The 512,547-nt window shown below is 41.7% G+C and overlaps 37 protein-coding genes, 1 long non-coding RNA gene and 1 other non-coding gene across 58 annotated transcripts; 23 read left to right on the plus strand and 16 right to left on the minus strand.

Moving 5' to 3' along the window:
* Positions 1-17,153: 17,153 nt before the first annotated feature.
* On the minus strand, positions 17,154-21,272 carry LOC125764474 (threonine--tRNA ligase 1, cytoplasmic). 6 transcript variants are annotated; one of them, XM_049428783.1, is made up of 4 exons: positions 21,086-21,272; positions 19,636-19,684; positions 17,614-19,533; positions 17,154-17,541 (listed from the first exon to the last, which is right to left on the minus strand). In XM_049428783.1, exons 1-4 carry the CDS (start codon positions 21,101-21,103, stop codon positions 17,396-17,398), a joined length of 2,133 nt encoding a protein of 710 aa, XP_049284740.1. In that variant the 5' UTR covers positions 21,104-21,272; the 3' UTR covers positions 17,154-17,395. The 6 variants fall into 6 exon arrangements, with proteins under 6 accessions (XP_049284740.1, XP_049284739.1, XP_049284738.1 ...); XM_049428782.1 differs by having other exon boundaries at positions 17,614-19,536; XM_049428781.1 differs by lacking the exon at positions 21,086-21,272 and adding an exon at positions 20,380-20,561.
* Positions 21,273-21,688: 416 nt separating this feature from the next.
* Positions 21,689-24,703, plus strand: LOC125764494 (uncharacterized). Its single transcript, XM_049428822.1, has 4 exons — positions 21,689-22,312; positions 22,380-23,163; positions 23,224-23,715; positions 23,785-24,703. The coding sequence occupies exons 1-4, from the start codon at positions 22,161-22,163 to the stop codon at positions 23,974-23,976; spliced, it is 1,620 nt and encodes a 539-aa protein (XP_049284779.1). The 5' UTR covers positions 21,689-22,160; the 3' UTR covers positions 23,977-24,703.
* A 111-nt stretch (positions 24,704-24,814) lies between these two features.
* On the plus strand, positions 24,815-25,576 carry LOC125764561 (uncharacterized). Its single transcript, XM_049428924.1, has 3 exons — positions 24,815-24,984; positions 25,048-25,286; positions 25,350-25,576. The coding sequence occupies exons 1-3, from the start codon at positions 24,909-24,911 to the stop codon at positions 25,539-25,541; spliced, it is 507 nt and encodes a 168-aa protein (XP_049284881.1). The 5' UTR covers positions 24,815-24,908; the 3' UTR covers positions 25,542-25,576.
* LOC125764516 (protein tilB) lies at positions 25,559-27,245 on the minus strand. Its single transcript, XM_049428859.1, has 2 exons — positions 26,849-27,245; positions 25,559-26,780 (listed from the first exon to the last, which is right to left on the minus strand). Exons 1-2 carry the CDS (start codon positions 26,856-26,858, stop codon positions 25,567-25,569), a joined length of 1,224 nt encoding a protein of 407 aa, XP_049284816.1. The 5' UTR covers positions 26,859-27,245; the 3' UTR covers positions 25,559-25,566.
* Positions 27,246-28,481: 1,236 nt separating this feature from the next.
* LOC125764524 (phosphatidylcholine:ceramide cholinephosphotransferase 1-like) lies at positions 28,482-56,050 on the minus strand. 3 transcript variants are annotated; one of them, XM_049428870.1, is made up of 4 exons: positions 55,099-56,050; positions 29,322-30,024; positions 29,074-29,252; positions 28,482-28,918 (listed from the first exon to the last, which is right to left on the minus strand). In XM_049428870.1, the coding sequence occupies exons 1-4, from the start codon at positions 55,162-55,164 to the stop codon at positions 28,757-28,759; spliced, it is 1,110 nt and encodes a 369-aa protein (XP_049284827.1). In that variant the 5' UTR covers positions 55,165-56,050; the 3' UTR covers positions 28,482-28,756. The 3 variants fall into 3 exon arrangements, with proteins under 3 accessions (XP_049284827.1, XP_049284825.1, XP_049284826.1); XM_049428868.1 differs by lacking the exon at positions 55,099-56,050 and adding an exon at positions 37,913-39,362; XM_049428869.1 differs by lacking the exon at positions 55,099-56,050 and adding an exon at positions 31,824-35,669.
* Positions 43,257-45,602, plus strand: LOC125764520 (uncharacterized). Its single transcript, XM_049428865.1, has 2 exons — positions 43,257-44,656; positions 44,731-45,602. Exons 1-2 carry the CDS (start codon positions 43,475-43,477, stop codon positions 44,734-44,736), a joined length of 1,188 nt encoding a protein of 395 aa, XP_049284822.1. The 5' UTR covers positions 43,257-43,474; the 3' UTR covers positions 44,737-45,602.
* Positions 56,051-56,263: 213 nt separating the features above from the next.
* Positions 56,264-58,412, plus strand: LOC125764487 (pre-mRNA-processing factor 17). The gene is made up of 4 exons (XM_049428799.1): positions 56,264-56,589; positions 56,648-57,206; positions 57,282-57,760; positions 57,838-58,412. Exons 1-4 carry the CDS (start codon positions 56,398-56,400, stop codon positions 58,369-58,371), a joined length of 1,764 nt encoding a protein of 587 aa, XP_049284756.1. The 5' UTR covers positions 56,264-56,397; the 3' UTR covers positions 58,372-58,412.
* A 7,415-nt stretch (positions 58,413-65,827) lies between these two features.
* Positions 65,828-67,806, plus strand: LOC125764573 (uncharacterized). The gene is made up of 3 exons (XM_049428940.1): positions 65,828-66,205; positions 66,274-66,356; positions 67,540-67,806. Exons 1-2 carry the CDS (start codon positions 65,960-65,962, stop codon positions 66,352-66,354), a joined length of 327 nt encoding a protein of 108 aa, XP_049284897.1. The 5' UTR covers positions 65,828-65,959; the 3' UTR covers positions 66,355-66,356; positions 67,540-67,806.
* Positions 67,807-70,315: 2,509 nt separating this feature from the next.
* Positions 70,316-71,481, plus strand: LOC125764556 (uncharacterized). The gene is made up of 2 exons (XM_049428918.1): positions 70,316-70,525; positions 70,588-71,481. The coding sequence occupies exons 1-2, from the start codon at positions 70,515-70,517 to the stop codon at positions 71,114-71,116; spliced, it is 540 nt and encodes a 179-aa protein (XP_049284875.1). The 5' UTR covers positions 70,316-70,514; the 3' UTR covers positions 71,117-71,481.
* A 235-nt stretch (positions 71,482-71,716) lies between these two features.
* On the minus strand, positions 71,717-76,590 carry LOC125764541 (uncharacterized). Its single transcript, XM_049428898.1, has 5 exons — positions 76,436-76,590; positions 74,313-74,425; positions 74,037-74,243; positions 72,344-73,961; positions 71,717-72,139 (listed from the first exon to the last, which is right to left on the minus strand). Exons 1-4 carry the CDS (start codon positions 76,483-76,485, stop codon positions 73,615-73,617), a joined length of 717 nt encoding a protein of 238 aa, XP_049284855.1. The 5' UTR covers positions 76,486-76,590; the 3' UTR covers positions 71,717-72,139; positions 72,344-73,614.
* Positions 74,418-76,411, plus strand: LOC125764511 (uncharacterized). The gene is made up of 2 exons (XM_049428853.1): positions 74,418-75,851; positions 75,920-76,411. The coding sequence occupies exons 1-2, from the start codon at positions 74,954-74,956 to the stop codon at positions 76,294-76,296; spliced, it is 1,275 nt and encodes a 424-aa protein (XP_049284810.1). The 5' UTR covers positions 74,418-74,953; the 3' UTR covers positions 76,297-76,411.
* A 1,070-nt stretch (positions 76,591-77,660) lies between the features above and the next one.
* LOC125774983 (mucin-1-like) lies at positions 77,661-78,797 on the plus strand. The gene has a single exon (XM_049445362.1). The coding sequence runs from the start codon at positions 77,661-77,663 to the stop codon at positions 78,795-78,797; it is 1,137 nt and encodes a 378-aa protein (XP_049301319.1).
* A 15,294-nt stretch (positions 78,798-94,091) lies between these two features.
* On the plus strand, positions 94,092-261,282 carry LOC125764467 (uncharacterized). 2 transcript variants are annotated; one of them, XM_049428759.1, is made up of 9 exons: positions 94,092-95,020; positions 98,421-98,905; positions 126,729-128,204; positions 193,629-199,062; positions 255,951-256,049; positions 256,131-256,329; positions 256,410-256,588; positions 256,660-256,825; positions 257,339-261,282. In XM_049428759.1, the coding sequence occupies exons 4-9, from the start codon at positions 197,863-197,865 to the stop codon at positions 258,262-258,264; spliced, it is 2,769 nt and encodes a 922-aa protein (XP_049284716.1). In that variant the 5' UTR covers positions 94,092-95,020; positions 98,421-98,905; positions 126,729-128,204; positions 193,629-197,862; the 3' UTR covers positions 258,265-261,282. The 2 variants fall into 2 exon arrangements, with proteins under 2 accessions (XP_049284716.1, XP_049284715.1); XM_049428758.1 differs by having other exon boundaries at positions 94,092-94,928.
* LOC125764579 (uncharacterized) lies at positions 217,482-220,474 on the plus strand. Its single transcript, XR_007418473.1, has 2 exons — positions 217,482-217,583; positions 219,972-220,474. It is a non-coding gene; the product is annotated as an uncharacterized LOC125764579 (long non-coding RNA).
* Positions 261,283-262,968: 1,686 nt separating the features above from the next.
* On the plus strand, positions 262,969-264,828 carry LOC125764512 (uncharacterized). 2 transcript variants are annotated; one of them, XM_049428855.1, is made up of 2 exons: positions 262,969-263,251; positions 263,392-264,828. In XM_049428855.1, coding segments are annotated over exons 1-2 (1,194 nt in total). In that variant the 5' UTR covers positions 262,969-263,250; the 3' UTR covers positions 264,585-264,828. The 2 variants fall into 2 exon arrangements, with proteins under 2 accessions (XP_049284812.1, XP_049284811.1); XM_049428854.1 differs by having other exon boundaries at positions 262,969-264,828.
* A 16-nt stretch (positions 264,829-264,844) lies between these two features.
* On the minus strand, positions 264,845-270,168 carry LOC125764534 (E3 ubiquitin-protein ligase CHIP). The gene is made up of 5 exons (XM_049428888.1): positions 269,529-270,168; positions 266,830-267,170; positions 266,663-266,768; positions 266,518-266,574; positions 264,845-266,450 (listed from the first exon to the last, which is right to left on the minus strand). Exons 1-5 carry the CDS (start codon positions 269,646-269,648, stop codon positions 266,208-266,210), a joined length of 867 nt encoding a protein of 288 aa, XP_049284845.1. The 5' UTR covers positions 269,649-270,168; the 3' UTR covers positions 264,845-266,207.
* Positions 270,169-270,526: 358 nt separating this feature from the next.
* LOC125764562 (MAPK regulated corepressor interacting protein 2) lies at positions 270,527-273,087 on the minus strand. Of its 2 annotated transcripts, XM_049428925.1 has the most exons (4): positions 272,762-273,087; positions 272,624-272,676; positions 271,840-272,164; positions 270,527-271,586 (listed from the first exon to the last, which is right to left on the minus strand). In XM_049428925.1, the coding sequence occupies exons 2-4, from the start codon at positions 272,638-272,640 to the stop codon at positions 271,437-271,439; spliced, it is 492 nt and encodes a 163-aa protein (XP_049284882.1). In that variant the 5' UTR covers positions 272,641-272,676; positions 272,762-273,087; the 3' UTR covers positions 270,527-271,436. The 2 variants fall into 2 exon arrangements, with proteins under 2 accessions (XP_049284882.1, XP_049284883.1); XM_049428926.1 differs by lacking the exons at positions 272,624-272,676; positions 272,762-273,087 and adding an exon at positions 272,306-272,327.
* A 255-nt stretch (positions 273,088-273,342) lies between these two features.
* LOC125764539 (probable 39S ribosomal protein L24, mitochondrial) lies at positions 273,343-274,374 on the plus strand. The gene is made up of 2 exons (XM_049428895.1): positions 273,343-273,572; positions 273,639-274,374. Exons 1-2 carry the CDS (start codon positions 273,480-273,482, stop codon positions 274,299-274,301), a joined length of 756 nt encoding a protein of 251 aa, XP_049284852.1. The 5' UTR covers positions 273,343-273,479; the 3' UTR covers positions 274,302-274,374.
* On the minus strand, positions 274,307-276,172 carry LOC125764497 (UDP-glycosyltransferase UGT4-like). Its single transcript, XM_049428826.1, has 2 exons — positions 275,813-276,172; positions 274,307-275,738 (listed from the first exon to the last, which is right to left on the minus strand). Exons 1-2 carry the CDS (start codon positions 276,063-276,065, stop codon positions 274,405-274,407), a joined length of 1,587 nt encoding a protein of 528 aa, XP_049284783.1. The 5' UTR covers positions 276,066-276,172; the 3' UTR covers positions 274,307-274,404.
* A 549-nt stretch (positions 276,173-276,721) lies between these two features.
* LOC125764466 (uncharacterized) lies at positions 276,722-280,386 on the minus strand. Its single transcript, XM_049428757.1, has 12 exons — positions 280,259-280,386; positions 280,107-280,193; positions 279,836-280,037; positions 279,585-279,752; positions 279,410-279,504; positions 279,184-279,338; positions 278,941-279,124; positions 278,628-278,880; positions 278,301-278,566; positions 277,596-278,239; positions 277,183-277,528; positions 276,722-277,104 (listed from the first exon to the last, which is right to left on the minus strand). The coding sequence occupies exons 1-12, from the start codon at positions 280,347-280,349 to the stop codon at positions 276,809-276,811; spliced, it is 2,787 nt and encodes a 928-aa protein (XP_049284714.1). The 5' UTR covers positions 280,350-280,386; the 3' UTR covers positions 276,722-276,808.
* A 125-nt stretch (positions 280,387-280,511) lies between these two features.
* LOC125764567 (sperm flagellar protein 1-like) lies at positions 280,512-281,592 on the plus strand. Its single transcript, XM_049428933.1, has 3 exons — positions 280,512-280,678; positions 280,900-281,111; positions 281,195-281,592. Exons 2-3 carry the CDS (start codon positions 280,988-280,990, stop codon positions 281,482-281,484), a joined length of 414 nt encoding a protein of 137 aa, XP_049284890.1. The 5' UTR covers positions 280,512-280,678; positions 280,900-280,987; the 3' UTR covers positions 281,485-281,592.
* On the minus strand, positions 281,529-288,285 carry LOC125774984 (uncharacterized). Its single transcript, XM_049445363.1, has 9 exons — positions 287,668-288,285; positions 287,109-287,604; positions 286,672-287,042; positions 285,894-286,609; positions 284,834-285,092; positions 283,141-283,396; positions 282,848-283,075; positions 282,571-282,786; positions 281,529-282,494 (listed from the first exon to the last, which is right to left on the minus strand). Exons 1-9 carry the CDS (start codon positions 287,668-287,670, stop codon positions 281,584-281,586), a joined length of 3,456 nt encoding a protein of 1,151 aa, XP_049301320.1. The 5' UTR covers positions 287,671-288,285; the 3' UTR covers positions 281,529-281,583.
* A 6,093-nt stretch (positions 288,286-294,378) lies between these two features.
* LOC125764450 (chondroitin sulfate proteoglycan 4) lies at positions 294,379-305,675 on the plus strand. Its single transcript, XM_049428709.1, has 10 exons — positions 294,379-294,808; positions 297,427-297,623; positions 297,692-297,922; positions 297,997-298,398; positions 298,491-299,749; positions 299,808-299,967; positions 300,036-301,574; positions 301,637-301,937; positions 302,009-302,374; positions 302,448-305,675. The coding sequence occupies exons 1-10, from the start codon at positions 294,730-294,732 to the stop codon at positions 305,102-305,104; spliced, it is 7,191 nt and encodes a 2,396-aa protein (XP_049284666.1). The 5' UTR covers positions 294,379-294,729; the 3' UTR covers positions 305,105-305,675.
* LOC125764545 (uncharacterized) lies at positions 305,286-307,481 on the minus strand. The gene is made up of 3 exons (XM_049428903.1): positions 306,950-307,481; positions 306,821-306,835; positions 305,286-306,691 (listed from the first exon to the last, which is right to left on the minus strand). The coding sequence occupies exons 1-3, from the start codon at positions 307,137-307,139 to the stop codon at positions 306,258-306,260; spliced, it is 639 nt and encodes a 212-aa protein (XP_049284860.1). The 5' UTR covers positions 307,140-307,481; the 3' UTR covers positions 305,286-306,257.
* Positions 307,482-307,964: 483 nt separating this feature from the next.
* LOC125764465 (uncharacterized) lies at positions 307,965-322,398 on the plus strand. 3 transcript variants are annotated; one of them, XM_049428754.1, is made up of 8 exons: positions 307,965-308,571; positions 311,480-311,936; positions 318,498-318,560; positions 318,643-318,781; positions 318,850-320,227; positions 320,680-321,575; positions 321,659-321,780; positions 321,852-322,398. In XM_049428754.1, the coding sequence occupies exons 2-8, from the start codon at positions 311,858-311,860 to the stop codon at positions 321,983-321,985; spliced, it is 2,811 nt and encodes a 936-aa protein (XP_049284711.1). In that variant the 5' UTR covers positions 307,965-308,571; positions 311,480-311,857; the 3' UTR covers positions 321,986-322,398. The 3 variants fall into 3 exon arrangements, with proteins under 3 accessions (XP_049284711.1, XP_049284712.1, XP_049284713.1); XM_049428755.1 differs by lacking the exon at positions 307,965-308,571 and adding an exon at positions 310,650-310,762; XM_049428756.1 differs by lacking the exons at positions 307,965-308,571; positions 311,480-311,936 and adding an exon at positions 315,855-316,148.
* Positions 316,660-318,248, minus strand: LOC125764568 (general odorant-binding protein 56a-like). The gene is made up of 3 exons (XM_049428934.1): positions 317,381-318,248; positions 317,062-317,202; positions 316,660-316,997 (listed from the first exon to the last, which is right to left on the minus strand). The coding sequence occupies exons 1-3, from the start codon at positions 317,432-317,434 to the stop codon at positions 316,782-316,784; spliced, it is 411 nt and encodes a 136-aa protein (XP_049284891.1). The 5' UTR covers positions 317,435-318,248; the 3' UTR covers positions 316,660-316,781.
* A 50,153-nt stretch (positions 322,399-372,551) lies between the features above and the next one.
* LOC125764570 (DNA-directed RNA polymerase II subunit RPB9) lies at positions 372,552-373,288 on the minus strand. Its single transcript, XM_049428936.1, has 3 exons — positions 373,108-373,288; positions 372,906-373,034; positions 372,552-372,832 (listed from the first exon to the last, which is right to left on the minus strand). The coding sequence occupies exons 1-3, from the start codon at positions 373,170-373,172 to the stop codon at positions 372,643-372,645; spliced, it is 384 nt and encodes a 127-aa protein (XP_049284893.1). The 5' UTR covers positions 373,173-373,288; the 3' UTR covers positions 372,552-372,642.
* A 256-nt stretch (positions 373,289-373,544) lies between these two features.
* Positions 373,545-374,811, plus strand: LOC125764532 (hsp70-binding protein 1-like). Its single transcript, XM_049428886.1, has 3 exons — positions 373,545-373,695; positions 373,763-374,581; positions 374,653-374,811. The coding sequence occupies exons 1-3, from the start codon at positions 373,645-373,647 to the stop codon at positions 374,722-374,724; spliced, it is 942 nt and encodes a 313-aa protein (XP_049284843.1). The 5' UTR covers positions 373,545-373,644; the 3' UTR covers positions 374,725-374,811.
* A 1,600-nt stretch (positions 374,812-376,411) lies between these two features.
* LOC125764503 (ankyrin-1-like) lies at positions 376,412-381,043 on the plus strand. 3 transcript variants are annotated; one of them, XM_049428841.1, is made up of 7 exons: positions 376,412-376,861; positions 378,634-378,910; positions 378,980-379,401; positions 379,489-379,506; positions 379,728-379,966; positions 380,035-380,187; positions 380,263-381,043. In XM_049428841.1, the coding sequence occupies exons 2-7, from the start codon at positions 378,648-378,650 to the stop codon at positions 380,578-380,580; spliced, it is 1,413 nt and encodes a 470-aa protein (XP_049284798.1). In that variant the 5' UTR covers positions 376,412-376,861; positions 378,634-378,647; the 3' UTR covers positions 380,581-381,043. The 3 variants fall into 3 exon arrangements, with proteins under 3 accessions (XP_049284798.1, XP_049284795.1, XP_049284797.1); XM_049428838.1 differs by lacking the exon at positions 376,412-376,861 and adding an exon at positions 377,793-378,103; XM_049428840.1 differs by lacking the exons at positions 376,412-376,861; positions 379,489-379,506 and adding an exon at positions 377,801-378,103.
* On the minus strand, positions 380,965-381,634 carry LOC125764572 (INO80 complex subunit C). Its single transcript, XM_049428939.1, has 2 exons — positions 381,373-381,634; positions 380,965-381,306 (listed from the first exon to the last, which is right to left on the minus strand). The coding sequence occupies exons 1-2, from the start codon at positions 381,518-381,520 to the stop codon at positions 381,110-381,112; spliced, it is 345 nt and encodes a 114-aa protein (XP_049284896.1). The 5' UTR covers positions 381,521-381,634; the 3' UTR covers positions 380,965-381,109.
* A 3,224-nt stretch (positions 381,635-384,858) lies between these two features.
* On the plus strand, positions 384,859-389,723 carry LOC125764459 (thioredoxin domain-containing protein 11). The gene is made up of 5 exons (XM_049428732.1): positions 384,859-386,205; positions 386,272-386,466; positions 386,538-388,138; positions 388,213-388,339; positions 388,424-389,723. Exons 1-5 carry the CDS (start codon positions 385,240-385,242, stop codon positions 388,694-388,696), a joined length of 3,162 nt encoding a protein of 1,053 aa, XP_049284689.1. The 5' UTR covers positions 384,859-385,239; the 3' UTR covers positions 388,697-389,723.
* Positions 389,724-390,758: 1,035 nt separating this feature from the next.
* On the plus strand, positions 390,759-392,083 carry LOC125774985 (uncharacterized). The gene is made up of 2 exons (XM_049445365.1): positions 390,759-391,193; positions 391,280-392,083. Exons 1-2 carry the CDS (start codon positions 390,759-390,761, stop codon positions 392,081-392,083), a joined length of 1,239 nt encoding a protein of 412 aa, XP_049301322.1.
* A 45-nt stretch (positions 392,084-392,128) lies between these two features.
* On the minus strand, positions 392,129-394,949 carry LOC125764486 (sodium-coupled monocarboxylate transporter 1-like). 2 transcript variants are annotated; one of them, XM_049428798.1, is made up of 8 exons: positions 394,505-394,949; positions 394,206-394,440; positions 393,838-394,115; positions 393,675-393,753; positions 393,422-393,565; positions 393,208-393,348; positions 392,518-393,144; positions 392,129-392,447 (listed from the first exon to the last, which is right to left on the minus strand). In XM_049428798.1, exons 2-8 carry the CDS (start codon positions 394,436-394,438, stop codon positions 392,156-392,158), a joined length of 1,794 nt encoding a protein of 597 aa, XP_049284755.1. In that variant the 5' UTR covers positions 394,439-394,440; positions 394,505-394,949; the 3' UTR covers positions 392,129-392,155. The 2 variants fall into 2 exon arrangements, with proteins under 2 accessions (XP_049284755.1, XP_049284754.1); XM_049428797.1 differs by having other exon boundaries at positions 394,206-394,948.
* Positions 394,950-395,986: 1,037 nt separating this feature from the next.
* Positions 395,987-399,023, plus strand: LOC125763793 (uncharacterized). The gene is made up of 4 exons (XM_049427312.1): positions 395,987-397,055; positions 397,175-397,468; positions 397,541-397,637; positions 397,701-399,023. The coding sequence occupies exons 2-4, from the start codon at positions 397,240-397,242 to the stop codon at positions 398,356-398,358; spliced, it is 984 nt and encodes a 327-aa protein (XP_049283269.1). The 5' UTR covers positions 395,987-397,055; positions 397,175-397,239; the 3' UTR covers positions 398,359-399,023.
* Positions 399,024-399,826: 803 nt separating this feature from the next.
* LOC125763789 (uncharacterized) lies at positions 399,827-464,011 on the minus strand. Of its 3 annotated transcripts, XM_049427306.1 has the most exons (7): positions 463,874-464,011; positions 462,330-462,706; positions 428,233-428,341; positions 414,479-415,013; positions 401,530-403,426; positions 401,029-401,385; positions 399,827-400,959 (listed from the first exon to the last, which is right to left on the minus strand). In XM_049427306.1, exons 4-7 carry the CDS (start codon positions 414,933-414,935, stop codon positions 400,161-400,163), a joined length of 3,510 nt encoding a protein of 1,169 aa, XP_049283263.1. In that variant the 5' UTR covers positions 414,936-415,013; positions 428,233-428,341; positions 462,330-462,706; positions 463,874-464,011; the 3' UTR covers positions 399,827-400,160. The 3 variants fall into 3 exon arrangements, with proteins under 3 accessions (XP_049283263.1, XP_049283264.1, XP_049283265.1); XM_049427307.1 differs by lacking the exon at positions 463,874-464,011 and having other exon boundaries at positions 462,330-463,574; XM_049427308.1 differs by lacking the exons at positions 414,479-415,013; positions 428,233-428,341; positions 462,330-462,706; positions 463,874-464,011 and adding an exon at positions 403,805-403,938.
* Trnar-ucg (transfer RNA arginine (anticodon UCG)) lies at positions 457,609-457,681 on the plus strand. Its single transcript has one exon. It is a non-coding gene; the product is annotated as a tRNA-Arg (tRNA).
* Positions 464,012-466,119: 2,108 nt separating the features above from the next.
* On the plus strand, positions 466,120-475,245 carry LOC125763791 (nuclear hormone receptor HR78). 2 transcript variants are annotated; one of them, XM_049427310.1, is made up of 6 exons: positions 466,120-466,959; positions 467,108-467,248; positions 471,723-472,080; positions 472,161-473,232; positions 473,322-473,599; positions 473,668-475,245. In XM_049427310.1, the coding sequence occupies exons 3-6, from the start codon at positions 471,726-471,728 to the stop codon at positions 474,183-474,185; spliced, it is 2,223 nt and encodes a 740-aa protein (XP_049283267.1). In that variant the 5' UTR covers positions 466,120-466,959; positions 467,108-467,248; positions 471,723-471,725; the 3' UTR covers positions 474,186-475,245. The 2 variants fall into 2 exon arrangements, with proteins under 2 accessions (XP_049283267.1, XP_049283266.1); XM_049427309.1 differs by lacking the exon at positions 467,108-467,248 and having other exon boundaries at positions 466,121-466,959.
* Positions 475,246-475,312: 67 nt separating this feature from the next.
* Positions 475,313-477,418, minus strand: LOC125763792 (U4/U6.U5 tri-snRNP-associated protein 2). The gene is made up of 3 exons (XM_049427311.1): positions 477,064-477,418; positions 475,741-476,980; positions 475,313-475,671 (listed from the first exon to the last, which is right to left on the minus strand). Exons 1-3 carry the CDS (start codon positions 477,095-477,097, stop codon positions 475,416-475,418), a joined length of 1,530 nt encoding a protein of 509 aa, XP_049283268.1. The 5' UTR covers positions 477,098-477,418; the 3' UTR covers positions 475,313-475,415.
* A 5,115-nt stretch (positions 477,419-482,533) lies between these two features.
* Positions 482,534-511,229, plus strand: LOC125763788 (UHRF1-binding protein 1-like). Of its 2 annotated transcripts, XM_049427304.1 has the most exons (16): positions 482,535-483,416; positions 496,919-497,120; positions 497,488-498,359; positions 498,846-498,965; positions 499,052-499,344; positions 499,534-499,554; positions 501,968-502,054; positions 502,134-503,317; positions 503,383-503,521; positions 503,619-503,748; positions 503,829-504,398; positions 504,487-504,601; positions 506,693-506,713; positions 508,686-508,828; positions 509,015-509,473; positions 509,545-511,229. In XM_049427304.1, the coding sequence occupies exons 1-16, from the start codon at positions 483,373-483,375 to the stop codon at positions 509,717-509,719; spliced, it is 4,575 nt and encodes a 1,524-aa protein (XP_049283261.1). In that variant the 5' UTR covers positions 482,535-483,372; the 3' UTR covers positions 509,720-511,229. The 2 variants fall into 2 exon arrangements, with proteins under 2 accessions (XP_049283262.1, XP_049283261.1); XM_049427305.1 differs by lacking the exons at positions 508,686-508,828; positions 509,545-511,229 and having other exon boundaries at positions 482,534-483,416; positions 509,015-509,152.
* Positions 511,230-512,547: the final 1,318 nt, after the last annotated feature.

Raw genomic sequence — 512,547 nt, forward strand, 5'->3', positions numbered from 1 at the left:
TATCGACCACAGTTTAAAGATTGGCGATCCGTTGGATATCGACCGAGTTATAGGCAAAACTTGGTGCAAAAATGAATAAAATTTTACATTTTCTCAAACAGGGTATGGAACTTGGTTCCTCGAATAACTTCTGACACAGACGTGTGAGGGCATGGCCGTCCAAGAAGAAAATGTAGCCATTGGTGCCATCTATCGACCACAGGTTAAAGATTGGCGATCCGTTGGATACCGACCGAGTTATAGGCAAAACTTGGAGCAAAAATGAGCCTAGGAGATAGGCAATTTTATAGATTTTTTTGTTATTTTATTACAAATTTTCAATCTTTTTCAATTTAAAGCATTATTTGAGTGAAAAGAAACTTATTTGAACCAATTGGCATTAAAATAAACCAATTTGATTTTTTTTGCAAAATTTCTCAAAAAAATGGCAAGGGGTACCCCTTATGAAATTTTCGACTGGAAAATTTTTTTAAATTTTTTTTCTGATTTTTTATTCTTTTGTTAATTTAAAGCATTATTTGAGTGAAAAGAAACTTATTGCAACAAATTCGCATTCAAATATATCGCATTTATAAATTTTGCTACATTGCTCAAAAATGAGGACAATTTTAGGCAAAACTTGGTGCAAAAATGAATAAAATTTTACATTTTCTCAAACAGGGTATGGAACTTGGTTCCTCGAATAACTTCTGACACACACGTGTGAGGGCATGGCCGTCCAAGAAGAAAATGTAGCCATTGGTGCCATCTATCGACCACAGGTTAAAGATTGGCGATCCGTTGGATACCGACCGAGTTATAGGCAAAACTTGGAGCAAAAATGAGCCTAGGAGATAGGCAATTTTATAGATTTTTTTGTTATTTTATTACAAATTTTCAATCTTTTTCAATTTAAAGCATTATTTGAGTGAAAAGAAACTTATTTGAACCAATTGGCATTAAAATAAACCAATTTGATTTTTTTTGCAAAATTTCTCAAAAAAATGGCAAGGGGTACCCCTTATGAAATTTTCGAGTGGAAAATTTTTTTAAAATTTTTTTCTGATTTTTTATTCTTTTGTTAATTTAAAGCATTATTTGAGTGAAAAGAAACTTATTGCAACAAATTCGCATTCAAATATATCGCATTTATAAATTTTGCTACATTGCTCAAAAATGAGGACAATTTTACATTTTCTCAAACAGGGTATGGAACTTGGTTCCTCGAATAACTTCTGGCACATACATCTTAGGGCTTGGCCGTCCAAGAAGAAAATGTAGCCATTGGTGCCATCTATCGACCACAGTTTAAAGATTGGCGATCCGTTGGATATCGACCGAGTTATAGGCAAAACTTGGTGCAAAAATGAATAAAATTTTACATTTTCTCAAACAGGGTATGGAACTTGGTTCCTCGAATAACTTCTGACACAGACGTGTGAGGGCATGGCCGTCCAAGAAGAAAATGTAGCCATTGGTGCCATCTATCGACCACAGGTTAAAGATTGGCGATCCGTTGGATACCGTCCGAGTTATAGGCAAAACTTGGAACAAAAATGAGCCTAGGAGATAGGCAATTTTATAGATTTTTTTGTTATTTTATTACAAATTTTCAATCTTTTTCAATTTAAAGCATTATTTGAGTGAAAAGAAACTTATTTGAACCAATTGGCATTAAAATAAACCAATTTGATTTTTTTTGCAAAATTTCTCAAAAAAATGGCAAGGGGTACCCCTTATGAAATTTTCGAGTGGAAAATTTTTTTAAAATTTTTTTCTGATTTTTTATTCTTTTGTTAATTTAAAGCATTATTTGAGTGAAAAGAAACTTATTGCAACAAATTCGCATTCAAATATATCGCATTTATAAATTTTGCTACATTGCTCAAAAATGAGGACAATTTTACATTTTCTCAAACAGGGTATGGAACTTGGTTCCTCGAATAACTTCTGGCACATACATCTGAGGGCTTGGCCGTCCAAGAAGAAAATGTAGCCATTGGTGCCATCTATCGACCACAGTTTAAAGATTGGCGATCCGTTGGATATCGACCGAGTTATAGGCAAAACTTGGTGCAAAAATGAATAAAATTTTACATTTTCTCAAACAGGGTATGGAACTTGGTTCCTCGAATAACTTCTGACACACACGTGTGAGGGCATGGCCGTCCAAGAAGAAAATGTAGCCATTGGTGCCATCTATCGACCACAGGTTAAAGATTGGCGATCCGTTGGATACCGACCGAGTTATAGGCAAAACTTGGAGCAAAAATGAGCCTAGGAGATAGGCAATTTTATAGATTTTTTTGTTATTTTATTACAAATTTTCAATCTTTTTCAATTTAAAGCATTATTTGAGTGAAAAGAAACTTATTTGAACCAATTGGCATTAAAATAAACCAATTTGATTTTTTTTGCAAAATTTCTCAAAAAAATGGCAAGGGGTACCCCTTATGAAATTTTCGAGTGGAAAATTTTTTTAAAATTTTTTTCTGATTTTTTATTCTTTTGTTAATTTAAAGCATTATTTGAGTGAAAAGAAACTTATTGCAACAAATTCGCATTCAAATATATCGCATTTATAAATTTTGCTACATTGCTCAAAAATGAGGACAATTTTACATTTTCTCAAACAGGGTATGGAACTTGGTTCCTCGAATAACTTCTGGCACATACAGCTTAGGGCTTGGCCGTCCAAGAAGAAAATGTAGCCATTGGTGCCATCTATCGACCACAGGTTAAAGATTGGCGATCCGTTGGATATCGACCGAGTTATAGGCAAAACTTGGTGCAAAAATGAATAAAATTTTACATTTTCTCAAACAGGGTATGGAACTTGGTTCCTCGAATAACTTCTGACACAGACGTGTGAGGGCATGGCCGTCCAAGAAGAAAATGTAGCCATTGGTGCCATCTATCGACCACAGGTTAAAGATTGGCGATCCGTTGGATACCGACCGAGTTATAGGCAAAACTTGGAGCAAAAATGAGCCTAGGAGATAGGCAATTTTATAGATTTTTTTGTTATTTTATTACAAATTTTCAATCTTTTTCAATTTAAAGCATTATTTGAGTGAAAAGAAACTTATTTGAACCAATTGGCATTAAAATAAACCAATTTGATTTTTTTTGCAAAATTTCTCAAAAAAATGGCAAGGGGTACCCCTTATGAAATTTTCGAGTGGAAAATTTTTTTAAAATTTTTTTCTGATTTTTTATTCTTTTGTTAATTTAAAGCATTATTTGAGTGAAAAGAAACTTATTGCAACAAATTCGCATTCAAATATATCGCATTTATAAATTTTGCTACATTGCTCAAAAATGAGGACAATTTTACATTTTCTCAAACAGGGTATGGAACTTGGTTCCTCGAATAACTTCTGGCACATACATCTGAGGGCATGGCCGTCCAAGAAGAAAGTGTAGCCATTGGTGTCATCTATCGACCACAGTTTAAAGATTGGCGATCCGTTGGATATCGACCGAGTTATAGGCAAAACTTGGTGCAAAAATGAATAAAATTTTACATTTTCTCAAACAGGGTATGGAACTTGGTTCCTCGAATAACTTCTGACACAGACGTGTGAGGGCATGGCCGTCCAAGAAGAAAATGTAGCCATTGGTGCCATCTATCGACCACAGGTTAAAGATTGGCGATCCGTTGGATACCGACCGAGTTATAGGCAAAACTTGGAGCAAAAATGAGCCTAGGAGATAGGCAATTTTATAGATTTTTTTGTTATTTTATTACAAATTTTCAATCTTTTTCAATTTAAAGCATTATTTGAGTGAAAAGAAACTTATTTGAACAAATTGGCATTAAAATAAACCAATTTGATTTTTTTTGCAAAATTTCTCAAAAAAATGGCAAGGGGTACCCCTTATGAAATTTTCGAGTGGAAAATTTTTTTAAAATTTTTTTCTGATTTTTTATTCTTTTGTTAATTTAAAGCATTATTTGAGTGAAAAGAAACTTATTGCAACAAATTCGCATTCAAATATATCGCATTTATAAATTTTGCTACATTGCTCAAAAATGAGGACAATTTTACATTTTCTCAAACAGGGTATGGAACTTGGTTCCTCGAATAACTTCTGGCACATACATCTGAGGGCATGGCCGTCCAAGAAGAAAGTGTAGCCATTGGTGTCATCTATCGACCACAGTTTAAAGATTGGCGATCCGTTGGATATCGACCGAGTTATAGGCAAAACTTGGTGCAAAAATGAATAAAATTTTACATTTTCTCAAACAGGGTATGGAACTTGGTTCCTCGAATAACTTCTGACACACACGTGTGAGGGCATGGCCGTCCAAGAAGAAAATGTAGCCATTGGTGCCATCTATCGACCACAGGTTAAAGATTGGCGATCCGTTGGATACCGACCGAGTTATAGGCAAAACTTGGAGCAAAAATGAGCCTAGGAGATAGGCAATTTTATAGATTTTTTTGTTATTTTATTACAAATTTTCAATCTTTTTCAATTTAAAGCATTATTTGAGTGAAAAGAAACTTATTTGAACCAATTGGCATTAAAATAAACCAATTTGATTTTTTTTGCAAAATTTCTCAAAAAAATGGCAAGGGGTACCCCTTATGAAATTTTCGAGTGGAAAATTTTTTTAAAATTTTTTTCTGATTTTTTATTCTTTTGTTAATTTAAAGCATTATTTGAGTGAAAAGAAACTTATTGCAACAAATTCGCATTCAAATATATCGCATTTATAAATTTTGCTACATTGCTCAAAAATGAGGACAATTTTACATTTTCTCAAACAGGGTATGGAACTTGGTTCCTCGAATAACTTCTGACACACACGTGTGAGGGCATGGCCGTCCAAGAAGAAAATGTAGCCATTGGTGCCATCTATCAACCACAGTTTAAAGATTGGCGATCCGTTGGATATCGACCGAGTTATAGGCAAAACTTGGTGCAAAAATGAATAAAATTTTACATTTTCTCAAACAGGGTATGGAACTTGGTTCCTCGAATAACTTCTGACACAGACGTGTGAGGGCATGGCCGTCCAAGAAGAAAATGTAGCCATTGGTGCCATCTATCGACCACAGGTTAAAGATTGGCGATCCGTTGGATACCGACCGAGTTATAGGCAAAACTTGGAGCAAAAATGAGCCTAGGAGATAGGCAATTTTATAGATTTTTTTGTTATTTTATTACAAATTTTCAATCTTTTTCAATTTAAAGCATTATTTGAGTGAAAAGAAACTTATTTGAACCAATTGGCATTAAAATAAACCAATTTGATTTTTTTTGCAAAATTTCTCAAAAAAATGGCAAGGGGTACCCCTTATGAAATTTTCGAGTGGAAAATTTTTTTAAAATTTTTTTCTGATTTTTTATTCTTTTGTTAATTTAAAGCATTATTTGAGTGAAAAGAAACTTATTGCAACAAATTCGCATTCAAATATATCGCATTTATAAATTTTGCTACATTGCTCAAAAATGAGGACAATTTTACATTTTCTCAAACAGGGTATGGAACTTGGTTCCTCGAATAACTTCTGGCACATACATCTTAGGGCTTGGCCGTCCAAGAAGAAAATGTAGCCATTGGTGCCATCTATCGACCACAGTTTAAAGATTGGCGATCCGTTGGATATCGACCGAGTTATAGGCAAAACTTGGTGCAAAAATGAATAAAATTTTACATTTTCTCAAACAGGGTATGGAACTTGGTTCCTCGAATAACTTCTGACACACACGTGTGAGGGCATGGCCGTCCAAGAAGAAAATGTAGCCATTGGTGCCATCTATCGACCACAGGTTAAAGATTGGCGATCCGTTGGATACCGACCGAGTTATAGGCAAAACTTGGAGCAAAAATGAGCCTAGGAGATAGGCAATTTTATAGATTTTTTTGTTATTTTATTACAAATTTTCAATCTTTTTCAATTTAAAGCATTATTTGAGTGAAAAGAAACTTATTTGATCCAATTGGCATTAAAATAAACCAATTTGATTTTTTTTGCAAAATTTCTCAAAAAAATGGCAAGGGGTACCCCTTATGAAATTTTCGAGTGGAAAATTTTTTTAAAATTTTTTTCTGATTTTTTATTCTTTTGTTAATTTAAAGCATTATTTGAGTGAAAAGAAACTTATTGCAACAAATTCGCATTCAAATATATCGCATTTATAAATTTTGCTACATTGCTCAAAAATGAGGACAATTTTACATTTTCTCAAACAGGGTATGGAACTTGGTTCCTCGAATAACTTCTGGCACATACAGCTTAGGGCTTGGCCGTCCAAGAAGAAAATGTAGCCATTGGTGCCATCTATCGACCACAGGTTAAAGATTGGCGATCCGTGGGATATCGACCGAGTTATAGGCAAAACTTGGTGCAAAAATGAATAAAATTTTACATTTTCTCAAACAGGGTATGGAACTTGGTTCCTCGAATAACTTCTGACACAGACGTGTGAGGGCATGGCCGTCCAAGAAGAAAATGTAGCCATTGGTGCCATCTATCGACCACAGGTTAAAGATTGGCGATCCGTTGGATACCGACCGAGTTATAGGCAAAACTTGGAGCAAAAATGAGCCTAGGAGATAGGCAATTTTATAGATTTTTTTGTTATTTTATTACAAATTTTCAATCGTTTTCAATTTAAAGCATTATTTGAGTGAAAAGAAACTTATTTGAACCAATTGGCATTAAAATAAACCAATTTGATTTTTTTTGCAAAATTTCTCAAAAAAATGGCAAGGGGTACCCCTTATGAAATTTTCGAGTTGAAATTTTTTTTTAAATTTTTTTTCTGATTTTTTATTCTTTTGTTAATTTAAAGCATTATTTGAGTGAAAAGAAACTTATTGCAACAAATTCGCATTCAAATATATCGCATTTATAAATTTTGCTACATTGCTCAAAAATGAGGACAATTTTACATTTTCTCAAACAGGGTATGGAACTTGGTTCCTCGAATAACTTCTGGCACATACATCTGAGGGCTTGGCCGTCCAAGAAGAAAATGTAGCCATTGGTGCCATCTATCGACCACAGTTTAAAGATTGGCGATCCTTTGGATATCGACCGAGTTATAGGCAAAACTTGGTGCAAAAATGAATAAAATTTTACATTTTCTCAAACAGGGTATGAAACTTGGTTCCTCGAATAACTTCTGACACAGACGTGTGAGGGCATGGCCGTCCAAGAAGAAAATGTAGCCATTGGTGCCATCTATCGACCACAGGTTAAAGATTGGCGATCCGTTGGATACCGACCGAGTTATAGGCAAAACTTGGAGCGAAAATGAGCCTAGGAGATAGGCAATTTTATAGATTTTTTTGTTATTTTATTCCAAATTTTCAATCGTTTTCAATTTAAAGCATTATTTGAGTGAAAAGAAACTTATTTGAACCAATTGGCATTAAAATAAACCAATTTGATTTTTTTTGCAAAATTTCTCAAAAAAATGGCAAGGGGTACCCCTTATGAAATTTTCGAGTGGAAAATTTTTTTAAAATTTTTTTCTGATTTTTTATTCTTTTGTTAATTTAAAGCATTATTTGAGTGAAAAGAAACTTATTGCAACAAATTCGCATTCAAATATATCGCATTTATAAATTTTGCTACATTGCTCAAAAATGAGGACAATTTTACATTTTCTCAAACAGGGTATGGAACTTGGTTCCTCGAATAACTTCTGGCACATACATCTGAGGGCTTGGCCGTCCAAGAAGAAAATGTAGCCATTGGTGCCATCTATCGACCACAGTTTAAAGATTGGCGATCCTTTGGATATCGACCGAGTTATAGGCAAAACTTGGTGCAAAAATGAATAAAATTTTACATTTTCTCAAACAGGGTATGAAACTTGGTTCCTCGAATAACTTCTGACACACACGTGTGAGGGCATGGCCGTCCAAGAAGAAAATGTAGCCATTGGTGCCATCTATCGACCACAGGTTAAAGATTGGCGATCCGTTGGATACCGACCGAGTTATAGGCAAAACTTGGAGCAAAAATGAGCCTAGGAGATAGGCAATTTTATAGATTTTTTTGTTATTTTATTACAAATTTTCAATCGTTTTCAATTTAAAGCATTATTTGAGTGAAAAGAAACTTATTTGAACCAATTGGCATTAAAATAAACCAATTTGATTTTTTTTGCAAAATTTCTCAAAAAAATGGCAAGGGGTACCCCTTATGAAATTTTCGAGTGGAAAATTTTTTTAAAATTTTTTTCTGATTTTTTATTCTTTTGTTAATTTAAAGCATTATTTGAGTGAAAAGAAACTTATTGCAACAAATTCGCATTCAAATATATCACATTTATAAATTTTGCTACAATGCTCAAAAATGAGGACAATTTTACATTTTCCCAAACAGGGTATGGAACTTGGTTCCTCGAATAACTTCTGGCACATACATCTGAGGGCTTGGCCGTCTAAGAAGAAAATGTAGCCATTGGTGCCATCTATCAACCACAGGTTAAAGATTGGCGATCCGTTGGATACCGACCGAGTTATAGGCAAAACTTGATGCAAAAATGAGCCTTAAGAAATTTTCAAATTTTTATATTTTTTTTTATTTTTTCTAATTTTTCAATCTTTTTCAATTTAAAGCATTATTTGAGTGAAAAGAAACTTATTTGAACCAATTGGCATTAAAATAAACCAATTTGATTTTTTTTGCAAAATTTTTCAAATAAATGGCAAGGGGTACCCCTTATGAAATTTTCGAGTTGAAATTTTTTTTTAAATTTTTTTCTGATTTTTTATTCTTTTGTTTATTTAAAGCATTATTTGAGTGAAAAGAAACTTATTGCAACAAATTCGCATTCAAATATATCGCATTTATAAATTTTGCTACATTGCTCAAAAATGAGGACAATTTTACATTTTCTCAAACAGGGTATGGAACTTGGTTCCTCGAATAACTTCTGGCACATACATCTGAGGGCTTGGCCGTCCAAGAAGAAAATGTAGCCATTGGTGCCATCTATCGACCACAGTTTAAAGATTGGCGATCCGTTGGATATCGACCGAGTTATAGGCAAAACTTGGTGCAAAAATGAATAAAATTTTACATTTTCTCAAACAGGGTATGGAACTTGGTTCCTCGAATAACTTCTGACACACACGTGTGAGGGCATGGCCGTCCAAGAAGAAAATGTAGCCATTGGTGCCATCTATCGACCACAGGTTAAAGATTGGCGATCCGTTGGATACCGACCGAGTTATAGGCAAAACTTGGAGCAAAAATGAGCCTAGGAGATAGGCAATTTTATAGATTTTTTTGTTATTTTATTACAAATTTTCAATCGTTTTCAATTTAAAGCATTATTTGAGTGAAAAGAAACTTATTTGAACCAATTGGCATTAAAATAAACCAATTTGATTTTTTTTGCAAAATTTCTCAAAAAAATGGCAAGGGGTACCCCTTATGAAATTTTCGAGTGGAAATTTTTTTTAAAATTTTTTTCTGATTTTTTATTCTTTTGTTAATTTAAAGCATTATTTGAGTGAAAAGAAACTTATTGCAACAAATTCGCATTCAAATATATCACATTTATAAATTTTGCTACATTGCTCAAAAATGAGGACAATTTTACATTTTCCCAAACAGGGTATGGAACTTGGTTCCTCGAATAACTTCTGGCACATACATCTGAGGGCTTGGCCGTCTAAGAAGAAAATGTAGCCATTGGTGCCATCTATCAACCACAGGTTATAGATTGGCGATCCGTTGGATACCGACCGAGTTATAGGCAAAACTTGATGCAAAAATGAGCCTTAAGAAATTTTCAAATTTTTATATTTTTTTTTATTTTTTCTAATTTTTCAATCTTTTTCAATTTAAAGCATTATTTGAGTGAAAAGAAACTTATTTGAACCAATTGGCATTAAAATAAACCAATTTGATTTTTTTTGCAAAATTTCTCAAAAAAATGGCAAGGGGTACCCCTTATGAAATTTTCGAGTGGAAAATTTTTTTAAAATTTTTTTCTGATTTTTTATTCTTTTGTTAATTTAAAGCATTATTTGAGTGAAAAGAAACTTATTGCAACAAATTCGCATTCAAATATATCGCATTTATAAATTTTGCTACATTGCTCAAAAATGAGGACAATTTTACATTTTCTCAAACAGGGTATGGAACTTGGTTCCTCGAATAACTTCTGGCACATACATCTTAGGGCTTGGCCGTCTAAGAAGAAAATGTAGCCATTGGTGCCATCTATCGACCACAGTTTAAAGATTGGCGATCCGTTGGATATCGACCGAGTTATAGGCAAAACTTGGTGCAAAAATGAATAAAATTTTACATTTTCTCAAACAGGGTATGGAACTTGGTTCCTCGAATAACTTCTGACACAGACGTGTGAGGGCATGGCCGTCCAAGAAGAAAATGTAGCCATTGGTGCCATCTATCGACCACAGGTTAAAGATTGGCGATCCGTTGGATACCGACCGAGTTATAGGCAAAACTTGGAGCAAAAATGAGCCTAGGAGATAGGCAATTTTATAGATTTTTTTGTTATTTTATTACAAATTTTCAATCGTTTTCAATTTAAAGCATTATTTGAGTGAAAAGAAACTTATTTGAACAAATTGGCATTAAAATAAACCAATTTGATTTTTTTTGCAAAATTTCTCAAAAAAATGGCAAGGGGTACCCCTTATGAAATTTTCGAGTGGAAAATTTTTTTAAAATTTTTTTCTGATTTTTTATTCTTTTGTTAATTTAAAGCATTATTTGAGTGAAAAGAAACTTATTGCAACAAATTCGCATTCAAATATATCGCATTTATAAATTTTGCTACATTGCTCAAAAATGAGGACAATTTTACATTTTCTCAAACAGGGTATGGAACTTGGTTCCTCGAATAACTTCTGGCACATACATCTTAGGGCTTGGCCGTCCAAGAAGAAAATGTAGCCATTGGTGCCATCTATCGACCACAGTTTAAAGATTGGCGATCCGTTGGATATCGACCGAGTTATAGGCAAAACTTGGTGCAAAAATGAATAAAATTTTACATTTTCTCAAACAGGGTATGGAACTTGGTTCCTCGAATAACTTCTGACACAGACGTGTGAGGGCATGGCCGTCCAAGAAGAAAATGTAGCCATTGGTGCCATCTATCGACCACAGGTTAAAGATTGGCGATCCGTTGGATACCGACCGAGTTATAGGCAAAACTTGGAGCAAAAATGAGCCTAGGAGATAGGCAATTTTATAGATTTTTTTGTTATTTTATTACAAATTTTCAATCTTTTTCAATTTAAAGCATTATTTGAGTGAAAAGAAACTTATTTGAACCAATTGGCATTAAAATAAACCAATTTGATTTTTTTTGCAAAATTTCTCAAAAAAATGGCAAGGGGTACCCCTTATGAAATTTTCGAGTTGAAAATTTTTTTAAAAATTTTTTCTGATTTTTTATTCTTTTGTTAATTTAAAGCATTATTTGAGTGAAAAGAAACTTATTGCAACAAATTCGCATTCAAATATATCACATTTATAAATTTTGCTACATTGCTCAAAAATGAGGACCATTTTACATTTTCTCAAACAGGGTATGGAACTTGGTTCCTCGAATAACTTCTGGCACATACATCTGAGGGCATGGCCGACCAAGAAGAAAATGTAGCCATTGGTGTCATCTATCGACCACAGTTTAAAGATTGGCGATCCGTTGGATATCGACCGAGTTACAGGCAAAACTTGGTGCAAAAATGAATAAAATTTTACATTTTCTCAAACAGGGTATGGAACTTGGTTCCTCGAATAACTTCTGACACAGACGTGTGAGGGCATGGCCGTCCAAGAAGAAAATGTAGCCATTGGTGCCATCTATCGACCACAGGTTAAAGATTGGCGATCCGTTGGATACCGACCGAGTTATAGGCAAAACTTGGAGCAAAAATGAGCCTTAAGAAATTTTCAAATTTTTATATTTTTTTTTATTTTTTCTAATTTTTCAATCTTTTTCAATTTAAAGCATTATTTGAGTGAAAAGAAACTTATTTGAACCAATTGGCATTAAAATAAACCAATTTGATTTTTTTTGCAAAATTTCTCAAAAAAATGGCAAGGGGTACCCCTTATGAAATTTTCGAGTGGAAAATTTTTTTAAAATTTTTTTCTGATTTTTTATTCTTTTGTTAATTTAAAGCATTATTTGAGTGAAAAGAAACTTATTGCAACAAATTCGCATTCAAATATATCACATTTATAAATTTTGCTACATTGCTCAAAAATGAGGACAATTTTACATTTTCTCAAACAGGGTATGGAACTTGGTTCCTCGAATAACTTCTGGCACATACATCTTAGGGCTTGGCCGTCTAAGAAGAAAATGTAGCTATTGGTGCCATCTATCAACCACAGTTTAAAGATTGGCGATCCGTTGGATATCGACCGAGTTATAGGCAAAACTTGGTGCAAAAATGAATAAAATTTTACATTTTCTCAAACAGGGTATGGAACTTGGTTCCTCGAATAACTTCTGACACAGACGTGTGAGGGCATGGCCGTCCAAGAAGAAAATGTAGCAATTGGTGCCATCTATCGACCACTGGTTAAAGATTGGCGATCCGTTGGATACCGACCGAGTTATAGGCAAAACTTGGAGCAAAAATGAGCCTTGGAGATAGGCAATTTTATAGATTTTTTTGTTATTTTATTACAAATTTTCAATCGTTTTCAATTTAAAGCATTATTTGAGTGAAAAGAAACTTATTTGAACCAATTGGCATTAAAATAAACCAATTTGATTTTTTTTGCAAAATTTCTCAAAAAATGGCAAGGGGTACCCCTTATGAAATTTTCGAGTTAAAAATTTTTTTTAAATTTTTTTCTGATTTTTTATTCTTTTGTTTATTTAAAGCATTATTTGAGTGAAAAGAAACTTATTGCAACAAACTCGCATTAAAATATATCACATTTATAAATTTTGCTACATTGCTCAAAAATGAGGACAATTTTACATTTTCTCAAACAGGGTATGGAACTTGGTTCCTCGAATAACTTCTGGCACATACATCTTAGGGCTTGGCCGTCTAAGAAGAAAATGTAGCCATTGGTGCCATCTATCAACCACAGTTTAAAGATTGGCGATCCGTTGGATATCGACCGAGTTATAGGCAAAACTTGGTGCAAAAATGAATAAAATTTTACATTTTCTCAAACAGGGTATGGAACTTGGTTCCTCGAATAACTTCTGACACAGACGTGTGAGGGCATGGCCGTCCAAGAAGAAAATGTAGCCATTGGTGCCATCTATCGACCACAGGTTAAAGATTGGCGATCCGTTGGATACCGACCGAGTTATAGGCAAAACTTGGAGCAAAAATGAGCCTAGGAGATAGGCAATTTTATAGATTTTTTTGTTATTTTATTACAAATTTTCAATCGTTTTCAATTTAAAGCATTATTTGAGTGAAAAGAAACTTATTTGAACCAATTGGCATTAAAATAAACCAATTTGATTTTTTTTGCAAAATTTCTCAAAAAATGGCAAGGGGTACCCCTTATGAAATTTTCGAGTGGAAAATTTTTTTAAAATTTTTTTCTGATTTTTTATTCTTTTGTTAATTTAAAGCATTATTTGAGTGAAAAGAAACTTATTGCAACAAATTCGCATTCAAATATATCGCATTTATAAATTTTGCTACATTGCTCAAAAATGAGGACAATTTTACATTTTCTCAAACAGGGTATGGAACTTGGTTCCTCGAATAACTTCTGGCACATACATCTTAGGGCTTGGCCGTCCAAGAAGAAAATGTAGCCATTGGTGCCATCTATCGACCACAGTTTAAAGATTGGCGATCCGTTGGATATCGACCGAGTTATAGGCAAAACTTGGTGCAAAAATGAATAAAATTTTACATTTTCTCAAACAGGGTATGGAACTTGGTTCCTCGAATAACTTCTGACACAGACGTGTGAGGGCATGGCCGTCCAAGAAGAAAATGTAGCCATTGGTGCCATCTATCGACCACAGGTTAAAGATTGGCGATCCGTTGGATACCGACCGAGTTATAGGCAAAACTTGGAGCAAAAATGAGCCTAGGAGATAGGCAATTTTATAGATTTTTTTGTTATTTTATTACAAATTTTCAATCTTTTTCAATTTAAAGCATTATTTGAGTGAAAAGAAACTTATTTGAACCAATTGGCATTAAAATAAACCAATTTGATTTTTTTTGCAAAATTTCTCAAAAAAATGGCAAGGGGTACCCCTTATGAAATTTTCGAGTTGAAAATTTTTTTTAAATTTTTTTCTGATTTTTTATTCTTTTGTTAATTTAAAGCATTATTTGAGTGAAAAGAAACTTATTGCAACAAACTCGCATTAAAATATATCACATTTATAAATTTTGCTACATTGCTCAAAAATGAGGACAATTTTACATTTTCTCAAACAGGGTATGGAATTTGGTTCCTCGAATAACTTCTGACACAGACATCTGAGGGCATGGCCGTCCAAGAAGAAAATGTAGCCATTGGTGCCATCTATCGACCACAGTTTGAAGATTGGCGATCCGTTTGATACCGACCGAGTTATAGGCAAAACTTGATGTAGAAATGAGTAAAATTTTACATTTTCTCAAACAGGGTATGGAACTTGGTTCCTCGAATAACTTCTGACACAGACATCTGAGGGCATGGCCGTCTAAGAAGAAAATGTAGCCATTGGTGCCATCTATCGACCACAGGTTAAAGATTGGCGATCCGTTGGATACCGACAGAGTTATAGGCAAAAATTGATGCAGAAATGAGTAAAATTTTACATTTTCTCAAACAAGGTATGGAACTTGGTTCCTCGTATAACTTCTGGCACAGACATCTGAGGGCATGGCCGTCCAAGAAGAAAATGTAGCAATTGGTGTCATCTATCGACCACAGGTTAAAGATTGGCGATCCGTTGGATACCGACCGAGTTATGGGCAAAACTTGGTGCAAAAATGAATAAAATTTTACATTTTCTCAAACAGGGTATGGAACTTGGTTCCTCGAATAACTTCTGGCACAGACATTTGAGGGCATGGCCGTCCAAGAAGAAAATGTAGCAATTGGTGCCATCTATCGACCACAGTTTGAAGATTGGCGATCCGTTGGATACCGACCGAGTTATAGGCAAAACTTGATGCAGAAATGAGTAAAATTTTACATTTTCTCAAACAGGGTATGGAACTTGGTTCCTCGAATAACTTCTGACACAGACATCTGAGGGCATGGCCGTCCAAGAAGAAAATGTAGCCATTGGTGCCATCTATCGACCACAGTTTGAAGATTGGCGATCCGTTTGATACCGACCGAGTTATAGGCAAAACTTGATGTAGAAATGAGTAAAATTTTACATTTTCTCAAACAGGGTATGGAACTTGGTTCCTCGAATAACTTCTGACACAGACATCTGAGGGCATGGCCGTCCAAGAAGAAAATGTAGCAATTGGTGCCATCTATCGACCACAGTTTGAAGATTGGCGATCCGTTGGATACCGACCGAGTTATAGGCAAAACTTGATGCAGAAATGAGTAAAATTTTACATTTTCTCAAACAGGGTATGGAACTTGGTTCCTCGAATAACTTCTGACACAGACATCTGAGGGCATGGCCGTCCAAGAAGAAAATGTAGCCATTGGTGCCATCTATCGACCACAGTTTGAAGATTGGCGATCCGTTGGATACCGACCGAGTTATAGGCAAAACTTGATGCAGAAATGAGTAAAATTTTACATTTTCTCAAACAGGGTATGGAACTTGGTTCCTCGAATAACTTCTGACACAGACATCTGAGGGCATGGCCGTCCAAGAAGAAAATGTAGCCATTGGTGCCATCTATCGACCACAGTTTGAAGATTGGCGATCCGTTTGATACCGACCGAGTTATAGGCAAAACTTGATGTAGAAATGAGTAAAATTTTACATTTTCTCAAACAGGGTATGGAACTTGGTTCCTCGAATAACTTCTGACACAGACATCTGAGGGCATGGCCGTCTAAGAAGAAAATGTAGCCATTGGTGCCATCTATCGACCACAGGTTAAAGATTGGCGATCCGTTGGATACCGCCAGAGTTATAGGCAAAAATTGATGCAGAAATGAGTAAAATTTTACATTTTCTCAAACAAGGTATGGAACTTGGTTCCTCGTATAACTTCTGGCACAGACATCTGAGGGCATGGCCGTCCAAGAAGAAAATGTAGCAATTGGTGCCATCTATCGACCACTGGTTAAAGATTGGCGATCCGTTGGATATCGACAGAGTTATAGGCAAAACTTGGTGCAAAAATGAATAAAATTTTACATTTTCTCAAACAGGGTATGGAACTTGGTTCCTCGAATAACTTCTGACACAGACGTGTGAGGGCATGGCCGTCCAAGAAGAAAATGTAGCCATGGGTGCCATCTATCAACTACAGGTTAAAGATTGCCGATCCGTTGGATATCGACCGAGTTATAGGCAAATTTTGGTGCAAAAATGAGCCTTGCAGATAGGCAATTTTATAGATTTTTTTGTTATTTTATTACAAATTTTCAATCTTTTTCAGTTTAAAGCATTATTTGAGTGAAAAGAAACTTATTTGAACCAATTGGCATTAAAATAAATCAATTTAATTTTTTTTGCAAAATTTCTCAAAAAAATGGCAAGGGGTACCCCTTATGAAATTTTCGAGCTGAATTTTTTTTAAAATTTTTTTCTGATTTTTATTCTTGTTTTTAATTTAAAGCATTATTTGAGTGAAAAGAAACTTATTGCAACAAATTCACATTCAAATTTATCGCATTTATACAATTTGCTAAATTGCTCAAAAAAATGGTAAGGCCTTAGGAAATTTTCAAATGGGAGCGCATCGCACAATCGCTCCTGTGTGTAGCGCTCCTTGTGGTGCGTAACTTTGCTTCTGGGAGCGCATTGCACAATCGCTCCTGTGTGTAACGCTCCGTACGGAGCTACCTCTTTTTGCCGTTGGCTGTGCGGGAGCGCGCACAATAAGATGACCGGAGCGATTGAAATACCTCTTTCACTCTTGACTCAACACTGCTCCTACGGCTATAGCGGTTCGCAAACGCTTCAACTGCTAAGCGTGTAATAACGGGGTCAGAAGGATCCAGTTTAATTTATTAATTTTACGTTTCTCAAATTTAATTCGTCATTATATATTTAACCTCAACGAAACAAACTCATTTACGATTCCGAATAAAATTTATTTCATTACAGTATCGGGGAGATAGTGGTACAAGCACGCGTACGTATGATGAACAATAACTTAAGTAGAAAATTCAAAGAATTAGTAGACCCTGTCTAATCACTGCAATTCCACGCGACACATTGGCTTTCATATTCGATGCAACGAGTTGATTATTAGGAGCTTCTTTACATTGCGAACGATATGCATCACTAAATGCACAGGAGAGTTCCGGTCGATTTAGAACTGATCCTCCCCGCGAGCATACTCGTCGCGCAGCTTAGAAAGCTTTGTTACCAAATCGTCGACCGATACCTCACCGTGGACCTTGTTGTCTCGCGTGCGTACATTTACCGTTTCCGAGCTGCGTTCTTTCTCGCCAACCACTGCCAGGAGAAAGGCAAAATAAAGGATTAAATTTCACAACCCACAACAAACGCTGTTGCCAAAACACTTACCCAAGATAAAGTTAAACTGTGCCAGCTGTGCGTTGCGGATTTTCTTGTTCATAGTGTCGCCCGCATCCAGATCGGCCTCCACCATGAATCCTGCCTCGTGCAGGCGCTGTCTCACCTTATCCGCATATTCATCGTACACCGGTCCAACCGGTACCACCATTACTTGCCGTGGTGACAGCCAGAACGGCCACTTTCCGGCATAATTTTCCGTCAGAATGGCAATCATACGTTCCACCGAGCCCAACACTGCACGGTGAATGATGACCGGCCGTTTCTTTTCGCCATTGTCATCGATGTAGTTCAGGTTGAACCGAATCGGGAGCTGGAAATCGAGCTGAATCGTCGCACATTGATGGTTTCGCTTGAGCGCATCCATAATCGTAATGTCAATCTTCGGACCGTAGAACGCACCGTCGCCCGGATTTTCTTTCCACGGCTCACCAAACTTATCCAACGATTCGGCCAGTGCTTTCTCGGCTTCGTTCCAAACCTCAATCTCACCCAGATACTTCTCGGGCCGTGTAGACAGAACCAAATTGAAGGTGAAACCGAAAACCGTGTACACGTGGCGCAAAAAGTCCAAACAACCGGTGATCTCTTCGCGGATCTGCTCCGACATGCAGAAGATATGTGCATCGTCCTGCTGGAACCGACGGACACGCGTCAATCCGGTCAGCGCACCGGAAAGCTCATTCCGATGCAGCACACCGAAATCGGCCATACGCAATGGCAGTTCACGCCACGATCGATTCCGATGGTCAAACATTAGACAATGCCCCGGACAGTTCATGGGCTTCAGCGCAAACGTTTCCTTTTCGCTCTCGAACGAAAACATGTTCTCCGCGTAGTGCTGCCAGTGGCCGGAAGTTTGCCACAGTTTCGCATTGTAGATGTTCGGCGAAATAACTTCCTGGAAGCCACGCTTTCGGTACTCGCTCCGGATGAATCCCATCAGCGTGTTGTAAATGTGGGCACCCTTCGGCTGGAAAAAGCACGAGCCGGGCGACAGCTCGTGGAAGAAGAACAGTTCCTGCTCCTTGCCCAGCTTGCGATGATCGCGCTTGGCCGCCTCTTCCTGGATCTTTTCCCATTCCTTCAGCTGCTTCGGATCGGGGAATGAGATACCGTACACGCGCTGCAGTGTTTCCGCGTCCGCCTTGCCCTCCCAGTAGGTGGCCGAATTTTTCACCACCTTCAGGGCCTTTACCTTGCCCGTGTTTCGAACGTGCGGTCCACGGCACAGATCAATCAACGGGCCGCATCGGTACACCGTTGTCGTGTCGGTTGTAACCTTCTCGTTCAAAATGCGCACCTTAAACTGGTTGTACTCGAACATGCGCAAAAGATCGGCTTTCTTCATTACCAATCGCTCGAACGGTTGTTTCTCCTTTACGATACGCTTCACTTCCGATTCCAACGAACCGTAATCCTGGTTAGAAATGCCACTACCCTCCAGGAACATATCGTAGTAGAATCCGTTGTCGATCGGTGGCCCGTAACAAAGATGACCACCGTATCGTTTTTCCATCGCTTCTCCCAGAATGTGGGCCGAACTGTGCCAGAAAACGGCTTGTGCGTCGGGATCGTCAAACTTGAGCAGCTGCAGCTTGCAGTCACCCTCCAGTGGACGGTCCAGATCCCACAGTTCGTTATTAACGCGGGATATTACGGTATTATCCGCCAATCCCTGGCTGATTCCCTTTGCCACATCGTAGGGCGTTGTTTGCCAGCTTAACCCGTCGACCTGCTTGCCATCGGGAAGTGTAACCTTGATGGGAGTTTTCTCTTTCTTCTCCAGTTCCTCCTTGTACTGAGCCATCAGCTCGTCATAGATCTTGATGCGGTGGTCAATGAATTCCGGCCCACCTTTGGATTCTTCACCAGCATTCGAAGGCTGACCAGCCTGAGCGGCATCAGCGGCTGCTACGATTGTTAGAAGTAGAATGTTAGTATTGCATCAGACTAGTTCCAACAGGCTTTGAATCATTTCACCACACTACACTGCACTATTATGCGTCATACCTTTATCGGCCGCTGCATTCTTCTGTTTCTCCTTCTTCGCCTTGCTTGCCTATAAATTGAAGAGTAGAAAATACCTGCGTGTTAGCACCGTAGCACCATAGTAATATACGTATATGGATTATAAGTAAACAACTAAATAAAATCAACTCTTTTGTGTTACTCGGAAGCTGTGACGTGAGCCACTGCGCCTCTTCAAAATAAGCCACCCATTCTCCCATGCTCGATATAGAGGTTATGTCACTGTTGTGTGTACGCTACGAAACGCAAGCGGAAAACCCCAATCGCGCCGTCGGTGTGCGCGATTGCAAAAAAAAACATAAACGAAATGAAAACACATTCCAGCCAAATACATTGTTGTTTCTATGTCAACCAACGAACCAGTGTTGCAAAAGGACGATTCTGGCGGGTATGCTGACTTCCAATAGTAGGCTGTGCTAATCGATGCAACTGCCGTAACATTAACCATTCCCGGCTGCCATTTCCACGGTACGCAATCCGGCCACCGGCCACCGTCGACCATCGTGCACATCGGCGCACCAACACACCCACTGTCTGTTGCATTTCGGCTTAACTTTTTACTATATTTCGCTCATTTAGCGTAAGCGGATGCACTTTTCCTTCCACTGCACACCGGAGAGCAGCAAAACACACACGTTGGCAGATGATGATGGTACACATGTACCGTACTACACCACACGGCGCTAATGATAGTTAGGTGAAGAATAGGGATGTTTTAACTCATGCCTTTTGCTTGTTCATATCCAGCTTTTCCATCTCGGCAACTGGAGCACTTTCCGGCATTTTCTTCACCGACTTTATGAGCACTTTTCCCGCAACTGAATTCAATCGATTGGTAATTAAAACCTTTTATAACTTTGCTGTCGTGGGGGGAAAGACTATTTGACAGTTGTTGGTGGCGGCGCTGTCAAATTGCGAAACATCAATCTCAAGCCCGGTCCACACAGTGCAAACTGGAATCGTGCAAGCGCAGTGGTACTGGAGAAGAATCGATGAAACATTTCATCGATCAAGTTTTTTGGGGATGTTTCTCTTCTTTTGTAAAAATGCATTTATGACTGTTCTTCATTATACAACGACATCATAAAGCTTCCATTGAAGTTCAAATTCCCTTTCGGTCACTTACCAAACCCTTTAGCATACCACAATCAACCCTATTTTGTTCGTTCCAGTTCCAACTCCATTGCATGTACTTTTTCACACACATATGCATCATTGGCGCTTATGCTGTTCATCCCTTTGCACAAAACTGAAGCAAAATCGATTGGCAAAACGCTTTGCTAATCACGTTTTCAAACAGATAAACATTAAGTGAACCGTACGATGCGTTTTTTTAGGTCACCAATTTACAGCTATTTATATGCGGAAACTATGACCAAACACCGGTAGCCATTGAAAGTCCGCATGTTACACTCCGGATTCGGATCCTTACCTTGTTGTTTTTACCCATTAGAAATGTGTTCTTTTAGTGCTGATGGTCACGAACCCGGTTTGCATGTATTTTTTACACCAAAAACAAAAAGTCTGGACACTGTTTATATGGAACCACTTTTAAGAAAACAGAGAAACCAGGTCTTCCTTTTGGCCGCTGCAGGACTGTGAGATGTTTTTGACATGATGCGTGTGCGCAGAATCCGAACACGACAAAATGGGTAACTGTTGCCAAACTGTCCCATTTTATGGGTTAGAAAGGTCATTTATTAAAATATAAAATATTCAAAAGATTTAAAAAATGTTTAATTCCTATGAAGAAAATGTTCAAACTTATTTTTAATACAATGGTATTTGCACAATGTTTGAAGCCTTGGTATGCGTTCAACAAGCATACGTGAATAGAAACATCAGTAAACAACATACAAATCTAGTTAGCATCTCTCCAAAACACACCCCCTTTTCCTTTGTATTTGTCACTGACCTACCGCATATACGTACGATGGAATTCCAAAACAAATGCTTCATCCCTTTCATTTCCCTTTCGCACACTGTTGGCGCAATTCGACCGGTTGTCAAAATTTCCTGCACGCGCCAAACCACGCATGCTCCAGCAGTAATCGCGGAAGTTGCATGTCTTTTGTGGCAAAGTTTTCACTTTTCCATTCGCTGTCCATCAATCGGAAAATCAATATCACCGCAGTATCAGTCATACGGTTCGATCCAGACAGTCTTTGGCGCCTTTCGATACGACCGTGGCACAGAATTCCTGGTGAAGAGTTGGAAATTGGAACAAATCATTCAACTAGCAGCTTATTTATTTTCTGTTGCACATCCGTCTTGAAGTGGAAAACATTTTCTGAGTATAAGGAAAAAGCCATCCATTCCAGGATTCGCTGGTCGAAAGTTCCGGAAGCGATTACGGCCAGCAGCAGCACCAGCAGTGATCGAAGAGGAAGTCCGTTTATTCGAAAGTGGCGCTCGACAACGGTATCAAAACGCAGTCCCGAGTGCATCCAAGTCCTGGTAGTGCTCGCACTTTGGTGTGGGCACTGCCCCTGACGGCATCATGCAATATGGTGACCGAGGAGAGTGATCATCCACACCATCCGGAGGAGGAGAAAACACCAACGCAGGAGAAGGATAGCAACTTGCTGGCGCGAACCGACAGCAGCGAGATACTGATCCAGAGCAGCATGGATGACATTTTCGATGTTATCAAATCGGGGTAAGCTCCACAGACTCACCAGGTGTTCGTCCAACAATAAGCATCACTTATTCCCTCTTCCTTCCAGCGAGCTGTCGGAGGTGGAAAATTTGGTAGAAAAGGTGGGCCAGGAGGCGCTGAGTGCCCGAGATAAGCACGGATACACCCCAGCTCACTGGGCCGCCCTAGACGGCAATGTGGAAATGATGCGCTATCTCGTCGAACGGAACGCACCGGTCGATTTGCCCTGTCTGGGAACGCAAGGACCACGGCCCATCCATTGGGCCTGTCGGAAAGGGCATGCTGCGGTCGTACAGGTACTTCTACAGGCCGGTGTTGCCGTCAATGCGGCCGACTTTAAAGGTCTCACACCGCTGATGACGGCCTGTATGTACGGCCGAACCGCGACCGCAGCGTATCTGTTGGGAATGGGCGCACAGAACCATCTTACCGACATTAACGGTGATACGGCACTGCACTGGGCAGCGTACAAGGGACATGCCGATCTTATCCGTCTGCTGATGTACTCCGGGGTGGATCTGCAGAAGACGGACAACTTCGGTTCGACGCCGCTCCACCTTGCCTGCCTGTCGGGCAACATGCAGTGCGTGAAGATTCTGTGCGAGAAGCGCAACCTGGAGCTGGAACCACGTGATAAGAATGGTAAAACGCCTGTGATGCTTGCCCAAAGCCATCGGAACAGCGAGGTGGTCAAGCTGCTGCACAATGAGATGAAGAAAAAGTCCCGCTGGATGCCACCGATCTCGGAGATCTGGGGAATGCTGTTCGGTGGAGCAGGCGCTTCAAAGGGTCCACTGATATTATTCCTCGTGTCTGTGTTACTGTGGGGCTATCCAATGTACATGATACGGGTAAGAACTTGCATTACGATCCTTGAAAAATTCATCTTAACAAAGGCCTCATCGTTACAGTGTATTCCGATCACGTGGAACATCTTGAGACGATCGCACTACTGCTTCATCTACTGGAATGCGGTCATGTGGATTAGCTGGATAATAGCCAACCGTCGGGATCCCGGCTATATCCCACTGAACTCCGACACCTACTATCGAGCGATCAAGCAGATCCCGTACTTTGATAAGTGGAAGAAACGGAATGTAATTCTATCGCGCCTATGCCACAGCTGCAGATGTTTGCGACCATTGAGAGCCAAGCATTGCCGTATATGCAACCGTTGCGTATCCTACTTTGACCATCACTGTCCATTCATCTACAACTGCGTCGGTTTGCGCAATCGGATGTGGTTTCTACTATTTGTACTGAGTATCGCCATCAACTGTTCGTTCACTATCTACTTCGCGTGCTACTGTGTCATGATCGAGGGCTTCAGTTTGCTGTACGTGCTTGGTCTATTGGAAGCATTCGTATTCTGTGGACTTGGTTGGATTCTAACGTGCACATCGGTAAGTATGATCTCTATTGTAAGGGTCACATGTCAGAGATAATATTAAAAATTGATGAATGTTTTTTAGATCCTCCATGCCTGTATGAACCTTACAACGAACGAAATGTTCAACTACAAACGTTACCCTTACCTGCGGGATAAGCGTGGCCGCTATCAAAACCCATTCTCCCGCGGACCCGTACTGAATCTGTTCGAATTCTTTGTCTGTCTGCCGGACCGTCAGGATGAGCAGGATTACATACTGGACGAGAACCTTTGAAAATTGCCCTCCGGCTCCGGCGAACGTCGGAAACGCATCACCAGCAGTGGTAGCAATAGCAGCAGCAGCTAGCTCGAACCGTGCAACTAAAGTGCGTCGGTCTATGTCGGACACACTTTGCTAAGCTGCATCTCTCTTTTCTATCCGATCTTCGCCATTCGCATAATGCGTGCATTTGCAAATCACTGGGATTCCGTTGCGTTGCGAGAGCTTAAGGAAAACACATTTAATGGCAGCAGGACACTCGCATGTTCAATTGTGAACTTGCGATCAAGACTAGGAGGTTTACGTTTGAAGGAAAGGTTTTTCATTCTTACACGGTTTGTTAAGGATTTTGCCATTTGTTATTGAGCTAGGCCCGTCGTTAGGCGTATGGAATGTTTTATTAATGAAATACGTGATTTTGTTTTAATGTTAACAGTACGTAATAGCTAATATCGAAATCGTAATAGCTTATCGAAACAAACAGTGCGAACGAAAGATAGGCAAACCCAAAGGAAACAAGTTCGTTCTTTTAACGTACATTCCATCTACATCCGTAGCACAAATCGATGTCGAAGTCTTATATGAAACATTAATTTTGCCCCGGAATTTATAACATAGCTTTACCGCCGAGAATTTGCAGTGTGACAACGACTGCTTTAAAACACTGTTCTTCTCTAGAATGAAATAAATGCTTGTACACAAAATGATAAAAACAAAAGATTTTGGTAAACGATTGAAACGATTCATGAAAGAAAGAGTGGAAAACGACCATTTTGAACTGCACGGTGTATCGTTCCTTTTGCCATCACTGTAAATTGTCAACACTGCTTTGACAGTTGGACCGAAACGTAAACAAAACGCATGTGTTGATATCGGCCATGCAGTAATCGTTTCTGTTTAGTTTCATTTAAATTCTGCAATATCGAAGTGTAATTTTATTAAATAAAATGTCTAAATCGCTTGTGAAGAAAGCATTTGCTCTGGCAGAGCAGGAACTTGTTTCTAAAAAGCACAAAACAGATGGTAAATGCACTCACGATTCTGTTCAAATCAGTACCAATCGTAATACAATCACTCTCCTTACAGAAAAAGCTACAAAACGAAAAGCAAGTGCCCTGGAACTGATACCACGACACCAGAAGCTGGTACAGTTAGTAGGCAAGAGAGGAAAAAGGGTAGAGAAAGATATGATACACCGGCGGGAAAAGCTCACCGTTACGGACGTACGTCAACAGCTTGCCAATCGCCGCGATCCTACAGAGGATAACGTTAAAAAACTGCTAATGCTTACCACGTCCAAACTAGACGATGTATCTCGCGAAACGGTAAGATTGGTAAAGTGAACTTTCACAAAGACACAACATTATATGACCATTTCCTTTCGGTAGATCTTAAAACGTGCGCGCACTGGCCATTACGTATCGCGGGTAAAAGTGCCGAAAAGTAACAGACACAGAGAGGGAGACACAATGGCTGAGGAAGATACAGACAACCAAGATGCCGCTGGAGGGAGCGTATTTACTGAGGAAGATTTCGCTAACTTTGCGAGGGAGTTGGAAAAAAGCTCATTATTGCATTAAAATAAAACGTGTGTTGGTAATGATATTAAATTAAATCCGGTACTTCGTCCTCTTCGTTTATTGGGGACGGTTTAGTATTGCTGGTGCTGTTGCAAATGTTCCTAATATTAACCGTTCCAGTTAAATCAGTGTCGTTACGGGATCGGGAGACCGTCTTTACTCCAGGAGCAGAAACCGTTTGTTTTCCCGTTGTAGGTTTAATTATCCGTTCGGGATGAAGTTTTGGCATTGTTACTAACATGTGACCGGTAGTTTGCGACCGCTGACAGGTGGATCGATCTGTCTGGATGTCGTGCTTAAGGGCAAGTTGAAACACCTTACCTTTCACCGTCACACGCACGTAGTTAGGCTGTGCGTCTACATCCACCAGGGAAGTGTCGAGATATTTGTACAGATGCAAATCCAGCTCGAATCGATCCGGTTCGTCGCGAAATTCAAAGCTAAGCCGTGGTTCATTCAAACTATACGGACGACCACATTCAGCGAAGAGTCTTCGCTTCCGTTTCTGCTCATCCGGCTGATCGACATCCCTGGCAGCGTGTTGTTTACCTCGGCGAGAGAACTTTGCCATCTGGATACGAGTTTCTGGACAGTGTTCGCTTTTCTGTTGCCAAAATTCGTTTGTCTTTCGCTCATCGTCGTCTGGCAAATCGCGCACACTCTCTTCCTGTTCTGCAATTGTCTGTTGCACTCGAACCCGCTGCTCATCGCGTTCAATTTTATATAACGCTTCGTGCTGTACAATTTGTTCACGCAGCGAAGAGAAGTTTCTTCCGGCACGTAAACGATCACTGCGTGTAATTTCTTGTCCATCCAGTTGCTCCAGCTGAGGCAACGCCGTTATGACATACTCTCGATACCCCGGAAAATCCGTGCAAGGATTTCCGGTGAGGAAAAGCTCCCGCAAACAGTAGTTACCCTGAAGACTTTCAACACTTGTCAGCTCGCCGATAAAGTTGAGTGTTAGATCGAGCTTCCGTAGTGCCTCGAGTGCTTCCAGGTTTTCGATACGTTCGATATTGTTGATGGCCACATTTAGATATTCGAGTTTTTTTAATCGATTTAAGTTCTCCAATTTTGGGATAAGATTTGATTGCAAAAGAAGTATCTTAAGATCGCGACACCAATGGCCAATGTGCTCGATGCGTTCGATATCTTCCTGGTGCAAAGACAGTTCCTCGAGCGTACCGATAATCAGCTCATTGTGCTCCGATTTTTTACGTATCAACTGTTCCGTAACTGTAGTATATGAAAATATACATTGTAGTGTATTTTAACCCATAATAAAATGCCTTGTAATTACTTACTTCTAACCATAGTTTCACAAAACTTTGAAATCAGCTGCGAAAATCGTTGTATCTGGACGAGGTGTTTAGAAGCGTTTCCATGGAAACCGTTATTTGACCCAACACTCGTTTGCTTGGTTGATTGATCACTAGGGGAAAAGCAAAAAACTTTGAAATAGCATGCGCGAAAAGGATTATCAAACACGTGGGAAAATGTCACATTCAAAGAGAACGTTTGATGATCATCCAAATCGAAATCTTTAATGCCAATTCCATTGAAATTTCGGGCATTAAAACATTCACCTACACCTGAATCATAATAGTGATCAGGTTGAGGCGATAAGAATAGTGATTAAGGTAATCTCTTATCACGATGGTTTAAAACAGCTTTATCTTTCAACAGTGCTTTCTCTCTTGAAGAATAAATAAACTGCGTCAATTGCACGTGGTGGGAAAACCCCAAACAATTGACAGATTGCTTATCGCAGAATTCATCAAATTGCACGAAAATATATACACGAGTTGTGTTCAATTTGTTTTTGTTTTATACTGTTATTTCATTTCTACTAGCTTAAAAGATAAACGGATTCCTTTTTTCATTTTACAAGGCAGTTAAAGAAGGCACACGTGAGTTGTTTCGGGCGACAGTCTATAGAGTTTCAGCGATGTGAGTACACGTGCGCACATCTAAGGGAGAGAAACAAAAATAGTCACTCCAACTCATGGAACGACACCATCTCACGAAACGGACTAAAAAGAAATACATCCAACAATCCTGCGTTTAATTGTACAGTCGTCTTGCCTAATTACTAATATGATGCCATTCTAAATAATTTGTTTACTTCCTTTCATCACCTAGACCGGTTCTTCGCCGTTGTTAGTAGTATTCAATGAGATTTTGCTACCGGACACATATGCAGCAATAGTGTTTTTTTTCGCTCCTATTTTTGGTAATACAAAGATGTGTTCATTTGACGATAAACGCATCGTCTTTCAGGGCGAACGATTGTGTGATTCTCCTGTATGTGGATTGTCGCTTGCGCAATTAAGAGATAGCTGTATAAAATATGGAGCCCACACACTACACACTACGCCTCCTGTAGCCTACGCTATTGGTAAACGCATTGAAAAGAGCGCTTAAATGCGCACACAATTCCTACACAAAACAAAAAAACAAATCGAATGAAAAAAATACCAAACGAAAGGGCACATCCTTGCTTTTTTCTTTACTGTTTCACTAGCATTGCGCTCGGCGCAATTTGTTATATCACATTGGTTTTTTCTTCTCTCGTTTGCCTGTGGTAAATTGCAAATTAAACCTTTATCAACTACTAACCACGCCTTATACAACTATACTAAAAAAAAAAAACAATCTATCTAATCTGACTGTAGGCTGGTTTGTCTATCGAGTAATTAAATTTAGCAACTAACTGGGATTGTAAAGGTAAAGAATTGATGTTTTGCTTCTGGGCTGGTTTAAAACAAAAATGGTAATGTACATCCAAATACACAGATCGACAGATAAATTTCCTAGCGTTGGAAACGAGGGGCGATTGCACATCGTCCAAAAAGGATTGCCCATACCTGTACCGATTCCTAACATTCACTTACTAAATCATACCTTATTTAATGGGTTTTTGTTTTTTAAAAGTCTTTTGTTTTTTTCACTCTTATTATGGACAGAAATCAAGTTCTTTGCGCGTAAGCTTTTGCACCACGCTAGAACTGATTGTGTCCAATTGTCTTGCTCGATTGAAACACTGTGGATTAGAGTACGAGAGGAGAATCTTTCGGCTTCTTCCACACGGTATTCCACTGGACACGCATACAAGCACAACCGTATGTACACTAATCCTTCCTCTGGTGGTGGGTAGGCTCGGCGAACACAATCAGGTAGGTGTCGACGATCAGCCAACGATGGTGAAGGTATCAACTTTCACGTCCCGGCAACTTGGGCGACTTTTTCGTCCAGGACGCCGGGAGTGAAAGTGGACAGTCGTACTGGAGCGGAATGGGGCCGCGCACGTTACGCTCAAAGTACCGGAAACCGAAGTACCACCATTCGCGCCCAATGTAATTGTTACCATTTTGCTGCAAGAAATATAAGAGATTGGACGTTAGTTCTGCTGATTTTAAAACTGTTTTATAGTCGTTCTTTAATTCTTCAACGATGCTGACATATCAATTATTTTTGTGTGTTTTAAAAGATAAATTTCATAATAATAAACATTCTATAATATCCTTACCTTTAGCAGTAAACTATTGTTGGCAAGTGTGTGATACGTCCAGAACAGTCGCGTCGTCGCGTAGTACGCTATTAGCACATCGACTGTATAATGTCCATGTGCAACCAGCACCATCACCACACCGGTCATACTGGCCATCCAGTAGATCCAATGTATTGGCCAAAAGCGCTTCGGTGAATCTGTACGAGATGATACAAATATTAGCTTAACAATCGCAAACTGCAAAGGATCAATGTCGCGTTGCTTACATTCAGATATCACTAAATAACCCAGCACAAGCGTCACTGTATGGCCACTGTAGATGTAATCACCGCAGTAGATCTGCTTGCCGTTGATCGACAGACCCATGCCGGAGATTAGCTGAAACGCTCGCTTCACGATCACGCCCGCACTGCTCGCATTCGACTTTGGGCTGCAGTAGTACGTCCGGCTCGATACGGGCAGCACCGTGACGTACATCGTTACCGAGCGCATCATGTACAGTACGGACAGCAGCAGAAACACCCGCCGCATCACTATGAACCGGTGCTTGTGGAAGGTGATCAGCAGTACGCACGAGTTCACCACCACCATGATCAGTATTTCGCTCACATCGAGCGCCCAGTCCTGGGCCTGCACCCGATCGAGAAATGCGTCCGGCAGTGGTTCATGCGTGTCCCGATCCGGTACACGATCGTGCACCAGCGACAGCGAAACGGTGGCGAGGAAAAAGTTAAGTGCCAGAAACACTAGCGCTAGCAACGTTTTGCCTATTTCCTTCGGGTAGCGTTGCTGATCGTCCCGCAATGGTGACGGTGTATCGATCTTGATCATAACCGCATCGCTCGATGGACTGCCAGTTTCAGACGGTGGCGGTTGGTTTTGCTGGTGGTATGGCGATCCTGGGTGGGCGTATGCGGACTGATGGCTAGCTGCATTTGGGTTGTTGTAGTCATATGAGTCAGGCACTTCCTGTAAAAATGTGAACAAAACATACAACATTCAGTTTCTTTGTCGCTTTAGGTCGTTTTACAAAAAGAAAACATCTTTTTCATCAGGTAATTATATTTCCCTTTCCGGTTTTTCGTTTTTTTATTGCTCTGTTCGGGAAATTGCACTTGCTCGGCATAATATTGCGCACGGAAATGCACTTTCCATGTTTCACCCTAATCTTATCTTGTGTGGCACACATCCCTAGCTGTCGTCAGGTAATAAAATAATGAAGAATAGCATCGACTTTTCGTGTACTTGTTAACATTCTTTTAGCTGCGCTTCACGAATAGAATTACACATTAGATAAGTAGTGGAAAAGTTAAACAAATATTGAAAAAGGTATTTTGGGCGCGGGTTTGAAAGGCATCTAAGTGCTGTTGTTGTTTGCCCTTGTTGTTGTTTGCCGTGGTTAGCGAAGATAACGATCGAGATAGAATGAGCAGTGTACTGTTGCAGTACTGTGGATAAATGGTCACAGCTGTGGAAATAATAAATAATCTCGTTAATCTATTCCCCTTTTGCCATTTTACCTTAGTCGCGATTGGAGCTTTGGTAAAGAATTAATTTAATATTGCACCTTCGTGTCGATAACTTCATTCGACTTTATGAATCGCCGTACTTATATCGATTGGTGGAAATTGGACATTCTCAATTATTCTCCAGTTTTTTTTTGTAAATCCTTAAAAATTCATTGATTCGTTGCGTGATACATGCTCACCAATGGTTGTAGCGTCCATTCCCTCCAAACGATCCTTAATTCGTTCGATTTGGAAACAAAAAAAAACTAATCTTATCATCATCTATCAAATCCCACCGACTAATCCTAGTGATTCCAACGGCCCTTTTCCAGTGCGTATGAATGACTTCCATATTTCGAATAAACAAAACCAAGCAGATACTAATTCGTCACTACAAGCCTAATCTCGCTCTGCTATGAGTCAGCAGAGATCATGAGATTTAGATACAACAGACCATCTTCGAATTCCTTCCCGCTTTTTATATGTGCGTACAACGCCTCGATATCCGGTATCATGTGCCTCATACGTGTTGGATTTTTCTTTTGCCATCAATTTAGATAGTGTCTGCAGTCATTTTCGCATCCAAATGTTCCAAATGGTCTATTGGCAGTAAGATAATGCACTAGACATTCAGCGAAGTTGTACGACGATTGATCGATGAGGATATTGCGAACTCATTAGTTCCTCTACAACACTTGCTACTCTTTTGATTTAGTTTACATGGTTTCGATAACTGATCAATCAAAAGCCTATTTATCACATTACTCTTTTTTGCCAATAACAAATAAAAAGACAAGTAAGCTTTCTATTGATAGGCCAATGAAACATGATCACTTTTGTAAGCATAGGAGTGTTCAACGATGGAAGATTTTATATCATGTTTACGCTTCACTGAACCTTAACCGGTGTCCTGTTACTGTTGTGTGGCACTACTGATCATAGCATATCACCTTCAGAATGGCTGTCCATTACCGAACGATCGAGTACACAGGTCATTTCGATAGAAAAGAAAAACACTAATCAGTAGTCAAGATGCGATGATACGAATGGCGACCCCCAGTGGCGTCAGCAGCCATGACACGGACGAATAACTTTTTTTCCCCTTATCAACCACCATTACAACAACCATAACATTCTTGTAATTGTTTTTGTTCAACTTAACAAGGTAACTTCGTTATGTTTTTTTTGTTGTAGTAAATAAATGTCCTTTTTCTTCAACGGTACACCAAAAATTTTGAGCAGCCACAAACCCACACTTGCCTGGCACGGTAAGTAGCTCCAAGGATACACACTGTACGTGGACGAAAGCCTTTGTATGATCTTTGTCGTGGGCCATGCCGTCTTGAGGATCACCTTCATCGTACGCACCGAAAGAGACACAACAAACGAACCGATGAATCACACAAAAATGGCTCACGCCGGTACACGCGCACCAGCGTTTCTTTAGCGGGCAGGAAATAACAGGCGCATAAAATACGATCGAGGTCGCAAGCTGCTGCCGGGAACTAAAGAAACGGTGAACCAGACCGAATGCACTGAAACACAACCGACGCACCGTACAGTTCTACCGCAAGTGATTCTCGAGCGAGACGTGCTACGGAATGGTAGGGCTTTAACAGCTATGGCTGTGTGTATGATCGTCATCGTTGTCGTCATTGTGTCGAATCAGCGCATATAGCGATCGTCCGTGGTGGATGGGTGACTCGTCAGTTGAGTTCCCGTTCTCTTTTTCTGTTCAAGCTATTGCTGCACAATCTTATCAGATGTACAGTGTGTGCTGTATAATGTTGTGAACATATTCAAGTGTATATTTTTAACACTATACTAATTTTAAAAAAATACACATCACCTTGAAAATTTAGTTTCCCGATGTTAGATGAATATTTTCATTTAAAATACCTTTGAACATTGTATTTATGAAGTTATCGAAGAAAAAATAAAATACACACAACTCAAAACAAAATCTTTATAAATCAAACCCGTTCCCCAAACAACGCAGGAGCTCTAACGTTTTCAGTTGTTTATCCTTCCCGTTTTATTTAATTTGCTTTATCGCTATACACCGTAGAAGTTTGTACAAATCATCATACACAGCTACGGGTGCATACGGTGTTGTCCACCCAAGAGACGACGACGACGTCCCGGAACGACGTGGAGCTGACGAAAGGGGCTGACGTTTGCCGCAATGTTGATGCAGCTGTCACAGGAGACCCCGCGAAGGTATGTAATTCCTGCGACGCGTGTACCACAGATAGCATCACTATCGCAACTAGATAAAATAATCTCACTCTCCATCTAGCGTACAAAGCACGTCAAAGCGGATCGTTATCTTGGAAAGGGGTAGTCAATTTTTTGGAACAAATTAGTAAGCAAAGACTGTCCAGGTTCGAGGTTGATTTGGGGCAACGTTTTCAAGCTGCCTTCGGTACGTTCCGTGCCCGAACGATAACATCCGAAGTCAAAATATCAGTAGTAAATAGGGTGTGCACCGTCGTGAATTGCCGTTGTAAATTATACACTCCTGTTGAGGCGGCTGAGGTTTTTGGACAATCCCTTCCCTGGCCAGTGGAATGTTCTATCCGCGTTAACAAAACAAACCTCTACCTTTTGTAACTCTCAGCTACACCTATGTGTACGCCATTCAACGACCCACTTCAAAGTAACAGCTTGTAAGTAAACAAAATTATTATCACCAACCTCAGGCAATGGCATTCGCACATTGTTCAACTCTCGCGATCACTTCTACGGCGTGCTGCACTTCGAGTATCTGATTCATCTTGCCTTTCAAATGGTTGGACCTTGATTGCTGAGAAATATTTATTTGACATCTTTACCAGACACAAAGCCGCGACGCCTGTACGATCGGCTTGATTGGAGAAGCGAACACTCCAACAGCTTCAGTGGTACACTTTTTTTGTGGGATTGAAACGATTGAAACGGAACAGTGCGACGATAAGGAAACAAATTACTACGAACATTAACAAAACTAGCTACAAAACCATTACGTTTCTATTTTGGAATTTTCCATCCAATATTATCACACACGCATCAAACGATAAGAGCATCATTAGCCCCCCGTAAGGTATGGAAATGTCAAACTCCAACTAATATTTAATCGTTTTATCTATTGTATCAGTAGACTAACGATGACCCATGACCAAAACGAGATCGTGACCTTACTTATATGCGATGTTTAGTCAGAGATGACAGCAGAACCAAACGAGTCAACTCATTTCTTTCTCCTCACAAAACAATGATGCGGGCGGTAGATAAAAAAAAGGGAAACCACGAGGTACAACTAATTGATGATAATGATAGCGTATGACTTTAGTTCATTAGTGAGGTACACAGACAATAGCATTTCAGTACCGGGGGGAGGAATGGAATAAATTCACTTATCACTAGACCATAAAACTACTCGAACATTGTCAGGTTTGTAATAATTCATTCGTTGTGTCAAGCGTCGAATTCCCTCTCGACCACACGATACGCTATTGTAAATGAAGCTGTAAAACCTGCCGATGTTCGAGCGGCATAACTTTGAATTATTCAAAGAACCTGTACCTTGTTGTACTAGAATCACTATAGCCTACGATCGAGAAGATTGCTAGCACATTAAAACACGAATGCAAATAAAATGAAACAACTTTCCTTTTTTTAATCAAATACGCTATTTTTTTTCTTCAACTGCCTATCGCCAAAATGATGGATGTGCTCGTAGTTTCCTATTTGCAATGCCAAGGTATACAAGCAAAAAAACCTTCTCCTTATCATCGTACTAACCCGGTGATGATAATGTTCTTCTACCGCACCAGGCGAGATTACGCGTAGGGTTTCATTTTGATTGACGCTACCAACTACTCAATAGCTAAGTCATCCATCTTTTCAGCTTTCAGATAGCCTTAGTATATCGCACTACTCGTACGCTACGTGCGCATGTACCTGTGCGCGGAGTACACGAGTGCACGAGCACCGAGATGGAAGCTGTGCCTTAAGCGCTAATGATGATGCTGCATTTGATCACTCACACTCGGGGCGGCCTTGATGTGTGACAACGATGGTAAACGATGATGACAATAGCAGAGTGTGTACTACTTGTCACTCATCTTGCAACAGTTCAGGGCGTATCTATCTCTATCTGACTGCCATTATCATCACCTTGCCCACGGCGAAGAAGTTTGTGGCGGTAAATGTTATCGTGTATCAGCTTCGCGTCTAAATTGATCAATTGCTTTGGTATTGTAATGTGCTTTGTTGTTAGCATTAAAAAACAAAATGCGAAAAAATAACAAGTTGACACATTTCATTAGCACCGCAGCACACTACATGGCCAAAGGTTGAAAGGATTTCCTATCGCACACAGCACGCTACACACTGTTACACCAGTGCCAAGTGTTTACGTCCATTAGTACCATTAGCAGCAGGTTATAAAAATGCAATGAGTAATGTGTGCACATTTGCATACGCGTTCGTTTCCTTCCTGCCACCGAAAATGGTATCTAGCAGGCTAATAACTTATGCGCCATCCGTCCCATTCCGTGCACCGAATAAGGGTCACACAAAATGGTTCTGTTCTCGCTCGCACACTGTCACTGTCTATAGCAATCGATCGCTATCTACAATCGGGAATCGGGTGTTGCTTTCAGCCAGAATTAAACGATGTTTGTTTTCAGCCGGTAGCGTGTACAGATGGGCAGACGTGTTGGACAAATGGAGACACGTTTTTTGGATAATCGTTCGCAAACTCCTACATACTCCTACTCCGGGTGGTCTTCACATCGCACCTCGATGACTTGCTCCGAGAACAGCTGTGCCCGTTTATCGGCCAAAAGCACGCAGCTAATCTGTGCCGGTCGATCGATATTTATATTTGCAACGATCCGCGCCAATGCAAACGAATTGCTAATTTCCGCACTCATTCCGGTGTTCGCGAACGTCACTCACAACCGTACGCTTTGTGCTACGGTCAGCTGTGTTTGGTTGCGCCGTGGAGACGACTATCAGTAAACATCCGCACGTAGGACTGGTCGCGGTAGAACACTCACCATTCGAAGGGACGGATCTATAAATAATTATAAACCGAACCAACATCTCATCAGCACCAACGGAGAAACCTTCTGTATGTGAAATGCGTCGATCGTGTGATCGGTTCATCGTGTAGTAAAACACAACAAAGATCCACCAGAGCTCGAAAGCTCAAAGTTCGAATCTCGGTGAACGATCAGGAAGTCGGGAAATGTAAGACACTCGGACTGTGATCCAGCAAAATTCCCAACCGCAGCAATATTAATTAGCTTCAATTGATTCCCAATAACAATTCGTTCAGTCTCGCCGGGTTGCAAATAAATCTTCTGCTAATAGAAAGTTGGGAAGAATGTCAGTGGTAGAGAAGATGTAAAACAACAAAACACTAAAGTTAACAACCAAACGGAAGTCGGAGAACATTCTGTGGGGAAGTTTAGTATCCTCTACACCGTGCGATGCTGTATGAATGGGACGCGATTGACTGGAATTCCGTTGCACAACATCACGACACCGATGATTATCATATTGCCGATGGAGATCATGTTGTCAAGGACGCACAGACGTTGTCGTACTTCTCGTCTAACGCCTAGAGCTTTCCAAAGTGCATACATAAGCCACTCCAGAGATATATTGTGTTAACTTGGTTCAAGTACACCTCTTGACGGCACCACAGTTTAAGTGGTTACACAGTGCTACTAGTTTGAGCTACTCGCTGGGGAAATGGTTTGTACTAAGGCAGAGGTTGTCAAAGTGTGACTCTTTCAAGTTCCTGTGATTATATGCACAGAGTTCCAACTGGGGAGCACTAGTTGACAACCGGTAATGCATATGCTAGTGTGTTGCGAAAACACACACCTCTGCAGCGTCTCAGATTTTTGTTCTCTAATCGTTTAGCACGTGTTTAGCAGTGGTGTGAATTGTTGCTAAATCTCAAGAGTCTAAAGACCTCTTGATAGTATGTAAATGTGTTTAGAGGTTTGGAGGTGTGTGCTAATGGAACGTGCCCTCAACGTGTAAGCCTAAATAATGGCATTATGCAACATAATTAATGGTACTGGAAATGTTAGCAAAATGGAAAATGTATTGTTAAGCTACAAAAACCAGATTAAATATTCAAAAAAACACTCAATTATAGAACGTCAGTAAAACACACGATCATGATCATAAGATGCTTTATCACACGTCCAGAAATGACTTCCTTCTACTCTAAAAGCCCCACAGTCGTCTAAACCGATCGATTGTTGACCGCAAAATAAAACGTAATCTTAATGGTTTCGCATTACTTTTACTTAGTTGTCGAACGTCTTTGACGTTAAACAAATCCATTCAAACCTGTTCTCCTCACACAAGTAACCTTTCTAGAACTTTGTTCCATGGATGAATCATCGTAATTTAATGTTTCAGACGTATTTACTTTGAAATAAAATACAACATCGACAAAAAACATAACAACTGGAAGATGTATACATCATACGGAGAAAAATCTCCCTAAATATGTTTTGCTTCTACAGTTTCTTTAATAAACAAATAAATAAAGCCAACAGAACGACATCGGTTGCATTTCGTTGGCGCAATTCGTGATGAGGTGAACGGTTTTTAGTTTCGCTTCGATTTGTGTGGCTTCCGCGCAAGTGGGAAATTCAGCTGACTGGTATAACCTCTGCGCTACTAAACTGCTGCTACACATACTAAAACAGCAAAAATACATATCTGTACAAAAATATGCGTCGTCAATCCCTCCAACACATGACATAAACCAAAAACCAAAATTATCCATTCATCTCTATTCTTCAACGATCAAGCTCAATTTAAAGACGACGATGGTTTCGGTTTGACATAATTTCTTTGCGGCGCAATTTTCCACAATATCATATAAAGAAAATGCTGACCGGTTGGTGGCCGGTCAATGCGCGACACGATACCTATTTCGTTCTATTTTGACCCATTAATGAGCGATCATCATTCTCAGTCAGAAAGTTGTCCGAAAGTACGTGGGAAAATAGGGGGAAAACTCGCACCCACTGTTTATTTATGCTTCTTAACGAAAGATCCACCATCGTTTTCGAAACATTTTCGGTTTATTTTTAGTGATACTCCATTCTAATATAGGGGACGTAATCAGTCGTCCGAAGATCTGATCAAGTGATCTCTACCGGTGGAAGTTGAATTCATCCTACAGTACGTCAACTCTACCCGAAGAATCTAAGCTAAACTAACGCCGGATGGAATGGTCGAGAAATAGAACGTGTCTTGTTGGTGCCCCCGATGGATACCTTGCGTCACATGCTCCGGACATTAGCGTGAAGGCAGCCCCCACAACTTACTTCATAGTGCAGCTTGCGGAATGTTGAACAGTTGCTGTATAGTTTCTCGTACACGGCCCTCAAGGTGCCACCACCCGGCTTTGCTTTCGGTGCGTAATATGACATCGTTCGGACGTAGAAGTAGGAAATACACTCACACAACGGTACGAAACACGCACACACATATAGAGCCACAAAACGGTCACAGTTTTGAACCAGATGACGGACGATGCACGACGGTCTTATAATGGTAAGGAGACCCTTCTTATCCCTTATGCTTTTTAAGGTCGTTCGGCGTTAGAATGGAGATATATATTTTTTTTCACTTCCAACTGAAAGGCTCTATCCTCGAAGAAACCGATTCTAAACACTCACACAACAACGGGTACCAAATGGCCCGACAACTACAAGATATTTTATGGCAGACAACACGGAAGAAGAGCCTTCAAAAATGTGCGTCTTTTGCCTTGAGCACCGAATTAGATTCGTCCAAGGGTATCGTGTTATTCCGGTTTTTCTTGTTGATTCCTTTCGTTTCATATGACAGAAATTCCAGCAAATCTTTAACCACGCACGATCACGCTTATCGCTAGCAACATTGTAGCAAAAAAAAAACAACAAAAGATTTACCACCGTTGTCACGAGGTACGGAGCCGAATGCACACCGTCGTCTAAGCTGCTTCCGGGCCAATTATGATGCGTACGGCGTGCATGTATGTTGTTTGTTTTGCAGGCAAGGTTTAACGTCGCTGCACACAAGACACACCATTCGTAAGTTCATTGCACGCACTCACAGTACCAACATTTCTTGGGAGAAATGCAAGGTAACGGCCACACTGTTATGCTGAAACACCCTTCGCCACGATCGATCGAGCCACTGACTGCAGGAGCGTACGTGAATGCTCTTTTACCCCGTTACAGCGTTACAGAACCGCGCACTTAACTATTGTTTTTCTTATCACACACTCACTCTCTTTCAATGTGCCTTTTTGTCACCGCCGAAACTGGGGAGGGAAAGTTTTCATCCCTTCTGACAGACAGGAGCAAAGATAGGGAAAGATTCGAACCCCGAGAGGGTCGTCGTCGAAGTACGCGCGTACCGATTTGTTTGTTGCCGTATTGATTGACTTTATCGCAGACACAACAAAGAGGTGAACGATGTTACAGTGCACGTACACTCTCGGCTGCTTACTGTAAATTAAAAGATTCAAACAAGCACTCTCTCACGCTGGCCTGTTTGAGTTTCATTTCAAATCGGTGGAAAAACACGTACGCACGATCGCGCTGCCCGTACCGAACGGGAAGATCGATGGTCGGATTGCTGAGGTTTCGCTCGCGAGCGCGTAGAAAAGCCGCGATACCCGGCGCGACTTGGCGAGTTCGAAGAACAACCTTCTAGTAATGCGTCGCGGAAACCAAACAATAGGTGGTACCGTACACCAGACGCTCTCTTTACCACTATTAGGGGAAGATGGAGCTAAAATGTCACCTCGAAGCACGCGCTCTAAAACCGCATTACTCTGAGAAGTGTTGGATGGTTTGATACGTCTTTTTGCTGCTGTCAATTTACAAATGTTGAACAATGAAAATCACTAAAGAAGAAAAAAAATTTGAACATGTAAACCAAGTGGATTTTAGGGGGATTTCGGACTATTTTTGTGGTAATATACGGAGCAAGGTTTTTCCGCGTCTTACCAGGGTTTTTACTTGTTTTTATTATTTTTTCTTATTGCTTTTACAAATGACAGATGTCAAAATGATCATCAAGAAATATACTCTTCTGTCCAGGGTTAATAATTTTTGTTCATCTACAAACAAGCGGTTTTACTAAAATTCTATGTTTATAATCATCATTCTATAGGCATAATGAAAGCATTGAAGTCATTCATTTAATTTTCAAATAATTTTCCTTCTTATCATTTGTTTAAGGATTACTAATTTAAAGGGGGCGGTCCGGTGGTGCATGTGATAAACGGCGCCAGTCCACAAGGCCGGACCGGGTTCAAATCCCATCCGGACCGTTCCCCCGTAGCAAGGACTGACTATCCGGCTACGTGGTAAAATAAGTCTAGTAAGCCAGGAATGGCCGGCGTGACCTGTAAGGTCGTTAAGCCAAGAAGAAGAAGAAGAAGAATTTAAATCATTTTTACTCATTAACAAGGCGTTTACAATACTTCAAAATCACACTAAAACAAAATCCATTCGCGCTGGCATTTTGCCCCTTGTTCCCATACAACTATGTTTTCACTCTGCTATGGTTCTCTCCTATGTTTGTGTCCGTTACAACAGCGTGCCAGCATACTCACGGCACTCGAGAGAAGCGCAGGAACCATCCAGAGTCGGCCCTTTGGCGCGTTGGATTACCCCGCCACACTACGGGCAGCGATCGTGCACACTTGTAGGGATTCTTTCATATGCAAGAGTGTCAAACTCATAGCAAAGTTTCAGTGTTTTTAGTATTATTTGTTTAAATTCAAATTTTAATCACAGACTCCAACTGCAAATACTGGAACATTAAAGGTGCAAAAGTTACAACTAGTGTTGGGTCAAGAGCGAAAGAGGTACCTCAATCGCTCCGCTAATCTTATTTTGCGCGCTCCCGCACAGCCCACGGGAAAAAGAGGTAGCTCCGTACGGAGCGCTACACACAGGAGCGATTGTGCAATGCGCTCCCAGAAGCGAAGTTACGCACCACAAGGAGCGCTACACACAGGAGCGATTGTGCGATGCGCTCCCATTTGAAAATTTCCTAAGGCCTTACCATTTTTTTGAGCAATGCAGCAAAATTTATAAATGCGATATATTTGAATGTGAATTTGTTGCAATAAGTTTCTTTTCACTCAAGTAATGCTTTAAATTAAAAAAAGAATAAAAAATCAGAAAAAAATTTCAAAAAAAATTTTCAACTCGAAAATTTCATAAGGGGTACCCCTTGCCATTTTTTTGAGAAATTTTGCAAAAAAAATTAAATTGATTTATTTTAATGCCAATTGGTTCAAATAAGTTTCTTTTCACTCAAATAATGCTTTAAATTGAAAAAGATTGAAAAATTGTAATAAAATAACAAAAAAATCTATAAAATTGCCTATCTCCTAGGCTCATTTTTGCACCAAGTTTTTCCTATAACTCTGTCGGTATCCAACGGATCGCCAATCTTTAACCTGTGGTCGATAGATGGCACCAATGGCTACATTTTCTTCTTGGACGGCCATGCCCTCAGATGTCTGTGCCAGAAGTTATTCGAGGAACCAAGTTCCATACCTTGTTTGAGAAAATGTAAAATTGTCTTCATTTTTTAGCAATGTAGTAAAATTTTTAAATGTGATATATTTGAATGCGAATTTGTTGCAATAAGTTTCGTTTCACTCAAATAATGCTTTAAATTAAAAAAAGAATAAAAAATCAGAAAAAAAAATTAAAAAAAATTTCAACTCGAAAATTTCAAAAGGGGTACCCCTTGCCATTTTTTTGAGAAATTTTGCAAAAAAATTAAATTGATTTATTTTAATGCCGATTGGTTCAAATAAGTTTCTTTTGACTTAAATAATGCTTTCAATTGAAAAAGATTGGAAAATTGTAATAAAATAACAAAAAAATCTATAAAATTGCCTATCTCCTAGGCTCATTTTTGCACCAAGTTTTGCCTATAACTCTGTCGGTATCTAACGGATCGCCAATCTTTAACCTGTGGTCGATAGATGGCACCAATGGCTACATTTTCTTCTTGGACAGACATACCCTCAGATGTATGTGCCAGAAGTTATTAGAGGAACCAAGTTCCATACCCTGTTTGAGAAAATGTAAAATTTTACTCATTTCTGCATCAAGTTTTGCCTATAACTCTGTCGGTATCCAACGGATCGCCGTGGTCGATAGATGGCACCAATGGCTACATTTTCTTCTTGGACGGCCATGCCCTCAGATGTCTGTGTCAGAAGTTATTCGAGGAACCAAGTTCCATACCCTGTTTGAGAAAATGTAAAATTTCACTCATTTTTGAGCAATGTAGCAAAATTTATAAATGCGATATATTTGAATGCGAATTTGTTGCAATAAGTTTCTTTTCACTCAAATAATGCTTTAAATTAAAAAAAGAATAAAAAATCAGAAAAAAATTTAAAAAAAAATTTCAACTCGAAAATTTCATAAAGGTACCCCTTGCCATTTTTTTGAGAAATTTTGCAAAAAAATTAAATTGATTTATTTTAATGCCAATTGGTTCAAATAAGTTTCTTTTCACTCAAATAATGCTTTAAATTGAAAAAGATTGAAAAATTGTAATAAAATAAAAAAAAACTATAAAATTGCCTATCTCCTAGGCTCATTTTTGCACCAAGTTTTGCCTATAACTCTGTCGGTATCCAACGGATCGCCAATCTTTAACCTGTGGTCGATAGATAGCACCAATGGCTACATTTTCTTCTTGGACAGACATACCCGCAGATGTATGTGCCAGAAGTTATTCGAGGAACCAAGTTCATTACCCTGTTTGAGAAAATGTAAAATTTTCCTCGTTTTTCCACCAAGTTTTTCCTATAACTCTGTCGGTATCCAACTGATCGCCAATCTTTAACCTGTGGTCGATAGATGGCACCAATGACTACATTTTCTTCTTGGACGGCCATACCCTCAGATGTCTGTGTCAGAAGTTATTCGAGGAACCAAGTTCCATACCCTGTTTGAGAAAATGTAAAATTTCACTCATTTTTGAGCAATGTAGCAAAATGTACAAATGTGATATATTTGAATGCGAATTTGTTGCAATAAGTTTCTTTTCACTCAAATAATGCTTTAAATTAAAAAAAGAATATAAAATCTAAAAAAAAATTGAAAAAGAATTTCAACTCGAAAATTTCATAAGGGGTAACCCTTGCCATTTTTTTGAGAAATTTTGCAAAAAAAAATTAAATTGATTTATTTTAATGCCAATTGGTTCAAATAAGTTTCTTTTCACTCAAATAATGCTTTAAATTGAAAAAGATTGAAAATTTGTAATAAAATAACAAAAAAATCTATAAAATTGTCTATCTCCTAGGCTCATTTTTGCACCAAGTTTTAACTATAACTCTGTCGGTATCCAACGGATCGCCAATCTTTAAACTGTGGTCGAAACATGGCACCAATGGCTACATTTTCTTCTTGGACGGCCATGCTCTCAGATGTCTGTGTCAGAAGTTATTCGAGGAACCAAGTTCCATACCCTGTTTGAGAAAATGTAAAATTTCACTCATTTTTTAGCAATGTAGCAAAATTTATAAATGTGGTATATTTGAATGCGAGTTTGTTGCAATAAGTTTCTTTTCACTCAAATAATGCTTTAAATTAAAAAAAATCAGAAAAAATCAGAAAAAAAATTAAAAAAAAATTTCAACTCTGTAGATAGTTAGGAATTTAAATATAATAAGATGTCATACCATACTCTAATTATCTTAACTGTCAAAAAGAAATGTCAGAACAATAAACGGTCAACGCGGTCATTCGTGATTGTAAGCTCGTGCAAAGCACACCTTCCGTTATAGTTTTCAGTTTTTACAATTCAGAAGTGGGATAAGAACCCATATTTGGAACACCCTATTTGGAAATATGCCGACGAAGGACGAAATTTTGTGTGCTTTGGCTGCCGCCAACATTGAAGTGTCCCCGACGGCAACCATTTCACAGCTCCGTCGCATGTACGAGGAGAATGTAGTGAAAGCAGATGAGTGTACAGAGAACAATGGGATCTCTTCGCAAGAAAACACGTGCATCGGTGACGCCATAATCTTAGCCGAAGCTTCGCCGACGGTCGACACAAAGATGGCGGAATACACGCGAAACAGTGTTTGTAAAGACGACGCCATTGAAAAAACCATAGTTCACGAGAAAATCAGTGAAGCCAGCCTTCGTGCCGAAATAATAGCCCTACAGGAAAAAATTAAGGCAATGGAGCTACGACATCCCAATACGGACGGAAAATTGGCGCATCCCGAAGAAGTAAAATACCTAATACCGGAATTTTCCGACGGCCTTGGTATCAACCAGTGGTTGAAAACTATTCGGCATAATAGTGAAATTTACAGCTGGCAAGACAGAACGAAATTGCTGTACGCAAGCGGTCGACTAACCGGAGCGGCTCGGGAATGGTTTGATGGTTTCCGCAACACAATAAAAACGTTCGATGAGTTCGCCGAAGAAATAAAAAAGGCATTTCCCGACCAAGCTAACGAAGCTCTGATACATAGTCAGCTAGCATCGGTGTCTAGGAAGCCAAGTGAATCGTACAATAGCTATGTGTATCGTGTGAATGCACTTGGGAAAAAAGGCAGAGTGAGCGAGGAGGCCATAATCACATACGCCATCAAAGGGCTGTCTCGTGACCCAATCTACAACTGCTTAATCACAAGAGATTACAGTGATATCTATGAGCTAATAGATTTCATCAAACGTCGCGAAACGCATTTTCTGATACGCAAAACCCAAGATACTCGAAACCCATCCTCCTACAGTGCGAATGCTTCGAAGACGAACACAGGCAAAGAGATGGTGACAGAGCGAAACGGACAGAGATGTTACAACTGTTCGGATTTTGGGCATCATGCATCGCAATGTACAAAACCACGTCGTACTCCAGGTTCCTGTTTTAAATGCGGAAGCACAACTCATATCATCCGCAATTGTCCCGAGATCACCAAACATTCACCAATAGTAGCTGCAGTTCAGGATAATGAGGAAGTTGGAGATTTTGAAAAGGATGGAAATATTGTTAAGCTAGATCCCTTCCAAGAGGTGAGTGTTGCTTTTCCAAAGACCAAAGTTTGTGGCACATGGTTTAAGACAACCTGTCTTTTTGATTCTGGCAGTTCTAGGAGTTTTATCAATGAGAGCATCATTCCGGGACAACAATTTGGTATTCCTCAACCGAGTAGATTCCGTGGAATAGGAAACATACAACTAGAAATTCTTGGAAAAATTGAACTACGTATACGCTTTCGAAACAAAATCTTCAATCATATTTTTATTATCTTACCTAAAAATTCCATGTCATTACCCTTGCTAATAGGGAGAGATTTATTATCTGAACTTTTCATTTTTCTTGCTCAATTTCGTAAAACTTATACCATTCCTGAACTGATGAAATTAAATGTGAATAAAACTTTGAATACAATAAAGCCGGTTGTTTTCCAAAAGCTTCAAACTTTGGGTCTATTGCATGATTCGATCAAGAAACCAGTTGGGGTACATAAGGGATTTGTTATGTCTGATTCTAAGAATACTACAAACTCCGATCTAATTCCAAAACAATGCGAACACGGAAGACAATTTATTGAAACTTTCACTGAAATGTGCGCTATAGACGTTGTAAATGAAACAAGCGTTATAAATATAGGAGGACATTTATCTAAAGGACAACAAAGCGATATGAAGACAATAATATTTAATAATTACGAAAATTACCCAGAAAAACAAGTTGTGCCAACAACTCACAAAATGCGAATAAGCCTTACTCATAATACCCCTATATTCACAAAACCTAGACGTCTTTCATTTGGCGAAAGGAACAAAGTTAAAGAAATCGTGAAGGAGTTATTGGAAGCTGGTATAGTAAGACCAAGTAACTCACCTTACGCCTCTGCACTTGTTCTAGTTAGGAAGAAAAATGGTGAAATTAGAAAATGCGTCGACTATCGACCATTGAACAAAGTTACTCTCCGAGATAACTACCCACTGCCGCTCATAGAATCGTGTTTGGAACATTTGGGAAATAAAAAGTGTTTTACCCTTCTGGATTTAAAGAGCGGTTTTCACCAAGTGCAGATGCACGAGGATTCGATTAAGTATACGGCGTTTGTTACTCCAGATGGGCAATATGAGTATACTCGTATGCCCTTTGGGTTAAAAAATGCACCTGCCGAGTTTCAGCGTTTTATAAATACAATATTAAGGAAATTTATTGAAGAAGAAAAATTAGTTGTATATATCGACGATATACTAATCGCATCTAAGGATTTTGGTGAGCACCTACAACTGGTCGGAGAAGTGCTACGTACCCTAAGCGAAAATAAGTTAAAACTCCGGCTTGATAAATGTAAGTTTGCTTATGATGAGTTAGACTATTTAGGGTATAAAATTAACTCTTCAGGTATATGTCCTAGTGACCAACATGTTAAAATTATTAAAAATTACCCTTTTCCGCGTAACGTGAAAGAAGTTCAACAATGCTTGGGATTATTTTCTTTTTTCCGTAGATTTGTACCTAATTTTTCCGCCATAGCAAAACCTTTAACAAATCTTTTGAAAAATAATGTTTTGTTTAATTTTGACGATAATTGCAAAAGGGCATTCGTAACTCTTAAAGATAAACTAATAGTGGCTCCAGTACTTGCTGTATATGACCCGGAACGCGAAACAGAGCTTCATTGTGACGCCAGTGCTTCGGCTTTTGGTTCAGTACTTTTACAAAAACAGAATGATGGCAAATTTCACCCAATTTCGTATTTTTCAAAGACCACTTCTACTGAAGAAGCCAAACTACACAGCTACGAGCTCGAAACACTTGCGGTGATTTATGCCCTCAAACGGTTTCACGCATATGTTCATGGCATCCCTATAAAGATTTTAACAGACTGCAACTCTTTAGTGGAGACATTGAAAAATAGGAACGCATCCGCTAAAATAGCGCGTTGGTCACTTTTCTTAGAGAATTATGATTACACAATCCAACACCGTCCGGGGACAGCAATGAGCCATGTAGATGCCTTGAGTAGATTAGAACTTGCAGCTGCAATTGATGATGTTGATATCGACTTCCAAATACGCGTTGCCCAAGCTAGAGATCCTACTATACAAGCGTTGAAAAGGGAATTAGAAACGAACAACGTTGAAGGTTACGAGTTGCAAGACGATATTGTATATAAACTATCCACTTCAAACAGATTAAAACTATACGTACCTACGGAAATGATAAATAATCTTATTCGTTCAATTCACGAACAAATAGGACACCTTGGAGTCGACAAATGTTGCACTCAAATTGATAAACATTACTGGTTCCCCAATAGAAAAACACGGATAACAAACGTCATAAATAATTGTTTAAAGTGCGTTCTTTATACCGCTCCTGCTAGAACTAACAATAGAAACCTGCACAGTATCCAAAAAGAACCCTACCCTTTTCACACATTACACATTGACCATTTTGGACCACTGCCCACATCAACCTTGAAGAAAAAGTATTTACTTGTAGTAATAGATGCATTTACCAAATTCGTCAAACTATATCCAACTTCTTCCACTAGCACCCGCGAAGTATGCAATGCCTTGAAACAATAATTTTCCTACTACAGTCGCCCCAAAAGAATAGTGAGCGATCGTGGTACGTGTTTTACTTCGGCTGCATTTTCCAATTTTCTATCGTGTCGAGGAATTACTCACGTGTTAAATGCCACGGGATCGCCACAAGCTAATGGCCAAGTAGAAAGAGTGAACCGAGTAATTCGCCCTATATTAAGCAAATTATCAAATCAAACCGATCATTCTGATTGGGTGCTTCAATTGCTATACACGGAGTACGCACTTAACAATACAATTCACTCTTCAACTCGGTTTTCCCCGGCTATGTTACTTTTTGGCGTAGATCAGCGAGGTCCTGCAGTAGACCACTTAACCGAATATCTGGATGATAAAAACAAAGTACCCTCAGAGCTAGAAGTGATACGCGCTGAAGCTTCTTCTAATATTTTAAAATCGCAAAAAACCAATGAAAAACAGCATGCCAAAAACTACCGTCCAGCTACAGAATTCAAAGAAGGAGAGTTTGTAGTGATAAAAAATATAGATAACACAGTCAACTCTAACAAAAAGCTTATCGCCAGATACAAGGGTCCATACGTAATTCACAAACGCTTACCTAACGATAGATATGTAATTAGGGATATTGACGGGATTCAAATTACGCAGATACCTTATGACGGAGTTTTGGAATCAGACAAATTAAGAAGGTGGATTGTGCCCCTTGCTGGCGATTGATCGAGTTATAATACGCAACACTTGGGAAATTAAAACACAAAATTGAGGACAATTTGGGGTCAGGACGGCCGAGCTGTAGATAGTTAGGAATTTAAATATAATAAGATGTCATACCATACTCTAATTATCTTAACTGTCAAAAAGAAATGTCAGAACAATAAACGGTCAACGCGGTCATTCGTGATTGTAAGCTCGTGCAAAGCACACCTTCCGTTATAGTTTTCAGTTTTTACAACTCGAAAATTTCATAAGGGGTACCCCTTGCCATTTTTTTGAGAAATTTTGCAAAAAAAATTAAATTGATTTATTTTAATGCCAATTGGTTCAAATAAGTTTCTTTTCACTCAAATAATGTTTTAAACAAAAAAAAAAGAATAAAAAAAGAATAAAAAAATATAAAAAAATATAAAAACTTGAAAATTTTCTAAGGCTATAGCTAGTGGGTCAAGAGCGAAAGAGGTATTTCAATCGCTCCGGTCATCTTATTGTGCGCGCTCCCGCACAGCTCACGGGAAAAAGAGGTAGGTGTATCGCAGGAATCGTTCCTGCGTGCAGTGCTCCTTGTGGTGGGAAACTTCGCTCCTGGGAGCGCATCGCACAATCGCTCCTGTGTGCAGCGCTCCGTGTGGAGCTACCTCAAGCGCACCGCACACTTTAGAGAGCGAGAGCGGTGCGCTCCACTCTTGTAAAAGAGCTACTTGACCCAACACTAGTTACAACTGCTTAACCTTATTTGTATGCTCATTTTTCCAACAAGGTTTGACACCCTTGCCCACAAAACTGGTAAACAACAAACTGTGTGCATTTTTCTATCTTGTCTTTGCTCTCTCACATTTATGTAATAAGATTTAAACTATAAATCTATATTATTCTGTACAAAATAGGGGGTTTAAAATTACAATTGATTTCCATGCTATAATGCGTTACTTCGTCAGCCATTGAGAATAAAAATAGTTTAACTCACCTGTCTATTATTACTGTAACATTTCCTTTTATCCCTTCCTTTTCCCTCTCCCCACTAACAGGTTTGTTAGATATTGTTGCGTAGCATTTTTTTTGTTCAACTTTCTCCCCCATTTGCACACACCGCTGCTGTTCCGCGGCGATCTTTCGAGAGTTTCTCGCCGCCGACAGATTTCCGGTGTTTTGTTACCAGCACAGTTTCCGTGAGATGGTGGTAGTGAAGTGCTGCTGGTGTAAAACTATTTTTCAAGCATCTTTCCCTATTCATTAGATGCGTCAGCTAATCTTCTCGTTGGACAGAGGCGGGGAGCATTCGGAAAGGAAAGCCACACGTGAGTGCGAGAGAGAGAGAAAGAGAGAGAGAGAGTATGTGTTTCCCGGTGCAGCGATCGCGGAAGCGTTGCACTGTGTGCATCTTGAGTGGTTGCACTCTTGAGTGGTTGAGTGCATAGATCGGGTTTATGGAATGTGATCTGGCAGTATGCATACGTGAAGGAAATTAATGTCGAATTCCTTTGCGCAGCAAATGCATCCAATCGGGATCAATCGTGTGTTGAAATGAAAATGAATCATTTCGAGCTCAAACTTATCGATTTTATATTAATAAAAATTTTGTTCAAAACAAGTTGTAATAACATAATAAAATTAAAAACTAACACGCAAACTGCATATTGTGTCTGATGCAACAATCGCAACGGAAACATGGCATTGAAACAGGTTCCATAAAACGTCTCGAACGCCAACAGACGCCAAACACACGGTGAAATCCAATTACGCTTCAATCATTGGGCAATGTTCACTTTTCCAGCCTTCAAGTGCCATTCCTACGCAGCTTTACACCAGAATAACACTACCGCGATGAGTAAGCATCTGGCTAATGCCGGCCCATTCCGTCCGAAGGAATGGAACATGGACACGATAGGAAGAAGCCTCCTATTTTCATACCATTTGCTGCTCGGGAAAGTTGGCTGTAATGTGAAAATCTATGCCGTTACATATAGAACGATACTATTGGTATATAAATTATTCATAAATGTTTCAAAGTCGATGAACGGCAAAATTGGGTGTGCTGCAGTACGTCGGTAATTGAAAGTTGAAACCTCACACTATGGGCTGTTACAAAGTGGCTAGTAATTATAATGTAATGATAGTCTGACTTTATGACTTTAACATTTGCGATAACAGTTTAATTGTTTAGAAAAATGAGTAAATTTAATTGTACATCAGAAACTGTTACCCTTTGCGTACAAAATAAGACAATAAACTTGTCAAGCAAAGTGGAATACTTCAATGTGACCTACATAAAACAATGTTACGACCTTAGTGACTCATTGTCTGTGAATTTGCCAGGGTAGCGTCACATTAGAACGGTGGAATGTGTGTCAATTTCATTGCAACTTCACCTTAATAATGGAATGCAATTCTTAGCAACAGAACTCAATGAATGAGTCCTTAAACCGAACAAATGATGTTCTATTTTAAAGATTCTAGAAGGTTCAGCTTTTAAAAATCTCGTTCAAAATTGTTTAAACATTTATGAATCTTTTGATAGTCAATCCAAGAATTGTCTGACTCTTTATTGAGAAGAACTGAATGACTCTTTATTGAAGATTCTAATGCAGGACTCTTCTCATAAGATTCTTTGAGCGCTACACTCTCTCCTTATCATAATAGCAAATATCGTTACCAACACTGTTGAGAACAGAACGAGAGAAAACACGAGAAACACTGGAATGAAGTAAGGAAAACCAACAATCACTAATTTCAATCAATTAGCCAACAACCGGAAGCCGTTCATCGTCCGGCAATAAACAAGTGCAACCAGCAGGAAGTGAAACCATCATACACCAAGGATTAGTAAAACTCACCGGAATGGTACCGGCATTTATATCTGAACATTCCCGTCAACATTTTTTTCCCGCAAGAGTGCAAAAGAAAATCGCACACTAAAGGAGAACAAAAAATATGACACAGCAAGAAAATTGGATTGGAGCCCACAGCAGCAACGAGAAAGGATATTCACCATTACCGGTCACGCACGGAATATCCGTTTGCTTATTTTTTTTATTGGTATTTGCTTGCCTTCAACCTCTCTACATCGTCCAGGGAGTGGACTTGTGGCGTTTTGAGTTCGCAGACAAAATAATTGTCCTATCCCTTCCGTGAGCTTCACTGTGGTGGTTTACTTCCTTGACCTAATTCACTTGGTGGGTTTGATGGGAGGTGTGTGTGTGTGTGTGTGTGGCCGCCAGGAGCCGCACAATCATGCAATCCTTTCAATATCCTTTTTTCCCGCATCATAATCCTGGTTTCGGTCAATCGTGGTCAGCAAACGCATACGGACGCGTTCGCTCTACAGGTTTTTCCACCCGTTGCGGTACCCTACCCCAGCAGAGTGTGCCTCCACGACGATGACCTATTGACCGGCGAGCCCTTGCTACACACCCTTTCTTACCCTACCACATATGAAGGATATCATTCAAATCCTTCCGTACGAGGCACATACACACACACGCTGGCGGTATCCATTTTGTACTGTTCCCGCACCAAGTCAGTCAGTGCCGCTGCGTGCGGCTACATGATTGATAGTGATAAAAAAATAATATATTGTGACATTTCCGTGGATTGGTATGCTCATGAGGTGAAAACATTCATCAGTAAACTACTGAAAATGTTAAATGAAAATTATCAATTCATGTCTTACTGACGAGCATAGGCAATTGCTCTAATGTAGCTCATAATAGAAAACTTTTTTTTGATCCCACCAACATTTTGGTTGAGTAATTTTTACTTTACACATTTTTTTCCTTCATAATTTTGCCTAAACTTTTTCTATAAGAGGATAGATTAATATTTCCATTAGTTCCATTTTGATTGGTGGTGATTTTATAATCCCAAAGCCCACTAAACGTTATTGTTGTTCATCATTCAACTATCCGTGAACAAATGGCACACCTTAAGCAAATTATTTCATTCCAGAAGAAAGACACCATCGGAAGGTGCCTGCAGGAGTCGTTTCTTTGGCCCTTCTCACACGATAAACGCGTGATAACACATTGGGAAAGTGTCATTAATGTGGGGTCAGCAATGACTACGCCTCAGGTAACCTTTCACATTAATGAATTGCTTTCCAACTCGTCAGGGTGAAGAAATTATAATGTCCCACCATTGTATGATTTAAGATGGCCATCAAGGATTCAACTGTGACTTGTGCATGTGTTTCCCATTTCCATCGAATGATCTAGTCCAGAGCATAACCAACCAATATGTTAAATCGTTGGGAAGGAAGACCTTCTTTTGCTCCATGCTTTACGGACAGGCAAACCGAGCTAAAAAAGGGAACGAATATTCACCGGGTCTTATTATTCGTTGCAGTTGGGTTTGTACTCGTTGTGAGATTGACCTTTAAATCGGTGGTTAACGGTTTGGGGAACATAATGTTTGGTGGAAGATATGGTCCACGGCACAGTTTAACGGTGGCTTGCCCAATATCAGTGCTAGTAGTACGTCTTTTTTGTTGCTGTTTGTTTATTTCTTTTAATGATTTCGTTTTGCTTCCGCTGTGAAAACGTTCCACTTCGCTGCGCTTTTCCATCTGTAGTACGGTATATGGTACGAAAAAGTGAACCAAAATAAAACGAAAAAAACACTACGAATTCACTTCAAATGCGTTTGAAGAGATTTATTTTAATGGGAAAACTATGAATGCAAACGTTTTTTTTTCTAAAAGAAATTAATAAATTCCATTGAAACTTTACAATTTACCTATAAATTAAAAAGAGCTGAAGTTTAATCAGCAATTACGGCACTCACTGACCTTACTCTACTGCACGAGGAAAACACTAAAAACCCAGATAACGAACAACATTCTCGCACAGTACGCAAGGAACGCGTCATCATAGTGGCTAAATGGTAGCAAAATTAAACCCGATTTATGAAGAAATGTGTCGATAAGATGATACATAGTACCGGGACCTCCACTCAGTAGTAGGCTCGTCAGTCATGTTAGTCTTATCATTTCCTTAAAAAAGGGAATTACGACAGACGCCGGGAGGCTTCTGACGATAATGATCGCTTGGTGCCATACGGGGGTAAAATGATTCACCGCTCGAACGGGAGATACTTTACCGTTTTAAAGCTGCCTGTAACGAGAATGAATCATTCATCGATCATCTCCGAAAGGGTGCGTGGGTTAATCATCAGCTAAAAGTGTGCCCGCAACATCCGACAAGATGCGATCATCGCCGTTTTCCTAGAACGCGATTTGACCTATGGGTTTGTTTTGTTTTCCAATGAAATATTAATGACTACACGACAAAACATTTTTAAAACAAATTTGAAATATTTAATTTACTTTTCCTAACCCTATTTTTCTCGTTTGAGCGAACTTTTGATTTATCGATTATTTCTTATTGACTCTAATTCTTAAAGGAAGCGAATGGCGCTGATTAGGTTTAATTAATGTCACAACTATAAATAATTTAAAAGCAGTCGAAAATAAGTTCCGTGACCAAATGAAAATCACCAGCAACATGTTGAAACGCACACAAACAAATTGTATTAATTTTTTCCATTCATTTAGACAATCGGTTTGTGGTGCAATTTTTCATTATAAACTTTGCCCCATTATGAAACGATCGCACAAAACACGGCCGAATGTTCTTCTCCCCACCACACGAATGATCGATGAAACTATCAAACGATATTTGACGATCAGCTAATCAAAGTCTGAAAATGAGGAAAATCTCAAGATCAACGTACCGCGTGCGCGGTGGAAGCTCTGGTGCAATAATATTGTATCATTTATGACACCTCGTTGGGCATGGCCGTTTTTCTTTCGTTTTGTTTTTTCGGTGCTGGCCTCATACCGGCCGTGTGGATTGTTAAATGGATGGACAACATCCGCTCCGTGCCGATTGCCGATGGCCTTCACCGTGGCTGGCGGTGAAAGATTCCAGAGGTCAACGACGAAATACTTCGAGCGTCTTTACCTTGACCAAAACCCCAATCACGGCAGACCGTTCGAGTGAAACGAATCAATTTTTGGAGAATTTTTTGGAAGCAAACTGTTTTAAACGCACAATTTAAACTGTGTTCGATGAAATGTGCTATTTTTACTCTTTATTCCTTTTTTCCCATTGAAATCTATTTATTTGTATATTATTCTTTTCCTTCCTGCGAAAGTCAGCTGTCGTTGGAATTTCGATTTCCGTTTTTTTCCTGTGATCTCCCGTTGGTGTTGGTTCCTGATGATGTACATACAGCCATGGGACATGTTTATGAATGAAATTTAAAAATAGTTCCCATCATTCGAAACCGGTTTGCCGAAGTCGTTTATAGGACAATTTGCTTACATTTCACCCCCAATCCCACCCTGTTTCTGCCGGGGGTTTTACGCCCTTAAATGTGGGAGGGGGGAAGATGGTAAATTATTCATTCATAACATTGCTTTGTTATGTGTGAAGGGTAGGACATTCCGAGGACATGTTGCGGTGAAGTATTTCCGGCAAACCGTTACAACAGAAAACACCGGAAACGATGACGGTTTTAAAAGGATCGTCAAGTCAATTTAGAACTTGAGTATAACGATGATCTATTAATAGCTATCGGCACACAATTAGATAGCATTTTTCAAATCGGACTTCGAGAAAGGAACGGGAAATGAGGCTTATTACTTTGATAGCTTTTAGTAGTATAATGTAGGGTGGCCTTTTTTATATTTTTTCGACTCCCTAAATAACTGTTTAAAAATAAACATTATCATAAAAATTCGGTAAAAACATTTTTAAAAACTGAAAGATTATGCTATTTTGCTGTTGAATTGCTGGAACTCTTTGATGTTTAGAAGAGTTTAAGGGTTGTTTAAGGTTTATTTAGAACAACTTCAGGGTGGTTTTTTGTTTGCATGATGATCTCAGCTTAATTACCCTTCCAAGAGCTGTTTTATCGATCTAATCGATTGCATTGGTTGGTGCGTAACCATATTACAGCCCCAGCACCTGCATTGTGTAACAAATGCTGGTTAGCAACCCTTTACACAAATAATGGTGCACTATTGGTCGCTTATCAAGGTGTGTGCTCGTTTTGTGTGCTTGCAACGCACAATCAAAAGCACCTTCCGAACGCAATACAAACGGTGGTTTAATGCAGGCAAAATGGTGTGGCAAAATTTAACACTAAAAAATAAGTAAAAAAGACACACATTTTCGAGGACAGATCGCTTTCAATCGCATACTCACCATTACTACCGTGGAAACATCCAAAACCGAACCATTCTTATTGCTTCCTCTAGTGTTAATTTCCATTTTGGTGATTAATTATTTGCTCTTTTTTTTTTTGTTTGTTGTTTCACTTGTATTTTTTTTCGTTATTTTCGTTGATATATTCTCCTATTAGTTCGGCTTCGCTGACGAACCCCTTAGCTGATGGAAAAGGTTTTCCTTTGGGACAAGGATGACGACACACCTGTGTACACAAACAATATACACACATACACAACACCGGTACACGAGTACGTTAACTACTTTGAGGCACTTAATTTTTTTTTGGCTCAAACGCAACTTTTTAAGCCACTGATCGACTCGTTTTTTTTTTGTTTGGGCAAGCGTCAGGTATGATTCATATTTTCGCTTATTATAGAACACTTAGCGGCTTATACAATTCGGCGAACAAGTAACCATAGTAGCGATCTTGTGATCCTCTAAACACTTGCAGGGGGATAACATCTGTACGATACGATTCGATGATTTCAACACAATACGCTGCACTGTACAAAAACTAAAACACTGTACAATATGGTTCTAAAACCAACGCAAAAACAGTGTTGGCGGGAATAAGAAATGTAACAAAATTACAGCACACTCCGGCTGCTTGTTACAACCGGTGCCAGCTACTTTTCGATTTTGACTGAACGTAAACAACGACCGCGTGCACTAGCACAGCCGTGGTTGCCTCACGAACGCCCAACACGTTCAGTACGTCATCAGCTAGCGTAACGCAATCGCGAAACGGTTCCGCTCGCTAGTGGAAAGGATTGATAGAGATCAGCGGGTACGGGGGAAAAGATGAGGACAATTAGATGGGTGGCGCCAAGGGGCAGAGAATGGTGGAACCAGTTTCGTCATGGTTTTATTTTTCTTTTGGAAAGTGAGATGAAAAACGTTTGTGTTCAAGCCATATGAGACAGCAAACACCCACAAACGCACATGCAAATTACAATGAGGAAATTAAGCTAGGAAAATTTTGTTTGTGTCCCAAAATATCAGAACATTTTCAACTATCTTAACAATAAACATTGTTCAACTGCGTTTTTGCGTTGTTTTTACAATGCTTTTCCACCAAACCACCCAAGGCCGTTGCATTCGATTGCAACTGTCAAACTGACATCAATAGTAAACCACTCGTGTATATGGGGCTTCATAGCGTTCAGTTGTCAAAACGGGTACAATTGTAAACAAACATATGTGGCTGGCAATTGCGCGTCTTTTTTCCAGTTTTCCTTTTTTAAAGTAAGAATTTAACTAGCAAAATCTACAACTATGCTACATTTACAAGGTTACGGCAGCAGTAACAGTGATTCGGAACCAGATGATGGTAAAACTAGAACGGAAAAGTCACAAACAGAAGTGCAAGCATCCGCAGACGTATCGGCCCATCTGAAGCCTGTCGATAGTCAGTATTCCGTTGTTAAATCGTTGGAAATATGTGCTGCACCGCTGGTGGTACCGATGGTAAGTTGTAAAACCATTCGTTTCCTTACTCTGCTTAATAATGTTCCATTACATACAGGGTCAATCGGAAGTGTCCCGTGCAATAGCACCTACGGTGAAAGAAATCAACTACAACCCGCGCTATGAAGAACTCTATGCCCCGGTAGCTGGTCCAGAAAACCCATTTCTCACGCAACAAATGCGAGCACCGAAGAACATGCTGACGGGATTTGTTGAAAATGCGCACATCAGTGACTTTCAGTTCGAAAATCAACGCAAAACGTTTCACAGCTACGGGTACGCACTAGATCCATCGGTCGACGGTAAAGGAACGGCACCGGAAGAAGGCCCCAGCTATGTGGGTCATCTGCAGGCTGCCTATGATACGGACGGGGTCACCGTGTTCGAATCGTCCAAATCGAAAGCGATCGCAGGGGAGAAGAGAAAACGTGTCAAAAACGATGATCCGGAAGATGTGGAAGGTTTCACGGGTCCATGGGGTAAGTACGAAGATGAGCAAACGGTGGCACGGCCGAATGAGAAGGAACGCGCGGAAATCGAGGAAATGATGGCAAAGAAACACCGTCGCCACAAGGTGAAGGAAGACAAACCCATCGAAGAGAAATCGGTTCTACATAGTAAGTATTGTCCGTGTACTTTAGTGTTCCACGCTAAACATGGATTGATTGTCATGTAAATTTTCTTCCTTCCAGTCAAAGATGCATTCGATTACCAGGGACGTTCGTTTCTGCATCCACCGCACGATGTTGGAGTTAACTTGCGAAAAGCCGGTGCTCCGGATCGTTGTTTCCTGCCGAAGGCTCACATTCATACCTGGACTGGCCACACCAAGGGCATATCGGCAATTCGCTGGTTTCCTGTTTCGGCTCATTTGCTGCTGTCTTGCAGTATGGACGCACGCGTTAAGCTTTGGGAAGTGTACAACGAACGGCGCTGCGTACGAACGTATTCCGGCCATCGGCAAGCCGTGCGAGACGTGAGCTTTAACAATAAAGGCGAAAGATTTATCTCCGCTGGTTACGATCGCTACCTAAAGCTGTGGGACACGGAAACGGGCGATGTAATATCTCGGTTCAATTCACGGAAGATTCCATTCTGCGTGAAGTTCCATCCCGACTTTAACAAACAACATCTTTTTGTGGCCGGAACGTCGGATAAGAAAATTATCTGTGTAAGTAATCAGTGAAGAAACTGTTCAGTAAGTTTGCCTGAGTGTATTTAGAACTAACATTTCTCCTTCCATTTCAGTGGGACACCCGTACTGGTGAGATCGTGCAAGAGTACGATCGCCATCTTGGTGCAGTCAATACGATCACCTTCGTCGACGAAAATCGACGCTTCGTAACGACCTCGGACGATAAAAGTTTGCGCGTGTGGGAATGGGACATACCGGTCGACATGAAGTATATAGCCGATCCGACGATGCACTCGATGCCGGCTGTAACGCTCGCCCCGAACGGTAAGTGGCTGGCGTGCCAGAGTCTGGACAACAAGATCGTCATCTTTTCCGCCATCAATCGGTTCAAGATGAATCGCAAGAAAACGTTCACCGGCCACATGGTGTCGGGATACGCTTGCAATCTTGATTTCTCGCCGGACATGAGCTACCTTGTGTCGGGCGATGGCGATGGTAAATGTTACATATGGGACTGGAAAACGACCAAGCTGTACAAGAAGTGGCAGGCGCACGATAATGTCTGCATAGCAACGCTCTGGCATCCGCACGAAGCGAGCAAACTGGTGACGGCCGGGTGGGATGGATTAATAAAGTACTGGGATTGAATGACAGCTCACCGACCGCGGGTGAACGAACAATGTAACAATGAATTGTGGGCTTTTAGAGTTTATCGATCCGAAAGCCATTCCTGCATTTTGTTTTTTTTTAACTTTTCCAACTGGGAAAGGAACATGCACTGAAAGACATGTCTCGTCAGAAAACAATTTCTTCCGTCACTTTTCTCGCTATTCACTATAAAGAAGACTGTCTATTCTCCGGTTACGTCATGAGAATGATACCATTCAACCAACATTAGAAGAAATATAGTTTTACAATTTAAAATTAAATTAACTGTAATGAAAGGTAGTAGCGCGTTTTACAGAATTTAGTTAAAACGTTTTATTTGTTTATATACAAGATATTGCATTGAAATTTTCATACTAAAGTCTTAGTAGTATAACTTATATAACTAGTATTTACATTCACTTCTGGTCTACAATAATTCAGTCTTTTTAGTTAAGCAATCGTACGATCACTTTTTCGCCCAGATTCTTGTCCCGATAGAATCCGTAGAATTTCGGCAGACGCTTCACAGCTTCTTTCCTCTTCAATGTCTCACCAGATTGAGATAAAACTTTGGCTTCGGAGCTGGTGTTACGGTTGTAAAGAACCGACAAAACGTGCACGGTCTTATTTGATTCTGCGTAAACGTTCTTCGCTTCGGGCTTTTGGAATCCATTTCCGGCACAACGGGTGGTTCAAGTTCCACTAGATTGTCACGCTTTCGGTGGTGTTTGTCATCGCTGGGAATTATTGAAATGTAACGTGCGTCACCGCTGGCGGGGTCCATTTTCGCCGCAGGAGAAATCCGACTGTCTGCCCGGCTGATAACTACCGCACACTGTCCATTTGCTATCACAACCAGCACAATGAAGGCAATCAAAAGGGTCGATGAGACGAAATTTGTTCGTGTGATCATTTTAATTCCACTTGGCACTTTGTTACTAACGGGACGGTTAATTCGTGAGGTGTATTGTAATGATGGTAACTCGGTACTATTGACCAGTATCCGTTAGTCCAGTGCTTTATATAGCTCCGAACGCCATAATACTCTAGATCGGTAAGCGAGCCCCCGGTGTTACGTTGTCCTTAACGTTCGCTTTAGGTCATTAGTGTAAAGTTTCTTTTTCTTTTCACTGTAACGCTCCAAGCGATTGATCAAGAGATGAAAAATAAAAACAATCGATTTATTTGCGCAATAAGCATCGAGCAATGGGGCGGTGTACGTAATTGCGAATACCCCGATCTCGTGCTTGTTTGTTGCGTATCGACCCCATGCGGTCGGTCACGAGATTTTGCCTTTCTTTTCCTACGGCGGGTAGCATCAGCTGAGAGGAGCTGCCTGTTATCAACAAGAACAGTGGGGTAATTCTTGGCGATTAATAGTAAATAGTACATGAAAACCATTTATTACAACGGCAGTGTAATTATGGTAGAAATTAATTAGGATTTTTTATGAAACCTTTTTGCAGAGAAAGGAGGGATAAATGAAAGAAAATTATAGAAACAAAGCGTATTTAGTAATGTAATTTAAAAGTTTATCTTTTCGATGCACAATATTCGAATTAATGCATTATTTTCTTACACCCATCTACGATCAATTGTTGCTGTGGGGTCGTTGTTTGCATCGAGCGCTTATCAAACATATTTTTAGCACCGCGGCAACTGGCCCTCAGGTTGTTGCCATAGGTTATCGTTAACCTTTTAACCTGTTGTACCGATGCACCTTTTGTTTCGGGTTTCGGGAACATTCCTTCCTCGCTCAGGTTACAAAGGGTGCCAAAAGATCGCCCAGTGACAGTAAAAATTTTAGAAGATTGAATTAAACCCTGTTCACCAGCAATAGAAAAACAATGTAGAGCCACAAAGTTATTTAGCATTTGCTTCTGGGAAAGAAAACTAGTCGGTGAAAAACAGCTCGCATTAATACTATATCACCACGGATTGCGTAGGAATTGCGTCAGAAACATCGCCTGGCGTTCGCACAGTGAGTAAGGAATTTGATGAAAAACATGTTGTTGTGAATCCCGGTAAGAAAAGGACGTCTGGAGGTGGTTGTGTTGTTTGTAGAAAACAGTTATTTATGTTATCAATACGGTGTAAATATTTTCGCAGTACTATGTAGTAAAGTATTGTACAAAAAAACCCGCAAGAAAGAGCTTTTCCTTATCGTTGTGATGCAATTTATACTTGGAAAAGGTTTAAACCCAGATAACCACACTACGACCACAAAGTCTGATATGGGTCGCAGAATTTTTATTTGCTCTACAGTACGACTTTGTGGTCTTAATAGAGGATTGGTTCGAAATCACGCTATTTTATACCAAAGTGTTGTGGGTGCTCTTGGGGGAAGGGCAGGAAGAGGAGCATAAAATTTGGAATGTTTCAGGAAACTTTCATGATCGATTGAAACTTTCAACATTCGTTCATCTGTCAATGCAATACATCGAAGGCGTCTTCTTTGCTTTGTTTTAATGTACTCCATTCTTATTCATCTGCTTGATGCGGTGCGCTACAGTGTGTTTTATTTTTGATTTTGTGTAATGTTTAAGGGTAGTTTTTGTACTTTAAATGTAAATTTTACATAGAAAAGTACTCATAGTGCATGAAAGAAGCGAAGTACTGTTAAACAACACTACCAGGCGATGAATTTTTCATTCAGAAAATGCAGCGTCCTTTGACAGCGCCGTCATCGTTTGGCGCAGCAGTGATGGTTGGTATTTTTATTATAATCAATTGATTAAAAAAACCTTTTATCTATATAATCTATTCTTTCCATACAATAGAATCAACCCATTTTGTGCAGATATGAGGATCAATGTTCCGGATAGTGAACAGTGTCAAGGAACCAAGTCGGCGTCGTCTTCAAAGTAATTATGTGTGTATTTACCCGTGTGTGTGCGTTTACTTCGAAGTTATATTATTTTTGTAAACTTTGAACGAATGAAATAAAGAAATGAAAATGAATTTCAAAAGCTTTAGTTCCGAAATATTTCATGAAAAATTTCAAAATGACGAAAGAAAAGCTTTCCTACCACAAACGAAATATTTCATTATTATGGTGCATTTGATATAATTATGGCCCGTTTTATGTCATCCACGAAGTCTTAATATTACTGCTGTAAGTGATGCTTTAAGACCGATATCAGACCGTCTTATATAGGTCTTCGAACGGTCGGATATCGGTTTTTGGCTATCTGGGAAACGATCTACGATAAGGAAATTGTAGCACAAATTTACTTATTTTATTTTGTGTTTTATGAGGTTTCCCAATCGTCAATTTTCATTTAAACTTTTCTATTATTGATCACCACTTGCTTTTGCTCTCCTGTACTTGTTTGTTTTTAATTGTACTTTACTTATTTTCACACTACTAAATAAATATACTATTACAAAAATCTTAAATGAAGCACGTGATGTGTAATGCTTACAAAAACGAATATTTTTAAATTTAAAACGAGCTTTAATGAAAGCTCTTTCTAGCACAACAAAAGCATAAAACATAGCCTACTATAAGGCGCGAACCGTCATCGAAATCGATGTAGTTTAATTTCTTCGGATTAGACGGTTAATATTGATTAACGTTCCGCATCCACAATCATTATCATGCAACAAAAATAAATACACCCCATTTGCTACTAACACACTAAAATTCTTTATTATCAATATTTAGTTGTATAAAAAAAATATGTGGTAATCGCTAAATCAGTACAATCAAAGCTTAATTTCTCTCTTTTTCATTCGCTTTCTGTGTTATGCAGGCGGCATGACGAAGTATTTTGTTGTTGTTTGTTTTCGGGCGCACAAAATCCAGCGGCAAACAAAAATGGTCGCCAGCAGCAAAAAATATGCAACCGGTACGAAACGGATCAGAAAACGGCACGAAAGAGTACGAACCTGGCCCGTCCAACACACACCGCCAAGCACTTAAACGAATTAAATAAAATACAAACGACAGTCACCCACCAATTGATGATCGTTGTGTCGACGTGATTTCCGGTCGCTACCATAATGGCCCGGTGTTGCTACTGTACGATCGCCGACGCGGGTTCGCATTCGGTGAAATGGGGAAAATGTCGACTCTGACGTAAATTGCGCATCATTCTCGGGTGCAGGAATCGATGGTGTTGGTGGCATTGTTGAGGCCGTAGCAGTACCGTTACCACGCCAACACTATAAGAAAGCTTCTGAGCTGCATATCCGAGAGGGTACTGCGTACTGATCAAAGACTTTTGCTTACTGGTCGCAGGGCACCGGGATATCCCACCGGTGTGGAATTAGCCTCGAAGCCGAACCGATTAACATTACACAATAAATACACAGTCGTATATTACAGAAAACTCCAACCACATCAGCAGAGTCCGGACGTGGAGGACAGGCGGGAGTGAAAGTTTTTGATAAGCCGAATCGGCCGGATGAAATGCAAACGCACGGTGAAGAAGAGTTGCCTGAGTTGTTGGTGCCATTGGCGAAAATCCCCTCGCGTTCACGTTTGAGTGCTCGCCTGTTCGCTCGGTTCACTCGTCGTACTGCTGTCTGGCTGTGGCTGAGCTTCCTGCGGGTTGGGCGATGGTCCGAAGTCAAAGTTGGCGTTCACCTGAATGTGCGGGTTCTCCACCTCCGGTGGTAGCGTACTCGTTTCGCCCTCCCCATGATGGCTATGGTGGTTATGGTGGTAGAAATGTTCCTCCGAATTAATTCCATGTTCTCCAGTACCATGATGATGGTGATGATGATGATGATGTCCAATGCCGTGGGCAACGTGCCAGAGTGCCGCTCCCGTAAGAATACTGCCCATGCTGAACGGGCTGGATCCACGATGATGATAGCCATAGCTCGATCCGTAGCTGGAACCGATCGCATTCGAATCCCCGTACAATGCACTGTTGTGGTTGTAATCGTAGTGCCGTGGACCGACAAGTGGTGCAGCCGCTGCATACGAATGCTGATGGCCTACTGCTTCGGCGTAGCTGGGTGGATTGATCTTGGAATGCGAGTAAGCCGGTGGAGCCCCTCCGCCAGGTACGGCATGATGTCCCAATCCTGGATAGGCTGGTGGTGGTCCAATCGGATGACTGTTCGAGTGTCCATCTACGCTCCAACCGATCGGTCTCGGAGGTTGTATGTCCGGAACGGGAGGATTCCGTACCATGCCTCCAACGCCTTCCTGATGCATATGGTGGTAATTCTTGCGCGAGTTTCGTCCCAGTGCACTGCCCGTATTGTGGTTACTCTTGCTGCGCATTCGAATCGCAAAGGCACGCTTTCCATCCACTGTCGTAACACCGAACAGTATCAGATGTAAGGTTAGCACACAAAAGATCACTACCATACGTTTAGTATGTCCATGCGCAATACGAAAGCCACACCTTGCGGCCATTATTGTGTTTTATTTTTTTTTCACTACACCTTAAAACGTGAGAATATTCCGATGAAAGTTCCTCAAATGTATTAACCTTGCAAAGCACCACCCAATGAAGGATCGTTCGACACTTTACTTTCTATATATGTGCGCCTGCTGCTGAGGTGCCAAAGAGCTACGACTCGTTCGCGATCTCGAGAGGAACTGAATTTCACAGCACCCGTAGCGTTCTGGATACATCCGAGCGTTGGCACTGATTGGTTTGCTAATGAAATGATTGGTTTGCCTCCGGTTTGCCACCACGATACCCTCACAGAATCTTCAACCATCTGACAGACCAACCAGCCAACCATGGACAGCGAGCGTGGTGCTGGTGAAATGATGCGAACCTACGCATGCTTTACCCCTGTCTTGGCCCAACACCACGCCACTGATTGGAACGCACGTCAGGATCAGTGACAAAGTAATCTAAATCGGATTTCGTTCCCTTTATCTCTTGCCTGCTTGTCCAAAGATTCGCCTGCTTGCAAGAAGATACACCGACATCAGTACGGACATTATCTAATTCTTCAAACCGATGCCAGCGAATCCGTAACCAGGGACCAGGTGGAGCACTGTGGAGCAGCATCACGAACAAACAAGACGGAGGAGTGGACTTATCTGCGTAACGATCGTGTTGTTGTTTTTCTTTATCATGATCGCGAAGAATTTGTCAACGCGTAATTGAATTAAAGTGAAACGTACCGAGCGGGTAAAGGGTGGTGGACAATTTCTACGCCACAACGCAGCATCGTTTTGTCGGCAGGGTGTACATACATATATGTTGAAGCTGGAAGGAAATTAGCTGTTCCGCAAGAACGCGATAACGCAATAAGCTGTGCGCGCTCTGTTCTCCTAACGATACTTTCACTGTGCGTAATCGCATTAGTGATGTGAAAGTTGGTTGTCTAGGTGAATAATTCTTATGCATAAAAATTAAGAAAATCATACATCTTCATTCGCTTTAAGATGATTGGATATAATTTTAGTGACATTCATGAGGTTAACATGGTTTTAAATGCACGAAAATCGATCCGAGGATACTATTGACTCTGAATTACTTCCTGTAGAAATACCGAACACTTAGACAATGGAACGATGGACAATAGACTATCATAATTGCGGACTTCTTGGAGTTCTAGCTCGAAGTGCAGCCATATACATCGTTGAAAAGTTTTTCCTCCAATTCCAACTCTCCATCGAAGACGGTTTTTCTAACCAGAAGTCAAAAGGATCGTGTATAATTTACATACGACGCATCGTACTGTTTATCTGTGCGAATCTCGAACAATAGCAATCACAAAAAAGGACACTCACCAAAAGTTAGGGAGCACATTCCTCAGGTGTACCGTAAATCCCAAAAATTCCTACCACATTGAAGTTTCCAACGAGATTTTATACTTCCAGGAGAAGAGCTAGTCGTTTAGTATGAAGGAAATATAAAATATACTACTGAAACAATCTTTCCTGGACAAAATATCTCAAAAGCTACGACGTAAACGAACCAAACGACGCAGAAACGCATACTTACCTCGATAGCATCATATCCTGCCGCGTATGTGTGGCTACTCTCCAATAGATGGCGCCACCGAAAATAACCAAAAAGAATCCTCGCAAATCGGCAGCTTCATTGTTATACCATGTGGTTTAATATAAAACTGTTCTGCAGATTATTATTATTATTCCTATGTAATCCTGTATGTAATATTCGGATAGTTTTTTACAGATGATTACCAGAGATACAAACATCAAACGTTCTCTAGTGCTGAGTTGGATTTTTCATTCTAGTATGAACTGGTTATTATTCCAGAAATTGATGTTTTACTTTAAAAAAAAAAACAACAAACAAATAAAGAGTAACACATGGATCTAGATGAAGCATCATCCACTAGCAAACAAAATCCCCGGACTAGAGATTAATCTAATCATTTTGAAAAGCCTTTCAGCGTCCCAAATTCTTCCTCCAAATGAATTCAAACACAGGTTCAGTGGTTGATAATCGCGTGCATAGCGCAAAAAGATGATCATTGCTTTACCTTTTGTCTCTCTCTCTCTCTCATTCACTCACTATCATGTGTCGGGTCGTCTCTTCATACAGCATCCAAAACAAAGTTGATAAGCGTAGAGTAAACACTGTCTAGCCGTGGTAAAGCCACAGTAATTGCATCACTCGCTGTACTATAGCATCAATCATGAAGAAATCCACACGTTTAACGCTGTGTTTTTGTCTCATTTTGTTGGCGATCACTGCGCCACTTGTTTTATCCGACGAAACGGAAGAGCAGGAACAGAGCAGCCAGGAAGCGGTAGTGCAGGAAGGTCAGGATGCACCGGCACCGGAAGGTGACACTGATGCGGAGGAAGGTGAAGCAACCGGAGATACGGAACAGCAGGAGGAAGCGGAAGGATCGGTCCCGGTTCAGGGGATACTACAGCCGGTACGTGTCCCAGGTGTAGTGCGTTATAATGTGTAATGTATGTAAAATCAACTAAACTTCCTTTGCAGATAAACATTCTCCTGGCACCAACTGCCTGTAAACCGGGGTATCGTGTCGATCATAAGGGCAAGTGTCGTCCGTCTATATGAAGGTGAGTAAGTCCGTATCATGAGCCCTCCATGTGGTCGTATCCGGGGGTATTTTCCATGCGATCCTCTGGGAAATGATCGTTAAGCGAATTTCGTCCCGGCTCATCCAGCCAACTAGTACGAGCGTGAAGATTAAGTTGAGTGCCACACAATTGACGGGTCTAGTGCTTTCTTGATTGATTGTGACGTACCGGACGGTGTCTACGTGATACCCTTGACCTTTTTTTTGTTACTCTATCTTAACGAATCAACGAGCGTTTGTAGCGTTCAAATAAATGGGGAAAAACAGGAGATACACATTAAAATCAAACGCGCCAGTAGTCACCGCACTTGTTTGTCAGTGGTCAATATTTGCCCATGAGCGTGCTGCCCCGACATTATGACTGTCGGCGAAACATCACTCCACCTTTTCAATCCATTGATAAATTAACATCACCGTCATTGGGCTTACCGGTGATGGAGGTGAACAACTTTTTGCAACTGCAACTCGTTTTCCCCCGTGCCGTGCGAGCCGTTCAAGTGCGCTGTGTGCTTTTCCGGCACAGATTTGCCCAACACGATATCGATTTTATCCTACTTCACTGGCAGTGAGTGCGGTTGTTGCAGTGTGTTAGCAAAGAGGTCCCATTACAATAGGCACACAATGATCGGTCAAGTGGCAGACTAAAACCACATGTCCAGCAAATGGCGTGTGATTGCAGCTAGTGATGTGTTCTGCGCAAGTGATCCCGCCTGTTAACTTCTGTGTGATAAGATAAAACTGAGAAAACATTTGCGAGACGAGACTTGCACCAGTAGGAAGTAACTTTGTATTTTTGTCTGGTAACGTTTAGTTGCGCACTGGATATATTAAGGTGACAAACCATTTAGTGCACGATCGAAGTGATTGGTGGATCGCGAAATTTGGACGATTAAAATATATTGAAGCTACAGTGATGGGAACTGTCGGGTGGATTTGTGTGATTGGTTTGCTAGTTCTGAGTGTTGGTAGTGCTGAAGAAGTAGATCACGATCTGGGAAGTGGCATTAAACCCTCAATGGTACTGACATCGGTAGGATTGATAAGTGTAATTGACAAAGCTAATTAGTGGCCAAAGATCATGCACTTTATGCACAACCAATACATAGCTTAACAAAAACGCTTAGATACTAATTGTATCGTCTATGGTTTATATCTACTTCTAGAGAGCAGTCTTTGACGTTCCGATCCTCTGCCCAGATGGAGCCGAACTTGACCACAAGGGCATATGTCGGCGAAAGATGGGATAATTGGGGAGGAAAAAGTGGAATTACTACCACAAACACAACCAAACAAGAAGTCAACAATCGCGCTCTTTAACACAGATTTCAAAGTTCTCTCCTGCTAAATAACCCGAATGTTACTATATTGTGTTTAGTAGTAGGTGAAATGGTGCAATAAACAAAAGCCAATCACACTATCATCAATTGAAACCGCGCGTCGTCTACCTTGATTATCTTTCCCAAGTTTGATGACTAACACCTTCTGCTCCTAAACTGTCGAGTGGATTCCTTCATTCAAACATTATAGTAATCTTTTTTTCCAATGCTTAACTCTTTGGACACTTTCGGACGAATGCCGCCATTCGTTGTTCAATCGCAAATCGACGGCCGATAATGAAGATCATAAATCGTAATCTCTTCGACGCATTCGATCATACGCTAGGAATTTCCCTGCACACTCCTGGTCTACATTGCAATTCATTACACTTGCATGTGTGTGGTTGAAGTAAATTGCGAACCATTTCCGGAATCTTGTCTACGGCTCATTAAGCTGCCAATGACAATGATAAGATTAGACCAAGCATTTCTCTGAAAAGATCGACTTTATTTACTGTTGTGACAGTATGGTGGTGTACGAGTTGAAGTATATAAATACTCCTTTTGTTAGTAAATAAATTTATCACGGTCAGTTGATACTTTCAATGAAATTTCAAGTTCATTCGTTTGACTTAGGAAATACGTTCCATTGTTTGTTGTAGTTTAGCGGAATTCGTTAGAGCTATGCCATTGTGCACACTAGGAACATTTTGTAGGGTTGCTGATAGAAACTAATTCGCATTGTTTTAAACTCTTGTTAGAGAGCTGAAAGAGCACGGTATAGTAGTTCCGATTTAAGTCGTCGATAGCTAAAATAAAGGGGGAAGAACTAAGATAAGATAAGCTACCTGTTGAACAATACAAAACAGTGGTTCTCTGTGTAACAGCTTATCTAAGCGCATTGGTTAAAAGCAACGACGTACTTAATTGTGAACTGACCACCGAGGAAGCTAGTGCTTCTTTCAGACGTGATCTGAAATTAAAAAACGCGATACTGTTACTCTAAGTAAGGAAATTATTATGAAATTAGTGCTGCTGCTATTCGGCGTTGTTGTGTTGGCCAGCATGGCCTACGCACGTCCGGCAGGATGTGAAGATGAACCGGAAGCACCACCAGTGCCAGTGGGTCAGCAACAGCTTGATACAGCAGATCAACAGTCGAGTAATTTGTCTCAAGCCAAACAGGTAAAGAAACTGATATAATGACTGCCATAACAAAAATAGTATCACGAGGACTTTTAAATGAAATACTTTCAGAACGTAATTGATCCTCCAAAGGTATGCCCTGACGGACAAAAGCTCGATCACCAAGGAAAATGCAGACCTGTAATGGGCTAATGCCGTTGAATTGGATATAATGAGATTGATACAAATACCTAAAAGAGCCGTTTTGTTTCGTTGTAAATAAACCCAAGTTACTGATATTTAGACGTTGATCGTTTCGGACACTATCAAGAGCAGTGCGTGTTTGTGTAATGTTGTAAGAAATTAGAAGTAAACTGTTTATTGGATGCGTTGCTAAAATAAGTCAACAATCTTTTTACACTTTCCCCTGTTATCAATGGCTTCTCCCGGTCGGCATGCTGCTGGGGCATCGATCAACACAAATTGTTGCGCATCATCTTCTGGTTCTACAGCTTCATTTACCGATTCTGGTTCACCACCATTTGCTGGTACATCCACTTCAATCATAGTTTTTGTGCTGTGCGGTTCCATTTGATCGAGTTTGTATATGTAGGAACTTAACTGATACACTATCGGATGGTTGTAGTAATGTAGCTGCTGTGGAAGCTGTATGTCACTGGGTATGTTTGCCGGAAGATAAGCACATTGTACGATACTAAACATCACCAAACAACACACTACAATCGTTAATGGTGTAACCTCGAACATTGTTGAAGAATATTTATCTGTGCCAAGCGAATATTGACGAACAACTGAGCATGGAGCTAATCGAAGGCGTCTATTTTATAGTCAAATGGGAAGATCCTCCGAAGATCTTTGGTTATTCCAATGATCAATGATTTTCTTGGGGCCGGTATGATCTTCCACCATTCTTTGATGAAGATGATCAAATGGTCAAATGTTTACTTGATAAACAGCTCGGTGAGCGTTTTAAGAAATCGATACGAATAAATGATACTGGAGAGCAATATTGAAGGTCATTCGTTTGTATGCTATCTACACATTTCGTACGGAAACTAGATAGCCGAAACGGATTGTATTATGAATAGTTTGGCCAAAATCATACTGTTTAAAAGAAGTTGCTTGAATCTGCGATAAAATTATTACAGGCATCACTTTTTTTCTACTAAATTTTAGTTGTTTAGACAAAGAAAATCTACTTTAGTTTAAAAAGTGCTAGCTATTTAAGTTTGTCGACATTTTTTACTTGCATAATTGTGTTTTTTTAAATTATAGAGCATTTGTAAGAGATTTTCTGTGTTAAACTTCATAACGTTACATAGAATTAATGATCGTTATTATATTGCGATGGAAAAAGGCGTATTGTATACTGTGGTATAAAACGGTTAATTCAAAATTTTGTTCGGACAATCTTGACAGTTAATAACAGGAGAATACTTTCTTGCATCGTTCATCGATTAATCGATTCAACTGTGGCTTGCCATTGACGCAAGTGCACTTGACCGCAAAATCAAAACAAAAACTGCACAAAAATAAACACTGCGCGCCTTGGTATTTTGCCATTAGTTTTAACAATATAACTTCAAATACGTTCTCAAAAACGAGTGAAAATCGTTCAAATGGTTTAAATACTGTGTAGTTCCTGCATCGCAACCGTATTTCTGAGTGAATAAACAATGGCCGATAGGTATGTAATAGGTTACTTAATCGTATCTACATCAGATAGAATATTTGTGCTGTTTCTTTTAGAACGCTCATTCTCAACCCCACTGCAATCGAAAACACACAAGAATGTCGTGCTTCTGAACAGGATGTTCTGAGCGAAACATCGGAAGAGTCTTACGAAACACACGCCAACTATCGCAATTTCAATTATGGATATGGCTCTTCAGACAACTCCGATGACGACGATGCCGACGATGAGGAAGGCGAGGACGATCCATATCAGGAGTTGTTTATGAATGCGTACCGTTCGGCACCGCAGTCATCGGATGACGAAGAGACACCTGACAAAGGCACCACACTGTGTCCCAATCCCGCTGCAAAGCCACTATGTCTGATGGAGGATTGGGATCTCTGGGATTACATGGACGAGAGTGAACTGAAAGAACGATTGAAAGACCATCCGCAGCTGTTGGAAGAAATTACACGCAAACGAAAACGACGCATGTTGGAGGAAGAGGAGACAGCAACAGCACTCGAAGACGATGAGCTTTGCAATGTGATGAATAGAGCCGTGAAATGCATTCGTACTGAACCATCCACATTAACCAGTTAAGGAACCAGTCATGCACGATTTTAAGGCACTATGTACCGCATATAATCACGTTAATTTTATAACGTTTCAGTTGATTTGTTAAATGTAGAAGGATACTCTCACTAACTTATCTTAGGATGATGGTTTCCTTTTTCCTTAAGGATGGCTATATATTTGAAATGGTACATATAAGTATATGTTTCAGGAAAAAATACTTCATAATTTGAAAAACAATCTCAGACGGAGAAATTGATTGCAAATGTTATGGTAATCAGAATGAGGTTTTATTAACGTCTTCTGAATACTTCCAGATGAATTCTACCAGTTTTAATTTTCATTCAATGTAAGAAACCTAAATATAACAATCACCACGTTATACAGGTTCATATCCAGTGTATTTAGTTTGTCTGCAAACTGTGCGAAAATATGTTCCCAAAAAAATTCGCATTCGTTTTCAATTCAATCCAAAAAAAAGGATAAAGAGAACTTCAAACATTGAAAATTTAGAATTACAATATTATAAATTTTATCAGTTTTACTCATCCCGAGCTATGCGCTTCGAAGCAAAACAATAAAATACAGAATGTTTGATGTAGCGATTTAAAAAAAACGTTATTAAGGTTCTTTTACATACACAGATGAATTTATTAGCATTTATAACTGCTTAAACTTACTACTGCCGATAAGGAAAACGAAAAACAAACGCCTAAATGAGCGGCTTCATGTAACTAAAACTATGGATATAAAGAACCACGTGTTCCTTCCTTTTTTAAAACCATAAACTGTTGAGGGGTTGACTTTTCGTATGACTTAATAATACTAGCACAAATGCATCCTAAGCGCAACTCCATGGTTATAGATAAGGTGATAGCTAAAGATGATATCACATCAAGGAATGTAACTGATACGGTGCTCGATCATCATCACAAGTGCGTTAAGCTGTGTAACTCATCGTGCATCCGCGGTGGTGGAACCTTCGGTAACGGCCACTGCACCGTTGGTCGGTTGACTAACTATCACAATCGGTGCTCCCACTTCAGCCGTCTAAGGGAAAAAAAGAACGATAAGAGAAAACAATATCTGTGGTGTTGGTTACTTTGCATTGGATGTGAAATTCAAGCCTCGATATGATAGCGGACATGATACACGATACACGAAATCGAATTGTAACAGTAACAATCACTATTTTCAAACCTTTCCAATCACGTTTGGATGTTGAAAAGATATATGCTTCTTCGCTTAACTCACTTGACTCGTGCTGAAGCTTTCGTTGTACGATTTGCCAAAATTGGCATCATCGATATCGTAACCTTCGCGATTTCCACAACACAAACACATGGTTGCTTCCTGTTGGTGGTGATTCCGTACGTATAAGGAAACTGTATACCCCGTTTCGAAGACGCGTCAAGTGCAACTGAATGATCGACGATAGCAGCGGGAACTTGAAATACCTTCAACGATAGGCACTAGACTGCGAAAAGTTTCTCTCCGTTTGTTCTACGACAAAACGGATGACTAAAATGGCACCAGACGGAACAAGTCGAACGATAGGAAAGGAAGCATGCCGTACCGTGATTGTGACGAAGCAATTGTATTTTTTTTTCTTTTCTTCATTCTTGCCCCCCTTGTTTAGTCACGGTTTTGCTATCCATGCGTAGCAAATGTTTCCAGCAAATATGCACCACCATCGCACGCTTCGCAAAGTTTCATAACCGATAAAGATGCCTGACCTGAAGAAGGAGAAGGAACCTGACGAAAGGCGGTTTTCTTATCGGTCGACGATAGAACGCTTTGGGACGCTACGAGGTTTATTAGTGAGAACAAAACTGTTCCCCGTTCGAGCAAAGGCACACGTTTGTTCAAATATAAAAATCCAGAAGGACAAATACTAATAGTAGCACACCGATTGCAACTTGAGACGAGAGTGGTCACGGATGTGCATTTCTACTGCAAAAAAAAACCTCCGTAACGATAAGGATTGTTTTGTGACGAATTTAAGAAAAAGATGTTTTATCCCATGATTCACATCTTGGAGGAAATGAAAAAAAAATCATGGACAAACAAACCATATATGTGAATCATCTATTGTGATGCTAACGATAAGCTCTTAATGCGTTCATTTTTTTTAGATCATTTTATAATGAAATAGTTGCATATTGACAGTGTAAATTAAAACAGAAACTTGCAAACGGCTGTTTTTATAGGAACTGTACAATCTGTACAATCTTATCTTTAGCGGACGTGACGGCCGCGATGCAAAAGTGTGCTATCGTAAGATTTGTGTCACTGATAGGTTATTAAATCTGTTGATATAGATACTTCAAACGATTCCCGATAACGAGGGTCCCCAGGGCCTAATGTTCCTTTTGTCGGTGCCATTGATATGGTGCGTATGTTTACATACATCACGGTCGAAATCGACCGTCCGGGGTATCATTTCCACAAAAAAAGAAGCAAATGGGGTTATCTAAAATTATGCTATGGTGGATGTGACACTATATATCGTTATCTTTACGCTTTTAGTCCTCTGTTGTTTGCCAATACGATGCACACGCTTGATGTAGCTGGGCGGACAGTGACATCGGATCGTCTAGGAGTTGGGCCAACAGAAACAGCTCCAAGAGAGTAATCGTTTTCGTCTGCATGTTCGTGCGTGTATCGGGGCCGGGAAATATTTTCGACAATGCGAGATACGGCGTAACAACGACGTGCACTTCCGTAGGCCGAAGATATCCGTACAGTGTGTACCGGCGCATCAGTTGCAGATACCGCTTGGCGAAGTGAAGCCGCGTATCGTCAAACTCTTCGTACAGCAGGTTTAGAACGTCCAGTGCGACGAGCCGCTTCGGCACACCGACAACATCTCCTGCGAAGGTGTACAAAGGAGTACATTTTAAAAGATGGCCATGGCTTAGGATAGCTTTGTATCTGATCAACGTACCCATCACGACATCGATACAACGCTGTGGAAGAACCTGCACCTGAAAGATGGAAAGAAACTGATGGAACGCCATCGCACACTCGCGCGGCGCGTGCACTGTGCGCAGGTATTCGAGCAGATTTGGTGAACCGGATTTAATTTTATCGTATATTTTTTTCACATGCATTATGCTGCCACCGGTAACGAACAGTCCGTACACGCCAATATCTGCAGAAACAGGGAGATATCTTTTGAATTTTAAAGAAGTGTTCCGTTCGGGAAAAATGAATGCCTCACGTTGTTCTAAATAATCGATGCATGCCAGTAAAGCTTGATATTGTTGTCTGGTGATCTTGTGACTCCCGCATACTTCCAATACCGAATGACGTCGTCTTCCAAAAACAAAACCACTTGAAAGACAGAATGATTACGTACATTGTTAAAAAATGGATTGTTTGTAATGGAAATGCTTTCATTCTTAGGTCACATTCTAAACAAGTACATAAGCTGGACAAGCTTTTCCCGACGTTTTAAATTACAACTTAAAAGCGCCATCATTTGGAGGTCTCCCGTAACGAAACACAAACAAACCCTATATTTGTCATGCGGTGTGTGAACTGGGTTCGAGGTATAGAAGGTCTTTCAGATTCCAAAGAATCTGCAAACGAACCCGCTTTTCCACCGCTGCATGGCTTGAGTGCCATTGGATGCCTTTATCCGTAGTTAGCTGAGCGCGAAACTGAAGCGTTTGTTTATAGTTGAAGACCTTGCCGAGCTGAAGGCAAAGTCACGGTCGGTAAAGGTTGCTGGGCGGTTTTGACCCACCAAATGAAAATGTATATAACCGTGCGCCAGTACTGGAGCATGGCTTAATTAGCGACCGATCGAGCGTCAGCTTGATCTAGCATTGGGAAGAAGCCATCGTTTGGAAGCAGCTGATGAGTATAATGTGCACGATAGTGACAGTTGTTTTGGCCAGCTCGCTTCTACTAGTATCGATTGCATTGATCGGTGCAAGCAAGCGTGTAGATGATGGACAGTTTGTGGAGCAGCTACAGAAGCGAGAAACGAACGATCGTGGTGGCATGTGGGAACTCGTTTCAGCTGCGACCGTTGCACCAAAGGCACCTGTGGACATGATGATGCGTTTCGGGGAATTCCAAATGGACGCTCAACCAACGGATGAAGAAGATCCACTAAAAGCCGAAAACAGCCACGTGGTGGTGCAGGTATACTCGGTAGATTCAGATCAAGAAGTCGCCAACGAATCATCCGGTACAGCGATCCGTACATTGAAGGTGGAAAACTTCGTCACTCCGAAGGAACACATGGACGGTAAATCGACGGATCGCGTGGAGCGAAAGGTGCTCGCACCGGCAAAAAACGTTAAGGTGGAGTCGAACGAAAAGGAGGATGTACTGGAGGAACAATTCTTCGTTGACGAAGCGGCTACGAACCAAGAACCAAATGTCCCCACCGGAAGGCGAGGATATAGCCAGGCTTTTGGAAGTAACAGACCAGCCGTCGAAATCTTCGATCAGGAGCAGGAACATCTTCCACCGAAGATAACGCAATCATCGTACGCAAATTCGCCACCATTCTTTGACTACGGCGAGCAGACCAGCCAGCGTATGTTGGATGAGTTCTTTGCGCTGCGCAACCAGGACACGTTGGCTGCTCGTCGCTCAAACTACGATTGGGGCGAGGGACACCTGCGATCGAGAACGTTGGATGATATTAAGAATCAAAATCGTCCATCGACGGTTTCAAGAAAGAGGACCCCAACTGACAGCGCCAAAGACGATGATATGAGTTATGACCAATATGCGGACTATGGTGAGTGTGGTAAAATTTCATTTCTGTTTTATCAGAATTCAAAATAATCAAAGCGATCTTCTCGGCAGACGAAGCAGAACAGCGGGCGTTAGGTTTCGCAACACAGAAGCTTGGCCGGAAGCAACGTGCAACACCTTCCACAGGCGGACAGACGCACGTGCTGAATACGGTACCGATCGTGGCGTACGATGTTAATGCTTCGATGCCACCGATGTACAAAGCCGACAACGCCCAAAGGTCACAGTTTCAGCGATCCCAGTTTCACTACTCGCTTCCATCGATGGTGTACAACCCGTACGCCTGGGACCCGTACCATATGAACATGCTGCGATTTCCACAGTGCAATGCCTGTCAGCAGAATGCACGGGCCCTCTGCACCAAGTGTGGACTGTGTGCGGACTGCTGTGCCCACAGCAAATGTAGCTGCGGTTGTCTAAATGGTTAAACGGAACGTAACCGTTCAGACTAGCCAATTAGATACAACAACAAAAAATCACAAATCACTACCGTTTAGACAAAACGGTAAGGCAAATAAAAACGTGCCACACACACGGGGAAAACTGAGAAACGATAAGAATACCTACCAGTACTTTCGTCGGTACTTGAAGTTATCCTCTAACCACTTCCATAACATTGGTACAATTTAGAGCGCGTGTTTCGTGTCCGAAAACTGAATTTTGTTACAACATGGATGAAACGAGTTGTTTATGTGATTTCGTCCGCAAGCAACACTATTTTGACAAATGATATGTGATGTGGCTTCGCGACGGGTTGCTTGGATGAAAATAGGGGGAAAATTTTTTCAACCAACCAACCAACCGGTGAGTTGTTTTTGGAGGAGGTTTGATGCTGTAATTCGACCCGTACCGTGCGTGCCAAAGACATAACAACACGCAACGGCACATCTTTAAACAGCGCAGATAACGTTACATAAATAATGCTGATGTTTCGAGTACCCGGGCACACTCCCCCTTTTCCAACATTTATCCTCAGCACAGACAGGGCAAGGTGGAAGGATTTTTGGATTGTTTAGGTGCGATAATTGGGAGCCTAGTTTTCACCTTCGCTGGGCATGTTTTTGTGCATGCATCGTGTAATAGGATATCCTTTTCCGCTTGGTCCGTTTGTTGCTATGAAAGTGTGTTCGTAGGCGGCTACTGCTAGAATTAGGTCAGCAAGTTGGACAACTAAACCAAAATAAACGACGTCAGTTGTTTTGTTTGCTAGAAGAATTGGTTAATACAATCAAATTATTACATACAAATTGAACATTGGTTGTAATGCAGCAAAGGACAGGAAACTATTCAGCCAACACGACCGCATTACATTTAAAACAAATTCCACCACGGTTGAATGCATTTTTTCCCCCCACAACGCTAAAGCATTTGTTTGTGTCCGTTCGCTAACGATTAAGACAAAACGAGGAACTCAAAAGCGCAATCGGAGGTAAACAAATGTCGCTGATCGCAGCACTATTTGTGCAACAGTTCCACCCGCCAAGGAAACGGACTAGTCATTCGATTGGGCACCATTCATTTTCCATCGAACAGTGACCGGTAGTGGAGTTGGTTCGTCTTCCGCCTGGGTTTTTGTCGCGTTGTATGCACCATACCGGAAAACAAGACAATCTCAAGTGAAGGTACATCCCGGTGGTGATACGGAAACCGATTCCATTTCTCCGGTGACCCAGTTCGGAATATTCCGCGAAGGAGTCTGGCCGCTGTAGTCACGGCCGATTGTGTGGCTTCTATATATAAGAAAGACCTTCGGACATAGTGTAGTGAACAGTGATCGCGCTACGGTATGACTATGAAGATCGTTCTGGTGTGTCTACTTTGGGTGGCCGAAGTGTTTGGACAGTGCGGTGAGGAATGGTATGGTGAGGAGCGACGTACAGTGTACCGAACGGAAGATTACCCGAGCGTTGAAGAGCGGGCGCCCAGTTTCGAGGAAGTCAGCGAAGAGTACTATCCGGTGAAGCAACAGCGATCTCTCCGATCTAGCCGATACTCGCCACCGGCCTATGGATATGGTAACAGCTTCCGACAAGATAGTGACGATTGGGAGCGATACGAAGGACCTCGGAAATCCCATTACGATGTGCACAAGAGTCGCCGAAAGTACGATTTGTACGGGAAAAGTTCTCGCAGCGATTACAGCATCAAGGGATCGCTGGGTGTGAATGCGTACGAGCGCAAGAAGACAAGCCGGGCAGCAAAATATGGCGTCGAAGGTGGTTCTCACGGCAAGACGACCTCGTTAACGTATAAAGCGGTTCCACCGAAGGCAAGCTGTGCCCAGAATTTGCTAATTGGCTGCACACCAACTGTCACGAGAGTACCCTGTTCGGCGAGCTCTTCGTATGATACGTACGGACATTCGGGTGGAGTGCCCTATTACCCATCGCCTCCAGCGTACCATCATGCGCCAGCTCACCAGATGCCTTCTCACTACGGAATGCCTTACCCGGGAACGTATCCAACGTACGGACCACCTCCTCCATCCGCTAGCCCCTACTATCCTCCATCGTCAGCCCCTCATGGAGCGCCGACAGCTCACCAGAAAGATCATCCAGCATCAGATCTTCATGCGAAACCTTCCGAAGATGCGCATGGATATGGGCCCTCGTACAAGGTTGCCACACCGGAAGAGATACCCGGCTTTGCTGCACCGGTGCGGGAAGATTTAAGCGAATCTCCCAAGGTACCGATCATTTCCGCCTTTTCCAAAACGACCGATTCCACGACCGGATTGGCAGCGTTCAACTCAACCGTACCGAAAGGGATGTCCTCAAACGGGACAGCAGGAGTTGAGACGACATCTACCCGAACGAGCCCACTGCCCGTGTTGACACCGGCACCCGAACAGAAGGAGGACGCCGATGAGTTCTGGGGAGCTGAAACGGAAAGTTCAACGGACGTTACCGAAGGGTCTACCGCACGGTGAAACATTACAGTGTCACACGATATAACGCATTAGGTGTTGTGCTGTTTTTTTTTTTGGAGTAACAATAAACTGGATAAAAAACAAAGCTTGTGTTGCGGTTGTAGGGGCTTAATTTGGCTCAATGGGGGGGTTTCATTCGATCTCGATTAAAATGCTAGGGTTGGGTCGTCGACGTGTTAGCGTAAATTTTGCACCCGTCAGCAAAAGCGTGTATGAACTGATGGTTGGTTGGATGACCTAAATGATGTCGTCGACAATATGTTGGTGTAGAGTTTTCAATTCAAGTTTTTGTAGAACATTGGTGGATGGCGCTCAAATGATTGACGTATAAAAGTGTAGTAATGGCAGAAATAAATTCCTTAAAGAATTCATGCTTAACAATCTAATGATACAGTTTATATAATACATGATATTTAGGGTCTTAGGAGATTTAATATCAGCCAATTCGTGTCTGAAATGTTACAAGTAAGTATAAGGTTTAACTTTCTACTTCATTCCATCTTTACATTTTTATGTAAATAATTTTAATATTTAGAACTTTTTTTAACAAGATATTCTGTTAACGGAAAAATAGAGAGAGAATGAGAAAGAGAGAGAGTTTCAGAGTTTGGTTTCTGGGTCAGTTTTCAGATCAAGAGTGTAGTGCTATCTACCAAATATTTGGTATGATCGAATATGAAAATTAGATAATTTAAATAGCTTACACGCTACAAAACCTTACTCAAAGTAATTTCTAGGTACTTTGCAGACGATTTGTTGCTTAAGCAATTAAATGTTTTTAAGAATCTTTACAAAAATACGCGAATTCTTCTGCAAACTCTAATAATACTCATTCTCATAATCAGCGTGATAGATCGATTGATCAATTACAAAATAGAGTTTGTCGCTTTTGTCATTATTCAAGTCACTGAGTTCAATTAAAAATTCAAAAAAAAAATTATACTAATCCGATAGGTACATTTTACAAGCAGAATATTGTGTTCTCTTAATTGCCTCAACCATTTTTGGCTTTACACCCGTAATGCGAAAATGCGTAAGGTGCTAGAGGCAGGTTGGTTGTTTTTTGTATAAACTTGCTTCTGCCGCCAATTCAGCAAACCTAAAGCAACTTATGCGTGCCATTTTTTTTCTTCTGCTTTCAACAACTAGTACCCCAACGTTGGAGTTGTTTCATATGCTGCTATGAAAGCGTAAACAATGATTTCGGCCAACCATGGAAATGTATTGTTTGAGAAAACTTTATGAAGTGAAAGAATAAAAAAAAAAGGTCAACCACGTTTGTTTGTTACACTGTTGGTAAAGGTGCGCTCTGTGCTGTGGTTCCTTCGCGCTAACGGATCTGTGGAATGGATATAAAATGACCTGTGAGCGTTTGGTAAGATCATCAGTCAACGGTGAAAGCTTCCAGCCAGTAGTACACATCACGGTAGAAACATCACGAAAATGAACAGCTTCATTGCGATCACTCTGTTGGCTGTGGTTGGTGTGGCCATCGCGGCTCCTGCGAAGTACGGCGGCGATCATCATCATGGAGGAGTTATGCCCGGACCGGCTATGGTTCACACCTACCCGGCAGTTGCTCCGGTCGTCAAGTGTAGCCACAATCTGCTGGTAAGCTGCGATCCCCATCATCAGCCTGTGCCGTGCAAGGCTGCCGCTCACGGTCATCACGAGGGACACGGCGGATACGGCCATCACGCACCAGCTCCGGCCTATCACCATGCACCTGCCCCGCATTACGCTCCGGCTCCGTCCTACCATGCACCGGCCGAACATGGCGGTGAGTACCGTGCCAAGCACCACAAGAAGCAGCACAAGAAACATCACGGACACAAGGGCAAGAGTGCCGACAACGTTGGAGAAGCGATCGACAGCAGCTCGGAGACGATGTAAGCAGTTGGCGCTCTATCCCTAGGCACGGTCCAGCGGACTTCAACTCTTCAAGACTGAATTACATTCCTTTCCTTTCCCTATCTACCTCTATCTGCCTCTATCCCACCTACCTGTCACCATTTATGGAATGTAAAATGTGCCAGAAATGGCGTCACAATAAAGTGTGAATTTTCTTTAAAAAAAAACATATTTTTGATTGTTTGTATAGACGAAAGAAAAATATTGAAACAAATTAAATTGTCCTTTTTTAAGAGAGAAAAAGAATGATTTACAATTCTACTTCTACCTATTTTTGACTGTCTTACGATAGTTCTGCATGCCTTAGAATATTTCCTACTTACTTAAATCATTAGTGTTATATTTTTATTTTCTTTGATTTGTTGTTCATTGTGGTATTCCAGTGTTTCTTAATTGAAACGTATCACGTTTCTTTTTTCTCATAAATAATAAAACAATCTCATAAATATATTTTCTCCAAGATCGCAATGCTAATGTTATAGTATATTTAGGACGTGCCTGTTTGAAACTGTGTATAATTGATTTAAAATACACTACCTAACTCAAAAGCTGCAGATCTAATGTCGAAATTAATAACAATCTTAATATGTTTCATCTTAAAATATATTTATATGTTTTGTGTAGGTTATCAACTTAGAGATATAAAAGTTTTAATTTAACAATAATGCTATTGATGCGAGCAAAAAATCGGCTGATAGCTTTGGTGTCTAATTAGAAGTAGTTGAACGTAAATGAAAAGCAAACGAATTGCCGCTCTTTCTGTTTGTTCTATGTACCTATAGCGTTTAATTGATTGTTCATATTCTTTACGTACGATTTACCCGATTACCAGACATTTTAAGATTTCACATATTTTACGTGTAGGAATCATTTCGGTTTACTGTAAATCACAACCAGGTCGATTGGAATAACAACCTTTTCGAGACATACTATTCCGTTGAAGATGCCTGAAGATATAACGCGCAAACACTTGTATACACAATACAGGCAAAACGCGTATTAAGGACACCGCGACCGATAATAACGCTATAAAAGCGTTCAGCGAAGAAGTTTGAAACGTTTGTTGAATATCTGTGGTGAACGTTTGTGATTGGTGAATAGCCACAATGAAGTTCGCATTCGCGTTTGCGCTAGTGATTTTCGCAGCACTAAGCTTTTGCGAAGTGGACGCTGAAGTCATCAGCGAAGAAAGTGCAACCGGTGATAGCTATGAGGACGAATACAGTGAGGAAAGTGCAACCGGTGATGGCGATGAGGACGAATACAGTGAAGAAAGTGCAACCGGTGATGGCGATGAGGAGGAAGGTCTTTATGATCCGGAAAAAATTGATGAGCTGGAGTCAACATCGAATGGCCGTTTTTGGCTGGGACTGGCATCGAATTTGATCAGCAGGTTCCTTGAAAATTATAATTAGCCGTGGCTGAATAAAACGTATCCAAACGCAACTGAGTTGTTTTATTTCACCTATCTTCCACTGTCTCGCAATTTGTGTGAACCAAATTGTTTAAACAGTTGAGATTTACACGAATGATCGAGAACAGCCTAGATACTGCTTGCGAAAAACAAAACAACAACGTTATTTGAACAAGCAACGAAAACAGATTTTTTTTTTAAGTACGAGATCGAGAACACTGTGGAATGGTTGGTAATTTGACGAAATGAATCTCGAAAAATCGAAAAGATAACGTAATCTATGTATCTTAGTGATTATTACACAATAAAAACTAGTTAAGTACATGAATTATAATAATAATTGTATATTTTGAATTAAGTATATTGTTCATAAATACATAAAAATCGAATACGTATCTCCTAACTTTAGTGGAATATTTAATTGATTTTCATTTGTTCCTTAATCCTTTAATAATCAAAGTAGCTTGAAAATTAGAAGAAAGCAAACACTTTTAATTTTTTACTTGAAATGGATGAACAAGTCGTATTGCTTCGAGGCAGCTTTATTGTTTTCCATTTAGCAGCGTAAGTTTTTTTTTCACTAGAAACATTTCCACTTATTCGTTTGTCTACATTTTAGACGTAGTGACCAATCTTTTTAGTGGTGTTGGCAAGATGAAAGCTTCCTTGTCCGATCATGTCTTATGCTCAAAATCAGCACTGTAATACGTAATAAACTTTAGTACGTAATAAACGTAATAAATGTAATACTTCTTTAGTTTTGGACAGTGCCTAATCAGATAATAACTAAAATTAATAAACTCTAAATGTTTCAGCATTCATGTTCATGTTTATCTGCTAGAATTATCGAAAATTTCAGGTAATTCTTTTTAGTAGTTAAACACTTTTCCTTAAGGTTTTTGTAAAAATCATTCAATTGGTGTCAATGTAAACTAAAGCAATAAAAATGGAACCACGTACGACGGATAGTATAGCAACAGGCGCATATACGTCTTGCCGATATTCCGTCAAACTTGGACCAAATTTGACGAAACCAAACGAGGTTCGAATAGTTGTTGGGTTGAATATTTTATTACTACAGTTGCTTCTCTACTCGTTAACAAATAATTTATCAAAACTAAGATAACCTAAAACATACACTTAAACAGGAAATATGTTTGATACATCAATGTAAATAATGATCCCAAGTAACAAAGAATTAGTGTCTTAAAACTGATAAACATATATATTTTTTTTTAATTTATAAATGTACTTTACTACATTGGCAATTGGCACAATAATCGTTTATCCTGCAGTAGCTAATACAAAAAACCAAACAAACGAGTGTCCCAGACATGGCAACAAACAAGGAAATCACATTGTAGTACATAGATTTGCTTCACAATAGGTAAATATTTGTCGCCGTAGAAGATATGCTACTTGTGAACAAAATTTTTGTTTTGATTTACAACGCAACTGTGCTAATAGAAACGATACAAAAGATTTGAAGGTCAAACTCGTGCTATAAAAGAAGGAATAAGTCTGGAGATAGACCATCAACTGAAAAGTAACAGTCGGTATCTCAACACTCCAACATGAAGTTCACCTTCGTTTTCCTGCTTGCCCTGTTCGCCGTGTTGTGCGTTTGCCAGGCTTACCCAAGTCCCTCCGAGGAAGCAACCACCTCTCAGGAAGACGATACGAATGTTGAGGACAAAACCAACGAACAACTGAGTGGTGAGCTAGAGGCAAACCCCAGCGAACGAAGGCTCGCGTTTCACCTTGGCACTCTAATAGGACAGCTCATCAGACAGTTATTCTAACATATCGAAATTAAAAAAAAAATTGTAGAATGAAACGGCCTATGATAGAATATAATGTTTGCATTTAATTGAATCATAATTGATAATCATGTATAAATTGATTGAGTTACAATGGATTAAAAAATGAAAATATACTTATGGATGGTTTAAATAGTATGTAACGCAACAATTGAGAATGTTTTACCTCCACCTTATAGTGACCTCATTTCTCTTATAGTAAAAACAATTCAAAAAACAATATTTCAAATTAAATTTACTCATTCAATAATCTCTTCAATTGTAATAAAAATAACAAAACAAAAGAATATTGCTATGTACATTTTAACACATGCCGGTCTTCAGTACATATTGATCGTCGATAGTAACTTCCACCAATCCTTTCGGTGTAAGTTCTGATCTTGGTGTCCTCCTAGGCAACATTCTCAACAAAAAATATTTGTTTTAAAGCTGGTCGTGTGTTTTCTCTTGACCTTTAACTACCCTATTAGTTGGCTCTTCGTTTTAGCATCAAAATTATTGGAGCAGCTCCTTCTTGAACTATTATGAAAACGGTATTTTAGCAATCTTGAGAAAGACTACGATCTGCGACAAAACTTTAAAATTACACAAGCATATCTCTTCTCCATTCTTCAAAATAATTGACAAATTTAAGCTACACTATATTCTTGATCACGGATCATCAGGAAGACTTTCTCCTGTTGTAACGTTGCAGACAGTTACAAGTTAGTAGACAGACTTGGCAGTTAACAAGGAAATCACATTGAAGCTTGTAGATTTATTTCACAATAGGTAAATATTTATTCACGTAGAAGAAATGCTACATATGAACACAATTTTTGTTTTGCTTTACAAAGCAGCTGTGCTAATACAAACGATGCAAAAGATTTGAAGGTAAAATCGTGCTATAAAAGAAGGAATAAATCTGGAGATAGACCATCAACTGAAAAGTAACAGTCTGTATCTCAACACTCCACCATGAAGTTCACCTTCGTTTTCCTGTTTGCCCTGTTCGCCGTGTTGTGCGTTTGTCAGGCTTACCCACGTCCCGCCGAGGAAGCAACCGCCTCTCAGGAAGACGATAATACTTTTGAGGACAAATCTAACGAACAACTTAGTGGTGAGCTAGAGGCAAACCCCAGGCTCGCGTTTCACTTTGGTACCCTAATAGGACAGCTCATCAGGCAGTTATTGTAACATTTTCAAATTAAAAAAAATCGTAGAATGGAATAGTGCATGATAGAATATAGTGTTTGCATTTCATTGCAGAATAATCGATAATCATGTATGAATTCTTTGAGTTACAATGTATTAAAATATGGAAATATCTCGCCTCGCCTTCAATTACAAAAATTTATGAAACAATATTTTGAATTCTGTTAACATTTACAACCTTTCTCGTAACTTCGGTTTCAGAACCCTCTTCAGCCCATATTGATCGTCGATAATAACAAGAAAACATATCTGTTTAAAAGCTGGTCCTGTGTTTTCTCTTGACCTTTAACTACCCTGTTAGTTGCCTCTTCGTTTTGGCGTAGAAATTATTGGAGTTACTCCTCCCTGAACTGTTATTTAAAAAATTAATTTAAACGTACACAATCGTATCTCTTCTTCGGATATCATCAGGAAGACTTCCTCCTGGTGTAACGTTGAAATTATTATTCACTTGATCTTCATACTTGTGTTATGCTGTACTTTATTGGTACTTCTACTGTCGAGAGGCGAGAACTAGGTTTCTTTTTGACGTCTCTTACTTTTCTCTAAACGAAATCAGTTTCGGCCTACCGCACCTCCCATGTGGGCGACCTAAGTGTGCTTTTTTGACTAGTTCGTACAGTGTAATTCGAATGACGTGATAATCCCGTCGGAATCTGGTAGTCATTGTGTTTCCACACGTGCGGGACCAGAAATCCTTTAATAATGTAAGTAGTGTGGAACGCATGACTCAACGGGGAAAAGTGTTTATGACTTGAAACTGATCAGCAAACAATATTTTAAAATATAAATTTACAAATGTACTTTCCTATATTGACAATTGACAAAATAATCGCTTATCCTACCCTAGTCAAAGTAAAAAACAAGCGAGTATCGCAGACATGGCAACAAACAAGGAAATCACATTTAAGCACATAGATTTGCTTCACAATAAGTAAATATTTGTCCACGTAGAAGAAATGCTACTTGCGAACAAAATTTTTGTTTTCCTTTACAACGCAACTGTGCTAATAGAAACGATACTAAAGATGTGAAGGTCAAAATCGTGCTATAAAAGAAGGAATAAGTCTGAAGATAGACCATCAACTGAAAAGTAACAGTCGGTATCTCAACACTCCAACATGAAGTTCACCTTCGTTTTCCTGTTTGCCCTGTTCGCCGTGTTGTGCGTTTGCCAGGCTTACCCACGTCCCGCCGAGGAAGCAACCACCTCTCAAGAAGACGATACAACGTTTGAGGACAAAACCACTGAACAACTGGTGGCTGAGCTAGAGGCGAACCCTAACGGACGTTCCTGGGCTCGTGTTATAATCCAAATTATTTTGGCCCTCCTATAATAAAATCTTAATGAATGATATAGGAAGAATGCTGTTTTGTTTACTCTTATTGTCATTACAACTAGTTAATCGACCCAGTTACAAAGCTACGTAACAAAATTATGGAATGTATTCAAGCTTTAGGATGTACTTAAAGAAGGTTACGTACCGTCGATGGAACCACCTTGTTTCAGCCATGTAGTAATTGCGATTTTCGAAGACCAAAAAAATTTATACTCATGGTTGATTAAATTATCGAATAGATATTTCTCGATTCAACCACTCGCTGGGTTTGGGCTCAAATTCTGACTGTCTTCCTTTCCCGCTAGTTTATAGAATCGTTGAGTAGATCTGCGAACGTGGATTTCTGTCCATGTGAGTTACCTAAATGTACTTTTCTGACTGTTTCGTCATGTGTCATTCAAATGACATGATCATCCCATCGCAACATGGCAGACATTGTCCTTTCACGCATAATTCGGAAAGATTTGCTTCACAGTAGGTAAATATTTATCCACGTAGAATAAATGCTACATGCTAACAAAATGTTTGGTTTAATGTACAAAGCGGCTGTGCTAATAGAAATGATGCGAAAGATTTGGCGAATTTTCGAAGGTCAAAATCGTGCTATAAAAGAAGGAATAAGTCTGGAGATAGACCATCAACTGAAAAGTAACAGTCGGTATCTCAACACTCCAACATGAAGTTCACCTTCGTTTTCCTGCTTGCCCTGTTTGCCGTGTTGTGCGTTTGCCAGGCCTACCCACGTCCTTCCGAGGAAGCAACCACCTCTCAGGAAGACGAATCGACGTTTGAGGACAAATCCATTGAATCACCGATGGCTGAACTTGAAGCGAACCGTCATGGAGGCCGCAGGAGCCCTATGAGAACTATTTGACATCCCTGTACTAGGACCGCTGGATTCCGGTAGAGGGCGTGAAGATATATATATATAGTGAGGATATATATATATATATATATATATATATATATATATATATATATATATATATATATATATATATATATATATATATATAGCGGACCGCCGCTCTTATTTTCGGACTCGGCAAAAGTATAGTCAGGGCAATAAATTTGAACCGTATTACATGAAATTCATGTCGTGTTAAAATTTTGCCTTCCACGATCCGAAAATTCGAAAGGCCCTGTAATCCATGCTGTGTTTTTGTAATTAAATCTTAGTAAATGATGTAGAAAGAACATTGTTTTTTAACACTTATTGTCTAGTTAAGCGACCCGGTTACAAGACTACGTAACAGAATTACGGAATATATTAAATCTTCAGTCTGTACCTAAAGAAGGTTACGTACCGTCGATGGAACCATCTTGTTTCAGCCATGTAGTAATTGCGATTTTCGAAGACCAAAAAAAAGTAATACTCATAGTTATATGTATATATATATATATATATATATATATATATATATATATATATAACGTATATATATATATATATATATATATATATATATATGGTGGCGGCAAGCGGACCGCCGCTCTTATTTTCGGACTCGGCAAAAGTATAGTCAGGGCAATAAATTTGAACCGTATTACATGAAATTCATGTCGTGTTAAAATTTTGCCTTCCACGATCCGAAAATTCGAAAGGCCCTGTAATCCATGCTGTGTTTTTGTAATTAAATCTTAGTAAATGATGTAGAAAGAACATTGTTTTTTAACACTTATTGTCTAGTTAATCGACCCGGTTACAAGACTACGTAACAGAATTACGGAATATATTAAATCTTCAGTCTGTACCTAAAGAAGGTTACGTACCGTCGATGGAACCATCTTGTTTCAGCCATGTAGTAAAAAAAAAAATTTAAACTTACACAATCGTATCTCTTCTACGGATATCATCAGGAAGACTTCCTCCCGGTGTAACACTGAAATTATTATTCACTTGATCTTCATACTTATGTTATGCTGCACTGTATTGGTACTTCTACTGTCGAGAGGCGAGAACTAGACTCCTGTTTGACGCCTCTTACCTTTCTCTAAACGAAGTCTTTTGAATACTGAAAAATAGGAAATAGGAAATCAATATATGACAAACACAAAGTGCATTACAATATAGTCGCTCCGATGTGGTATCGATTATTAGAACAAACCACAGAAGACCAGTTGTTGGGCTGTTTTATAATAATTCTTACAAATTAACTGATAAACTTTACTTTTCAGACGTAATAACTGTTTGGCAAACGCTTCTATGCCGTCACTCCATATCATTTTGGGTCCACGGCTCCTTTTCTGTCCATGTGAGTTACCTAAATGTACTTTTCTGACTGGTTCGCCTTGTATCATTCAAATGACATGATCATCCCATCGCAACATGGCAGACATTGTCCTTACACGCATATTTTGAAAAGATTTGCTTCACAGTAGGTAAATATTTATCCACGTAGAATAAATGCTACATGCTAACAAAATATTTGATTTAATGTACAAAACGGCTGTGCTAATAGAAATGATGCGATAGATTTGGCGAATTTTCGAAGGTCATAATCGTGCTATGAAAGAAGGAATAAGTCTGGAGATAGACCATCAACTGAAAAGTAACAGTCTGTATCTCAACACTCCAACATGAAGTTCACCTTCGTTTTCCTGCTTGCCCTGTTCGCTGTGTTGTGCGTTTGCCAGGCCTACCCTGACGTCGCCCGAATCAAACCCCGCCGAGTAACCAACCAGCCCTCAGGAAGACGATGATACGTTTGAGGACAAATCCAACGAACAACTGAGTGGTGAGCTAGAAGCAAATCCAAGGCTCGCCTTTCACTTTGGTATCCTATTGGGACAGCTCCTCAAAAGATTATGAGAATGCAGGAATGATACGAGTCGGATTTGGTTTACAAATAAAAAAATAAAATCGTTAAATTGTATGGTGTATAATAGAACATAATGTTTGCAGTTAATTGAATCATAATTGATAATCATATACAAATTGATTGAATTACGATGGATTAAAGTATGAAAATATACTTTGGAATGATTCAACGCGAAAATTTAGAATGTTTTACCTCCAACCTATTCAAACAAAACGTATTGCTGGAAGCATAACTCCGGTATTAATTGCGTAATAAATTAGTGATTACAAAAATTAATAATACAATATTTTGAATTCTGTTAACATTTACAACCTTTCTCGTAACTTCGGTTTCAGAACCCTCTTCAGCCCATATTGATCGTCGATAATAACAAGAAAACATATCTGTTTAAAAGCTGGTCCTGTGTTTTCTCTTGACATTTAGCTACCCTGTTAGTTGCCTCTTCGTTTCAACGTCGAAATTATTGGAGTTACTCCTCCCTGAGCTGTTATGTCATCCGTATTTTAGCAATCTTGAGAAAGACAAAATTTTAAATTTACACAAACGTATCTCTTCTTCATTCCTCAATATAATTAACAAATAGACTTTAGCTACACTCCTACACTACGTCTTGTGCCGAACGGGTCGCTGCCGAGCACCTTCCTGGTGGGTCATGAGTTCGGCATCCTCATCGCGTGCCTAAGCCATCGTATCCTTCCGGCTTTGACCACCGTCAGGATATCTGCACCGCCAAACAGCTCAGCTAGCTCGTGGTTCATTCTTGTGGAAGCCCGTATTGTTTGTGGAGCCCGTAGTAGGCACGATTTCCCTGAACAATGCGGCTTCGGATTTCGCTGCACATGTTGTTGCCCGAAGTTATGATCGTTCCAAGGTACCAACAGTAATCCTATACTACCTTGAGATCGTCACCGTCAACTGATACTCTGCTTCCGAGTCTGGCTGTATCACGATCAGAGCCTCCGGTAAGCAGGTACTTCATTTTCATCGCATTGACTTACTTATCAGGCGCACTAACTGCTTCGCGAACGCATCTTTGCTGTCACTCGATATCAGTTTAGGTCTACCGCTCCTCCTCTGTCCATGTGGGTTACCTAAATGCACTTTTCTGACTGCTTCGTCTAGTGTCATTGGAGTGACATCAGCAAACAACATTTCAAAAATTTAAAGTTACAAATGTACTTTACTGGCAATTGCCAGAATACTCGTTTATCCTGCATTAGTTAATGAATAAAACCAAGTGTGTATCGCAGATATGCCAACAGACAAAAAAATCACATTTAAGCACATAATACGGAAAGATTTGCTTCACAACAGGTAAATATTTATCCACGTAGAAGAAATGCTACATACTAACAAAATATTTGGTTTAATGTACAAAGCGGCTGTGCCAATACAAACGATGCGAAAGATTTTGCGAATTTGTGAAGGTCAAAATCGTGCCATGAAAGAATGAATACGTCTGGAGATAGACCATCAACTGAAAAGTAACAGTCGGTATCTCAACACTCCAACATGAAGTTCACCTTCGTTTTCCTGCTTGCCCTGTTCGCCGTGTTGTGCGTTTGCCAGGCTTACCCACGTCCCTCCGAGTAACCAACCAGCCCTCAGGAAGACGATAATACGTTTGAGGACAAATCCATTGAATCACCGATGGCTGAACTTGAAGCGAACCCTCATGGAGGCCGCAAGGGCCCTGTAATCCATGCTGTGTTTTTGTAATTAAATCTTAGTGAATGATATAGAAAGAACATTGTTTTTTGACACTTATTGTCTAGTTAATCGACCCGGTTACAAGACTACGTAACAGAATTACGGAATATATTCAATCTTCAGTCTGTATCTAAAGAAGGTTACGTACCGTCGATGGAACCATCTTGTTTCAGCCATGTAGTAATTGCGATTTTCGAAGACCAAAAAAAAGTAATACTCGTAGTTGATTGAATCATAGAATAGATATCTCTCGATTCATCCACTCACTGGATCTTGGTTCAAATTCTGACTGTCTTCCTTTCCCGCTAGTTTATAAAATCGTTGAGTAAATCTGCGAACGTAGATTCATGGGGCCTTGTGATACTTTGCGTGCAAGTCTTAAGGGCAATTTGATTTTTGTCGATTGAAAATACTATAAGCCTTCGCACGGTTGTCAGGAACTGGTTAAATAATGTACAATGGACTATAGGAATTTACAACGAACGATACGTCCGGTTCAAGATCAATTCCCACTTTTATCGTTCTATCGATAGTTCAGTCCAACGTTCTCAGTCAAACATAAAGAAAACATATCTGTTTAAAAGCTGGTCCTGTGTTTTCTCTTGACGTTTAACTACCCTATTAGCTGCCTCTTCGTTTCAACGTCGAAATTATTGGTGTTACTCCTCCCTGAACTGTTATCTAAAAAAAATTTAAACTTACACAATCGTATCTCTTCTACGGATATCCTCAGGAAGACTTCCTCCCGGTGTAACGCTGAAATTATTATTCATTTGATCTTCATACTTGTGTTATGCTGTACTTTATTTTTACTTCTACTGTCGAGAGGCGAAAACTAGACTTCTGTTTGACGCCTCTTACCTTTCTCTAAACGAATTTTTTTGAATACTGATAAATGCTAGGAAATCAATATATAACAAACACAAACACAATAATTTTTACAAATTAACTGATAAACTTTACTTTTCAGACGTAATAACTGTTTGGCAAACGCTTCTATGCCGTCACTCCATATCATTTTGGGTCCACGGCTCCTTTTCTGTCCATGTGAGTTACCTAAATGTACTTTTCTGACTGGTTCGCCTTGTGTCATTCAAATGACATGATCATCCCATCGCAACATGGCAGACATTGTCCTTACACGCATATTTTGAAAAGATTTGCTTCACAGTAGGTAAATATTTATCCACGTAGAATAAATGCTACATGCTAACAAAATATTTGATTTAATGTACAAAGCGGCTGTGCTAATAGAAATGATGCGAAAGATTTGGCGAATTTTCGAAGGTCAAAATCGTGCTATAAAAGAAGGAATAAGTCTGGAGATAGACCATCAACTGAAAAGTAACAGTCGGTATCTCAACACTCCAACATGAAGTTCACCTTCGTTTTCCTGCTTGCCCTGTTCGCCGTGTTGTGCGTTTGCCAGGCCTACCCACGTCCCTCCGAGGAAGCAACCACCTCTCAGGAAGACGATACGAATGTTGAGGACAAAACCAACGAACAACTGAGTGGTGAGCTAGAGACGAACCCTCATGGAGGCCGGGCTGAGATTAGCTGTAAGATTAAAACTAATACTAAATAGCTTCGCAAATGAATATTGTCTAGTTAATCGACCCGGTTACAAGACTACGTAACAGAATTACGAATATACATATATTCAAGCTATAGGATGTACCTAAAGAACGTTACGTACCGTCGGTTGAACGATGTTGTTTCAGTCATTTAATAAATGTGGTTTTCGAATACCAAAAAAAAAATGCTCACGGTTGATTAAATCATAGAATAGATATCTGTATATTTTGCATGTAAGTCATAAGTACAGGTTGTTTTTGTTGATTGAAAATTCTGTAAGCCTTCGCACTTTTGCCAGTACCTTTCCAGGGTTGCGATCCCATCTTTATCGTCCTATCGTTCTCTTGGGTCATCAACTTCAAGAGAAAGTGCTCTTTATCACATAGCTATTCGTTAGATATCTTCTGGTGGCTTATGAAAACGGCGGCTTAGGTAAGGGTGTTTGATGATTCTTAACATTGCCCGGTCATCAAGAAATCATGAATCCATAACGAACGATTTAACTAATCGTTCGATCTGCGCTTAAATATCGACTGGACGTACTTATCGTACTTTTCCCCCCTCTACCTCCTCCCCCCACACGCAACCCGCCCCCCCCCTCTCCCCGCATACCGTAAGTTATTCAAAATCTACTGTTAAGTGTCTTGCGGCACATATAGGATGATTCTTCCGTTATCACTATATTCAGCAAACAGTTTCGTGTATTAAGTTTGAATCATTTTGAGTTAGTTTGAAATTAATCTAGTGCCATTCTAGAACTTCTATCGCAAAACTTTATGAGCCATATGAAATATTTAACCTTACCTTTCAACTTGGATTGGATCGTTTCGTGATAATCAATATTGGAAAACTGTTTCAGTATTAGAATACTGACTTATTTTTGCCTCCATTCGTACGATAATAAAAGTATCGCTAAATATATTGAATAATAGTCATTACGCAATTTCGTTTGAATGTTTTTCGCAGGTTCATTGTTTATTCAGATTTTTTCCTATCATCTAAATACACATTGAGTTCTTAGAATATAAGCACAATACCATCACGTTATGTTAAGGTTTTTGTAATAGTAACCATATTATCACGCATGCAGCACACCATCCCAAGAACATCTGTGTTTATCACCGTAAACATACTGGTTTCGGTTTTGATACAGACAAACAACGACTAGACATTCTTCTTTTTGGAAGGGTTTGGAAGATTGTTTGATCAGTGTGTTGTGCAAAATTGTAGACTATTCAATCGACTGGTTGTTTAATTTGAACATTGTTTTAGGTCATACTCCATCGAGAACTAATACATGAAGTATTTTGAAACGTTTTAAGGAGAAACGTTTTTTTCTAAAACATTATACCAAACTACATTAAGATTAACGGCTACGAATTATTTGAAACTGAAATATTAAATTCTCAAAACATTATACTTTTTTGCTTAGCTATTATTTTAATAATGAAAAAAAAAAAACACTAATGAAACTTTAGTTAGTATATTAATTTTGATGTTCTTGTGCTTTTACAATTATGACCTTTGGAGTTCTTACGAAGACTTCCGATTTGCCTGCGGATTATTTATCCGTAGTGGTTCTAAAACTTCTATTAGTACTGTGCTAAAACTCCAATACTGCTTGCAGCTTGCATTTTCTTTTACAACATTTTAAAGGCATTTGCTTGCCGGCTCGGAGCTCTGCTTCCACGGAGACACTAGACTAGACAACAACTTTCCTAGTGGAGCAGTAATGTTGTGCGCAAGAAACTGTTGTACTCTCCCAGACAAAAAAGTCCCAGAGAAGCCTTTTACCGTTAAAGATACTCCAGATGGTTTACGTACCGGTTACTTATACCATCATGCCACACCACACACACACACACACACCAGCAAACCAAACATCCCAATGTCAATGAATGCAAAAGGTGTGCTCGCGGTGGTACGAGCGACCAAGAGAAAGGACGAACCGAAAAAGTGTAGTGCTTTTGGAGAAGCAGCATGCTTTCAAAAAAGGACACGCAATCCTCCCACACCGACCGGGTGCAAGAGAGCAAGCGAGAGAACGTTACCTTTGTGAGGGAGTTTTAGCGATCGCGTGAGCGCACGAGAGCAGCCGAGAGATCCAGAATCCTGGCAAGGACGAACGGGCTGATGGCTGGTTGTGGATTTGCACTCGAGAAACAGCAGTTAGTCTTCAGTCAGTTTTCCCACCGGTCGTATGTGCGGTACGCGTTTCGCAGGCCAACATCGCCTATCGGTCAATCTCTGTCACTCTGTTATCTTCTGTACCACAAGCAAACTATCCCCCCACCACCCCCAACTTTTCTCATCGTCATCATCATCTCATCCCGAAATAGACTACGGTACGGTTACGGTGGCTTTGTCCTTTATTCTACAAAATCCCTAGTGTTTGTGCCACCCCCTTATGGGTGGCGTCGTCTTATTGTGCAGTGCAGTGAGTACACACCAGCAGGGGACACTGTAGGATACACGCACGTCCGGAAACGTTTGTGCCGAAACGGAACACTTCTTCGACAAAAAAAAGCGGCATTAGATTTTGGTCCTACGCTAAACCTTCATACCGATACACTGAGAATAACCGGAAGCACCGATACTATGCTGGTGGTACAAGAACACCGTCGACAAGCGTCCACTTAGTTGGACAAATACGGCGGTGGTCCAAATGCTTGTCCCGTGGTGATGCTCCCGTTTGCGTGACTGTGCCTTGCTGCGAATAAATCAATTCATTTTTTTTTCGCTGTTAATTAACTTAAAAGTTTTCCTTTTCGTTCCCTTCGCATTGTGGTCGCTGCTGTGCGTGGGCTCTCTCGCTTTCTCTCTCTCTCTCTCTCTGTTTCGCTCTGTGTCTGTGTGTCGCTCCGTCTTCGTACGACCGTCAGAATCAGGCAAGTGACGGCTGATAATATAGCTTCCCAACCAAGTTTCCCTGGAGTTGTCCCTGATAAGACAGAAAAAAACAACCAAAGTGAGGGAGAACCACCCTTAAAGGGCACCTCCTGCTATGGGAATTTTGTTTGTGGGTGGGGTTTTGTTTTTGGAGGCGACTTTTGCCCAAAAACCGTTTCACCGTATGTTGGACAGACCTTTCCGTGAATGTATGCGCGAAATAGACGTTACTACGCTAGTGTAATGGATAATGCCGAATGAGAGAAACAATCAGTAGGCCGAGAGCGTGAAAGAGCGCACACAGGGGAACACAAGCAGTGATCGTTTCGTCGCGCATTAGGCGATACCCTTGCTACTATCGTTCACCATCAACATCAGCACTCTCGGGGACTACGTTTCGAGGACTTCCTGTGCTAGGAAGCTAGGAAACCGTTTGCCAATCAATTTCGCGTCGTACCGAGTTATGTCGCTCGGGTTGGGAGGGGGAGAGGAGTGGGTCGGAAAAGCTGGATAATGTGAGGGAATAAATAAATCCCTTCGTCCCTACCTAGTACGGCCATAAAATGAAGGTCGGCAGTTGGGGTGTGTTCCTTGCGTCCTTGCTTTGTAGGTGTTTGTATGTGTGTGTGTGTGTCGGTGGGGGAAAAAAAAGGGTCGCACAAACTACCGATTGCATCGTAGTTCAACGCTCAAGTGGAACTACGTGTTGCAGCTTAAGGTGTGCTCTAGGATGGGGAACACTATTATGTCATAGACGGATGGATGTAAAATGGCACATTTAGTACACCGAGAGGGGGAGTTCCAAAACTCCACTAAACAGTGATCCCGGTTACGGATTATCGACTCAACGCTGCTTAACAAACACGCCTCGAAAAGTGACTATTTATTCAGCATAATGACCGCTTGTCCAAATAGCGTACCAATGCATAGTTTATGAGTATGCGTGAACGTTTTCGTGGTGGATTTGTTTTCCGACTCCCCGTGACACACCGACATGGCTGTGAACGCGTTGATATCAGCTCACGAACGCAATGTCAAAATCGCTCCAGACTGATCATGCCTGCCCATATCATATGTTATCCATTCGCTCTCGCGGCTCTCTTCGATTGCATTTTCTTTCTGTTTGTTGCTCTATTGACATTGAGGCAGTAGCGTTAGTGATAAGGGGTTTTTTTTGTGTGTATGGAGCAAAAGACAACGATACCGGATGTTGTTCGGATGACAGACATTTCGTAACGCACACGCTAACACGCAGCAGTGTTCGCGTTGGACGGCGTCGGGAGCAAACCGCTCGCGAGAGAGAGAGAACACCCGAACATCCGGCAGGATATGGAGAGTAAGTTGGTGAGTTCGGCAAACCGGAAACCCGATGCGGAGTGATCTCCACACACACACGCACACAAACACACACGTGTACAGAAAACGTTCAAACACACCCATACATTAAGAGCGCGTAACGCACAACAGTGAACGCATTGGCGTTGGGTTTCTGTGGACCTTCAAATCTCGTCCCAACTCATCGAGCATTGAGCGACACCGAGCAAGCTGGCGAGATCGTGTGTGGAGTTGTTGTTGCTTTCATTTTTTTTTGCAACTCGGGTTTCCATGCTGTCGGTTACCATGGTGATAGCGCATCACAGCTTTTGCGCTGGTGGTTGTCCGTTTCGTTTCGGTAAGCAGGTTACAAGTTGGCCTGTGCGTGTGCGGTTGTGTAGTCTCGTCGAGATTTCACTTCGTTGCCAGCCGAACGGACACCGTGTTGATCGGAAACGAGGACATGCTGGAGGACTGCTCGCAAGCTTGCATTCGTTACAAAGACGCCAGCTGTATACAGCAGCAGCTGAGACCAGTTTCGCGAGTGAGTGTGCGAGTGCGTGAATGTACGTGTACGCGAATTGGGTGCGAAAACTGTGCACGGGATTGATGGATCACTAGGACAAAATTGTGTCCCACAAGTGGATGTGAAATCGTGTGCTAATTAGGAGGAAGCTTTCTTAAGCTTTATGGTTAATTAGTTGAATAGTTGAAAATATGATTAGTCGCTTTGCTGTCATTGGGAAAAATTATTACTGACAAAGCTACCACTTAAAGGCATGATTTACCTTACTTTGTTGCAAATGTTAGTGATGGCAAATTAGACACCGATAAAGCAAAAGCGTCGGAACAGAATGGAACAAAAACTACACACAAAAAAAGGAAACCTCATAACTAGCCGGCTAATGTAACCCGGCCGAAAAGAACACAAAACAGCACCGGAAACCGTTCCAACATAACCCAGCTAGTGGCAGAACAGAAGAAAGCACACGAAACAAAAGAAACGGAAGTGTGGGAAAGCATGAAGAATGATCCACTTGTGACTGCTTGTTGTTCCATCTTCCGGGCGGCATTGTATCGAGAGACTTTCCGTTTCAAGTGACGGAACGGCTACCCACCGCGCCATGGGGATTTTTCTTCTCGCGAATGGATGCGAATAATCGCAACATGGTGGGTGGGTGTTTTTTATTGTTTGTATTTTTTATTGCCACAGTGATACAACAAAAAACCGTCCTCCCCTCGAAACACGCTTCAAAGCAAATCAAGGGACGGATTACAGGTAGTGCTGGTTTCCAGTTATGAATTCCACACAATACCGTGTGGAAACTGTGACAATGCAGCGTAAGATGATGAAAGAAATATGAAGAAGCATGGTGTTGTAAATTCCCCCATCGAAAAGGGTGGATTTCTTCTTGCGAGAAAGACACAGTGGTTGTTTCTTGTTTGGTGGATCGTGTAAAGAAGATAATAGAGAAGCAAGTGGACCGATTTATGCTGTATTCTTCAACTTGGTTTTTTTTCAACTAGAGAAAGAGTTCTTTTTTTCGAATAAGCGCGTCACACTTTAAATAATTTCAGAATATTTTTATAATGTTTCGTAAGATAAATTAAAGCTCATTAAATCATGTTTGCAGATGTGACCACGCCGCCAGTGTAGTAAGAATATTCCGCGTAGAAAGTGCATTCCGTGTGTGTCAGTGTATTGGAAGCGTGCAGACGTACTTGTGTCTATCCATTTACTACCAACTACAATAAAACCGCCTGCTGTATCTGTGTCGTGAATGTTTTTTGTGCTAGTGTCTATTTCTCTCCCATTTTGTGCAGTGTGGTTGCTAAGATACGAACTAGAATAAGTGTTGTCTCTACGTGCAATAGCCGGGAAGTGCTCGTTATAAGTAGTGCTGCTTTAATGGTTCGCACCGTTGCTTCTGGGCGATACTGTGTGCGCGTGTGTTAGATGTGACAAGAATATAATTATTGAAGCTTTTTTTCCCTCCCATCTCCCGCCTGTTCCCGAGACAAGGGAAAGAGCTTGGGAAAAGTGTGAACATACGCTATTGCTAAGGATTAACTAAGCACGGAACCGAAGGATTCTCGACCGAAGGGCTACCTACACCAGGTACGTACGGAATATGGTGTATCGGTGTAGATTTGTTTGCGTGTTGTAGCATTCGATCGGTCACCATTGAAGGACTGGCACACATTTTATGAACCAAGCGAATCACCCCTTCCCCCTCCAACCCTGTTCCCTTCCCCCCTTCTTCCCTATTCGTTCCGTTCGGGAGCAGCAATTTGTACAGCTCATGAATATTTATTTTGCCACTTCGTCGACAACAAAAAAAAAACAGTGGTTACTTCCAGTGGGGCCGTCCATGGGTCATGTCCTGCTTCTGTCTCGTCCTTTGACTAGCCACCAGTGAGGAAATCGTGAGCAAGAGCGTAAATGCGTTTTTGACCACTTTCTCGGGATACGGGTATGGATATTTCACTACCATCATCACCACCGGTAACCTTCGCGAAGGCACTTTTCCGTTTCGCTATAGAACGGTTTTCCTTTTTCGTTTTGTTTTGCTCTTTTTTTGAACGCCCATTCCCAAGATACGATGGATGCGCGTTCTTCGGCAAGCGCGCCAGTAATACAAGTGAGCGTGACAGCCATGTACGGGCCATTTATCACGGGACCAAGTGGAAAGTGGCCAACCGAGCGAAGTGGTGGTAGCGGTACTATGAATGACAGAATTGGAAGCGTGTAAAATCGTGTGGATATCCTACATTTTCGGGGACTTTGGCTATTCGGTGTTGGTCGTATGGCAGTGGACAATAAACATTGAAGTTGTTGGCTCATTGTGGAGATAGTTATTACTTTGCGCAACTTTTTTCTGTATAAATATTTCACACTGATAAAGTTATATCTTCACACCACAGTTAGTTAGTCTTTTTAAAGTTAAAATTTATGTCACATGCAACAATTTCCCATTCGCTCCTTGTACCGATTCACACCAGATTCTATTCCGTGTAATGTTGTGCCTTCGACACATGTACCCGTTTGCATTTAAAGGCAGATTTTTTAATCCACAAACAGCCGTATGCTGGTCCGATATGCTAATGTACCAATGCTACACCAGAACAAAACGCTCGAACATAAAGTGATGGCGCGAGGCAAAGTGCTACCGAAAACCCGCGACGAACGATGACAGTTCCGGCAGATGATAGAAGCCAAAAACCTGGGGCCACGGGTTTTCCAAACGCCCGCATTCCGTAAAGGAAGCCTTAACGAAATGTAAATTTTATTTCATTCCATACTTATTATTTTAAACGACCGTTTCGCATGGGAGATGCCGATATTCATTTTCCACTCTCGGTTGGTGTTTTGCTTCTCCGTAACCCAGCCGGCGGGGATTTCCTTTCAATGTTCAGTTTTTGGGGCAAAAATGAAACAAAACCCCCCGTGCACATACAAACACTATCGCACGACTCGGAATCGGTTCACTTTAAGGTTCGCTTTTGCGGAAGGATTTCTAAACTAACCGGTACAAGGCACCAGGCGTCTCCATCTTGAAGTGTGTGCACGAAGAAGCTTTCACCGTTCGTTTACGCGGCACCAGGCGTCTCCATCGTGAAGTTGTTGCAGGAAGTTTTCGCCAGCCGTTTCTACCGTAGTGGAAGTACATTTAAAGAAGTGCGTGTAAAACGAAAATTCACTTTTTGCCTTTTGCCTGCGATAAGGCTGGGCACTCGCGTTCTATCGCTAGTGCCATTTTTTGTTCTGTGGCTTTTCATTTTTTCTTTGTTTACTAACCGCTGATCGTCTTCGGCTGGTTGGATGGGCTTCGTATCCTGAACCCCACCCCGGTTCGTCCCGAAAGATTTCATTTCCAGCCCGGCATCCCTTTTGCTAGGCGTTACATCAAAGCAAAATTTGAATATTGTCATTAGACGGTGGTGTGAAATTGGGTGAAAATTATGGGATTGCCAGTGCGCCGGTCCTACAAAGGGAACGGGACGGCAAACAAAGAAGATGAAGCGAAAACTTATCGTTACCTTTTTTTTGCGCAATTCTGTGCATTGGAGTGAAACGGATTAGGTGATGAAACTGGCCGGATGGGACAGGATTTGGGCCGTTGATCATCGGGGCATTAGGGCTGCGAACGGAACACTGTCAATTTGTTTGCTTCGATCATCAACCGAGCGCAAGCACGGCCATGGGACTTTGATTGGTTGCCGTTTATGAAGGTGTTCATTTGTCAGGGAGTTCGTATCGATCGGTTTTGTGCTCTCTGTTTGTGTGTGTGTGTGTGTTTTTTTTGGCGTCAACCATGCCAAAGGGAAGCGAAAGTGCGCCAATTTTCCATAAAAGTTTTGCTTCCCTTTGCCGAGCGAAATTAATTATGAGTGTGCCGGCGGTTCATTATCTTCCTATTCGGTCACGCTTGGATTTTGCTGGAAATGTGGTTTTTAATTGATATTGATTAAGCGATCAATAGGGCAGTGAAGTAATAGAGATAAAAGTGTAATAAATTAATTGATCCGCTATTTTATGGCAGGCCTGCTATCGGTGCGATGGAATCGAATTTTTGATTGAATTTCTTTTTTTCTATGGAAGGATTTTTTTTCACAATGCTCCGATTGTGTACAAAATTAATTTTAAATAACAATAAACAGTTTAAAAAAATCGAGCTTCATCGTGGTTACCCTAAAGACGAGTAAAAACGAGTGAAACCATAGACTTGCGTGTTTTAATCTTGTTCCCTTTTGTGGACGAACTGAATAGAAATTGAATCATATTTCAATACCAACCATGATTACACTCACCTATTCATGGCGCCACTTTTGGCCCCCTCAGGGCGGGTGTTTCTATTGACGGAACGCGTACAATCTTGCTAGAAGTTGTAAGCTGTCCGTACCGCTTGAGCTGTATTCTTCTGAAAGTATCTTCAAACCGCTGCTCTGTCGCTACCTTTGTGTGTGTATGTGTGTGCGTGTGTGTGGTTTGTGGCATATGATGTTGCGCATCCCATGTAATCTATATTACACATCATGGACAGGCGTCATCTTGCAACATCACCACGCAAGCATAATATAGCACTTCGAAAGAGCAGCAACGATCCATTCAACGATGAAGTATCATCATCTTGGGTAGCATTGTGTGCCTACCCTTGCAAGGTAAATATAGCGTGCGCGAGGAAGCAGGTCAACGTTGGCCGCCCGCTTCCGACATGACGAGCCTGACGAGCATGGCGCTTTGTCCCGGGTCGGTTTCGTACACGCCCAAAATCACGTCAAGCGTCGGTGTCGTATCGTTCGTGCTTTTGGCGAGTGGTGTCAATCGTAGAAACATGCGAATGGAAGATCCATTATGCTACGGCACGGTGCTGGGTTGTGTGGCATGTTCAGCGAGCCTTTGGCATCACATTGACGCTCATCATGTGATCTAAAGTGTGACCCTAAGATTAGCCCGGCCGTTGAATGTGCAAAAGAGGAACTGTGTGTTCATCTTTTTGAGAGCTGTTGGTTCGCTTGTTGGTCCGACAAAAGGCAACGAGGATGGTAAAATAAATCTTACGTCAAGTGCGAAACGTATGATGATAGAGCATAAAGGAAAGTAGTCTTTAAACGAGCTAAGAGTTGGTGCCTTGGAACCAAATAGCTGGTAAACAAATCATTGAAACCGCATAAGGCTTAGATTACGATGTTTTTTTAGTTAAAAAAATATTAACTTTGTTTTATTTTTATGTGTGATTTACTTTTAAAAATGTGCATAATAAATTATTCTCAAATAAAGATAATTAAACAACTTACGGAAGCTGTAAAACCTTTCAATTGTGATAATTACAAACATTATTAAACAAACAGCTTAAAACTCATGTGATGCATTGCAAATTAAAAAACAACTTCCAATAACTCAAACGAGTTCCGATTGCTGACTTTTCGACAAGCGCCCAACTTTTGTACAAACAATTTCCATAAAACCGATAATTGATATTCAATGAGGTGAACCCACTCAATCGTTCCGGCAGCGGTGATTGCACCATGCAAATGCATCGATGTTGCAATCCAATTCCACACTGTTCGGCTCGTCTGAAACAACATGCCCGCTTGCTCCGTCGCGCCCTGCCCTGCTGATGAGCAATTGCATTACGCTGGAAGCGTTGAGGCGGCGCACGGATGCGATCTGCGAGAATAAATTACTTTGCCAACAATGCTCGCCACGGTGGCGTCCATTGTGTCGACTTATCTGGAAGCGAACAAGCGCTTTCGCACTGTTTCACAGGATTACTCAGCACAGCAAACGGGCAGATTGGTGGAATCGGTGGGAAAAGAATGGGCCGAGGGTAATGCAAGAGTGGTCGGGTGGCATGTAAAATGCAACATTGGATTTTTTGTTTCCACTCTCTCTCTGCCCTCTTGCTGCGAGGCCTCGCTGTTGTTTTTCTTTCACATCAGGCAAATGGGGGAAATGAAAATTTTCCACTCATCTCATCTTGCTTCATATTCAAAGGCGGCGAAAGCATCATCGACAGTTTGAAGCGTTGGGTGGCGAGTTTGGGACAAGGCAAGGGCATCTATTCGCGAATTTCTCTGTAATCAGCTCAGGCGGAAAAGCTCTTCATGCACCCGGTTGCTTCGAGAGCGATTAAGCCTTCCGGATTTTTTTTGTTTTGGTGGTAGGGAAATAAATTAATTTATGTTGCTGTGTTTTTTATTTCTTTTTATTTCGTCCTTGGTTTTTCTTTTTCTCTTCTCGTTCAGTGTGGTCTACGAGGCTTTTGGTAGTGTCTTTGGCCGGGATTACTGTCGTAGCGCAAGCCGAAGAAGATGGGATGAATATATTTCATCAATTTTAATTAAAATGGGGATCATCTGTCAACGTTGCGTGATGGTGCGTTGGCTTTTCTTCAGCCTGGAATATTCGGAACCAGCAGTTCTTATGAAACTTTGTCCGTCAGACATTCGTTTTCTACGCTGTTTTGAACGTTTAGTGATGGCTTTAGGCAATGAATATATATTTGATCAATAATTGTGTAAAAGAAATATGATAGAAAATTAAAATAAATAAACCAATTTAAAGGATAATCTGTATTTCCTTTTTTAGATGAATCAATTTCATTTTCAATTCTCAACTGCATGATTTGATTTGTGCGCCTGAAAGTATACAATGTGTGTTACAAATTATGTTTAATCATCCGGCGAGTGTTTGAAACGATTGAAAATTACTGAATGAACCCAAATAAAACCATATCATAACTATTTTCCAAATTTGCTGAGAAATATAACAATAATCCAAATGTTGATTTACAATTTTCCATGCGTTACATTACGAGGAAGAATTATTTGTAAAGTGCGAAATGTAAAGGGGAAATTGATTTTAATAACTCATAACCTTCCATTAAAATATCAGCTAATAAACTATCAATATTTTCCATGCTTACCCGCCAGAAAATAAAAATCTACCTAAATCAACCATTATCAAAGAATAAGTTCAAATCGTTGGTTTATATGCATAACAACGGGAAAAATCAACGTGACAGCGTTGTCTCATGTGAGTGGGAGAGAGCGGAAAAAAAATGAACGCACATCGCCTCCACACCACGCAAGAAATTGCTTACGAATGTGACAAAGCGACTTCCCGTTATGATACACCCTGAGGCGGTTTGGAAACTTTACCAGGAAGAATGGCGATGGTAGACTGCTGTAGAGGAAACTCGTCAACGAGTCGCCCTCATTTTGTACTTTTCCATACATCGAAAAATCTGCCAGTGGTTGGAGAGTTTTGCAAAATGTTGGATGACCGCCTTTTTTTATGTTTCTTCTTCGATAGTACGGTGTGGTTGATGAAGCTTTCGATTCGAAAAACATGGTTCATACTTTTCTCCCCACCCCATCTGTTCGATTGTACGACCATCCCCACACCACATGTTTGTGACCGTCTGAAAGCAAACTGAAATCATCATCCCCTACGGAGGAGGGTAAAAGGGAAAACACAGTGACACATCCATTTGAACGGTATTTCCCCAACAAACAGTGGCGTCGCTATTCCTTCCAGCCGAAGCTTCCCGGAACGCTCGCATGCCGGAAGCAACGGGGGGGAAAAAAAACTTTCGCTCCGCTTCCGGGGCGTTTGCGTTGCTCGTTGGCTTTACCCATGGCGTCATTTAATCTCCCCGATGTGTCATATATTTCAAAGAAACCGTCACACATTTGGCTCGGGCCTGATTTGCTAGACGAAGAAATATATCTATATATTAAAAATATGAAAAATTGAAGGCCATAAAAATTGGAATATTTCACTTCACCCATCGTGGAACGATCCTGCGTATGGCCGCGAGCACCGTTTCATCCCGTTCGTAACGTTCTCGCTCACAAATTCGCTTTCCCGGTCAGTGCACATTCTTCATTCGGCGCTCGGTTTTGTTCTGTACCAATCGACCACCATTGCGTTCCGGGCGCTGGCTGGAGCAGAATATAATAAAACCCATCGTCCCATATTTATTTTATGTGATTTTGTGTCTTCGATGTCTTCGGTTCTGGGACCGACAGTGTGTGTGTGTCCTCGCTGCGTATGGACGGACGATCGGCGACAGAGCTCGCACAAGGCACAGAGTGCCAGCCTCATTGCGCTGGCATAGTCACCGTGGTGTCCTTGGCATCGTGAGTACACAAAGGATTATATTTTTATGAGCGTGACTTGCGAACGCTCAACCCCATCCATCCGTGCGTCCTTCTAGGGGGCGCGGAGACATTCCGACCGGCGGTTTTTGGCACGCGAACGGCACCGCAAGCTTTTGTTTGAGCAAACGCTTCGCTCTTCCCGTTTCGGAAGACGCCCGAATGTAGGCAATGAATTTTTAATGAAAATTTTACCAATAAAAGAATCAAATCTTCGCCGGGAAGGCTGATGGAGGGATGGGGAGGAAAGGGGTGCAGGGTAGTAGGGAACAAATAAATCTGGCCCAACCGTAAGCTACCCAAAAAGGAATCTTTACTAAGTCACCCTCTACCACCGCACAAAAGCTTCCTGAGCGTGCCTGAGAGTTGTGAAGCCATAACATTTTGACACTTTTTGGGAAAAACGATACCCGGCTACAGGTTGGTGATAATCTAACTTTTATTTTAATGGCCCGTTAGTATTTCAGGGAAACGGGCCAACAGTGTATCCTAGTATGTGTGTGTGACGGGGGGAAATTTCGTCGATAGCTTTCAACAAGTAGAGCAGCTACGATCGTGGAACTTATGAAATTCCAGCTAAACAACCGTTCAAGTTTCGTTTACCAGGCACGTGCTTGTTTTTGGGGATGTTTGGAAAGAAAGGAAGCAAAACAATGGTCGCGTTTCTGCCAATATGGTCCGTGACAGCGAATTTGTTTGATGACAGCATGTACCACAGAGTAGTGACCTTAAGCCATACCATGGCTCATCAATCAACGGTAGACAAACAGCACTGACGGACGTGGAAGGAAAATCGTTTGTGTTTGTGTGTTACTGTATGTGTGTTACTTCCCTTTGTGAGTGGGAAATATAATTTTCCCTTTCCGCACAGATCCGTCAATGAGTCGTATCGGATCCGATTTGTGTGATGGTGAAACTCAAGCGATGATTGGAAATCCTTGAACTGTTGCTGCTTGTTGCGCTGTGTATTACGTGTCTGTCTGTGTGTGTGTTGCTGTGTTTTTATTCTCTCTTACAGCAAGTATCCAAAAACCGACCACCGCTTATATAAAGTGCGGGAAGAGAATTGTTTTACCAACCCAATGTGCCATATACTCCGTGTCCGGATGCTATAGCAACACGGCACACAGCGCAGAAGATGCATACGTTCGTGCTAAAGTGTACCAAACTAACACCGCACACACTGACGCAATCGCGTGCCGTTGTCGGACGAAAATGAGCGAAAGTAGTCTCGCTGAAGTTGTTTGCTAGTTTCGGTTTCTTTTACCCCCGGGATGGTCCCCGCGAAACGTGTGCGCGAAACAAAACTCCACCGATAAGAATGCGGGAGAACATGTTCACAAACCACTGGCGCCAGCATAGTTCAATATTGAATTAAGATTTGCTGCAGCAAGTCTGGCCAAGCATCAGCTCTCGGCACGGTACGGTAAGTTGTTGCGCAAAGTTGGTCCTCGGCTGCTGTTGCTGCTGGATTCGCGCGTGGCCCAGCGGTTGGCGACACACACACACATACACTCGATTGGGTTCTTATCTTGTGTGACGTCTTCCAGCCATATTCGGCGTGGGACAAGATTAACTACCTTCGGTCAGATGGTATATATACGACTTTTTTTTGTTTTGGCCGTTTTTGTTCGTTCCGGGGATATTCTTCTATTTATCTTTCCGCTCGTAAAGTGGTGAAAGAAAAAAAATAAAGGAGTGGTTTCTTATTTCAACTAATTCCAATTTACTGCGTCAAAGTTTGTTTTTTTTTTCATCGTTTCGCTCTTCGTTAAGTGTGCACTCAGTAGTGTTCGCACCGGTGCGCAAGGTGTACTCATGCAAAAACTGGTTTAAAATAATATCAACTCAGCCGAGTATACTTCTGTGCAGTTTGTGTAGAGGAAAAGTTTAAATGAAACAATTTTGAAGTAGCTGTACCAATTAACAAATGGTAAATGAGTTTACAACAACCGGTTAACAAGGAGCCGGTGTAAGTTAAACAAATTTATTTGACTAGATATATTTGTACATTACGTTGCATTTCAACTGCAGATCTATCATTCATTGTGATAAATGCAGAAGAAAATATTTTAAATTCGATTTATAGTAAATGTTTAAAGACGGTCAACTTGTATAAAAACCTTTATTAAAAAAGGTTTTTGATACGATCTAGGTTTTATATTTTTTTGGTTGAACCTTAAAACCCAATTTTAAAAAGTTTACAACAATTTAAAAAAATACGACTTTTAAATTCATTGAACGTTGTGCAATTGATATTATTGTGAGGATAAAAAGTGCACATAATATTATTAAACAGTTCAACGATATGAGCGCCTACCACATAGAAAAGCTTACAACCTGCTAGTGGTTTGACAGATGTCAAATTGTCATTTGGAATAAAATAAGTAACGTTGTCAATTGGGGGCAGGTGAACCAACTATTCAGGCGCATACTAATGAATAATACAACAAAAACAGACTCAATCATTGAGGTGCGACCGTAGATGAGGAATATAATTGCGAGAAAATTAGTTTTGATGTTTAACTTTTGGATAAAAATAATTTAAATGCAAATACAAAGCACAAAACCAACTTAATTATGACAAAACCGGGTATACTTTGGACAAATTTTTTGTATTATGATGAGCCTAAACTTATCAGCAAGAATAACAACAGAAAAAAAAGAAATATAAATCAGATTACTGCACGCCTAGTTAGCTATTCAAAAAGCAGCTTATTTGAAGAAAAATAGATTCATTCATCTCGTTCGGTTTTCTATTCATTTGATGCAAATGCAATATCCTATTAGCAGTGCCATTGCCATTGGAAGAGAAAATGGTGCATCGGGTAGTATTATGCCCAGGCAAAAAGGCAGTACCGTAATTTATTCGCCCATTCTCGGGGTCGTTCGGTGGCCAGACCAGAACCATGATGAAGGAGTGCATCAACTTCCGGAATTGCAAAACCGGAAAGGATTTTGCATATTTCTTCACTGTGGTTTTGCAAGGACTCATTCCAAATTTGAATTTCTGCTCCTTTCCTCACTCCAAATTTGGTTGAAACATTGCTGATCGTAGCGTTTCTCGGGTGAAACTTCATTACGTTTGGTTCGGATGCTTCCCTTCGGACGCACTTTTCCTACAATCGGTAGCACACAGCGGTATTGCTACGGGAAAAGTAGGCACCAGCATCAAGGAAGGGACCGATGGTGTTTTTTTTTGGCGTACGAAAGGTAGTAATAAGTTTTCCAGTTTGCAGTTGGCACCGTGTCAACGGATGCGCTGTGTAAGTAATTTTGACCTAGGTTACTTGTGCTCATAAGGCGAACTTTTTGTCGTAAGTGTAGCGAACAGACAATTGTTTCAATTTTCCCCGCTCTAAATTGGAGGATGCAACTGTCGCAGGCCATAACTTCTCCATTACTTGATTTGTGCTACGACGGTTGCCGCATTTCTTGGGCAGGTCCGTCTGGTTCGTTCGGTGGTTTTTGAAAGGTGAGTTTGCTTGTTAAAATGAAAAGGCTTTGGAAGCACTTGAGATGAGGGCCAGATGGGAATGAAAAGTCTTTGTTTTTCATAGTGCTCTTTATTACAACAACGTTTGTCCATTAGTGAAGACGGCTTTGGAAGGCACTCTAGGTGCTGGATGTTGGAACGAGGTTCGTTTGAGAAATTCATTAAGCAACGATGACTGGCAGTGCTAGAGAACTAGTTAGCTCACGAGAAGTATTCTCGCAATATATCAGCTCGGTTGGGACAGTTTTAAAGGTTTGACCTTATAAACAAATCCAATAAATCGTTTACATCTCATTAGGATGTAGAAACTAACCCCTGAAAACTAATGCGATTGAATTACCTCCAGGAATAAATATTCGAAGAGAAATCCAGCAACAATATCCGCAACCAAATTTGATTTCAAGAACCAGCGGTCCTTTCATTCGATTGACCTTTTACCCTTACGGTTCAAATTCTTGGTAACATCGTCATTACCTCACCAAAAACCTGAAACTACGACTCCATCCGTCTCCTTATCCTTGGTTGCTCTCAGCCGACATACAAATCCCCCTTTGGGCGTTTCGGGATCGGAAACGTTTGCGCTTGAGCGGGTTCCTTGCAGTGAGGATTTTACAACGGTTGATGCCATACATTCTGCGTTTGGCACGGTGGCACTTACATCGTTTCAGGAGAGAAAACATCGTTATGCAACTACTACGGTCCACTTCGAAGGGAGCAGTACACGATGTTTCAATCTTGGAAGTTCTGCTAGCAAAGAAAGGAACTGCGGGAACTCCAGAACCGGTCGGCATGGGTTGGGAGGAGGTTTTCTACTAACTTACATGTTACCATCCTTCTTGAGCGATGTAATGTGGCTGAGGACCGCAAGGGACAACTACGACATAAAACAATTTTCCTAGAATTTGGGCCACAAAGAACTTTACAGAAAACTTTAAGACGCCCTGTTGGAGAGTAAAGCCCAACAAATGATATCGAGTAATACACTTACGTAAAGATGATGCAATATTCAATTAACATTTTGTAAACCTTTATCTCAACAGTTCGATCGTTCGGCTTTAATGAATTAAAGTCTTATAATTCTTACTAGTAATATCAGTTTAAAAATGTATGATTGATATTCCAAAGCTCGTGCGGATAAATGTTTCTGGAGTTGATCAGTTTGTTGTGTTATCCTTTGCTCTTTTATTAAATTGAATGGGTGACTGCGGTCCGTTGATCTTTTTTATCAATATTATTCGAGTAAACACACAAAAAACATCCTTACGTCAACAATGTTTGGTAAACAATCGCAAAGCGGCAGTTACAAAAAAAGCCGTAAAAAACCCTCTAAAACAATGCACAATAACCGAAGCGTTATAGTGAGCGTTTGAACCGAAGATTGTAAAAAGAAACGTAGAAACATATCTGCAAAAACTTGTAATCAAATAGGTCCAAAACAAAAAAAAAAGCGGACTCCACTTGGGAGTTGCGAGAATGGAGCAGAAATTTAGGATTTGCTGGATCAGTTGCGAAGTGGATAACTGTTGGTATGATTATGAAACGGGGAAAAAAACTGTTGCCAAAAAAGATTGTTTTCCTATTGCCCAGTCGACGCTTCATGCGCTATTTATTTTACCACCCACCAAGGAGTTGATCCTCAGCTGCTTCCTCTTCTACGATGGGGTTTCTTTCTGTTTGTCTTGTTTCTTCTGCTGCTGCCGCCTTGAAGCTGTATGTAAGAAATATTTCCCGGCATTGTGCAGCATCGTCAGCATCATCGACTGGGAGGTGGCTCCAACGAACCCGGAAAATTTGCCTTCCCACCCACCGACCGGATGGGTAGAACATTTGCCAGCTCGATCGTTTTCCGCGCAACGGACGGCATCCATCTGGAACCGGGCCGAATGCACACCAACACTAGCATTTTTGTGAACTACACAGCATAGCAGTGTATGCGCCTTCATCGACCCCGCTTAATACGGGGTAGAGGGTAGGTTCGATTTTCCATTTCCCGGACGGTTCCTATTTTTCATTTCTTCTCTAATTCAACCTTCCTTCTTCTGTCTTCATCCGGTCGGCTTTCCCAGAACGAATGTCTTTTCCCGCGGGGGAGAGAGAAGTTTGTTTTTTTCTTGCTTTTTTTGGGGCTATTGGTACGTTTCTTTCGATTCCATTTATCTTGCTGCAAAGCAGTGTGATGGGAATGTAAAAATTGATGTACTGTTCAAGCTCACGCTTCACTGGGGAGGGAATTGAATGAAATTTCCGTCCCATGCTTTGCGTCGGACGTCCCATTGAATGTTTTCTCTATTGAATTGTCAACTTCCTCGTCAGCAGGGATTTGAGTGTGTTTGTGTGACAATCCGGACGGACGTAGTTTTGCGGGGATTGGGGACACAGGACAGTGGACGGCGATTGGCCAAATGGTTTCAAGAAACACTCCGAATGTCACTCAGCGTTCTGATGCGACGGTGAAGGAAATGGAACAAAATGGATGTTGAAGTTGAGGAGATTGAGGGAAAAACACACACATATACAAACGTGTCTAAATGCGACAGATCAACTCAATGTGGCAAGCTTTCGGTAGGCTTTTGCCCATTGCCGGACGGGAGAAGTTCGCATTCGGTTTACCGGCACATACGAACCAAAAAAACACTGCTCCGATGGCAGTGGATAAACATAAAAATGGACAGAGTGGACGATTGGAAAGCTTTCTCGGTGATGAAAAGAAATATCAACTCTAGCAACATCATCATCGACAGCGTTCAGATTATGTGGGCAGATGAGGCAACCGACTGCAATGTTGCCCGGGCGATGGCCTTGTTTGTTTTAGTTTATACATTTCTTCATACAAGTACTACGAGAAGAAAGTAGTCGCACTATATGTGTATTTTTAGCCACATACGTTTACGTTAGCGGTTTTTGGCTAGGTTTTGCTGGCAAAGTGCAAGTGCATTGGCGTGTCATAAAATGGTGCTGCACCTTTATGCAGCTGTTCTTCTGATGTTCTGCTTCGATGTGCAACCGGTCGTGGATGGAACATAAAGCACAAGAGAAGAAGTCAAATCCTGTTTGGACGGCAACAGGGTGACAGGTTTTCTGGAAAGTTAGATAAAGCTTCTCTGGTATGTTGCCAATACGCAATACGAAGTCTAAATCGATTTAAAAAAAATAGTTTTCATGACACACATGATGTACAGAAGGTGTTTAGATAGTAATAAATGTATGTTTTTTTTACATTAATTTAAATTAAATTTAATTAAATTTTAATTCATTAAATTAATTAATTTATTTGATTTTTTTATAATAAATAAAAGATATTGCTTCTTTCGATTTCGGTGAATTTGTTGGGTTATGTTTTAAATGGTTCAGTAGCTTCAATAATGCATAAGTGACACCAATCTCCAGGTACAACGAGTTCGAGTCGTGAACTTGGGTGCGAGTAGGTCCGAAGAATTCGATCAGATTTTATTGCAACTATCAGTCGAAGTGTCTAATACTTTCTTGAACCTACCTTATGTAATCATTTAACCTACTGAACCTACTTGAACCCGATTCCAATTCGAACCGCTCCAGACCGCTTTATATAGTTCCGACCTATTTATCATCACTCAAATGACGCACTACCAAAAACTGTAAGCTTAGACAAATATATCATAAAGCAATATAAAGATCAAAGATGCAAAAACATTTTTTTCCAACGAGAAGCTATAAAAACATTTCTGCAAAACATTCCATCTTTCGTTCTCGACCGAATTGGGGTTCAGTTGTATCACTCCGATTGCAATCAATTGGACAGGAATGTAGGTTAAGCTTTTCGCATCAGCAAAACAGCAACATAACCCTGGGTTTCATAAGAACGCAATGCAAACATCACACGCAGAATGAAAGCCAGAAAAAAAACAATCAAGAAAAAGTTCCCTAATTGAGGGACAAAAACTTTCCCGAATTTCCTTTGGAGACTAAATGTTGTGTATCCTTGCCACCCTGTACGCAATGTCAACACACAAAAAAAAACTGAAGCATAAAAATCTCTCCAAACAACCAACGCACATGTAACACAAACATACAAGCAATTTTATCACCAGACTGCTAATTAGATTGGGAGCTAAAGTTACTCGTACATCGACTGCTGAAGGGTTGGTAGTGGCGTTGTTTTGTTTTTCGCCAACATCCACTACTTTGTGTTCGATCGATACTCGCCCCACCGCTTTCTCTGCTAATTTGCGAGATCGAGTGATCGAGAAACGTCAATGGATTATTGGATTCAGCGAAACATATTATAATGGTTTTGCTGGTGGAATTTTGCACTTCCCCACTCAACCGGTACTCATCCTGACGTTGAGTACCTGATGAAAAACGACGAATTTATTACAACCCACACACGGGGGGTCAGCCACAAATACCGGCAGTGCTTTTTTTTAAAGCTATGCTTCATTAATTATGCAAACAACAACAAAAAACCACCCATTCCCGTTTGCTTTAGTTTGGATGTCGAGGATGTCCGTGGCAGTTTGGTGAGCTTTGTGCGCCGATGAGCTTTCCCCGGTTGTGGGTGTCCTTGAAAAAAGGTGTGAAACAATGAGAACGCTGCCAGAGCTTAATGCGCGGTGTGCACCGTGGTTGACAGTAATTACGTTATCTATGCTTTTGATTATGTTCTGTCTAATTAAGACCTTCATTAAAACTCCAATAGACAGGGCTGATCTCGTTGGTGGGTAGTGTCCCTTTGGGGATGTTGAGTTTATGTGGTGTTTTTTTTTTACTAAACACACGAAGCGGCTCCTGTCGATGGTTATCGAATCGCGGGCAGTATTACAGCCTGTCGGTAGCTAGTTCCAACAGTACTTTTTGCAAGCTGAGATCAATATTGTTTCCCCCGATAAAGGTAGGATGAGTCAAAATGACCTTCGGCTATTGAATTACCATTCTAAACGATATGAAAACGATTTAATAATGAATAAATCAAAATGCTCTAACGTCTTTCATTTTTGGGGAAGCAAAAAAAAAAAAGGGAATCGTTCAATACGCTATTTTAATGATGCTTTCGAGTGAGAATTATAATGAGCATCTCGTTTCGCGGTTCATTAACCAGTACCCCTTTTAATCGTGAATTCGCAGTAGTCTTTAAATGTCTAAGCAATTATTCAAAACATCCAACGGGACCGTTACAGCGGCGATTGCGACCGTGCGACCCATTGGTTGCGGTTGGTTATGCTCGCAAGAGAATATGTCCAGCGACGCAGAAAGAACAGCAAGAAACAGACCCGTCCGAAAGATGGATGATGTTTCCGTGACTGACGTACCGTTGACCAGCGTGCTCTAACCGTGCTATTGCCGACCATCTCTTTGCCGGTTTGCCGTACAGTTGCTGGCTTCCGTACTTCTCGTGTAGCAAACCGCGGGACAAGTTATGCGGAGCGCATTAAGCTAAAGTTTGCATAATTTTACGATCCATCTTAGGTAATTGGATTAACGGTGAATTATTCATTAAAGCCCAGTTACAAAACGGTAAGCGTGGCTGGAGATCTTGTCAGCAGCCAGCAGCTAGCAGGTTCCTGTCGCGGCTGAACATGAACCTGAGAACGCATCGGGCGGTTGTAGATAGAACTGGAGAAAAAAAAGAACCAAACGGTGGAAAATCCAAATGGTGCTGTTTAGAGCGAGACTCATTTAAAATGCTCCGTCAGTCTTGAACGGAAGTTGGTCCTTTATGGTTGGATTAAGGATGATTTTTTTTACAAGCAATTCAAAGCTGGTTATTTAGAGCTTCAATGTTGCTTTAGAATGGTGAAAGCACACGTAATTAAATTTGACCGTTACGGGGTTTGAATAAAATGGTGATTGGTAAAAATTTAAATGTGGAACACACTGTAATTTGAAAAAAAAAACAAAACCACTTGCAACAAAAAAAATAATTTCATTAAATGAGTACTGATTTGTGTTGAATTTGGAATTAATGTAAAGTGATGTTAATGTATGTAAAAAATATAAAAAAAATTTAAAACAATTTAAAAATGTAAAAAAAGTGAAGAATACTTAAATTTGTACTGAACTAAAATTGAAGGTTTTTTTATTAAAAAAATTCAGTGACGTGAAAATTAGAGAAGTAAATTTCATAGCTTAAAACTGACCTTCAATATACAATCGCCAACATAACACAACAGAAACAAATGAAAGAAAATTAAAAACATTAAAAATTCAAACACAAATTTTATGCCGACCCAAAACCGAACCAACCATTTTAACCTGTGGCCCAAAGAAAGAAACGACTGACAATGAACGATAATTCAATTGCAAATGGTACACCCTAACCCGCTGAATCTATAAATTAGAAACGTCCAATAAATTACTCACTTCGGGCAAAGCGTTTTATTTCATGCAACGCGCCACAAATTTAATAGATTAATGATGGAAAAGGTATCAATCCCCGTACCAGGTGTGTCGATCAATCAATCATTCAGATAAAAATAAAATTTCAACCATTCAGTGTGAATGGTACGCTTCCAATGCTTTTGCTTTTCCACCGTCCGATGTGCAATCGTGTGCAGTTCTATTTCGTACTAGTGCACTAGTTTATACGATTTAGTCCGGAGTTTTAAAAAAGTTCTTTTACAGTTGGATTTTTCCTTTTTACCCTTCTCGCCGATGCATGTTTTGCAGCTATCTTCAATAGATATAAGGAAAAGTTTCACCTTTCCCTAGTTGGTGGTTAAAGTGGAGTAAGCTCATGCTGATTGTATTGCGGCGATAACGTCAAAATATCCGCCTTTCACTGCCAACTCACAGCTGTCGAGAGTGGCCAAAAGAATGCAGCACCATTTACAGTTTTATTTTCCTTTCCCTCCAGCAAATGGCAGAGGGCGGAAAAAAACAAAAAAAGGGGGGCGAAATCTTTCTCAAAGCGTCTTTCCGTTCAAGGCGGTTCATAGTATGGAATGGTAAATGGTATCCAAAACAAAAAACAGAAAGGGTTTTGATGCGACTAAAAACATCACATGCACATACCGTGTGAAGGTGTTACGCGGTGCCAAAAAGTTTCAAGCCCCACCAACGCCCCAACGAAAAGTCTCTCATTTTGTTTTCGTATGCAAATTTATGCAGCGAAACAATACAGCACTATGGCGGTATCCGATGCACCTGGTGCTGATGTATTTTATTGCTTCCATAGTTCAATAGTGTCTGAACGGGGTGCCATTTTTGGGGGGAAAAATTGCCCCAATACCATAATCTGGCTCTTTGTGCCGTTCCTCATGCGAAAATAAATACAACTCAAACCAATGTCAACTTGTGTGGTAAATTTTCCCTGGTAAATGTTGCTCATACGGATGTAAAGCCAATTCTGTTAAACATCAGCTACAATTCAGTTTTGCAATAGTACTTACCGCGATTGTGTTGATAAGAGCTGCCTTGCCGAATAAAACCGTGACAAACTGCAAACAAATGAGAAACAAAATTAAGTTTTATGACCTCAAGGTTGATATATAATGATTAAGGATTATCGATAATATCTTCGAAGAGAAGTTTTTTTTGCTGCTTATGGTTGTTGTAAAAAATATAATAAAAAAACTGCATATTTAAATAGCAGTTGCAAAAATTATTAAATTATGTAAAGAAATTGGTTGTATCTTTAATAGCGTACGTTATATACTACTTTTTACTATTTACACCGGGGCGGCCTGGTGGTGTATGTGATAAACGACGTCAGTTTCATCCTACAGGACCGGGTTTCAAATCCCATCCGGACCGTCCTTCAGTAACAAGGACTGACTGTCCGGCTACGTAGTAAAAATAAGTTTCTAGTATGCCAGAAATAGCCGACATGACCTTAAGTGTCGTTACGCCACAAGAGAGAGAGAGAGAGAGAGAGAGAGAGAGAGAGAGAAAGAGAAAGAGAAAGAGAGAGAAATTTACTACAACTCAACATGCTCAGAAAATGAACCACTAACAATGGAAAATAATTCTTAAGTTGAAGTATTTATCTGTTTACCCCAGCTCAAAGTACAGGGATTAAACGTTTCTTCAGCAAACGAACTGAGACATCGTTTGTGCTTTTCTGCTGCAGTGCTCAACTCGTCTTACGATCGCCGTTATTGATTCTTACTACTGTCGATTCGATTGGAGTGATTACGCAAAGTGAAGTGACGAACGAAAACGTGCTGTCAGCCTTGTGTGGCACGCGGGTTGCAAGGACGAACCAATCGTTCACGAATGCAGCTGATGGATGGTTTAAATCGAATGCATAAGCAATCGATAAGTGGTCTAGAAAGGGTAGAATGTGCCCGAACCCGATAATGGATTGTTACTTACAATGAAGAAGAAAAAAAACTTTAATTCGAGAATTGAAGTTGGGGTTTCCTTTCAAGATGCTACTAATTTTTAACCACCCGTGGGATAGGAAAGAGAAAAAGTTTAAACTCGCAATCTTTCATCGATGTTCACTATTCCCGTAATCCCGCAGGCACCGCAACCAAGTACAAACTCTGCAAAACGAAACCAAAACCACCCGACCGAAGCGTTTGTGCTGCGTCCGTAATTTCAGTAATGGCCAGCAAAGTATGCAAATGTTCGACGTACGTTAAAAAAAAAACGGGGATGAGGATGCTCTTTCATTTGCATAATGGAAGTCCCCTGGTATAACTTTCATGGGTCGAAAGGAATCCATCTGCATGCTGCTTTCCATCTGTTCGAAAGTACAAGTGCTTCAACCCAAAAAAAACAAAACAGTAAAGGCGAAAGCGAAATATTTTCTTACTGGTAATGATTGATGATTTGCTGGATTATATATTGAGGTAATATTTTAATGCTCCTGCAAAAGGATTGCAGTGCTGGGAGCGAGTTGAAAATATCTCGGAGGGTGAATAGGAATGTTGGATAGTTGGCCATTAAAATTGTAATTAATTGTGCAAAATGCAATCTTCCATTCCATGTTTTGCCGTTGTAAGCTGTGTTATTATGTGTAGTTTAAACCTTGCTTTTAGTAATAACGATTTACAATATAATTTTGAACAGCTGCACCACCATCGCCCAGTAAAATCGTGTGCTTCCAGATGGAATAAGTCATGTATTTACATTGATCTCCTCCTGCTGGCAAAAAGTAAGCGACAATATTGCATTTCGTACGACACAGTAAACATGCAAAGTCCATAAGCACTTTCTGCACAATGTGGCCACATCATCTTTGCTGCACCGGGAACGATGTGTCCTCGGTACTCGGTACATTCCTGCTGAACGGGTTGATGATAATCACATCGACCATAACCTCAAACCGCATGCTGAAATTACAATTCAATCGAAGTGGATGACGGAGAAGCTCGTTGGATAATTACAACTGCTCTGTACCACGATACGTTGTGGGTATGTGCGAGATGTGGAAAATATTGTCTTTTACGTACGTTGAAGGTTTTAGTGCGTTTTGTGTTGGGGGGAGAGAACTACAATGGATTAAGCGGATGCAATGACAATATCTGAATGGAAGGTATTATGTTGCTCTTTGTTTCATACACTTATAGTATATATGACTACGCATTGTAGAACAATGGATACAGTGGAATGCTTTCAGAATATTAGCAAAAATAATAACATTACTTGGGTTTCGAATGAATATATTTATAGTTTCACTGTTCAAATTTTCTGTTACTGAAATTTGAAAACATTTTTCACCAATAAAATGACAAACAAATGTTTTAGATATTGTAGCATTTATTACAAGTTCCCCTATCTGGAGAAAGGCAAGAGACTTAAACAGTATTCTTGTTCCGATTGCCCCATAACAGTCAGGTATTACCGAAAAATGCCTCTGGAGACTAAATTAATCGGCCAGAAAACCAGAGAGTACCAGGAAAAGATGTTTTCTTTTGCATGCGGTATTCTAGACCAGTGAGCAGTAGGCGATTTCCAGAGGGAGCGACTGAAGGCTTTAGTGAAGAATGTGTTAAGGCTTACGTTTTACCGAATATCGCCAATCTTCCCCAAGGTACTCACATTCGTCGGATAAAACTTTGTAGCGAAAAAAAATAAAAGGTAGAATCAAATTTCGCCATTTCAAAAGTGACAGTTAACCACCAAAGTACCAAAAATTGTAGCAATTCTGTTACCATGTTGTTAGGTATTTGATAGTATAAAAAATAGAAATATATGAATGGGCTAATTATTAATATAGAGTTTATAGGAAATTAAATTCGGATTAAGGTTTGATTAAGGGCAATAAAGAAAAGTGCTTAAAATATGTAATTTTTGTATGGTTGTTAGTTGATTCGGAATAATTAATTTTAGGTATGGAATTCGTACCAAATATGACCCTCTCTCTCTTTATCTCTCTCTCTTATGATTGATTCAATCATCACTTTGACGTAACTGAGCTAACCAGCTGAAGGTTAAATCACAATAAAATAATTAAATGTTGAACACAAGCGTGCGTATGAGAATGCGTTGCTCGATCGTGCCGTAATATTAAATGTACTACCCCTTGCGAGAATCGATTAGCCGAAAAGGTTTGCCGAAGTGGGTTGAGAATGTTGTTTTTTGCCTGTCCTTTGATACCATTTCAACAATGCCTACACCCCCCCGGAGGGTTGAGCGACAGTTTCACTGTTTGTTCGCTCTTTATCATCCGGCGCAATGTTGATGAGGGTTGACAAGTCGGACAGCTACGTAAGGGCAGCGCCCGGCCCTAAGTGATCCTTCTCCAAAGCATGAAAAAAGCGAACTGTCATCCTAAATACACAATGCACGTACACAGCCTCACGCAACACCGAAAGCACCTGCAATCGATTCTCCACAGCGCACGCACAATCTTCCGTAAATTTACTTTTAGTGAGCGCACCGTGTCTAGTCATGCGGGATTTGTGAACCTGACGGATGGTTGCGAATAGGCAACGAGAAACAAATTGTTCCTTTTTGCTCACGAATTCATCCACTGGCCAAGGGTATATGGGATGTGCCACCCATCACCAACGGTATGGTGCTTATCTAGTGCAGCTTCAGTTTTTTTGTTTTTCTGAGTGCCAAAAGTTTTGAACCATCTTGCCCGGGGAATCGTTCTTCTTTGCTCGTTTTAGTGGAGATATTTTTTTTTCTTTTGCTTTTCCTTCCAGATAACTATGAAGGTAGTTTAGTTCAACCACTTTTATACTACCCCAGGGCTGTTTGGCCGGCTGGGGCTATGTTTGGCTGCTAGTTTTGCTGGGACATTTGCCGGGTTTTTCGCTTTTCAGATCAGATTTGAACCAAAGTTTCTGTCGCTTAGCCATTGGAGAATTGTTATCGTTGGAGAATTCTGAGCTTTTTCTCTTCGCCTACTCTCAGTGTCCTCTCGAGTAGTGAAGGTTTTGCTGCTTTTGGGGAATAGCAAAATCCCATCCATGCAATAAAGGGACCATCTGACCGACGGTTTCAAAATAGAATGTTATGATTTCTATTACCGTAGCTTGTTGTGGATTGCCCGTTGCACTGGACCCAACCCTTTTTCAAGGAAGTGTGCAAACCATAGTTTTGTGTAATTGAATTTAAATGTCATTTAATATTTTATTCCATTCTGCTTGTATTACACTCTGCATTCGTTCAGGGAGTTAAAAGTTTTTCTTTCAGTAAAAAAGGCAAAATAAATTAATTGCTGTTGTGTACGTTTTCATACCTACAAACACTTAGCTGTATGTTACGTGCATTTGCGTGTTTGAGTAGCACAACGAGGTGTAGCTAAGACAACTTAAACCTATCAAGTGCAATGTTTTGTTTGAAGAAAAATGTCACGAAAGCATAAATATCATAAAAAGACAAACAAGCTAAACAAACAGTAATTTAACATCAATCAATGCTCCTACAGCTGGTGTACCGTGTTTCCCTTGGTAAAGCTTTACACGTGTTCCAACATAAGCAATTCCTGCTAGAATGACATAACCCCAGTGAGGTTCACATAAACACATGCCGGTGTGTGGGTGTTGTGAGGAATTTGTAATTAAATTTTTGCGCTGTTTAAACCACGCCACCAGCACAACAGTACCAGGACCACTAGCGTCCTTGGCCTGGCAATGCGCTGGAATGTTTCATAATTTGTTTCGGTGGGCAAAGAGATCCTTAACGAGGGTTGCATTTTCCGGTACTCGGTACTTTACGAAGGCTCGTGTAGGAGTTTTGCTACCAACCAACGTCGGATTCCATACACAACCATCAACGAGTAGGAGAGCTTTATTGAAGAAATAAGTAAAAACATTGAAAATTTTTGTGATTTATTTTGTTGGTAATGGAAAGCTTTACTAAATGAAATTTAGAATAAATGTAATTTCTAGTATGGAAAAAAAGTAAATTTCCATTTTTTCAATGGAATTGAATAATTGTTTTTTTTAGAAAACAATTTTTAGAAAATGAAAAACATCGTTGAATTTTAAATCAAAAAACCTATTAGAATCAAGCAATTATCATGTTGTAGCGAGAAAAATTGTTTAACAAAAACGTTTTTTTATATTATTAATCATTGCCTTATCTATGTCAAGCTATCTCTAAGTTTAGTTTAAAAGTTTGTTTTCTATTTATTTACTTTATGTCCGAAGCCTTATTTGTATGGGGCGGCGGTGGTGGTGAAGATGTTAGCGGCGTCGGTCTTTACATGACAAGAACCGGGCATCAAATCCCATCCGGGCCAAACCTGACTATTCTGCTACCGGTAAATAAAGTCAAAGACAAAGACAGTAATGGCAGGCCAATATCTCTCTTGAGGGGATAGTGCCACAAAAGGAGAAGAAAAAAACTTTATTTTACTATAATATTTCTATCTTATTTATTATATGAAAAGATTGCGGTATATTTTAAAAATATAACATTTAACAGTACTTAACCATTATGTTACAATTCTGCTAAAAAAAATACAAACCAGCTGGATAAAATCTATACCTCTAACAATAAGGAGTTTTGTTCGATTTTTGTGAGTGTGCGTTTTTTAACATAAGCACCATAATAGAAACATAGTCGAAGTAACGAAGTTGACCACCAATTCCGACCAAAAAACCACGCTCACCTTGGGCAGTTTTTTCACTTCAAAGCTACAACCGAATACCCCAAACCGTTTGATGCTCAGCAGTAAAAAAGCAAATGCCCGTTTGGCTGAGTGTTTTTTTTATTCTTGACCGGCAAATGAAAACAACCGCACCGGTTATGGTGTATAATATTTCAGTGGTGCTTTGTAAAACATTTTACTCCATTTGCTAACTTCACGCAAAGGATCGTTGGGAAATAAAATACAAAAAATAAAAAATAAAAACAAAAACCGAGAAACCCATTCGGTTAGTTGAATTATTAAACCATAACACCGTGGAGTGTTGCGATTTTTTTGTTTGAAGTGTGATTTACATAACACTTTTTGCATTATAACTTTAAACGAGACCGTGTTGGAAAATAATTGCATCGCAAAGAAAGTAATAAAATCGTGATCGTATTTTTCCCTTTGGATAGAGTAATGCAGTGTGCGTTTAGTGTGAGTTGCACGGACGTTTGCAACTTTGCTCTAAATAGAAGGGAATGGATTGAATGGGCTAAAAACCACTGCCAATTATAGTTTTGATCAAGATGATGCATGAAGGACGGCAAAACGTCCATGAGCGTGAGTTTCGTGAGAGTAAGTTGCGGTGTTTCTTTTGCTGGTTATTATTGGACGGTGCATGCTCGATTGAAATAATGACCCACATTTTGAACGCTAGAACTCGATGCTACAAGTTCCAAGCGTTTATTGTTGTAATTCATACATCATTAGCTGTAAGCATTTATTTTAAGTGAAAGAAGCCATTTTAGTTTTGTTTCCTTAGTGGTAGTACTTGCTAAAACAAATGTAATATTTTTGTTAGTATTTATGTAAAAATTTTTGTAATCTTTTGAAATTTAATTTATAAATCACGAAACAAGAGCCTAATTAGAAATTTAAAGAACTTGGTCTTAGCAAAACCTAGGAGAAATCATAATTTTAACTTTAATAAACTAAAAGAATATTTAATTAATTAACATTCACTTAAACTCTCTAACTTATGTGTTAAACATCATGCATGGCATATTTAATTGGCTCATTAAAGATTTTCCTCAGCAAGTTACACACCTTCAACCTTTTACATTATAAAAAAAACCTCCCAAACTGCAGTATTTTCACTCACCTACGCTCACATTGTAATCATGACGCACCGAGACCAACGACTGTACCACACCTGTATGTATGCTGCGACGAAAATTCATTCACTCCGTCAGCAATGGTGGCGCGTGTAACAGGGCCCGCCTGAAACAGCACAACGGCACGTACCGTGATTTACAATCATTCACCTCATTGGTCTCCGAAAATGGAGGAAAGCATGCATAAGTTATGGCCCGTTACCGGTACGCCACCTCATTCAACATAATCACGACCAATTCTTTGATGGTTCGGAAGGAACAAGAACGGAACAAGCAAAAGGAAAGAAACGAACCTCAACAGGACCTTTGGTGTGTACTCATTTAGAGAGAAAGAAAGCACACACACAAGAAAAAAGGGATATTACATCCATTTCTGGTTGTACTGTTGCGGTGAGTTGGAACTAAGAGCGTATGTTTTTGGTTGCCTTTCCTTACCAGACAGGAACTGGGTAACCTTACGTTCGTGTTGATACTTTCCCAATTGCCCAATTGGCAGTAGGGCTTAGATTCCCATCACGTACGTTCTAATCAACGGGCTAAAGCTACTGTTGGATGTTATAAGTCGGTTGAATGATTGTTGTTTTTTTTAAGTAAACTTTCAACATCATAGGCCATTGCGAAACCTGCAAAACCGCAACACGAGTGCGAGCTATGTCTGTACGACGACGGACAAGGACAAGGAGGGTATCCGTCCTGTTTTGAAGCCTGACTGCGTTGTCGAAGGCCTTGCGTGGTCAAAATCATGATTCAAACTCCAACGAACCAATAAAAATTCATGTATTCCTTTGCGTTTCTTGAGGTTTCTTTTGCCCTTTTTGATTCTGCGTACCGAAGGCAAGTTGCCCTTTCGAGGGTTCCTCATTTAGCTAGCAATGAAATGGAGAGGAAAAGAGGAAAAGCGCGCGGAAAAGCTTGTGACCAGCACCGAGCGGACGGAGAGACCGTGTTCAAAGTTTTCGTTGGCCTTGAACCGTGTATCGATGGAATTGAAGGCCTTTAAGTCGCTGTTCATGATGTTCCGTTTGCCTTCATGCACCCTTCTCCGGACGATGCCCCATCCCATGGCAATCCATCATCTTTAACGGTACGGCTAACAGCATGGGTATGAGCTGAAAGTTTCAATTTTCTCAACAAAACTTTACCGTTGCTTTGTGGCCACACACACACACACACACGCACACACACAGTCGTTTGTTGCAATCATTTATGGTGCGAAATCAACTCTTCCAAAAAGCACATTGGAAAGGTCGCGGCTACCGAACGCCCACAGTGCGTGTACGGTACGATGCTAAACAAAAAGTTCAGTACAGAAAAGTGCGTGTTCCTAGGGGATGGGCGGTGAACAGAAACGGGAGTAATAAATAGAGCAAAAGTTCAAAAGATTTTGCAAAAGGTCCGTTGGATGCCGCCGTGCCGAGGCGTAGAAAGTTAACAACTTCACAGTACCCTTGGGTGGAAATTGTAGCGAAAATTCATAACGCTCGTGGCTGGTGTGTGTGTTGAATTTATAGCACAACAGCAACTGATCGATGCTGGGATGGGTGTTGAATCAATCCGATAAAACTTATGCTGCAAGCCACAATTATTGTTTTATGAGCGAGCGATGTTTACTCTAGAGGCTCTAGAGGCAACTCTTATCACACCCAGTGCATTCATCCTGCACTTGTAAAGGCTAAACTTTTGTTTTTTTACAGTGCAATCGGAATTAATTGTAGGTTTTGTTTGTCCTCTACAGCAAAGTAAACACGAACATGACTATACACCGCATTCACTAACCGATGTCGAAAAAGTTTGTTCAGAAGATTATTAAAAACAAAAACCCCTTTCGCACATCGGTACTCGGAACTGGTTTGTTCGACCGGAAAACGGAGTGCATCGGACGGCTTTTAATATTATGTAAGCTTATCGAACCGAACGTCAACCTTTCCCACCGGTACCAAGCAGGGGGGGGTCCATGCACCATTCTACGATAAACCTTCCAAACGCCATATTTGCTCATCCAGATAAGGCTCAAAAACATGAGATTGCTGTTTACGGAAAGGGCCGATGTTTGTGTATGCAAAATTAGTATTCCATTTCCTTTGCACTGCCTTCCTGCCGGTACTTGCTGCCGACACCGTCCAAAAATACTATCGGACCAGTAAATCGGAATGTTTGCCTGTAAAGTGCGTAACACTGTCGACCGGAAGTCCATTTTCACTCCATTAGATAACGGCGCGTTATGTCGACGACCGTACGGCAAGAAGCGTTTGCATGCGTCGATATTTCGACGAACCGGATAGGATCAGGAGTTGCATTTAATCCGTGCGTTGAAACGCTCTAGCTAACGGAAAATGCGTTAGCGCTTTACAATGTGACTTGGTGCGGGTACATTCGCTGCCGGTTTCAGGAGCAAGATTGAGGAAGATAATAATAATAAGAGCAGGGTTTGCTTTGCAGTACGCACGCTAATAAGAACATGGAAATGATGTGTTTGAAAACGGTTTACCTGCTGGATGAGATGGGTTACCATTTTTTCAGCAATGCACATGATGACTTAATGATTTTAATTAACGATAAATATTATTTTAAACGATCTTTTCACAGCAATGGACTGGACGTTTGATTATAGTTAAAGGGACAAAACTGCACAACTTTTTTGCAAATATTACATATTTCCAAGACAAACGAAAATTGTATTTAATAAGTGAAAATAAATTATAACTTAGATGTGAAGCATTAAAACGTTAGTAAACACTAGAACTACCGGACCAGTCATTTTGACTGGAACGCTTCATTTTCATCACGTTAGTTTTTGGGGTTAAACAATCCCAAGGTAGTAGAAACATGAATTTTACATATTTATTCTATAGTACGATCTCCAATTAACAATAAAATTGCTCTAACTCTTCGAAATTGATTAAAAATTAACCACGAACGAAAAACGCTTAAAACGCTTGATAGCTTTAGTGTAAATAATATTTTTTTTAAATATTTGAATTGATTTTTTAGTAAGATAGCGATTAAATTTGGTATGATTGTGTATATTTTCTTTAATTCAATTAAAAAAATATTTAAGGATAAAATTTTATTTAAAAACTAATTAAAAATTAGTTTTATTAGTTTAGAAATAATTAATAAACTGATGAGAAACAGAAAAAGCAAATGGAGGAAGATGAGATGAATAATTTACTGTGTACATGTCATAAAACGAACTTGAAATACACTTAAATTAAGCCTGAAAAAGGTGAAAGTTTTGACTTTGTACAATGTGTTTCTAAAATACGCTTTGTAGCAGGATTTTTCTCCTAAAGCACATTACATACATCCGCTGTCACATGTGAAAGCGTTCCAGCATTGTTCATGGTTGAAAACTTTTCCCTCCCCCTGTTAACCATGGCTACTGCTGCCTAACCACTACCGTAACAGTAAACTTCGCTTTTTTGCCAACTCTCGGTGGAACAAAGTGCCACTAAATTTAATGGATTGATGCTAAAACTTTCCAGAAAAAGCCACATTAGTTACGGCCCGTAATGTTGATCGATATTTGCTACGTGTTTGTCGGTGTCGATGGTTGTGGTTCATTGTTTCGCCATCTATCGTTTCCAGTTTCCTAATGTTTTTTTTTGCGTTTTTTTTTCATTTGTCCTATTCTTCTCTTCTCACTCCACAGCTTCTGTGCCCGGGAAACGCGCCGTACATCACATGGAGTAAAGTTTTTGTTAGCCAAGAGCCGCACCCGTGTCACTGATCTGGGAATGGGAATTGTTCGAACGTGAAGCAATCGACACATTCTTACGTAACTGATGAAGTAAGCACAAAACTAACACCGAGGCAGGTTTCTCGGTTGGAAGAAATTATTTACCTTCAAGTGCGATCGTATACATGGAATGCTGCAAAATGAACTTCAGAAGAGATACAACCATCAACCAAAATAAATCATTCGAGTGAAGAACAAAAACAACACAAGTGACGGCCGGTTTGGAAGGTACGTGGAAAATTATGGAAAGTGGAAACTGTCCTGCGCTTTTCATATTTGGAAGGTTACATCGGAATCTGTACAATTGAAAACGTACAGAGAAAATACTGGGAAGACACGTGTATTTAAAAATATTTCCTCGTTCATATCTTCGGATAGTGTTACTATTACTACAAGGAAAAGTGCGTCATCGAGTGCAAAAATGTGAGTGAAAATGCAAAAGTTCAAGCAGCCGCTGCTCAATAAGCGTTGAAGAGAATGGGTATGGGTTTTCCCATCCAACCAAAAGGCAGCACTCCGCCATCGAAGCGAAATCCACAAAATTAGTGCAAAGTCAGTGTTAAATATGCCGACAGTGAAAAACCCACTCACGATGGCGCGGAGCAACTGATAAATTGGAAGGGCAAGAAAAAAAGCAAGCGTAAAAAGCCACCGATGATGGAAAGCGTCCGCGTAGTGTTGCGACATTGCAAAAAAGGTATTTGGGGAAAATTAATGATGTCCGGTGACGAAAAACAAAAGCAGTGATTTTTTGGGGTGGAGGTGTAGGATTTCCCCGGGTGTAAGTGTCCGGAAAAGTGTTCGGAAGGCATAGAGCAAACAATGGCCTTATTTTCGTAGAATGAAAGATGTGAGCGCGTTGGGTTGAAACGTCTTCGAGCGAGATAGTAAAAGGTGCTGATTATTTCCCAATAGTCGGTCAAATGCTTGCGTGTGTGTGTGTGAGTGAGGGAGTGGAAAATGTAGCCAAGTGGGTGTTGATTATGTGACAGTGAAATAAATCGTACATGCTAACCGAAGTGAAGTTGATTGGAAATCACCGATAAAAAGCAAACAAGCCACCAAACACGGTCCCAGATATCTTGGGTCTGCTGTTCTGATGTTTTGAGTGAGCCCTGTCCGGCATGTGAGTGTGTGTGTGTGTGCGTTCATTTGTTCATATGTGCGACAGATCAATTGTGTAAACGTGCAAGAAGTTGTTGCGTACCAACGCCACGGGCGGGCCAAACAACAACAACAAAAAAAACGAGTGAAACGATCTGAAGTGTACGACAGAAAAGCAATTTCCCGTAAGACAAGGGAAGGACATCCTTACTGCTTGTTGCTAGCCTACAGCAGTCTCCGAATACCTTACCGGCCAGCCTCATCTAGACAGCACGAACCTAACAGGTGAGATCAGTTATATCTATTCCACTTCTTCCCTCCTCCAACTTCTTGTCGTCCCTCGGACGTGTGTGTTTTTTGAAGGCCAGGAGAAAAAAAAAGAGTAAAAACAAAAAATCCATGCGAAACAAAAACAATACTGGAGCCACTGAGTCGACAAAACGATTCTCTAAACAAGCGATGCGTAAACACATACATACAGCAACAAAAAATGATCACACGAAAAAAAAACATCGGCACAGACGCCAGAAACTTCGGGGTTGAAATCTTTTTCTGTACCATTTCACGGCAAAATCATACGCAAACAAAACTTGAGAAGTGCGCAAGCACACTCACACCGACAGCACCGTAGCCGAGGTGTTCGGGTGTGCGAGAATGACCCCCGTAGGGTGCTTTTGCGCGTCGGGTTTTGCGTTGCCACCCGAGCGGAAAAGGATACACCTACAACCCCCGGATTCCCTTATCGCGTCGGTTCGCTCTGGACGATTTTCATGCGAGGCTTTCCAACGGTACGCTAGGCATTTGGTCCGGAGAGTCAGAATAATAATCTGACCCCCTGAGGGGACACCACTGTTTGGGCTTATCACCTGAAGCCTATCGTGTGAAGGTGTTCTTCACACCTTACCATGGTCACACTCGCGTACCTGGGTGTGTGTGTGTATTTGTTTTCATTGCAATAACATTACCTCCGGTCGCGTTCAAGCGAGCTTATACAGAGGATGTTCAGAGCGATGAGAACATAAGGCTCCAGTTTTTTGTTTTTTTGTTTTTTTGCAAACCATTTCCTAATGGACCCTACCGTAAATGTACGAAGTGCTCGGCACTGAGATTCAGATTGCATGGATACTAAAACAAAAAAAAACACTTACATCCGGCTTTAGAGAACACACGCGTTTCGAGAGTGTGGGACGATAAGAGGATAATGATATGGTGCCATAAAAATTAAGCTGTATTGACTTCCGGCCCCAAAACGTTTGTATGCGGGCTGCCATAAAAGACAAGAAGGAAAGGTCCGACAAAATTGAGCTTCAAAAACATTTACCCACACGAAAACGGAAGAAAACATTAAGCAATCCCCAAAACAGGTGCTTTACACCTGATAACTTCATTCCCGATCCACCTGTAGACAAAAGGCATCATCATCAGCATGAAATGCGAATCTTGTGCTTTGTGTTGATCGAAAAACAATCGAACCAGATTAAATAGCACACCACAGCTTATGGATGCGGTAGTGATGCTAGAAGAGCAAACATTCGGCAAGATTGACATTGCCCTTATTCTGGAAGGTGTCCTTTAAAGGTACTTTGTGTTAGAAGATTTCTTGAGCATTTAGAGAGGTTGTGTAGCTTCCGAATTGCTACCAAAGGTGTGATTATTGTCCAACACAAATGACCAACAAAGGATTATGGTTGTTTGCAGTGTCATAAATGTTGTATCTTCGTCTCTTAAAAGGCCCATCGTTGGAGTGTTAAAGTGTATATTAGAATCCATAATGTGTTTTGTTGAATAGCAATGATGGGAAGTTCTATTGATGACTCCACAAGGAACACTTTGTACCAGTTAGTAGCAGTTACCTCTCAATCAGATGTTTGATATCATGGAGTGTTCGTAATGTGCTCAACGGAAAGTTCTCTCGTCGTACGCGTGTGAGAAGTACACCATTCAAAATCATTGTAAAATATTTTGAAATAAGTGATTCCTGGTGAGGATCAGATTTTAATTGTCCAATTCCTCCAATATTTTTTAAAGAATGTATTTTATGGTAACTTTTTTACTGGTTTTTATGGAACATCTGATATTACAAGAAAATATTAAGGCATGATGAATCTAAGTACTCGGGTAGTCGTTGAGGACGCAGCAGTAACAAAATACAAACATCCTCTTGAGCTCTTAAATCTTTCTTAATCTACGTATCTGCAATTTTGCGTACGTTAGATAACATATATCTCGGGGACAACCTTTTAATGGCAGAATATATTGCATATAACCAGGCGTTAGGTCAGCAAGAATCATTATCCAAAGTGCTATCTTCTCTCTCTCTCTCTCTCTCTCTCTCTCTGTCTGTCTCTTCTTGGTTTAACGACCTCTACGGTCATGCCGACCATTTCTGACTTATTAGAGTTATTTTCACGACGTAGCACGATAGCCAGATAGTCAGTATTTTCTGCAGAGGGACCGTCCGAACGGGATTTGAAACCCAGTCCCGTCGGGTGGAATCGGCGCCGTTTATCACATACACCACCAGACCGCCCAGAGTGCTATCCTTTGTGTCTAATTAATAAACAGCAACTAATCAGAGCAGTTGTTAAACTAGTTGCGTTGTGAGCAATTAAATAGAAACATGAATAATGAATGTAACTAAACATCTGCACTGAAGGTTATAAATAATGTATGAACACATTTGTCTAGCTTAAGCTACGAATCCATTATTTGGCTTGTGGTATTTCGTTAGCTCAGTTTCGTTCTACAACCATCCATAAATAAAGATATATCATTATGTGTAATTCACTAACTGGCCCATAATAATGTATTGCAAATAAGCTACACATGATGCAACGGCTAATAATAATTGCAACACCGGATGGTAGGACTTCATCAATAGATTCGTATTCTAGCAAACGGTTGCTCGGTTAGCGTTATTGGATGGTACCAACTGACACCGACACTGATCGATACCGATTGAGCTCGATGCCGATTTATGATCGGCGCACGGAGGTGGCAGAACATCGTATAAATCATTTATTTATTAGCTACTGCTCTCGCAGTTGGCTTCATCCTTCCGAATCAGCCTTATCGTCTTACTAATAATACGACCGTGTACCAAGCGCGCCTGTTCCCATTCAGTGAGTGTGAGGACATTTGATGGCCAGGAGAGACACAAAGAAGAAAAAAAAGTATCATCGAAAGGATGAAGCGAATCGTTCGCCAGTGTAACACATCCGTGAGTGTTGTTCTGCCTCATCCTCGCCGTTGTACCGTTGTCCTGTAGCGGCCAAGCTTCCAAACGGCAACGGTTGGTAAGGGTTGTTTGTCGATTAAAGCTGCTGCGATTAGAGTAATGGTTCAGAAGTCTCGTAATTCGATCTGTTTCGGGTGTGTCCCGGAAGGTTCCGGGATAAGGTTTTTGTGCCGAGCACTACGGTTCATCCACAAATCAATCCGTTACTCGAAGTCGGGCTGTGTTTCATGCCCCAACTGGTTGGCGAAATGCTACGTGTACGATCGAGTATGAGATGTTTTGTTTGGAATCGTGGTACGCAAGCAATCGTCGGTAACATCAGCTCGGACAGAGCAACGGCTTCATCACAATATCTTCCACGATAAATCAACCCTCCCCCATCGGGGATCTTCTTCTTTTTTTCATTCCATCCACTCCAATGCTTTCAGTTGCACAACTTCCAAGAACTACAACGCGCATAACGGATACCACGGATCTGCAATAAACCGTTCGTTGCATCGTTGCCTGTACGGGGTTTGGCCTTTTCGTCTGAAGCATTTTCTTGCCTGCCTAACGTGCCGTTTCACTCAATGATGCAAAACCCCGAACAGTCAGAGTTCGTTTATGTTATTTTGGTTCCGGGTTTTGCCTTACGGTACGGAGAATCCCGAACATTGCTACATTGCATCGCACAGCATTTGGAAAGAGACCCCATTTGTGAAAAGCCACAGAAATTGGAATGTGCGTGGAGGAAAACGGTGTGTGTCTGGCGATCGATGGAGGATGGTTGGTTTGAATCTAGCCAACAACAACAGATAGTTAGGACGAAGGTTTCTTACCGAACATACCGAACAATCTACGGCACAAACCGCAACTTCACTGAAGATAGTGCATGGATGTATCTCGAGCAATATGGCCCTTCTCCACGCAAGCAACGAGTCGCACCACACGGCAACGATTGTCGAGTTCTCGGTGTCGGTGGACATAGACCGAACATCGCTCCCACACTGTTATACACCCTGAAGGCTAACATACTGGTGCCGAGTGGTGGAGTTTTCCGGCTGACTTGATTAGTATTGATTTTTGATGTCTTCCGATGGTGATAAAAGATGACCATGGGTTTTCCAGCTGTCAGCCGAACGCATCCATCGCTAGTTGTATCCGATCATTTCCGTACCGTACATGGTGCAAAACCCGACGGATGGAGTCGACAATCAAACGGGGTTTAATTAAATTGCTACCCTCGGTACGGTTCTGGGGTTTTGTGCCAAACACTCACGGGAATATGAGTGGGCGACAACATCAACCGGTATGGTTTTCCTAGCCAGATGTACACTGGGGACGGTAATCGATTTAATTTATTTATGTCACAAAAGGTGACGATTATTTGACGACAATGCGTTTGCAGCAGCTGTATGTGTGCACAGGAGCGACATAGACCTGGCCTGGAAGTGAATATGCAAAGGCTTACAGACTTACAGATTATTGTGTGATGGAAGGAGAAACATCACTCCTGGCTGGTCAAATGGAAGATTCAAGGATCAATTTGCTGGGTTGTTCTTTTTAGTGTAATATACACCTATTATTAGGATAGCGTTAATTAGTGACAGTAGCAGCTTATATGGATATCAAAATTGATTGGTTTTAGTTGTATGTCTAAACGGCGATGAGGTTCTTCAATGCAAAAACCAGGAGTTCCCTTTCACTTGTCCAACACACAGTCTGTAGTCCTAACGTGCTCATCCTGCAGCACGCTCAAAACGATACACCGCAAGCTACCTGTTGGACGCAAGTTGTTGGCAAAGAGCGTTTTATTGTTGTCTGTGCCAAAAACTGCTGCCTACGTTGAAAGTGCCCCAAAACATGTATACCTCCAACCCTTGGTAGGGTTCTGTTTTTGAAGTTTCACTTCCCCGTTCGCCCGTTGCATTGGACAGCATGCGACTTCAAAGCAAAATACAACCCTGTCCCGGGGGCACTAAGTCAACAAAGGTTTCGGTCTAAGCGGGATGTGATTTTATGCTATACAAGACATCTTGTCAGTTGGATATAAAGGGAGCTTCGGGGTGGGGGGGAAAAAGCAACTTCTCGCTTGCGCATATATAATCATCCATCCTTCGAATGTGTTCCAAGAATGGACGAACTCTACCGCGCATAAATGGACTGTCGAGCGACGATGGACGAACAACACGTTTTACACCGTCCGGCGTCCGTTTCAACATAAAATTAAGTCATAAAGAAGGCAATATTTGGACGTGGTCATAAAAACAGGGACGTTTCCTTACTGGAACCTTTGGAAAGCAAGATTGGATTCTCATGTCTACGTCTACGGGACTGCTTCAGTAGCGTTTCCACACGCGTTTGAAGGGTTTTATTTGCTAAAATAGGTCATCCGGCAGTTTACGTGCAGAGTGTGTTGTGCAAACACACATCGACCAAAATCGGTAATAGGTGTGAAAGGTAAAAGGCATTAAGGTGGAAAAAAATAGACAACACAACACGGGGACACTATCGTACTGATACTGTTGGGTGAAGAAATGGCGTCTAATTTCTTACATTTCTCCAACCGTTAGCACACGGCCGTCGTGTTCTAACTGCTAACGTTACGTGGACAACACCAGTCGAACACTAACCCACGGTTCGGATGTGACCTTTGCCAACGTAGCGAACAAGCGTTCGCAAAACCGATCGATTGATAAGTCTCGCTGTATCCGCTGACAGGGAAAACAAATTATAACTAGGGCCCGGCAACTGTTCGGGCGATATTTTCACACCGACCTTTATCCCATTATGGGTTTTGTGGGACAAAAAAATCAACAACAAAAAAAGTTCCGAAATAAATTGGTGATAAACAGCTTCTGGACAGCTGTTTACTACGTCGCAGACCGGGGAACTTTGCCAATGCCGGACCAAATGTCAAGAAATGTCTTCTTTTGCATGGGTTTTCTTTGCAATATGGGGATCAACCCATTTCGTCCGGTCTTCGGTTCCTCACTTGCACCCGCTGTGGCCAAGATTATGTTCACCTTGGGCGGTGCTGAAGTGGTCACATTTATAGCTACCGTCGTAAAAGTTGTGTAATGTTCCTTTGTGTCACCTGTTCCATAGTATGCACCTACAATGGTATGGCAAATGCTTCGGGAGAGGCAACACTTCACGGTGTTGCACTGCAGATGCATTTTATTGTTTTGCTGGGTAGCAAAATTTACTGTAGCCCTCGGACGTGACTGACGAAAGCGGATGGGTTCCTGTGTCTGTGTTTTCTTTTGTGCGATAAACCATTGCAATTTGTAGTCATGGTGAGTTTTGTAGGACGCGAAACGTTGCCTAGCAGTGGCATACATTTGTTGAGATAAAACTGTATCATTACTAACATTTCTAGTCAACCAAAAAAAAATTCTCGACTAGTTTTATACGAATAAGCAGTTTCTATGTGAGCTAATACATGTTTTCAAGAATGTCCGTAATAGATTTATTTTGTTTCAAGTTTTATTTTGTTTAAGCTATTTTTACGACGTATCAAGTGTCCGCACAGCATGAAATGACAGCAAAAATCACTTTCTCCTTAATGTATGCAATTCGCATAACACGTACTAATCTTTTGACAATAAATTAAATAATTGTCACGTGATGTCTTTTAAGAACAAGAAACTCAACTAAACAACTATTCTCAAACGTATTGTACTAATCGTGTGAAGCTGATTACGGAATTCTTCGCTCTTTAGGACATATTTCAATTGTAACCTCGTATCAAACCTTGATGTGCTTTCTCCTTTGCATGATCTTTAATAAGACTCATTCTCTGGAAATTCCTGTGGAAATGACATTTTCCCTTCATGCAGCACAAAAAATGGCAAACCATTTCAGTCCCAGAAGCCTGCACTGTTATCTAATGAAATTCCAACAAACGTCACAACAAACAATGCTCTTCCAGTTACTTGTCAGCATCCTGACGGCGAGTTGGTTGTTGGTAATAGCTCACCAGGCCGTTCCGCTGGCATTGAGCGCATATTTATTTATTGACATTTCCATCAATGTCATCACCGTTGCTCTACTGCCAAACGGCACTGTCACGAATCAGCCCTGGGAGTATTTATGTGAGGATAATTTGTTTCTACGCTGCTGGATGTATCACGGCTTACGGCATCCTTTCCGCTTCCTTTTGTGTGATATCTTAATTAGTTTTTGCGCTTTGCCGGAGTCAAGTGAGCGTACCAAACAGTTTGCTAGATTGGTGAGGAAAATTAAATTTTCCCCTTGCTCAACGTGATGCATCATTCGCATCATACGCGTGATCCAGAGGGCAGCGCAGCATGATAGAGAAGTGTTGTGTGTGTTAGCGTGAAGTGCTCTAGCGGAAACGCAAGCTTCCGTACATTCAATTAGCAGCTGTTGGTTTGAGGATGCGTTTCTGTTGCGTGTGCGTTTCATGCTACAGTTTTGGAGATTTACTGACCGGTACGACGACCTCCAACGGGTAGAAATTGTTGAGGTTGGAGATGCTCGTTGAATAATTGAACGCACCCGGAAGCGCAAACACTGCTCAATGGACCTGTCAACGATGCGCATCGGCCGTGATGGCCGTACAGCTTTCGATGATGGACAACTGTGTGGACTGGTTTGAAGTGAGTCGCAACACCACCAATAAGGAAGGAGAGCAGATTGAATCGGGATTTCGATGGGAAATTGAATTGTCGCCCAAAGTCATCCTGAGCAAACGATTGATTTTGTCGCATTGAGGTACTTTTCTTAGTTGAAATTTTGTCGGAAAAATGCCTAATACATCGCCACGAAGAATGCGTCCTTACGCACTAGTTCGAAAGATTATTCCAGATAAAGCATATAGGGGATAACATGTGAAGTGGACTAGGTAGTAAAATCTCACTCCGGAAAAAAAACATTCGAATGAAATTGGGAATTCAAATCAAGCACTACTGGAGCTGATATCCGTCCGATTAACCATTGCATTTTGATTGGCCGAGTAATGGAAGGGATATTGAGTTCCATCGAAACGGAAGTCGAGATGATTCGCTTAATCTGATACGATTGCGAACGTACGTTCGTTTAGTACGTTTAGTATAAAACAATTTACTTCCTTGCAGTTGCACGGAATCGGAAACTTTTCGGTTGTTGTTTGATTTCTGTCTGTTTCCTATTGACGAGATTGCAACGTCCTTCAAACCACGTTCACGCTATTCCTTTTCGAGCGTTGGTTATAAAGTTTAAATTGAACATTTTCAAGCATTCGTTGCAGTTGAGTTGGCAAGAGCTTTGGTGCAGCTCTTCCTTCAGCCAGCATTCAAAAGCACTGGCTTTGGATTAGACTATTCACCTAAAGCTTCACCCAGGAGACGGCATTTCGGAACACGAATGAATGCACAGGAACATCCGGATATTGATATCGCAAAACGTGAGTTGAGTTTCAAATGAGCCTCCATGTTTGGCGTCATATCGGTTTGAAGGCATATGATGAAGCAGCTTTGAATATGTTACGCTCGGTTGAAGGTACATCATGCAATCCACGTTCTTTGCCATTATAGCCAGGCATTGCTATATCAGTTCAAGGCACGGATCAGTTTCAATCGTTTCGCGTCGGGAAATCTTTCACCGATCGAAACTAATGAACAAACAATTAACTAATGATGCCGTCATGTTTGCCTTACGAGTTGCTGCATAAACGTGAGTTACTTTTCACCAGTGCGTGACTGGTAGTTGTAGGACAATGAAATAATTGAATTGGGCAATTTGTGCTTTTTCCTGGCAAATGAAGTAAACAAATTCCAGAAAAGTCGAAAATAATCAAACTTCAATTAAAAAAACTTCATCAATAATAGTTAAACAACAGAAACTACAAAAGAAAAATTTGTTCTTGGAATCAGGCAGTATCTTGTAGCGTATGCATGTTCATTTATTTCATTTTTGTCAATTATTGAAATTGTAAATACTTTGACGAGTTAAAGCATCTCTCTCTATAACTAACCACTTGTTTTAGTCAACAATTTGACAGAAAGGTCAATCATCAATCCGTAACACTATTTCAAGCAACAAATGTTACTCTTGCAATTTGCTTCGATGAAACATTATCAGTTCCCGATGTTGATGGACTTACCCGCTATGGCACACTACATTCCAGGAATCCATTAGCTCACAAACGTACGCAAAACAGCAGCCGGGGTTGATAACGAATTGGAACGAAAAGTGAAAAGTAAAAGACTTTACGCATCAGGAAATTTCCAATCTCGCCTTTTCCCACGCTTGAATGCCAAAGAGCTGGTTGGCAAACGAGCTTATGTGGACAGGAGCAGCGTATAGATTATGCAGTCATCAGACATCTCCGGTGACGAACGAACCGGAAGACGAACAGACGTTTCACCCTTCAACTCCACACATTTGCACGCACGTTGGCGTTTAATAGGGTTGGTACTGGTGAACATCAACCCCGGGTGCGGGAGAATACGGGCAGTCAGTCAAGCATTAAGCACACGAACACATGAGGTCGATGTTTATGGGAACAGAAACATCATTGTAGCACGCGCCTGGATGGTTTGTCGATAGGACGAGATACGTAGGGACGTACACGGTGTTCCCCAACTATACGATTGGCAACATTTACAACATGTGCGCAGATATGCGCTGTACGTCGAATTTTTGGAACGGCATGCTTTCCGACCACAACCGATTCGGGCAGTGTCGACCGATTCCCTGCACAAGGCAAAGTGTCCTACCGCGGGCGGTGAACAACGAAGGTAAAGCGATCACATCGGGAACTCAAAGGCAATGAAAACACGACCATACATGGCTTGTACGCAGATGAGAGCAGCTTTAGTGAAGATCGGAGCAGCTGTGCTGGAGGCCGTTTACCTGCCAAAGGATTCATATTTCCAAGGTCCCAGCTGTGCCTCTGGGCATACGGCTTTAAGCTTCTTATGGGAGGGAAGCGTGAAATGGCGCTAGAGGAAACCACTCATCTATGCGGGATCCGGGAAGTGATGGGTTGCACTGGGAGTCATTAGATTAGTGTACGTTCGTTGGTTCCAATGACAAGCAGCAAGGGTGCAGGCAGGGTGAAAGCGTGGTTCACGAAAATATTGCTATCGTAATGGGTGTTGGTTGTTCCGGGACCCTCCCCTAATACCAGCCCATCATCATAATCATCCTGACGATGAGCATCATCACCGAAATGGGATTTGAGAGATGTGCGTGAGAGACTGAATGATTGAAACGCTACAAAATCGGTAGCAAAGGAAAAGCAAGCAACGAGCGGGGTTTAAGGAAGCTTACGGAGTGAAGGACATAAGAGTTCGTGTGCGTGTATTGGTGCGTTTGTTTTCGTATTATATTATCAGTAGAATGGCTTTTGTTGGGAAAGATTAAAGCTCAAAATAATTACTGAAACAATGACTCTCGTGTATATCGTACAGAGTGCCCCGAACTGGTGCGTGACACGCAAAGCTGCTATGGGCGTGAAGCAGTCAATCGATTGTGATTTATTTGCACGTGTCACTGGCCGGGATGTGATTTGCTTGTCGATGATGAAAGCATTCTTCGCACAATACTGCTACGGGGGGCAATTGTTTCCATTTCCGTGGGCAAATTAATTACATTGTCAACAGTCGCGAATGTGCATTAATTTCAAACCAACGCGAGCGTGTCGGCTGGCTGATGAGCTCGATTTTTGTGCACACAAGACCAATTGAGCTGTGTAGTGGATGTTTGTTTTAGAATCGGTTGCATGGTTATCTGATACTGTGCATATATTTTAAATTAGTGATACGCGGGAGCTTTTGATCGATTTTTCAACACTCTAATGAGTGGAATGCAATCTACTTGGATTGATATTTTCAAATGTTTTGTTGCTGTTTTGCACTCATTATTTCAAAGTATTTTTTTTTAACTTTTTCTAACTAACAGAAAAAATTAAAATTAGTATGATGGAGACGCTTGGTCGTTTTACAGTTATGATGGAGACGCATGGTTGTTTTGCAGTTTTATGCGAGTTAAATAGAAAGGAGACGCGTTTTTGTTTTGCAGTTTATATAAAATAAAATAGAATGGAAACGCGTGGTCCTTTAGCAGCTTAAATGGGGCGTAATTTATGTGATGGAGACGCATGGTCGTTTTGCGGTTTTATTAAAGTAAAATAAAATGGAGACGCATGGTCGAATGTAGAAAAAATAGCCTGGATACGCCTAACAGATATGAAACAAATCAATAAAACAGGAATTCATGTATTCAAAAAATGTATGAATTTTTTAAAGAACTGAATGAAATTAGAACTAAATGAACGCATATTGTGCCCAGAACTATTATTATTGTTTGCAAAGTAATTAAATACGGATATGATATATCTCATCATTTCTGTTCGAACAGTATCGTCATTTGAATGGTTACTTTTGATACGCACAAATATATTTATTTACAAAATATATGCCATATACTAAAAGAAAGTTATTTATAGTATTCTTGAATATTCTGTTCAATCACCATCCTTCATTTTATCCATTTCCATTGTATTCTTGATTGGTTGCCCATTAAAAATGCTTCCTTCTTACCTTCACACGATTGCAATGTAAATGAATCTTTATTCACCTTTTTTTTCTTGAAAACGAGTTTGTAAATGAAGTTTCAATTTCCTGTCCATGTGTCGGTGATCTACCGACATGATGATAAAATATACCGTTCTTGCCTGAAACGAGAATTTGTTGCCATCGCTCAATATTTGTGCTTATTTCGCATTCATTTATTTTGGCATCTATTTTTGAAACGTTTCAAACACGTGAACGGTGTCAAAAATTTGCATAAATCATGCTACAGCGCACAATTGAAGATACCCTTATGAGGCAAACGAGTCAGTAAAAAAAGACAAACCCGCGAAGTATTTTTTCGACCTATAAGACGAAAATATCATCGCACGGTACCGTTCCGGCAGGGAAGTGAAACAGGTTTGAAACAAAAAAAATGCGGAAGTAACGCAAACAATCGCAAACGAGCAATTGAATTGCAATGTGAAAGAAACAGCAACGATAAAGCAGCAAGTGGAAGGTTGTACGGAAATGTACGGTTTGTTTGGTAGCAGATACGTTACGCTCTGTCGAATTTTCAAAAAAGGCCTCATAATATAGGCAGTAAAAAAGCGATCTGTGATGTGCCACAGACTTTCTCGCGCATTTGAAGTTACCCACGAATGCAAAAACGAAGATTCCCTTTGATGTTTTGAAAAAGGCCAGATCTGTAAGGGTATTGATGCGTTAAAAAAACAAACATCACAAATGCGAGGAAAATAAAGTTGAGTAACATTTGAAATTAAAGTTAGATCGAAGAACTTTATTGTTAAATTTTTAATTTAATACAAAATCTCAAATGTATCGCTCAACAACCATATCTCGACAAGAAATACAAAATGGAGGCTCCCAGTCATTCATCCAATATGATTCTATCTCGCCGAATAAACGAGTAAATAATGATTTGATCAAAAATTGAATCTTTGAATATCATGAACGATGGTGGCTTATCAATATCCTTATACCACCAAATGCCACATTTGCAGAAAAAACCAATCCATTGCAGTTTGATTGTCGCCATTGCATTTTGTGCCCACTCATCTTGTACTCGTTAGGAAACTGACTGCCGCCTACAACTTCCTTTTATGCTCCATTATTGCAAGCAAATTTTGTGGAAAGAAAAACATATTCGCACATAAAAGATGGTAAAAAGTAAAACATTTGCCACAGCCAAAGGGGAACTAAACTTTGGTCAAAAACCAAACTAGATTGGAGCGGTTTCCTTTTTTTCGGCTCATTCGGCTAACGCGAAAGCTGTACACTTTTCGCTGAACAGCCACTCGAACAAGAGAAGGGCAAAATGAGTACCTTCATCGAATAGACTTAGACTTGCCATGTAGAGGGTTTGTTAGTTTTGTTTTAACTTGCCGCTCGTTTTTAGTGCAGGTTGGTCTATTTTCAGCCAAAAATTTGTCCGAATTTGTTAAGCAATCGTAAGCCCCGGGTAATTGTATAGCAGCAAAATAAGAACAGGAAAGTGAACAAAAAAAACGCATTAAAGCCAATGTTCAGCATGGAATCTGTTGATCCTTTTGGAATGATTTTTTTGTTTCTGCTCGTACAACTTTTGTCCGTTGACTTTAACAGTCTGTTACCGGATGGGTACCGTTTCGAAGGAAACTTTCAACATTTCTACCTCACGAATCTGATTCCGCCGGTGCTCATCCTTTAAAGAAACCCTTTTCTCAAACATGGTGGAATTTCTCAAACACCAGAGAGAAGAGTAGAACCCAAAAAAAAAAAACACAAACTCTTGCGTAACACCATCCGACGGTGCTGAGTTCATGCAATCTGGTTTACTCTATATTTTCGTTTGGCAAGTGTTCACAGATGGTGCGTCTGTATGGCACGAAGCATAACCTAGGAGACACGTTTTTCTCAAGCAATGCCTTGTGCCGGCGAAGGCTATCGCAAAGAGGGGTTTCTCTACAATCTGAACCGTAGGGTTATCTGGAAAGTCCAAGGACAAATGGAACGCTCCTTAGCGTACAGTGTGGGAAGCGCTTTTCGCGGTAATTTAGATTCTAATGCAACGTCTGATCTTGGCGTATCTGCATAGGGTAGTTTCTGCTTATCACGATATTCACTTTGCGGTTAGGAAAGGGCGTGCAAACAATGCGGTTGGACACGTTTCAACGATAACGTATTTTTTTTGGTTTGTAAGCAACGATTAGTAATGAAAGCAGTTAAGAAGCAAAATGAGGAAAAATTACTGCACTTTGTAAAAAAGGTCAGTTATATTATTTCTCGAAAACTATTAAAAAGAGCAAAGAAATTATAACTTTGTTCATAAATCATAAAACAATGCAATTGAAGAAAATTGCTTTTTCTATGATTTTAATTAAAATTATTTTTTAAACCATAATTCCATGTTGTAAATCAAGTTATTTAAATTGAAAACTTAAGCTTTTCTCTTTAAACAGGCAAAACGACAATGTGTAACACAACCACAGACGGAAAGCAGCGTTCAAATCCGTCCGCCTTAGTGCTGAAACTTTTAACCATCCAACGCTTCAAAACTGATGGATCACGTAAAAAAGATTTGAATATTGATTCAATATATTCCATTCACGTTGCACTGCAGCACTCTTGTGTGGCTTGTGGCTGTGTGAACTGAGGCGTGGCCAAAAAAAAAAGATGATACATAGTAGCGGAACATGTGCATAGCCAGGCATTGCATGTCCTGCTTTTCTCGGTTTTCTACATCCGGTAGCGTTTTACTTGTCGTTTCAGTTTTTCATTTCACTTAAATCCCTGATACTTTGATTCCAATTGCAGTAGAACAATTTCCATTTGGAAAAAAAATATCTGAAAAAAAAAATAAAAAAAAACCGTACGACACGAACAGAAGTGACATGTAAACGCGTTTGCATACGTGAATCGTACCATTACGATGGTTTTGCCGGTATTACTAGCGAGGCAAGTTGTCTATTACTCATAGCCTATCGTGGTGCATCCTTTATTTTTCTGTGAGTTACCGTTGGAATAATGGGTTGGATTAAAAAACCATCCATAAATTTCATTTCGTAATATTTCTCTCCCATGCGAAACTGCCCACGTGGCAGTGTTTTCGGTTTTTTATTCTCTACCTCAGCTAATAAAACAGACAACATTCATAAAAGAATACAAATCGTATTTTTTTTTTGTTATCAAGATCTACACTTGAGGCCCGCCGCGTGTAATGAAAAAAGAGCTTCAAAACAAAACAAAAATCTAACAACGAACAATTCACATTCGTTTGATGAGAATCGTAACTTCGTAATAGTTAGCTTCTACACATTCCGTGCCGTACTGAAGGATGGGTTTCACCCCAGGGTGCATATGATAGTGGTGACCCAACCGGGACTGGAATTGCAGTCACAGATGGTGTTTTTGGTTTCGAGATGATAGCAGCAAAAGCTATAAAAACCCATGTCGAAGTGCAATGTCGGGACGATCGTTTCAGGTCGCGGTTGGGCAAATGTAATTTCCTTCCTCTTCCTAACCGAAAATGCTATTCACAGGCAGCTCTGATTTGACCGTGAGATTTCTTCTTCAACATTTCATTTAACAAAAAAAAAACACAACTCCAATCACCCACAAACCCGTGAACCGTCGTATGTGTGTGTGTGTGTGCAAACATTGAGGGAGTGTAATTTTTACGACTCTTTGATAGGTTTTAGTTTTTGCTCCAATTTTGTATCCTTGGGTCACTTTGAGATATTCCTTTGTTTTTTTTGTGCATTTGATTTGTACAGTATCTCACTTACACTGTTGGCTGATCCGCACTTTAGTACGTACGTACGAAAAGTACGAACCGAAGGATACGGATTGATGGACGACATTCCTCGTTCGAGTCCATTGCAATGTCACGGTTGTCACAAAAATCGCTCCAGCTGCGTTCCAGTGACCGTCGCCAGCGGTGTTGAAAGTTGTTGTGAAAAAAAACGGATACGACCCGTAACTATCACATCGGGTTCTAAAATCGCTGAACTCACGACAACAGACCGACCGACTGGTATGTTTGGCTGGTAGACTATACATTGCTTTTATTTTTGCTCTCCACCGTTTTTTACCCCCATTTTCTCATCGCGAGCTGTCATAAATATGCAGTAGATCCAAGACTTCCACCACACACTGGCACACAAATGCTGACCTGCACACTATTTGTACATCGAAGGTTGTTTCTTTTGCGGTTTGCCTCTTTCTTGCGCACATTGTCGAAAGCGAGTTACCGCCTGTTCACGACTGCATTCGACTGATTCCGACAGCATCATATAACCTTCCGGTACCCGAACGGACTGGAACGCAAACGACGAGCGGGATTCATCTTACCCTTATTGGATTGTGTCGGTTTGCTCATTTTCGGTTTCGTTGACAGCAGCAAGATTCTTGCTTCGCCGCATTTGATTGAGATTGCAATTTCTTGGTTACTAGTGTTTTCGCCGTCTTGGCAAACATTCACGCCTACCTCACGTTTTTTGCTGCTGCTTGTTTCGATCGACGTTTCGGTCGGACAATTTGATACTATCAGCAGGTTTTCGAAAACGAAGCTGTAATTGGGATGGTTTCCGATTGCCCCTCGGAATAAAGTTTTTGGTTTGTTGTTTATGAGGTGAAAGTATTGATTTAATGCAACGATAGAACACAGATTGCTTGAACGTTTCAGCTTGATACGACAGCGTGTTGGTTAAGAGTTTGGCCGATGTTTTATGGCCACTGTTGTACAACGTGCAGTAGGGTTTTGAGTGTATTGAAGGCATGCAAAAAGGCAAAATGAAAGGATTTTTGTCTAGATTATCTTTAAGCACATTGTTTTATCAAACATATTTAAAGAAATAATTGGAATATTATTAGAAATATTAAAATGCATTTAAAAAAACCTTGTTGAATGTTTAGCCCAACCAATTCTCATTGATAAGACGAGATTCTGAACTTATTTATCAGGCGCTACAACCAGTGCACAGTTCGCTGCAGGAGTCTTTCATAAGATCTTTCTCTCAAACGCAGGTTTCGTGAGGTTTGGACAAAGTCCATGTCTGGGAAGCGTATGGAGTACTGGAATTATACAGGTTCTCACCTTCGTCTGTTGTGATAAATGTTTTAAGAGGAGTGAAGTGAACTGTGGAAATACCGGTTGGCAGGCAGAACCTTATCACGTATCTCAACATTAGTGTTGTTTTCGGTGATGACCTTTGACCCAAGATTTATGAAGTTTTGGACGACTTCAAAAGTGCGATCACCTATCTACACGCCACTCCTGGGTGAATCAGGATTTGTGATGGTGGATTTTGGGAGATTTGGTGTTTGTCTCTTTAATCTTCAACCCGAAAGTTTCTAGCTCCTGCTCGATCCTCTGATAAGCGTCCGCTCCGTAGGAGAGCCATGAACCAATTATGTCTATATTATCAACGTATGTATGTCAGAATCTGAATTGACTTATAGGAGATCCCCAAAGTTTTCACCTGTGAGTCGCAGATGGTCTTGCCTAGCACTTGGTTGAAGAGTAGCCAAGCTATCTCCTTGACACAGGTCCTTGACGGTAGCAAAGGATCCTGAGAGTTGTCCAAGCAGCAACACCTTACATGCGATGTTGGTGTATAACATTCATGACAAGGACACGATAAGTTTGACCGTAATTCCTCAAAAGAGCTCTTTGCGTCGTATAGTTTGACTCTGTGAAATCATAGAGCTGTTGCTCAGTCATATTCTCCAAGATCTGCCACATCTTGAAGATCTGATCATTTTTTGATTTCTCGTTTCGGAATTCTCTCAAATATTGTTATTTCGTTTTATTTCCCTTAGAGGAACGAATTGTTTCCTTGCAATCAGTTGCATCCGGATCTCGTGAAACATTCTTAAAGCTTTTGTTATTTATTCTTGATAATGGTACAAACATTCCTAAATTAAAGTCCGTGTTTCAGCTTAAGCATGATTCCTCGCTTTGTAACAAAAATTTTCAATTAGAATATACCCTTTCTACAAGCTAAATCAAGCACTCTTAGCACAGTGCGGATTACTTGCACTATCGTTCCAACACTCTCAAAGCATTTGACCTGTTCGATGAAAAGCCCCAGCCATGCTTGATCGCAGTAAAACACCGCGACCAGTCAACCGAAAATCCTTCATCATGGACACTTTATTGATGATTCATTTCCGCCAAATTAAGCTGATGCTTGAGCTTCCAACACAACCCGTCGACTACCGTCAACCGTGTGCCGGCTAAGCTCCCACCTCTAGACCGTACGCACAACAATTTTGCCTGCAAAACCGACTGCTGAAATGAGGTTTTCGAAATGCGTTGGTAACGGTTGAAGGTGACGGAGCATTCATTGAACGAAACTGAACCGTTTCTTTCATTCCTTCTGCACCACACAGAAGGTGTACGGCAAGGTGCTACGGTTTTGCGGTGCGTTAAGCCTGACCTTTCGCATGAAACGAGGCGAACACACCAAGGACTCGGAAAATTTGCTTCATTTGCACACGATAAGACTCGTGTTGAGCAGGTGAACCGCGAGCGAACGTGCTCGAACGATAATGAAGCTTTGTGGAGTTTGTGGGGATACGCGATCCAAACCTTCCTTGGTGGGTTATCGCCGTTGTCCACCATTGGCTATTTGGCCGTTCCGTAGCCTGTAGCTGTAGCAAATCGGTTCTTCGAAGCATAACATAACCTGCCTGTATCATCACCACCACCACCACAACCGTACGATGCGGAGCGAGTTCTGTTTGCCTTCTTTGAAGGGTTCTTCCTTCGCTTTCGCTTGAACTAGATTATCGAACCAGCCCATCGGTAGCGGTGGTGGGTTCGGAACGCCGAACCTTTACCTACGAAGAAAACGAAGCACGTAGGGAAAACTCGAGAATCCGGCTCAGCGTCTTTCTCCTGAGCGTGGTAATGGATTGTGTTACCGAAGCGATAGAATATGTTTGGTGGAGGGACCGACGCGGAGGCTAGTTTGCAGCTGTCCAAACGGACAAGCACGCTGAAGTGTGTTTGTGTGCGAAAATTGGGTACGAAATTGAGCTATCCTCTAGAAATGATTGACCGTTCGTTGGCCGTTTCTGCCACAGCATGGTATCGGACAGTACATGCACTAGGAATACAGCACTCCTGGGAGTTAGGGCTGAAGTTTTGGGACCAATTTCACTCTCAATATTCGACCCATTTGTAGTTATGTTTGTTATGCAATCAGAAACGAGTTTACAACAAAGCGGACGTGTGCGTTTTCGGGTGGGCACTAGTGCCGGAGTTGAAGTTGGAGAAGCTTTCGCTGGAACTTTGTGGTTACGATGAGCGAAGGTACGATTGCAGTCTTTTGTTGTTTACCGGTCGACCTGGGTTTTTGTGTGAAACGAAATTACAACACGTACTGCAAAAGATCCGCTGGCAAATGAGGCAACGTGTATGATGCATTGTGACGCTATACTAGATGAATTGTTTGATAAGAACTTTGTTTGATGCATAGATGTATGTTCTACGTAATTGAATCTAATTAGAGAACAATGTTGTCTAAGGCAGCATATAAAAACTAATTATATTGTTGTTTAAGAAGAAACCCTGGCTAGAGTGGGCCGTACAATTTTTTTGATGTTATGGAAAAGTTTAAATTGGAATTATGCAATTTTATGTAATTCAACCAATTGAAAGCTGTTAACAAAGGGTCTCATGTCAAATTTTCATGTATATCGCAAGATTTTGAAAACACTCGTATAACTTTACATAGTTAACACTAGAACTACCGGACCAGTCATTTTGACTGGAACACTTCATTTTCATCACATTTTTTTGGGGGGTTAAACAATCCTAAGGTAGTTTAAACATGAGTTTTACATATATATTCTATAGTGGGATCTCCAATAAACTATAAAATATATTCAAACTTTTCGAAATTGTTTAAAAATTAACCTCGAACGAAAAACGCTTAAAACGCTTGACAGTTCTAGTGTTAATCACTGAATTGAAAGTGATGATAATAAGAGAGAGAGAGAAAGAGAGAGAGAGAGAGAGAGATAGAGAGAGAGAGAGAGAGAGAGAAAGATAGAGAGGGGGGGGGGGGGGGGGGGGGGAAGAGAGAAGGGGTATTATGCTAACACTTTGTTACAACGACGAACCAAATATTCACTGTTTGTCGAATCTCGAGGGTAGAAATTCACCGACAATACGTAATCACGTCCATTTGGTATGCTTATACCTTCGGGCATTGATGGTATTGCACATTCTTCCTTTTCAGCAATACCCCATAGCTTATAATTGCTCCGATGTTTGTCGATGCGTTCCGATGGCTTCCGGGAAGGACCGTTTCATTCCCTTTGGTGAATGAGCTTTAGCATGCGAGTGTGTGGGTGTTAGATGTTACTTGTTTGTCTAGTCTATTTCTACCACGAATAAAATCCTGCCCGGAAGTGATAGAAAAGAAAGGAGAGAGAAAAAAGCACGAGAACAGAACCAATTGATGGTTTACGATGGAAACGATGTGGCTGCCATTCGGTGGGTAGCATCCAGTGTACAGCGAGAACCGGGAATAACAGTTTTCTCATTATCGGTAAAAGTTTTAATAAATGTTTCCACATCATGGTCGGTGGTGGTAGGAGCATTTCAGGAGAAATGGTGCCACCAGAATATCAATGGCGTTTATCGATCGACTACCGAACGCGGGACTAGGAATCACATGCATTTCCATGGAATGTTTGTGAATGATTTTCCCTGGAATATGGTTTGATGTTGTTTTTGGTATACTTACATGCTAACACAATCCATGAAAGTTTTGAAACAGGAAGAACTTAACACTTAACAGGTTTTTTTTTTATGCTTGATATTCGATCTTAATTGATTGTATCTTCAAAGAATGTTTATACGCTTTTCATATATTCTTTCCTAGAAAATGAATATTACAGTTTTAACTATTTTATGACCACTAAACACCATTAAACACATTTTAAAAAGATTTAAACTTGAACAAAATTACTTCACTTTAAATTGAAATAATTGGAATGTTAAATACAGTAACCAATTTTATAATATACGGATTGTATGGAGCGCACATTTGCTTTCTACGAGCAAATATGTTTTTTTCCTCTTCCCAGCCTCTCAAAATAACATCTGTGCAAAATGTCGACTGATATGTGCGAGCATACAGCTGCCAGCATAGATATCATTTCTTCCCTAAAGGCATTTGCCTAAAGCGTTTTCAACGATTACATCACCAACGTCATAGAAAGAGGGACAGGATTCCAAAGGCAGTCTTTCGTTTTTCCCTTCTTGTTTGATTCACAAATCTTAACCGAACGTTGCATTTGAACGGAAGCTTTGAAACATGGTTGTACATTAGCACTACAGCCAAGTTGCACTTGCGGGAAGATAAAAAAAGAAGACTAATGCGTTTTTCCTCCGCTGGAATTCGTAGCTTTCGGCGAAGTAACTGAAAAACACGTTGTCTATGGTCCATTTTTTTTACCCTCGGGTGCTGTTATTTACTTTATTTTCATTCTATCCTTCATTCTTTTAACTCTGTTACTTCTTTTTGTAACTACAGGGCGTTTAGAAGCAGAAGATACTTTACGTTCCTTCATTTTGCCTCTCATAAGGTTTTTGGGTTGAGTTTGGAACGGGATCCTTACGAATGTTTTTGTTCGGATGTTCTCTCTCTCTATGTTTTCCCATCGTTAGAGAAAATACTTTTGCAACTGTACATATTTTTCAATATTTCCCAATCGAAAAGAAGGCCCAAAAGGTAACGAGTGGTAGAGAAACAGAGAAGAAAATAGAGTGAACGAAAAACTTCATGCGAATGTTTATTTTTATTTTTATCATTGACTTCCACCTTTCCGCCAGTTTGATTGCATTACGATCTTTCGCTTCGTAAATCCTATTTGCGCCAGCATCGGGCAAACCCTTGTAAGCCGTGGTGAATGATCAATATATGCAAAATGGAATCCAATGCTCGGGGCAACGGAAATACCGATGCCACTATCGATGCTGTCTGGTGCTGAGAATTGAATACCCTTCGAAAAACATCTTTACCCGAGGGACCATCTACTTATATATATAAAAAAAGGTTTGCAAATGGATGGATCTTCCGTTCTTTCCATTTCTTTTCTACGCTGCAATGTACGGTGAAAGATTGAATGAAATCGCTTTTGGTGTGTGCAGACGGTACACTTGCTCATTGTGACATTGTATGAGAAAATAAGCTTAACGATAATATAATTTCGTATATATGGTGCTATAAAATACAATTCTATTGCTTAGTACAAATTATGGAACAAGGTTATCTTACACCAATGCTGTTTAAACTGATAATTTGAATTCTAATGTGATTGTAAATCATTTCACATATAAGATTAATTTTGGCTCCAGCGTTTATATGATAAATAATGTAACATAGCGTAGCAAGGACTGACTATCCGGCTACGTGGTAAAATAAGTCTAGTAAGCCAGAAATGGCCGGCGTGACCTGTAAGGTCGTTAAGCCAAGAAGAAGAAGAAGAAGAATGTAACATTATTTGATTAAATTAGCTCAATTTGCTAAATTAATTTGACAAATTATTACCTTTCGTTGATTTATTTATCAGGGTGCTTTTGCCCTACTGTCACAGCGTTCCGAGTAGTAATCTGTCATACGATTCATTTCACGACTCTACTCGAAGTCGTTTGAGAGCCAATCGGAATCGATTCCAACTCCGAAAACTAATTTCTTGTTGCTTTTATGGTAACAAGCGCCGCATCGTCTATACAGTCCCATGGTTCTGAGGATCGGTGTTTAACTTTTATACCGAAGGTCATAAAATCAGTTTTCATCAAAACCGTTAGTCCGTCAACTTGTCAACAAGCCCACACATAAATTGTGCATGATCTTCTGTATATTATAATTCAATATTCAATTCAATAGGGATGTGTTAAATGGTGCCGGTTGCAAACGACAGGACCGTGGATTAAAGGACTGACTATCCGGCTTGGTGGTAAAATATGTCTAGTAAGAAGAGAAGACAGAGAAATAAATTCGTCGCATACATTTCTTCAATTTCTTGACAACACTCAGACAATCAGTTTTAAACGCATCTGAATAAATGGATGGGCTCGACTGTATATTACTTTGTATAAAATACTCTACTCTCTGATCACTGAAAATAATACATTGCGTAAACGACTAGTTTGGAGTGAAACACCTTAAACTATTGCAATAATTTTCCAAACTAAATGACCAGCATCCGTATTTATTAACTATCCCGACAACCGTAAATCCTTTCTAATAGCTAAATCTAACAGCAAGTTGCTAAAAACTTCACAATCGAAATTATTGCTTCACCTTTGTTGTAATTTTTTCATCTCATTTGCAAGTTGTTGTTTTTTTGTTTTGTGCGCTACGAATGCACCAAAGGTATTTTACGCTACACTGGGCACAATTTGGACGGTAAAAGTTTAGCTTCATGCACCAGTACCACGACGGTGACGGTGACTAACGTGTGCGCAACGTTAGTTCGCTCACTAGTTTACGCTCCGCTCAACCAACCGGTGACAATTTCTGACGCCATCCAAAAGTGTTTACAAAACCATGCGAAGCCAAAGGGGTGTGCTTTCACAAAACACCGTACGGTCGTTATCCCACTCCACCGGCACACCTGGTTGACAAGTAAGTTGGCGTGCACACAAGAAAAAAAATCAAAAGGGAAGAGTTTTAAAGCGGCGACATGGCTTTTTGTTGCTTTGCAAACGAGCCTTTTTGTTCTCTGACATCACATCAATTTGAGCCTTTTTTTTGTTTTGCTCTGGAGTTGTGATGAACATCGTTGCTTGTTCTGCCCCAAGTCATAGGGATGGAGATAGAAAGAGAGTAGCAATGCTATTGTGCGTTGTTTCGTCTTGTTGCTCGTCGTCAAACACCGCTCTGTTGCATAAATAACTACTCCGTCAACCTTGTCACCGGAATGGTGTTTATTTGTTTCATTTCCCATTCCCAATTTTGCAAGCAACTTGCGGTAACAAAAAAAAGTTCATTATTAATAAAACTAAATGAAAATGTTTTATAATCGAGTTTCAAACTCGTAATAAATTGTATTCTTCTTCCCCCTTTAAAACGCTCCCACCTTAATAAGCGTCGTTTAATTGAAAGCTTTTCCCACGACCCAAAAACACCGTTTTTACTCCAACTCCTTAGAACTCATAATTGAGCAATCAGTTTAGTACAAACCCTAAATGTTGAATTATTAAAGGGTTTTACACATCATATCTTCAAAGGATACGGAATCCAGCTTAAGGCGCCATCGCGTTAAATTATGCATCTAATATTCAACGTCTTCGGTAGCCTGCTGGATGATTTAAGTCCCTTCAGGGGCTTCAGTTGGTAGTAGAATCCAAACCATAGGAAGGATGAAATTGTCTTACTTTTTTCCATTTTCTAATGCTCATTCTAAGCTTGAACATTGTAAGCTGGTTGAAATTGTGTTTTACGTTACATAAAACAAAAGCTCAAAAATTTATTGATAAGAAAATTGTCTTTATATGATGATTGAAAGACATTTAACATTTATAAAACAAATTTGTTAATTTATTGCTACGATTAAACGAAATGATTATGAGCAATTTAACAAATATTTTACCATTTGCGTTTTTTTGTGGTGTCTATTTAATTAACTTCCATTAAAAGATGAAAAGCGGTTCATCATGTTTAGCTTTGTACGCCTTTTGATACATGGAGTTGAATGGAGGAGATAATTTAATTTTTCACCCACCCTCTAGTCACTAGTGGTGAAGCAGTAAGTGTCACGGCAGCGAGATCATTTCGACAGTAACAGATTCTGGTAATTGTTATGTTAATGATGATTTAAAGATCCATCCCATTCGCTTGAATGTACAGAATAGTGTTTCGTAGGCACCCAAAACGCGTCTTCAGCAACTCAGCGTGGGACATCAAACGAATGGAACATCCATATGAATGTTGAAGAGTCCGGACCGTACAACTGCTAACTGCCATGTGCGTGTCCGTGCAATGTGCTGCTCAACTGATGCGCAGCAAATGATTTATCAGCCCACGGTTATGGTACGGCAAACCGTTGCCAGCTTAGGTGCTGTGCCCGCGGAAAGGCAAGAAAGGCAAAGTCAATTTATGCAAATAAGACCGTCAGGGAACGTCACCTGCAGAAGTGAAATTACTGTCTAATTCCAGTAAATCTAATTCCCTCCGGACGCACCCCGAAGGTAAACCATTAATGGGTAGGCACGCGCGCCCGTCAGATAATGTAAACGTTTATTTTGTCGTTAGGGTCTGGACGAATTTCTATTGCCATGTATTGTCATGCCGGACGGAGTAGGTGGGGGTGTCTGGATTGGTGCGTAGGGTAGAATTGTTTTTTTTCTTTTTTTGTGTGTGTATACCGGACGATGAGGTTTCATAATTGTGTTTTGAGCACGTCGCACCATCTCGTTCCATAACGAAAATCATAAACTAACGTCAAATGACACCGAAAAAAAAAGCAAACGCTCCGAAGGAGTCATTAGAAAGCACGGTTGAGTAAATAACGAAAAAGCAACAAAAAAACAAGATGGTTCAACGATAAGAAAACGAATGTTTTAATTTGGACTTAAAAATATGAATTATTAGCTGTTTGTTTTTTTTTCAAATTATTACAGAACGCTATGTAAATGTGCTTTGCGTTAGTTAAACTTAATTGTTCAGTGTGTATTAATTTCTTCTTCTCATTTTGAAGGGAAAACAAAGAGATCTTGCCATTTCTGTTATTGCATATTTTGAGTTTATTGACGTTTATAAAATATTAGTTTAGATTTATTTGTTTGATTATGATGGATTTTTTTCGCAATATTCGTATCAGTATGTCATAATAAAATATTTCAATTTGTTTTTATCATTGTATCAAGTACACCACTAAACATTAAATTTTTGGAGAACTATAAAAAACTAAAAAGAATATAATTCTACTCAAAAATTCCTTGTCATTTAGGTTCGGTCTTCAGCAAATTGCGTTACGCTAAATGTTCCGTGGAAAAGTGAATTTCGATACTACATTTCCGCCGTTTTTTCACACCTTTCAAATAGTCACGTGCCATTGAACAATGCGAAACGTATCGATCGGTAAAACGAGCATTTCGTTTTCGTATCCACAGATCATCCTTCGGTTCCCAAAATGATCAAAATCGAATTCCGATAGTGGGGTTTGCACGAACTTGAGTTTGCCGCCAAGCTACCTTTGCATTGGGGAAAAGGCACATGGAATAATGGTACAATTTAGACGAAAGCTAATAAAACGAAATAGCCTTTTTGGTGGAAAATTCAAACGATACGTTTGTGAACGGTGTGGCTGTCTGTCTGGCTGAGTGTGAGCCATCATTGTTCATTCAAATCAGGTCATCAAATAATCAATGTTTTCTAATATTCTTATTCTTCTCCCCGCTACCAAAAACGTACTTTACTTACATAAGCAACCAATAGTGTTTCTTTTAATTTAAAAGAAAAAGATACATTCAAGGTGTTGATGCACGGACGTGTTCGTGATTTCGCGTAAAAAGCTAATCCTTTTCTTGATTGAATATTGAATCCTTTAAGGACGGGGTTGTTTGAAAGGTGAAACTGAAAGGTTGAATTTGATCGGGGTCCCCGAAGCAGCGGCTTGAGGTGAAGAAAAACAATACAAAACCAAGGCGAATATGCAAAGAAACTTCGCGCTTCCATCACTTCAACAAAAAAAAAAGAGCAGGTGCTTTGCAATATTGTAATACAGTGACGAAGACAGACAAGGTTTTGTGAGAACAAACTCTGAAGCAAGTCAAAAAAAGAAGCAATCTAACACCATTCAATATGTTTTTCTTCCCTTAAGATATTTCTTTGGGGGGAGTGAGTAAAGTAACCCTCTTTCCACCCGTTTCCCTGTCCCACATCACCCAGATCAACAAGCGCTTCGTTTTACATACAATCCCACCCCGTAAGAATGTCGGTGTCAATGGAGGCGCCCAGTACCTTGTGTGTGTTGTAAAATATTCATGGAAAACTCTTTATCAACGCCATTCGCCATATTGTGAAAAGGCGGAAGGATATACCACTCGCTTGCCCCGTTTGCGTCTTTCCTGGACGATATCATCCAAAAACCCCGATGGGTGGTATGCAAAAAAAGAAAAGTGTAAGTGCAAGCACACACAAGCATCCAGGCACATTGTTGCCCAAAGCACCACCAATGGCGATATGATCGATTTGCCAAAGTGGCCTTTGCCCTCCCTCGTCGTCGGTTGTGTTTGTTGTTTTCTTTCTTTTTTCCTTATCTCCACTCACTCTACCTTAGAACGGCCCACAAACACGTTGCTTTGTAGGGCAGGAAATGGTGCCTTCCTTCGATGGTTTGACGTACGCTCTCGGCTGGACCGCTTTTCGCGTTAGCTCTCGACAGTTTTGAAATTGAAATCTTGTTCAATCGCTCCTTTAGCATCAACCGTGTCTTTCTCTCGTTTCATTGTCTGTCACTGCCTTGATTGTGCTTTTTTTGTTGATGAAGAGCATCCGGTTTTGCTGTGTGACGTGTAGCGATGTATGGTAGCGAAAGATGACAACCAATGGCTGACGTGGGGGGCAACAAAAAAAAAAATAGCATCGTGCTGTGCTGTTCAATCTATTTGCATGAGAAGCTAAGAATATTGAAAAATAAATTGGAAGACAGTATTTAAATAGATGTGCTTGTTAAATTCATCAGGCAAAAAACTCAATGTTTCATAAAAATTATCTTAGAATTTTCTTAATTAAAATATTTCAACAAACATTTATATTTCTAGCATCAAAATAAAAAAATTATGTAATATAATTTATTATAAAAAATTACCTTCATAACAAAATGAAAAGCTATAAACATAATGAACTTCAACACTAAAACCTTCGTCCAATCGTTAGCAATCATTGTGCAAAGAAAAGAGAAAGAGAGAAAGAGAAAAAAACCTCCAACAAGATATCCGAAAAGTTGGTATTCCCCGCTTTGGAAACTCATTTATCTCTTTCGGCCACAATTTTGCTTAAAGGATGACAGTCCGTGTGCCACAAAATTGCTGTTTGCCGCTTCCGCCTGCACCGTATTGGTTGCAGTTGCTCCGTTTCGGCACAAACTCGGCGCAAACCACTATTTTTTGGCATTGGGCCAGCTGCTTGGTTGCGACCCATTAGGCAAGTCATTATCGTGCCCGATCGTGTTTCCATCTTCGGTGCCATTTTATTCCTCTGCCTTTAGTACGACGTTGTCGATACCTTCCCTTATTACCTTCGTTCGAGTAAACGATGCAGCGCGGACATGCAGAGGGAGGTATTGAGAAATACATTCATTTGTTGCAATATTCAGGTGCAAAAAGCTTTGCAACAAGGATCGTAAAAATAATGTACGGTGTAGCAAAAAAAAAAAGAAGAAAAGAAAAATGGTTATCAAACCAAATGAACACATTTGAAGATACCGGAGACTACTCTCTACACAGAGAGACCGGAAAAAATTTTCTACACAATTTATTCTAACAACCATAAACAAACAATGTGCCACTATATTTTTCTTGCAAATGTAGGAATGATTCCCAGATAGGTGAAAAAGGGGTTTTATAAAGGGAATCTCTTTGATGTATCACACATTGTAAACTTTCCTTTGATCGTTGCAAAGAAAGGGCACACACACGAACACACTGCTTTTCCCGAACCTGACTAATGTTTTATCGACATTTCCAGTGCGCTGAAATGGAACAGGAAACTAGCCTTAAATTGTATACGATAATCGTGTTTGTGTGATAATACACTGTGTGTGTAGCAGAAGGATGCAACTGCTGGCAACACAACCACAAACAATCACAAACCACTACCGGCACACAGTCTGGTAGGAAAACACATCCCAAGCAACAATCACGGAAACGGATGGAGGCAAAATTTACGGATCAAAGATGGGTCAAGATGATAACATCCGGTTAGGGATGGATCTGTTGTTTGGTGTTTGGTTTCGTTTATCTCCCTCTCACGATACTTTGTTGTTTTTTTTAACTTCCTTTTTATAAAATGGATTCCATTTTCTTCCTCACTTCAAAAATATGCTACTGTACGCAAGCAAGCACCAATATTGCTTGTTAGTGCGTCCGTTTTGTGTTTGGTTGTTGATTATTTTGGCGTAGATTTGCCATCCGAAACAGAGTTTTTGCCGATGCTTTGCCCAACCCAAACCTCGTTGTCTTCGCCTGCTTATGAATTGGTGTGTGCGTGGGTTGAGTATGGCAAATGGCCTCCGAAGCAACAAGGAAAAGTTTTTGCTGCGTCTGCTCCGTTATCAGAAAATTATTACAACTATCGGCCGCGCCCGGAGAAAATGGTTTCTTCCAGCATCACATCGGAAAATGTTGCTGGCTGGCGGTTAGCACGGGCGTGGTTCGCCCGTTACAGTCCAATATCATGGTTTTGCTGACTCGACGTGCTAGTGCTTGGGAAGAAATAAATTAAAAACCAATAAAGCGAACGCTTTTCGTTATGCAACAGATAGGGATGCCGGGTTCGGTTGCCAAGATAATTCCCGACCAATGCGAGTAACTGTGTTGTGTGTGAGTGTGCGGAAGCGTTGTTGTCTGGGTTGAGATTGTCAGCGTAGATTTTGAGCAATATTTATGGCTGTCCTTAAACATGATTTACTTCTGATTCGGAGAGGGTGAATAATGATTAGTAAGAAACAACTGATAGTAAGAAAGTGGAGTTTTGTTTTCTTTTGTGTCATATAAATTAATGGAAATTGAGTAGCTTACTTCTTATATAATAAAATAAGATGTCTTAAATATTAGGTTAAGTACCTAGCGATTTAATCAACATCTGTCGAGGAACTATCGAGAGTTTCAGCAGGTTTTACGATTCAAAAATATTTTGTTTTTTTTTTCTTTTGGAAAGTTTTGGTGTGTTTCTATGCGAAATTAACATACCAGAGTAATTTTTTTCAAGAGTTTTTATAAAAAATCTCATAACACAGGCGTAATAAAAAGAAGATTCAACATGTCAAACAGCTTTTAAAAAGTGTTTTATTTTAACATCTGTCGAATAATGTTTGGCAGGAAAAGCGTTTTTATGACAGATTTTTTTTTTATCTGTCACTTTGTACGGAAAGCTAACAACGTTTAAGTCTCCAACTGTCAAAACGCAAACAAATAAAGCTCAAGGTATTATAGAAAACTTCTATATCCAAAACCCTCCTTAAATGATTTTTTGCCCAAAAAACCGTTTCTGCAAACAAATAGATAAGATTTTTAAAGCTATTTAATTCACTTAAAGAAAAAAAAAATAATTAAACCTCATTTTATGGCAGTCAACATTTAAAACTCAATCCACGAAGCAGATGAAAACATTTTACAGCCAGCAAAATGTATAAATGAACTGAAACAGATATACTCTTAACAAAAAGGATAAAAGAATTGCCTCCTTTTTACTGCCCAAAAACCCAGATGACTATCACCTGTGCAAATCTCCATTACAGTTAAGCTAATTGAGTGCCCATTTTAAGCACAATGTTGCATCTTTTTCCAGTTGGGAGTAATTAACCAGTTAAGCAATAAAAAAACCCATTCCCACCAGTCTCATTGCACAAAATATAGTATAACGCATCGTTCAATCGTACCTCGACATACGCATCGTGGAACACAAACGTGGAATGTACTGTAGCGCAAAAGATTATTCGCTGCACACGGCACGCAGAATCAATGAACGGAAAGATGGCTGTAATTTTGTGCATCCATCAAAACGGTTCGTTCGTGGTGGAATACGATTCCACTGCTGGGATTGCCACTTTTGTGGCACACACAGAAAAAAAGCCGAATGAATGAACGTTTTATGTACGTACCTGGAAACACATTTCATTTATGCCGTCAGAGACTAACCCGTTAATGCGTCTGTTCTTTTATGTTTTTCCATTTTTTTTATCATTTTTTTCTCACCATACATACAAGCTATGTTTCAATTCATGCTCAAATCCTTCGATATTCGAGTTTGATGGTTTTTTACTTCCCACTGTCGTTGGTTTTTGTGTTTTCTCTCTCTCTCTCTCTCTCTGTTTCTACACACAAACAAACGGTGCAGAACGAAGAGAAAACCGAATGTCAAATTTAAGCCGTACGATCGAGGGAGATAGCTTAGCAAATCCTCACTCATGGGAGCTTTTTACAAACGAAATCGAAACTGTGTGTATGTGTGTGCAAGCGGCGAGATTTATGCTCCATTTAGGTTTTAAATGACGTCTAATGCTTCTCTAGGGATTTGTGTCGTATAATTTATTTTACCCCTTTATCCTTAGCCCCACCTGCAAGGACGGCAAACGAATGTTTGAAGCTTTTGCAAGCATTATTTGGAAGCTTGATCTGGTTGCAGCAGTAGGTAGCAGAACATGGATGTTTTTTCGATTGCTTTTTGCTAACTCCAGCAGCCCCACAGGGAACGGCGTACATTTGCTGATTTATTTTACATTCATCACTCACGCGAATTCGTACGTGAGCGGGTAATGGTTGGGAATGGGAATCGAAAGCAAACGTCGATTTGTAAAATGTATAATTTCATTCATGTTTTTTTAAACATTCAATCAAAAACGGAAACAAAAATACAACTTTGATCTTACTTATATGTATCTAGCTTGGCTTTTTCTAAACATGCAGTTATTGAAAATCAAAGAAAAAAAATTAATTATTCCTTTTTTTCACGATAACAACTTAATGCATTTGATCTGAGGGTTACTTATTTCCATGTGTAAATTCAAATTTTTATTTAAAATATATTTTTTACATTCTGATTGAAAGTCTATATAGTTCAATAAAACAATCTGTACAAATAAAAGGGTTTGAATCGTTTTCTTTTGCATATATAAATTTAACAAACATGTACTAACACTCATACCATTACGTAGCTGAACAGGTCACGAGTGGTAACAATTCAAAGCGTGTCCTTAAATCACGTCAACTCTAGCGACAAGTGAAGGTCACACCGTTTGCAGAATAAGATCAAGCGCACATTTATTAACCTTCCAGCACACGGTACACGTGGTTCACACCTTATCCGTGCTTGTTTGCGTGCTTCACGCGCAACGATCCGCTTGCGTAACGGAACGCAACTGAAAAAGGGCTAAAGCAAAGCAAAGAAGAAGCAAAAAAAAAATGTCCAAGAAGAACAACTTTTCCCACAAGCGTTTTACCATGTTCAAACACACGCGTGTGTATGTCCATGGTCATGGTTCGGACGTTAGTGTCCATGTACGTGTAATGAAAAAAGAAAGACGGATCTCGAGGTAAGCAATACAGCTGCAAGGGAGGAATCGAGGTGTGTCTTCTTGTACGTGACAGCACATGGATTGCATCCAATCGCATCCAGAACACACCCTGGGTGTGATGTAAGGAACCATTTCCTTCATGATACATGCGTCCCTCATAGCCCTTTTACGCTACCCGAGGTGACATTCGGGGATTTACCGTGCATGTCATGTAAAACTTCTCATGCGAAACGATACACAAGCCAATGGGGACCAAAGGGAAAAGGGTAGGCGAAAATAAGCTCCACACGTTTTTTTTTAAGGAAGCAAGCCCCTGAAAGGGCAGATGAGCACCCTGCTGCTGCACATTGGTACGAACAATCTTAAGAGCTGCATCAGTGGCGCTGCAGTGCATGCTGCAACCGTTCGTTTTGCACGATTCAACCTAAATCTGTCTCGGGTGCTTTAAAAACAGAAATTAAATTCCAACCGATGGAGGCGCCTGGTTGACGTGATGACAGAAAAGCACCATTCACCAGCTGCATCGTGGGTGTATGTATGAGTTTGTTGATACAGTTGGAGTTGAAGTTACGAGCAACAAAGATTGATATAGATTGAGCAAATGCATGAGGAGCACTTGATGATAGTAATTTTTATATAATTTTCTTCGTTTTACAAAATGTCACAAAAATAGAAGAATATTTAATTACCCTGAAAATAAAAAAAAACTTTTAAAAATCGTACTTAAAACATCGTACATTCGAGCTTTGTGAATTAAAATTTAAAAAAAAACATAAAACAATTTAAGCAAACTTCAGTTTGTTCCCCAATCGAGACTAATTTGTGTAAAACTTTAAAGAAAACAAAAAGTTACAATAAAACCCAAACATTTATTTCAAGCACGTAATTTTCACACTTTATCATCAGGGAAATTAGAAGATCCATTTTAACGGTTATTTTTAAGGGTTTTTTGTTCCTTTTCCCCATTGTGCTGATAATTCATTCTCAAACTCTTAACCGTGTTTATTCCAAATTCTGATCAGCAGCTAACAATTATATAGCGTAAATATTCACCCCACGTCATCATTATCATCTTCAACCATAATCATTTCCCGGCACTCGTTGAGTGCTTTCAATATATTTTTTGTTGTTGTTTATTTACCTACCATCAAGCCACAAAACCTTCTTTGCATGCGTACAAAAAGTGTCTGACGGCACCATCAACGAAACAAATGCGAAAGACGCGGCATGAAGCAAATTAAGCTGCAAATAAAATTTTCCCCGTTGCAAGAATAATGATCGACCGCGAGCACATTGCGATGCTCAACAGTGTGAGTGCTGTGCCTTGCCACGTTCGCACATCTCAGTTTCGTTTACGTTTTTGTCGAATTGACCCTTCGTTCGCTTCACAACTGCCAAAGCGATCTCCAGGATGAACTCATTTAATGGATAAATTTGAATTTTAAATTTTCTTATCATTTGTTTCGCACTTTCTAAATATTTTCATCGTTCGGGATCAGCTGAACGAGACCGTCTAGTTGGTGACAAAAGGTTCGTAATAGTATTGGTTGGAGACACATTGAACCAACTGTTCGGAAACTGATCGTTTGCGACACTGCCATAATTCGATTTGTATTTCATTTTCACTTTGGGTACACTTTGCTCGAGAAAAGGAGAGTGGTCTATGATACGTGCGAAATACTGGGAAAGCCTCAAAGAGGAACATATGAACAAGTTACTAAACTAAAATGAGTATTCAAGATTAATCGATCGAATCGAAGAGGTCGATCTACAACTTATTTCCAGTGCAACTTGTTAAAATTCAAAGGAAATCGTTATTAAACAGAAAATCCTTGTATAATTTCCCTGCTTATCGGGATTAAACAAAGGTCGAATAATCGGAATAATCATATACCATATATCTTGGTTTAATATTTAATAGGAAATATTTTTGTTTTTTTATTTAAACTTAAGCATAATGTAATATTCAGAAATGAAACCTTTACTGCTGGTTTTTAATCGAGTTTAAAATTAATAATCCGATAATCGCAGGAAAATCGTTTTACTTTAAATTTCCAATTCTCTAAATTCTCTATATTCTCTAAATTTTACTAATTTTGTGCAACTCAACTGCAACAACCTATTGAGTTTCGCATTTATTATAAAGCTCTTGGTAATTGTTCATCTTTTACAAAAACAATTAAAGCGAGTTGATATTTTGCCATTCCATTTCTCTCACACGATGCACTTTGCCGCTACTTAATTGCATTCACCTGGAATGGCATTTGTTACTAATTTCAACATACAATGTATATGCGTATACTGATTGTCCCACTTCTGCCGGAACGATCGATTCGAACCGCCCACTTCCCGTGAAATCGATTTATTCTGTCAATAGTGTCCTGAAACTAGCGGCCAAATAAATCTTCAATATTGATTTGCGGAATGCACCTCAGGTAAACCCTTGCGCCGATAAACGTTCGAAAAGGAAGCGATCATTTACTTCGCATCCACAACAAGGTTTCCAAAGTCGTATCGTATCCACCGTACTCACCTAATGACCTGACCACGCGCGCAACATGGCAGGTGCATAAATGATCCGGACTCAGTACTCAACAGCAGGACATCGAATTTCGTCGCAGCGTTACGCGATGCCCGACACCCTGCACTAACCCGGCCTGCCGCTGTGCCCTACATTGCCAAACGTGAAACTCGAGCAAATTGCCATCATAAAACGGCGGAAATGTTTCATTAAATCATACCAGCACCGTTCACGACCCATTTTGTTTTCCTCCCCCGTCCACCCCGGGAAACATTGGGTTGGGGATTCTTTTACACCAGCGACAATGCAACTGAAAGTGTGTGTGTGTGTGTGTGTGTGTGTGGGAAGAAAAGGAGACGAGAGGGTTATGGAAGTGCCTGCGATTTACGGCTAATATCGTTCGGCTAATGCACCGACCGAAAGGGGGAACAATGCGAATAGAACGTTTCCTTTCGTTTTTTTTTGTTCTTTCCTTCTTGCATCTCACACCCTCACCCACAAGTCTGGAACTCGAGTGGAGCAAATTTGATAAAGCATCACCAGGCGGGCGTTATGTGCTGCACTGCAAACTGCAGAGCGCTGCAGCGAAACGCATAAACTTCCAACGGTGGCACTGCCAGTGGACACTACCGACCTGAAAGGGACCGTGCGATTTATGCATCGAAGCACTACTTACCATCTCTTACGGTGATGATATTTCACACGTGCATGCATGACTTCACCGATAATACGCACACGACGCCACCGAGTCGAACGCCAATGTCTGTGGCCTTGTCTGGGGTGATACAATTTTTCTTTTACCACCCTCCTTGCACAGTGTACGGCAAATCCCACAACCGGACACTAATACGGTATGCATAAATGTGCCCATACAAATCGGGAAAAAAATATAACGCCACCCCACTAACTCGAACGTAGGCAGGACGTTCCAGGAATCATAAATTGTACTCGTGAAGCGTTGCATAATGTGTCCGTGTGTGTATAAGGGCGCCTTTCTCGGTGTCCGATGCTTTACGCCTCGTTTAGTTTCAATCAATTTACCATTGACCGTTATCGTATGCGGTGTCACATCGTTATGCTCACATCGAGATATATCTGCACCCCTGCCAAAAGGAGGAAAGGTTGTCAAATGCACTACGGTGGACAGAACAAAAAAATACAATATTACTCCGACTTGTGGTCAATATATGCCACACAATCGTATCAGCAATCACAATAAAATGTGGAAAATCAATTCACTCGTATCGTTCGGAAAAGTTGCGATTTTTTTTTGGATTTTCCATACATTGTTGAACCTGTATTTAATTATCGGAATGGTTTATTCAACATGCATCAGTGCATTCTACCATCAAGGCATCAAAGTTGATAGCGCATTTTCCTCTTTCATGTATTTTGATTATTTTTTTTTAAATATTCAAAAAAAGAAAAGTAAGTAATAAAAACCGCAAACAATGAACTATTGAAGCTTGAATTAATCTGTTGAGATCAATAATTTGGATGACGGGACTCATCATAAGAAAGGTTACAGTATGAGAACTAAAAAAGAGCTTTTAAATTAATTTGATGACTAATTCAAATGAAATTCGAACCGATGCCATTTTCACAAGCTCTTCATTTTGACATAATCTTTCTATGTAGTCAACTATTTTAAAAATTATTAAATTTTCTAATAAAATTTTGGAACTAGTTGGGATCTAAGTTTGACAAAGCGAAGTATAACCCCCCGGTTCCTTTCCTTGAACATTTTAAAGTTGCAAACTGTCAAAACAAAATCGTTTCGCAATGATCAAAAACAATAATAATTCAATTATAGTTTGTTATAAGTTTGTTATTATAGCAAGGACTGACTGTTCTACTACGTGGTAAAAGTAAGATTTGATACGGCCAGGCCATTTTTAAGAAGCAAAAAATAATAATAATAATAATTTGGATGATGATTTGGATGTTCAGTTAAAAGTTGACACTTAAAGATTAAATTATCTCCAAAGATTCTGGATCTTAAAAAACATCTTTAAAAAAAAGCTTATTTTTCGATGGATACGTAATAAACACTGTAGTTTCTAAGCAAAACTTTTGATTAAAAAAAAAAATAAAATAAAAATAAAAAAAAATAAAGTTGCAATGTAAAGAAAACACTTTCCAATTCGTTTGCGAATCAATATCTATTCCCAAAAAGGTAGTCATCAAGAAGTCATCTTAACATCACTATAAACCTTGACCTACACATACCTCTTAACGTTATAAACTTGTGGAATCCCAAAACATCGTCAGAGTGTGTGGTTCTATACAGACAATCCCCGCTTATTAGTGGTGATGAAATCGTGACTAAATCAATACCAATCCACTGTGACATCACAGTGGTGCGTTAGCGTGCTGAAAGTAAATTTATCGCAAGTTAACGTACGCACGATAGGCACCAAAGAAAAAGGGGAGAAATAAAACTTAACCAAAAAATTACACACGTTAATCCACAAGTAAATGAGTAGCGTCGAATTGATTCCAGTGTCGGTTTTGTTGCTTTGTTTTTTAGAGGGTTTACCTTCCCCCTAGTGACCTTGCTGTAGAAAAGCTAGAAGGTAACATGAAAGCTTCTTTAGCGTACAACATAACCGTTAGTCAAAATGTGTCCGTACAGGTTATGTTTCCTATCTCGAACTACTCGCAACAGAAAGCAAGCTGTTCGGGGGCGCTAAATTGCTGATCCTGCGTTCATCGAAAAACCCTGAAGGGAGCTGCAAGATTAAAACCCAACCCGGGGAAAGCCGACCTTCATAGACTGTCGGTTTGGTTGGTGCTTTAGTGACCGTTGGTGCTTAACGCTAATTATTACCATTTACAAATCTACCCCACCAGCTTCAGCCTGGGGAGGGTGCTTAGAGCCAAGTGGGAGTTGTTACTGCGAAAAAGGGATTAGGTGCCATTACTGCTTGCCCGAGCTGCCGTCGCATGGGTTGGTTCATTATATTTCCTGCTACCAAAATCGGTCTGTCTGGCTTGATTTTGTCGTTTTCTGCCGAATCCTGCTCTGCTTGGTTGTGGCACTTTCCAAGCGCAGTGCGATGGATAATCATCATCGTAGGGGCCTACAATAAAAATCGTAAACCAGAATGAGAAAATGGGAAATCATGTTCCACAGGCGGGAGAGCGCTTTCCAACTGCTTTAAGCTTTAAGCGCTTAAATTATCCACAATGGCTTCCGTCAGCGCTTGCCTGCGAAGAATCGAAATGCCTCCAAACTCATCTCCTACTATCTGTGTCTCCTTCCATACTGCCCGCCTGGGGTGGGAGAGAAGATTTGTTTAATTGCTTGTCGGAAACATCATCCTCATCCAACTACAATTCAAAAACGTTCCCATTGCCCTTACCATGGTCGTCCGGTCTTCGCATTTTGACAGTATGGGGGGGAAAAAAAGAAAAGACAGCAACGCAAAACGTATTCAACAAAACCGTTTCAGGAGGCAAAGTTTGTGGACCGCCTCCTCTACCCACGTGTCCCCTAAGGTCCTCGGTGCCACGCTGTAAGTCTTCCGAAAAGTCAACCATTTCCGTTTGGACTGGATTTTGTAAAACCACTTCTATGCTCTCTGTCTGTTGGTGATGATTCCATTTGATTGCTTGAACTGCAGGCCCACGTTTTTCGCAAGACGCTCTAACGGCGGCACACCAACGGCATTGGAAATTGTATGGCGGCTTGGAAGGCTTGAAGTACACAAAATCGTCTGACATTTAACGTCAACAAATTGCCGGTCGGTACGGAACACTGCTTGTGGGTGTGTCGGTGTGTGTGTGTGTGTATGAAAGAAAAGGAAAAATAACGATAATACTGTTGAATTTCTTTATCTTGCATCTTCATCCACCGCGGCGAATGTGACGGAGGAAAACCGTTTGAAAAGAAGGTTGAATGCCACAGCACCGGTGTAAGAAGAATTGTTCCCGGCATCGAGAATTGTCTTCGGGTATGTTCCACACTCTTGCCAACCCACACAATGCTGCATGCAAAGCTCTAGCGCTCTTTCACCAAAGAATGCCACCTTTTTCTAAAGGCTCACTAATCCTGGGGAAGCGGCTGAAGGGGCAGACGCAGGGTAAAGTTCTACTTGCGAGCAAATCCGCCAAAGACGAAAAGTTTATGGCCTTATTTAAGCAGGCGCAGGGTAGTAAAATTATATTTTATACGCAAATACTACAACAAAACCTTGCCCATCAGAATGGGGGTATCCCCCACACCCAGGACGGGACACGTCGGGATATCGGGAAAACCACGCCATAAAACGACTTTGTGGTTTTATTTCATAAAAAAGAGAAAGACACCCCTCACCTCGCATGGCCCGTTCGCCCATTAGGTTAAGGTTATGCTCGGTCTCATATTTTCTGATCTAAAATAAGCTGCCAAGAATCAGCATCAAAACACCTTGATGGCAAGCGGACAGTTTTCGGGCAAAAGAAAGATGCTTTTTTTGCAAGCTCCTATCTATGGCCTGCTGATCGTAAAATGGGTTACATCGTACAGGCAATGGATGGTTGTGTTTTTTTTTTCTCATGCGTTTTTCTCTCTAAGCGTTTAATTTATTCTAATTACTACTTGGCGAAAGTTGGCAACTTTGGCTTTGAATTTATAAAAAAACAATGTTCTACTAACCCACCTGCCCGTAAGCAGCCTAATGGTGTCCAAGTAAAATCGCTCTCCAAGTAAAACCCACTCGTAAATGGTGCGTGAAAGTATGAATGAATGGGTGAGTGAAATAACACATTTTTAACACACTTACACACACACACGCATCAATCTTTCACTGTGAGTGAAACGATCCCGGATGGTCGTAAAAATTTGCCATTCCATTGCCGGTAATAGATTAGATTTAGACCCTATTAAATTTATGGTGGAAGTTGTAATTGTACGCAAGGCACTGCAGCATTGCACCCGGTTTCCGCTGGAGTTAATGGTTAATGGGCTGGGAAGCGTCTTAAGGAAAGCCATTCACGCCCGTGTCCCGGTGTCGGGCACACTTTCCCATTCGGTACCCACGTTCGGTCGCGACGAATGATATAAAAATTAAAATTTCTCATAAAATAATGGATTCCACTAATGGTAAAGTGGAAGTGGGAAATGTGTATGAAAAGGGTAGGCTTTATAATCCATTTGAATGGTTTCCTTTTATTTTATTTCCTTTCTACAAACATAAATGTAAATGCATAATGGTGTAGGATTTATTTCATTCCTTACGTTTATCAACCGTTAAAGTAAGAAGTAATTCCTACTCGAGTTAATCTGTGTGAAATCCCTAACATATGTTCAAGTTTCTTCAGAATGAATAATTATGATGTTTTATGCAAAGAGTGTATGTAGCTTTACACGCTTAACTTTACATTTCAATACATGATGGAAACTTCGAAACAAAAAAAGAATAACGACTCAAAAGAAGGATTTGTGCACAAGCTGTCCGGTGACCTTTACATCACGTGCACTGGATGGTCTGGATGGGATGGAAAAAAGTCAATGACGATGCATTTGTAAATTTCAATTGTCTAGATACCTTGAGTTTTTCCTTTCTTCTATTTACTGCATGACAGCCAGGTAAGATTGGTTGATTAAAAGAAACGAGTCAAAAGAAGGATTTGTGCACAAGCTGTCCGGTGTCACTTACATCACGTGCACTGGATAAAAGAGTCAATGACAACGCATTTGTCTAAAAAACCCTTTAATAGTATGCTATTCTCTCATCAAACCTTACCTCATATGTTAGTTATGTCAGTCTTACTAATATGGATTTTTATGCCGGATATGATATTATATGTAATTTAATATCTTTTTTTAGTTTGTACCTGTTTACCTTTATTTATAAATAATAACATCAATACTTTAGACTTTCGAACCACATTTATTTTCTTAGCTATTCTCAACTACTCAATTATTTTGCTTAAAAAGATCATACGGTCTACTGAAGTTGTATAGTCATCACTTAACAATGGATCAAATTTTGAAAAGATAAACTATAATGAAGATAACATTTGAATGGATAAAGCTTAACAAACCGAAAAGGTGATGCATATTGAAGTACCATTGGAACCTTTAGCACAATATAACAAGATGATGAATCAGATCTGAGCCCCGAACTCGTAGCAGAAGCTACACAACGGTGCTGTGAGTTCACCAATATAGCAGCTTCCAGAAGAAGCAAACCAAAACGGGAAAGGCAAAAAGTAGTCCTTCAAACTACGTTACCACCTTTTCGGTAACGAGGACCACTGGCATCACCAATCGTGCTTTTGTTGGAGAGGCAACCGAAAAGCGACCCTACGACCCATCGTCAACTATCATTTTAATCCATTCGTTCGTCTTTCTTGCACGTTCTTGCCGTGAATGTGTATGCGTGTATGGTTGCTATATCAACGGACGTTTCGGTGTGTTTGAGCTTTTTTCTCATAAATAATGACCACCGCCCGAACGATGAAACGTACTCCATCATCGTCGTTCAGGAACAACGGTAGACAATGGTGTTACACCTGCTGTACTGCAAAGGGTGCAGTTTCCATTTTGCTGTTGTGAGTATTCTATAGCCAATCCTAAAAGACATGTACGGGTGAAGGTACCTGTGTTAATATAGCAGCTAACTACTGAACTTCAAAATATTTTATGCACGCGAATGAAGCATTTACCCGATTACATGGCAATCCAAAATATTATAGTAAGGCAAGTTTTTTTTAAACAAAAGATAGGATATATTTTAAAATACATTTAATAGACAATAGTAATCGTATGTACAAGAACTGATAAAAAAATAACTAATTTACACATCGCGGTATTCGCATATATTTTTATTTACAAAATGACTTCGAACAGAGGAACCAAAGTTGGCTTCAAGCTTAACATTTAGTGAAGAACACCAAGTCGCAATACAACTGCAACATCCAAACTGGAAGTACTAGAATTGAAAGGCAAAGGTAGATTATTCAGAGCAGCACAAGGACATCCGTCAGCAAATCCGGAAACTATAACATACCAGGAATGACAGAAGCCTTATCCGGTCATTTTGTGTGACGTTGTGGAAAATTTGACTTCTATTTTTGGAACAAATAACATCGTTTTTCCGCGACTAATTGTTTTTGAGTAACTTCTGAAAACGTTCATATTGAACGGAAGAATTTACCATTTTATTTCACATCCATCGTAAAATGTTTTTCATTCTGATTAAACTTTTAAAGTATCAAAAACTTCAACGCAAAACAATTATTACAACAATTTTGTATCACTTTTAATCCTTGTTTTACAACATAAAACACCAAAATCAATGTCGGCACAAATACGTTCGTCAAACTCCCATCGGGGGGAAAAGCTCGTATCAAACAGCATTTATTAGCCACCATTGGGGAATCTGTTGCCATCGAATCGGATGAACTTTTTGTTGATATGAAATAGTTCGTCCCAGATGTAATTTCTTCCCAACACGCAGATGTTGTTTTGTTCGCTTCCAGCAGAATGGGGAACCATCCATGATTGCCTGATGGTTGGAAATCAACGCAAAACGGCAGCTTGTACAAAAAAACCAAAAAAAAAAACATCGGTACCTACATACACATACACAGCTGGGGCCCTACACATAAAAACGCATCCACATGTGCGTTCGCGTGAGCACGAAACGCAAAAGCTTCATTTATTCAGTCGTAAATACACGTCCCACGGGTGTGGGTGTACATGGGTCTTCCCACACCATCCATGTACAGCCTTCCTCCCTTTTTAACGCCCTCGTTTCTCGGGGGTAACATTCTAAACATTACTAAACCGCTCACTACCATCATTATCACCGGCATCATTTCCATCATCATCGACATGTTCGTCTTCGTTGCCGAGCTCCAGTGTTTTTTTCTTCTACCCTAGAAACGGCAATGGCATTGGTTGGGAAGAGAAAAAATCACGCAAAAAAAACCCCAACGCACAACTGACACGTGGCGTCACGTCTTCGTTACCCAAAGAACTAAACCACAGCCGTTCCCAATCAAACATATGCACATGCCCTGGGGATAAATATTATTGCTAGCAGGAAGGAAACACAGGGAAGTCATTTACGGAAGTTTGGTTAAACGGTGAACTTCGGCAGAGCGATTTCTTGCGCTTCGCTTGGATTCCATCACACACGTTCAACAACAGAGACTGTTGACGCAAAACAAGAAGGTACTGCTTTTTTATGATTCCATCATTTATTCAACGCTCGGAAGGAGTTCTCACGCCAGGTTCGGCTTCCCGTCGTATAAGTTGCGCTGTTCTTATTCCGGGACGCTCCCGGTAACCCGCGTAAACGTTGCTCTTCAAAATGCGCTCGATCAGCTCTTCAAGTACATGAGTTGATGTTTCCAGAACTCATCGTGTCATATCCAGAATCTTTCGGTCTGGGAATAGTGAGCGGAAGCTCCAGCATACGGTTAGCCCAGCATGGCTAGCGTTCGTACTCGAGTGGATGAATATTTGATTAAGTTTCCGTTTAATACTTTTAACAACATCAACAATAGTGTGGAGAGGGGAAAAAGCACAGAAAAACAACACTCCTTCCTGGATTGCTCACGTTCGTTCGTTCGTTAAACGATTCCTGATTGTTTGCTACACCAATTCCCGGTTGGGGAGGGTTGAGAGTATTGGAGTTTTGTTTTTGTTTCCTGGAAGCGATGAGCACAAATGTGAGGAAGCAATGGATCGTAAATCAATGTACACTACCTGTATGAAAAACGTAGAGCATTCTTTAACGACGTTCGTTCTGGTAGGTAAACCCCATTTATGTCTATAAAGATGACACAACGCTAGTAATACGTTTACAGTCGTATGCGTACATAAAACAATTTTTACTATCAAGCACACAATCAGGGGTTGGGCTACGGTAATCGTTTTTATTTTGTCCCATGATTAGGTTAGGTTTAGGAAAGAGTAATTGATGACGATAAACAACACTATCAATAGTTCAATTATTTACCCACACGATAGTGTACCGATCGAAATGGATTAAACATAAACTGAGCTTTTGCTGTAGTAGCAATTTTTGGTGAGGTCATAAGATGAGAGACGATTAATTTACAAATAAACGGATTTTAATTTTCCTTTTTAATTCGTATAATGGCTCTTAGGGGCGGTAAACCAAAAATTGTTACTGGAAAACGTATCCAATGGAGGCGCATGGTGGTTTACAAAAAATCACGCATATCTTTTGTTATTGTTAAGTAATAAGCACCAAAACTTCCTAAATAGTTACAACTCAGCCTTGAATGGTTTACATACTGATGCATTTTTATTCATAATATGGCTCTTAGGGTCGATAAACAAAAAATTGTTACCGCAAAACTTCTTCAATGCAGGCGCATGGTGGTTTATAAAAAATCACGTGTATCTTTTGTTATTGTTAAGCAATAAGCACCAAAACCTCCTAAATAGTTACAACTTAGCCTTGAATGATTTTCGTACTGATGGAACACAATTAATCTACACTTTAGTAAAATCTTTTCAATACAATGGCAACATTTTTTGTTTGCGTTCGTTACAACGCTACGGTACTGTTTGTTATTAAAATGTATTCTTTATGTAAGCCTTCCCATTCCCGAAGCTTTAACATACAACACGGTCTTTGCGCATGGACACACCACATTGCCTGCAGCAATGAAAAGGGAAACAGAAAACCTCAACTACACGCCCTACCTATCTGTGAAATGTATTATTCCTCGAAAATGAATAATTAAAACTGTCCCATCCTTGCCGGACCAGTCGGTCCACCACAACGGTCCTCATACTTAACTACCTTCATCCAAATATGTGTCGCTTAAACAAACAAACAAAACAGATGCGTCTTTTACACATGTACATACAGTTTGTACTGGTGAGATGGTGCACCACCGAGGCGACAATTGGCGGAAAATGCAATCATAAATCATTTCAAACCAACGTTGTGCGAACGCCAGGTAGGCGTTCGTGTTTTATTTATATCTACGTAATTTGCCCTCAACTTTAAAAAAGCATAAGGTAAATGCTAGTCATATTAAAAAAACATATTTTTTAAAAAGGTTAACCTTAATTTGACACATTATTGAAATAAAATTTTTAATTAAAACATGATACCACCAGAAGACGTAAAAAATCGAAAACTTACGAAAGTTACCACATTTACATTTGTACTCAGCGTAGCCTTCAAACTCACTGCGTGACCTGCCACAACATAGTCGTCCATCACTATCCGCCACGATCGTGAACGCTAATTGAAGGCCAGCGAGCAAGTTCACCACCGGTAGCGGAAATGAAAGCCGGAATCGACCATGATGGTCAACGCATACAGCGAAGTCAAACTGTCCAAGCGCTCGCGCCGTTTCATGCAATATTCATAAATCGCAGCAAATTATCACCATGAAACGTGCTCATTAAAATTTTAAACATCGCTCCCCCTTCGCCAAAGCTGCGTTGCTTAAGTTCGCGTTTTAGATAGCGAGCTTGTATGCAAAATGTTACGAATTCACCGTTCGCACCAGTAACGAGGCAGTTGCGCGGGACAAAAAAACATATTTGCTTTTGTTTTGAAAATAAGTTTGCTTTTGCATGTTGTATAGTTGTGCACAAAACAGACAAAACTATGATGAAATTAGATAGTAAATGTGTTATGTGAATTTTATTCGAAATTTTATTGCATGTAGAAAATATTTTCAATATCTAATATTACATTACAGAAAATCCATGTATTCAACACAACCTACATTACATAAATGATTTCTTTTTTATGCAACTATTCAACTAACAGAAAAAATGGATATTCCAAAGCTTTCGCACAAATTCAAAAGCACCCCAGTTAAAAGCTTGCGTAAAAGCTTCTGGAGAATGGAGGATTTCTTTTAAAGTTTTGTGAGTTACCCAAAAAAGCTTAATGGAAGCTTTCACCTCTCAGTGTTCATTTCAGTAGTGACTCTTAAGCGTGAAATGAACCTTTGTTGTGGTTTAGCTCTTTTTTTCGCTTCCAAGCAGCGAATTTCTTTTCGCAGAAATAGAAATAATAGAGAAAAGCTAGTTTCAACAACTATCAATTCGTTGATAGTGGCGCTACCTGTTAGGAATATCTGCAAACTATAATATGATATTCAAATGTTTAAAAATCAGAATTGTTTTTTAAAAAAGAATTTCTGTACGCAACTTACACAAAATAATAAACTTTATAATAAAATTATTGAATAAGTATTATTATATGTGTAAATAATATCTGTATCTGTAATTTTCAAATTTTTCAATTTCATTTTTTGCACTTACAACAGGTTATCATTTTATGAAATCCTCTGAAATTTAATTTATGGCTTAGTAAAAAACCATTTAAAAATGAATGTAATGCATTTTTTACGAACAAATATTCAATTATTTATTTTATAATGTTTGTTTGTCCCCTACCGTTCCTATGGTCAATCATTTATTCGCATTTAAAACCCCCGTTTCAAGCATGTGGCGTACCGTTTCATCTTTGCAAAACCGCAATGAAGTGCCGCATTAGTTTGGTTTATTCTAAACCCATATTTGATGGCTGATAAATGGAATCAAACTAAATGATGAATTTTTCATTTTATACCCCTGTGCTGCTGTGGCGTGACTTACGGGCAATGGTCAACTCACGCAAAGCTATCATCTCTGCTGCTCCCGCTGCTCTCGTGTACACCCTATCGACCAATTTGCCAATGTCAATAGCAAAACATTGAAATGAAACCGTCATTAGACTGTTTGGCTTCCGTCGAACGGTCGGTGGTCGGATCGATGCGCTCGGGAAAATCCCCATTTTCATTTGGTCCCGGCCATACACAATGCAGGCTTCATCCATTTCAATCCCAACCAACACATGCATCATGCAGCACCATGGTACGCTTAAACCCAGTGTCCGATCGCTCGTTTTGCTCACACCGGATGTATGTCTTTGGTGGTGTTGGACGCTTGGGTGTAGGCTTATCCTCCGGATGCCACGGTCAGGTGTCACCCGTTCTGCTTTGTGAAATGTTGCAAAATCCATGGCATGTCCTTGATCGGAAAGAAAGCAAACTGCACGGCGAAGGTGTCGTTCCATTTATAATTAATTAGTGGAATTACAATTTGGCCCCCTGCCATCGGCCAATCAGTGTACGGGCTCTAATGTTTCGGTAGGCTTCGTCTGTTGGGCATGTCGGAGGATGCGAGATGCTACCGGAACCGGGCAGCGGTACCCTTCAATCGCAATCTGTGGTCAAGATATGGTTGAAATCAGGTCAGATTAATCCGTAGGCGATCAGTGAAGGCAGAATGGTTTACAAGTAATCAGCAAAAAAACAAAAGCTTTCTTGCACTTCAAAAACACCTGAACGCGTATGTGGGCTGCCGCATGACCTAAAAAACTGGAAAACCTAACCTGACACCCAATACCACAGAACACGTTTCTAGTAACTGTTGCCAAAAAAGGAAACAGGAAGTGTTTTGTTGGTACGCACGTGAACATATGGCAGCAATCGTTAAGCGGTTAACCTTTGCTGCCAAAAAAAGGGGAGTTCCTTTGCAAAGCTAGTGACCGATTGCCAACTGTGTCAGTGGCATGATGTTGTTTGAAAACCAACAAACAACTTACATTGACAAAAGTGGTCATGGTCATTCAAACATTCATCAAAATTTAAACTTGTTTTGAGGTGAACGGGGAACTAAGCAAAGTAGTTATCAGTAGTTATATATTTTGGACATGCTACACCTGAATCTTTTAAGAGTAAATACCGAAATAATAAGCAAACTTAAGCTTTAAATTTTTGTTATGAATATCGCGAGCTTTTGTTTTCTATTTTAGAACATATTTGAACTTAGCCGAGATATCGTCAATATGGAGACGCATGGTGGTTTGTAAAAATTGTGCATGAACTTTGTTGTTCTGCTAAAACATATTCTAAAACATGTATTGTACTATACAGATCCTTATTTCATGTGGTCAAAATACAAAATAATAGCACCTAAAAAGTTTTACATTTGTCATAAAAGAATCGTACAACTTCGTCGGGATATCATCATAATGGAGACGCATGGTGGTTTGTAAGAATATTGTAAGAATTTTGTCGTTCTTCAAGATAATCTAAAAAAAACGTAATGTACAGACCCTTATTTCCTGTGGTCTAGCTAAAAACCCCTAACCCCTGTAGCCCCTCTTATTTGCTACCATAAATGAGTGATTGTATTCCATCAATTTAAGATGTTTCAAGATTTTTACGCATGCATTGATCTAATTCTTACATGCGTCGAAAAAGTACCAACAAAAGCTACAGTTCATGGCCAAACAGCCAAAACGCAGCTATGATTCTAAGAATTGAAAGAACTATATTTCCCTTTGCATTTACCCCGCTTCATTGATGTAACAACATTTGCTTGACGTATTTGTATCGACTGCAAAGCAAAATAGATCCCAAAAAAGAAAGGACGAAAAAACGAAATCTCCTCATGGACAGCTTATCGATTAGAATATCCTGGCAATTAATCATATGACCAGCGACCAGCGAACCACCCATACAGTTCATCCTGTTTCCGGGGTCTTCCCTCAAAACTCAAACCCAACTGACCACTCACACAAGGTGACACGATCGACACCTCTACGGGTGCTGACGAAAGGGGTAGGAAGGGCGAAGAAGGAGTGGGAATAGGGCAACAGTACTAGAATGAGGGAAAAAAACAAAATGAAAGCACAGCAAACACTTCCGACAACGAACAAACCGGAAGGACGTCGTCGTACAGTCGACGATACCCACCGAGCTAATCCTTTTACCAAGTTTTTTCGCCTCCTTTTTGTGCCTCCATTTTTTTGTGATTGCGATAAGACCTTCGAATGTGTGAAGCAAACATCACACACATACACACTGAGTGACCTCGACCGTTCGGTGCACCATGAGTGACCTCCCTAGGACCAAAAGCTTTCCCGAAGCACCGTTCTCACCGTTCGGGGGGTTTTGTAGCCGGTTTCGGTCACTCAGTCAGCTGGTCGAGTTCGCCCGTGTAAAGCTTTTCGCCCCGCGTGGGAGGAGAGAACCAAATCATTGCCAGTGCATGGCTTTTTCGCAACGATCGGTGTTGGGATGTGTAACCGTGCTGGCACCAACATTGCTTACCAGGACGTTGTCCGGTACGGTCGGTCGGTCCGGTTGCGGGTGTTTTGATGTTGTGTGTCGAATTGGTTTTTTTGTAACTTTCCTCCTCGCGTTCACCCACCAAACAAAATACGTTTTCATCACGCTACCCGGAAAGCTTATCGCTAGTGTCACCAGCCAATCTAACCAGCCACCGTTCGTCAAGTGCCGGGGAACTAGGGACGAAATTCTACACTCACCTTCAAATCTGTACCGCTAGTTACGTCTCTTTGCTTGCACCTTTACGTACCCAAAAACCGCAATAGTTCCACCAAGGAATTTGGATCTAATTTCACGCGCGTTTAAATGTGTGTTCATGTGTGCGGCATTAGAATTTTGTTTAAAGTGCTTTGTGTGTTACATCCGGGTGCAGCTTGATCAACATCACCTCGGTAGCAAGCAAAAGAGAAAAGGATATATTGCAGCACTCTTTACAAAGAAAAGCAAACGTGATTTGTTAAATAACGCATCCAACCGGAAGAAACGTCTTGCACTAAAAAAAAGCTTCTCAACCGCTTTCAATAATTGAACTGCATCGCTGACAGACAGAGTTAAATAACAAACTAAAACGCCTCCGCTGAGTGCCATCACGATACAGCGCTTCGTGTGACAGAGAGAAAGACAGAGTGAGAGAAAACTACAAGGATGCGTTCGAAAACGTCACGACTGTGACGAAACTTTACGAACGAAACCAGTCTCACCAGTCCGAATGCCGAAGGTACGCGCCTACGACTTTTAGTTTTTGGAAGTTTCGAATTTGGCGCTGTGATCGCACCCAACAGTTCAGTTGACGTGTGCGGACCGTCGATGTACACACCGGGCGCGGATTTTTTGCAACGAGTCAGCAACGACTGCTTTAGCCGTCGCTCGCACACAACGTAACTTTTTTTTTTGCTAGCCAGGATGTTTGGCTCACCGTTCTAATCTTCACTTCGTCTCACAACGCATCTGTTTCTGCGTGTATCTGTGTCTGTGTGATTAGTGCGTGTGTATTGGTTTTATTCTATCGCATCCCGATCGTGTGCATTCAAACGATACATAGCGTTGCGCAAGAACTCCTGTGAACAAGTTCAACTTGGATATGGTTTTGGTGTTTTGTTGTATTGCGACATCTTCTCTGCCGTCTTGCTTTCAACCACTTTCCGCTCACCCGTAAAGCAAATCTTCACCGACGGTATGATCACTCTACGTCCGGTTACGCAAGACCGCAACTGGAGAGAAAATTGTACAAAGCGAAAGAACCTCCAAAAATGCGTGGAATAATTATGTCAACTAGGTTGCAACGAGCGATGTAACCAGTGTACCAGTTGGTGCTACATTCGATAAGCAGCAAATTTGTTTCACACTGTTTAGATGTGTTTCATTTTCAATCTCTTCTCGTTCTGTGATCGTTTGTGAAAAATAAAAAAAAAAGAACTAAAACGTGCAATTCCCCGCGTGCTCTCCCGGGCGGGACATCCTACGTAGAAGCCTTAATAATTCGACCAGACATCTTGCAAACACCATCAATGTTTCGTCACCCAAATTACATGTGGCGCAACTTTTGGTACTCCCGCTGTGCGCTGCAAGAATGCAAGAATGATCACACTCTTTAGTGCTTTATCCAAGTGCTTTATTGCCCGTGGTGAGAATTTCTACTGAGACCGCATCGAATGCATGGAATCAAAACATAAAAGATCGTAAAAACACCAGTTTGAAGTGTGATAATCAACCCCAAAAAAAACCCTTCGAAGGCAATAAAATTCCCTCGTTCGTAAGGAAAAGGATTTGTAAACTATTCCGCTCGGCTAAAAGTGACCGAAAAAGGCAAGAAATCCTTTTGCAATGTGCTTTACTATTGGAAAGTGAACAAGAAATGATGAAAAAAATGACAGACCAATCTACAGTTTCGTGTCTTTGCATTGGTTAAATTGTGCATTAAAGTGGAAAGTGTGTGTGTTTGTCTGTGAAATGTGTTTGGATGTGTCGTTCCCACACATTAACCCAGCGCAAAAAAATGTGATGTGTTTATGTACGTGCTGTGAAGTGTGTGCTTTTGTGAGTCGCAAAGGTTCAATGTAAAGCGAATGTAAATCATCAAAAAATGTCACCGAATAATGTTACAACGCAAAAGAAAATCGATCCACAACCGTCGGTAAATACGTCGGTCCCGATTATAGCTGGGCCAGTATTTTGTTTAAATCTCGAGAAGCAAACTACTTCGAAGGTATTTCCATCACGATCGCTTTCCTCTTCCACGTGCCAGTAATGTCGTGTTGCTTGCTGACATTTGGATGATGGGAAAGTTTGAACAAGAAAGCTCGGAGAAGAAAAAAAACACATCTACTTAATTTCGACATTTATCGACTTGACAGTATTGAAGAGAAAGAGAAAAGCAATAAAGGAGAAATAAAACATCAAAAATCTGACAACTGACAGTGGGGTTGTCGATAAAAATATCTCTCTTTAACAACTCAATCCTTATTCTTCCTCGATTCTACCAATATGAAAAGCGCACACAATTTTCTTTCGGTTTTTTTACATTCTTTTGGTACCTTTAGACGAGAGCCTCGGATCGGATGCTTTCAATGGCATCGAACCGCACTTTACTCCAAACTGATGTATCAGCAGTACTGTGCCAAACTGTATCCGGGACCTCAGAAATATACACCCATACATATACGAAAATAAACGGCAATCGTAGCTCCCGGGAAACAGGGAAAATCCCACAAATTCATCCATCGATTGAACTTGCCGATCCTACAACGACCAAATCCCGAACGCATAGCGGTCATGATCCCGGGGAAGAGCAAATAAACATTCACCAAACGGATGGACAATAATCGTGGGAAACGAACGAAATGACAGCAAGCGTGGGGGATGGGGAGAGAGATTGAACAAAAAAAAACTCCCCCCAAGTGAAGGGAAACAAAAATGGAAACCTTTCAAAATTTGTCCACTTTTGTCAAGGGAAATCGTACCGAAAATGTTTGATTTATACTCCAATATGTTTCGACGATTCTTATTGGGTAGTTTTTTTTCTTGCTGATAGATTGATCTTGTGATAGATTTTACATGCTGGAAATGTTTTACTTTGCCAGCGAAAAAGTAAAATATACTAAAACGCACTTATTTTTTAAATATTACCTAAAAATGGGGGATAATTTACGACAAGTATTTATAATACGTTTTTGAGATTATTTTTTCCGGACATTAGTTGACTATAATAAATGATCAGTTTTCCACATAATTATGGGTTTAATATTTTAAGGTTAAAAAAAAAAGTATTTTCGTGTTAAAACAAATCTTTACAATTCCACCACTGGAGGAAAAAACGTAATGTGTTATACGCAGAAAAAACGTTAATTTCAAAATAAACTTCAAAACACAATATTCACGCTCATCATCAATCAAAAATTAACACTGCAAAAGCCACGATAATACGCTGAACGGAGAACGATGCGTTACTGGTGAAAACTATTCAAGAGCTCCTCAACAGCAACAGCGGCTGCGGTTGCGGAGTTTGGAATTAAGTTCTTTTTTATCGAAACGATTCACAAACCGCGGTAGCACAAATGTTCACAGCTCATCATTTTGTTTCCCTGGGCCGGAGAACTCGCTGTTTTTTTTTTTCGTTTGTTTCTCCTCTTTTATTTCTTCACTTTGTCAAATTTGTCTGTTTGATGTTTGTGGTGATGTTTTCCCTCTTTTCGATGATTTTGAATGGTTCGGCTGTTTACGGCAGACCGTAAACAGAAAAACAAAACAGAAAAAAACAAAATCCTCACTCTGCAAAAAAAAGAGAACAAGAGTCTACATTTCGTGCGCCATTTTTTATTCTTTATTCTTCATTCGTTTGCTTTGCCTTTCTGTCTGATTGGAACCATACGTCTTTCGTTTCGTAATTTCTCATCCATCTTCATCGAAGGGCTCGCGTAAACCGCAACAAATACACTGCCTCGTGGCCATGAATAATTTACTCCAAATGAACAAGGCACAAAATGGAGGCGCTCCCTTCCCCGTTGCCACTTTCTTCACACATTTACGCTCACACACATTCACAGAGTGAATACAATTGACCATCGAAGTGACTGAGGAACGGATAAAGGCAGCAAAAAAAGTGAATTAAAATGAATAAAAAAAAACACAATGTCATCCACTTCGTGAAACTGGACTCGTGAGCATTTCACTCCACTGTCACGCAGTAATAATCATAGACAACGGGGTGGGTGGCAAAAATGAAGCTTTTGGGGATCGCAGTGGTAACAAAGAAAAGTGGACTTCATGCTTGCCTCAGTGTTAAGGAGAAAAAAAATCCTCATTACATTTTTTTCTTTTTTTTTTGCTTCGGTGACCAACGAGTGGGGGGAAAACCGTACGAAACCCTGGTATAAGCCAGCTGTTAATACTTTCCCAGGAAATGGTTTACCCTTAACGGTTCGGTGCCTTTTGATGGACGCTTGCACAACAACGTACGTCCTTGGGTGGCATGACGGGACGGGAGAGGAAAAGAAGGAAAGGAAATGAAGGTAGAAAAATAAACAACAAAAACTGCAGTGAAAGTGCATTTTACTTGGATGGGAAACCAATTCACCCGTACCTTCTCCGTTCCGATCCATCCCCACCGTGTTGCATATTGTAATAGCTTCACCGCCGCAGTGCATTGATGGCCGTTTGCTGGAAGAAAGGAAGGTTGGAAAAATCGGAAACGATGACGATGCAATGAAGCCTGTTAAAGTGGTCGGGAAGGGTAACAGCCACCACCGGTAAATGCCATTCTATGCAGATATTTATTTTCTCGTTTTCCGTTTTTCCATCGCATTAAAGTGTGTGTGATCGTTTCACGTACCGCTTGAGTGGTCCAAGTGGTCGATTTTCCTTTCGAGCATCCTTTTCCAATGGTGTGTTTGTGCATCGCAAGAGTGGAGTTGGGGAAAACCGGAAAACAAGAGAAAAAAAACAACGAAAAAGTTGGTTGTGTGTTTAGGAAATCTGTTTTTCTCTCATTCCACCACACTTACACGCACACACACACATGTAGTCGACGTGACCACGCTGGTAAAGTGAAATTTTCTTCCCCCAAAAACCATTCATTTTTTATTGCACCTCATGCTGCGCTCCGTCGATTGTGTACTGTCGATCGAACCGGGTGGAAATTTCTTGACGATCGGGCAAAAGTTTAAATGGCACAAGTTCTCTGCTACTGCTGCTGATGCTACTGCACGTGTGTTGATAAAAAATAAACCGTACTTTTGTTGCTACCGTTACTCCGGTACGACGTTACGAAGTAATGGTTGTAAATTTTTAGCCCAAAAACCAGCTTAACGCAGCACAACATGCAAAAAAGGGGGGAAAAAAAATTACCCTATCGATGGTGAAAATATTATTTCCCCCCACCATTTTAGATCCTTTATCGCACTTTGATATTCTGGGAGCAGCAAAACTTATTTCCCTTTGTTTTTAATTTCACCCCAAAAACGTGCAATTTTATACACTGGGTTTTATTCACAGCTCAATTAAATTTTTTTTGTAATGTATCTTAAATTTGTTTACGTTTGTGATGTGAGTTCTGTGACATACTTTTCCCCGAGGAATATTAGACAGCATATATAAGTATAATATAGATCTAGTCGTTCATATTTGAAAGCTTATTTGACACCCATCGAAATGAGAAGTTATAAAAAACTTTGTTTACATTTCCAAAACGTGGGAAACACGGTTGAATCGAGGTCAGATCTGCAAGAAAAATTTTAGAAAGCTATTATTAGGGGAAAAAATGATCTGAAATGGACAGAATATCTTGATTAAAAATTTTAAACTAAGCTTTATTTAAAACTAATTAAAAGCTTCTTAATAAAAAAAAATATTTTCATTGTCGTATCTAAATCAACTGGTTTTGCAAAATGCTCTTTAATTAAAAATAATGTTTTAAAACATTTAATACACAAGAAAATCTCACCTAATTACCATACCATTATTTGTCTATGAATGAAAAATAAAACGCAACAAGTATTACAATCTCTGCCACACTTGATTTAACAAACTCATGCCTACAACGTACGCTTGAAGCAAATCAAAGCCAAACCCCAAACCGTTTACGCTTTAAACATTAATGCAATCACTTAAGTCCGTACTTTATTGCCCTGCTACCATACGTGCATGGGTTTGTGTGTTAAGACAAACGCGTTTCATTGCCTTCACAACAAACCCGTCCCAAAAAAACCAAGCTGGCGTAAAACGTACGAGTTTTAATGCGATTTTTCGCAATTAAAGCTGTTACGAACGAGTTCGGCTCCTGCCGTCGTTTTCTCCATTGCTGCACGGTGGCCCGCCCGGCCCCCTTTTTAACATGCTCGTAAAACGTATTTTTATAGTAACGTGCCAAATTGCCCTAGCAACGTCTCAAGCAACGAAACAGCACTATTTACTCGGTGAAGGTGGCAGATGCCAACGTAATCGTCGGGCATCTTACTGTGGAGAAAATGGCTTCACGCTCAACATAAATTCCCCTTCAGAGCAGGCAGAAAGAGAAAGAGGGAGAGAGAATATGTGTCTGAGTGGTTCATGCTCAGTGCTTTCGGCAAAACTACCAACGAGATGCCCCCGGGGTTAAGGCTCCATCCATTTTTCAACAACGGCTCACCTTTTTCGGGGTCTGTTCAAACTTTCATCAAAGGCGAAAGACGTTACGTTGCCATCACCTTTTATTTCCGATTGCCGATGTCGAGATTCAAAAATAGCAAACCTTATACCTGCTTGGAACAGTTCAATTCCCAAACGGATTTTTTCACACCTTTCTTGTACGCTTTTTACTCACCGAGGTCTAACCTTGCGGACACCAAGGACAATGGAACTGGGAAAAAGTGTTCACATTTCGAACGGTTGAGCCATCCCTTTTCGCTTGGTTTTTAATACTTTTACGGCTCATTCCCTATTTAGCAGTGCGCCGAGCGGTTTTGACTGTCTCGGATGGCATCGCACCGAACTGATCTTTGTGGGAATTCTCATTTCACACTGGTGTCTGTGTTTGTGTGACCCAAGACAAAGGGGTGTTAAAGTGATACAAAATTTAGCACGGTTTTGAAATTTTCACTTTTTAATGAATTTCGTTGCTTTTTTTCTCTGTATGGGAGGTCAAGCACGTGGGCGAGGAGAACGTTTCCCTTCTTGAAAGCGATAAAAAAGGGTGAACGGATAACAGCAAAAAAAAAACTAAACTGTTAAGCATAACCATACTTGAAACCGAGTCTCAGAAAGGTCCGTCGCGACGGATCAAAACCCAGCCTGATCCAATGAAATAGACTGGATTAGCATGGCTACTGACCGGGTTTCTGATATCTACCCTTGACAAAAATCCGTTTTCACCACAGGACACAAACACAAGTGAACGACGGCATTATTCCAACCGCCCGAAAATCCACCGAGACATAAAACAAGGAAAGAAATTCCTTACGAAAAGCGGCAAGGTCGAACGAGATAAGAGAAGAAAACAACAACGACCAAAAAAAACGGAATCAAGTGGACGATACAGTAAATGGATCGTACAAATCAATAAGTAATGAATGGCAGACGACAAACAACAAGATCAAACATGACCGTAATCGTAAGCAAAAGGTTGACCGGATTTTTTTTTTGTGGGACATATAAATTAGGGGTTAAGGAAAAAAAGGGTCAAGATTTGGATATGAACAAATTTAGATAAAAAATTCATTCTTTCATGGCTGTAACCGGCCACTATAAGTTATTGGGAAAATTAAACCTGTTTCGGGTAGAAATAATTCAAAATGGTCATGGAAATTTTATTATATTTTTATTCGTTTCTCGATAACTAAAAAAAGAAATTATTATTATAAAAGAATTTAATTTCTTTGGGAGAAAACAATCCCCTAACGAACGCTGTAATTATTTTCCACAAAAATTTTCTGCTCTCAATCTTTCAGAAAAACTAGTTTTGTGGAATCAACTTATAACTCGACTGCCGCTCCCAGCGGAAAGCCAAATCGACAAATATTTTATGATGCCGCAGCTAACCGCTCGATTGCACCGAATTAGGATCGAAACTATTCTTAGCCATCTGGCCATCCCAACTGGACAGGTCGTCTTGCAAAACGTGCACAGCGCGTACCATGCGGTGGACCGAAAATCTCAACAACAACATCCTTGACTCGGTCGTTTTATCGTCCCCTTACGGCCCATAACCCAGCCCAGTGTCCACTTGCTTAACCTTCTGGCTTATTCGGCTCCAACTTCAGGGATGATACTATGTAGGCTTTTTTTTTTCTTCTTCCTCCACCCGAATACACGGTGTCGTACAAGTTCCAGGAAGATCTTGGAAGATTTCCGTTCGTAGCGTTTTATGACTTGCTACGAGCTCATTATGAGGCATCTTGTGAGTGCTTTCGTACAAAATGCGTGCAAGGGAGTTTGTGGTTCTAGTTTTTTTTCGGACTGTCTTATGTGGATAGTGAAAACTTCATAAAACGACATACACATACACCTGAGCTATTTGTAGTACCGAATGTGGATTGCTTTTTTTACGATGCAGTGCAATAACGTCGTTAAACTTTTGCTCTGTCGGTATGCCGCAACCAAGTACGTGTGGCGGAAGCAATGCACCAACAATTGAGCAAAAACCAGAGCTCATTTGTTTCTTTCTTGTTTATTTGTTTGAAGTTTTTGGATTAGCTTTGTTGATTACTTCAAATAATGATTTCTGATTAATGTTTCGGAGATCATAATTTTTTGCCTTCAACAGAGTTCGTAGCATAACAGTAAGGCAACAAGTATTTTTAAAGGTAGAAAATAAAATTTGATTAATTTAGTAATTTTTAGTAATTGCACTTTTGCATTTGAACGAACATAACTATGTATTTTTTAAGTTTAAAAAGCGTTATAGATCTTTTTAAAATTCATTTAAAATGTTGATAGTTTTATAGTTCCATTTTAGATCCTAAATTTTGTCTTAAGATTGTGTAAATAGCTTTGTGAAATACGTTCAAATATCGGTAGTATTTGATAACCAGAAAATGTACAAAGTTGTAGTAACTTATAGTGAATTGGCACTGTATTTAATAATTATATATTGTCTGTTTGTTACTCTTATTGTAAAAAAATCCTTTTCAATCAAGAAAGAAAAAGTAAATATCTTTAAAGAAGAGTTAATTTTTAATTATCTACTAAAAATTTTGAGTTTTGTTTTATAAATTTATTAGCTTTCTAAACTTCGCATTCAGCAAAGATAAACCTACCTGTTTCGTTGCATTGGTACGTTCGGCAAAATTTTAGAAGGAAGAAAGTCTTACACCCCCCGCTTATGTGCCTCATTCCATTCTTCAATGATCCGTTCGGCTCTAGGGCGATAAATTCCACCCAATGGGCCCGGTGCCAGCTGGAAGAAAATCGAGACAAAATATTTATGACGACGATGCTGCATCGATCGTTAAATCTTTGCTTGGCCACTTCGTAACATTACCTTTCCCTTCCTTTCATTACCCGGGCAGGGAGCCACCTTTTTCCTACGAATGCAAAACACGTGCGAACATGGGATGAGAAATTAAATTCCATCCCGCCCCTTTACTTTACCTTCGTTTGTTGTTTCAGGTTGCACAAAACTTTCCCAATATCGATCACATCGAGTATGGTTTATTGAGATTCATTCGGGGTTTTTGTGACCACTTGAAGCGATGTTGTGCAAATTTTATGACCGGACGTAATTTAATTCTTCAAGCTTACCCCACACAAAACCCGATAGGGGGCTAATCTTTATGAAAGTTTTAACAGTTTCACTTCATCTGGCCGTCATTTGCCTGATGCAATGGTGAACGTCGAATGCCACATGAAACGGTGGCCACGTGTAATATCAATCCACGCACCCTTAGACATCTCCACTATGGTTGACATTAGCGATGAAGGTAGAGAAGAAAATTGCTAAAACAATACAAAACTAAGGAAAAGGGTACGAGTGTGTGGGTGTTTTTTTTATGTGGGAAGGACATTCGTAACGAGCACATACCTAAACCCCAACCTCCAATGCCAGCTTCGGACAAAATCGACATAAATAATCGAAGGAATGAACAAAATGAATGCAATAAAGCAAATGTCCTCCATCGGTTGTCGTTCGTTCGTTTGCTTGGGCAATGCCTTTTTGGGGTAAAAGTTTTCGATTGCGATGAAATATCCTACCGTGTCGGAGAGGCACGCAGTTTGGGACGTGAGGGAGTTGACAAACGACATCAAAGATGTCGCAGTTCGACCCCAGTGCGCGGTCAGGAACAAACCTGATTTTGTTTTTCGTTCGCCTTGTTGTGCTTCCTGCATCGCTCTTTTTCCTCTTTTCCACCGATGGCGAGACCCAAAAACAGTCAAGAGCCTTGTTGGTCTGGCCACAATTCATTACAGAAATCAATTCAACGCTATGGGAGAGCAAAATTGTGACAATGTTATGATGGGAAGAAAGCTCCCAATGTCATGTCGGCAAATGTGGCACTACCTTTACCACTACCACCGTACAGCAAAGACACTCATCCTTTCGCCATGAAATGAAATCACTATTCTGTTTTCGTTTTTGACATTTCCGACTTCACCTTCTCCCGGCACCACGCGCACACTAGCTATCGGCGTACCCAGTATGGTTCACCCCAGCCGAACAGTTTCGGTGAATTGTCAAACCGCGAAAAATAAATCCACAACTCCGCTGGTGCTGATTTCATTGGTTCTCCGCCCGGGCAGGGAGACGCAACCTTCCAGGGACAAAACAAATTTTCGTCCTTTTATTTAACATTTATTTTGCTCCGTTTCGTCATGCCCACGCCCGTGAACGCTTTCAACTGTACCTTCGCAATGATATTTGCACTATGGCCACAATGAGCCGTCAATGGTAACCGCTAGCATATCGATTGTCGATGACGGTTGGCTTAGTGGTGAAGGTGATTTATTGGAGGTGAGGCGTGAAATTAAAGCAAAACGTATCGAAGGTTGATAGTGATGATATTGAGCACACATAAAAAAATAAAACATCCTTTCGAAAAGGGATTGGAAAATCGAGAAACATTAGCAAATTAAATGTAAAACAACTATAACAAAAAACTTATTTGATTTAATTGCATTTGAAAATTTCATGCAATACTTTGAATTTTAAATTGATTAAACATTCACACTCGTGAGAGGACATTTTAATTTTACACGAATCGAACAATTAGCACCGCCGAACACATGGCGTTACCAGACGTCTCCATTTACACCAGTTACCGGGCGTCTCCATTTACACGAGCTACCGGGCGTCTCCATTTACACGAGCTACCGGGCGTCTCCATCGACACCAGCTATCGCGCGTCTCCATCAGCGAGTGAAAGAAATAGAATTATTGAGCGCACAACCGGTTTCGGTACGGAAATCGATTGCCGCGACAATACCCTACCCCCAAAAAAACACATTCAACCGCCGTACAAATTGTGGAAGGTCAACTGACAATTTCATCAAACGGCTTCCTCCCCACCCACATCTACACCACAAAACTCGATGGGAATTGGAACATTTCCATTTCGGTCAAACGGGCTGTGTGGTACATGGTTGCAATGCTTTCTACCATTGCCTCCACAAACGTTTCCCGCCCAATACGTTTCCATTGATGATATTCAATAGCATCGGAGTGCTTAAAACCGAAAAAGTTCACCCCCACAAACCTGGCGATCGATAGGATTTTTTTTTCGCCCTCTTTGATTTAAAGTTTCTGCAAACACTTGCCTACCCACTAGAACCCACGAGACATACTGGCTGAAGCTTGAAAGCATCAGCTACGTCACCGCGTTCAAATGATGCTTGACAATGCAACTTAATAGTGAAAAACGCACTACCAAACTACATACCTTACGCGATCATCCTCATACAGATCAGTACCTAAGTATCGATCGTCTGAGCTTTCGATCCAGAATCACTACCCAGCTACCGTCAGCAAAACTAGCGCTGCTTCCTTTCACGCTAAACCCTTTTTACCAAAATACCGCTTTTCTCGTTTGTGTGCAGCTTGTTCGTTAGCAGATACCGACTTATCTATTGGCCTTCGGTGCATCATCCGGTACCAAACATCTTTCCCAAGCAGATGCATGTATGTGTGCCGTTGATGTGGCCAAAATCTGGTGCCTGAATTCTTTCTTCTAACGTTTCTTTTTGATTGTTGCTACGGACCTTTCAACGCGTTACGAATGCCACTTGAGGTGGCCGTCACCGTTACGATCAACTTGCAAAGGTATCCATGTGTAGCGGTATGTGTGTGTACGTGTTGCCTATACCTTCTAATATAGGTGTAGGTGTACTGTCTTTTCACAGTGTTCCCTGAGAACAATGGCCGGTAGCAGAATGAGTTGCCAAAACGCTACCACCCGCTCGAGGCAACTTTTATTTTGGATCCATTCCCAAGACCTACGACAAGGAAGTTCAATACGCCCAGCAAGTTCGGGCCACGAATGTTGCTCGGAAAGCATTTCTCCGCAAGTCCCCTCCATCGCCCTTCACCGGCCAATCCTCTCACAAACCGTTTGCGCCGGTTTACACATTTGTTACCGTCACTCCTTTGCACGGAATGCACTGAATGTGCTGTTGCTGGAGCATCTTTTTTTTCGCTCGAAAGATGCAGTTTTTTTAACGTGCTTTCTTGCACCTCGCTAAAAGATAAATCAGAATGCACATGATTTAAAGGTGACAGGAAGAAGATCCGGTCCCGGGAGAGCTCACCCACGGGCCGCGTCTCGGCAAAACACTAGATCACTGGCTCCAGTGCTGTACACCCTATTGCAGCCGGGGGGGCGAAAACAGCATAGAAAACCGAAAGGGTCGTGGGTGAGACTGGATGGAAAAAGGAAAAGTTGGGCTCCGTTCCAGCGAGATCGAAAATCGCACAGGAACGGAATCTCTGCCGGGTGTGACGGGTGAAAGATAACGACAGCCGTACATACGTAAATGGTGATCAGATTCTCTTCCCATTCCGATGCCCTATCGATGCTCTTCCGAGGCCGTAGCAATCCACCGACGCTACTGCTTCTTGGATTTATTTTCTTCAACGCCAAAACAGAAAAAAACCCATCCCTTAAGGAAGCAAAACAAAAAACGGAAAATAAAAATAAAACCTTCCTTTAGCTAACGGCGCACGGCCCGGAATGGCGCCAATGTAGAAACTAAAGTAGTTATTTTGTCTCACCGATTCGATGCAGTTCGCTTTGCCGCTGGAAGTTCCTTGATTCTTTTTTTTTTGCTGTTCTGTTGCATTCATTTTCGAGTGGAAAGCGTTTCTTTTAGTTTTTTTTTCTTTGCTCATTCCAAGTCGGGCACAGTGTCTACCGGGTCTAGTTACCGATTTTTAACTGGCTGCAGTTGATTGTGAAATCGATCCTTTCCCTTTGGTGGAAGTTTTTGGTAAACAACTCACGAACTGCTTTGCTTGAAAATTAAATGAATTCAATTTCGAAATTCATTTCCGAAGCGAATTATCAGCAGCTTTTTTTTGTCTATTTTCACCACCTATTTTAAGCCGGTTCGTGGAAATGTTTAAAATAATTTCATTATCACTAAAAATTCGCTTTTTGATAAGGATTTTTTTAAAGTGTATTTAATTTGTAAAAAAAAACCTCCTCAAATCTTTGGGCATTTGTTTGAAACGTTAAACTTGCGGCACGATTGCGAAACTCAGAAGCACAGAAATATTAATACGTAACAAGCAATCAAATAGACATTTTTACTATCCAGCACCGTCTGCTAAGCGTGAGCAGACCTTACCCTTTCCCATCAACCGCCCTCAATTACTGGGCTAAATTATTTCGAAAGTTACACCCAACAAAGTGTCACCCAAAAAAAAACCAGGCCATACAGATTATGCAGTAAAGGAAGGAGGAAAATTTAAGAATCAGAAAAAAACGACACCGTGATTAACAATTCCTAGTTACACCAGTACTCCTGCCAGGAAGTTTGGAGCGTGGACGACGAAATGCGATCATAAAATGCCGCCTATATCCGAAGCATGGGTGAGAAAAGTTGCGATAAAGGAACTCATCCCCTTGGTCCCCTTGTGCAAAACCCCAAGCTCCCCAAGTTTATTCCGATAATTTCCTAGAACCTTTCTGAATCAGCTGCTAACTTTCCAAAACTTAATTTTAAGCACCGTTGGATCGGTCGGTTTAACTGTAAAGGGGGGATGGATTGAACATGAAAAGGGTGGCGGTTATGAGCAGCGTAATGAGTGTCGTGTCAGAGCAAAAGCAGTTGCAGTTTACGATTTTATGACAGTTTTCTCGGATGTGTATCGTTCTTGATGGAAAATGTGTTCACTTTCAATGCGTACCAAAAATGTGCCCTTTATAAGAGCTTTCGTAGTTACTTTTATTATGGTCGTCTAAAGACATGCTCTAGATTTGGGATGGTCGATAACTATTTATAACAACGTTACTAGATAATGTACTACCTACATCAGTGAGCTTGATTTGCATTTATCACACCATGTAGTTCACGTGATTATTATGTCAAGTCTCACGAGACACATCTGGATATCAACTTGGAAAATCTTGGTACTTAACACTATTGATTGTTTGAAACAATTCTTCTCGATCTAACGAGCTGCTTAAGTACACTCCGAGGCCTTTAATTCAAAGAAATTTTCTAAGTTTACTATTGAGTTCCTACACAAGTAATGTTTAAAGTTTGTAAAGCTCTACTCAATTCTGGGAATTGTAGTGAGCATATAAAAAAGCCAAAGTAACACTATTTTAAGATGTCGAACTTTTTCTAAAATTCCATGATAAAGTTGCACAAACATTCTCATTTCTTACCTTCTTTATCATGTGAAGAAATGTTGCTAACTTTTTAAGAATCTTTCAATACCTACTTTTCATCATAAGAAAACTTCTATCTTTATGAACTTTCCGTTTCTTGCACGGAACCATTACAACGACAATTTTCCTCCCAAGGTGTTTATGTAACATCCTACTCGACAAGCGCCATAAAACCCTTTCAAACACTGAAATATTTATCCGCGAATGCAGACTGCTTACGTAACAGCTGTGCCACATATTCGAACGATAATAGACATCGACGGTTTACTCGATCATTTGGTTCGAACGAACCGCTTTACTTGTTGGCTAAATAGTCGATACGTTTAACAGGTTTTTTTTTTGCATCTTGTGTTGGGCCCACAAGCACAATCAGATTGGCATAATATAAATCATAACCGGTAAATGGTTTTTGCGGGAAACAAAGTGTCCTTCAACCTGCCTTAGAGGTCCCAACTGCAACCAATCATAAACACCAACCCTAACGCAACCTTATGCGACGGTGGCTCGAGAACTGCATCGACAGCTGCATTTGCAACCCAACAATTCCCAGTGCAGTATTTTGATCCTTATCGCACGTACGTATTAGTTGCTGCCACTTTATTTCCGGGCAGTTGGAGGGGGCAGATTTTTTCTTCTTCTGTAAACAGTTCCGGCAGTTTCGACGAACTACCACATCTGCCGGAAGCAATATTTATTACAATTTCGCGGCAAGAATATTGATTTCTTTTAGTTCAAAGCTCTGAGTCCGTGTACAGTACATTAGCTAAGGTGGAGGAGGAGTTTATGTACGGTTTTTCCCCCCCTAAGAGTGTGAGTGTTTGTGTTTCTCTCCTTCCGAATGTTTTTTTTTTCACCTTCCTCGTCTCATTACAATTCGTCATTCAACTCTTCAACACAAATAGTGGTCTAGAACTGCTACTACTACCAACACTACCAGCACTTCGACTGAAGTCGGTTCGATTTTTCTTCCATTTTTTTTGTACCACCCCCATACCCTTACCCACCACAACACTGAAGGAACTTCAATTACATTCCTACCGGGGGGAGAGAAGAAAAAAAAACCACAACACGATCAACGGTCGATGAAAACCTTTTCGTGGTGCCGCTCGCATCAGCGCGAACCAGGCGTGTGAACAATATTCATTATTCATGATATGTTCCAACGCTTTACACCCTTTACACCCCAAAAACCCGCTTTTGGTACCTTGGCTCCCTTCCCCTTTTTTTGCTGTGAGCATATCATCCCATTAAATGATGACGGTGGTGACGACATCCGTCCTACCGATGTGTGTTGCGAGCGCGTGGAGCCGTAGACATTTTCATTTGCGCTAAGTAGCTGAAAATATCCACCAACACCATCAACCATCATGTGGTTTCAAGCACTGAATGAGTGTTCGGGAAACCGAAAAAAAGGGTTCGGGTCGAGTCGAGGAGATGAAGGGAGGCACCAAAAACAAAACAAACCTCGCGCAAGCAATCTGCCATGGTGGAGTCCGGAGAGTGCATGGAGAGCTGTCCAAAATTGCGGTCATAAAGCTGCCTAGCGGGCACGATTGATGGGTGCCGTGACGTGGCACGTGGCTGAAGGAGTTTCCCCCCGTTATTTACCACAAATGGAACGAGTACACATTCCTCATACACAAGCACACATTTTTTGGAGAACGAAAAAAAAAGAAACAACAAAAAACACACAACTCAACAACTACACAACTAAAGTGTTCTCACGAAAACAGATGACCCAAAGCTCTGGGAGTTGAAGGGATTTTTTTTGTGATTTGATTTATTTCCACACACCGATAAAAGCCCTTATTCTACCGTCCGTCCCTTAGCACTGGGTGGTCAAACGGTCAACCGAGAATAAGTAAGCATAATGATGAGGAAACCCGCACAACGATGGGTTCTGAAGGGGGGGCATTTGCACGAGTTGTAATTTGTGTCGACGAACCTTCACAGGGGGAGGAACGATTGATGCTCCCATAATGTGTGCTTGGGAGTGGCCCGGTTAGCAATGATGCCTTTTGTGTATTTTGAAAAAAAAAATAAACAAAAATCTATTAATGATGTAATCGGAATAATAAAATAATAACAATAATTTTTTATCCAATTAACCATCTTTTTTGTGAACATCGTCGAAGAGTCAATACAGCTTAAGAACCACCATTGCCATATCATTATCCTTCTGCCTATACACACCATCTCACGCAAATTTTTTCCCATTTTTGTCCAAAAATTAAACAAATTGTCTCTTTTCTTAACCTTACAATTGTTTAGCATTCTAGCGATAACAACAGGTGACAGCAACGCCACGCAACGGTACCAACCGGTGAACAACACAACTTCAACATTGTCTGCAGTGGTAACGCAACGGCCAATGTCCTTTCCAGCCGATCCTTTTCTAAACGAACCTTCCCGTCCTAATTACCACTCAAAAAACGAAAGATCGCACAATCACCTATACGCTACCGGGTACCGGTTAAACAGTACTCAATCTCATCAACTAAAAACAAAATTCGTGGGAAAAATTAATTTCAAACACTAGACAAAAAAACATACCATATCGAACACGGTGCGCTCCATCGAAACCGAGCCATTTTATAAGACGGTTAGGCATTGCCCCCCAAAAAAAAAACCAAAAAGTCATCGTGCAAAACGGGAATGTATTAGTATGTATTACTGAGTGGGAGTGATTTCTACCTAAGCTCTGTGTATGGTTTATTGAAAATGCAACAAACAAAGAACGATTTGAGATAGGGAATTGAAGGACGTAAAAACGCTATACGCTTGGTAAACATTTACACGATCAAAAAAAAAAAAAACGATTTCACTGCAAGAAAAGAATACCAATTTACCAGTGTGAATGTGGTCCCCCGCCCTCCTTTTCGGAATTGAGAAAAAAAACACGGTACAGGAATCTTATATTTTGTAGCTTCTTTTTCCACTGCTAAGCGTCCGGGTTAAAAACAAAAGGTTAAAAAAAGGCAAGACTATTTTGCACTAATTTTTTATACAACGTTACGAAGTGAAACAAACGGTTGTCCACTAATACGGACGCACGTTAAAATTAGTTACCAACACCATTTTACCGTACACCTCCAGGTTTTGTACGAACCCACAAAAAACACATATAAACAACAACCAACAAAATAAAAAAAAGCAATCGCATACGCTTCTTGAGATATATGTTTTTTTTTTACAAACGTACAAGTTTTTGATATTCGTTCATTATTTGCTACACAATTTATATTGTAATAAACTGTCGATACGGGGTCGGTAGAGGCAACCAAATAAGAAATATAAACAGGACAATATGAGCAGAATTGGAATTGCATCACAGTGGAACCGGCAACCGGAAGGTGAAACAATCGTACGGTTGTGGTAGTACTTTTTAGTTAGAAGAGATATGCGAATCACCAACGGGCGTTACAAGGCCGACGTTACAAGCGTTACAGTATTGACGTAGAGACACAACGTAACGTTACTCCCGTCGCATCACAAAACGCTAACGACTCGAATGCGATTAAAAACACGAACGATTGCGCAGTCCGTTGCAATTGTGCTTAGCTAGCAGTGAGAACGGCTGGAGTCACATTTTATTGATGAATGTTTGTAAGGGCGTAGCAACCAAAAAAAAACTTCCGAAACCATTGCAGCAACTAGCGGTGCAGACGTACCTTTACCAAGCTAAAAAAACAAAAACAAAGGGCAATGCAGGATGTGACTAATACAAATAATTATTCTTAGAGCAGCGAAAGATTAGGTATTAATGACACACAGACAGCGTTCGAGTGACAAACAAGTGAAAGCAAAAAGGTGAAAGAACAAACCGTAAATGCACTGTTTCGAATGCACGTGGCCGTCGTACCGTTGACATGCGTTAAGCGTCATGCGTCCAGCCGAGTATGATCGCGTGTTGGCATTCGCAAGTTTCGAATTGATTGATGGGTGTTAGGTTTCCTGTTCGGTACATGTGATTAGGTTGACATTTGGACAACAACACAAAACACACAATCAGAAGCGGTAAAGGAATGTGGCGAACAAAGGAAGGGCTGCTTCCCGAAGACACAAAAGAAAACTAAACCAACTTCACGTACGATATAAACATATAAGATAACCGAATGATAGAATCTACCGATGTTTGTTGTTGATAGGCAAAAGCAAAAACAAAAACTCCCCATGCCGAATCGAATCGATTTTTTGGACGCACTTTCAATTCGCATGGTTCTGCAAACATATTTTTAAAAGCAGTGACACAAAACAAAGAACCGAGTAATCAGCAAACACGAGCGATCGGAACAGCGATCGAGCAGGATAATGCGTGAACTTATTGTTGTACCATGTTGCATTTTGTAAGCAGATCGATCGCGTAAAACAGAGAAAAAAAACCAAGTTAGCGGAAAACAAAAAATCATTTATCTAGCGAACAAAAGGCGAACAAACCGTTGCATGTCATTATTATTATTATCATGTTGGTATCGCTCCGGAACGGTTTGTCACACTTTTGGTAATTGTTTTATACGAACAGCAACCGGTGTTGGTTGAACAGCTTTAGGTTAGCGTTATGATGCGATCGTAGGGAGAAAGAGAGAGAAAGAAAGAGGAGAAGGAGAAGGAGGAAAAAAGATTAAAATTATCCGAATTGTAAAAGCTCGAATCGAAGGAAGACGATTTATTTTGCTATTTTATAGCATTTTGTTTTTCTTGTCCACTTGTCAGTCTTTCTGACACTGGAATGCAACCACACACACACACACATACACCATGATGTTCTACCCTGCACTGTACCGTAAGCTATGCTGTGCATGTGTATAGAAACTACCCCCGAAACTAATCACTAAAGGTAGGCTAAATGTTGTAGTAAAAAAAAGCAAGTGAAAACAACCAAATTGATGGAAAAATATAACGTATACTTAATGTAAGCTGCATGCAAAACGTAGCGGGCTTAAAACTACCGACGAACGCAGGTATCGTACAACCCTGAAATCGTGTTTGTGTTTTTTTTTATTATCGTTTACTCCTACGAAAAAGCTTTGACTGTGAGTGTGTGTGTGTCTGTTGTTTAGAGGCGAAAAGTAAATAAAAAAAAATAACTAAATACTGTACTGTGAAATTTACCAAATTCTCGCCCAAATTAGTCACTTTGACTCTCTCTCTCTCCTTCTCATTTACAAACACACACACACACTTTGTCCTTTTCTTCCGGTGCCCTTTACATCTAGCGCTTTATACAGCGAAGAAAGGGATTTTGCATAGGGGATAATCCTCAAACAGAGGGCTCACAACTACGTACGCTTTTCGTGTAACACATCATTCAAGCACACTTGTAACAAAACCCACTCGATAGTCCCTACGGTAGTATATGTACTGTTAACTAAGTTACTAGCTAGACAAAGTGACGGGTGAGCAAGATTTTTTTCTTACTCCCATATTGCGATATAAATACATCACACAACACGAAAAAAAAACAAGGCACAAGAATACACGAAATCTGTCACACACGATAATACGACAAAAAAAAACAAACCCACACACACACACACACACACTAGTGCAAGATACTTAAGTCAACATCCCAGCACCTAGTGCACCGAATAAGCATTTTTTGATAACTGTCTACAGAGAAGGAAGTAACAAAGCAAATAAGGGATAAAGCGTTCGTGCGCCTCGATGTGTAATTGTGTGTTTTGTGTAGCCATATGCTCCTTGCGGCAACAATCTTAAAGGATAAGCGTAACATTGCGTCAGTGTCAAGTAGTAGTACTCGTTGTAAGTGTCTTGCTGGAGCTAATCAATCGCCAAAAAAGCAGAGAAAAGGCAGGAAAACCGATACCGTCTTACAACCACCCCCCGCACAACGTGGTGGTGGTGTGGCTTGGCTTCATATTGCCGTGCCCTCTGTAGCGTATGAACGAGTTGCATACCGTATTGTTGTAAGCGTATAGGTGGTTTACTCACTGTGCTAGTATCTAACAAAAAAAAACAAAACCCCCCAAACCATCCTATCTCGATCGTCATACTATTCCCATATCCCACTTGTCAGCTGTTACAACAAACAAAAAAACCCCCGGAAGCAAAACAATAGCAAAAATACTGTTTGCGAAAGCTGTGTAAAGCGTCCCACCACAAGAAGTAGGCTAGCCGAAACCAATCTACAAGCGAAGAAGTGACATTGGCCGCCGCTCGTCGTACGCTTGTTTGATCCGCTTTGCGGGTCAATTAGCTGCGAAATCAACACCAAACCACCTGGTTGCAGGTAGCACAAGCTTCTTTAGCCCATCTCGTCAGCCACACCATTCGTCGCCGTCGTTATTATTGCTGTTATCATTGTTGTTGTTATCACTGTTTGTTGTTATTGTTGTGGATGCGACACTGCGCCATCGTTGTCGCCGTCGTTGTCGGTGTGGTGGTGTTATGCAGCAGTAGCCGTAGCAATAGTATCCTCTACTGAAGAAAGAAAAAACAAAGAAACCCCCTCGCAAAATACCGACCGTAAGAACGCAAGCGCAAGATGTATGCAGCAGCAGGTGGCGCCTCGCTGGCGTCACGCCAGGCCCGCAAAAAGCAGGCCCAGCAGAACACGAAAAACAAGGCCACCAATCAGCAGATACTGCGGGAGAAGCTGGCGGCGAAGGCGGCCACAACACCGACGAAGAGTAAACACTTCCACCAGCTGCCGGCGTCCTATCTGCGGGCACCTCATCAGCACCATCGGAAGCTGAGTGCGGGCTACACCAGCATACCGGGCTCGGATCAGCAGCATCCGCACCATAAGTTCGGTGAGCAACCGTGCACATCCTACACCGGTGTACCGGGTGGCCATGGTCATGGGCCACACTTAGGTGGGCCGGGACATGCTCACCACCATCATCACCATCACCATGGTGTACCGGGTGGAGTGACACATCCGTGCCATCTGCATGGGGCCGGACCGTCCGGACATCCGCCCGCGTCCGGTGCGTCCTTTCCACCGATGCCCAAACCGACCGGGTTCCGCGAGTACGACAAGCTGGTACGCCGCCAGCAGCTTACGAAGTCTGCCACCGCCACCTTGCCGCTGGTTTCCCAGGCCCAGCAGGATCTTACACCACCGCAAACGCCAACGCTTGGGTTTGGAGATTCGGCCGGCACTGAACCCCACGCCGGTCACCACCATCACCACCATCAGCAACTGCTGCTGTTGCAGCAACAGCAACATCCCCATCACGCTCACTCACAACAGCATCTCGATAAGGTAGGCCTCGCCGGTCAGGAAGAGGGCGAAAGTGGGCTCACGCAACCACTGACACTGCAGATACCGAATGATCCGATCATCATTACTCCTGCCACACCGCAGGCTACACCTCCGGGGCGACTTGGTCTAAAGCCGCTCGTCCTGACCGACGACGAGGAGGTACATCCGCTGACGAGTCCAACGCCCGGTGCACTCGAGCGCAAGTGCAGCGTGTACCGGGGTCGAAAGCTTGACCCGTTCGAGGAGCAGTTCTACAACGCGACGACAATAACCAACGCACAGCATCAGCACCATCAGTACCATCCGGACGATGTGTTCTTCCCGCCGGCGACCGGCAGCGTACCGAATGGGGGTGGTGGTCACTCCACGACAACTACCACGCCCGGACACCAACAGCTGCCCAAATGGGACTCCGAGTACTACTGCTGCGAGTGTGACCACCGCCAGTACGGTGTGTGTACCTGTGATCAGTTCGAGGTAAGAATGAACAATGCAAAAGACATAGGAGAATTTCCCAAACATCTTCGTAGCAAGTCAGCAGGTGTACTAACAGGTGTAGTACTGTAAGTAATTCCCCAAAACACAGGTTCATTATCTTGTCGAAGTTTATTCGTTGCAAATTGCGTGAGATGGTGTACTGAAGGATAATATCCCATTGGATCTTCATGTACTATTATCACAATTATCTCCTCCAATAAATTGTCCTCCAAATGTCTTCACTCCATTCACGGCTTATCGCCATATACATCTTCATCTTCACAAATATTGAATATTATGTCTCTTCGACGATTCTTGATCCTCGCCACTCCCATACCTTATCCTCAAGGTTTCGGTGTCTTCATTTTAAACCTCTCCGCACCTCACGCACGAGGACGAATATCTTATCAAGAAATCGGGGGTTTTCTTGGAAAAATATTACACTCTCATCCGTACAGCCATTTCACAGCCATCGGGCGGGCTGGCAAGATGCTATCTAAATTCTGCAAAACGATTCCTATCAGCTTCCTGTAAAACGCTCTGAGCATATTCGCGCACACACCGCACAGAAATGTGGAACGCTATCAAAATGATAAATCACAATCGCCTTCCTTTATGCGGGCGTTTATTATACGAACGTATATATCTGGTTCGGTCGTTTTCAAACGTTCTTGTGCAGTGGAGGCACAAGACACCATTTCCCACTGGAGGTAACACCCCATACTGAAGTGTCCAATTGTGTGGCACCACACAACTGGTGAGTGGAACCAGCTGGTGGAGAAGATACATTGGAAACAATCTTGCTCAATTCTGGAAAAGATCCACCGGGAAACTGGTTGAAGCGTACGGGAAACAGCCTTCTCACCAAAGCCACTTCATGTACCGCCACTACCAAGGATTCGTATCAGAAGGTCGTTTTTATTCGTTAGCGTAAATCAAGCTGCATCCTGTACCGCCAACGATATATGTATCTCCTACCGTGATGGTACTACTATTTCTTGTCCGAAATCGATTCGTATCGAAAAATATACTCCCACCCGTGCTTGAAAGAAGAAAAAATAACCACAAACCTTACTATCCACAAAAGACGATGCATCGCGTCCATGTGGAACGGATCGGGGTTAGCGGCGCGGAATGGGGTAGTGATCATAATAACAATAATAATAAAAAAATCGTTTCTCAACATCGCCCTCCAGCCATTTGCCATTCGACAGTGAACCACTTTCGAACGAAAGGCAGCGAATGAGAGCACGTAATTGAATGTATTTATGCTCGCATGAAAGCATATTATGTGGTATGTAATAAAGTATCATCACTCGATGGGTAAAGACAAACAAGGGAAGGTACCGGAACGTTGGAATCGGCACACGGCACTCAATTGAGCCCCGGGTTGGCGCTTCGTTGATTGAGAGCCTTTTGTATGGGAAATGATTTTCGCTTCAATCCCTGCCACCGGCCGTAACCACACGGTTTACTGGTCAAATAAAAATTCCCTTTCGAGTCGATAAGAAAATGTAGCTTTCCGAGGTGCATCTTAAAATACGGTGGTGGTTCTGAGCTTTTGTTGAGGTGGGGTTTAGATTTTTCTGCCAAGTCGCGATTGTCGAGAATACAGTTTTCAGCTCGCTTACGTGGCGGTATTACAGTCTCAGAATGTTTATATATTTACGAGGAAATTGTTTAAAAGCATATCGATCAGAGGTGCTATTAAATTCGAGTTGATATCCTGATAGGTTAAAGAAAGCTTTTGAGAGCACTTTTTGAATATATACTGCAGTGTTTTCTGTCACTAAAATTACGTTACATTCATCAAACGACAAGGATTTAGCAATATTTCATCAAAATCTACTTTAAATTCTCATCAAGACCTCAAAATAACCATTCATTTAAAATGAAACAAAGACTGTCCTGCTGAGTACATTGTCCACGATGCAAAACCATATTTCCTACTGGCGTCATCTTAAATCAACAACGGTACAAAACGGTTTTCAAACAGCTGGTTCAACCGCATGGAATGCTTCAACTTGCACAGTCTTCAACAACATCATCATCATCGTAAGTTTGACCATTACCTCCCAAGCACATTGTCATTCAATGCATAAAGCTGCAGGGTCAAAACATGGAGCCCAGCTCTTACTACCGTCAATGGGCCGGACCCGTACGGATAGTAAAGGTACTTATCGGATCGGTTTTCAAAGGTACCAACGGAACCGACAGTTGTCTCTGTGCTCGCCCCGAACCTATCGGCTCTTCCGGTCCTATTACATTCGGGTCCGTGTCCATTTCATTGCCGTTCGGCAATGCAGAACCCTTTTCAATGGACTTCCAGCCACGATCCTGATGATGCTGTATATAGGGCATTCTGGGAAAGCGTTTCGCTCCATTGTTCAACCGAAGCGAAAGTTCAAGCTCTTGTGTAACATTTCGAATGTTCTGTCCTCGGGTTTTGAATACTCGTCCCCTTGTTATGCCCCGGGGGTTGAATCGCTTTGTGGTTGCGGTTTGCCATCCGGTTTTGCTGAACGCTTCCACGTCCAAACGTCTCCACGAACGAAATCTAATGAAATGGAAAACATTAATGCTGTTTCCAGTGAAGTTCCTCACCTCGACCCGTTCCACACCGTTGCACCCCGCGTGGCAACTGGTTCGTTTAAAGTGTACCCAAAATCGCGCAGCAGAAATCGTTGGTTAACTTTTTCAATTACGAAACAACGGCGTGCAGTTTGCATCGATCCGCGCCATTATCGCACGCAAGGCGGAAACGACCTCACGGCGTATCAACCGACCGTGGTTCATTTGCGAGATTTCGTTGCAGTTGGGCACTTCCTTCCTTGGGTGATTGACAAAATCGCAGTCATTTGATGAGTACGGGCTCGATCCTTCCCGGGGCCAGCGAGACACGAACGTGATTTTGTGGCAGATCAAATCGAGCAAATGCAAATCTTTCAGACATGCTAACGAGTTGACGGGAAAATGTATCTAGGGTCGAAATATATTCTTATCTGCTCAAGGTTTGATTTTTTTCTGGCTCTTCTGGTGGACAAAATTTTGAATTTATGTTTACTGAATCAATAATTCGCTGTAGAAAAATTATTATTTCGTTGAACTTAAAATTTTGCTTCGTTATTCTTCTATATACTCTGCCTGGTTTGATGTATTCATATGAATTACTTACGCGAATTGCACTGGAACGCATTATTTGTACAAATGTACACTCGACTCGAATTAATTAAACATAAAGTAATTTCTTGTCTGATATTGAACTAAACAATAAATATAAATCAACAAGAAATGTCAGTCAACAGCCTTCAAAGGAAATTATTATTCAATTTCTGAACAACACTTAAAGCCTGTCTCGTGTCAACTGCATACTGAGCGGACTTTCAAAATGACGATTGCAAAAGTCACCACCAGCGGGATGCCGAGATAGTGATTAATGTTGCTTTAATTACACACACGCGATGGTCAACATTAATCTTCGGTTTGCGTTTCAAAAGCACCGGGCCACACCGATGATCGACCGGTTATCCACTGGTGGTAAACGGTGGTCAGCCTTTAGCGTGACCGTGCCACAAACCTCAACGAACGCTCCACGCCATGTGTATGAGGAGCTGCATGAGAAATATTGCACATTGCTTGTATTGCTAGTTTCGTTCCATATTTCTTCCACCGAATGAAGCACGGTGTAAGGTCTCGAATGAAGGTATTTTTTTGCAAAAAAGGTGCAAAGAATGGTAACCGCAAAGGTAATAGTTGAGTGCCACCCTGCAGTGACATTAATTTTGTTTTAATTAAATTTTCTTTATTTCCAACAGGCTGCGAATTTCATAAGACATTTGTCAATTTTTTTAATTTTGTGCATATCTTGTGGTACTTAGATTTCTATTGGATCTGTATTAAAAATGCATCTTTGTTGGAAGATAACAAAGAATTAAAGTTTTTTTAAATTCAAAATAAAAACATATCACGCTTTTACAGTTCAATAAATTTAAATTGAAGTGAATTGAAGTGAAAATCATTCAGAATATGTCCTTGAAACAAGAATTCTTAGGATAATATCAGGCTCAACATGTTCTTCATGGGTTCAAATTTCTTCTAGAATTGAAGAACAAGTTATGTCATAAATCCTTATGAAGTATATTTTGAACAAAGTTAGAATAAAAAATACTCAAAAAAAAACAAGTTAATCAATAGCATTCTTAATTGATAGAAGAGCATCATTTATTAATTTAAATTTTACGTAAAATAAGTCAATTAAAGTCACCATTAGTCAATGCGAAAAACCAATCCAATTTTATACAATGTTGCGCCTCTCTGTAAGATGTCTTGCATCTAAACATCTCTCAGAACGATGCGTTTCAATAGAGTGCTCATCTTCACACATTCCCGGCCACTGGAGATGGACCATTCGCTCACTCGGGACAGACAACAAAATCAACACAAACTCTAACTGCAATTCATCTACCCAGCCCGGCCACGGTCCCTGTTGTCCGTGCTGGCATTTATGTTCTCTTTCTCCCTTTCTCCACTTTCGACCAGTTTCCTGATTCGTTATTTATTCTTTTTCCTGTTCGGCAAACCGGCAAACCTTGCTCCAGTTTAGCGCAGTGTGCCAAACCGACGGCCTTCTCCCAGACCAAAGCTAAAGTCCATCAAAATCTCCATTCAAAGCGCAGACAAACAACAAATAGAGAAGCATCCGACTTCCAAACAAAAAAAAAGATCCATATAAAATATGGAATCGTTTCACTCAACGCTTCACTTCAAACATCGATGCTGTCCTCGGCAGTGCGCCATCACTGATCACAAAATGGCACAGCATGAATTCATCCAACTGCACCATTGCCATTGGTTCGTTTCGTACCGTTGTCAAAGAAATGAAATACAGCTCACCGACCCGTCGTCTTCACACGGTGGCCGGTGGGGGGGGGGGGGGGAAACCACCCAAAAAAAAAACCTCGTACCGTGCTCCATTGGAACCGTTTTACGGAGTTCGGTTTTATGAAGCTCACAAATGATTGAATTGATGGACAGACTTGAACGGACCGGCGACAACAAACAGGAACTACACAGAAGCACAGTGCTCACTACCAGCTGCCCGAGCGTGTCCTTGCAGCCTGTGCATGTGTGTATGTGTTGGCCTTCGCCGTGTGCAAGCGAGAAGCTAACCACATCACATCACCATCGTCCCTCGCACACGACATAATGGCAAACAATTGCTCGTAAGCTTGTAGAACACACGCGACACACGCATCCTACATGGGTGTGTACTCACACAAACACGCTCCACCACAAATGGCCCTTTGAATGGTGTGTGAAACAGTACAATTAATATGCACGAACTGTGGCCACTTTCCTTCACTTTTCCCCCCAGCCCAACACGCGACAAAAAAGAATGGGCGACAGGAGAAGAAAAAAAAAGGAAGCAAAACACGATACTGAAGGATTCCGGGGTTTTTTTCTCCGTTTCTCTCGCTATTGTCACCCTAGTGACAGCACGACACGCCATAACGCAACGCGTATGCATGTCGGTAGTTGTTTTATGATTATTGCACACTTTCACCATGTCAAACACAGACGGATATGGGGATTTAAGGCTCTCACAGCAGCAGCAGAAGCCGACATTGGAAAGCCACAAACATTCATCAGTGGCGCAAAGCAGACACGGCACAGCATGCCTTTGACCTGCTTGGGATTTTGAATGAATGAAGGAATTTGAAAAAAAAAATGCACACATACATACAATTTGCTATGTACATCAGTATGAGTGATGACGAACTCCGTCTAACTACTCCCACAGTTTCATCCGAGGTGCAAAACTGCTAAAACTAAAGCCATCTTCTTAAAAACCAAAAACCTTGGCTCTGGCTTGCCGTCCCTTCATACGGGTGACAAACGATCCCGGTTCCATCTGTCGGGCTATATTTGCCGATTCAAACGACAAATCTTGTGCACTTTCTACCGTGTGTGTAAATGTGTGTGTGTGCAGTGCTCGTGTCCGCTGTTGCACCATTGCACTAGAACTAGGCGTTGTCTCTCGTACGGGCGAGGTGCAAATCACGTGATAGCTACATTTCACTTGCAAATTTGCAACTTGCCGTGTGGTTCGTTCGCTGGAACGTTCCCAAATTGATTTCGATTGATTTTGAAGCATATAGCCGGGAAAGTGTTTTTTCTTTTCTCATAGGATAGGGAGCGTACTGCAACTTCGGAATAGCATCGTGTGGATAAAAAACGCCACAGCCTGGTTTATCGATGGGGATTTTTTTTGGTATATATTTTTGCTTTGGTGTTATCACATTAAAAGTATCAAAAAGTGTCAATTGAATTGAGTCGCGAGGGGAATATTTATGTTGCAATTCATGCTTATCACGATGGCTTAAAACATTTTTATGCCCTTTGCTTCTGCTTAGTATGGAAAAAAGCATGTTGTTACTAAAAACTATTTTCAGTTGAGAAAAAAACAATTCTAACTTTACATTTCTAATACAGTTTTAATTTATATTCTTAAAAAAACAAAATTTATTTACTTACATGAAAAATGTATTTATCGATACGATCAGGTGCCAGGTGCTATATAAAGAAAAAAAAATTAAAAAAATGTGTTAATTACTAAAAATTGTTTAAATTTTACTGTAAAATTTCATAAATCTTGAAGTAGCAAAATATGAATAAATGATAATAAATATAAAAAAAAAATTAAAAAACTTTCATATCCATAAGTTATCAGGTTTTTGAAAATATCTTGTCTGTTTGAGGTGCTATATAATTATTATTTCAGTAAATTAAAATTATCTTTTATGCAGATATTTAAGAGACCTTGAGTTGTAAAAAAGCCTGTTTTTTGGTAACAAGCTAACTATACATCACCCCTCAAACGAGAGTTAAATACCATAACTATTGATATATTACAGCAATGTTATTACCTTATTTATTTCATCCAAGCTATTGCTTTTCCCGCACGGTTTGAAGGAAAAAATGCATGAACACTCCACTGCTAACAACACAATTTAAAATATTCAAATTTTGATATATCCACTGCGAAGAAAGATGCTGCGAGATTGCTTAGTCTGTTGAATATTTAAACTCATTTTCACAGACACTGTTTTGTCAATACTCTTCTGAGTCGGTACGGAATTTTCAAACCGCCCACAATCTGTTACACTAGCCCGCTAATAAAACAATGCGCTTCAATCTCTGCACTACCAAGAGAAAAAGAACATCTCCAGCACTGCGAACCGGGAACCAGGCTCCAGCGAACCGTAACATACCCATAATCCGTACGTACCCGTAAGCGCACCTGCGCCAAAATACCTCAGCCCTTACGGTTGAAGGAAGCCACAGCCTTCTTTATTGGCAAAAGTGGTTCCAAAAATGCGGGCGTACAACACTTTCCACGCTGCGGCGCATACGGCTCAAACCCACCGCCCCCCCGAAACCCTGTGAACAGTCTCATCATCCTGCGCACGGCGAGTGAAAATCGATAAATCACTGCAAAACATTTCCTCCTATCTGCTCGTGGCCCGGTAACCGATACCACACTACAGGCCTTTCCTTCTCATATCTTCATACAAAACTTACCGCGAGTGCTGCTGGTGCTGCTGCTTCTCCGGCTCATATCAAATGCGGCCAAGAGAAATAAATGGGCAAAGAAATGAGAAATGTTCCGATTCAGTTAGGAGAACACAAAAAAACGAAGCGAAAAACACGAAATGGGAAAAATGTTCCCTTCAAACACTGGCCGTGTAACCATTACACTTGCACACAAACACACCGGGACCTGTCAGAAACGGGCCGCGGACTGAAACCTTCCAGCACCGTGCCGTAGCATCGCGTACCAGACGTGTGGGAAAGTGTAGCGAAGCTTCAAAAAAACAAGCGCTCAAATTGCACACCAGAGTCTTTCTCCCGGTGCTCCTTCCCATCCATTCGACCTTCCAAACACTCACCCACAAACGCCCCCCTTCCCGGAGGCGGAGAAAACTTTGGCCACTTGCCCGAAAGACTGGCGGCAACTCTACCGGCACAGGTTTGGGGGAAGAAGAACGCTGGGAAAGCAAACGCTGCATGCATCATGCATGCAGCCCGCAAAATCTTCCCCTGCCTTGCCTTGGTGGCGTGAAGGCCATTCCCGGGGACTGCACGACGTAATATCTCTCCCGGTACCGGAAGTAGAAACTTCACTCAAATATCGGGCACGATATGTGACTGTGATGCGAATGCAATGGCAGGCGCGTCTCAGGACGCGCGTACAATTTTGAAATGTGCATTCGAATGCAGGAACAGTTTTTGTGTGGATATGGACGAGTGTGTGTGTGTGTGTGTGTGTGTGAGGGAACAGATCGGACGAGGCCATTGGGATAAGGGACCGGATGTGAGACGAGTTTTCCCGGTATCTGCTGCCTCTTTCGCAGTAGGTTAAGGTGATCTTGCTCGAGCCGTTTTAAAGCGTCGACGCAGTCGCATCCCAGCTGCGGCTTGCATTGATAAGTGTTTGGGAATTTGGCAAAGCACATGACATTTAGTTACAAAAATATCTTATTGTGGAAACGATATTTCAAAAACACTTTATTCATTGACGCCCATTTCTGGCTCACTAGACTTATTTTTACCACGTAGCCGGATAGGTTGTCCTTGCTATGGGGAGACGGTCCGAATGGGGTTTGATTTGATTATCACATACACCTCCAGGCCGCTCCTATTTCTATTGTACTCCAATATCTCAATTCGCCATTGAACATCTAGCAATTCGGAATCTAACAGCGAATCTTGTCTTGATTAGATCTTTTACATTTGTTGAGTTGTAAATTATTGATGTGTGAATAAGTGAATTATACCACAGAGATAGATGGTAATGGTAGACAAAGATAGGATACGTCAGAATCACTGATACCAGCTGGAACAAAGACTATCAAATTACGAATACAAATGACATCCTCCAGAAAATTGACAAAATTTAAAAAAAGAAGCCGATTTATGTTAGAGTTCAGAGTAATTGGAGTTGTCCGTGAGTGTCTGAAGTAATCGAAGTATTTTGAAGCAGTCTGAAGAAGACCAGGTTCTCCAGATAGTCGAGAGCACTTTGCAGTAATCAGAGTTATCCAGAACTCCGCAGTCGATTTCGTAATTTTGTTGGACTCTCTCTCTCTCTCCTTGGCTTTTAACGACCTTACAGGTCACGCCGGCCATTTCTGGCTTACTAGACTTATTTTACCACGTAGCCGGATACTCAGTCCTTGCTACGGAGGAACGGTCCGGATGGGATTTGGACCCCAGTCGTGCCGTGTGGACCGGCGCCATTTGTCACATGGCCACCGGCCCGCCCGGTATTTGTTGGACTACATTTCGGATTAATCAGCGTTGAAACCGAAAGGGATTCGCGAACTCACTCTGGATGTCCCATCACTAGATTAACGTATTTATTAACGTAAATTCAATTATTCTTTTCATATTTTCATTATCCGATTAAAGAACAGCTTCCCAAGGCATTCTTGAACTGCTCGGAACTAGTGATTTTATTATGATAAACTGTCAGACTGAAATTACTCTTTATCAAAAGGTTTTTTTAAACTATCTCCTATTTACGGTAACTTATCCTCTTACACACTGGGAATAGCCCGTTTTAGCAATACAATTTTACAATTTGAAAAAGAAAAACCCACTCGTTTTAGCCTAGCACAAAAATCATCACTTTTGATGCCGCTTTCACTACATGATGGATGCTCAAAAGGGAATCGAAAACGCTTCGTTTCCGTCATTTGTAACTGCAATGGAAATACACTATTGCACATACACACACACACACAAGTAGTAGTAGTATGCTACATGCGGTTTTGCTACTACAACAACGATCAGTTCACACACTGTGAGTAAATGATGAAATAGGACCAACGTGGCGAGGCCGAACGAACAACGTCAGCTCACCACACAGCCACAGTTGCTGAGCTTAAAAAAAATCAAACTTTCACCGAAATCACATACACATGTGACGAAGCGAGCGCAACGAACAAGGCGTAATTGTATGTAGAAAACGGTATTACATTATGCGAATTGAAAAGCACTAATGCAAACACATTTTCCATCCACTCCACTCCTATTCAACCTGTGTTCGAGATCTTTCTCACTGCAAAGCTCTTTTCACCGGGAAGTTTGTTTTTTTTCGCTCCACCTCTTCATTTCGCCAACCGAAAACCCCTTTTCGAGATGGTACGGTTACGCCTGTCATTCAACATGGACGTGGAAAAATGGGATGAACAAGCCGGTGGTCCATGGGAAACTGTTGCCACCTTGTCATCGTTTGGTAATCCTCGCTCGTGGCGCAATAGAGACGTGATTCAGCGACGGTACGGGTCGTAGTACCGTCCGGAGCATCATGATGCGAATCTAGGCAGCTCGTACCGTACCGCCCAAGGTATTAGGACGCTTGACATATGGCACACCAACCTTTAGAATCGTTTCCATATCTTTTTTTTCTCCTTCTCTATTTTTCGTTCGTCAACTATCACTTCCTAGTTGTTCCCGTTAAACCGACCTACAGATGGATAGTCGGTTTGAGTTTGATTAATGTTCTAGTGTTTTGTGCCACTAAAACCATGGGCAGACAGTTTTACCTTTAACAAATGATTTAAATACTTTTAAAATACTTTTGGCTTATGTTTATTTTAATAGTTGTGTGCATAGTTTCGAGTTGATCATACTCTTTGAGTTTTTTTGAAAGATAACCTAGGTTCGTTTATTTCAAGATCGTTACAGAAACGAATTTATTGAAATGAAAAATATAAATAGAACAAAAAAATATTTGTTTATTCTCACTATTAATAGTTGAACTATCATTGTTCAGTTTATTATAAATTTTACACACTTGTCGGTAAAAAAATCTATAATCTCATGATTTGACCTTCAATCGTAAATATAGCTAAACTCAACTGAAAAGCAACATGTAAGACCTTTCAAGTATCATTATCTTCTCCCCAAAAAAAATCCAAAGATTCTACTAATACCCCGGATAAACGACATCTATAACCATCGTATTCAAGTAGCTGAAACATGTTAACTTCTTTCTTCGTATCCTACTGTGAAGTTTTCCGATGCGATTCCGTTAGCAGACCAGTCGAATCCCCTTTAATTAAGTCAGCCCGCACAGATAAACCAAAGAGCCTACGCTGGAGATTGCAGATCCCCTCGGCTGAGATCTGTTGCTGTACCGATTACGGATGAAAGTTTAGCAAACGGCTCCACCGTCAGCAGTGATTATATTAAATTCGAGATCTTCCTTCGTCCACGGGTACGGTATCATTGATATCCAACATCCCAAAAATCTAATGAATCCCGTAGAGCACTCCGACAACGCCACTAGCAGCATCAGAAAAAAAGACATTAGTGAGATTAGTTTTCGCCTTCTGCACTACCGATAGAGCCGTGCCAAATCACAACCCCGTTTCTTCAGCACGGCGTACCAAGTATTCGTTAACTCTGCCCATCGGCAATCGATAATGTAACAACCATTTTCATTAGGATTAATGCATCCCCACGTGGTGCATAGGGATATTTTACATTTTTCCTCTCTTATTTTCCCACGGCCCAACATAAAATCGTATTCTTTTAGCAAAATCCAATCCGATTTGAAACATTGTAGGTGTATAAATCAGGTTACATTAAAAAGAAAAAAAAAACGATATCCCTATTTGCCTGCACAGGGAATGCTTTATCACAAACAAACTATCCATACGAGTGTAGCATCAGTATTAGTGTTGTCAGTTTGAGTGCAAAAACAAAACCATGAAAGAAAAGATGTTTGTGTTTTTTTCCGTTTGCATCGATTATGCGAAGAGAGCAAACGAACGAGCAAGAATCAATATTATGAAAGTTTTTGGCAGATGGTTTGAGCTGAAGTACAACATAGAATGGAAATTAGTTTTGCGTCGGAAGAGGAAAATGAGCGAACTTTGACGATCATAATTCATACCCATCAGCTTGTCTTTCATGAAGCTAAGAAGAGCATAATTAGGTTAGGGTTTTTTTCTATATCAAGTTTTATTCTATCATTTCTTGATTTTCCAAACTAAAATATGCATCGGGGAATTTCCAATGCTATGAAATGTTTATGTAAAAACTATGCCGGAACTTTGAAGATTATAAAATTAGCTTAATAAGTTTTTCATTGTGTTTTGAAAACAAATATCTGCGGAATTTCTTATTATTCAAGTACCACAAAGAAAGATGTATAACATTGATTATTTTTTGTATATTGTTGTTTCAAGCAACGAGCGATTTGAAAACAACCGAAAACAAACAATTTGTTTACCCACAAATTTTCCTAACAACGACGGTACATCTTTCTAACTAATACTTCTGATCAGGTAAACATTACCGGACATGAAGGCATAAATTACGGACCAGAGCGCCAGAAGGATTTCCCTTTAGCAACCTGTGCGAATGCTGTTTGTTCGGTTGTTTGCTTGGATATTTGCACAAATCCCTATACCTCTTGATCGCCCAGCCCAGCCCAGCAATGGCCTCGGTCTCTATGAAAACACCAGGGATCGTGCGAGTGTTTGTTACTTTAACTTATATCCAACTTGTTTCAACAAACGGACGGATTTTCACCCCGGCACTGTTTCAATTTGGCCCATCAGCTAACTCGTTGCTACGGGGTGCTCGAAAGAATTGTCTGGCACGATGGTCCAATGTCCGAGCGGAATAGTGTACGGCGGAAGTTTGACAAAGGGGATCCGGGTTTTCCTAACTATCTTACAACCGAGCACGGTGCAAACAAATGATTCTTCCGACATTATCCTTGGCACCAGTTGGTATTTCGCAGTGTTCGTGGTTTAAATATCCTCTTCACCGGTTAGATCCCACCGGTACGAGGATCCTTAAATGCGCAAACAAGCTTACCATGAGGACGAAGCGTTGTAAACAAACTGTTTTTCTAGCCACACACGCTGTGTTCCATCCCGTGCCCTCATTGTGGCGCACAATGCAATTTATCATTTTTTGGCTTACTGACTTCGAGCCACTTACGGCCAATGGAGGTGCCATCCAGAATCCAAGCCGCGTGTGTAGAAGATGATAAATTCAGTTCCTTTTTTTTTTGGTTATTTTTGTCCGTTATCTTGCTCCCTCGGTATGGTTTCGGTTAGTACGGGTGTACTTCCCGTACAAGATGGAGGCGCCTGGTGCCTGGTGTGAAAACTCCGTTAGTCACCATTCCGTGACATCACTTGCACGGGCACACATCCACCGACTGGTGGAAAGCATCAGAATGTGGTATTTCAAACTATTTTTGAACCGGTTGTCAACATTTACCACGCTCTTTGTACGGCCGTGTATTGGTGCCGACGGGACAATAGTGAACACAGCTCAAATGAGGATTAGTGAAACACCGGCAAAGGATATGATGGGATGTGAATGTAAAGCATATGAAGATACGCATGTTTAGCATTTGAAAGCTTAACACATTTTTTCTAGGACAAAATCTTTTATGGGGTAATAGACTTATATCGTGGAAAGTATTATATTATCATTAAAAATACGGATAAAATAAAAAATAAAGTACGGAATCTTTTTCCCAAAGTATTTAATTTATTTTGTTACATAGTAATTGTTATTTTGTTAAAGTAATTTTAATTGAAAGTAATGACACTAATCTAAACTATCCCGCAGACTACATTCAATTTCTAATGATAACAAATCCCAGGTCACCTGTTCAATACCGAAAAGGATCTTTTAAAAAGCATTGCCAGAATGAACTTTTACGACAAATTCTCTGAACGCTTTAACAAGCATTATTGTACACGGTTGAACCTTTCGTTATTTTCCATTCCTTCTGTATGATGGTGAAGGCTTGTTCCCTTCCCTAGTTACATCTAAATCTCAATTTACAATTTACCCATTTGCGTGGTACGGTCTCTTGAGATTGCTGCTTCCAAGCTGCTCCCAACAAAGCCGAGATTATAAGCTTTTACCAATAAGGACCTTCCCGAGCCCGGTCTCGGTCGGTTTCGTTCACACTCTTGTAAATATTTATAGAATTAAGCTCAATGTCACCTTTGCCCATGGTTTGCAACTGGTGCTGGTCGTTCACAGCGGGTTGAAACTGTCCCCTACCGACACAAAGCTGAGTAGCCTAAAACTGGAAAATGGGAAATATAAATTTTCAACACTATCGGTTCCCGGTCCACAGAAGTCCGATTTACACCATCAGGCTCGAAACACTTCATTTCCTTTCGAACGTTCGATTTTTGCTGACATAGCAAACCCAGCCCGACCTGAACGTATCTCGTATCTAGTTGCCTTGTTCGTACATGATTGTTTCCCTCATTCTCAGTGCTACGTTTGCAATGCAATGCTTTTTCATTTTCTTACCTCAAACTACCAGAGTACCAGGTACACGCGAGTCAACTCCTTGGTAATGGTCCAACACTAACCACTGTCGTCAATCTGTTATCATTTTCATCATCAACATCGTCATCATCATCGTCGCCGTCTTCGCCACAACTCCAAGGATTCCTGGAGAATCGTGCACCGAGTACGCAAGCTAGTCACGTTTCAACCGAGTTTCGATTTTCTGTTTCGCAAATGGTGGCAAAAATTGGGAACCTATCCCAAGACCGGATGCAGCACCTTTGCCCTTACCAGTCGCTCTATACGGTGCTGGACGGTTCATATGGGAAGAAAACTGCAACATGCAGCAAGGAACAAAAAAGCAACAAAACTACTGAGCTGGCACACAACAACACACCGAGTGCTTCATCAAACATTTCCCACCAAGCCAACTCTTTCGTATTCGCAAACGGGAAGGAACAAAGACTTGGTACTTTATTTCATGGGTCAGCAGATTTTGGCAAGGCGATGAAATGGTTGCTGGGTCCGATTTCATGTCACCTCGTTAGATGAGGTTTGATTTTTCGAAAAGGAAATTTGTTCTGCAAGAATACATTGAGCGTTTGATGTTTCGAGATAAACACAGGATCTGTAAAACGAGCAGATTACGATGTGTTCTTCTAGGGTTGATTAAGTGTGTCTACCACCTTAGTCTTGTAAAACTAAATACTTACTTCAAAGTATAACACCAATTAAAGAAACATTATTTTTTATTTATTGCTTTTTTCCTATTTTATAACTCACGCCCAACTCCAGTTAACAGATAATTCAATAAAATAAGGTTAATTACACAAAACACTAGTTCGCCAACAAATGATTTTATCGATGGAGCCGCCCAGTACCGTGTAAAATACCTAATGGAGGCGCCCGGTGTTTGACATTAAAATAAGCCACATTGCCTGGCGAAGGTAATTTTTGCTCCTGCTTTGTCGGAGACCATCACTTCCACCACAGCAAAGAACTGTTTGCTATCGGTCGCAAACGAAACCCTATTTGTAACGCTCACAAACAACCAAAGTATCAAATCGTTTGGCGTTTGTTTTGCTCCCAACCGAGCAAAGGATATTAAAAAGTTTAATTGGATTTTCTAAACAGTAATCAGATTACATTGGCACCGATTAAACTGGTAACTTCTTTGTTTCATTAGTTGCTGGCATTCTATGTTCTTGGTTTGGCCATCGATCTGTTTGTGTTGGCGCAAAAGGAATGCGCCGTGGCGAAAACTATGCACAACTATCCTTGACTTTGACCCATTTCGGTGGAAAAGTTTTTGGTTTTCCTTCCTTCTGTACAGCCTGAATGAATCATTAAGATTGTGTCGTAACGTGGGGTGTTGTAAATTATTTGCTTCAATGTTTCCCAACAGCATTCCGCTGCATTTAATCACTTAGACTTCTTTTCACACGTAACTTTTCATACGGTGCTTTTCTATTCCAGGAAATAAAATTCACCATTTTTATTGCAAAGATCTTTTTGCATACAACCCGTAGGAAAACAATATATAAACCTTTCCATAATAACTAAAAATTAATTTAAAAAAAAACATAGAAGTTAAGCGAGTTAAAACCATTGAAGGCCTCATTCCCTAAAAGCTTTCTCTCTTCAATACTGTCAAACCGGAATGTTATTACGCCATTTTTGTTTCATAACAACTTAATTCTTATCGCAGAAAAACGGTCACCAGACATAATCAATCGCTAGTGCTCAAATCGGCTCAAAGTGACAATAAAAGTATCAAAAATGATCAAAGCAAAGCAAGTGCTAAAGTTCACCTTTCTGTACGAATTTCCGCACCACACGATCAACATGCGGAAAAAGGTGAACCACTAAAACGGCAATAAGGTAATTGCAAAAAAAAATGCCCAACAAATAAAAGGGAGAAGATGCGTAAAATGTGATTCTATGAATTGTGCCGTTGGTAGGAAACAAGAACAAATATGCTGATGCTGTTCCGGTAGCTTTCGAGCTGCCCTCAAAGTGTGCTGCTACACACACACACACCCATCCACACATATACAGCTACCCTGAACGACAAGGGCACGTTCACACTGCCGAAACGAGCGGGCGTATAGCACGACGGTCAGCTTCTCTCTGTACATAGGTGTCCCCGAGGGTCCGAGTGTTGTGTTGAGTGTTTTTCGTTTCCGTTTCGACAATGCTACGCAACGCACCGAGTGATGAAAGCCGCAGTGTATGGTGGTAAGATTACCCCGCCAAAGCAAAGGATCGCGTACCAATCTGTCACAGATTGTCACCGACGCGTGTGGATCCTCCATTTCCGGAGTTGCGGTTCGAGTTTCCAGCACGTTTTTCGCACCTCTTCTTCTTCGCCTTTCAATCGCTTTCGTTTTATCGGTCTTATCTATCTATCCTCTACCTACGAGCCGGTGTCAATTAAAGCAAAGCGCCAGTGATAATGATAACCCTAGCGACATTAAACGCCATTCAAACAAGAAGCCGCGAAGAAGAAGCCGTCGGTGACGCAGCAGAGGCAGACGAGGCGGAAGAAGGTGACGACGATAGCGACAGTGCGACAGTGCTAGTGTGCCGTGGGTGCAAGCGGACTAATAGAACACGAGGAGCCGTCCGGGCTCCTCCGGTGGTGAGCAACGCCTTAGTGACACGTACGTGTGAGCAGCGAGCAAGCTAAAAGTTAACGGAAAAGTATTTCCCCCCTTACTCCCGGGTGCTGTGTCGCGTGTGCGCGCGTTTGTGTGTGTGTGAGTTCATTTCCGTTCCGTGTATCTGTGTATGTGTTTGTAACGCGCGGCGTAGTCGTGCGTGCGTGTGTTTTCATTATCGTTTCGTGTACATAAAAGTATATGCGAATGCGATACGTGTGGTAAACGCCGGCTAGTGAGCGACGAGTGCCTGAAAAGAAATATCGAATCAAAAGAAGAAGAAAAAAAAAAATCAACGGTCAACGGTGCCAACGGTAACGGAGCAGTATCGAGGATCGTTCTAGTCGATCTTCGGAAAGAAACAACAGCAGCCAGAGTATAACAGCAAACAACACCAACAAAGGAGCATGGAATAATCTCTTCAATGGTTTGCAAAGCAAAGGATACGGAACGTCCGATATATCCTTGTATCGACGGTTTTAACGACGGTTCGCTACATTTCGGGTCGCGTTGCCCGGTTCGGTCGGGTTCGCTAATTCGCGGTTTACCGGTTCGGGAACTGTCTTTTATCCTAATCACCGCCGCCAAGCATCAGTCGGAATTTGTACGAAACGAATTGAATGAAAAGATGGAAAATGCACGATTACTGAACGGAACTGTTTTTTTTGGAAACATCGAACCAACCATTCGAACACGATAAGGAATTAATGAAACAATCGCCATCAATGGAATCTAGAACATGAAATACCACCACTGAACCGCTAGTAATCAATATTTGTTAATAAGAGAAGAGAACACAGAAAAACAAAAGATAAGAAGAGAAGAGGAAAACCAAACGGAAACAAAACACTCCTCTCACACACGCACACATATACATACACCAACTCACACCAAACAAGGAAACTAGAGGGAAGGAGGAATCTATTTTTTATACAAGTAAAGCAAAGTGTGTAAAGGTGTAAGTTACTGGTAGAGGAAAGGAGAAAGTTTAAAAGAAAAACCGAAAACAAAACGGAACAAACAAAGCAAGCGCAAATTTCAAGTTATTCTTACAAGAGAAAGTAAAGCAGATAGTAAAACAGTGAAAAGAAAAACTAAAACACACCACCAACACTTACTACGACACACCATACACCCACACACACACACGCGTAACACTTTCTACAAAACATCGTATATGCAAAGAATCGGGACATCTTCTACTGAGCAGATATAGGAGATCTTGCAAAAAAAACTTGCAAAACCCCCAAGAGAGAGAGAAGAAAACAAAAACGAAGAACGAGGAGAAAAAAAAGAAAGCAGAAAGTAGCAGAAAGGAAGACAACCGAGTAGTTCAAACTCACTTTTTTTAATAGAGGAAACGAAACAAGAATATAAAAAATCAAAATGCAGGCGGCTTTGATGCTAAGATCAAAGCAACGTGTATCACGTTTGAAGAAAGGAAAGGGTGAGATACCAAGCAATGTTGCAACCAAAGAAATTCCACCGTATCCACCATTCCCACCAGTATCTTGGGTATGATTTTCATTTAATTTTATTAATAAAAAACTAACTCTAACCATTACATTATCAAACGAAAAAAAAAAACAACCAACCAATAAATGTATCAACAAGCTATTCTTCCTCTGTCGCTCTTTATCCCTCTCGCTCTATTATCCTTTTTAATCTCTTTTTAATCTCTTACTCACTATCACTCTATATATGTCTGTCCCTCTCTCTCTCTCTATCTCTCTGTAAGCGCTACCCTTATTTCACTATTTGCACTGAACACACACACACACACCCACACCACCTACACACAAATTGCTCGCTCTCTCGCTCGCTCGTATTCGTATTCGCTTTAGGTAAACAAAACTCACCAGCCTTCTCACTCGCTCCTTCCTTTCCTTCACGCAGTATTTTTACCTTCTATTTTCACTCATTGTTTTGCCACATTTTTTTTCGTTGTTGTTGTTGTTTTTTTACTATTTTCGTCGCCATACTGTAACTATGCTTCAACTTCACGTGCTCTGCGTGTGCTCTGCGAAACTTTTAATGTGTACTGTGCATTAGATGTTTTCAGTGTTCTTTCTTTTGTCTTGATGTGTTGAATGTATTGATTGGATAACGATTGGGCTCTCGTTTTTTTTATTTGTTTGTTGTTCTAATAGTATTAATGTAATTTTGTGTTTTAATCTTTTAAAAAACTGATTCTTAATTTTTTTTTATTTATCTTTTTTAAATTTTTCTAGATAAAACATATAAAATTAAACAAAAAAAAACAAAACAACTAACGAAAATGGGTTTGCGTAACACCTCAACCACTGAAAGCATGCCAATCGCACAAAAAGTTTAATCAACCTAAACGAACGACTTGATTGGCCACGTCAACAACGATCACGTGATCAAGCGCCCGTGCTGCTATCATCACACATTGCCGCTAGTGACACTTCGTCAGCACGTTTTCTTTGCGGTCCTTTTTTGTTCCTTTTTCCACCTCAGCAAAGTGGTCCCTTTTTTTCGTATTTGTTTTACCCACACTTTCATACATATCTCCGTACGCGGGCACGCAATCGAACGAATAGGCTAGCGGCTGTGATAAAAAACAAACCACTTTGAATGAAGTTGAAATAAATGTCGAAAGTCCAGCAACGTTTGCACTCGAAAGTAATAGCAGGTTGAAATGCTGTACATTAAGCATGTGTTGAGGAATTTATATTTACCTTTCGATGCGTACCTTTCCGCAAAACGAGGGTTTTTTTGGTAGCGTCCAACCAACACGCAATCGTCGCAGATGCTCACGAATCACACCACTCTCACACCCTCGGAACAAAAATCAATATAGGTGTACCAGCAGCAACAACAACAGCAAAAACAAAAACCACACGTACTCTTGGCCATTAATCGAAAGCCCCAGATCCGGTCGGTGTAAAGGGGTCGTTAGAAAGCCCTCGAAAAATCATTATCCATTGACCAGCAAACGACCCGGTCGACGTTGATGATTTTTGTCGGTGTGCTTTGCTACTGCTTTGTTTAACCGTTGCGTAAGGATACTTTGGTCATAATTTTTTTTCTTTTTGCCCTACCGTCCCTTTTGCCAACCTACCCCCTCGGAAGAGGCCGATAAGCCATCAGCATTAATCGACGCTGACTGCGAAAAAAGCGTGAAAACACCAAACGACCTTTGAAAGGGGTTTTCCAAATAAACCACGAATATATTCAAACACGCTCGATGATGTGTTTAGTTAGAAGTTTGGGTGAGGTTTTTTTTAGTTTTTCGTTGTTGTTGCTGCTATTGGTGCCATCAGACTTGATGAAAAATATTGATTTTACGTCACCCGATTCGTGTTTGTGAGATTTCGTTTAATGGCAGCATTTGCATTAACTTGAAAATAAATCTGCGTTGGGAAGTAAACACGCTTTATCAACGGGGACGATATTTTTTGTGTGTGAAAGTTAAATCATCTTTCATGCTGTAAAATAATTTATAACACAATTTAGCATTTTTTGTCGTTTATTTACGAAGGAACTACCGTGGTCATATATTTTACGAGTTAATATTTTAAAAATATATTAACTGCCATGCTACCCATTTTAAAACGCATCATTCTTATCCTTTTTTTTGTAGCTCCATTTCCCGTCAAAACATTAACCCCAACTGAACACCCCATCTCCCTTCACCACCCCTTTTTTACAATAAATATTTCCATTTTTAGATAATAATGCGAAATAATGCGCTGTTCATTTTTCACCTGCACAAATCCAACCAAAAAAAAAACACGCACAATGCGCTAGAGTTCATACAACTGTATCCGTACCATATCATACCAACCAACACCAGCGAAATATTTTAGTATTAATTTTCTTCTTCTCACGTCTCTTCTCCCTTTCTCCTTTTGGTTTTTTTGTGCTTCTCAATTTCAGCCAAACTATATCATAGAAAATGTAATTCTAATCAACAAAATTCACTTCTCCGTTTTCCATATTTCCAGTCCTTTCCCCTTTCCACACCCTTATGTCCACTGTACTTTCACTTGAAGTAGTTTTGGTTTTTGAGTAACTTTTTTCTATATCTGTCGCGATCTATTTACAATCACCAATGAAAATTCGCTTTCGAAATGCTAAAGCAAAACGACAAAACACGACTTATGTCATGGCCCTTCCTCATATCTTGCTAGTGAAGTAGCGTTGAATTTAGTGTAGGTTTAACAAAAAAAAAACAAAAAAAAACCTCTTATAGAGAGTGTATCATAACTGCACCGTATCGAAAGTGTACCAGCAACATTCAGTAACGTTTACATTTGAAAACAACCTCTCAGAAGTATGTGTAAGATTGGGAAGAACGGGGCGGAAAACCCAGACAGAGAAACAAATTTACAGATCGCACTCTAAGGTGACGATCGATCACGCTTGACGTAGTGTTAGTATTTAAAAAGAAAAAAACAATATTCACTTTACCAACAAAGGGACAATTTTCCCATTCTTTATTTCTTTACCTTTATTTAAAAACACTAATATAAGTAATTTATTGATTTTCTAACAATTATTTTATTATCATTCCTGTTTCTATCGGTTTTTATGTATTTAAATAAATGCCTTATTTGTTTTGTCTTTTAAATATTAATACAACAAACTATAAATAAACTCTTTTCGTATGCTTTTGTTTAGTACTTTTTGCACACTTCACTAAATAAAGCAACTATATCATACACTAGTGAGATGTTTCACTGTTGACTGCACCAAGCTTATTCTTACTGCTATTGCACCTTTGTAACAAACAAACAAACAAAACTATTTAAAAAAACTCTGTACAATGTGCTTTCCCGAGCGTTGATGAAGCTTCCTGTGCTCTTAATTTACTTCCCGTTTTCCTCCGTTCGCTTGACGTGCTAAAGGTTGCCCATGGGACACTGTTGGAAGGGTTTTTTTTTCGGTTCGCGTCCACTCATTAGTAACACATCAACCAGGTTTCGCTGAAACAACGCCAGATGCCTGCGGCAGTAAATGCGAAGGGTTTTATAACACGGGAAACGGAAAATTATCTTATAAACGCGCTACAAAATCATAATGAAGCGGCTTTAGCTGGGTGACAAAGGAAATAAAACTTACTCCCATACACATGCACATCAAAATACAGAGTTTATAATCTCGCTTGCCGTAAGCATTGGCCTTAAATGGGGAAGGAAATGAAACTAACGCTTGCCAAGCACACAAAAAGGTATTCTTCCATGATGCTCCAACCTGGTGATATAATGAGCAAAAATTGTTTTTAATTTGCCATATCCGTTTTCAAAACCATTCCAGCATGGTTTATGTGATGGGTCAGTTTATTAATTTTTCGTTTTTTGAATCATTTCCAATTGTCGACAAAATGGACAGCACACCTTACACAAAGCGCTGTTCCTGATGTATATTTTTTAAAGATTTTCTAAACAATTTCATAAAATTTATGTTATATTGACAGCTTTCCCACGTAAAAACATTCTTAACGGATCCGTTAACCTTTAAAATCGTGAAAAATAAATAAACATAACTGTCATTTTCTGACAGGTGATCGTTCGGGCATCGATCAAGCTTTCGAAAATCAAAAAATCTCTAAATTGGAGATTGTAATTTATAATAAGTAATATTATAAGTAATTTATAATCAACTAAACCTTGAATAACATTTTCCGTCAAAAACATGTTATCTCACCAAAGTCATACGTTTACTCGATGTGTACCATTTATCATTTTTTCGTGTCGTTTGTCTTACTTTAAACTTTTTTTTTTGTTCTTAGTTGCACTTGGAAAAGTAAGCCAAACTCATTTTTCCTCGCCTGATGAGTCACTATAAATGTGTATGTTTGTTGTCTGTTGTCTTTAATGTCATGTATATGTTAATATCTACTTCCTTCTTGCTCCCTATTGTCACTTTTGCTCTCTCTCTCTCTCTTACTTCCTCTCTATCTTTTTAACGCCTTCTATGGCTACTCTATATAAGCTTCACATGACACCTTATGTCTCAGCTCACTGTCGCATCTTTACATCTCACGGTCCAGCATTGTAACTACCACACTGTTGGACAGTTTGTACAGACAAGTTTCTTACATCGTTTCGTCTCTTGCCACTTGTTCACACATCCTTTCTAAATCTTTCGATCTCTCTCGCTCTCTCTCTCTGTCTATCGCTGCTCGCGCTCTATATTCCCACACAAAAGCACCTTCTTTTGCTGTGCAAAATGTCCACCCATTACCCGTGGATGGTGGACGAGTACATGCTTGTGCCATTAAAACTAACATCACAATTGACTAAATGAATCTTATTAAATTAATGCTAAACTCTACAACTATTTTCTAACCTTTTACTCCTCGTGGATGAAGTCTGCGGATATGTATTCGCTTGTACCAACAGACGAAGCATAATGTTTTTTACAGTTTGTTTTAGACGTAGCACGAATTCGTATCCCAACAAAAGAGCGTAAGTAATGTTTTATATGTGCTACCCTTACACGCGAAAAACAGGAACCCTTTTTACTTTCGTGGCCAAATTTAAGCATTAAGCTTCACGATTATGTGTACATGATCTTCGCTTAAACGTGGTTAAATACGAAACGGGAACACCGTGTTGTAGGTGATTATGAAAATGTTAAACAAACGGTGAGCAAGAAAGGGGTAGATAATGCATTAAAAAAAACTTCCATTAATTCCAAGGGGTAAGTTAAAGCTATGGTTAATGCTGTTTCGGTGTACAATTATTGTCATTAAGAACTAATTGGTTTTGCTAAAAGGAGACTTCTAAATGAGGCTTAAACCTTTTTTTGGGGACCATTCGTTCGCACATTCGCGATGAGTTCTCTTCTTGGGAAATACTAAATCAATTTATTGGATTAAACAACAATTTCTATCGACTCACCACACTGTATAAATGTAAACTGCCATCGAAAACTAATCAATGTACATTACTTAAACTCCAATCGCTAATGTTGCAATCGGCGAATCAAAATATTAATATTTTATTTATTTTTCCCACATCTCTCCCATGCCTAAAGCTCGGGCAAGTTAACATGATAATTGTACTAAAAAAAACCATACATAAATTCAGCAAAAAACATACAATCAACGCTCACAGCATGGCAGTGAACTACGAAACCAAAAAAAAAAACATGAAATCAGAAACAACACGTTCACCACACTCGCCATCCGTTGTATGAAATATTCACGTGCACCAATGTTACCGATAGCTATGCAAATGTGGTCGACTCGTTCCCAATATTCCGAACAAGACAACGAGTGTGTAATGGATGAACAAAAAAAGAAACAAAAAAAAAGTATTTCACCTTGTTAATGCAATCGACCGCACCAGGGCGGTGTGGCGAACAAATGAACAGAGCGAATGAATGAAAAGTACAAACACCTACGAACGAATCCTTGTGCTTTTCCCTCAACATAAGCGCTGGATTAAAAAAAAAAGCACAAGAACAGCAAAACAAAACAGACAACCACTTCCGCTGTTGATTACCGCTGTTCGAAATGAAAATTTCGTGCATATGGTCAGGCACACTGATATTCTCTTTTCAATTTTACCATTCTGCTGCCTTGCTGTGACCCGGTGTAAACTAAAAGTTAAACATAAGATTTTTTTCACCTTATTTTTTTCACCTTATTTTTTTCACCTTGCTTGGCCACTGGAAGACTCCCGATAACAAACGGTTCACCATACAAGGGCCACACCACACACATGTTGGTTGAAAGCTCTTATTGCAAAACGTGGTACTCCACCGTGCGTTGATTCACCGATGCCCAGGTGTTCGTACTTTAGTGAAAATTTTCGCACCATCTACAATGAAGTTCGTCCTTTAAGTTCCACGAATCTGTGATATTATGTTCCGGCACCATTTTACCATTGAGTTTAAGGAAAAAACACCTTTAAGATGGCGGAAGCCATCACCTGCTCACAGTATTTGCGCTCTGATCATGTGTGGTTTGTTGTTCAACTCATAAAATATCTTCACATGGATAAAACAATAAAACTGTAGGTTATTGTTTCATACCAATCGATTTATTTTCCTCACCATTTATTGCTCCAAACTGCAAGTTGAACTCGAAACTATTCGAGCAGAAGTGACAAACCGACAATAAAGGCTACTCTCGTTGGCGTACGCAAAACAGAAAACTCTCCACAAAACTGTCTCGTCCTGTGACAGCAGTCGTTTTTCCTACCCCCTTTATGAATACTTTTGAATGAAGGTGACAGGCAGAAAAGATCCCTCGTTTGTGCTTTTTTTATTTCTCTTTCCTGAAACCTTGATTCGATCGTCAAACAGTTTAATGTCTCGCTCAAAGCAGTTTCCCGCGGCAGTAGAGGTTTGTTTTTCTAGCACAAAATATTTCCTGTGGCCTGTGTGGCTTTTTTATTATCTTCTCTCTCTCTCTCTCCAAGTCTTTTGTAGAACTTAGTTTTTCAGCAAGAGAAAGTTGATTTGCGGACGCAAAAGAAATTAAACTTAAATGCTGCTCATGGAAAATAGTTTTTCAAGTATTCGTTATTGTAGCAACGTGAACGTTCTGTTCATGTGACCTGCAGAAAGTTTGGAATGAGAAGTGGCAAAGCAACAAAAAACGGTAACAGTTACCATATGCTTAATTTAGATTTGAGGTTTGACTATAAACATTAACAAAAAAGTGTCTTTGTGAGATTGGGGATAGATTCATAATTAGTATCTCTATTTATAATGAGCTGAGTTAATTTGAATGGAATTGGATTTTGGGTCGAAAACGCACACACAAAAGCTGACACGAAATAATGTTCACGAGAAACTCACAGGAAACTTTTGCATCCCAATGGATTTGATATGTTTTGCAAATCTGTTTTACCATAATTACCGATGCTTTCCCTACCACGTATGTTGCTCCCTTGGGATCGATGTCAATGTGACATGCAGAGTCAATTATCGACACTAATGACACTCACAAACACATACAAACGGCACCCTTTTCCACGAAATGAAGCCTGTTTACGGTCTGCTAGTGGTGCGGTACGGACAGGAACGTGCTGTAACCACAATCAATTAATCGAGGATTTTAATGTATGTGTGTAAAGTTGTTCCATTTAAGTGAATATTTCTGTATTATTAAATTTTCATTAAAATTTCTGTAATTTCTATATTATAGTTTTTTTTGTATGGTTTATGTAACATTTTGAACGAATCGAAATAATCGAATTCTTATCTTAATCGAAAACAAATGTTATACATCGAAACCAAACAAAGTACTTGGCGTCTCCATTTATCAAATCTTTGTGATTTTGTGTAAAGTTGGTCCATTTCATTATTTAATTTTGTATCAATCAATTTGCACTATATGTGATGTACTTAAATGTATGTTTTAATAAATTATGGAGACGAAAGTGCATTCCTCTATACAATACTTTTCACAGTATTAGGCGCCTCCATTTTTCAATTCTTTGCGATTATGTATTAAGTTGGTTCATTTTATTATTAAATTCTTTTTCATTCAATTTTCACTGTGTGTTCGAAACCTTGTACTTGTTATTTGCATAAATTACATAAGCGAAAAGGGAAATGCATTATTGTATACAATACTTATCAAAGTATTAGGCGTCTCCATTTTTCAAATCTTGGCGATTATGAGTAAAATTTGTTCCTGTTTATTTGTATAATTTTCTATCATTCAATTTACACCAAATGTGCTGTACGTAATTGTTAATTTTTTCATAAATTACGGGAATGGAAATGCCTTTTTCAATACAATACTGAACAAAATACTAGGCGTCTCCATTTTTGGCTTAATTCTTATTAAAGTATTAGGCGTCTCCATTTTTTCTATCTGAACAAAACTATAGCAGCGATCTGTATCGACTAAAACTGCGCTAGTTTTTACGTTTATTTACGTAACATAGTAAATTAATTACCTCTTCACTGAATCACTTCCTAGAACCACTTCCAGCGCACACTTGGCAACTGTTAATGCGATAATTAAAATAAATATTTGCAAATCTTTCTATTTTGGCCCTGTGTCTAAATTCATCGGTTTTCTGCGATGGCAAACCCCATTTACCCAATAAACCTAAATATCGAACCGAGTGCACCAAAAACATTACTATTCAAAATCATGTGAAACTCATTTGCATTCATTAGTTGCGAAATAAACAATTCTCGTCAGCGACTGCTATCAACCAACAGGCGGTCGGCAAACCAACATAAAAAAACACAGAAGTTTCGTGAATCTAGTGCCAAGAACGCACGAGTTCAACCATACGGCTTGAAATAGTAGCCATCAGGCAACCATGATAATAAAAAAAAAGGAACAACAAAACATCGCAATATAAACAACACGACAACTCCAAAGAAAAGCATTTCCTTCGACGATAACAAGTTCATTATTCGAGTATCGTCTTCGGCACCGTATGGTGGATGGGTTCCTTTTGCTTCGCATCCCACTAGATGTAGCATCCAGAACTGGCCATAACCTGCGGTACGAAACGAAGCTAAACGCTCCCGCCTCCGCCCAGTCCTACCACCAAATCGGAAACTGCCATTAGAAAACGACCCACTTTGCAAACATTTGCCTGCAGCCCGGCAATCTATACCATCGTCCGAGAAAGTAAAACTAATTCTTTTCCTGTACCTTCTGCCTGATTTTCTTTTCCGTTGTAAAAAAAAGTGGATATGGTCCCATTGTCTGCCACAAAACTCGTGCGTTGTGGTGAGATCTTGTCGGAAACGGGGAAAAGTAACGGTGAACAATGGAAATGGAAATTTTTTGGCTCGTTCGTATGCGCCAGCAAAACGGGGCGGCCAGATTCGTTGAAGCAGGAAATGTAAATTTTGGTGACGTGTTTTTTGAAATCGTTAGCCAGCGGGAAACCGCATTGCAAATGGTGCAATTTATGGTACTCGGAAGGTTTATTCCTTTTTTTTTTGTTTTTGTTTATTTAGTTTCGTCTTTGTTTGCCGTGTGAAAATTGCAGTCATTCACGTTTAGAAGAAAGATTAATGTCTCATTCTATCCTACGATGCGGTCTGTGATCTCTTGTCCACTCGAGTACCGATAAAAAACGCATGTACCATTGTTTGATTTGTGATCGATTTGCAACACATATAACACGTTACTTCATCGATGGTGCAGTCAGTCTCTGCTTCGGTAGTTCATTCTCTGCTGTGATCTATTATTTTATATTGCTCACTGTGTTTTTTCGCATAATATAATTAAACGTATTAATGTTACTCATCTTTCTAAAATATATTTAAATTTGCAAAAAACCAATGTCTTGAGTAAAAACCATGTAAGGCAGTAGTAAAGAATTTTAAATCTTATAAGGGATTTTTTTTTATTGGAAAAAAATGATGGCTGTTAAAAAAATTATATTTAAATAAAACATCTCGAAAACATATTAAGGCATTCGTTTAATAAACAAAAAAAACATGAATCAAAACAAAAGCATGCTCATGTTTCAACCTATTTTATCAAATACTATGCAAAGTTGATTCGAGCATTAATAATCTTTAAACATGTTTAAAATTTTGTTAAGCATTATCCAAGCGCAGTAAGAATAATTGTTTGACGCTATTCGTAATGAAACATAAATCGAACTACACTACTGAAAGACACACCCACCACGAAACCAATCTGCACACTTACAGCATTACTCATACCAATTTCTACCCTCTCTGTCTCGCTCGTATCGTGACAAAATAAAATCCAAAATGAAATTATGCAATAAAAAAAATCGATGGCTTTAGGCCTGTTGTAAGATGTGTGTGAAAGTGTAAAGTGAGCATCACCATGCTGTATGTAATGTATACATAGAACAGTATAAAGCTAACCATTCTTACGGAAATGTTAATCCGATTTAAATACAATAGTGTGCGTTTCATAACAACAGTGTAGTTAGTTCTGCCAGCACTCAAGTGTATTGTTTTAAAGTGTCTTTAATAAAAGACCAGATTGAAGTACTAGCTCATAATAATGTTTCATTTTCAAATTCTTGTTCTAGTTTTGTTTCATATGTTTCTACTTTTTTCATTTAATCACAATTGTTACAACAAGTACCAATCATTTCCCCCTTACACGCAGTGTGTAATACTTCTGAGATGGTTTTTTTTTCTTTTAAACTTCGTGCTGATAACTAGACGTAATTTTTAATACAAATTGTACCGTAAATAATATGCTGGTAGTAGCTTCAAATGATCTATGTACTGAATGTTCTTGATTCACATTGGATAGATAGTAAAAAAAACAAATTTGCTGCTTTAGAATTAACGTTTGATTGTAAGCAATGATTGTTAACTGGGCCTGGTAATGTAAGAGCAAAATGGTTGGCTTTAGTAAAGCATAAAGTAAAATTATCAACAACAAAAAACAACAAACTAACCAACGCTAAACGCAGATTATGGTAGGCCCTTACGGCGTACGGTAGAGTTTTCCCCTTTTAAAGTACTACAGTTACCCACGAACCGTTCTACTCCAAAATCGATCCACCCTTTATCCTCCACCCCAACCCCTTTTACATACAGTAAAGATACAGTACATATACGCCCTCCCCTACACAAGCACATACCCCGAACACACCGACACGCATTAAACCTTTCAACGATAACAACAATGATAAAAAAACGACAACAAGTACAACATACACATGCATGAGCGAGTAATACCGAAACATCGGCGGAACTCGGTTGGCAAAAAAACGTCCCCTCCCACACCCCCCGAAAGAGACCAAGAGCGCCAAGAGGGAAAAGGAGCGGATAACCACAAGAAAACCGTAATCACATCACAAAAACGCCCTTCAAAACAAAACCACCAAAAAAAAAACCAAACGCCATCGGCGCCGTAGTAGTTCGTCGTCCACCAATAGTTGCCGCGCTGGTCATCATCGTCGTTCTCCTTCTTCATCGGCGCCCAGGCGACGCGACCATTTCACCAATTTAGAAGACGCGCATAAAAGTGCGCGTGAAGATCATCATCGCACACGCAAACCCCTTGAAAGTGCTTGCAACCCGCGGAAAACCCGCGATGGATTAGTGAGTGACTGCGTTTTAAGCGACGACTTGCAACAAAAAAAACGAACGGTCTACGGTGTAGAAATCGGTTTTGCAAGCGTTTCGTTCTATGCTGCTAGTGAGGTCTGTGTCCCATAACCGGTGCCCCAGCCCGACGTATGAATGCGCGGTTTTCAAACGCAAGACGGTATAGACGAAATGCTAGCGAACGAATGGAAAGCGAGCTCTGAGAAAAGCGGAAAAGAGTTCCAAAACCCGCCAACCCATTGCATCGTGCACTAACCGTGGTGATTGTACATTGCAGCTGAGAACTGGATCGATTCCCGAGGTCAGAGGTCACGCGGTTCATGTTCCCATCGATATATGGAAGAATCATTAAATTTAATGATTGTTTGCCCACGCACTGTATAACAGTGACTGTCGCTGCCAGGCATATCGTCAAGTGCCTGTGACCATACTGCTTGGTCTAATGATGTAAGCTCAGCTCAGCGGGGCCTGCGTGAGCACAGCAATGAAACGATTTTCGAACGGCAGCTAAGGTTCTCATGCAATATACAGACACTAACGGTGGTTGGGTACGTACTGTTTGCTTTCTTTGATCTGGTCCGATTTCTACCGGAGACCGTCTGCAATCCGTTGAATGGAATCCGCACAGGATTCGACAAAACGCGTTTGCTCTAATCTAACCCTTGGATGTGCAGAACTCATTAATGGTCGCTCAAAAGGACAGCTAATTAGGTTATTTTACTGTTTTTTGTTATTAAAATATAAAATTAATTATTATTATTAAAAACTAAATAAACAATAAATTTAATTTACTAATTCCTCAAATGTACAGAGACTTCAACAATTCCTCAATCTAGACCTACATCTGGTAGCTAATAATTTTGGCATAATTTTTATAAATCAATCAATAATTTCATTAATAACAACGTCCAATGCTTCATAATAAATTTGATAGTAACTTTTTCAAATAATAATTTTTTGCTCGGTTAGAACGGCCTGGCCGTGTCAAATAATAATTATTAATAATTAAATATCAACATTACTTTTATATTTATATTTATTATATCAAAAATAATAAATAACTTTTTTGAATAATTTTTCAAATAATTATTCAAATAAACCCGCTGAACAGTAATGCGCTCTGCACATTTCAAGGTTAATATAAACCCCTGTTCTCATGTAAAAGGCGCCTACCCATTATCCCACCGTAAAAGCCAAAGCATGCAAGTTGTACCGCTGTTGTGTAGCACAGTGGTAAGGAATGATCATCTCGTCGTACCCCGTAATCTTCACCTTCGTATGGACACGTATCGCTAGACTACCTCCGGACATCCATCTCAACCCATCCGGCAGGACTTGCCTAGAAGTCCTCACCACCTACGAGGAACTACGATCGTGTCATCTAGTCGTATCACGATGTTATGTAGCAAAACCAAAACCCCCCGTTTGTATACCATCCCGTCGAGTCGGGGCCAGCAGGCGGGGATCGAGTATTTTTGTGCCGGTCTTAAGTGTCCCTTCCACCATCACGACACCATCCAACACCGTCGTGTGTGTGTGTTATCGTCCAGCCGAACCGATCACATTCCATGCAACAATGACAAAAAAATCCCACCCACCCAAAATGGGGTGTATGACGTCCTAGCGAGCCACATCATCTAGCGGTGGATAGGGCCGCCTGTGCCGAACTCCCCACCTTCTCACCTCGACTCAAACCAACCAAAAACCAACCGGTTCCCCCGCCACGTAGCCTGCATCTTAGATGATCGAGTTCCTCGTACAGAACCTTACGACACAGCCAATCAATCCATGTGTCAAGGTTCTGCTGTCGTCGCGAATGCAAATATCGAACGCTCTCCGACACGTTGTTGTTGATCTTACTCAATTGAAGTGTGCATTTCTGGTGTTTTAGCGTTAGTGAAAAAGCGCAGGCCTACGCAAACACAAACAAAGCCGTGCACTGATTTTCTATCTCGCAAAAAAACAAATAACACACTAGAAACGTAATGCCGCATGCGGATGAACAAAGAGTGCCCGTACTCGAGTCATCACACATCGTTAGGGTTTTCCGAAGCGAAGTTTAGCACTAAATGAACGTACAAAGCGTGAGGAAGAGAAGAAAAAAACAAATAGGCGAAAACAAACAAACAAACAATCTGAATAGAAACATGAGAACGATAAAGATGATTGTACGTAAGTTATTTCCATTTTCCGGGAATTAACCACATCCAATGTGATAAACACCGTCGTCACCTGTTTTTTTACACATGAAATCACAGACAAGTCTTACGTTTTGCAGAGTTTGAACATAAAAAAAAGTAGAATAGTTTCACCTCCAAGAACTGCAACGAAAAACAGTAACATAAAGCATTCTTTAAGCGGAAGGACAATTCACAGGACAATTCACAGTGGGCAGAGAAACAGAATCAAACCCGCTCAATCAGCGCAGACAGTGTTTTGGAAATCTTGTTTTGATTTTCCATTTTCCTTTTTTTCATTTCACCATTTTTCTCTCTCAAAGCACATTACAATGGCAGCAAGGCAGAATGATGAACTGAAAGTTCACTCATTCTCTCACATTCGATCACTCTGTCTCTCTCCCTCTCTCTCTCTCTCTCTCTCGCAATCTTTGTACAAGTAACCGCAACAAATGGGTAAATATGATTATTTTGTTTTTGGTTTTTATCTTCTTTACAATGTGTGTGTGTTTTTTAATGTTTCCATTTTACAATTACCCTAACGAAATATTTTTACAATGCCCGTTTTTCCTTTGTTTTTCCTATTTGATGTTAATATAATATTTACTATTTTTGCTTCAACATTCCCCTTGTTAAACGAATCGCTCAATTACTCACACAATTTCGATTTTTTAAACCGATTTTAATCGAAGACACTGCAAAATTAAATCACTTTCCATCACTCAATGTACAAAATAGAACAGTTGTAGCATATCATTTATCAATTGTTTTCATCCTTGAAGATGGAGTTGGTTGCGATCGTTAAAAATGATTTTTTCGTCTGCGGTTTGTTTTCCTAACGTACATTTTGCAACCGTTTCTAATTTTGCTTACAAGTTCAATCATAACGTTTTTTGCAACTTTAAACTAAATTGTATTAACAATCTTTCAATCATGTATGCCGTGTTTCTTTTGTAGTTAGAGTTTTGTCCCATGTTTGTTATCTTCGTTCTTGCGCTGATTGACTGTTTTGATTCCAGTTCTTGTTTTGTTTATTGTTTTATAGTTTTTCTTTGGTATGTCCAACGCAATTTCTTTTTTACTTCAAAACTATTGAAACATAATATGCTTGCCATGCATAGAATAGTTATCCACCATCGGAATGAAATGCATCGGAAAAGATAGTCATCGTTGTTAGTACATATATCAATATAGCGAATAATTTTAAACGTCAGCTGTTAACGTCCTTTTTTATAAACCATCGTGGCAGAAGAACAATCATATTCTAATATCTCTTTCCAATATGTAGCTTTGCGTTTGTTTGTATTTACTGTTGATCCCGTATGTTTCAGTTGTTCGTTCTATCATTCAAACAGTTAATCTTTATAATTAAACATTTTGAAACTTTCTAACGATTTTTTATTGATTCATAATTAGTATAGTAAGTAAATAAATTAAATTTATAAATAAAATTTATAAAAGTACGGTGAGTAGGAACTGACAGGGGTCGCTGGATTATGCAAATCAATAAAGAAGTCAACAGAAGTCACTGACAACATCAGCAGCAAACACTCCGTACACGTAAATATTAATACAACAGTACACTGATAAACAACACAACAAATTTGGGGCGTCAACATTAGAAAACAACAGATGTTTTAAGCATGTATGTTACTTGTTTTTATACTGTCTTTTCTTATACAAACAAATCTACTTGTTTAACAGAAAATATTTCTAATCCAGCTATAGAACTTGACACAAACTTTATGGGAATTTTCATCATTTTGAAATATGTTAAAGCTAAATATTTTACTATACCCAATGTACTATCTGGGACACTTTGTGATAGTCTCGATTCTCTAGTTACAATATTTTCGCCATCGTAGTTTTGCGAACATCCACTGAACAACACCATGCGGTTGCTGAAATATGATTATCCCTCATAATTTAACCGAGTATCCCAAGGACTGCTAGTTTCACTAGGATGGTCGCAAAAGCAATCCATTTGCGTGATCCTAATTCGCATAATATACATAATCGCTCAACGCACCGGTTAGCACATCCACTCCTCGGAGGAGTAATTCGTAATCCACCGCAGCCATGTAATTAATCATCATTATATCCAACGGGTCGGCACACCGGAGTACAATCCTCAAGGTATTAGGCAGAGTAGAATTATCGAATCGGACTGTCCATTCACTGTTTCCGTATGTTTCACTGTGAGAGAACACCTCTACAGAAGGTACTGGTATTTTTTTCCAGATCCTTCTGATTAGATCCCCTGCCACGACACAAGAAACAAACGGAGTTCATTTAATAATCTTCGAAATTCACTATTTCCGATTGTGCTGCTTGCTGCATCGCAGAAAGGTGCAGCACCATCGGGAGGATTATCCGATGCGAAAGGATTTTTGCCACCGGAACCGGGTGATGATCCTGATAATACAGCGATCAGGTGAATGAATCCCGAGTCATGTGAGTTTTGTACAGCGAACGTGCGTTACCGCACTGGAAGTCACGTTTCGAAATCCCATCAGACACGAGATGTGCCTTTGCCATGTTCACCCGGCACGAGCAGTACGCTCAGGTCGAACCGATTGGATATTCGATAAAGTGTTAGCCGTAAATCAAATAATAATGTCTACCGTTTGCGTATAAGCGGGACGGTCGCTTAACATTTCAAACCGTGCTGCACCGTCCGAATGTGCAGACTGTATCAGCATACCGTCAGAGATGGCTCACAACATCCCCGGGACTTGTATGGAATTTTCATCGGTTTTAGCATTTAACAGTTTCATGGAGCTAAAGTTAAAACGCAAAAGTCACGACAAAACCATTTTCAAATGCATCAACCAGGTACGAGTACGTTCCAACCCTATTTATTCTGAACCGTACACCATCCCGTACGGAAGCGTACGTGCTTTCAGCCTTTTGCCGTCGTGACCGGTCGTCAAAACAGAAATAATGCCGCCGAGGCCATCAAAAATTGCCCTTCCGCATATCCGGCTTGAAAGTGGTGTTTGAAAGTCATCAAAACTATTGCTCACTGACAGTGTCCCGCATTTTAGCTGGTGACCACTCAAACCGTTCTACCGTTCCATGCCAGCTTCAAATCTAAAATGGAAAATGAGATTTTCCCTGGGCAGAAACGAATGCACGCGCACGCACGCCCTTCACTCCGCGCCCGAGGGTCGTACCGCAGGAGACTAGACGGACATCCATTTTGTGCCAATTATCCACAATAATTACTACTGTCAGTGGCATAACTTTGTCTATGGCGTTAAAAAGCACGCAGCGATGGAATGGGAGTAGGAATGAGAAATAATAATCATTTTTCCAACCGTTGGAATAGTTTTCCATTGCCATCCGTGTTTTAGCAGCAAAACGGACATGCAAATTTCTTACCATAAGACGCGAACTGTGGGGAGTTGGTCTGAAGGATTGAATTTATTTTAGTTTGGAATAAAGCTGTCTTTCGTCCCTTTCGTTCTGATCTAGTGTTACGATTTGAGGTTGTCTAAAAGTTTTGAAATATTTTTAATTAAAATATTTTTTTTTAAATATTCATCTATTCAATGAAAAACTTTGCAGTTTAGGTCCTTTAAAGGAATAATTTAATTTAGACAATTTAGTAGAAAAATTGCTTTTGAAGTTTCCCATGAGATGGCGCTATAAATTACTACCTTCTGTCAAATTTGACATAAAATTCTAAAACAATTATTTCTTTATATTTTATTGCAAAATACAAACATGTTTAGTAATGTTATATTGGTACAAAAATGTCCACAATTAAATGGATTTTTCTTTGCATACATTTGCATTACATACTGCATACATTTTAATAAGGAATTTTATCACTTCAAATATCTCTTTTTAGCTAAATTTACTGCCTTCAAAAGTATCATGCAATCGGGTATTATGCCATAAGCAAAGTTGTTTCCTTTTTTGCTACATCGCACGGGCAACACACATGTGATGCCGTGCTAAAAATCAATTTTTCAAGCTCACGTAAATTTGACACGAAACGGCCCACTAGCAAAGGTCAATAGTGCAAGCGTAGTAATGCCATTACAGACCGGGACATGGTTTATTTTTTGTAGGGAAATTACGAATCAACATCATCGCTGTGATCCGCGACCAAGGTGGAAAACCAAGGTGGGCAGCAAGCTGGCTAGGTGTTGTGATTCGTCGTCGATGACCCTCCAGCTAGGTGGCGTTCCTACGTGACAACGCACCGATGCGAGAAGGTACGCGGATTTGGGTCAGCTAGGCAATTTTAGCTTTCCCGTCTTTCTCCCCGACGGGTTTGCGGCCATCCGGGACACGGGATGCGATTAATGTCGCCCCATATCCGGTCGAACCACATGGCCTTTGAATATTCAAGCGATGGTAAGAACTCGCGCAAGGACATTCACTTGCAGCTGCGAAGGGAAAGAAAAACGACACTTTCACCATAAGCAATGTTGAGTTCATCGCACATTTTTCTGCTAGTAAGATCCGATATAAAAATTCAGGATTTCATGCGAAAGAACTGGGAACTAGGAATCTCTATTGTCGAAAAGGAACTGTACGATGTTAAAGGGACACCATGCATAATCAGGTGACACGTTCGTGTTGGAAGGCCACGCAAGGGAAAGGAAATCTTTCAAAGAATCTTCAATGGGACCGTGTTCTATTATCGGTATATCAAATTAATGGACCTGCGGAACTATTTCTATGTTAGCTTCTCGGTCTCTGGGATACATGTAACGTAACATCATTACAAGAATTAATCAAGACAAAGTAAACATTAGTTGTGCACTATTTTGGGGCGATAAAATATTCAACACGACGCCTGAAAGTATGCAATACATCTCACGATGTGTGTTTTAAGTAGATCGTGGACCCATATTACAGATGTAAACGATCTCTGGATAAAATTTACAATAAAAACAGGGTTTCTTTTGAGTCTAATAAAAAAGATAAACTTTTCCACACAAATAATTAATAAACAACTTTCCCCCGTCATTCGCAATGCAGCCTAATACCATCTAATGCAACGCGTATTAATGAGCACCGTGTTGGGGGCATGTTACTTTAGCTCATTTAATGTCACTACACCCGCTTTTATCTGCCAATTTGTCCTTCATATTAAGCTGCAGTGGGAAGGAAAAAATCTGCGCACACCTCAAACCGACCACCAAACCTACCGTCCGTAAGCTAATGCGAAATTAATGAACTCCTAAACAGCAGTGTGCATAATTTATGGTTCAGCAGCTCCACTGGCTGGTGGTTTGAGGCCAGGCAAAGCATTTGTATAAACTGTCCAATGAATCGATGCAGCAGAAAATGAACTCATCATTCTGGTTTGTGTGGCTGGGGGATGGATTTTGCGGATGGCAAGATTGTTGCAGCCTGTGGTAAATAATTCAATTAGTCTACCCTAAAGCTGACAGCTCGTTTTGCATCGTTGCCAGGAACGGTGCGTGACACAAAAAAAGTAATAATAAAGACACTCTACCATTAAATCCTCTGGTAAATCCTAATAATACTGTCATTAGAGAGAAGCGTTCATTTGATAGACTGCTAGTAAACGGACGGACAACAAATTAATGCAATTTTCCTACCCATGCACCAACGACGCAAATGGCTACATTTTTCCCTGCAATCAATATCCTAGCCACATTACTGGCGATGCTTGTTGCGTTTTGGGCTACGGTTGCCAACGACCTTTCATATACGTTTCATTACCGGAACCTTACTCGCCCGTTCTTACACTGCGGCTCCATGTAACGCTCGTCCCCTTTTCACTTTATGCACACGTTATCTACATTGAAGCGAACAAGATTCGACCACCCGACCGCCATTTTCCTCGCCCCCGTTGATCCACAACGTACAATGCATTCAGACATTATTTATTTGCATAATTATGCTTTTAATTATATTAAAGTATAAATTACATTGTACAACCACCACTCGCTCTTACCGCGCCGGGGCGCTGCTCAGCAACATTTTACGATCCCCACACGCAACAAGCTACACGACCCGTAGAAGCTTTCTCCAAGTTGAAAGCTTGTACTGTCGAGGGAAATTTCATAGGATCGGGTGGTATACACCATGCGTCTCCTTTTTTAGGAAGAGAGTAAGCAGAAAGACGAGGACGGGTGATGGAAGGGAAGCACGGAGAGGATGAAATTTAACACTTGTTGTCGCGAAACCATAGTTGGTTGGTTGGTTTTGCCCTTTTTACGGGTGCGAGGTGATAGAATGCAAACACGGGATAAAATGATGTAATTAATAGTCCTCTGTTGATTTAATTCGCATTTTAAGCAGCTAATTAAACTGTCAGTGAAAGCTTTAATTTCGTGAGAACAAGAAGATCTACCGCCTTTACCCTTTTTGGCAATGGATCAATGGTTTGTCTGGTAGATGTTAGGTGAAGATATTAGAGGTGTGTGTAAGTGTGTGTGTGTTTTTTTCGTAAAGTCGCATTAATAATAGGCTCCGTAACCTTTGGCACTCCGTGCTTCAGCGTTAATTGGAGGTGAAACAACCGATACATTATAATTTCAGGTTTCTGCTTAATTAATAATCTACTCATTAGAAATGTGTTACTATTCATAAGTTACTATTAAGTCATTTTAAATTAAGCTTTAAATAGCGCTTCTTATGAAAGGGTCGTTTCAGGTGAAATTAGGGCGTAATAAGCCAAACACTTAGTCTTAAATAATGGAACGGTCTCCGTTAAAAATAGTATTTATTATTTAAGACAAGTGTAAATGGCCAACCCCAAAAGTACACCAAACGAGACTATCTTCTTCTTATGTTGGGCTCTCTCTTTTTTTTCTCTCTCTCTCTTTCTCTCTCTTTTGTTGGCTTTAACGACCCCTAAAGTTCCGGCGTGACCATTTTTGGAATACTACACTTGTTTTACGACATAGTCGGATAGTCAGTTCTTGCTGCAGGGAGATAGGTTCCGGATGGGATTTGATCGCCGGTCTTGCCGTACGGACCGGCGCCGTTTATCACATACACCACCGGGCCGCCTCTGTGTTGGGCACTACAATTCTCAATAGAGGTCTTGAGTATTGGGGCTCACCCTTTCTTGCTCACCTTGACTTATAGTAGTTATCCTTTCCTATCCAAGGATATTCGCGATTCTTGGATGGGATTTGATACACTGCCCTGTTGTGTAAAGACCGACGCGACTACCACACAATCCACCGTGCACCGCCAGTAAATAAGCAATACAACATTGAGCATATTCTATATCCTATTGAAAACAGATGCAACATAAGGAATGCATCTCAATTGCTATTCTCCCTTCGACTACATGCTCCTATCCTAACTAAACTATACAAATTGCATATACAGAAAAAATCCTAAATAACATCTTTATTACAATTGAATGTGTACAAACCAAGAATGGTAGTAATTATTCAGCCAAACCCTGTCCAACCGACCACGCCACGGGTGGCTATTTACGGCATGAAAAATCACAACAATTCCCGTCGGTTGGTCACCAGGAGGTTAACGCAATCACGCTCGTACGTATGGGAAAAAAATGTTCAATTTCCGACCATAATTAACTCGTTTCAATGTTCCATTTGACCATCAACTCACCAAACACACAGCAGTAAAACCCAGGAAATGTGCTCCGTTTTTTTTTTTTGGTTTTGTTTTACATTTTCAAATCCAACCCTCCGTCCACCATCGGTGCAACAATCACAAAACCTAACGCTTACCCGCGTAAGGGAAATGTCCACTTACGCGTACTAATAATGCCAATTAATTTCTCCACACGTATAATAGCGTTTTTACGACTACCATTAGACGCCCGACAGTGAGCGGATGTCGTTCCAATTGTACGTGGTAACGAGTTGAAGTAACAGGAAAAAAACCTCACATACACCCTGCTGTTCGTTCTGTTCAGATCCTCTGCTGAGCTGAGTGTATGACTTTATCGTGCTTTTCGTGGTGGTTCAGGGATTCACGCTGATCCCCGGCAGAAGACACAAACACGCAGCAGTTGGTCTCCGGCATCCGCAAACTGATTTGCAACCGCAAGTGAAGGTCACCGTGGCGTTGAGGGAGAGAGGGCGCAGAATAGTTGAAACGATCCAATCTGACGAAGTAAACAACAACTTGTGCAGCTTTGACCTCGCGCATTACTCGTAAACGTACGGTATCCAGCAGCCAAAGGTGTGGCAACCGTTGGAGGCGCCACATTGCGTGACCAAACCTCGGCACACAGGCGCGCATAACACACCGAAAGTGAAGCGAAAAGTCACGAACGCTTCACACTCTGGCATTTTTCCTGCCAGACCACTGGACTGTGCGACGACTGTCAAGTATTGTCCTTGACCAACGCTCGCTTTGGTGAGCTTTGGTCGATGCCATCCGAACGTCATCAAAGCATTCCCATGGTATATTGTTTCCTGTCTTTACGATCACTTTCCCAACCGTCAACGGCAGCGAGTTGCAATCGCTTCATGTCTTTAAACTCTTGCTCCAACCATAAGCCGGAAGTACACGGTTACCAGGACACGTACCAGAGCGGACGCACACCCGAATATTGTTTCGCAGATCTCAGAACTCCTTTACTCCACAGAACTCCACTCACCCGCCCGCGCTTTTATTGCTAACGGCAATTGTTATGCAAATGGCCAAAAGACCAGGCAAAGACTGAAGCCTCGCGTTATCTCGATGGAAGGGCACAAAACTTTTGGCCCCTGTCGTGGTTTTTGGGTTGCAACCCATGCACCCGACACGTTTGGCGAAAGGAATACCACCGGAAGTTGGGAGTGAAATAATGGTCCATGTGGTGGCGGTATGGATGGCCTTTACCGCACGGAACCATGCTGACAAATTGACGAATTGAGGTCAGTTTTACTGCAGCGGGCAAAGTTTACCATCGAGCTAGCCCTTTTTCGTTTTCCGCTTGATCGTGGAAAAGCCGCTAGCCAAAATGCTTCAAGCTTTTTTCAAGCGATACTATATGTACAGTACCGTGTTGCAAAATTACACCAAAACAGGATAGGAATTTATTGGATCGTGTATTTTAACATTCACGAAACGGTGGAATATGATTTCGTGAAAGGTTGGCTGAAAATAACCCTAAATGATTGCTTATTATAATGCAAATGAGCTTAGCGAAGGGAAGTTCATTTTCGTTTTATACCGATAAACGTTGGGACGTTAGGAATTTTCGCCTCAAACATTCAACTTAATACATTCATGACAACATTATGACGGCCAAGAGCATCCGTTCAAAATTATTGGAATTTTTTTTTGTATCGTAAAAGCCTTCCAAATGACGATGTATTGCACATGCGTTTTTTCAGATTTCCTACTATCAAAACTATCGGTTTTAAATCTAAAACAGTACGATACCAATTCGACATTTATTCTGGCAAACATCCCAATCCGAATAGCCTTAGGTTTCCTCCTATCGCCAACAAAATCAATGGGTAATTGGAAAACTTTTTAATCTGCTATTTATACCGCGTTGGTACAGTTTTGCCGGTACACACATTCGAAGCGAATGTGGTAACTCTCGGTGGAGTTATAAATTTAGCATCCTGTCCACGTGCCCAACGATCGTTTCGTTTGGGCGGCGATTCGCCCGAACATTCCCGAAGCACACGAGGTACTTTGCGTTGCAAAAACCCAACCTTCAAAACCCGACCCCATAACGAGCTCTAATCAAGCAAAAACCATATCGACACGACTGTGTAACTGATTTGGTCGGGTAGAACCCGGGCCCCAAAAAACCTTGAGATGGAAAATCGTCTACCACAAGGCTTGTAGCAAATACGATTAATTATTGAAACTTTAAAACTCATTACAATCGATTTTCTATTTAGCTGGATTCTTTCCCCCGAAGGGGGTTGGAGGGTTGGCGATAAGAATTGAGATTTGGGGGAAGAATATGAAGGGAGGATATGATTTGAATCGCTTCCGAACTTGTGGAAGAAGGTGATACGATAAGCTCCACAAAGAGAGCTGCTGTTCTCCTGGTCGACCCTCCACCTCGGTTTTGACCCGATGACGCAACAGACATCGTTTTGGCTTTGTCCTAGATTATCCTTGCCCACTTTGACCATCATCATCATCAGCCGCTTCGGTTCGGCTATTAGATCTGAAACAATGCTACCATGCACGTCAAAAACCCGGACTTTGTTCGGTGTACTTCCTCTTATCCTGCCTGTTGTTTTGCCTGTTTCTTCTACACCCAGACTTCTGCATCTTGCCCTGCATTCCAGGCTGATAATTCGTCGATGCCTTGTGTTGTCGGCCAACGGATGACCATCGATAATCGAGTACGAGCACTTTCTCGTCCTGTACGGACCACATCCCGTTCGTATCAAGACGTAAGCGGTCAGTCCGGGTTTGAGTATCGACGAGACATAAAGCTATCAGCTTCATCACAAGTTTCGTTCTCGTGTTTTCCCGTTTGTTTTTTTTTTGCTCGGTGTCGTTGTGTTCTATGCACTGTGACCACTGTTACAGTTTTTACCTGTGCAAGTACTCCAACCAAGCTTACTCGGTACGACGAAATCCAACGTGAATGGTACTACCGCCGGCATCCCAAGCGTTCCTTAACTTCTTTCGAACGGAGCAACGAGTTAAGGTAAACCGAAGTGCGTGAACGTTTCGAAATGAAGTGCAACTTCCTGTGTGGTTTTGTATCGTTCTATTAGTTACGCAATCTACCTCCAGCTTTGGTGACGTTATCGTCTGTGAATAAGGGGGAAAAGCTGGATTTAATGTCCCGCTTAGTCTTCTTTGGATCTTTGGTGCTCAGTTTTCTCCATAGACCCAGTGACCCAACAATTTGTTTCTCAGTATGATGATAAAAGGTGCCATGATGTGTTTATTTCTCTATAAATCACCACAGACTCATTCCTATTTTGAATATTAAGGAAGAACATTTTGTTTGAAAGATTGTACAAAAGAAAGCTAATTGCTATTAGTGTTGATAATTACGTTAATATGTTTGGTACTTAGATTTACTCTGGTTGACTCTTTTATATTTTAAAGCAAACAATGTTATGTCTTTAGTCTTTTGAGAATGGTAACACAACTTCAACTTTAAACGTTTGATAATTTTGTTAAAAAGTTCAGTTTGTAAATGCGGTCTATTACTATCAGCACTAAACGTCTGATAAATATTGCCCAAAAGTATCATATAATATGTGGTTTTTAATTATTTGTGTCTCATTTTAACACAGAGTTTCAGACGGAAGCATTAACTGTTAGCAAAACGGTTACTTAATGATTACTTTTACACAAATTGCATACTTTTAGGCGTACCAAGAAACCCGCCTTAATATAGTCTTAATGTACGGTGTACATATTTTTAAATAAAAATTAAACATTTTCTGAAGCTTAAACGGCCCCAATGTCAAAATTATTTTAACCAGTGAACAGTTACAATCTTCTTAGCAAACACTTAATAATTCATGCACCCAATTTGTACAGCAATTGTTTCACTTGCCGGTATGGTTCCACCATTGCTTAGGTCAGCCTAATTCAATCATCGATCGGTAGTTGCATTACATTCTGTTTGGCAAGTTAGTGATCCCTGCTGCGTGCCACATGGTGGCTCTCGAGGTAATTCAAAAGCACAGTTTGCTCGTAGCTCAGTGACGTGCACAACACCATTGTGCCCTGCCGTACACGGACGAGCATATCGAGCGGCAAGAAAAAAACTGAATCACGAAACAGGAATTGAAATAAAAAAAGGAAACACCACCACTATCAGCCGGATGCAGCGAAAAACAAACAAGATAAATTATTCATAAATGAAATAGACAAACTTGCGATTGGTCAACTGTGCACCGGCCACGATAACCAGAGAGCGCGTTGAAGATATGAAACATGGTAAAAAAAGCAACGTTCCCAGAATAAAGCACCGATTGCTGTGGCCCGTTGGCGCAATCTTCCAATGATCCTCCGTGACTTGCAGGACTAGTAGCTTTTATGCTGATACACAGCGTTTTTTTTTATGTTGTCCGATGTGACTTCCACCAGGCAATTCAAATGAACTAACAGGCAAACATCGAAAGGGATTTGTTTGTGTGGACGGTGGTCGCCATCGGAACCTATCACACTCACATCGCTCCGGTGCCTAATTTATTGACGACGTGTCGAGTCCTGCCCTGTGGGCAAGAGAAGAAGAGAAGCGAGCAGACAAAAAAAGTTGTGATCCGCAAACAAAACATTTCGTCCGTCTTCGGCCTGTCATTCAGATGACTGGTCAGTTCGTGTTCCAATTTCCTTTCGGCTTTTCGAAAAGTCAAGGAAGGAGCGGTCACCACGATCGGTACCGACTGAAGGCTGCAAAACGGATGGGGAAAGAAACCGTACCCTGGCGGACATTTTGTTGTGAAGGTTGAAAAAATATCAGCCTCGGTGAAGAATTCATAAGCTAAATCGGGTACCACCATAGATGGCAACATTGTTTGTTTTTGGGAGACGTTTGTTTTTTTTATGTAGAGTCTATCTGTGTGCATAAAAAATGTATATATTTCAAGGTCAGCAGAAAGGCTTAGTGACTCTGACGATGGAATAAAATGGTAGCTTATGCTTATGCGCGAAACATATCATGCCTTATAATCCGTGATCGATGTTTTGGTATAAAGAAATTCAGATTGACGGATGTTTTACTGTGCCGTGAATTTTTGATACATTCGCCGCGTTAATTCATCATGCACAGTTCGCTGAACAATACAATTTAAAGAACTAAAAATTAAACATAACTGACGTAAAGAATTAGTCAAAATATAAGACATTCACTCTCTGCATATCTAGCAAAGAAATTATAAGAATTTCTTCAAACTATTACTTGAGTCATCACCCACTATCAAAACACCGAACAATTTCATTATTAAAAGTTGCAAATGCATTATCAAAATGAGTATTTAACTTCTGTTAATTATTTATTTAACCTTTTTAGCGTTTTGCCTTTTTACATTAATACTTTAAGCAACTATTTTTGGTGTTAGTGAGCATACAACTGAGTTCAGATCCGTGATGTTTGATCTCACTTTTTGTATCACTAATTTTGCAATAAATTAATCATCTTCAGATAATAATTAAACACTCTTCACACTGATGATTTTGAATGATGCGACGTTGCGCTACGCACTGATTGCGTCCGGATCGTGCCAATCGTAGATGGAACGGCATACACCATTATGATCACGTCGTTTTCCTTGTGGACAAAAGTTTGGAGGCTATTCGAATGATAGGTAAACACTTGATCATTCCAAACTAAACAACAACTTAATGCACCTTACCTTGAACAACACTGTGATGCACTCATTAATCGCAAAAACCGTAATTAAACTGAAAAGCACAAGTAACGTGTATTTCATCTTGATGTCACTGTTACACAAATTCTCTTCAAACAGAATTCTTCCCAAAGCAACGATCGGAAAGTGACCCACAAATGGTGAATGAACAAATGCGATTTGAGGTTAGCAAACGGGTTCAATAAATAGTAACGCGAGCAAACGAGAAGATAGGGCGCGGCTCTTATCAAGGGAACAGAGCACAGCAAATAGAAACCGTTGTTATTAAATTCAATTCTCGGTATAAAAATATCTCTCCGTCTACATATTGGACGGCACGTGAAAAAAATCTTTTGAATCCATTGTCGGTAAGTTCGTGAGAATTAATTTCAAACGATACATCAATCAAATTTTGTACTTTTACTCGTAACGTTACTAGTTACAGTAAACAGTAAACAAAATCATGTTTTGCATTTCGATTCTGAATAACTGGTGTCAAAGGAGACAAACATAAACGTGGCACAATTGTTACATCGTGTGGCGAAATGTAACTTTTTGCAAACGCCAGCACACGAGCAGTACCGAGAATGGCAGTACAGTAATATATTCACACCACGATTCGATGACCACGGTAATTTAACTGACAATTCAAAATTGCGATCCGTAAATCATCAAGTGCACCCCCCGTACCCAACGGGGGCACGATGAAACTTTTCGCCATTTGCCAGTGTAATGGTGTCCGCGTGATGTATACGCAATGGAAGGAATGGGAATAGTGCCTCGTAATCAATTTTGTACTCTAGCTTTCGTGGTGTAAACTGTACTGAACTGGTACTGACGGGTAAGACCACTATTTTTTTACTTGTTTAACTATTACTTCTCTACTTGAAGCTCAGCAATGTTGCTTTTTTAATCGATTACATTATGGAATTTATTTTTACGAGATCCAGTACTTTTATTGTACGTATTTATTTTCATTTATATCATACCCTTAATTGAAAAAATATACTTTAAAGAGTGCTACTACTTATCTTGAAGTCTTCTTAATTTAATGTTACTTTAATCCTTTTTCATAACTTCAATTTCTTATTATGTTTTATGCTTCCCAATGTTAGTTTTGGTAAACTCTTCAACAGTTTCATTTCTTTTCTTTTTCTTCTTGTTTTCTTTATTTTCTTTTCATTCTTTCTAATGTTTTTATAAGTTAAATTACCTTAAATATAAAAAACTCTCGTTCTTTAAAGAAAAATTTAATTTAATATTTTAAACGCATAAGTTAAAGTTCTGAAGCATAAAATCGATAAGCAAATGTTAAACCTACTGCAACAATATCTAAGAATAAATAGCAAAACAAACGACACAAAACAAAAACATCTTTCAGCTAAATCCACGGAACATTATTCACCGTTAAAAGCAGAAAGCATTACAAAAAAAAAGCTCATGATCGGGCTTTGGGCTACCCCGACTATTCAACGCCATTAGCGTTCGCTAATTTCCCTACCAAGAGTCTATAATTTTAAAAGATAACCTTCTTCTCACACACAAATACATACACCAACATCTTGCTCCTTCTTTGCATCTGTATTAAAACATTACGATCAACGAGCCGTAACAGAAGCGCATGGAGAACGTTGCTTTTTTCGCTCTTTCGCTGCACTGCACAAGTTATTCCCTGTTACGGCAGCCGCTCTAACATGAACCATCCGGAACGCAACCCTGACAGCAAAACAGCCACATTATTTCTCGATTATGTTTCATTGACAACCGAGCGATATGGCATCGGTTCCGTTACAAGTCGCGCCCGCAAGTTGTAATCGGTCGGCTTTTCCCCCACTGGGGTGGAAGGAGGGGGTTGAATTGGTGCAGCAACAACAACATATTATGCTCCACCTACCCGCACAATCTACCCCCAAAAGGCTGCTACTTTTGCGGGAGCGTCCCACTAGACGGTAGTTTGATGTCATGTTTCCTTTAATGTTATGACGCCACAAAAACATCGAACGAACAACGGGCCGCGTGTGTAGCTGTGTATCCTATACACGTAGGAAAAGCGATACCGAATGAGGTTTTTGAACGGGGTGGAATTTTCCCATCTCCATGTTAGAAGCGCCCATTATGTGCAAGTAAAGAACCTTAGCACGATCGTATGTTCTGCTACGCTACACCATCCAAACGAAGCTCTTCCAACGGGTAGGAAGTACGCCAAAAAAAAAGATAGAAAGGAACCGACCAAGCTGACAAGTTTTACGACAACACTCTCCGCCATCGTTTTGCGAAGGAGATAAGTTAAGAAAATGGTATCTTTATCGTTACGAACTGACTCGAAACTTGGGTGCAAAAAAAAGTCATACTGTGTTGCTTCCTGTCGCGTACCATGCTCACGTAACGCATAACGCATAACGCTACCATGCATAACGAACTACTACTCTTGAATGGTTAAAGCATGATGTGCAAGAAGAAAAAAAATCCTGTCACAAAATCACTTCACAAACTTTAATGTGTCCCGTGTGGCAGTGCACAACCAAATGACGGTTTCGGTTTCGATTCGTTGCAGCAGTCAGTTTAGTTTTATGAGAACATCTACTTTGACGATAAACACGGTAGCATTTACTCATCTTCCCACCAGTGGGCCCAAATCTCCCAACAGTCTCGTAGTAGACAGCTTACCATAACTGTATGTGTGTCTTTCTTTTACACCCCGCCAAAAATTCCCAAACGACATTTCCCGATTGTAGCTCGTTTCTTTTCCTGCTAAATGTCTAACACTACGCTACGGTTGATCTGATCTGTGCTTATTTTTATCGCGGTCACGAATCCCATTTTCGATGCGTTTAATGGGTAACAGAACACCCCCAATACCACCCACCGTTGGGCCGTAATTGCGTAAATCGATTAGGATTACTGCCACTTGGCTGCCGGGCGGGGGCGACAAACGACGACCCGTGCCCCAAGCACCCGTGCGATCGAAGTGATTGATTGATTTATAGCACTGTCGAACTGGCTTATCTGCCGGTGTCTTTCAACCGGCGTGTCCTGATGATGTGTTTCACCGTCCCCGAGACGGTGCAACGTTTTATCTGCCATCTCCTGGGAAAGTCAAATAAGTTGCGTGTTCGACAAGATGGTGTGGTTTTGGTGATGATACCCCGGTGGCGATGCCGGTTTTGCGATAATTGATACAAGCCATTCAATTTGGACGCAATACCGAGAATGATACAAATCGTCATCCATTTCAATCGATTCAGATTGCCTGTGACAAATTTGGTAGCACTTTCGCTGAACTATTGCTTCGAATAGTATCAACCGTATCTGTTTGTTTAAAGTTATTTTAAAGTCCTTAAACATTGAAAAAAAAATGTTTAATGCTGAAAACAAATTTGTTATGTTTGTTTCATTAAGGTATTTCTGCTTATAGCAATTGTTTATAATTTTTTTTTTTTGTACAAACTGAGCTACATTGATTGAAATGAGCAATAATTCTGCGGACGTGTCTGAAGAGCACACTGTAAACATTTCCTTTGTGGAGGATTCAATTTCAATTTAGACACTTAAAATATATCTCTCTGTCTCTGGTGCTTTTCACTACTTATTCTAAACCGTTTGTGCAAGTTTTAGGTTTGATTTATAAATCGAGTTGAGTTGATGGTTTTTTGGCCACATCGTCAATATGCCTAATTAATGACTTGAATTACCCATATTGCGAAATAAGCAATCGGCGTATAAAAAGATCTTTTGGTTTATTCGGGATTAGTGATGGGTTCTCGGAATCGCACCCACGGCTCCGAACCGCTTCCGAGCATAGCAACTCCGGCTCCGATTCCGGCTAGGTTAAAACCACGATTCCGCCCGGAGCCGCCCAGAGCCGTCCGGAGCCGCCTAGTCGGCAGCCGGAGCCGTCGGAATCGTCGGAGCCGTCCGGAATCGTCCGGAGCCGTCCGGAACCGTCCGGAGCCGTCCGGAGCCGCTAGTTATTGCTAGCGCTTTATTTTTTTTATTTTTTAAAATAAAGATTGCTTTATTTTTTTTTATTTTTACCTCCGACGGCTCCGGACGGTTCCGAATTCGGAGTACTGTACCTACCTTCCGGAGCCGCTTCCAAAATTTATGGAGTCATTCGGAAGCGATTCCGTTTTTTTGTCGGATTTACCCATCACTATTCGGGATTTGACACCACACCCTTGACAAGGTGGCTGTTTGACCGGCTCTAAAAACATATGCCTGACAGAGAACAGAGTATATAAAGCGACTAGCAAGGTTTTCGTGAACCAAAGAACTTATGACTAGAATATTAGGTAAATTTGAGCAAAAATTTAAAATAAATCGGATAGGTTTTTGAGAAATTCTGGGTGCCGATTTACAAAAATTTTTAATTTTTTTTTTTTTTGCTCTTGAGTTTTGTTCCTAACGTTCCTTGAAGCCTAAGCTTTGAGGAAACGTTCATTTTATTTTTAAGATTATTTTTCAAACACGTTCGCTCCCCTAGCAATCAGCTGGAAATATTAAGATTTTATAAATGATTTAGCTAGATGTTGAAAATCAATATAGTAAAATATAAAAGAATGAAACTAATTTTCAAATAGAAGGAAATTCAAAGCCGTTTAAGTGTTTTTCTAGAAATCAAAATAATAATTCTTTGTATTTGAAGTTTTTCAAAAGTTTCAAAAGTCCACAAACAGGCACCGAACGATCTCTCTGACCCCGTTTAATGATATTTCTGATTTATTACTCACGTACCATTTCGACGAATCCGTCCAAATCGATAACAGCTCGTAGCTCACAGGCAAATCATCCGCAACAAATCACATTTATCGCTGCAACCATCAACCCATCTACCCGGCATACAAAACGGCTCTTCCTAACACCAATGACAAATCACAAAGTGGCAAATCCAATGCAAAATTTCAATGCAATGCCATCTCGACACTGTTGGAGGCAAAACCAACAACAACAACGAAAAAAGAATTAAAAAACAAACAATCATCCTTTTTATTTCCGTAATACCCCAGGGGTTTTGTAGCTACCAGAGCGAAACTGCATCAAAAACCGTAGCACAAATAGGCACAAATTAGAAAACTCTCACCCACCCGTCAAAAGGTGGGGCACCCGGCATTGGAATGGTGGCCAGAAACCAGGCAGGAAGCAAAATCGCACGATCAGGCTGCCGAAATAAGCGAAATGCATCATCACATTATTTGGCCTAGCCCGGCAATTATTTATTCTATTTCAATTGCGCCCGGTCACGGCCTCGGGTATTTCGCTGCATGCCACCCGCATGCACGTTTTCCCTCTTGTGTGCTCCACAACATTCCGCTTTTCTACTGCAAAATGCCCTTCATCAAAACGGTGGAAACCCGGAAACGGGTTGGTCGTGTGAATGTTTATCGTTTCATTTCATTTGCCCTTGCCCTTTTACCGCCAATCGTCTGGCAGGAGTTTGTCAAATGGTGGTACAGAAATGTGAAACCCCATTTAATTCCCAACCGAGGTTCAAACCTTCATTGAGCATTAGTTTTTCCGGTGGTTCGAGTTTTGTTTCCCTTCTTCCTTTCTGTTGTTGTTGCCCCTTTCAACGTGTGGTCGATGTGTGAGGCTTTTCAGCCCGATAAGCGCATAACAGCGTGTTGGCCGAGGTAGGAGCAAATGGATGAAAGGATGTACCAAACTGCCAGTTCTGCCCGTCACGTTTTGTTGGCATTTGCTGTGGTTTTCCGGCTTCATAAAATGTAAAATATCTACCCCACTTTTCTCTGGTCACGCACGGCCATCTCCTTTTATTTCCTCGCCGGCCACTGTACATATTGGAAAAAAAGCTAGAAATAAACATGTTTGATACAAATTGTTCTATTTTTTTTTTGTTCGATCCGTTGTATTTTGTACAACTATTGGGAAAACGTTTTCTATCTAACGAACATAATTCAAAACCTAATAATTCCCCAACCGGAAATGCATTGCCGGTTGTAATTGTGCACCGCTGTGCCCGTATCGGAAATTTTCCAGTAAGGTAAGCGATAACGCAACCATTTCCTGGCATACAATATAAGCTAACGTTTTTGGGCTCGGACAGGTTAACTCAATGTCCTGCAAGCTTTCTGGTTTTATTTATTTATTTTTAATCGTTTGAAAAGTATAATGGTTTTATTTATTGATAGGAAAGATCAATAACTCCAATGTAAAAATAATGTGTAATTTATAAGCTTTTTTATAGTGTAACTAAGTAGAAAAACATTACAGTCTTTGTACCGAATTAGGGGCTTCTCGAGAGACTAGCGCAAATCTGAAACTTATTCTTGATTTTTTTTTATTTACCATTTTTTAAATTAGTTTTACTATATCAATTAATACTTTAAATAAATTTCTCTCTTCTTTTTTTCAAATTTTTTAAATTTAATTTTAAATTTGATAAACTTTACAAAATAAAAAAAGGAATTTTTTTTTCTCTGGTACGCGTTAGTCGCGTGTCTAGAGAAAAAAAATTACTGAGATTAATAGGATTTTAATATAAAATAGTAATTTGTAAAGTAACAGTAAAATGTTGCATATAACAACGCAAGTAGACAAATTTGCAGTCAAAGTAAAAAATATATATGTCCACGAAACATCCACAAAACAATCAAAATCAAAAGCGTAAAAGAAGCTTTAAAAAATCCCACTCAAAATCTTGTTCTAATATGTTTACTAATTGAATTATTTTAATTAAACATAACTACGCCACACTCGCGCAGTCTTTTCTCGCGCAACTGTTTATCTAAGATTTAGATAATCGTTTCCTTAATAATCTATTCTTATCAAAATGGCCACTTACCATTGCCGTGGGTAAATGGGGCCTTCCTTTTTCGAAATTGCAGCCACAAACTAATTAATATATCATTCCCCGTTCCCGGTGTGTCCTAAACACACACCTCCCCCGGCACAATTCGCCGGCAACATTGCGAGTGGAGCAGCAACCTAACAACCTAATTTTTCTCGTAAAGAACAAAACCTCCCGCCCTGCTTTGGTCTTAAAACCACGCTAAGACCGTGAAGAAGCAAAACTGTATCCACCACTCGCAACCGTAAGCAACACGCCGAAGATTGGCCCACCGCAGACGGAAGATGTGGAATGGATTTAGCTTTTATCGTTTGCCATCGTTCCATGACTGTCGGTTGTCAGTGACTTGACCGAAACTTCGGTTCGCTAGTTCCTTAACGATTCCGGCACCATCCCAGAGACTGGGAACGCCACTCCATTTTCGCGAACACAAACAACGTCCCGTTGCAAGGGCGGACGTGTCTTTCGCCGAAGGTTCACCGGGTGGTGGTGGTGGTACCGTTCTGCCCGAATGAAACCTTTGGCAGTTTTATCTTTGGAAGAGGTTTTTATTTGTGCCCTGAGCCTAAGGTTTGGTTACGTTCGCCGTACCGCTACTTGTTGCCAGAAGCATCCAAACGGTCCGACACAATTTACTGCACACCGGGAGCACGGACACTACCGGTCCAGTGTGTGTGTGTGTGTCTGGTTGCATTAGGCCTCGGTAGTGTGACAGGAGGAAGCACATAAAACCATACGCTGTAGGCCACACGCCATCAGACAGGGAGACCGCACTTGTTGCGGTGGTCTTTAGCTTGCAAAAGACACAGCCCCGACTTTATTGTGGTGCTGCAAGTGGACTCCCCGAGGTGGATAGACAAACGGCACACGCCAAAAAACTGGACGGTAACAGAAAAAAAACACAAACAAAACCGTCAAGTGCCAACGGCCATTGGGAAAGGCCGGAAAAACGACCGGAAACAATAACACCGACTGTGTGTTTCGATGGGCTCGCCAAGGAAGCCGCCCTTCAAAAGGGTAGGGAAATTAATGTACTTTTTCATCGAAAGGATCTGTTGCCTTTACGGGAAGGAAATGGATGAGTTTCTGCACTGGCGTACAGAGAATTGAATTCGCGGGGAAAAAAGAGAAAACACAAAATATATGAAAATATATATGAAGTTTAAGTGAATAAAAACGGACAATTCCGGTCTGAGAGAACGAACCACAAATTAACATAGCATTATTTGTGATGCAAAGCTAATTTGTTATTAGTACAACACTTGATTGTTTTAGTGTAAAAGCACCGTTTTTTCCTATTCAATGAGCTCAATGCCAACAACTTTAATAAAGGCAATTGAGACGTCAGTCATTCGTTACCTTAGACAAGTCACTCTGATTTGTATTGACTTTAATACTCTTTATTTTCGATGTTTATTTTTTTTTCTTCGAAATAAATTATTTTCTCACCTGTTTGCTTCAAGAATAAAATTATTAAACATAAATTTATTTTATCACAAAAAAAAATCTCCCATGTTCCTTCTGCTTATGTCCAAAACTATCGTTCTACTCGACCTATTCAACTAACCAGGGTCAACGACCTAACATTATCAAGCCATAATATCTACATTAAATTACTTGCCCAATATTTATAGTAGTTGGTCTCGTTCAAATGCCACAACGCAATCGAAAGCCGGTTTTCCCTTTGCCGGTGTGCCTTCACAATTGTCAGCCAAAAAGTAATCAGCTGCGCCACCATTTTCTAATCATGCCATCGTGCCAAAAATCATTTCCATTTCTACGAACACACCCACCGATGGTGGTACAGAGGAAGCTACAACTGGTTGACAACAGTCAAAACAAAAAATTGTTCACTAAACTCCAGACTAGTCGCTGCTGGCCAGGCGGACACATCGAGCGAACATCGGTAGAAATGTACAGCGACAAACAAATGACATTTGGCTGCTAGAAAGCCAGAACGTTCCAAACGTGGCCAGCCTGACTTCGCTGACCATTATTTCTTGCCCTAACGTCGTCCAGCTAGCCGATGAGCGACAAAATTCGGCTCTCGCAAACGGTTGACCCATTCCCGGTGGCAAACGTAATATGCATAATTTTAGCTGACGTTTACGTTTATCGTCATTATTACAAACGATTACGGTTATTAGCGTACGCCTTCCGCCGACTTGGAAAAGTAGCATCAGCCGTCGACTACACTGGCTACACGGTCGTATTCCCGATAGGGCTACGCAACCAAATACGCCAGCAGCAGTCTGGAGCTGGTTATTACAGCATCTCCATATCTTGCCCAAGCTGACCCATTCGGATGGGTACGTAAAACGCGTTTCGTGCTCATATGCCCGCTGTCGGTCAGGATGAGCTTCCGCAAACTTCCCAAAACCCCCCAATTTCTAACCTCCGGAAAGAGCATGAGGATGATGTGTACGCCCCTAAATATCAAACTTCTGCCTCATATGTATCAGTACACACGCCGTACATATATACGTGGTTAACACTAGAAATTGGACCTTTCCAGTTGAACGCTTTCAGCTTTCGGAGAAGCTAAAGTGATTAGGAAGTAATTAAAATGCATGAACACATTCGTTATTTATGGAGGCGAAGCAAGCTAGTTCGCGCACGCCACCAGTGGACAACAGCGCAATAAGGACACAGTTTTCCATGGTATGGGGTGTGTGTGTGTGTGTACAGTAATGTGACAAAAAAAAATCAATTGCACATTAAACGTTGGTGAGACGGTAAATAGAAATGTGAGACAACACAGAAACTTCATACATAGTTCTTCCAACATAGCTGTACTACTGTTTCTATTTGGTACTAAAGCTCCAGGAGATTTTGGTTTAATATTTCTGGCTTAAATTGATTTTATTGGGGCAAATGGAAAGTCAGTCCTGCATACAGGGATAAAAAAGTCTGGATAAGATTAGTTACTAATCTTACTATATTTGGAAGTACCGGCTTCGTTATCAAGTACCGGGCGCCTCCATCAAGCTATATTGAAAAGGTTTTCAAGGGGTAATTCAATACTTCAACACTTTTAATACTTTTTTAAGCGTGTAGTAATACTACAGCTATCTGTATAAAGTGATTAAAAGAGATTTATAATTAAACCATATTTTAAACATTTAGCTACAAAAATGTTTTACGGACTTGCATACCAATTATTTTAGATTAACATTCATTATGATTCAGACTATAAATAAGCCTATCAGCATTCATATTAGCTATATTTTATATTCAAAAACGATAAAATTCAAGAACTCTACCAGTGTTCTTTCTATTTACCTATGTTTACAAGTCTTCTATTACACTGAAAAAAGAAGGCACAATGAAATGAGATTAGTGCAATATAATAATCCAATATCTATCAATTGTTTACTCGAAAAATGTCACATTGAGGTAAGTAAAAGCGTGTAAAATCACGCGGTTCAAACCCTTCCCATAAACCAGCGACGCAGCAAGCGCGAACGATAAATCCATCAATACGTAAAAACTTTACCCATTAGTTTTTCGACCCGTTTTTTCTTGGCACTTGGCTACTTCGCAAACATTCCTACCACACTGCTACACAACTCACGCTCTACTACTACCAGAGGATAACGATACTGGAAAACAATCACCAAACACTACTCACTGTCCAATGGAAAAACACACCACTGTACAGCACACACAGGCACTGAACGGGCCGCGGGATAAAAAAAAGGACGATCAACGAACGAAGAGAAGATTTTGCACAAAACGACTCACCACAACGGGAGTAGGTTTTCTACTGCATCTAGAGGCGTGCCCTGGAATGCTTGCGTAGTGTACTTAGCTGCTAGTTGTGTAGTGTACTGAGCTCACCGCCTGTCATGCTTAAAAAAAGCCGTTTAGCGTCGTAGTAGTAGCTATAATATTCACTTTCTCTCCAAAAAGGTGTAAAGATGCAGCGCAGGTAGATTGCTAGTGATGCATTTTGACAGTTCAAGAAAAATTATTTGACAGTTGACAGCGTTTAGTAGTGTGATACTACACTGTTGACATTTCAACCCATCTATCTGTTCTTCAAGCTCTACACCTTTTTGACTTTGTACAATGAAACTGTTAACAGAAAAAAAACACTCCCCCATTACTGTCTCGCCTGTGTGTGGGCCACGCCAAAGCGCACAAACTTCTTTCTGCACACTCTATCTTCCACTATTCTGCTGTATCTAGGTAAGCTACTTATCCTACTCCTTTTAACCTCTATGATATGAAAAAAAAACCTGTTGTTCGATCGTACCACCGGATCACAATCGTGCGCAAAGCAATAACAAATCAGTGTACTATATTTCAGCAATAAGGAAACAAATACTGCCGGTGTATATTAACATAAGTTGCAAGAAAAAAATGTAAACAAAATATTTGGACTAGTGGCGCAAAATGTTATAGCCTTCAAACTGACTCTGCTAAGACTTGCTACGAATGATTTTGCAAAAAAAAAGAAAATACGACAATATATAAAATGTATCTTTACTTCCTCCTTCAAAACTTCCCTCTTCAAACCTAAACCTTTCTGTGTACCCGGTCCTCCAGTAGTAGACCTCTACTAATGTAAACCTTTCTTTTCTGTGTGTACTCTCTGAAACCGACTGTACCCAATGCCAAACCTGTACAGTGTGCCCAAGGTCGTGCAGCATGGTTAGAAAGAGGAAGACGTTGCAGCGTACAGGAAACACCCGCCTCTTGCCATCGACGATGGGTCAAACGGAATCGGGTAAGTGATTCGGCCCACGTTCACCAAAAATTGGATATGCTTAACATCTATCGCTTCCAAATGGATTTCTTCCCCATCCAGATACAAGACTCATCGTTAGGTGGCTCCTCGGACGATGAAGACCTGCTCGGCGTACTCAGAGGACCCAGTTCATTCGCCAATGCCTTCCTATACGTAGGTTTAGGTACCATAGCAATCGGTTTAGTGATAGCATTCGTCGGTACCGGCGAGAAAGGATTCAAAACGGTTGAACTAAGACTAATCGGACCATCGTTAATTGGTACGTAGCGGTAAAGAAATGAATTCCCAACCATGAGTTTGATGTAATCTTGACTCAACAAAGCCTCTTTTTTATTCCAGGTCTCGGCTTATTTTGTTGTATATTACGTATCCTGTTTTGTATATGCCCATCCCATTGTATATCATCTAGTCGTAGAGCGCGAGATAAGAAAAACGCCAAGATAGACGCAGATCATAGAACTTCCCTGTTACGAGGCGACAGTAAACGAGTATCGATAGCACGCGGACCTCACATACCGGTAAAATCCTACAAATTCGTCATTTATATTTTTTTTTTAATGGGCTGACTGATAATCATTCTGCTTTCCAGACTAAACAGCCTCAAATCTATCCTAAATCCATCGTAAAAACCAAAACCTACGAAGGTGTGGAGGCACTGCGGCAGATCGCGACCACGTCACTCTTTCTGCAGAATGAGCAAAAGGTGTCATCGAACCGAATCGTTCCTATTATCAAAGAACCGGAAAAGCTGGAAGGTAAGAAATTGGTTTGTTAGGCTGATTAGAAATAAGATTACATTCCGTTAAAATACTTTAAACGCCATTGATCTTTCTCTGAACTAATTAACGCCCAAATGTATGCAATCTGCTAGTTAATATTATTTGAATAGGACCATAGCAAAATGAATGGCTATTGGGTCTTGAAAATACATTCAAAATGTATTTTTACAAAATTTCTCCGCTTTACTCTGAGAAGTTTTCCGAATTCCGACGAATTAAGCGAATCAAGCGAACGAATTAACGCCCAAATGTATGCAATCTGCTAGTTAATATTATTTGAATAGGACCATAGCAAAATTAATGGCTATTGGGTCTTTAAAATACATTCAAAATGTATTTTTACAAAATTTCTCCGCTTTACTCTGAGAAGTTTTCCGAATTCCGACGAATTAAGCTTTTTGTACAGTGAAAAACAGGGACAAAATTAAAATACCTTTTTATGACTTTCTATTAACTAACTTTATATTATTACTCTTCCCCACATTATAGAACCACCTTTAGAGTTGAAGAAGATTGAACCACGACGGAATGAGGGCGCGATCGTGAGCATATCGGACGGTGAGGAGGACACGCATCGACGGCAAGCGGCCACCCAAGCGTCCGACACGCAGGTAATAGATCTTACCGGCGAAGACCAAGACGAGGAACAATCCCATTCACCCAGCAGTGGCACTAGCCACCAGCGCAAGGACAGCAAATTGCGCCGCCAGCGAACGTCCGTGCACCAGCAGAAACCGGCTAGAGAGTTGCAGAACTCCGCGTACGGTGCGAGCAATACGATGATGCCCAGCGAACCTCCGAATCTGCTGATGGAAACATCGCTTATGATCATAGGCCCTACGCCACTGAGCTCACCGACAAAGGGAACGGCCGTAACGGCAACCCCACCGACCATCCCCGGTGGTACATCCTCATCACTCACCGTTCCGACGATGTCGGCGAACGGGTCGGCCGTGCACGGTACGCTACAGTCGAGCAAAATGGCCGCCCCCGGTACGAGCACAGCGCCGGGCAATCTGCTCACATTGCCGACCGCCGTCAGCTCGATGACCGGCACGGTAGGGCCAACGGTTAGCTTTGCCGGTAGCACACCGCTGCCGGGTCAACTTTCGCCACTGCCCTCGACGTCGTACCTTTCGTCGTCGGTTGCCGGTGGTTACCACCGATCGTCGGCCACTTCCTCACCGCTGCCCGGTTTCATACCGTCCGTTTCGCCGCACTATCACAGCAACAGCAGCAGCAGCAGTAGCAACTACATCTTTTCGCCACCGCCTTTCACGCAACACGAGCCAAACACGCTAGGAACCAATACGATCACTACGGCGGCCTCCACACTGCTGCACGCATCGTCGTCAGTGAACACCACCAAAACCGAACCGGAACTAGTGTTAAGTCCAGCGAAGTTAGGACAGTAGATTATGATGAAACAAAATCCCTTCTCTCCCTAAATCCTACTAGCGTGTACGTAGAGACTTCTCCTATCCGGCCTCCGATAGACTTATACAACTCCCTCCCCCTTTAGTAGAGGAAACTGGGCGCGATTCAGTGAATAGAGGATACGGTACCAAAAACCAGAGAGGTCTCACATCCGTACAGAGATATTCAAAACTGGATATTCTGATGAGCTAGGGACCGACACAAACACACACACAAAGAATGCTACTAACAGCAACGGCAAAACCCAAAACCAAGCAAGAGAGAAAGAAAAAAAAATCGCAAGCAATGGTTACTTTTCCTTATATTAAGCTGCAACGCACTCGGTGATGTCTATTGGTTTACCGCGCTTTGACTGCTTTTGAAGTATTCTTCATCACGTCATGGCTTGTTGCTATGGGGGTAAAAAAATCATACTAATTAAAATATTTAAGCAAAACAAAGAGAACAACAAGAGAGAGAAGAAGCAACAAAAAAAAACATGTCTAGTGTCTAGCTCTACATATCGCCATCGGATTGTGTAAAAGAAATGTATTGACAAAGTATATATATATTTTTAATGTGTAAATTTGAGCAACTTCTCCTGGCAGCCTTCTCTCACACCACACACAAACAAATAGTAAAAAAAAAACCATAATGAAGTATAAATTAGCATTGACAAAAACGGTGTTTCGCTAAAGGCAAATGCTGGTAAAGCTAAATTATCTGATTGTGTAGACAAGGACGTCTACTTCGAACACCAAAATTCTTGGCTAACTAAGCGCAAAACACGCTTATCATCGAGAGTTGAAAGGTTGAGAGGTTATTTGGGATTGGCCACAGTAAACGAAATACTTCCACGGAACAGTTAAGCAGAACCAACCGAACTCTTTTTCTGTGTTTTGCTACCGTAAACGCTTTAAGTTAGCAAATTCTATATGCTCGTATGAAGCTTTTTTTTCCACTTCTGGTCCTCTTTTCCTTCGCCCATCCGTATCCAACCGACAAACAACTTCCAAACACTCGTTAAATGTCTATTAGCGGTAATCAATAAAATCAGAATAACAGAAACACACAAAAAAACCCCCCATCATAAAGAATGTCATGTCCTGGCAAGTAGGACACACCCGTAGAATGCTTCTTAATCCGACAGCGTAGAGAGACAGAGAGAGAGAGAGAGTGAGAGAAAAACGCGAAACAGTTGCAATTGCTGCAAGCACGCTTCAGCAGCAGTGCTTCCGGCGTTGTACAGTTTTGTTTCCACAGATGATTCTATAATGTACCCGTTACGTTCCGATGCACAGTAGAAGTTGATTATAAATTTGTTGAAACAATTTAAAAAGGATTTTATCAGAGCGAATAATCTATTGCATTGTTAACTAAGTTTAGAAACCTTTATTCAACCCATTCCAGCAGGATGACCCCTTAGCCACTTAGGGAGGTGCATAGAGTGAAAGAATGGTGCAAGATCACTCAGTAAGAAAACAGCGTATAAATGAAGAATGTTTGCAAATGTTTATGACAAAAACTAGAAGGAAGAAGGAAGAAGGAAACAGACGAAACAAATCAAAATTCGCACAACAAGCAAGCGACGACCGTGGAGATCATGAATCGATAGTGATCATTGTACTTGAAAGTAAAAGGCAGAACCGAGAACTATTCCGGATCACCATCAGTAAGGTGAGAAGTATGAAATGAATAATTTTTCTCTCCTAGATTTCAGCTTCAGATTTCATTGTCAGGTATAGGTTTAACGTTACTTGTTATTGTATGAAGGATTAATTCGACCCCGCCAACAATACTGCTAAACATCGTAAACCGAACAAACGTAACTATGGTGCGATCAACTCATGTACATAAGCGCTTAGCTTCCGAATGGGGCGAGAAATCAAAATCAAAATTCAACCAACTAATTGCCCGCTGGACGAGTCGCAAATAGATGTGTAAATTCTTCATTCCAACCCGATACAGACAAGACCGTAGTGATTAAAAATTAGTTTTAGCTTGTTTCGTGCAGTTTATTCCTTTCCAACACGCGACAGACAAGCGGTTGATACTTCATTCCGGTCCGACGCTTGAGAAGTGTAGAAGTGTTTATAAACTATCGGAGTGCAAAAGTATCATCCGAGCAAACCTGTTTCGCTCTGGGGCAGAGTTAACAGAGTGATTTAATCGGAAATGAAAAAAAAGTTGAGTTGAGTCAAAAACTCACAAACAAAAGATTTGTTAGAGCCATTACACAGCAAACGGGATAGAAAGGAACAAAAAGAACCATAATTTGCAATAAGAAAAAAGAAATCGTAATATTTGGCAATGTATTTTTGTTTTTTGGTTCTATAAACCATTCGATAAACCGCAAGAGAAACAACAAACAATGCCCTTCGTATGAACGAATAAATCCATTTAAAAAAAACAGACCAATGTGCAACGGTAGAGAGATAAAAAAAATCCCCCTAATATGGCAGGCCAAAGCAACATGAATAAAAGAAAACTGTTGCCTAATGCTACTCAAAAACAACCAACATCAACATGTAAACAGGAATAGTTTACGCTCCTTCATACAGCAAACAGTACAGCAAAAATTCAGTTCAAAAGCTACAAAGAGAAAACAAAAAACGGAAATCTAGACCGATCTCACCAGTCAGTAAAAAACCCAAATCTAGCAGCCTGTTGCTCAGATGGTTAGATCATGAAGAAGAAGAAGCAGTAAAACATACAAACCGCGATGAAAACAATGCAATGTAAACGCATCATAAAAGATGGCCATGCATATAGTGATGTAAAACTACACTCTCTAGTGCTGGCGCGAAGAAACTGAACTGAAATTAATCGATGAACAACAAGAAGAAAAAAAACATTACAAAACACATAACAAACACATGACAAACACACTGCAAAAAAAACCAAAAGAATAAACGTGTAGGCTAACACAGGCAACATGGATGGTATGTGGCAATCTGAGCATTAATAAATGTGAAGCGCGATACAGAGAGAATGTGAGGGAGATGTTAATAAGAAAACGGTATGCTTTTGGTGTACGGCCGTTCGGCTAAAACATGATGACAAAGGCTAACATATTTGCACAAATGTCCTAAATGAACAGGTAAGATAACAAGATGGCCGTGTACCTAGTGGCAAATCAAGCCCATTGGAGGCCGTAGGGTGGAATGAGGCTTGTAATTTACTTACCTTACAATTTTATTTACTGATAGTTTGTATGCAGGACACTTTACTTTAACTCACTTCATTCACTTCACAACACAAATCTGCTTCTTTCGTCCCTTAGCCTTTACACTATGGCATTTTCTTTTTCTTTCTTTCACATAGGCACACTTCAATGCGCTTTGGCATATTAAAAATAAAAAACAATTTACACTCGAAAAACAACCACATTTTTCACGCAATAAGCATTAAGACAACACTTTTTTCACACACAAAAAAAACAACCAACACTTTCTTTTTATTTCGTAGCACATAGACACACACTTCGATGCTCTTTTGCACATTTAAAACACAACGCTCGCCAATAATGGCCACATTTTTCGAAACACGATTTCACACAATAAGCTTTTGCACTGAGAAATGTACCTCACTTTTTTCATCAAAAAAATCAACCCACACTTCACACAAGTTATTTATTATGTTTTTATTATTATTTTTTTTAAATTATTTATTATTATCTTTTTCTTAATTTATAAATATAGTTGTTATTTTTAATATTAATTAATTACTAATTAAGTAATTTTTTTATTCCTCCGTCGTTAGCGTGTAGCGAACTGCGCTCATCACAATGATAACTTTAACGTTAGAGTAAGAACGCAAGAACGTACGTCAATATGAAATAAGTCTTGTTATCACTTAATCACGATCACCACGATACCATTAGATCCGAAATTGTATTGATGACCCGAACTCAATCCCGAAAGAGCTAATAAGGAAGCGTACTCACATACACTACCTCAACACAGCTTCCTCAACAGCGTCATTCGCTTTGCTTTATCGTTTTTTGACACTTTGTACAATCTTCTCCTTATAAAAAAAAAGATTCAGATTGATTTAAAAACTTTGCATTTGCTTCGATAGACGTTTTGTGATTTTTGGACCACCCTTTTACTTTCACACGGTGGCATTCTTCTTCCACTTACACACTTTACACGCTTTGGTGTATAGAAACACTCGATCAAAATGAATGCAATACGCAACACACGGGAGCAATGCGCCGACACAAAGCCAAGCCGACGCTGGCAACAATTTGAACACGTGCTAAACAAATCTAGACTGTTTAACTTCACACTCACACACGAATTCATATCCGAACCATTGTTTCAATGGAATGAAATCCTCGAGGATCACTTTTTAGTACCAAAAAACCAACTCTTGCAAAATTGTCTACGCACCGAAAGCTTCCCACAACACGAATGTATCACTGCCCGATCGCTACTGATGACAATTTCTCCTTTTGATCATTATCTGTGCTGCTTCGTTATCACGCCACCACCTACACAACTATAATTGGTGAAGCTGCCGCCCGATCTTTCGTACCACATTCTTTCGCACATACTTCGGCCCTCGCTGAGAGACGAATGAAAAAAGCCTCGTCAAAAAAAAAACAATTCAACAACAAGAATGGTTTTCTACTACAAGAAAGTTGGATGATTAAGAAAACGATCCAAATAATCCATCGCAGAAGAACAGGTACTAGCTGAAAGCTTGACAAGTAGAAAATTGTTGGTTTTTCTTCATTACCAAAGGAGGCTGTGATTCTATAGCAACGCAAAGAAGAATTCGTGCTTTGCGACAAGTCACCAATTTTTCATCATCGGTTCATCGTGCCTATATTGCTCCTGCTCTCGCATACTTCCATCTCTGTCTGTTTCTGCCGAACGGCCATTTCTGCGTGGTTCTTCGCAACGAAACGCTGCTGCTCGTTACAAGTTGATCCGAGTTAGTCTATTACGGATGTTTCTATTGCGTGTTGAAAATATCTGAGTGAGTAAAACAAAAAAAGGCATTACGATTATATCTGCCTAGCTCGAATCAATCGGTAGCAATGTCCATTGTAACTCATTGTAAACGTAAGCACGTGCTCATTTCGAATGTATCTACTGATCCGATTACCTCCACTTCAGTGACTGCAGAACCAGGTACATCCAAAGCATCTGATTCAAGAACCTCTGCCGAAACAATGAAATCTATCCCTGTACAAAAAACATCAGATGAACGAAGCCAAACCAAAGATGCCAAGGAAAAACAGATGCTAGAAAATGTATACGCCCGAGAGCTGTTTTTTCGCCACACCAACATAACACAAGTTTTGGCGCAAACACTTCCGACGCATAATGAAACACTCCGCCAAACGTTCGCGGCAAAGCTCTATAGAAACTATTTGCTAGTGCCCAAACAACGGATCCGCAAGTATCTCGATGAGGTACGCTTTGATACACGCTACAACGAAGGATTGTTCCGAATGGCGATCAAGGTGCCAATCACCAGCGCCCAAGAACTAACGGCATACAGACAAAAGCTTGCCAATGCGGGTATCAGAAAGCTGTGCTTTGTTGATATGACTGTAAACAACTTAGTGCTCGAACATCAGGAAAAGATTGTAGAAACATTAAAGACAAGATTTAACAACTGGTCAGGCAAGTTGGAAAAGCTTTCCACCTACATAACCATGTACCAACGGCAACGTGAGGCCGACGACCGGAAATTTCTATCCCAATTGAAACACCACTCATCGATGAAAGGTAAATGGACACTACAGCTCCCGGAAGTAGTAGAGGAACTCGTTCGAGAGTCAAGAATTCCAAGTGAAAAGCGCAAAAACTTGTTTTGGTCCACGTTGCGGTTCGATGATGACGCGTTGAATAAAAAGTATGAAACTGCTGATTATTCTAAAATGCAAAAGGAAGTGGACATCAACCCGGATGTGTTATCTGAGTATCTCCCACGACGTACTGTTAAGATAACTCAAGAAAAAACCCGTTTTGATGCTCGTGAGAACCAATTAGTGGACAATACTGGCGCAGTACAAACCAGCGAAAAATTTCTAATTATCGAAAAAGTTTCAGTACACCAACGGACAACAATGTTGCAGGATCAACCACGCCGGACAGCTACCAATCAGCCGAAACTGCAATCACGGCCCAAGCGCATCTCATACGAATCGGAAACCTTCTCAGACGAAATTATCACAATAGACAGTGATTCGTTTGAAACTGAATCTAATACACCAATGATCACTGACCAAGATGAGGAAGTTTATTTTTCATGCACCGAAGGAACTATGTCTACAGACGATATGCAAGATGATAAGAAATAAACCAAAACATTATACACTTGTTTGATTGTGGCAGATAAAACCCGGCAATAAATGACAATATCCCTTGCAAGCGAAAGGAACCGATGGAACGAACATTTGAGAGCAAAAGTTAGCCAAATTCTTGAAGAATAGAATTGCACAAAAAATAAAAATAACCTTAAAATTAAGGCATTACATTGTATCGAATTGAAAGAATGATCAAATAATAAACATTACTTCATGCTGTTGCTAATATCATGCTAATATCAAACAAAACATCGTTTAACTTGGACCATTGTACATGTTTGGATAAGGAAAATTTATTTCAGAAACAAGAATTCAATAATAGTCAGCATCAGCAAACGCTTAAACAATCTTTTTCCAGCCAGATTTATGTTTGAAGCTCGTGATAATGAACGAAACCCGGATATGTTTAACTTGCTTTAACAATTCTACCAAAGTCACCAAAACTATCAAACCAACTTGACTAAATTGTATCTTTTTCAAATTGCTTCTTTAATGTGTACAATTTTCAAAACAATAGTTCAAAACAAAAGGGGAGATATACAACAGTCAGCTTGTTCGAAATCAAAATCAAATAAAATCTATTACATTTTTGCTTTCTAGGAGAATATCTAGTGAACATTTTAAATAACTTGTTCCAACCAACAACGAAGTTACAACCAAAAGAGTAACCTCATCGGCCGTACGTTAATATTCTTCAATGTTCCGTTTTCTCCAAAAACCCGGTAAACCAATGTACCTATTTTTTCTTTCGTGTATCTATTCTTTTTCATTACATTTTAAAAGATTTGGATTTCGATGTTTTTTGCCGAAGGAGTACAGCAAACGCGGCACCAATTACTTTTTTCTTCGAGCAACTCTGAGTGTATATCTCCACCTTAAATATTACATCTTTAATGTGGACAGCAATATTCGAAAGAGTTTTTTTTCCCCTCTTGTAACATTAACTTCATTATAGCATTCGTTTATTTACTAGTTTTGACAGAAAACAAAAACTACGCTCAAGATTTCAAAACGGATTAGATTATCACCGAAAAGCGTACCAACCGCTATCGATTAAAGAGTTATGCTGTTTTTATGTGTTTTCTCTTCTGCTTGCTTCTGCTCTCACTACACTTACTAACAGTAGATCGAAGCGCCGTTGACTACTGGCGCAGAAATCTTTAAATTACATACCTAATTACTTAAAGTCCCTTACTTAAATCACATCGAAAAGAAGCGCCTGGCCAAGAACGTAAACTACGTGGACAAAACAGAGAGGGAAGTTATTTTTTTTTTACGCTGTTCTAGTTCAGTTTGCGCTTGAAAACACTCTTATCGCTTGCTTGCGCACAGAGGCCATCTCACGCACCTATCGCGCGATATCATTTACGGCGGGGGGCGGGGGGTTAGTTGTAACACACCTGGATTGCTTTCATTTGACAATATTCAATCCACATTTTTTCTTCTATTTCTTCTAACCACATATCCATTAGGTTTGAGAATCGTTCTAGGAGCGAAAAGACACATTTAATACACTGCTACACGTTTACTTACACATTCCTTCCGATACATTCGTTCCATGCTTGAATCATACACCCGCACCTGACTAACAATTCCTTTCCTGCGTGTCTACGTTTACTAATAGTCCAGCGCCCACTCATTTTCCTGCAGGAACGCATCGACTACCTCCTTCATCGAGTAGTTCGATATCAACTGATCCTGCGTAAGTTTCACGCGCGTAACCGGATCGAAATGGCCGACCCGCTGCAGATGCTCCTCGATATCCTTTCGCTCGTACGTCATACCGGATGGTGTAATAACGGGATCTACCAGCAGCTCGAAACTGATCTTGCCGCATAGATAATCAGGTACTTCTCGTTTCTGAAGAGGAAAATAAAATTAATTTGTATCACTTGTATCACCAACACGTACAACTACTCATTCTTACCCGCCTTCTGTCGTCAACCTTAGCAAACAGATTGTTTAATTCAGTCATATGGTTTTCCTGTGCATGATTTAACAATAAATATAAATTACACAAGGAACATAATCGTAGGAAAAATCCGTAAACTAAAACTAAATCCAACACTTACACCCTCTCGTTCGATTTCTAACGCATTTTCCTTGAGCGTTTCCTCATTGATCGTGTCATCCAACTTCAGCTTAGCTAAGCGATTTTCCATATCCTCCGTGATAAGCCTACAAGTGATGAATTGCTAAAATTAGTTAACTGAATCTCACACATAGAATAAATAAATACCTATTCAAATAACTTTGCAGCTCTATCTCCTGACAAATGCGCTTCTCCTCCTGTATGTTCCAGCGTTTCTTTCGGGCCAACCGCAGCTGGGAGGCAATATCATCCCCAAAGTTAAGCTTCTGCTCCTTGGCCAGATCGTGAGCGCGCTGCAGATGTTTGATCGCTTCGTCGAACGATTCCAGCTCCATCAGGCTAAGACCAAGAAAAAAGTGTCCCTTCACCAGGTTCGGATCCATGTCGAGGGCACGCCGACAGTCGCTACAGGCCGTTTCCCAGCGCTTCATCTTGATGTGACAAAGGGCGCGATTGGTGAAGTAGGTGGCATTTGTGGAGTTTTTGATCTGTGTTTGTGTGGTAGATATATTTGAAGAAATGAACAGTTAGTAAACCAAACGTACACATCGTACAGACACAACGTATGGAAGGTTAAGGTTAAATGATAAGACGAATTCGAGAATGGCGAAGAACGCAGTGTCCATTACTTGATATGCAGGGGACGAAATCGTAGTCAATTAAAGTTACCAAGTAAAGCGATCACGGTCACTTTATAGTTTTAGCTTTATAGATCGATCTTGTCCCCGTCTATGAAAGGCATTTATTGGATATAACGGACGTATAGAGGAACTTTTTTTTATCGTTATTTAGGCTAGAATGATCTGGTCAAATGTCTCACAAATTACATAGGCTATTTTTACATTATATATTTATACAACAATGAGGTTGGGAGATCAAGTATTAACAAATAGCTACATCAGCTGATCGTGACGATCGTGGAGAGCAAGCTCATTCCATTGTTGACAATCGGTAATGTTTTTTTACAAGATCCTGACTCAATATAATATATTGCAATTTAAGAACTAATTAATTCACCCTTAAACTATTAAACTTTAAGATTTCGACGAAAGAAGCACATTATTCGTAAACAGATTTTCCTTCATCTTTTCACAGTCACAGAAGAGTAATTATTCATGTATTTTCGAATGAACTAAATGTACGTCAAATGTACCACACAGCAAAACGTTGATTTGAAACATGATACCTTAACGAAGCCCAACCACACGTGTGCCCTTTTCCAACCTTCACGTGCAGATATCTGTGGAACACATCCCGGAACACACGTTGGCCACATTGTCCTAGGTCAAAAACACTTCACCGCATTGTAAGGTGCTAAAGACCCACAGTTGCTACAAAACGAACTGCATTAATGGATTGCCCGAAAGAATCGCTCAAGAAAGGGACGATCCCTTCTTATTGTCCTTCTCAGCAACCGTTAGCCTTTTCTTTTATCATCTTATCAGCTACTAAATAGAGGACAAAGAAAAAATCTTTTAAAGCACAAGGCATGCGTTCTTCAGGATTCATCATTCGACAGATTGTACCACAATCAAAGCTGGAATAATATTTTCAGCTACCTTAAAGGTAGCCCACGACATGCAGGCTGCCGGAGGGCTGCGAGTTCCCAATCCAATTAGCATGCAAACATGTCTGGTTCGTGGAAAAGAAGAACGGTCGGCAAGCAAGCTTACGGCCTTGCAGTCTTAATGTTCCATTCATAAATCGTCACAGGGAAATAACGTCACAAGGAAGGAGGGCATGACGGCATTCGTACAATCTGGTATGACACAGGCCATGGAATGCAGGTGGGATTATTGTGTTAAATATAATGCCAGGAAACGAACTGGTGCAACAAACCAAGTTCGTGGCTGTGTACAAGTGAGGTAAATCATATCATAAAATTGACGTTCAATAGTTGAGTACGTTTCGTGAATAGAAGATAATCAATAATGAGTAATATAAACTAAGCAATGGAAATTAATAAACTAAGCTGCGCCAACAATCAAATAAATGATGTTTTAACCAAAGCAACCACATGGTCCATTCATGGCTAAAGAATACTCGACGGAAGTTTGTTTAGCGTTCGATAAATGGGTTAAGCAGTGGCTCCAACAATCAACCTTTTGGCAATAAATAGTATCGCTCCTATCGCCGGGTTTGATCATCTTTGGTCAGTATGGGTTAGGTAATACGATTCGATAGGACCGCTTCCTCGAATATAGTTAACACGTACCTGGTGGTACCGAAATTCACAAGAATTTTCCAAATTGATTTTGCTTTAACGCTCCATTGTGTTAGTACGCATATAAAACCGCCCACAACGGACTGTTGTCCCCGTAGGCATGGATCGTCATGGAGTGAAGGGGAAAAAACAGGGAATCTTATCGATAAAACGGTAACCTTGAAATGTGTTAAAAGCCCATTCGGATTCGTTATGGTTCGTTCGGATCGGCAAGGAGGCAAACTAGAGACTATCCCTACGAAAAAGCTGTTCTCCAGGCGCCGTCAAAACATGACATATTCATGCCAACAACACCCAGGATACCGTAACACGTTCGGTACCTAAAACCCATTCGTTGCATTGTTATCAGCAATGGAAAAGCAACAAAAAAGCGATTAAACGTTGCCAGTAAAAAAAAATATGGACATGCACTGGAGTGTGATGTGAATATGTACTCGTGGGGATTGCTTGATTCAACCTAGGCAGGATAGCGAACTAAATGTTCCGATTCCCGGTGCATAATGTTTTGCACCATTATCTTTGACACTGCAGATGAAAAAAAAACATATTGAAACAGTTGCATCACAGAAGAGATGGGTGTACGATTGGATGATGATGATGATGGTGGTCCAACAATACTTACGATCGCTTTTGTGTATAGGTTGACGGCATCGTCGTACTTCCGTGCGGAGAACAACCGATTTCCTTGGTCCTTCAGCTCCACATCCGACAGATTTGCCGTTGTGTACATATGTTTGCTCATGGTGGGTAGGCTTTACTTGTCCAGTAGCCGTTTTATCTTTGAGCAATCTTTCAGCCCCACTGCTACTATCCTTCACCAGGGATAAACTTTCGTCACTTCTCTAGATCAACAAAGGCATCGGAGTGCGATCCGCACGCACAACCCCGTACACGCCAACCAGAAGCTTCTTTTCACACCTTCACCAAAAAGCAAGACACCAATCTAGAAACCATGTACATTCCGCACAGTGCACAGAGAAAATGTGCCTACTTGATTGACACACAGCGACCCACAAACAGGGTCGTTTGTGGAAAAATTTCCAAATAGGTATCACTTCACACAAACACTGCAGCACTTGTGCACTGAACACGCATAAGCTAAAACTGGCAAGGAAACTAACAACCGTACGCGGGGTCACAAGACCAATTTCTAGGCGAAAGAGATTAATTTATATTCTTTTATTTATCGTTTCACCCTTCTTGAGGCCTATTATCTTCGAACACAACAAATGGAATGTTTCGCCAGGTTTTTTTTCTTGGTATTTTCTTTATGCGCTGCACGGCAACTGTCAATTTGGCGAAAGGGATGTCCGTTTACAATAGCAAGTTCAATTCGCAATGCTCCCGGTTATCATTCAAACACAGGGTGTGTTTGAAGCAATAGCCGTTACGACGGACTGTGAAATTTTGGCACGGAATGTTTTAGTTAATTTAAACGATTTATTCTTCATTTTTCCTACAATCTACTGCCCCATCACAAGGTTTAATGTAGAAATTGGTTTCATAACACAGAATAAGAGAAAATTTCATATAAAAAGGTAAAATCTCCGATGCTCTGCAGTACCTGGATTGTTGGTTTGGAGTTCCTACATTGAACAAGTTTTTAGCAACACATTTCGATCACCTTTTTTCAAATGATATTTTATTACAGTGCCAATCCCGTTCAAGCATTCGCATTTCGCCACCCTTATATTACGAAGGAATTCAAATTACACGATTTCGTTATCATTTCCTGTTTGCAACTGGGAACGGTTTCTCTATTGTTTTCGATACAAATTCTTCTACTTGAAGTAAAACAGTAAACAAAAGAAGTATCATTTTTGCTATTTCGTGTCACGCGTCGTTCCATGAGAACTAATTACGTTCGAATAGGACAGGGTTGATTGGAAAAAAAATGAAGTTTAGAAATAATCTGCATTTGTCTATAAACCCCACCGTTGTTAGCATTGGATGTGTGTGCCACTTCCGTGTTTTTTTTTTGCTCGCACAATATTGTAATCCTTTTTCGAATCAAAACGGCAATCTGCCTATTTCATCCTCTGCACTTTTCTCGTTCGATACACATTACCCTATGCCATCGATCGCTCTGCACCCTCTCCATGGTCCAAACGGGCCAACCATCGTTTGCTTACATACAAGAGTAAAAGCGGTTTAAAAGAATCTGTTACTTTTCTACAAACACATATAGACACTCCACGTTAATATTAAAGATTGCACAGGTGCAACAAGTAGAGTCGAAATAAAAGGTGAAAAGAAGGCAAACAATTGCAAACCATTCAAGAGCGGTAATCCGTACAATGCTTTACACGTGTTATTGCATTCATACGAATTACAGCTCTTGATGACAGTAAAATAATAACGGAATTCTCTTCCAGGGGGAGCATTAAAATCGTAAAAGTAAGGGTGATATAAGATATGGAAAGTTGACGAATGCCGATGGAAATGTCCATGAACAGGTTGACCCGAACGATCTGGCGCGCTTTGCCTCTTCCTTTCCACTGACATCAAACTTCAACACACGTAACGCAGCTCACTGGTGGCCATGGGAACCGATGTTGAGGTGATGTACCATCCGCTGTCCCCACCAGCGTTCCAGATCGAATGGTGTGAATCCGGACAATCGTGGCTCAGGTACGCTCTTGTAGAATACTGGCGCCTTCTGGCTCTTGTCGGTAGTTATCTACAAAAGAGGTAAACGTGTACAACAATATGGTTTTAAGCAGTAAACGCGAGCAGCGACGTGACTTTGCGACTCGTTTATGGATGTTTCAATTGCAGCAACACGCCTGAACATGAAGAAGGTCCCCATTTCCTAAGGCATTTGCCACCAAGAAAGTGAAAGTAGCTTCGTTTTTTTTTTCTTGTTCAAACTGCACGCTCCAACAACCATCGCATTGGCCTCATTTCTGGTGCTTTGCTAAAACGCCACTTACACTATTCCATGCCTCATTTATGTATCGAATGAGCTCGTCATGCTGCGAATGTTGAATCTGTGCTGTCTGTTGATGCAGCTGCTGTGGATGGTTCTGCTGCATCGGGTGCATCTGGTGCATCATCGAGGACGATGCCACCGAGGACGGTGGTGCAGGTGCAGGTGGTCCATTGCCACCGCCATTGTTCATCATTCCACCGGCTGTCGCCGATACCAGATTCTGCTGTGTTTGGTAGGATGAGTGATTCTGTTGATGCATATCCCTGCTAGACATTCCGCCCGGTCTTCGCATTACACCCGGAGACATCGACATCGGTCCTTGTCGTCTGCAATAAAGGGAAGGCAGGCGAATCGTTAAGCAAAAGTACACTGACGTTGACGTTGGATGGCTTCTGTTAATTATCAATCGTAAACAAATCGACAAAACGAGCGATGGAAGAAAAATACACAAATAGTCCCAAACGTACACAACATTACGGGCACAAGGTCATATACAGCAACACAATCCACACACACACACACACAGGCACACGCATACACTTGCTCGTTTAAACAATCCGGAGCGCCATATCGTGGCGTATTGGAACGCACCATAAGAAACATTAATGCTCGGATGCGCTGGCGTTCATTGTTTCGCTTGTGCCAACGTATGCGGAAGTGCATTCCAGGAGTTTTCTTGAACGAACCGATTTCTACGGCCATACCTATCTGCATCCTGCTCGATACAGCACGCGCACTCTTTCGCACCGACGGGCACAACACAGGCACTTGGCGCACATACTTACCCCGGATTTCGATCCATTGCTTTGTCGATTTACGGTGAATCGGGATGACACCGCTAGAACACGTTGGTGTTTCAGCAAAAAAAACCGTACGATTTATCAAAAACCAGACTGCAAACTGATATCCAAACACGAACGTACGTTTTCCCCCCAAATAAAAACCACCGCCTGCCCTTTACGGATGAGTTCTGCGATGACGACGATGATGATGATGAATGGGGGAACTGCTATTGGGTACGGACGACCACAATTGTTTGTGTTGCCTTAGGCAATTTGGAATACGGAACGGAATGCAAGCAAACTAGCGACGCACACCTTCGTACAGGTTGCCTTCAAGCGGGAATCGCTGTTTTTGCCTTTATTCCTGCCTGTTTTTTTTCTATTGCCTTTCGTTTTGAGGGTAAAACAGAAAACGAAAATAAAATTTCACCTCTTTTCTATTTTATTTCTTTGTTTTGACAGCGCGTGAGTCTAGCAGCTTGGCTTTCGAGCAATATACATTCGATCAGTTTCGAGCAGTCTATATTTCGAGCTGCTGTTTTTGAAAACTCATAACTTAAATGGCAATCATTGGGAAAAGAGTATCGTAAATTTACAATACAAAACAAGTTAAATAATTTATGAAACCTCTTCATCACCTTTCTACTCACACCTCGCCGGCCGTCGATGTAATAGTCGATAATCGATGTGACAAATGTTATCTGGGCCGCACTGCATGCCAACACTACCCGGCACAATTGTCACAACAATGCACCGTGCTGCTACTACAAAACCGATTTCATAACAACGTTTCTTTGCGGTGCAAACACGAAAGCGATTAATTGTTGGTGCTAATAGTTTTACACAGTTTTGTAACAAAATGCGATTAACAGCGCTACTGCAAAAGGTCGGCGATGTGTCGAACAAGTTCTCCAACTTTCCCGATTCGTACGTAAAACGAGCGATGGAGCAGGTAAAGCAAACACAGATCCCACCAGGCAACTCCATCGCTATTAAAACGGGGTATTCTTTGTCGTAGGTATATTGGAAAACACCGCGCGGAAAACCTCAATATTTGCCCCGGACAGTCGAGCGGAGAAAGTTCCGCTTCACCACAAACCGACCGTGGACGGGACAGTTCCGGCAGCAGAATATGCCCGGCACCATTCGCAAGAAGGTGTTCGTTGAACCGATCGCTAACTGGAGCTTTTTCCGTGGTGATCGCGTCGAGGTGCTGGTCGGCAAGGATAAGGGTAAGCAGGGTATCGTTAGCCAGGTGATACAGGAGCGCAACTGGGTGATCGTAAGCGGGCTGAACTGTCATTTGCGGAAGGTGGCCGACGAGAAGGAGTATCCGGGCATAATGATCAAATCGGAAAGCCCGCTGCTCGTCACCAACCAGGTGCAGCTGGTCGATCCATCCGATTTGCAAGCGACCGCGATCGAGTGGCGCTACACGGAGGACGGCGAGAAGGTGCGCGTGTCGACGCGTAGCGGTCGCATCATTCCGATCCCGAAGACGAACGAGGAAACGAACGATTACAAATCGAAGAGTACGTATATCGAGCGAGAAAAGGACACACCGGCCGATGTGGTGAAGGAAATCTCATTCCAGCCGGCCTTGTGCACCTTCGAGATGGATATTATGCAGCAGCAGGGCATCGAGGAAACCCGTGTGCCACACAAAACGTACTGGTACTAACGAGATGAAACAGTCAAAGAATATATGTATAACTTTATTCGTAGAAAGAACACTGAGCAAGTGGTAATCGAAAGTTGCGTATTGTTTTCATTTTAGCCGAAGTTTACGATCGTTTAGGTTTGGCGCGTCTGGTGTTTTTGGATGATCTACGGACAGCAGATTCGTTTTTTGTTACAGCCAAATACATAGCTAGCACTAAAGCCGCTAGGATTAGCACCAAATCGAACGAGTTGTACTGGAACCAATTGAAACGAATCGATTTCGACTTCAAATGAGCAGCACCTTTGTGTCGTGCAGTGTACTCAATCCAAAAGATTGCTTCATCCATCGGTTTCACCAGCCTATCGGTGAACAGTTTCGAAATTTCCTTCGCTCGCACGAAATACCTTTCGTTCTCTACGAGATGACGCACATTATCCTTGAAATTCTGCTCGTTCAAGGCCTCAAAACTCATTTTCTGGGCGAATCCTTGTTTTATCGCACGGTCCGCATTGCGATGCTGATCGCCAAAGAACGGCATGAACAATACCGGCACTCCATGATGCATCGCTTCGAACGTACCGAACTGACCGCCGTGTGAAATGAAGAGGATCGTGTTCGGGTGCGCCAGAATATCGTTCTGCGGTGCCCATTTGCTGATCAGCACATTGGGCGGAACATCGTTCCTAAGTAGACCCTCGTCTTCAAACTTCCATACGACACGCTGCTCCAGTGTACCGAACACACGCAGTATTGCCGTACGCTTCTCGACCGGCATAACTGCACTCTGCATGTACGCACCGAGCGAGAAATAGATTACACCGTGCCGTGCTTCGTCCATAAACTGGCGCAGATCGTCCGGCAGTGGCTTAGGTGCACGAATGTGAGCTCCACCTATATCCACCAGACCACGAATGCTTGGTCGCGCTATGCTCAGAATGGGATGGCTGTTGACCAAAATAACCGAAATGGACTGTTCCAGCTCGGTTATGCTTGGCAAACTATCGGGCTCCTTAGCTAGCTCCCCAAATACTTCCCTTGCCAGCTGGTCCGCCTGCGGAAGATATTTGTATCTGCGGTAAACGGAATCAAACGACGAAAGTATCACGTTGTATGCTCGCTGAAAGATGTTCATGTCATCCTCATAGGAGAGGACCATGTGCGGCACGAAGGACCACGGTGTCTGTAAGCCCATGATCCGATCGAAAAAGTCCGAATAGCCGTACGTGCTAATCGTAACGATCGGTGCGTTGTATATGTGCGCGAACATGAGCCAGCTTTCCTGGAAAAACTGTTCGGCTATGATCAAATCGAACTCGAGATCGGTACGCCGAATAAACTGGCGCACATTCTCCGATTCCAAACCATGCCGGCTTGTATTGAAGCCTAAATCCCAGTACATGAACAGCTTGACGAAATCCGATTTTTGACTAGACGCGAACAAGCCCTCCACGGGAACTGTAAGTAAAGATAATGCAAGCGGATGTTACCAATGGCACATGCACTCCGCCCTGGGTTTTGTACAGACTTACATGTTTCCCGAATGGGGTACGGCGGATCAATAAGAATCTCATCGTAGTTTTGGAGCTTCTCGCCAAACGGAAAGGCTGTTATACACGTTACCTGATGCTGCCGTTCGGTAAGCTCACGTATAAAGTGTTTCAACATTAACCAATGGCTTGGTCCAGGAAATGGCACAAGAAACAGTATCTTGTATCCATCCGCACTCGATAGCACACTGCCCAGCAGCAACAAGCAACCGGTAAAAACGAATCGCAACCACATTTTAGGATGGAAAGGTTTGTTACCGGATTGGGATCACGAATGGAACTAACAATCATCTGTGTTTTAGAGCGTTCAGCTAAATGTTTCCCTATCTTATCACTGCAATTGATTCAACAGGGTCAACATTCAAATGACTTTGACTACAGTTTTTAGCTTTCCGTTTCATTTACGTCCGACCAGTACGGTGGTTAGTGTGAAGAAGACAAAGTACCTGTTTGTCTGCCGGTGGCTCGCCACATGATAGGGACCGCGTGGACAGCATTGTTGAAGTTGTTTATTAGTTTTGTTATCTGGACATGATCGTAACTTTCGCCAGCAACTTTAGTACCGATTTTTGGAGTCGCTTTATACATTAAGGCTGCACCCTTAATGGCCCGGCAGACTCCCATGTTGAAAAGGAAATTAGAAATACATTGCACACTAAAAGTCTGGCAAGTAAGCTGTTTGTAAAAACATTCATTTCAACAGTGGAGAAGACCGATGCTATAGAAATCCTAGAATCAGGATATTTCAGAGTCAGACTCATGTTCGCTTATCTCTAATCCGCCACCAATCTAATTCCCAATGACATAATTCGCTAATAAAACATTGCTAAATTGCACATGCTTAATCGTGAGCGGAATATTCAAGATAGAGTACCAAATGTTAAAAGTCGGTTCAAATATTCTCATTGTGTACCTTGTATTATGTTTCCACCTTGATACAGAAAATGCGTTGCTTAGTATGCTAGATACAGGCATGATTTAGGCCACACTTTTAATCCAACTAATGTACGATGAAATACGTGTGTGCACGTACAGCTCATCTCGAGATCGACCGTAGCTTAGCATGCCGACCAAGAACTGTGTCGAGGAGTTGTCAACCGTATTACGTTTGTACCAAACAAGCGGATCTCCAGTAAACGAGCGTGGATCATACGCATCGACATCCGCACATAACTCGGACGTACGTAGCTTACGACTTCCGCGCATTGCTAGATACTCCTGGCAATCGCTGTTATACTTCGCATAGCTCTCGACGAACTTTGATTCATCGTCGACTGCGGGGAGATAAAGTAAAACAAATTAAATGAATGCAAAATCCCGTCTGAACACTCGAAAAAGAGATATAAGCATACCTGTGACCTTCCTCTGGAGGAAGAAGGGTGTGTGGGTTTCATTCTGCCACAAACAGATTGGATACTTGCGTGCCGTTGGGACAATATCCCTTTCCAATCGCACAAGTCCAATGTCGTGTAGCAAAGCCGTAGAATTATAGTTTGGATGGATGATCACTTCTCGGATGCGAGCCATCACCGGATTGTACCAGGTAACATTCGGATTACCTTCGGCAATATTGGCTACCGTTGGTGGAGTTCCTACACCCAACAGACAGTAAGCAGACGAAACCACCAGGCTACGGGTAATTAAGGTACCGGGGCAATTCCACTGCGTTTGCCGACCATTTTCCCATCCGACATAAACCTACGGTAAAGAAACAATACCATGTAGTTTTCCAACTTTCGTTCCTACAACACGATCTATCCCTTACCATGTGATAATATTGGTCGATTCTGTCAGGTTGCCAATATTGAAATTCTTGGTGAAACATTCGGTAGCGACCCTCACAATCATCCAGCTCCTTTGCGGCTGCACTAGCGCGCGTTGCGTTTCTAATGTGCTCATATGCGCAACACACCAGTGAACCGCTGTTACAGAAACGCACATTCCGGTTTGTCTGCGCATCGTACGCAACCTTCGGACAGCGCTGCACATAGGTGCAAAGTCCTTCACTTCCATCGGGTGCCGTACACTGATCGTACTCGACCAGATCTGAATTGATAAAGTGTACCGAATCGTCCGTCTCCTTGTAATTAGCAAGCAGGACCGATTTCATCCATCCGTGATGTGGCCCTAACCGAGTCGCTACAGCAGAGCGTCCAAAACCACAGTCCTTCCCAAACAGGTTTAGTGCGTAGATGTGCTCAAAGTGTCGTCCCAATCGCCAAATGTTACGCCTTAACGGTGCTCCAAACAACATCTGACAGGACTCGGGCACCAGGAAGGGTTTGTTTCCGAAGCATAAATGCTCCTGGGCCAGTCCGTTCGGCACACTAGGAAGATATTCTTCCGGGATGCTACAGTTCGTCTGCTGGTGAATGTCTGCTCTCGGTGATACCTGCACGATTTGCGGTTCTATGCGAATAGACAGAAAGTTAATAAGCCCTGTGCAACGGATGGGATTCATAGTACTCACTAAATTCCTTCTGCATTTCAGTTTTAAAGCTAAACTCATTCAAATCCAACCGCCCCTGCCCGGTAACGTAAAACTGCGGATCGGGTAGATTGAATGCACTCCATATGCAGGCAGGAACGAACTTAGATGAAAATTGGAATCTATCTCTTAACTTTAGAATGGCTACATCGTTGTAGTACGAGTTCGGTCTGTACCGAGGATGGCGATGTGCTTTCACTACATCATTTCGTGTATTATTAGTAAAGGTTATATGCGATGCCGTCTTCCTAAAATATTAAAGTATAGATTGTTTAGAACTGTAGTGAAAATATCACTTCGTCCACAAACCTTTGGAAACTAGCACATCGGGCAAGTGTTACAACAGTGTCCTCGTCGATGATTACACCGTAACAGTCGTCAGGACCTTTCGTACCCGCTGGCCAATGTATTTTCACCGTTTGTGTCGACGAGAGGATACTCATGTGTGCCTTACTGGAATCAAGCGATTCGAATTTGTCAGACTTGGAGTAAACTACGTCATCCTCGTACTCTCTCAGGTGTATGTATCTTAGTGCGCACGCATAAGGCTTGAAACTCCATTCTGAAATTATTGAAAGATGCCTTGAAAACCATTTCTATACAATTTACGATTGTCCCATACCCTGCACTTGCTCTCCCCTTTTGGTCAGCTCCGAACGTATCCAGGGTATGTACGGTGCAACCTTCATGTACACTCCCGGTACCGATTGTCCACAGATGCTACCAAAGGAAGTTACCGCTATAATGAACGGTGTCATCTTTGCATTGGAAAGCAACTTCATCTGCAGTGGTCCACCGGAATCTCCCTACAAAATTGCCAATATGTAAGTTCGCTAATCTTTGAAGCGCACTACACATCACATACCGGACAGGTGTCCATTTTAACATCACCCGCACACAGATGGTAGTTCTGCAAACCCTGCTTTAACCCACGATCTCCTTTGCGATAGTGCTGATCGCATTGCGCCTTCTGGACAATGCTCAACGATACCTTCAGCAATATTGGAGTGTTAGCTTGACCTGCGAGGTTATACAGTTCGCGATTACTATTTTTAGACCAGAAATCATTGATAAGGACGCCGTACACTTACCGAACCCGGTAGAACCCCACCCGGTAGCTTTCATCGATGGAAAGGGAATTTCCTCGTCGTTCCACAAACATCCCGGAGCCACCGTGTCGTGTAAGCTGATTTTAAATGATTCCAATGATTCCAAAATATTTAGCACGTGGTGTGCTATATTGTGTACCATGTCACAAACACTTACACAACGTTCTTCTCCAACCTCAGCAGCGCCAAATCGTGGTACCGTGAATTAAATCGATGTTCCGGATGGCGTATAATTTCGACAATCTTAAGCTGCTGCGCGTACTGGTTGTCCGAGTCGTCGTACAAATTAATATCACCAAGGCGAACCACATCGGGCTCAACAGTACTAAACAAAAGGGAAGGTTAACCGCACCGATGGTTTCAATATGTTTCGTGTGTGAGTTCATGGGTATAAACAACGCAACTTACTTATCGTCTGCTGCGCAATGGGCCGCCGTCAGCACATAGTTCTCCCAGATCAGTGATCCACCACAGCTCCATTCGATTTTTCCACCTTCCCTCGTCCATCCTACAGCAGCCATATGGGCGAATTCCCGCAAATATGCTGGCCTTCCAAATGCAGGCAATGGTTCCGGTCCGTGTCCATATTTGTAGTACCGCAGATGGCAATCTTCAAAGGCACAGATTAGGATAACATTTGCCATTGATTCTTGCTGCTGATAAGACTACAAAAACTCACCGTCTATTGATTCCCTTTCATTTGGCAAGAACGTACTCGTGATGTCTTCATCTATTTTTGAATCTGTTACCCGTAAGGATCCATAAGCTTTACAGATAAAAGAGAATTATTACTTAAGTGTATTGCTTCTTTACATCTCCAAAGCCACTTACCAGTTCCGAAGATCTGAACTACCAGTGCTAGCTTCCAAAGCAGTAATCCTGCCGATGGTACCATAATTGTTGCTGTTACGCTTGCTACCATCCTCCAGCGATGTCGGCAGCTGATTGAATCATGCGAACAATCACAGTAGCCTTTCGGTCAAGCAAAACGAAACTGGTTTGATTGCTTTGCGCGAATGCTGCCGGGTACCGGTGCGAACTCGCTGACTACGTACGACTCAACATTAATTAGGGAATTCCAGCTGTGAGGTTAATTTTAGTACCAAGTTCCATAGATCGTTCCAAGTGTAACAGTGTCGGTTTGTTTTGATGGCAGGTGTATTTGGCGATTTAAATTTTAAATCATGTAACGAAAGAAGCTACAAAGAAGAAACGAAAACTTGATTGCTTGAATCTCTGCTGCTGAGATGGGTATTATTTTTGGGCTTTTAACCAACATTTTGGGGTACCTATTTAATTTGGGATTAAAGTTTTGTACTATTTTATAACTTTTGCTAACCTTCTTCTATATGACGTATCAAATTGTTCAGTTTTTTTAGCACTAATTAGTATGTAAAATGACGTTCATTTTATTTCTTTTCAATATCTTTCATTTTTGATTATGACTGTTCACAAACGATTATCCTCTAAAGTAATCGTAGTAGTATTGAAATTTTGTTTGAGAGTTTAAGTAAAGAAAATCGAAGCAAAAAAGGCTGTTAGTTCGACAAAACGGAAAAAATGGCACCCAGAAAGAAATCCATTCAATTGTCTACGCAAGAACTCATAGACGTGTACCAGTGGATAAAAAAATTCAAATTGTCAAAGGAAATTAAAAATATCAACCGAGATCTCTCGGATGGAGGTTAGTTTCCACACGATGGATGATTTTAAGATTGTTTTAATTCAGCGGAAGTAATTTACATGTGCACTTTTATCTAACCGTAGTACTTGTAGCGGAAATCTTGAAGCACCTTTACCCAAAGATTGTCGATCTGCACAACTACACCAGATGTAATGCGGTCCGAAATAAGCTGGACAATTGGCAAACCCTTAACCGGAAGGTGTTCCACCGATTGAACATCTATCTGGACGACGAAATGATTACCGATCTGGCTAGCGGAACAAATGGCATGTTGGAGGTGCTACTGTACGAGATGATGGCTAAGTATACCTTAGAAAACAACCTCCTGCACGAAGTGGATGAGTCGAAGAAAGATATGTTTTACTTACGATGATTTCGGTATCGCAAGGTTATCCAATTAATATCGCATGCTATTCGTTCCAGTGTGTATACAGTAGCGGTAACATTTATTTCGAGTAAAAAATATGCAGCTTTAGTTAAATTTGGGTTTTCTCATCCCGAGCATTGCGTCACGAGTCTTTGGTTTTGTTTTCGGCTTTGGTGGCGTAAGGAAAAGGCCAAGCACTTTGTAAAATATGGCCGCCAGCAGTAGGAACCCTAGTGTAACGAAACCAACCACATCAAGCATCAGGTACTGCACCCAGGATAGTTCGATGGCATTGGTTTTCAGATGCTTCGCACCCTTGTGCCTTATCACGTACTCGATCCAGTGCATCGCTTCCTGCATCGGCGGTACCACATTGTCCCGGAACAGATCCGACGCACGCTTAGCCTGCTTCATGAACGTTGGATTCGTGAGCAGCTCGTTGATGCGTGACCCGAGCGTTATGACGTTAACCTCCGGAAAGTTTAACGTTAAGGCATAACCGGCCTGTTCCGCCTTCAGCGCATTACGATGCTGATCACCGTAGAACGGTATGTAGAGCATCGGGACACCACGATAGATACCTTCCTGGCTGCCAAACATGCCACCGTGCGTAATGAACAGCACTACCTTCGGATGGGCGAGAATGTCACTCTGCGGTAACCATTTGCGTACCATTACGTTTTTCGGCAACCGTGCAATGTCTTCGTTTTCGTACTTCCACAACACTCGCTGCTTCAGATTGCGGAACACCTCCAGAAATGCTTTCATTTTATCTTTCGGCATGTCCGCACTCTTCATGTACGAACCGAGGCTGAAGAATATGACGCCCTCCTTAGCACCGTCGAGAAATTTCCTGATGTCCTCGGGTAGCTCTTTAGCAGGCTTAATGTGTGCCCCGGCCACATTCACCAGACCCGGAATGGTGGGACGTGGGGCAGACGTCGACAGGTGACTGTTTACCAATATGACGGAGATGGATTTTTCCAAATCTTGAATCGAAGGCATCAGCTCCGGACCTAAAAGGTAGTAGAAGATCAACACGTTCAGATCATGATTTTACCAAAAAAAAAAAATGAATTACTTTTACACTACCTTCAATCCGTGCAAAATGTATCTGGGCCAGTTTATTCTGCTGCGGGATGTAATAGAATTGACGTATGATCAGATCAACAAGGGAGATCCAGAAGTTGTAACACCGCTGGGAGAATGTCATATCGTCAGACAGCAGTAGTACCGGATGCGGTACAAATGACCATGGCGTAACAAGCCCCATGGCTTGATCGATATGATTAGCGTGACCCAGTGTACCTTCAAGAAATGGAATGAAATCAGTTAATCTGATAGACGATAGAAATTCGTCCTTCCTTACAGAGTGTCACAATCGGTGCCCGATATTTGTGGGCAAACATTAGGAATGCCTCTTGGTAGAACTGCTCCGAGATGATCACGTCAAAGTCGGTATCATCCTGCTCGATAAACTGCTGTACATTTTCATCTTCCAGTGCGTACTGTGTCGTCGATAGGCCTACGCGCCAGTAAAGAAACAGGTTGCTCAAATCACTGTTATACTTCGATTCGTAAATGTCCGACACGGGAACTGCAATTGAGAACAGGTTAAAATCTTCGAATATCATCCACGTGTGACCGGGTGACACTACTTACAGTAGTACGGTATGTCATAAGGAGGATCGATCAGTACTTCGGTGTAGTTTCGATGCGGGTCCTTCATGGCGAAGTTAGTGATGGCCGTTACTTCGTGCCCTCGGGAAAGCAGTTCCTTTACGAAATGTTCTATCCATAGCCAGTGGGATGGTGCTGGGAACGGTACCAGGAACAGTATCTTACCACATTCGGCACGCGGACAGAGGGCGGTAAATGCAAATACACAACCGACGATGTAGGACAGTACTCGCAAATGCTGTGGGAGTACAAGAGAGTCAAACGCTGGACACAGTGAATACATAAATCAGCCTGTTCGTAACTAGTTACGAGTTTCGTCGGTAGGAATGACTGGCTGTCGCAATCGAAAAGAGATATTACAGCAGTAAAACAACCAGATACCGGATAAAGTTGAATTTGTCGACTAGATTGAGTTACAATATCGCATGCCAAATAGATTCTACGCAATTCTTTAAGTTTGCAAAGCAACGGAACACGTCGTATCCGCATGCATGACGTATCCGCAATTCTTTAAGTTTGCAAAGCAACGGAACACGTCGTATCCGCAAAATGCACTAATCTTGGCAGCTTGCCGGGCACCATAACCATAACATTCCTTTACCGCGCCCCCATCAATAGTTCCATTGGCAATTAGTTCTAGCAGTACGAGAAAAAAAAAACCAAGTGGCACGGAACTCGAGCATCCGTTCGATTACACGGTGCACGGTGTAATAATGCCGAGTCAAAATGGTTTGGGTCAGTTTTCGGTTGTTTACTTCGTGAAATGAATTGTGGCAACCCGCACTTGTCCGTGCCTGTCCGGCGGAGCATATTTCACCATCCACTGGAATAGACACAGGGTGTGCGAAGGAAAACGCCGATGGCCTACATTTAGTCCACACCGTCATTAAACTATTTTTAATCGTCTAAAAAACAAAAAAAAAAGGCATAAGAACGATCTTCTGCTAACGATCGACAACCGTAGTTCGGTTGTCGGATTTCTTTGGGAGCCACTTTAATAGTGAACCCAGTTGGTGCCAACGCCATATCAAAACGAAATCGGAACAAAACAAATAAAGCATACCGGCATCATAATCAAAACAACGCGAAAACGAAAAAAAAACCCCCCCAAAAAGAAGCTGAGAAGCGATAATACAGCAACAGCCCCAAAACTGTGGCGGGTGAGGATCGTCCACCTAAAAATATTCTTAATGTTTACCAGAGAAGCCCACATGCCCTCGGCTTCCTCCGGTTTGCCAGGCGGCGCCGCATGAACTTGGCACTTGGAACGCCTGTCAGGCCGTCCTATTTATAGTGGGAATTAAAAAATGCTTCACCACACCGCACGGCAAGCAGTGTTGCTGTTGTGCTGTGCCGTTTTGGGACATATCCGAGAGCCAAGCGTCTCAACTCGTTTACCGATTCGATTTCATCGCGTTCCAACCGAACCGAGCGCATTGATAAATTACAGCCTTATCATCATCGCCATTGTGACGAGTTCCGATATGTGATGATTGCGTGTATGTGTGTTGTTGTTATGTGTGTGTGTGTGTGTGTCCCAGTATTTGATTGGACCCTCGGGTTTGCTACTGGCTCCCGGTAAACGTAAATTCGTAGGTCAATTTAATGTCAACCTTGCAGCGCGGTTGCTTATTAGCGACGCATCAATTCGCGTCACCACCGGGAAATTGCTTACCATTTTCGATTTGAGTACGTATTTCACCTCCCTAGAGTCCCTAGTACACCTGGCAACGTACACACGCTTCGAACGTAAACTGATCGCGTACAACGAGAGACAAAAGCTCACTTCACGTGTCCACTGATGATGATCGTTTGCCACAGCTCGGAAGGTTAACACTTTCGGGGTGGGATACTTGATGGGGAGGCAGCCGTCTCCCGTGTCGTGAGAGGGAAGGAGAATTTTTGGGAAGATTTTTCTGTGTTTTGGGGCACTCGTTCATTCGTTATGCAATGTGGCCCCGTTTGCATTCGAGTCTCATTGCACACCTTGATTAATGCGTTGATCGCGAAGAAATGGATGATAATCACCCCGCGCAACGATATCACTAATTTGACCGTTAAAACCTAATGGACCGTATGCGTTCGATCGACCAGAAGAGTATTCGTAGTTTCACAGGGTTGTGAATAAATAGATTCAAACAGCAGCCAGGAGACGCTTGTTCCGCGTGTTACGCTTACGGATCGGTTGACGGTGTGTACGGACCGTGACTATTTTTCACTGGTTCAATATTTCGATCCTTCTCGGTTGCTAGCCGCACCGTTACTGGTGTGCCCGGATCGACGGCCGGATGGATGCAGCTGCTGCGCGAAGTGTTCTAGCGTTAAATCGCGTATCTTGCTAGTGGCCGCGCACACTGAGAGAACATCAGAGAAAGGAAGAGAGAGAGCGAGAGAGCGAGAGAGAAAACAATGAAAGAGAGCGAACAACAAATCGCACCCCTGCTGCAATTCGTCTCGAGAAACAACCCCCAAGACGTCGAGCATGGTATTAAGCGTTACGGCTGCTTACTGATAAATTATATACGGTGAACCGAACCTGTCAAGGGTTTTGTTCGATTATCGTACAAGAACATAGAGTTAAGCATAGTTAAAATATATTTTTACAAACACACACACACACACACCATCTCATTTTATTTGTAACCGAAAAATGCTTCGGTAAACAAACGACCACTATTAGGGTACCTTATCTGGGTAGCGCAAGTCGTTCTTGAACCACTCCAAAATTCGGTCACTTGACTTTGACTTTGATTGCACGGTGTGGTTTTATCAGCTCCATACCACGCTTTAGCAGCGCCTTCACCGACCAGACCACACCCACAACCATCAGCAAGGTCAATGACAAGATGTCTAGCAGCAGATACCGATACCAGGGCATATGCACAGCAGCCGACTTCAGATGCGCTGCTCCTCGGTGTCGTACTACGTACTCGATCCAGAATGCTGCCTCCTCGAGCGGATCCGTTGGATTATCACGAAATATGGCCGATAATTGGTTGACGGCTCGCTGGAACTCTTCGCCCTGTACAATCCGTTCAATCTTCGACCGGAAGTCTTCCACCGTAACGTTGATAATCTGAAGCGTCAGCCCAATGCCGGCACGTTCAAATTTTAGTGCATTACCATGCTGATCGCCATAGAACGGTACGAACAAGATCGGACGAGCCCAGTAGATGGACTCTTGTGTACCGAAAATACCGCCGTGTGATACAAACAGCTTAACGTTCGGATGCGCCAGGACGTCATTTTGTGGAAGCCATCGCTGCAGTAGCACGTTCGAGGGTAAATTCGGGATAGTGTCCGCTTCCCATTTCCACAGGAAGTTGTACAGTGGCAGAGTACGGAATAGGTCCAAAAAGACTTCAAGAGTTTCTGGTGGCATTCCTGAGCTTCTTAGGAATGTGCCGAAGTTGATGTAGATGACGCCATTACGCGATGAATCTAAGAAATTCTGCGAAATTAACAAAATCTTTACTAACCGTTCAAAAGGTTACTTAACAGCTGCACAAGTACCTGTACAACGGAAGGAAGTGGTTTTGGTTTCCGGATGTGAACGCCGGCAATATCGACCATTCCGTTGATACGTGGTCTGGGACGCGAGGAGATGATGTGGTTGTTCACAAGCACCACACTGACGTTTCTCTCGAGATCCTCCAAGGACGGTAACACTGCGGTCGATCCAAAATGCTTTAATGCTAGCTTTGTTTGTTCCGGTAGATAATGGAACTTTCGGTTAAATGCACCCCACACCGATAGGAACACATTGTAGGCCCTCTCCGTAATGGACATTTGATCGTCGTACTGCAGCATAAAGTGTGGTACAAACGACCACGGAGTTATCAGCCCAAACGCACAATCTATATAGTCTGCATGTCCAAGAGTATCTGTAAAGGAAAAGCAGAAGATAAGGATAAAGATGAGCAGAATTCCTAGATGTCATGCATACTCACTGATAGTGACAATCGGGACTTGGTACTTGTGGGCAAACATTAGGAAACTTTCCTGTACAAACTGCTCGGCAATAAGAAGATCAAATGCAAGTCCTTCGGTTGTTAAAAACTTCTTCACGTTTGCACTTTCAAACGCATGTTCCGCCGTCTCCAGTCCCAGCTTCCATAGAATCGACATCTTGAAGAATGGATCACCGAACGATTGTGACTTGTAGAACACCTCCATCGGTAACCCGTTGGCTTCGAAGTCGTACACTGGATCAATAAGAATCTCGTGATATCGCGCCGTATGATTGATACCCTCCGATCGCAACCGATAGCTGGTGATGGCTGTCAGTTCGTGACCTCGCCTCAGCAGCTCTTGTACGATGTGCTCGAACATAAGCCAATGGCTCATGCCGGGAAAAGACGAAACAAGTAAAATTTTTGCTCCGTTCCCAGTTGGCAAACAAGCAAGCACACCAAAAACGGTCACCAAAAACAAGCAAACCCATCTCTAACAAATGGAAATAAAAGGCCTGGTCAGGTTGAATTGCTTAAGTTACACATTTATTCTTACCATTTTTTGAGCACTCCGCGAACTAGCAGTACGACTGTGAAGACGATCGAAAAGCTTCTAATTGTAAAGATCGTCGACGATCTCGTTTGTCATCTTCTCCGTACATCATTCACGGTGCATGATGGTATTGGTAGACACACTTGTTACGATTCCATCGAGGTGAACCGGCTACAAACGAACGGTCGAAGAAGATTGTGAAGAGAAAACAGATGATAAATGGATTTCAACGAAAGACGAAGACAAGTTTTCCCGGTGTTAGTGATGTTAAAAGCCGCACAGCACTGTACCCTGTAAAGCTACCAATCAGTGGAGTTAATGAACGAAACGAAAGATAAAGAAAACTATCGATTAGTTACGTTGTTTCGCTAAATGTTGGTGATGTTTTGATGAGTACGCTGGAGCATATAAACAGTGGCATAGGAGCTGTGTATAGCGAGTAAACCGGCAATACGAGTATTTACACAGCCTGTAACGGATGCTGTATTGTCAGCCGAAATTCAACCTGACAGGTACAGGTGTTTGCAACAGATCGATGAAGTAACCATAGCAACCGTAGAGAAGTAACGCGGCCTGCGAATGCACGATCACGAACAGCAGGGGAAGTTAATTATAGTTAAACCGTTTTTATTACTTAGCGACGATTGTTGATAAAACACTCATTTGGGAAACGTCAGCTTCAACGATCCTGTGTCTTCACTCGCTCTTATCGACCCCACCAATTAAACTCACGATAAGTCAATTGGCAACGCTTCTTGAAGTTTGAAAAGGCCGCTTTTCCGGCCGGAATGCAATTTTCTTCTCTGCTCTCAAAACTGCCCCGAATGCGCCTGGGCCGTGAGCAGGGTGATCATTCTTCTCGTGAGCGCACGTGTCGATCGCCCGTATATGCTCGCAATGCTCTATACCGCACGCGGGTGTTTAGAATTTTTGTCCTCTCAGGGAGTGGCGTTCCTCATTCGTAACGGATCTTTCAAACGAAACGGATGCCATCTGGCAGCGTGACGGCAGTTCCTTTCGCGCAATTTCGTACAGCACCGAAGTAAAAACTCATCGTAAGAAGAAAAAACAAACTTCTTTCATTTCACGCAATCCAGCATCAGTGGTTAGAAAAAAGTGGTGTTTTGTGGTTCTTTTTTTCGAACTTCCCAAAAAAAAACCAATGTGTCTTTTTCTTTTCGCACACACCAAACACACGCGTAACCGGCTTCCGGAGAGGATCAATCTGGCGCGCGTGGTGTGCGCACGAACACATTGGGGTGTGTTACGACGATTTTTATGAATTGAGCAACATGCGCGGAAAAAGGAACACCGAAAAGCGGGGCAACTACGGAAAAAAAACTACGCTCCCCCCTCCAACCGGCCGTCGACAGTAAGGAAAATATAAACAGACATTTTCGGCACAGGCAAACGTCCCGTCGCGTTGCAGACAGCGTCGGAAAATTCGGAGTGAAAACTGTGGTTATAGGATTAACGCAAACGCACCACGCACCAGTACGATCACCCTAGCCAACTGGCTGGGTGTGTGTGGAAGGGAGCGGGATGCAGAAAGGCGGCCCGGGGGGACCGGGTGTTGGAGTGATGCTTAAAAATTAAGTGGAAAACAGCGGTGAAGAAAATGGTGTGCTTACGGAATTTATTTTTGTCACCGCCGCTCGAAAACCCGTGTCCCGGGGGTTGCAAAGAGGGATTTTCCACCGTTTTCCGTCCTCATCCCTTCGCGTATGTGTGTAGGTGCGAGCGAACGATGACGAAGTTGGGTGGTGCAATCAGTTGTGTTTCGGGCGGCCTAACATACGGACGGCTTATTGGAGAGATTGTAACAGCAAGGAAAAAGGAGCGCTTTTCAATTGAGCATTTTTTTTGTAAAAATGTTGTAAAAAAGAAATCATTTAAAGTGAAACGAAGAAATAAGTAAACATAAAGAAATTCTTAAGGTGAAAACGAAAAGTGTCCCATTAAGGTTAAAATGGTGATCAGATCAGAACATGCTGCGGCTGCTGATGCTGAAGTATTTTGCAATTCGTAAACGTGAAAAGAAAAACGAACGAAACAGGCCCACAAAAAAAAGGAACAAGAACGTAAGGAAGATGTTCCTTAACGTCGCGTCTTGTTTGCAGTGAAGCGTGCGCGCTTGATGTGAGTCACCGCCGGTGATGATTCACGGTGGTGACAATCACGATCGTTGACGGCCCAAGCATGGCGGCACCACATTGCCCGGTACACGTCACACGTTGTTTCGGTCGTGAAAAGTGGTGTGCTTTTACAGTGAAAAGTAGTTTGTTTTCTTGTTTTCGTTCCTGCGTTCGCTGTAGTGGTCGGTGTTGTTGAAGACACACTAGGGGGGGGGGGGGGGGGGGGGGGGGGGGGGGTGGGTAATATTTTATACCGTCAAGTCAGCTATATCATAAGTCACCCGGGGACACCAGACGGGAGCTTCCTAGCGAGGAAAATTGGTGTGAATCTTTGGTACGGTTTGTACCAACTTCCAGTGTAGTGAGCAGAACGAAACGTGCCGTACCGGTCCATATCCAAGCAAGAACCGACGGTAGTAGCGTGTATTTATAGCAGGCAGTATATGACGAAGGGCCAACCATGACAAACTGCTGCCACCGACGCCACCCGCCCCCATCAGTCACTGTGGTTTTTTTTCTCGTAGTTGCTTTCTGCAGTTCCTCCGTTTGTGGTGATCTGCTGAGCCCGTTTGTGTGCTGATCCTGGAGGAAGATCATTATCGCAATTTCTTCTTCAAGAGGCCAAGTATCGCTCGCACTCGGATGTGACAGATGCGGGACCAAGAATTTGCCGGATGCACACCAAAGCGTCTGTCCCAGTAGTAGGGGTGGGTTATTAAAATTTGCCATTCGTCTTTTTGCGTGATCTTCGTACTGATTCGGTGGAAGTGAAAAGGTTCAATGTATGGAAAGCGGTCCTGTTAAATCTGTAACCCATGGTTGCTTATTCAACTTCAGTTTAGATACCCGAATTGCGACTCCACAAGCAGGAAACGGCACGTCTTGTCAATCGTCAACCGTAACCGTAATGGCGTGAGTTACTCCTCAAGATCCAATGTCTTTGAGGGAAAGAATGGAAGTAAAATTTTGAAGTTGCAGACAACGAAATGCAAAACCAAACACACCACGTGCACATAGTCCACCTCTGGGGTCTAAGACCACTAGAGTCGAGTCAGTTGTCGGAAGCGTCAGAAATGAAATACGGAGAGTGAGATTGTTGCCAAACCCAAATACGCTACCCGCGTACGAGCGTACCCCCAAAAACTTCTTCACGCACGTCATCATTTTCCTCCCCCCCCCCCCCCATGTTCGGTAAGAACGATTTTTTTTTTCCTGGGTGGAATTTTTATTTTCCCTTCAAATACCAACCGGGTAAATAAAAACAAAGAACGCACTCAACTTTACCGGTCATGCGTAACGCGCGTTATACGGTATTGCGCTAACCCATGATCCAAGACCAGACGTGCGCGCCGGATCGTCTTTCAGATCGTTTGATTCGATGAAATTTATTTGATCGACCTTACCGATGCTTGGTACAAAACCCGCCATCGGCCCGGTTTAAAAGTGGATTAATTACTTTTGCCCACTTTGCCCACGCATGATGTGCATTGCACACGCACCATCACTTCTTGCGGTTTCTCGCTTGGTGACTGACACAAACGCCACCCGTCCGAGGTAGAAGAAGCAACGGCTGTGTGTGCGTCTCTGCTTTACACCAATATTTAACACTTAAAGTACGGAAATTGGTTGCAATTTCACACGTCTCCGTATCGGGAGCGATCCGTTAAAGAGCGTGCGTCAAGTACTAAGGCTAAGTGGTCATTGAGTTGGCGGAAGTATCGATTTTTCCGTGAGTGTATAACTCCACTCGCTGTAATTGGATTGGGCTGTATCTTATGTGCACAACGCCTGAAGGTAGGCAATTATTAGAATTTAGCATTAAAGATCTCTTATTAGGAGATCGCGTTAGACTTGTGATATAAAAACCAAAATTTTACATACTTTTAGGGACTTTAAATGTTTACCTATAACACAACTGTTATTCATTGGGAAACGCTGACATACCTTTTTTGAAGACATTCACATTTAATGCTCTTCATATTATGATACTCGGCGTGTTATATCGGTTTACATGAAGTCAAACATCGCATCACACATACGCACTTTTAAAAGCATACAACGCAGCTGTTCTACTAATACACAACATGATAGGTTGTTGAAACCCTATACGGCAAACCATGTTCCATGTTCCGTGTTCCTGCTCGAACAGGAACAATACACCCCCCCCCCCCCTACACCATGCTGCTGCTTAAGCCGTTAGTCATTTTCGTCCATTATTGCCGTCATTTAATCCTGCAAGATCGGTAATTTATGGCTAATTAAATGAAGCTGCTAAAATTAATGGGTCCACCGAAGGCCCAATAGCCGCACGATCGTTGCAGTCGTACAGGGACACAAAACACCTCAACAAAAACACATATTATATTGTCATCATCACACATTCGGAAAGAAGGCACACTGACACTAAATTTATAGTTTGCGACAAGAATAGGAATTAACATAGCTACTGGAGTTGGAAAATTTATGGAACTGGTGATGTTTTTCCTAGTTCCATTCCAAGAAAAAAAGCCCCCAAAGAATTTTGGGGCTAATGGGGAGCGATTGACATTTGCTGATGAGTGTGTTCAGCTTTGCCGTTAGAACCTTTCACTTCCCGATGGAAACATTGTTGTGCAATGTTGTGTTTGCATTTTCCAACTGCTCGGATTGACACGCACACGAGCTTTGGTGCCTGCCGCCATAACGTAGGTCATTAATTTTTGCCCCATACTCTTAAACTCTTTCAATAAAACCTTCCTCCCAAAAGCTGGTAGTAACATTGTTCGGAAAATGTTTTCTATTTTCCTTGTACATTTTTTTCTCTCTCTCTCTCTTCTATCGCTATGATGTGACTACTACTACTGTCTCCGGGTTTAAAGGAGCGGCAACATTGCCGAGTGACAGCTTCGTCCAAAAACGGTTTTCCTTCAAAAACGGCAGCAAACCCATAAACTAGCTAATTAACGTGGGATAGTGTGTAAATATAGAACGTTGCTTTCCCCCCGGGTGTGTAAGTGAATTTCCCGTTTGAATGGCGATCGTTACGGTTCCAAATTCGAAATCTTAATCTTCTTAGAAAAAGACACCCTCGGTACCACAGCCAAAGAGCCGACTTCAAAGAACGTTTCTAAACCGGTACGATACGATATGTTTGATGTGTTTTTCACGCAGACATTCGTTTGCAATCATGTGCAGACGAGGTAGTTGAATTATTTTTGAACCATCATAAGAAAATGGTCTACTCCTTCATTTTTACGCTAGTAATAATTAAGCAGCATAATTGCATACTTAATCTTACAATTGTCTGGCTTTCGTTGCTAGCGTGTGACAGGTTTACCGGATTGATGACGAGTTTGTTTACCATCCTAATGGGATGGTGAACTGCTGGGGATTTTTTTTTTTGGTAAATGCACAACGATCCAAAGGGCACTTACGACGAAACGATCGACCAGACCAGGGAGGAATACGATCAGTGCGCTTTTAACTGTGCTGCTAAATTAAGAGGCTAATGGCTGTTTGCACCAGCAACAAACAAAGTGATCCAAGCGGGAAAAGCGGGCTGGTGTAAAAATGGGAAGCTGACTGTACAAGAAATTGGCGTCGGTAAAGTGCATTGGCTCAGCTGTTCGATACGAAGCGATCGGATGAGCGTTTGAATAGTTGTTAGAATGGGGAAATGGCTATAAAGATTGTTAAAAAGGTAACAGAAAGGCATGTAGCATTTTCATTGCCTTTCAATAAGATAACAGCCTAAAAGTATGCAACGAGTATGCTTGAAGTCCTTGTTTGTAATGATTACTTGGCCACTAAGCTAGATAACAGAGAAAATTTTTGCTAACATCAGTAAAATATGATCAATCTTTCGGAGGAAAATTCCCATTTTTAAATAGTGCATGTTAAGCTCTAAAGAATTTTTTTGATTAATTTTAAACATAATTTTATATTGTTTAATATCTTTAAAAATATTTGTTTTACCGGGGTGTTTGAAATTAAAATTTAAATCCCATATCAATCTTTCTACACTCCTCATTCCAATGGGAAATTTTAATCCCCATTCCGTTCTAGGCAAACGATCAACAAACTGATCCATCAGGGTCCTTCCCTTTCGGTGAAATGTAACACCCATCGCGTAGAATGTGGTGAGAAAAACATTTTTCACCGTTGCCCTTCCCGCTGCCTTAACGCCATCGTATTCGACGGGTCGAAGGCGAAAGCAAAAACAAACAAAAAAAAGCGAAACGCAAGTGGAACGCTGCTGTTACATTATCGTGCGTTGTTTGTTTGCGTTGTGCCGATCAACGGGATTACGATTGATGAGCAGGATTCTGGCGCAAATTTGTTTTGACCACGGTGCGACAACGCGTGATTACTGGAATGAATTAGTGCTACCCTCTTACCCGTGCTTCTGCTGACGGGCATTTTGGGAGCTGCAGCTGCACGGCAATCAACGGCAAAACACGATCGGAATGCATTTCGCTACCGTTTGGTGCTGTTGATTGTGTGAAGCCAACCAGCAACAAACCATAAAGCTGAGTGATTAAGCTGTTCTGAAATTCGAATTGTGATTTTAGGTCTTTCATAGTGCGTGAGTGTTTGTGTGTGATTGTCGTCTGTTGCGAAAGACGCTCGATATATGCATGTGACCCCTCTGTTGATAGAAAAGTATAGTGAAACAAGCTATGTGAAATGCGGGAAAACTTCGAAATGTGATCGGATGGAATGCAAATGTGCAGAACGAATGGTGATCGAAGCAATGCACTAACTAGCCAGCGACTCGTTCGCATTAGAAGCCATAATTTATGTCTCAAAACCAAAAAACCACAGCTAGCTTACCGTGATCGTTTCCATTACGGTGGTACCGAGGCGTACCGTGTGAGGAGCCTTTACAGCCAAGGCTCAAGTTCATTATACCCCTGCAAAGCCAGTGTACCAGCACGATTCGGCCGTGAAAATGGATCAACTGCAGCGCCGGATACGGATGTGGATATTTATCTCAATTCTTAGCCTTACGCTCATCGATGCTGTCAAGGGTAAGTCTTTAGTAAAAAAAAAATTGAATGCTCAACGTAATCTTACGAGAACCACAATCTTGGGTTCAAATCACGGTTTAATCAGCTGCACGTGCTGCAGTGTTGTTGTATGAGGGGTGGAATAATCCATGTACTCGTAACGATCATGAAGATTGATGAATAAAGATGTCATATGGCATGAAGGTGGCTGAGTGAAACGAAGACAAGCCTAAACGGTAACATATGGTTTTCTCTTCTACCCAAGGGTGTTACGGCAAACACCACCAATTAACTACAGAACTGTTAGTTAACCGTAATCGATATAATGCTTAATGGGAAACTGTTAAAAGCTAGATCTACGATCAGTATGACATTCGTTGCATTTTTTTAAGGTTCTTTACTTTCCGATTTCCGGCTTCGAATAATTTAGGGTGAAATGTTTCGTTCCAATTCGGAACAGCGCAATAAGGGTTTCCAAACTAGAAACCAAAAAAAAAACTATGCATCAAAAACATATTAAAATTCTTATTTTCTAATGTCAGATGTTGGCATTGGTCCCTAATTTAAGCTCATTTTCTACATAAATTATTGAGTCAATTGAATGTTGTTTGAAGGAACAGTTTGAAGGAATTACTTGTTTTGAAGGACTTCAGATATTGTTTCTACCCGTATGTTAGTAACTGACGCCAATAGTTTAGGCAACATTTCATTTATTATGAAATTGCAATTTATTCTCTTTCGTTTCTCCAAAAGTTCCTTTTTGTATGGATAAAGAACTCTCTTTTAAACAATTTTTTTTTCATTTAAAGTGTTTAAAGAGCACAATTGATGGGTTTTTTCGCTGTTATTCAGGACTTTTTGGATCTCAAAACGTGTAACCCTTCCGGACTTTAGAATATGTTGTTGCAATTTTAAGAACCCAAACTTACAGGTTACAGTTATTAAAGCATTTGGAACCATTTTTGGAAGCAAAATCAAATTTAATTTGTATTCTTCCGGAGATGGATATGACAGTGGGCAACAGCTTACAACCCCGGTATGTCTAGGACGCTCAGGAAGGAGGCTCCACTCCACCCCGTCAACAGTTTAGAAACCGTAAATCCCCCGATCAATTGTTTTGCAACTTGTTCAAAATATTCCCCCTTCCTCCCTTCCAACTGGTCATGGGATGGCGCCTATTAATGTTCCGCTTAAGGTCTCCGGGGAGCTTGATCCGCTATTACCAGTTCGCCATGATTAATTTTCAATATTATCGAGATCTTGAAGGAATTAGTACCAGTAACATCCTCTATCATGGAAATGCATGTTTTAAGAATCCACCCAAAAAGCACATATGCTTATCATTTAAACCATCAAAATCGTTTCCCCCCAAAACACCCAACATAAACACGTCAATCTTCAGCAGAGAATACACAGTTCATCTCAAACAGAAATATTAAGTCCATTTCTACCCGTTGAAAGGCGGAAGCACTCTCATCTAGCGCTATTAGCTGGATGGCATTAATCATTGAATGCAGTGGAATGCCGCTGGGAAAATGAACGGGATGGAGCTCGCCGCTCCTCGGGTGCCGGGTACGTCCGTCAGCAGTTCATATCGATTGACGAATATTGACAATAACGCACTACGGGACTATGCGCCAGTCAGAAACAAAAACAAAGCAACCCCCGGCATCAAGAGGCGTACGGGAATGTATAAACATTGTCGGCTGTGCAGCACTTAAGGCACGGCAGGCAAGCCCCGAATTCAAGGCCGCACATTTCCATTATGCCAGCAAGAGCAGCGGATTTGAAAGGCACGACGGAACGCACTGAAACGTGCTCAATTGTTTTAAGACAAATACGGTAGCAGTTGTTCCGTCTTCTATCCCCTATTCGAAGGGATTTAGGGAACGGGAACACACACTGATGCGTGTCATGTTAGACATTTTCCAATAGTTTCGATCTGCAGCCGCACAATGCTGCTTGCTTCACCGATCGTGACGCAATTCTGTACCACAGGGAATTCAAAGTTGTTGGTTGATCCCTTTGGATCGCGTATTGAGCGACATTTAAAATAGACAAGACGTGGACACATTTTTGACCGTACAATAGATTTTTGTTTTACTCTTCAAGACAACCATGTAATGGAATGGCATGTTTGCATTGTCACATGGGAGGGTTGATGTGTGGTTGAAGCGAGCATTAACTTTTAATTTAGGCCGTTGCTGCGAAGTCACGTCCCTGCCGTAAGGGTCGCTACGCATCCTGACCTAGCTCAAACTGTCACGTTATGTGGTCTATCAATTCGAACCTTCCTTCCATCGCCCCAGACGAGTGGAGTGTTTTTCACAGTTTTCACAACATTTTCCCTCGCGTAGTGCGATGAAATATCTATCGAACGGTGGAAGCTGTTAAGCGGTTTGCTATCGCCTTTTCACACTCTTCCATTTGTAATGCGTGCGTGTGCGTGCATGAAGACAGTCCGTAAAGTCACGTGCGCTGCGTGTGTATGTAGCACTTTGTGCGAATGTTGATCGTGATCCTCATACTCCGATCGTTGCTTTTTCGTTTTATAAATTAATCATCTATTTTTTTTCTATTCTTCTCATAATACTAAAACTCTCATCACCTTACGTGTATTATTCTATGGCGCATTCTAGTGTCGTTCTATGGCGCCAGCCACATCACACTGCCCCTGCAGGAGTCAAAAATGTCTACCAACATTCGGTTGCGATTCCGTACCCGGCAAGAAAATGCACTGATGTTTCTGACGGTGGGACGCACTGACTATGCGCTGCTCGGTATCGAAGGTGGAAAAATTAGGTTTAGCTTCAAGATAGACAAATATCAGACGGATGTAAGTTGCTGTTGTTTTCTTGTTGTAGAATTGTAAAATTAATCCAAAGCATCTCGCTTCGTTCGCAGCTCTGGTCACCAGGAACGCTAAAGATAAACGATCTCCAATGGCATGACATTTCAATTTCTCGCTATGCCGCCAATTTGACGCTTCAGATCGATGAGTACTTTGCCACAAAGACACTTCCGCCGAAGGTGATGGAACTGAACGTACACCTGGGTGTACAGTTGGGTGGTAAAGGCGATTACAACGAACCGTACTTAAGTGCCCTGCCAAGTTTTCGTGGTTGTATCGCTGATGTAAGTTGTGAAAAATTGTGCAAAACCTTCAAGAACTCCTCAAGAATGCTTATTTCATCTTCACTCATTTGCAGGTATTTTACAATAATATAAACTTCTTTAAACGGGCACGTGAAGGAACAGGTCATGCCACCACGCAGGATATCTCGTGGATATGTTCACCAGAGTTCGATGCAGATCTAGACGTGCCAATAAGCTTCCTAGACGACGATAGTTACAGTGTACTGCGCAAACCAACCTCACGATCGGGTGATCGATGGAACTTTGAGTTCCGTACGATCGAACCCTTCGGTACACTGCTGAGTAACATTCCACGCTCGACCAAGCACGATTACATGATGTTGGAGATAGTCCAAAGCAAGTTGCGGCTGCTGGTGGGCAAAGGATCGAATGCAGTTGAACTGATTCCGGATCGGAACGTTTCCGATGGCAAATGGCATAACGTGTCCATTACATACAGTCCAATGTTGGTCGATGTGAGTGTAAAAAATATCATATTTCTACCAGATTTTCTTGTGCTCAAATTACGCGCAACGATGTGATCTATTTTAATTTCCCACCCAATTAGATAATGGTCGACGAAACGATCAACAGTGCAACGTTCGCTAACGGGAGCAGTCAGGCTATTGAGCTGGAGGAAGACTTTTACATCGGTGGTCTCGATGCCGAACGGCACCGGAAAGCGTCGATGAAATTGATCCGCGAAACCGAATCCAGCTTTAAAGGGTGCATCCGTAACGTTGTCCTAGATGACCAGGATGTCGGATTTCCCAACTTCAAAGTCACACACCACGTGACGGTCGATTGCGTGTGGAAGTATCCGTGTATCGAGAAGCAGCCCTGCATCATCAGCTCGCAGTGTCAGCATCAGGGAATAGAAGACTTTATCTGCTACTGCGATCAGGCGTACTGCATAAAGGCGGACTATGGGGAAAAGTACAAAATATTCACCCGCTCGATGTCACGGGTTGAGCTGGAACTGTTGGAAATTAATCCGATGGAAGTGATGGAAGGTGGCATTGCGTTTCTTTCGCGGGAGTTTATAAGCGTTCTGTTCGACTATCCCGAGATGGGCGTTAAGGAGGCATCGATTATATTCCACATCGTACAGCCACCAAAACATGGCCGGGTGACCATATCTTCCTACGGCCCGGAAAGCAACGGAACCGTAACGCAGACGAAATTTTTCTCCCATATCGATCTCAGCACGGACAAGGTGAAGTACACGCACAATGGCGATGAGCACCCGACCGATCACATGACGATCGACATGCAGTTGATGTCGTTTTCACGCGAATCGAAACTTCCCGATATCAGCGGAAAGCATCGGTTTGTGCTGCACGTCAATGTGACCCCGGTGAATGATCCACCGATATTGCAGCTACCTCCGAATAGACATATCCGTATTACACAGGGCATTCCTAAGGCTATCGGTACCGATGTGCTGAATGCGGACGATCCCGACAGTCCGCCGGAGTCGCTCATCTACACCATACTGATGAATCCCAATTCGGAAGCACAACAGGGACGCGTCGAGGTGAACGGTAAAGCCGTCACCACCTTCTCCCAGTCTGACATTAACGCTGGAAGTGTATCGTACGTCATCAATACGAAAGGGTCCGAGGATTCTCACTTCGATCTGACGGTGCAGGTTTCCGATGGGATGGAAACCAGCCCGGCGAGCTCCGTCCGTGTGTCCGTACTGCCGCTCCAGTTACGGATGATCAACAACACGGGTTTGGTGCTTATACACAAATCAGCTGCCTCGATAACACCGTACAATCTTTCATTCGTTCCGAATGCCGAGGAGGAAAACGTTGATATGAAGTGAGTAGGGAATTTAATGATTTATGGAAGATGTGGCCTAAGTTTTATCTTCTTTCAGGTTCGATGTGGTACAATCTCCTTTGTACGGAAACTTGCAGAAGCTTCGTACGGTTGATTCGTCGTGGGTGAATGTCGATTCGTTTACCAGCAGTCAGGTGATGTTGGGACACATTCGCTACCTTCATGTTACAGACTTCCCACAGCACGATGAATTTAAGGTAAGAAAAATTCAACCGGATCGCTTAGAACTCTGTCAATCAGCTAGGTTTCTCATCTCGTCTTGTAGTTCACAGTATCGCTGGGTCCGGTAACTACTCCAACGTACGATTTTCGTATCTCATTCACCAAGCTGCGCATCGGCATAATCCGTCAGACCAACATGCACATCAACACCAAAGAAAACACAATACGGGCAGATTTTCTCTTCCATCAAACCATACCAATAGTGACGCTATCCCGTAACGTCATCTATACCGTTGTTACGGCACCAAAGTTTGGTGTTATTTACATCGAGGGTCATCCACAAATTGCCCGGCCCGGGCACTCGTTTACGCAGCACGAGATCGATAAGAATCTGATCAAATATCGCACCTATCAATCGTCATACGGTAGCTTCATCGATACATTCGAGTTCGTTGTATCAGTGCCAGAGTGTGAAGATGTGCAGGGAAAGATAGATTTTATCTACACACCGCCGGACTATCTGGCAAAGCAGATCGTCTACCAGAAGCGGGAGAAGTTGTACGTGCACGAGGGAAACAAAACGGCTCTGTCGAGAACAAACTTTGAGGTGTACTTTAACAAGTTTAACTTCCTTTCGTTCAATCTTACCCATCACCCGAAGCACGGCAAGATATGTTTAATAAATCCGCGTACGTTTGAAGCGAAAGATATTGCCACCTTTACGCTGCAAGATTTGTTTCTCGGCGATATACACTACTGTCACGACGATTCTGAGTCAACGCGCGATAGCTTCCGCTTGTTGATCCTGTCGGACGATGAAACGGACTTCCAGTATGTGTGCGAGATACAGGTGGAGATCACGCTGCAGAACGACAATGGACCCTATCGAGTGTTTGATAAGGTATTTCATATAGTGCGCGATGAAACGAAGCTGCTTACTGCCGGTGATTTGAAGTACGCCGATCCGGACATTGAAACGCGTGCGAATGATATCGAATACCGATCGGTGACCTGCACGAATGGGGAACTGTACAAAACGGGGAAATCTACGGAGCAGTTCACCCAGGAAGATTTGGATCATGGACAAATGTTGTTTATGCACAATGGAACAGATAATGGAAAGATTTCATTTATCGTAACTGACGGCATTTATGAAGTACCTGGTTCGCTAGAAATCGAAGCATCCGATCCGTTTCTAAGGGTGCGAGAGAGTAATGCATCCATCGTCCAGGAGGGTCGTGCCGTTCTGCTCACAAGTAACGATCTTAACATCGATACCAACTTAAATGCAAAACCACAGGAGATAGAGTATCGCGTAATGGATGGACCAAACAATGGTTTGCTGAAAATGTTCGTACCGAAGTTTGATACGGGTCAGCTGCATCGGCTTAACAATGCGACAACTGCGTACAACTTCTCGCACGCGGACATACTAACCGATAGGATCGTTTACTGGAATCGCGATGTAGCTTCAATGGACCGGATAAAGTACCGTGTGGGAACCAAGGGTGTTTGGACGGAGGGGGAGGTTATGATCCGGATCTATCCACCAGCGTACTGGGAGCAGCTGCGAATTAGACGCAACCAAACACTGTACGTCGAGGAGTCCACCAGTGTCATCATATCGAGAGATGTGCTTGAGGTAGGTTGTGATAGGTGATCTGTGTTGTAAAACGGTACATATTATACAACTTTTGTTTTCAGATCGTACACCCCAACATTTCACCAGGCGATATAACGTATCTGGTGACAACACAGCCCCAACACGGTTATCTAGAGATACAATCAATCACCTCGGACGACGAGTATAACTCGAAAGTGTTCGACCAGTCAACGATCAATGCGGAAAAGATGTTCTACATACAGGCGGGTGTCAATCAGTCGTCCGACTTCTTCACATTCGATGTCACCAATGGTATAACGTGGCTGCGGGATCTTATGATGAAGATTGTTATCATTCCGGAACATTTGTACATTCAAACCAATGAGATTGTTGTAGAGGAGGGTAAGTTGTGGTGGGTCAAAATTGTTTGGAAATAGTTTTCATTGCATCCGTGTCCACTCTTCCTTTTATAGGAAAGACGGTAAAACTAGAACCTGAAGATATGATACCATATTCGGAGTATTACAATGGAAAGATCCTCGAGTATAAGATACTGGATCAGCCACTGCACGGTAGTATACGTGCAGGCAAATCGTCCAAAGTGAACCGCTTCACACAAAAGCAGCTGGAAGCAGGCGTTATCACTTACGTACACAATGGAAGCGAGAACTCATCGGACACGATCCGGTTAGTGGCGTTAAGTCGAAATAAGGAAAGTGTGCCATTTTTATTGTCGATCAAAATACTCCCCATCAATGACGAAATACCGCTGCTGGTCACCAATACTGGGCTTCATATGTGGATCGGTGGAAAATCGATGATCGGAAGCAATGATCTAAGTACGTGGTATTGTCCAAATAAATGATAGCACCCGAACTCTCTCTAATGTTACTCTTTCTCTTCACTCCTTAGTGGCTCAAGACTATGATACTCCACCGGAGAACTTAACCTTCTACATCCAACAAATGTCCGGTGGTTACGTGGCGTACAAGGACAGCTACAATAAGAAAACGCACTCGTTCACCCAGCAAGACATCAACAGTAACATGGTGTACTTCATACACGACAGTAGCAACCAGAATGGCAAGGTTGTGTTTTACGTTAGTGACGGTGTGCACAACACGTCGGAAAGTGTGCTACACATCGTCACAAACCCGGTAGCGCTGGAAGCGATCCGAAACGAAGTGCTTCATGTTTTTCCGCTCACCCGAAAGCAGATTCTGCCCGATCAGCTGTACTACAAGTGCTCAGATGACGATCGGGACGTTAAGTACGTCGTGACAGTTCCACCCCAGATGGGGCGGCTGCTGTTCGAGCAGGTGGAGTTTGGCTACTCGAACGAGATCAGTGAGTTCACACAGTACGATGTGGAGAATGGAAGAATCTTCTACGAGCACACCCATCCGATGGTGGAGCTGAAAACGAACGATTCATTCTACTTCGATGTAACGGCACCGCTTTCGAATAGTTTGGTGGATCAAATATTTAACATCGATGTGTCGGTATCATCGGGAGGATTGTTACGATTCTTGCCCGTGCCACGGATTACCATCGAGGAAGGTGAATCGGCTCCGATCAAGTTGGATCTTTCGAAGGTGCTCGAATACCTCGAGACACGGGCAGGTATCGGTGCACCGGAGCTTTATATCGAAGTTCATCCACCGGCGCACGGGTTGGTCGAACTGGAGGACGAATCTCCCGAGGTGAACCGGTTCTCGCTGAACGATTTCTACTCCAACAAGGTGATCTATAAGCACGATCATTCGGACACGGTGGAGGATAAAATTGCTCTCGCCGTCTTTCTTGTACCCGGCCATCTGTTCCTCTGCAATATCACCATTCCAGTGACGATCAATCCCGTCAACGATCAGCCATTCCATCTGCTAACGCCCTCGCCACACATCTCAGTGATTGAGGGTGAAAATGAAACAATCACCTCGACGCATCTGCTCACCGAGGATGCTGATACGGATCCGCGCGACATTGTGTACGACGTGATCAGTGGGCCCAATCTGGGTGTATTGCTCAAGATTTCAGACGAAGGTTATCCGCAGGACATTATCACGTACGGCAATCAATTCACGCAGGCGGATATTAACGAGAATCGTATCATCTACACACATTCGGGTAATCCACAGTCCACTACCTTTTACTTTAAAGTATCGGACGGCAAATTTAAGCCGGCGTACGAGATATTTAACATCAAAATTCTACCCATCACGATCCAGCCTGGATTCAACAGTCAAGCAATAATGGTGCAGCAAGGTTCGAACTTGGGTCTACTGGACCCGAAACACGTTTCGATTGAGACGAATGTGCAGAAAAATCGAATTATGTATAATATTACGAAAAACCCGCTCGGTGGTATTATCATCTCAAACAACAAGCCTATCCTGAAGTTTACCCAACGGCAGCTGGAGGATGGTAAAATTGGCTATATGCAGACGGACATGAGTCGTTCGAATGACACCTTCCAGCTGGATGCATTCATACCGGACACAACGTCCGCCTGTCTGATCGAGGTTAGCATGGTAGTACAACCGTTCATAATCATCAACCCGATAACGATCACACCGGGCGATCGGGTTCGGCTGAGTTCGACCTTCATCTTCGACAATCCGGCACAGCTCAAATTAAACCGCTATAATCCAAAGATAACCATTACTCGACGACCCAAGTACGGTCGATTGAAGAAGATTGTCCGTAGCACAGGGCTGGACTATGCCGAGCAGCAGAGCGATAAGGAAATCAGTTCCTTCACCTACAAGGAGCTCAAGAGTGGCGTTATATACTATTCGGCGAGAAAGTTCAATCAGGACTTTCAATCAATCAACGATAATTTCGAGTATGTCCTGTCTACGAAAACGGCCCAACCCGGACAGGGTACGGTACCGATTGAAATATATTCTCCCTCCCGTTCGCATGATAGTGATAATGACGTTAACATCGTTACCGCGGAATCTGTCATCCCGTTGGACTATCTGATTGCGGTGTGTATTGCCGTCGCAGCGATCGTGCTCATACTCATCACGGTGCTTCTGCTGAAGTGTCGCTCCAAAACCGCCCACAAGGGTAACGATCTGGACAAGGATAATCCACCTTCCTTGCCGCGACCACCCGACTTTATGACGCTAAACAACCGGATGTACACACCGTCCGAGAATGAGTCACTGCCCGTTACGAACTCCTCCACCCCGTTACCGATCATCAGTAGCATTCCGCATTGCAAGGTGATACCAATCGGTGGGTTGGATAATACACTGCAGCTCGATTCCGAAACGGACGACATGATGGATATGCATGGAGAGTTGCTACCGAGCATGGGCCATGGGTACCGGTACGGGTATGGTGATGAAAATGATGAATGGAGTTCCTCCTGTGACGTTGGCCCGGAGGTGAACTACTCAACGATCTCGCAACCGCAGCAACATCTCCTGCTGCAGCAACACCAACAGCTGTTGCCAACGCATCAACAGCAACATCTTCAGCAACAGCAGCAACAAATAATATCAACGCCACAGCTTGCCAAGGCGAATCCATTGCTACGCCGCAACCAGTATTGGGTCTGAGTGAGGATCCCTAGCGAAAAACAACAAAACCAATACCCACACGATTAGAAAGGGTTGTTAGCACGTACTGTAAATAATGCCAAAGAATACTCACCAAAAAATTGAAGCCATGCTCTTCGATAACGGCAGCAGGATTTTGTAGTAAAATTGTGTATAAAAAGTAGCATGCCGAACAATCATATTTATCGTAATGTTTTACATTTATATTTTCCTCTTTCTTTAAACAAACGTAAAAGCGGATGCGCTCGTAACGAGAAGCTATGCAAATCGAAACAAGTCACACACTTAAGTGAAATTTCTAGTACACATCCCTTCAGTGAGCTAGTGTTGATAGAAACGTTTGGAAGCGGATCCAAAGTTTTAGACACGTTTTCACGGGAGAATAAAAGGAAGGTATTTCCAGTGTTTTTTTGTTTTGCGCCTTAGCAGTGCGCCCGAGTGAAACTGATGCAAATAGATGCGTGACAGCGAATAAACTCGTACGCTAGATAGAGTTGGTGATAAACCGAGAAAAAAAAACTGTGGCACTACAATACTGATATACTGATAAAAAACACTCAAATCTTTTAAATTTGTGTTTGTGTTTATCGTTCCTATATCTTCCTAAGCTTAAGTACGGACGTGTCCTTTCCTTTTTTTTCTCACACATTTAGTGTGCCTGTGAGTTGGCGAAATCTTAATTCTAATAGTACGATTCTTTTAAATTCCACTGCTAAATCTTTACCTCAGGGTAATATCTGATATCAAGGCATGGCCTTTGCATACATCTAAAACGAAACACTTCCTTCTCCGGCACGCTACACGCACATAACGCAAAGCTATTGCATCAAAACGGGATAAAATCGTGAAATGTGAAAATGAAGTTGCACTTAAAGAAATTCACAGCTAGACTAGAATACCACCCTTCGTAAAGATGTGGTAGAATGTTTTCTGTAGAAAATAATAAAATCAAATCTTAAGTCAAGATTAGAGATTCAAGTGTAGTATTCGCTCACATTAACTACGCCTAACAGTATGCAATCACTCTTCTCGCATGATTAGACTGTAGGACGTTTGATCGATCTAATCGCGGGGACAAGAAACCCGCTTAAGTACCAACCAAGGTGAGTAATGGGGTCGTTTCGTGCATTCTGGCACGCAACGAATGAAAGTCTTAAAACTTAGGCATCGGATTGTTGCTGGTTGGTGTTACGTTACAGGCAGCATTATCGTACGAGTAGCTTTCGGTCGAATCTTCTGCCGGATGGCGATGGCTGATCGACGTCGTACCGGTCTGTACCGAGTTGTCTGCCTCCGTTTCGGGATAGATGCTAACCGTGGTTGACGATTGCTTTGCTACGTTTGCACCATTCTTCGGCATCACCTTGGGGCTCTTGGTGTTGGGATTCTCGTGCGTATAGCCCACCGGGGCAGTGGGTTTGTTTTGTAAGCGCCAATGGCATTTCTCCTGTATGCTGGTGTAGTACTTGAGAGCCAACACTACGATAGCGGCACAAACCAAACAAGCGGATGCAACACCAACCACCAGAAGTATTGTCCTCATCGTGAGCATACTCGACTGCAGTGTCGAGACATTTTGTCGGAGCGCTAAAACATAAAATGGGAAAGGGTGAATGTGCAGCAATAAAAAAAAAGCATGCGATCAGTACAAATAACTTGTTTAAGCCCCACCAACACAACGGTGCGGTGCGTCATCAATCCGACACAACTACTTACACTTGAACAGGAAATCTGTGAATGATGTTGTTGGAGAAGACGCAGAAAAAAGGTGGAAAGAAAAGAAAAAAAATGAAGAGTTAGAAAAGCCCTTTTGAAAGCGCTATTTTGTTTGTTTTAGTAACTTACTTTGGCACTTGTGAAAACAGGTGTACTCGTCTTTTTCACACAGCAAACTACAGTTGCGGCAGGTATTGCTATTCTCGTCACAATACTCATACCGACCGCACGCATGATCGCACGCAAATGCGGAAGGAATAGACCAAGCGGCCAATATTAGTACGGGCAGCATGACCCTTCTTGAGCAACGGGCTGTCATCGTTTTAGCTTTCACTAAACAACACTTGTATTCAATCCACACGCACTGATCGTTCAATCGTTTAGTAACTTCAATATCCTCCAGCTAGCTAAAGCACAAAACACCGAAACTGTGGCGCGATACAATGACTCATTCACAAGCGCTGTGCCACGATCTCGATGAAGATCTCGATCTTGTCAATTGCCACGGCTTGCCAAAGGCTTCTTCACTGGGTTCGGGGTTTTTTTTTTATTTGTCTCTCCCTTCTATCGTACCGTCTAGATGAAGCTGTTCCACTGCTCTGGCTGATAGCTGGAATGGAATGCACGCAGACACCAACCATTCGGTTGTGTACGTTTGTGCTGGTGCATCATTGTGGCTGAATGGAACAATGTGTAGGTGCCAGCACGACCGTACAGGTGTGCCATCGTATAAACGATAAACGAGCTTTTATCTTTGATAGGTGCGCAACAGCATATATGATGATGCTGTGCCGAAGCGAGAAGCATTGATTTTATAGCATCAACATGACATATCGTGGCGCAAAAGACGACATATTTTTAGTTGCAGCTTTTGCTACTTTAACTATTACTTTGTTGTTATTTAAGAAAGCCTATTTATGCTTCCAAAACATAAAAAATTATGTAATGTGATTAACATAAGTAAATCATTTTAATTCCTCCACTTGCAACCGCACTGATCGTAAAAACATCAGTCGTAAAATTATAGCAAAATACTTTCAACACACGCACACCACCAACGCAAGCGCGTTGAAAGCTTTCGCCATCAAAGAACAGCAATGCTGGGTTCCACCTTGGCAAGGGTGGTTTAAGTTTGTTTTTATCCCTCGACGAGGGTAGTGCTGCGGCGTCATCCGGTACGAAACATTCGGTCGTGGGAGAATTATGTGCCCCAGCAAACGTGTACAAAACATTCTTTTTTACAACAAAAAATAAACAGTTCTCCTAGCAATTGTCTATCGTGTGTTGTGGATGGGTGAATGGGCAATAGTGCAATAAGCCTTGTAACAAATTAAACAGTGATCGATTAGATGGCTACACTGCTAGTGATGTGTATGTGAGTTTTGTAATAGAAGCAAATTAATAGCTTTACTAACGTAAACCGTGTGTAATGCAAAACTCGCAAGCAAATTTCAGTGAGCTAGCAAACAAAAAACAAACGGTGACATTCGATCACTTACGGTGTGCGTGTGATCGGTTTGTGCACACAAAAAGAAAGAGATCAAGTTTCATCTTCGATCCGCAAGCACAAAGTTGAAAGAAATTCCGTTACATAGTGTCCTGCCAGCCGTACAACCACAGCGAAATAAGAAAATAAGCAAACAACAAAAAAAAAACAAAGACACACCACCGAGAAGGCCTTCGTGTGGACCCGAAGCGAAGAAAAAGCTCTCCGCTACCGCAAGCAACGAACCCTCGCACTATTAGAGCAGGTAATAATAGAAGAGAGAGAGAGAGAGATAGAGAAAAAATGGGCATGAAATAAAACAAAAAAAAAATGGTAACAACAACATTCCATGGAGATGTGGCTTCGCGGATGAGAGGATGGGAAAAATCAGTCATGTGTACACCGGGCTGGAATCGAGCTGTTGTCGCTAATAGTTATAGCAGATCAAGATCGGGACCAGCAACCACTGCATTATGAGTGTGTGTGGCGATCTTGCTTACCAGAAGAATGTGACCTTTCTTGCGAGTAGCTGACCTGTTACGAAAACGCGTAAGGGAGGGAAACCTACAGAATAGGTGTGATGGAACCGAACACAAAGAGAAACCGTTTCACTTTTTTCTGTTACTTGCTTCTGGCTGGGACTAAAAAAAAAGGGCTGGGAGTTGGGCGTTTGTATCTGTGAGCATACCTATTCCCGGCACGGATAACGAGCGTGACGATCGTGTAGCTGCTACACGCTACGATCAGCTAATCTAGCTGCTCTAGCTTTGCCTTGCTTACTCTAGAAGGTTAAGGTGATTCCCATTGCCCCGTTTTGGGTTGTGAATTCCGAAACGTGTGGAATGTGTGGACGCTAGTTCTATGTGCCTTATTTGCGTTGCCAGAGAAACGTTAAACAATATTACTCATGTTTGTGAGGTTGGGTTGTTTTTTTTTTGTTTTCTTCACACTGCTCGTTCATTATACAAACACTGACCGCTACCCTAAGCACCACATATTGGATGAGGTAACACTGTCACGAAATGTTTACCGAAACGAGTGCAAGGTTCTGGTTCTGAGTGTGTACCACCTGCTTTACCGTGTAAAACATCGGGTTGATCATGCTGTTCCTAGCAGCAGGAGGGATAACAACGTGGATCGTGGATCAACTGGTGGGATAATTGGTCTGTGCCGGGCGGAAGGAGATGAGTTGTAGGAAGCGTGTTTCTTCGGTATCATTACTGCTGTAAGGTACCAACGATCACTTCAGTCAAGGAAGAAACCGAGGTCATTTGCAGGAAGTCAATAATTATTGAGCCTTTTTATACATCTGCCAATTGTCTGACGGTTGTAGATCTTTCAAATGAATGGAGATAAATGATATGTTTTTGTTGCGCCCTGTACATCAGTTGGGTCGTAAAATGTATGAAAATGAGTTTGGAAAGTGCAATGTTTTATTCAATTTTATGAAGATTCTCTTTCGTAATCATTCGACATTTCTATAAGTTATTTATATTTAAATTAAACCTTAAATTCTGATGTCATTTGGGTAACAAATCGTAGCGACTCTTAGTCATTTATAATTACAGTGGAACGCCGATTATCCGTGCTCGTCGGGACTCAGCCCATGCCGGATAAGCGAATAACACGGTTAATAGTCACAACACTTGTTGTTGGTAAATTAGTGTTTAGTGTGTAATAAGTGAACTTTTTTCTTCTAAAGCAAGATGTTAATTTTCTTATTTGCACTTTGTAAAAGAAATCTTTTCTACTTGGTCTAGCTGGGGCCAATTGTATCATTTCCTATTGAGGCTGTTATTTCTTGCCATCAGCGGTTTGCAGTAAATATGTCAATTCGCATTTGGAAGTGTCATTTCCGAGCCGCACGAATAATGCGACAGCCTGAGAAAAGGTACTTGGATAACCGGCGCTACACTGTAGTTAAGTTTACATTACTTTAAATTAATTCAAAACGTTTATTCTTCGATTGTTCAACAACGTTTACTATCAACCGTGTACGTTCAGCTTTAGCGGCTCTCGATCTCTTTCACAGTGACCAGCACAAAAAATTACTTGAATTCGTTTCGTGAGCAATTTAGTAAAATTATTTCATTTATAATTAAATTTTATTTCATTGGTCTGTACTTACCTTCAGTGACAACTTTGAAAGTTGTATACAATTTAGGAAATATTATAATAACAACTGTAGTAAAAAAAATGTTGTCAATACTCTGTTGCACAAATAAAATTTTCCCACGTCCTCCTCTTTTTTGGCTGTCACTGTACGTTTCAGCATCGGCGAGCGAGGTAAAATCCTCTCTTCTAGTTTCACTCTCACTTACGAGTAGAAATCGGCCAGCACGCAGAGAAGTCGATTCTCTTCCAGCAGCTCGCACCAAGCGGACGTGTGTGCGTATAGTGCGTGCGTCGGTCAAATGTTTTGTTTTGGTAGCCCTTTTAGGGTGGTACAATAAAAGGTTAATTAAAACAATTCAAGCTAGCAGCATATTGTTCAACGTTGCAACACTCTATTGTGCATCGTGCACAGTTCACTATTGTTCGTGTTTCGCTGATATTTATCTGGCAAAAGGGTGACACTTTCACTTCGGATGATTGTTGCCTGCCTTCCGTGCGTAAAGCTGTGATCAAATGTGTTTGCTGCACTGTGCTGCTGTCACTCTATTGAGGTTGTGTTAATTGATCCGTTTCGCGTGTGTTTTGCGAAGCAATACGCAACAAAAGCCGACAACAATTGTGTACCGTGATGATTTTCGAATTGCCTTTTAGCGAACGTGAAGTGAAATTTCGCCATTCCAGGGACGGGCGGGACAGCAACATTCTGCCAGAGTGTGTTAAACATTAGACACCCTTTTGCCGGCTGCCGTTTTTTTGGAAGGGTACGGAGACGGGGTTACTGTTTACAGTTTACTGCAATTACGGTGTCCCGGAAACGGTCGATTTCCAACGAGGCCAACAGCTAACAGCAAAACATACATTCGGTTCTCGATTCTCGACCGCTCCATTCCCCCCGTCGGTCTGGTGTATGTGTGTAAACATGCTGCAACGCGTTCCGCGGCGCCACTGTTTGTGTCCCCACCATCCGCCAAGAAACTCCATTCTCGCTATACTGATGTTGCATGTTTAATGCACTTCTCTTTCTTCTCTTACTATGTCTTTCGTTTCCTGCCGGTCAGCTCCAGCTTGCCTTTCGTAACGTGATCCCAGGGAATGTCACCGTCCAAACTTTGTCGACCAAAGCCTTTCACCTAGCTGCTGCTGTGTTGTTGTAGGGGTCCCGAATATAAAACAAAAACCCCTTACGAAACATCCCCTTGTGTGTCTGTGCGCGGATAAAATGAAGAACTGTGAACCGAACGCACTGGTCCAAAATTTGGCAGCAACTTGTTAGCTACGTTTCGTGAAAAAGCGCGAAACTTAAGAACCAAGTGGAAACTATCTGCGCGAAAAGAAAAACGCTCAGCCTACTTATTAGCAATCAAGAACAGCTGTCACGAAAAAAGCAACAAGTTAGGCGCCTGGAAAGTAGAACACACAACCTTCTCCTGGTAGCGATGGCCCATTTTTCGATCACCGAAATGCCGGACTTGAAGGTGACGGATACGTTCCCGAAGAGTGGCCGTGTAACGGAAGGTAAGTTTAAAACTTCCACAAATGCACGTTTTTTTTACTTACTCATCACCTGCACCTTCCAAGTGATTGGAAACAGTAGAAAACTGCGAAAAAAAGGTGACAAAGTGTAAATAAAGCAAAGGAATTTTAAGCAACGAATACGATAACGAAAGGGCCCTCCCTCCTCCCACTTGTGCACAAAAGTAGCAACAACCCTAATTTAAGCCTTATCACCGCCCCCTCTTTGGCACTACTCCCTTCTCTGTGTCTTGATTGATTACGACATCGTAAGTCAAATATAACAAATAGTTCTTACGTGTTTTCGTGTATATTTAAATCCTTGATCTAACCGGGATTTGAACGCGGAACAGGTTCATTGCTTCATTACCATGCTACCTGTTTGACTATATGGCGATCGCTGCTACTAGATCGTTAAAACAGGGGCTTAAGTAATGAGGGTTATTATCAATCCGGTTGATAGAGTGGATATGTGATTACAATCCATTAGACTGTACAATCGCTTATTAAATGTTATTATTTTCGATATCGGTAACGTCAACCATTAGATTAGACAATACCACCGTAAAACATAATGCTAGCAATTGGACACGAATCTCACCGAAAAAGATGGCCTTTCTTTCTTGGGATTTAAAAAATGAGTACCAATTAAACATTGCACCCGAGCGGTAATTGATGTCATTTTTGTTTCATCGTGAAGCTACCAAAGCGTTGCGTGCAGAAAAAGGTTGATGAATGACTTTCACCACAACCCCACCTCATCACCAGCGTTGGTGGGTCAACGGTGCTGTCGACCTGTGTGAGGAACATGAACAAATACGACGAAGATCTGGATCAGTCAATCATCTGCACAAACCAGCCAACAGTGCGGTTCCTCATTCCCACATGATGCTGCTGATTTTTAATTCAATTCACTTCGGAGCAGACTTTTAATTGGACACAATTTGTTGTCTTCCGCGGTAAGGGGAAATTTTTCACCAAACCGAGCGCTACCGTGTGTACCGGGGTTTGTAGTCTTTTGGTGATCGGTTTGGAATTGGAACAAGCATTACCAAATGCTTTGATTATGTTGAGAGACCATTGCACCAATCGGTATTCCCACCGATTGTTTGGTAATGTTGCAGGAGAACAAAACATGTTCAGATAACTCAACCGTTGAGAACCACGTCTTTGATTGTGTCGGTCCTATGTTTGCTTGCTTTGACGATGGCTTGAAACGTACTACGAGCAAACCGACATTGATAAGAACATAACCGAGCATAAGCGAAAGGGCTTGGGGTTTTTTTTTCTTCACCACTAGAAGCATTGATGTGTCGGTGTGTAGGACCAACACAACACGTTCCATGTTTGGTCAGCTGCAATGTAAGAAGAAAGCAAGAAGAAAGAAGAGATTTATTGAACCAAAATGCACATCATTGTCAAGGGAAACTGTTAAAGGCAAACGTTTGTCTTGCGTTGCATGTTGGGTGCCACGTGTTGTCGATGCCGTCCAGACCGTGTCACGAGGAACGACCGAAGAGATGGATTTATTTTAAACTTCTCGCTTTGTACCAAGCTAAAGAACCTAATTATTTTAAGACGGATATTACTTTGGATGATAGTTAGGGGGCTAGTTCAATACTAAAACCGATCACCAAGTGGTAGAGGGCAAAAGACTTCATCTTTTATCGTGACATATTTTTTCCTTTTTTATGTCCAAACAACATGAATATTCGTTTTTCTTTTAAGGGAAAAAAACATCTTTTTCATCTTGATAGATAAAATGGTACTTATATCCACGAATCGTCAGCCGGATACTTATGCGTATCTGTTTTCCACATGCTTTAGGCAAAGATAAAAGAAATGCACAAATGGGTAGTTCAAGAGCATATCCACTCGATCGTGTAAACGGCCGATGGCAATGAACTCTTTCTTTCCATGTTTTTTTTTTTCTTACCGATGCACCAATGTATCAAGAGTCGTTCTCCAGCAGCAGTAGCATTAGGAAGTAATATTTTTAGCCCCTGTGTAATGATGAACCGAAACCGATGAAAAGCCGACGCCGTAGCCGGCTATATACCCCATCCATCGTGTCAGTTTGGTCGTTCATCATCATCATCTTCCAACATCATTCGGAGAGGATGGTGCGGCAGCCTATTTTGAGACACGATCGTGTGAAGAGACAAAACCACACAACGCAACGCAGGAAAGGTAGAAACGGAACGGAACGGCATTTATTTTGGGGTCGTTTTTGTTGTGATATACCTTCGCACCGAGGTGAGGTGAGGAAATGTGTTGTCTTTTAGCCCGTGGGACGACTAAAAACCGATGGATGGAAATTATGATCGAATGCCGTTTCCGACGGTAAAAAAAAAACACACCAAAACGGGCAAGATTTAGAGCTACTTTTCCCAGCGCGAGAGGGCAACGTTCCATTCGAATCGGTCGCGAAAGATTTTGGAACCGTTCAGTTTCGTTGCGTTTTCTTTGTTAAGTGATCGCGCGGAAAATCGCGCACTCGTACCAACGTTTTCTCCACTTAGCATAAGAGACCTTTGTGCGGTTGAGGTTTTTTTTTGCTTTTTTTTACTATTGTTTCATCTGTGTGGTTAGATTGGGGAAGCAATTTCATGCTCCTTATTACGCTCATAATCTTTTCTTTTTCCTTTCTTAAAATGGATCGTTTTGGAAGCTAAACCAAAAAAAACAAAGGTTTGATAATAATTATCCACCCCTGTTTCCAGTGTGCCCCAACCAGTTGTGTGAGGGTGTTACACTTTCACCTGCCCGGTAGCATTTACTTTTACTCTCGTCCCGGTGCATGTGCGCCCACAACGCCAAGATCCCACACTTGCTGGCCATTCATTTTTAAATCTGTGCACACATTCAAATGTGCACTATCGAGATGATCAATCATCATCTTCGTAAGGGAAAACCGCCACCTGACGGCACTGCAATTTTCTCTTTTTTCCACAGCTATATTTATCATTCGACAACATTTAGCATTTTAGCATCAGATTACCTTATCATTGTGGGTATAATTTACTTCATTCGCTTTACGTGGGTTTGTTTCATATTGCCATTTTGCAAACATTTTTTCTCTTCTGCTGTGCATCAACAATTTCCGCTAGGGTGCAAACGTTTCGCCGCTAAAGGTGTGTTTCCATAGTTCCATTTTCATATTTTGAGAAAATTCCCTCACGGCAGCAGCGGTACCGATGACGGTGCAATGACCGGCCCGGGGACCGTTGCCAACCTAAGCGAAACCCTGATCGTGTGCTGGAAAATGGATGGAAATACGGTTGATTGGAATGCTGCACGGATTTCAAATACTTGCAGCATGAGAAGAAGTGAGTGAGAGAAAGAGAGAGAGAAAGGAAAACATTGAGGGTTGAATTGAAAGTAATGTATTATGGAGAGGAATTATGATAAAATATAGAAAATAGTAATTTGTTCTGGAAAGATTTTGGAATACAAAATCAGGCGAATGAATTTCTTCTCATTTAAATATAAAAAAAATCGCTTGAAAAAATGCAAGCAGATTTAATGTTGCATTTATTTTTTATGTACACTATTGTAAAAAGCGATGCAGATTGCATACTTTCTTTTCATGTTTGAGAATTTCCCCTGAAAGTATGCAACCGGAATAACATATTTGCCTAATAAAGGCTATCATCAATCACTGCCACAGTAACTTCTAAACCGTCCCACTAGCCATACCGGTGCATTACAATATGGTCTCTATTTTCCCGTTACGTCCATGGAAGCAAAAGACTTTCATTTCATTCAAAAATAAACCCGTTCCATGGCCGGGTGTATGAAACGAGCAATGATCGCGCACGCGTACACAAACACATACAGTGTACTCGCGTTGTTCGCGGGTTTCATCTCGCGAATCACGCAGAGACTGATGCTGCATCTAACGCACACGCCCTCCTCTCATGAGGAGGTTCTGGCTTTGAGGAAGCTGTTGAGCCTTATTTCCATTCCCCTGTACGGTTACGGCATTCCCGTACCGGATACAGGACGGGTTTAACCTGTTGCATTCGTGTGCCTGTGATGCGGTCGTAGGGTATTTTATAATCATGTGGGCATAAGCCAATATTAAATATCGCGATATGTTATTGCGTTAGAAAGTAAAAATCGTAGACACGTCTCTTACGTGCGTTGCGTAGGGCATGATAATGAAGTGGCTGTTAAAAGGGGTAATTTATCGTCACGTATGGATCCCGCAAAGTGAGTATTCAGATTCAGAAGCTTCAATTGGACTTGTTTTCAGTGGAATAATAAAAACTAGTATGCTGGTTACTTCAAATGTTCTTGTCAAAAACAACACTCCGGATACAGCTGCTGATAAGAATTGACTCAAGAACAGAAGTACAGTTAAATAGTACTTGATGCCGTTAAGTTTCGTACGATGCGTTATGATGTATAGTTAACGCATTGGTAAAACTTGTTTCTGGCATTGATTTATGAGCCATCGGTACAGTAGAATAAGCGGTACATGTAATGGCTTAATGTACTCCATAAATCTTGTTCTCGGGATTTTCTCGCCAAACGGATGCGTTAATTGAATTTGTCTTTTTTTAACAACTGTATCGTATTAAAAGGACCCTGTTTTACTTTAAACCATACACAAGAAGATAATTCTAGATACAGACACACGGCAGCAATCCGGACACACAAACTCGTTTTGGCAGTAAGAAACTTCTTGTCATCAAGTGAAAACAGTGCACTTGCATGCATGCATATTTTTCAAATATTCTCAAACTTTATAGTCAACAACAGCTTGACGATGAACAGTGTGTTGATGATGGTGTGATGTAACAAAACAGGACTTGCGGCAACCGGTCGACCGTACAGTCAGGTTCAATCAAAGATAGATTTGTTCTTGTTGTAACACTGGTACAAACTGAACGCCTTATCACACTTACTGTCACCTTCATTCTTTTCGCACACATCGGCAAAGATTTCCGCCTTCTCGATGGGATTACCCTTCGACAGTTTGGTGATCAACACTGCCCGATTGGCCACTCCATCCTCATCCGTGAAACCTACCTTAGCGAATATACACTGGATCGTACACTGCAAAGGAGCGACACAATCGATTAGCGCAAAATCAAGCATAATCTGTACAAGTCAATCTCACCTTAGATGTTTCACTATCCAGCGTTAGATCACCAAGACGCATCTTGGTGACAAAATCCTCTGGCAGATCACCTCCAATTTCCGCATGGCAGGAGTCAGCCAACGATTTGGCAATTTCGTGTTGCTCCTCAGTGAAGAAAGCCTGCCAAATAGAAGAGGAAAGAAGTTGTATTGCACTTTCATATAGTGATCTTCTGCGTGATCTAGTCAGACAGTATAGTGGGTTGAGTAATTCTTCACAATAAGTTCGTTTCTGGATAAGATCCTAATTAAACTTGAAGTTTCAGGCGAAATAGACGAAAACTTGTACTTCATCTTACCATCGTCGTTACAGCGCCTAGTATCAGCAGGATGACAATCTGTAGCTTATGCATGGTATTGCAACTTTTTTTGATAAACTTTTCACTAACGAACGCGTACAACGACGTAACACTGTCTTCGCCGAAATCGGACTCGGAAATGAGATGCTGCCGTCTGAATTCAGTCGCCTTTTATATGCCTCGAAGAATGCAAGCAGCTGCAATAATGAATCCTCGCACCAGATGTGCATGATAAGAAACAAAACACGCGAGAAGCAAACGAATAAATCCGTCTTGATTTATCGTCGGTTTTTGGGAGGCTCGCCAACCGGTAACGACGATGTCCTCTTCAAGGCCATTCTGCCAACGCTGGAGAGACAAACGAGAGCGGGATGGGGTTCTTATTAATGCGTTCGAACCATTGTGTGGCCCGGGCAAGGATCTCGTTCGCGCTCGTATGCTCTCGCACGTATAGTTTCGCAGTCCGATATATGCATGCTCTCGTGTATCATCTTCAGCACAAGGTCAAGGTTATCTACCTGGCGGACGAGAGTGATATGCCCGCCAATGTCAGACGAAAAGCGAGAAGAAGGCCAACATCTTTTTGTTTTCTGTGCCATAATTTGCCAGCGAAAGCATTGGTTTGATTCTTGACGTAATATACGAGGTTGTTGCGGAAGGGAAACTGGAGGATGTATCGGCTGTTACGATACTTCCGTCCAGTTGGTTGGAAGGCGCATTCTCAAAAGTGCATTGTTTTTCTCTCTCGTGACCAATGGTCATAATAATTCGAGGCTCTCTTGGTACCGCCGACACGGTCGTCCCATCAAACAAGATGCAGCCCCATGCTCAGAGATCCGCACACAAACTGGTTGCAATTTGTAAAACAAATTAGTGTTTTGTTATTCACGTATAGTACCTTCACGCGTAATGTCACGTTTCGCTGGTTCGTTGGACGATTCTTCTGGAGCTTCACCTCTGTTCCATTATATGGCGGTGGGAATTAACCGAAGGTTAACTGCAACGAGAAAAAAAACAAACATTGAACATTAGTTTACAATGGTGTAGTTAAGGTATTACACTGATTACAATTGACCTCAATAATTCTCTTTTTTTCTCAATCTTCTTTACTACGCAGTTTGCAAAGAATGGTTGGTCCGGGAGGATGGTGCCTTAGCTTATCAACTGCAGAACCAAGAGAGTAAGTATTTTTTGTGTGGTTGCATCCGACCCCGAATTGCGCGCTTTGATGTAAAATGTACATGTTTTCTTGTGCTTTGCAGTTAGTGAACATTACAAGGGTAATAAACAGCGCAACCAAATCGTTCGTCAGGATTTTCCGACCGCTCTTTCGGAACAGATCCGCGAAAAGGAGGATGCTGAGCGACAGGCTGCTCTTTACCATCAAATGATCAATGAGCAGTAAGTGGTCCATCCCATCTGCTTTATTTAGCCTCATCACTAATATTTCTTTCCCCGACACCCGACAGAGAAGAAATGGATGCGAAGGTAGCTCGGGACATTGCGCAGCAGCTGAACCGTGAGGCCCAAGCAAAGCGGCAGATGGAGCTACAGCGTGGAGAAATGTTGGCCCGTAAGCTACAGGAGCAAGCGAATTTGGGCGATCGTAGACATCCGCCCGGCGGTGCAGGACACTCGGGGCGACAGCCCGTTCAGGAGCAAAATCAATTTCCCCTGCCACCACGGACACATCCAAAGCCCAAACCGGGAATTGCAAACGGGACTCAGGAATATTCGGCTAATTCCGGCATGTCACACTTTATGGCACACTCCCCATCTCCGCAAATACAAAGCAATGAACCGGGACTACATTATGCTTCGTTGGACTTGAATGCACCGAAACGACCACCTCCACAACCAGTATTCCAGAATGGCAGAGCGCCTCCTTTAAGCCCTACTCACCATGTCGGAGGTTACCAGGAGCGTACGGAAATATTTCCAGAACAACAGCATCACCCAGCAGCCAACTTTAATCAATACTCCGACGACGAAGAAGAACCACCCATTTCGGGTGGGGCAGGCACAGGAGGAGCTTATGCCAATATAAATCTTCACTCACACACACCGGAAAAGAAACAACCACCGCCTCCAGCCGGTTTGTCGCACCGTCAATATGGCCGCTCGGATCGTTCTCATGCAATGCAACAGAACACGGATAACGTAGACAGTATTCGCCCTTATAACATGCCGCTCTCCAATGATGACTTCCAGTATCAGTACCCTTTGCCACCGACGGTAAACAATATATCTGCTTCTTCTAGTAGAAACGGTGGACATGCGTCTGGGGTAACCCGCTATAGCCATAACAACATCGTCCCGACAACAGAAGCTGACTATCAGAACAATACAAACTTCAACAAAATGTCACCGGAAAAGTACGTTACTCCGACACCAAATCACCAAGGAGCGGCAGTTGGAGGAGAACCACCTTTCGAAGGTGGACCCTATCCTCGACGCAGCGAGGCACCACCATTACAGCGTACCGCGAACCCAATCAACTACAACCTTTACGATGATGATGATATCGAGGAAGCGCTGGCAAGCACCAGTAGTGGAACTTACACGGCGATACCACTCAATCAGCTTGGACTTCCGGTCGATGCTGGACCAGGACCGAGCAATCGGTACTCAAATGGGGGAGCTACACCGAAAGGTGTACTTCATCATCATCATCCGCATGGAGGAATCTATCAGAATCAACCCCACTCATCCCACGCCTCACCGAGTCACTCGAAAAACAGTAGCTACGACAAGACGGATCGTATTCGCACGCTACAGGATCTTGGGTTACCGCCGGAAGAGATACAGGAGATTGATATGCGACTCGAGCAGGAATTGCGTGATGCGGTAGGTTTGGTACATTTTTAATGTGTTTTTGTTTTGTTAGTTGAAGTAATCAAGCGAATCAACCATCAGTCCCGAGCGAGTCTGCACTCTGGGATAACATGTCGAGTGTCTAATAGCATGACTAGAGGCAGACTCGTTTGGGAAGGACGGTATCTTCCAGCGTTTATCGTATTGCTTTATCAGTGTGGAATCGGGCGATTAGAGAAAAAATTGATAAGCAATGTAATGTTTAGCGTTTTTTCTATAATACTTTAAACAGCAATTTCATACGTTAGGTAGGGTTATTTGATAGATAACACATAATCGAATTGCGAAGCGATTTCTGCTTACTCTGTATGATGCAATGGTCAACTGTTATATCAGCACTTTCAAGCCAATCAGCATATCTTTTTAAATGCAAATGTAACAAGCCAATCCATAAAACATTAATTCTATTCGCTTCGTCTTGCTAGGAATTGGCACGGAAGCTGCAGGAAGAGGAAGGTGGCCAGGTGGATCAGGAATTTATCGACCGCAAGGTAGCGATGGAAGCACAAGATAAAGAGCTAGCCAAAATGCTACAGGAACGAGAACGTGCCAAAGCAAAGCGTGCCCGCGAGAAGGCCCGCCTTAAGAAGGAGCAACGTTTGCAGCAACAGAAACAAGAGCAACGTGCTGATGGTACTGTATCGGAGGACGATCCGGCAGCATTCGGTGAAAGCGTGGGAGATCCGTCCAATCATTCCACCTCGCCTGGTGCTGGTGATGGTGATGCTGCTGCTGCTATCACTGATGCTTCCTACTCGAACCCGATCGATATGCTGCAGCAACAGCAACGACCACCAAAATTAATCTCCCCTACTGGATCTTCTTCCGGTGCGAGAGGATATTACGGTCCAACGGTACCAGTACCAACTACGGAACATCCGCTGTATAATCATCGTACGCAGGGTAGCATATCGTCGCATGGTTCTGGATCGGGTAGCATCAACAACAGTCATAATCATCCGCAGCAAGCGAACCCATCGATTGGTCCGATTAGTGATGAAAATTACTCAAATCCGATTGATATGATAAAGCAGCAGAAACAGCAACAGCAACTACTGTTTCAGCAACAGCAACTCCTGCAGCAGCAGCAGCAGCAACGGGGTGGACCTAACTTGAAACTATCGGCCAACGTACAACGATTGGTGGAGAACGGTCGAAAGGAGGATGAAATTTATGTGCTGCCCGTTTCGCAGGAAGATCATCCAGCCGTTGATCTGCATTTATCACAACGAACGCCTCCAAGAGCGTCAATGCAGCCGGTCCATGATGCACGTGGAGTAGTAGCAAACGGGAATCGATTAATTTCATCACCTGGTTCGAGGTAATATTTTACATACAGTAATACGACAAAACATGTAAGAAATATCCACCAATATAAAACCTTAATTTTGTTCTCGCCTTAAGAAATCAATACATGGATGATAATATCGCTGCAAAGATTGATCCGACATTCGGTGGAACAGGAATGGGACATTCGCCAACATCCACCGGTACATCCTCATCTGCCGCAAACACATCGCAGCCAGGTATTTTTATATAAAACTCCCTATTTTTTCTACTCATCGCTAAGACCGCTCGGTTTTTTCATCATTTCTAGATATCCTCGAATTCTCTGATCCCGGTTCCTCTAGTCCAGTACCGCCACCGTACATGCCGATACAGGGAACACGCCGTAACAACGCAACAGATGGAAAGAAGCGCAAACCAAAGGAACGCTGCGCTCAGCAATAGATGTTGTCTCTCAATTCAAATGGAATTGATAGAATTGTGTGAACAAATTCGCCCTACTGCCCGTTAAGGATGACATATCGATCGCATTTAAAGCCCTTCGTGCTGCACTCAGGATCGATGTGAAGTGTGTGTGTGTGCGTTTTAAAGATTATACACCACACTACTTTGTAATCCGTTTAAAAGAAGCTGCTGTAAAGTGAAGGCTGATATTTACAGCCAATTAGTGTGTAAGAGCGTTGCTTAACATGTTTCTGCGAGTGCAAGGTGATTGCTTGATTGTGAATCTGGCTCACCATATTTATCGAACGTTAGGGTTTTGTCTACAGATAGGTGCACCGCTATTGGTGCTGTGCGGCTCAGTGAATGATGGGTTTTGTAATAAACGAAAAAAATGAATTTATATTTAAACCTCATTTGTAGCTTTGTGTTTTGTTACCTAGAGGATGGTGACTCATGATGACTGGCTTATCAAGGCTAGTCCGGAATGCAGTTTCAAGATTTCACGGACATTGAACTTTTAAAGTTACGAGACAACATCCGACAATGGGTTTGAATCAAACAAGAAGAAGTAGAGACAGACTTTAAATTACAAATTATTTAACTTTTAATGAAAAGAACATAATCTGTGATGTGCACCAATTGTGCTATAGTCAAGACATGCACCGCTTATGCTACACCACCGTACAGCGACATCTAGTGCACAGGGTAGCAAACTGTCAAAGGAAATGCAAAAATGTGGCGTAGTTGTGGCGTAATGCATTCGATATCAATTAAATGGAAACCAATCGGTATGTTACTTTTCTACATAATGTTTGCAAAAAAAAGGTAGATAAAAAGGTTGTCAGTCTTTCTAATTGTTTGCCAATAGAAAATTGTTTGCATTCTTTTTGATGAGACGAAACACGATTAAATACACCAGATTGAAGTTGTATGTTTAACTTCAACAGATTTTTTTTTTAAATTGCTTGAGCACACAGCACGCTTCAATATTAGTAGATTCTTGTCAAAATCATGGAAAGGTGAGAATCCTGCGGTATGTTAATGCTGGAAGACTTTAGACCATTTGATGCGATTTGGCTTCCACAGTTTCCGATGCGGCGATGGAGCATTCCGGAAGAGCAATATGCACACTACACCCCGCCGTACAATGGAAAGAGACAGAGCACTAGTTCTTCCTTCGCTGTTTATAAATTGTGTGTGTGTGTACGTATGGGTCTTGTGATGAAGTGCAGTTTTGCTGTCCGAATAGCCCCAACGCCACCATCCCTCCCGCACACACACACACACCTAATGTCTATCGCGGCGCAATGGACAAAGAGAACGGACTGAGATAACCCGAACTGCATCATGCATTGAACAAACACATCGAAAGCGTTTTGCACATATCGAGCGTTCGGTTCCGATGCAGCTCGGCGGCACAAGGCCTCCACAGCAGAATGTGTGTTTGTGAGCGCGTTGAAACCTGATAAGACGATACACGATTGTCACAGACAGAAAATTTGCATTCTCTAACAACCGTACAAACGGCCAAACGAGTTTGGCCAACGGTTGCAGGCAGGAGGTGTACCAGTAATAGCACGAACGTGTGACGTACTACGAGATCTTGACCAGCCTTGATGTGTGCAGTACGAAATATGCACCCCTTTAGCTTCGATATTTCCACAAATGGGACGTTGCGGGAACATTGGGGGGGATAGGATGCGCGCAACGAACTGCACGAAAGGGATAGAGCACAATAAAAGCAGGAAGGAGAGAGAACTGGCACAATGCAACTGCACACACCAACACACGTTCGCATCTGCACATTCGCCGTGGAGCTGCAGCGCATGTCATCCGGAAATCGGATGCACACCGTCCCTTCAGTGCAGACCAAACCACTCGCCCTACCCGTGTGCACCGTCGGTTGCATATTCGCGAAAGGGACCAAGAAAGAGATAGTGCGTGCGGTATCAAGAAAGAGAGGCACACGAACAGTACGAATGCAACTCGCGCAAATGCATCGGTGTGTGCAAATGCGTGAGTTTGGCGATACGTTTTGAAAAGTCAACGATACACAACCATAATCACAAACCCACACACACACACACATGAAAAATGCACTTTCGTGCAAATCGACCGTAAAAGAAGAAAAGGGAAGGAAGCTTAAAAGTGCATCGAAACTCGCGCATATACACACACACATTCACTGGCAGTATGATCCGTCCGATCAATGTGGCCCGAAGGGCAAAGGGCAACCGCTAGGAGCGGAGATCCCCCTTTATTCCGTCTCACTCTTTCTCATACTCCATACACACGGTTTGTGTGCAGTTGGCGATGGTGTAGTATTGGTGCAAAAATATCACCAATCGATCCCTTCGCGTAAAGGGAGCAGTGTGGGCAAGCGAAGGCAAAAAAAAGAAACGGGCCCACCAGAGAATGTGTCTGACCAAGGGGGGTAAAACGATGCAACTGAATGTTTGGGAAGGAGAGGCGGGTGCTGGGGAAAGAAAGAGGTGGACAGAACGCCCGCAAAAAAGAAACGGACACACACACACAACAGCAGCAGCAGCAGCGGTGTGCATTTGTTCCCGGGGGTAAAAGTCGCAACCACAGAGCCAAACAGCGACGTCTTTTGCTCGTCATCGTAGTCGTCGTGGTCGTCGTGGTCGTGCGTGGTCACACAACACCGTCGTCGTCGTCGTCATCGGGTCGGTCGCGCGAAACGCATCCAGAATTGCCCCCGGGGTGGTACCGGGGACCCACAATATACGTGAGCGGCGCGCGCGAATTTCACGACGTACTTTTTGTCGTTGTTGTTGTTGTTGCTCCCGTTCTGAACGCATTTTTTCTGTTGTGTTGTCCCCGTCTTAGCTACTATATTCTGTCGAACCGTTTGCGCCGTGCTGGTGTTCGGGGTTTGTCTGGTAATACTGCATTGTGGTGTCATTCCCGACCCATCATCCATCCCGTCTTCCTTCTTACCTTCACTGTACGTGCGCCGAGAAAGAGAGTGCAAACTTGTCCATTTCTGGTCCCGTGACACGGGGCTTTTGGAGTTTTTTTATTTGAACCCTTCCGTGCGGGACACATTCCTTGTCCTCTGTCTGTGTTGCATCATGTGTGTGCGGTTTTGTCTACAACAACAAAAAAAAACAACTTCAACGATGGTTTCACTGGTGTTTTGGTTTTCTTCCTACATCGTAAAACCCCTTGCCCGGTGTTTTGGGCAGCAGTGTGCAATTGGAATCTTAATCCGCTCCGGGTTCGGGTCGGGTACTTACCAGCCTGGGGACCGTTTTCACGTGCGCTATTTTTCACTCACATTCCTGTGGTACGTTCTTATGTGCACGCCGCGAAAGAATTCCTTCTTGCGGTTGTACGGTGCAGCAGAAAATGTGCGATCGTTTGTTCTGTCAAACTGTCAAATGGACCCACCGATCTGTCAAGCGTACACACACGCACGCACACGCATACTTAGCGACACTATTCAAGTCTACTGCCGGTGATGTTACTTGCCCCTTACACAAGCGGTGATGAGTGACAGATTAAACTCGATTGCATCTTGAAGATGCAATTTCTTCTTACTTGTTTCTTTCTTCCTTCAGTTAGTTCATCCTTTCGCTCATTATTCTCCGCGTGTAGTGTACTAAATTTAGTGAAATCGGGTTCGGTTTTTTTCGATTCATTTGCTAACGTTTCGCTCGATTCCAGGATTTTGTGAAATCCTAAAGGTTACCTGTTCCTATTGAATCTTTCGCGTCTAGCTGAAATTTTCTTGTAAATTCCACCGTTTATTTCTTTCAATCACATTGTGGTTGGTTTTGGTCGTTTGTTTAAACACAGTTCGAATAGGCTGGAAGCGAAAATCGTCTCGGTATCGTCGCGGTGTCGTGTTCGGAAAGAAATTACCGGGAATTTCCGGAACGCGAAAGTAGCCCCTGTTCGCCGTCGGTATTTTTTTTATGTTTGCAAGTGGTGTTTGGTGTATGTGTGTTTGAGTGTTGGTATATGTAACAAGTGAGACACAAGGCAAGTTTAAAAAAAAAGTTGTGCACAGTGTAGTATAGAAAGAAGTTTAAAAAATATCGAATTTCGCCCCCTGCTTGTCCCCCCAAGTGTGGTCGCTGTTCGGCCAAAGTCATCCAGGGGAACATGTAAAACGACAAAAATAGTTGAGCCTTTCCGTGCGGATGTTTCCACGTGTTAGTAAAAGTTTTGGAGCATTGTGCTTTTTTCTAAAGGAAAAACAAAACGTGGTAAATTTTTAGAGCATTTTTTGAAGGTAAATTTAATCAAACTCATCACGTAACATTCGGCAGTTGAGTGCAAATGTTAATTTTCTGCAATAAAACGATCTGTGTGAGTTTTGTGAAATACAGTCCAACACCAAAAAACAGTAATCGACACTAAACGGAAGTTTGATAAGAGAGTAGAGTAGGCTTTGAAATTTGCCGAAGAATGCGTTGAAAGGTAAGCCTTATATTCCTGCTTTTCTTCATTATAATTTATCGTTATTTTAATTTTGTTAATGTTTTATTCTTTTCCATTGGTTTTTGTTTTCGTTGTTGATTTTGATTATATTTTTCTTTTAATTAAGTTATAGCTATTAAATTAATATCTTCTTCCAAGTTTCCTCCTTCAATCGCATTTGATGATGATGCGGAAGCCATTGCATTTTGTTTCCCACATCTTTTTTTAGAATAACGGGATTTCTTTCTGAACAAATGGCGAATATCTCGAGCGCTTTCTCCTTTTCACTGTTGCAACCCGTTTTGTTTCCTTCCTTTCTTTATTCCTTCATTTTACTAATATTCCGAGACACTTTCTTCAAATTCAACCACTTCTTTTTCGCTGTCCCCTCGTGTTTCTTCGTAGCTGTTTCGTTTTATTTTTATTTTTTTATGCGTGTTCCCTTTCTTACTCTTTCTCGTTTACTTTTCATGTGTTTTCTTACCGTGTTTCCTGCTTTTATTCATCCCTTATCTTTTTGTATCTTTTGCTTCGCTGTTGGACCTTTCTCTCATGCACGGTTTTTGTAATGCGGGTTTTGATTTACTTTTCGCCATTTCACTTTTTCTTTTAAATTTCATTTATTGCCGCCATTTGCTTATTTAATAATGTTTTAGTTAGTCTGTTAGTCTTTTACTCTGCACAATCACAAGGGGTGTGTAACAAGGGGAGTTTTTCTTAGTAAAATAAAATTAATCTTTCCGCTCTCGGCTGCCCGTTGTAACTATTAAGCTTCCAGCTAGTTTAACAACTTTTCTTCGTTTCATTGGCTCTACTAATCCTTTTCCGCTTGGCCATTATTGCAGTTTTCCCTACTGCATGATTTCTCGCAACAGGATTAAGATAGTTTCAGCTTTCTCCTACACATTTAACTTGCATTAAAACTTCTCTGTTGGACCCGCAACTATATTTGCAATGCAATTGATTTGATAGTTGGAAGTAGAAAATTAATCCCTATCATTCTTCTTGTTATGGCTGCATACGCAGCTAGACAACAGACGCATTTGCTCTTGGGTTTGTAATGAACTAATCTAAATTGTTTTGGTTAAAAACTTTGCAACTATTTTGTCGATTGAAACACCATACTGTATACAAAGGAATTGGTTTGAAATGAAAACAGTAACAAAAATAGAAAATAGTTCATTATACTTCCTAACATTCCTCAATTCGCCGTCTATACAATTCGCAAAAAAAACATAACCCCTGCAAAAGACTGTATTGTGATGATTGCACAAATCATAAGCTGAGTTTGCTTGAGTGTTTGTGAAACTATTTGCTAAACAGCAACAAAATTGTTTTGTACTTATTTTTGCGCAATAAGTTCTAGATCGCGCGCAAGAGAACCAGTTGGAAAAGAAAAAAACTCGAAACGGTAGTTTTGCACACCACACCAACATAGGGACAAACATAACCAGGCCAGCTAACGGGAAAACGAGCATCGAATGGCGGAAAAATTCGCTGATTTGCTGCTGCTGCTGCTGCCGTTTGCTGTGACGTGCGCCTTAGCTTTTGTCTTTTTTTTATTGGATCGATAATGCTTCGAAAGGGAAGCGCGGGGGTGGTAAAAAGATATGCAAGGGAGTTTGGTAAGGTGGCAATTAAAAGTCGCCAGTAGGAAGGAAGGAAATAAATAGAAGAGAGATACATATGCAAATATTGCCATAAGCGTGCAAACTGTCTGTTAAGAAAGTTGATTTACAATTAAATATTTATTAGCCAATAAGTTCGTAACAATGGCTTTCATTTTTAAGCTCTTTTCAAATTATTAAGATTCCGCTTAACAAACTGGCCAGTCATATACCAGCATAATTGTTCCACATTTGAGTAATGTTTGTACATATCTGCTGGTCTGCATAACGATGGTAATTAATTAAGTCCCTTGCCAAGAAAGGCAAGATGACGCCATTTGCAAATAAGAAACCAAATCAGCGTGAGACATAAACCGAATTAATAACGTCTAATTTACGTTATCAATTGGCCTTGTTTGTGCAAAAATTGTGTGGCATAATCATATGATTTTAGAGCATACACTAACCAATCACCTCATTCTATCAACTGTACTACGCACCGCCATACGTATGTATATTGAGCCGCAAGATCGTAGATCGATTATCGCGTTTGGTTAGATCGTTCATCGGCAACTCAGGGTTGAAACAAACCCTTCTCTTCATTTATCACCAGACGCAGTCTGGGGACTGGGATGGGAGACTGGGATGGGAGACTCAAATTACTATCTTTCACAATCACGTCCCACCATCGATCAGTGGAGCTAACCTTCGTTTTAATCGTAATCTCAGCAAAGAAACAGGGACAACATCTTTTGAGGTCTCCGCAAAACGGTACATCACGCCCCTGCATATAGACTTTCCTCTTGGAAGGTGGTGTAATGCACGCCTCGGCAAGAGTGGTGGACCGGTTTCGCTAATATCACGCGAGAAGTCACCATGGTTAACCACGACTGTGACTCCCTTTCTAATCAAAAAGTCATGTCATGTCATGTCAGTTTCGCTAGCTTGGCTAGGAAGCACTATCTATGAACCAAAGTCTATGTTTGTCAGGAATGGCTACATCTGTTGAAAGTCTTCTGGCTATGACTAAAACAGAAAAAGTCGGAGTAAATGTTAGCAACTCTATTTTTAGCTATTCTAAGTTTTTTTTCCAGGGAAATTCGTCTAATGTTCTACATAATTACACCCTCTGGGGGGAAGGGCATCCTCTATTTCCAGTTTCTTACATTATTCCAGTAAACGTTCTCTGTAAGTTCATCTTCATTTCAAGGATCTCTATCTCGTGACTGCTATTGATCGATTCTGGTACGCTTCTCTCTGTGTAACGAGTCCACTAAATGACGTTTAGCCTAGGGCTACAATTACTTGTCCGTAGCAGAAAACAGACTGGTTGCTTCACCTTTCACTACTACTCCACCAGAAACGGTATCGGTTTCAATTGTTAGCTAGAAAAGTTCAGTCAGTAAATCATTGACAGTTGCTCAAGGCGATGAGTGTATATGAAGGATTTAACAGAATAGAGATATAATGCAAGTTAGTGACAGCTTATCGTGGGAGTATGTTGCAGTTTGTTGAAATCTTAAATATTTAATTTATATTTACGAATGAAGGTTTTCGTAATGAAATGAAAGGGAGTGTTTCTTTACGCCAATCCTCAGGGGTATGATTCATTACGGGGGAAAAAAAAGAATTAAAATGCCCGTTGTTTAATCAATAATTATTTTCACACTTTGTCCAGTGTCCTTACCTTTCTGACACTTCCCCATGCAGTGTGCCATTTATTGCACCTGACATAATAATAGTACTACATTGTTGTGTAGTATCCGCTTCAGCATTCGGAGACAATACAAACAAAAGATTCTGATAAGCGAAGACGACAGTTTAATTCTTTTCCCGCATGATAGAGGACAAGAACCTGGGAAGACACGAACCCATTTACCAGACCGTGCACCGTTTTGTGTGAAAAGAAAGCCCTAGAGGGGAAAAAATTTTCTGGGCCCTTCGTGTGGTGTAGTGGCTAGAAAAATAGTTCCTTTTTAGTTCTTTCATTCATTTTAAACCGCGATGGGAATTTATCTTTTCGTTGTGTTGTACATTCGCTGGCAAAATCTTTTACTTCCTCTCTATTTCTATCTCTCTCTCTTTCGCATCTCTTTCTCTCTCTCTCTCTCTCTTCCTTTGGTAGTCCACAACCGTGTTGCCCTTTTTATGGTCATCCTTCGAGAGGAAGACGACTTGCTCGCGAATAAGGACCCGTAAAGTGTACACAAAGATGCGCGCTTCTCGAAGGTCGGGAAGGAACGCATTCAAAAATGCCCGAAAAAAAAAACCAACACACCAAGCAAACGAAGAAGCAGAGAAGCGAAAAAGGGGGCCGAATAGAAAAAGGGCAAGTTCGCGAGATTTGGAACCGGTAGGCGTGGTTTCTTCGCGGAATGGTCGAGCCGGATATTTGGTGCGTGCACGGAGCGAGCGCGCCCGTTTGTTGGGTGCGCGAAGGGGAGATTGTGTTGCTATTGTTGTTGTTTACACTGGCCCCGAATTCAACCGCATCGCGCACAGACACACGGACACGGCCACAAAGGGTCGCGGTTTTCGCTCTGATCTAGTGCGAGCTCTTCCACAAGTGTGTCATCCACCATTGTTTTTTTTGTTTCGGGGGAGGGCAGATAGATCAATATGGCGGAAGTTAAGGGATGAAAGCTGGCGAAGAATTATTGTTTTGGTCATGGGAAACGGAGGAAAAGCCGTGGTGAAAATTCGGGCTTTGGGGAATAAGAGATAGAGTGCCCGATTGATTGATTGAGTATGGAACTCTGTGGATGAATTGGACTACCAGGGAATCGTGGAATCAGCATGGCACCCCGATCCCGATGAGCAATGGCTGAGGTCAATCATTAATGAATGAGACGTATTGTTCGCGTGTGGTCGCCGGCCACACTGTTTGTCGTTAGGCGAATAGAGCACAACCATCGATCGATTGTGCAAGAATACTCATTCGATCTAAAGCAGACGTGTCAAACATATCTGTCCCCCTCGAGATCTTTCAATTCCCGGTTCGCAAGCGAATACGGAAAACGTAGTCCTGATACAAGTAGTCTCCGAGGTACGTGGGTTTTAAACTTCCAAACCTCAGTGCTTTAATAGCTCCAATTTTAAGGAGATAACTCACATGAAGCTCACATGATTCTATCTGCGAATTGGTCTTTGAGCCAAAATGAGTTTGACACCACCGATATCCAAAATGGACTGTGGACTCCAAGTGTAAGTAAGTTAAGTTTATGTTGAACAACCTCCTAGATCTCTTGTGCATCTAGAATTTGGTAATTTTTGAGATAATTTTCTGGTCTAATCACCATTTAGTCATCTTTTTTCCCACAAAATATATAAGATACAAATCTTGGCTCTTTTGTTTAGCCATTATTCACGTGGATGGAGACTTAGCCTCAGATTATTCTCAGCAGCTCAGAACTTCATCCATTAATTCCAGATAAAGTCATGCCTACTGTGAAGCGAGATCGGGGGGGAGAGTCTAGTTGCGGAAATAAATGTGCCCATGAGACACACCGCCACGTACAATTTTCCATCGCATAGAAGACGAATGATGCAACCGTCTACTAATAGTTCGTAATGCAAATAGAGGGTTTTGTACACCGGTTGGTATGTGTTATGCATCTCGAAGGGCATGCATTTCCTCTTTCTCACCACACACACACACACAAACACGCGTACCAGCGTGTATCTGCTGAAGCAATCACTACTATCATGACTACTCCATCTAAATGCACTTGCCTGTGGTACGTCTCTCACTAGTGTGATGTGTACACACACTCAGAGTACATTGCTAGTTGATGTCATCGGCGACAACATTTTGTGTGAGCCCTTCTTTCCCCTTTTTCCTACCCTTATCTATCCGAGCCAGAGTTGTAAAAGATTGACTATAGTACAATTATTAGCAAACATCCCGTTGTCTCTTGTCAAAAGGGTTTTCTTTTTGGTGCCTAACACTTCTCGTATCTCCATGTCTCGAGTATGCTTGATTAGTGTACCACGATGAGAGAGGAACGCCATAAAAATAGACCCCAACATAGGCCAGGTTTTACGCACATTATTGAACACACCCGGACTGGCGTTTTCTAGGCGCGTACTAGTAGCAATATTTCAATGTGCATCACCACCACACAAATGCGGCTGTAACACAAAACTAATGTTCGGACCTAATTTTAGCGATCCGCATTGGTGCATTGCACACAGAGCTACACACGGGTGAGATGACTCAGGACAAAGGAATTGATGTGGTTTCGATGGGATATTTTTATTAGTTTGTTTGTTCGTGGGAAATAATTGGCAAAACTTTCCAGTGAGTAAGCATGATTTTTGATTTCTCCACTAAAGTATTAGCATTATAGATATTTGCAGATATCTGGCATGTATGTGGTCAATGTATTGGTTTACGGTGTAATACAAAACTCACGTCTAAAATAAAAAGCTTTGATTATTTGTTCCCTTTGTGGCGAATGGCTTTCTAAGCTACGATTGCTCCACAATCAAACTCACGATCCCTTTTGGTTGGTTATCAAAAGGTGTACGAGCGGTGGAGTTAAAGCATGAGGCGCTGAAAAGAAGGGGTGAAGGGTGTGACAATGTCATATTATTTTCCACTAGTGTGTGCACGGGGTTGTGTGTGGTGCATTCGAGACTGTCGTCTGACCGGTTGGCGCCAAACCGTGAACCTGATTAGCCGCCTTCTTCCTACAGTCGCCAGTATCTCTCGTCTTCTCCTCACGATCGACTCCAGTAAAGGCATACATACATTGGCCTTCGGACGACAAGGTCTTTCGTCAGGCCAAAATGTGTGTGCCTTCTGGAGACTTACCCCCGTTTTGTACCGCGGTTGCTTGGCACTGGCTCAACACACAAAGAAAATCGAACTTTATGCTCTTCGGAACCGCACACACCACACACTCATCCCCCGGGAACCCGGAAGTTAAGAACGCAAATGGTGGAATGGTTCTGAAAACTTTACTCCACAAAAACACCATGATCGATGGTGCGCGGAAGTAAAGGAAAAGATAGAAGAGTCGGCAGGAAAATGCGAATGCTTTTGGAGCTTTTTCCATCTTCTTTTTTACCGCAATTGCTTCATGATGGGAGAAACCCCCGGGATACTGCATGGAACATTATCTGAAACTAGCGCTTTATGGAGCGCCTTTAACTGTGGAGCAAGCACCCCCAGGAATGGTTTTGTGTGGCTCCCTAGGAAACGCGTTCAAAACACCACCATCATCATCAAGGTGTACGGGCGCGATCCGTGCGCATGCGCAATAAGAACACCCGATGCATCTTGTGCTTTCTGTAGCCCTCTGGCCGCCTTTGTTTTATGCCCCACCCTGAGCCGAGGCGGAATGGCTTCATTGTGGAGCTGCACTCGGGGGTAGACAGTGTTGCCAGCTTGGGTTGGGTTTTTTTTTGCGGGACGTTCAATTGTGTACGGCCAAGATAAGAAAAACTCCGCCTTTGTACCATCTGGCAGACGATCGTTAAACCATGCTGTTGAAGGTTCTGTTACACAAGAAATTTGAAAAACATGCACAATTGTTTGTTTTTCTCCTGTTCTCCACACGGCAACACTGTTCTTGATGCATGCGAACTAATCGATAATGCTGCTAACGTGCATGTGTACTCATACAAACTATAAATTGTTCACTGTCCAACGGGAAGGGTAGGAGTTTTTCACATTTCTCAGTAGTTTGTTTTATTTTCTCAAATTAGGTCAAACAACTCTACAACTAGTGGGATCTCTGGGACGAAGACCATATTTATGTGGCAGATCCTTCCTGCAGGATATTCTATATTTATGGCTCTAAGTAATTTAATTTTTCATAAAATAATTTCGCTTGACTTGATTGTATCTCTTAAACTTTATTCATTGCAATTGTAACCCAAAGCCATGAAAGAAGAATACTAATCCTAGTTAGTAACCTTGTTGTGCGTCAAATAAAAATACACAGTTTGACATTTGAATATTAAAACTGACACTTTAAACGTGGCTGTCTCTAGTGGTTGGTTTTCCCCTCTTGCCAAGGAGCCTTCCAATGCAATGCTAGGCATTGAGTTCCGTCAATCAATTCTCATTGCTTGCTACACCAACGGACCAAAACGCAACAAGAAGTCGTCTAACTTGCTGTCCTTCACAGTTAATTTGCTAATACTGTGTGTGTCCGTCCTTGTACACAGTTTCGAAACAGATTGCATTAGGCGTTGGTATTGTTTCAATAGTGCAAAAATTATGCCGCAGCTTGTGTTTGTAGGATATGAAGTTATTTTATACCCAGAAGCGTTTTATGAGAATTTCAGAAATTATGCCATATTTCGTACAATTCCTCAATGTGTTAGATAATTCTTGATACCTTGATAACTAGTAGACGTTTTTTGATTACCCTCTTTATTTCAATTTCTGACTCCACAAGGCTTTGCCAGTATTTTTCTGCTTCGTCTAATAGCATAAATCTGTGGCCTAAAAAAATAATAGTTTCAAAAGTCAATCCAGCGAATGACGATTATCCAAGTCCGCATTTTTATCTGTACCTCTTGCCTAGAACTAAAATTCTGACAGCAGTATGAAGAATCTTAATTACTTCAGAAGTTTATTGTCTGTTTGAGATATGTAGACATAAGCACCTGAAGCGCCAAAATGGTCCATCAATATTATATTTATGATAGAAAAAGGTAGTATATTTGTTTATCGTTGTATGCAAATGGTACTGAAAACGGCCTATAATTATTGTAATTATTTCATGTGATAATTGGGCCAACGGACAACTTCAATTATATGCTTTGTATCTTATGTCGTACAACGAACACTTCATGCAAGAAATAGAAAAAAGAGTGATTGAAATACAAAAAAAAACATCCTTTTAATTGTTTCCCATCGATCCAAAGTGTGAAGACATTGGCCAAGAGTACAGCAATAAATAATGAACAAAACATATGCACTCAATAAATTGGTTAATGTGTAAGATCCGTACTGTGGACACACGTACTTACTGTCTGTTTTTGTAGCACATCTTCTCTCCCTACGATAAGGTGCTAAGTCACCGGTTGGGCAAAACAGGGGTAACAGGACAGAGAAGCGTGTAAAATAATCGTTGCACCATATGAGAGAGAAGGGCTACCGGAACATTAATTATAGTTTACTGGTGAACGCACATACACACCGTTTGTTGCTGCTGCTGTTGCTGCTGTTGGGTGATGGAAAAGTAAAGACGAGAAACGCAGAACTGCACAGAAATATCCGTTTGTTTTTTTGCGCAACTCTATGGTAAGTTAATATGCAAAATAGGTACGTCGTGTGTGCCTCGCTACACTCTGGTAGGATTCTTCAGCCGGCACTTCTCCTTGGGTTGGTGCTCACACACGAGTTTATTGAATTCACTCCACTAGGTGGTGGGAATTGAAGCACTTTTGCCAATGCTCTTCTAAAAGCGGACAAGCTATTTATGCTTCACTTTCGGGGTGTTTTGTTCCGAATGGTGGTGATGATGATCGCCAAACGGGACATACACAATATGCGTGTACAGAAAGGGTTGTTTAGTGGAGTTTTTTTTTGTTTTGTTTTCACGTGAACTCCGAATGTGTGTGTGTGTTGTCGCATGCAATTGCAATTGCACGCGGTAGCGTACGGTACAGATGTGTGGATATGGTATTCGATTTGAAGCATCTGGAAAACGACAAGGTGAAAGGACGATGGCAGCAACACAAGCAAATCAACTTCCCTGTACTTTAGCTGAAGAGAGGTTAGCTTTCACCTAGCACAATTGCACTTCTTCTAGCTGGGGATCCGGTGCGTAAAACTACGATAGAGTTAGACTGGGTAGTGTGTATACGCGCAGGATCAAAACGCACAATAGAGGGTTTTCCGAGGTAGAAATAGAAGTTTTGCGGTGGGTTTGTCAGATGTGTTTGTGCGTATAGTACACACAACTAGCTGGAGTAATTCCACTAACTGCAATGCCATGCGTGCAATGAGAAGGATTTCAAACATCAAAGTGCAAAATTTCCATACGCCACACATATGCCACTCATAAGCAGCGGTTAAATTTGAAACGAAAGGAGAGAAGGGAGTAGTGAGTGTAAGGAAAAGTGAGAGCAGAGGGTTTATTGCAAAAGGTCTGCTACCTCATTCTAGTGATAAGATTCAATTGAAAATGGTCATAATTTAGGAAAAATATATTTTAAGTTCTTTGTGTGAAGTTGGGATTCGATCCCGATCTCTTCATTATAGCATTGCAATTGATCGTCGAATTGAACGGAAGCGTTCCACAGTGTAATAATATCCTTGAAGACGTAACTGTCTATTTTTGAACTCAATCATTTGTATATTTGCGGAAAGTGACGCATTCCATAATGAGCGTGCGGTGAGTATGGCATTGATTTAGAACTTGCCTATCGCCAGCAATATATTTTTAGTATATTCTTTCTGTGTTCTATATGTGCAAAATGGTTATTTCTAGCCTTAAATCTTTCTTAATGATCCAAACTTTATTTAACATGAATTTGTTCTCATTGTGAACATATTATGAGAAATTAATTAACCCACATAGACCGGGAACACTTGGTACTGTTAAATGGCATATTGATTGCACGAGAATCGACGGGAAAATCCGATCGTTTCATCATACCGAATCATCCATTTTTTGGGTGTTTTTTCCCAAAGAATTTTAGGCGAGGGGTTAGTAAACCCTTATTCGCTGGTGCGTGTATCAATCCGAATGTGGTTTTGGGTGAGGGTGAGTCTCCTCGCGAGGGAAAAACGGAAGATGGAAGCAAAGCAATCCAGTGACCAAACCATGAGCTTAACCGACCCGAACGAATCCGATTTCGATCCAATTTTCAGCAAACCAGACATACACAAGCTTCACACACATAATGCACATCATACCCCTTTTGTGAGAGAGGATCAGTCTATGGACACCTTCTCCGTTCCTGTCCTAGCCCCACCCGGTCTGTTTCACTGTTCTGAAGAGGTAGACGAGGACCTGGGTCTGGGAAAATGAAATTTTATCTCATCACTATGCAAATTTAATATATTGACCTGAATGTGCACAGCTGCAGTGTGACGAGGTTGTGCAGCTATAGGCCGGCCGGTTCGCGGTGTAGAAGAGTTGGTGCAAGGTTTATCAACTGTGACACACCGGTCGGTTGGGAGTTGTGAGTACGCTACGAGAAGGTTGTTTGCTGTCATTTGCATTATACGTATGTGCATGGACATGTGGGTGTTGATAGCATGTGGTATGTGTGTATTTGATGGACGCGACTAAACCAGTCATCGCGTGTAGTACGAAAGTTGCAAATCGTGTCTTCTACTATAGGATGATGATGACAATTCTCCACAACAGACGATAACATGTGGTTTTTGGAGCTCGACTAAGAAGACTAACGGCAAAAAAGGTGTACATACCTACCTACACAAGACAGAGTTCCGTTCAGTTTGTCTTAAGTAGAGATTTATTGATGTCTAGTGACAGTGGAGGGAGTATTCAGGTATTTGAGTGTTAATGTTCGCTCGTCTCTGAAGATGGGAAGATATTCGTCTTGTCTTGTTTTCGAGCTGCAATAGAAAAGAAGTGATTCTAAATATTGCTAGGCTCTAAAGAGCAAAGTCACTACTTTCTTCCCAGTGGCTTTCCCAACAGTTTCTTGCATGTATGCACGCCACGATCCCTTTCTTCCCGTGGACATAGACAGCGCGTCTACATTAGCGAGAATACATATATAGGAACTGCTGGAACTTTGCTTTGGGGAACGGGAACGGGAACGACAAGAATTTAGAAATTATGAACCCCCGACAGTGAAGCAGGTGAAAATTCAATTAGAGACAACGTGCAAAAGTGGACGCCCTTCTGTACCTCGGATTCTCCCATACCCTCAAGGCTACGGAGAATTAAGGGCTGCACTGTGGAAAGCGTTGATTGAAAATGAGGTCTGCGACCAATCGACTCGGTGCGACACACAACTCTAGGGAAGGGGTAACCTTTTACTACGAGTAGCACTTTGAACGTACACATCCGCTTTCATAGAAACAAGGGGCCATCGTCCGTCGTCCTTGTGTCTGACGATTGGTGATGTGTGTTCTACACACAGGAAGTGTAGAATTTTGCATCATCGTTTGAAATATTGCACTTTGACTTTTGTACTCATATGTTTGAGCCCATTGGTTGGCGCTGTATGACCGAACCCCGACATAGTGCAGTGTGTTAACTTTCCGAGGTGCACTAATTGTAGGTATTTTGAGGCATTGAAATGTGTTAAATGTAGCCAGTATATGCTACAACATCGTGCGATTGTAGTTTAACGCATCGTGCGAAGTGGAAATAAAACAACTTTTCCGCTTGTAAATTTTCTTCCTTCTTTACTTTTATAAAAGGTAATGAAATTAAGTTATATTCAAACCAAAATTACGCTAGTTATATGAGATAACTTTGAACATATTGTAGTTACTGGAATTTGTTATTTACGATAAAATTCGCTGGGTCTCTAAATCTGGACACTTAATAAAAAAATTGAAAGCGAAAGAGAGTTGAGTTTCTCAACGAGATTTGAGAATTCCTTTTAGGTCGTCTAAAGGAAATCATAGGGTAAACAAATCGACAACCAAATAATTAAATTCAATTTTCTCTCTTGCATAATCGAACTCTTCGTTCCTCCTATTTAAAATAAATTATTCAGCAAACTTATTGAACTTTGAATTTGTTTCAATTATTCATATTAAAACAAACTTTTTATTAAATAGCGAAAACAAACAAATCGTGTCTATATCTCCAGGTACCTCGAACAGAGACGATAGTGTTATTGCTAAAGAAAACACACACTCACTCCCTCGGGGTGGTGGCACGACAGCTCCTTCAGTTTGATCGATACACCCGTTCCAGCAATTAGTACCCTGATTGACAGAATCAGATTAATAAAGGGTACACAGGACCTCTGTGAATGCTTTAGCCGCATGCTCGGAGGTGCAATGCAAAAAGCAATCACTCCATTGCGGAAGTCCGCGTGATGTGATTGGAAATCGAAAGACCGAAGAGGAGGAGGTGGTTGGTGTGGAGATGGGGGGGGGGGGGGGGACGCATGGTGATGGGAAGAAAAATGAGGGCAGTTTGTGTAATTACCCCGTTTCTGGACACGATGATGGTTGTGGAAATTTAGTAAACGTAAAGAAGAAAAACAATTCAACGGGGCCCGGAAATGGACACGAATTGGGTTGCGCAGTGTATCAATAGGCGGCTTCTAGTCAGTGTATGCTTCTAGTTTAGTTAGTTCTAGTTTCTAGTGGTGCTTGACTAGTTTAAATCGTTTCAAATTTTTCGTCTAACTAATTGAATTGTTTATTTTTCTTCTCGTTTTAGGTAAATAACAAGAAACATCTGTATTTGTAACAAAAAGTCAAGGTGAAGTATACGGAAAACATGTCGAAAAGTTTCATTGCATGAAAAGTGACGGTTGTAATTATTTGCAATTTATTGCTTTAAAGTCATTCAACCTTTTATTTACTAACTTTCCAAAACAAGTATTGATGAAAATAACTCACCCCTTTAATCCTTCGTTACGTTGCCTTCGTGTATCGTGTATATATTGTAGGAAAATTGCGCACGTCTACGGTATCTTCCCCCGAAAGAAGTAAGGAAGAAAACACACCAGTGCGCAAGTATGTTCTGTTCGGTGGAACGAAATGGTTTGGTACCTCTGGCCACCCAACAAGAACCACCGGTCTTTCTCTCTCTCTCTCTCTCTCTCTCTCTCTCACACACACACACACTGTATGCAAGTTGAAAACGAGTCGTTAATCTGCTCTCCCCCACCCACACATACTACACGCCGACGTGGAAAATTCAACCCCCAAACAATAGTCCCAGAGGGTGGAACAGAGGGGAATGGCGTCGGACGGCGGGGGCGGTTACGACGAATTCCTGACCTATGGTAATTTTTCCTGTCAGTTTCATTGAGTTGGAAAACGGTTTTTCTTTCCCGTGCAGTTGTGTTGGTGGTAGTAGCAGCAGTAGTAGTGGGTGGAGAGATGCATCCGTCATATCCACCCATGAGGAAACGGGCAAAAAGGGTTTGAAGAAAGGAAGGGAGCGTAAGGAAGGGTTAGGTTATGTGATCGTGTCGGGTTCTCTCTTCTTGGCGTTCTCGACTCGTGTTTATTGTGAGGGGTTGGGGAGGTCGGTATTTGTTGTTGGATAGTAGGAAGCTTTACCACAGTCACATGTGTGCTCCGGTTGTGCACTGACAAAATGCAACGAACACACACACCCACACACATCGTACGAGAGTTTATTCACAGACGAAGGACGACTTATTTCCGCCCTTGGACAGAGTATTATTTACGGGGAGTTTGCTCGTTTGTGAAAATAGTAACATCCTACGGTGCTGTGGGTCGTGCTATATCGTGCTGGTTAGGCTATACATTACACTGGTGCACATTAAATCAAGACGCTTTTTCTATTACACACTTCTGGTGATTTATTTTCCAGATTTATTAATTTTCTTCTTTTGCTATTTTTTTCCAAAAAGATGATACATTTTATATGCTACCAGAAAAAAGCAATTTTATTTAGATAATATATTTTTCAACGCTTTCCTAGTACAAACTCCCACGTGGGTGACTGATCTGATCGGAAAATAAGATGCCCTGCTACAGCATTTCTGATTCGGACAGTCAAAGTCAAAAATCGACTAGAGAATGTAGTTCGGTAAACAATTGCAATAATAGCTCGTTCACTTTTGCATTCCTGTCTGATTTCAACCGTGCTCCGTATGTTCGTTTTATTTGCTTGCTTTATGCTTCCATTGCCTTCTATCATCCGGCCATGGGATGATGTTGTTCTGTCCGGCCACAAACGGATAGAGTGAATCTTCCCCGTGTGTGTATATATATACATATTGCTAACATGGACCAAAGTCGAGTTGAGAGAGTTGGTTTTTATCGTGCATTCCACCGTGGAGGGATAACGACAAAACCAGTTCCTCATGAAGAAGCGACAGTCTGACCCAAACGGCCAGACAACGATGATGATGATGCGGTCATTGTGCGTATTCCCCGTATGCATGTTCATCTCAGACATGCTTTTGTGGCCCTCCCCCCCCCTGAGGCCCGGAGCGAGAAAGAAAATGGAGGAATGTTGCGTTTGCAGCAGGAGCGAGGAGTCCGTGCCCATCGTCTTGCTTTTGCCGTATGTCCACCTTGATGATATGCATCCAGGCAGCATTCCAACGTGGGCCGATGCTCACTTCCGGCGCAAAAGAGTGCAAATATCGGAGGCCTTTCTCCCTGTCTCGCTCAAATTGGTTGCGAGCGGTGGGATTCGTTTTTGGACAGACAACACAACCGACCGATCAACGCAGATTTATGCAAAAACCGGATCAGACGCCGATTAAACCAAACAAAAAAAAAGCGACAAAAAGGCATTAGAGCAAACGCAAACAGTAAAATATCTAATACTACAAAAAAATGGAATACAATTGAATCCTTTAAACCCGAACGAAATAAAAAGGGATAAGTGTAGATGTGGTTTTTTGAGGTTTGTTTTAGTTTCTCCCTTGAGATCAAAGAGAGAGAGAGTGAAAGGGATGGGAAGCAAAAACCAGAAAACGCACACACGTCGGTCCAATTATTTCTCGTCAGATTTTTTTTTTCATGTTTGTCCTAGACATACATTTTTCAATTAAATCAATTAAAACAACAGCTAGTACAAGATAGTTCTCAAGATATACTTTTATAGTAGATCGCGAGATAATATTGAATTATCTTATAGGTAAAACCTCAGAACAAATATCGTTTGAAATTGAAAATTGTTGTCAGATTCACATATTTGTTCGTAATGTATTTTTTAGCCCTTAAATTTGAAACATCAAAAACATTTTTAATTAATTAGGAAAAGCAGAAAATTACATTAAATTATATTTACTTTTTTATCAATCTATATCCTATATTTTTCCTTAAATTTTAGCAAATCAACCAGCTTATTCGAAATTGATTTCTTCCTCCACCCCGCGTTACTGTGAGGGCGTGTAAATACACTAAAAGAAAATAGCAATATCACATCATTGCTCTCCTCCGTCTTGTTTATCAACACACAAAATGTTTGGCTTTTAGAATCATCCAACAATGAATCACTCGTTCGACCCGTTGTGCAATTGTGTCTGGTGGTGGTGGTGGTACAACGGGTGCATCGGTCCATTGAGAATTTTCAATCAACCCTTGCACACACAGTATCAATTTTACGGTGGCTGGAATGGGGGTTGTGTTGGCCAAACACTAAACGGTTGCTTGCATCTGTGTGTTTTTTTTTGCTTTGCCTTTTTCCGCCCACACTCCACATCGTTTTCCTTCTCATCGTGCCCCGTTTTCTAACACGTTTCGTACACACATTCATAAGTCACCGCGTCTGAAACGCAGGGCCACAACAGTGAAGGTCTACTGTGGGAAATGCATTCTTTTGCAAGTGCAAAGTCAAAATAAACACCAGGCCGTTATTGCACATCAAGCTATAAGAAAAGGCGGCTCGGAAAAGCAGGAAAAGCGAGAAGGGGCCGGGGAGAGTAGCAAAACTTCCGACTCAACAGTTCATGCATCCATCCGTTCAAGCCTCCCGAATTGGACGCATCAGTGCAAATTGCACACAAGCACACACACACGGTGAAGGTGGTTTTTACCTCCGTCCTATATGATGTGTACACATTTGCTTTGTACCGCAGAAAACAGAGGACCAGAAATTATGCGTTTGTTCGATTATTTTGCCATTGAGAGGTGAGAGTCGTTTTACTTTTCATGAGGTTCGGTATTGTGGGGTGAGATCCCTCTTTTGAATATATGATGCGTGTCATCTTTTTGCCATGATACACAGACACTGCACCCCACCACAGCTCCCGCAGTCGTTGTGGTGTGTTGTACTTCTCGGCATTTAATGAGAAGCATGCGTACGTTTTGCACAACGCCGCAATATGTGTTTTTTGTTCCGCTGTTTCCGTGCACCGGAGGAGCAAATTTCCGCATTCTGTTCAGTTGCTTAGAAATTGTGACAGTCAAAGCAAATGGAACGTTTGGGCACTAGATTATTGTCCCGGTCTGACCCGTTAAACACAATTGCAAAATGTACGCTGGTGTACATGGTGGAAGAATTTATGCTGAGACTAATTGGATTGGAAAGCAAGATATTGAACCTTGCACTTTTTATTGTAACCCCGGCACCGGCACAGGCCGCACACAGGAATTGAACTTTTCTGATCGTCTGCATGGGTCACCACCAGAAGTAGTCAATAAAATGTCAAATGTCGAAACTCTATTGGATGTTGTTGGAGCTGTGGAAACCGACGGATTTGGTTGGATGTTGCTCACCGCTATGGACAGGAAAATGACATTTGAATGGTCGATTCAATCTGTAATATGATTCGGGTTTTACATCCTGTAACGATTTCTCTTTTCTGTGCACGATTGTTAAGGTAGAATGGAAGAAACCTGAGTTTGTTTCGCTGCGGCTCTTGTCATGTCAGGACGCTTGGTTTTTAAGCGAAAAAATAGAATAATTGTATACTTCAAATTAGTAAGATCATTTTTAAATTAGCAAGAATTACTTTTAAGTAAAATTCAACAAAATTGATGCACGAGAATATCATCTTTCTTATTGAAATAGTGTTGAACGTCCTTACGATGAAACTGTTTTAGTTTTAACACTAGACTTGATGTCCGGTCAAACAGCGAACTCGGTAATGTATCGTTCAACAACACGGCCGGTCTGGGCCAAAATCTTACTCGGACTTTGGATTAAGTTCAGCTTTACTGATACAAAGAAACATAAGTATGTGTAGATTTCATATTCATAAATATTACACAAATTCCCAACAACTGGTTTTCATTATAAATCTGAAGAATAGAAAATAAAGCTACATTTAAAAAAATTAAACTTTTATTTTAACTTTAACTTTCTTTTACAAAACTATATTCACATTTCTTTAAAGAAACAAAAACCACACAAAAAGGCAGGTGAAATGTCGATTGTTCGGGTTGGGAAGATTGCGAAAAAGCGGAACAATTTCACCAATATATATCACCCTCCCTTTACACCAGATAGGGGAGGGGGGGGAGGGTGAGCTGGTGGTTGATATTCCCATTCAAACGATTTAACCCTCTCTCCTTAGGGGGTGCGCTCGCCGGGGGTGTAAAAACTGGGGGTGTAATGAGCATGAATGTTTGTGTGTGTGTGTGTCTAGATTGGATGGTAGTTGTACCGTTGCGTAGTAATATCGCTCACGGTATATACATACAGCGATAGAGTGACCCACGAAGTCGAGCAAAGGTCGATGACACGACCATTCATCCGTACTGTAAAGCAAAAGGAGAAGAGAACCGGCGAGCGCAAATTGTCAGACAAAACTGTGTACTGTGGATGTGGAGTTTGGCTGAGTTAGTTGATTGTGTCGTGAGGGACATGAAGATGGAGTGTTTCGGTGCATTGTGAAGAAAGGGATGGAGCGGGGAGTGACAATGCGGAACCAAACGACGCGCTCGCGAGACACACCGGTTTTATGGTCGCGGAAACCGAACGGAACGAACACAGGGCAGAGAACACAAACTGTACGGAAGGAAAAGATTCATCGCGCACCGAAAGCGGCAACAGCAGCAGTTTTGCAATAAAGAAAATGCTCCACCAAATGCTTTGTCGAAGGGTGAGAAAAGGGGTGTTGGGTGGTTTGAGGGAAGGGTTGAGTGGTGCACCGAAAACATACGGTAAAAGTGTGGAATAATCGAACCCGAACATTGAAGTGTGGAGAAATGGAATTGTGTGGAAAACTGAAAGTTGGCTAAAACACATTTGCAAAAGACAATGCGCCGGGAAAGGGGGGGATAGAAAATGGCGAAGGAAACTGGTGAACTTTTCACAGCGGCATTAAGGGATGGAGGGATGAAAAGAGTGTAAGACAGAAAATCAACTACCACAACTCTTACACCTCGTCGGATGCCCATCGCGCGAGAAGCGCTTTCCGTCAAGTCTGGAACTCCCAAACTCTGGTTTACGTTGCGCTCCAATTACCACCAACGTAGACGGAATCGATGACAGAAAGGATATTTCTTATCCATTCCTATGGGGGAATGCTCCTATGTTCGGAGCAGTAGAAGACAGCCTGGCGGATACTTACACATTTTCCGAACGCCTCTCTCCCCTTACATATTGTAAGCAGGTCTTTCAAAGGACGATTTCGAAACGAAAACTTTTCTTCCGCTTTCAATGTTTTACTATGTAAATGTAGTAAAAATAGATTTTTTTTTTATTTTCAAGCTTACTACATTGCTTGCTTTAGCAATAAAGTACTGCAACTTTGTGTAAAAGTAAGAGCCCCAGCAGTTTGAAAAAGTTCAAAGCTCTTACGAAGCTCCTTAAGTGGACGTTTCGCGAGCAGATTCGGAAGAACAGTTTTGGGGCGCAAATTTTTTTTGGTTTGCAAATAATAGTTTTGGGAGATCTTCAAATTAATCTGTTTTATTTACTTAATAACTTCACTGTTCAACAAACAAAAACTAAAATTTAATCTTTCCCCCAAAAAACATGCTTGCCATTAATTTTCATAGCAATCAGCCAAACAATTTCCGGGTTTCTCGCCACAGGGGAAAAAAGGCTGGAAAAACTTTTCCCATGTATTGTGTGTATTTTGAGCTAGTTTTTTTAAATGTTTTTTTTTCCCGCAGACGCGAGACTTCATGGGTTCCCGCCAATTAGCGCATTTTGGAACACGACACGAAAAATTAATAAATCCTAGCGTCAAAAGTGACTCTCCACCTCCCGGCGGGGTATATATGTATATATGGTTTTTTGCCGGTGGTGGATTTGTGTCGGTGCCTACAGAGAACCACTCTCGTGGGACCAACGTTTCAAGCGAAACGACGGTGTGTGGAATAAAAACAAAACATTTATACGGGAGTTTTCCGGAGCAATTTTCATACGAGGAATCCTCCCGGATGTGTTTTTCGGTTTGTTTTCCGTAGCTTTTTCCTAGATTATTGAAACGGTCTCTCTCATCAGGTGCTACACGGAGCAGACGGCGTGCCAAATAATATGGGGATGGTGTTTGTTTAAAGAAAAAGGGATAAAACGAAGGAAAAATAGCTCGTTCGGTGATATGATATATGCTGCAACAAAGCTCTCTGCAGCAGCGAATAGTGCTTTGTATACAATCGTATATATGAGAGCCCAACAGCGACCAGGAGCTGGACAGTATGAGAAATGGCAAAATGTTAAATAAATTTATTTGTTTAAGCCCACAATCTTCTGCGATTGTTTCGCCTTTGTTGGGGACCATCCGTTTCGTGTTTATTTTTGTTTTGCGATTTGTTTTTTTTTGTTTCGCAATTAATCAAAAGTTCCTAAATGATTCACACACGCTAACAGCTACATCAAAACGTTGTTGGTTTTTAAAGAGATTTATATTATTCAATTTACCGTAAGAGTGGATTTTAATTAAATTTTTCAAGCTTTTGCATCGCTTTCTCTTGAATAGAAATGTATTAGTACGAGCAAAATTGGTTAAAATGTCTCTAGCAAATCCTCAGAAATAGTCGTCTATCTCCTAAAAGGATGACATCCTAATCCAAACCACAAGGCCACAAAATCCACGTGCTGCCCAATTACGTTGACAGTGGGATAAAGAACCAACACGAACCAATCTGTCCAGCAGCTGTGTGTTCATGTAACAACAATAAAAAAAACACGCCTCAGACATATTTTGCATTTGATGTCGAGCATATGAATCAGTTCCGAAAGGGCGAGGCTACATGATTTAGTGAGCCAAACCACCGCTCCGACAGTTCCGCGAGCTTAGAATGCGCGCCAACAAGATCTTCCCGAATGTGTGATCGCGAGATCTTCATCATCACCACCACTAATGCGCATTCATAATGCTTTGCCTGATAAAGAGAAGGTCGTATGCTATACCCCCTGGACCTTATGCTAGAATGTGAAGGTAAAGCGAGACGTGACTCGATAGAACGTTGCTTGCGAATCAAACATTTCGCTATGCATTTCGGTGTTCAGCTATGCAATTCGGTTTTATTCGTGTGTGTGTGTGTGAGTTTTGGTGCATGGTTTTTGGGGTTGAAACATGTCCGGACAGAAATGGGGATTTGCGGGAAGGGCTCTGTGTAGCCATTATCACGGAGAGGGACGAGGGCCGTCTGATCTTTCCCTTGTTCCGTCGTGACCAGGTTCCGTGCGTGTTTGTGTGTGTGTTGCACGAACAAAAACCAACGAACACACCAGCAAAAGAGAGCCACCCGATGACATCCGTTTGTTTTTGTTGTGTTGCCACATTCTCTAACGCGCGCGCGTCTCGTCGGCTGGTTCTGCTCTCGATTTGACGCCACCCCCCCACCGTCTCCCATTCCCTGCCCTTCCATCCGATCCACCAGTATCATCCCCATGGTTGCCGTTGGTTCCCCAAACCAACCATCCAGCAACCGAACGGCAGCAGCAGCAGCAGACACACTATAACCTCGTCCAACATACGTACACACCGAACCGGCAGACTATCCAGACGTGCCTGCCTTCGTTCCCTATTTGGCATACACACTCCTTCGGGCCTTTGTTCTGCGCGTGTCCTCCCATCATATCACCATCGGTTCGACTTGCCCCACCAAGCGGGGAGGGGGTTGCGAGTTTGGTGTGTAAGGCCGCGTCCGTCGTGCGGCGTCGTGGAGAACGAAAAGCGAACGAGAACTGAACCTAAAGCCAAACCAACCCAGCCAACCAAGCCAGCCAGCCAGTCAGCGAGAGGTCAACAAACTTTGCGAAATATAAATACATAATAAAAACGGCAGCAGAGGGGGAAGTGCGCATCGGTGTACGGGGTTGGACAAGGGCGAAAGGGATGAAATGACGCGACGTGCGTGGGGGGGTTGTGGAGCGTCGCGCATCGTCCAGTTCTTCCTTCCCCTCCCCTCACGATTACTTCCTCTCGCATCGGTTTCGTCCTCGTTCTCTTCTCTTCCACCCTTCCCCCGCCCCGGGAATTCCTTCTGCGCTATGCTTCGAAGGAGTTGTTGTGGACCGCGGCAGCAAAAGAACGTTGGTAGAGAGCGATGCATCAAATCGTAGTGGTGCTGTGGTGGGTGCATTTTGGGGTCGTGTTACGTGGTCGAAATGATGGGATTCCTGCGATTTCTTTTTTTCGGACATTTGTTTTGAGGGAGGTTATGCATGTTTATCCGGCTGCTTTTGATAATGGTGGACGAACGTCTCCGTCAGGGTTCTTCCTCGGTACGCAACTCACACTCCACAGATTTTTTTTTGTTTGTTGGGGGTGCACAAGTTCCGGCGAGGCAACATGTTTTTGTGACGTCGTTTACAAACGCTTCCTGGTGGAAACTAAGGTTGAGGTGCGTTAGATTGTACACATAGAGTCGAATGTCCAGAAGATTCATCGAGCATATGTGTGCGTATGTGTGAGAGAGAGAGAGATGGGGAGGGAGCAGTTCGTTATTTTGTAAAAGCTTTATATGGTGATGTAAAGAACCGATTGGTTTGAAGGGATGTAAAGCTTCTTTGTATTGTGTGGCCGATTACACTTTGCTCTGAAGGTTTGAATTATTTTCGAACATGTTTGGACTTCGATTTTTATTGTAAAAGAAAAATCATTTTCGTGCACATTGTGTTTAAATAAATATTCAATTGTTGCTTTCATAAAAGTCGAAGGAGTTTGTAATTTTACTGGCGCATGCTTACATGCCCCGAAACGATGTATTATTTTGTTTGTTTTATTCTGGAGAAAAATCCGTATTTCGTGAATTATTTATAATTTGGGTTTTCCATATTTGTCATTCTACCTTAGTTAAATTTTATTTGTGTAACACAACACAAATTACAATAATTTCTGTGTTTGAGATTTGATCCCCGACTCTCGTTGTGGCAGCCCAAAAGCTTGACCACACGGCCATAAGAGCAATCCGCTTAATGGCTTGATAAAACTGAAATAAAACAATGATTTTTGAATTTTAATCAGGTATTGTTAAAGCTGTCTTTCAAAGTTTGTTGACTTTGAATTACTTGTTAAATTTATTGTTCTTTTTTTTATTAAATAAATTCGTTTTCCCTTCACACCTAATATCTGTACAATTTCTCTGTGAGAGAAGTAAAACGAAACATTTGCGTGATCAGTATATCTTCGTTTAACATTTGTACGTTGTAATCTGTAATTAATACGGGCCTTTGCTGGTACGTTTTATAGCATAAAAAGTTCGTTTGCCCACCTTTCCACCATGCCTTGTTTGCAAAAAAAAAAAATAGTATGCAACACCAATCCAGCCTAGATCACGAACCCTCTGGCTATAATGAGGAGATCGAAACATGAAAATGCTTTCAAGAAGAGCGATCGACGTTTTTTTTGCAGATGGCAGATGAATTGAAATCCAACACGTCTCGTTACGTGCGGTCCTAGTGAAATGTGAAGGGCAGTCGATCGCTGACACTAGGAAGCAACGTCCAACTGACATTCGACTAGAGAAATCCATTTGTTTCGTCTAGCTTCAACAGTCCCTTTTAGATCCCTCCCGGTATAGAATATTCCACTACGTAACAAAGGTTAAAACAGAAAAGAGGGATGTACGATCACGTTGTGCGCGATTGGTTTGGGAAGATTAAACCAAAGGGGGGAAGCAAAAGCAACGTTTCGGAAAGACATGAAAATAGTTGCTGTCAGGGAAGAGCAAACAGAAGAAGGTCGACTCCAGTAGGAAACTCCATCGGATATCCTCAGATAGTAGGAGTGAAGGTCTATCACACTCTGTGTGTATGGCCGATTAAAGAAATAGAGGAAGAAGCACATAAAGTAGATAAAACGGACAGTGATGAAAATGGCAGATGTGTTAAGGGAATGTCATCGAAAAAGGGGAAGGGGGAAACTCTCCACCACGTTTGCCCCCTTTGTCGTTCATGTATACCCAGTGGAACAGTTAAACGTGAAGTGGCCCCAAGTCACGACTCTCTCATTTCGCCTGCGATCGTGACAATCATTTATATTGTAAACGAAAGAATGCTTGTCCCGCTACGTGTTTGAAGAGTTCACCTTTACCATCGGAAAAGGTTGACTTCGACGAGTGGAACTCTCGATCGACATGGGCCAGTTTTGCACGGCAGAATTGTTGGCAATACATCACCTGCTAAGCGAACTTTCCGGCGCCAACAAGGGAGAGTTTCAATTAAAATACAAGAATGCAATCACATGAAAGCGCTTTCTCTTCCCGAACACAACGTACGGCGGTCACGTACAATTCATTAGCCCATCGGAAGTGGTTGTTCCGGTACCACGGTTCAAAAGGCGCGCATATCATAAATTAAACTAGCAAACGTTCTCAATTCCCCCCTTTTGGGTGGCTGGTTAGCACTAGCAAACTAGAGCTTTCCTAGATCTGAGCTTGAATGGTTTGGGTTGCTGTAACATAAATAACGTCACACTGTTTCTCGTTTTACCATCCTGTTCCCCATCCCGGCTGGATGATGGTTGTAACGCATCTGCAATATATCATGAACCTATTTTCCTTTGAACCGCAGTGAACGTGCGCGGAAAGGTGTAGTTTGTTTTTTCTCACTTTTAACCGTGAGTTTCCTTCACCGTTCTCATCGAGCTCCACACTGCACAGAGCCGCCAAAGAACTGACGCTGGTCTAATTCAAAATAATTGCCTTTTAATTCGTTTTGTACCGAGAACAGTCCGTCCCAGCAGCTTCGTGTTGTTGTGTGTCACAGTTGGATGAAGTTTTGCAGCAAGCACCAAGGGTGTGGGGGGGGGTCAGTATTCTTGTGGTCATCACCGTCACGTGTGGACCATGTTTCGCTACCATGATACGCCATAATGTGCCAGGCATGGTTGCACGTCATTTCCTTTTTCTTTCATCATATGATTCTGTGTTTGCCTTGGCTGGAAACGTCATTTTCGCTTTCGGAATTCCAACACACACGTTTGCAGGAGGTCATTCTTTTATCAGCCGTTTCGTGTATGTGTGTATGGCATGATATGCATTTTAATTTCGCCATGGAATGCAACACCGTGTTGCGTTTATTTTGCACTGGGGAACCTATCATTTAATAAGAAAAAGAAAGTATTTATTTTTTCACTTAAGAGAAATGTTTTTTAGTTAATTCCTCATTCTATAGTAATACATTTATAAAAAGTAGAGAAGCTTACAAATGATCGTTGATCGCGTTTGTTCAATTATTAAAAAGATCTTTAAAACAAGCATTACATCAAAAGATAACGTTTTTGTTGTGCGCATTGCATGCTTTTAGGCGTTTTGATCGTTCAATACTTAATTTGTTTTATATTTCGATTTCGTATAAATATTTTTTTTTCTTTTAAAATAACCCAAACTGACGGTGTACCCTCCCATAGTGCAGTAATACGGTGTACGTGTGCTGTAGTTTATCCCGGCTCAACATTGTTGCCTTCTTTAACGCTGGCTAAAAGTAGTGACAGAGTAATACTACTGCTTCCAGCTTCAACTTTTGCCGGGTCAAGCTCTCATCGTTTTGCCTTGTTCAATGCACTCTCCGGTGCACTCTCTCGCAAAGAGGGAAAATGGCGAAAGCAGCATCAGTACGCATCACATCCCAACCGGTCAGCATCAGCCAACTTCGCAAGGATACGTGCCTACTAGCACCAGCTTCTTCGCCTTTCGTTAGTGTTAAAAGTAACGTTTTCGGCTTGCCCCGTCCATTGGTCCATGCTCATGCGCAGCTCTCACCGCGTAATGTAGGGCAGTAGTCGTTTTTTTCTATCAGCATCTCTTGTGGAAGAGCGGAGAAAGAGAGGGAGTCTTCCAAGGGTGGCTTCATCCTTCCCCATAGCACCCGGTTTTATAGAACTCTACAAAGCTAAGATCGTTCTCTCTGCCAGAATCCTGGATCCCAGGTAGCAAGCAACTTCACCGTATCCTGTCTCAGTTTTGATGGAGATACAACCAAAAACCGGAGGTGGTTTATCCTGCACAGGTTGTAGTAACAGCCATAAAGTCGATGAAAGGCGGTTGGCATCATTCTCTCCGCTCTGGACCATACTTTGTTACTGTGGGAGTTATTAGAGCTACATCATCTATTCGTTCTAAATCTGCTCGATTTTCCAAATTTTCCCACAATCACACACACACACATGTACGTGTATCAAGAAAGCGAGAGAAGAAGAGATAATTTCCCTTTTTATGTATGTATGCACTTCTAGCTGCTTGTGATAAAATGTTTTTAGAGCATTCACATCCCCCTTTCTCTCGGATTCTCTTTCTCTCCCTTTGTTGATAAGCCAAAATTGCATAATGTAATGATGGTAAAATGAGACGTGCACATAATAAACCAGTTTTTCTTACCATTATTTTTTTTTTCAACATACAATAATTACTCAAACAAAAAAAAGAGGAAAAGCCTTATTAGATGAGACTTAATGAGTACGTAATAATATTTCTCTTATTGCAGTAGTGAAGCTTCAAAATAACTTCCAAAAGCAAATCCGGATTTTTTTTTCTTTTTCAAAAGATTATCATTTGCAAATAGTAATTAGGAAAAGAAAGAAAAAAAAATATGCATAAGAAGATGCATGCGAGAGCAAACAGGCAAAGAGGAGGTAAGAGACTTTTCCTTCAGCAGGAAGAAGTTTTCATCACGTGATCCAACATCATTCGCCACTAGGACTTATGGGTGAGAAAATGCGGAAGCTTTCGTGTGAAAATTAATGATTCTACATATTTTAGTACGAAACGGGCTACACTCTCTCTTAAGCATGATTATGTATTTTCCCCGTGTAAAATAGCGAATCCTATTTCCACGAGAAAAATGCTTAATTTCCGGATAAGCTGTTCCTCCGGTTTTGAGGAGGGGGGGTGGGGGGGATACGCTGTAGAAAGGTAGGAAATAGCTCAGGAAAACAAAACAGAATGGAAAAATAGTACCTTGTTTTTGAAGCAAATTTAATTGAATCCCCATATCTACCCATCCTACCGTTTTTTATTCACTTTCAATCGCTTTAATTGTAGCAATTGCAAGGATAAATATTGATTTTTTTTTGCTTTTGTTTCTTGAGATACGCGATACAAGGACAAAGTGAAACTGTGTTGACTTGAGCAAATTTAATCTTCACTAATGACGTCGCAACTACTCGCGATAAAACGGCGACAGCGATGGGAAAACGAGCATTTTCCCCCCGTTTCATCTTCGTTCGAAGATCGTCGATGTTGGGAGGAAAGTGAGGAGTGGCATGGGCAGATGGGGTACAACGACAGTTAGTATACATGGTGGTGTGCTGCCACCCAGTCTCGTGACCAATTGCAATCGATTTTCTTGTGTCTTTTTCTGGAACTTTTTAAACATTCCACACTCTGTGTACCCTGCCGATGGGAATGCATAATATTGGTGAATTTGTGGAGGTCATGTGATGTTTTTCTTTTTCTCGATCACTAGAGAGTAGGAATTTCCGTAAAAACGGATTTCTTTATTGATTGGAAAAGTGTTTGTTATCCATAAGTAACCAACGACAATTAAGCCCAAGATCATATGATCTCATATCGTTTAGCACAGTATACTTACTTCTATCAACACTTATAGAAATGTTCTGAAATAAAAAAAAAGGATGCAAAATAATCTAAGAAAAATAAGGCACTTCAGGAAAACTCAAAACTTTCCTATCGTTTCCCTTCTAAAAGTTTCTTCATGAGAAAATGAACAAGGGCAGTGCTCTTTGTCGGTTGGCACTACCTCATCTCAAGCGTCGACGCGCTCCGAAGCTGTTTGTAGAATCATTTTTTACTTTTTATTTTTGTCACTCTAACGTCTCTTCTAAATCTGTCCCTAAAACCGTGTTTCCTCACATATCACATGCCGTTGATCCTTTCCCTTCAACAAAATCCCCAGTAAAGGGGGGGGGGGGGATGGGAACTCACACACGGTCATGATCTGCTCACGTGCTTTCCATGAGTTTTTCCCACGGCGGAGAGTTGGTTCGACACAAACGCGCACGCATGGAAATTTATATTTCTTTTTCCTTTCGTTTTTCCTTTCTCACATTCACACAAACACTCTCTCTCTCTCGCACTCTCTTCTGTGTCCCGTTTTTTTTCATGCTAATGGAGCTCTCCCAGGGTGCTATTTTTTTTTTGTTTGCATGCCGTTGTCCTGTTTGCATGTATGTGTGACCATGGAGCGAACCAAGAACATATCGTCTTCTCCGCAACAGAGGGTAGTGTACCAGCATTTGGGAGTGTTTGGAGTTTTTCGCTCAGAATACTCCCCATAAACGCATAAACACACATACACACAGATGGAGGTGCATGATGGGAGCGAAACATCCATGCTATCCTCCTTACCCTGGGAAAATTCCAACCCCCGCCCCTTCCCACACCCGCCTAGCGAGTCTGTGGATGATGGGGATCCCAAGTATATGTGGTGTGTGCGGTGTGCGATCACGCTCACAAAATCAGCGGAAAGGACAACTCCTTGGCGGAACGGGTCCCAATCTCGTGGAGTCAGTTTCTCTTCCGTGGTTGGCCCGAACGGAACACGGCACGTTGACACTCCGGATTTTCGGTTGTCGGTTTTTATTTGTCCGTTTAGGTTCGTTTTTTTTGGTTCTTTATTTGACTTTCCGTTCTTTATCTTCATCGTCGCAGTCCGTCATACAAACGAGCAGTTTAGTCGAACCTTTGGTTTTGCCTTTGTGTGTCTGGTTTGATGAGACTTCGTTCAACGTAAAAGTGTGCAGCTCACAGTTCAAACCAACTCCGTAGCGGATGTGTCCCCAATCCGCGGAGTAACGTTATTATCGATTATTGGATTCAACGGTTTAGCAGCTTGCAGACATACGTATATAGTTGGGCACGGTAAAAAAGGCTCAACAGTAAACGGAATATTTGGAGTAACTGATGGAATTTTCAACCGTGGAGCGGTGCCTTGGGAAAATCCCTTTTTTCCGACCCCCAGGAGCAGTAGTAGGACACACCAGACTGCGCAGGCGCATCGTGAACGTCATCATTGTCCCCAGCAGAACACTGGAGTGCATACAGATACACGTACACAAACACAAGGATATGGTGTGCTGCGGTGATTGCGGTTGAACGAGAATCCTGTGTACACGGTGGTCGGCTTCTGGTCTGCTGTCAAAGAGAGCTATTGCATGGAAAATCGTTCAGCATTGGAAATCAAAAACTGAAAGGTTGGAACTAATGGACGTGCAAAAGTGCAGATTGTGTGATCGTAGCGTTGTTAAATAATTTAACAGTAGCTTTCCATGTGGAAACTTTGGTTTCCTTTATGTTAACTTGTGAACTACAAAAAGGACGATAAGGCAACAAACGAGCAAACGCAATCCTTGTTTTTGTATGTTGTGTTTGTTCTTGACTCGTATTCGATAACAAAGGAAAACCCGTATCGAGAGTACGGACGGATCCTCATTGATAGAGAGCGAGTGAGAAGAATTATTCCATCTGTCGAAAACTCTTAAAATCCTTTCTGTGCGTGTTTAGTGACAATTGCACTGTAGTAGGAAATTCAGAGAGGAAAATATAGTACTAGAGAGCGCGAGAGTAAGAGAGAAAGGATAATGAACTTTAAGAGAGTGGAAATAGGGAAATCTACTCATGGGGATTGATAGCTCGGAAAAAAAGGATTCGAATAGAAATTTATGTTCCCAGGATTTCCCCTGGTTCTCCCTTATTTTGGAGGGTCGAGGTTTGATCTAAAAGCAAAACATCTAGCCAAGCTGAATGTATTTTTATTTGGGATTTTCCGGCTAATCGTTTAATAATATTTTTAATAGTATAATGTGTACTTCTCGTGTAGAACATTACTATTACTGCTAGTACTGATTCATCAAAGATACAAGAGCAAGAGTAGATCTTACTCTTTACCAGTCACTAGAATTCCATTGAAAACTGAATAGAATATTGTGAACTTCCTCCCATTGGACAGTAGTACAGTGGACAAACTTGGACAGTAGTATCGTCTAGGAAAAACCGTAAGAATTTTACTATTCCAGTAGTGACGGAAAAAAGCCAAGTCGCGTTGAAGTTCATTCACGTACCTGTGTTGTTGCACCTCCGCGCTTATTGGCAGCATCATGGTTTTGGGTGGCAGTTCTTTGTTCTAAAAACAACACCATCCCTGCGATTTGTTAGATCCTAAAAAATATAGCTTTCTCTCGAGAGAGAGAAAAATAGAGAAGGGAGAAATAAGGAAAGAATTGTGAGCGTTCCTAGAAAGGATTTCCACTAGTGAGAAAGAATCTGGAAAATCCTGGCAAAATCCTTAAACACTCAACACATTTTGAGACGGGAGCGCTCTAGCGCTCTTTTACGTTCTGTTCTCGTGGGTTTCTGGTAAAGAACTTGATTATTGTGCAGGATCAGTTCCACTGCCGAAGGGAGTAAAATGTCGAGGTCCCGCTTCCACTCCACCCACTTACATACACTACCCACATACTCTGGTCTATCGTGTGAGCATGTGCAAAGGTCCAACACACACTCACTTACACTAGCTATTTGTATTTGCTTTTGCACGAGTTGCAAAATTTTGACAGTTCGCACGAAGGAGATGTGCCCTTTCCATCACAGCAGAAGACACACCACTGCGCTACAGAGTTCTAATTTTGAAGTTATTTTTATCGAAAAAGGCTGTACCTTTTTTTACTTTATTTTCTTAGTTTCTAAAGTATTCCAAACGTCTTATTATTTGATGGAATTTGTTGAAATTTGAAACAACTCCTGGGAGGTACGTTTAGTACGCGAGCCCTTGTTTCACTCGCTCCTTTTATGGAACGTTGTGCATTGGTGTGTTAGTGTTGAGGTCGTGTCGATCCTTACCACTACCCAGTAGTGTGTACCCAACAGAACGAGATTGAAGAGTCGTCCTGTCATCGCACTTTTGACATCCCAGGGAAGGAAAACAATAAATCATCATTCGTGGAAAAATTGGGGCGACTCCCCGTTTTTATTGCTGTGCGCTGGTCGAGAATAGTGGAACTCCTCCCCTGGTGGAGGAGAGGGTCGTCCTGGGAGGGAAGTGGAAGCAGGAAGTTTTAGAAATCAGCTGGCAGCGTTGTAGAGCTGATATTGAGGTGGTTGTTTCTAAGTGATTGAGTTGAAGTGTACTTGATCCTCGCTTTGCTCTATTTTTCAAACCTATAAACCCGTGGCAAACTTTACCGAAAAGTATGCATGTAAGAATTTGCTGATGTCTCACTCACATTGCTTCGTTCTTTGTTTCTTTTTCTTCAACAGGATTCTTTCATCAAATCATCTTCACTCACTCTCGGGGACGCAACGAAGGCAACACACCAATATTATCCAATATCCGGACAAGGGATGGATCCAGTAGAAGAATTTCGAGGAACGAAAAAAATCATAACTTGCACCACACCACCATTGGTCGAAGAACGTAGAGTAGAAAAAGAGGGCTGGTGGGCAAGAGTGCAGCAACACAGAAGGACACACAGAACACAACCCTTCTCTAGCCCGTTGTTGGTAGAAAATATGCAAAAATACCCCCTGTATATCTTGCGCGCGCGAAGAGAAGGAAGGCTCTCTGTCGCGGATCGTGGTAGTGTTTAGTTGTGATCCGTAGGTCGCGGTAAGAACACCTAATTCCCTAAACTTGAAACCATCCTTCCTGCTGATGAGACCATCCACTGTGTATGTGTGTGTGTATGTCGGTGAGTGTGCACCGTGCAGAACGTGCAGTTTTCCTTCCCTTTTAGTGTGTCTGGCTTGTCTCTTCCCGTCACGATATTTGGTCGCTCGAAGTTCATCGTTTTGTGTGATTGTCGATCTGTCCTCGCCCTCTTCCTTTCCCCCTTTTCCCACACAAAAACGAATACATCGGCATGCCATATCCCCGTCTGTGGAAACCCGTAGATCCGAACTTGTGCTGCATTGTACACTGAACGCAAGAACGGATATACGGGATTCTGTCGACGGTGGGCCATTCATCGAGAGATTTGTTAACGAGATTGGGCAGTGGGGGCCCTGCATTTGATCGGGTAGTGTATGCGTATTTCAGTGTGCTTTGCTAATGATATGTGCTCTCCAGCCCCAGAAGAACATGGACGAAATGATATTGTAAAGGTGCCTTAGGAGAAATTAATCAAAAGGAGAGTTAAATGCGAGAATGATATCGAGAAGAGGAGATCTTCAGCAAGAGGAACTTGAACGATAATTTCCTGGCATCGGAAAGAGGGCTAGATCTTTGTTTTGCCGTGAAGAACTATGGTGTGGAATTTCATAAAAGTGTAAGACAATTTTTTCAGCTACTTATTCTCAAACACAAACTATTAACGACTACTATTGCTCACCGTACACCACACACAGAAGCAAATAGGAAAGGACAGCAATTGAAGAGCGCAAGTGTACGTGTGTGTGATTGATGGAAAAGAGCGAGAGCGTGATCCTTGCATAGAGTATCCTTTTCTATTCAAGTTAGAGCATCATCATTGTCCGTAGAAGAGAACAAGCTCCCAGTACCGATCCCCTTGATGGAGGCGCCTCATCTTTCACAATGGCGCTCCAAAGAGCGAGAGAGAACGAGTGTATGTGTGCATGTGTCCTGCATCCATTCGTCCTCATCCTCATGGCAGGGTGATGTGTGTGTGTGTGTATTGTGCTACTGTACGTGTATGTATGTGTGTAGTGCTTTTGGACCCTGCCCGGAGCTTTCAGGTTCCTAAGCAGCGCAGTACAGAGTTAGAGGTAGTAATGGCAACAGACGAGCAGGAACACAACAACGGAGAACAACAGCACACAGACAGGATCGGGCACCTTTTTCCGGGATACAGTATTCCCGGAGGTTTTACCTTTCTTCTCCGACTTCCGGATTTCTGATTCACGTTCTGTTCTGCTCAAGACTTGATCACACACGCAAGCACCATTCGACGGGCAGCAGCACAAAGAAACGAGGACACGTTGGTGGAAAACCGTCAAACCACGGGTATATTTCGGGCGGTGCTAGAATACAGTGTACGTTATATCACCCCGCCCGTTGTTCTGTAATCCAGTTCCCGTTTATTGTTTCCCCTTTCTTCGATCGAGCCGTGTGATCATATCGTGTATGTGTAATGTTTTGTGGACGTGTTATAATTTTTATGTCGTGTTGTGCCGTATCAAAGTGGTAGGAAAACATAGTTGGTGCTCTGGTATATGACAAACCTCTTTACTAGAAAGTGTTCCCCCTCGTCCAAGGCACAATTTTGTGTTACCATCCTTTTCCCCTTCAATCTGGATTTATCCAACTATTCCTCTACCATCCCGTCCCGATAACTTCTTCCGATAACTTCTTCTATCACCCACAGGGCTCAAAAAATGCATAAGTTTCTCTTCCGGAGTTTCCATTACACTATTCGGTTCGTTTACTCAACATTGGCGATGTGTGTTTAGTTTATAATGATAAGTTCAAAGCTTCCATACAACCTTCAAAATTCATATTTGCCCACACTATACACCACGGCACTGGTGGAGAAGTGAGTTACAAAGTCGTTGTAACAAAGAACGATCTCCCTAGTGCTGGGTGTTCGTGGGCAAATAGATGACATTTTGTGGATTGTATGAGAAAAAATTAAAAAAAAACAAAAAAAAGAACAATAAAAAACACGGAAAAACAAAAGAAAAATTACAACAATCTAAAGAAAAATAAACAAAATTTATTGAAACAAAAATTTATAATAAGAAACAAAAAAATACAATACAAACCAAAAAAAAATGCAAATCACAAATCTGGTTGTGCAAATAAAATTTCGAAACCAATTGGCAGTTTTCTTATTCATTTTTATTACTGTAGCGTAATTTCCCATTCGAACATAGTGGTAAAATACGGTAGTTGGTTGGCGGATGGAGGGGATTGTGGGTAAATTTACTATTTTACAGTAGTTTATTTTTATGTTGGTAGAATTTGCTGGGTGATCGGTGTGTGAGGAGAGAGGTAAAGGTTGATGGCAGCAGTGTAAAACACTCCGCACTAATTCCAAATCGATGGGAAGGCGCATGCATAAAGGGCATCCTCACCACTGGCAGTACGTTCTTGTGCCAATGTTCTTTGTTTGAGCTCTGGCCTGTATTTCACGGGAGAAGATGAGATAAAATCGATCGAATCTGTAAGTTATGTGACTGCAATGCCCATCTTCACCGAGAGGAAACAAACAGTTTGGACACAAGTAGCAGCTGAGTAAGGAAAGGGGGGGGGGGGGGGGGGGGAAAGGGGAGGCGGCAGTAGTTTTGTTGTATGTATTGTATAATCTTTAGGCGTGCTTTAGCGAATTTTTATTTATAGTACATTTTTAGATGATCGTAATTTGGTCTAGTTAGTAGATAATAAAATATCTTATTTTAATTTCGATACTTTTTATTATGTTTTAAAAAATTACCGAGGAAAACAGTAATCATTTGAAAAAATTTACTCGTTTCTACTTTATTGTTTACCTCTATTGATATTTTTTAATAAAGCCTTTCATTTTTGTTGCAGGAAATTATATAGATTTTGTTTTTATTGAATAAAATTTGATATTTTTTTTAATTCTAATTGTAATATTAGAAGTTATGTATCTATTTGTCTGTGTTGTTTCAATTTCATAGATTTATATCGTTAAGTTATGGTTTTGTTTGTATTAGTTCCATAGTCATTATAATTAAGACATAAAAAGTCACTTTAGGCTGGCGTACAAAGGTTATAGAGTAATCCATAATAGCAATATCATTTTTTTATCCTTAGAAAATAGATTGTTTCATTAATTTGAGTATGTTTTTTTGTAAGTACAATAAATGTTGATACCGCGGTTCTGTAGTTTATTCTGCCAAACGTTTCTTCGTTGTCGTCTTGACTGATTTTTCCTGATGGATAGAACTATTTGTGGATTAGTCATAGCTGAATAATCAGCACTATTTACTGGTTTGATTTGAACCTTTACCAAGTATATTATTAAATATTCCCTTATCGACTATGCTAGTTCGCCTAATCCGCCGAATGTTTTGCTAGACACAATATAATTTCGTTACTAAAATTTAAATTAGAACCCGTTAAATTGATGATAATCATTCTAGATTTTTGCAAAGAAAAAAAATGTTTATTTTTTAAAAAGACAGCTTTTAGTCTTCAAGAAGGATAGATAATTCATAGGAAATCATATTTTGTATAGTTTAAATTTTGTTCGCTTTAAGTCCTTACGCAGTAAAAGCATTTTAAAAATCCCGTTTTATGCTTTTGGAAACCTTTTTTTTCAATTAGCAGAACATTTTAGTTTTGGTAATGGTAACAAAAATGTCCAACGTTTGTTTCCTCAATGGAGCTTATGATGAGAAAGATTGAAGTTGCAGTTCCATTTGTTCTGTTTGCTGCGAGCAGCACTGCCAGGCACTGCCAGGAGGCTCCAGCTTTCGTCCTTCCAAATGTCAATGTTTGATGATTTTTTTTCTATCACAAATCGCTGTAGAAAAACAAGGTGAATAAACACGTGACATGGGTAAGTACACCGGGATATGATACATATAAAATGGCAGTTAGGGGTAAAATATTAAAAAAAGGACACATTAAAATTTAATGGAGCATTTGTTTGTTGTTGAACGGAGATTAAGATTGCATATTTGTAGCACATTTTTACCATCGATATCACTCTTTTTTTGTCGCTCCGATGTAACATTTATTTATCGTATTAAAGCTAAAACCATTCCTGTGCTACAAAAGCTCTTAAGAAATGCATTGATTATCATTATCATACTGTTGCTTGCATGCGCACACTCAACTTCAGCCTCTGGTGATGGTGACGATGATGGTTAGTGTGCACGAACACAATTGTTTGGTATGGTAATTTAGGTCAAACATCGGCGGTTTGAGGCCATGTACTGGAAAATTGATTATTATAAATAACAGTTGTCCATGGTTCAGCTAAGCCACCCTAAACATGCGATCCTGTTCCAATTTTAAAATGAGTTTTTATTGCTTAGTTTTTTTTAATTCTTCGAAACGTTTAAATTATCGCTAAGACAACTTTATAAAATCAAATACTTATTTAAATTTACGTAACATTTAATTTTCGTTGTTGCGTTACGTTAGTTTTACTCATGTTTTGTAATTATTCTAATGGTTATTCAAATTTATTCCATTTTTTGTTACCCATCTTTTAAATTGAAGCGAACGCCATATGCATACAAACGATGCGTACTAAGCGAGATGCGGTTTACTTAAAAAGACATAAAACCTTCATCGTATCTGTCAGTTTGACAGTTCGCGCTGTCGATCGTAACGCGGGCAACGATCGTCAAGTACGTTTACTCATACTATTCCCGTGTTGAGGTAGTTGGTTGTATAGTACCGTGGTTTCGATACTCGACTATACAATCCGCTAACTTACCTCGTGGGTAGTGAAGCCGACATCCTGCCACACAAAGGGATCAGCAATCAACCACAAGTTTGTAACACTTGCCATTGATAACCGTTTCCCGCTTAAAAGGTAATGTTTCTTTTACACCCGTCGAAGGGCTTTAATGCTTCCGTTTCCTGTGTTTTTGTGAAGCCCGAAGCCGGTGAAATATCCTGCATGTTTGAATAAGGTGTTGTAAGAATTTAATGCAGATCGTGTTCTAACGTTATTATATAAAAAAAATCGCTTTAGTGAATAAAACGTTTCATCTTCAACTACTTTAATCCTTTTCGGAAATTAGGGTTGTGATCTGATGAGTGCTTAAAAGCCATTTAAACCTTCCTGAAAGGGGGGTGGATCATTTAATCCTTGTTTGCAAGTCTATCGCATCTCCACACCCCACACCGAAGAGCCTAGGGCAGCATATGTTGGGTCGGGAGAATCTAGTTTCGTTTTGTTTTAGAGTAGACCACTTTTATTGTTTCGTTTTTTTGTATCTGCTGATTCCCTGAGACCCTAACTTGTGACTATCGTTACAAAGTTTCACAAGTTTTGATCTCCGGTATTAGCGGTTGAGATGCAACGGTATTTTCGTACGGTGAAAGTGTGTGTGTATATGTTGGAGTTTTTGTGTGCGGGGACGATGGGGAGATGAACAGTGTGTGCATAAACGTTCGGGAATCCTTCTTTAATCCATCACGATCCTCCTGCCCCACAAAGTACTACCTTTGTACGCACTGTGTCACACAGCAATGTCTGGTGAAAGGTGTCCTGACTGTGAATGATGGTGAATGGGACAACAAAACTGTTTCCCCAGCTGCATTACGTTCGTTCGATCGGTTTCGGGTTAGTGTTTCTTGTACGTCGGGATACGATCTACACCGGCGGCTACTGCTTCACCGTCCGATAGATGCAGCCGGTGAGATAGGACACAACAGAGGCCCAGATTTCCGAATGAAAACCCCGGGTAAGCGAAAATAATGGCAACCTGCACAAAACGTTGGAGAGCATGGTTTGGGTTAATGTTTCGCCGAAGCTCGTTACGAAACATGTTTTCCATTTTTCCTTTTCAATTCGCAATTCGCAATGACAATCGAACGATCAATGAATCAATCAGATCCACCCAACAGGAGAGAAATTTTCCCATATTCCTGCACATATTTTTCGTTTGTTTCGTTTATTTTGTAATGTTGGTTTTATTTTTCCATTAAAAATATATAACTGGGCGAATTCTTAACAATAATTGACATTAACTATGCCTAACAAACTGATTGAATATTGTTTAAAACCCTTTTCCCTCAATTATCAATAAAAAATAAGATGAAAAGATGAACCATAAAAGGATCTCCGCTTTGATGGTGGCCAACGATCGTCAAACAAACGAACTGTACGCCCGTCCTTTACCAAAACGGTTATGCCGCACAGGGCTGTAGCGTAAATGCTTGATTCAGGACCCCCAGAATGGTGATAGCCATTCTATATTACGTTCTACATAATGCCTCCACTGCCGAAATGAAACCACCAACAGCCAAGCAGTTGACCTCTTCTGCTCCGAACGTGGGGTTGCTTCTCTTTGGAGAGCTGCTGGCGAAAAAAAGGGCCCACAGGTTAATTTCAACTCGTGTCCAGAAGAAGTCCACTAGCAAAAACAGAGAAAGAACAGTAAAAAGACAAATCTCATCTCCTCACCCAGTGTCCCAGTGGAGACAGGAGAGGGAAGAACCGCCACGGGGGGGAGAGAAACGTGGAGACGTAAAGCCGGTTTCTGGTGCCGGCGGCGCAGGTATTCGGTTATGGTGGCCCGGCTATGGATGCTGTTCTCATGCAGCTCTTGAAGTGCATCGGTGCAATTGCAACGCATCGTTCATGCCGTTCAGGAATTGCAGGGTTTGTCTGTAAGTTTTCTCAAGCCTTGAAAGACATTCAAGGAGTCTTCATCATGATCTATCATGATCTTCAATCATGATCTATAGTCATGTGATAGCAGCAGGTCGGTAAAATAATCGTAAAAATTGTACAAGATGAACCACTCTAGAGTGTCAACCAGAAAATAGACCAGGATGATAGTGTAAGCCGAATGGTCTTTCCATACGTCTTTGTCTATTCAATTTCATTTATCGTTTACTTACTATAAGATCAGACTAAAAAACACAACGTGAAACCCTTTTCTTTTTCAGTTCCCGTTTTGTTCATCGTTTTTCTCGTAAAATGAAGCATCCTCTTGAAGATGCACCGAATGCATCTCGGTGAGCTAAAAATAATGAAGTTCAGACAATTTTAAAGCAGCGCTGTGCAATATAGAGAAACAGCCGGAATGGGATACCACGCCATACACGCCTTCGAGTTTGAAATTTTGCGCTACGAAAATGAAAGTGCGTGTGCGTATTTGTGTATTGCACACTTCATGTAATTTTGTGAATGTCAGCACAAAGTGACCCCAAAATTCGTTAGCATCAGCGGCGGCGAGTATAGGGCGAGTCTGTGGAGGTCAAAGGCATTTGAGTTTCCGCTTGATTTTAGACGGTGTGACCTTGGGTCCGTCAGTACCGGTCAAGCAAAGGGTTTAGGTTCTAGATATTTCACGCCTAGATTAGAACCACGAACTGCACGATCTTTCGCTAAAGGGGCGCACAGATGCGCCCCGGTTTGTGTGTGTATGAGGCCATCAACCCATCCTTTGGCCGACCCGCATCAAAATCATTTATTCACCCTTCGTCCAAGAAACCAGAATTCGTCTAATCGCAGACAATTTTTGCGAGACAATTGCGCATATGCAGCTGATGATCGCCAACATAACAACGAACCGGCGGGGCCGAAAGATGAGTGTGCAGCACTTATGTGCAATATCTATTTTGTTCTCGTTGCAGAACCTCAAAAACAGGACAGTCCCACAGTAAGGGGGAACCAAGCAGTGCCGTATGCATTCACACGATCTATGCCTCATCATGCTGTGTGAAGATGTGTCCGGTTTCATCGATCTCGCTAACCCTTTTCCCCCCCACCAAACGGGGCATCAATACTGTCCCAAGGATGGAAAAATAATTATTGTGTACCAAACCCCGAAATAAGAAGCAAATTGTTTCTAAGTCGTCTCTCCGTTGTTGTGTCCCGTTTAAGTTGAAGGACCCTCGGGGAACAGCAGACCATAAGGCGGTGGTGCATATATCCTGGTGTGTGCACATCGAGTGCAATTGTGTCCGGTTTTGTTTTTTTTTTTTGAAAGCATTGAACGAAAACGGCACAACAAAAACTGGTTATGATAAATAGGAGGAGAGCAAAAAACAAAAACGCCCAGCACAAGAAGCAAGGAAAAATGCTTCAAATTTTGCTCCACAACCACAGCAACAACGCAAACGACTTTGAGGTGAACAACGGCGAAAAACGAATCAAATAAAATATAAAAAATATATACATTGCACCGGATGTAAGTAATGTGCGTGTGTGTGTGTAGCGTGTAAGTGGCGAAAAGTCCGATCCTGAGATCATCTAATAAAATGCTCGAAACCAAAAAAACGCGCGTACACACATACACTATATGTACAACACAGCATCCTTTAACCCCTAATTCCTAATCCCGATTGTTGTTGTTGTTGGTCCCCTTTCTGGTCAGCATAAAACTTGCATTTTGTCCCGCAGCAGGATCTTATTGTGTACTTTCGCTTCACATCGAGTTTTTTTTGCACAATTCTTTTGCATCTTTTGCCATGGGATGTATGCAGAAAGGAGGACGGTACTGCCACAATGTGATGGACGGAAACCGTCGTTGTGCATGGTTCTGTTTCTAATTAAGCTACACGTCGATCTTCGATTTTTTTCAAAGCTTACATGATCGTCTGAAGATCTGGAAACATGATAAAAATGTGATTCTTTCTCATACCTGCTGTTCGATACCATTTCCATAATATATTGAGTAGATAAGAGACTTGGGGCGGCTCGGTGATGCATGTGATAAACGGCGTCAGTCCACACGGCCGGACCGGGTTCAAATCCCATCCGGACCGTCCCCCCGTAGCAAGGACTGACTATTCGGCTACGTGGTAAAATAAGTCTAGTAAGCCAGAAATGGCCGGCGTGACCTGTAAGGTCGTTAAGCCAAGAAGAAGAAGATAAGAGACTTCAATACTTTAACAAAATTGGCATACGACGAACCTTGGAAAATAGATCATATTCGGTAGCCTGAAACTCAAGCCTCTGCCTATCTGTAGGATTTTTCAGCGGATTGTTTCTGTTTTAGCAGCAAGCATGTTAAGTTTATTTTGAAGAGTAAAAATATTGGAAAAACCAATGCACATTTGGTGACTTATTCGAAAAGTCAACAGTGTAAGATTGATATTCGGAAATGGATATCTTCAGGACATTATTTTCCACTATTGATTAGTGACAACCTAAAAATTGTGAACTTTAATCACTAATATAGGGGGAACTATCCCCAACTTGACTTGATGATAAGCCAACCCCACATATCGTGTTATCATGTCTCCAGAAGTTGTGATGATTGTACCAAGTAAGGTGATCTCCTGTATACCTCCTCGTGTGATCCGAATCTTTTGTCTTCTACGCAGAGATTCTAATTCTTGCTGTGTCTTGTTCGAGATAATTTCCAAAGTGTCATGAAATTCAAGGTAATGTTGAAGAATAAAGATTTTGAAGTAGAAAGTCACGCTTTATTGTTTCTGTAATTTGATTTTGATATCAAAAATAAATTCATTTGAACCTTTCCTATGTTAAGTTATGTTGGAAAATATAATATTTTGATTTGATGTGCTTCTTTCACATGCACTGATGCCTTGTAATTCCATTACAAAATGTATACACATCTTTATGCATAAGCGCATTATATGAAGGATCTCTACCATGTAGGCAAAAGCATAATCCATCCAGCAGCAGCATCCTTTACAAAGTGTGTATGTGTGTGTAGATGGCGATCGAATCGACCGAGTTGGTGCATCGTCGCTTTTCGCAAATAAAACCTAAACCTTCTTCATTAAATCAAAACCCTTTGTCGGGATGTTTGAAGAAGAGAAAGAGAGAGCGAGAGCGCACGCGAGAGAGACAAGAAAGAGAAAGACACAATGCACATTTCTATGCAACAGCCAGCAAAAGCAGCAGCAGCAAAGTAGACATGATGCGTGCGTGCGCGCGTTTTATACACGTGACGATGGTTTTCTCGTCTCCGCTTTTTGCATCGCTTGCTCTGTGTGCGTCTGTGTGTTTGTCTGCCGATTATGGTTGGTGTGGTGTGGTGATTGCACTGCTTTTGCTGTGTGCAGTTTTCTGTTGTTGTTGCTCTTCTCCTTTCTCTCGATTCCGCTTTGCAAACACATTCGTTCGTTCGGCAGTACAGTTGAATGACCTTTTGCACGCCGGCGGGTCCAGGGGATGCTGGGATTAAAATCGGTGTTTTTTTTTGTTGTTCCATCCGCGCTCGCTCGGGCTCTTTTTCTCCTATCTCTGTCTTGTACTAACCCATCGCAACGCATTTCTATGCTCATTCTATGCTGTGCTCCTTTGATAGCATCGTTCTCACTCTCACGCATTCCTTTCTCATTTCAGAGCTTACCTTGATTTGCTGCTCAAGTTTACATCTCCAACACACCACGAACCGGCACACCGGATGGATCTTCTTTGTTGAGCTCCACTGTGTGCGTGTGCGACGCATCCTCGTCGGCCAAGACTCGTCCAGACCTGTCCACCACTGTGTGTCCTGTGTTCCCGTCCTCGGGACACCCAACTGCATACGGAAGCTGCTTCTTACCGCGGTTGCGGCTGTTTTCCGGCTGTTTGTACCAGCTTTCGCGCGGATCCTTTTCTCCCTTTTTCTACTATCCCCAAAGATCGCTTTGAACCACCCCATCCATTCGATCGGTGTGGAATACCGGTGCGCATCATCGGGTGCATCGTTTTCTTTAACAAACCGCATGCAGTTGTTCCACCACAGCCACGGAGAGATCGTCGACTAGAGTGCAAACCATTATGTTTTATTGAAGATCGTTCGTGGATTTAATGCAGCGGAATTAAATCGGGGAAATATTCAAAAAGCAATCTCCCTTTTCCCATACACACGTGTGTAACGGTGATTGAATGATTTGTGGCCTCCGTTTCCGAAGGACGGTTTAAGGTGGGAAACTCCATTCCGCTCCAGCGTATAGAACAGATCACACACCGGATTGTTCCAGATCTGTGGAGATACTATTGGAGCGAAAAGGAAATGCATTAATGGTACCTCGAACGACCACGGAATGGGATAAAACCAACCTCAAAAAGTGGTCACAACAAGTCGCGATGACGACCCAGCGAAGGACTTTTCTTCCGTGTGTGTGTGTGTTTTTTTTTGTATGCTTATACCGGGGGTCCTTGTTACGGAACGGAAAGATCAAAAGGACTAACCGTCACATCAAGGGAAGAGAAGGAGGAAAGCCATTGGAGGACGGATCATGCTCAGCACGCTTCCGCATCGCGATGAATGTGCCGCTGTGTCGCTGGTGCCGTGACCAGGAAAACGCCAATGACCGTTCACAATGGGATTTGCATCGATCAGCCGAAGGACGTGCGGCTTTCGTTCTCAGTTTCTCAGTTCGAGCATCTTTTTTTATTCCCACGTATTCACCGTTCCTGCGGGTGATTGTCCTCTTGGTGTAGCAGCTGCCGGTAAGCGAGAGCCTCTTCTTCTATCATCTTGCTCTCGGACACCGGACCCGCTAGAGGGGGTTTGTAAATCATCCGATCGACAAATGCACGGCATCGATCCGCCTACAGTTACATGGCACACAACTCCCACCACCGCACCGGCATAATCTCGACGTTGACGCTTTTTTTCCAGAAGGAGAAAGAACCCTTGGAATGTAGCGATCAAATTTAACGATCACATCGTAAAGAGGAGTGATTTGAAATAAAATTTATAATTACCGTTACTCCCTTTATTAGCTACATTCAAATGTGTTGGACGTATTTATTGAACTGGATAATGAAACGGTTTTTAGTACGGGGCAATAAGCGCATAGATGTGCGCTCTAGAATTGCGAAAAGCTGCTGAATTGAATCTCTTTATATTACCCTTTATGGGCACTGGTTTAGAACTCTTCCTCGTGCGTGTGCTTTGCACGATGTCTTTTTTTTTTGTTCATACTGTTGTATGAACTGGTTTGCAAAACATGTTTTCTAATCCACCGATTGCAAGCGAGAAAAGGGTTCTGAGGATTGTGGGGATCAGAGATACGCAAACCGCAGGCTGGTGCTCCCCATTCCAGGAAAGCAGGAACACTAACATATCCGGTGAAATATACCGATGGAACGGAGTACGGAGCGGGTTCTCGGTTAGATGCGGTAGAACATTGCTTTATGAGTGCAGCTCATGTAATAGAGGGATGTTGCTTTGTACACAGAACATCAACCCTGGTCTTGATGCCCACGGTGGTGGCATGCGTGTGGGTGGATGATATGTTGATATGAGTAGACATTGAGGGAACAAGGAAGAAAGGTTCAGTTGGGTAATGGATTCGTCCATTTGGTGTTCATCGTAGTAACGGAGCATTCATAGCCGAAAGAGAAAGAGAGAGAGTCTCGGTCTCTTATTTTGTATATAAATATGAATTGCAAACAATTTAAATAAAAAATTTAATTAAAAATGTATAATTACTACTACTACTTATTAAAAAAATTTAAAACATTACAAGACTGATGGGGTTTTAGCTATGATTTAGCTTAAATAATCGCATGAAGATCCTTAGACGGCTTGGAAAGGACACTTGTATCACAAGGCAAATGATGAAGCGCATACTCTATGCCACGCGTGTGCGGCTCCATTAGACTAATTAATTAAATTTGAAATGTTTAACCCGATAAAGCTCGTGTTTCTTCTGATGTTTCCTTTCTGTCCCGTCATCTGGCCTTTCTGTTCTGTCTGTCTGGATAAAGGAAAAACAGCAAAGTGAATCAAAGTAATAGAAAATTCCAAGGTCTTCACGTTGTCATGGCAATGAACAAAGGCAATGCCGGGGCAACCAAAGGTGCAATTAAATTGTTCAGTTTGTTTATACATATATGTGGTTTACTGAGTGATATATTCTCTTCTAACAATTGTTGTTTAATGGGAATCATTTGACTTTTTACTTGTTTGATATCTACGTTTAAGTTATGTACTATTCATTATGTTGTAATAAATGTTAACGTTGTGTTGGACTATTTTATTGAACTATTTTATATATTCTTGATCTATTTTTTCATAACATATACAAGACTTACAAGGGTATGGTAATAGTAATTAGTTTATCCCTTTGAAAGAAAAACTAAATTTAAATAAATATTAATTCATAGGCTATAAAGTGCAACATTTCCTTTCATTTGCCGATTACCAATAATCTCATGGCTTTTGCAGATGATAGTGAAAGCATACACTAGTTCCAGTGAATATACTATTGTCTTATTAGTCTCCAAAGTAATTTGAAATAACACTCTTAATGCATCTAAAGCGTAAAATTGCATTCTTTTCGCACACTCTTTCACTCGTTCGCAGTGCTTTTCGCTTGTTTCCCTTCGATCTCCCAAATGTTCACGATCGCCCGGTCGTACGCTTCAGTTTCGCATTGTCTTCTACCCTCTACCCTTTTCAACCCCAAAATGCATCGAATTAGTTAACGGTGTGTGTTATAAAGTGATGCCAATGGGGCCCAGCACGCTCACTCTGTTCCAAAGCGACCAAGCAAGTAAGGAAAGGAGGGTGTCCATGCAGTTTTCAAATGCGCGCGCGTTTTATTTATTTTTTATTTTTTTGCCGTGAGTTCATTAAACTCATTCTTGTCGTGTCAATTTTATTGTAGGTTTATTTTTTTTGCTGGTTTCGTTGTTTTATTGTGACTGGGGTCGACGAGCGCGTTTTAGGAATGATACACTACCGTGACCGGTACGCGGGTATTTCGGGCGAGGGGATGATGAATAAAAGGGGGATATAAATAATATAATTAAACGCCTTGATTGGTTGAAAGTTGGACACAAACATCGCGATGGAAAAGCACATGGATCGTGAAATTGATCGTACGCAAAAATGTTTCTTAATAACGTACGCGCATTTGAAGGTGTTTTGGTTTGGTTTCCATTCTCTTTTCCTACCCAAATGATTACATTGCTTATGCTTCGGCTTCTAAAGCTAAACTACCTTGCCTTTTTACATACGTTAATTGCATTTAGTAATTATGACCTTCAACAACCCCTATGCGACACAGGGGTGTGACAAAGCGAACCGCGTGGTCTACTCGTGCGTGGTGGTGATGGACACATTATGGGACAATTATTTGCACACCAGCAGCAAACCGTCAATGGGTGGTCGAGTTGGGCTAGACCGTTAGTGGCACCTAGCGTGATCAATAACCCTTAGGAAACAATATCAACCCTATCCTCTCTAATCTGCTGTATTTTTGCATTCGAGAAATTGCATGAATCAGAATATTCAATAAAAATTATCGTAACATCTAAATGTGTTTCTCCTTTGTGTAAAATCTCGTACGGGGGTTAGCTTCAACACAATATAAGTTGGCGGTTGTACCCATCCACAGTTATCTTTGTGGTCGTTTGGAACTCGGTTAACTCCATCTGCTCAATCTTGGGAAGCAAACTGGATTACGACGACACACTCTTATCCGCCTATTCACCTGCAAGTCCATTTACTTTATGCAAATGCATGTCGTACCTTAACACTTTAGCACCGTCCAATGTTGAGCGTCTTTAGACATGGTGGTGGGCGCAACTGAACCACAATCCCGAAGGTAAATATGTTTCGGCGTAACACCAGGAAAGATTATTTTCTCTCATGTGTTTTTCAGTGAAAGATTCATTTGGCAGCTGTAACACTCGGTTAAATGAATGTATTCTTAGATAGTGAATGGGTGTTCAAGGTACTCGGAGGCTTAACACTGATGACTGTCCTAGCGATAAAGGCTTGTACCTTTCTCTTTTTTCTTTCTTACTCGTGGGAGCAATCCATGCATGTGTACAACAGCCGTTTGCCAACATTGATACAGATGGAGCAGATAACGATAAATGTTTAATTAACGTACACAGAGTCTGAAGCTACTGAAACTTGTTACGAAGGACGGTAGCGCCAAGAAGGATTAAATAAGATTAAGTTTGAGGAAAGCGAAATACTAGAACGCTTAATAAAGTTCGTTGGTAAAGGAATACGTATTTGATAAAATATTTATTTTATCATTAATACTTCCACGAGAATCCAATCAAGCAATAGACACATGAAACTCATTCTGTCCACCGATGACAGCAAGAAGAGTTGGTACATACGTAGTACAGTCTCATTTCCTCTTCAGCTCTCCGGGTCTGTGCCTGGAAGAACACCGCTTCACGATGAGAACATTTCGGGCAAGCGTGCTCCTCAGTGCGCGGTAGCGTGGGATCCGATATCACATCTGGTACAATGTGTGTCAACTCACTGGCAGAAAGAAGAAGCAAAGTTTACATTAGCCATGAAAATAAGTGACCGGAATTCATCTACAAAAGCTTACTCGATTTCGTGCATGATTTTGTTTACGTAGATACAGTTCGAATCTGCTTCCTGCTTGTAATCACAATTGCGACAAGCATAGAGGAGAATTTTGTTTTCCTTATCTTCCTTGGGGTAGAGCATGTTGTTACTGCAAATGAGGAGTAGCGTCGATGTTAGCAATATGAGCCATTGTGTGATTGATGTAAAATATTGTTGCTTACCATTCCTGACAGAACCGGATCCCTACGAAACCTGGTCCATCATCATGTGTTGCATCGTAGGCCATTTTTGTGCGTGATTCGTAACTAAAACCACCAAAATACTTGAATAAAACTCGCTCGAATAGTAATGCGCGTCCGTTTTCCGGTGTGTTGTTTGTTGTTTTCTGAAATTGTCAAACTGACAGTTCGCATGATGTCGGAAATGTTCCGGTCCGACAAACGATATACATCCGACAAAATTTGTTTCAAAACTTTTTTCTACAAATGTTACATACATTTTTACATAATTAAGGTAAAATATGCTTAACATAGATTAACTCAACTGGAATGCTACACTTTAGATTTCTTGTATGTGTATAAAACAAACTAAAGAATTTTGTACTATGAAATATTTCACGGTACATTCTCGAATTGTCTCGAATGTTATGACAATTACACCGAGGGTGGAATTCGAGAATAACATCAGGAACAAAAACATATCGCCCCACGCATTTGCGAAAGAATTTTGTGTGCCTGCTAAAAGAAAAATCAGTTAAAATGGCTAGCGGCGAGAATCCCGATCAACCGAGACAGCCTCGCAACCTGCAAGTAAGTGCCGAACAGTATCCAAGTCCTGTGGGTGGTGAAATTTAAACACAAAATTGCTCTTCCGCAGGGTTTACTGAAATTCGCAATGGAAGCTACCAAAAGCGAAGATGCACCACATCCAGCACAGCTTCAGCCGTTGGACGAAGAAAGGCGAAAGTTTCTCGAGGAAGCACTCAAATCCCTTACCGTCGATGTCGTGCAGGAGCTAGAAAAATCGATGAATATACTGCTGGACAACGAATCAGAAGAGCAAGCGAAGATTGAAGCATTAGAAACCGTGACAGACTTCGTAGAGGATATAGACACAGCGAACGATTTCTTTAAAGTGGGTGGATTCGTTATTATAAAGCCAGGACTTGAATCACGCAGTGTGGAGGTTCGCAGCCGAACGCTACGGTTAATAGGAGCACTGGCACAGTGCAATCCTTTCTGCCAGCAGCATTTGCTGGAGCTGAACATATTGCCACAGCTGATCGAGTTGCTTGCGGACGAATTGCCCGTCGCACAGGATGCCGTATCTGCTGTGTCTGCTATGGTGCGACAGTACGAACCCTGTGCGGCGGCATTTATCGATATCGGTGGTCTGGAGTGCATTATGAAATGTTTACACTCGGATGATGAAAAGATGTGCACCAGGTCATCATTTCTGATGGTCTCCCTGTGTAAGGAATACGCACCGGTTATGGATAAGTTTATAAAGCTAAATGCGATCGAATGTGTGCTGACGTGGATTGAGCTTTCCGATCGGAAGCTGCAAACAGGACTCTCCGTTCTGACAACGTTTGCCGAGAGAAAGGAGGGCGTTCAGCGATGCCGAGCAGACGGTACCCTGAAAGAGAAGCTGGACATGATTATTGAGCTGGGAGGTGGGAAAACTCAATATTGGGTACGGAATGTTGTGAAAAGCGATACTTTGCATTGAATGTGGTTAATTCATGGCTTTTGTTTCTATTTTAGGCACCACTCGATTTCGCTAAAACTCTGCTGAAACTCTGTTATTCTGGTGAGCAGGATGGCGCCGACCGATAGACTGTTATTGCGAATCAAATGTACAACGCAGATGAATGTTGTTTTTTTTACAATAAAATCGTTTTCACCTTCCCTCGAACTGTGAAATCTGCCGTAAACGAATTGCTGTAACCGTTAGCCCGAAAACGTCCAAAATCCATTACCTTTAACCCATATTTTACGACGAATCACCCGGAAAACTACATCCACTCTGTTTCTGAGATTGCCGGAAAGGAACGTATGTGTAGCAAAAGTATACTGGGAGGTGCGCAATATTGCACTCTCGTCGACAAACCACACATCAGAAAACATGTTTTCCGCACTCACACCAGGAAAAGTCGACGGTATGAAGACGGTTGTCTCTTAACGCGCGCGTCGTAACTGGGTTTTTGCGTCTGTGAGGAATGCTTTTGTTTTGTTCCGTTTACACATTTTAACTACGTACCGGCTTCGTCACGCTCGTTCGCATGTTTATTCTGCTGTTTACTTAATCTTTAACCCCGTTCACAATAGATCCCGGAGCGAGTGCGCCATTTTTTTGTTGTTGTCTGTTTGTTTCCTTTCTTCGCCGCAGCATCACGTGTGCGTGGTAACTAAATGAAACAAAACCACAACGACTTTGCCTTTGTGAGGAAAGTGTCGTGCACGAAACCGGAAGGGTATTGGCCAGGCAGTTCGATTGACGGTTGAAGGTACCGTGTGGTGGAGGTGCATTGTTTCGGAAGTCGACGATGTCAGCGAATCCAGTCGAAAGGTTCAAGGTTGCCCTTTATGTTCGGCCCGTGAGGACCCTGATTCAAGTACTGTATTGTCGTTATCATACGGTCACCAACAAAAGTACTATTTTGATAAAGTTCATGATCATGTGTACATGAAATCATAAAGTACTGGGCGCCTCCATGACTATTCTTTCGAACAGTTATCACACGATCATTTCGCAATTGAATAAAGATAAATTTCGAAATATAATTCCATTGAGAAATGTATCTCATAAGCCCTCAAGGTACTGATTTATCGTTAAACTGCTCTACTGAAATCAATTTCGCGAAGTAGATCAGTTACGCAGTAAGAATGGCGACGTTTTTGAGCTGTTTACGACGTGTTTAAGTTCTCTGAATTGCCTATTACGATGCGCTGTGTAAATGTTCTTTGCTCAACTATGCCATCCGTATAGTTGTAGTTATTTCAAGAATTTGTAAGGGTTAAAATATGGACAAATTAACATACTAAAAACAATGTCTCTTGTTCCAATTGATAAACTCTGTTCCCATTTCGCATGGTTCGAGATACTTACAGCTTTCTTTTCTGTTTTTTTTTTGGGTAAATGTTTTTCCTTCGGGACCTTCACTTACCGTGTGTACAATGTACTCCACCTGACACGACATTTCCACGAACAAACCCCCGGTACCATGTGGATAGACAACAATGAGTGCGGCCACCAACACAACGCCGAACCGTGTACGATTTTCCTTTATACGGTGGAAAATAAGCCAATTTGGCATCGATTCTTGCGCGTGAAAACACTAACACACTGCGAAATGCGTTCGGTGTGAGCGTGTTTGTATTCAATTCGTTTCGTTTGCGCTTGCTGTGCTTCTCGTTCGCACCAACGGTTTGCCGGATAGCTTTACCGGAAGATGCTGCCCCGTTCCGTTGTGTTCGTTTGCACGGCGGTTATTAATTACGCTTCGGTTCTTTATGGTGCGAAATTCGCAAATGCAGGAAGGGATTTCCCGTTGAGAAGGAACCGACATATACCAGCAGGGTGGCCTGCGCACTCTTCAGTCGACGATCTGCTTCCAAGCAGGAAAGCGAAACATAACAAACAATACTCAGTGAGATCAGTACTCCCTGCAAAATACAAAAGCAGGGAAAAAGGAACATTGTACGCAACGTGCATTATTTGCTAGAAAGTTCACATACCTGAACAACGAACAGGCAGCGTGGTGAACTTTAGTGGCTTTAGTACAAGCAAGTGATTTTTACTTACTGGGAAAAAGGTACTCCAAGCAGTGACCAATATAGCCAGGCGAACAAGACACTACTGAACCAGAGATAAGTGATCGTGGAAATTGATAAAAACTGTCAGTGCGTTCGCAGCAAGCGAGTAAAAGGTTGAAAGCAGGACAATTCAAGCGACCGATACAAATCGTTTAAAGTAAGTGATAGTTGAAGTGTCGTTGATCTTCTAGAGTGATTCCATCCCATCCTCGATCGGTGCGCTTGATTGACAGCAGACAGCTTCAACGCCCCGCTTCGAAGCAATCCGAATCCCAAACCAGACGGCATGTCTTTTATGCTATTTTTGAAATATGCCATTGAACTTGGTGTCGGTACTCGCACCCAAAAGCACAGAGTTCCGATTCCAAAACGAGCCAAGTGATGAGTTTCATCTGTCACCCATGTGATGCTTCCGAGTGGACGATCACGCATCCCGTGATCGCAATGCGCAATTGCGCGTTTAAATAAGGCACGTTTTTGGAGCACATTCATGCCCATCGAACGAATGTCGGATGGCGTGGCACAGATAGAAGCAGCCGGATTAGCATTGTTAGCCGCACGAATGTGGCCCACTCTCATCCTCGAAGGATATCATCGATCTTCATCATGAGTGGACGACTTCGTTGGCATTTGTTTGTACAACAATCTGAGATATTTAGCATTCTCCTACATTTGTGTTCGTTGCGAAATGTTGTTATTCGCATTTTTTTCATCTTCCAAGTGATGCGCAGTGAAACTGTGAATTCAAACGGGCACAAATTACAAATGAGATCAGCTGATGGGGATTCTTCCAAAAAATTCGTTCCTGTGTTGGTGAGTTGCACATTTTCTGATGTGGTCCATTTCCGCATGGATTTGTTTATAGTTTCATCCGTATGGCTCCCACATTGATTATAATTGTCTGTTTGGCTATGAATTTAAAACCGTCTTGTCTCTAGCGTGTGATCTTCAAACGATCGTGCGCGCTGAGTTACTTCCACTTTGATGTCACTCGCGAGAAAATCGCGATGGAAAACTCGCTCAGCCCATTCTCGAGTACACGCTCGTGAGTTTCCGTTTTCTTCTACACCGCGGTGTTACGCTCGCGGTAACATTCACGACGCATTCAGTTCCGTTTGCGTTGCGGTAGCAAGTACGGAAAGTAACATTTTCGCTCCGCCTGACGCGCAATTTTCCAATCCAAACTCTATCGTGTAGCCAAAAAAGAAAGTCAATCGCATTTAACGGTCCTTTGTGTCCGAACGGGTTTTTTGCTAATTAAGCACAAAGTGCACGTGCTGACAGGAACACATACGATACCAAACCCCAAAACCCCGGTCAGTTTGTTCTATTTTCTTCACGTTTCATTTGGCGCTAGCTCAACTCCACCACCGGTGGTTTTCCACGATGAACGGACGAGGTAAGGACAAATCAAGCGTATCATCAAACGATCGCGCGCGGTTGTGTGTTTTCGTTTCCGGGTGCGTCGGTGCGCTGGATGATCGTTTGAATGAAAAAGCGACCAATTGAGGTCCCACCCCGATTACGAAATAAGTCGTATCCGGTAAACCGTATCCGTAGCAAATTATTGTCACGATCGTGATCGTACTGAGTGTTTATTTGTGAAGGATGAGCGGTATTCTGTCGGCCCCCTTTTTTACCGAAACCACGATCAATTAGGGCGGACAGTGCAGGGCTGGTGTGCAAGAAGGAGGCGAATGGTTTATTTTTGTAAATTACGAAAATCCGTCCACACGTCATTCGAGCGAGCGTGCGTTGTACAAACGAAGCGTGGCTTGATACTGAAAGCCGGTTTGTTTCTGTAACGGTGATAGAAATGAATGTTAGTTTTGAGAGGAAAATACGGTTCTCATACTAGAAAAATGATATACTTACTGTGTAAACTGTTTCATAATCATTTGTTCCATTTGTTTGTTTTTCTCTGTGCAGGACGCATTATCACGATGCCGGCTGAGTGTGCCGCTAATCCGCTGCAACGGGCCCTGGCCGATGCCATTATCCGGATGGTATCCATGGACGAGCTGCGTATACTGCTCGCCTGCGGTGCGAAGGTTAACGAGCAGGTGACGCAAGGTCTGAGACCGCTGCACTACGCCGTCTGGCAAAATAATGAAGCTGCCGTCAATCTGCTCATCGTGCGCGGTGCCGAAATAAACGCGATCGATGAAGTCGGTTACAGTGCGCTACATTTGGCGGCAGAGCATGGGTAAGTTGAGCGATTAAACGATGATGAACCACAACGAAATTAAAGGGTGATTTTTTTCCATTTCGTTAGCTACCTTCATCTCGCAAAGATTCTGCTGGATGCGGGCTGTAAGGTGGACTACCGTGAGCCAACGAATGATCCTTACCCGCGTACGACACTCTGCGACGAACCGCTCCGTTTGGCACTACGTAACAAACACTACGAGGTGGCCCGCCTGCTGCTTGATCGTGGTGCCGATCCGAACAAGCGCTATTTCTTCGGATCCGAAATTAACCTAGCGACGGATGTGGAAAGTCTGGAGCTGTTGCTTACGTACGGTGCAAGTACGGAGGCACGTGACCGTTCCGGCATTACGCCACTGATGCGAGCCGTACGAACGAACGGTAACATCGATTCGGTGCTGCTGCTGCTCCATTACGGAGCGGACGTTAATGCGATGACGGATGCAAGGAATGATTACAGAACCGTGCTGCATTATGCCGTTCTATCAGGTACGCCCGGATGTGCATTTGTGACGGATTATTGTTAATATGTGTTGATTCTTTTCTTTTGGGGCGATCGATAACTGCGATGTTTAGGATTAGATCTGTTTGGTGGTATGTCGTTTGTATCTTTTACAGATTGGTTAGACGCGTACTACTATCTTACCCTCAAAACAGGAACAGTTTTAGAAGTTTTCATATTATTTTACTTTTCGTTTTCTTGCTAAATTTCCCTTTTTTGGCCCTTTCTTGACGTTGAGACGATCTTTGCGTTCTTACATCCTCGCAATCATATTCATTTAAATTATGTACTTGTGTGCATTTGTTCGTTACAGGCAATGCTTCACTCGTGACGATGCTTTTGAAACAGGGAGCCCGGGTTGACATACCAGCACCATTGCCGGAACCGGACCGACCAAGCCCGCTCGATCTTGCCGTTCTGCGAGGCGATCCAGTGCTGGTGAGAATTCTTCTCGAGCATGGTGCCAACGTGAATCGCAGCAGCCCCGTCATTGGATCCCCGTTGCATGTGGCCTGCGCCGATAATATTCCCAACAGAGTTGAAATTATGAAGGTAAGCCTTATTACCGTTGTTACCTTTTAATTAAAATGCTAAATTGTTCCTTGATCTTCCTTCAACAGATGCTCTTGTTTTACGGTGCTGACCCGAACATACGTGTCGTGGGTGATGTTGCCACCAATGCGATACTGCGTCCTCCACTAGCAGAGCTGCTTGCCAGCAATGAACACGTTACGCCACAGGAACTGCATTTGTTGCTACGGTACGGTGCAAGGGTAAGCATTGGATAATATGTTTTAAAGTGTAAGGAATGTGTCACTTACCAAATTTCCCTCACTTGTTTCGCTTAGGTTATCCTCAAGACTCAGTACCGTGATCCGGACGGTTTGTTAAACTGCCTTTCGAACCTGCATCATGAATCGGCCGCCTTCCGCATAATACTGGATGCTACCGAAGAGTTCGATCCATGCATGATACGTCGTAACCAGCAGCTCACCGATGAACAGCGCGATCTGCTAGTAGAACGTGCCTCGGTTCCACGGAAGCTCAAGTCCCAGATTCGTGCCTACTACCGTCGGTTGTTCGGGCGAAATCTGTGCGAGTTTGTTCCGCCACTATTTATACCGAGCGAGCTGAAAAGCTACTTGCTGTATGAACACAGTCTGTAACGCTGTGGCCCCTAGTGGCGACCCTTTTCTTTAACACTGGACCTGATAAGACTACTATTACTAGTGTCCTGATGGTGAATCATCCGATATTCCCACCATATGATAGACTAGTTTGTAAAGCGACTGTTTCGAGCCTTTGTGTCCTCGACTGCCCCAACTTCCGCACGTTCCAGACGGCACGTGAAAAAGGTGAACTTGATGGCCTTGAACACTTGAAGACGAATCCTTTTTTTGGTGCTCTCCGTTACGTGTGAACACGGAGAGCGTTTACGCGAGTGTGCTCTGTTTTAGAGTGATACATTGTGAAACGGTTGTGATATTTGGAGTGAAACATTTGTCTCTTATACCTTGTCGATTAAGTTAAGTTAATGAAAGATCGAACTGTTAGTTTGTAAGATGTCGAAGCAATGTGAACGCTTCAAAGGAAGGTTTAATAAATATGAACAATGAATGAATATGAGAATCACTAGCGGGCATTGTTATTTTCTGCGCTAACTAATAACGCAGTGTGTACGAAGAAGCTATATCATTACACAATGCTTGTAGCACCTCTAAGTGCCAAATATCCAGCGGTAAGATCCATCGGAAAGGTGCGGATTGTTTGATACTCTTCCACGTTGTGGTATCGCAGCTTCGAGTGAGGATCCGTATACGGTGCAATCAGTCCGGATATGTCGGAATATTTCTTGGCCGGCTTTAGTGACGGTGGAGCATTTACGGTAGAATCTGTAATTGAACGAAATAGACAACAATATATCGTGCTGCTTTTTTGTGAAGTTGCAGTTCACTCACATGTGATATCCGTCTCCTTCCAGGGCAGTGTTTTCTCGTGCGTTAAAATTTGCTTCAAAGATTTCCACTGTCTTTTCTTCCCCATGATAGGATTCACTTCGGAAAGGTCTTTCTTTTTGAACGCTGGTTTCGCCGTATCACTTTCCATTGTGTGTTGAAATGGTTTTGCTATTTAAAATGTTATCTTTTTAACCAAAACTTTCATCAGCCGGCGTATGTAAACAAAGGAGTACGTTTGTGCATAGGAAACGAAAAAAATCACATCTGACAGTATGAGGTAAACAAACCTCAATAAAGTGCAGGGTTTGTGCCACAAATAGTTATGGTATTAAAAATGTTAGCAGGTCGAATAAAAACATACGTAATTTAAATTACAAATTTCCCTGGACTTATCGGTCAGCTATATCAATACTTAAATACTCTTAAAACTTTCACGTCCAACCGAGAACGTGTCCTTGACCATATGGCCACTAAACGTTTCAGTACAGACGCTAAACGACTCACCAGATGGCGCTGCAGCTGTAAAAGAGAACTTTGTCTAGAATTTTCTTCATATTTCCTCATCATATACCATCGCGTTTGAATGTTTTTAAACGTTAATTTTTAAATATTTTTACACACAAATTTGATGATATTCATATCAGTTTAGTGAGCCCAAATAAGATGTGCAAGTTAGCATGTTGGATATCGTCCATTATGTTTTACAACAGATTTTTCATATATTGCCATTATGATATCAACTTATCTATAAACAATACTACTAATTCATTCTTATTTCTGTACACTGGGCCTGTTGTACGGGTACGTCGAACGGCGGGAATTGAGGATTGTCTTTAGAGGAGTGTGTGTGTGTGTGCGAACAGGGCCTGTAGAGAAGGAGAAGTACGAGCTAGCTGAGCTGTTTGGCGGTACAAAAATCCTGACGGTTGTAAAAGCCGGAAGAATGCAATGATCTCATTCCCTACCAGGAAGGTGCTCGTCAGCGACCCGTTCGGCACGAGACATGGAGTTCGTTGCCTGGATCAGATGCAGTCGCACCTGTCGGTAATCGGATGCATACGTGATTGGAAAACCGCCAACCCTAAACCGAAAATCTGCAACAAGGAAACAAATTTATTAACTTCTATGTGTTACTTCCAGCATAGTGTATCTTAGTTTTATCTTACCACCATATAGTTGATCAGATCAGTTGGTCACTATCACTATCACTGTCTATAGTGATGTAACTGGGCGAGCTTGGTAAACATTCTACATAATCTTCATACCCAGATGAATCGGCTTGCGACTGCAAATCGCTGAGAGTTTCTTGTTTCATATGCAGCGACGTAACATTGTTAATAGTGAACGATCCGCTTGGGGTTGGTTTAAGCGCTTGGAACGGTGCAATGGTGGAACTGAGTTGCGTTGGCGTTTGGCTGTGACTATCTTGGCTTATCGTTTCAGGCAGGAGCATTATATTGGTGGTAGGCGTTATGCCCGATACAGGCGGTACTATCGCATCAGAAGGTGGACTCATGGTTGAGATGACGGTCCCGGACAGTTGTAAAGGATCTTGCGTAGATGCAGGCACTGCAGCGGTTGCTGGTGGTTCAATAAATTCAATTGATTGAGACTGGTTTTGTGTTGAGGTAACAAAAGGAGTAAAGATTTCCGTATTCGCAGGTGGAGACTGTTGGCTGGAGTCCTGGGCCACTGGAACAAATGCTATCGACTGGTTCGGTGCATTGTTGGTCGAATTTAAAGAATCTTCGTAAGAGATGCATCCCGCCCGAACCTTACAGGGAACCCGGGGAAAGTGTGGTCGATTTTGTGGATGTTTTGTCCGTTGAACCGATGAGGGCTGTTGGCTTATTTCGATCTCTCTTTCCCATGTTTCGTTCGGTATCAACATGGCACTGACCGGTAAGTTAAAGGAATTGTCTTTATGTGGCGCGCTCGATGATTGTGGTTCACTTGTTTGCTCTACCGGCAGTCTTTGGTCAACAGGACCTACGTCGTTCGATTGTACCGAGGAGGAATTACCATTTTCTGCAAACAATTGCAACTCACGATCTTCATCACGGATTTCTTCTTGAACCCGTCCAATGGTACGTAGCGACTGATACTCGATCAATTCTTCTGGCGGATATCGATCCAAGTCATTTTGTAATCTACAATAAGCACCAGTTTCATACTTTTTATTCAACGCGTCATCATCGAACCGCAACGTGGACCAGAACAAGTTTTTGCGCTGTTCACTTGGAATTCTTGACTCTCGAACGAGTTCCTCTACCACTTCCGGGAGCCCTATTAACCAACTACCTTTCATCGATGAGTGGCGTTTCAACTGGGATACAAATTTCCGGTCGTCGGCCTCACGTTGCTGTTGGTACATGGTTATGTAGGCAGGAAGCTTACCCAGCTTGGCTGACCAGTTGTTAAACCGTTCCTTTAATGTTTCTATAAGTTTTTCCTGATGTTCGAGGACTAAGTTGTTTACAGTCATATCAACAAAGCACAGCTTTCTGATACCCGCATTGGCAAGCTTTTGTCTGTGTGCCGTTAGTTCTTGTGCGCTGGTGATTGGCACTTTGATTGCCATATGAAACAAACCTTCGTTGTAGCGTGTATCAAAGCGTACCTCTTCCAGGTATTTGCAGATCCGTTTTCTAGGTTCTAGTACATAATCTGTATAGAGTTGTGCTGCGAACCTTTTCCGGGTATTTTCACTACGTTCGGGTAACATTCGCGCCAAAACTTGTGTTATGTCGGTGTGGCGAAAGAACAGTTCCCTGGCGTATACATTTTCCAACATCTTTTTGGCACCTTGGGTCTGGTTTGGTGTATTTGGTGCCTGTTGTACAGAGATGGTTTTCACTATTTCGGAAGATGTTCTCGATCCGGTCGATTTGGACGTAACCGGAGTTTTCGCTACTGACTTGGAGGCATCTGGACCGGTAAGCTGTCTCGAAATAGGTGCCGCTAAGTTTTGCTTTGAAGTATGAAGCGTGTTTCGATTTTGCCTGCGGCTTATATCAGCCATAATCATGCGAATATCGCTTTGAAGGACTCGACTCGATTGTTTCGCACTCTTTGAAGTATTCGTCATCTTTTTTTAAGTCTTATTTGCACGAATATTTATGGAAAACAACAGCAAAACGGGTAAAAATGACGATTCACAAATTCCGTTGATGTTGCGTATTTTGAGCGCCAATATTGACAACCCAGTGCACTATGACCGTTCTATCGGTCATTGGAAAATTCCTGAAATTAAATTTTCATAACCTACTTAAGTTCAAAATAACCTATTGGATTGCTGTTAGAAGTGATAAACATTTGGATTGGTTTACAATTTCTAAACAACGCAAAAGTTTTGTTTACATTTGTTATTAATTAATTGATACTTTATTTCAAAAATGTTCGAAAACCGAAGTACAACCACAGTGCATGTGCGATATACTGCGAGAAAGAAAAAAATAAAACGGCTGTCAAAACCTTCAGAATAACAGTTGTCAGTGGCAGTGAGGTTGTGTGTGTGTTTTTATGTGTTTCTTATTTTGTTCGCGAAATTGGATTACGGAGTAGAAAAAGGAAAGGAACTCGATAATTGGATTTTCTAGACGGAAAGATTGTTTTACCATGATCAGTGAACGATACCAGCCAGCGTAATAGTTTGTCGAACGTTTTGTTGTCCAGCAGCAAACAGTAGCTGTAGCAGTCCGCTGTTCCGCGAGTTTCACTCAGTTCGGCCCGTGTGCAGAAATATAAACAGAGTATAGAATGTTTTGAACGAAAGACCCCGTTCTGGAAAAAGTGTAATGACGTGGTACTTGCTCTACCTCAACGGGCTCCGACATCAGCGATTAAGGCGAATGAAAGCACTTCCCTATGCATGCACTAACATTAGACCCGTCAGCAGAAGATTGCAGCAGCAGCAACTTTCAAGAATCGACGCGACGTCCTGCATTACCACCACCACCAACATCATTACTACCAACACCATCAGCAACGGTACCGGCACCGTCGACGTTATCGACAGCTGCAGCAAACAATCCCAGTCATCACACCAGCCACCAGCAATTGCGACGTCAGCAGTTTCCAGGGCGCAAAGCACAACGTCACCGTGGCCTACTAACCAACACTATTTCCGCTTCCCCGGAACGACATGGCGATGACACGGCGGATGCGTGTACGGTGGCACTGGTAACGGAACGGCCACTAGCTGCGGCAGAAAATGATAACGTGGCAACGGTTAAGCGCGAACAGCCAAGTGATAACGGACAGTTGAATAGTGGAACGGTGGACGAGAAGACTCGTCGGTACAATCGCATCAGCATGATAATCATTTACGGGCGCGAGGTGCTCTGCATACTGGCCCTCATTCTTACCACGTATGCGACCATCCAGAACAGTCCGCCGAAAATATCGAAAGCTCCGCCACCGGTTCCATTCTTCTCGAAAGGATCGCTAGTGAACGATTGGCCAACGGGTGCACTCGGTACTACGCAGACCCGTGTTTCCGTATCGGAACTATCGCTCGTACTGTACTATGCGCCGTGGTGCGCGGAAAGCCAATTTGCGCGACACGCTTATGAGCGGGTGGCTCAGCTGTACTACCGCGAGGCACACTTTGCCGCCATCAACTGCTGGCAGCCGGGTGGTGAATGTCGCGCACGGTACACCAAGGTGCAATCGTGGCCTGTGCTGATGGCCTACCAACCGAGCGGGTTGGCTGTACAGTATCATCAAGCATGGACTACGGCAGCACTGTCCCGGTTTATGCAATCGCTAATGCTGCCACTTCACCGTTTCGGCAGTCCCGGTGATCTTATGGATCATATGACCGGGAAGGATGTAAGTGGACATGCAGTTCCGTTCAGTAAATGTTGGTAAATGAGGTGTTTTTTTTCCTTTTTGCAGGCTGTATTAGTCGCATTTCTAGATGTAGCACAGGACAGCAAACTTTACCACCGCTACTACCAAGCCTCATTGAAATGGCTTGAGAAGGATCCGTTCCAGGAGGTATCGTTTGGTGTAGTGACGGGACAGTCTTCCAAATTGTTTGGCGTTGAAAAGGTCCCCTCGTTCCGTTTGTACCTGTGGAACGAAACTATAGTAAGCTTATTACGGCAAACATTTCTTGTTACTATAATTGATTAATGTTTTATGTTTTTTTCTTCTTCTAGGAATATGAGGGAAACAGTCCCTGGACACCGCAGGACCTTATCGCGTGGGTTCACAAACATCTGCACGTAGTGTCAATGTGGATTGCACCGCCCGGCAACGTTAAATCAACCACTCTTGCTCCTTACTTACGTCAAGGTCCGGTGCTGATGCTTCTTTCTCCTCGACCACTATACGAGGACAGTTCTGATGCTTACATGATGCTGAGACAGCTCAGCATGCAGTACTACAACTGTCCGGGTGACGCCTGGATATTGGAAATGGCTCGTGAATATATTGCGGAACAACGAACTTCAAACGCAGCACGATACGTCGAAAAACGTGAGCACTGTGTGCGTGTTCTAGGACGTCATCCTTCCCAGGAGGAGGAAGACGATGAAGGTTCGCCCGGAAGCCGCCGATATGGTCGCAGCAACAAGTGCAAGGATGGGTTTAAATCGACCGTTTCGGTATCGTTCGTAAATGTGCTCAATTCTTCAAAATTTGTCGATGGTAAACCGGTGGGTGGAAAGCTTTCGGCAGAGGAGTACTGTGACATTGCTCCGGCTGTCGGATGTGGTAAGCACGAGTGCGGGGCATTTGGACCGGATGGATCCCGTAAACCTAGCCTGATGTGGCAAACGGACGGATGTTCATCGCGAAGGTATAACGAGGTGAACACAAACTACGAACAAGCGCGTTCCATCGTTACATCCATGATCGATTCGAAGCACGACTACCGAGGTCCAAAGTTGCTTGCGAGACAAAACCTTCGCCAACAGTGCGAGCTGTTACAGCTAGCGGAAGCGGAAAAGTCGAATGTTTTCTTTAGCGAACCGGCACGACAGAAGGAATCGATGGATTATTACGCCGCAATAGGAGGTTTGTCCTGTAAGCACAACAAAACGCTTACCTTTATCAGTATGGACAGCGGTCTGTATCATGCGTTCGGCGAACGGCTCGGAGTGGATGTGCTAAAGGAACCTAACCGTACCGTAGCATTTATCGTCGATCATACCGATGAGTCGGCGTATGTGTTGCGTGATCCGATTAATCTGAACACGTTGTCGAAATTCGTGCACGATTACTACAATCGATCGCTGGTACGCTTTCTAAGATCGAAGAGCACGACCTACCAGCACAGTCACGCGTTCAATGTGGAATCGTTTGTGGCGCAGGATCAGCTATACCTCGAGCGGCATCGAATATTACTGGATGCGGCCGAAGCCAAAACTAAAGCGGAAGAAGCATCTCAAAAGCAGGCAAAAGCAGCGAAAGGGAAACGAACAAATGCGTCCGAATCAGAACAGCCAGTGTCTCCCAGTGGATCCGAGGAAACGGCAGAACGTGTTCGTGCTCCGCGCGTCTATCATCGTGTGAGAGAGATTTACTCGAGCAACTTCCAGCGCACTGTACTCGACTCGAACCGCACCGTGGTGGTTAGCTTCTACTCAACCCAGTGTGCCTTTTGCTACATACAAGCGCACCATTTGCTCACGGTGTCGCGCATGCTGCGCCATCAACCGAACCTTTGGTTCGTACGGATAGATGGTGAACTGAATGATCTACCCTGGGAGTACACGATGGATGTGTTTCCATCGCTTTTAATATTTCCGAATGGAAGGTTAGTTGGTGGTAGTGGATATCGTTCGTAATCGCTGTACAAGCGTCTAATCCTTTACCGGCTTAACATTACAGAAAAGCGGAAAGTCGCATTTTTCCCGAAGCGTTAAAAGTCAACGTACCAAACATAGTCGGGTTCATCCTTTCCAACCTAGCACCGGCAGAACGATTGCATGCCACCTTTTTGCTCTGTTCCGATGTGGTAAGTTATTTCATTTTCATTTTTTCATACGTTTTGTATTCTATGAGTAAGAGATTTCCTCCCTATTTTTCTCCCTTTGTCTAGAATAATGCATCGCTTAACGATTGCTTGCATATGCTCAAGCGCGAACTCACCGATGGCATTCGATTGAGTTTGCTTGAATGGCGCCGACACCCTGCAAACCTGTGCGTACGCGATCGAATCGTCCGCCGGTTGCAGCTGTTAAAGCAATCGTATCTGGACACCCTGCGCTGTCTTAGTCATTCCTGTGATCTTACACAACTGGTAAACGTTAGGAAGCGAATCCTTGATCTGTGGACGGGTGAGCACTGTCGCAGCAGGGAAGGATCGCTGTGATCGTTACTTTTCGCCAAAAGGCAATGGGAAAATGTGCCGAAATAAGGCTGACCGTGAGTGGTGTTATGCGGCACTTGTTTTCGTTGTTAATATTATTTTTCTTATGTAGTATTATTTTACTCCGCTTACCCAAATCAACCACTCTCGCGCGCGAGCATTTGCATAAAAATAGAAAAGTTCCAGCTGTTTCGATTTGAAATTGTCACATGTCATGTCACAGGTCATTGATTAAATTCGTGGTTGTTTTTTACAACCACGACACATTTGGATGCTATTTCGGTTTAAAATTTTCAATTTAAAATATTTCGAGCTACTCGTGCCAATATCAACAAAGAAAAGAAACATTACTTGTGATCATTTTGCAGTAGAATCGATTTACAAACATTGATAAAAAGTGCATAAATCTGGCAGTCTAATTGATCGATTTTCTACCACAACAAAAAAATCACCACGAAATACATACGAAACCCTTAGGAACTGTTTACTTATCGGAGATATTCACCTGCGAGCCATTTGTTCCATTAGCTGAAATAAGCAGAAACACTAATCCACTAATATCAGAGTATTCAGTAAGTAAAGTAAGTGAGGTTTCCTTTAGCGTTTTCAAACCGGTTTCCGTTCCACTAACTAATCAACGACCCACTGGAATCAATAGTTCAGGATGCTAGGAATCAATTTAATCCATATTTGTTTGTGATTTGTTTATGTTTCCCTTTGGTGAATTCTCGCAGTTAAAATGATATTAGTAATGGGGTAGGTAAAAGCAAGAAGGAAAAAGCCGCTGTTGTATGCGGGTCACGATGTGCGACACGAATTCGTTCCCCTGTAAATAACGCTAAATTGGCGGGAGGTTTAGTGTGATTAGATGAAAAAAAAAAACAAAATACAACAAAACATTACAATGTTTACAGTTGTGGTCCTTAGTCCTTACGGAAAGTTACTGCGCGAAATTTATGATAAAAAAACAATCCGATACGAGGTATTCGGAAGGTATAGTCTAATAAAGAGTAATAAGGTCTTATGAAAACAGCAGTTAAAGTAAAGCATATAGGGATCGCAGGTTCATTTTGCTTTTTGTTTTTTTTCTAAACAGTCTACGGTGCAGTTCGTCTTGTGTTGTAATAATTCACGATCCTTATGAATCAGTTAAACAATTCGTTACGATGACCTTCGCTTTTGACACCATGCGATACATAGAAGCTTGATGAAATAATCGCGGTGTTCAATTGTACTGTCTGAAGGTCACGATGTAAGGGCATCGACAATACACGTCTCCGATTGCAGAACGGTTGACGGACGACGGCCTTCGCTAAGAAGTATTAAACGTGTCTCCAAACAACTTGTAGAACAGGAAGGATTATACAAAACTAATGATCGTACACTTTCCCGATCACATTCATTAATCGTTTCATTCGTAAATCTCATACCCAATCCAAAACGGAGTAATGTGAAGATAGGAGGAACACTTGTATCGTAATTTCGACTAATCGAAACAGTGTGAAGAAACCTCTTTCAACAACTTACCTGGTTTATCAAACCTTGTAATCAGGTACTACTATTCAATGCTCTGGTGCCTTCCTAGCGAACGTTTATTCATCTATTTGTGGGTCGGTATGATGGTACCGCCCGGTACCGGTTATGTTCGCAACCGATTACTGAATCCGAAATTAATAATCCTTATGCCCTGGCCAGAACAAATTACCCTTTTGGTGTGAATATATGTCTGCGTGTGCATGTAATACTCGCATGTGCGATGTCATGCCAGGATAACGGCATTGTTAATACGATGAATATGTCGTTTGACGTTGCGATGAAACGATATAGATAAGGACACGAGGTGTCGAGCTTAAAGAGCAAGGGTAGCGTGACACTCGTTACTAAAACTCACACATGGTATGAGAACGTGATTGTGCAGCGGCCAAGGCGAGCCAAAACTGTTCACGGCTCTCAGTCGATAAACGGACGTGAAACGAAGCTACCGTTGCCGATGGTCCATCCTCGAGCGTTCTGTTACAATATTCAACGGCGTCTACCAGGACACTCGAATGGTTTCCGTACAGTGATGACCACCGGTATGGGATGTTCATCGTCCGTTGTGCTCGAGGAACCGATTCCACATCCTACGACACCCGTGTTGAACACCAACGAGCAAGGTCGACTTCCTTCGCTAGTGTCGAAACATCCCGAATCGTTGGTTGAAGCCTATCGACGATTGGACGAAGAAATCTGTGTTCTGGAAAGTACTACGCCCGGGCCAAGGCTAATGACGGCCGAAGCTTGGGTAGAGCTATTAAACAGCGCTAAGGGTGCAGTGAGTAATAGCACTGGTCAGGAGGTGGTCGTACCACAACCACCATCATCACCGCTACCAAATGAGATCCTTCCCAACGGGAACATTCCAAATGGGGTGCCTGGAGGTGCATTAAAGCGGCCGTTATCTGCGGAAATGGATAATCTAACCGAGAATGCACGCAAAGAGATGGTTAAGGTTCGTGAAGTACGTTGAAGACGGTTGAGACGATTTTTTTTTGAGGATACCTTGATATTCTTAAATTAACTGATGTTTCTACTTTACAATTTCAGATCATCCTCAAGCTAGACATTGTTTCCAATGAATTCAAGGCGGCACAGCAGGAAGAGTTCATTGCACGGCTTTCCCGTACTGCGATGGATCATGAAGCAGATCATTTTCGTGAAGAGATGATCGTACATTCGCGGAAGCGCGTCCAAACCCTACGGACAGCCTTCGAACAGTTAAAACGGTTGTATCTCGAGCAAGATCGCTTGCTAGCGACAGTTTACAACGGAGCGTACGGTACGGTGAACGAACAAAAGCTTGACATTGAGCTGGATTCAGCACGCGACGTACGAGATCGTCTCGGTGGAGCCGTTGAACAATGGCGAATTGCTGGCGGTTTGTTAAGAGCAGCTGCTAAAGGACTCCACCAGGTGGTGGACTATTGGGAGCTGATAAGACCATCGAAAGGTGCGGAAGAAACGATCACACTAGCGCTGGACGCACGATCTACCTGTCACGGTGCACTAATGGCACTCGAGGCAGCTCAGGCAGCACTTCCATCGGTTGAGATACCGTACATTACGATCCGTCAGCAGTCGGCCGTACGTCACGCACTGATCTACCTCCTGACGGACATGGTTAATCCTGCCCGGTACCAGCACACGCGTGACGTGTTTAGTGTGTTCAACACGAACGTATCTAAAGCGGTTCACTGGCTGCACGAATGTTACAACGAAACACTTAAGCAGGACTTTGACAGTGCCGATCAGGCTGCTACACTGTTAGCGAAACATTTGCGTGAAGAACGTCTGCGGTACATAGTGAGCAAGATGCCAAACAAAATCTACATCCGACCCGCAATCGGATAATGGCAACGGATGGTCGAAGTGATACAGAAACAGAGAACGACACGGTTAAGGTTTTGTGCGGTTGAGGGAGATTCATTTAGGGATTTTCTCTATATCGGTCATTTCACAACTTCGCGTTAGTTTGTATTCGCCCTTTTCGGGTGTGTAGTCTAGTGTGCGGTACAGTGGCCGAACCCACGGAGTGAGCAGATTAAGTGGCACTCGTTCTTTCTGTCCTCCTGTTGCATAGCTCACCACAATACCCACAACAATGACGATGATTGTACCGAGCAGGGAGTAGTACATGAATCCAATGCGAAACACCCAAGGTACCTCGGCGTTATCGTGACCTGCCGCATCACGATAGAAGGTGCTTGTTTCCAGGCTGCAAATCAAAACAAGGGCATTTAGACAGGTTTCGGTAGGAATGTTTTGTTATATTCAACGATACTTACCCTGTTGCGTTGAATCCACTGCAACCATCGTACCGGAAGGGTAAACTTTCATATTTCAGATGTCCTCCGAGTATCTCCAGCTGAGCACCGACAGCGATTGCGCTGAGCGATAGCAACGATACGATCGCACCCCAGAAAGCACCCCGCCCGTTAATGTGCGGCGAGAACATGCCGAGAAAGAAGATACCGAGCATCGTACCGGAGGTAACACCGGATACGGATATGGCCAAGCTGAAGATACTGCCGAGCTGTTCAACGACAAACACCAGCAATAGGCAGATCACACCGATTGTCATCACCATGGCCTTCACGACCGTGCTGGCCGTTTTGTCCTTGAGAGCAAATCGCGGCCGGATAAAGTCCTCAAACAGTGTGCCGGAAAGTGTGTTCATGCTGGTAGACATAGAGGAAAGGGCGGCCGAGAATATACCCACCACAAATAGACCCGGCAGGCCGGGTATGTGCCGTGCAACATCTAGCACATAGTAGGCAAAAATCTGATCATACTTCTGTACCGTGCCGTCGTGAATAGGATCGCAGTCATGGTACTTGCCGAAGATCAGTAAACCATTGTAGACGGAGAACAGTTTTACGAGAATGTGACCAACACCAAAGATCCAGACTGCCCTAAAAAAGAAAATTGAAGACTCGTTAGAAATTCAAAAAAGACAATATGAGGAGATGGATTACTTCTTGGCACTTGACATATCCGGTATGGTCAAAAAACGCTGTACACATTCTGGCGTTACACCGATGTTCGATATCCACATTGAGGTTAATCCCACCGACACTAACCAGAAGGAGGTCCGAAGGTAAGGGTCTGGATCCATGCTGGAAGAAAAAAAGGTGGCGGGCTGGTTTTTAGTAAAGAGTGCCTTCATTAAAAGAGTGTCTACTGGCTCACTTAAACCATATCAAACGACCTCCAGCCTCTGCTAGTCGAAACACGTTTATCACTCCACCGAGCTGTAAGGTCCCGAGTGTCATTACAACGAACAGTGCACACAGCATGGCCCCGAACTGTAACGTGTCCGTCCATATTACCGCACTGAAAGGAATAACAAATAATTGGTTCACTTTGTAAAGAAGGTGGCTCAGTCTAGGCGTTACAATGCCAAATACCCTCGCTATAATATACCGCCCCACAAAAACCGTACCGTATGCCGCCGAATGTTGTGTAGAAAATGCAGATACAGCAAATCATCGGCGTAATGATGTGCACATTGATACCGGTGACTGTGGTGAGAGATGGTGATAAAGCGTGAAGCGTGAGATAGCAAGATCGGAGATCGTATTTCGGCGATCACAAACGGGATTTACCTTGGCTGAAGGCAATGGCGGGCGCGTAGATGATAACGGGTGTGTTCAGTAGACAGTAGAACATGAAGAGACCGCTCGCTAGTGTACGGGTACGTTTGTCGAACCGTAGCTCAATGTAGCTGTAGCAGGAAACTGTTTGTAGCTCGTGGAACACCGGCAGAAAGACGTACACCATGAAGATGGTCACGATTAGGCCGGATATGGAGCAGGCCCAGTATTGTATACCGTACTTGTACATCTCCGCCGGTACACCAAGCATCGTGATGGCCGAGATGTGGCTGGAAAGGGTGAGAGTGATCGACAGGAAAGGTCATACACGTCCTGTTTTCCTGTGGATGAAGATGTGCAATACAGCAGTGTTCACTTACGTCGCTGTCAGCGACATGGCAACAGGAAACACCTTCATCTGCTTACTGCCGAGCAGATATTCGGTCGTATTGTTTTGCTTCTGCTTGGCAAAGAACCCATAGTATACACCGATCAGTGCCGACATGCCGAGCATTGAGAAGAAGATGACATAATCCACCGCGGAAAAGAGCAGCCGTTGCTCCGGTGCCGATGTACCATCCTCACCCTCCCCAACCGATGCACTTGGATCCATTGCTGGAGTTTGCGTTCCAAATTAGCAAATCTTGGTACTCGCTCGTTTTCCAAACGCAAAACTTACAAGTCTTAACACATCGGTACACCACCGTCAAACACGGAAATGGGCCGGTAGACTTCAATTACGGTCGATTAGATATTTTTAGCGACAAACACACGCTTCTAAGCACAACAAATGCCCTCAAGTGGCGTTCTCTCGGCACTACGGAGAAAGTGGAGTCCCACACGGGCGGGTCCATGCACAAACTCGAACACGGCAACCTTCCCGGATGATTGGCGCGGATACGACTGCGACCGTGCCACTCCGTGGATGAGCTATTTTAAAAGATGTCAAGATAGCGCGAACAGCCCTACGCGCGCGTGTTTGTGTGTTTGAAGCGATCGCGATTTAAGATCCCTCACCCGAAATGCCGTCGGTGCGGCATCGCGTATTTCGTTGTGCTGTGTGGAGAACTGTGGAGAGCGGGAAGTGTGCCCATACGAGGGATTTCATTCATGTTAGCTTAAGGGGGGGAAACAAAAGTTCCGGTGGTAGTGGACCGCGGTGGACGAGTTGGAAAGATAAGTGGACGATTTTTTCTCTCTTTAATTCAAGTGTTGTCCATGGATTTCCTACGCGCATCTTAATGTCCAACACAAAGACCTAACACATATCCAACACATATCCTCAGCAGTGTTTGACGCTGTGAACTCTCAGACATGATACGCCTGGGACCAGGGGTTTCTATTATCATTGGGTGATGCCCAACGTCAACAGAAGGCTGAGTCGGCAGGAAGGCTTTGGTGAGCGAGGTGGATAAAACAGTGGAAAATCTCTTGTTTGAGCGTGGGATCTTCCGCTAAGACCTAGCAGCTGATCGTGCCGTAATGGGCAATGGGAGGCCTGTTCATAAAAGAAGTTGCCACGTCTACACGGATGATGCAGTACAAATCACATAGTGTACAGGACGCAGCCTAAGTGATGATCACAGTAGAGGTAACTTAAAAATCTGATCATAGAAACCGCTGTAGTGTCATGAAAACATAAGGAGGTAGAGAAGGAAGTACATACGCAGAGAATAAAAAAGAAATAAAAAGTCAATTTACTCTTCATCGTAGTAACTGAGACCGACGACTTCTTTTAAGTAGATCATCGTAGGTATCTGTTTGACGATTGTTCGCGAATTATCATGCAGGATTATCTGGCGGAACGTTTGTTGATGACGTTGCTGCTAAATATTTACCCCGTACGGTGGTCTGTTTGCTTTTGAGGGCATTTTTCGGTAGATAACTGCAAGTCCAATGAACTGAGGATGCTTTCGTACGCATTGTTGTCAACGAGACTAGTGCATGAAAAGTATTCCGGCTTCCGGCTATCCTGTATTTGGTGGAAAATAATGAGATAGGCTACGATAAAAAGGGTATTACGGTGTTAAGTTGATCAGAGAGCAGGATGTTCTCCAATTTGCTATGATCTACATAGCAGGTGGTTTGCTCTATCCACTCTATGGTTCAGGTTCAATACCTTCTTGGAAACAGTACCTATGTATGTCGAAGATAATCCTTAATACCAACTTTTCCGCCAGCTGAATACATATTTTATACAAAAAAAAATCCCTTTTCGGACATAGACATCAAAACATCAACGAGTCTACGTATACCCACTCATCAGCATCTCATCATGAAAGGCTTTTAACTTTTTAATTAAAATAACAAAAAAAAAACAAGGATTATAATCCTTACATGAGAGAACCACAAAATTCCCAATTAGAAAACTTTCGCCCGCGCCTACTGTAACGACTCCAGCCAAGCTAAATCCACAGCAACAGCGCATCATACCAACCGCATCATCTATTCACCAGACCGTAACGAGGGAGATTTCCATTCACGCAAAGTGCGCTTTTCGCAGTCCCGAAGTGAACAACAGTAAGCATAGAATCCATTCTTTTTCATTGCCTCACCGCACACACACACACACCCACACCTACAGCTGGTGAGGTATGGGTGCACAGGTGCAAAGAATGTCGTCCCTTCTGCGTGCTGTTCTGCGCAATCCCTATTTCCGCTTTCCTTCGTAACGTATCGCGGCAAGGTGAGCATCCGTCCTCAATTATGAAACAAGGACGAACAGAGCAAAACGATTTATGAACCGTCGGTGTCCGGAAGGAAGTAGCGAAAACCCTCTCTTTCTTTGTGTTGGTCTACTCGGTTCCCCCTCTTGCCATTTACCATTTCCGTTTTTCCACTGGGAGGGAAAATACTGTGATGTTTATTTTGACTCATCGTTTCCAATTCCTACATCCCTTTTGCTTCTTGTAGCCACAAGGGACAAGGGAAGGGTACTGGCGTCAGAGCAAACGCGTAATTCAGAAATCAATAAAAACATACACCACCAACATCTACTCCCTGCCCGGTCCAACATTCCGGATTGTGTGGCATGTGCGCAAGGACGCGTGCGCGAATTTACCACACTCATACACTAACACACCCGAACCACGGTATCCTCACCGTGGACTAAAATTTGGTCCCCGCGCATTAACACAACTACGCACAAACAAAAAACCTCTGTGTGGAACTGGACGAATTCCAGTAGTTCTCGAACGAAACGCGTACAACAGGAAGCATCTTTTCTTGTGGTAAGTTGTGTGATTATTTAAAAGATGTGTCTTTAAATCAATTATTGTGCTTTTACTTCAATGCTACAGCACCAGAGTGGACAAAAGAGTGTAAAGTCGTGGTTTTTGTTTCATTGTAGTAAATCCAATCGATTAAAGTGGTACAGAAAGAAGGGGCAAAGTGTCGTTGGGAGTACAGCACATCATGAGTTGCCTCGGGGATTGCCTTGAGTTGGGGCCACCGCCCGATATGATACTGTCGATGCCACCGCCACCGTTGTCATCGTTTCTGTTGCCCCGGAATGCACTGGTGGCCACCAAACCGAACGGCAACAGTAACAACAGTCTGCTGTGCAGTGCAGCCTTCATCTGTGAACCGTCCCTGAAGGCGAACGAACAGTCCGGGATGGAGTTTGTCGAGCTGCCCGGAAATGGTAAGATTAGTGGGAGTTTTACCCTTTGCTTGCCAGTGACTTAAATGAGCCTCACTGTCTAATCTGTTTTAGGAATGGACGATACTTGGGTGCTGGTGTTGATCTCATCCTGTGTCGGAGTTCTTCTGCTTGGGGCTCTTTTAGCAATGGTGGTGCTCAAATGTCGCGAGTATGTCATTACACTCCACGTGCCCTGCTTCAGTTCCTTTACATTTCTCAATTCCATTTTCAGTCGGTTCTGTTTCCGTTGCAGTTCGTTTAGCTATTCGTATCACGATAGCAACTTGAAGCAACCGCCACTGCATGCTCTCGGACACGAACCAACCACCGCGAAGGCGGCAGTATTTATGCCGGGTGGTACGATTCTCTATCCGACCAACCACTTGCACCATCAGCAACCACCGCATCCGGACAATCGTACACTGTGGGCCGCACTGACACCGCACGGCACGCAGCATTTCATCACGGAATCGTACGGTGGCAATCCTGAGGATCACTACGAAGTGATTGACTATGGGCGTAAGCATGAGCAGTACATCCCCTCCGCACACGGTACAATTGTAAAGAGCAAGAACTCGTTCGAAAACTCCGGATTTGTAGACTACGATTACGAGGATCCGACACCGCTGATGGAATCGTACGCACACTTCGACGATATGGATTCGGGTTATCAGGAACCGCAGGAAGTGCTGGGATCGCTGAACCGTGCCGCCACAGCTAGCCGTACCGCCACACTCATATCGTCACCGACACACATCGAGAACCCAAATATGGCACCGCTCAATCTGTATCCCACTATGCTAAGCTCGACGATGGGTCGCAAGATGTACGGTACTTCTGGCCCGGCTGGTGGATCCTTGTCGCGACGAATCAGCGACATTAAGAACTGAGCCGTGTGAAGATGTAGCAGGAATTGACCATCGTGGACAAGATGGTGGCTGAGTGAGAATGGAACTGAACGCATTCCTAACTGACGACATCCTTCCTATATAGTACTTGTGGAGGAGACCTGAAAACCACTCCACTATCACTTCTTTCGTGTGGTGCTGCAACAACTGTTGGAGGCGCACGATCGAATTGATGTGGCGAGAAGAATGTTCCTCTAAGATGGTAGAACAGTGAAATGATTTATAACTACACAGCACGAAACACAATCTATGGCGTGGAGGAAGAAACGCATCTTCATTTACGTACCAGACCGCTTAACAACGTATTACCACACATCTAACTATAATAATTACCATTAACGCATACACACAATGCAAACGCTACACGTTAAAAGAACTCTCTTCCCTTTTTTCCCCCTGCCATCACCGTACCATTTATCATCATCAGGCACTGCAAAACGACTAATGGACAAAACTGTGTCCAGTGGATAGCGATACTTTTGCTTACCGGCTGCAGTGCAGAAAGTGAAATGAGTAGAAATTTAGCATTCGCATTATCAGGGCGCAGCGAGCAGAGGAAGTAGACGTCCAGTCCAGTGATGCGCGACGTACATTTGGTGGGAATTTTAAAAAGCAAGACAACAATAAATATACTACTCTAGATCATATGTGATTGTGCGGTGTTCTCTTAAATTCTATCCCGATAAAACCCAACACGAGCGCTTTTGCTTGGCACGAGCCGTGAGCATGAGTGCCAGGTGTCTTAACTTCAGGAAAAGTAGTAAATCATGATCATCCTTTTCTCTTCCAGCTTCCAAAGGGCACTATTACTTGCGAGAAAAGCTAGTTCTGCCTTGGAGAAGTACTAGCCAAAAATGGAGTCTTGTACACTAGGGCTTTATATAATTAATTATTCATCTTCCATTGCCACGTTTAAAGAACTCTGGGGAGATATTTTGCAGCTTCAGAAGGGTAGCATCTTTCGCACACAAACCAAGGCGAAGGGTCGTCGCATACGGACTACTTAATTCAATTGCACTTATGAAATGAATCAACCATTCGACCGGATCATCTGATGCATGGTAAGTCATCCTTTATAGTTAGATCATCATTAACATCCCAGTTTAGAATAGTTTCCACAAGCAGTAATATCATTGAGTGTATATAAATTGCTGTGCCATAGCAGCTCCAGCAGCCATCTCCAATCCACCAAGCTTCTCTTCTTCTTGAAAGATGTTCTTTCAACATCTTCTTCTTTTTGGCGTAACGACCTCTGAGGTCATGGCGAGACTTATTTTACCACGAATAGCTGGATAGTCAGTCCTTGCTACAAGGGGGACGGTCCGGATGGGATTTGATCCCCGGTCCTACCGTGTGGACCGGCATCGTTTATCACATACACCACCCCTACAACAACTTACAATAGACTTCTATTTATCACCAGATGATACAGTAATGCAACACGTCTGTGTAGGATATTTCAATTCATGTTTTAATTATATTTATTACCACATACATATAGACGACTTTACTTACGCCACGCACTAAAGTACTAACTCTAGACATTTCACACTAGACAGCAATACTGCTGCTGCATCCCATTGAGTTGGAGGTTAGTCAGCTATGGAGGTTACCCGCTGTACTACCGACACCTCGCTCTTTAACTTACCCGCAGTCTACTAAGTAGAACCCTGATCTGTCCTAACGCAACAAAGGTTTCCTGCTGTACAAACACCTTTGCAAACGGTCTGTCCTACCAGCTAATAAGTCTTGCTAAAACCTTCTCCCCTACGTTCCCACCCGGCTCAGCATGCGTTCGCATCGATGTCCATCGAACGATGGGTGGATTTGTTGCGCCGGCACAGTTGCAGCACAATCTCACCCGTTTTGATGCTTTTGAACAGCTTCACCGCCTCCAGATGGGTAAGATCGTGACAGACCTGCCCGTTTACGGCGAGCACCTCATCACCCGCACGCAATCGTCCGTCCTCCGCCGCCTGACCGGTCGGCAAGATACTCTTGATGAAGATACCAAGCGCACCGCGCGGACTATCACGGCCTCCAACAATAGTGAAACCGAGCGACTTCTTGCCTGGACCTTTCTCGAACGTGACCGTATGGAACGAACACAGCGCGGATGATTTCGGGCGTCTTGGCAGGGTGCAGAAGTTACTGGCGGTAGATTTGTCCAGCTCGAGCGAACTGGTACCGCTGCTTGTTTCTGCATCATCGGAGGTAGATGCATGCAGTTCTAGCTTTTCATCATCGCACAGATTCATCGTACTGCGAGCAGTCATAACAAGCTGCGGGGATTGTGGAAGATTGTGAGACTGCTTGCCGACAAGGGATCGGCGAACGACTTTCGAGGACGTGTTGGATGGTTGCGTAGGGGTAACGTTTTTGGTGAACGAACGACGCTTGGCGCAATCGAGCGAGGGTGGCTGCGAGTCCACTTCCGTACCGGGAATGCCATCGCAGGTTACGACCGTGTTTAAGGAAGGTGGCTGAGACTGTTGGGACTGCTGCTGCTGTTTGTAAATCATCGAGAGTGGCTGCTTCGAACGCCGGGGCGTTCCGAGTGTGTTGTACTTGTTACCGTCGATTCTATAAAAGTGGGAAGATAAGGTAATTAGCGATCTTTTCGCGATCAGTCCCACGGAGGAGCATACTTACTTGATAGCAATCGACGTATAGTTGGTAGTATCCTGCTCGGAACCTGTCTCGCTTCCACTGTGATCCGGTCGTTCATCTTCCAAGTACGAGTCGAGCGATATCTTGCGGCTATTGCGGAACAACCGTCGATTAACAGACGGTGGCCTTTGTTGCTGCTGCTGTTGATGGTGGTCGTCGTCGTCTTGGTGATCGATGCCATTTGCTCTACTGCGACAAATGACAAGATCGATGCTAGTGCGGCCAGTACCGCGCCGTGCGCAACTATTAAGCAACTCCTGCACCTGACGCATCGACAAACCACGCAGTCGCTTCCCGAGGATGTTGACAATTTCATCGTTCGGTTTAATCGAACCTTCCCTGTTGGGGTGTACCCAAAAACGGAAAAGAATGGCATTTAGTGTTTAGCTTGTCTATGGGACAGGTTTCTCTAGGTGACCTATCGAACCGGTTTCAAAATTTTATTTTTGACAATGGCGCCAACCACTCTTCCGAATAGCTTACCTGCAAACAAGTCCTCCGGGCAAAACATGGGCCACCTTGTAGCGATTGCTGACCTCACCCTCCGTGGTGGCAATCGGGGTGATGATAATACCCAACCCACTTCCATCTTCTGCGCCCGGTTCCGCCACCAATTCTACCGGCTCGTCCAACCGGATTGTGACCAGCTTAAACTCCTGCGATTCTGCCACACTACCGTTCAGTACCTTGGTCGGTATGTTCGGTATTCTCGAACCCTGTTCGTGGAACACATCGTCCGTCTCGAGGATGGAAGAAGCACCAGATTCATTGACGAGAATACCCGAATCGCCATCTTCTGCGTCCGTGTGGCCAGCACTGCTACCGATCGCAATCACTGTGCCACCACCAACCAGCAGCTCCGTATCAAGATCATCGATCGGATGCTGTTGCTTTACCGTTGGAGCTGTGTCCGGTTGCTTCTCCACATCCTCGTAGACATCATCTCGCGACTCTTTGGAAACGTTCTTCTGGAAATCGGCTAACCCAGGCAGTGCACCGTAGCTCACACTTCTGCGGCTCGCTTCCGACAGCTTCCCGGTGGACTTCTTCAGCGACTTGGTAGCCGACAGATGGTAACCCTTCTGTCCACTCGTACCACCACCACCGTTGTTGGTGGAGTAGATGCGCGAGAAGAGCTTCTGAGTGCGATCGGACATCGCGCGTATTTTGTTGGTAAAGTTGTCCTTCTTCTTTGGCGTCTTGAACGTAGCCGAATTGCTGGACGATAGTTCGCCGTTTGCGGTTTCGTGCTTGAGTGCCTCCAACCGCAACCGATAGGCGGTCTCGATCGGTCCGAGCGTGGAGCGCATTTGAGCAAAACCGTACGTTTCATCGTGATCGGCAGGATCCATCATGATCATGTTCGACTCCGTCGTTACTTCGTCGTTCTTTGGTAGTTCGCTAACTGGACCACTCTGGGTCTTGTTCGCAGCTGCAATTGCGTCACGCTCAACTACGACTGCCACTCGAGCGGTGGAGTGTTCCGTGCTTTGTGGGAATGATAAGCGTCGATCGGTTGTGGTTGTCGGATTAGGACCACCACTGCCCACATCGACGGTGATAGCACGCTTGAGATGGTGTTGGTGGTTCCGTCTCGTATCGGACGACGTTGTCGTCGTCGTCGTCGCTTGGGACGCTAATCGGTGCAGGGTGCTTTGTTGCAGTTCGGCTGATGTGTCGTTTTGTATAGCTACAGCTTCTGACGCTTGGCTGGATGGCGCACGTGTGTCAGATGGCGTCACAGGTACGATCACGTCACCGGTAGAACCGAGAAAGATTAAATCATCCACCGATTTGTATAGCGGATGTCGCACTTTTTGCATTCGTAACGTTGCACTGCTACCAGCGTCCACCGTTGTGGAACCATGCTTCCGTTCTGGCCGTTCTTTAGCGTCGTCTTCCGCTGTCCTCGTTTCCAGACTGATCGGCTGGTAGCACGATAACCGGGTGCTACCGAGTGGATTCTTCTTCTCTCGGTACGGTATCGAACGTTGGCTGAGCGATGGGCTACGACTCTCGATCGTATCGACAATATTGCCGATCGATCGGCTCAGTTGCTTGTAGAGCGAAGAGCTACCGGACGATGCGATACCGCTGACGGACACATCCGCGGTCTTATCGGCACTGGCTCGTTGCAGTATTCGACGCGATACTGGTGTTGTCGTCGTGGCGGGTGTACATGGAAGGGTGTGGCCGGTGGTAGGGGCCGGTGTGCTACCGCCAGTTGTTGCTGCGTTCGCGATCGCTTGCTGCTTGTTTTTGATGCGTATCGGCGAAATGTAACGACCTTTCGAACGCTCGATAACCCGCCCTTCCTCGATGCTGTAGCAGTTGATGCCGGACGAACCGGTGCGCTTTGCCCAGTTGACGGGAGACAGATCTGTGATGCGTTGTTGAAAGAAAGCAGACGGAAAAAAGCACAACATCGGTAAGTATGTGTTTGTTTGTTTGGTTAATTAATCATCAAGGGAGTTTGCGATTAATTTGCTTCCATTGAGAAAGGAATTTGAAAGCAAACTTGTTGCAAAGTGAACTGGTTCTGTATTGGAAGAGAAAAGCCTTTATGGGAGGTTTCTCTGGGTGGACGAAAATTAAATCTCACAATAAGAAAACACACACACACACAACGTGAATAATAAATTATAACTTTTGCGTTAAAAATGTCCCGATCTGGTGTATATGGACCCAGACCAGCCCGTTTTGGTCACCAGAATACGAAGTCGTGAATTTCAGATACACCGAGTCAAAACTTCCTCACCGGAACGGAGTATCCACCGTAAAATGGAGCTGTTTTTTTCTCTGACCATCCAACAAGGTCCACCAGTCCAAACGTGTACGACACAACACACCTCGGCTAAAGGTGAAACAATAATAGTCTCGCAAACAACACGTACATAACTGCGATCCATGTGCGTAGTTGTATAAGCCAGGCTTTCCAATTTCGCGAGAACTACTCGCGCTCTACTTTGTTTGTCCCGTTGTCGTTGCTCTTTTCTTAACCCGCGTTTTTTTGTTGCAAAAGTGCATACGAAGCCATGTCACCGTGTGGCGGGCGTTGTATTTGCATGCCGGGTGAACGCCGGCTTTGCCCCGGAGGCCGACCGTGAACTCGTCGCAACGCATGTCTCACAATCCTTCGTGGAAGTGAGCAAAGCATTTGTCAAAAAAATTCTGACATGTTTTGCCCGAGCTGAAGATGTCTCTTCGTACCATTAAAAATCCCGAACGTTCTTCAGACACTTTTATGGTTCGCAAACTCCCAATTCCCGGATACCTTGAGGCGATACTCAGGAACGTTTTTAGTGATCGTCCTCGTCACAAACAGCAAAGAGGATCCTCCAGACAGGCACCCCAGACACACACACACACGGTATCGTTCAGCTCACAAATCGTTACGATCGTTACACGCGGTACTAAAAACACCACCCCGAATGCGTACGGCCGACTGAAATGGTTTCGTCCACAGACGGACGGGCTCAGGCCTTCGTCAGGTCCATACACAAAGCAATAGAGCGATAAAGCGCAGAGACACTGAGAGAGAGAGAGAGCGAGAAAGTGGCCTCGACGGGTGAAAAAAGAGAGCGATAAGAGAGGCCCCAAACATTGAGTGATCGTCGTCGTGGTTCCTCGGAATCAGCTGCCAACAGGGATGACGTAAACGCGGGAGTCATCCCCACGTTTGACAGACTCTGGCCCCGTACCATTATGTTGAATGTGAAGGAACCGGATGCAATGGAGAATTCCTGTACATGTTTAATATTCCCTCGTAGGATATTGAGTTAGATGTGATCATATTTGCCTACCCCGCCTCTACCCTCATTGAAGTCTTCCACCACTAAGTGTTTGGTGATCTATCGATCGATCCAGTGTCATGGTAGGGCGCGACCAAGTTCGACATGACCCACGGGGTGGTTACTATTCCACAGCCACACCGTGTGGCTGAAAGAAAAGGTGGATAGTCAACGACAATAATAAATTAACATAAATATCCACACCACGGCTCGATCAATTAACAGCTGGTCTGTTGCTGTCGCTGCGTCTCCACTCGTTGAGGGTTCCTAATATGCAAAAAAAAAGGCCAAAGTGCTTACTACACACATTTTGCCTATTTTACTGTTGACTGACAAATCGCTTTGCAGCAGGTAACACGTTCAGGGTGGGAAAGAACATACATCCTACAGCAGGTTTCGAAAGTCATCTGATCGAATCGTTGCCACGGGCATACAAGTGTGAAGTAAGTACAGGTGCAAATGTAAGCCAGGTTGTGTATGTATTTTTTTTTTTTCATTCAAATTTGCAAACATTTCCACCACCTTTTGTTCGCCCCACACGTGTATGACACACTGCGCAAACCAAATTGAAGTGTCGCTAGAAATCAAATACATGTCGAGCTTTGTAGAACGCACAGAAGCAAAGGGTAGTAAGAGTAAGAATAGAAACGTGACCACTTAATTACGCACATACATTCTATTTTTTTTGTCCCTCTGCAGACCCAGACTGTGTGGCAGACATACAAGACAAGAAGAAGAAAAGGGAAACGCGGTTAGAGGAGAATTTTTAAGACTTCTAAATAGCCTCCATCGTACAGATGCGTAACTTATGGTGTGCACGTGTTGGGCGTGAGATAAGACCCCGCGTAGTCCACGGCCATGTTTGTGGTCCAGATGGGGGGGTTTAATAAAATGAGAACGTGCCTTCCGGGAATAGTCAGTTTTTAGAAGGTCGTTCAATTTTGAGAGCAAAACGTTTGGTGGTTTGCGTGTGGTGATAACAAACCATCAAGAGGACATATTGTTTCGTTTTTGTTTGAAAAAGCATGATTTTAGTACAACGAGTCTAACAAAAACAAACTTCTTGTTGTGTCATACAACAAACGCCCCAATGAGTGGCAAAGTGAGCGGAAACTCGAAATAAAATCGATGACTTTCTTCCTGCACAACAAAAAAAAAAAACACAAAATACCAAAAACATACGTACACGCGACGACGCTGGGTGAAAGTGAAAATGTTTATAAATATTAATGTCCTTCTTTTTGGCGTATTTCATCAGTATCACACATCGACCGTATCCGTGTCGTACACCTATGCAGCAAAACCACCAAATCGCAACCATGCTGATCGGCAAACCAGTGCTTGTTATATTATAAAACAGATCACAACAAATGAGTCATAATGTCAAGTCGAAAAACTCTCGTAAAACTTGGCAAAAAAATGCAAGAAACATGCAAGGTCACGCTTAAACTACCACCCCTGGGGGATGGGAAGGACGGTAAAAATGGCAAAAACAGTGACCAATTAATTTATTAAATTAATTATCTTAATCCAATCGTGGGCAATCGAGTTGGTCTCCCTCCCGGGCTTCCATCTAATTCAATAAACAACGATAGAAAAGAAAAGATAGAGAGAGAGAGAGAATAGTCAGGCCACCACGATCATACGGTGCATGATCCAAGGCACGTATAAATCCCTACAAAATTATACCCTGCTCGGAACATGCCACCACAGCAGTTCCACAGTTGGGTAGGTTTTTCGCGATTTTTGTTATTTCCCATCCATTCCGCCAGCCCCGGGTGAAAGGAAAATGCCAAAATACAATCGCGTCACACCCGTTCGTTTGGTGAAGATAAATATAAAACGTTGGCTGCAAAACTCCGCTCGGTTGTGGTGGAAAAAGGAAATCGGAACCTCGGCTGGGATGCAATAAATGGGGAAGTTGATTTGACCTTACGGCAGGTTGCTTGTTATAAGCGACCCGATGTTGCGAAATCCGGCGAGATAAAGCGCTAAACGATCCCGCCGGACACGCCAGCTTGCCTTCGGGGAAGGACGCCTGACGCCTACACAGCAACGGGGCAAAGGAGATCAATTGATCGACGTTCGATCGGACCCGATTTGCTCGTAACTGAATGCCCCTAGGCAAAATTGGTTACAATACGTACCATTTTACAGGCGGATTCTGTGGGTGTTTTACGAGGACAAATAGTTTTTTTTTTATGTCACAAAACTCTACAATTCTTGCAACTATTCTTCTTATTCTGGTATTGTATCTCTTGCACAAAGCAAATGGCATCTTCAACCGGGCATTCGTACATCCAGTATATGGTGGAACCGTTTAAAAGGGAAAGTAAATGCCGTGCCCGACATGTGGCCACGTTTTTATAACTTTAAACTCCTTCGAGCATCTGGTAGAGGCAGTGTCTACCGATAAGAAACGAAACAGGTTACAGCTTGTATGATCGTTGCCGTCGAAAAAGGAAGCTAAATTGAGAGGGCAGAAGAAGCAGACATTTTTTGCTTAATACTATCAGCTTGAGTCACATAAATAAAGAGTTTCTTCTTTAAAGTAGCTTGGTAATATTTAAAATTTGGAGAAATCTTTTTAGTTTTTAAAACAAATTCCTTTTTTTCTGCGTTAAAGTTTTATATTAAACTTTTGTATTTTTCATAAAAGAAACATTTTAGAACAGAATATTTTTTTAAAGATTTACATGTGTTAAAAACATGAAATTAATATAGCAAATCCTTACAAGCTGGAACCATTCGTACTTGTGCCTTTTCTCATGTAGATCGTAAAGAATATAATAGTTAAAACCTTCCCGAAAATGCTTCCAGTTTTCGTACCGCAAACGTAAACGGCCACCAATGCCGCCTTTTTTTTAGCCCTCTGATTAAGGCGATGCGATAATGGCGAAACGTGACGCAAGGAGCATAAAAAAAACATGATCACAGCGCCTCCACCGACCTACACCGAAGAAATTGACCCGAGGCTCTCCGGCATAACAAAAAAAACTCGTTTTCGCATCGTCATCATGATCATCGAACGCACACCATCCTTTTCTTTCTGTGCATCGAGATCGTGCGACTTGGCGGTTTTTGCATGTTTTCCGCTCGTCTGCTGGTTATGTTTTTTTTTTGGAGGTCACTGCGTCGTGTTACATAATGATGGTTGCAGAAATTGGGAGGGAAATGGGTTACAGGTATTCGGTATTGGGAATCCCAATTCTCGTGCACGAAATGGAAGGAAGATGGATTAGTCAGAACACGGTTACTGGTTGGTGGGCCCCAATTTGTTACGGGAGCCTGACGAATCGGATCTCCCGAAACCAGGATGGGTGGGTGATCTATTTCGAGTCTCGCCCCAAAATATCGTGTTAGTTTGTAACAAATTTAATCCACGTGAGTGCAGATCGGTCAGTGACACCTCGAGATGGGGTACCAGACCGAAACACCAAGTAGACCAACGAGGCGTTATGATTAATGGCAAATGATTGCACATTAGCAAAAGTGTGCGATTCGCCCGAAATGTCTCACGGTTGCTTTGGGGACACTTGTAAGAAGCTATTCGCGAAGATTAATTAACAGCTGTCAACTTGAGTGAGAGTCACTACTGTTGCAGGGTACAGGTACAGAGGTGGAATCTCCACTAAACATCCAGCTACTCCAAAAGCTTGACTAAACTGGAAATTTAAAAAAAATGTTCCAAAAGACTTCTCATATGTTTTGGCACGGTATGTCATGTTCAACCAGACGGCAAAAAGAATCACATTTCCCTAAATGGGTTAGATTTATGTTTTCTCCCTTCTTCGATATCGTGCGCGTAGGTGGATGGTAACACTTCAAAACCATTTCTAAGCGTGTGACGAGAAGTGTCCAAACGCCAGATCGTCAAACGAACGTCATACGGTGTTTTTTGTTTTTTGCGCAGATGAATAAAGTAATTTATTGCTCGGCTTTATTGTCCATCAAGCGCTAATGTGATGCTGCTGAGCAGATTTTGTTCGTTCTTCTCTGAAAACAGTATACGAAGCGGTGGCATTCAAAATGACTTTTTGTACATACGAGCGATTCCAAATTCAGCTTGATCGTGGGGTATTGAAATAATATTTAGATAGTATCTGGGGAAAGATTTAAATAAAAGAATAGGCTATCAAACTGCTCTTAATACGCTGCTGATCAATAGTTCTTGTTAAGATATCTCCTCTTTTTGAAATTGTGATAGTGAAATAGTAAGAATCAGTCTATTAGTTTTTATTTGCCTGATAGACAACAAGGGTAACAACAGGTAGTATAGCCGTGCGTGAAAGACAGCTCATAGTGGCACGATCGAATATGAGTTCGAATCTCAACGATCATTATTTGAAGAAGGAAGGTAATAACCAGTAGCAGAAGAGAATAATTATAATAAAATGCAATTGCGCATACTTCTTCCATATTGCTATATTCCCGTTACTTCCTTAGCCCATGTTATAGAAATAATGCTCCAATTAAAGAAATTATTGCGTTCTAAGCACACGATCACGCATAACAGGTGCACGACAGATTCTATCTGCAATTGATATAAAGAGCATTAACAGCACTCTTCTTTGGTAATTACAACCGGTTATATTGTATTACTACTTCTCTAACCACAAATGTCCTACCAGATGTCATCTGGAAGGGAAAATAAAAAGTACACACAATCCGACGTCGACATCTTCGCTTCAAACACATCAAAACATTGTACTCGAATGGTAACATAATCCTCACGAGATAGTAAAAAGGTAGAGATGAAGAAGCAAGCAAGCAATTCGCCTGCGTTCCAATAAAACTGGTAGTGGAATTTCTCAAGAACCAGCGATCCTCACCAGTTTGTCGCGAACATCACCAGCTCGAACTCCCGTCGGATAGGCTGCGGCAATGGCGACATCGACGATGAGCACGTGAGTTATTAGCATCTGTCAGTGGGAAAACGCAAACGAATTACGACAGGAAATGGGGGCCTTTTTATGTTTTTTCTACTGCAATGTTGTGTGTATGTGTATTGCTTGGAAAGATATGTTGACAAATGTGGTTGGATTATTTATATAGAATTTATTCCCGGTGGCATCCGGACGGGAGGTTAGAGCGTTTCGTGATGGAGAAGGCGCCATCACAGCACCGTCTGTGCTGCAGGAAATATTCTTTCATCAAACGATGCTTGTCTTCTTCATGTAAAGATTGCGATTGCTTTGGAAGAGAGTTTTTTTTTGCAACCGTAGAAGATTGTTGCAACTCATTGAGGTTTGAATTGATGTCTTGATGGATCGTTGTAGTTTTGGTAACCGTTTTAAACTAATCGAAGGCCACAGAACTACCATTCCGCACGGTCATTACACTCCGCTCAGTTCACCATGCGGCCGAGTTCGTCCGCGCCGTAATTGTAGCTTCCTTCCAAATTTGCATTCTTCACATACTGTACACGATCCGGTACGGCACCTTAGGATTGGTGAAGGTGACCGGACACCAGCGATGCCGAACGTGCAGGAATTCGTTTGAACTACGCTGGTGCATCCTTTCATACACGGTCTGCATTACACGCGTTCGCGCGGCTGCACTAATGATTATGATTACCCTTTTTTGTACGTCGAGTTAACGATTAGGCAACCAGTGCACCATTATGAATCGTACCATGGTACCAAAACGAGCGTTCCCAAACGAGATGGACTTTCAGGTTGAAGATCTAACACACGGTGGGTTGCGAAGCAATTTTGCAACGGAAAAACACGATCGCGAAATAAAGCAGTGAGATTTGCAGCAAAACGATCTCATGCATCGTTCTTGATCAAGGCATGTTGTAACCTTGTCTAATTTGACGTTTTTTTGTGACGTATGAAATATAGTGAAATATAGTTTTTTGGGTGGTAGAAGAATAACATAATTGTATGCGAAATTATGATGATGAAGAGGTCTCTTAGGTGAAGAAAAAATGGACCGTATCTAGGATTAGTTTCGATACCTGCATCTTAAGCACAATTATTGCTCGTTAGCGGATCAATTTAAGCCCGGTCCGGTGAATTGATAGATGAACCGTGGGTCATCCACGGCAAAGCGGTACACAAGACAAATCCGCTATGTGGCCTTCTCTAATTAAAGCACTTATCATGTTACGGCCGTTTTAGGAAGCATGTTAACCACTGAACAGAACAGTCCAATGCAGTCGAACCGATACGGGAGAAACGCAACAAGATCCACGTGTCGGTAAGCTGGACATAGGTCATCATCATTACTAAAGCACATTCTTTCCCGTTCGCCCAGAAACTTCCGAAACGGGTCGGGGATTAAAGCAAACCCTAGCAACAGCAACAACAACCCTTTGCCTCCCACTACAAGCAGCTGGTTGGTTTGATCGGTCATTACAAGCTGTAATAGCTGCAAACCCAGCCTGACCCACATTGTACGACTGAATGGAGAGGCTTTACTTCCTTCCTGCAAAACACATTCGCTGCGGCTTATTTTCTTTCGTCGCCCCGTAGAAAAGGTTGGAATGCTTCCAACAGGAACAGAGCATTCCGTTTCCTGCTTTGCACACCCACACGTGTGCCCGGTCGGATGTTAACGGACGCCGGTGCTGAGATTTCTTCATGCACGGAACATACCGTACCGGTAGGTTGTGCGCCAGGGTTAGTTGTACGTGCCCAGTTTCAATTACAGCTAGAGCGAGTATTTTATTCGCGCTAGGCAGAGCAACTGCTTCGGTCGGTTAAATCGTTTGAATTGGAACCAATTTTCCTCGGAAGGTTGCATTTCACCTTTTTCACCTTCCCCCCCCCACCCTTTCAACTTTTCTTTTCCCCCTTTGATAGGGTCAACCGATCAATTTCGACGAGTGCATTTAGGTGGAATTGAGATCACACGATTGCTAAGGTAGGAGGAACACATTCTACTCCGAAACGTAAGGTAAATACCTTTTTTTGTGTGTAGGGAAGGAAAAATCACTTATCAGCCAACACTGTGGCACTGGGAAGCAAACCAGGGTAGGAAGTATTTTACACTTTCCTGTCGAATTTCTAGAGCACAGGGGGCGTACTGGGCGCACGTAAATGGAAAACGATTCAATCCGGACGCGGTTCAGTAGGTTAATGGGCGGTCGTGGAAACGTGCAACATTCATCCCATTCGCCCCACCTCGACATGGACAGTATTCTGCCCTTGGGTGAACAAATTGAATTAATAAGGTTAAACCGTTTTATTGCACTTCGATGGGTTGAACGGTGCCCAGTTAAAACTGTAATCGGTGCAGTGTACACTCCCGAAACGGATCACGGGTCAAGTGTTTCTGGTGTAGAAATTTTCCAACTCTTCCCCATATTTTGAGGGTTTTACCCCAAAAAAAGAAAACACACACAAAGATTACTAAATAACTCATTTCCATTTCTCCATTAATCGGTGGTTATCGGAAGGTCTGGTTGTGGCAGGGCTATTAAAAACTTTTTGGTTGCAGCATCAGAAATGCATTACATCATCGTCAAGGGGGAAGCTGATAAAAACGGCCCAAATCTTGGCAAATAGGTTCAATAAAGCATGCAGCAACATCGGTCGTTTATTAATCAATCCCCAAAAACAGGTTGATTTCGAGGTGAATAAATTTTGTAGACCATATTGGGAGCTGAAGCCGATAATACATCCAGCTAACTTGACAAATGGGATAAATCAATGGCAATGTCGGGTTTTTAGTCTAATGTGTATTGTGATAGCATACTTCCTGGCGCTCCGAACGAAAGGCTTTTATGTATTAAAGCGGAGCGATAAGCTCATTTGTTTATTTTGTAACCAAATGTGTTTATGCAGCAACAATTTAGTGCCTATATTCAAACATGAAACTGCATCTAACTGCCTAGAATTGGTTCCAAACTTCCGTACATAGACTTTCTTCCATCCAAGACATCACCCAAACATGGCCCACTGACCGGGAGATATGTCTGCAGAACAGAGGCAAACAATAACATCCGTTAAATAGGGCACTTGTTCCTTGCTTTTGTTTTGAAATCGTTTTTGTTTCATATGCCTGCTTGTTTTGTCCTCCCTTTCTGGCCATGTCGTGGACTTTGCATGGAGCGACCTGAGCGACCAGTGTTTGGGTGTAAAATATGCACACCCGACCTGAAGCCTAAGGTCCAATCTTGCATGACAATGACCGACGATGCATGGGCTTTGGTTCCCTCAGAAGCTTCCACGCAGAGTTTCACCTGCAGGTACACATTAGGTCCGGTGCATTCACATCATCGTGTGATTTATGACGCTCAGCATTCTCCACAGTACACTGGTGCTCTGGTTCCGTGAAGTTCCTGTTCCACTTTCCATCTGTGGAAAGTGGAATACCGATGTGAAAGACCGAAATTCGGCTCCACAATTTACTTCCAGGGATACGTTTTTACTCTACTTAGCGCATTCTTTCCTGGACTAATTCCTTCCAGTATAGAAAAGCTGCCACGTTCATAACCACCTGGCTCAGTTCGATCTTGAACTTCCCTGGTGCGTCAACCTGTCGCATAATTCATAACGCGCGCTTCCAGTTCGTCATAAATTTGGCTATTTTATGCGAATTTTATGCGACACCGTGGTCGAAATGACACACCTAGCAACCCGCGACGATTCGTAGGCGGTGGCATTCTGTTCAGTCACCAACCAAATCATCTTCCGCCAGAACGCAAACTGCCCACGAACGATCACGCTACAAAACGCGATGATCTGCCTACAGTAATGGGCACGCGCGAGCCATATAAAAAAAAAACGCAAGGCAGAAGCAATTAAGCGAACAAGTTCATCCATTTCGGATGCGATCGCGAATCTACTGCTGGGTGCGTAAATGAAGGAATCAAGTCATGTGTCACGCCGAACGCGTGTACGGAAGATTAACGATGAAATATGTGCGGCTGTGTGAGGGTTTCTGGGGGAGAGATCATGGTACGGGATGTTACACTCCCGGTGAGATCGCACCGGGAGGTCATTAGGATGATCAGTGGCGAGTTCTTGTGAGGGAAACATGCACGACGGCCACGCGACGATAAGCCGTCACGGCAACGTAATAATTAGCGACCAGAGGCCATTAGGCTATTTTTAAATCGTTCAACAAGATCAATGTGGTTTGTAAATATTGAAGCCAATATAAAACCTTCATTTAAATTCTTTCATGAATTATCTAAATTTCACTTTTGGGCCCAATATTATGCCACTGTGCAAAATGCCCACCTACTGGAAGAAGCTAATTTAAGATTATCGTGGACCATCCGTGGAGACGCCGGACAGACGAAGATTGCGTTCTTCCTCAATCTAGCGGACGATGTCTGTTTAGAAGACACAAGCCAATGGCGTGTTCTTAATCCGCACGAACCCCAGCAGAAACACAGCTGTTGTACGCGGTTTGGACCTACACGCCGTGCTACGAGTTTCCGATTTCGTCCCATTTGAATGCAGCCGAAGGCACATTGGAAGAGTTGCGTGTGAACAACACCCGTGTGCGATCCAGAAACGCATTCGATTGTTTCCGATCGTTAAGCTGTCAACGAGCCCAAAGGCAATGGTAGATTTTCGGTACCCAAAATGGTTCACTTCCTGTTTGATGTTTCGAGAAGGATTTTGCGGTTAAAAATAAACCCAAACATCGGATATTTGCAACTTTCAATCTTGAAGACTTACCTATACGGGATTTCCTTGGCGTTGTGGCAGTACCGGACTGAAGCATCTTGTGTCCACCAGCACCGTTGCTGCCACTGCTACACTTGCTGTCACTGGTGTAGGAAAACGGAGAGCTGCTGGAGGTACACGTGCTGGACGAGTTGGTGGTTGACGGTGAGGACCCACTCGAACTGGACGTACCGGACGTGGTGGAAGAATTGGATGGGGAATTGGATAATCCAACAGCCGGTACGAGCAGCTCCCCGTGTCCACCACCGGCTGGATTCATCCCAAAAACGCCACCCCCATCACCTGCACTTCTTCGCCGGATCGTTGCCCCGATGGGACGATCATGATCGTGAAGCAGCAGCAGCCCGGACGGTTCATTACCGCCGTAGACATTCCCGGACTCGGAGTGTCGCAGCGGGGACAGGCTGAGCAGTTTCGGTGACTCGGTCGATCGTTTAAACCATCTCATCTTGCCGGCCAATTATCGCATCGGGTCCGGGCTGAACTGTTTGTCGTTAGCGTTGCGGCGGCGGCTGGTCGATAAACTCTGCGAAAAGCGAAAAAAGAATTGCAACGAAGGAAACATTTAGAAAGGTGGACGAAATTAGACGAAAGGGAATGGAAATGAAAATGTTTTAACCGACGAGTGCCAAGGAGCTCTCAGTGAAGCAGTTTAATTGAATTCATCTTTATAGGCACAATAAAAAGTGTATCTTTAAGCGATCGTTACACTGCGACATAACTTGCATCAGCAGGGTTGAGAGATCGCTGGGGGTGAGTCCTGGTTGTGGTGATTCTCCCGATAGGTAGCATTCGCTGTTAATGACAGAGGACTAACACACACACACACACACGTCCTTTGGTGTAAACGAACGCGCACATTGCAGTCGCCCAATGAACCTATGATTATCGTCCGCTCACCATAATTGACGTCGTAGTTAGTTTGCTTTACCGGTAACTTGTGTTGCTCATCCAAAGGTACGTACCCCGTGGTGGATGGTTTACTATTTTCTGCTAAACAAACGCTCAATATTACGCATTGCAACAACCACAAAAAACACATCAACAAGAAGGAAAAATGTGTCGTACTAAGCACTTCTCAATGTTTATGCCACTGGGAAAGAACAAAGCGGCAATGCCGAACAAGACACGTATAAAGAAACTACGCAAAAAGAATGGCAAACTACCTCAATGCACCTGATCGTTTGACGATGTAGTGAAGAAGGTCCCCCAACTGTCCCGTGGAGGGTATCGGATCGGGTTGGATGGATTTATTTCTACAACTCCCTCGAACAGAACCCTGAACGCAATATACACACAACGGGATCATCACGGGAACTCTCCGTTCCAGTACGAATGTCAACATAATGGTGCCTTTTTCTAGCCATCGGCCTACCATTGGTAGCGGGGAGTAATAAAACACCGTTGGACTTTACGGTGCAATTAGTACGCGTTGGACGGCGTAGCGGTCACTCATCAGTGTCAGTGCAGACGGTTGATCAAGTTGCAGCAGGTGGTGATTTATTGTTGCAACTACCATTCGTGGCGTTGTTTGGGTTGGAGTTGGGGAGGATCGAGTGCGAAATGTAGTTGCACCATTTAGTACAATTAGCTGAAGATGGTACAGTAACGACTTTGGTTAATTAATGACAAGCCGTTAAAGACATCAGAAGCCAAAGAAATCGCCTGGATGTTGGAATGTTTATTTGTTTTAGGGTGTCTGAAGGCGACACAAAAGAATTCGTTCGTGCTGTTCAAGGTATTATGAATTCGCGATGGGTTTTGTGTAATGCATGTTAAACTGAACGGGCAGCTCAGTTCTATGGAATGTAACGCATATCCTTATTGTTTGGAGATATTAATAGACCATAGAAATGAAAAAGAGTAGAGTGTATAGGTCACATATTTTTACATAAATACATAAAGTCACTGAATGTTGAGTAAAAAAACGTACAAGAACAATAATATCTCTCAGCAACACCGCGAAAGAAACATTCAATTTCGTTAGGACCATTTAATTGCAATACCGCATGACGACAACTGAAATAAGATTCTTTCCTCACCTTCAATCCAATTATCCACAGTGCCGTCCAAATAAATCATAAAACAGTCCGAAAAAAATCAAACGAACTGAAAAGTTCTCCCCATGTGTTTGCCAATTACAACGTTCGGACATTTTATATCACGCAAAGCAATCTGACAGACGGAAACGAACGATGAGCGATCGGTGTATGTTCCTTTGGGGCTACATCGATCTCCCTCTTTTGACAGGCATCGAATTGTGGGCTCAATTGCTGCGACATCTTCCCCAACTTCTTGAAAGATGGTGGCTTAACCAGTGTGGAACCCATTTCGCCTAATGGGTTCCACACATTCGGTCACGGGTAAAAAGATTTATTGCACAGCGTATGTCTTTTCACGGTATCGCCCACGCAGGAATTTCTACCAAGGAATGGGAAAGGACTTTATCTGGTGGACGGGATCTTGGCGAGAATTTTAATGAAGAACGTACAACGCACAGCGTGGACATCCGCTTTTGTTGGAACAGTGATTCACCGACGAGGTTCGAGCAGGATGAAGTTAAATGAAATGCAAGGTACATGTGAAACAACACCCATAAAGTAATGTTGTTTATTAATCAACTGATGAAATAGTACCCATAAATAATCGCACCAACTATCGGCAGGATCGATCGTTAAGGTTGGGACGAAATTGCACTTGTACCTTCGGCATGCTAAAAGCTTTAAGCGGAAGGATTTTCCCTTCATGGTCATTTCTCTTCCGCGGGTTGTGATGGGCACTTGGGCGAGCCTTACGACAACAAAACACCGAAATGCACGGATTAAGTTCTTGGAGCTCGGTAGTCTTTTGTGCACCGTTGACAGCGCAAAAGGATGATCGAGTGAGTCTGTCATCGGTCGGTTGGTAAGGTTGATCGGCGCCGGGATGAGGTGAATGTTTTACACACGCCAAAACAAGTTTTACACCACTCATTCTCGATGGTTTCATGTTGGAGCAGGATGTTTCCTGAATGCTATAAAAATTTATATGATTTTGAGAAAAAAAAGCAGCGCACACGAAGACATCATCTCGATCCGAACGAACCATCCAACCTGGGGAAACGTTAGAAACCAAACCGGAAATGAATCGGATTACGCAGAATGAAACAACCAAAACGATCTTAACGATTTTTCTTCCAGCTCTTGTGTATGCTTTCGAAAAGACGAGCAAATCTTTTAAAAGCCATAAAACAGAAAACTTGTTAAGACACTTAGAACCATCACCCGGAGCCACGATGGAATGATGAAACCGGAAAACGATTTCGATGCGTTGGTGGTGGATGCAATGGATGCACTTTGCTTCGGTGGGCTTAAATCGGTTGTGAACACCACCACGTGCCAACCGTAGGACCGACCAGTGATGGATGGTAATCGATCGATCGTTCCGCTCTGGAATTAATCCTCTTGGTACGGACCTATTTGTAGAAGGTGTTAAAGGTAGGCAAAAGCGCATTAGATGCGTTCTACGATAAAACGCCTTTCTTGTGGTGCTTATTAGCAAAGTAAAAGCGTTTGCACATTAGGATGATATCGCAAGCACCATAAATCGTCACGATCGTTCTAGTGGATTAATTGAAGATGGGTTTGGTAAGAAAGGAGGCCATAATGGTGCATCTTGTTAAGTGAATTGATTCACGAGATGTGGAAATAGCTAAAAAGTATGCTAAACAAATAACCGTACCCGTGCATGGTATGTTGGCGCCTAAAGTTAGGCTAACACAAAACAATAAAGGAAGGTTTGATGTTTATTTAATTTGGTATGAATAACATTAACAAACTATCGCTTTGGTAATTTAGTGGAAAATAAAATTAAGATGAAAACGAGACACATTTCACTTTTTACAATTAGGTACACATTTAACCTAACTCCAATAAATCGCATAATCTTGTCAACTTTGAGCGAAAGGCAATTACTTTCCTTATTAAGCAATCAATTAATTAGCCTTGCGCTAAATCATTTCCGCCTGACGTGCCCTTACCAGGCTGGAAAAGCAAGCAGTTTGGAGGAGAGTGATAAATCAGCAAGAAAAAAAGTTCACCCGTGCAATGTGAGGCTTTCATTTTCCCGAAACCACCCGGGTGATAAAATGCCGGACGGAGGTTATGGAGCCGTCCCATTTGCACGTTTGTTTTGTGGATGGCATTTTTCGTTGCACCATCGATAGCTTTCTCTAGCCTCTAACCTCTGAGATGTGGTTTGGCCCGGGGTCGCGGTTTATCTCGCCACCAAACCGCACACATCACGGCACTGTCTCCGCACTGTCAACATCTTGTACGCACGTGAACCGTTTGCAGCAGCGCGGGAGACCGTGGGGTTTGTGTAATTTTCGGCACATTCCATTGGATAGTTGTGTTAAAAGTGAAACGATTGTCGACAACAAAGTGATAGCAATGGATGCCTAGTGGACAATGTACGAGAGGGTCGGTCACGTGTAAATGTGCATTTTTTTCTTCTCCACCATCCACCAAAACTATCTGCAAACAAAAACGCAATGTGCGTCAATGTGGAGAAAATTTGTTTAAAAATTTGTACATGTCGTGGGATGCTTTCAAACCCCGATTGATTGACACACGTTCCATGGGAGTAGATAAGTTGGATTTTGGTTTGGTAATAAGTACCGTAACTTTACTGACACATTGCATAATGAAGCAGTAGCGAAACAGCAGCAATGGAAACAGACATTTAATATTGCCGGAAAGGACAGTGAACGGTGCATGTGGTACATTTTGACACGTTTTTCCTGATCCATAGGGTGTATGAACTGATAGATAGAGAAAGAAAGACAAAAAAAACTACTAGAAAACTTTATTTGACACGACACGTGGGCTACGAACCTTTGAAAGGTTCTCCTGGAGGGCATTAGCTGACTATCAAAAAGGTAAACCTGCTCAGTGGACGCTAGATGCAAGCCCCAGGTAAATGCCTTTCACCATCATTCCTCAATGGAAAGTGATATTATTTACAATCAGCCCTGCAGCTGGGCGTTGCGATGAAGAGAGGCTTTATACGTTGGTGTATACACAAACTTTGTACGCGATATAAAACGAAACGGGTTGAGGTGGGAAAGCAGTAATAGCAGTGCAGAATAGTACAATGAGTTTGACACCCCTGGTGAACAGTCTAGACAGCCTCATACTATGGCGAAGTTTCCAGTTACAAATAGTGCCTGGACTCTGTATTCGTAGGAGGTTGTCCCACCGGCCTAATCATTCAGATTGGCAGGTATTATGCGATTGAATCGCATTGTACAGTATGAACAACATGGAAACTGTCCAACAGCCAGATGCAGACAGAGCGCGGCGGGTTCAAATGGAGGTGGAACTAGAAGTTATCGTAAGCGTGCACGCTATACAAAGTTGTGCAACAACTGTGCCAGAAGTTCAGTGAACCTGGTAACACCGTAGGAGTTACTAGTTGCTGTTGGGGATGTTTGCAGATTTTGGAAATCACCTTGCCAACGAGCCAGATGGCCCGAAGGGTGCAACCAACGAAACAGCTCCCATGCTAAGGCTATTTGAATAGCAACAGTAACCTCCACAGGGTACCAAAAGCTAACTATACAAAAACTAACCCGCTCAAACATTCCAAGGATTTCTTGTGGGGAGATCTAGTCGGAGGAACGCCACAGGAGGGAAACATATTGGAAATTGAACCGGTGTGCGGGTTTGTGGACCTGAATACTTACAGGCTGAGATATTCATCAATAGCTTGTGGTATGGATGAAGTGCTCCCTTCCCTTAGCGTCCATTAAACGTTGGTAATGAACATCGCCATTTTACGATCATGCGTGATCGTGTCGCTCCATTCGAACGCAGGCAAAAAAAAACACTCTCCATTAGGTGGTTCGAAGATTTTTAGCCAGCACTGATAAGAATAGTCTGTAACGTGCTCAGTAGCTTAATCGCGCAAGCGGAGAAGGTTAAAATGTCGGTAAAGTTAATTGACTTGAAATTTTTGAGAAAGTACGCTGCGCTCTTCTGCTTTTCGGTTGAAAACCAGTAGCAAACATAAAACCGGCTGTCTGCTATTTCGGTTTGCAATAATTTCGAATTCTAATTGCCGCCGCTTATCTCGCTCCCAGACGCTAACCAGATGAGCTGCCGGCTAATCAGGACGCTTGGAATATGGCGGTATGACCGAATGGCGTACGCAGATGGCATCCCTTACGGGGACGCCGCTTTGGGAGTAATTGGCGAATAAGCATTCGGGCAGAATGACGGTGTCCCGATTAAGAACCATAAATTGCCAAACGATGTGTTTTTGTTTTTTTTTCTTTCTTTTCTTTAGTGCCTGAATGGGAAGTGAAAAGCTCTTAAGCGGTTGGTTCTTTCCGAACTTTCGGTAGCAACTTTCAAATTGATATTTCAATTATTAAGCTATTAGCGAGTGGAACAAAAAGATTGGCAGTCAATTTTCGGCGTGTTGTACCTTATTGAGTGGTTTAGAACAGGTTTTCCATTCCCTTTGCGGTTCTCCAGTATAGCGAAGATGTGCGGTATTTTCTGGGCATGATTTAATTTTTGTCTTGTATAGTTCCTACATCACGATGGGAAACAACAAATTTAAACCTATAAAAGACAATGTTGCTGGAACGTAGAGGTGTTTATAACACAAGTAGAAGAAGCGAATCGTGATTCGATGCGGGCGCCAATAATTGTTTTAAGCGAAATTGGTGCCTATCAGCATCTTTGGGTTTTCGGAATTCTCTGACTTCTTCTCTGCACCCTCCGATGGACCAGGACACATCACTCCATCATGTCGTTGGAGGGCTACCAGTGTTTCAAGTCGGCGCCTGGCGGGCATTTCGAATCAAGCTGTAGCTCGCATCACCTTCAACGGCTCATATTTTGAGCTGGGATGGGAAATCACGCGGAATTATAATGGTGTGGCGTTTGGTAATTTGAAAATTGGTCCTCACCAAAGCAGACGTCTATGTTAGTGGCAGTGCATCATCAAGTTGTTCGTGCTTGCAAGAAGTCGTGGAGACGGACATGCTGTTTAGCGATTTCTTTTATAGGAACTTTCATGGAAAAATTTCAAATAAATCATTAGAAGTTTTTTATGTTATCTGGAGAGTACAGAAGCTCTTTTGAGAAAGAGCTTAGTACCGTCACCAAATCTACAACTTGATAATGATCTCCAAAAGTGGTGTTGTTCCGAACGCTGATCCTAACGCTGATACGCAACGAACCGTAACAGTGAATGTTAGTGAAGAAAAATAGCATTGTAATTAACACCCAGAAATTGAATCACGGTAAGAGGGAAAATTGAAAACGATGATGAAAGGAAAAGCTGTCTGTGTCGCTACGGTCAATGATAATCTCCCGTGAAATTGTAAGCGTCTAATGGATGTATTATGATCATTTTTCAAATGAGCGATGAGTTCCGTCATGCGTTGCAGCGAATTAAAAAACAATTAATGCGTGATTTTTCTTTTCAATTGTTTGGCCTGTTGTGTTTCATTTCGTAATGAGAAGGATGGCCAACAGCAATTACACGCTAAACAGTGTGTTTTACGTTACTTATGTAAATGACATTAGACAGCAGTGATAGCTTGAAGCTTGGAGGAGGGTTTGATAGATTTACTGTTTACATTCCATTTGACATTGGCGTATAGCAGTAAAACTTTGATAGTAATATTTAAATGAAACGATAAACATTTCGATTTTGAAAATAATATATGCAATATAACGACTGCTGGGTACATCAAAGCTCAGCAACGTTAAGTCTATCAACCTACAAATAAAGCTTACCTACACAACAAAGTATCGTCTCGATGGTCAAATAGCTAGTAAAGTGTAGGATTATCCAGCAACGTCTTGTGATGTCCACTTAGAGCAGCCTGCATCAACTATGAATAAGGCCAAAGACTTCTTACACCTGTGGGTATTATAGGCAGTTACAAGATTTAGTAACTGCAGAAGCTGACGAAATGCCATTGCCACAAGAGGGCATCCGAAGCATCCGTCCGCTCACGTCATGCGTTCCGTTTGGTACATCTTCGTCCCACATATTTGTAGGCACCTACCAAGCACCTAAGACGCAACATACCCACCCTACCATAATTGTTGCTGACCTTTTCCACTACTCGGCAGCCGCACAAGAGCACACCCGGTAGGCACCATTGCGAACAATTTATCTCTCGTATGATTTGTACCGGGTAATTATTGCGTCTGGTCAGTTGGTTGTGGAATTCAAACAGCAGCCTCACCTGAAGCATCAAATGCATCAATCATAACCGAGGCGGCGTTGTAATAGTTTACATATTTAAGCTGAAAACCAACGCAAGAAGCAGAAAATTCTGGTACGTAAAAATTCTTTCACGACTAAGTTTCGACACCGTCCCGCATGATCGCCGTAAGCATCATACGATTCGTCGAACATCTTACAGCGGAGTTCAGTTTTTGGTGGAATTCAAGGGCTTAGGGAAGGGCACAAACTACAAATGCACCTTCAACAGGCACACGGTCGAAGATGAGCTGGAAGATTAGAAAAGTAATCACAAACACTTCGCGAGAAAACATTCGGAAAGGAAGTTTAAAGTAGGGTGAATTCTTCAACCCTTTTTCAGTTCTTCTGATCTCCGGGGGCGAGTGCTTAGGCTAGGAAATAGAAGCAAATTGCTATCCAATTACTTGTCCCCACAGGGGTAGGTTGGAAATAGGAACGAAATGTTTCATTCTAACAGAAGAGCTAACATCCTAGTGGACCACAAGCTGAGATGCAGAATTGCAGGGGGGATGACTTGTGTTCCGGAGTTGCTCAAAGTCTCCAAAAGAAGGTTTACCGGACCGTAGGAGGAAGAACCGTGCAAAACGCATGATGAAGCTAGATGAATAGGAAAAGGCAATATTAGCTTTGTCATTACATTTGCCGTAAGGTTTGAATTCCTAGAACTGAAAGTGTGGAGTTGATATTTTTTTTTGAAGAGTTAGTTTTTAACTAAAGGTGTGTAGATGGTTTGTAGTCCAACAGTACAATTGCATTGGAATTTATCACAGACTCGTCAATCAATGACCTATTTTGAAATCCATCAAACCAACCAATCGGCATTGAGAATTAGCTTGAGATTTAACACCACAGGACTTAAGATCTGGTTTGTAAGTACGAACTCGTCATTTGACTACGATTGCTTTGTGGTAAACAATTCTAGTTGATTGTACATAAGTTTGTAATAACGCATTTTAAACTCCATAAGAAACATAACACCATATCCAGCAGATCATATAGCAACTTGTGCCTTTATTATTTTTTCTCGTAGTTTATAATTTTTTCCTAATGCATAATAACAAATATTTAAGCTATTGTGCACTACTACACCTTATGCTGTCAACGATATCTAATTACCCTTACACAAAAGTAGATGTTGAAGCTGCTCAGAAACAGGAGCATGATCCAATTCTGTCCGGTTAGTTTAATCCAATGCTTCCTCCACTGGTCGTCAGCACGTCCCCATTAGTGCTTCCGTTTTTCTCACCCTTCTATTTCACTCTCGTTTTGCGCAACGAAGCTCTTTTGGGTTTCCTTTCTTCTTTTTTTTTTGCAAAACACCGATCCAACGGGTGCGTTATGAGCTTTTAGGGAACGGTTTTTTTGCACACTTCCTTCCATTGCGCTTTGAGTAAGCGTTTTCTCTTAAGAAGAGGAACCCATCCCACAGAAACGCTCGCTACATTCACTCCCTCGCCGGTGAACATGATCGTTTGTTTGGGTGTTGCAAATAAAAAAAAAACTGGAACAGAAGCACCGCCCAGCCAACCGTACAATTTCAATCACGTGCAAACTGCAAAACACCACAGGTCTCCACAAATCCATCAGCAATCTATAAGCACAGCTTAAAAGGAAAGGGAGAGCAGCTTTGGGGTTTTTCCTCTTCTTTTATTAATTATCCACAATCTTTTCGCTTCCTTCACTGACTCTCGTTGGGAAACGGGTCGTGAAAATAGCCACAAAATCTCATTCATCTCGCATGCGGCTACACCAACAGCAACCATCTCCGGTCCAGATGGTGCAATGTTTAAGGAAAAAAAGGAAAACCGAGTTAAGGCTGCATGTGTGGCCTTTTTAAAATTAGCATAATCAGGATCACAAGACAAGAAGTGATCGCGATCCTATCCTCCCCGAAGTAAAAGAAAAAAAAAACGAATCTAAGGAAAAACGATCAAACCATGCGCAACCTCCAAAGCATGGGAACTTTTAAGAAAAGGATGTTGAATTATTATTTTTTTACAACAAAATCGCTTCGCATGCTCTTTTTTTTGTTTTGATTTCACTTTTATAAGGTAGCTCTGTATTATTCTTTTTTTTTTTGCACTTCCTTTTTCGCTTACGGTTGTCATCTGTTACTAGTGTGAGGAGAAGCCTCTTCCGAGATGCTTCCCTTGTAGATCATATTCGGCGGCATAAAAGAGGTAAGCATCCGGTTTTGTTTTCTGTCGGTAAGGCAAGGTAAAATGATGCCTCACCAGTAACGTCCGATGTGCGCAATGTTTTCGTTCTTTTAAATAAATTTCCCACAAATTGGCCATGTTTCGCAAAATCTTCTCCACCCGGTTGGCCACATTGCTTCACAATCCTGTTGATACAACAAATCAATCTTACCTACCCATAAAAAAACGAAGAAACATTAGATGTTTATCGCACGCCACTCATACTCATCATCCAGTTGCAAAATATCGTCCTCACCGGTCAGCCATGGTGACCTTTCGAGTGCGCTTTATTTTTGCTACAAATATGGCTCCTCAACTCAACAAGTACACGCACGGCAGCGATGCAACAACTGTCTGTGAACCTGACCGCAATAAGCGGTTGTAAACGATTTATGCGCACATCGCACCATCGTGTGCTTGGTTTCAGTGTGCATTTTTTTTTCAATCATCACATGGCCTTACTTTTTTCGGCTTCTTTTTTTCTACCAGCGGCATGCGCTATTGCCGGTGTTACACTTGCCCGAGCACATAAACGGTGGGAAACTTGGTCAGTTGGGCAGTGTCGCATGACGGGCGAAAAAAAAACTGAATTAAAACGAACTCGATGACGGTCCAGCGACGAACGGACGGTCTCCCGAAAAGTGACATCGTTTCGTGTGTTTTATGAGTGAGCAGATTTGTTACACGACAGTAAAGTATGTAGTTAAAGCTAACAAATAAATGCTTACTGCCTTCTGCCAGCACTAATTGGAGTGTGTGCTGTTAAGGGCTTCAGCTATGCAAACGGAAGAACAAAAATGGGGTTTAAAACTCCACCAAAGAGATAAAAACAAAAGGTGACGATCGGCATCAATGGAAGCAACCACCTTATCACATTGCCAGCACTACGAGTTGGTGTTTATGCGCGGCAAGAAATTAATCTCACGCAAAAACTCGCACGTCGCGATGGTGCAGGTTGAATCATTCATGAGCTCATGAAAATTAAATATCAAATTGTTTTCGAGCGAGCACGTGAAGCACGCGTTCCAAATGCTCGGGATTCGGGGAGCTATTTTCAGCGGGAGGGTTGATAATTATGCAAACTATTATGCTTTACAAGCGATAAACGTGTATGGTTATGATAGTGTGTCCCATTGTTGCTTTTTTTTCTCCAAATGGGGAGGTGATTATTTAATATTTTTATTGATCTAGTCAAAAGCTGCTTATCGTTATGATCAATCTCTATCATTGTTACGAAGTTCTAAGAATAATAAAAAAGCTAATAATTCTTATGCTTTTCTTTTGCGCTTTTAGGTTATAGCTTAGAGTGAAGATAGCTTTACGTAGCGTTTGGTACTTAAAAAATGGTAACGATGGCTTTTATTTGCTTTTCAGTTTTGTCTTATATACAGTTACCTAGAGGAATCTTAGCCCAATATATTCGATAATAAATCTTCTGTTATTATCGAATTATACGAAAAAATGTGTTAAAATTGTTTCTAAACGCCTCTTAAAAAGAAATAAGTAATCACTAAGTTGAAATTGCATACATTCAGGCGTTTAAAACACCAGATTCAGCTAGCGTTTGAAGACAATTTCCTTTCTTTAAAAAAACAATGTTAATTAGTTAATTTAAATCGGGGTTTACTTTTCATCGTTGCACTTTGGAGCAAAACCAAAAGAATGTTTTGGAACACCTTTAAAGCATATCGAAACATCATCCATAACGGTACAAGAATATAGCGTGACTCTTAAGATTGATTGAATTTTTTGTTCTCCATCGGCCCACCAAAAACCAAAACACACGTGTCTTGCAGCAAGTAGCACATACCGATGCAGTTTTGCTTCATTTATAAAGCGCTTTAAATGTTCACCTTCACAAGGCAGTCCAGTCCACCGGTTCGAACACCTGACGACGGGATCAGAACCGAGCGGAGAAGAAAAAAAACGTGACAAAGAATAAATGCGGTCAAAATGCTATTTCAATCCTTCTTTCAAATGGATAGGCCTGTCGGGGCTTTAAGAAGCAAGAAAAAAACACATACCTCTCTCGGTTGAGATATTGTCATTCGAAAAAATGCGATTAAATTCCACCGTAACCGGCTGCATTGGCTTGCACTAGCGCACGGTATGTTCAGAACATTAACCGACACTATAGACCCGGCCTGCAATGGATCGCCGTAGTATTTATGGTGGGGTGGGTTTTCGAAACGGGAATAGCTCAAATAGACACATATTTTGTTTTTTTTTCGGAGGGATAAGGTATGAAACTGAGTGCGATCAATGTGGGGTGCGATTTTTGTGTGAGCCGGGTAAGCATGATCGAGGAATGTATGTTAAACATCGGGCAGCATTGTTGAGGTTTGTTATGGTGGCTGTGTAAACAAGAGGTTCTTGTTTGTTCGCATGAATATTAATCACCTTGCGTTTGAAAATCTCGAACGTGCTTGTGATGGTATGTGCTGTGGGACAAGATATTTGGTTGGTGATATTTAAAGCTACAAAAGACACAGAAACAATTGCACCAGTAAGAGATCTATAAGCAAAAGCCTTTAAAATGTCTAAGGGTACAACATCACTTCAAAGAATTCTAACACGACGCAGCGAAGCGGATGTATGAATTGAAGGCTAAAAATATACTGTCTCGATAATGCACTTCATGTCGATAAGTGACTTCCTAATGGACAATTTATTACCCTGCTGTCTCGGTGCAACTAGGAAACTGCTGATCCGATTATCTCACCAAGATGAGGGCCAGACGAACTTCGACCACCGGCAGACAACATAAAACCCGTGTGCGAGGTGCCAAGATACCTTCCGAAGGATTTCGATCGTTACCTTTCGGTGTTCAGCTCACTGCTACCTGCTGACCTGAACCCTGGACGTCGTCTAAAGGGTGCATGTTACCTACTAAAACCCGGCGTAGGCGTCAGGGTTTTGAGTGCGTTCCATTACCGCTATCTGTGTTACTAAACATTTCAATTATCCTGTCGGCCGGACAGCTTTGAGGCCCTTTTTCGTAAATGTGGGTGGCTCATGAGCTCATGAGCAAAGGTGTGATTCTCGGCCCTGATGATTGCCGAGCACTCTAGCGCTGATGAACATATAATTCATCAGAAACCTCAGGAGATTTGCAAGATCAAAAATATTAAAAATATTTTATGATAATTGTAAGAAATTCTCCACAAAAATGACCTTCAACTGTTCGCAATGGCGAAAGAATTGTTGTTACTGAGATAAAAATTATCTTCGTAATTTGTGTCTTTTATAAAAAAAACCTTAAAATTGTGTACTTACATTCATACTATCCGGATCCAACCAAAAGCTTCACTCCGTACATGCGTCGCTGTTTACCTTCACCACGTTAGCGTGTGTCGTTCGTGCGTTTCGGTGATGCAATCGAGTCCTAAAGCGGGAGATAACAACAAAAAAACGTACTAAATTAGTACAACAATTTGCCGGTGACAAGTTGATGGCCCTTTCGGACGGAGACGCAGCTACGAAGATGAACCTGATGCAACGCAACCCGAGCAAAAGCAGATAAACAAACTGCCCATTATGCGCAATCATGCGGTTGTTTCTTGTACCGGGGAGATCAGCGCTGCACTTACGAACATGGAGATCGCAACGCGTCGGCTTGTTTTGCGTGTCGACTGTCACCAACTGTGGCTAGACGAATTCGTTTTCATTAGACCAGGTTTGGCATTAGCGAGAGGCGGCGGTGTGTGTGTGGAAGTACTCGCGTCCAGAGGAACTAGCGTTACGTTTACGCCCTGCCCTCGGTTGGTAAGACGCTGTATAAGGGAAGCCAGAACCAGTTCGTTGGTGGCGGCAGGAGATCCGTTACAGCGATGCCCAAGCACATTTCCTAACCTGGTCAGGTCGGCCAAGTCCGGCCCCGTAATCAAATCGCCTGTCGAGCTTGGCGGTCGGGCACGGTTTCGCTTTCGTTTGGCCGGTTGGCCAAAAGGGGAGGGGGGAAGGGGGGGGGGATAGTTGCGTAAGCCGTAACTTCGCTTAAGCAGGTCGGAGGCCACGTTCTTCGCGTTCGAAACTATCTCGTTGCATGCCCGTTGCCGTTCAATCGGATGATTAACGATGGGAGCGAAACGAACGGCAGATGGCGGTTAGTGTGGGGACAGCTGGTGCAAGTTCCACTGACCGAAGAAGTCAACCCCGTGTGGTCTGCGTGCCGTGCTGCAGATTAGCGAAGGAATTTGGAGCTCACCCAGAAGACGCGGGAGGCTACCGCTCTGTGTGTGTGTCGTAAGTTATCGGTGATTCGATGCGAAACTTTATTCTCCTATCGGCCGTTGGTCATAAAATGCATCGTTTACACTGCAAATGATAGCTCCCTAAAGCGGGTGAGAGGGTAATCGATAGCTGACCGCGTTGCTCGACAATAAAATCAAGCGATTGATGTGATCGGTTCTGACATTATGTAAAAGTGTTTCTCAGTATTTAAAAACGGTTTATTATTGGAGGTTTGCTGAACAAGAAAAGGTAGATGTTGAGCCTGTAAAATAGATAGCACGACAACCCTCTTTCGTGGTTTGTTTAACTATTGCAACACCTCAAACCGTTCCCGATACACCGATACACCGAACAAAAAAGGAAGGTCTCACTTTCTAACCGTCATCCTGCATCAATCAACACAACTCCCGACCTAAAAAATCGCTACACAATTTGGCACACGAAGAAACTGTGACGCCATCACACCATGTTTCCACACTCGCTGCCTGTCAATGCAAAGCAGGCCAACGAGGGGGACGAAATAGTTTCGAATCACCTCTTCATTAGCCATGATCGGGTCCACTTAGAGTGACGGTTTTTTTGTTTTGCTGTCTTGACTGGCTTTTCTTTCTCGCGTTAAGCGCGCCGTGCTCTTCTTCAATGAAAGTGATGACGTCGGGCGTTAACCGAAACCAAGACGAAAAGAGTCTCATCAAAAGAATTCAGCGCAGTGAACGATGCAGTCGGTACGGTCGGTACGAAAGATTTGTACGATCTGGCAGGCGGCGAACACCCCGGCGATGTACTTCCGTGTGAAGGCAAACAATAGTTATCGAGCCGTTGGAAGATGGTTCGGCTTAAATTTCTCTGTAGCCATTTTAAGCCGAGTAAACAATTTCATTCGAATGTAAGCATAAATATTGGCCACCAGCTTTAACAGAGGGCGGAAATCGAACCAGGTGTGGCAACGCCTGAATCCCAGAGAATTAAAAGGTGCAAATCTATTAATGGTGAGAGCTTTTTTTTCTCCACCAACTCCAACACACCGTTTCGAGCTTCTATTGTTTTGAAGTAACTCCATCAAAGATACCACATTGAGCGAGTGTAGCATAGTTGTTGTGTACGAAGCCTCGATGTCTACCGTTAACAGCTGATGCAGAATGGTCCGTTAGTAATGGATTCAAGCCGCTTTTAACAATGCCGCGATCGACAAACATTAGCAAATGAGAACGTAAGTATTAGAAATGCTACAAAATAAGCCCCGTTTGGTGAGTCCGAGTTTCAGAAGTAGCAAGTGAAGAACTTGCATGATTAAAATATGTGGCATTAGACGAATGCGAAACGCCTTTTCTTCGTTTGCTATTTTGTGCAAATATAGCAGCAAAACCAAGAACTTACACGATGTGCATAAACAGGTGGCTAGAATAGCCACGCCGCACCAGGAAGTGTTCACGAAACGTCCATTCTATTGTAATGCATCGCCGGTGGTCTTCAAAGAATAAAAGCCGCCAAAAGCGACTGGAAAGACGTGCCATTAGTGTATGGTCACAAATACACTTAAGCGGTCGGCCCGCTTGTTGGCAAAGCAAAATCATAATTTCTCTCGCACAACGCACCGGCAGCAGGGTGTGGTTGGTTAGTTTGATTGCTAAACGGATCTCCCTTGATGGGCAGTTGCCTCCAGCCCGTGACATGCCATCGCCCGGGACGGTAACAAGCCAACGCCGTAACGCAATGCAAAATGGGGCGGCAGCAAAATAGATATTGCTTCCGGTTACGAACGTTTCGATCGATCATGCTTCTAGTAATATTATGTAAATATGTAAACCTACGGTAAAATATCAATCAAGTTAAAGACGGGACCACTAAAGCGAAAGTGGTCTTGAGGCTTCCCTGAATGATTAGTTTGCAATCGGAAGTGAGCTTGAGAAAGCCGGTGAGAGGGAACAAATATACTCTTTTTCCACCCATGTTTTTTTTTTGCTCCACCTGGAACCTCCTCGAACTACTTAGTGTATTGCATGGTTTGCTAAAAAAATATTTTCACAATATTCCAAAGCAATGGAAGACACTCCCGGTTCGAAGTAAACACAGCAAAGAGAGGTAAAAACTACTCGACCTGGACAAACAAACACTGCCCACCGGTTACAACCGGTAGCATACCACCCGTTGTAAAGTGCGGCCGGACGTCAACCGTCGGTCACCATTCACGACACGTCCATTCCAACGAATTGGTTCGTGCAGAGCGTCTTTGAATAACTTCATAATCATTTCTAATGTGTTCATCAATGCCGTCGTCATCAACCAAACTTGCAGCAAACTTGTATGCACCCTTAAGCCCCGGTAAGCAATAAGGGTGAAAACATACACACTGTTTGCGTTTCCCCTGAAGCTGTCGCGAGATAGACGCGGTTGAGATATTCATTACATTCACCCTGAATAAAGATGAAGCAAAGATGATGCCTGCTGCCAGGCTTCTACATCAACTTTCAGGTTTTCGGCATGAATGCTGTCATGCGGCAGTCCGTGGACGACACGTTGCGCTAATGAGACAGCACGCTAAAATACCAATAACGATAGCGCCGTGCCGATGACTTCAGCGACAGCAAAAACAACGAACCCGGCACAAAGTGGAAGAAAATCATACATCATCCCAAAACGAAAAAAAAAACACCCCGTCAATGAACCAACGAGACTTCTTCGTTGAACGCATTGGAATGTCAGCACCTTCCTTCCTTCCAACTGGGTACCCTTCCGAGTTCTTCGATGCTAAAGAATGATGAATAAATAACCCGGTGTTCACGCTTTATAGTGCTGTTTTTTTGATGAAATTATGTACCGGTAATTTATGGGTTATGTCAAATTGGTGGCGGCATAGGGTGACTTATATTTTTGCCGATCACACATCACAACCAATTCGGTCCGCTTGGATCAAAATGCTTTGCCAATTTGGGGTAGACGAGCAGTACACCACGCAACGCGTGTGGATGGTGGATTCCGGAAAGTGAAAACTTTACGCACAACAAGACGATAATGATCGGTTTGGGTGAAAGGTGTGATTAAACACTGTGTATGGCGTAGAGGAAGTGAAGGAAGAAAGCGGTAGTGTGTGAAGCGGCATTCAGTAATGATTGTGAAGTGCAGGGAAGCGAGAAACATGATTTGTGTTATATTGCAACAATGTGCGGTTCTTGTGAATTGCCGCGCTGCAACGCATCTTTATCGAGATACATATTTATTGGGAAGGTTACAACGAAGAGGACAAGGAATCTCGAACCATATTAGTATTCCATCTTTAGCTCCATTCCGAATAGAAATCGTGACAAAATGAATGGTCAGTATGCTTCACTGGCGTTTGTTCAAATAAATCAATATTGATTGTGAACTTCTACATAGCCATAGAAATCAAATAATGTCTTAAGTAAAAAAAAAACATACTAAAAAGTTGTTGAAGGTGTGTTATGAGGTGCCTCACCAAATGGTATGTAACTACAAAGCAGACAATAAAAATGCATTATTTGAAGTTCGTTCTACCTGCTGACATCATCAGCTCTACATTTCAATTATTTTTTGTTATTCGAAGACTTTGCAGACATCACGTCATCGCAACTTGTTTGATTATGTCCATTTTCACCCACGGATGCGATCACATTCAGGCTAGCAGCAGAACATAGTGGTCTATTAAATTGGCTTGATATAAAGCACCTTACCATCCTACGCTGTCCAAACCTTATGCAACTCGCAAAAAAGGGAGTTCGTTCGAGACATAGCGTCAAAGCCCACGAATAAAATTACCCACAACAGTAGGTCACAATAGGGCTCCAATAAGGAGTAATCCATTTTTTGCTTCCGAAATGTAATTCCCTTTACCATTCAAGAACAAAGACTTTCCACTGTCTGCAATACTCAACCGGTGGCGCCATTACTGACGGATCCCGACGTAAGTATAAGGAAAAAAAGGTGAAACTTGATCTTGCACCAGGGAGGAATTAACCCAGAAAAAGACGTGCCTATGTCCGTGAGCCACGATAACTCGTAGTGTCGTACCGTGGACATCAATCGATGAAACATTGTTGACTGCTCATCGGGTTGTTTAGTCGGCATAGCTGTCATTTGATAGCCATAACAGTGTGCAAAACTGCAAGATTGTAAGGACTTCTAGCTAGTTTACGAGCTTATAGCTGCCACTTTCGATTGTCTCGATGAAGTGTAACTTTTGCAACTAGGAACAGGAACGGTTAATTGTGTATATTTCAATATAGCGCAGGGAACTTTGCACGTCTTGTCATACATTTTGACATTAGCTGTTGCGGAGTAGAGATGAGAATTAAAACTTTTTTCCGTGAGTCAACTCAGAGTGAATGAGTCGTTATTAGGAGTCAGCTCGTTTAACGACTCATTTCGAAGTCCCAAACAAAACCCGGCATAAACGTATAGGAGGACTAGGAGGGTTGAGACCTTATAAAATTTTCAAATTTTTTAATTTTTTATAATTTTTTATTCTTTTTTTTATTTAAAGCACTACTTGAGTGAAAAGAAACACATTGCAACCAATTGTCATTAAAATAAATCAATTTAATTTTTTTTTGCAAAATTTCTCAAAAAAATCGTAAGGGGTAAGCCTTATGAAATTTTCGAGTTGAAATTTTTTTTTTAATTTTTTCCGATTTTTTATTCTTTTTTTAATTTAACGCCTTATTTGAGTGAAAAGAAACTTATTGCAACAAATTTGCATTAAAATATATCACATTTATTAATTTTGCTCAAAAATGAAGAAAATTTTGCATTTTCTCAAACAGGGTAAGGCACTTGGTTCCTGTAATAACTTCTGACACATACATCTGAGGGCATGGCCGTTCATCAAGAAAATGTAGCCATTAATGCCATCTATCGACCACAGGTTAAAGATTGGCGATTCGTTGGATAGCGACCGAGTTATAGGCAAAACTTGGTGCAAAAATGAGGAAAATTTTACATTTTATCAAGCAGGGTATGGAACTTGGTTTCTCACATAACTTCTGGCACATACATCTGAGGGCATGGTCGTCCAAGAAGAAAATGTAGCCATTGGTGCCATCTATCGACCACAGGTTAAAGATTGACGACCCGTTAGATACCGACCGCGTTATAGGCAAAATTTGGTGCAAAAATGAGCCTTAGGAAATTTTCAAATTTATAGAATTTTTTCTATACAGAGCGAGCAGTACATTCCTTTGGCTAGTTTGGGTATTGTACACATGTGTTCCGTTTTAACTCATGTGTTCCAAGCGTTTCGTTTTAACTCATTTTTGTTTCAACTCACGTATTTACTCTTTTTGCGACTCGACCCACCACGGCTCCGTGCTTACACTCATGAGTGAGTAAGTGAAAGAAAAGAGTCACTAAAACTCCTCGTGGTGAGTGAACGAAACTCGTTCAATACAACGTTTCAACTCACTATCTCATTCTTACTCATTTTGCACATCTCTATTGCGAAGGCGCCAGTAATGGTCGAATGGAATTAGACGTCTAAAATAACTTCACTGATATTTGAACATAATGTTGCGTTGCTCCAGGCAATGCGACAATATATTAACAAATTTAAGTACACTTTCCTGCACCATCTCGCGATGGAACCAAAATTGATGGGAAAATTCATCATGAAAAACATCTTACCCTACAGTCAGGAGTTTTTTAAGGAGGATTACACGTTTCCCCTCACGATCGATTAAGTCATTAAGAGGCTTTATTTGATTGCGTACACGATCACACGGTAATTGTAGCTACTAGTACGAAATGAAAGTGCAGCTATGTGGCGAAAGTAGTGACAATGATGTTCATGTTTGACATGTTTTAACCACATTACTAGTTTGCAATGTCTTGCAGTTACATCGAAGAGCAGAGCAAAGGTCCTCCACTATGCATCATTATCAACGTCACCGAGTAACGGGAGAGGTATGTCGGAAATAATCATCACCTGTCCCATTAAGGCATCACGAGGAATGGAAATCAAAATGCCGATGCTAGAGACAAGCAGGGCTTTATTAGAAAAAATAAACACAAACCTTAATCAAATAAATCCCAAAAACAACCCTTACCATAGTAACTAGTTGTGGTGGAGGGTTACAAAAAAAAGGCAAGACCCCACAAGCCCCCAAACCGTTGGTAATAAAAATAAAACGTTTTGCCGTTTTGATGGTCTGACATCCATTTCACTCTGGGCAGAGTGTCTATGCTGCCGGTAATAGCGAATAATTATTATTTTGAAGTCATAATTCCTACCATCGACGTTGGTTTCCTGCTTCACTGCAACCTTTTACAGTTTTGTGTCACATAAAGTCGAGGGGGAAAAAACCCCACGGGGTAAAACAAACGACAGAGAGACAGTTATGTCCACTTCCTTAATTGCCAAAATTGAGTGGTGCTTGTTTCGGGGCGGAAAGTCGATTACACAATCCGAGAGCTTATCTAGTCCGATGCGACATTGAAGTGCTGGTGGCCATTAAGAAGACCACCGTTCGGTTCAAGTGTACCTTAAGACAGGTGACGGAACGATAGTCTAGCGACCAGTCTATGGCATAGACCAATTTCATTTACCGTTTTGGCTCTCTAGAACATGCTTGTCTTTACCGCTATAAGTGAGCAGTAATGTCCCAAACTCTTCAACGGTATGTAGAATAGAAAAATATTACACGAGAAGCAATACATTGAGAACACCAGTGGATATTACGCAGCTTGGTGAAAACTTCAATCAAGGACTCCCCGTTGGCTGAAACACACCTTTTATTTTTGGAGGCAAAAAATAAGATTGGCCCAGGCAAATTGTTATGGCCGTCCAATTAACACATCCGCTTTCCAGCGAAGCACTTCCATGCATGCATCATCCCGTAATGAGGGTCAACCGTAGGACCGATTGTGCACCATCTCAACTCAACCATCATTGGGTTCGTCGCTCGTCGCTCTAAACGCACGTCTTGAATCTTCACCAGTGTGTCGACCACCTCAATCATGGTTAGGATTAATTGGTTTTCGGATCTCCGTGCGAGAAGATGAGCATCACTTTACCGAGTAGCTAAACTCAATGACAGACCACTTTCGGTGCGCATTTGTGTGCATTTTGCGCTCTCCATTAGCGTACAATCTCGGGCGTACAATTGCGGATGTGAACGAGCTCTGAAATACGGATATGCGGACAAGTGTCAGGTCGTGGAGGTATACAAAGCAAGATGCGCCTACCTGGGCGAGCTATAGGTGAAAGAGCGGAAGTGGAAAGAATAGACAGGGAAAATTTCAACGGTGACCACTTAGCTGCTGCCGATGAGCTAACATTGAACGAGTGTGTGTTTTGGAATTAGCCGCAAAGGGGTGGTAAAAGATCGGTGTGAAAGATTCGTTTTCTCCTAGCGTGAGGTGTAAGTTAATGGTTAGAAAGGGTAAATGGAACCTTGGTTGAGACCTTGCTACGAAGGGTACGAGTCGATGGATACTTGAAATCATACGTTTTTGATCAACTTCTAGTAGAGTGGTTGGTGGGACAAGAAATGTCTGGTGCAGTGACCAGGATTACAAACTCACTACACATGGGTAGCACTCAAATTTGGAAATACATTACACAAAATTCGTTCAACTTTCACTCAAGATGGGAAATCATTTCCCGTACATAACACATACATTACTCTAGTAACTGGGAAATGAAACGGAAATAAACCACTCCAGGCATTAAATCTAACCTAATTCGTTCGATCTTCATGGCGTGATCAACTCCACCGAAGATTGATACTATGCTGATGATGTGGTACCGTACCGTACCATACAACACACTTTTTAAATAAACAAAACTCCTGCAGGGTGGGTGGTAAACTAGCCCAAATTCATTCATTCTTTCGGGGGCGATCTTCAGAGTGGGGTTTGATGTTTTTTTTTGTTAAACACCTTCACCGAGTGAGCGATGATGCGTTGCCCGGCGCTGAACTTGACTGAGTTTTTGTACTACCACTAAAAAGCACCCATACGCGAACGGATATGGGTTGTAAAGGCAACCCACCAGTTCAATGGCCAATGGTGTTGGTTTTTATTTACACTGTAAAAAGACAGAAAGGAGCAACAAAAAATATCAGACCCACAATATCATACGCTGGCGTTTGATTGGAATTGAGCGCCAAAGTAGTAACACCTTGACCATGGCTTCGAATTCGAAAGTGGAGTAAAGAAGCATCGAAAAATGCGATCAAGCGTGTGCCATTGAAGTGGATCATCGTGAAGGCCGCTCATCGGGCACGGAAGTTTCTGTAGGCTTCTGCAGTTGGTAAATGATTGAAGATGAGATCGCGGTGAACGCAAGAGAGGATCATTCTACTACAAGCAGCATCTCGTTAACACCTTGTTAGCAAACGTCCTTTCAACGTGAAGTGTTTCAAATTTCGATTGATCAGTTTGTTATTTTTACTTTACAATGAAGTTGCTTAAAGTTATCTATACCGATCTAAGCTACATCAGACGTTTGACTACCGGTTAAACGATCGAATCGTAAAAGGTAAATCCTCCAAGCAAATTAATATCTCATGTCAAGGTGATCAAACAGCAATCGGCACATGTTTAATGGTGGTAACCGTTTAAAGGAAGTTTTAAGCGAGCAAATGAAGTCGTAAGAAACCGCTACCGGAATAATCCTATTCTCGCCGGCGTAAATCACACTTTTCATCTCACCTACACCGGATTGAGGGAACGTGCTACCGTCGGTTTACGGTGGTGTGAATGTGGCGCCATTCCGAATCTAAACCACGCATCAGTAGACTTTACGGGCGAACCACCTGCGAACGCACCGAACCTCCACCATTGCCGGCAGTTCATTACCGGGTGTATCATATATCATCACTAAGAGCATGAGACCATTTTGAGTGCAATGGAGGATTTGACTTTTGAGATGGGAAGTTCCTTTTCCAGGTGTAAGGATTTGCATTTGTGATCAGCTTAACGAGGGTCAGATAAAATAGAAGCGTCATGATGCATCCCACACACAAACTGAAAGTTGAAGGATAACCTTCAGCGGAAGATTGTCCTTTTTCTTCGCGGGGAAGTCACTCCAAAGCGGTACAAGTACACTCGTGACGTAACCTATTTTACCTAAACACTTTGCACAACGCCAACAATCAGTCGCAACCTTTTCACTCCTTCTCTTTCAGTGGCAATCTCTTCTCACGCTCCATCTTGCCACAATAGCATGCAATCAATTAAAGATCCCCTTCTCTATGAAGCTATGTTTATGTTTTTTTCCCCGCTATTTTTTGTGTGGGTTTATTTCTCCTCTCACCTATCAAAGCATTCCACACCGATCGATCCGTCCCAATCGATCATTGTGATGCCGGGTTTGGAACGCGAGCACATAGATAACTGTACCCGTAAATGTGGCCAACCTGTTTGAAATCAACCCCAGATGGTTATCGGTTTTTGGGCGGCATGCGTTGAAAGGAAACAGGTGAAGAAAAGAAACAAATTAACGGGCAAATTTTGTGTTAAGAGTGAGCTGCTGTTGAGGGTGTTACCACGAGTTACTGCAGCTATTGTACGGTACAGATGGCACCCCTGGTGGTCGATGCAGAATGAGACACTTTACCCCACAATAATGCAGTTATCTGGTTAGATTTTCTTCAGTTTTTCCTCCTTTTGCGGTTAGCTTTTGGGGCGATTAATCGTACACTTAAAGTGCTCCGTTTTATCACACTAAAGTGCGGTTATTGAAAGGTGCGTTTTCTTACATCCATCATCGTGGGTTAGCGGGGAAAAACAACGGTAATGGTTAGCAGCCGTAAACCGCGAGAACAATTTCGCGGATCCGCTATCGCCGACCACCGCCGATAGGTAACTGTATCAGGCCAATCGCTCTAGGGCTATTACGTTTTACACTTATGAACTTTTTAAGATCTTGCGATTGTTCTTCTTCTGCTAGCTGTACATAGTGATTGTTCGTAATCCGTTCAGACATTGGATGACTTTGAATTGGTTTTTTTTGTTTTTAATATCACATCTTCTTACGCCATTAACGTTCGTGACACCTCATCAATAAACGAAATGCATCTAACGTTCACCAATGTTCGTCGATAGAGTGGTGTGTACGAAAATATCAACAGACCCACCTCAACTGTGTGCCAGGTGACATTGATTTAGCTAAAAATAAACCCCCCGACCCCAGATTACCAGATAGCAACGATAGCGATAACGATCGATTGGGCAAATGTTGAAGAAGGGGTTCGATCGATCATAACCTCAGACTATGGTCAACCGTTGCATTTATAATTGATCGATAGATGTGCAATTATTTCATGTTTAGTATGCTGTAAAGGTGATTCCTCAGCGTGGAAACCTCCTCACGTCTAAGCTGAAATTATGGATTGGACCTTTGCCAATACATTTATCATCTTCATACGGGTAGAGGCATCGGTTAGTCATTCAGCACGAGGTCAACAAAAGCTGGTCGAATCAAGGGAATCATAAATAATTGCTTAAAATTGGAGAATTTAATCACGCCTGTAGAGTTTCTGTTTGAACAGGAAGAGAAAGATTTGGTTGATTATTTTGATAGAATAGTTTACTGCTATATCCGTGTCGATATCTCTTTAACACGGTTTCTACTGAGACCCCAATCTTGCCCATTATTTCGTTATGTAAATTTAGCTTGTTTGTATGTTGAAAAACAAAACGGTTCATCTTTTGTGGGCATGGAATGTTAAAAACAATTTATCGATTATAACTTACGTCTTCCCCTTTTCTACTGCACCTGCTCAAAGATGTCTTGTCAATCGAATGTAAGCTAAGTAGCTTATTCTGCAGTTTTGTTAAGATGCAGATGACGATACAAAAATCGACCCCTCGCATTGTGCTAATGAACTATTTATATTTAAATAAACCGTTACAGCATCAAACTGAAGTGAATTGCGTAGACGTACGTCGTCAAAATCAATCCCCAATAAGCCCAATCTTAAGCTCCCACGAGTTGATTGTGATTGCCTTTTCCAAAGAAATTCACAAAATCCCTTCACATCAATAACTGTAACGATCGATTGAAACCTTCGTGTCACATTCAGGAACCTTTCGAAAGGTTTCAGATTTGAGACAGATCAACAAACAAACCATCCACCCAGCATCAATATCTCTTCAACTATTTCGATAAACAAATCTATCCACTTGCTGGGCGAACGAGTGCTCTTGGCTGAAGGACAGTGGTTGTGCTTTCATCTCCTCTGGTATGCAAATGAGCTGGAACGGTAAACGGGCTGTGTTGCGCGTGATAGGAAGACTTTGAGCTGTTGCAGAAGGAAAATGTCACCTGCTTTATCGTTGCATGTCTTGTGTAAGATACCCGAGGGAAGCTTCAGTCTCGATCGATCACTTTACCGGTACAAACTGATGGGATTGCCTTCCTACACACTTGACAGATAACTACACTGGCATCACCGTAGCTTGCGGTGGATGAACTAGAACATTGGAATCTTATTAACCTATCGTTGAAGTAAAACTGTTTCACAGTTAAAAATCAGGTCATAACTCCACGGCACAACCGTGCACAGCAGCGATCTAGTGCAGATGACGAACAATAAAAAAAGCTGAAGCACCCTGAAGTGATGCTGTGTGATAACACACCTACCGAATAAAATCGCAACTAGGCCATCACCAAACGAGCTTAGATCTTGATCGGACACGCGGAACTGCTTCACAAGTATAATGCGGCATAGAAGAGGCATGTTTCAGTTCCGCCCAAAAATTATCTCAAACCCCAGGAAATGGAGACGTGAAGGACTGCAGAAACATTAATCCGTTTAGTCGCACATAAATGACAACTAGCTCTCCCACCGCCAGCTCGGCGCATTGTGAGTAACCGTGGGGGGGCGTTGAAGATATGACTTGAAGGTGCGAAGGTACGTTCACACGGGTGACACCTGAAAACTGCCGACAACAACACATTCCATCCGTGTTCGCACACTACCCAAAATTGGAGAAGGCCACACCGTTCAAATTCGTTGTAAAGCTGGCTTGTTAAACCCTGCAGCTAATTCGCATAGTTCGGATAGTAAGAATATGGGGAACAAACTATTATGCCTCGAAATGGAAACCTTCACAAACGATGGATCTTCTCGATGGTTAAGAATGGTGTTTCTCTTGTGATGTTGATATCGTTGGAAGAAACACCCTAGCTATTTCAGACACGATGACGATGCTAAACTAACCTCTAATCGTAACGTAATGGGTACCTTTAAGGTATTCACCACGATGGAAGATCGAATTGGATGCAGCAATTCGGTATGCATCAACCAAATTCCAGAACACGAAGTATGTTAAGTAGCTTTACTGCCAGAAGTTCTCGACGGTCTAAAAATAGCGTTCCTCCCGATCGTTGCGGAAAGGAACGCAAGATTCGAGATGACTACCGTAGTACATTCGCGTTGGTCGAGAGTGTGAGAAGAAAAAAAACGTGGAGAAGTATAAAATAATCTATTCACGGCCAAGGCCAGTCAACTGTCAGTCGCAGTGATGATGATGACGATGGTGAATCACTGCTTCGCCCGTACATAGATTCCGGAGGCTCGGAGGGTCACCATTCGTTACGGTTCGAAAGGCCCCTACACGCCGTGAGGGGGTTAGTCCGGCGAGCGATGCAAATCAATAATGTTCAATTAACAACGGCTTACAGGTACGATAGATTGGAGAGTGGCTAGAGAGATGGCTATCTTACAGGGTGACGCTGAACGTTGATGTACATCAGAATGTGTTCGGTTTGCAGGTTGCACACCTTTAACCGTTCCATAGGCTCACAAGGGAACAAGCTTTCATCTCACATCATCATACGTGCTATATAAATTTACCGGCACGATTAGCGCCGTGTGTGCATATCGTCAGAAGCGTTGTAGCGAGTGTCTCATATCCGGCCTGGAACGGGATTTCAACTCAATGCACAACAATGCAAGTGCAGGCGCAAAACCGTTCGATGATGATTAATCGCATGCAGGTAGGTGAAGAATTCCTGGTGGTTGTAACAGCTTCTGCAAGCTATGGATGGTTATTACAACTCCCGGATATTCAGTGAGCTCACATTTAAAGGATTGTATTATACTTAATTTATAATTAACAAGATAATCCGAAAAATATCATCACTAAGGTAGAAGCGGAAAATATAACATCGATAAAATAAGCTTGGCATCCACAACTAATGCAAAGCGTGATAAAAGGAAAGATACAAAGTGCATTGTTGGAAGTCTGCTCTGGATATGCGTTAGTACACTCGCAATTACTGCACTATCGCGCTAACAAATGGCTGAACGAATAATATCAATTTGCTCCCACACGTACTAAGTGTCAGATGGTAAGGGCGAAAAATAAATAGCACCCATTTAAGGGTCTTGCGTTTGCTCGGATTTTTCTCAGTGTCGAAGGGATCCAAATTCAAAATGGCCCGAACAGACAGCGGGCGGTATCGGAGGTGAATTCTTATTAAAATAGCACCTCCGGTGCGGTACCCATTTGTTTTGTGGCCCTACATAGGGAAGTTTCTAGGTATTTTTATTATTTGCCCTTATGGTTTAACCTGGTAAATCGTTTGGGCACGTTTTGTATTACCACATGCTCCACATGGAAACAAATAAACATTTTCACCACCAAGAGAGGGCGTTGGTCTTAAAATGGTGTTTTAAATCTTTACCAAATAGAAAAGGAGAACCTTCCGAGAGCATTCCAAACGCTAAGATACGAGCAACCGAGCATCCCGGATCGGTATATGGGCTAGAATCTGGTACCAATGCCAAATCGTGCCCAATACTAACCAGGAACTGTACCTCCATTAGCACACCACAGCCGATGGTTTGCTGCTGCAATGTACGGCTCTTGTTAATATGATAATTTACTGATCGTTTTCCCGCAGGAGTGCCACAATGCACACCGGGTGTGATATGACGCCGCGGACACCACTCTTGCCCGCTTCAAGAAAGATGGCTGCACTTGGGAGACTTGTTGGGGGGGGGGGGAATTTCTTGTACACCGAGAACTGCGCTTTTCGCTTCACTTGGTCATTACAACCGATGTTGAATCATTACCGTTCCGCACTGGCTCATTATTACCGTAACACTGCGATAGGGTTCTGCGGTTCGATAGGTGTGAGGTTTGAAAGTAGCGGAACGTCAGAAAGCCTGGAGGATCACCACCACCCCTCTGCGGGAGAGAACGTCCAGGAAAATGATTATGGAGCATGAAGATACACATGTGTATTTGTGTGTGTGTTGTCGACCAAACATACCATCGTATAGGAGCTCAAAATTAATTGTAACAACGGTCGGCGATAGCATATGCATCCAACGCACATACGAGTCGCAAACAACCAAAACCGTTCGAAGCGAGGCTGGAGAAACGCATTCCAGCGCACATCAAATTGGAGACCATTTTCTTTCAACACACGCTTCACCTTTGGAGTGTTTGTCCGCCCCAGAACTGTGTTTGTTTTGGGCGGTTTTGGAAAGCGTTTTTTTTCTCTCTGGTTCTTATCAGTGATTTGTAGGTGCTGCACGCAAGACAACGCGTGTGCTAACGAACGGCGATTTGTCTGTTTGCCAGTTGTTTAGAATCGCGTCCTACGAACGCCTACACACGCGGGAAATGCACTACATTTCCGTGCGGAAGAATGTGCCCTCTCTGCGGTTTTCTTGGTGTGCTGTGATGAATGTTTGTCTATTTGCACGCACCTTTTTAATCTATTTACACCCGGGCAAACGCAGGGTGTAGATTAACGGTACCATCGAGTCGAGTGGTTGTAAATTATTACGTAAAATCTGGAAAAAGATAGGCACGTGGATGACTTTCTTCTATGAGTCCGGACTTTGGACGTAGATTTAAAATTTGTGAGTTAAGAAACAAAACCAAGGAAGTAGAGGTTGAGAATTCCTATACCTTTCATGTATTTCACAAAAATGTCAAAAATTCGTGTGTTTTTGATATTTAGAAATTGTCTTTATCTGAGATAATCTGAGAAGGGCAGCGTTACCACCGTACACAGCGAGGACCGGAACTACGACTCCAGCCATTTTGACTGGAACGCTTCATTTAACTTATAGTTGATGACTTTTATATACAGTGGAAACTAGGCAGTGTACTTAGTGGATCTTCACCGACTGTGTGCGATGTTGGGAAAATATTAGATTAATAAATCCATTAACAATAATAACATCGAAACAAAGTTGGGAACAATGATATCAGCAAATTTAAATCTCCAATAATGAAGAAGAAAGTTTATATTAATTAAAATCTCATCGCTTCAATCAATTACTACCGTAGAAATTCGATAGCGTCTGGGCTACCGGCAAAGGGTGGCGTACAGCTCGAATCTGAGTCAGATGGAAGCTGCACACCCTCTTAGATGTGTGCAACCGATGTACGGGTACGAACACAAAAATCAATCCAAACACCCAACGGTGTGGAAAAACCGCATGTTCCAGGCCACTGCAGCCAATGAAAATGTGCCAGCGCTTAAAATAAGTCTGCAAAACGGAACATCGGGAAACGGCGATGCCTCCCGGTTTTTTTGTTGTTGTTGTTGTTATGTTTTCCATCTTCCACAGTGCTTCAGCTGAATGATCGTTCGATCGATGGATTCAATTTTGAGCTTCTTTATGGTGTCTTGCGAAGCCACCCCAGATGGGGATCATTTGTTTCTTTCCCTCCGTTGGGGTGGTACCAAAGTACGGAAGCATCGTTGTACGTAATTCAGCGTATCAACCACACTGCAAATGTGATTTTCCGTGCAAAAATATTCCTGCCGGTGGTTTGAGTTGTTGGTACGTTTAGTTGCATATACACACATGCAGCACATTGGTTTCATCTGTTTGGCCCACGCTCGTACGGGTGTCGGGTGGAAGCAGCAATCATTATTACGGTCAATCATGTGTTTCATTGCATCATTAGTTTACCCACAAGTAGCAGGCGTCCGGGGCGAGAACGAAGGATGCAAAAACCGTGTCGAGCGGTCGAACTCGAGAGCTTTTTCAATCGTGGTCGCGTTGATGAAAAGGTGTCGAAAGGGTCGTATTACTGGTGGATTTTGATGAGCGGTACTAATAATCTTTTCATGCGAACAATAATACATGTAATCTGGAAGGAAACTGGGACTCATCTCATTATACGTACGGGCAAAAAAAAACAGAAGAGACTCATTACACAGTGTTGGAGTGTTGCATCGAGCGAACGGAGCAGGGAAAAAAAGAAAATAATATTTTTAATCCGTTCGTGGTCGAGCTTATTGAGGTTCCATTGCAAAAGATGCACGTGAGGGTAATATGTAGATAGTTGAGCTTAAAAGATTGCTTTAGCACACGAGCCTATGATGGGATACGTTTGATGGATGTTTTCCTTAGCAAATGTACTCATTATGTAAGATTGAGGAGGAAAAAAAATGAAATGTTATCTTTGCATCTATAAACCCTATAAAATTTACTGTGTGTAATAAAAACAAGTTTAACGTCATATTTTTATTTCACAAAAAGGCAAAAAAATCAAAAAGCGGAACATGTTGTGCAGTGCTTTTTAATGTGCAATTAAAATGTGATGAGAGGCAAACCAACAAAGACTTCATTTTGGAGGGATTTGATAGAGTAACATTGTTTCTTCATTTGGCTAAGTTTAATTTCTTTAAGTTAAGTCATTCCACTACCTATGTGTAAAACATGTGGTAAATTTTGTACAGTAGAATAAAATATTAAATTGAAAGGTTAACAGTTGCGGTGCGCGCAAATGCTATTTAATGCTCTCTCTCCTGCGTTCATTAATTGACAATTTCATATTGAATTGGAAAAGACTGCATTTTTTCTTGGATTAAAAAAAACATTCAAACCCCTGAAGTCGAATGCCATGTGGATATTGAATTCCTCACTGGTGTGTCCCATGCGTTGATAGGATTAATTCCCTTCCAAACTCCTCACATTAGGAAGAAAGCTTCAAACGAGTGCCGACTGTGCATGGGTAGTTTAAAAAGAAATAATAATATACCTTTCCCACGATACAAGAAGGATTCATCGGTGTAAAATTGTCGTAAAAATGTTCCATAATACGATTTTTATGAAAGGTAAATAATTTCCATTTGTGTGTTGCAGTGCTAAAAATTGACAACACCTTCTCACACCTACGCTATTGTACAACGGAACCACGTAATAAAATGTATTGAACCATCCCTGGTATGAATACGGGTTTTAAAGATTTTTTTCTTTCCATACCACAATATCCCAACCGGAGGATTGATTGAGCAAATGCTCATTGAACCGGATATTGAACAAAACGGGACAAGCGAAAAGAAATAAAAGGTCGATCGGGATAGAACAGACCAGACACCTCGCACACTGTCTATATTTGTTTATTTTCAGGGGAAACGACAGCTAAAACCCTCCACCGAACGGTAAGAAAGGTCCGACCCGCAAACAGTATTGTGTCGCATCGGAAGTACGCCAGAAGATTGGAAGGATATGGTTTAAATTTAGATTCACTATGCAGTGACCCGGTACGAAGCGAACCCTCCGGATATGTTGTGGCCGGAAGTACCGAACCCTTGGCAAACATCCACAAACGGTTGTTGGCTAAAAGGGACGGAAATTTTGAGAGAAAATCTCAGCTTGAATTATACTTCATTTGAGCCATTCTTTCGACAAAGCAAGATAATTAGAGAATTGCAAAATAAATTATTTCTCATGCCGGTACCAGCATGGAATAATTTTCGGAGAGAAACGAAACCGAAAAACCCCGTAATAAATAATGTCGCGCACCAAAAAACACACAGAAAAGTCATCTTGTGCCGAAAAATAAACCGTGTATGCAACCGTGTCTACCGATGAAGTTAAATTACAAAATAATATGATTACCGTACCTGAATTACGACCGTTTACCCGGCAAGACCTTCACGGATTAACACTCTGTCGCCTAATTTTCCAATTTGTCTCGAATGGTGACGATTGGGGCAAACGTTTCGCCACTTGTTTCATGTTACATTTAGCCGGGCGGGGTTGGTGGGCATGTTTTTTTACAACACACGTGACACGAAACTGGGGGTGGTGTATCAATTTTCCGCTCGTTTTCCGGTGCTAATTAGTCGGGAGAGTGCAAGATTGACACATCTTACAGCGAGAAGAGAATCGCTGGCAATGGGTAAAATGACATCATTTTTTAAGTGTTTAGCATAAAGAGCAAAATCTTGCTGCAAAACAAAAGAAAATTCGTTTATGCTATAAGATTTTTTTGTTAAAGCAAAGGAAAAATTTCCAATGCCACTTGACATAAATTGGCAGGTTAGATTCGGTCACGACAAGAAGAATTGCGTCAAACGAATTACTGCGTCGAATTTGATGTATAGCAAGCGCATCTAATGTATTGCGGAAATTCATTAAATCGTTTTTTTTACACGTTTGAAGTGCGTTTACACAATCAAAAAAAAAGTTCCGTGAAAAAACTTTCCTCATTTCAAACACCACACGTGTCACAAAAAGCTCAGAGGAGTTTCCGCTATCTGTATTCGACACGCTACAAACAGGCTGCAAGTTGCACTTTTACATTTGTACACGTTCACCAGAAGAAAAGAAAATAACTAACCAATCAAGTTATGCAAGTAGCTATCTATCGTAAACCATCATTAATTGTACCATAAATTAGCAAAAACCAAAAAGGTATTTAAAGCACTTGAAATCTAGAAACATAACAAATTTGTTGCCATAATTCATCGGCCTAAGTAGGTAACTGTCAACGAGCAAAACCGAACCAAAAAAAAAGCAACCTAATTAAACATCAATAGCTACGTTAAACAAGACATGATAGCTCCCGTCTACCTAAATGAAAATGCATTCAAATTAACCGCTTCGTAATTATTACCATCTCCGTAGCCGTAACCGACTGGAATGGTCTAAAAAAACAAAACCACTAAAAAGAAAAAAATGCACTGATTGCATAAATTGTTTCGTCTTAAATTCAACTCCATCCCTCCCCGTTTTTTTTTTGCATTACTGATTGTTCACCGATTAGGTACGGTTAGATTGAAGATTGTTTTGGTAGGTTTTTTTTGCGCTGCTCCGGAAACTGGGACAAGCCTTTCGGTGTACATTGCCGGTAGTATTGGGGAAAGAGTAGTAAGAAAATAAATCCATACACCAAACTCTATCTCTGGTGGAGTTGAAGTGTACGAATGAAGGGGGAAAAATGCATTTCGGAAGCAATGTCTTCGACGTACCCTACAAACGATCCTCCCCAACCTACATTGGTGGATTGAAAAACGATCCCACAGGGTAATCTGAAGGGGGGGAAGTTAGTTGTGTGAGAAGGGGTGGTAATGGTTATTTTTCCGATTTTCCATTTCCTCAAACATCGCAGCATAGACAACAGTTTTTCGCCGTAAGAAAATCACTCGAAATAAATAAAACACCGATCTTGAAGATCTCTTGTCACCGTCAACATCAGCCGATGTGCGAGAGTTTTCTTTTGCAACTTCAAATGCATAGTTATGGTTGGAGGTGCTAGATACTGTAATGTACACACCTCTCAGCGAATTAGTTCCTTCAGTTCGAGTGAGTGGAAACCTCTTCATCCTTCACCATTCCGGAACGCTTTTCGTGGGGTTTCATTTAATGATATAATTTCTCATCTTTGGAGACGATATTTAACCGTAGATCATCCGATCTTCAAGCTTTCCCCCCGCAAAAACGTACACCTCACAACGGATAGATTTTCCCGCAGCCTGCCTCAGGCTTCGGGGCTGGTGTTTCGAGGTCACACCAAAAATTTTCTCGCCCAGTCTACCGGCATCGAATGGTGCTTTAGCGTGCATGATCCGCAATCGAGTACGCCCAAATTGCTCGCGCCGGAGAAAGTCAATCAAGCCGCCCGAGAAAAGCCGAGCCGGACTACACACGGGGAAAGATTTCTGGGAGGTACATGACAGACTGACTGACTGACCTGAAACGAGAAGAGTGAAAACAAGCAATACATTAGAAAGACTGCAAGATAAATGATGGCTGTCGAATGTTGGTACTATTGAGACAACATTAAAACAAGATCAACCGCACGAGAGTGAGAAAGTGGTTATTCATGTTGGATGATGTCGAAGATGGGAATTCCTCCGTACTTCTTCGGAAGGGTTAAAAATGGAGACACGTGGTTCGTACAGCTAATTATTCTTTAGAGATTTAAGAATAATATATCAGAAATGATATCAAATTACCGATATATTCTTGTGCTTCGGATGGAAACGAACACTCCATCCATCTGTTTCTTCAGACCCTTTTTGATTAAGCGATTAAAAAATTGTATATCTAATGAGTCACCAGCACGTTGTATGTTACCCGTTCTGAATGCGATAAATCTAATGCAGCGCTACAAATGTTCAAAGAAATAAAAAAAACTGTATCTTACCACCCGTAGCTGACTAGTATTGGTTGCAACGCTTATCTTCAGACAACCACAAAAGGTTCTAATGGAAAACTTCCTCAAAAGATCGTCCAAAAGCAGAGGATCGCCAGGAATATATCGAGTAAGTTTCTGAACTAACCCCGGGGCATGATACACAGCTACAAACAGTTGACATAAATTTAGATCCGCCGCATAGGCCACAGATCCGTACGTACCCGTAACCGGGGCTAGGGCAAACGCATCGATCAGAAGAAATAAATCAAGTCTATCCCCGAATGAGGGATCGGTTGCGGTTTCGGAATGGAGCAACGGGACGGCACCAGATATCACGGTCACGGTTCGACATTTAAGGACGATCGAAACGGACGCGCACCAACTTATCAGCCAGGTATATACTGGTGGGCGTTTAGACTGATCTCGCAGCATTTCGAATGGTAAATGAGCTGATGAGGGGAAATTTAATTCCATTTGCAGCACTTTCCCGACATTGGTCGGGTTCTGTTCTAGATGTGTACGAACGTCGCATAATATTAGTCGATGGTCGAGGCTCCCATCAAAACCGTGGTTACAAAATGGGGTCGCTTCGAGGTTGGATTGTGGTTGCGGCAACCGGCACAAACTCGTTCGGGGGCAGGAATAGGGTTCCGGTTGTGGCGCAGCATCCTAATACCTGCGTAGGTAACATACGCCCCGATCGAAAGCATTCCGTAACGTTGCGTCGTGATAGCTGGATCACTTAGCAGGCAACACAAACGGGGCAGCAGCAGACGAACCGAACAAAAAAAAACCGTCAGAGAGTACCGTTTCTGTCATCCATCGATTCAGATTCGGATCGATTCTAGAGCGTCCGGTTGGGACAAACTTCATTCCTGGTCGTGTGCTCGTGTGTCTTCAGTCAGGGATTGAGTAGTGAAAAAAAAAACACGTTGCAATATTGCTTATAGAACGTGCAGTACGACCGTTAAAGACTAAAACCAGAACCCGCTCCTATGTTGCACTATTCGATCGCGATCGATAACGACCTAGAAGATCTTGCGATGTTGAGACCAAGGGCCAAGGCGACGATACACATGTGTAGCTGCACGTACCCTGGAACCACGCACCGCAAGGAACGTCAAGTTGTGAGCAAGATCACGAACCTTGTACGGTGAAGTAAGAGGACACCCCCTAATAGTGTCGTCATCTTCGTTGTTGATCGTCACCGCAGCAACCCTATCAGCGGTAGCAGTTTCATCATTGTTGCACGTACTTTTAGCGGTACTGTACGTAGAGAATTTATGAGAATACGGGACACGGATCAGGGTTGTTTGTACAGGGTATGACAGGAAGTATGGAGACACCGTACAACCCATCCATCTTGGACTTTAATTGTGCTTGGAGAAGAAACCTTAAACAGTGATGTAATAAACATACGGCACTAAAACTGTATAAGAGGTACCGTAGAGCTGGAACCATTCGCATAGGGAATGTGGTACTATCAGATGAAAGATGAATCACTAAAAAAGGAATAATGAAGATTCAAACCTATATTACGTCCAGTTGTAGAGGAAGAATGTTTTTTTTTGTCATTTGTGTTTTGATAAGATTATTTTTTTTCTCCGTTTAGATCACTCTCGTAAGGGAACGGTGTCATTTATCTACATCAACAGGACATACGATTATTTGCAGTTTCTGATACGTTCATCGTTTTGATTCCATGCTGGCCAAGAATGGCGATGCTACATGACATGTTGCTATTGTTTTTATGTGAATAATTTTACAAACTAACATACAAAGTTGCAGCGCGGGTACGGTCCTAGCTATAAAATCACGCCAACAGCATCGGCCAACCTGTCGTCGGGCTTGACAACATAAGGCCCTCTTTTTTCGTGACGATCGACTCAAGTAACTGCTTTCAGCACCTTGCGCACGCACGTTTCAATCACCCAACAACACTGTGGTGAGCTGCGATGACAAATCGCTTAACGTCATTAGTCCGGCGAAGAAGGAGCCGCGGGGAAGAAGGAGCAACGAATCCTTGGTGATGTCAATATGAGGCCGGTTGGTGGGCCCTCGCTGAGCCAAACGGTGCGGATCGTTGACATGGAAAGACTTGCTTTCCGCTGGACATTCCATTTCGTTCTGCAGCGTTCTTCAGCCAAACCGAACGTCCTTGAGTCGGGCGAGGTGGATTCAAAACCGAACGTAGCGATTCCAAAAACGTGTGCGTCAAACTGTAAGGGAGATATGCTTTTCATCTCCCTCACGGCACTGATAGCATCGGTCGTTAAAATAAAAGGAAACAAACTGCTAAAAATACCAGCGCGGTGATCTCGGCGAAAGAGAAATAGCAACGCTCGACCCATGTCCAATCGTCGCTCAAACAAACGTAGGAGAAATAAAAAGTATAAACGAACGTTTGTGCGCGCGTTGAAGCATAAAATTGACGCAGTCTTCTCTGCTGTATGAGCCACACCATCCGTAGTGCGTAGTGTGGATTATCATGTTGCTTTCGCTTGATCCGTAAAGCAAAAGTACGTATCAAATCACTCAGCTCAGGTCGGTGCTGATGATCAGCACGAAAGACATCAGGCGCATTAACAGGCGACGAACCCGTCTTCGTACCCGTTCAACGACACAATGCGCGTCATCATGCGTCATTGTCGAGTGGCAGATAGAAACGTTCAAACCAAGAGCAATGCAATCGATTTCCTACCATTTGGTGGTAGTCTATACTACAGGATACGCTACCGATCACCATCTTCCTCTCGCTTTATCTAGCCGGCAGTAGCAAACAGTAATAAAACATTGATATTTTTACACTCGTCCCTATTGCCTGCTGCTTATGGTGAGCCTGTGGATCATGCGACATGGGTTTGTACGGGCAGGTTGGAAGATTTATCCGGCACCTGCGCTAACCTGCGTGTTTCACCGCGTACCATGTTATGAGGAAAACCTGCCACGTTCCATCCATCCACCCGGAGGTGATCGTGCCGTTACTATCCGGAGGCACTTTAAAAACCCCTCGGTTCCAAAACGGGGCTACAACCAAACTGTGCGAGGCTGCGGTCCAGGTCGAGGCAATGGCAAACCGGTTGTTGTATGGTCGCAGAAAAAAAAGCAACAACTCTCAAACACTTACACACAGACCACAATCATGATAGCTATGCTGTGATTTTTTAAAGCGTTTGAGGATAACGTGCAAGGGAAAGGCTGCAGGACGTGCGAGACAATCATTTGCAGCGACGATAACAAACGCCAATGGAAGAGTGCGCAAAGAAGAAATATATCTTCGCAAGCTTGCGCTGCAAGCTTCAACCCATCAAAACGAAAGACTTGAACGGTGGGTAAACAGCGAACGTACGAACGGTTTTTGGTGACACGAGCAGTCAAGGTCGAAAGGAACACAAACCGGACCGACGATAACCCAGCATAATGTGCTGGGAGTGTATTGCTTGCGGTGAACATATTCGCAAAACATTAACCGAAAATGCACGGAAACATAAAAAATGACCCCCCGACCCGCATATGAGTCATGGGGTAATAGGCTTCGGGCCGAAAATTTTCCAACATATTATTCATCCAGATTTCAACATGTACGCTAACGGGATTACATACCTTTACGGTGATGGGAATGTGATGCAATGTTGAAATCTTTGCTTTCGCTGGAATAAATTAGACATTTTTCAACCTTTCTTGGCTGACTTAACCTCCAAAACGTGTAATGAAATATTGACGTTTAGATAAGGAGACATAAGAGGGTATGGCTTCACTCTGTAAGCGAAATTTCCATGCAAAAATGGATTAGTGTTAAATTGATGTTGATATACCTCTTTTTTGGTACTACTTGTACTTAAACAAAGGTTTTCTATAATATAGAAACCATGCTCATCGAACCATATCCTGAGGTTTTGTGTGTAAAATGGGTTTCTCGCATTGTTATGAACCAACCAATGATAAGTTAAAGGCGCACAAGTACGTTAATCGTTTCAGTAATTCCTGTACATGAGCTTCCACCGATGATACAATGGACGATAATCGTAGCTGAGAGTGGAAGATAACACAAACGGGAAGGAAAAAGATCGACCTGCGGAACACGCATCACACAGCATAAGCTTGAAGCCGCAATTGGGAAGACCCGATCGCCAAGAGCGAAACACCTGTGAACCCTTGCCCTTATGCTCGATCGTACATCCGCGTTTATGTATGTGTGTGTGTATTCATACGATAATGATTCCCAAGGTCGTAACTCATAATCAACCTCGGTCGGTTTCTACGTGAACTTCAGCGTCCAGCTATTGACATGGTAGAGCGTAAATCGAATGAAACCACTGATACGATGGCAAGAAGATGAAACACCTCGAAAAAAAGGCAAACAAGAAACATAAACGAACGAAAATAAAATGTGGACGGGAAAAAATGAAATTGGAAAAAAGGGAGCCAATCGGGCATGTGGGTCGTAGGAATTGAGACGAACGGCCCAGAAGCGGCAGCATTCGAGAGCATCATTAAGGTCTTTTACAGGGCACAATGCGATGCACCGAGTAGCATCGAGCATTTGAGCATAAAAGGAAACCCATTCGTAATGGACAATACACAAAACAAAAACAGAAACGAACGAGATAGAACATTCGCTTTTTTAACAGGGGTCCGTTGAAAGTGAACTTGCGCTTTCGAACCCCGACAGAGGCGGATAAATGAAAACCTTGCCGTGTGGCAGGTTTTGGTTCCCAAAGCACGAAGAAAATTTCGTTCTCGTTAAATCATACGGATTAAACCTTAATTAAGTCGCCGGTTCAGTGTGTGAGGAAAAGGCCGTGTGATTCATTTTCAATCCCATTTCCACCGCTGGGTATGGAGCCGGTGAAATTGGAAGCGAGAGTTCTAGAGCCTTCGTCAGTTATCGATTTCTTCAATCGTTTGCGATGATGAAGCTACTAGAAGTGCACCAGAAAATCCGAAAGCTTCTTCGCGCCATGTCGGTGCCCTTTTACGATCGTTGCTGAACTATTGGGAATGATGGTGTGAAATTTAACGTAATAATTCTGGGTGTTTATTGGGAGTTATAGGGCTGTGTGAATTTGTGTTTTAAACCCAAAGAACGATGTACGATGACCGTCATATTTTTCCGACAGTATGCATCACTGAACTCCATGTCGTTATGCGGGATATTTCATTAAAAATCGGGGGAAGTCTTCAATTGAACTTCAGTTCCAGAAATCTCAACTTGGCTAGAAAAATAATTTCTAAACTGACCGTTATTAATTGCTCAACGAGCATCATTCCATTCAGATCCAGTTCTAACTGACTGTATCTAAAAATAAACGAACATCCAGAACTTCAAAGCGTACGCGGGGCTCAGCTTCCGTTGGCGTATCTATTCTCACAAGCGTGCACACCACGTCGGGAGACCATTTTTCTTCTCGCCAAGCAGGATACCTTTACGGGCGATGCGATACCACTCGGTGGGTCCACTTAAATCCCGGAAGTTGTAAATAAATTGCTCCAGCAAACTGGCAATACCACCAGTACGAGACGCGAAAGATGGGTCTTATATTTCGCTTCATCCTCGGTGGTTCTCGCTATCCAGGAGAAATATTCTTACTAATGAAGGCCACGGAAATACCAACGAAATCCTTCCTTTGTTCGTTTTCGTTGTTCTCGTGTAACGATACCGACGAAGAGAAGGAACAAAGATACGTTTAAATGTGAAGATAGTGGTTGTTTTTGTATAATTTTTCAACAGCATTCATTGCTCCGATTCAGAATCCGCGAATGTAAATGTTGTGGACGGGAGGTATTTGGATTATAATTCTCGTACAAATCATTTCCTGGTTTTATGTTTAAGAAGTACCTGATGGTGTGGTTTGCAAAAAAAAACTACTGCAATAAATCGATTGGAACTCTTCTGCTTACTACGAGCTACAGGAAGACATCGAAACAATACTGACGTTTCCAGTGGGTAAGACTACGTGATGTCTTATGTTATCCACTTTCTTTTAGAAACGATCCACCGCAAAAGAATGCACCTGTATGTATCAGCTGGATAAATCAGAACGTGCCCTGTATTGTAGACAGCTCCAAAATGCACGCCGATGTCAACAAACCTTAGCACCGAAGCATCAAGATCTTGGTGCCCTGATCTCTCTTCCCATTATTCTCCACATTTTGGGACCCTCGGTAGAAAACGGGCCTGTCGATTACGGTGTGATAGAGGGTACCGATGCCAGGCGGTTCCCTTGTTTGTACAGTCAAATCACGCGACAGTGACAGAGGTCGTCCGCACTGACAAAATGGTGGCGAGAAAATAAAAACAGAAAGGAAGATCCCTCACAGTTGTCATACTCAGCCTCCAAACGCAGGAGGAGCGCGCTTAGGTTTGCCGGTTTCACGTCTGTCTAGATGCCTCCACTCCCCATTCCTTTGTTTTCCTAAAGGCACATGATTAGATCTCCGTTTCGAAAGGTATGGCTGGAAATCGGTAATTGAATATTGAACAGAGACGAAACCCCGACCGAGGGCATTGTCGTTTCTCGTCGTAGGACCCCACGTTCAGGCGCTTGTTTGTCACCGACACCGCAAACCAGACAGAAAGACAGAAGAACAAACGTTCTTTTTGTTGCCGTCATGGTGGAGTTTTTGTCACTGGTTGTTTGGTAATTTGAGTCCGTTTCGGCACTGGTCTGTCAGATATGAGATTGAGCTTGAAAAGCTGAGGTGGTGTTCGTAACTCAGGAAATCTCTCCTTCTGTGTCTGGTGCGTACTACAGCACCAACAGGATTGTTGACATTATTTGTCTTTCTTCGAGATTACGGTGAGTCTTAACATCAGCACACTGTTCCAATGGCCAGCTGTGGTGTTACGTACGGATAACAGCAAAATCCTATTGCTAGCAGCATATCATTTAACTGTTTAAAGCCTTTCACCGCCTCCAACAAGAGTAAACACGAGGCAAAACAAACCCATGCCGAGAGTTCTTGAGTTTCTATGAGTCCGAAAAATGCCAAGTGGCTACGATCGAGTGTAGCTCGCACTTGCTGTTCCTTGCTACATCTTTCTGCTTAACATTCCTTGCCAAGAGCGCCTTCAAAAAGGCTACTCTACCGTTCGCAATCGAACTCTATTGAAGGAAGAGAGTCAGCAGAGGATTGAAGAACAAAAAAAAGCCACCATTTCACAATCCAAACCACCTTCAGCGATCGTCTATCCATCCATAAAGACTTTTTCGGATCCTCCTTCGCGCCTAGTACAACCTTCCATCTCTCTGGAGGCGCTTCAAAATTCAATTCGCTCGAGAGGCCTCGGAAGCCTCTGCAGGTGCCTTACGGCGGCCATGATGGAGCAAAAAAAAAAAAATTTGACCGCAAACAATCACTCGAGGATCCGAGTTTAGGGTAAAAAAGCATAAACATTCACTTACGTGTGAGCTGTTTCCTTAAGGGAAAATGTTAGAAAACGGTAAGATACACAGATTTGGTTGTGTTTTCTATTCTCCACTCTTGAGAGGAATTTAGAACCTGCCGTGGGTCTGGCATGCAGACGCCACCGCAGAGCCCACAGAGCTACAAAACACTATCGAAAACTCCACTTGAAATAGGAAGGTCGAGCAAGTCAAGTGTAGAGAGAACCCGCCTGGTACACAACCAAACACCCACTTCCGTGTGTTCCCGTTCCCGACATAATTTCTTCGGTAAACATTGAGCTGGTTATAGAGGTAAAGGCGTGTGTGTTTTTTTTGCTTTAAAGCAGGAGAGTTTGCCGTGTAACAAGTTTGGACTTGAACACTCTAATCCGTCCGCTACTTGCTACTGTCAACATCACGTTCTTGCCTTGCACCGTAGATCGGAGTGTTCCGTTAAATGAGGCAAAGCGCGCCCGTGTATACCCGGATGATGCCAGACGACGAGGTGGACAGAAGGTTAAATTTGGAAAAATAAAGTAGCGAAAAAAGCAACCTACCGAAACTCCACAACAGACCAGTTGATGGTAATGGGTATCACATAATCTTATCGCAGAGACACGATGGCAAAGCAAACCAGTTTGCTTCCGAGCGAGCGGTTCTCAGCGATGACCGTGTGGCCTAATGGAGAAGGCGTCGGACTTCGGATCCGAAGATTGCAGGTTCGAGTCCTGTCACGGTCGGATTGTGAAACAAATTGTTTTTTATGATGTTCTTATCCAGTACAAGTGCTCTTGACATCTTTTACCTTTACCCTTGCATAAAGCAGAAAGAAAGATAGAAAATCACTTAAATTGTTAAATATTTAATTTAATCACAATACGGTGTATCATAAATATGTTTTGCAATATTTCGTCAATTCAAAACCTTCCACTTAAATTTAAAATCTACTTTCACTCCGTTCGTGTTCCTTCATAAACCTTCCTGGAAGTGGAAGTTGACGCCACTCACGATAATAATCTGATCTCGTCTTGTAAGCCCCTCGATTCAGCATCGATATATGTAGCCTTTCAGAATCTCTTCCACTTCCTTGTGTGAATTTCACATCGGGTTGCGCATTTTTTATTCTCCAAATGCCTTATGCTAAAGAATTTGTTTTGGGTTTTTGCTAATCCATCTACCAAGGTCATCGTGATTTTATGGGTTGTTCGCATTTTGAAGCGAAATCTCTCACAACAACCTAAACTAAAAAAAAACACCCCGAATATTATATTCAAAAAAGGGTTTGGGGAAGTATGGTTTGCAAAAAAAAGTTGTCTTAAAGGTTGTTTTATGCAAGCAGGATGTTTAATTTTTCTGTCACAGATATAATCTCGTTTCATAAAAAAAATTTAGGCAAATGTGGGAATAAGAGTTTTGATGTGATTTTTTCATTCATTAAAATTAATTTACAGATCGCAACGGTTTCCGAATTATGGAGGACAACTTTCTTATCATCAATTCAACCAACAAAATGGATACAAATGGTGTACAGCACATACACAAATGAAGAAATGGAAATTGTTTTTTTTTTACGCTACCCAAAATCCCATAACCAGATCTGCCATTTGTCCACCGAAACGTCCGCAATATCTGGTCGTGTTTCTTGTAGTTGTTGTGTTGTTTTTGTTTTGGCTACGACGTGATACTTATGCCAAAAACAGGATTTTAGATGTCGTCCGATATGAGATCGGAAATGGTGGTGGAAAAAGGAACGGCCGAATTTTAATGCCTATCAAAACCCCTTTCGGTAAGGAGATCTCCACGTTCCTAGACATGCGTTTCTACAGCATGGTTAGCCTTTATTTGTGTTTCATTTCTCCTTCTACAACAATATCTATGTAGTAGCTAGCTATTATGAATTGTAGGTTTCTTTCTCGCTCTCCTCGATGTTTTTCTACTGCTACCCCCTTTTCTGCGCCATTTGCCAATGTCAAATCGACATTCTTTCTTGTGCAACGTGTTTAAGGTATAAGCGCGTTCAAGGCATCGCCACCAGATTCACAAGCGTGAAGATGACAGCATACATACGTCTCGGACTCAGATGGGGGATATGAGGTGCAAAAGTTTTCACTTTTCAGGGAGGACAACGAGGGGAAGAGGAAAGTCGGTAGAAAACTCACGTTTTCACTCTCCGGCCATTAAATGATGTCCAGCGCCGTGCGCAATGGAATGGGAAGTGTCACCGGTCGTTAGCCTTTGTCGCTTTTAATCTTCATTACTGCGACAAAGTGATGCGTATTGCCTACTTCCTGGGGAGAACTATAAAAGTGTCAAGTACTTTTGTAGTAATGATCAAAAGTGTGGTAAATGTTAAGAGGTGAGATAGAGATTTAACAAATCTTCCTCTACTTGTCCTGTTTGGATATCTTTTTTTTCTTTGATTGTAATTTTTTTAAGTACATACGGAGATGCAAAAAAAAACAACCCAAAAAAGAAGAATTAGACGTTTGTGGTATGTCGCGCTTCCTGTTTCGTATAACCACAAAATATCGTACATTTTTAAAAATGCATTTAAATTCCGAAAAAAAAAACAGAAACGTTCTCCATCCGACAGATCTGTACCCTATCATTACCGTAACCGATCACTCTTCGGAGGCTTTTATTCGGTCTCATTCAAATGGTAATTACGTGCGAATGTGTGGCCAAAAAGGGGGGAGCAAAAAAAAACAGGACGTCTCCTTCACAAATGTTGCACCGCAGCTCGCTTTTCCATCGCAATTGCACATACTTTCATGGGTACGTGCTGGGAGACATTTGTTTTGTGCGCGGAAAACGTTTTTTTTTTTCGTATTCCTTCCGGAGGGCAATGCAATTCTTTGCAGAAGAGCAAATGATGTGTCGTGTTTCTCGAAAAGAAAAAAAACGAGAATCCGTAACCCACCCTCTCGATCGTTTCGAATGCGATCGTTTCCTTCCTTGCAAGGTCGCATGCGAATGGATGCACTTTCTTCACGAATTGTGAAATGCAACTGCATCCCAGATGATGTGCCGGGGTTTGTTTCTTTTGCAAAACGTGGCGGTGAATCTGCTTTACCATGCAAATGCATCTCGGACCCGGTATAAGACGGCTACGATGATGATGATCCGTCCAAAAAGGGAAACAGGAAGCAATGGACCACACCACGATCGAGAAACGCAAGGAAAAACACATTGCATGGAGGGTGAAATGAACACTTAAAAAAGGGCGCGTAAATCATCTTTCGTAAGAGAAAAACTTGCTTGCTGCAGAAGAACTGAACAACAAAAAGAAAGACACAATCCAAAACATGTGTTCCTGGCATGCGTACCTAAAGAAGAAAAAAACGCATACGGGTCCTTGAACGAGTTGCAAACTTCATGTTCCCTTTTCGGTGAAATAAAATTCATGTGTTCGCTAATAACACTTTTTTCCTTCCACAATTTTTGTGAGCCTCTCTCGCTTTACAATGCGGATAAAACTCTTTTTAAAATCCTGTTCCATTGCACTCATAAATATACACTCTAATGGCAGATTCCTTTCGATGTCTTTTTCCCTCTTTTTTGTACTCTGTGCTCTGCAGGCGCCACGTGCTAGTGAATATGCAAACGCACGCACACCAACCGAGGTTTTGGAATGAAAATCGATCAATCCTTGACGGGGGATTCTTTTTACTTTACAGTTTTGTGAGGGAACAGTGAAACCCTATTTTTAACCTCAACCCAATGTTGGAGTAATTGTACCTTATGGATGGTACAACCGTATTAACGCAGGGCGTTTGTGCGTTTCTCACAGGTGTGTTATACACGTGGATCCGGTTTTCCGCGATTTTTCCACCAAGGGGGGTACGCGATTGAGGTGAATGCTAGTTGAAAATCGAAGGGTGTTGCCATGGACGGAGCCTAGGGTTGTCAAATGCGTCTCACATGCGCGACACATTGGCCATGTGTTACGTGTGCGTTTATTATTGTTACATTTAATCTATCGTCTGCAGTGCATAATATTTAACTCTGGTTTGGAATAACGAACACATGTAGTAATGGTACAGGACAGAAGACCAGGGCACCCATACAACATAATTGAATCCATTCTTGTTTAGTATTATGTTTAGAGAATGTGTTTCATATGTGCTGGCTGCATAGCAAATGTGATTGAACCCGATAAAAAGCGAGAACAGCAAATCCTGACCCGTTTTTCCAATGGCCACGTGTAGCTGTACTCGTGGTAGAATTACCAGCAGCATAAGGGGTTGCGTGATCAATAAAGTTTGATAAACACATTTATTAAGAGCTGGTTGTGCAGATCGAGATTGAAACAGTTGCTGTACTTAATTGCATTTTATGTAATAAAGAACACCTGTGTGTTATCTGGCGTGCCTTAGGCGTCATGTTGACGACAATTAATAATTCTAATTTATTATTTAGAACCCTCATTTGTGCAACACTTGAGCTGAATTGGAAGACGAGTGAGAGTTTTATTTTACTTAAATAAATATTTTTTGAAGTTTTTTTTTCAAACGAAATATACACCTATTTTTGTTTGGTGGGAGCAACGACAGGTAATTTACTATGAGTCAGGGAGAAATTTTTAACATATTTTAGTGCTTTAAAAACAATTAATAATAATTTATTGAAATAATCGAAATAAAAGGATTATCAAATTATAAATTAATACAAAATGAAAAAAATACTTCAAAATGGAAAATAAGTAACTTTAATTCTTTAATTTAATGCAGTTTCACTTATAGAATCCTTTTAAAATGACTTAGGAACAAGGAAAAAACGCAACAAATCGTTTGACATCTTGCAACCACATGGTTCAATGGTTTGTAAATCAGGGAAATCCACAAAAGTTCTCTCACTCTCTGCAAATCCATGCTAGAAAAAGGTCACCCAGGTACCTTGAAGCCAAAGTCAATTTAATAGAAATCATCTCGACCAAAAAAAAAACTCTCTCAATACCCCAAATGAGTGTAGGAGTAGGTACAGCACTAGAAGCGATGATAAAATAAAATAATCCCATCCCATAAATAACGACCAAAAAGGGTCCAAAAACAAAAACAACCTGGGAACTTAAGCAACGTAGGGAAGTCGTAACGCCCGGTGATGTCCATTGGCACTCTTGTTGGGTATTTTTTTCGGTTTTCGAGTAGCAAAACAGGTCACATTTTACCTGCACAGGATTAAAGGCAGGATTGCAGGCGCACTGCAAACCGTCGAGAAAATGTGTAACAAAAGATTCCTTAAATTGCATGTAAGAATTGGTGTAAGAATGTTCTAATTTCAACCATTAGGTTGCTTTCACATCATTAAAACTTTTCCTTCGAACAGCCTCCAACTCTCTCAACTGCCGATCGTTAAGTAGCGTTTAATGTGCTAAAACTGTAAGCTTACCTTTTTTTCCTTCACACGTCCATCCAAAAACCGTGTCCGCCGGAGACTGCACTTGAAACCAGCTATTAATCAAACTCGAATCCTCGCAAAGGATAATTTTATGTTTTCACCTTTTTTTTTGTGCAATGACACCGGAAAAACGTTTCACTTGCTGATGCTGATGGAAAAACTTTTTCGATCAGATGGGGCACAACAATTTTTCCACTCGTGCACTCACTTCCGAGGTCAGCATGGATGGTAATTATTCTCTTTTTTTTCTTTTTTGGGAGACCTCGAATATTCACTGTTTTGCACAAATGGAAAATGGTAAAAAACTTTCCGCAACCGTATTCGATCGTTTAACTTTCAAGGATCAAGTTGAGGATGAGATTGCATTGCTGAAAATGGGAGAGGGATGGGTTTAAAATATTATAATTACAAACACTGAAAGCCAACACACAAGACACACCACCGAACAAAAAAAAATGAAAAGAAAATTTCAAAACACTCAAAAGCGCACATTACACTGTAACCCTTCATTATGCGGGTGATTTGTTCACCAATGTTTGTTTGTTTGTTTTTTTTTTTTATTCATATGTTAACCTTTTTTGCACTATTTTTCATTAATATTGCAGCCACTTTTCCGGGGGCGCCCATCATCACTGGCGAAGCGCAATGGAAAATAGATCCATTATTTTCGAGCGAAATCGATGATCGCTCGATCGATCTTGACGACAATGGTGTGTGCAACGTGAAAGGCATCAAATACGAAGATGACGCTCGCCTACACACAGCTTGAAACATTTTTCCAGCCGCATTTTCTTTCACTTTTCTTCTGCGCACTTCAATTTGACTCTGTTTGTGTTTGGATGTAGATGGTTGTTGTTTTTTTTTATTATTTCGCTGCACTTCTCCTCTACCATTCGCGGTGGTTTGGTTTAAGGAGAAATCCAGCAATTTACCGTAGGAAACCCATTTTCAAACATTAGCCAATCGTTTTTTTATTTGGCCACCGGTAGCGGCTGGGCACAGGTGGGAAACTGGCGTAGGGGTTGCACATTATGCGGCACCGATCGCATTCGATCCTTGCGTGGGGGTGTGAGCGGGGGAACTGGCACTGGCAGTGAAATTTTGCACCAAACACCGATAATGAGCGACAAATGCAATCGAAGTAAACACACGGCGAACACAAACGTACAGCAAACCACAAGGCACACAAGCACGATCAACACGATGACTACACACTAAACGTTTTGTACCTTATTTCAACGCTGTTTTTTTCTTTTTGCAAATATTATTGGCCACCGAAAGAAAGCAAAAAAAAAGGACGAAACACACAAACAAGGTGGAATAAACTCACGTGCGTTTCTGTACACAAACACGCACAGCTTTTCTACACCACGGCATAACACGGCGCAGCGTGTTACTATGGTGACGATTGCTCGTAATTAAATGATAAAAATCAAACCCAAACCCATGATGACTGATTTGGATTCGGTTGTCTTCACAGCATGCTGCACACACTGCCCTATCAACACGAACGAAACGATCGGTTTTATCTTTACCTTTTTTCCCCCTTGGTGGGAAAATGTTTTTGTTCGACGCACAAACGCCAGACGTGCCGGCAAAGCGATCCGGATTACTACTTCCCGAACGCAGCGAAACGCGGTCTATCCGAACGAGAGTTGAAAACGAAATGTTCGTAAAGTTTGTTTCTGCGCCCGTCCAACCCGGCCGGTCGACGCTTTGCTCACCGTCGTATGGGGAATGGTTGCTATAACAAGACGCTTATGACTACAGTGCGTACCTGAAAAATGAACGGCACTGGAGCTGAGAGCAAACGTTTGTTTCATATTGTCGCTATGACTGGCGTTTGAGTTTTTCGTCTGTAAAAGTTGCTATTTTTTAAAGTAAGTTATGTAAGTAATACATAACAGAATAAAGCTATACTGTAAATCTAGAGTTAGTAAGTTAGTTAATTAAGCAAAATTAGAACAACATTGGAAACAAGGAAGCAGAAGTTTTGAATTCGCTTATTCTAAATTAGTTCAAACATAGCTTTAAAAACATATTTCGGTTTGTTTATTTAGTACAATCGTATCAAACAGATAGTGGTTTTAATAGCATTAAATAAAATGAGAAATAATTAAGTTTTTATTGGTATGTATTGTATGTTTCATGTTTAATACTCCACGGGGTTTGACGCCTTTGCCTTTATGAGAGAAAACAAGCGGGAAAAAGAGAAATAATTCAAGAGCATACATATGCTCAACATTAGCTGCTCTCGTTGTTGTTACGGTTTCAAACAGCTAAGCATTTAAAATTATGACGAACTAAAATCTTCTTTTTAATATAATGAACTGAAAATGAAAGTTGGAAAACTCACCAACAAGGATCTTCGAGGAACGAAATGTGCGTTCTGTATGGGGTTTAACATTACGAAAGTTGATTTAAACATACTATTCCTATCACTTTGAGCATCGCTCCACATTCGACAAAATTCGTGCTTCAATTAGCTTCGTCTCAAGAGGATGCAGCGCGTACAAAAGGATTGAAAATACACCGGAAGTGGCACGAAGAAACGTGCCATATCGTTCATTTTACATGTGCCCGAATGTTTCTCTCCACGGGAACGGGTGGATTGGGAACCTGACTGTTTTCAACGGAAAAAGAAAATCTCGAGGGAAATGTAAGTGTAGCTTTGAAGAAGTACGCGGACAAATGATTGTTTTTTGGGACAATGTTGACAAACAGGTGTATGCAACATTTCAAGAACGTTACCATGTGCTCCACTTACACATGGTTCTTATTATTTTTGAACTGTAAAAATAGACAAGTCCTTTGCTTATTTTTTTCTTTTTCAGAAACAACTTCTAGGACATGTGTTTTGTCAGTAACGAATATAAAGACGCTAAAAGACTTGAAAACGAACAATAGCTTTTACGGCGCAAGCTCACATGTGGTGCATCGCTTTTCAGTTTTCTTCATTTATGCAAACCATTTACGGCTCGCGTATACATTTGTACTGCGATGCACAATGTCTTGTAAATAATGGTCACCATTTCAATTGCGATGTGTTTATTTAACCGATTAGCAGCTAGACGCGAGACACAACTCTTTCCGAGCGACGTTCGAAGAACATCCAAAACAGACGTTGCGGGATGAAATGTACCATATGTCTAACGTCTGGTAATTTATTTATCCATATCGAACTGAAGGCCACGAAAGGATTCGATAGAGTCCTGATGGTGATGGTTAATGTAAACAATTCTTCCTTGGTAATAAAACTACATTCCTTTGGACACCCCTAGCGCTACACCCATAGTGCTTCTAAAATGCAAAATTCATCAAACATCAGAATATTTTCAAAGTATCAAGGGTAGATTACCTAGAAATAGTTTCATTATTAAACAATTTAAATTATCCTTTTGTAACATCCAAAAACATAAGCTTCCTACCATTTTTTGTGTTTTACATTGAAGGGTTGATTTATGCTACGATGCCAACATAAATGAGAGCGCACAGTGTTCTCTATTTACCTTGCGCGACTTGCCGGAAATGTCAGTTCTCATCGATCTGTCAAATTTGAACGAAAAATAAAGCTGCGTATACACGACACATATGACGATATGTAATGAAATTACATTACTTCCTTTTTCAGCGCTTCTAGCTTTTGTACGAGTAGACTGAATTATGCTTCCTATTCAGCTTACAAATATTTCATTTTTACCAGTAAAACTATTACAAAATCAGCAGAAATTATGTTTTTTTTTCTACCAGAAAGGTTTCCTTCATTATGATCTCCGTACGTGTAGTTGCTGCTTGACATGGACAAATCTCCACGGCTGCTGTCAAAACAAAGAGATCAACATAGGAAAAAACGGGATCGTCGCGCTGTTCCGCGAAATCGCTGGGTGGAAGTTGTGCGCTGAGGCAGAGAAACAGGTTCTCGCTTCGAAACAGTGCTCTTCCCTGCTTCCATTCGAAATGTTGCGACGACATCGCACCTGCTAAGACGCATCCCTTCATACCAGTCGGACAGCACCGAGCGAGTGAGTTCTTTGCGGTCGCTAGTGAAGTGTAATTGTTTCTCCCATTCAGAGTCGGTGCTTGTTTTGTGTGTCGTTCTTAAAGTGTGTAGTGTCCTGTGTGGAACCATATTCCGTCCATAAATTTACAAGCCGCACATAAATCTTGTGCTTACACAATAGCGTTTTGTCAAAGGGTGAAAAAGTCGGAATCGGAAACAGCCTGCAGTACACGTGCGATTTTTTGTTGAACGTGCGTGTGTTTGTGTATTATTCTGTGTGTGTTTGTGCGCAATAGTGTTTCCACCCTCAGGTGAATGTGTGTACCGTGTTCTGATGACGTTGTTGATCTTACGGAAATACCACCAACGATGTTGAAAGAGCTCCGTGTGACCGTGAACCGTGCGATTGAAAAGATTGTTGCACTAGGGGGCCTCCCACTTTGAAGACGTAAGGCAGAACAGGCATCGCATCAGGCGCTCCATTTTCCCGTTAGAAATTGTCTCGTCACAGCTTGCCCAGGGGCAACGTTTCCCGTTTCAATCAACAGAAGAACAGGAAGAAACTAGCAAACCCAACCGGCCAAGGGTGAAAGGAACCCCCACCAACCCTAACGAATGAAGGTAAATGTCACCGGGAAGGGGACACAACGCGGAGGGCAAGAGGATGAAGGGAGATAATGTCCAATAAAAGTTTACAAAGCGAATCCTTAAAGTGATCCAATTTTTCGACCATTCACCGTCGTTCACCTTTCGCTTCTTGCTTTTGTAGTGAAACGATGCTTTTGGCTACCTGCGAATGGGTGTGTGAGAAGCTGAGAACAAGATCGTGACATTTGGCCTATCCCTGGCAGGCCACCGTTGGGAAGAGAATGTCAGCAACGTGAATGTGACAGACGATCGCGATCGTACGGTACGAAGGGTTTTGTGGTGATTGCATGTTTGCGTAATTGGTAGCGGGAATTTTTAAATCATTTTTCATTCTAGCAAGAATGCAATTCTGCCTGACGACTTCATTCTGCTGCCGTTTTGCTGACACCGCTCTAGAACAGGGCTGAACGTGTGGAACGTGGGGCACCGGGGAAGCCCTTTTGTGGTCGTTCCTATGCTAGTGTACCGTTTTGATGGAGATGATCGATCGAGATCGTTCTCGCTCTCGCTTCGGTTCGTTTATCGTTCCGTTTCCTTTCCCGAGCCATCGCCATTGTTAACGATCAGCGCGCGATCAGCATCTCAGCTCGATCTAAACCGGAGCAGGGAAGCCAAAGGGAAATCAAATCGTTTCACCTTTTTTCCCCTCGTTCCGTGTAGCGCGGCTTCACGATATCAAATGTCGTCTGCATGCTGGTGTGCGTTATAGAGTGCCAACCATCGGTCAATGTAAATATCGTCCCCTCAGGTTTTTTAATATGCTACAACCGTCGCCGTCTTCTGCCACCGCACAAAGCGGCGCGGCTTAATACAGTGCCATATTGTTACTACCCCCTTACAAGACCTTACCGAGGGTAGGTTGGAAGTTGGGGATGAAGGTGGTCATAGTCACACACATCACCCCGAACTAAAGCGCGACAGCCGACCTTTTCCAATTGGCACACACAGATTATGCCGATCTGAAAGTGTCTCGTCTTGAGGGTACACGCGCTGGTTTGGGGGTTTGTTTTTTGTTTTCGCACGCGATCCTCTCGCTTCCTTGTTTCGAATGAACGAACGGGTTCTTTTTTTTCTCCCTCTAGGGGCAGGTTTACACACCTGGCGAAACAAAACATATGAAACGCAAGCAAGCAAAGCAAAAAACTGTTGGTGAATGTTGGCCTCCGCGAGGTGAATGTCACCCAAACCCGCTCCTGGATTGGTTGTTTGTGTGCGAGTTTTATATGGCAAGAAACAACAAAACTGCCGGAATGGGAGTGTTTTTTTTTTGGGACAGGTTTTTAATCTCTTAAGAAAAGAATTTTTCAACTTCGAGTTGAAAGGGACTTATTTACTAAGGAGATATAAATAGAAAATTAATTTCATTCAAAGCTATTTATATTCAAAACAACTTTTCTCGCTGCTGATGAAAGAGGGTTGAATATCGAATAAATATTTGCTGTTGTTAGTCAAAAACAGACAAACCGAAAATAATGATAAGATGCTAAAATTATGATCCAATTATGTATTAGTACAGAAACATTATCTTGCAAAATAGCATAGCAAACTTTGAGTTCCGTTGAAGATTTTTTTTTACCGCGAGACCTTCAAGTCATGCTGGATGCTGCAACAACCACTTGCCGAAATATTTATATTATTTTTTTTAATTGTAAACTGTGTTCTTCGAATCAGTAATTGCATACTTTAAGGCGTTTTTAATCCATGAAATCTTTGAGATAATTCTTTTAAATTTTGACCGAGGAAATAAGGATGGAAAAATGTTTGAATATGTTTTATATTTTTTATCATGCGTCCCTCAAACGTTAGGTATTGTACAAATGCTTGCCAAAAAGCTAAAACGATATTTTAAATGTGATCATGGATGATCATAGATTACGTACTTTGTACGTACGGGTTTTTATTCAATTAAAGCAAGCCCCTTAGCGCTTCTCGATCAAGTTCAGCCTTGTTAGATTTTACGCGATTTTTAAGAAATTACATTTACCCCTATCCTATCCCCAACATGATTAACTTCCAAGCGAGTAATTTGTAACGGGTATGGTTCGCGCGGTATAGCTGTGTTTGTCTCACGCGCTCTTCATACGCAGCGAAGAAATTAAAACTAGATCGTGTCGGGGGAAAAAGTGACTTCGTAGGCAACTTTTTCTTCTCCAATCCCCTCCCACCTCCAACCTTACCATCGGGGCGCACTTACAACCCATCCGTGTATATAGGGCCCTTTTGCGATGGATCGGTGGTGATCGGTGCTACTGCGTCACCGTTGAGAGCACCTTGCGCTCTGTGTGTGTAGAGTAGAAGCACCAAAAAGGCAGGAATGGTACATGGAAGGGGAGGGTGGTGGGGACGCCCGGAAAAGGGAAGAACTATGACGAGGCGTAACGGTGGCCATAATGAACAGCCGGAGCCGCGAGAAAAGGGCGCTACTACCACGTATGGGTAGGTAGCAGGGAAAAGGCGTGATGGAAATTGGGTGGAAGAAAGCGGGAAAAGCATCGTTTGTCTCTCGAGTGCGCTTCGCGCGCGTGTAAAGTTCAATGAAATCTATCAAAACGGGCATCCAATCTTTCTCCCCCGGGGAAAGGGTGTGAGTGAGTGACCGGTGGTCGATGTCCGCGACTCGCCACCCTTCTCTTTTGGACTCACCATCCGGCCGTGATTGGATGTATTGCTGCCGCTTCACTGAAGTTGACCGTATGGAAGACGGTTTTCTGGGGGAGCAGTAGTAGACGAGAGGTGTGCATCATACTAGTCGGACAATGTGTATAAATATGGTGCACTATGAGCGCGAACTGTTGTGCGCGATGCGATTTCGTTGATGGGAAGCACAGATTGAGCGATCCTCGTGTGTGATATATGCGATCGGTAGAAGCTGTAAGCTTCATTATAAAAATTAAATTTTATTTACACATTTGTGCTGACTTCAGGTCTGAAAGTACGGAATACTTCAGATGAATACATTTGATAGTGCCCTTGCCTTTCAAGTTGAAGTGGAATTTGAAACAATCAGACACTTGGAAAGATTTTATTCCTTTCGCTTATGTCATTTATACAGAAACAACCTTATTTTGTTCAAAATTGAGGATTTCACATCTACCTCAACATATTTTAGTTTAATTTGAAAATACTACGGAAATGTCAGTCAACAAAATTTTATCACTCAATAACCCTTGGTGTAATTGACTCGATACCCCAGTGTCGACCATTATCAAGCCGAGTCGAGATTTTATCTGAGAATGGGAGTTTGCTGTTAAATCGTGTATTACCAAGTGATCATCACTTGAATGGCCTTGATGTATACTACGGAACTGTGTATAAATTCTACATGAACTAACTTGCAACAGATAAAACTCATGATGATTTTTATTTGAGATAATTAATTATAGCTATTTATTGTTGGTAAAATATATTCGTTTTGAAACAAACATTTCGTTTTAAAATAATCTTCAATATTCTATAAGATATTGGAAAATGTAAACTTCAATCCCTACTGTTAATTTTGCAATTGCTCTGATACATGCCCTTTGATTCATCCAATGCATTAATTGAAGCGTCCATCTTCAAACTCATATTTTTGCAAAATTGTATAAAAAAAGAAAAAAAAGATTTAAAGCAGTTGACCGTATCGTATCGATTCAGGTGCAATAATCTTTCCATCAGCATCAGCGTTCGGGAATTACCGAGGTTCCATGATTCCAGCGAACGTAAAACGCGGGGTGCGTGGCGAATGCAGGTGCGAATGCAACACACAGCTGGCTATAAGTGTGTGTGTGTGTTTGTACACGCATCTGTGCACGGCCTAACCTTACCTTTCTGTGCCGAGATTATGGTGCTGGGAACTACATAGAAGGCATTCGTAAAGAGTCGGCAACGGGAAACATCAGAACCAGAAGCATCCCTACAAATTACGTGGAGAAACAGTAGCCTGGTATGGCTGTGGGACGAGTGGGTTGTGCTGGGAGGAAACTCTGGGCCAGCCAACCAGTCAGCCCACCGCACACCGAGACTCCATAGAGAGATGCGCACAATCAACCATCCAGAAGTAATGTTAGATCGCGACCGAAAGCGAGATAGAGCATAGAAACGAAACTCCAATCAGAGGCCCATGGAAAGCGGTAGAAGTGGGAAAGAAAAAGCAGCATAAAGCGGGAACCGTGCTGCGGCCAACGCCAGAAGCGTCCAGAGCTTTGACCTCTGTAGTAGGCAGCGAAGAACCTACCTGGTAGACGGTAGGAATCAACGATCACAGAAGGTTGCAAGATGATGATGATGATGATGATCGTGTTGATGATGTAACGTTCACTCGATGCAAGGGTTAGTTCCGACTGACGGAGGGAAAGAATTTATGTGCGCTATCTTGCTCTCTTTCTCTCTCTCTCTCTCTTTCGTTCTCTTTCCATACCCTTTCGGCGCGAAGGTATCGAAGGGTATCGTGGCAGTAGCAATCATTTCCATTAGGTACCGTGTACCGTACGGACAGTTTTTGTAGCTAGAAGCAACAGGTGAACGGGCTTGGCTGGGAGAGTTGGAAAGTCGCTCAACGCGCAGTAGGACACGTTGACTGCTTCCACACTGTTCCATGTTTACCGCGACATTTGTCGAGTGTATTTGTTCGGAAGTGAATAACCAATTCGATCGTAAATGGACGTTTTTGGTTTAAGGTTGTCGTTTTGCTATACTTAATTAATTACACAAATAAATACTAACATATTACGTTTCTTTCTTTCGCTCACCGACAGATTATGAAGCTAGAGGGAGGCATGCATCTGCAGCAGCAGCTCAGCAGTGGCAGCGGTTCGTCTGGCCACGGTAATCTTCTCGACGACAAAACCTACCAATCGTCCCATCATCAGCAGCAGCTGCAGCAGAACAGTGTCAGCATCGAGCTGTGTTTGGTGTGTGGCGATCGGGCCTCCGGTCGTCATTATGGCGCGATCAGCTGTGAAGGCTGCAAAGGCTTTTTCAAGCGCTCGATCCGGAAGCAGCTTGGCTACCAGTGCCGTGGGTCAATGAACTGTGAGGTTACGAAGCACCACCGGAACCGATGCCAGTACTGCCGGTTGCAGAAGTGTCTCGCATGCGGTATGCGCAGCGATTGTATGTATCTTGTACCGCGAAGGATTGGCTACGTTTTGTTGTTATTTTCATTTCCAAAACTGCTGGTTTTTTGCTTACAGCCGTCCAGCACGAGCGTAAACCGATCATCGACAAGAAGGACGGTCAGATGGGACCGAACCCGAACAGCAAGTATAATCCGCATCGCAACAAAGAGTATCATCATGGTGGAAGCGTTAAAAGTGAATCGAAAGGTGCGAGTGCAGCATCCTCTTCCGTATCATCGGCAGCAGCGGCCGCTTCTTTCCTGAACTATCTGCCCGGGTTTAGTTTGGCAGACTTTACCGCGAACCTTAGCAAGCGTACGTTCGGTGACAAATCGATCGGCCGTGATGGCGTACAGTCGGAACGACCTGCAGCATCCAGCTCGGTTGGCCACCAGTTTGCTTCCAGTGGGGCTGGTAGTGTCGGAACTGGTGCGGGTGGTAGTGGATTGTCCGGAAGCCCGTTCGGAAGTTTGCAATCGCTGAAGATGGAAGTACCCGATCGGCAGACCGGTTCGGAGCTGGGGAATGTGTCGACGAGTGCGGCCGATTCGATTGCTGCGCTGATTGGATTAAATACGACGGCAGCCGTAGCAGCGGTAGCGATGTCGAGTGCAACGTTGGGTGCCACGACTCCCAGTGCGGCGGCAGCTGCAGCCGCTGCTGCTTCTCTGCTTGCCGCCGATACAACAGTTGATCGGAGCGGCGGTGGTGATGGTGGTGGTGGCGGAGGAGGTGGTAGTGGCGTGGGTTTGCGCGGAAGTAATTCGAATGTGTCGTCTGGTGGAGCTCACTTTCCGTCCCTTGCGATGGATACCAGTGAGACGGGCTCGCTGGATAAATCGTTGCTGTGCAGCTCGCTGGAGTTTATCCAAAACATGGAGCAAGAGCTGAACAGCAGCCTTAACAACAACTTTGGTATTAAGTCTGAGCTAAACAGTAGCAGCGATGAGGTGTGCATTGAGTTCGATTATGGTGGAATCGGACGGGGCGAATCGATACTGACCGAGAGCTGTGTAGCCTTCGACATTCAGGTGCCAAACGTGCTGCCCAACTATCTGAGCGTACATTACGTGTGCGAGACCGGTTCGAGGTTGCTGTTTGCGACGGTCAACTGGATGAAGAAGAATCACGTCTTCCAAATGCTCAGGTTTGTGCTGTGGATCGCATGTTACGTTACATTTCTGAAGCGGTTGATGAATAACGCACGCTCTCCTCCCTTTCACATTCTCTTTTTAGTGATGGTTTTCAAGGTGAACTGGTGCGCCAGGTGTGGCCGGAACTGTTTATGATCGGTTTGGCACAGAGCAGTGGTCAGCTTTCGTTTAACACGATCATGCTGGCACTGATCCAATACATGAAAACGGTCATCCTGAACAAGAAGTATAGTGTCGACGTCATCAACTACCTGAAGAAGTACATCTTGCTGATACAGGAGTTTGTGAACGATCTGCAGAAGATGAATTTGACCGACCAGGAGTACGCGTATTTGCGATTACTATCGATCTTCAATCCCGGTTAGTTGATCTTTATCCCTTCTTTTACGTTTGTTTTACTAATCGTCTAATGGTTTTCAATACCGCAGATAATGCCTTGCAAGATAAGGAAAAAAATCAACATCTGGTAAAGCTGCAGGAGCACATACTGGTCGAGTTTCGGGAGTATTATCGCGATCGACACGCACGGCTTGCGAGTAGTGAAAGTGAGGAAAATCTTCGCGCTACCGAGGAGGATGAAAACGATGAGGATGATGTGGATTATTACGAGCGTCGCCAGAACCGTCACCACCATCATCGACAACATCAGCACCGTGGCGCCGGTGATGGCGATCATCAGCGTGATCAGGTACAGGGTGAGCAGCGGTTGATGAAGCTGCTGTTAAAGCTACCGACACTGCGTGCACTCAACTCCAAGTGCGATCTGGAAGATCTGTTCTTTAACAATCTAATCGGTCAGGTGCAGATCGATAGCGTGCTCACGTACGTGATGCAAACGAACGATGGGGCAATTTCGTTTTCCAATCTGGTACAAAAGTACGACCCAATCGGGGGCAGCAGCAATAGCAACAACGGTATCCCAACGGCGATGGATAGTGACGAGTAGGAAAAGGGAAGCATTAGTACTGAAGAGACTGAATGATTGGCGTTTGTCTTTCTTCCACCGGAAGTGCATTCAAAATGTGTTGACGCCTAACGCAAAGGCAGCTTAAGCAGCTTAAGGATACGTTTACTATCCTTCACCTACGGCCTTTAGTCTATTTTAATTCGCTTATTTTATGTTTTATCGCTTGCGTTGCTCCTCTGAAAGATGCACAACCTGAGCATAACCCTAAGCGTGGCCTTCCCTTTTTATAGCCTGTTAAATGATTTCAAATTAACGCGTAGGATAACAATTTCGTTCTAGAATGAGTAGTATTATTAGCTTTCTTTTTTATTGTTTCCCTCCTAAAAAGGATTATACGATAAGTACTGTGAACAGGCTTCCGAGTTTTTTGAGCAATTGTATCTATTCAATGAATTGTTTCATTTCAACGTTGTGTGGGTAGAATTGCGATTTATCTCAAGCAACCGTTTTGATCCACCGCGCTTTTTCTGCAATCTTGGTAGATGCGGAAGTGTCTAGCACCACTACCATCCAATACACAAAAACTTAGCGAGCAAACATGTATCCGTACCTGAGGCAAAGTAATAGTTGTTTAGAAAACGATCGTTTGTTCGTGTAAAGTGCGCAAAGCGAAGGCGAAACAAAACATTATTGTGGTTTTCACAAAGGGAGGAAAATAACAGGCAATATTTAGCAATTAAGATTTCATCAGGTTTACGTCCCAGATTGGCATTCAGCAGAAGGTGTTGGCCTGTTTTTGGAGAGCCGATGTGTTAGGTTATTTATATATATACACAATGTATAACAAGTATTGAGAGGAGTATTGCTGCATAGTTTATAGATCTATATACATATATGATTCGGAATCCAGAACCCTCCTCATACACACACACACCAACACCACTTTACGACAATATTTTCTCCACTCAGGAGAATCAAATTAGACTACACAGGGGTAGCGTTAAGGAAGAAATACAACAATCGAAACAAATAAACTTTACTTTATATGTAGTGTTGTGATATGTGCTTGAAACATACTTCACATACACTCCTCATTGAATTGAGAGTCCTTTTTTTGCCCTCAACAAGATTCTTTCAATGATTTTTTTTTCGTAAATGTCCAGAAATTCATATAAACATTTTATGTTTACTTCCAGCCGTAAAATTGTATCTATTGAAACACAAGTAAATGAAATGCTACGAAGCAAAACTTCGAACAGTAACACTGGTTTACGTTTCGTCGTTTTCCTGCAGTTCGTAGATCTGGATGTACGCCTCGGTCAAGGTGATCATCTGTGGCAGAATGTTGGTCACGTGCAGATCCTGCATTTCGTACCACTGGTTGGTGCTTTTCTGCAGAATGTGACACCGGTAGGTGCCGGAATTGGGTTCACCGTCGTGCACGATGTTTGCCACCAGATTGTATTTGGTGTATTGATGGGTTTTTTTGTTTTCCTCCGTCAATATGTCACCAAAATCGACGTTTCTAAAATAAAATACACCAAAAAGAGTTGATTAAACCACGAATATTGAATGCGTATGTGGATTTACTTACTTGACCGGAAAGTTTACGATGGTCGGATTTTTCTCCAAGAAGAACGTGTTCTTGGTGAAACGCTTTATGTACAGGATGACATACTTTGGCAGGCGAGTAATTTCGAATCGTTTCAGAAAATTATCCTTGTACGTTTTGTACTCCTTTTCCGAGATTGAGTTAAACTTGGCCAACAGCTGGTACAGATTCACCTGCGGGATAATGTTTTCCCGCAGCTCATCGATGAACAGTGGCGTCGCGGGTAGATCACACGTCAGATACAGAAATGTGGACGTTTCTTCCTTTTCTTGATACTCATCTGTAGCCAGTAGTAGCTGTTTCTGAACATCGTCCAGTTCCGTTGGTGGTAGTTTCCGGGTGTAGATTTTCATTTCACCCAAAAAGCTACGATTAATTACGGATGAGTCCGGTTGCTTATTTCCTCGTAGTTGCTTATGCAGACTGTGCAGAAACCAGGAAAGAAACTCTATCGGATCGCCCTGCTTCGTGATCTGGAACTGCTTGTTACTCCACAATACGACCGCCTGCAGCATCTCATGCGGTGAAACGTGTGCCTTAAAGTTCCGTGGATTCCACAGTTTGCGCAACAGATCGCCGAAACGCTGCACCAGCGTAAATGCCGTATCACCCGGAGGTCGCTTAATGTTGGCATAGTTCTTCTCCATCAGGAAGAAGTCACGGATCGGTTTCACGTGTGACAGTGCCTGTAGGATCACGTTACAGTAATCGTTGGCTTTGATGTTATTCAATCCTACCACACCCGGATGATAGAACGTACCGTCAACCGTACGCGATTGCTTCACATCTTCCCGGTCTAGGCTACGAATGTCCCGCAAGGTAAATACCGGATCCAACACGTACTTGATATCGTCTAGTGACGAATCGATGATCTCGTAGTTATCCGGCAAACAGTAAAACTTAAGCGTGGATAGGTTCAGAAACACGTGGTGCGACTCCGCCACGGAATGGGTGTACGCGTGTGTGTTGGTACCGCGACCCTGAAAGTATTTGCCGCACACCAGACACGCATAAACGTTGATGCGGGTCAGCGACACGGAACACAGCTTCTCGAAATCAAAATCAAGCAAATGTCTATTGATTGTGTCCAGATAGGGACACTGTTTCGATCGATCTGTAACAGTTTGCTTCCGTTTCACGGCCAAGTGTCCACTGTTTCCACCATCCTCATCGTGCACATCCTCCAGCTTGGGCTTCTTGACCGGTGGTGCTGCATGCTGACCTGAAATAGTGTAAACAACGCATATTTGTAAGGTTACTATCAACAATTTCTCCTCACTGATGAATGAAAGTAGCAACGCTCACTCGTCTTTGAATCGTGTTCTTTTGCTGGAGCCATTTTTATTTCAACAAAACGGTAAAGTTTCACTATTTGATGCACAGGAAAAGAAATAGATGTAAAGCTGGTTGAAAAACAACTATTTTTCCCGCATTGAAGTTGTCACAACAAGCCGCCACGAAAAACGTCAATTGGTATTCCATCGCCGATTGCACGCACACTACCAAACTTGATGCAAACAAACCGATTCCGACGTTAAAATGGACATAAAATTAACTTTTTTATTGCTGAGGAGCTTGTCTTTAATCGCCTTATTTTATTCCTTTAAAAAGAACTTCTTTTAACGATTTAATATAATCAATTACATTAGAAATGCGGGATGAATCCAACTTCACCAACGAGCAAACATATAAGCCCTCAACCTACGGGTGTACATCCAATGCAAGGCTATTATAGGAGACCAGGTGGTGGAATAGGGCTTTCCGACGGGTGACATCTTCGGAACCCATACGTCATATTTGAATTCAAAAGTCGGCCGTTTATCCCTGTTTCTAAAATTAAATTGGTAAAATTGTAAAAAAAATTAATTTAAATTATTATTTTAACGTGGATGGTCAGTCTATTCGAAAATAAGATATAAATAATAATTTGTAATTTATATCGCTACGATTTTAACTTGATATTATTTATCACATCGTTTTTATATAAGACAAGGCCTTTTAAAGTAGAGAGTATAAATTACAGAATTGAACAATTTGATAAATTGATATGAACAATAGAAACAAAAAAATCACTCTTTCGACACAAAGCCTGAAGCGCTTTGACAAACCTATACGCTTAAAGGAAAACTAATTTGAAAAAATATAACTTTGAGAATGGTTTAATTGTTTTTTAACCAAAGTTAAATGAATGACTGGTAACAAATTCAAGTAGCTAGTGATTAAATATCTTTTGAAAACAAAGTCAATACTCAATTCTTATCAAATCAATACTTATTGGCCTTGATGTTTATGTTAACTCTCCCGCCTTAATAAGTTCTAGTGCTGTTTGTTTTTTAATAACCGTGTCCTAAATTTGCAAAATAGTTGAACGCGTACCTTTCTACGATATACCGGGTTAGCTGTGGAAGAGATAAGATAATACATACATATATACTTTTTTTTTTTTTTTTTTTTTTTTTCGTGGAGGAAACCTTCCATAGGGATGCACAAAGTCATTTAGACGGGGACTACCCCCTGCATACTGTCAAATTTTTACTGACTAAAACCTCCACGAGCCTTCGCCATCCACATCGGTTAAACATTTCGGAAGTGGATAGTATAGACGAAAAAATCCTTGTGGATACGTCTCGGCGCCACTCTGTGACTACTTAGTTAGAATAGTCTGGTGTTTTAGTGTTACGAACCAACGATGTTCCACTGAATGAAACAAAGCAATCGCAACACATTTAAAAAATTTCAAGCAATGAAACATCAGATTAGAATCAGATTAATGAATGCAATATTCCATGTAACATATCAAATCGTGTAACATATCAAACAAGTCATAAAATGGACTAAACCATTATTATCCGTTTATGTAAACCACCGAACTGGGTATCACATCCCTTCAGGATCGTCCCTCCCCACCGCCTCCCGCCTCCCCGTCCCCTTTTAAGCACTGATTATCCTGCTACGAGGTAAAAATAAGTCTAGTAAGCCAGAAATGACCGGCATGACCTTAGAAGTCATATAGAAATAATCTCAATCTCACCAATTATGTACACTTTCAAATATTTGTATCAATAAACATTTGAATTGATAGAAGCTTAATTTATAATTTTTCTCATCTTTTGCGATGCTTTTCTGTTGCTATCATTTATACTTCTTTTCCTAATGTTTGAACTGTTCCTAGTGTTTTCAATTTTTTTAAAATTTAAGTAGCGCATTCGCACTATTATTCGTTGTTTAGCAAAAGCTTTAACGATTTCCAAAGGTAAATTCGGTATTTTCCTATGCAACTGAATTGTTAGCCTTTTTACAATTTGTTTTGTTTTCAATAAAGTTCCCCCCTTATGGATTTTAAGAAAAATTTTATCCATTTTATGGCCTACGCTCAAAAAATCATTTGATGGCTTAAAAAGACCACCTGCAGACAAATGTTCCACAAATGAGGGTGGTTGTGCATAGCTATGCTCTGTATATATTTTGTGTGTATAACACCCTAAATTGAGGTCTGGAAATTTATCTTTATATTTTTTGGCTATGTATCCAATAATATACTCTAAACCATCTTCTTCCTGTTCTTGTAACGGAACGTCATTACTACTACCTTCACTAGATTCATCGCTAGAATTATCCAAGAATATTGCATTTTCATTTTCCATCTCCGTAATACTCGGAAGTGATGGAATAATTTCTGCATTGGAAAAAACAACTGCAGATATAAAATTTTCGCAGTCTTGCTCCCTAGATAGGTCATTCTCATGGTCTTCTTCTGGATTCTCGGTGTTATTATTGTTTTCTGGATTGAATGTTTGATTCTGTAAAATACTAGGTGTTTTTCCTAAAATCATCATTCTGATTCTGTAAGTACAGTTCAGAGGAGAAGGATGATCATGTACTCCTCCTCGTTGTCTAAGCTGTGAAAAAAAATTTTCCAGCACATCCTGATTGAGCTGAAAAAAAAAACATAATTAATGGATTTGTATTTTTCTTAGTGTATTGGGTTGTTTTCTTACCTTGTGTGTTGCTATGTAGCCTATGTTGTGAATCTGCTTCATATCTCTAAACAACATTTTGAGCGATGTGATTTGCATTAATACAGAACTTTGAAACCGTTGCATGTTATGTTTTCCTAAGACAACAATATTCGACATAAGTTCGTACATATTATCTAAAGTTTCTATTTGGTCGTCGGTGCCCTTGAAAACTTGTTTGTAATCAGTTTTTGCATGTGGGGTATACGAATTTGAAACACTAAACCATAAGTATACCTTATCAATAAAATCTGCCAAATTCTTCACTGAATCTTCATCTGAGTATCTTCGCAGCGATTTTGCTGTGGTCATTGATAAAAGCTGCGCCGCCCGACGCACATTTTGTCGTTCCTGACTCGACATTACTAAATGACCTTTTGTTAATTTAAATAAAGGGGTCATTTCCGCTTTTCCTCTTGCTTCAATCAAAGGAAAAAGGGGCTGTGCAGTAATTATTTTGTTATGATACTTAAAACCATAATCCACCAACCAGTTCCTAATTAATTTAAGCAAATGAGGGGTATCAGGTATAACATAAATGTTATTTTTGGAAACTGGATGCTCGAAATAAGGTCTCGTATAGTCTTGAGCACCCAATTTTTTCCAACAGCTTACATTCGTAGAACAGTTGTCGCTTACGATTGCAGCAACATTGATTCCCCTAAAACTTAATTTTTGAATAAGCTCCATTAAAATTTCTTTCGTCATTTTTTGATCGAAACCTATATACACTGGCTGTTTCCATTGTTTGAACAGTCCTCTTGCCATAACAACCTGTATATAATCGTGGGGACCGACTACCTCATCAGCTGCAGGATCGTATTCTAATGTGTTCTCTACTTTCATCTCGTCAAAACTCAATATGCATTCACAATCTCTCTTGGTCAATTCTTTTGCAAAATTTCCCATGAAAACAAGCAAATCTTCTAAAATTCCTTGCTTGAGATCAATTTTTCGAGCGTACTTTTGAAGCGTCGAAATTGATGGTAAGGGATAATTCATGTCCTTGGCCATGTAGTGGTAACCTCTTTTTCCAAAATAACGCAAGGTGAAAGCAGAACTTATTTCCTTTTTACTCCATTTAACACGTTTTTTTTCCTTCATAATCAAGTCTATTTGATTCGAAGATAATGTTCCTTTCAAAAAACCTTTCATTTTCGAGATTAGCTCGCAAGGCTGAATGCTATTTTTTTTTATCTTTTCAATCTCTGTCTTCAATGCTTTGTTTTCTTTTTTGAAAACTTCATTTTCAGATTTCATTGTTTCAATTTTTTCCTGTAAAACTTTATTTGCGTTGCGTAATTGGTTGTTTTCGTCCAGCACATTTTGTAGCTGATTTTCTAATTTGGCGATTGTCCCATTGTCTGAAACGTTTGTTTTTTGGCAAATATTCGTTTGATTCGTAAACATTGAATTAAAATTCATGTTTTCGATATCACTATCACCAACATTATCACCCACAATTAAATTGTTTATGGTATCATTACTTGGAGTAAGAACACAACGGATTGACGGAACAGCTGAAAAACAAATGATCGTATTAGAACATTATTCGTTTGTAGATCCTAGACATTTATTATTGAACTAGTTATATATACATTTTCTGTCTTTCATCTAAACTCTATTGAGTACCTATAAACTTGCTCGCTTGGAAAACATAATTAATTCGAAACCAAGAGTAAAATACCAGAAATAACACCTCTCAAAAAATATAATTCTAAATATCATTATGAAACAACAAAGAATAATTTTTAAGTTTAATTTTGACTTTTGATTTTGATTTCCCTTTGATCTTGTTTGTTAATGTATGCAGCAATTGTATGAATTTAGTATAGCCATACTGCATAAATAGAAGAGTATAATATTGTTGCGTGCATTATTTGACTCGTTTTTTAGCATAATTTAATATTTCAAAGTAATTTTCACCATCTAGCGTTTGTATTTGTGTGCTTTTTGTTTTTCATGAATTGTAACTAGATCCTCCTGACAAAGTATTTATGGTTGTTTATATGAATATATGAGTTTAACCTAACAAATTATAATATTAATTACACGTATACACGAGAATTGACCGTATCTGTTATGTAACGACAAACACGTTTATAAAACTAAGAAACACATTAAATCGCCAATTATGAATTGGCAAATAATTAAAAAAAAATGAAATAAATACTTACCATTTGGGTAAAGTTTCGCCAATCCTGTATTGGTCCCGCTTCGAGATAACATTTGGTAATCCTCTTCCCGAAAATGATTGGAACAAATAACACCACATTTCGGAGGTTGCCAATTTGCATCCCGTTCGCAAAATTGTATCCATTTCACACGTAAATCACCATGCGTAGGAAATTTATGAAATTTTACCGAAATTCCTTGTCTCTTAACAGAGCCAGGGGTGTTTTTGCAACATGCAACAGCACACGGGTTCGGCATTCTGCTTTCTTTGTTTGCTATTAATAATAACAAAGTAATTCACAGAGTAATTGCCCAATCACAACAAAATAATGAAAATACACTCGCTTTCTATACTTTCGAATGATTTTATCAGTGCAAATAGCGCAGAAAAATGAAAAATATGAATTTTTGCTTCAATCGCTATCGATTTTCACGTGGAATTGCCTTGATCAACGATCTGATTTGACAGCAAAATGCGCGCTCCTTCGGGAACCCATATGTCATGTCGCAAAATGTCAAAACACACTGCTTTCCACCACCTGGTCTCCTATAATAGCCTTGATCCAATGCATGTAAACGTCAATTACAAAATCAAAAAGGACTTGGGTGAAGAAAGGGCACTGTATAAGAAGAAGATTTGTTTTCACTACGTTCGGATAGCTCGGGAAGGACGTACATTTATCGTCCTCTTGTTTTCCGCTAACAAACGCATTTTCCGTTCTCTTATCAGCAACGATTAAACGTTGTAGCTTGTGTCCGCGGCGTGCGTGGCAACCATCGAAGCATAGACCTGTCGATGATGCGTAACGCAGAGTAGGCAAAGTGAAAAGATTGTTTCCAGTGGCAACCCCGAAGGCCTATTGTTTCTTGGTGTAAGGGTATGGCAAGGGCAAACGGAAACCCGTAAACGGAGTCAGAAAGGAATTTACATCACTCCGTACACTAGCGGCAGTAGGCAATTCACGCAGTTCCGAAGTGTTAACGATGGCATGATTCAGTGCTAGGTTGGGGTGGGAAAAGTGAAAAAGTGTCAATCGAATATAGAAAGGAAGGTGTTCCAGGCCTTCTCCTGGAAGGTGTGTGTGTTTGTGTGTGATCAGCCTGAATGTGTGTGGTCGATTTTTACCCCTTGTCATGTGCGATGCACATGCCAGCATCGTCATTCCCAGGCATGTGATAAGAAGGGTGGCAGAAGGGTGCAAGTGTTTCCGGAAGTAGCAGTGCTGCGACTCAAGTGCCGCTGGAAAGTTAGACCGGCCACAGAAAAAGTGTTTATGTGTGTGAGAGAAAGAGAGAGAGAGAGAGTAAGCGAGCGAGGGTGGTAAAATAAAGAAAAGCGCATCCCATACTTCCCCCCGATAGTGTGTGCAGTGAAGGCAATCGAAGGCGAAAATCCGAGAGCCTTGGTCAAAGTGGCGCAACAATGGTGTCCATTATAAAGAATCAACTGCTCAAGCATCTCTCCCGGTAAGTGGTTGGTGGTGTCACGTTGGCACTTAGGTCATGGGGTTGTCCTAGAAATGGAGTATCCTTTCCGGAAGTCATCGTAACCCTTGACCCCCCATCATTATTCTTTTTTACATTAAATCGTTCAAATTTATGCTTTTAAAATTTACTTCAAGTTTGTTTTAGTTGCACCGAATGTCGGAAAGAAGTCGCTAATCGAAACAGCTGTTACAAACCAATGCGTTGTGCGAATGTGCTGTAGCTTGCAATCGGCAGCGGACTGAACCAAGGCACAAATGCTCATTATCGAAGAAAGGCACAACACCCACACTGGTCTGGAAATGTGCCAACAATAGTGTCCAACAGCGTTACACCATTACGCATTATGAAGGCAAAGGTGTGCCGCATTACGACATTTCGATCCTTTCGATCGCTTTTTCTCGGTTGAGAACTGACCTTGCGTACAATTTCACGCATGTAAGAGAATTTATGAATGTTACTCAAAGTAAGGTCCGTTAAATTTCGTTAAAGTACCATTTGCTGGCAAATAACAAACGAAACCCATTCGTCCAATAGTGCTTGTACGACGGGGCCAGGAATGTTTGCATGTCATTAAAATGTAAATTAATTTCTTACCTAGTGCCTAGTGGTTGTTCTCACTAAAGTCGTACCGGTATGAAACCGGCCGTTTTCCGTTTCGGTTACTAATCATTGTAAAAGTGCCTGGCTTTCCCAAGGCAAACTTGTCGTTTTGTCGGCTCCCGACAGAGAGAGAGAAAGGAAACCAGATCGATGTTGATATTTTTATTTCATTTCGTTTTTTGTTGATCGCACTGTTTTACGGTCAGCAAAGAGAATGTTTTTGTTAAGAGCTTTAAAATAGATATACGCAAACACACACACACATTGCTTGTTAGTAAAACAAATGCTCTAAATAACTATCGTGCGTTTGCGACTGAAACCGAGCTTAAGACTTACTGCTTCCGGTTTTTGGTCGGTTATCCGGTTGTCCGTACCCGTAAGCCATGACCTTTTCTACGCGCCAGTGTGTCAGTAGCAAGACTTCCATTTGATGCGGTAAAAATGGGGGAGAAAAATCTAGTAGCAAAACACAATCAACCAGTCGTCGGTTAGGTGGGTGGTTTGTTTCTTATTCCTGTTTTTTTTGGGTGCTTGCTACTGACCCACCCACTTGCTGGGAAAGAAATTTTCCTTTGCGCGATTTGTAGCGTCCCAGTACGCCAGTGTGACATAGAAAAATGTAGAATGTTGTGAGACTGGTCCATATTTTCTTTCCAGTCTAATAAACATAATAAAAGTGGGTGTAAAGTAGATATGTTCAGGAAAAGTTTTGTAGAAAAAGGGCTCTAGCAAGATGTAGCTTTTGTTGATCTGAAGATAAAATATGAACGCCATATGAACATGGGAAACGTGTATTATGATTCCATAGTGACGCTAACTACTTCCTTTTATTGAAGTGGATTAGAAGTTACCCTTTAACAACTCGCTACGAAGAGCCAGGTATAGACCTCCAATGGATAAAAGTTGTTCCTATAACACCTTTATGATCTTGCGAACGATGATGCGCGCGCTTTTATTCGTACGAAAGTATTCCGCTCAGGTGTGGTATCAACTTCCGTCTGGCACAGCATAGCACACGGTGCAATTTTAAAGTGCTTCCCCATCCCACTTTTTGGGGCTGGGTGGAAAATAGCATGAAAATAGCGCACCATATGGTAACGGCGGGGATACACACACATATATTTTCCTACTGCGTGTCACGGTGCTGTGTTTTTTTTGGTGTACGGTGCGCGCAATTCCGCCGTTACGGATATTTCGTGGAAAAAGTTGTCTAGGCGCTTGGAAAAAAAAACGAAGGAAATAAGGGCGCGGGATAATGAAATGAAATAAAAATAAAATGGCTCCGTGGGTTTCGTACACCAGCAACATACACACGCGCACATAAACGAACCCACCAGCACACTACGCAGCATAAATGGTTCATCGTCAGGGATTGGCAAAATGCTTCCCGCCAGCTGATTTTATTTCGTTTGCGATTAAATTATTTTTAAGGCTTTCAAAGGGATACATAGAGATAATTTTACGGCTCCTGGATTCGTCCACGACATCCACTGCGCGATGCTTTTAATATTCCCAACTCGATTTAACTACCGGCGTTTTTACGCGTTGGTGGCTACTAAACAACTTTAGAAAGCATTTTCAAATTTTAATGCTTTTCCTGGAGTTCGTAGTATTTCAAAGTACATACGGTAACTATGGGAGAATTTTAAAATTCAAAAATAAATCTGATTTCATGTACTGGGGCTATTTGTATTAAGAGATAAGCAGCATGTACATGATACAACATCAAGTGTCCTAATTCGATGGATCTTATTCTTCTTAATTTGGCCTAAATATGCTCCTCCTGTAGCTTTCTGTAATTTACTGATGTAATATTGTACGTCAAAAATAATGAATAATGGGAGTCTCGGAGGTGTATCTGTTAGCGGCGCCTCACGACAGGACCATGTATCAAATATCATCTGGACTGTAACCCATACGCAGGATTCACAATCATACTACAGTGGATCGCAGATTGTCCGTGCCCATCGGGACTCGGTCCCTGCCGGATTAGCGAATATCACGGATAATAGGCACAACTCTTTTTATTGAGAAATATTAGTGTTGGGTGTGTAATGAGTGGACTTTTATCTAAAGCTAAATGTTAATATTCTTAGGTGCACTTTGTAAAAAAAAAATCTGTTCTATTTTGGTCGAACTTGAGCCAATTGTATCATTTCCTATGGAGGTTTTTATTTCTTGCCATCACCGGTTTGCTGTTAACATGTCAATGATAGTTTTACCTTTCTCAAACAAGTGTTTGTAGGACGAGTGGGAAGAGTAAGGACCCATTATCAATAGTTAAAAATAGGTAATCCTAAATCCACAGTGATCCATAGGACTATTGAGATTCTTATTCAGAATAGGTACGTTTTTGAATACTGCATTATTGATTTTCATATTTTACAGGCTTTTTACTCCTCAGCTGACTAAAGCAATTGATCTCTCAAGGATTCTTTCGTCTATTGAAATTGTAAAGTTTTGCTTTGGGGAAGCTGTTACAAATAAGATTCGATACACGTTTTCTTTACATATTACAAGATCGCCTCCCTTACCCCTAATTATGTAGCTTAACTTCAACAGCTTAGCAGCTTGTTTGAAATATTTTTAAAAGTATAACATGACATTGCCTGTTTCACGAAAAAGCTTGCCGAACCCTGTTCACCTTTAATAAAATTATCTAGCACCACCGGGGGGGTGGTAGATGGAAAAGTGATGATATTGAGACAGATTGTAATTTTTGAAATGTACATTTTGTTTCATTTATATATTTTTATTTTCTCACAGCCATTTCATTTTCCGCTTCCAATTTTTGCTTCCCCAAAACGCCCAGCATTTATTGGATTACAGCTCACGTTGTGATTTTCCGGTTGCGGTGCGCGGTTTCTGGATGAAGCAGAATTATTAAAAATGTATGTCAATTATGTTGATATGAAGTGACACACTTCCATTGGTTGTCAATGAAATAAAACCGTAATTGATAACTGTAAAGTTGATACGTAGAAGTGAAGCGCTTCTTTTACGAAATTACATTTAGAAAATGCTTTCTATTAAAAACCAAAAAAATTGTGCATGAAAACATTTTCTATTCCTAACTAAAAGTGTTGAATAAATACAAATATATGTTCCATTTGCAACGTAAATATACATGCGCTTAAACGTACGTGCACGTTGTGGACGATTCTCTATCAGTAAAATAAACAATCCAACCGAAAGAGATGTGTTATCAGTGATCTTTTTTGTCTGCCAGAGCAATGTGTGGGATAAACCTGCAGCATCTCGAATGCAGCATTTGCAACATTCCTGCAACCCGGGAGAAATATTGTTCTGTTTCTTCTGATGGATGTCAGTGTATGTGCCATTTTTAGTAATCACTTTCGGTTTGTAATACATAAAATAAACATAAACACAACGAACCGTTCTGTGTCGCTGTTTCGTTGCAATTGTACTTCGAACAAGCAACATCGTATACAGTGTAGGAATCCTTTTTCATTCTCTTTGAACTGGTAACATTTGTCCGATCGTACCGAAGCAAACAGAGGAAGTTTTAATGCTCTCAACTGTGAAGGCGATATGTAGGTTGCAAAAATTCTTCGTCACCGTTAATGCCTCACGATGTGAGATTACCGATGAAGAAATGGCAACTTCACGGTACCTCGGCCCTGAGGCTAGCTTTATCAGGTGAATGAGGAAAGGATTACAAAAAAAAAATAACGCTCCAATACTGGTTCACGCGAGCCCAACCTTGGGAGTTATGGTTGTTGTTTAATCAGTGCGCCCGTTGATAAGACTCTCCGGAACGGTTTTTGTTTCCGCTCCCTTGCTTAAGTTTCGTCCAACGTCTCATGCTGCCCCGGCACACGGAAATAGAGTATGAGTAGCAGCTGTTTAATGCTTTTACGTGTCGCTTCCCAATAACGGACCATCGAAACTTGCTGTGCAAGAAAATAAAACTCCATGAAAACCGTATGTTGTAGGTACAGTGGCAAAAAAGGATCTTTTTTTTTGCTTGCACCACCACCACCAGAGCTTTAGTTTTAGTTGGATGATAAATGGATGTTGATGTAGTTCGTTTTCTATCAATCTACGTTAGCTGCAGATGGGTTGGTTGGCAAATAAACTTTCTTCCGTGCAAGTGCACCATGATGCACTGGGAAGTGTGTACGGTACGATATACAAGAACGAAAAGGTAACAACCTCGGCAAACCATTTTAGTTCCATTAAACAACACTTGAAAGTAGGTGTTAGATCTAAAAGAGATTTTTTTCCTATTATTTTGTTACTTTTTTTTCAAAATGGTTCAGTGTCCAAGGTAGTGCAGAATGTTGCAAGAATAAGGGACATTCCATCGTCTTGTAAACGATTAAACCTTCTCACACTAATTTTGTTTTTGCTGGCCTGCGACCGTTAACGATTTGGTGTTAAAGAACATGCTACACTCATTAGACGCATCGTGTGCCATAAGGGAGTTGGGAAGTGCTCTGGCCCTCATCGTAGAATCTCTGTACCATCTTTCTACACCCTGACCTCCCCGCTTCAAAGATCGTCGGATGTGACCTTAAACCGATGGAAGATGAAAAAGTGGAACAGTTTGTATTCCCCCGGCGTTCCATTACAAACAAGTTGGAAGACCGTCCTTTTGGGGAGCGCTACTTGATGATCGCTTCCTTCAAGATGGCGTGTAAAATTGACGTCATTATGGTGCAGCAATTTCAGTCACTCCGCAGATCCCATTTGCCGGAGGAAATAGGAGAGTAATTTGAAATTATACAGTGGCTAGCAAATGCTCAAGAGTAAGAGAGACACAATGAGGGATGTGATTGCATTGCTGAAGGTTGTAGGAAGTGAAAGATTAAGGAGATCTGTTTGTTTTTGTTGCTGTCTTTATTTGAAAGAAAATCCTATGTTTTAGGTTTTTTTAAAAAAAATATCTGTCAAGTATTATTTGATATTTGATACAGCAAATAATATTGTTTTTTTCCCCCTTGAAAAGTGTGAATACCTTGGGAAATCATATCAGTAATCTTATCTGAAATTTGTTTTCTTCTTCAATGCTGTGCTTTTCGTACACGTACACGTGTCTAAAGTTACGCAATGGGTTTTTTTTTGAATGACCAACATCAGAAAAATAGTTGAAAAAGATCCAATTTCCCTTTCGGGTTTAGAAAAATAAACGGTGAAAGTAGTATTAGACCAAAAAGTGTGATCATTGGTGATCATTAAACTTTTAATTGCATACTTTCAGGCGTTTAAAACAAAGCTTAACGAAAATAAAGTTAAGAAGAGTATTTTACTTCTATCAATATTGCGGACAACAATAATGAAGTCTTAAAATTCTGGCCACGGTACCGCAATATGTTGTCATAATTAATTTTATCATTAAGTAAGTAGTAATACAACAAAGTAAGTAGTAATACAAACAAAACAACTCTTCGAAGCTAGTTGTACGCATTTAGCTGCCATTATGCTAAAGAAAAACAAAACTGTAAATGGCTAGCAAATTTCCATTTTCACCTCAGTTTGCTCCGTTGTTTCTGTTGCATTTATCATAAACGTACGGTGCACGGTACGATGGTAAATGCAAATTGCATAAGCACGCTTTACCACCTTCACCTTGCACGAGGGGAATGGCAGTAGAGATGCACAATAAATCTAAACATTTGCTTTTACCCTGTCGTCGCCATCGTTCTCCTCCGACTTTGGTTGGTTAGATCCCATGTGTACAGGTGTTCCGACCGAATGCATCGATGAAGGTGATGATGATAACATGGCTAGAGTCAGTGTGTGAATAGACACATATTACAGGAAATCCCCATTTAATATGCGCACCAGAGGAGGACGTTCTGTTTGAGTGACTAAGTCGGTCCGGTGATGTGTGAACATTCAGCAAACGATTGATACAAGAGCTTGATGGGAAAGTAATTATTCTACAGAAAAAAAACTACATATTGCCTAAACTCCCAATGGGAGTTTCTATCAGGAAAACTGTTTTCCCCAGCGTTGGAGCGACGCTACTGAGCAGATTTATTACCTGTGCGTTCCGATCGTTTCTGAATGGTGGATCGATTATTTTTTTCTTGTAATAAAATTTTCTCTATTTCAGACTAAATGCTCATCAGGGAATTCGTGCAATTGATGTAATTAATGTTACTTTCCATTTCATTTTGTACTTTCCTTTCCCTTTTCCGATTGAGATTAATTGCTCGGTATAACGCACCACGGCATGGTTCTTGGCTTTTACAAGGTTGTAGAAAATTGCCATTTTGTGCTGGTGTAAAACTTTCTCACCGTGTATGCTAGCGCTGTTTTGTCATGTTGCCGCATATTAAATTATGAAGGCAAGCAATTTATCTCACGAAAACAAGAAACCAAACCAATAACCAACTAGAATCCAGCGCACGTGCTCTTCTTCTGGTCTAACGAAACACTGAGATGTGTGTGTGTTGGTGATCCGGTTCGTGTTTGGTTGGAAAGTTATCCCCCGAAGTCGTTGTGGCCCACGAAAAGGGATTCTGTTCGCGCGGATGCGCGCATATGCATAGTTATGATTGGTGAGAGAAAATCTATCGCCGTATTGCCATCCCCCTAGCCAGCACCACGTGCCCAACCGTTGTTCCTCATTTCGATCCCGTTCATCATCAACCCCCGGGTGGTGGGATGATGTCTGCAGATGAAGCATGATTGTAAATGAGAAAGATGTCCTCCATCACCTCATCAACAGCGAGCGAGTCTAGCTTTCTGCTATGGCGTCCGTACTTTTGCGTTATCTGCCCCGGTTGAAGGTTCTTTTCTACACTTCCGCCCAACGATGTGGCGAGATGGATCGATCATCCGGACGTGCTTAGCTTTACAGCACATTGTGCAGCTTTTCTTTCTATTTCGCAACACAAACTCACAGCTACCCGTGTTCCCCAAACCTGGGATGGAATACATAAATAATGGACTGAAATTTATTTCCTTTCAATGCGAGAAGGCCGGCCGTCCGGTGCCGGGCCTTCACGGGTAAAACTTCGTGCAGCTTTGTAGCCATGCAGCAATGGTGGCAACCTGTAGCACGTTCCGTAAGCACCGCGTGTCATCAATATCACTCTGACCGATGGTGCAGTACGAAGTACAAGCGTAAAGATGGGTAAGGAACGAACGTTAGGCTCATTTTCCCTTGGGGGGTATTTGGAGATGGATTGGTTATTAGTTTAGTCGTCGATGTATCGGAATCATATCTATGCTACTCGGCAAACTTTGGTACAACATTGGTACGCGTCGGTTTTGTCGCTCGGAAAGTAGCAAATTTTCCAGACCCACCTCCGTTGTGTTCCGTTTGCATTGTGGGGTAACATTGTGAAGTTTTCAATCCAGGAAGCATATCGATAAGATAATGGAAACTACTAGTAGAAGATGGATGAATTGTCTGATCGGTTGGATAAGATGGTGCCACTCTGCCACGCTAATACACACCAAAAACACACGAAAAGGTGAAGGCTGCAGGCGTACCGAAAACCGTTCAGTTATTCATTAGAAGCATTATTTATGCATGCTGCGCTCGGTAATAGCGGTTCGTGCTCACGCGGCGGTGTTGGGAGGGAACCCAGTGCTAAGAATTCGAGTTGCGAAGCGTAGTTACGGTGATGCTGGTACAATATTTATCATTAAAGTTGACCGTTATAGTCGAGGGAGCAAGGAACATGGAAAATGGATCATTTGCAAGTCGGTGGGATGAAGTGTTAATGTGCGTCAAACGTTTCGTACGGGTGAGTTTCTTCTTTCCCAGATAACATTTGTTCTATTGTGTCATATGGTGGGAACACTTTTTCAATAGTTTATTATTGGTCTCGCCAAACAGAAGCTAAGATTGGTAAAAACATATTAAAATATTTGTTAATGTTCGTATGAAATATGAAGGGCTTTAATGCTTCTGGGTTTTTGGTGGAGTTACAATGAGGTGGTCGATTATGAGTTTGTGAATATTTTGAGCCTATCAATATTATTTTTTTAATATAAAAGGGATCTGCCACCAGTCAGTAGATTCCTAGTAAAATTCTTTAACACATTTAGATGATCATCTGCAAAGCAACATGATTTTGGTGGAATCGATTTGAAGTTGTATATTATGAGTCAGTAAAAAATGACAGTCATCAACACGGTCAGGCCGTTCTATCTGAAAAAAAAACTGACAGTCATATTTACAATCATTTAAAAAATTGTAATTACTCTATGTAAAATCTTATATTCTCTTCGGTGGAATTAATTTCCCGTCGTATACTATGAGTGATTGAGGCTAAGGATGTTTTGCATTCATGGCTTTTACGCTTATCCTGGTAAAAAGGATCCACTTGATTATCAATTGATATTGCATTAAAAAGATTGCAAATGACTTACTGTGATGCTATGTTGATCTGAGTCAGGATTCCTCTGGAAGCTTTCAGCGGCCATTTCCCCCTGACGCCATTCTCTCGTTGACCCGTCATCAAGAGGAAAGTACTGGGAAGTACCGTATCCGTAATGGTCCGGAACGAGAGAGTTTGCCTCGGGGTAGTCTACCGGAAGTGGTGTGACAGCAGGCAAAGGTTGGAAGCAAATTGAAAGTCACTCCCTTATGCCACAGGGCACTCCAAGAGTACACCGAGTGAATTCAGGGCGGGTGACTTTTTTGTTGTTGCTTTTTTTCTATTCCTGCTCTATTTATGCTCCCGTTGAGCTACTCTGGTCGTAAAAGTCACGCCACCACGGACACTGGATCAGTGCATAATTGAATTCCTGCTAAAGTTTACCATCGGGTGGATGAAAAATCTCCGCGTGTGTGTGTGTGTGTGTGATGGTCCCGGTGCTTATTCCCCGCAGTAGATCTCACCTTACCCCATCTATGCCCTTCTTCAGATGCAGGACGAATTGTTTTAACAACGGGATGGTTTGCCGGTGATTTCAATATAAACTTTTGCCCTCTGCTACTTTGGGGGGCACGAACGTGGTCATCCTGATGATACTGCTGCCATAACGGCGACCGTTGGCGACGGCGACAAAATGGTTAAAGTTTTGTCCTGTCTCGTTGACGTTTTAATTTGTCGCTGTTACAAAAAAAAGATGGCCAACGAAAGCCCTCCGGGAGGAAATGGAGCATCGGGTGAAGACTCACCATTTTCATCCTGCTGCTGAGGATGCATTAAACCATTCCGCTTTCTGTTTTATTTGATCATTCTTCGCTTGGCGTCATCAGTAAAGATAATACGATCGTGTTGGTAGACATACGGAAAAGGGCAGTGTGAAGGGCACATTTCGGTTCGCGCGCCTGGTAGAAACCTAATTTGTTTATAGTCATCAAAGCGATAAATTGGCCCAAAACTAAATTGTCAGCAAAACGTCAACTGCCATCCCGGTGGGGTGGTTTGAATCTTACGGATGTCCTGATCCATTTTTTTTCCTGGGAAGAGTGCTAAAAATCTGGTCCATCTTCATAGACATTCGTCGGTGATGACGTGGTAATGTCTTTTTAACTTTTAACGGTCTCAGCAGATAATAAGATATGAGTCGCTTGCTCGTTTCACTCGAATCCACTCGCGTGGATGATCCCGGTAGGGAAGAGAAGGAAGAAACAATCTCATCCTCATACTGAAGTTGATGATGATGATTTACACCCATTAAAGAGATTTTTGCACCTGACCATTATGCCTTGAAGCGTTAAAACCACAGCGATTATGGTTAGACATACTAGTTAAACTTGATGCCAGATAGCTAGATAATTGGACCATGCATATTCAATTGGAAGAGTCGCTTTACTCTCTCTGGTTATTGCGGACTTGATTGCAAAATATCTGCCTGAAATCATTGGACAAACCAGATGGACAAACTAGATTTAAATCTACATTGATTTAACTTCTTTTACACACACACTCTCTATATGCAAATCGGTCGAGCTTGTGACCTATTTTACGTTTACACCTCAAGAGCAACTCTTTACATATTCAGTGCTCATTTCCGTCTGGCTTTTACCTTATGTCGGATACAGCTTGTGGTGAGTGTACCGCCAACATTCAACACTATGATATTCATCACCGGAAGGATTAGAAGCTCAACACACTAATGAGAATGTGATCTCTTTGTTGCCTTTCTGTTGGCGATTGTCCTTGACAGTGAGATAATTTCTCACAAGTCTCTCATCCTAGAATCCCATCTCTTTCCAATATTGGATGAAATTATAGTAAGGAATAATTAACATTAGCTCAAGTTGGGAAGGGAATTCTATTGCAAAAACAGTACATCCAGAAGACTCAAAAATTCGTCTAATTTTTGGATCAGTTCTCGAATTCTCTTCCGCATCTCTTCAATACTTTCATAACATTTGGTCTGCTGTTTCACATGGTGGGAACACTTTTTCAATAGTTTATTATGAGTCTAGCAAAAAAGGAGCTAAAATTGGTAAAAACATATTAAAATATTTGTTAATATAAACATATTATAAATATTCGTATGAAATATGAAGGGCTTTAATGCTTCTGGGTTTTGGTGGAGTTACAATGAGGTGGTCGATTATGAGTTAGTGAATATTTTGAGCCTATCAATATTCAACACTATGATATTCATCACCGGAAGGATTAGAAGCTCAACACACTAATGAGAATGTGATCTCTTTGTTGCCTTTTTGTTGGCGATTGTCCTTGACAGTGAGATAATTTGTCTCTCATCCTAGAATCCCATCTCTTTCCAATATTGGATGAAATTATAGTAAGGAATAATTAACCTTAGGTCAAGTTGGGAAGGGAATTCTATTGCAAAAACAGTATATCCAGAAGACTCAAAAATGCGTCTAATTTTTGGATCAGTTCTCGAATTCTCTTCCGCATCTCTTCAATACTTTCATAACATTTGGTCTGCTGTTTCACATGGTGGGAACACTTTTTCAATAGTTTATTATGAGTCTAGCAAAAAAGGAGCTAAAATTGGTAAAAACATATTAAAATATTTGTTAATATAAACATATTATAAATATTCGTATGAAATATGAAGGGCTTTAATGCTTCTGGGTTTTGGTGGAGTTACAATGAGGTGGTCGATTATGAGTTAGTGAATATTTTGAGCCTATCAATATTCAACACTATGATATTCATCACCGGAAGGATTAGAAGCTCAACACACTAATGAGAATGTGATCTCTTTGTTGCCTTTTTGTTGGTGATTGTCCTTGACAGTGAGATAATTTGTCTCTCGTCTTAGAATCTCATCTCTTTCCAATATTGGATGAAATTATAGTAAGGAATAATGAACATTAGGTCAAATTGGGAAGGGAATTCTATTGCAAAAACAGTACATCCAGAAGACTCAAAAATTCGTCTAATTTTTGGATCAGTTCTCGAATTCTCTTCCGCATCTCTTCAATATTTTCATTATGTGGCTTGTCATTTTTTTTCAGAGTCCATTAGCATTTGATGCCAAAAATTGACGTCGTGACTATCGAAACGAGCATCGGTTTTCGGCAAATGTTTCCGCCGTTTCGTGTGTCGCACGTGCTCGCTAATCAAGTAAATTATCGGCTGTTCCCCCGGGCCGACAAAAGCCAACCATTCCACTGGCAGTGGTTGTGATGAGTTCATTTGAAGATTTTCGCCCCATACATCTTCCGTAATGTCATTGCTGACAGTGAAATGCAATCAAGCTAGTGGATCACACTAGATACGTCCATAAGCCATTGGTACATGATTCGTATGGCACAGCAGTTGACTGATGTGGTATTGCTGCACTTACTACCACTTGCGGTCATGTAAAATAGCTCTCGTTAAGGGAAAGGGAGCAAGAAAGAGATACATATTTTGGGGTAAAGTTTATCCGCTTAACCTACTGCTTTCATGTCATTTATTGAGCTGAGGTCATCTTCACCAAACTCGTCCACCACGTGCACTGACCATTGCTTGCCAGGATTCCCGCCAATGAGCATAAAACGGTGCGGAATAATTTGCCCTGATTAGAATTCATCTCACATACATGCTAGTGCCCCAGGTTATGTGCCTCAGCAGGCACACATTAGCCTTCCCGGGGCACTGTTACGGTACGTTTCCGAAGGAAAGCAAGTTTGGTTGTCCTATTACGCACTGGATGACTTCTGGAGCAAGCTTGCGGCAATGCGGTCCAAATTTGTTCCTTTTGCCGGCCCAAAGTATCTACCCGCGGGGACTACGAAGCACGTTGACGACTTTAGTGACGGGCTGTCATTTGGATCTGTTCCTGCACACACCAGTAATGGCCCTAATCGTACGGTGCTATCAAATCCACCGGTGGTTAAGGATGTTTCCGTTTGTGTGTGTGTGTTTTTTTTTATCGTTCTTTCTTGCCTAGGGCCAATATTCCCTTATGTTCGTTCGCATTGCAAACGGTAAAGAAAGATAAGGACGAGAAGGAAGGCAATTCATTTCGTTGTATAAAGCTTTCGACAATTTCGACCTGCATACATTTCACAGGAAAGTAAAAGTTCCCATACATCCTCATACATTTGCCGCACCATTTTTACACTGCCGGGCCGGGTGGTCGTCCCACCCAGCCAATGGGAAAGCGCAGGTTTTTTTGTGTACGGTTGGGTAGCATTTTATTTCCCCGAGCGCTCGTTTGCCGGGCGGTTTTTTTTATCCGAATATGTCATTTAATTTCATCTTCGCTTCACTTCTTCGCACTTTTATTTGACATTTCTGCCATTTCCGTCAGTGATCTGGTAAACTCTCATCCTTGGATGCTTGTAGCTTGGAAGGACTGAGAATTGATCGAGTAAGGGAACACCGTACCATATCCTGTTTCCGGTTTATTTATTTGTCCTCCTCCCCTCCCCCTTTTTCCAGCCTTTTTACTACCTACCCAATTGTTCGTGCCGTGTTTTGCTCACACTTGAAGTTGTACTGACTGCCTTTGTTTCGTTCGACTTGCAGCTACACGAAGAACTTATCGCCGGATAAGGTGAACCTGAGCGCATTCCGGGGCGAAGGTGAACTCTCCAATCTGCAGCTGGACGAGAATGTGCTGACGGAACTGTTGGAGCTACCCGCTTGGTTACGGTTGACGTCCGCTTGGTGCAATCATGTCTCGTTTCGAATATCCTGGACCAAGCTGAAAAGCACACCGATTATGCTGGTAAGTGTTGGGACTGGGCAATATACGGGCACACGACAAAACACAACGGGCATCGGTCCTGCTGGATGAGAATGGTTTATATCGCCTTACTCGTTTGACACCATTACTCAATAAGTGAACTTCTGCCAGAGTTCCACAGTTACTCAGTTGCCTCCTCAGTTGTCTAATTATGTGATGATAAATACTGTGTGTCGTGTGACGCTTATCGTGTGATAATGTGTTCATGGAGATTTTATTATCTAATGTGAGGAAATAAGTACAACTTTTCGCAAGGACAGTAGTTCCATCTTCTAAATATCCTTTTGCATGACTATTCAGCATGGGTTTCCATTTGCCGAATGTTGATTGTTATTCTCTTCTATTGCAGACACTTGATGAGGTGAACATAACGATAGAAACATGCGAAATAGCACGGAGCGGAACACCAACCGCCGGGCTTTCCAGCCTGGCGGTACCTCAGGGGAAATACAGCTTTATACACAAGGTCATCGACGGCATTACGATCGCGGTGAACACGGTGAACGTGAATCTAAAAAGTCCCGCCTTTACCGCCTCGGTACAAATGTCCCGAATACGGGTGGAATCCCGCACGCCCAAATGGCTGCTCGGTGATCTGCGCGTGACAAGACTGAAGGATCCAACCCGCGGCATGATACTGATCTTTAAGGAAATTTCTTGGCAGACGGTACGCATCGAGGCAAGCAGCACCCAGGACCTCAGCCTCACACCGTTGCGCCTCCTAACGAATCAAGCCCGGTGTCGCATCACGATCAAGAAGCGGTTGACCGACTGTAGTATCGTTGCCAGCCGGTTGGTGCTGATTCTGGACGATCTGCTCTGGGTGCTGACGGATTCACAACTCAAGGCTGCACTCCATTTCGTAGACTCGCTGACCGGCCTAATCAAAGCATCGACGAACGTGGTGCAGCGGGTAAAGGCACAGAGGAAGCTGGAAACGCTGCCCGAGTATCAGGCACAGCTGGACCAATCGAAGAAGGTGCCGGACACGCAACAGCTGTCCGCCGCCCAGCGTTACTTCAACATTTACGACATGCGGGAAACGTCGTATCACTTCTTTAGTCAGCGCATTGATCTGCATCTGTGTGATGATGTCGGTGTGGGACGGTCCAGCCATCCTAACCTAACGGACGGTGGAGCATTGCAGATTTCCGTGCAGCGCTTCCACATCGATTACTATCCGTACCATTTGGCGAAAGCCGATCGATCCCACTGGCCAAAGTAAGTAGAGTCGTTTAGCTATCGTACTACTCTCTTGTTACTTATATTGGCATTGCTGCCGTCCGGCTTATACCGGTCGATTGCTGGGTTTGGTTCAGTTCGGTAAAGCGAACGTGACTAGTGTCACATGTCAATGAATAAGCAGTAATTTAATTTACGAACCAGTCAGCAATATTTAAGCCGAGAGTGTTCTCACTACTGTGGCACTCGTCGGTAAATAAGTTTGAGAAAGTTATGCACGATATGTGTTCGAAAATGTATCGACTTTTAAACCTTTTTGATTTGTAGAGACGGTAATTAATGGCAACATTATTCATTTGTAGTAATGGATTAATTCGCTGTTGAATGAAAGCATGATAACAAAATGGATGTCTATCAATTTATTTGTCTACAATGAGTTTTACTAACAGTTAATGAGTATCATGTACCACATATGCGTTAGAAAGTATATTGAACATTGTCCGCTTCCTATCATACTTATCCTAGATATCGTGAGGCAAGCATACCACCCGCGTTTTGGCTGAAGCAATCATTAAACACCTTCAGGGAAACCATTCTAAACCTAAGTCAACCAAATCGACCACCGCAGCATGCATCATTGGAAAGGTATATCCGGTATAATATCCTCTAGCAGTTTTAGATTTCTTTTTAATTCAAGCACACTTCTCACACTGCTTTTCCCAAAATTCCAGAACAACAAACTTAGGTCAACAGCAAGCGACACCGGCATCACCTGCACCGATGGGGCATCAGCGTGGCGCTAGTACGGCAGGCACCAACGGTACCAATCAACCGGCAACCCAATCCGTTCCCGGTACACCAACCAGTGGCAGCAGCCATAGTACTGTTTCACCGATGAAAAAACACGTCCTAGACAATCTGGCAAAGCTAATGTGTGCCTGCGTAGTGATGAAAATCGAAGAGTTTACACTGTACCGCGTGACGACGTCCGGGAACAAACAGATGCCAAAAGAGTTTGTTGCAGGTAGGTGATCGCATCTTCACGGCAAAAGGCTCGTAAACTATGTGATCTTTTCGATCATTCCGTTCCGTAAGCGTATATGCGATGTTAAAGCGTGTGTTGTGTGCGTGGCGTGTATGATATGCAATAATTTATACTTTTCTCCTTTACGTGTGACATAATTTATCGTTTCATGGTGGCACACACTAAAAGCTCAAAACAAGCGGAAGAAAGGTATCGATCGTGCACGGTTTTACTACTAACCGTAGAATATGTTACGCAAAACTTTCACAATATGTTCCACTGTTATTATGTTTCGTTACTTTCCCTACCTTGCTAGTGCATTCAGTTTATTGTCACACTTATATCTTTACGTGTTTGTAGTTAATTTGTTATGAAATTTCGTTATATACGTTATGCTCCTCATGCTCATCTTCAGACGATTCCGTATCATCGATGCTCACCGTATCACGATCATGCTCGATCGCCGTGTAGCTAATGAAGCGCACCGTAAAGAAGTAGAAAAATTCAACAATACTAAGTACGCTCGCCCCGGTAAACAGTCCCAGTATTCCACCGATCGACACGACGACGTCTATGGCTTCGCGTACGATTTGACGCCGGTAGCGCTGCGTTGGGTGAATCATCAGCTTTAGCTTGACCGATCGCTCGTTACGGTCGTTATCGTACGCGTGTCGTCCAACCAGCCGGATCTCGTTCTCCGTACAGGACGGATGACAGTGGCATGGATATCCTTCCGTATACCATGGCTGCAATATTCGCGTTGGTGGTGCTACCAGATTGAAGTTATCCAGACACTGCATGCCTTTATAATCGCATGCAGACCCATTTTCATTGTCTTGCGTGGAAGTAGGAATTATTGTGGATTATGTTATTGTTAGATGTGTTAAAAACAACTTACCTGCGAGCAGCATATTGTGATGAAAGCAATTACACACACGAAGCTGAATCGCTTTCAAACACTGGGTAACACAAACGCTGTAGCTGTACTTTCGGTAGGTAGTGTTGCCGGCAGCTAAGTGCAGTTCGTCTGGAAAGAGGCATCGTCTCACGTCGATATCCACCGTACGTACGAGCGGATCGTTAACAATGTTCTGAACAGTGATGTATATCTTTTCCTCATACCCTGGTGCTATTTGCTTGAATTGCAACCGTTGCAGCAAGATATGTGGGATGTCGTCCTCGTTCATTATGTTTGTCTGGGATGAAAAATATGTTGTTGTTTTTTCAACCATAAAAACAAACAGTGTGGCTTACTACTTACCGAAACTGCACGATTGTAAACTAGCAAAAGATCTCCATCGGGATTTTCGCTATCCATTTCCAAAGGCAACCAATTTTTTCCATATCTGGTAAAAGAAAACATAACATCAAAGGCACGTAAAAATGGTTTTGACCATACCTGCTAGCTTACTTGTCAACCGTTTGTACAGAATTCAGCAAAAAGCACAATCCCATCGTCGTTTCGAGGGGTTTAAAATAACGACAACAGTCGAACGGTTTTTCGTTCCAGCGGCACTCGTGGAACAGTTCGGTACAGTTAGCACGTACCATTGCTGCAGTACGTTGGTACGCGTCCTTGGGACACTTCACGCAATCGTCACAGTTTTCGTACATCATACAGTAGCTGGATATTGCACCGACATTGTACAAGTTATGAAAAATGATCCTTAACATAAAATCTTCCACATCGTAATTGTACTCCATATCGTCGTTCTCCTTTAAATTTTCTATGAACGATTCCAACCGTGTGTAACTCTGCTTCACGTACCCCAACTCACAGACTCCGACGGATGGAAACACTACGGGATCGGTTCGGGTGTCTATGTTTTCCACCGCAATGCTGATGGTATCCTTGCGGAACAAGTCCATGTAGGCGAGTATCAGTTGCACCGCGATAATCCACGCAACCAGACTGCATGCCGACCAGAACAGGCGCTCCGTCCAGTGGTACCGGCGGTTGAAGATGTAACCGATACCGGCTAGTGATGCATTGTTGCAGTAATCTACCACGATACGATAAAATGCTCGACCCACTCGCAGTAAAAATATCATTTTGGAGGAAGAAAAAAAAGATACGAATGCTTCTGCCAAATGTCCGGCTTTAAATGAGCTGCCAGGATGGTTTTTGGTATAAATAGTGGCTGAATGGGTGCGTGAGACGAGGGCATATTATAGGGACTTTCGTTAATTATAGCTGGTGTTGGACATGAATATTACATTACGTTTAAATCATAGTAAAACAAATTTAGTTCTACTAGTAACCTTCTACATTTTCATTACAGGGTTTTGTATGTCAGGATTAAATGTCAATTAAAAAAATCTTAATGCTTCCTTATAAGCTCTATCCTTTTTAATGTATTTTTGCTGTAATACATTCGTCTATAATTTTTTTTTTTAGAAAGTTAGCTATGTTGACATTTAACATTTAGACCTCTAAACCCTGTAATATTTTGTGTTTAATTTTGTATCTAGCATAATAAGTACTCTCGATCGATAAATAGTCGTTTAATATCGTTCGATTGCATGCAGGACTCTCTTCTATTTGCGTATTTAATTATTCCTCGTTAATGGAAAATATCTGGAAGAAATCATGTATTAATGATAGCGTTTCTAAACTTTGCAGCTGATCGGGACAGAGTACCACCGGATATGGCTACACTACATGCAGAATTTACGTACTTTTACTACCCTGGAGACTTTGTCTTTCCATGTACGTATTCTAAAGAAGTATACATAAAAACGAAGTATAGTCATCGTTTTTTTACATTTGTTTTTGTCTCCTCTTGCAGTACCACCCTCGAAAGCGTTCGTTCACATCAACCCCGTACAAGTGCACTTTCACCTGGACAGTCTGCTCTGGCTGAGCTCGTTCATACTGAACCTGCATGAGAGCCTTCTGCGTACGAACAACGTCACGAGCGGGCTCAATTCTCCGTCCACACCTTCCAGCACGACGGACAGCGAACAGCAACCCAACATCATGTACATGGACGTGAAGGTGGAATGCATCATGCCACGGTTAATATTCGAAGCCGCTCCGGGTGCACCACAGCAACGGGATCGACCAAAAGCGATGCACGTCGAAGTGTCACGGTTTGCTCTGACCAACATCCGGGAGACGGGTTCATCGCGGGCGGATCTTGCCCAAGCAATATCGTCACTGCAGGAGGGTAGTCTTGTGTTCGGTTCCGGCTTTCCTTCGAAACCGGGCGATTTGTGTATCGTTACCGATCGGATACTGGCACACATAGCGGCAACGGATGTGGGCGGAGGGCTAAATGGAACGGTGTTGAACGGAGACGATGGGCTGCAATCGGCTTTTAGCAATCTTACACGTTACGCGACGTGGCGGGAACCACGGGATGTATGGTGTTTGAAGCTGGATCCCGTTTGGGTGGAGTTTTACGGTGCCCGTTCGATCGGTCCAAGCCGAGCGATACCATTTGTCGATGCGGTACCGGTTACAATTTGGCTGCATGGACGCTCGGATGAAATACCCGAACTGATTGCACCGGAGGCCATTGTCGGTGGTGTGGAGCGAGGCGATGTTAGCAAGCGTATTCACAATAGCAATAATTCCATTTCCAACAAATCGAGCGAAAGCAGTCTCATCCTGTCCGTTAGCAGTTTAAAACAATCACTAGATTTAGAGTCGACGCCACTCGGTAGCAGCTACTGGGGTGGTGCTGGCAGTACGGTGCTGGATGATGAAAAGCGCAAACGTTTTTCAACCGCTTCGGTGCAGGGGTGTGAGGCGAGAACCCAACCGCAGCTGCCCACGGCATTTCCATCGGTCGAGGCGGACAGTGAGACGGACAATCGGATGGCCGATCTGCACGTCATCGCTCACGTTTCCAACCTAGTTAGTGTTCAAATCGATCATTATCAGTATCTGTTTTTGCTTCGGCTGGCCGAAGAGTTGACTGAGTTGGCCACATTTCTGTCGCTCGATTCGAAGCGAATTTTGCAAGCGGTAAGATGGAAGAAGGAAGCAAAAGAATTCAAGATTACTTCAAATTGCTTTTCTTCGTTCTGCAGGCAAATACGGAAAAATCGATTATTGTTGGCTGTGTGATACCGCAGGTGGAAGTTTCGCTCGTGATGCCTTCCCAAACACCCGGCAAGGAGTCGAGTGGTGGTGACGGTGAAAGCGTATTACCAGATTCGGCCAGTTTAGGTAATAAAAGCGTATTGATATCTGTGTAGGAATTGTAGGAATTGTAGATATTTTCCCTAATAATCAACTCCCTTCATCCTTTTTTACCCCGATTCAGGTTCTGGGTGGCCAAATTCGATGGACCAAACAAGAAATTCTAACATTTTTAGCAGTACCGAATGTCCCTCCCCAATCGCAACAGAACCACCGGTGGAAGTACATCACATTTCCAATCCCAATACCCACGGGTACGGATCATACTGGGCCTTTTTCAACAGCTCAAAATAAACTCCAAAACTTATCCTCTTCTTCTTCTCCTTCTCCATAGACACAATGTACAGATACAAAGCATACCGACGACTTCCTCTACGTCGGGCGTTGCCTCGGTTGAAACGCCGTCCTCTTCTTCGATCATTGTAACAGCTCGAACCGTCGGTGCTACGAATGTGACGACCCCAATCCAGGCTCAGCAGGTTATAATACAGCCACAATCGAAGGCGCGCAATTCTACCACCGATTCGTCGTCATTCTCGAAGGATATCAACTCCGGTCTTAGCTCCATGAAGAAGGGCTTCTCGCATCTGATGACCTCGATCGATTCTGCGCTCAAGACTAACACGTCGGATGATATCAGCGATACGCTATCGGTACAGTCGGATCTTAGCTCCGATTCGGAACTGCAGCGTGTTCTGGATGATACGGAAAAGACAACCGATTGCTTGGACGCCATGTTTAAGTTGTATCCGTTCGGGCAGGAAAGCACCATAAAAATGGCTCCGATCGAGGTGGCAAGTGAGGTGTGTGAAGATCCGTTCCTGACAAACATGTCCTCACCGTCCGATCCGTCCGAAAGCAGCAGTCTAAAACGACGAGATATCGTATCGATGGTGACGTTTAGGTCAGTTGGTAGTTTTATGTTACGAAATCGTAAGCTGGGTGGTGTGCGGTATTATTTTCATTATGCTTTATTTGCCAATTGTAAACAGATTAACCACCGTGGAAGTTATTCGCCAGAATGTTGGAAATGGTTCGTCACTCCGATTGCAGGTATCCGCGATAAGCTGTGATGAGTGTGGGGCGATACCGTGGGACGAATTTCAGGTACGTTTACCCAATCCGGTAGTGGCGGTATATAAGAATTCCTTCACCACTCCTCAAAATAATCACTAAAAACACGTACCAGAACACAACGAAATTTTTCTTGAGAAACAGTTTTCCATTCTCTTTCGCTCTGTCTCTCTATTTCTCTGTCTCTGTTTTTCCCCTATCGATCGTTTCGATTTATATCTTTGTATCTTTTTCTTGGTTTAATTTCACATATTATTTTCCTAATAATATTAATCTTGATATCGATGAGATATAGTGGTATCACAACTGCATTTCAGCGTTGTTTTATCTTTCGGTGTCTATTGATTGAATACTCCCGCATTCGTATTTGTTAAAAGTAACCGATGATTTAGTATTTACAACGAAATTTTGGACGTTGGAAAGGGTTTATTAATTTTTTCCGACCGCAAAATCATCGTTTAAATATATATTTTTTTCTACTGCACGATGGGCATTTTGCTGGGATAAAAATAATAATGCTTACAAAATTTTTTAACGTATTTCACATTACAGGTTTATGTTGTCATGAGAAAGAAATTTATTTGAATTTAAACATAATGTCTTTAACGAACATGAATGTACCAGGCGCCTCCTTCAGATGCGAACGAAGCAAAAATGAGATATAAACAAAAAAGATCAGGCGTCTCCATCGTTGAGTACATTCTCACTTTCCGCAACCCAGTGCTATATATATTGCCAAAACTATTTACAGACGATAAATTACAAACTGCTTCTCAAAAATAATCTCCAGCACCTTTGTAACTACAAGCAAACAATCATATTGGTGATTTGTTTAAACATTTAATGTTTCCTAACAAAAATCTTTTATCCCGCAATTTGTTCCGAACTGCCCATTGTGTAATTTTTTCGTTCTTAACCCGTCTCTGTAAATAATATTCCCCAAAAACTATCTGTCATGATGTGCTAAATGTTTTGCGTTTGTTCAAAATCAAACGCGCGGTGTTGTTCTGTAACAGCATCCAGTACGAACGGAAGTTTTTCGTGCCCTTTGTTTTTTTTTTGTTATTTCCTCTACACATTGCTTCTCCTTTGCCCAATGTTTAATTATTTACTTAAGGTCGAGAGAACAATTTGGCATGTTCTGTTTTATAAAATTATCTATACAACATACGATATAAACCGTAAACGCACCAAGTTCCTTAATCTTTTGTCGTACTGATTCTTTCCTTTTCCTCCTCGCACTACACGCCTCCTTTTGCGTATGTTTTGTTTCTCTCCAGTTTTGCATTTCATTTCGTTTCCTTTCGTCACGTCCTTTCTCTACTCGTGCTAGCATATATAAATATAACAAAAATAATAAATAATCTTACAGTTTCTAACCATATTTATGCGCTATATATACATATTCTCAAACTATCCAAGTGTTAATGTTGTTGAAACTTTTTTCTTTTCTTTTTTCTTTTTTTGCATGCTTTCTCTATCATCTCTATCTTGTATAACAAAATAATCAATCGTTAACAACCGCCGATCAAACCCGAAAACAATCCAAAAACATTTAAAAAAAACCAAAAACGAACAAACGGTGCCATTAAAAAACACACACACAACACTGCAATTCTGTGAAACTTGCGCATCTGCGAATGATTATACAATTTCATTTTGGAATGAATACGCTTTTAATAACAAATTGCTTGCATTTGTTACATACGAATTGTGTTTCGAAATGTAACCGTTCAACATTATTGCATTATATTGTACAAATTTCCTTATACGGTTTTTTTTGTCACTGGATAACCTCTAATTGGGGTACGGATGTGAATGTTTTGTACGTATTTTTTCTTACCATATGCTGTTATATGCAAATTGATACTGCTTCATGCGGACGATCTCTTTGCTGGTATCGGTGGACAACACTCTGTACTAATAACTCTGTTCGTGATGGTTGTGACAAATATCGATGTTGTTTCTTGTGGTGTGTGTGTGTGTGTGTGTGTCTGTGTGTTTGTTTTAATGTATGTATGTTGTTTCCATACAATGTAATCAACCCAAAAATCGTTGCACTGCCATCAAACGAAATGCTCACTTGTTGCTGACCATATACACATTACACGCCACGTTATAAAGGGTGGCCACCGTAAGAGCAAGGTATCTATATTTGTTCAAACAGTAATTTTACGTGTTACGTTTATGTTATCAAATGTTTATAATTTAAAGGTGTTTAATATTTGTTTTCTGTATTTTTTTGTGTTGGTTTTTTGATATTTTCATTTTACATAAGCTGTGCTCCAGCATAAGCAGACAGTTTTAATGCTACTATCACGAGTCAAAACCGTTGTAGTGATGGAAAGAGAGATACTTTTATTGTTGTTTTAAAATATCCTTGGCCCGTTTGTGAACACTGCTAGTTACGGAATGCTCACATTTACACGAAGAAAAGGAAGCATGTTTGTATTCCTTTATCATGTGTTTGTGTGTGTGATAGCATCAACCTCCCCATTAGTGTTTTTCCACTCTACCAGTAATGAATTACTCTACTGTGTTTTCTATGAAAAATATTTTAATATCCCTGCGTTTGTTGAATTGTTGTTAATATTGAAAAATGCAAAATTTTACCCAGCTCTCTGACTGACTAACACGATTTACAGGGCAATAGCTCCATCCTCAATTCCAAGCCATACACTGAACCAGCACAGACTGTTTTTCAAAGCGTAACGCATCTGCTTAAATTCGATCTTGTTTGCTTGTGATGACCATGCTTAAGAACCCTCTAGTTTAGTACCTTTACTGAGTATCAACATTGCTAGTAGCAGAAAAAAAGTGGTTTAGTTTTAGTAAACATTTAAACACTCCGATTCTGGACTGAGCTAGAGTAAAATGCTTAAACAGTATGTACACGTTTAATGCATTTTTATTAAACTTTGCTCGTGCCACCAATACATTACCTCTAGGAGCTCTCTTTCGCACACAGAAAGGCTTACACATCTTCTGAACAGATTACAATTCAATGTGAAAGTATTGCTTTTATAATGTGAAAATTCATTGCCTCTTGTAAAGGTATGAAATCTCAAATAATCTTCCACACGCACATGATGATTTCCGATCGCTCGTAAAGGAAGATCATTCTGTGTTACGTTGGAAGATGCTTAGAAAGTGTCAAGGTGAAACATTTTCATTTGGGAATGAATCTTTATGTTGTAATTGTGCTATGTTCATATTGTTAAATCTGTGACTCCCTATAAGACAGTATGGTTAGTCTTCCCACTCGTTTATAGGATAGTGCAGTTGCATGCGTTTATCCCATTTTCTTCCGTAACTCAGCTGGCTTATGCTCATAAATCGCCCGTCAATTGATAAATGTCTATCACCCCATACTCGTGTCTAGTCGATAAAGCACTCCAAGAATATTATATTTCACACCTAAGTTTGTGTACCGTGTATCAGCAAAGTTTTTTCTTTAGAATAGCATTTTAACATTCCTTTTCCATGTTCGTTGATCTCTCTTTCTTCTACGATGTATCTTTTTTCTTCTCGTTTTTATTACGTTACACACTTTTGTTTACTTAACATACGCATTTGCTCTGTTTTATGTATTTCTCTCTTTCTCTCTTTCTCTTCACTGAACGTTTTATTGTGTTTTTTCCCTTAATTTTGCACCATAAGTTTGACGCTTATTAAACAAAGAATAGTTTAAATTGTATCTCTACATTTTCTACATTCTTTTTCACAAATAATTCTTTCTAGATTACACAATTTAAAACATTTTCATTTAACAAGCGATAAAAAATAATGTTAATTATAAAGTTAATAGGTTAATTTTCTTTTTCTTTTTTTCCTTTTTCCTCCTCCAAATTTGACTTGCTCAAATATGATGATAACAAAACAAAAACAACATCTACGTGTTTCGTTTTTCGTGTAATTAATTACGTTTGAATAATGTCGGGAAACGAAAAACAATATTACCCAATTGTGTTGTGTTCGTTTTCACCAAATTCATTACCGTACGAATGAACGCGTCTCCGATGATCGGTTTCGGCTAAAAATGATCTGCTCTCTCCGTGGTATTTCTTGCCGTTTTGAAATACGAAAATACGTAAATTTGAATCACCCACTCTCACAGACCAAGTTCGGAACTAGATGTAGAGCATGGAACATTGCACCGCATAATCCGGAAGCACCGCCTTGTGTTGCGATTAGATTAGAGGAAGAGCTCACCCTGCCGGCTGATTCGTGCAAAATCACTGACAAGAAGACAATCCTGAGGTAATGAAGCAATAGTATTAGTTGGACGGGGAAGAAGTACGGGTTGACTAACGGTTTAAAGCGAGGGTAGTTGACAGTGATCCTTCCCGTGTTTCTCAACTCTCAAGGGTGTCTTAATATATGGTTGGTTTATCGTGTAACATTTTTTCTTCCCTTATCGCTTGCCATTTCCTTGGCCGTGTCTAGCTGGTTCAAGCGCAAGCTGAACGTTGAGGTAAAAGATATAGATATGCAGCTGTCCATGAGCACCGTCGTGGGTTTGGGTGATCTGGCCGAGGATGAAATGATACCGACACCGATACCGATGGAGGTGACGGTGGAGAATGTAAAGATCAATCTGATAGAGGATCGTCCACCGGTTAACATTACATCGCCGGGATCGTTGCCGGTCAATCTAGCCATCGGACGGGTGCTTCTAACACGTGACGAAGCAGGTGTATTCTACGTGCAGCCTACGTTCGGTAGCAAAGCGGACGACAGCGTGGACAGTGGCAAACGGAAGCTGAATCGTTCCGACACCGAGGTTAAGCGAGAACGCGATCGTGAGGTAAAATCACTACATCTGGTACTGCAGCAGCTGAAGCAGGACAATGACAGTCTAAAGAAACAATTGACTGAAAACGAGCGAACGTCGGAAAGCAATAGGTAAGCGTTTGTACAATAGCATCAGGGTTAAAAATTGAAGCACACTCAAATGATATCTTTCGTTACGCTAGGATGAAAGTTCGACAAGAGAACGAAGTACTGAGAAACTACCTGAAGGCTGCCCAGGACGATATCACTACACTGCTTGACGAGAAGCGTACCTTGATGGCGACGATCAAATCGCTTCAGGATCAGCTAACATCGTTGAGTGACGTGCAGCTGGGCCAGCAGGACGGCAAAAGATAGCATAACTGCATGGACTGTATACAGTGCTGCGGTGAAAATCCATTCTAAGGCCGGTACGCATCGTGTCCGGCAGCAATGGAGTCTTGAAGGATGGCGATGGAGATGACCAGCTGCTTCCATGCGCCTTCTTAAGAGTACGAATTATAACGTGGTGGTATATGAGGTGGTATATGGTGGACTTTAGTCAACGAGCAAGAACGGGCAACGTCTAGTGTGGTTTGTTCCAGTTTATCACATGTTTCGGTTCCTATTCTTTGCTAGCTAGGAATTGCTCCAAAGAGAAAATGTGTTATCCTGTTACTGTTTCTGTTGATCATACTTTGCAGGAGGAATGAAATGTTACGTGAGTGAATTGCATTTGATACATGTGTGAATGACTGCTGTCCAACATCAGGCAACTAAACGTGAAATGAATCTAATTGTACGTTAGACCGTACTAGCTAGTCCGCAGCATCTTTTACCCCACCGTTTGTAGCATGTATGAGTAAACAGTCTCGTTTTGTGGACGAACAGTCTACACAACCGATCATGTTCGATGATCGCCCTTCATTTACAAAAAAGGCTTAATGTATGCTTAAAAAGTATTCGGTGAGAAACGGTTGTTATCCTGTCTATTGTTACTGATTTGTCAAAAAAGGAAACAAAAACACAACCAAATATCAATGCGTTATTGCCATGAATTGAATGAATTCGTTTTAAAACTGTTCAACCAAAAAAAAAACAAAAGAAAGTAAAGATACATACACGCTTGCTGTACATTGTGTGATGCACAACAGAACATGCTAGCAATAACAAATACTGTGCTAACGTGTCTTTACCGATCGTTAGGGAACGAACAGGCACTTGTATGGGAAATATGTTGTCTTACTTAAATACCCATTCCTTCCAAACACGTTGTGAATAGAATGCACTACTACCGTTACAATCTTGTTTTAGCAATAGCGATGAGATAGGGAACGATTTAGCCAAGATTAAGTGTGATATTAATTTTACCTGCCGTTTTGTTTCACTGTCAGATGTCCCGTACTAAGCTAGGTAAGCGTTAAACAGAAAACCGAAACGAAAACGTGTTGAAAGTACAGAAGCGTCGTAGCATAGTTAACCATTTCCCGCACAGGCGGGAGAACAGTCAACATAAAACTTATATATTTAGGATAGGAATTCGCAATACACAAAACAATGGTGCGGGAATGTTTACGATAAAGTTTGTTCAGCACAGTGGTAAGGGAAATTGAAACAATGCAACAAGTGCTAGTGTGTAAGTGATATGATGATGCAACTATTCCCCAAAATGCAACTGCATTGATGAGTGACGGTTTTTAGTTAACTCTTTCTCTCGTGATACACGATTAACCCTTATCCTCCGTAGCTAGAGTTCGTTGTACAAAAGGAAGATGCAATGTGTGGATATATTTTGAAGTACCAGAACGGAACGAATTATACAAAAAAAAACAGACAGGCACTAGAATAGGAATGAACCAAATATATTATACACGCGGCATACGAAACCGAGGATGCAAAATGGGATTTTGGGGTAGTTAGGTGTGAGACCTGTCCGCTATAAAATAAATTGTATCTGTTTTCATATTGTTCGATAAAGGCAATTCAAAGAATGTACGAAGCGTTTATACGGCGCAATGTAGCAGCGACGTAGAACGCTAGTATGTGGGTCTATTCAGCAAACAGTCCTTGTTTCTCTTGTAGGGAGGTCAGTACTTTAATGGATTAACTACACGATCAGTTGAATGTTTCACAAACAGATGACACCATGCGATTTCATGAACTAGATTAGACTGAACAACTGTAAAGGTATCCTTCGGGGTATATTTATACAATACGTAGAAGAGATTGTTGTTGTCTGTTCGGAAGGATTCTAGAATCACTGAGCAGATCTTCACTAGACTAAAAAACCAGGGACAACTTTACGGCAGTATCCTGCATTGGAAGCTGACCAGGTTAGTTAGAATAATTTTGGTGGGTGAATATTTTCAAGTTCTTTTGATACCACAAGTGGTCTGTTTGTCTAACGAGGACGACCTCCTATACAATGTGGTGCTATAGAAAGGGACTTTGTAACTCGACAAACCTGTCACGATGATCGAAGCTGAGACTTGATCGAACAATCAAAGATAAACCTCATGCCCTGGGGACATGGAGTTCGAAACGATGAACTTGTGAATGCATACGCCACTAAGAATTGTCAAACGATGGGCGCTTAACCGTGAGCGGTTATGCAGCACTTCTGCAGCAGGTCAAAATCGCAAAGCGGTTATAGTGCCTGATAAATACCTTTGTCTGTAGATTCCTTTCATTTAAGTAAAAACCCCATTATAAATGATATTGAGCATTGATTGATTGCACGTTCAAACGGGAAAGCACGGCACTACGGAACAAAATGGTAACTACGTAAAAGAAAAAAAAAACTTGGGCTTAAACGCGTACACTAAAGCAGCATCATACATTTACACTATATCGGTCGTTAGAAAAGGTGAATCTGTTTAAGGCAATATGTAAGAAAAGAAGAAAAAAAACATGTGATTAATGAGATGCAAAAAGAAAGGCATTAATATGCGTAAAACATACGTGTTCATAGCAGAGGAAGCAGTATATCATCCACAAGTACATTATTCCGACCACCCGTTTGCGATCCACCCCACCCCCTGGCAGCACATTATTGCGGATCGTAGTTCTACGTGTCCTGCGCAAACATCCCCCCCCCCAAACCACGTACACCGAATGTAAAACCTTTTAAACTACCGAAACTCACCACATACACGCAACACACCGAGCAAAACGGGGCAAAATGCCGAACACAGATTGGCAGATGT

This window comes from Anopheles funestus, chromosome 2RL (assembly GCF_943734845.2).
Source record: "Anopheles funestus chromosome 2RL, idAnoFuneDA-416_04, whole genome shotgun sequence".
Taxonomy (NCBI): Eukaryota; Metazoa; Arthropoda; class Insecta; order Diptera; family Culicidae; genus Anopheles; species Anopheles funestus.

What these genes read in the sequence shown, in the direction of transcription:
- LOC125764474 (XM_049428778.1), bottom strand. Translation starts at nt 20,196, where the DNA reads ATGCAACAGACAGTGGGTGTGTTGGTGCGCCGATGTGCACGATGGTCG. An exon ending in ATCGTCCTTTTGCAACACTG is followed by an intron (nt 19,685 to 20,013) that starts GTTCGTTGGTTG and finishes TTCAATTTATAG; the next exon opens with GCAAGCAAGGCGAAGAAGGA. An exon ending in ACAGTTTAACTTTATCTTGG is followed by an intron (nt 17,542 to 17,613) that starts GTAAGTGTTTTG and finishes TTCTCCTGGCAG; the next exon opens with TGGTTGGCGAGAAAGAACGC.
- LOC125764494 (XM_049428822.1), top strand. Translation starts at nt 22,161, where the DNA reads ATGGTGACCGAGGAGAGTGATCATCCACACCATCCGGAGGAGGAGAAA. An exon ending in TTCGATGTTATCAAATCGGG is followed by an intron (nt 22,313 to 22,379) that starts GTAAGCTCCACA and finishes TCTTCCTTCCAG; the next exon opens with CGAGCTGTCGGAGGTGGAAA. An exon ending in GGATTCTAACGTGCACATCG is followed by an intron (nt 23,716 to 23,784) that starts GTAAGTATGATC and finishes AATGTTTTTTAG; the next exon opens with ATCCTCCATGCCTGTATGAA.
- LOC125764561 (XM_049428924.1), top strand. Translation starts at nt 24,909, where the DNA reads ATGTCTAAATCGCTTGTGAAGAAAGCATTTGCTCTGGCAGAGCAGGAA. An exon ending in TAAAAAGCACAAAACAGATG is followed by an intron (nt 24,985 to 25,047) that starts GTAAATGCACTC and finishes CTCTCCTTACAG; the next exon opens with AAAAAGCTACAAAACGAAAA. An exon ending in ACGATGTATCTCGCGAAACG is followed by an intron (nt 25,287 to 25,349) that starts GTAAGATTGGTA and finishes TCCTTTCGGTAG; the next exon opens with ATCTTAAAACGTGCGCGCAC.
- LOC125764524 (XM_049428868.1), bottom strand. Translation starts at nt 38,017, where the DNA reads ATGTCATATTACGCACCGAAAGCAAAGCCGGGTGGTGGCACCTTGAGG. An exon ending in TTATTTAGTGATATCTGAAT is followed by an intron (nt 29,253 to 29,321) that starts GTAAGCAACGCG and finishes CATCTCGTACAG; the next exon opens with ATTCACCGAAGCGCTTTTGG. An exon ending in ACAATAGTTTACTGCTAAAG is followed by an intron (nt 28,919 to 29,073) that starts GTAAGGATATTA and finishes TATTTCTTGCAG; the next exon opens with CAAAATGGTAACAATTACAT.
- LOC125764520 (XM_049428865.1), top strand. Translation starts at nt 43,475, where the DNA reads ATGCCGACGAAGGACGAAATTTTGTGTGCTTTGGCTGCCGCCAACATT.
- LOC125764487 (XM_049428799.1), top strand. Translation starts at nt 56,398, where the DNA reads ATGCTACATTTACAAGGTTACGGCAGCAGTAACAGTGATTCGGAACCA. An exon ending in CACCGCTGGTGGTACCGATG is followed by an intron (nt 56,590 to 56,647) that starts GTAAGTTGTAAA and finishes CATTACATACAG; the next exon opens with GGTCAATCGGAAGTGTCCCG. An exon ending in CGGATAAGAAAATTATCTGT is followed by an intron (nt 57,761 to 57,837) that starts GTAAGTAATCAG and finishes CTTCCATTTCAG; the next exon opens with TGGGACACCCGTACTGGTGA.
- LOC125764573 (XM_049428940.1), top strand. Translation starts at nt 65,960, where the DNA reads ATGAAGAAATCCACACGTTTAACGCTGTGTTTTTGTCTCATTTTGTTG. An exon ending in TTCAGGGGATACTACAGCCG is followed by an intron (nt 66,206 to 66,273) that starts GTACGTGTCCCA and finishes CTTCCTTTGCAG; the next exon opens with ATAAACATTCTCCTGGCACC.
- LOC125764511 (XM_049428853.1), top strand. Translation starts at nt 74,954, where the DNA reads ATGAGTATAATGTGCACGATAGTGACAGTTGTTTTGGCCAGCTCGCTT. An exon ending in TGACCAATATGCGGACTATG is followed by an intron (nt 75,852 to 75,919) that starts GTGAGTGTGGTA and finishes TCTTCTCGGCAG; the next exon opens with ACGAAGCAGAACAGCGGGCG.
- LOC125764541 (XM_049428898.1), bottom strand. Translation starts at nt 76,485, where the DNA reads ATGTTATGGAAGTGGTTAGAGGATAACTTCAAGTACCGACGAAAGTAC. An exon ending in AAGTACCGACGAAAGTACTG is followed by an intron (nt 74,426 to 76,435) that starts GTAGGTATTCTT and finishes CTGTCTTTCAAG; the next exon opens with TGGTTTTGTTTTTGGAAGAC. An exon ending in CATCGATTATTTAGAACAAC is followed by an intron (nt 74,244 to 74,312) that starts GTGAGGCATTCA and finishes CTGTTTCTGCAG; the next exon opens with ATATTGGCGTGTACGGACTG.
- LOC125774983 (XM_049445362.1), top strand. Translation starts at nt 77,661, where the DNA reads ATGAAGATCGTTCTGGTGTGTCTACTTTGGGTGGCCGAAGTGTTTGGA.
- LOC125764467 (XM_049428759.1), top strand. Translation starts at nt 197,863, where the DNA reads ATGTATGCAGCAGCAGGTGGCGCCTCGCTGGCGTCACGCCAGGCCCGC. An exon ending in GATGGGTCAAACGGAATCGG is followed by an intron (nt 256,050 to 256,130) that starts GTAAGTGATTCG and finishes TTCCCCATCCAG; the next exon opens with ATACAAGACTCATCGTTAGG. An exon ending in AGAACCGGAAAAGCTGGAAG is followed by an intron (nt 256,826 to 257,338) that starts GTAAGAAATTGG and finishes CCCACATTATAG; the next exon opens with AACCACCTTTAGAGTTGAAG.
- LOC125764512 (XM_049428854.1), top strand. Translation starts at nt 263,313, where the DNA reads ATGTCCATTGTAACTCATTGTAAACGTAAGCACGTGCTCATTTCGAAT.
- LOC125764534 (XM_049428888.1), bottom strand. Translation starts at nt 269,648, where the DNA reads ATGAGCAAACATATGTACACAACGGCAAATCTGTCGGATGTGGAGCTG. An exon ending in CTGCAAAGTTATTTGAATAG is followed by an intron (nt 266,769 to 266,829) that starts GTATTTATTTAT and finishes CATCACTTGTAG; the next exon opens with GCTTATCACGGAGGATATGG. An exon ending in AGGTTGACGACAGAAGGCGG is followed by an intron (nt 266,451 to 266,517) that starts GTAAGAATGAGT and finishes TTTCCTCTTCAG; the next exon opens with AAACGAGAAGTACCTGATTA.
- LOC125764562 (XM_049428925.1), bottom strand. An exon ending in TAAATGAGGCATGGAATAGT is followed by an intron (nt 271,587 to 271,839) that starts GTAAGTGGCGTT and finishes CCTCTTTTGTAG; the next exon opens with ATAACTACCGACAAGAGCCA.
- LOC125764539 (XM_049428895.1), top strand. Translation starts at nt 273,480, where the DNA reads ATGCGATTAACAGCGCTACTGCAAAAGGTCGGCGATGTGTCGAACAAG. An exon ending in TAAAACGAGCGATGGAGCAG is followed by an intron (nt 273,573 to 273,638) that starts GTAAAGCAAACA and finishes TCTTTGTCGTAG; the next exon opens with GTATATTGGAAAACACCGCG.
- LOC125764497 (XM_049428826.1), bottom strand. Translation starts at nt 276,065, where the DNA reads ATGTGGTTGCGATTCGTTTTTACCGGTTGCTTGTTGCTGCTGGGCAGT. An exon ending in GTACCCCATTCGGGAAACAT is followed by an intron (nt 275,739 to 275,812) that starts GTAAGTCTGTAC and finishes CTTTACTTACAG; the next exon opens with TTCCCGTGGAGGGCTTGTTC.
- LOC125764466 (XM_049428757.1), bottom strand. Translation starts at nt 280,349, where the DNA reads ATGGTAGCAAGCGTAACAGCAACAATTATGGTACCATCGGCAGGATTA. An exon ending in AAGGGGAGAGCAAGTGCAGG is followed by an intron (nt 278,881 to 278,940) that starts GTATGGGACAAT and finishes CAATAATTTCAG; the next exon opens with AATGGAGTTTCAAGCCTTAT. An exon ending in TGAAATGCAGAAGGAATTTA is followed by an intron (nt 278,240 to 278,300) that starts GTGAGTACTATG and finishes CTATTCGCATAG; the next exon opens with AACCGCAAATCGTGCAGGTA.
- LOC125764567 (XM_049428933.1), top strand. Translation starts at nt 280,988, where the DNA reads ATGGCACCCAGAAAGAAATCCATTCAATTGTCTACGCAAGAACTCATA. An exon ending in CCGAGATCTCTCGGATGGAG is followed by an intron (nt 281,112 to 281,194) that starts GTTAGTTTCCAC and finishes ATCTAACCGTAG; the next exon opens with TACTTGTAGCGGAAATCTTG.
- LOC125774984 (XM_049445363.1), bottom strand. An exon ending in CACTTCCTTCCGTTGTACAG is followed by an intron (nt 286,610 to 286,671) that starts GTACTTGTGCAG and finishes TTAATTTCGCAG; the next exon opens with AATTTCTTAGATTCATCGCG. An exon ending in GCAATCAAAGTCAAAGTCAA is followed by an intron (nt 285,093 to 285,893) that starts GTGACCGAATTT and finishes TAACGAATGAAC; the next exon opens with GAGTGCCCCAAAACACAGAA.
- LOC125764450 (XM_049428709.1), top strand. Translation starts at nt 294,730, where the DNA reads ATGGATCAACTGCAGCGCCGGATACGGATGTGGATATTTATCTCAATT. An exon ending in GAGGAAAACGTTGATATGAA is followed by an intron (nt 299,750 to 299,807) that starts GTGAGTAGGGAA and finishes ATCTTCTTTCAG; the next exon opens with GTTCGATGTGGTACAATCTC. An exon ending in TGAGATTGTTGTAGAGGAGG is followed by an intron (nt 301,938 to 302,008) that starts GTAAGTTGTGGT and finishes TTCCTTTTATAG; the next exon opens with GAAAGACGGTAAAACTAGAA.
- LOC125764545 (XM_049428903.1), bottom strand. Translation starts at nt 307,139, where the DNA reads ATGACAGCCCGTTGCTCAAGAAGGGTCATGCTGCCCGTACTAATATTG.
- LOC125764465 (XM_049428754.1), top strand. Translation starts at nt 311,858, where the DNA reads ATGGCCCATTTTTCGATCACCGAAATGCCGGACTTGAAGGTGACGGAT. An exon ending in GAGTGGCCGTGTAACGGAAG is followed by an intron (nt 311,937 to 318,497) that starts GTAAGTTTAAAA and finishes TTTACTACGCAG; the next exon opens with TTTGCAAAGAATGGTTGGTC. An exon ending in CGCAAACACATCGCAGCCAG is followed by an intron (nt 321,781 to 321,851) that starts GTATTTTTATAT and finishes CATCATTTCTAG; the next exon opens with ATATCCTCGAATTCTCTGAT.
- LOC125764568 (XM_049428934.1), bottom strand. Translation starts at nt 317,434, where the DNA reads ATGCATAAGCTACAGATTGTCATCCTGCTGATACTAGGCGCTGTAACG. An exon ending in TAGGCGCTGTAACGACGATG is followed by an intron (nt 317,203 to 317,380) that starts GTAAGATGAAGT and finishes TCTATTTGGCAG; the next exon opens with GCTTTCTTCACTGAGGAGCA. An exon ending in TGGATAGTGAAACATCTAAG is followed by an intron (nt 316,998 to 317,061) that starts GTGAGATTGACT and finishes GCTCCTTTGCAG; the next exon opens with TGTACGATCCAGTGTATATT.
- LOC125764570 (XM_049428936.1), bottom strand. Translation starts at nt 373,172, where the DNA reads ATGGCCTACGATGCAACACATGATGATGGACCAGGTTTCGTAGGGATC. An exon ending in ATCCGGTTCTGTCAGGAATG is followed by an intron (nt 373,035 to 373,107) that starts GTAAGCAACAAT and finishes CCTCATTTGCAG; the next exon opens with TAACAACATGCTCTACCCCA. An exon ending in AAAATCATGCACGAAATCGA is followed by an intron (nt 372,833 to 372,905) that starts GTAAGCTTTTGT and finishes TCTTTCTGCCAG; the next exon opens with TGAGTTGACACACATTGTAC.
- LOC125764532 (XM_049428886.1), top strand. Translation starts at nt 373,645, where the DNA reads ATGGCTAGCGGCGAGAATCCCGATCAACCGAGACAGCCTCGCAACCTG. An exon ending in GACAGCCTCGCAACCTGCAA is followed by an intron (nt 373,696 to 373,762) that starts GTAAGTGCCGAA and finishes GCTCTTCCGCAG; the next exon opens with GGTTTACTGAAATTCGCAAT. An exon ending in GTGGGAAAACTCAATATTGG is followed by an intron (nt 374,582 to 374,652) that starts GTACGGAATGTT and finishes TTTCTATTTTAG; the next exon opens with GCACCACTCGATTTCGCTAA.
- LOC125764503 (XM_049428838.1), top strand. An exon ending in CATTTGGCGGCAGAGCATGG is followed by an intron (nt 378,911 to 378,979) that starts GTAAGTTGAGCG and finishes CCATTTCGTTAG; the next exon opens with CTACCTTCATCTCGCAAAGA. An exon ending in TGCTACGGTACGGTGCAAGG is followed by an intron (nt 380,188 to 380,262) that starts GTAAGCATTGGA and finishes TGTTTCGCTTAG; the next exon opens with GTTATCCTCAAGACTCAGTA.
- LOC125764572 (XM_049428939.1), bottom strand. Translation starts at nt 381,520, where the DNA reads ATGGAAAGTGATACGGCGAAACCAGCGTTCAAAAAGAAAGACCTTTCC. An exon ending in GAAGGAGACGGATATCACAT is followed by an intron (nt 381,307 to 381,372) that starts GTGAGTGAACTG and finishes GTTCAATTACAG; the next exon opens with ATTCTACCGTAAATGCTCCA.
- LOC125764459 (XM_049428732.1), top strand. Translation starts at nt 385,240, where the DNA reads ATGCATGCACTAACATTAGACCCGTCAGCAGAAGATTGCAGCAGCAGC. An exon ending in ATCATATGACCGGGAAGGAT is followed by an intron (nt 386,206 to 386,271) that starts GTAAGTGGACAT and finishes TCCTTTTTGCAG; the next exon opens with GCTGTATTAGTCGCATTTCT. An exon ending in TTTTGCTCTGTTCCGATGTG is followed by an intron (nt 388,340 to 388,423) that starts GTAAGTTATTTC and finishes CCCTTTGTCTAG; the next exon opens with AATAATGCATCGCTTAACGA.
- LOC125774985 (XM_049445365.1), top strand. Translation starts at nt 390,759, where the DNA reads ATGACCACCGGTATGGGATGTTCATCGTCCGTTGTGCTCGAGGAACCG. An exon ending in AGATGGTTAAGGTTCGTGAA is followed by an intron (nt 391,194 to 391,279) that starts GTACGTTGAAGA and finishes TTACAATTTCAG; the next exon opens with ATCATCCTCAAGCTAGACAT.
- LOC125764486 (XM_049428798.1), bottom strand. Translation starts at nt 394,438, where the DNA reads ATGGATCCAAGTGCATCGGTTGGGGAGGGTGAGGATGGTACATCGGCA. An exon ending in ACAACATTCGGCGGCATACG is followed by an intron (nt 393,566 to 393,674) that starts GTACGGTTTTTG and finishes TATTCCTTTCAG; the next exon opens with TGCGGTAATATGGACGGACA. An exon ending in GATATGTCAAGTGCCAAGAA is followed by an intron (nt 393,145 to 393,207) that starts GTAATCCATCTC and finishes TTTCTTTTTTAG; the next exon opens with GGCAGTCTGGATCTTTGGTG.
- LOC125763793 (XM_049427312.1), top strand. Translation starts at nt 397,240, where the DNA reads ATGAGTTGCCTCGGGGATTGCCTTGAGTTGGGGCCACCGCCCGATATG. An exon ending in TGTCGAGCTGCCCGGAAATG is followed by an intron (nt 397,469 to 397,540) that starts GTAAGATTAGTG and finishes AATCTGTTTTAG; the next exon opens with GAATGGACGATACTTGGGTG. An exon ending in GTGGTGCTCAAATGTCGCGA is followed by an intron (nt 397,638 to 397,700) that starts GTATGTCATTAC and finishes TTCCATTTTCAG; the next exon opens with TCGGTTCTGTTTCCGTTGCA.
- LOC125763789 (XM_049427306.1), bottom strand. Translation starts at nt 414,935, where the DNA reads ATGAGATGGTTTAAACGATCGACCGAGTCACCGAAACTGCTCAGCCTG. An exon ending in CCCGGAGGACTTGTTTGCAG is followed by an intron (nt 401,386 to 401,529) that starts GTAAGCTATTCG and finishes ACACCCCAACAG; the next exon opens with GGAAGGTTCGATTAAACCGA. An exon ending in TATACGTCGATTGCTATCAA is followed by an intron (nt 400,960 to 401,028) that starts GTAAGTATGCTC and finishes CCACTTTTATAG; the next exon opens with AATCGACGGTAACAAGTACA.
- LOC125763791 (XM_049427309.1), top strand. An exon ending in ATGCGGTATGCGCAGCGATT is followed by an intron (nt 472,081 to 472,160) that starts GTATGTATCTTG and finishes TTTTGCTTACAG; the next exon opens with CCGTCCAGCACGAGCGTAAA. An exon ending in CACGTCTTCCAAATGCTCAG is followed by an intron (nt 473,233 to 473,321) that starts GTTTGTGCTGTG and finishes TTCTCTTTTTAG; the next exon opens with TGATGGTTTTCAAGGTGAAC.
- LOC125763792 (XM_049427311.1), bottom strand. Translation starts at nt 477,097, where the DNA reads ATGGCTCCAGCAAAAGAACACGATTCAAAGACGA. An exon ending in AGAACACGATTCAAAGACGA is followed by an intron (nt 476,981 to 477,063) that starts GTGAGCGTTGCT and finishes ACACTATTTCAG; the next exon opens with GTCAGCATGCAGCACCACCG. An exon ending in ATCGTAAACTTTCCGGTCAA is followed by an intron (nt 475,672 to 475,740) that starts GTAAGTAAATCC and finishes ATTTTATTTTAG; the next exon opens with AAACGTCGATTTTGGTGACA.
- LOC125763788 (XM_049427304.1), top strand. Translation starts at nt 483,373, where the DNA reads ATGGTGTCCATTATAAAGAATCAACTGCTCAAGCATCTCTCCCG. An exon ending in GCCAAAAGAGTTTGTTGCAG is followed by an intron (nt 499,345 to 499,533) that starts GTAGGTGATCGC and finishes ACACACTAAAAG; the next exon opens with CTCAAAACAAGCGGAAGAAA. An exon ending in TGGAGACTTTGTCTTTCCAT is followed by an intron (nt 502,055 to 502,133) that starts GTACGTATTCTA and finishes CTCCTCTTGCAG; the next exon opens with TACCACCCTCGAAAGCGTTC.